The sequence below is a fragment of the Brienomyrus brachyistius genome, chromosome 7 (genome assembly GCF_023856365.1).
Source record: "Brienomyrus brachyistius isolate T26 chromosome 7, BBRACH_0.4, whole genome shotgun sequence".
Classification (NCBI taxonomy): Eukaryota; Metazoa; Chordata; class Actinopteri; order Osteoglossiformes; family Mormyridae; genus Brienomyrus; species Brienomyrus brachyistius.
Genome location: NC_064539.1, coordinates 1,058,730 through 1,635,445, shown reverse-complemented (window position 1 = coordinate 1,635,445; position 576,716 = coordinate 1,058,730). Strand labels below are relative to the sequence as shown.

Genomic DNA, 576,716 nt, shown 5'->3' with positions numbered 1-576,716 from the left:
GTCCAACCCCCAGAATTTTCAGGGTGGTGACCACCGATATTCTCAATGTCAACGGATGGACTCCCTTTTTTACACATGACTCTTTTAATTTAATTAATTTTCACCCAAATCCAGTGAGCTGAGGCAAAGACTGGACTCCTTGGGTACTGCTGGTTTGACTTTTGTGGAATGGGCGGTTGCTAGAGGAGTCCTGAATGAAGCACATTACCTACATTGTGAGGGAGAGTCAGTTATGGCACTACGGCCATGTGGCACGTTTCCCTGAGGGTGATCCGGCTTGCAGGATGCTCACTGCTGAGGACTCAAGTGGCTGGACCAGGCCAAGGGGACGCCTACATAACACCTGGCTGCAGATGGCCATTTCCGGAGGGTGGGACTGGACCATGTGTCTGCCTGGGGGGGTCGTCAGCCAGGATCCTGAAGAGTTTCGCCGTGTGGTGGGTGCAGCAATGTGCTGCATCAGCACATGCTTCCCAACCTGACCTGACCCATTATTATTATCAACTAAATCATTAGGCAATGAAATCTCCAAGTATGGATGTGAACTTTCACAAATCGCCTCAGTTTATTACATATTTAACATGCGCACAGCATGTCAGCGTATAATTCAAAGTCTTGAAACACAGTCAGAAAAGTACCGAAATATAACCTAATGCTACTCGATCCTAGCAACCCTATTAGTTACAATTTTTGCTGAATCAGTCTGGCAAAACATTTCTGTCTAACAATTTTAGGATAGCATGTTATTATTTCAGTTACATTCTCTTCATTAGATCCAGCATTCTAGATCCCTTAAAGTAACTGGTGGGTCCCTCTTACTGTGTTCTGAAACCAGGGACACAGGGTCCCCATGAAAGCTTCCTGCAGACTTTGATTACCTGATCCCAATACTGATGTCTTAGTCCAAAGACTGACCGCGTGGTGGTTTGGCATCCTGATGATGGTGCAGGTCTGCAGGTTAGTGATCCTGGATGATCCACAAGTTGTTTTAAAAAATTAAGTTGGAGAATATTTAGGGTTTTTTACTTGGATTAAAAAAACTACAAAAATTCTGCTCTGCATACAATCCGCACCTGCCCCCACAGTGTTTGAACAAGACTCACGCACAACAAGTGCTGAAGCAGTGTGCACAGATGCATACATTTTTGAGGCAATGATAGGTCTTTCAGGAGCAGCTGGGTTACTGCCTAACTCAGGGTAACTATTGTGTAAAACTTTGCAGAACATCTCAAGGTGTTGCTCCTGGGCCTAACTCTGTAAATAAGGGATGCTCCCTATCACACTATGTCAAGGTTGGAAAGAATAGTGGAACAAAGGAAGGCTTCATATTAATGTACAAACAAGATTACTGCTTACCTGTAGTGTGTGTGTGAACAAAGATAACTGTAATAAAAGCAATTTTATGGCTCAGATACCCTTAGCTTTAAGCAATGTAATTACAGTACTGTGTAAAAGTTTAAGACAGTCAAAGAAAATGTTTAAAGCTTTTCATCTTAGTAATGATTGTTTATTTTTTTAGAGGAAAAAAGTTGGATGGCTAACTGCTTCAGTTCCTAAAACTCTCGTCAGGGACACCCCAGTCATTCTATGTATTTATGAAATTTTTCAATCTGCTCTATTAATTAATTAACTTGATTTGTTAAATAAGTCAATGGTATATTAATTAGCCAAACAACATATGGTAATGGCTGAGTCAAAAAATACATGGGTATGTTGGACGGTTGTTGCAAACACTGTAGTGGTTTTAGGAGAGGTTCTGAAATGGCTACGCTGACACATGTCAACAGACATAGCATCATAGTTTTACACCAACTTGAAGATCATTTAAACATCATTTTCTGCCACAGCCTAAGACTTTTACACAGTAATCACTGTATATCATGCAGTCTCTGCATTTTGCTGCGTTAATTAACATTCTTCACTTTATATTTTAAGGGTGTTTATATCATAAGGGTCTGCTAAAGGAATGACTACAGCGTACATATCTGTCCTCTTATTTTCATTCACAGCAGCAGGGTTCTCATGTTCTCCACACCCACGTGTGGGTTTCCTCTGGGTGCTCTGACTTCCTCCCACAGTCCAAAGGCATGCAGTAAAGATTTCTCTAAATTGCCTGTACAGTGTGTGCCCCACCCCCCATCCCTTGCCTGTTCCTCCAAGGATGGGCCCCAAGTACATGATCCCCTTGCAAGGCATAAACAATTTTTGAAACACATGGACTGTACAGACGTATCGTTGTTCAGTTTCCCTAACGTCTTACAATGAAGCAAAAGATGAAGACAAGGGACACATTGACCACAAAGCGAGCAAATGTCAGGAAGTCAGAAAACCATTACATCAATTAGCACTTTGTTCTCATGGTAACCATGTATGCAGGCCAGTAAAGGAAATTATAAACTTGGACAGTGAATTGCATTCATTCTCGATATTGCAACATCTATTTTTTGTTAATATCTGCTGATTATTGCATGTTTAATTTACCTAATGATAAGAATAGCACTGGCTCACTCAGCTGAATTAATAGCTACTGAATCAGGATGGACCGATAATTACTTATGTGCATTTATTTTTTTAGCAGACACTTTTGCAGACAAGTGAGGTGCAAAGAGCAGGGTCAGCCAGTCCCTTGAGCAATTGGGGTTACGGGCCTTGATCAAAAGCCCTGTGATAATATGCCTACTCTAATCGGTACAGGTTTGAACCCACAACCTTCTGAGCCTAGCCTGCTGAGCTACTCAACCCCCCAAGTTAGCACTCCAATAAACTAAAAATACAGCTTATAAATAAACACATGTTGAATATCTCTACATCCTATCAATCTTAATGAATCGGACAATTACACTTGAAAAACGTACAATTACACTTGAAGTATCTTAAAATATTTCTTTCTCCTGAGAGTAAAAGGTTACAGCAATCTTTCATGCACAAGAAGCTTGTGAAAATAAGGGCAGAAGGTGCATAAAGCCAATACCTATTGAGCATAGTGGACACTACAGTTATTGATTAACTATTGCCATTTTAAAACTCAGCACCTTGTCCTACTTGTATGTCTTTGTATATATTGTATGTATATTGTTCACTATTCTGTTATTGCTATCTATTGTTCTTCATCATTATGTGTTCTTTAAATCTGCAGGGAAATACAGTTTTATTGCAGTTGTACAAATGACAACACATGGCAAAATTTTGAATCCTTACAAATAGGCAAATGGCAAGGCTTGTCTGTCATGATGATGATGATGATCATCATCATGTCTTTAGACTCCAGATGAAAACCCCTGTGATATGTTGACCACCAAGCCACCGTACCTCATTCTCCACTTGGCTCTTCCATTTATCCCATTCATTCCCACTGTGAGGCCTTCCCTAGACTCCAAACCGTTAATAAATTAAAGTTTTACAGTAACTGCTGCTCCCTCACAGACAAAGCTCTCTCTTCCTCGGCAAACCAATTAACAAGAACTTGGACTATCTATATTAAACCTAGCAACAATCTAATCATAATATAAATTTAAACATGGGATATCTCTCTGTCGGGGTGGCATGGTGGTGCAGTGGTTAGCACTGTTGCCTCACACCTCTGGGACCCACGTTCGAGTATCCGCCTGGGTCACATGTGTGTGGAGTTTGCATGTTCTTCCCATGTCATCGTGGGGTTTCCTCCGGGTACTCCGGTTTCCCCCCACAGTCCAAAAACATGCTGAGGCTAATTGGAGTTGCTAAATTGCCCGTACTGTAGGTGTGCATGTGTGAGTGAATGGTGTGTGTGAGTGTGCCCTGCGATGGGCTGGCCCATCCTGGGTTGTTTCATGCCTTGTGCCGATAGGCTCCGGACCCCGTAGGATAAGCGGTTTGGAAAATGGATGGATAGATGGATGGATATCTCTCTGTCTAGCCATTGTTTCCTAAGAAAACCTGGTTATTTAAATTGTTTGCATTCTTGAAGTCACATCTCTTGGATTATTTTGTTTCATAGTACTGTTCATGTTTTTATTAATTTATTGACCCCCAAAGTTGCTTGATTGCATGTCTGAATCGCCTTAACTCCTTCCATTTGCTCAAAATTTTTTATTCTCTGTGACTTAAATGTCTGTACAGACTCACCCAACTGTTATACGACCTTTTCTTGACTTCTTGCGGCATGTTGGCTTTCCCCTCTCACACAGATGAGTGCACACTAGGCACTGTCTGCTCCACTGACCCTGACCCACTCTACCATCAACTTGTCAAATTCAGTCTTGACAATGCAGGAAAATGTGTCCATTGCAGCATGAAACATATCACTGGTGTTTCTGTGGAGAAGCGTTATCTCTCTCCTGCATGTTAGATTTCTTTAAATGGCCTTGTAAATTCAATGCATTGATGGGTGAAGTGGAATGAATAGGGTTCTGCATTTTTTGTGCAGTGATTTTGATGTTGTTGACCTTTAGATTTCTGTTTTGCCTTTACATTCATAAATATTTTTTTAGGGATGATTTGACATTTGGGCTTTGAAAAGGTTTTCATATTACGGTAATGGGTGGACTTTCAGTTATTTTTGTAAAGTTTTTTTTAAAAGCTTTTTTCTTTACAGTTCAGGTCTTGTTATGCTTCAGACATTAAATCAGCCACCCTAGGCATCCCTGAAGGGTCTGTCCTAAGTCCCATTTGATTTACCATCTGCAAATGTTTTTGTTTTGTCATTTGTTAACATGGTTTGTCATTTCACATATGATATCCAAATTTGCCTTAGCACTCAACCTACTGCCATATATCTGGGTCTGGGTCACCAGGGCAGCAGGCTAAGCAGGAATTCCCAGACCTCCTTCTCCCCAGCCACCTCCTCCAGCTCTTCAGGGGGAATACCAAAGTGTGCTCAGGCCTGCCAAGACATATAATCTCTTCAGTATGTCCTGGGTCTGCCCCTCCTGGTTAAATATGCTCAAAACACCTCCCCAAGAGAAGCGTCCAGGAGGCATCATAGATAGATGCTCAAACGACCTCAGTTGGGTTCTTTAGATGTGGAGGAGCAATGGCTCTACTTTGAGTTCCTTCCAAATGTCCAAGCTCCTCACCCTATCTCTATGGTTAAGCCCAGACACTCTGTGAAGGAAACTCATTCCTGTCGCTTCTATCCACAATCTTTTTTTTCAGTCACTACCCAAAGCTCATGACCATAGGTGAGGGTAGGAATGTATATTGACTGGTAAATTAATAGCTTTGCATTCTGGCTCACCTTTCTACCCACATAACTGCTGATGCTGTACCAATCTGCAGATCAATATCCGTTCCCTTCTTCCCTCACTTGTGAACAAGAGTGCAAGATACTGGAACTCCACTGTTTGAGGCAGTAACTCACCCCAAACATGGAGAGGGAAATCGTTCACTGGTGTAATCTCCAACATAATGGTGCTGTACCGGGGGGCCACAAGTCATCCCACACCTGCCTGGCACCTCTCATCAAGGGTCCATCCCCCATCCAAGAGATTGGTATTAGAGCCCAAGCCATGTGTTGAAGTGAACCCAGCAATATCTAGTTCATATCACTCTACCTCTCACACTAACTCCGGCTCCTTTCACATCACAGAAGTTACGTTGCATGTTCCTACAGCCAGAATAGGTAGCCAACGACTGGCCTGCATAGCTCATGCCTTTGACTGCAACCCAATCTATTTTTATTTTAATTTTATGGAATTTTTTTTGTTACTTTCATCAGTCAAAAACTTACATACACTTCCTTAGTATTTGGTCGAATTGCCTGAAACTGTTTCATTTGGGCCAAACGTTTTTGGTATCCTTCCACAAGCTTTCTACAATAGTTTGCTGGAATTTTGGCCTTCTCCTCTTGACAGAACTGGTGTAACTGGGTCAGGTTTTTAGGCCTTCTTGCTCGCACTCGCATTTTCAGTGCCGCCCACAAATTTCCTATGGGATTCAGATCAGGGCTTTGTGATGGCCACTCCAATGCCTTGACTTTGTTGTCCTTACGCCACTTTGTGACTAATTTGGAGGTATGCTTGGGATCATTGTCCATTTGGAAGACCCATTTGTGCCCAAGCTTAAACTTCCTGGCTAATGTCTTCAAATGTTTCTTCAATATATCCACATAATTATCTTTTCTCACAATGCCATCTATTTTGTGAAGGGCACCAGTCCCTTCTGCAGGAAAGCGACCTCACATCATTATACTACCACCCCCATATTTGGGATGGTGTTCTGAGGTTTCAAAGCTTCCTCCTTTTTTCCTCCAAATATACCGTTTAACATTATGGCCGAACAGTTCAATCTGTGTTTCGTCAGACCACAGGACATGTCTCCAGAAATTAAGAGTTTTGTCCCCATGTGCAGTTGCAAACTGTAGTCTGGCTTTCTTATGGCAGATTTTGAAGTAATGGCTTTCTCCTTCCAGAGTAACCTTTCTGCTCATGTCGGCACAGGACTCATTTTACTGTGAATAATCACACTGTCTTATCAGTTTCAGACAGCATCTTCACAAGATCTTTTGCTGTTGTCCTGGGGTTGATTCACACATTTCGCACCAAAAAACGATCCTCTCTGGGACTCAGAATCCGTCCCCTTCCTGAGCGGTATGACGGTTGTACATTTCCATGTTTTTTATACTTGCGTATTATTGTCTGAATGGATGAACGTGGGACCTTCAGGCATCGCATCTGCAAATTGCACCTAAGGATGAGCCACACTTGTGGAGTTCCACAATTCTTTTCCTGATGTCTTGGTTGATTTCTCTTGATTTTCCCATGATGTCAAAGAAAGAGACTCTGTGTTTGAGGTGTGCCACCAATTAACTCAAATGGAATCAATTAACCAATCCGAAGCTTCTTAAGCTCAGAATGGAATCATCTGGAGTTTTCTTTTTGTTTAAAGATAAACTTAGTGTATGTATACTTCTGACTTTGATGAACGTGATAAAAAAAATACATAAAAATTCTCTCTTTATTCTGACATTTAACAAATGCATAAAATATGTTAATATTTATTGATCTAACAGACAAAGTTTACTCTAATTTAATGTTTGAAAGTAAAAAAAAAAGTTTTTGTCTTTTTTTCTGAAGTGTATGTAAATATCTGGTTTCAACTGTAATTGGTTGGTTGAAACAAAATTGTGGTCTGGAATTTTACTCTCTGGACCTGAACTATCAACCTCTGTTTCCCATAACCGTCCCCTTGTAATTCAAACTCTGCCTTCTTGTGGTTGTCATCACGCCCCTTCTTACCTCCTGGACCATCTTCATCCTTATGCACCTGTCCATCTGCTGCTGGTCTTCTTTCTGTGGGAGCTCATCTTTTAGAACCAGAACCCCAAACTTTGGAATGGTCCATGTCGGCAATGTCACCATATTATAGGCCTTATATTTTTCAGAGCCAAACTGAAAAACGTATTCTCAGCCAATGACATCATACCTGTTTTAATGACTAAAAATATCCTTACATGCTTTCTTGCATCTGTATAGTTTCTTGCTATTTTACCTCACTGTCTGTACAGTTCTAGATATTTTAGCTTCTTGCCATTATACCCAAATGTACAGTGTTGCTTTACTTTTTCTGCATGTTCTGTGTATTTCACAATTCCTTGGTTCTAAGGTTTTATTCTTTGCAGTTATACGCCACACCCAGTCTATAAAAAAATCTTTCGTAAAGTAGCCTAGAGCCTTAGAAAGGTGCTATTTAAATAGAACTTATTGTCACATTTCTGCTCTTCAGAACACTGGACAGATACTGCCATTTGAGCTTTGGAGTCTCAGGAATAGCCATGCACATCAGCTCAGATGGATACGCAGATGGACGGCATGTAGTGGATTGTTACATGGAGAATTTGTTTTAAATCAAACTTTTCATGCTAACTTTTGACAGTATTGACAAAAAAAGATAATAGGAAAATACATCAGTTATATGCTAGATTGCAACACAATTCAAACAGACATAAGAAACCCTGGAGAAAATTCTTTAAAACTGACCGAGGGGTTTGCAGCAAGGCCATAACAATTCATCATGCGAGTGAGTACTTGTGTGGACAGTGTGCACACTTGCTGTTTCTGAGCACAGGAAATCCCCTGTCTACGATCACAAAAAGTGTTTCTCATACCTTGTGGTTTGGGTCCTATAGTGTCTGCGGATTTAACATAAGACAGAACAGTAATGTTATGTGATTGCATTATAGCAAATTATAAATCCATATTTTGCACTTACTAACAGTTAAAAGATAATGTATCCTTTGAGAAATGTGCCCTATAGCAAACAGAATTTCCCCTGGGAATCAATAAAGTTTATCTTATCTTAGAAAGGAAAAATTAAGTTACCTTTATGTGATTTGGCTTATTTGCGCACCCAAGCAATATAAAACCTCCTTTCAATGTAATTACACATAATCTATCCTTGTACAAAGACAATAATCTTTTTATGCAATGAATGATATACTGTAATTATAATAAAATACAATTATTAGTGTGCTAATGAACAAATTCTTTCATGTTTCAACAAATTCAGAACTTTCTTTCATGCTTGTTATAATCTAAAATGTCCTTTAAAATCTCCCAAAAAAATTCGAAAATATAAACTGTCAAGTCATGGTTAAAATTCATCGGTCAGGCATCCATCAAAGAACTCGTGCAGCACCGCCAAAGGCCACCATGTGATGCTGCCCTCTAGTGGAACTTGTAGGAAGAAAAACAGACACCCGGACTAAGAAACGCAGAATAGCAATCATTTATTTTGATTTTATTACCTCCTTTCCAAGTGATCATGGTGACAACAGAGAATACATTTGATCTGCTGAAAAATTCTATTAAACAGAAATGAAGTAATGGCATTTATGGTGATATTGATCGTCTTCCATTTCTTACAATCAGCTGCTATTGTCATGGATCTCTCCCTTTATGCTCTGATTTTTTTTTCCGTTTTATGATATATGCCCCCTCCTCACCCTCTTCCACCCCACCTTGCTACATGTAAAAGCTGCTTTAAGAAAGAAAATTATACGATTCTAACAATAGAAAACTGTCATACTCGTCACGATTGTCTACAGATCTTTTGGAAAGGACGCAAATGCAGGGTAACTGTAAATAGTCATCACTGATCTGGTTAACTGCAGAACTTGCTGATTGAGGGGCGTACAGGTTGGGTTCAGCAGCCGGTCACATACTGCCGGCTGCATAATCCGCGAGCTGCATTTAGGGCCGCGGCTGTCAGCCGACAGAACCGCTCGGAATGTCCGCCCAACTGCAGAAATGCTTTTGGGTTTCCAGGCAACCGACAGACATTTTTTTTGTTAAAAAAAGGTCTTACATCAGGAACAAATTGGTGCCACTATTGGCAGGTCTCCAGATGAACAAATACGAAAACACAAATGGGGGGGGGGGGGGGGGTGATCGGTAAGCACTGAAGCGTAGACATGTATAACCACAGTGAGTGAGTATATATTTTACAGTTACACTGAATTGTCGTAACAGAAAGACATTATCTCCACCGCCGTTACCAAACGAAATGTTCAGTTTCAAGTTTTTTTTTTTTTAAATCTTTTTCTCCATTTTTTTTTACTTCCTAATCGGCATGCATGCAGTTGGAGTCCACAGAAGCACCATTATATTATAGAATATAGCACCACTTTTTTGAAATGTATTTTCCTTTTTTTGTTGTTTGGACCCAACTGTTGACATGCAAAAAAACCTTGGGATTTCTCATATACGTATCCTACACGTTGCAACCTTTTACAAACACTACAAGGCAATTAATGAATATTCATACAGTACCATACATGTAGAACATTAACTAATACAGTACACGTTAAAGAAAGTGCTAGAATATAGAACAATTGCTTTCTTGTTTTGAGTCTTATAATATAATATAGGACTATAGGAGGACAAGCTATGTTGTACACAATCGTTTACCCCAAGATACACTAAAACACTGTGTTTCACCGTTTTTAAATCTTTATCAAACATTTATAATTCTAAATTCCCACTGTTGCAGAAATGCATGATAAACACAAAATCAAAAGAATAGTGATAATAATAGTAATAATAATACTAATAATAAATAAAGGCCAACAAAGCTTCTTTAATATCCATACCTGCACAGCACGTCACGTACACGACTCCGTTATATATCTAAAGAGGCGAATTGTGGTCTGTGTCGGTTATGTTTGTTGTTAGCCGCGGACTGTGGGTCTCAGACACCGGATATCTTTCAGGATAACTTATTTGGTTTTTTGCTACGATGTTCTGCTGCAAGCATTTCTGTGTCATCTCAGTTGCCCCTTACACTGGTAACGCAAAGGTAATACATTTAACTGCTCCTTAACAAAAACAGTGTAATAAAACCATTGTTAAGGCTTAAATGATGGAGACATTTTCTTTGAGTGTAACAGTCCATGTGATGTTGAGATTTTCGAGACGAATATGAGCAGCTAAACCGTTAATCTCCACGGTTCGCGAAGTCATTCCCTTTAAATGAAATATGAAAAGAAATATGGTCATGCAACACGTGTCGAAGTTCACAAGAAATCATGGATTCTTTTCTGCGTCCCGGTGCCTATTTATGCGACAACAGTACTGGACTCTTACAAATCACTCAACTTTCAACTTGATTGTGTCATAATTTGATTACTGAAATTCCCGGAAAGAAATTCAGTAGCTACATTATTAAGAAATCATTGTAAATAATGATTTCCAGTAAAATAAATACGCAGATTATATTTTTGAAATTAATTTTTGTGAAAAATATTTTTAAGGAGTCACCAGCACTCTCGTTCATAAAAAGTCTAACCAAAGAATATCCGTCAACCGATCCGCCCTCGGCAAGAACTGACAAACTTCAAAAAGCATACAATACAAAACAGTGATATTACACTTTTGGGTTCTAAATAAAGCTAAATATATTATATTTCAATCAATAAATTCTTTATACGAACAAGATTAAAAGTTCTATCTTCAGGTAAGATAAGATTTGTTTTGATAAGTATTTATGGTTTGATGGGGAAAATGAAAACCCCATGTGCACATAAAATTTAAAGTGCTTTTCTGTATATTTTACGTTGGTACTGATCTGCCGGGGTAACCCAGTGCGATGGTCGCAAGAGCATTTCGAGACAGAATTCAGAGAGCCGAGTTCAGTTCTTTTTTATTCTAAATGACGGTGCGTGGTCACTAGCTCAAAGCCACAACATTGCATCAACGCAGATTGTGCTGCAAACTAATTTATTTAGCGCTGTGTCAAACCGCTGCAGCCTTGAAATCCTAAAAGCTGAGCGAGTAGCCCCAGTTCAGCGGCAAAACGTAATTAAAAATTATTACACACGGACTCCGAAACGCAACACAAACAATGGGTGTCAATGGATGGTCAGGCGCTCCGAGCATACAGGCCAACGAGGCTGATACGAGGAACCTCGTTCACAGGAGAAATCGCCTCTCTTTTTTGGTTGCTCTGGTTACTAGAAGCCAGGAATGGCGGCTGTTGATATATCACTAGTGTAAAAATACAGGTATATCTTTTACATCTAATCGGACAGAGCCCACAAACACTCTTCCGGGAGAGTGGATCTGCTCCGCTTAAGGTCTTAGCACTGGAGCGGAGTGGTTCAGTAAACACTGCAGCGAAAAGTGAAACGGAGACACAGTACACCCCTTCGGAAAAAGTTAGGGGTCACCTTCTTCTGGGCTGTAATTACCGAAGTTTGTGCCTATGGTGCCCTAAGGTCAGGTTAGCGTGTCCTGGGCTTGTACAAGCAAGGATTGTCTCTTTCATCCCATAAGCAGAGGAAACTGACAGATGGGTTTGGGTCCATCCTCCAAGCCGGTCACAAGAGAGGCAGAGGAGAAAGAAAGTGCCCTTTGTTTTAAAGTGCTCCTTCTGGGATGGGATGCTTGCCTGTCGCCCCAAATGCTGGATGTCTGATCTGAGCACATTGTTTTTAAGGCAGAGCTGTAGTCCCCTGCATCTCCCACACATTCCAATCTTACCGAACCCAAAAATGACATGGGTAACAAGGTAACAAATTATCCACGGGCCAAAATAAATAAATAAATAAATAAATATCATTTCAAACCATAGCTAGAATACATTAAGTATGGTAAAGTACCTTACCATTGACACTAGATTTCAGATTTCTTTTTAGGTCACAAAGTTATACAGCAATTTTTTGCTAGTTTTTTTAATAAAAAAAAAACACCAATTTTGGACATTTCAAAATACTGATATTTCATTGCACTCATACCAAAAATAATGAGAAAAAAAATCCAAAAACATCTATCGTTTCAGGCTAAGCTACACATTTAGGTACATTTTCATGACTATTGTGCTCTTTAGGTCCTAATGTTGCACTTAATCATCTCAAAGCCTTAGATGTTTCATCAGGAGAAAAGGGTTTGAATAGTTATTTATGTGGGAAATTCCCTTAATGAATTAATTGATCAATTTATCAATTAACTACCCAATGGTTTTAGGAATGTCTATCAAAGAACATACAGGTGCGTGGCAATATACATCCAACTTATTCTTGTGCTTTTCAAATATGAAACCACCCATTCTTAGTTAGGAAGATGGCTAACTAGATTTAACAATATAATTACCACTTAGATATTTACACGGTAACCAATGTTAAGGTTTCACGTCACTACCAGCTCTCTAAGCATCCCTCTGTAAACGATAGACAACCAATCAGAGAAAAAACACACAAAACTGTCGTGTTTTAACAGCGACAGCATAACAACTCTTTTTAAAAACTGTGACAAAAAAGGGACTTGCTGCTACACATGCAGCACGCTGAACACGTCAGTTCCTCGCAGGAAATAACAAGTAGTTTTATATAGGCCTAGCAGAGAAAACAGGTTTGCAGTTAATATACTGCAATTAAGCAGCTTGAGCCCCCCCCCCCCAACACCACCAAAAAAATGAAACAAAAAAAACTAGTTTTTTTTTTTTTGTCAGTCGTCATTAAAATATAGGGTGATGCTGTTACTTAGTAAAATACGTTTTGCCTTATTTCACATTACACTGGTAAGGCAAACAGGAGAACTGGTATTTTCTGAAGTTCTACACACAAAATGTTGAGATAAAATGCAGCAAAGCCCTTCATTGCACTACGTAACTTCTCCATGTTACATAGTACGTGGTCAAGTGCAACTGGAGAGAAGAATCCCGTACTGGGAGTAGATTTTTTTTATTTTTCATTGGCATGTCTGCGTAAATAAAGCAAAAACACTTTACACACTTTGTCTTTTCGAATGGAGTTCAATCTGAAGTAGAGCTCAGCTATATTCAGGACGTTTCCTAATGTTTCCTGTCTCCGTGTTAATAAACGGAAGCCTCTTAAACCAGAAAATGAAACTGGTATCAAGCTCAAACAATGGGGAAAAAGTAGAAAAGAAATTACGACAGACTGTTTCAAGTTTCTATCTCTGACAGCCCCTAACATTGTTCTCAAGGCAGAGAACAGCTTCATTGTTTATTGTAAACTAGCATACTCTGTTTGCTATCACTCAGATTATCTTTAAAATGTTTCTAAATGGTAACATATTTAAAAATTTTGCTTTTTACTGGGTCAAAAAATGAAATATAAACACACTAAAGCATGTCAATAAATAAACAAATGTCTTGGTAATGAGTGTGCTTATGATGTGTTTTGGGGGTCTATTCAAACAAAATATTCATTCATTCAGAATTAAAAGACATGCACAATTTCTGCTAGATATAGGCAGAGAAAATAAAACAGTGTGTGTACTTTCACCAACTACACAAGCAACAGAAAGATATTGCACCTAGAAGCTATCATAAAGCGTTTCTGTTATACAGACAAAACACAGAAAATCACAGCACATGTCAGTCATAAGGGGGCGAGTCAATACACTCCATTTTTGGCAGTTATCAAGTGTTATAGTTATTGTATGGGATTGCACAGGAGTCTGTATACTGCATTAAAATAACCCAAAGATCTGATGGGGTTCATAGAAGCACCTTGTTTGTGAACCGATCGTTCAGTGCTGGTCCTCTGGTTACACTATTCAGCTTTACCTGGGGGGGGGGGGGGGGGGCAGATGCAAAGGGAGTTAATCTAACCACCTTATCAGAGGCACTAGAAAGAATAGATAACCACGTGCTCATTTATACCCTCAAAATTCCCTAAAATGGACTGACTAAAGTTTACTTCCCATCTCTGTTTCGTAGCACCATGGATTTATGCTCTAACTGTCAATGACCCAAACACACAGAGCAGACTTCAATGTTCGAGCAGTGATGCAAGCGAAATCGACATCAAATACACGGAACAGCTGTGAGGCAGCAGGTACTGGCAGCCTGATATTCTACGATCTCGTTCACCTTCGGGTCTGTGCATCTCCTTACAAAACCAAATGTTTTTAAAATACAAACAAGAAAGAAAAAAAAATTAAGCAGCCACATGATGACTTGGGTGTTTCAAGTAACTCTGATTAAGATTTCAAGTAGGATTTGGAGCGATAATGGCTTTAAGGTAAATGAAAACAACCAGTGTGCTCAACAAATGTACAAAATCAGAAAGGCTGATGCTCAAATACAGCAACATCTCCCTGATATCTACAGAACGAGAGAGGGGGGTAACATTTGCACATTCGTTAGTGTAGATTTTTATTTTCCCAGAGACTAAGAACTATAAATGACACACCATTAACAGATTTTGATTTGTTTTTTTTTTTGTTTGCCGTAAATATTATATGACCTTTGTTGATATGTAACTATAAACTGAGAAATATATGACCGTGTTTCATTTTTAATATGGACGTCCCTACAGGGCAACACAACAGCTTAGGGCCCTAATGAGCACAGGACGCGGGGTGGCCGACTCAGTATGAGCAAAACTCCATAAAGTGCACAGATTGATGGACCAGATTAGAATGTAAAATCCACAAGGATATTAAAATTAAAATGTGTAATTAATATTCAAAACCTCTTCTCATAACTGCGAGGTAAACAGACCTACACTGAAATCTGTATACGCATATACATGAAATGACAAGCAAAACACACACACACACACGCATCGGAACGTGCGCAATGCACAAACCTACACACAGACAGACTGACAGACAGACAGACACACGCACACATACACACACACAGACTTAAAAGCTTAAATATTTAACTCATTATTTAAACTGATGCAATGGTTAGGATAGCGTATGACATATAATTTTCACTGTGCGAAAGTGAACTAGCTATTCTTTTGCCTCACCCCCTTCAGCTTGACGGCATAAACGTTTTATGAATGAAACATAACAATTAAATTTAAAAGTGCTAGTTGACTAGTCGTACAGTACAATATTTTAGAGGTACATCTTCAAGAGGATTTTTTTTTTTTTAATAAACTATGTTACCATTTTTGTCTGAAGCTCGTGGTCAGGCTGATCTGTCTACCGTGTAAGGCATCGTCAATCCTCTTGGTCTTCGCTGTCAGCCCGGGGATCTGTCCTCTTCTCCTTGTGGCAAGTGAAGATCCGGCGCATCTCCTCCTCGTACCTGATGAAGTTGTCCCCAAACCTGGCCCAGGCCTTGAGGGGCACAGTGATGGTGTTTCTGTACGGCTGCCGCACCTCGCTGATCTTCAGGAAAACGCCGTACCTGTTGGAGCCCACGTCGAAGTAGAACCTCTTGTTGTCCACCCGGAAGGACACGGCCTCGGGCAGCTCCGGGGACTCGTCGTGGTTCCGAGTGGCCCGGCTCCGCTCGTCGGCGTCCTCGTCGCCATAGTCCTCGATCAGCTGCGACAGGGCGTCTCGAAACTCGATGAGCCCTTGTGCGGGCAGTACGATGGTCTGCTCAATGCCCTGGCCATAGTAGCCCATGGTACCGTGTCCCCTGCTGACAGTCTGCCTGATCCGGAGGAAGCGGCCGCGCTGGTTCTCCTTTAGGTCCAGGTAGTATTTTCTGTTGTCCCGCTCGATGAACTCGCTCTTAAGCACCCGGTGGGCGTGCTCCTCAGATGCGCCGGAGCCGGTCGGAGAGAGCGGCGCGCCGTGTGGATGGTGCTCCGGCTGCCTCCGGCGCGTATCGTGTGGCCGGCTGCTCTGGCCGTTGCTCTGCTCCTCCGGCCGCGCCATCTGGGCGCTGCGCAGGCCGATGTGGGCGTAATAATCGATGAAGTCGCCCAGGCAGTACCTCAGGTCCGGGGCCATGGACATGGAAAGCGTCAGCTTGCTCTTCCTAATGTTGTCGTGCCGGCCTCTGCCAATCCACACCTCGGCGATCTTCAGGAAGCGGCCCCGGGCGCTCTGCTTCACGTCCAAGTAGAAGCGCTTCTTCTGGATGTCTACGCGCTTCGAGGCCAGCTCCTGGATCTCTATGCCCTGCACGCCGGGGTGAAGGTACTGCTGAGGATACACGCCCCGGGGAGCCGAGTCCGGCGCCATCCTCCCCCTGTTCCTCTCCATCCCTCTGCTGTTGCTATCAGCCATTGATTCAATTTCCCCCGCAAATCAGCAGCAGCAGTAGCAGCAGCGCGACCGCTCGCCTCTCCATTACCGGCGATGCGCCGACGATTACTAAACCATTTAGTCACAATCCCCGGAATGCCTGGACCGACTCGGGGGGGAAACCCGCAATCCTAGTTGTCATCAGTTTTTACGGCCTTTTCCTTGTCCTATTATAAAGGTCAGGCGACACGCTGCATGTCACAAATGACTGCCTCGATCAGCCTCTCCTCTTCTCTTCTCTCCCCGTCACTCACTCCTCCCGGTCTGCTTGACAGCTAAGCCAGGCTGCCAAACGCGAAACGCGAGGGGGAATCACCCAATCCCCGGTGTCCTTAGAGGGCGCTGCTCTGACAATTCGCCGGCCTTAATGCTAAAATCAGAAAAAAATAGGCAATATTTGCTGTTTCACAGTCATTTTGGAAAATTAATCATCGGGACAGCAAGTGCGCGATAGCCGCATCGCCGGCCACATGTCAGGTTACACCTTCGGTCAAGGCTACGGCGGCAGTAGCTAGTTTAGCGGGGGCGCGCGCCGTGACGTAGTTTACGCGCGACAGAGAAGGAGGAAGTTTCCATATGGCGGGAGTGGGTCGTGCCCGGCGCTCGGCACCGTTCGCTGGATTCCTGTATATATATATATATCCCTTTTCTCTTCCTTCTTATTAGTGTCTTTAGATTTTAGATACTGGCCCTTTATTTGTTTTTGTAAAGTAGAAGGCATTTTTCGAATGATGGAATCCCAGCTACGCAGTAAAACAGCTAGAGATGTAACCCATGAATAAAAAACTAGATACTGATCAGTAACATTTATGACAAAGTTGCGAATGAAAGTAAATGATTGTCGCATTCCCGCACAGAGGAGTTGTGGTATTGTTAGCTAGCGAAATCTCGCAAACAAGAAGTTAGTGAAGTCAACCACCACTACAAGTTGGTAGGTAATTGAAGGTTTTTATGTCGCAAGTTTTTTTTTTTTAACATGGAAAGCATTTGATGTGCTTGGACATATTGCACATATTAACATGTTCAGGATAGGGTCTTTCCTGTTGTCATGACCTTAAACTTTGTTCTTCCTTATTTAAGGTTTTATTAATCCATGGCGGACAGGGTATTACCACAGTGGATGTCAAAGGGAGGAAACCATGGCAACAGCGGGCAAAAGCAGGTAAAAGCGCTCACGTGTGGCGTCACTGTTTATAATTATTGTAGTTTAATCAGGTCAATGCAGTTGATCATTTTTGGGTCCGTTTTTTGTTGGTAGATGTTCCATCTTAATATTAATTTATTTGAAAATGAATAAAAACAAAACTTACCGTTGCTTTCATTATGATTAAATCATTATGTATAACTCTATGCTGCAGGTACGTCTGAGAATCAATGGTGTCTAATCTAACTTGATTGTAATAATGTTACTTAAGACTTAATAGTTTATTTTGAATTTCAGACTCAAAAAAGTTTGTACAAAAAAAACATCTTGGAAGACAGTCTGCAGTATCTGGAATTTAGTGGTACGGTTGTCTACAGCTGTGAGAAAAACGATTGCTCCTTTTTGTCTGAGGATTTAAGGTAATATGTTGTGTGGTCTTTGTATCAAATACCAGTCAAGCATTTAATTAATGCATTAGTGTTTGCTATGTTTTTATATGCTTGCCTCCAGTGTTTTTTTTTTTAACCAATGTTTAACCATTTTAGTGATTCATGGTAATTCTTCAGAGTATTTGCTACATCAATATTCTATGTATATCCTGTACACATACAGTGTACATTTTATAAAATCTGCATGACACGACTACAGCTATGCTACCCTGTGTCCTCTTAGTTTTTGTTGCACTAATATCTTTGGAACAAAGTCATCTGGGTGGATTGTATGGAAGGAGTAGATGTTTAATCTTCTTTGGATATTTTTGACCTTGAATGAAGAGTAGCAGTATTTTATGCTCGGCACTAAATTTGCGGGCTAGCCTGTGTAGGGAGGTGCCTATGGGTCTGAAACGTCCGTGCATTTCACATGCGGCTCGAACTCCAGCTGCGTTACATCTGATTCACTTCAGAGACGAATTTGTGTAGCCAGAGAGCAGAGCCTTAGAATAATCCAGCTTCTTGTTATTGAATGCATGGGTGAGCTTTTCTGAATCACTCATGGGTAGCGGTTTGTGACTTTATTTTCCATAGGTGAAAGGCAGAAATGTATCTGTCAGAGGTATATCTCACATAGGAGCTAACTGTTAGGTTAGCTGCAATACCAATGCCTGAAGATTAAGCCAGACCATTGGCATCTGGTGTTTCTGAAAATACCTCTTTACTTCTGGTGTTCTCTGTGTTTTATCTTTGGACCTATGTAACTGAGCTAGCAGCAGGCAGCTTCCCCACAGTGGACATTAGAAATGCATATTGTGCCCTTGCCATGGTGAGGAGGCATCATAATTCATAAAGTAGTAAACTTCAGTCGGCTCAGGCAAGTGTGCCCAAGTAAAAGTATTCGTTTCATTAGATCACTTTAATTATCTTAGCGAGGAAGCTTGCACCTACCCAGTGAAAGAAAATCTGAAGCTCTGACTCAGACTTGGCTGAATTTTTTTATACTGATTTAATATTAATTTTCATATTTGGCCAGTATTATTCCTTTTAACAGAAAAATATCATTGATGCAATTCTTGTACAACACTCTTGGCTTGGCCTAGGTGTCCCACTGGGTGCCTGAAGGACCTTCAGTATTACACTCCTGGTTAGTTATTTAGAAATGCCTGAAGTAGTCTCAAGTGACTAACTTGTTAACACTTTTAACAGAAGGCATATTTATAACTTATTAAAATGACATGGGAAATAATGGCATTTATTTAAATAATGCCACAGCATTATTAAAATGTAATTTTTTTGTTTGTAATTTTATGTAAAATATTTTCTTTTAATTCTGTTTTTGTTTAATGTAAAAAATATTTAATTTTGCGTAACACAATACTTTATAGAATTATTGTTATAAATGTTAATGTTAAATATGAATAGTGAACATAAAAAATACACCCTTATGTGCCACAGTTAAATTGTTTCATTTCAAGAGTGTGTGTATATATATATATATATATATATATATAACAGGTGCACACATAGTAGCTGGATTCTTTCGGAAATTGGCAAACAAAACATGTTCATACAACTTAAAGGTAGGAGCAAAAAATTTTGTTCTTTGTTTTTTAAGTGTGTAAAATTTTACCCAAAAACAGGTCCGTTTTGCTTACTACATTCATTGAACATGCGCACCTTCACCATCCACACCATGGCTTTCTTTGGCCGCTAATGTCATTCATGAATATTTTATGAATTAGCACTGATTGACTAACCAGATCTCAGGGGCTCGCTGTAGGCGGTCTTTGCATCATTGTCATTTGGCTGTCAAATTCTCTAAATACAAATGTTTTTATTGCTGAACTTTTATTTTGAAGCTCAGATTTCCACTACATATGACTGCATGTTAGTTCTGTTCCATAGAAAAAAATCTGTTCCTAGCAGCAATAATTCATTTTAATTGGTTATTGGGAAAATCTGTAATAGATTTCTTCCACAATAATTACTGTTCTTTGTGGAACCATCAGTTTTCTGAGACAAAACCAAGTGATGAATGGGCAGTCTGGGAAGAAACTGAGAATTACAAATGGTGATCCTGTAAGAGATCCTCCCTGAAATTCCAGAACTGTATGATAACTAACTTTTCTTTTTTTTAAGAACAATTGATAAATGCTGTTTTTATCATTCAGACTTTTGTTAGGCTACTGTACGAATTTACATTTGGGCTGTGCCTTTAAAAATTATAAATTGCTATTAAGTTACTTTGGGTTTGGGACTGGTATCATGAAACTGGTGGCGTGTTTTTATTAAGCACGTCTGAGAAGCTTTCTGCCTTTCTGTCTGTCACTTTGGCCACACACTATATCCGGACAGCTCTCCATAAAACCGTCATATACCTGCATCCAAGCCCCTTGATGATCCCAATGTATCCATCATCTGCTTAGGCTATAAAGTCATCCTTTAAATGCTAAGTAAATGAAGAAAAATACCAGCATGCTGATTCTTATTATCCATGCTACCAGCTTCTAAATATTTATACGCTAATGTTTCATGTTTGGTTTTCAGTTTTGTTTTTTTTTTGTTTTTTTTGTACGTGGGTGTGATTAACAGCGATGGAAAACCGTTTGCGGTGGTGTGAAATGAATTAACTTTGTGGCGGATCAGATGGCTCTGCATGTGCGTGAACTTCACAGCTTGACTGAAGATACGCTTCCTGTTTGTCTTCACCCAGGTCCTGCCTTACACCTGCTTCTGCAGTGGGCTTTGATATGGAGTGGCCACCCAGCTTTACTAAAGGACAAAAGCAAAAAGTTGCTCTCATCCAGCTGTGTGTTTCTGAGCAGAAATGTTATCTCTTTCATCTCTCCTCCATGCTAGGTTTGTTTCAATGCGCGTGTCAGTCAAATGCATCAATCGATGAAGTGCAACAAATAGATTTCTTTATTTTTTGTGCAGGGATTTCTGGTACTGTTGACCTTTTAACTTCCTGTTTTGCTCTATCATTCATTAGTATTCGTTTTAGGACATCTATGGTTTGAAAAACATTTTCACGTTACAGAAACTGGCAGAATTGCGGATATCTGTTTTTTTTAATGTATTGAAATTCAGATCTTGTGTTGCCTTGAGATCATACAGTAGCTACCCTGCACATTTGTTGGTGATATATTCTAAAATTCAGTGGCTCATTTGGGGTAATTGGGATTGTAGACCCAAACAAACAGGCACAATCTGCAAATACGAGGCTATGTTTATCCCTTTTGTAATTTTTCTCCAGGGTTTCCTGCTGGTCTGAAGATGTTACTAGAGGATGACACCATCAAAAAGGTTGGGCTGGGTATTGAAGGTGACATGTGGAGACTTTTAAGTGATTTTGATATCAAATTAAAGAATTTCCTGGAACTGACAGACTTGGCAAATGAAAAAGTAAGTTTGAAATGGACGCTTATTCATTTTGCACCTTGCAAGTGTAAGAAGTGAAATGAGTCCAAATGCATAATACGCAGGATGAACCTGTTTTAACTTTCCTTGACCTTTTATCCCACCCATCTGATGACATAATTCACACACTTATCCCGAGTGACTAACTAGGTCATGTGACCAGGCTATAGTGGTGAAAATGTAATGGCTGAAAGCAGGAAATGCCCAGTTCTTCATTTGAGATGTTATGGCCTTACAAAACCCTTGGTGTCTCTCTAGGATGCAAGTAAACCTCTAAGATTTGCCTGTTTTTTGAGATGAACAATTTGTATTCTAGGGTCATATTTCTTCACTGTACATTTTTTTATATTGTAATGTTTAGATATGCACATTCTAGGGACTGCTTTGCAAATGTCGATGTGCAAGAAAATGTGCAATGACAAAGTCATTCTATTCTATTGTAATAGGTGATGATTTTGGTATAATTTTTGCTTTGGGCCAACATGAATGTGTCAGCATTCTTCAAACAGACCATAAGTGAACCAAAGGTGATTTAGTTCTGTACATGTATTGGTTTTACTAGAATTATTTGTTTATGACATACTGTTTAAAATGTAGATGCCAGTGTGCTGTACAGTTGATGTTGAAAGGATTTTGAGAGCTTCTGCTGTCTGGTTTCTTTGCCCTCACTTGTTGGATGCTGTGGTGGTCTCTTGCTCAGATGAGATGGAGATGTGTGGTGGGGTGTTTTCTCCATGGCCATTACTGCTGTCTCCAGCTCAGGTGTGCGGAGAAGTGGAGCCTGGATGGGCTTGTGAAGCATCTGTTCAACCAGCAGCTGAAGAAGGACCGGGATGTCCGCTGCAGTTCATGGAACGATTTCGATCTCACGGAGGAGCAGAAGAGATATGCAGCTACGGACGCTTATGTGAGCATGACTGGGTTTGGGGGAGATGAGGGAGGGAAAAGCTGAACTACGTTGTGGATAAAAATCCCTCTGTATCATCTCCAGATGCAATAATAGACATTGATTATATGCTCACTGGAACCTCTGCTTTCTTGTTCAGGCTGGACTGATAGTTTATAATAAACTGCAGACGATGAGTCCTGGTGAGTAACCATTAAAAGTGACACATCATTGAGCCCCTGCAGCTTTTTATACTCTAGTGAAGGTATTGCAGTATCACTATCAACGTTCTTCAGCTACCTGTAGAGAGTTTGTTTTTCCTACTTTTTTGTCTTGGGGATGTAGATTAGTCATAGATCATTACTCAGTTCCTCCATATTAGTCTGAAATCACTTTTATTTTTTTTGTATAGAAACTGTTTCACAAGTTTCAATCAAGGAGAAATTGCTCTGCTTGGCCTCTGAGATGGAGGAACTTTCACATCATGTTCCTGAGGACCCCAGTGTCATTCCTAGGTGTGACATTCTAGCTGCTTCCAGTTGCATCTAGTCATGTCCTTCAGTTCACATGAAAACAATAGTTATAGTTATAGTTAAGTAATAAGGGAACAGCGGTAAACCTGAATCTTGTTGTTCTTGCAGTATTGCAGAGGTTGTAGATGACATGGCTGTGAAGCTTGGAGCTTTAAGGGACTCCCTGTTGGGGTGTGACAGGGCACAGTGTACCTCAAAGAGCCAGCGCGATGTGGAGGAGCAAGACCACTCGCAAAAAGCAACGGCTGCAGGATGTGAACCCTCCAGAATTGTGGATGGGAATCTCAACATTCCCCGTCAATCTGCTGGTTTGGAAGATGTCAGGGATTGTCAGCCTAAATGTGGAGAGGGCGTTATGTCCCTGGATATATCCGAATATGAGCTCCAGATGCTGGAGATGCAAGCTTGGCAGGAAGAAATGGAGGAACAGAGTACTTTGGAGTTCCAGGTGATGAAGGCTTCAGTCTGCTTACTTGCATGGTTTATTTTGCTTTGTTTTAAAAATTCTTTTCCATGTATTGTTCTGTGTTTACACATACACTGTCGTTCTATACATAGCAGTATGGCCCTAGCAGTGGTTTAGGGGCTGTATTTTGGGGAACTTTGTTGCCCTTTTTGTTTATTTGTTTTATTTTTAAATGAAGGTGGTTTAGCCCTAACAGTCCCCCTCCCCCCAGGACAAGAAAGCTTTGAATGATTCAGCAGATCTCTCTTGTTTGACTGAGGGTGATGAAGACCTGGATCAGGAGATGCTTCAGGTGACTTTTATTAGCGTGGTTTGGCAAAAGGCATACATCCTAGTCTTCATAATGAGATTCTTTATTTCAGTGTGTAATTGAGTCTTAGAGCTTGCTGTATTAGCACAGTGGTTCACGGTGCATGTTTTGCATATCCCTGTTTGCCCTGTTATGCTTCTGCTGCAGATGCTGGAATGTTTTCCTCCATGCTGTTAGAGATCTGTACCCCCACCCCCCCACCCCCAACCGGGGTAGACTGAAAGCCTTGTGCCGAGGCCTGGCATGCAGTCATACGTCTGGGTGTTGTTCTCTGCAGTGTGCTGAAGATGCGGAGGAGTTGTTCTGCCAGGGGGACGGAGTGGAGTGCCGTGTTGAGGAAGAACGGGGATTTCCCAAACCTGTGGAAGATGAGGATGAAGAGGAGGGCATAGAAGTAGAGGAGGAGGAGGGCTTCGGTAGTTATGCTCGCATACTCCTGTTTCAGGTGGATTATTCAGTGCAAATGAAGGTGGTGTTGAGCTCTGCTGAACATCAGGCTGGCAGCCAAGAGAAGTACTTGAAATGCTCTCACTAATTGCCTGACATAATTAGCGCAGCTTCATTTGGGCGGCATGCGGAGATCCACTGGATCAGCGTCTGATCCTCCAAATTATACATTAAACGCGCCTTGTGGCATCAAAGCTTTAAGTAGGAGCTTTTGGTTTTGTGCTGCTTGCATTGCTTAATATGTTTTTGCACTGATGTTATAGATGTTGTCAATGCATTCTTTTGGCGTAAAGGTGACACTGGCTGTAGCCAGTAGAAAAAGAATGAATCGGAAGCATCCCCAGGTCCAGTGAAATCAATAGTGTTGGGGAACTCAGTAATAACCTTTAGAGAGAATTTCTCATAATGTTGCGACTTTTTCATGTTTCACTTGAGCCCAGTGATTTTTATACTCCCTTCTAGATCCTTCCATTCCAGGACCAAACTCAGAACAAATTAAGTGTTTGAAAAAGTATTTTGGCCATTCCAGTTTCAAACCGTGAGTAATATCACTATCATTGTCATCTTTTTTAATCATCATACCTATTATATATATATACACAACTCTTTGCACAATTACATATTTTCGGGGTATTTTTAATATGTGATTTGTGGTCTTCTCCTAGATCAGGGATAGGGAACCTGATCCATGGAGAGCCGGTGCGGGTTTTTGGGATGGCCTCTCAGTCAGCCAATAACAGTGGATTCCAAGGACTGGAGTTGAGAATCGCTGCTTTATTATTGGCTGACTGAGAGGCCATCCCAAAAACCTGCACCCATGGATCAGGTTCCCTACCCCTGTCCTAGAGTTACTCTTTCACCCGTTATCCTTTTTCCGTCATCAGACTGAGTCCAGATCACAAGGGATTGTTTTTACATCAAGTTTTTCGTGTCAAACAGACAAGAGATCTGAGAACGTTTAGCTAAATCTCAGAAACCATTTTGACATCACTTCCTGTTTCACCATATAGTCCAAATGAATCTTACAGAAGAATGTGTTGCAGTGCATTGATCAAAATTGTTCATTACCATAACTTTTATTCAACATAGGAAAAGTAAAATAATAGGACATTAAGTACATAAGTCTAGCTGCTTATTTTTCCGGCTGAGATTTGTCCAATAGGACCTTGAGGCCTAAGTCTGAAATGCAGAGCTTTTTCGATAGAATGCAAAATTTAATATTTTATTTGTCTTTCCTAGCTCTCCTTTAATATTGAATTAATCATGCAATGCTTTTCAGTAGGGACAAGGCCTGGCAACTGAATTTTCATTAAAATTGTCTACATCTTGGTTCCATTCAAACATTATCTTGCATTGAGTGTTTGTTTGTGTTTTTATTGCTTTTTAAATCTGGTTATATTTGGGTGCTGTGCTGTGAGATTAACTGCTGTGGTTTGGCTAAGTTCCTCAGCATTCTTTACAGGGACGTCCCCGTGCAGCTTGCTGTGGCCTGGGATATGGGATCCATGCCCCCCTACCCTCATGCTGGACACACGCAGATTTTTTAAATAAGAATTTTAGATGCAGTCTGTTGCAGATGAAAATGACTCCTGCTTTTTTCCCCCCACCAGTGTATCACTATTAACACCTGTTTCGATAGCCACCTTGGTCACTTTGCATAGGATTTTCACACAAATTAGTAATATAATGCAAATAAATTGCAGAGCAGTATTATCTCATTGCAGGCACACTTGACACTTGGAGATCAGTAATTCATTCTAAAGTCCAAGTAAATGCTTGGGGATACAATTTGCATTTCAACTGACAGATTATTTTTCCCCTGGTCTTAAAAATGGTTTGTTCTCTTGTCAGTGTACAGTGGAAAGCAATTTACTCCATTCTGAATGAAAGGAGAGACAATCTTGTCGTCATGGCAACAGGTGAGTTCCTCTCATGCTTAATGATGATTGACAAAGTCCTTATGACGATTACCCATGAGAGTGTGAAGGGGGGAAATCGAGGGACGTTTCCTGCTTAGCAGAAGAACGACCCATCTGTTTAGGAATTGATAAATGGAGGATACTGTGTTTTCTTTATTTGTTTGCTAGGGCAGATTTCCATGCCATATTTACCTCACTAGATGTGTGGCTCTTACTGAGAGTTCTGGGATTTGAAACGCTGAAAACACCCAGACCGGGGGGCTATTAGCACTTGCTGCAGCCTGTGTTCGACCTGTGCCTGTGTGGGTTTCCTCCCTGCACTCTGGTGTCCTCCCACAGTCCACAGCCTTGAAGGTGGTGTCTAAAAATAGTGTGTGGTATCGAGCGCGCCCCCGTGACGGACATTGCCGCAATTCGTAGGCTCTTTCTTCACCGTGGATCATTGATCCTGGAAAAGAATCGATGGATAGAAGGACCTAAAAAGCCTTATGTAATCAAACGTTGCCTGAAACTTTGATGTGTTGTCGTGTGTGTGCTTCCCTCAGGTCTGTCTTCTTTTAATGCATTCCTTAAAAAATAAAAACAGCTTGTGTGCAATAGTGGCGGAGTCTGTCCAAATAGCACTTTTCATGGAGTCGCTCCTTACTTAAAGACAAATACCCTGAAGCACATCATGATCACATTCTAAGCCTGCAAGATACTGAGCCAGTTTTGGTTTATTCTGAAATATTTATGGCAAGCAATCCTAAAAATAAATTTAAATAAATTTAAATCATTTGATGAACTGAAATGCATTTATGTAATTGATAGTTTTGGAAACTGTTCAGATTTGTTTTTGTACTGAATACTTTCCTGCCATATATTTGCATGTATTCAGTATATTCAGTATTTATCATCTCTTTGTTACTAGGAGACATTAGCGGAGGTAGATGATGCAGTTTTGGGATGGATTCAGCCAGCGTGGCTCCTGTTCCACCTGGCTCTACCCAGAGAATAAAATTGTTTTAACTGTGCATTTTAGCTACAGATTTATAACATACACTACCAGTTAAGTTTTTGCACACCACAGGTTTTTACCACTTTTCCATGTATTTCATATCCTGCAGAGTTTAAGCATTGGAAGGTTGAGTGAACAAATAATGGCCACAGAATGAGTTCCAGTTTCCTTAAATCAATTTGATGTCAGATGTTTCAGATGATGCTGATGAATTTGAGGAATTAGCACCCGAGTCACTTTTTTTTTTGCTGGTAAAATAAATTATGGGTATTGCAGGGAAAGTTAACATGACATTCTGGGCTTAATAAGTGGATGCAGGTGGCTTGAAGTTCAGTTTTGTGCATGATGGTAATTAATTGTGTTTACCATGTCATTTCCACTCCTGAAGGTTATGGGAAGAGTTTGTGTTTCCAATTCCCCCCAGTGTACTGCGGGGGGGTCAGTGTCGTCATCTCCCCCCTGATTGCTCTTATGGAGGACCAGGTGCTCCAGCTCACGTAGGTAACCCCTGTCTGCTACAGCTCCGCATTTGAAAGACCGCGGCCAAAACTTTGCTTTCTGGGGTCTTGTGAGGGAGTCGAGTAGTATGGAGTGTGGCATATGGTCTTTGGGATGCGCGTCGCTTCTGTCCTGAGGGGCGAATCGGCTGGGATTTGTACGCTGCCAGTGTTGAACGCGCAATGTGATAAAATTGCGAGCAGCTCAGCCAAAATCTCCAGTGGCCCCAGATGGCTGGGACAAAAAAAAATGATTGGCTCCCTGTGGATGGCGTGTGCGTCTGTCGGCCGCGGATACTGAGCCGTGAGCCCAGATTCGTTTTTAAGAATGATTTGCTCCATTTATAAAGGAGGTTTCTACAACGTACACCAGCTGACGTATTGATAGCAGACGTGGGGCTTGGTTGCAAAACCTGCTGATGACGGCCCTTTCAGATAAGATGTAGAACCCTTTATCGATGTCGGCTGAGGCATGGCAATAACCTGTACATCTGGAAGGCCATCACTGAGTGAAAACTGGTCCCTTAACCCAGCAATCTAGGCTGTCAGTTTTTCACAGGAAACGGATACCGATGACGTGTCTCTCTGACGCACTTTGCCCCCTTTTATTGTAGGATGTCCAACATTCCGGCTTGTTTTCTTGGATCAGCTCAGACCAATAATGTTATGGCTGGCGTGAAGAAGTAAGTCTGACTTCTTGACCCCTGCTTCGGTGTAGCTGGGATGCTTAAAAGGAGTATTGACTTCCAACTTGATTTTATACTGTTTCAGTGGAAGCACTATCTAAGCTTTTATCTATTTAAGGTGATGCAAGGCTCTTGTATAGCTCTATAGCTTGTATAGCTTGTTATCAAAACAGCGTATAGGCCGGGCTTACGAGGATCGCGGTAGCTGCGGTAAGTACTGAGCGAGTGTTCTGATCCGCAGAGGCTGTTACAGAATCGTGTACATGACCCCAGAGTTCTGCTCAGGAAACACGTGGCTGCTGGAGCAGCTTGACAGCGGCGTTGGTGAGTCAGAGACACCATTTCTCTGGTCGTGTGATGGACATGGCAGGAAATAGTGACTGAAATGAATGGCTGGTGTGTCCTCCAGGGATTTCGGTAATCGCGATCGATGAGGCCCACTGTATTTCCGAGTGGGGCCACGACTTCAGAGGTGCATACAGGAACCTCGGAAACCTGAAGAAGATTCTCGCCGACGTGAGTCACCTGCAGCTGTGATGAAAATGAGTCTGTCACAGAATGTGTTTTGAGCTCCTACTAGGAGGACTTGCTGTTGTACTCAGAAGTTCTGAAGCTATGCTTCAAAGAGAAGCTGAAAGTAAACGGTTCAGTGTAGCTGCTGCTCATAATTTTTTACTTGATAAAGGATCTCATCCTTATACCTCTGTTGGCGCACCCAGGTTCCTATCCTGGCTTTGACTGCCACAGCGAGTCCCTCCGTCCGCGATGACATCGTGAAGAGCTTGAAGTTGGTTGATCCCGTGGTCACCTGCACCTCTTTTGACCGGCCCAACATTTTTCTGGGTGTGCGGCGCAAGTCTGGGGACATTCTGCAGGACCTGAAGCAGTTTCTGATCAAAAAGAATGGCCTCGGGTCAGTTCTCATAGCGACCGAAATTCTGGGTAGTTCTTTTCTTGGAGGATGGAATGCAGACACACAACCTGCATCTGTGTAACTGCGTATTCTAATTGCACACAATTATAAATATCTTCTTAGATGATTTGTCGTTGTACTGTGCTGTCTTTGGCTTATTGCACATATTGTCTGTTTTAGCACATACTGTTGAAAACACACTTGTGACATGGTCTTATGGTTTAATACCGACACACGTGCACCTGTTTATGGCCTCCAGATTTTTGTAACGATTGGCGATGTCGATGCTTTCAGGGGTGATTATGAATTCGATGGCTCTGCCATCGTATACTGCCCATCGAGGAAGGAGGCTGAGCGTGTGTCGTCCGAGCTCTACAAGTTGGGCGTCCTGTGCGGTGTTTACCATGCGGGCATGGGCATCGTGCAGCGGAGGGAGACGCAGCAGCGCTTCATGAGAGACGAGATCCAGGTGGCCTTCTCATGCTTTTAAAATGCACAAGCTGATGGGAGACATTTGGCCGCGTCTTGTGTTAGTGTATTAATACATGCAGCGTCTTTGTTGATTTCAGTGCATCGTCGCCACTGTTGCTTTTGGAATGGGAATAAACAAGGCCGATATCCGCAAGGTCATACACTATGGCGCCCCAAAAGAGATGGAGTCGTACTACCAGGAGATTGGCCGCGCGGGAAGAGACGGGCTACCCAGCTCCTGCCACGTGTTGTGGGCGCCGGGGGACATGGTGTTGAACAGGTGAGCTGCACTGTCAGAAAAAAGGGTACCAATTTGTACCTTTGCTTGTCATTGGGGCTGTACCCTCAGGGTTCTGCCAATTGTAACCTAACTATAGATGTAACCTAACTATAGATGTAGCCTAACTATAGATGTAGCCTAACTATAAATGAACATATTTGTACCTTGGGGATGTTCCTCAGAGCCCATTTTTGTACCATAAATTAGACTAAAACGTACATTTACCAACAGCTAGGGTACAATTGACGGATCCTTGAGGGTACAGTCCCAGTGACAAGCAAAGGTACAAGTTAGTACTCTTTTTTTTCTTCTTTTTTCTAATGGTGTGGTTTCCTAGCAGTGTCAGTGTGGGATTCTGGGTAGTTAAACTATTTCTAATTATGCACGGCCACCGTGTCTAATAGCTTTCATCATTTGAGGCATTTAACTCTTCACTGAAGGATCTGAAATTGTTTAATACAAGAATGAAGATACTGTTGCATCTTGGGAAGAGGCTATTGTGCCCATGACCTTGACTCTCAGTTGTAAAAAACACCCCACAGGTTTCTCCTCAGCAAGGTTAAAAGTGACCGATTTCGTGGATACAAAATGAAAATGATGACAAAGATGGAGCAGTACCTCAGCTCTTACAAATGCAGAAGAAGGTGTGTATTGGAAACAGCTGGAATGCCATCGTGCTCACATTTTTTAGTAATGCACTTTACCTCGGAACCTTAACAGCTGTTACCCTGAATTACCAAACGTGACTTCTCACCTTCAGATGGTTTTATCGAGTTATATTGCCTGTTCTGAGACCAGTGCAGTTCTTTCTCGGATTTTGATGCTGAATGGCAACACATTTCCATGACTGTAGCACCGCTTCTGCAAGATGCTTGTTCCTTTTTGTGTATATTTCAAAAATGCTTCTGCGACTCTTACATGTTATTTGTCTTTTAGGCTCATCCTTTCTCACTTTGAAGATAAACAGCTGCGGAAAGTCACGTCTGGCATTATGGAAACGGAAGCTTGTTGTGACAACTGTAAGTCTGGGTAGGTGTCCTGTAAAATGATGAACGTGTCATTCTTGCAATTCTGTGCCAAGGTGACGATTAAACGATTAAACGGCTTCAGATTTTGGATCAACATGGCCTCCTTCCCGAGTGCTAATGAGTGATTATAAGTTCAGCCGCACGGCTAAGGATTTTGGTAGCTTGTTTTGTTTGTCATTAAGTTGCAGTGAGCGAGCTTTGCTTTATGCCACTGTGGATGCTCAGTTTTGCTCTGTCCTTGCCTGTCAGGGCCACGTGTGGCTTCAGCATGGAGGATTCAAAACCTCAGCAGTATGATTTCGGTAAGGAGGCCTACGACCTCATGAGTGCTGTGAGCGCCCTGAATGAGAGATTCGGTACGGCCGTCCCCATCCTGCTGCTGCGGGGCTCGGTGAGTCTGCCTGCCGATGCCCCACCAGGGGTCTATCACCACAGCGATATGCCAGGACTCCTCTCAGCATGATGATACCATTATTGTGCCGGCTCACCGCCCTGACACCATGTTCTGCATACTGTGCCCCAAGCATCACATTTGTTTAATCTATCAATATGAAGGAGCTTTTTATCAGCTATGGAAGAAAAGTTTTTCATTTTTATACCTGAAAAACAAAGAAGACAAAATAAATGATCTGCTCAATATAGCACTAACACGGCAATGTGATGGAAAATGTCTGATGTTTAGTTAGATTCCAACAGAGGTGGAAAGTTCCGGTCCAGAAAGTACAAATCCAGACCTAGATTTTGCTTCAACCAACCAGTTGAGTACAAAGAATCATTCACAGAGTATTCAACTGGTTAGTTGAAACAAAATCCTGGTCTGGATTTGTACTTTCTGGACTGGAACTTTACACCTCTGGATGCTGTGGTAGGGTAATGTCATGTATATTTATCCCTTGCTGGATCCCTTAGTTGTGCTACAGATATTTAGCATCGCTAACTCTTTACACTACACTGGCATATCTGATATGACTTATTCCATGTCTTACAGCTTAAAGTATAACATTAGAGAAATGTTATATTCCTTAGCTGGTTTGCTAACATAGTATAATGAACTTTCATTTGTATCTTATTTTGAATTCCTGGCTTTATTATAATGTATTCTATTTTGAGTACACTCACATTGAAAATAGAGCTATCTACTCACCATTCTGGCCTTGTGTGATTGGTCAGATTTATACATGAAAAATATGGCACTGGGCTCAAATCCCAACAAATTTCTGCTTCAAACTGATAACAGATCCACTCTATGGGTGGATATGCAGCACAAGATTAAAATATTTTTCCTTTGTGTCATTTAAATTTTAATTCAAACTCTGTAAATGTTTACCCACGTACACACAAACGTATGAGCAGAGTGGAAGTGAGTCTCAGTCAACAGAGACATTTTGTGTTTTAACTTGTGGACTTCTCGAACCCCTGACCCTTCGAATGGAAATGTAAGATGTGTTCTGGGGCTGGGTGAGCGAGGTGTACCATTCCTTCCAGGGCTCTCAGAGGCTCCCCGACAGTTACCGCAAGCACCCCCTGTTTGGGGCTGGCAGGAACAGGCCGGAAGTGTGGTGGAAGGCCCTGACCAGGCAGCTCATCGGGGAAGGGTACCTGAAGGAGGCCACAGGCCATAGCAGGTTCTCCATGCTTTGTAAGCTCACCTCCCAGGTATGGCGAGTCCATAGCGCTTTCTGATCTCTGCTCCGTCGTGTCTGAGCTTCAGCTGCAGCGGAAATGACCTTTAACTCTGACGCTTCCTTTGCAATTGCATGGTGGTGTGTGGCTCAGTGTGAACCAGTGACTGAAAGGTTGTTGGTTCCAATCCCGTCATCAGAAAAATAGTCACATCTCTATTGAGCAAAAGCCTTAACCCCTCGGAAAATTGCTCTGGGGTGCTGGATAAATGGCTGACCCTGTGCTCTGACCCCAAGCGTTGCTCTCACCTCTGTATGTGTGTGTGTTTTCATTTTACTGCTGGTGTACCACTACATTCATACCTGTAACAAACAAGTCTTGAACCTTGAATGTCTTAAAGGAGAACATGATCGGATACATGAAAAATAAAGCATTCCAGTGAACCTGTGCTTGTGCAAATGGCGAGTAAAGCATCATTTCATTTCCTGTTCCTCCTCCTTTCCATCGCCGAAGGGCAAAACATGGTTGAGGGCGGCGGAGAGTGCGGCCCGGAAAAGCCTCCTCCTCCAGCCCGAAGGCGATTTGATCTCCTTGGATTCCAGGCCAAGGTAAACGTCGATGCCTCCGCTGGGCATGCTCGCCAGGTGTTGGCCCTTTCGTGTTTGGCCTTGGACGAACTTGAGAAGTGTATGGGTGTAGGACAGCTGTCAGGAACACAGGGGACATCACATAGAGAGAATGATTACACATATCTGAGGATCACTGGCTTGTGATGTTTAAATCCCATTTGAAGTGTGATCTTAGTGATGTTAGCCAAGCTCGTGGCTTTTTACTAATCTTAGGACTCAACATTTAATATATTATTTCAAAGAAACAGGCCACACACAGGACTGCATGTTGAAATTCCATTGAGACCTGAATTGAGTGATACTGTATGAGATTCTCAATAGCGGCAAAATGCAGTAGTTGCTGGGGGAGTGGGCCTCTACCATCGCTGACGTAAACCCAAGTCTGAAGCAGTTACTGGTCCTATTTAATTAACGTCTGGGCTTGTTTTTCACATCCTCTGAAAACAGTCTCCTTGGAAAGGGTTCACGTTTAAGCAGCTGCTTTCTCAGGCGAGTGTGAAAATTGCTAAATCCATTAGGCTTCAAGGCTCCTAGAAGTATCAGTGTGACTTGTGAAGTATTCTCAACTGTAAAACCGTGCTTTCACAACCTGCCTGGATCTCACTCCCTTCAATCTGTCTCTGAAAATGCATATTCATTTTCACAGGTTTAAAAATACATTTATATATAATTGAGAGATTTTCAGTCTTCCATCCGCGCATTCAGTCATCCTTCCATGCATTCTGTCATCAGATGCTAGCTTCCGTTTATATCGCGTGAATTTTTCATGCCATCATACTGTTCATACATTGAACCGTATAAGGTATCTTGACTGTATTTTCCAAAGCGACGCAATTTATTCACAGAGCGGGGGTAGGGATTCTTGCAGTAAAAACTGACAGCAAAATCTATTTTCCAGATTTTGCTTTTCTGGTCATCGGGAGTTACTGTATTGCCACATTTTTACCCTGATTCACACATTATTTCACTAATTCCCTTGCTGGCTAGTTCTGACTACCTCTTTTAATTTATGGTAGTCTGCCCCTAGTGGCAGATCTCCTACTCTGCGTTAAGCAACAAGGGCTGTGTGTGTTAGATGACATAGTGGTTGCCTAATTAAATCTTTAAGAATTCAAGCGTGGAGTTCTGCAGTCAAATATGTAAACATTTTAAAAATTCTAATTTTATTCAAATAACGAAGTTTGACCTCCCCGGCCCTGACATATATTCCGCCATCATCAGCCTGCACATTCCTTTATCCATCCACACTTCTCCTGTTACTGCTAGTCAGTGTTGGGCAGCGGTGAACCTAGAGTCTCTCCTAGGCAGCTCAGGACACCGCAGACTTGCAGAACACGCGCTGACACCAGGCATACGCCGTTTCTCAATCTGTGTACTTGACCATACTTTTTTGTTCTTATGTATCTGTTTTACGTCATCTTCCACTGCCAAAAAGCAGTTCTAATACTAAGAAAAGAAGTACAGAGGATGGTAAAAGTCCCTGGATGTTGTTCATGCCCTGCCTCAAATATCCAAGATACACTGGTTGCATCCTTGGCAAGCAAGACCAATCCCAATATTCATCGTGTCTCAAGTTCATTCTTGGGAGGCAAGTGAGGAAGACCGCCCTTGCCGAGACCACAAGTACGATCTTGGTGTTTTTGGTATTGAGAAACCCCATGGATTCTCTATGGACAATCTAGAGACACCATTTCACATACTACTGCTTTTTGGGCTGTTGGAGGACATGGGTGGAACACACACACGCAAGCTTCATATACATTCATCAGACCCCCCCATTTTGGAGGTTTCGGTATTTTCCTGTGTCCCTAACCCTATGCTTAGCCAATGTTTTTGGTAATTCTGACCCTGCTGTTCATAGCTAGTTGTGGAAAATGGATGCATAAAGGTTGTTTCTGGGGTTTTTAAATTTCACATGGTCATGATATACAATTACTTACAATGTCCCCAGTACAAGCAATTTATAAATTGTCTATTATCAAACAAACCATTGATCTTATCAAACAAATCATTGATCAAACAGCATGTTGAATTATATTGCATGTATTATACTGAGTTCATTTTCGATCTGTTGCCGTAGGTCATTCCAGACCTCTTCTGTGACAGCCTCTGTTCAAGTGAGTGTGACGGTGTTCAGCACTTACTGTTTGGGTTATTCATGTTCTGGGTGTTCCGGCAGGGGGGACGGGGTTAAGGTTCTGTTGTGGATACAAACTGCCTCTTTCAATGCGAATTTCAGTATCTGGTTGTCCCTCTCTCCAGAAAGCTCAGCCAATCCTCTTCCCCAGCCCAGAAAGCAGTAAGGTTGCGAGGGCCTCCAGTGCTTCAGTGTGCAGGTACTGAACCTGGACGTTGCTGTAATCGAGCTGGAATTCTGTGTGGTGCAACCTCGGTTCACCCTAGCTGCCCTCCGAGGCTAATTTAACCCTATTTGATTCCTCCTATAGGTCACAGCCTGCCTCCTCATATAAATCTCCTGTGAAAGTGACCAAACCTCCATGTGCTGCTGTCTCTCCCAGAGAACTAGAGCTACAGGTACAATAGGATGATGTATCACTCAAGCATTTAGAAGTGAGCAAACCACCTGGTCTCTTTGTCGGATTGCTTTAGGATGGATGTTTCATCTGGTAAACATTACTGCCACAGTAACCTCCACTAAAGAAATTGTTTAATGCCACATTAGCTGCAATCAGAGCAATTACTTTTGGCTGTAGGAGGTCTCACTGGATTACTGCTCACTTGTCCCATCTTTTTTAACTGGTCAGAAATTTATCAGTGAAGTAGTTACAACATGGTGAAATTTAAATAATTTTTACACCTGTTTCAAATGAATGTCTTTCACCAGCCACTAAATTTAATTTAATTTATTTGAAATTAAATGTAATGTTAAGAATGGGTTTATAATACCTAAATAAATTAGTCAAAGGCATCCCAGTTTAAATCAGTTTGCTTAAATCACATTTATAAGATCTGATAGTCTTTCAATCGGAGATGATCTGATAGACCGTATCGTTCATTTCTTGAAGACCATTGTTTCTCGCTGATCCCTGTCATTCTGCTTTACACAGACATGGCCGCTGCTGAAAATGCCACTTTCATAACTTGCATGCAGACTAAATTTCGTGACGCCGGCTTTAAATGGGCCTCGCGAAGGGGCTGACCCCGCTCAGTTCCCGTGGTGTGGGGAGATGACTAGGTCACGGGGATAAATGATGGAGTGGTAGACCGATCGGAGCGCTCAGTGTTCCCGAGCCTGATGTCTTTTCTGGGGAGTCTGTCAGAGATGTCACATGCATTTTCCCTGTGTAATTGGCGTCACACGCTGCTGTTTCTGCATCACATTAATGACAGATGCTGCCAGAGGCAGTCGTGAAGAATGTTTGTTTGAAATGATCCCTCCTGTCTTGAAGACGGAGCTTTATGGCAAACTCGTGACCGGACGTCAGAAACTGGCCAGCGAGAAGGACATTCCCCCAGCCATCCTGGCGACGAACAAGGTTCTCCTGGACATGGCTAAAGTCAGGTGAGCTGCCCACTGTTAGTAGCAGACGGTGTAGTCTGGCTGGAACCCTGGCCTGGGTTCTGATGTTTGTGTTGATGCTGTGTGTCGGCGCCTCTTAGGCCTTTTTAACAGAAATTCACAGGTGGTATCCTCATGTAAATGTTAGATATTTGTTAATGTGAATGCTTATAGGTAAGCAAGAAGAGCATTGTGCTGACAACACAAAGGTTGTAGGTTCAAATCTCTGGGAGCATATAAATAATAACTCTTCCCTCTACTGCAAGTCATTTGCATAAAAGCATCAGATATGTAAATGTAGGTGAGCCACTGGATCTGTGGTCACAGCCTGATTGGATCGCTGCATTCTTGTGCTACACTGGGATCTTATCTGTACAGGATCTGTGTGTTCATGTGGTCACTCTCATTCTCTATCAGTGCGTGCGTGTGCACGTGTGTGCGCGTGCATGCAGGCTGGCCTCACTTTGTGTCCATATGTGTGTGTGTGTGTATCTGTGTGTGTGTGTGTAGGCCGTGCTCGCTGGCCAGCCTGAGGCAGGTGGATGGTGTTTCTGAGGCTAAGTCCAGCATGCTGGTACCACTGCTCGGAACCATCAGGGAGTTTTGCCAGGCCCACAGGCTGCAGGTAGGACAGCGTCACAAGCAGCAGCCGCATGACACGCATTTGGGTCGCTGTATAGCTACCGGCTTTTGTAAATGATAACAAGGTCCTGCTCAGAACTGTCTCCCTCCACACACACACACATACACTTGGCAGAGCCCCGCCTCCCTCAGGTCTGCTTGTCTTTCCTTTTTATTTAGCTGAACATGAGGCACCATGTGGTGCAGCAGCCCCTGAATAGAACTGAAGGCAGTATGGCAGTACTGTGATTACCCATGTACACAGTGAGCAGAGAGGCACACTCCTACATGGGGAATTAGGCCTCTGGACCCAGTGCTGTCTTCTGTTTGCTTTGTCTGTTAATAATTCGAGGGAGGGGGTGGAGTTCCCAATCTTTTGATTTCTAAAAAATGTAAAATGTATAGTTTTATTTTAGGAATTTAAACACCCCGTTTGCAACTCCCCCCACCCTCCCCCCAGTGAAAACACTCGCAGGTTCATTCTTCTTGAATCATTAACAGAACAGGCTTTGCTGAGTTTGGGTCACATGGTTCATGTGCGGCATCATGCAGCCAGAGTGCTGCGCAGGTTGGTGGTCTGCTGCTCCAGCCTCTTCCTCTGTTCTCCTGTCCCCAGGCTGGTCTGTCCCCCAGTAGTGCGGCCCCCTCCTCGGAGACAGCGGGCCCGGCCTCCGGTGTGGTGTTTCCCCACCTTTCTGACAGCGTTGCTGTCACCTACAGGCTCTTCCAGGAGGAGAGGAAAAGCCTGGTGAGCTCACACGGTCACATGCCACCGGACACCCCTCCCCCCAGAGGGTAAAAAAAAAAAATACAGTTAGCGAGTAGTCAGAAGATCCTACCTAGCTAGCTGGTTAGCAGAACATGCAGTTTCAGCATCTTCTAAATAAAGAATTCCTTTATTTGATATTTAGTGTAGTGAAGGTTTGTGGCCAACAGGGGGCCCTACACAAATATGTGGTTGTTCAGTTTGTGGGCCTGATATTGCTCAGTGTTTGAGTGTATCCAGCAGCTGGGGGAAGGGGGCGTGTCTTTTTACTTTCTGAGGTTGGTGTACAGACTGCTGACTGTGCACACATGTGTGCGTGCGTGTGTGTGTATCCAGAGGCAGGTGTGTGACCAGCGCAGCCTCCCTGTGGCAGTGGTGGAGTCCCATCTCCTGCAGGCATTGCAGGCGGGCTGCCCGCTGGACACGGACAGGGCTGGCCTGTCTGCCCCGACGTTTGCTGCCATCTGCCGCATCATCACTAACTCCGGTAGCCATTTTTCCACTTTATACCCCATTTATGCCGGTTTTTGCTTTGGCCGGAATCCAGCATTTTGAAATGCTTTCACATCCCCCGTCTCCCATGGGCTTCACGTATAGGAGCAGATCCAAAAGCCAGGCTGTCCGATTCCCTGTGCGGAGGCCGTCTCTAATGTCCTGCCATGTGCCGCAAATGCAAAACCAGCTACCGAGACTTTGGCTGGCGGTTAAATGGCCTGTATGAGCCGCCCCCCCGTCTCTGAATATTCATCATACACCTCTGCGGGGTTTGAATTCCGCACCCCGGCTCGGTGACTGCCCCCCAGAACGAGCTGCAGAGGCGCTGAGCCTGATGCTTGTTCTCTCCGAGGCTTAATCCCCCTCATCTAGGTGTGAGCCGGGTCCTGGCACTTACATTTGAAGCTGATGTCTGTCATCTCATTAACAGAAATAGTTCTCGGGTATTACACAAGCCCTGAAATATCACTTGAGGGTATATTTGTTTTAAGACGGAACTTTTTTCCTTACTTTGGACAGGCTTCTAAGGGATGATTTAGACTGCTTCCTCAGATGCTGCAACATATTCCTTAGACTATCTTGAAGCATTTGCGTTGATTATCATAAGACTGTCTGTCTGAAATGTCTTGTAACTCCTGGTGAATAGGCTTGGAAAAACATTTGATGTGATCAAAAATGGGGTGAATTTGTGGGCACCTCTGCTGCGCCCTCTATTGGTGACTGCACCAGAGAGGTGAATGTCCGTTCGTAACTTGAAATGTCGTTATTCAACATCATTTTAAGGGTATACGCAAGTACAAAGAACTAGGATGCTGGGAGTTCGCACAATGCACTGCTGCGTGGCAGGAGTAGCGGCCAGAAGTATTAGATGGAATTGGCGCGCAGACAAAAAAAACTATTGATGTTGCGGACAGGAAACGGGAACTCAACAAACACAATTTTGGACTTGCTGTCCTCTTCGTTCATATGTCTGTCAGTTTGTAAGTAGAGGAGCGCCTGTATTCACATTTGTACTGAAAGGCTGCATATGAATTGTGTAGCTACCATCTGCTGAAAGCAGTGATAAATTACCTGTAAAAATGATAGAACCGAAGAGAACCAAATGGTGTGCACCCAATTCGTCTCAACACACTCACTTTTAGACAGGTTGTGTATGAATGTAAGCTATGCACAATGCTCATCCTCAGCAGATCTTGGCAATATGAAAGCCATCCGGGCTCTGGTCCCTGAAGAAATCAGCACCTTCCTCATCCAGCTGACAGTGACAAGGCTGCAGCAGGAGGCCCCTCCCTCACTACCCTCCGCTGTCGTCTGTAGCCCACACAATGTTGCAACGGAAGAGGAGCTCACTTGGATTGAACCCAAGGTCAGTCACCACTGGAAGGGCCTTTTCATCCCATTCGGACCGGCTGATTGAATGTGACGCCCCCTGGTGGCCACTAGGCTCTAAGCAGCCTCTTAGTTCGCTTATACCCTGAGCCAGCCCTTTCTGCCGGGCTCACCTCTGTTTATCATGCAGCCAAACTGAAGCTGAGGCTGCATGTATGTCTGTGTCAATTAGTGTTTTATTATATTCAGTTCTTCCATATCTTCATATCTTCCATACCATTTAGCCAGGGCATAGTCACAGAGAACTTGGAACCTGTAACAGGAAATGTAGAGCACAAGTCAGGGGACACCCTGAACATGATGCTAAGAGAGGCCAGAGGAAACGCACACAAACACAGGGAGAGCATACAACCCCCCCCCCCCCACCTCACTTAAGCCTTTGTGCATGGTTTTAATCTCCTCTCTAACAAGACAACAGATTTTAAATGTTAATTTAGATTGATTGTCAATCTGGCCAGTAAATGTCAGGCTCGTAAAAGTATTTCAGAATACATGAATAAGGATGATGAAGCATCTTTGCTAAACTGGCAGTTGATTATTTTAACCCTTTCTTGCTGCAGTCTGACTTCCACCAACAGAGGGCAGCAGTGCTACATGTATATATTTTTTATTAACACACTTAGGGACATGTGAAACCATAACTAAAGGCATTGTTGAAGTTGAGCAATAGTCCTTTCTTTGTGGAATGCATTGCTTTTGGGATTTAAGTTCAGTACTAAAAAAATACTGCATATAGGAAATTATCGGATATTTACACATCAGACGTACGTAGTTTTTCTTAAAGCAAATGTTTGGAATCTGCTTGCACGTTAAAGTAAAAAATTTTAAATAATTAAATTTTTTTTTTTTAAAATTTAAATTTAAATAATGTGAAGTCGCTGCCTTCCAGCTGAAGAATAATCTTTAACAAGTGCATTTTCCAGTCCTTCAGGCTTATTTAGCTGCCTTACATACTGTATATTTTTCTGGTGTATTTTATGAACTTCCAGAGTGGATTCATTAAAGCCGACTTGGTAAGATCTCACCTTTTTTTCCTAATCCGAGGCAACCCCAAGACTGTCACCGCTTAGAGAAACCCAAGAAGAGTATTAAAATCAGGCCCTACATCTGGCGCCTGTCCTCTGACAGATTACGGCTGTAGAGCTCATTTCTTAAGGGTGGCACAGTCCAGATGCGCCTGAGAGTCTGAAGGGTGTCGTTAGGGACGGCGCCCTGCCCCACACGCTCCCAAAGCCCTGTTTTATGGGAGAGATTAGGCTATGAGCTGTGCCTGTGGTGTGCGGACCCCTTGACTGATAATGGGGGGGTCACTGCCCTTGAGAAAGACTTCTGGCTCTCAAGCTTGGGAAATGTCCTCTTCTCTTAATTGGCAAACCAACATGGCCTCTCCCCCATTGAAATACCAAGAGTATGAAGCCGTACCATGTCAGTGCAGCCCTGTGTCCCACCCAGCATTCAGCCAGATCATTACCAGCCTTGATCGTGAACCTCAGCTTAAAGCCACAGTCCGCATGTTGTACTCGGCGCCCGCTCAATTTATAACCTCAACCATAGTTACTTTTACCTTATTTAGCAGATGCTTTTGTCCAAAGCAACATACACATGGGGCAGATAGCACTTTACAAACATATGGCTGTCGAGGAGTCGACTAAGCACAAGTGCAGCTAGGCTAAGCTTCCAATGAATGGCCAGGTGCAAATGTAAGCAATATTGGAGGAGAAACTACACAACATTTACCAAACAAAGCAAGATTATAGAAAGACTATTCAATTACCAGAAGTGCAACACATGAACCGTCGGGGAACATAGAAAGGCATCAGGTTAGTGGAGGAATTCCTGAAACAAATAGACCTTGAGGTGTTTCTTGAAGGGGGGGTCTGATGACCAGAATGTGGTTCAGCAGCTCATTCCGCCATCGGAGAACCACACATGAGAAATATGCATGCAAATGCTCCTCGCTTTAAAATGTGTCATATTTCAACTTTACAATGGTGCGATAGCCATGAACAAGTAAGTCATCAAACTTTGAATTTTCATCTGTTCCCAGACTAGCTATACGCGATTCAATACTGTATACTGTTGCTGGGTGACTGCAGCAGCTGCCCAGGGATGCTTCCAGTCTTTGTAATTTTTTTCTCCCAACTCCATCAGATCTATGATGAAATCATATCCAACTTACAATACTTTCACTTTACAATGGGTTCATTGGCACAAAACCCCGACGCAAGTCAAGGAGCATCTATCCTCTCAGCAATCACTGCTAAGCCCTAGAGCCAGGCCATTCACCCCAAAAAATGCTCTGGCGGTGCCGTATAAATGGACCGGCCCTGTGCTCGGACCCCAGGCTTTACTCTCAGCTGTGACTGTGTCTCTCATAGGGGAGCAAGATGAGATTTGTCCAACCCAAAGAATCCCTATGTGTGCTTGTATACGTGCTAAAATAAAGTATTATTATTACTATTTAAATAGCATTTAATTCATTCTTAAGGGCAAACCGGTTACGAGGGAAACGCATCTGGGGGAATCTCTTAAATCACCCAAGGGAGCAGACCCAGACGAGGCGGCCATGAGCGACGATGAGCTTTTCTATCAGATCTCCATGCCCGAGGTAATCCAGAGACCTACAGAACCTCAGTGCTCTAAGCCGCACCGTCTTTGTATATCAGCCGTGTTTGATGGATCCTTTCAGTGGACAAGAATATCGGATTTACTGCTGTCCTCCTCTAATCCTGCGTTTGTACTGAATGTTTCTTTAAAACGGGGATGTACACATCTATGTCAGGTTTGCTGCATGCTTGCCGAAGGTTAACTGGAAGAACATGAGGGTTTTTTTTTTTTGAATCAGGTAAAACCAAAGGTTAGATGAAATCTTGCTGCTTAGTACCTGCTGCCTTTATTATTGTATAAAGGAGCATTTCACTCCTCAGCTATTGAGGACCTTCATTTCGTCCATCACCCGGCAACATCCAGCTTATCTAGCAGGAAGCCAGTTATTACATGCACTGCACACACAGACCTTAGATGTTGTTTTCCGAGAGATTGTACCCTCTAATACCACCTACTTTAGTTTAGTTTGCTAGTGGTGGGTGAACGTGTTTTTCTGAATCATCACTGCTTTCCAGTCCTGGTGCATGCCGCTTGTATTTATTATTGATCAGTGTAAAATGGTTTGGTTGCGATTACCCTTTAAGAATTCTAGTTTTGACCTTAAACATAGCTTTTTTTTTTGCAGTTAAAGATCAGTGTGCATTAGGTGCTTAAATCTCACATTCTGTTGTGCGAGTAGATTTAGTTGGTTGTGAAGGTTTTGTCAGTTAAGAAGCTGAAATTCATATGGCAAACCCTATGTCATGTGCATCAGAATAAACCAAAAGAAATTCTTGAATGTTCAAGTGGACAGTTTCGATTTTACCAAGCGGCAAGGAACTTGGAACAGGTGATTTTTATAATTTTTATTTATTTATTTGTTTTTTTTTTTTCCCAGGAGGCTGATTTTCAAGCTAGTGACGTGCCTTGCAGCTCGAAGGATGTTCCTGCCTCTAAATCCGCGTTACGGACCACGGGGATCGAATTGGCATCCTGGAACCAGTCCCAGCTGGACCAAGACACTCAGGAATTGTTCTCTGATTTTCCTGTAAAGGTTTTCATGGAGAAGGTTGTTTTACAGCCTGTTTAACATTTTCTTTATTGGGCATATGCTTTGATCCAAAGCTGTGTACATTCGAGAAAGCAGGGTTAGACAGTCCCTGGAACAATTGGGGGCTAACAGCCTTGCTCAGGAGCCCAATTGTGAACCTGCTCTGCCGACCCTGGGATTTGAACTGATAATCTAAATTCAGGCATAGGGTCTTAACTCGCTGAGCTACACACCACCAGATTTGCATTTGTCATATCATCTTGTGGGGCGGGGTCTGGAGGTGAAGTGGGGTCTATAAATGAGGCGAGACTGGATGTGGGGCAGGGTCTGTAGTGTAAATGAAGTATGTAAAGTATAGTCAGTGAGTAAGTGTTAGCATGGTGTAGTATATGGTTTATGTAGTAAATTTAGCAGCATAGGGCTCAGTGAGATGATATTTCATCCCTTATGTATGTTTGTATATTGAAGGGCTGACAATCAAATCTTGAATCTAAACAGAAATGTGTTTTCTCAGCGCAAGATAATCTGGATGTGGTACTTTTTTTAACTTTTTATTTTTTTCCTCTTTCAGGAACTAGACCGCAAAGCTGATGAAGAACCTTCCAGTACTATGCTGAAACCTGCAATACGCCCCACGGGGTTCGAGGAAGCGGCAAGTGACCAGCCACGACTGGAGCGAGACCCTCAGCAGCAGCCCAGCGAGTCTCCATCAGTGGTATGTGTACAAGAAATGAACTGCTTTACAGCTCAGTGAATAACTATGGATTTTAATAAGTAACAGTCTGTAGTGCCTATAGTACATACAGGAAATATGTGTGACACAGTTTGATAAAGGTTAGTGGTGCAAGAAAATGGTTTACAAATCTTCAAGTAATCGCTTTGATTATTATGTTAATTTCAAAGTATTCACGGCAGATTTTCTTTGTAATGTGTTCTGGTAATTTAAAAAATATCTATGGAGACTTTGTACTCTTTAGCATGTCCCCAGAAACTGTAGAAAAACTTTCTTTTTTTTCATCTTTCAATGAAATACTATGTCAGTGCTAACAGTGTATGTTTATTTGTTGTTAAATGCTTTTAACTGGGTTCACATTAAATTCCTAACAGAGTCTTGGGAGCATAATGATCATATGACCTTCCACTGGTCTTCCCTGGTTTTATCATACCATTACTTTAGGACATACTATCTATCCTAATTTTAGCCTCACTACCTTCCTGGATGACTAATAAACCTGACTTCTGCTAGCACTGACAGATCAGGGGGAGAGAGATGTTGGTTCATCACAGCAGACTGTAGGCTTCACTGTTAGAGTTGCTGATATATCAAGGTTCTGACCAAAAGCATTAAGTAATACATGAGAATTGAGTTTAAATACGACATGCTGAAGGGTCCTGCTTTTACATCGAGCGGCGCTGAAAGGATGGCGTAAATGGATGGATTTTAACAATGGAGCAAATGAACGGGAGGTCACCTGATGGCCTGGAGAAGCGAGCAGGTCAAAGGGCTAGGGGGTTGGGGGAAGGAATGTAGGATGTCAGGCTCAGGAAGTGGGCAGAAAGCTGGGATCTTGATGTGGGGTGGAGTCTGGATATGTGGTGGGGTCTGGAGGTGGGACGGGGTCTATAAATGAGGCGGGGACTGGATATAGGGTGGGGTTTTGATTTGGGACAGCATCTGTATGTGGGGGGGGGTGGGGGATCTTGATGTGGGGCAGGGTCTGTAGATTAGGTGGAGTCTGAATGTTAGGCGGAGTCTGGAATTCACATGACTGGTGTGAAGCTTTGGGGAAACGACCTGAAACACCCGAAGCATTTGAGGACGGAGTTTAGAAGGCGAGTAAAGAATATTCTCTGGGCTTCGTTGTTATCAGCTTCAGCCTTTGACTGATATACGGAAACCTGATCTGGGGTCAGCGTGGCCAGCCGGATGGAGGGGACAGTCGTCTTCCTTTTTGGAGGATGGAACAGGTGAAGAACTAGCTGGAACTTGCCTAAATTTCATAATGGAGAGACCAAAAATCTGTGTTCATTTGTGAAGGACACAGCTGGGGCGTATCTGAGATGCTTTCAAATTCTTTACTGGAAATGTGCTGTGCATGGCCGGCAAAAAGGTCTTTCACATGGTTGCTGGGGGGGCTGGGGGGGTGGGCCAGCTGTCAGGCTGAAGCATGTGTCAGGATGAACGGGGCTCAGATGCAAGCTAGCCCTCCGGCTGGACCACAGCACTTATCTCGTTAGGCAGAGCGCCGCACGGTGATCGATCCCCAAACAGGATTAGACTTAGCCAGAGGTCGTGACTCCCACCTCCTCAGAGGAACATATAATGATTCACGTTGCATGGGGTCTTTTTTTTTTCTAATGTTGCCCCATTCAGAAAAGTCAGTTTCTGGGTCTAGTCTAATTTCAGATCATGCAAGGCTCCACATGAATTATGCATGTAATTTTTGGAAGCAGTAATAGATGATTTGCGTGCGGCATGTGCATGAGAATTTCTCCGTGACGCATTGCCCCATCTCCCCCCCATACCTGCTGTATTTCTCAATGGCTGCTCCCTCTCCCATTACAGATTTTATTTCTTTATTAAACGATGAGCTAAGAATAACTGACGGGATGGAGCAGCAAGAGCTCCAGCCGCACAGCTAGTCTGGAAACGATGAGATATTTTACTGCATCGTCATATTTCTATGGGTTTTCACCTAATGGATTTATAATGTTCATAACCTCCTGCTATGAACGATAAAAATTATGTATGTTGCAGTTGTAATCTATAGCAAATATTCAATGTCAAACATAAATTGTCTTAAGCGCTACACTTAATTGTTCTGAATCTGAGTCTCCTGTGAAAAATTTAGATCTACAGTACTTGAAACCGTAGTTCTTTATAGATCAGATTTGTTAGGAAAAACTAAAATTACTGTAAAACATAAAGATATGCTTTTATTAAGTAATTGCTGATTGTTTGTTCAAAACTTCATAATTATGCTTCATTGCTTTGAAGTTCAAGGTCAAAATATATAATTTTTCACAATGTAGCTTAATGTACAGAAAAATGTATTGATCAGAATGAAAAATTGATTTTTCTGTTATCATTGCATATCCTGAGTCGTTATCTTGGTTTATTGTTTCTTTTTAGTCAATCTTCCATGTTCTTAAAAGCTATACTATACAAAATGATACTATATTCTCAGAGGATTGTTTGATGAGTTTGACACCAAATCGTCTTCCTTTCTCCTCCCCGTTACAAACTGGCATAACGCTGAGGAATTCTATATTAAAGCTGCTTAAATCAAGCTACATCATGCTAAACTTCTGCATATATTATTCCTCAACTTCCTGTTTGCTGGGAGCCGAAGATCAATATATGTGCATTAGTTTCTTAACTAATTTAACTGATAACCACAGCAATCACTCTCACAATCGCTCAGCCGAAAAGAATTAGTCCCAGATAGGTTGGTTTTTTTTGCCGCTCCAATCACTCATGCTCAGGAAATTAAATTTGGTTGGTCTAGATAAATGGCTTATGTGGAGGGTGATCCAATGAAGGCGACCAGAGTTTCCTGTGTTGATGTGTATTTGTATAAGGATTGGACTTTGGTACTGATGAACCCGAGATGACTCTGGTCAAATCCCTTAAGTCAAAGCCTCCGGTAAAAAAAAGACCAGTGAAGATGACTTATTAACGGAATTAAAGTTTATCTTAAGGAATTTTTAAGGTCTTTTAACTGTTAATGAGCTGCCAAAGCTTGGGCTTTGCCATGACAAGCTGTGCAATCCTGATGCATGGACGTTGGAGTCGAATGGGTGGGAGAGACGTGAGGGAGAAGCTGACATCGCAGGTTTGCTTGTACATTCAACGTGGTGGCAGAATGTATGAATCTTTGTGAACAAGCAGCTTCGCAGAGGGAGAAAACTCGAGCAGAACAGTGCTGCTAGTGTCCACATGTACCAGTGGTAGAGCCGGGTACAAGAACCTGGTTTCACGTCTGTAAAATCTGTAAATCGCCAAAGTTGAGAAAAACAATGAAATATCATACTTTTTGATACCCTTTCCTCATGAAAACAGAAAAATTTTCTCAGTCGTGAGAAATGAACGTTGTTTTCTCGTAATAAAGGAGTGATTTTCTCAAGATCTCGAGGGCTTGTGTTTTAAAAGGACTGTAGCTCATATACAGTGCAATTTACCTTGAGGATGTATAGTTAACATTTCATGCTTTGACATCACAGCCATGATTTCAGTTCCGATCCATCTGTAGGGAGCCTGTAAAGGTTAGTGGAGTGTCTTTTACTGCTGTTTTTCCCATCTTGGTCTTTTGCACAAAAGTCCACAAATTCTGCTTACAGTAAAATTACAGTTTTTCAATTAGACATACAGTAGACCACACTTAAGGTTTGGTTTATTTATACATGTGCTATATTTTTTGTCCAAAATACATACGTGCGTGAGCTAGAAGTTAGAATTTGTTCGTATTTTATTATGCTATATAGCTTATCATGGCTTATGCTTCTCTATGCGGAACGGAGCCACATATTAAAGTTTGGGTTTGAAAAGGGGCTCACCCACCTCACCCCTCCAGGCTGAAGAATTTGTTTACTGCCAATAAGACACTGTCAGCCAGTTACAAGACTCCCCACCCACTCCCCAGCAAATTTCCCAAAAGTTAAACCAGCAGAGCTAAATAATGTAGCTCCTCCATAACACCTGCAATATTAAATCAGTGGCACCACTACTGACATGTACTTTAAACGCAAGCAGTGCGACTTTCAGCTGTATCTCGTAAGATCGTTCCACTAAGAGCTTGTTCTCTGGAGTTCTGTCCATTAGAAGGCCTAATGTGATTGTTTGCCATCCTACAAGATAAGCATGACTGTTTCACTTCCATTTGCTGCTTTTGACGGGGCGGATTTTTCATGGTCGGCTTACATCTGCCGGTTATCTAGCAAAGATTGGCCATGTGACTCTGGTTTGAGGTGAGCAGACCATCATCTGCTCTTTCTCGCAGTTCGTGTTGAACTGTAGAAATGTTTTTGATTGATGAGGGTGTTCATTTAAAATGCACAAGTGTGTCCTGCCACCACAAAGCAGGTTCCAGATGGGCCGTTTATTGGAACTAGACATTTTATTCAGCTGCTTCTATCCAAAGAAACATGCATTTTTTTGTGAAATCAGGGTCAGACGGTCCCTGTAGCACTTCGAAGTTATGGGCCTTGTTCAGGGCCCCAACAGTAAAATCACGTTGCTGACTCTGGGATTTGAACCCATGATCTTCTGATCACAGCCAGCCAACCCCACCCCAGTTTTTGCTCCTATCAGCATCTGGGAAATGCTCTACTCCTTGTTGCATATTAATCTGAGCCTTCCTAAGGATTATGATTTGTTGTTTTCCTAAGTTAATTAGGGGTCATGCTATGAATGTTAAAATGCTCGATACCAGGCATCACTACCAGCATTATGGAAAAATCAGACGTCTTTTGAAAAAATGAAAAGAAAAAACTAAAACTCATTATTGGCAGTGGTAGTAAGCTGTAGACCTTCATATTTGTCTTGGGTTTTTTGTAAGAATACTGGCAACATTTAACATACCATTGAGAATCCAGAAGGTGGTACATCATGGAGACGTGTCCTCTATATGGTTGCCAGGAGTTGACATTGACCTGATTGCACATAATAATTATCAGAATCCCTGGCCTTGATAACCATGCGTATATATTACTTTTAGATATTTTTTTTCCTGATACTTATTTTTAAAGCTCTTTATGCTTGTCATTTACAGCATCTGTGCAGAGCAGATTGCTTTCTGCATAAACACGCTGAAGGTGTTTGAATCTCCCAACTGTGATCTTTAAATGCGGTGACAGGCAGGAGCTGGCTGAGTGCCTTGCTTGGTTTGGTGCCTTGCTGCCTGACTCCTCGAACCCTGTGTCGGGACACGACCTGCTGGGCTTCCTGTTGAATGGGTCTCTCAGAGGGTCAAAGGGGTTTTACTGTAATTCTTATGAAATTCATGATGCTGTCTTATTGTAACACAACTGAGTGGGGAAAAAAATAACTAATTTACCCCACAACTGATTTCTGCTTAAAATTTAATTTCAATATTTATAAAGTTTTTAACAAAAAGTTTTTAACAGAAGAAAAGAATCCAATGTTTTTTTTTTTTTTTTTAAGCAAAGGCAATGAAGATATTTAATTTCTTTTTCACATGTGATCTAATTCCACAGAGAGCGAGTCAGCCCTCGAAGAGGAGACTGCCAGACTGGTGCTCACAGAGGGCAAGCGTTTCCTCTGCTGCTGGTGTGAAGCAGTCTAAAAAGAAAAAGGGACTGTTCATGTAAATGTCCGGCCCATCACAACACCTATCCCAGCCTTCTGAGTCTAAACACACCTTTTCTTTCATAGGTATGCGATGGGGGAAAATGTAGCACTAATGAAAGTTTGTGTATATGTTTCTGTATTTCTGTTAAAATGCATAAATCAATAAAAAAAAAAAAATGCATTACTGTTAATAGATGTTTTTGATAACTGACTGTTTTCCAAGCCAGATTTCTGTCAAATTATAGTGACGCGAACATTTTTGTAATTTGGAAGTACATTTTAATAAATATTTTTGTAATCATTGTGGCTATATTTGAAAACTATTGGTTTTCCCTCTGTGAGATGGATAAAAGTCAGGATTTGAGGGTTGACAGGGAGAATGTTGTTAATAAGTAGAGACCTGGTTAACTGTTATGGCCATTCTATATTATATCCTTTTCTATATTCTTAACCCATTTTTAGCCACACAAATATGGACACACTCTGCAGGCAGTTTATCAGCTGCACCTCCTTGCCGATGCGAACGGGCTGCTTGGAATCATGTGGCTGCAGCTCCATGCCTTCAAATGCAGACAGGCCCTGGAGTTCGGCTAAGCGTTACTGCGGCTCGGGTGCCTGTTCTAAGGCCCTATGAGCGTGCTGTGACCGTCAAGCGTGGCGCTTCCAGGATCTTAGAACAGAAGAAAAGAATCCAATGTTTTTTTGTTTTTTTTTTAAGCAAAGGCAATGAAGATATTTAAATTTTCTTTTTCACATGTGATCTAATTCCACAGATTTTCACAAGCTACATGAACAAGATACATTTAGGCAGTTGCATTTTTGTGGTCAAAAACACTTTGTTAGAGAGATTACTGGAGAATGGCCAGACTCTGGTGTGCAGAAGGATTTGTCCTTGAAGTGGTTATGGAGGCAAAAGTGGGTCCGATCTGGCTTAGCAAGATGTACCTAATAAAAACTCAGTGGCCCCTTTACCCTTCAGAAAAAAAGAAAGAAAAAAAACACTTTTTTAGAATCCTTTCCTATATTGACTTTTAGGAGCCTTGGTTGGGGAAGTCTGCAGACTCTCAGGAGAGGTGACATGCTTCTGCCCGCATGATTTTGCAAACTGCTGATGCTGTTTCACTGTGTCAGCTGCACTGTTGGAGCATTCAGGGCTCACACCTGACGTACATGAGACTCGCCGCTCTTTGTCGGGCACAGAAAAGTCAGGCCTGCGGTTCACAATAACCGCACATGTACAATTACAATGGAGCTGTCCAGGAGTTAGGCGTGTGCAGATTATATTTCCTTGACTGCTGAGAAATTTAAGATTGCCGTTAAGAAATCCAGATGAGAACATTGCTAAGGATGAGGTGAGAATTAACAGTCAAAGTTTTGAGTTTTTTAACTTGACTGCTTTCCTGTTTTGGTTTACCAGCGATTTCTGTGAAGTGGAATTAGTCTTCATGATGCCGTTGGCCTTCATTTCCACATCGTCTCTATGGATGTCATCTTGCTGGCCCGATAATTTGACTGCATTGTGCTGGGAGTGAATGTGTGGAGAAGGATGCACTTTTACCACAAAACCAGAATAAAAGCTGAATTGTTTTCCCAAAAGAAGCAGACAGCTTGCAGATTAATGGGGCCGTCCGGCGTACTCTACCTGCCTCTTGTATCTCCTCCATGCAGGTTACACTCTATTCCATCCTCAACAGCCCAGCATCCGTTTTTTGACGAGTTTTACAGATGAGGTCCTCAGTTATATGGTTTGGAGATACCTTACCAATTCCCATCGTGAATCTGCCTTTTCGTCTATCCCATCTTGCGCTCCGTGAGACATACATATGGGTGAGAGTTGGCTAGAGGGGGGGTTACAGTATAACGTGCAGTTTCCTGGGGACAATTGGTGGTTAAGGGCCTTGCTCGCCAATCTTCCAATCCCGGGCACACAGTCGTGAGCCACTAAACCGCACGCCGCCCCTCCAGTTGTGATTACATCATTACCGACAAGGGTTGCAGGTTTGGGACCTTCGTAAGAACAAGGCAGTGGTGACTGAAATACACTTCTCTTTTTATCAAATTTAGCATCTGTAAAAAGCGACGTACAAGCGATGCGAATAATATATCACATACATGTAGCTGTCAAGGGGCCAACTTGCCTGCTAAGGCTGAGCTTTCTTTGTTTTCGTACCTGTCCAGGATGAGGTTCGTGCTGCAGAATCATGGTGGTCTGCTTCAGGCCTGATATTGGGAGTGGTATGCGGCTCTGTGGGTTAGACTGCTTTGCCTATGTCCAGGTCACCAGTACGAATGCTGGGGTCAGGAGACCAGTGCAACTGTAGGGCCCTATTAACTCCAGGGGTGCCGCATGCTGGCTGGCTCTGTGCTGTCAACCCCAAGCTTGCTCTCACCTCTATGTATGTATGTCTCTCACAGAGAGCAAGATATGGTAGGCGAAAAGAATTTCCCTATGAGAATCAGTAAATATCACTATTCTGCATCAACTGGGATCAATTATGAGATGAGCACTAATATGAAGGACAGTTACATATCTGTATGCGGTGCATTTTGTGCTTTTGGGCTGTTATTTCATTGCTATTCCTCTGTCCTTTATGGTTCATTCACTCCAGTCCACTGTATACATTAATGTTGCTGTAAAACATCAGTTTCTCAGAAGCTCAAAGGAAGCCCATCCTGTTTAATTGTACAGAAAGGAAACACCTGTTTGGTATTTTATACATATGTGCTATCTTGACAGTGTGTGTTTTTACGGTACATTCTGCACCTTTCCGAGTCTGGTGATTTAACCGCTTAACGAAGCAGTTCACATTTATTTAAAGAAAAAAAAAGCTTTCATCAATAAAGTCCCTTTTTATTTGTATTTGATGCTGAAGCAATAATCAATAGAACAAACCCTTACACAGAGAGGCACAGTTAATAGCGGGTTATGCCATGCGATGGAACGCCAGCCATTAAATTACCACAGCGACGCTCCCAGCTGTGAGATAAATATCCAGGGTTTGTTTGCTGCTCTCCAGTCTGTGTTTTGCTTTGGAATTTCAAGCTGGTTGGACTGTTGACAGACAGCTGCCTGGACCGTTAAGTCACACCTGTTGCACACAAGTAAAGATGGCAGCCGAGGCCTCGAGTCTGTTGGCTGCCTGCGAGCAGAGCTGGGAGTGCGCGTCTGGCCAGGGCATGATTGGCTTGAGCCATTAGCTGTACTGTGAGCTGTTATTCGCATCGTACTTTGCCTGACTCGTATTAAATTGGAAGCCGTAGACCTCAAGAAAGGTCACAAAAGTTTAACTACTGTGACTTTGCATATCTCTCAGTGGGTAATGGGTCGTGTAATTAAGCTAATCTCTCTTTATAAGTTCAATGTCAGGCTGATGTCTCGGTCTTGAAATGTGGGGCTGTGGTCAGCTCTACATTTGAGTTTAGTGTAGTTTTAGTGTCGTATCCTTGCGAGGGACTGAATGACTGTCTTCTCGAAAACGAAACTCCTGTTTCTGAGATATGCCTCCTTCAAAGTACATTACTAGGCTTTAAAAGTGCACCTAGAGCATACATATAACTTTTTATGGTGGATGTTAATGTCAGTATGTCCACAGACATCACTGATATTCCCAAAAGGAGCTGTGATTATATTACAGCGCATGCAAAATATGCTTGTGTGGTGTAACTAAAATATTACCTTAAAAGTAATTTTCCTAGAGTAGAAAGCAGAATACAGTATCATATGTCCGCCTCATATATAATTAAATGTAAAACTCTGGTTACCTCATTTAGGCTAAGTGGTGAATAATATATATATTCCACTATCGAAGGACTGATTTTGATATGATTTTTTTTTTAATACACTACAGACTCTTGCTTTCAGCTTATTGTTCTGCAAAACTGTCCACATGGTTTTTCATGTAAACGTTGTGTGCATTTCAATTGAAGTCCCTTACGGTACCCTGGTGTACTATAAAATCAGTCAGTTTGTATGTAAATATGTTAGAAGGTACTCTGATGTAGAACACAGATGACAGTTAATTCCATTCACTGAAACATTATTTTAACTTCTGGAATTGTTTGAGTGTTTGTTCTGCATTCTGTATTTTACATTAGACAGTCGAAGGGAATGACTGAAGAATGTGATTGTAATATATGTTATGAATTGCAGACACTCGGCAGTGCCAGTCAGGATGTTCCACCGTTGTTTCAAGGTCAGGAACACCTTCTGAACGTGATGGATTATCACCGCATAGGCAGGAAAGCAGCGGGGATCCCCATTGAACTTTCTCACCCATGCAATGAAGTATGAATGAAAAATAAATGTAGCACTAAGCCTTTTGGCGGTTCTTGAACCCCAGCAATATCACCAGCCTTCTACATTAAAAGAACCTTCAACATATTAAAAAAATGCTACCTAAATTAATAGCAGACTCGATTTTCCATTTTTTGCAATGCTTTTTGATTAGCTCTGGGGAAAAAAGGATATTTATTGTTTGCTGTAAGATTTGGGAAAGCATTTAAGGACAGAAAAACACTCCTTTCCGAAGGAGGGAATTGATTTGTACTTGAACTTTCTGCCTCTAAACATTCTGTCTATATCTCTGAATGTAGGAGGTTTGTCTGAGTACTGTATGTACGAAGAAACCAGCAGTTCAGTGAGATTTCCGGTGCGGAACATGAATGAGATGGACTGCCCTCACAAATGCAAGTATTTACCAATACGGTAAAAGCTTGCATCGAACAAGTGACAATCAGAAGTGGATAGTGATTGCACAATACTGATAAATACCTGATAGAGATCCAAAGATAAGCCAGAATGACCCGTTGACCTCTACCTTCTTAACAAGGTGCTGACCTCAGAATAGTGACCTATTGGATGTTTCAAAACAGACATTTCACATACAAAGAGCTGATCTGAGAGAATGGACCTGTTATGGTGGTGACTGAGTGCCGACCTCAGCGATGTGCCAGGGCTCTGTGTGTAATGTTTTTTGAGACAGACGTCCACACAGCCTCCATCTACGTATGTATCCATCCATCTTCTAACCACTTACCCTGGTCAGAGTCACAAAAGAATGACACGTAAATCCCAGGCAGCTCAGAGCACAAGGCTGAGAAAGAGTTTGTGGCAATAGCAAAATCATCGGGTGAATTAACTAATTTATTAAATAATACATATCACCACTTAAACCTCTAATCCAGGGTGGTACAACCTCAGGTTGGCACCACATCCAGCATAAAAATCTATTGTTTGGGAAACATATTTGAAAAGAAATACATGTGATCAGAGATTACTTTGGTGAGCTGTGTCCTGCACGGTGGCTGCTTTGTTGATTATGCAGACCCTAATTTTTCTAAGATTTGCCAGAAGGGATTACAGCTCATTAACTCTATATTTCTCATATCTGTATCTCAAGCAACAGCCTCACAATATCTTATACTGCTCACTACCTAATTTACTTACTGCTCATTTCCAGTTTTGAATCCTCAGAATCTACTCTATGGCTGTAAATAAAAAAAAGTAAAAAAATATTGGTGAATAGGGCAAGAAATCTAATCATCCAACTGAGACCCTTGCTTTGTAAACCTTAGTAATTGACCATAAAATATCAACTTTATCACTATAAACCTCCTCCATAATCTGCTTGGGTTGTGCTTTTGATGCAGCTAAGTGGAAAACAGACATTTGTTTGGACAGCTCTTCTTACTCCTGGTTATTTTTTTAGTTTGACTGACTGACAATTGACCTATTCAAATCCTGAGACTCATATATTACTGTGGCCAAAAGGTACAGAAAATGGACGGTGGCTGGTTTAAAGTTTATCTAACGTGGCAGATAAATCATTCTTACAAAATCACCATCATATGATTTTTCAACCTGACCACAGACAAGTCATGCTAACAAATATTTTATGGCGTATTTCACAAGCTGCAGTGGCGGCAGTGTAAACCAGCATCGTAGTCATTTTTAGATGTGAGAGTCATGAAACGTATGTATGCAATGTCACGCAAAATGAATGCTAACACCTCAGTGAGTGCTTAAAGCATCGAGGCTCTATTGGAATATGTTACGCAGTTACAGCAAGTAGCAAATTGACAGTGAAGAGAATGTGTGTAAACCAAGCAAGATGCTATAGGTTTATGATACAATAAGCTGGTCAAAAATATATAACAAATAAATAATAAGCGATATAGAAACTTTCAAGCTAGTACATTATGTAACATTTTAGATATCAGTTTGTAATACAGCTGAAGGTCATCTGTAGAACCCTGGAAAAAGCTACTGTAATTGGAGCTCAGTGGGTATAGGATCTATGACTGCATCCGGAAGGTTGTGGATTCAAACCCCGTGGTCTGCAGAGTAATTATATCACTGTTGGGCCCGTAAGCAAGGCAGTTAACCCCATCTGCTCCAGGAGACCTTGCAGTCTGATCCCAAGCTTTCCTCACTTGTACATAACTTTGGACAGAAGTGTCTGCTAAGTCAAATAAATGTAAGTGAGAAAGATGCAGAGTCAATGGAAAGCAGGTCTGATGCCTTGAAGGCTGATTTACCCTCCACACATTGCCAACCTTTCTTTATGTTTCCAGACTACATGATAAATCTTGTTCATTTTGGCAGATCTTCATAGGGAATACTTCAAAATAGCTAAGCTTGAGTCCCCAATAACTACAAAAGGTTGAATTTTAAACGTTTTAAAAGAGCTCCCTGTACTGTATAGATCATATAGTGTAAGCAGCCAACAAAAACATGTGACTATGTATCATAAATGATCAGCACAGCAAAACTGTTAAAAAAAGTACAGCAAAAAAAGTTAGCGCAACACCGGTGACGGTATTTTTAAAATCCACATCTCTGTCACACCCTAAGCTGAGTCACAGAGTTGGTCTGTGGAGGTCACATATGGTACATTTTAGCCAGAAGCCGAAATGTCAATATCAATATGGAGAAGGATTTAGAGCTTCTGCTTTGATGAGTATTAGAGGTTTATGTTGACGGTCAGCAATACTAAATGAACTGGAGGATGTCATCGTCCTTTCATAATTCTGAAGTAATGTTATGTAACACCCATGAAAACACAAGAGAGCCCACTGCAGTCCTTTAGAGTGTGGATTTCTCTCCCATGTACAATACAAGATGAATTATCACATATGAACCCTATATTGTTATTGTTGTTATTATTATTATTACTATTATTATTATTATTATTATTATTATAGGTTTGCTGAGTTTGTAAATGTTGCTGAAGTAAAATGAGGAAATGAGCTGAAATGTATCTACCAGTATTGGATTATTAGATTTCTTGGTGCACTATACACCAATATTAAACTTACCAAATAAGTTTTCAAAAACAGAAATATCAGGCCAGACAAAAAAGGAAGTGAATTTCATGTACTCACACTCAGCCAATTACATCAGTGGGTCTATAAGCAAATTTTTGACTTATGTGACTTCTGGATGTATGTCCATTTTAGGTGACTAAATTGATTATAGGCCTCTGCTCTGTCAATAGCTATTTCGCCTACATGCTATCCTCCTCTTCCTTTGGCGGTTTGATTGGCATGATGTAGGCTTTACACAATGCCCCTTTTATTTTGCTTGGAAGGAGGAGGGTACATTTATAGGGAAAGATTTCCTTTTGAAAAATATAGTAATTCCACATTTTGCCATCGTCTATATCTCACGTCTTTCAAGTACACCGATTTTTCAGATTTCAACGAATCTAGATGACCCGTTAATGATTTATTTTGTATAATGTTTTATTTATTAAATCTGGCTTTCCCTTTTCAACAGTATTTTTAGAATTTAATTAAACCGTCCTCAGAGTAATATATTGGTGATTCATCTGTTCCAATGAATTATTTTCCCACACATTTATTACCTGAATAGTCACAGTAGTGCATTAATTTTACATTGCATGCTCGGGATGTAATGGCCGAGCCCAGCCAAAATTTGCCGAAGGACTTGCGTGCCTCCCGTGACCGGGGAAATCCTCTAACACATGGCTTTGGGAGACTTTCCCGTCCAGCAACTCCGCCCCCAGTTTAGCAGTGGCAGCAACTGCGGCTTAGGAGGGCTCACACTTGTTTTAACCGGCACAGCTTCCCCGTCTTCGCACTTCCAGTATTTTTTTTTATCCATTTCCACTGCTTTTGCTACAACGAGCCCTCCACGTTGCCTTGCTCCACTCACAATGCGGGCTTACCTCGTCACACTGCAGGCTTCATTCACTGTTCCCGTTTTGTGTTGGATATATGCATCCCTCTCCATCTCCTCAGATGGAGCGCTTACTTGCCAGAAGCCTCCTCCTTCCCCCGTCTCTTCGGTGCAGGAGCTGGTGCATCGGTCAGGGGTTGTGATTGAGGGGAAGCTGCAGGAGGAGGGACGGGAGAACAACACGAGCGAGGAGGGGAGAGAAATCCCCATCCGGCAGCGCGACGATCCGGATCCGAACAGCAGCGAGGTGGCGAAAGCAGGAGCGCAAGTGCGGAGAACAAATGAAATCGCAGGTCGGAAGCAGTATCAGGTCAGGGTGAGGGTCCATCAAGTTTGGCAAGTCAAGACGGGGGGTCTGCAAAAAGATTCAGTTGTTTCCATCATTTGGAACCTGGGGGAAAATTGCTTAAAGAAAGACACCAGGTACATGTTTTTTATGGATCCTACAAATGACACTTCAGTGTTCAATGCTGTCTTCCCACCTGTCGAGACCAGAAGAAACGTGAGGATGAACGCCAGCAAACTACTTTGTCAAAACTGCGGTAAGTGTCCGTGTCCTTTAAGCACATTTTGCAGGCAGATTTGTTGCGAGTGCTTTGGGCCTTGTCTTTTATTTACTTTGAAAAGTTGGAGCGCACCAAATTTAGCGAATATAAATGTATAATGCAACCCGACGTGTTTAATGCCCGAAACCCTTTTGCAAGTTTCTCTTATGACCAGCAGTGACATTGGAATTATGCCGCAAATCTGGCGCTTACTGAGTCCTTATAAATAACATTTGCTGATTGCGGAACACCGGTGAACATCTCGTTAATGTGAAATGTAAATATAGGCTAATTAATGTGAGACCCCAACACACACACACACACACACACACACACACACACTGATAGACACACACTGCACCTCCTCTATGCCGTCAGGATGATGGCAGCACGTTAACGGGAACTCTCCAGTATTGCTAGTGCTGAATCTGATCGGGGGGGGGGGGGGGGGGGGGGGGGGGTCGGGGGGGGGGACTGTCCGCTTTTAATAGTTAAATTGCGATGTCAAAGGCAGGCCTTCGCCCCCCTTTTATTGTGTAAAAAAAAATAAAGCGTATTGTTCTCCACTGACAGCTGCACTGAGACTGCGATCATAAATGAAAGGGGCATGTGAATGACTGAAAAGTTTGATTAAAAATAGCTTATGGGACAAAAAGCAGAACAGTTTATTTAATGATTTACGTTTATCTTTATGAGATTTTGAGAACCAGTACCAAATGTCTCAATGAGACTGCAGTTCACAGTTCCCCAGAATTCTATTAAATATGTTTAGAAATTATTTGTTTATAGTTAATAGCGGTGGAAATCATTTGTATACACATATTACAAGTCATGCAAAACCAGGATAAACTCAGGTGCTTGTTCAGATGCAAAATTTTTACAATTGACAATTGGTGACATTTTTTATATAATTTGTGTAGTTTTGTATTTTCTGTGACAAACTTTGTGTGTGTGTGTGTGTGTGTGTAGATAAATATAGATGTATAGATATAGATAGAAATTGAAGACGATCGATGTAATTGCTCACTTTGCAAGACCATGGCAGCTGAGGAAATTGAGAAAGTCACTGGCTGGCAGCTTATGCTTCAGTCTCATAAAGGGCTCTAACATCCCCAGATGCTCTCCTGGCCCAGTTTGACGCTGTAGTAGAGTTTCTTTCACAGCTGCTCTGGCTTGTGAACTGATCGGTTTTACAGTGATTTGTTTTGGCCTTGAATAGCATTGATTCAAACACAAGGGCAAGCGGAGTACTTCCTCAATCCGACGGAAAACAGGCCTGTGACTGGAAACGGAACAGTGATTCCTCTGCAGATGATACATGTTCAGGTAGAACCTGGCTGCCATGGATCCTGAGTTTTATTAATGCTTTGGCATTGTGCTGAATAATTTTGTGAAGGATCGCGTCCAAAGGTTATTTGGACGGATTTCTTGTATTGTTCGCATGGAGCGTGACTGATCTGGGGGCTGGTTTTGTAGGGGTTACCTTTTAAGTGGTCTTTTAAGAGGCGGAGAAACGTCTACATCCAAGGTGTGAAGTCTGAAAACATTCCAGAATCCCACACAGTATCATATGGCTGCTCTGGGATTCGTGAAATACAATACAGTACAGAAACCATATGACTTAGTCCGTCTTACTTATCTTATTCAGCACAAATGCATCCAGCGTGGGTGTGAACCTCACTGATGTTAAAATATATAAATATTAATGTTAACTTTTCGTCCAAATGATCTTATAAAACAGTGCTAAAACAAAGCAAACTTCTTCCACAAATGTTCAGCATTTATTTCAAATGTAGACTTTTGCCATATAGTACATTCCATAATCCCAAACACAAACGGGGTCACTTGATATTCACAGTAATCTGTACCATTCTTCAGTTACCAGTACCAACCACTGACATTTAGCCTGCATTAATCGGTTGCTAAATGGACAGCTGGCCTGCTCGTTGGGGTTTATAATGATAATGAACACCTTTTGGCCAGCAAAACATGAGATGTCTTCCTTCATTTTTTACCACATGGTTGACATGGTTGGCAGCATATCGCAAAGATAATTGTAAATGACTGGCTATTACTATAGATATTAATGTACCCATCAACAATGAAATGAAAGAATATATCTAGACTAGGGGCGGCCAATCTTATCCACAACGGGCTGGCGTGTGCTGGTTTTTGGGGTAGCCTTTAGTTCAGTTGTTCAAAGTATAAATGCAGTTTTCATGCTCCCCGGTCGCCCAGAGGAGGGTGGGGTCCCCTTCCGAGTCTAGGTTCCTCTCAAGGTTTCTTCCTGCTAGAGAGTTTTTCCTTGCCACTGTCGCCTCAGGCTTGCTTGGTGGGGTTCTGGCTGGTTAAATGTAAAGTGCTTTGTGACAATGACTGTTGTTAAAAGAGCTATATAAATAAAATTGAATTGAATTGAATTCAAACCCAGGTGTGAGGGCTTTTCAGCCAATCAGTCCTCTATTTAGCAATCTAATTAGGGAGCTGCAGCGAAAACTCGCATACACAGCAGCCCTTTCTGGGTAAGATTGGCCACCCCTGATCTAGACCTTCATGTCGATGTGGTTAGATGCGGTTATCATGATTATGATGATGATGCGGTTAGAGCATTTGGTGTGTGTAAACGTGAATGAGTGCCTGCAATGGACTGGCATCCTCTACATTATGATCCCCTGTCCTCAGCTTCCCCAAGATTGCTGGTTCGAATTCCCAACCAGCACGGAACCACTTAGGTGCTCTGAGCAAAGTACTACCCTCAAGCACTTCTTCCTGGGCGCTGAATTAGCTGCCCCTGCTATGTCATAATGTCACATATGGGTTAAATGCAAAGGACACATTTCGTTGTTGTGCACTGGGTGCTGCGGTGTGTCAACAATGACCACTGATCACCGAATTCTAACTCTAAATTCTTGGAATAAGCCCCAGGCTCCCTGCGATCTGGGACTGGACAAGTGACTGGAAGATGTATGCAGAACAAGTTCTGCTTTAAATATCCAAGAGTATATCTGTTGAATATTTTGTACCAAAACATTGGTTACAGGGAAAGGGGGTTGTCAGACAGTCGATGTTGTACAGGACACCTGCAGAGCTAATGGTACCTTCCTGGGTCTGCCAGTGTTCCCTCTTTATGCAATTATCATCTGATCCACTGGTGTCCCTGTTGGTGTCCCTGTCAGTGTCATTGTCACAACAGTGCAGGATTATCTGCATGGCCTTTATCCTAAACGTGATCCTACCCTTAGCAGCATTATTATATTTCTGCATATGTAAATGTGATTCGTTTCACCTAACAGCTGTCCCCGGACACAGATATAAATCATTGCAAATTTTTTTAGCATTTGATTTTTTTTTCTCCTTGAAGACTTTTCTCCAGGAGATGCTATAAAGTATGACCCATATAGCCAAGTGTTCATCTGACGTTCATGTTCTCCACTGACAAAAACCAAAAAGCTATGCCAGATGTACCTCCTCACGGTGTGGAGAGCCAGCAGGTACATGAAGGTCCAGGTGGCATTATCAAAGCTTGGACAGTTCATAAGATTTAATATCACTGATTTTGGTCCGTGGCTAAATTTGTGTGCGCAGTGTCCTCAACGGGACTGACTTCACAGCTGCTCTGTACTTCAGAAAACAATTTATGCTGCAGGGTTAGAGGTAGTTGTGTGCATAATAAAACAGAGATGATCAAACAGTGGCTTCATTTTCTACTTGCATGTCAGTGTTTTATTCTTAATTGACCTGGTGGCTTTTAAAAAAAATGACTTTTCGACCATACCTCGACAATTTCAGGTTTGTTCATTTGCCTTTTGTTCATCAGTGCACAGGAAAAATGTCTAGCTCCATCCAGTCAGCGTGAAACACAAAAGAAAGACACAAAACACGGTATTAACTGCACAAGCACACACGCATGAACCAAATATAATATAGAAGAAATTACTAAAACAGGAAATGTGGCTTAAGTTAATTCTAGTTCAATTCATTTAGTTTAACACATTTCCATTTCTTACTAGTTTTACCTTCAGTCTTTATAAATCAGCGTTTTCCAAAAGTATTACAATAGAATCCTTGTTTCGTATTTAAAAGAAATCATACTTGTGTGTACACACCACTGTGTAAGGTAAAGAGTTTAGGACAAACCCTGGTGAAGCCTGCTCAGGTGGCGCAGTGCATGTCCTGTAAATCATTGTCAATGAATATGTCAGAGAATGTCAGTGTGCTTAAAAGCAATGAAGACAACACCTTGCAAGTGTACCTGAGCAGACAGAAGCCAATGTTAAACAAGCGCGTACAGTTATACAGAACGCTTGCATAATAAAGGAGTTGAAGTAATTGTTTCTTTACTTTCACAAAAATACCATTTATTGTTGCACAATGGCAATTACACCGATGGATTTTTCGGGGCCCTTGGGTCCCAGGGGAGCAATGAGTTTTGATCATTCTGACAGTCTGACCATTTCAGTCCATTTGACTAAGTGGAGGTTATTGATTTATAATACACACTGGGGTATGTGTAATCCCACTGTTTAAGAGTATAGTTGTAGTAGGACACTATATAAGTAACATGCATAAATAAAATGAATAAATGAAATTTGCAATGTAATAAGGCCCTTAAAATATATTTCTCTCAATAGATTTTTTTTTAAATTTTTGATTAAAAAGGAAAATTTTGATTCATGTATACACTATTTTATCCATCTATCCTCTTACAGTACATTACCTCTAAAAGCAGTACCCTCTAATTTGAGTTTGGTGGTTTATAACCTGTCCTGGACCTATGACCTGTGATAAGCAGGATATATGGACCAACAGATTATTTTATTGCTCTTACATTCATTCACTAAAGGTCATTTAGTGTGACCAAATTATCTGAGCAGCTTTTCTCTGAAACTATGGGAGAAAAATGGAAAACCTAAAGGAAATCCCATGTGAGAACATGCAGAACATGGAAAATGTGCAAGTTCACCTGCTGAGCCACAATTGAATATCTGTATGTTTTTCTATATGTTTGAGGGGGGAGGCAAATGGCAGAGGAATTTGTGAACTTAGAAAAACAGCATCTCACTTGCTTTGATTCTGGTGGTTAGTTTAGGGGAAATATGGGCAGCTGAGGTTTCTGAGGGGAACCTTTGGGACATATTAGGAAATAACAGAGCCAAATCGGGCGGGTGGTGAGAGAGCACACAGCCTAGCAATGCATGACTGACAGTGGAAGAGTGACTAATGATGTTGAAGCACTGCAGAGATGTTTGCAAGGTGAAAAGTGAGAAGTCATTCCCATCCATCCATTTTCTAAACCACTTATCCTACTGGGTCGCAGGGGGTCCAGAGCCTATCCCGGAAGCAATGGGCATGAAGCAGGGAACAACCCAGGATGGGGGGACAGCCCATCCCAGGGCACACTCACACACCATTCACTCACGCATGTACACCTATGGGCAATTTAGCAAGTCCAATTAGCCTCAGCATGTTTTTGGACTGTGGGGGGAAACCGGAGTACCCAGAGGAAACCCCACGACGACATGGGGAGAACATGCAAACTCCACACACATGTAACCCAGGCGGAGACTCGAACCCGGGTCCCAGAGGTGTGAGGCAACAGTGCTAACCACTGCACCACCATGCCCCCCCAAAAGTCTTTCCCTCCGTGAATAAAAGCATGGTCACTGTGCTCTGATCTTTAAAGATGGATAGTCTCACATTGAAATCAATGACACGGTTTGTGCTCAAGTCTTGGAGAGGTCTTACTAATGCTATCCAGTCAGCTAATGATGTCCTACCAGATTTTCCTTTACTTTGCTGTCTGAGAAGCATTTTGAGAATCATCAGTGCATGGTGGTCTCGCTACAGCAGGTGCAGGTCCTGGTGAATCTCTTAAGTACTCTTCAGCTTCTCCATGTGTATCTATTTGTCTCGCTGGAATCTGTGAACCTTCCGAGAGGCACGTTTTGTTAGACCCAAATGATATTTGCGAATTTACTGCTGAGTTTCTGTTGGTACTGCAGTGCTGGATATTCTTTGGGGTTGATGAATGCATGTATGAGTTTTTTCAGAACACTTAATGGTCTCTATTATAGAGGTAGAAATATAACAACATCATGTACAGGCCTTATAGTACAGTATAGCCTGTCATCGGCCTGCGATTCCCCAAATAAGATGTTAAATATGTAATTGCTGTAGCACCGGTCAGCTATTAAAGAGTGACGATTAATAGATTAATTTATAAATGTGACTAAAGGTCAAATGTAATATGTTTGTCATTATAAACATGCAATCACTCAAAATATGTGGAATTTACAATATATTCCTGCTACTAAACAGTGAAATGTAATTAAACAAAATATTTAGGGTTTGAATTTTAAGCCCTTGTAATCCAGTTAGTGCTGTTGACCGATTCTCATTAGCTCCTATGGTATTTCAGATGATATGCCTTCTGAATTCTTCTCTAAAGTGTTTCATTGTACTTGGTTGTTCCTGCTTACATTGGAATTTCAAGCTGACTATGATATTATTGACTGGCTATAGTTTTCTAATCCTGTGTTTTCCAGCAATTACCCAGTTTATATAGTACAGTTTTATCAATGAACATGCTTTAAGTTCGACACCCATCCACCATTTTGAGTTATGCATTCGAAAAAGTGAACATGAAGTGCTTCTCTGTTACTGTATCTACCTGGTTACTGGGGTGGTATCATGAAGAAAGATATTCAGTGAACCTTCATAGTATAAGGTGGATGTGATGACAGCACAGTTTAAATTTTAGCAATCAAATTTGGCATAATGACAATATGAAAAAAATAAGCAATATATATAAGTATTAAGTTTCTAAACAAAGGTCTCTACACTGAGACAACCACCATGAAAAACCTGATATTCTGTGTACTTAGTGTATCTAAGTATCAAGGAAATCAACTCTATATCAGGGGTGCAAATGTAGATAAGGGGTGCAAAATTTAACGAAGGGGAAAAATACTCCATATCTCTGCTGTAGATACAAAAATTATAAAGCTGTAGCTTAATAACATTCTCCCTCGGTAATAATTCTCAACACAGTACATGTAACAATGGGTGTGATAATTGCTGTTGGATACTGCACCCGTAGCAATGCTGACTCATTGTCCCTGCAGTGGACCACACAGGTGCTTTAGGTAAGGTTAAAAGAATTAGGTGTTAGCTGAAGACCCATTCCAGAAAGCTGATGCCAACCTGTTGATTCTCTTACTTTAGAGGTAGCTCTTTTTATTACTTACTGTACCAAAAGGTCACACTACACAGGATTCATCTCCAAAATATGAGTAACATGCAGGAATTTTATACTCATTTTATAGTGTTTTATCTTGAACTTTTGTAATCTATTTTTTTTCCAGTTGGGGGGAATGATTACTGTTGACACACAGCTCAATGTCATACTATTGACCTACAACTGTCATACATGTCTTACCTGCAGTGGTCTTTCTGTTCTTATTTAGCACACGTGTGCTGCTTTAAGTATTATATTCAGACAGTTATATTAAATCAATAATAAGCTGTGCTGTATGAGCCAAATATTTTTGACCTAAATTCACATGTGCCTCACACCTTCTGGGTGGTAGGATTGAAATAGAGAGAAAATGGATAGAAAGGACTCTGCTGTTAAAGAAGTTCAGAGTAACTTTCCCTGACCTTGAAGTGACTGTACATCGCAAAATTATAATTCAATTAATTACATTTCTGCCGGTTAAAATGTGCTTCTTCGCGTGAATGGTGATTCATCATGGGCTGTCTGTAAGTGTGGATGCTCTGTGATGGATCAGCGTGCTGTCGAGAGTGCCCTGGCTCATGCTGTAGGCCTCACAGGATAAGATCTGGATTGCAGCATTCATAATTCATTAGGTAAGCAGCTATTGAGAATGCCAGAATTGATGGGCGCCTCTTTCTGACCGTGTGTCCAAAGCATCAAATGCAGCGTGCTCCGTTATACTGGCTTGTCATTCTTGGTCTCAGGTGTGCAATAAATTCATAGAAACGTGGCAGCTGATATCTGACTGTTTAAAAATGCTTACAAAACATTTACACAATGGCTGTCAATGCAATAAGAGTGAGAATCATAAAAATAAAATCTGTCAAAATACTGAACTCCCAGCCATATTTTGAGCTGATTTCATAGGAGCTTAAAGTAATATTTGTGCAGACATGACCTTTCAACTATATTGAAGTATATATTTTTGAAGTATATATTTTTGAAGTATATATTTTCTGCAGTATGACTTGGCACTGTAGCATTTTTTGACAATGTTTAGATTTTGGTGTGTACATGCTTTTCTTGTCATGCTTTACATCGGGGTAAAATAACTGCCTTTTTCTCTGGGGAATCTTCTTGCAAGTGAGTGTTTCTCACTCAGATCTGTTTTTCGTGAATGGGACATTTTTTACCTTAAAATGATTGTTATCTTGTGCCATGCATCCCAGTCAGACAGGACTGATATTGGTTGGATTAAAAAAATCATTGTGATATGTTCAAAATTAAGATATGAATTGAATGTTAATGATTTTTTGAGTTAAATACTTGTCGTTGCTTCAAAGATAAAATGTCCCTGAAATTTTTTAATTACACCTCACTGATGGCAGCTTCATCTGAAGAGCTCGGATAAGGCAGCCAAGAAGGTTTCTGTAGAAACAGGTATTGACAGAGACCAACTGTCCATCCATCCATTCAGTCATATTCTAACCACTTCTCCAATTATTTTTATTTAAAAGAGACATGTGTGTCTATGATGCAACATTTTTAATTTCAAGTGAGCCGTTTAAATTTTTAAGATTTTTTTCCTGGAAGTGTGTTAACCAGCAAACAATAGTGGTTGTTGGCAGACCTTAAGAGACTGTACCTATGCTAAAAAAATTACCAGTCTGTACATGCAGAGATGTAGACCCTGTATTAATTGCTAATGAATGCATATTGGAAACATTATTTTCACCTTTGAGATTAGATTTGGATTTTTTGCATATATTGCGAAGCGTATGAAGAGTTTGGCTTTACACATGGGGCAGTGATATTAGTGTAAGAGCCAGCGCGCATGCTGGGATCATTAGATAGCTCCGCTCCAGGCAGCCATTAAACATAGAAGACAGAAACAGGACATGAGCGTCGCCGTAATAGTATTTCAGCCTCGCCTACCGAGCAGAAGCATTTCAACGTGAGCTGCGCTTTTCTGCACCCAGACCCCAGAAGTCCTGTTGACTGTGACCCTATAGCCATTGCCCGTTATTTTTTTCACGAATCCTGAGACTTAGCATTAGCACTTAGTACTTAGCATTCTTGCCTCACACCTCTGAGGCCAGGGTTTGAGCCACCACCCTGGCTCCATGACTGTGGAGTGTGCATGTGCTCCCCGTGTCATTGTGGGGTTTCCTCCAGGCACTCTGGTTCCCCCCCACCAGTCCAAAAACATGCTGAGGTTGACTGGAGTTGCTAAATTACTTGTATGTGTGATGTAGTGATGTCGGTCGCGAACGAAAATGACAAAATGAATGACTGCAGGAAACGGAGTAAAATTTGGATACGTTTCAATTGCATAGATAATACAAAGGCAGAGTGTAGAGCTTGCAAGGTTAAAATCTCATATCGAACAGGCTCTACAAATAACCTGCATCGGCACATGAGAACTGTACATCCATCAGTGCAGTGGGAAGAAAAAAGACAAGCAAATGAACCTACTACTAATGAAAGTGACAGTTTGTCTACTGTAACTGTTGAAAGTGCCAGTTTGTCAGTGTCTACACCGTCATCCAGTACAGCACCACAACCACCTAGACCTACAACCTAGAGCTCTATGAGACAGTTTGTGCAAACAGAACACAATTGATGAGGAATTGGCTAAAATGATTGCGTGTGATTTCCAACCATAGTAATTAATTTCACTAATAATTTTATATTATTTCTGGTAATAAATTCATTTAAGCACCAAAAAAATCTGAAGAGCCACTTGGGAGCCATAAGAGCCAGCTCTCTTAAAAGAGCTGGAATTCCCATCACTAGTGTGATGGGTTGGTGCCCCATCCTGACTTGTTCCCTGCCTTGTGCCCGTGGCTTCCAGGATAGGCTCTGGACCCCCTGCAGCCCTGAATACGATAAGTGGTTAATGAATGGATGGATATCAACTGTTCAAGTACTGTAAGGTTGTCTCCACTCTGCGATACTGGCAGAAATAACATTGAACATGTCTATATCAGTTGGGCTGGTGTAATGGTTAGCACTGTTGTATGGGATGATATTTGTGCCACTAGAAACTGGATATGAATTTTGTATATTTGAATCTGCAGTTGTCGCCATTACAAAACTGAATCTGAATTCATTAGTTTGAATCTGAATTTCAATAACTTAAAACTGCATTTATCCTTCCTGGAAATTTTTCAGTTCATAAATTCAATTTCAACTTATTGAGACACACATCCGGGTACTTGAGGAAAAGTAATCGACCGCAGATTCACAACGCACTCATTTCCACGTTTACGACAGTTCTGCAGGTCTGGTAAAGAGGAGGCGTGTGCCGGGATGTTGCAAGAGCGAATGCGGGATCATATACGTAATAAAAATTAAGTAGTACCGGCACTGCTATATTTAATCTTCATCGTACCACCACTTCTCACAAATTGCCAGTACTCTGCTACTCAGAGACAAGCGTCACGCGAGAGTGGCGGGGCACCGCGCACAGTACCGACAGTGTTGTTGAGGCGCTTCTGTTGTTCCCAACACCCCCACCGCCGTTCTCACGGTCAATACAGTAGCGACACTTTTATTTCTCCACTTCGAGCACTGCTTATACAGATCACCGTATTAAATGTCAGTTCAACTGATGCTCCCGGTTATTAGCACAGTACACAGAAAGCGCTGTAGACATGCAGCAGACCAGAAGCATAGCACTTCCAATCCGCTTTATAACTTTACATTTAGATCGATACATGGTATGTGTATCGATGCACTACTGTTGTGTTTTTTTCTTCCCCGCCAATTAGGAGTCAGGAGCCGCTTGTGTAGATCTTCAGATTCAGCCTTTATTGCCACAGTGAGGTTACAGCTAAGGCTGGACACCCTGCAGGAGTGTGTCCAATACTGTTTTACACTTACGTTTATAAATTTTCTTATAAAAATATTGTCTCGCGTGACAATATCTCGTCACTTAAGCATCATCAATTCTTCAACCATTCACCATTGTTGTTTTCTCCATTGATCCCCACACCATTAGGAGATAAGTTTGTTAATCATCTCTTTTACTGTTTGGTCCCTTGGCTGAACATAATGGTGGCATGAACATCTCTAGTTGTGTTTTTAAAATACCCAGCCGTGAACTTTTGCGAATCACTTCCTTCTGTAGCAAACCTTGCATCGGTCTGTCAGTCACGTGCCTGCACTCTCTGACACACCCCCATTCGCCATTTTGAGTGAATCGCGGATGTAAACACATTTGGTTAACAAACTTAATATTTCAAATTTGTTTCTTCACAAAATGCAATGTTTTATGTAATCAGTAATAGGCAATTTTCATTACCAAAACGCACTAGTAATTTTGGTGTTTCAGAAAGGAAAAGAGTCAAGAACACCACAAAAATGTCTTTGCATGGACATATATTTTAAATATGGCCAATAAAGTTAAGTGGCAAACAGAATTCAGGCTCGGTATACAATGAGTTTATACAGATCCTTCCAGACATCATGTGAAACGTTAGAAACCGTACTTGCAAATGTTTCTAAACAAACTATAGTTCGGCATTGGTTTGTCAGGGCACAGCACACAGTGACAGCCTTACCCAGCATTGTGGCTTATAATCCATGCACGCGAATATACACATACATGCACTGATAAACATGTCATTACAGTTTTGCTATTTACGTCTATTTACCTAAAGCATTCACTCTGTAGCCCTAGTTTAACACGAACAGATTAACCCATTTCTGCTACCCTTTGTAGTGAGGCTAGCTTGCTAGCGTAGGTTAACCAATGTGAAAACACCAACTTACTGTAAAAGACTTTAGAATGCATATTCAGTAATACTATTTAAACAAAAACATCTTACTTGCATTTATGAAAATGCAGAGAGCAAACATGCATTAAGGGAGATATCGTGTTGAAAGTGATCTCCTTCTGTCTCATTGCTGCGACCCAGGCCACCCGACGCCTCTTCGTTACCTTTTCTACCTGCTGTCCATGTCCTCTTTTCCAAGTGCGAAAACGAAAAAATCTCATGTTGTGGTCCACCTTTCTGCCATTTCTACCATGTGATTTAGTATGACAGCCTTTCACACAGCACGAGTGTCCCATCTTACCAAAAATAATGCCACACGCAAATGTTCGTTCTTGAGTTGTACACACCCAAAATGGCAATTCGACGCACAATACACTGCGGCTATAGCGAGTGTGATGTCAGCTGACAACGGTTATATTTATCCTTCAACAGAATAAGCTGCAGCATTTATAAAGTACATATTCATACATCAAAAGCTAACAAAATAGCTAAGGTAATGCAGAAATTTCCAAGCCAACACAAAGTGCTAAGCTAATTCATACTTGTTTCTCATCACATTATGCACAGCAGTAATTGGTCTGCGTTCTCTGAAGGTTACAAAGTCAGTCTCTGCACAATTGACATCAGCTTCTTAGAGTCCTAATGATTATATTCTCTATGCATTATGAAGTGCTAAATAATAGTCCATACTCACATAAAATTAATACTGATTTCCGCCTCATATCGGCGAGATGAATATTTTAAAAGATATTTAGCATAAACACTGCTAGAAAGCCACATGAGATGAACAGGCGAGCCATAAGGCCACTTAAAAAAAAATTGGTTATCGTCCTTTTTTTTTGGAGGGGGTGGGTAGGGGGGAGGGATTTAAAAAAAAAATTTTTTTTTACTAATTTTGATTGACTGTTTGGACTTTCAAATATGTAAGAAAATACATATTTGAAAATACATACCGAAGAGAGCAGACCTACTTAGTACGCCTCCTCAGTTTCTCCAGTTTGTTGCGTTTCAAATATATTAAATGTAAGAAAATACAAGAATGTAAATTCCTTGATCCATGTGTATCTCATAAATGCCTTCCCAGCTATGGATTTGGATACTTTATGCTGATGTTTCATTCGTGAATATAAAAATTATACTATTTGAAACCAATATTCTGTTTGTCATTCCCATTCTAAGTGAACAACCAAGATTTTAAAATATATATCTAGAAAGAAAGTGTATTAAAACATGTTAAAACACGAGGAATTTACAAAATACAGGAACCTGAATGGTTGAACAAGGAAATGCAACTCTACAAACAAGTACTTAAGAACATGCACCACATCACTTCCCCAGATTTAAATCTTTGCACCAGCCCATCTCAGGTAGAGATAAATTTAGGTTCATGAAACCATTCCAAGACTAGGATTACACAATGTGGATCAATCGTGGATGTGGAATGCGCGGGAAATTCAAATTTCGTCATTCTTGGGCGTTTTCCATGCGATTTTTACGAAATAAAATATTTTTAAAAATTCGTCTCGGAGGCATTTCGGCGGGTCAGCAGGGGACGAGAACCAATATTTTTTTTTAAGTGGCCTAACTTAAACTAAACTAGAAGTAAAATTCATATCCCTAGCTAGTTTTGCGTTAGTCTACCATATTAACATAAACTAGGAGTGCCAGAAATCGTACATTTAACCACATATACTACCATACTAACCAGACGTATGGTTAATGTTTATGCTATCGCTTGTGTATATAAAGCTTATTCTCATATATGTATATCATAAGGTAATGCGCTTGCGACATCCCGGCACACGCCTCCTCTTTACCCCAATCTGCAGAACTGTCGTAAACGTGGAAATGAATTGCTCTGTGAACCTGCGGCCGATTACTTTTCCTCAAGGACCCGGATGTGTGTCTCAATAAGTTGAAATTCCATCCAACCATTTTCCAAACCACTTATCCTACTGGGTCCCTAGCCTATCGGCACGAGGCAGGGAACAACTCAGGATGGGGGGGCAGCCCATCGCAGGGCACACACACAACAGTCACTCACACATGTAATTTAGCAAGTCCAATTAGCCTCAGCATGTTTTTGGACTGTGGAGGGAAACCGGAGTACCCAGAGGAAACCCCACGATGACATGGGGAGAACATGCAAACTCCTCACACATGTAACCCAGGCAGAGACTCGAACCTGGGTCCCAGAGGTGTGAGGTAACAGTGCTAACCACTGCACCACCATGCTGCCCCAGAATTTATGGTATGAAAAATATTCCAGGTATGATAAATGCAGTTTCAAGTCATTGGAATTCAGATTCAAACTAATGAATTCAGATTCAATTTTGTAATGACGACAACTGCAGATTCAAATATACAAAATTCATATTCAGTTTCGAGTGGCACAAATAGCCCATACTGTTGCCTCAGCTCTTTGGGACTGAGGTTTGCATCTCTGTTCAGGCTCTACATGTGTGAAGTTTGTGTGTTCTTCCCGTAGGGGTTCTCTCCACAATCCAAAAATGTACTATGGCAAGCTGACAGGTTGTTGGTAGCTGTGAATGGTGTTGCGTACCCTGCGATGGGTTGGTTCTCCATCCTGGGTTATTACATGCCTTGCACCCATAGCTTTTGGGGTAGGCTCCAGACCCCTTCAACCCTACACAGGACATGTGGGTATAGAAAATGGATAGATGGCTGGGTCATTTTAATATTAGTTGTTATATACTTATTTAATAAGAGCTGTTTATCAGTTTCAGCCTTTGGTTTAAGTCTATGTACTGAAATATTATTTTGAGTGGGAAGCCCAGGGCAGTCCAGTGAAGTTAATCAGTGGCTGTTTGATTAGCTTAATTAAATGGAATGACAGGTCAGTGATCCTCGGCATGTTGTCTCTTCAATGGCAGCCTGGGCCAGCAATGGCATTTCACTGGCCGTAAAAGCAGTGTGTTACTTCTGCTCATGGGCGTCGTTAGGTCTGATTTCTCAGTGCTGTAGCCCCGGACAGTTTAAGCCCCGATTCCAATCAAAAAGTCAAGCTCTAGGTAAACTTGACTTAGTCCCTGATTTTTTTTTTAATAGCTGGAAATGCCCCTGCTTCTGCTGAGTGTGTGGAGCAGTAATGGGTGTGTGGTAAACCATGAATGGGATCTGCAGCTGCTTTCAGACAGACAAAACCTTGGCCATTCAGAGCTACAGGTGCTTTTGTGACTGAAATTAAAACCAGCAGTATTAATCTACGATATAATGAGTACATCAACTTTGATTTCACATTTCAATCATCTTTCTGGGCACTTTTGGAACTCTGCTGATTTAAAACATAAGATAATTTAAACCCAGCATGGTGGTGCAGTGGTTAGCACTGTTGCCTCTGGGACCTGGGTTCGAGTCTCCGCCTGGGTCACATGTGTGCGGAGTTTGTATGTTCTCCCCATGTCCTCGTGGGGTTTCCTTCGGGTACTCCGGTTTCCCCCCACAGTCCAAAAACATGCTGAGGCTGATTGGAGTTGCTAAATTGCCCGTAGGTGTGCATGTGTGAGTGAATGGTGTGTGAGTGTGCCCTGAGATGGGCTGGCCCCCCATCCTGGATTGTTCCCTGCCTCGTGCCCATTGCTTCCGGGATAGGCTCCGGACCCCCCACGACCCAGTAGGATAAGCTGTTTGGAAAAAGGATGGATGGATAATTTAAACCTAAGTAGAATCTGACAGGGGGTGGTAGTGTGCTTAAATCCAGGGTAGTAGCACATAATCAAGTTTAGAACCACACATTTTGGTGGATTCTGCACACACGCGGAGCAGCTGTCCGGGAATTCAGGACATTCCGGGGTGCCGCAGAGGTTCCACAACTATTAACGTTTTTCTTGGTGTGTGTGTGCGTGTGTGTGCTCACATTGGGGCTGTCGCAGGGACTTGGAGCATTGGACCTGTCGCAGCAAGAAAGCGAGTCGCACAAATACCATCATCCTGCAGTTGAAGACATCAGTAAAAAGAAGACTCTAAAGACCCAGTTAGCTGATTGGTCGATTAAAGTTTGTGAATCAAATCACAGTGGAGGTGATGGTCCATTTTTCTCAATTACTGTAACTGCTGTTATTGATCATTCTGGATGCAATATTGTACTTCATGGTTTACTGGCCAAATGAAAACAATGGAGATATATTTCATGACCATTTTAGCAAAAGCAATACGATAGGGTGCTTGAACATAATACGTTATTCAAAACATTAGCCACAAATTATGTAGAAACTAGGCATCCTCAGTTAAGTACACTGTATGACAGTTGGCTTTGCAAATAGGGATTATATATATATATACATATTTGTGGCAATTTATAAAAGAAGTCTTTGCTTTTTGTGCTTATTTAATTTGTCTGTTCTTAAAACTAGCTCTAAGAATATGACCTAAATTAGTTTTTTTTTACTACAGTCATATTCCAGATTGTAAATAGGTATACTATATTAACTATAATTAATTTTCATGTTCTTGTTATTATTTTATAGTCTTGTGTGTAATTCTCCAAGTGTGTGCATATATGAATGCATATTACTTATCCACAGACAGGACCCGTAGTCATTAACCCTTGAACAGGCTGGAGAAAGTTTGGCTGCAAAATCAGCATGCAGACCGTCATCTCATTAATAACACCAGACATATTTTTCAGTACACTTCTGTTTTTCTTTATTAAAACACTACTGTAAGCCAGCAATTTGTATTTCTAATTTGAATTTTATTCAGTTTCAAAATACAGTACAATTCTGTTTCATAAAGCCCATGGGAGTTTTACTTACACAGAAATGTTCTGAGGAAAAATTATTGGTTCAGAGAGATAACCAATCAGACTGGAGAGGAAGTGGGTCCAAGCAACTATAGGAGGTGGGACCAAACAGTCGGATGTCTTAGTCCCACCTCCTCTGGTTGCTTGGACCCACCCCCACTACAATCTGGTTGGTTATCTCTCTGAACCAATCATTGTTCATTCTGTCCTCAGAACAGTTTTTTGTAAGTAAAACTCCCACGAGTTTTCAGCAACACCTGATAAATGTCTAAGAACAATATCGTTAAAAGATTCACATTGTATTAATTATGGGGTTTCAATCTGTATCACCACTTTTTTGCTTGCCTGTGTGAAAATAATATCATACATAAAGGAAAATCTTCAAGGTCATTTTGTTTTCTAGTAATATTTAATCATTTTGTGCTTAACCAGCCAACGGATCTCTATTGAGGATTGTTAATATTTATGGGCAAGAAATAAGCAAGAATGTTGGGTTTTTTTTACGTGTTTTTATGTGCATGTATGTGGCAGCACATGGAAGCGAACGCTCACCTTATAATGTGGGCACGGAGCTCTTCAGCTAGGGGTTTCCCCTCGCTCAGTAATCCTGGTTGCCTTGGTAACGGAACCTCCTGTCCCGCCAGCAGTGCGGCAGGGAATAAGGTGGGGGCATCCCAGGGAAGTCCTCCTCCGCGCCGCAGACATGGCATGCATACACAATGAGCCCGGTGACCGGAGCAGAGAATCTGCCTCCTTTTCAAAGGCTCCCGTGTTTCATTTTGCACATTTTTGCTGGCAAGCAATTGTGTAACTTCACAATTCACCTAAATATCATTTTAATTTTCTCATGATTGTTTGACATTTACATTCGTTGGGTTATGACAGCAGAGACACTGCATTCTATTTTCCACAGGAATAACAATTTAGAATAATATACAAATATGTATCATCTTGAAATTACACGGCACTAATATAACCACTTTGATACATTACAGAGCTGATAAAGACACTGTGACTGTAGAATAGTCGCAGGAAAGTCAAATGCAGCTGCCTGCAGAGCTCTCAGCAGCTGACAGCACTTTGGGTGATGCAGCCTTGCACACATTGAAGCAAATGTGCGCAGAGGGGAATCTCTTAACAGTTCAGATCCAACTATACCGAGGCAGGTCGTGCAAAAATATTGTGTAACAGATATTTTTATTCAACTTGACATACAGACACCTGGGTCAGACAGTCCCTGCAGCAATTGCAAGTTAAGGGCCATGTTCAAAAGCCCAACTATGAAATCACTCTGCAAAACCTGGGATTTGAACCAACAACCTTCTGATCCCAGACAGAGCATCCTAACCCACTGATCCGCACACTGCCCCAAGTTAATTGCATAAGCATTATATATATGGAACAGGAGGCGTGGTGGGTATTTCGTGTGTCCTTACACCTGCAGAGTTGTGGGTTTGGGGGGACCATTTGTGCTCCATTTACCTCTGGCTCTTAAAATATTCATGTGACTTTTACGGTAAATCTGTAACTGAATTGCTCGTTGTGAGCCCATTGTCTTTGTAATTGGCCAGCGTCCAATAGTCCAAGACTGACCCCTGCCTTGCTCCCTGTAGGTCCCAGGACAGACGCAGGCTTCACCACAGCCCTGTTTGCATAAGCAGTTATGGATAATAGATGTATGTGGAATATTGAGCAAATATTTGAACTTCAAAGGAGGGTATAGTGTAAGTCCCCATCACAGTATCACAAATAAAGAGACAGCTGAAAAATAACAGCCTCAGAACAGGCAAACAGAGCAGGCCTGCAACTTCGAATACTAATCAGACACACCAGGTCCCGATTCATGGGCCATGTGTGATTGAAATCTGCACAGAAGCTCACCCACGTCATCTGTAATTTGAACTTCACTCTCAGTCTGTTTGGCGTTCTAAGGCCACTGGCGTGCAGCTGTACGGCGGCCGGTGATGGGCGATATCTGGAAGCCTTGTAGGGCCCCGGGCCGTATTTCTCTGTAGTCAAGCGTCATCTGGAAGCTGCAACGCCAAGAGATAGATGGCTGATCGCCATTACGGAGGGGAAAACAGGTGATCCACCGAGAGCACCCTAATCCATCCTTAAAAGATTCAATGTCTGACATAGACCGGCTAAATGGCCACCTATATCTAATTACTTGGTATTTATGCAAGTATAGTATAAATGTGATCTGTCCTGGATGTGTGTTCTTTGTGTGCCAACACCAGGTTTTCTTTTTTTAACATTTTGCCAGGCATATGGCAGGCATACATTGATGAATGTGCGGCATGAGTTTAGTGGGAATTAATGGGATAGGACCAGTTAATTAGCCTATCAGCCAATTGCTTTTTTGGAATTCCCTAATACCTTCAAATGGCAAACTGCAAGAGAAAATGGCCTAAATGCAGTGTACAGCATGGCGATCCGTTTTTAGTTCATTTGCTGGCTGGCTGGTTTTTGTTCAACCGCATATCGCTTAGGTGTGTTTTCATGCAACGCACTGCGTGTTTTCTGTCTTGCAGCAGAGTCGGGTCTCCGGTCACGTCCGCTGAGCTGCGGCATCACTGACTCGCAACATCACTGTCGTCTGCATCGAATGCCGTGCTGCGCCTCTGAACGCCACTGTTAATCTGCTCCGACTGAGGAGGCAGTGTTATGCTGACAGGCCGGGCTAATTTAAAATCCATTGCACACAACGGCCTGTGGGATACGAGTTCAGTTGCAGTTTTAAGCATAATAAAATTTGAGAATTTTGTAGTGGGGCATACTGTAAGAAAGCCGTTGAAGGACATTGAAGTTTGTTAGTTTTCTTCCTCCTCATGATGAGGTGCTTTGTAGGGCCCAGGTAGTTCATGTCCTGGCAAGATAAAACCTTTATGTCACTTGGAATTCCTATCAGCATCATCCATGAGCACTTCTTATAGTTCCAGTCATGTAGCAGATACTTCTATCTGAAGCGACGCACACTTTTCAGAAGCCAGGTGTGATAATTCCTGGAACCGATTCTGGAGTGAAATCACTCTGACTACCCTGGGATTGGAACCAGTGACCTTCCAATTACAGGCACAGTATCCTAACCTGCTGAGACACACTTCACCCCTCCACCAAGTGCTAGATGAAACCCAGGTCTGCAGTAATATCAGTGTTTGTTGGGGGCAAATGATCATAGAGGCTATTTCAAACTCTGTGTAAGCAGGTGACAGGAAACCTCTTCTCTATTTTGCCAAGAAGACCTTCATGAGTTGATGACTAAAAGTTGTAGGTAAAAGAGGAAGAAGAAGACCATGATGAAGATGGATGGACTCAATCATCACAAAAATGAATAACCCATTAGAAAACTTGAAGACCTAGATAAAAGTTCTGAAGGAGTTTCATCTGTAATGTTTATAGAGAGTCATCATAGACTGGACAGCACCTATTATTATTATTATTATTATTATTATTACTATTATTATTGTAGTAGTAGTCTTTCTTATTTATGGTTCATCATTTGCTGCTAATTCCTCTGATTCAAAATAATTAAAATAGTCCAAATGCACTTATGTTCAAAACTTTATGAAGTTAATGAGAGGCATGTAAAAAGAGTTATCACTTGTAAAAATATATATATCTAATACCAATTAATAAATTTGGATGGTTTGTTTGAATATTTTTATTATCAGTCACTAAGAGCACAGAAATTTGATGCAGCTGCAATGTAGCTTTTTACATGCATTTCTCTTAGGTGAGATGGATTGGTGCTGCTTGGGAATGAGTCTCCCACAAATAGCTGGCTTTGCGAATTACTTAATACTGCTAAGAGGCAGCACATTCCAAAGAAAAGCCCCATTCAGCTCTGCCTTATAATAAATCTATAGCAAGAGTCCAATTGTCTGGAATTTGAGTATGAAAAGGCCACCCTCTAGTGGACGCATGGTGCTTATTGGAGTCAGCATGTTGTTATCCCGGCTCCGGTCCCGCAGGCTGTGGAAACCTCCCAGAATCCTGTGTCATTCTGGGAATTACCATCCTCCTCTGTCTAGATTCGCAACCAAGTGGCCCCGCTGGCTGTGAGAACACTGAAAACAAGTTATTTACTCTTTTTTTCTTTTTGTTGTAGTAACCCATAAAACGGTGTGTGCAGAAAAGGCACAACATTGCTGTCATAAACATGCGGATAGAATTCCAATAGAAGAAACTGTTGAAATTGTTTGTCATAATTATTTTTATATCAATTTTTTTCTGTATAGTAGTATTTTCTTTCAACCTGTTTTGTAAAATCTGTAAATAATAGTCTTTCTTGAAGGAAACATTTCAAAAGAATTTTTTAAATGAAAAAAATAGCCAAAAATTGATAGCTGCATTAACTGCTTATGGAAGGTTCTGTGGATCCATCTTGTTTTGTATTAATTTGAATGCTCATGGATAGGATGGATAAATGTTGCAACCAGTTCCATGACGGTCAGCTTTTCGCAGATATACCCGCCAGGCTCTCTTTGTTTTCCCCTGTGACTCCTATGTAGATCTTACAGTACATGCAGCAGACGCTCACGTATTAATCCGTCTTGGATACATTTCATGGATCAGTCAGCCTCGGCCTGTGTGTGGCATTTCCAGGTCATCTCAGTGGTTTTCTCACCCCCAGAGGTCAGAGGAACCTGGTATTTCCTCAGGAAACTTGTAAGAGTCTCTCTTCCGCCCAACATCTACAGGCGAGGCAAAACCCATCCGCTGCTATAAAGTAGTGTGCAGGAAGCCTTTGTTATATTGGGCCACTGAGCATTACTGGCATCTGTTTATCATCTTGCAAGGCTGAGATAAGTAGATATAGATAATATGTGTGCACTGAGATGATGCCAGTTGGACTAAAGGCTCCTTAAGGTCAAGATCAGGATGTCGATCTTCCAGTGTGAGCTAATTGGTGACAAGCCAATTCAATCACCTGTACCTAAGCATTGGAAGATTAAAACATGCTTCTGCTGTGTCTCTCAGCTCCCAGACCTTGGTGATGATCCAACACCCACCTGTACACCCATGTATCTGTTTTTTCTGCATTCTTCCTTTTATCATTGTTTTCCCCTCTGCACTTTTGTAAAACCAAAACTCCCCAGGGAAGCCCCTGTCGTGTGCGCCCGTCCCCGTGCCGTGTTCGCTGTCACCACTGGTGCGAGTCTCGCACACTCGATGACGTTTTGAATCCCAGTTGCTTTTTTATTACCTCGCTGACTGGCTTGTCTGCTTGGCAGCTAATGGAAAAACTAATACGAGAGATCAATATAAATGCAAAAAAGAGAATCATACTGTTAGTTTCCACAAGCACATTTATTCAGGTCATGTTACTCATAATTTTTTTGAATATTAAAGAGACAAGTGACAACCATCAAATCAAAAATATTTGTGTAAAACCATTATTCGTTTCGGTCTGAAAAATTAGTTTCAGCGTGAAATGGAATGACATTGAATAAGAGAAGAATAGTTTGAATGCCTCACAACAGGAAGTAAGTTCTGGAGTACTGGTGTGGGTGGAGATGTGCAACAGATTTCACTGTGATTACAACAGGAATAATATACAATGGCTTTAGGATGAATAAGGTAAAAATAGACCACTGGAAAGAGACACAGGCTGCAAGTTATCTCCCAGGAAGGCGTTACCAAAGACAAAACCAAAAAAGACAACAATAACAATGAGATGGTTTCATGTTAGTAATGTTGAACTTTCCATTTTCGTCCACTCTCTGACTTTTCGTTTGGAACCTTGGTGGCGTTTACTTCCAGGATGTGCTTGGGTGGTTACAGCATGTAGCAGTTATCGTCGTACAATGTGATATTCCTGCAGGCCCTACACGCAGAAAGCCAAACGTGTATCGCAGATATCGCCTCAGCAACTCAGAATGGTCATTCTCTAGGCCACAGCATGTAACACTGAAGCTCAAAGTCATTTCTTCAGCATGACTTTCCTATGTGTATGATTTTCTATCCATCCATCCATCCCTCCATCTTCTAACCACTTATATATTGTACCGGTCAGATGCTTATTTTGATACATCTGTCAAGGACTGGCATCCTGTCCAGGGTGTCCCCTGGCTTGTGACCTATGCTTCCTGTGACAGGTCCATTAGACCCACCTCAGTTATGGAAGATGAATGTATCTGATGTAGGGAGAGTTTGAAATGAATAATATGGGCTATTTTCTACCAGAATTAAAAAAACAACAACCATGGTGGTGCCAATGAGGCTTCGTAGAAGCTTGGAGATAAAGTCAGATTGCTTACCTATAATGGTGGATTTTGTTCTTCCCATCATGGACCTTTTAGAATCTTTGCAAAGTTGGTAATACAGGATCTGTTCTTAATCTAGCTCTTAGTTATTAAATCAATATATGAATGAAGACAGTGTGTCTAATGGAGGTAATGACTTCTCTGATGGAGGTGAGGGCTTAAAATCCCATGAGAGGTCAAGACTTGCTCGATAATTTTGTAGACTACAATGAAAAAGTACCCAACTTGCCAACCATGGGAGCAAGACAACCATTAACCTGAAAAGCCTAAGATGTGTTTTGGTGTGTGTGTGTTCTTCGAAGGATGTTCCTATCACATCTCCTTTGCCTCCTAGGATTTCTGATCATTTTCTCTGCCCAGAATGCTTTCTTAAATGGTTTTTTTTGAGAGTTCTTTCTGGGAAACCGCTTCTGCTTTACAGAGGATATACCCTGGACAAAATGTCTGCTCTCTGCTTCCATAATGTAGTATGTTAATTACAGGCGATGATAAGATGGTCAAGGAAATTAGTTCATACCATTGTCATGGTTCCTTCTGTCCCATGTCGATGTGCTATTTAATCCCATAGCTATTTGGCAGAGCTTTCAACAGTCAGTGCTTAATTCAGCACTTATCAGATCTCATTTAGTTTCATGTAGCTTTTCTGAGCTGAGATATGCAAACTGCAATTATTAATTATGCAGATTTTGAAGATCATCTGAGAAACCGTTTTTGGAAGACCACCTTATCTAGAAATATTTCTAGATGATTCGTATTGATGATGGCTAAATGGCAATTTTTTTTTGCTTGTTTGAGTTGTATTTTGTAGTAATTCTGCAATCAGTTGTAGCAATTCTTCGATTAATCAAAGGGAATATTCAGTCAAAATATCGACAGATTTCTGGAATGTAGGGCATGTTTGCATATGTAACTATTACAAATGGAGGCATATGTTATGGTGATGATGGTGATGATGGTGGTGCTGATGGTAACTGGATACCTATGCTCGCATAACCCTGTGATGTGCGGGTGTTGACAGCAATCATCCATCATAATGCAGCTGCTGGGGGGGGGGGAGCAGCCTTGCTTCCAAGGCCTGCAGAGCCCGGGGGTAATGAGGCATATCAGTGAGAGATGGGCGTAGGGGAGGGAGACAGGGTGGTGGGTGGGGGGATGCCACAGACCGCGTTATGCTACCCCGCTGATACCCAGTGGAGAAGAGAATGCTGAGAGTTTTTATATGGCTAGAATTGCCAGCAGCAGTGCTAATCACCACTCATACCAAGCATTTGCGTGGAGCCCCCTGTTGGCCACAAGCAGTCACTACACTAAATAAAGGCATTCCTTAATTAGGAGATGCTGCAGCCGCTTGTCCTACTTACCAGCTAGCTAACTTGAGCTGGAGGTCGGAAGTCAAGCAGTGGGTGTCGAGCAGTGGGAGTCGAGCAGTGGGTGTGGAGTAGCGAGAATCGAGCGTTGGAAGTCGAGCAGTGGGTATTGAGCAGTGAGAGTCGAGCATTTGGTGTCGAGTAGTGGGTATCTAGCAGTGGGAGTTGAGCAGTGGGTGTTGAGTAGTGGGAATCGAGCAGTGGAAGTCAAGCAGTGTGTGTCGAGCAGTAGGAGTCGAGCATTGGGTGTTGAGTAGTCGGTGTTGAGCAGTGGGAGTCGAGCAGTGGGTGTCGAGCAGTGGATGTCGAGTAGTGGGAATCGAGCGATGGAAGTTGAGCAGTGGGTGTTGAGTAGTGGGTGTCTAGCGGTGGGAGTTGAGCAGTGGGTGTTGAGTAGTGGGAATCGAGCGGTGGAAGTCAAGCAGTGGGTGTCGAGCAGTGGGAGTCGAGCATTGGGTGTTGAGTAGTGGGTGTCAAGCAGTGGGATTCGGGCAGTGGAAGTCGAGCAGTGGGAGTCGGGCAGTGTGTGTCTCCAGGACCTTTACACCCTAAAAAACGGGATTCACCTGGTGTGGATCTTTCTGTCTTTCACATGCTGTACAGGATTCAAAGAATCGCAGGAAATTAGAACATTTTTGTCATTGCAGTGGTGATGAATATTTAATGGTCACATGTCGATCTGATCACAGTGATTTAAAAAAAAACCCCATTAAAAACCAAATATAATAGTAATACTAATATATATTAGTAGAGGCAGAAGATTGTAGCTAGCAAGCTGGTTATCAGAACATGCTGCTTAAGCATCTATATAATAAAGAATGTTTATTTTATTTAGTATAGTGACTATTTGTGACCAACAGGGGGCCCTATGAAAATGCTTGGTTGTAGTGATGGTAAACCGCTGAATTCTAGCGGAGGACGGGGTTTCAGGGGGGTTTGGTCTGTTGTGGCCACCCTTAGAAGCTGCAGGTGGCGACAGTGTGAGCGTCCTCCCCGTGCACTCCTGTGCACTCCTGCTGCTTACCGCTGCATGCTCTGCATCCTCCCCCCCAGATCAGGTGACTCAGAGCCGCCAGTTTGCGTGGCTCTACACCCGCCTGCCGTCCCACCCTGGGTGTGACCTGCCTTACGCCCCCTGCTTCCTGGGATTAAGTCGCAGATCACCAAGCCCCCGCCTGGTTAAAACACGCGGATGGATGTTGGGATGAATCACAGGGAAGGATTTAAAAGAAACCTTGAACTGAGCAGGGAGGCAGCATAGTGTGTTTCAGAAACAGCAAAAAATGCTGCTTAAGGATTAAGATAAACTTTGTTGATTCCAGGGGGAAATACTTGTGCATACAGCAACAAGACACATCGTGCACAGATGAAAACGCATATAATGTAAAACAGACAGGGTGCAAAGACAGTAGACTATCCTGAAACACAGAATATTAAGGAAAATAAATAAATAAACAAAGATAATAATAATCATAATAATAATACTAATAATAATAATAATATATTAGCAATTGCATAAAAAAATAGCAGTACAGCTTTTACTAAGGCAAAGCTGGGATGCTTTCTTGCTGTGTTCTGTGTTAAGGCTGGGGTGAGGAGTGACATATGGGATGGAGCAGATTTGACCTTAATTATAAGACAAGATTGCTTTTCACCTCACAAATTATTACTTATTATATGCTAATGTTCTGCAAAATCAAGCCATATCCAAATAAACTATATAAATGCATTAGATGAAATACTCTGTTGCCTGCTGGCCAAATACTTTTTTAGAAAAAGATAAAACAAATGGGAGATTACTCAACGGGAGGCATACAAACAATAATGTAAGTGATAACAATAATAAGTAATCATTAAGTCTTACTGCAGTAAAATGTGGTGCTTTTCTAATTGACCTCAGGAGATAAATGTGTCCTATAAATGAGGAAATTACTGAATTTTGGTAGTTCTGGATCTTGTGTGATAAATAGGGGATCTAGTCTTCTTTATTGGAACATTTTCATTCATTCTTTAATTCATTTTGCTAAAATTTGAGAATTCTCTAATTGGTTGACCATCTTGTTTCTTGTAGCGCAGCACTGCAACAAGCAGAGGTAATTTATATTTTTAGTAATTGTATTCTTCACATTCTTACAATACTTATACATCAAAGGGTGGATCCTTTCTGCAGATAAGGTCCAATTTCTCCATCTGCTCAGTGGGACATCTTCTGCTATTTTTGATGGTGTAAATAGTACGTCATAATACAGTCTAAAAACAGCGCTGGTATAAAACTGAAACTGCAAGCCGAATCTCTGTATTTTCCAGCTGCTATGAGGAACTAGAGACTTCAGTCTGACCCAGAGCCGTCAGCTGCTGAACACACACTCACACACACACACAATCACACATATGGCCAACACACTGCACATCACACTCCCTAGTGACCTTCATTACATTCTGTTATGATAAAACTGTGGCAATCACACACATACAGAACTCTATGTTGGCCAGTGTCGTTCAGAGCTAGAGGGGCTCAGCTGTAAGACACCTTTATTGTCATTGTAAAAACATACAATGGAATTCCATGGGGCTGCTGTCTGTAGAAAAGCAGCAATCTGGGCAAGAACACTCTGGACGATGAAGAAAATTGTCAAAAAGTTACAGTGGATAGTAATATAAATAAAATGAATTAATTATAGCGAGCAGAATGAGCAAATTGGTAGCAGCCAAGGCTGGACTTATGTGCTAGCTAATGTAATCGAGTTGTAGGGGGCCCCAATTTTTTTCTTTAGTTGTTACAGCAACGTTCAATGCTGTAGGGAGGGTCCTGATAATGACCCAGTCCTCTATATTCAGCCCTGGTAGCAGCAGAGGGTAGAATAACTTGGATCTGCACCTGGGGGTACGGCACCTATTCCAGAGACTATGGCAGGATGGGATGCCAGCCAATCACAAGCCACTCACACTATTCATTGACACATGCACACCTATGGGTAATTTGGTATTGGATGGAGGCAGAGGGCAAGGAATGCCAAGACAATTGGAGACCAAGCAATGGGTAGGATCCCTGGCTGCAGGCAGAAGGGAGGATCCTCCTCCACCACATACAGTAACAGGCTTCACTCTTTCTAATCTTGTTTTTGTTTTACAGAAGCCAGCATTCTGAACCCCTTGAAATAAGTCTTCACCTAATATCCCATAATTGCTTGATCACTCTGTGAATCCGGTATGCCTTGCCGAGTCTGAAATTGCTTTGTGTTCTTAGCCTACGGTCCCTAATATTCTGCACCTCTTCCTATTTTTGAATAGAAAATACAGTTTGAGTTTATTAAATGAAAGGTGCCTTGACGTTTCCTGTAGTTATGCTGTTATGCATTCAGCATTTGAAGCATGATCTCACTGGTGTGAGGTTACCTTCCGCACTCTCATTTATCTGGAAAAGTGAGCGTGATTGTGTTTCCGGGGAGTGCCAGGGCAGGGACATGTGGGCCAGAATGAACAGGAGCCCACTGGGGCACAACTGTCATGGTCTGTTACGGGCAGCCGCGCAGCAAGCCTGCATGGGCACGGCCGTGCGTTTGCAGCTTCGGCGCTTATACAGTATAAATACCTGATGGAATGACACAGAACTTTCATTCTTGAAATATGTTGATATCATCCTGCCAGAAAAACCCTTATTTGAAATCTCTTGTAATTTTTTGTGCAACATGGGTCCAGCCTCACACAGAAATCAGATCCAGTAATCAATACAACCCCATTTCCAAAACTTGGGACGCTGTGTAAAATGTAAATGAAAACAGAATGCAGTGATTTACAAATCATTTAAACCCATATATAACTGAAAATAGAACCACATAACATAGAATCCAAAAACCACTGTAGGTGAACAAGCAGGATGAAACTCTACCATGCAAAGAAGAAATCATATCTAATCATGATCCAGAAACACCGCCGACCTCTCTGGGGCCAGAGCTCATTTAAGATGGACTGAGGCAAAATGTAAAACTGTCCTGTGGTCTGATGAATCGAAATTTCAAATTGGTTTTGGAAATCATGGACGCATTGTCCACCAGGCTAAATAGGACAGGAACATCCAGCTTGTTATCAGCAGACAGTTGAAAAGGCAGCATCCGTGATGTATGGGGTGCATTAGTGTCCATGGCCTGGGTAGCTTGCACATCTGGGAAGGCACTATTAATGCTGAACCATATATTCAGGATTTGGAGCAACACATGCTGCCATCCAGACGTCTATTTCAGAGAAGGTCTTGTGTATTTCAGCAAGACAAAGCCAAACTGTGCTACACTGGCCTGCCTGTAGTCCAGACCTATCGCCCCAGAAAACATATGGTGCATCAGGAAACAAGCAATATGACAATGGAGACCCCAAACTGTTGAGCAGGTGAAATCCTGTATCAGGCAAGAATAGGATAATATTTCACTTTCAAAACTCCCGCTACTGGCCTCCTTGGTTCCCAAACATTTACAGAGTTTCGTGTAAAAGAAGAGCTGATGCAGCAGAGTGGTAAACATGCCCGTCCCAACTTTTTTGAAACATGTTGCTGGCATCAAATTCAAATTGATCATATACAGGTGAAACTCGAAAAAATTAGAATATTGTGGCATGGATGCTATCAGCCTGTGGCACTGCTGAGGTGTTATGGCAGCCCAGGATGCTTCAATAGCGCCCTTCAGCTCTTCTGCGTTGTTCGGTTTCATGTCTCTCATCTTTCTCTTGGCAATGCCTCATAGATTCTCTATGGGGTTCAGGTCAGGCGAGTTTGCTGGCCAATCAAGCACAGTGACAATCAAGACATCTCATGGTCATTGAACCAGGTTTTGGTACTTTTGGCAGTGTGGGCAGGTGCCAAGTCCTGCTGGAAAATGAAGTCAGCATCTCCATAGAGCTTATCTGCGGAATGTAGCATGAAGTGCTCTAAAATGTCCTGGTACAGTAGATGGCTGCTTTGACTCTGGACTTAATAAAGCACAGTGGACCAACACCAGCAGATGACATGGATTAATTAGCTGATTAGAATGTGACACTTTGAGCCTACAGTATTGAACCTTTTCACATTATTCTAATTTTCTGAGCTTTTGAATTTGGGGTTTTCATAACCTATAAGCCATAATCTACAAGCCATAATCATCAAAATTGCAACAAATATCTCGCTTTGCATGTAATGAGTACATACAGTATGATACATTAATTTCACCTTTTAAGTTGAATTACTGAAATAAATGAACTTTTGCACAATATTCTAATTTTTCGAGTTTCACCTGTATTTGTCATAAAACAATATAATTTCTCACTTTCAACATTTGATGTTGTCTTTGTTCTATTTTCAGTTATATATGGGTTTACATAACTTGTAAATCACTGCATTCTGTTTTCATGCCAGTGTAGCATGGTTTGGCTTTGTCTTGCTGAAATACACAAGACCTTCTCTGAAATAGACGTCTGGATGGCAGAATGTGTTGCTCCAAATCCTGAATATATGGCCTTCCCAGATGTGCAAGCTACCCAGGCCATGGACACTAATGCACCCCATACATCACGGATGCTGCCTTTTCAACTGTCTGCTGATAACAAGCTGGATGTTCCTGTCCTATTTAGCCTGGTGGACAATGCGTCCATGATTTCCAAAACCAATTTGAAATTTCGATTCATCAGACCACAGGACAGTTTTACATTTTGCCTCAGTCCATCTTAAATGAGCTCTGGCCCCAGAGAGGTCGGCGGTGTTTCTGGATCATGATTAGATATGATTTCTTCTTTGCATGGTAGAGTTTCATCCTGCTTGTTCACCTACAGTGGTTTTTGGATTCTATGTTATGTGGTTCTATTTTCAGTTATATATGGGTTTAAATGATTTGTAAATCACTGCATTCTGTTTTCATTTACATTTTACACAGCGTCCCAAGTTTTGGAAATGGGGTTGTATTGATTACTGGATCTGATTTCTGTGTGAGGCTGGACCCATGTTGCGCAAAAAGTTACAAGAGATTTCAAATAAGGGTTTTTCTGGCAGGATGATATCAACATATTTCAAGAATGAAAGTTCTGTGTCATTCCATCAGGTATTTATACTGTATAAGCGCCAAAGCTGCAAACGCACGGCCGTGCCCATGCAGGCTTGCTGCGCGGCTGCCCGTAACAGACCATGACAGTTGTGCCCCAGTGGGCTCCTGTTCATTCTGGCCCACATGTCCCTGCCCTGGCACTCCCCGGAAACACAATCACGCTCACTTTTCCAGATAAATGAGAGTGCAGAAGGTAACCTCACACCAGTGAGATCATGCTTCAAATGCTGAATGCATAACAGCATAACTACAGGAAACGTCGAGGCACCTTTCATTTAATAAACTCAAACTGTATTTTCTATTCAAAATTAGGAAGAGGTGCAGAATATTAGGGACCGTAGGCTAAGAACACAAAGCAATTTCAGACTCAGAAGGCCTACCGGATTCACAGAGTGATCAAGCAATTATGGACTTTATATGATTCGCCAGTCATTGCATTCTGCTGTTATTTACGTTTTGGTACGTTATGGTATGTCAACTTTTTTGGAAACGGGGTTGTACACGCCAAAGTCAACACTGCTGATAGAGCGGCGATTTCCCAACTCACAGGAGACTGAAACACGAGATTAAGGCACTCTTTGTTACCGTGGCAGCCCTGGGAAGCCAGGGCACTCCTCTGAAATCGCTGAAATGCCTTTTCTGGGTTTTTTTTTGTAGTGGCATGTTCAGTCAGAACCAAATATCCCTAATTCATTCTGGGTTAGCATTCCTCCACCCCAACAGAGATGCAGAGTGCGTGATGCTGTTTATAGGCAGGCCGGCTGATACCTGTAGGTACCTATATTGAGCAGTGGGGGCAGCTTTTTTGGATCTTTTCCAAAGTGCGTTTTGTAGCAAAGTATATTAGTTACTTTGTCAGTCATGATTGCCAACAAATTTTCTTGGATGGAGCTTCTGCCAAAGACAAGGTCATCAACGCATCATCTTTCACGGCTCTGTGAACCATTCTGAGTGTGGGGGTTATTGACTGTGCTTGACCCTTAATCAAACACCCTGCCGTCGTTACTGTGCGGCCTTCCTTGTGGACCACCCATGGCCTGTCTACCCTTTCCCATATAAAACGTCCCGGCTTTCATTTTTCATGAGGGGGCTCATACTGATTATGGCTGCAATTGCAGCCCACTCAGCTGAGTCAGCTAGCATGCAGGTATGCAGATGCTTATCTGTGTAATGAAGGCGTGGCGACCTCGGTCAGGAGGAGCACAGGAAGGCGCTGCCCGGATGATTGAAAGCTGACTACATTTCACATCAAGCAGCTACGGAAACCGTGTGCTTTGGAGAGCTTGCTCCCAGCATGCTGTGCGGCATGCGGCTCAAGACACTCCGGCTGTGATTACAAGGTCACCAGCTCAAATGTGAATGTCAGCAGAGCAATTTTACCCTTAAGCAAGTCCCTTAACCCCCCCCTCCCCCCTCACACCACCTTAACTGACACCAAGGACTGACTGACCTTGCTTTCTTCATGTATTTCACTCTGGATAAAAGCACTTGCTAAATAAAAAAATTGTAATGTAAAAAATGTGTTCAGCCCATTCCAGCCGTTCATAAAAGCAGAGCCTTACTTGCCCCCCCCCCCCCCCCACTCTCCATCCACAGGGGGATTTCTCTCCCAAACTTAAGACCAGTGCTTGGGGTGGGCAGCTGAATTATACTGACGGTGACAGCTGGGGTAGCCCCTCTCCTTGACACAGGCCCCCATTGTCCGTGGGGTGGTCTCCTGCCAAAGCCAACCCCGCCCCCTCACGTGCGGGCCGGTTTCTCTGCTTTAAGATGACCACCTGGGTGGCGTGTGCGTCTCCATCACAAACTGACCTGCAGCTCTGTGCGTTACTGACAGAAACTTCGCTGGGACTGCCGGACGAAATGCATATTTAATGTTCATCCACCACAAATATTAATGGGACATGTTGTGAAGTCCCGCAAAATTTTGTGTAGTTTGTTTTAAATAAAAGTGATATCAAAAGGTGCAGAAATACCAAAACCACTTCTAAATGTAAATATTTGCTCCTTTGTCCCAAATAGTTTGCACGCCAGAAAGTACGAGAAGGGGTATGATTACAAGGATTACAAGGAAACCAGCTGCGGTTTACTGTTACAGACTTTGGGAGGACATTTACTCTAATGTATGTGGAAATTAAAATGTGAAGTGCAGTATGTGCTTGATCTGTACTTATCCTACAGATGGCGATGTTGTATTCAATAGTAAAATCTGGGTTTAAAAAATGGGTTTGTTCCTTTTTAGCCTCAGTTCAGGATTTCTTTCTCAAAAATGCTTCGGTTCAGGAAGAACTTCCCTCGTTTCAGTCCGTCCAGAACATCAGAAAGCCTGATGGCTCGACATTTTTATCTGCTTACACAGCCGATATCTTGTCCAAAGTAATTTGCAGACTTCTACCCATTTAAAAAAGTAACTTGCCGGCTTTTCTAATTTAAAATATTTTAAGGTATTTTACTAGAGCAATTCAGCTTCCGAGTCTTGCGTAGAAAGTACAACACTTTCTACGCTTTAGGTGACAGATACTCGTCCGGAAATTATGCAGCAAAAACAGCCCCTGACGGACACCTGAAACACCGGGTAAAATCATTTACCCCGAAATAACGAACGTGATACCTGCAGTTTAAGCTGAACGGAGACCGGCTCCCCCTACAGGCCTCAGCGGCTGAACCTGAGCTGTTAGTTTAAAAAGGGTGGATTTTGGTCCTTTGTTACTTTCCAAAACCAGAAATAACATTGACCGTTTTCCTTTCTGGCGAGATAAGCACGGGGGACAATATGTGCATTGGGGTGCATGGAGGTCAGTGCAGAGGAGGTGATTGTGAAGGGGAAATGGGGGGCGGGGGGCACACCTGTTTTCCAGGCCGTGTGTCAGAGCCCCTGCAGATGCGGCTGTGCAAATCAGCACAGCTGGCCATCTGCAGCCGAGCGCCTGGTCTTCAGGGGGCAGCAGCAGCGGGGCGTGCTGTTGTCCAGGACTGGTGCTTTCAGGCTGTTTTATTTTTAATATTTAAAGTTTAAAGTAGTTTGCATGTTCTCCCCATGTCGTCGTGGGGTTTCCTCCGGGTACTCCGGTTTCCCCCCACAGTCCAAAGATATGCTGAGGCTAATTGGAGTTGCTAAATTGCCCATAGGTGCGTGAGTGATTAATGTGTGAGTGTGCCCTGCGATGGGCTGGCCCCCCCATCCTGGGTTGTTCCCTGCCTCGTGCCCATTGCTTCCGGGATAGGCTCCGGACCCCCCGCGACCCAGTAGGATAAGCGGTTTGGAAAATGGATGGATGGATGGATGGATGGAAGTTTAAAGTAATTTAAACCCATACCGCACAAGAACGCGGCTTGCGTTCTACTGCTATCCAGATTAATCCTAACATTAGATTGCGCCGCTGCAACACGGTTGCGTTCGTATCAGTTTAAGCGTTTTTTACAATGACAAGTCTCGACGCCTTTTCGGCCAGGTGCTGTAGGTGTGTTACGCATCCTGCGAAAGTGTAGGTGGAAGTTGTGAGAAATAACTTGATCTGACAAGTGAACGGACATGGAACAAGCTAGAAACATAAAGCCATTTCAAGTAGCCTATATCCAACGTTATGGTGGCATGTAAAAAGGCGCAAATACATGTAGATAATCACGTAATGGCATTTAACAGCTTATAAAGGAGTATTAGTATTTTCAGTACCAGCTTCATGAGAAAAAGAATATGTCAATGTAAGGAGGTATATAGCACTATTTAGGTTTGGGATTCGGAACATGTAGAATATATTTCCGATACTGAACAAGCGTTATGGAAAATGTTACTTGCACATGATGGCCATGAGGCACACCTTTGTTACTGTTGTCCACAAAAAAGCGAATTAGTCTTCATCAAATATACTTGTGTGTAGTGATATCTTAGAACATTTCTATCTGTTTCCAATTTAATGCTGAAGGATCACAATAGAGATATACTGTACAGTATACTTTTCTGACATATAATCAATTTAGATTAACATTGTGATGAAAAGCACTTTGAGGTCTTACTCAGAAGGAATAATATCCCTTGTGTTTTAAAACGTGTCCTAACAAGATTCTGCTTCAAAGGGTTTTTTTTCCCACATCCTTTCATCTATGCTTTGTTTAAATAGTATAATTTCGTATGCATGTGAGTGCACTTGTGCCGGACATTCAGACTTCCAGTCAGCAGTGGATCTAGCCCATTAAATGTAATGGTGCCGTGTCATTTCTCGCAGGAGTCACTTTTTAAAGATAAAGTTTTCAAAACCATGCAGTTATTGCAAGGCATGGGGATAAATTATATTACATTTCTTTTGTCCATTTTCAGAAGGACGTTAAAAGATGTTACATTTTGTTTTAACTTTATTTCAGGTAGGCAACTGAGGGACAACCAGGGTGGGAGCCGGCTGAGTTTGGTGATATTACACTAATACTGTAATATTAATTAATGATGTTAGGGCAATCATAGTTTCAACCTTGCCTTGCCTTTAAATCTCTTTTCCTTACATTCTGGAATGTAACTTTCTGACCTTTCTGATTTGACCCTTGGAAAATGAAACCCTCATCACGCTCCTCTAATTTGCTACCTACATCTCTACTGCTGAAAGCTTTTGACAGTATAGGTCCGCACCTGCTGAACATTGTAAATTGCTCTTTGCGGTCTGGCGTTCTACCTTCATATTTTAAGCATGCAGTCATTCAGCCACTATTGAAGAAACCTAACTTGGATCCCTCCATTTCGAGCAATTATAGGCCCATCTCAAAATTGCCTTTTATTGCTAAAGTCTTAGAAAAGATAGTTAATAAACAGCTTCATGTATTCCTAGAGGAGCAGCAGCTATTGGATCCCATTCAGTCTGGTTTTAGGAAACTGCACTCTATGGAAAGAGCTCTGCTTAAAGTTTTTAACGACCTATTAATGATTGCTGATGCAGGGAGTGCTCTGTACTAGTAATGCTAGACCGTAGTGCTGCCTTTGACACAGTGGATCATCAGATCTTGCTTAGCAGGCTCGAGCAAGTTGTGGGGGTCTCTATTTCTGCCCTAAACTGGTTCTCATCTTATCTATCAGATAGGAGTTTCTCAGTTAGTGTTTTAGATTTTACATCTACTACAGCTCCTCTGACTTGCAGTATGCCTCAAGTCTCGTTTCTTGTTTTCTTTATATATCCTTTCGCTGTCTCAGGTTATAACCTTTATACAGACGACCTTCAGTTGTATTTCTCATTTAAACCAAATCAAATTAATAAATTGTCTATTTTGGTTGACTGCCTATCAGAGATTAAAAATTGGCTCTGAAATAATCATTTGTCGGTGAATTCTGGTAAGACAGAGGTTCTAATTATTGCTCCCCTTAGCCTCTGTCCTGAGATTAGTCTCAAGATGGCCTCGGTCTCTCCAGTTGCAAAATCAAGCTTATGTAATTTGAGGGTTGTGTTTGACCAGTTTTTAAGCCTTGAATCACATATAAAGTCTGTCAGCCACTCTTCTTTTTATCTTTTGCGAAATCTTCCTACACTGAGGTCAGTGGTTTCAAAATCGGAATTGGAGATGCTAGTCCATGCTTTTATTTCTTCACGTCTAGATTATTGTAACGTTCTGTATTCAGGTCTGAACAAATCTCTCCTTTCTCGACTACATCCATCCATCATCTCCCGCTTAATCCGGGGTCGGGTCGCGGGGGCAGCAGTCTCAGCGGGGAGGCCCAGACTTCCCTCTCCCCGGCCACTTCATCCAGCTCCTCTGGGGGGATCCCGAGGCGTTCCCAGGCCAGCCGAGACACATAGTCCCTCCAGCGTGTCCTGGGTCTTCCCCGGGGCCTCCTCTCAGTGGGACATGCCCGGAACACCTCACCAGGGAGGCGTCCTGGAGGCATCCTAATCAGATGCCCGAGCCACCTCATCTGGCTCCTCTCAATGCGGAGGAGCAGCGGCTCCAAAAAGCAGAGACCTAATCCTGAGGTCACCAAACCGGACACCCTCAACACCCTGGCTGCGCCTAGAAATTCTGTCCATAAAAACTATGAACAGAATCAGTGACAAAGGGCAGCCCTGACGGAGTCCTACCCTCACCGGAAACGAGTCCAACTTATTGCCGCCCATGTGGATCAGGCTCTGGTACCAGTTATACAAGGACCGAACCACCCTTAAAAGGAAGCCCGGCACCCCATACTCCCGGAGCACCCCCCACAGGGCTCCCCGAGGGACACGGTCGAATGCCTTCTCCAAGTCCAAAAAACACAAGTAGACTGGTCGGGCAAACTCCCATGAACCCTCCAAAACCCTGTGGAGAGTACAGAGCTGGTCCACTGTTCCACGGCCAAGGCGAAAACCACACTGCTCCTCCTGAATCTGAGGTTCGACAATCCGGCGGACCCTCCTCTCCAGGACCCCTGAATAGACCTTACCAGGGAGGCTGAGGAGTGTGATCCCCCTATAGTTGGAGCACACCCTCCGGTCCCCCTTCTTAAAGAGGGGGACCACCACCCTGGTCTGCCAGTCAGGAGGCACTGCCCCCGATGTCCACGTGATGCTGCAGATGCATGTCAACCAGGACAGCCTCGCAACATCCAGAGCCTTGAGGAACTCTGGGTGAATCTCATCCACCCCCGGGGCCCGGCCACCGAGGAGCTTTTTAACCACCTCAGCAACCTCCGCTTCCACAATGGAAGGCATGTCGGTGGGATTGAGGAGGTTTTCGAAGTATTCTTTCCACCGACCCAAAACGTCCAGAGTTGAGGTCAGCAGTGCACCATTCCCACCATAAACAGTGTTGATGTTGCACCACTTTCCCGCCCCGAGCCGCAGGATGGTGGACCAGAATCTCCTCGAAGCCATCCAGAAGTCGTTTTCCATGGCCTCGCCAAACTCCTCCCACACCCGAGTTTTTGCCTCAGCAACCGCCAAAGCTGCATCCCGCTTGGCCTGCTGGTAGCTGTCAGCTGCCTCTGAAGTCCCACAGGCCAAAAAGGCCTGATAGGCCTCCTTCTTCAGCTTGATGGCATCCCTCACCACCGGTGTCCACCAGTGGGTTCGGGGATTGCCGCCGCAACAGGCACCGACCACCTTACGGCCACAGCTCCGGTCAGCTGCCTCCACAATGGAGGCGGGGAACATGGCCTATTCGGACTCAATGTCCCCCGCCTCCCCCAGGATATGGGAGAAGTTCTGCTGGAGGTAGGAGTTGAAACTCCTCCTGATAGGGGATTCCGCCAGACATTCCCAGCAGACCCTCACTATATTCTTGGGCCTGCCAGGCCTGGCTGGCTTCCTCCCCCACCAGCGGAGCCAACCCACCACCAGGTAGTGATTAGTTGACAGCTCCGCCCCATCCCACAGAAGTTCAATAACAAAGCACCGCTCGGGTTCAGATCGGGGAGGCCGTTCCCCCCAATCACGCCACTCCAGGTCTCACTGTCATTGCCCATGTGAGCATTGAAATCCCCCAGCAGAACAAGAGAGTCCCCAGGAGGAGCGTTCTCCAACACTCCTTCCAAGGATTCCAGAAAGGGTGGGTATTCTGAACTGCCGTTTGGAGCATAAGCGCAAACAACAGTCAGGACCCGTCCCCCCACCCGAAGGCGAAGGGAGGCTACCCTCTCATCCATTGCGGTAAACCCCAATGTACAGGCGCCCAGCTAGGGGGCAATAAGTATGCCCACCCCCGCTCGATGCCTCTCCCCGCGAGCAACTCCAGAGTGGAAAAGGGTCCAGCCCCCCTCAAGCAGACTGGTTCCAGAGCCCAAACTGTGCGTCAAGGTGAGCCCGACTATATCTAGTCGGAACTTCACAACCACTCGCACAAGCTCAGGCTCCTTCCCCACCAGAGAGGTGACATTCCATGTCCCTAAAGCTAGCTTCTGCAACCGAGGATCAGACCACCAAGCTCCCACTGCACACTCATATTGCACTCAACCCCTTTGGCCCCTCCTACAGGTGGGGGGCCCATTGGAGGGGAGACTCACGTGCCTTGTTCGGGCTGTGCCCGACCAGGCCCCATGGGTGTAGGCCTGGCCACCAGGTGCTCACCATCAAGCAATACCCCAGGCCTGGCTCCAGGGGGGGGGGGGGCGGTGATCCACATCTGGGCAAGGGAAACCGTGGATCCAAAATCTTTCTCTTCATTAGGGGTCTTTTGAGCCGCACTTTGTCTGGTTCCTCACCCAGGACCTGTTTGCCTTGGGTGACCAGGGGCATAAAGCCCCGGGCAACATAGTTCCTGAGATCATTGGAACACGCAAACCCCTCCACCACGATAAGGTGTCAGCTCCAAGAGAGGTTCTGCAATAATCAATCTCGGCTACAGTTAGTACAAAATGCTGTTGCTGGGCTTTTAATGCAGTCTAACCAGAGAACACATATTACTCCAATTTTGTATTTTCTGTATTGGCTGGATTTCATTTTAAAATCCTGGTACTCACTTATAGAGCACTGCATGGTCAAGCACCTAAGTACTAGTGTAATCCAACACCACACAGCCAGCCGGGTTCTTAGGTCTAGTCAACAAGACCTTCTAGTCGTCCCCTTAAGACACGTGGGGACCGTACTTTTCAGTCTGCTGCACCTAGACTCCAGACCACTCTTCCACTAGCTTTGCGCTCTGCTGAGTCAGTTGACTCTTTTAAAGTACATCTTAAGACTTTCTTGTTTAAGAAGGCCTATGAATAGAGCTGAGTTAACGCTGCTTGGGCTTTATTCTCTAATAAGTGTTTCTATTACTCATGTTTTTTCATATTGCACTTGGTATGCTTATTTTTAGTTAAATTTGACTTGTGTTTGTGAAAAGTGCTTTATAAATAAATTTTACTTACTTACTATGGTATTCCACAAACGTCCTTCAGTGTTATCCATAACACCATAATATTGATGATTTTTAAAGAATTTCGTATCGTAAATAAATTACCAGAGAGGAGTTTTAGGGAAAAGAGCCTCGCTCAACGGGGTCTACGGGGGTGGCTTGCTATGTGTGGTGCGTTGTATGTTACTCCATACTGTTGGTGGTAGCAGTAGGCCTATGTGAACTGGTGTCCCTTGGTAATAATTATGCAAGTGGGGGGAATCATAGTGGTAATTGCGGAAGGAGGCGCAGAGAAAATTTGGAAATTTCAGAAGCCTCAGGTAGGCCTAAATTATTTATGATGCAGTTTTACGTTTTATATATATATATATATATATATATATATATATATATATATATATATATATATATATATATATATATATATATATTAGCGCTGTCAAAGTTAACGCGACAATAGCGCGTCAACGGGAATTCATTATAACGTGACTAATTTTTTTTTATATCATTAACGCGTGTTGAGTAGAATGGCAGCTCGGGAAAAATAATGAAGAACAAAGAAAAAGGTATTTTGAATGCCAGGTTCAGCTTCAAAACTCTGTCAGATGGGTCCATTGACAAGTTATTTGCAGTTACTGTCGATATGAAATGAGTTATCACCGAAGCACAACTACAGTAGTCTTAAATACCACACAGGCTGCGGCTCTTCTCAGAACGATAGACGCATTCGCATTTTCATGTCTTAACATATTATGATAATACTTTCGTAAATATAAATAATTAATTTATTAATATTTTTTATATATATATTATTATTTTTCATTTAGGTATTTCTTTAGCTATATATGTGAATGCGGCGGTCCGTCGCGTGTTTCTGTGATGTCTTAAGTCAGTCACTCTTGTTCTTTTTATTCGTATCACAAAGCTGTAAAAATATATTTCGTTTCTACCTGTACATATTTGTAAAGTAGATCGTCCAAGGTTTCTGAGGGTGTTCTTTGAATGTTTATATTTAAACAGTTTAGCGAAATTTCTGTTATATCCCGCAGGCGGGATAGCCGACCGTCCAAAGGGTTAACTGCATAATTTACATCTTCCTCAAAGTCATTCTCTACGAGAGTATGTCTCCGGTCAAATGGTGTGCCTTCCGGAGTTTTCTTCAGTGTCCGAGGTTGGATGTAGGCTTATTAAATTTATTAGAATTCGTAATTCTTTCATATACTTTTCGTAGTAAATCGTCATCACGTGTGAGTAAATCTTCGTAAATTCTTATTTTTTCTCCAATTTACATATTACAGCCAGGTAAGTTCGGAGTGGTGAGGACATTTTGCATTGCTCGGTCAGCACAGGTACAGATAGTGAAGTGGAGAGTGAAGGGCAGACAACTGCAGAGCCAAACGAACTTAGGTGAGGCTGAAGACTGTCGCTACAGAACTGAACAATATTGTAATATTAGTTACCTTACCGCTGTTACGAGTCTGAGTGATTTAAAACTGAGAACCCGTCCCCCGAAATTGTATTTCTTTATTTTTTGTAAGTACTTGAAGTTTTGCGTTAAATGCATATATACCGATATTGCATTAAAAATCATATCTCAAACCCTCTTCTCTATCTATTGGGGCTCTTTGTAAATCTTGGGTCAGACATTTAGGATAAAATGGCTTTTTGCTTTAAAAAGGTTGCCGACCTCTGATCTGTACTTAGTTATATGTAAATATCGCAGTTATAAAATAAACAAAACAAAGTAGTGCCTGAATACTTTATTTAGATTTTACACTCCTTATGAACACACACCCGGAAGAACTCCCTGTACCCGCGCTCTTTCTTTCCATACCCCTGTGTGTCTCGAGCGCCCCCTCTTGGATCCAAAATAAAACACTGTCAACTTACAACAATAAGAAACAAACATTACATTATATGATTATGTAATATTTAGCAGGTCAGTCTGTCGATCTGTTGTTGGGCTTGAGTTTTTCTTAAGTGATGAAGGGTTTCTGATGACCTTTGGCCAATCTTTCGTGTTGTTTATTGTTGGTAATTGATTTCCAATAATAAATGCATACATTTGCAAAAAGCAATCATACCTTGCCAACTCTAATATTAATAAGAACATTAACACCTGAAAAAATCCCTTAACGGTAAATGTTGAATAAATTCTTTATTTAATTTGTGATTAAATTAAACTATGGACAGTTTCCATCTTTCAAACACCACTGACCGAGTGCACTGATGTGTTATGTCAGGGTGCGTCTGCAAAAAAAAAAAAAAAAACCGAGAGCTTCCAGTGGAGGTAGAGGCAGCCCAGGGACAGCGGTAGCAGTGTACGTGATAAACCCAGTGCCGTGACTGAACACCTGCCCAAACCACTGGGATTTGTCCCGGTCCTCCCGATTAGCCACTGCGGGCCTGACAAGAAGAGTAGTGAAATATGAAAACTAATGAAAATAATGTCACAGAATGCAACCCAGAGATATTCTTTAAGATTTTTTTGCTCACACTTTAGTGCCCTTTAATCAAATGGCAACTTAGGCAATCGTCTACGTTATTTGTAGGCCGGGCCGATCCTTCATTCAGTAATACTGTAGCTCTTTCCTTTCTTCGACGTTCTCTGAACATGTGTTTATCTTTGCGAGACTGAGTGGCTTATCTGGACATTTATTGTTCTGAGTATAACTGAATGCAGAATACTAATCATCTACCTACCGGAATTATTGGCAGTTTCCTGTAATGGATTTTACTCAAAATTTGTTTAGGTAATTTCAGAAAAGACCAAAAACTCATACCCAAGAGCAGAGCGCTGCCTAGGGTATTAGGCACAGTTTGAAAGGCATGATTGCAACCACCTGTTGCATAAATAAATTCTTATTTATTCACACAGATGGGCAACATGACAGATATGTATATACAAACTAAAGGAAACGAAAATAAACGTGCTTGCAGACTTTAAACACAAAGCAGATTGTTTCTTCTTGAACAATATTTTAAAATGAAATGAGCTAAGATGTAAATATTCACTGATTTGCAGTTCACGGGCAGGTGTTCAGAAATGTCAGAGGCACCCATCTCTGATTTGGAGAAATTTCCAGAACAAGTTACCGGGAACCCATAAGAATTACTCTGGGTGGGATAACAAACACATCAAGTTAACACAGGTGGGAGGAATAGGGACTTTATTTGGAGACAGGAGCACCTGTCCATGCTTGAAATGTATCTGTTTTGGCTTAGTATAGAAAACACTTTAACGGTTTATTAGCCCCATGCATTAAACCAATTAGCTACTTACCACTATGTTTTCATCAAAACACATGTTCAAAAAACAGAAATAAAACTGTTCACATTTTACATTTTCTTTATTTGGATAGGCAAAAATAAAATGCAGCACCTTAATTACTGATTCTGTAAGTAATTCTGTAAGTTGTTCCGATGAAATTTCCAGATTCCATTAGAGAACACCTGAAATTATTACAGTGTAATATTTACAATACAATTACTTTTAGTAAGGAACTATATTATATGTGCTCCTTGGTAGTACCATGAGTGCTAAATACCTAGTACCAAAACAGGTTGGAAATAAATTCCATGTGATTTAACAAAATACTATGGTATCAGTACCATAGTACAAAATAAATTTATTCAAATACTAGGAGCATATAGCATTTGTATATTATCATACCATAAATGTACCATGCACAAAATAGAAAAACACTGAAAGTACAATCCAGTACAACCATAAAGACATGATAATACCATGGTAACATTTTGTAAGAGGTGGGTTTAAAGAAGGCATTTTGGTGTCAGGGCAACACAAGAAAAAAACAGCTGTCAGGTCACAGAAAATGGCTGCAGAATCGTGTCATGGAGCCAACAGAAGACAAAACCCGTTGGTATTTATTTAGTAATGAGGTGAATGAATGCTCTATCACCTGAATTCACCTCACTTTGTCGTGTCCATGCCCAGCCCCATCTTTCACTGCCGTTAATCCCCTTGTGAATTGTCATTAGCTCTACAGTGTCATTAAATCTATAATATCCTTACACCTCCAGGGTTGTGGGTTCGATTTTCTCCCCCATTGTGTGAGATTCCCTGTGGAACTCTGATTTCTTCCCATAGCTCAACGACATGCAATGTCGTGAATTAGTTTTGCATGCTTTTGCATGATCTACAGAGACCTGGCATTCCAACCCAGATGTCCGGTTATGGACAATGGGAGGTTTTAATGTTGTGTAATGAGATGGACGCCATTAAGGAAGCTGAATATTTTTTGCGTGTAGCATGACATCAATATAAAATTTGTTTATCGGGTGCTTTTATTCAAAGAGGGATATATTTTCTGAGAAAGCATGACCAGCTGATCCCTAGAGCTATTGGGGTTAATGGCCATGGTCAAGGGCCCAAGAATGAAATCACTGAGCCACACACTGCCCTGATGAAGTAAAAATTAAATTTAATTACAGATTCGTTATAATACCTTGAACCTCTTAAATATAACTGGATTTAAACTTTATCTTAAGTTACCAGTAACATATTTTCAGGAAATTTAACCAAACCAGAAAATCTGAAGATAAATTCGCTGAAAAGAGTTAATATCCTCTATAGCCTGTAGCTTGACAGAGTGATCATACCTATGATTGTTATCTGGGTAGATTTGCTGAATTGTGGTGGACATTGTAACACAGCATGGAGACATGGAGATGAAAGCATCAAAGTTCAGCTAAGCTGCTAAATATGGCATTTCAGTATATTTAACACTAGCAGAAAAGTGGTTGCCTTGGTTTTCATAGAAATTTGTTATTTATGCATCGGCTATTTTGCAACTAAATATCTTGTAGTGAGGCAGCATATTGGCTTAGTGGGTAGTACACTAGAGAGTGCTCTGCTCTGTGTGTATAGAGTTTGTATGTTCTTTCTCTGTTACAGAAGTTTCTTCCCAAAGTCCAAAGACATGCAGTTGGTGTCTCTAAATTGCTCAAAGTTTGTGTGAGTGCTTATGTGACTTATAATGGACTGGCATCCCATCCAGGGTGTATCCCTGCCTTGTGCCCAGTGCTGCCTAGGATAGACAGGCTCCAAGCCCCCTGCAACCTGCGTCACTAGGCTGTAATTTGTGTCTGGTTGCAGTTGCTCTGTAAGGGCAGTCCTTGCTGGCTAAAATACCCCTGGAAGTGAAACACCGGGAAGGAGGAGATACATGCTCAGATTTACATATTGGAAATGAACAGTTGCTCTGACAGTCAGGAATTTATTTCCATGCAGACGATGCTGCATGTTTGCATTTTACGTAAAGAGTGTCCCCGGATATACCCTTCCTCTTTTGGGGTGGGGGTGCAGGGTTGTAAAGTTTGCATCTTGCGTTTACGAATGATGGGCCATCTCAGCATGATGCCTTTTGAGCCTTCAGGAGCGTGTCCTGGATTTCTGCAGGCTGGATTTCAACAGGACTGCCCTGTAGTTGAATGCGAGTCCTGGCTGGAGGCTGGCGTGTCTCCAAAATGATTCACTTTCTCCTTTTTTCCCCCTGCAATTCTTGGAAAAGCTCCATCTTTAGGGGCTGGCCCCTTTTTTGTATGTGGCATCTATGACTAAGAGCTGGAGGTGGTGGGTGTCGTCTCACCGCCGCGATAAGCAAAAAAGGAGCGTGAGATGGAGAAGTTCTGCTGTAGTGCAACCCTCGGGGTTAAACCGACACATGTGCACTTCAGTGGAAAAAGGCTTTTTTTATCAGCAAAGTGTTCCCTTCCTTAATCTCCCTTAGGAGCACCTTATGCACTATGTGTAGGGGGGAACTGATACTCTAAAATGAAAAGCACCTTCATGCAAAGTGCTTAAATGCTTTGCATGCTTATTTCTGGCATATAATATCAGCTAATATTCTTTTGAAGGATATTGTAACCCCACCAAACACTGCAGGTGCAACACCCTCTACTATGACTCTTCAATACATTTTATTGGATTTAGTAGACACTTCTGTACAATGTGATGTACATTTTGAGAAAGCAGGCTCAGCCTTTTACTGGAGCTTTTTTTTGGGGGGGGGGGGTTAAGCTCAGTGATGGCCAGTCATAGGATTCAGTTCAATTTCAATTTATTTTTATATAGTGTCTTTCACAACAGAGTCATCCCAAAACCACTTTACATGGTTGTGTTGTGATACATTAGGCATCATTAGAGAGAGTAATATAGAAATGGAAAAAGGAAGGAAAGGAATTAAATAAATAAAGCCAGATGACAATGGAGGAGAGGAACCAAAAACTCCCAAGTAAGGAGGAAAAAAACCTCTGGGGTCCAAGGTCAACTTTCTGCCCAACCCCCCTGGGCATGCTAACATTATAAGCTGTGATTAAGGATCAAGACAAAGTCCATCAATGACTCCATCATCCACGTTGGCCTGTGAAGGGTGGCCAAAGTCCATCTCCATCAAAGTCTGTTCTCCATGCTGGCCTATGTAAGGTGGCACTGAAGGCTTCACTCACAATAATACAGTACATAGGTTCCTTTCACAATGTTACCCCTCCATGGGACTGACCCAGGACTCCAGCTCAGATGGTGCCCACCCCAGGCACCATCCGGACATGTGGGAAGGCAGAGAGCATGGATGGTCAGAACATGCATTGACACATAAATAGACAAGCATAGTAGATAAGAGGATTTGAACTGACAACCTTCTGATCACCATCAGAGTAACTTGACTGACTTAGCCACACACTGTCCCCAGTTTTGCTCGTTCTCAATCTTGTTGTTTGTAGCGAATTGAACTAAAACTTAATAAGAAATGTGTTATGTCTGGTGTTCAGTCGGACATCGAGAAACCTCTCCATCAAAGCCGGTTCCTCTCCATGCTATTGCTGTCAACAGAACTAAAGAGTCTTTAGGTCCAGTTATTTAGGCATTTTTGTGCTCTCATTGGCCAAGAGTGAATAAAGAGGGGAGTGATTAAGTAAGACTGACACTCTTATTCTGGAGGAAGCTCTGACGCAGAAAGGCTGAGGAATGGGCACAGCTGTGTCGTGCGCAGGAAATCACTGAGGAAATGTGCGGACCGCAGTAATAACATTAAGCCTGATTAGATCTGCTTTTTTGCCTCCTTCGGAATGCCGGTGATGTCGCTGATCAGGTGTCCTGTGGTCTTACTTCTGATGACTTATTTAATGCATTATTTAAGGCATGACAACATTGCACATAACTCATTATCTCATGTCTGTCTAGCAGAGAATTACTAAGATTTCCCACTGCTGTCAATCACTATGTTGTTTAACACAATTTGGATGAATGAAGTAACCAAGAAGAGGTTGGTTTAAGCAGTAGATGATTGTCATTAGAGGAGTTACAATTACATGATGGTTCCTAATGGCATGGGTTTGGAAATTTTATTTTTACATCACTAGTATCAGTCTACATAATCTTGGATTAACTAATATTTATCAAACTATGTTTAGTTCCGTTCAGCCTCATTTTATGTTATTGGTATTTTATTATGCATTGTACTGTTTGGAATTTAAATTGCACGTATTGATAATTTTTTAAAATCTGTATATCGATAAATCCCCTCCTCAGTACAGTGAGATGATTTTGTGCTATCTGACAGCAGAGGGCACTGCACACTGTTGACAAGCATCTTCTGGCAGGACTGAAGCGAAGATAAGCCTGTAGCCTGTCTATAGGGAGGCTTCGAGTCTGTGAGTGAGGCCCATTTACCTGCCTGCTGCCCCTTGTAACTAAATAATCCACAGCTGTGCTTTTTGGCAGCAGTCCAAGCGCTCATCCAGGGCTGTCGTTTCTGACGCAGTTACTCTGCATCCTCACTCACAAACCCAAGATGGATTTTTCAGTTGTCCTAGTAAGACACGGCAGTGATTTATTTGTGCTTGTCCATGCAAGTAATAATACTGAGAATGCCATAATGCTTTTCATAATTGATGATACTGTAAAAATATGTGAAAGAATATGAGATAGAACACTGGATTAAATTAGCTATTAATTAGACATGAATCTCTATCTGTCTATCTATTTATCTATCTATCTATCTATCTAACCTGTCTGCCTGCCTGTCTATCTTTAACCTCATCGTGAACATGGTTTTCGCAGTCTGTCTATATTTGAATCCATTCTGCCATATTCAGTCCCTGTGCAGGAGACCTGACATAGGAATTCTGCTGCGTCATGCAGGCCAATGTGCGTCATACATTGCAAAGAATTTCTTCTGAAGTGAAAAGTAAAAAAAATCGTATTGTTTTGAGGTTGCAGTCAACGTGGGACCAAATGCACACCAGTAAATACTCTGGGAGGAAATGGATTGTTTCCCCTCTAGTCATTGCACCACAGATTTATGGGCGACTGTAGCAGTAGCCTCCGCACTCCTCTGTTTCCTTAGACTCCTCTCTGCACAGTGTTTTTTCTCCTTGTGCTGACCTGATGTTCCTGGCTCCTATTTCTACTCTGGATGCTGCTGTTCATTATACCCTGCTGGATTTCCAGTGCAATGGGCTGATTTGCTTGGTGGCTATTTTTACAATATATTTTGAAATGAGAAAGACCCAACGGTGATTTTCACTTTTTAAATTACTTTGAATAGTTGGTTGTATTACAGTTTTTCTCCATTGGTTTGGCTCATTTCTTGAAACAGAAATGACATTCTAAAAATAACATAGGGGGCGGCATGGTGGTGCAGTGGTTACCACTGTTGCCTCACACCTCTGAGTCCCAGGTTCGAGTCTCCGCCTGGATGTGTGCGGAGTTTGCATGTTCTCCCCATGTCGTTGTGGGGTTTCCTCCGGGTTCTCCGGTTTCCCCCCACGGTCCAAAAACATGCTGCGGCTAATTGGACATGTGTGAGTGAATGGTGTGTGAGTGTGCCCTGCGATGGGCTGGCCCCCCATCCTGGGTTGTTCCCTGCCTCGTGCCCATTGCTTCCGGGATAGGCTCCAGACCCCCCGAGACCCAGTAGGATAAGCGGTTTGGAAAATGGATAGATGAAAATAACATGAACAAATCTCCAAACCACCTTGCAATTGTTCACAACAGAATGGCATTTCTTATTGATTTCATCAAATTGCAAATGTCTTAGTACATGTCTCAAGTGTCTCAGTGCATCTTTGGAAACAATTATGTACAAGTATCCTACAGTTAGCACAATTAGCTCACATTTAGTACATTTTACAAATGAATAGATCTTGCTGATCTAAACTGATTAGTTGATTCTCAGTCCAATGGTTGTTCTCTCCAAAACATGTCAGCATGATTTCATTCTGTAAGTCATCATATGCACAATAGTCTGTTCAATTGTCAAAATTAGTCAAGATCATAATACCATGAACACCATATATGAATTTCTTGGAACATTTGATAAATTCATGACAGTAATTGACAGTCAGGTGAAATTAGAACTTGACTAACGAAGGTGGAGTTTCCCATATCTCAGATGACCAACCAAACAGTTTGCTTAGTTACCTGACAGGTGCTATCTATGGTTGTGAATGCTGCCAAACATGTATATATAGAGCTTGGCCAGGGCTAGTACCATTTGCAGTATGAACATGGAGGTACCTCATCAAGTAAATGAACAAGGGCAACTTCCTGCTTGAGGAAGAGGAGGAGGAAGAAGAAGAGGAGGAGGAGTGAGGATGCGTGGTGGAATAGGGGGAAGAGGCCGAGGAGCACGAAGACACCATGCTGTCCCTGATGAAATTCGGGCCACAATTATAGACCATGTTGTCAACCATCACCTCACAATGGCAGAGGCAGGTCGCCAATGTGCCTCGCTCTACATTCTCCCCCATCATCCATACCTTTCGCAAGGAAAACAGGTATGTACTCAGTGGCCGTAACATCATTGCTCAGCGGGCCGCCGTGGATGTCCCAGGCCAACGAGGGGGCAATTTAACAATGTGTGCTGCCATATCTGAGAATGGTGTGGTCACACACATCCCCAGTTTAGGCCCATACAACACTGAAAAGCTCCTCATTTTCTTGGACCGTCTTTATACTGATCTGGTCCCAGAAAATGAGAGAGGTCTCGAAGGGCCTCACCTACCACACTATGTGATCGTGTGGGACAATGTGAATTTCCACCATGGCCCGCTCATCAGGGCCTGGTTCACTACCCATCCAAGGACGCTCATGGAGCTACTACCACCATACTCTCCTTTCCTCAATCCGATTGAGGAGTTTTTTTCCGCTTGGAGGTGGAGAGTGTATGAACATCGGGCTGAAGACCAGAGGTCCCTGCTCCATGCAATGAATGCTGCGTGCAAGGACATCACAGGGGATCAGTGTAGGGGATGGTTGAGACATTCACGCTGTTTCTTCCCTCGCTGCATCGCAAGGGAAAATATCCGCTGCGATGTGGACGAAAATCTATGACCAGACAGAGAGCAGCGTGTGGATGGCCAGGAGGATGAGGATGGTGGCCAGGAGAGGGAGGGTGGCGACAGCGACCAGTGAAAGTCTTACTGTAGTTGTGAAACTTTATTTACAGCACTGTAGGCTAGATATAATTTTTGTTTTTGGTTTGTGTTTATATTTCGTATATGTACAGAATACTATATGCATTTTCTTTTTATGTACTCTAATGTATGGAAGTTACTTTATGTGTGTCAATAAAAATGGTTAAAATATCCTTGGCAGTATGAGTGCAGTGTGTGTGATGTCAAACTTTGGAGGCTGCTCTTACTGTAAAATCCTTTTCTTTCAGTTTTATACATAATTGTATTCTGTTAGCTAGACGTCTGCCACAGTGTCAAAACATCTAGGCATTTTGACTTGCAGTGCTTACACAATGCCAAAGGGACGATGCATTTTGGGGGCACTGACTATTTATATGAGAAAGGAATTTAGTTTTGACAGATGGGTAACCTGTTTTGGGAGAGATATGAACTTTTACTAATGAGCTGTAATGTTCCGCAGAACTGTAAGACTGTTTGGCCAAATGATCTTATAGTTTTATGTAATTTAATGTAATTTCTGTTTCCAGAAATTAGCCAAACCAATGGAGAAAAAAATGTAAAAAGACACTATAGTCTTATATTTCTATAGTGGTTATGATGAAATTTGGTTGGATAATAGGGCTGGGCAATTAATCAAATTTTAATTTCAATTACAATTTTGGCTTCCAAAGATTATTAAAACAATGTAATCGAGATAAAACGATTATTGTGCCGCATTTCGTTTTGTGAAGATGCTCCCATTTTGTCTTCTGTTAGAAACCCAGCACATCCCTTACCAGCCTCTTTTAATTTGTTACTCAGTTGAATTATATTTAGAGATCAAGGAAATCCACTGTTAAAAAGCTAAGTTTTTTTAATGTTCAACAAATGCATGTCATTGAGATCATGTGAAATAATTGTGATCTCAATATTGACCAAATAATCATGATTATGATTTTTTCCATAATCAAGCAGTCCTATTGGGTAATATGATATGACCAACGTAATCTGGATAAAAATAGTCAGAATGAGCTTAAGGGTTGGGTTGTGCTATCAAAACCTTTTTAAACCTAAAGGAAACAGTGGGATTTGGGCCCCAGATAAAACTAATCGCAGTGGCTTCACCCAGTGATACATGATAGTGCCTGAAATGTAAACAATGGACTTCTTCAAACTTGTCATCAAGAATTAATACTTGGCAGCAGTTAAGCAACAATGCCTTGTGTCCCAATACTCAGACAATTGGTTTGGCTGTTCCTTAAGTTTAGGAAAGTTCTTTATCGAATTTCTTTCATTTTTATTGTTACTGTTTGCCATGAGTTTAAGTTAAAACTTTTTTGACGATCTGTTTATTTTTGTACATTTTGCTGTTTATTTGATCAAAAAGGTTTTATGCAAACAAAATAGCTCTACTGTTTATGAGTAGTTCATGACTATTGTTTTCTTTTTTATATAAAATATTACTGCCCACACTTGCTTTGAAAGTAGCTCTACAACATAACGGCAGTTGTTTTGATTTAATTGAATTCTTTAACTGGAAACTAAATTAAATGTACAGCTTTGAAAATTTGTAAGATTTCTAAGGTTTCTGGGGGAGCACAGTGTCGTAAGATTCTGGATCAGAGATTCGTTTTACACAAAAAAGCGATAAACTGAAGTGAAACACCTACTGTAATACTAACCCATTCAGGAACTGCCGGTAACTGGGTGAAAAAGAACATCACTTTCCAAGAATACTTATTCAACGTAATTTTACATTTATTCATTTCTAAAATAAGTCATGCATGGTTCATTCAGATTTTTCTTCTAGGAAACTACAGGTGTCTACAGTCTACATTTGGACAAGTAAACAAATACAGGGACTTTAGAGCAATGGATTAAAGGTTAAAGTCCCAAACAAGAACAGGTCAGAGCCATGAGAAAGATGTCATACTGCTGACCTGATTTAACCTGGATTTGGCTGAAGAGATACTTTGTAGCTCGATGAAACCATCTGTTAATGATCTTCCACCACATTTTTACTTACTAATAGTTTACCTTTGAGCATGGTATTATTTGTTTAAGTTGGGTAAAATGTCACATTAATTGGGGATTTATCAGCCTTTGTGAAACATACCACAATGGCATAGCCATCAGGAATGCTAGGTTGCTGTTACTTTAATTTGAAGAAGTATGATGACTAATCTGACATTTAAAACCTTGAATCATAATTGCAATGAGAAATAACAAGTCTTCATTTTTGTATTTTTTTTTATTTTTGTAGAAAGAAAAGAGTTAAAAATGTGTTTGGTGTTAGGCTGTACTGATTAGTTATTATATACAATATAAAATTTTACAAACATACATGCATGTTCGCTCATGGTCCGTTGGGTGAATGTGTTTATTTTGGAGCACATATCCTGTTTTCACCCACTAGTAGGTCACCTCTCTGCACGTGCACACACAGTGTGCTTTGCTGTATACAGGTGGTGTAATGTAATCAACTCTTGTGCTGGACATGTTTATTTCTGAAGGCACAGTAATAATAAGACTTTGGCTCAGCTTTACATCATCAAAAATATTTTTAACAGATATCACTTTAGGCTGCTGTTTCCATTTTGTAAGATAGTAACATAAGTAACCAATGAATATTTGGTTCACAAATATGAACATGTCAAGAAGAATATGAAAACTGACTACCATATTACAGAATCAGCATAATTATTTTGGTTTTATAAATAAAAAAAATATTTATATTTTTCATCAGTTTCAATCTATAGTGCGATAGCTTTTTAACGGTTTGATTGGTCTTTTTGCATGGTGTTTGTGTGTTTATGTTTATCGTGTACACGAAGTGACGTTTGTGATTTCTCTGCTCAGGGGTCAACCCAATCGTTGAGGTGAATGATCTCTTCTTTCTGTTCCCTAGTCGGCTAGGGAAAGTTAAACACATGATGACTGAGTGTTGATTGTAAAAGTGAACAGCAACATAAAGTGTTTTCGCCATGTTCCATGCACTATTTCTCCATAAGTTTATGTTTTGTATACAGGCCTACATGTGCTGTAGGGAGTCTGATTCAGGCAAGAAGAATTGAGTTGAGAGCTGTTGGGTCAATTTTCCACATCCGTTGGCGCAAATTTGGTTCTTGAACCACACAAACAAACCTGGGTTAACACCACATGACAAATTTTCAGTGGAAAATCACTGAGTGACAATTGCAAGTTAGCACTGAAGCAAGAGCTACACAAAACACATCAGAAAAGCAAGTCAAACCATGAGGACTCCTGTGCAACGACTGGTAGAAGGACCATGACTGAAGAATAGCCAGTGACATCAGAGAGCATGCAGGGGCTGGATGAATTATTTGAAGTGAAAATACTCTGATTTAACCTAACCTAACAAAACTACAGTAGATGGTTTTACAGATAAGCATTGATTAATAGAAAAAGTGTCAGGTGACAAGATTGTTAATATAGTGTTGCTGTAATCATCTTGTAATTTGACGAATCCAGCCGTAGGCTATTTTCACACTTAGTGGGGTGGGGGGGGAGGGTATGAAATTATTCTGCTAGTACATATGAGTCATCCATAAGGATTCCCCATCAGAAACTGGAATCAGTGATCGGTCGCCTATGATTACATAAGATCCTTCAATCAGTATTTAATTTATGTTAAAATATTCAGTGCGGTACGTAAAGAACATGATAGAAACAGTTGTGAGCACATAAGGAGAAACACGTGGTACATGATACGCATTCTGGGTGATTTGCCAACTTTAACATAACAGCCAAGTACTGTAATTGAGACAGGTTATTGACTCCAGCAAGAAATAATAATTAAAATACAGTTTATCAAGAAAATTCAAGAAAGTTGTTTCTGAATAGTTTACACAAATATACTAATCAGTTGCCCCATTTAGATACAACTATATGGACAAAAGTATTGGGACATTGGGCCATTATACCTACAGGAACTTTTATGACATCCCATTCTAAATCTATAGCCATTGTTCTCCCTTGCAGCTATACCGGCTGTCACTCTTCTGGGAAAGCTTTTCACAAGATTTTGGAGTGTGTCTGTGGAAATATTGGTCATTCATCCAGTAGAGCATATAAAAAGGGCCTCCCCCAAACTGTTCCCACAAAGCTTGAAGCACAGAATTTTCCAAAACATCTTTGTATACTGAAGCATTAAGAGTTCCCTTCACTGGAACTAAGGGACCTAGCCCAACCCGTGGAAAACAACCACATACCATTATCCTTCTTCCACCAAACTTTATAGTTGGCACAATGCAATCAGGCAAGTAACATTCTCCTGGCATCTGCTAAACCCAGACTGCCAGACAGAGAAGCGTGATTCGTCACAACACAGAACACATTTCCACTGCACCGGAGTCCAGAGGCAGCATGCTTTACACCACTCCATCTTTGGCATTGTGTTTGGTGATGTGAGGCTTGCATGCAGCTGCTCAGCCACGGAAGCCCATTCCATGGAGCTACTGCTGCACAGTTTTTGTCAATCAATAAAGTATCAGTTAATACGTTATTTATTTTTTCAAGGGATTCCTTGGATGGTATAGGAAATAAACCTGGCCAAGGCTGACAGATCATGGAGTATTTTAATTTGAACATTGAAATTTAAGAATTGCAGCTATTTTATAAACTGAACCATTTCCTTAATATTTATATGCATTTTAACATAACACACACACACAGGTTTGTAATTATATCTTTGTGGGGACTCTCCATTCATTTCTATGTGGTAAACTCTAATCCCAACATGGCAACCTTAACCCCTACCCAGCCCTAACCTTAACCATAAGTAACCAAACAAAATACGAGACTTTTGGCATTTCTAGTTTTTTGATTGCATTCACAGATCTTTGTGGAGATCTGGAAGATGGTTCCCACAATGTCAAAAAAACATTTAGTCTCCACAATGTAATATAAACACAATCCTTACACACACACACACACACACACACACACACACACACACACACACACACACACACACACAGAGTCAGAAAAAAGTGCCGGTTTATGCCTTGTACCTTTGAGGGTACAATTACTTGTCACTGGGGCTGTACGCTGAAGTGTCTGACCCTAGCTGTAGGTAAATGTAGGTTCAGGAATGGAGTCTGAGGAACATTTTTGTACCATTGAGGGTCCTTTATTGTTGTCTGTATCTTGGGGTACAAAACTGTTCCAGGACTGTACCCTTTTATTCTGATCAGAGTGTGTTTAGTGTTTGTGTGTCTGTGTGTGTGCATGTGTGTGGGTGTGTGTGTGTGTGTGCGTGTGTCTGTGTGTGTGCATGTGTGTGTGTGTGTCTGTATGTGTGTGTGTATGTGTGTTCCATTAATTTTGATAAATCACTGCTGTACTTTTGTAAGGATGTAATAATGTAAACATGTGATTCCAGACTATTGGTTGCAGGTAGAAGTTAACAAACAAATCAGCCATTCATGATAAAACATGGCTTATTTTACCTTCAATGCGCTTTGTCATTTTATTTATTTCAGACAGGTATGTTACTGGGAACCAAGTAGGAAAAACAACGTTTTAAACTAAAGTGGGGGATGTAGGTTTAAAGCAATATAAACATTTAGATGTATCCATCCATCCATCCATTTTCCAAACCGCTTATCCTACTGGGTTGCGGGGGGTCCGTAGCATCCCGGAAGCAATGGGCATGAGGCAGGGAACAACCCAGGATGGGGGGGCCAGCCCATCGCATGGCACACTCACACATTAGTCACTTACGCACCTATGGGCAATTTAGCAACTCCAATTAGCCTCAGCATGTTTTTGGACTGTGGGAGGAAACCGGAGTACCTGGAGGAAACCCCACGACGACATGGGGTGAACATGCAAACTCCACACACATGTGACCCAGGCAGAGACTCGAACCCGGGCCGCAGAGGTGTGAGGCAACAGTGCTAACCACTGCACCACCATGCCGCCCCCACATTTCGATGTATTAAAAGAAATATCACTATCATTCAATTTTAACTTTAAGACCATTCAAAAGATATAATTTGTTATATCTTGTTATAGATATAATTAAATAACATATATCAATTTCTGCAGTTGTACTCAAAAAGAGGTGCAATCACATTTTTAATAAAAAATACTTTTTGTACAGGCTTTTAAACAAATGTTTATCTGCAGTGTTAAATTTCTTTTCCGTATGGATGTATCTTCCTTCTGTGTAAAACTGGCACTGCATCTCGGAGCCCTTTATTGTCGTTGGTGTTTTGTTCTCTGAGATATACAGTGTTTATTAAACAGACTAAAACAAACTTCACTTTCAACAACGTATCGGGAAAACACTCCGTGACAAGTTGTACACACATCATCGGAGACATCTGGATCGTAATGGAGCAAACGAGTAGGTGGCTTTGATGATTCAGCCCGACGATCTTTTCATTTACCTAAATGTTTTAACGCACTGAAGCATTAGAGCAATGTTTAGCGTTTTAGCCCCACGGGTTTCAAAATATTTACATGAGATACTTTAATAGTAGTCTTTGTGCTTTACTTTAGGATGGGATGGCCTTTTAAGGGGGTATAAAACACACCTGTGAAGCTTGCCCACTGTTTTTGTACTCCCACACAAAGTATAACGTAATAGTTTTGACTTTGATGGGTGAAAAATATTTACTTATTTGAAGCTCCTTCTCATTTGTGAAACGAAAGAGAATGATACTGTAAAAGGACAATTATTTATAAGTAATATTCTTTATTGGTCAATGCGAACTTCTTTTTTTTATTTTTAAAAAACTTGTGTACAGTAGCTTGTGCACAATATCCTCCTTTATTGTCCACAGAGGACATTACATTTTTGCTCATATCTTTCATACTGTACATTTCGATACTTTGGGGTGGGGCTACTTGCAGATGGATTCATTGTCGATTGGTTATGCAAGTAGCCTGCCTCTGAAACATAAAATACAACTGCAATCTTGAAGAAAGTTACATACAAGTATGCTCTACATGAGCACACACGAGAACATTATGCATTTCCACCTGCTATTGGTGGAAACAATCACCATTATTCTGCAGAGAAAGGGGGCGAGTTCTCAGCCACTGTACATTGGTTGGTAAGATGCAGTCTGCCATGTTTTCCCAGCTCCTAGATTTGGAAAATTCCTATTGTTTTACAAGATCATTCATTTATTTTTGAAGAGAGTTCTGTTCAAGGTGACACACAAGTGAGGCAGATCTGAAAGGCATGGAGCATCCAAAGAACCAGCTTTGATACAAGTGGAACTAGGCTGAGCTTCCAATAAGTGACCAGTTACAAGTTAGCATTGGATACATTGCTATACAGAGCATTGCAACAGAACAAAAGCACCTAACACTATGAGCAGTGGGTTCCTACTCAATGTGTCCAAAATACAAGAGTCTCCAGTAATAATCATTATTAATGATTGACTTCCCTGTGGGGGAAATTCTCTTTACACCTCCCCCAACTTGATGTCTGTAAGTGAGAGCAAGCTGGTTGCAAAGAGACAGCCACCCATAGAAGCTCCCAAGTAGCTGGGGTTTAAGGGACTTGCTTAAGGACCCACAGATGTGTTGTGGTTAGGCTTGAACCAGTGACCTTCTGGTCACAGACATAAAGGCTTCACCCTCCAAGCCACACAATGCCCCTGTGTTGCCCAGACACCATAACCTTGGGGAAGGTGATGAAGGCAGAGTAGGTCAGTGACCTGATGAGGCGGCTGAGGTGTTCCTGGAACAGAGGGTTCTTGAGGTGTTCTATCAAGGTTGAGAGGGATTCCGATGCATAGAGATAATTCATTCTGCCACTGAAGAACCACGCAAGAGAAATGTCTGACTTATTTTCACCTGGTGGAGAGATTAACAGGCAGTATTGGCCTATGCTTTTATATGGTCTTTTGCTAGTTCCTGCTGGACACTCTAGTTAAATCAATATTCAAATGCTTCTATCTACAATGCTAATATTTCTAATATTTCTATATCAGACCATGACATTCTAGGTAATAATAAAATTAATGAAAAAAATATATTACTTCTAAAACTGAAATTCATATTTGAAAAAAAGGGACAATTCTCACTAAATTTGGTTGAAAATAAAACTGGAAATATCAGCACTCGGCTTATTTTTTACTTTTTAAATTAACATCTAATTAATTTTCTAATTTTGAGTCTGACTCTAATTATCGAATTTGAAATTTGTAGATATGAATATGTTTTAGTAAGGAATAATGTAATAATATTTATAAATATTTTTTCTAAGGAGGTGTGCTTCATTAATGTGCAAAATTATTTCAGATCTAAATTAAAAGCACAAATTCCAAACATACAGGAAAGGATGAGAAGATTAGAATGGGTGAGTGAAATGGTAACATAATCCATTCAAGTTTCAACAAGATAAAGGAAAGTGAATTCAGAAGGGGCACCTCCTAGAAACACGGTATCCAAAATACACACCTCCACCGGACCCATAAAAGGTACGCAGAATTTTGTGAATGACAGAAGCTTATATGAGACCTGGGTAGAAGAACATTGTGTGGAAAATAGCCGGGGGAGAAGAAAATGTTAGATCATTATTAAATCTCCATTGGCCTACCCTCAAAGTGCAAAGGTACTAGGGGTCATAAAATTCCTTATTTTATGTAAGTATTTTGTTTAATTAAACTAACCTGGGTGTATATGAGGACAGCAAAAAGAAAATCATTTATTTTCTTGTTTTCCTTCAGACCTCCCCTAACAGCACCTCAGAGTCACACTGTTAATTGGTAGATTTTTCTTTCGGGTAGGAGCTTCTGCTTTCTATCTATTTATATTAGTAACTGGATATACCCTTGTGTGTGTGTGTGTGTGTGTGTATATATATATATATTATCTCTCGATGTCTGGCACCAACCACAACAAAAGCAAATTCACACAAATCTTGGTAATAAACTCTGTTCTGATTCTGAATCTGAGCCTCCTACTATAGGTGCTCCAGTGAAGTTTATTGACAGGATGCCAGAGATGTTCGTTACCGCAGTTTATACCTTGTCTATACTAGTCTATACCGTATTTTCCTTCCATTACAAACTATTCGCTGTGAAATATATGTATATTAATATAATTATTAATATGTGGACTGTTTTGTTTTGTTTTTTGTTTTTTTTTTTATTGGGGGGGGGGGGAGATAATTCTTACATGTGGGCGTCAAGAGTATACTGATTACATCCAAAAATGCTATGATTTCTGATTTCTTAGAAAACACTTAGGGACTTTGAAATGTATAAAAGTGCTTTGACCTCATTATTATAAACTGTTTATACAAAGTCACTTAGAGTAGGTGAATAACAGTCATGACCTCCACATCTGATTTAAGCATTGTTTTTAAGACATCAGGGGACACGGCACAACCTATACAGATGTTTCTCACCAATGCAAAGAAAAAGTTCTTTTTTTAGATTCAGTGTACAGTACTGGGAAAATGTACACTACTAACATACTTTATCAATTTGTTTATGTAATTGTGAGTAATTATGGGCATTGATATATGCTACAGACACATATTTTATGCTCATTGTAATAGCCAAATATTTTTCATTTTAGCAAAAAATAAATTAGAAATAATTTTCCTCTTTTTACTGAAGTTTGTCCTTAAATCCACCTTATAACATTATAAGAGGTTCCAAGAATCTCCAAGGCTTCAACCTCCAGTCCAATTTCTAGAACAGTACAACTGAAAAAAAAAGTTTCAAAGATTTTGCACAAGTTCAGGTCAACTATGGACTATGTATACATTTACGTTGGATTTTGTACATTTAAATTGGTGCTAGAATTAACTCCCTCTGAAAGTCAAGTATTGAACATAATACATCACTCTGACAAGTTGCTCGAAGGACAAATTTCTTAGTTCAATAATAGAGATAAATTTACTGAAATACATTTTGGGAATCCCTTTGGTGTTTCATGTTATCCATTTCTATGTAGATGTGTTTTATTGGCTTTCAATTGGGCTAATAAAAATAATGAGATATGCTTACTCTTCATCTGTGTGGCCTTTTTAACTCTTGATCTCTTGCCTCTGATGTCGGTGTGCTGCGCTGTTGCTTCTGGTCAATTAGATTTCCTCTGCGGAGCCACATTTAATGCAGGAGAGTTTTATTGTACCTTGATCCATGACCCCATGGAAATCGCAGCCCAGTGACGGATCTAAGGATGCAATCACACTGAAGTGTGTTAGCTACAATAGATGAAAGCCTAACTTTTGTCAAGTTTCACTGAACACCCACGGAGTGAAACTGACAGATTTAGACAGTTGTGTCATACCCTACCTGTTTATCCAGGAGCTTGTCTCTACTTGCCTGAAATAAAAGGCTAGCTAGCTACCAGACCACCATAAGGATGATGTAAATATCCAAGGAAAAAGTGTAGAATACCTGGAGAAAAATCAGGATATCTGTCCTCTTTCAAAATGCTTACTAATTGCTGACAAGTATAATTAATTTAAATGTATAATTGGCAGTTTTGCTGATGTGTAGGAGAGCTTGTGTATGCATGTGCATGTATAACATAAGCAGACACTGAAAAGACAGAAAGACAGATAGATTACTGAGGGATTAACTTTACCAACCCCCCCCCCCATGATTGATGCCAATCAATCATTTTAGTGATTCATGATTAAGTAACTGTGTTTTCATTTAATTAGTTTGTTAATGGGATAATATCAAATGAATATTCCCATTTGACTTTATGAACAATAATAATATAAAATATTGAATGGATTTAATATTATTCATTTAAATTTACAACTGAAATATGTTTTAATAGCATAAAAATATATCCATATAAATTAATTTTCAATGATCAGATGAGAGGTGCATTTTGCCTATCAAGGCAAACAATGTAAAGAGACACACATAGAAAATTATCATTGTTATAAACCTCAGAGCCATTACTGATAAGATTAGATAAGATGAAGTTAATTGATCCCAGGGGGAAATACTGGGTTTAATTTTTGTGTTAACTTTTCCTCTGAGTACAGCATGATAAAATACAGTAGCTCTTTATATTTTCATGAATCTTTCACTGAGCCAGGTACCTAACTGAACAAGTTTAAATTCTTACAGATGTACTAAAAACACAATTAATTGGAATTTTAATTAAAGTAAAGAGGAAGCGATTATTGAATTTGATGACACTGGTTTGGATATTTAATTTTAAGAGAATCTTACTGGATTTATGCAACAGAAATACATGGATATTCCAATACAATCTGCAAAATGAATATTATATTAATCATGAGAAGACCTGGGCATCTAGAGGGTGATTTACACAAAACCACCATCCTCCATCATCAAGGATTTTTTTTCTGGTTGTTTTCTTTTCTGATTTATACTGAATTCCCAAAGTTTTTGTGAACTGCCATTTGTGTCTGCATGATCTCTATCAGCAACTTGTAAAAATTTCTCTGACATTTCTGTTAATCAAAATTTGTTTGAAAAATTTTATTGCCAATAAAAAAAACAGCACCTGTGACTTTGTTTGCTTAATTCACAGTTTCTTGTGCTATGAAAATGGTACTGTCACATCCTGCCTACCTGACCCTCCCATCTAATCCTCAGCATGAGCTTAACCCACCCCTGTTACTCGTTTGTCTTACCTCTTGTTCCTCACCCTCATGTTGATCAGTCCCAGCTGCCTCTTGTTAGTTCCCTCATTAATCTAGTATACACATGCTTCCCAGTGCTGTGCTCCTAATTAGTGTTGCTCCTCCTGTCAGTCTGTGTCCTTTCTCATGGTAGTCCTCTTGTTTTGATCCCTCACAGTCCAGTTTATTTCCAGTCTCAGTTTGTTTAATTTTACTTAAGTAAAACCCCTTTAGTTTCATAAAAATGCCTGCCCTCAAGTCCTTCATCCTGAAAGCTCAGAGAGTGAAAGACTTGTATTTTTTTTTTTTTGGTCAATGGCATGAGTATGGTATTTTAACTATTTATATTCTATTTTACTATAACAATTAATTTGTATTTAAACCAATTTAATACATATTTATATTGCAACAAATGTAAACAAGTATTTTGGTAGCTCAATGGTCCAGTAATTAATATTCGAATGCAAAAAAATGAAAGCTGGCACCACGAATTTGCACTCTGGGTGGGGTTCACAGAATGGACTGTACTGTACTCCTGACTGCCTCACCCTTCCTTATCGTTTTTATCAGTCACTTTTAAACTACTTCAAATAACCCCGTAGCATTTTCATCTATACAGGCAGGGAATTTGCTGCAGACAGGCCTAGTCTTGTCCCTCACTGGCATCAACCCTGTTGCCAGCATACATCAGAAAACATGACTCAACAACTTGCACAATATCCGTTTTGCAGTTTGTGCTGCGTATAGGAGCGCGGCCGCTTTTGGCATCCCTCAGGAATTCCAGTTGAGACGGGAATGGCTGAAACAATTGTATCATTTATAAATTTGTTCCTTTATCAAAATTTTTTATTTAAGTTTACACTGTCTCAATTGTTCGTCCACACTGACATAAGGCAGTATAAACATTCCTGAACCGAAGAGATCGGGAATATCTCAGTCCATTGCACAAGACGAAAGATGTAACTCCTGGCTGTTTACTTGATGCCGCAAACAGACAAGACAGCTGGCTGATTATCGATGTATATATTTCTTGCAGTGGTAAGCAAAGACGTCACAGCCAGTGATCCAATGATGTTTCACACGATTTCAACTTGAAAACATGTGACGCAAATCCAAAACCACGAATGGTCATGGGTATCAACGCATCGTCTAGTCATGTAACTGTGACCACTCTCTAACGCTAAGTTTTTCATTGAGGCTGGTAAATCCCACAGATTCCCCTCCTAGGTAACAGTCAAAGATAATTGAGACAATTCTCATCACTGATAGCATAAAAACTTAAGTTGTATCATATTCCTCCCAATTGTATTGAATTTAAGTTGGACCAGAATTCTTGTCATTCCACTGAATATGTTGAAGGCCTTAAATGTTGAAATGTTTGCAGAGTAGCTTTGTGCATGTGTAGTGTCCTTAAACACTGACAGTTCATCATGGTGACACTGAGTTCAGCTCCAGCAGCTGGCCAACTAGTCACAGCAAAGAGTTTGGCTTCACCTGTCCTCTGGGAGAATACTGCCTGTGCAGGATATGTGAAGTGCTAAAAGAAATGTGCTCATTTATATACATTTATCTACATGGGCACTGATGCTAATCCTGGACACTTGTATACCTCCCAAGAAGCACAATGACTGCAAAACATGTAGACTTCTTCTTAGTCTGTACAAAACCCATTTGTTGGATTCAACTTTTTTTTTCAGCAAAATAAAAAAGCTCTCAAATGCACATTTTAACTACAAGAAGCATCATTGAGCTTCCAGAAACTGTTTTGCTGGCTCCAGGACTCAGTCGAAGAATAATAAAATAATCATCAAATGATCTGCCATTCATGTTAGCTTTATAAATCATTTATGAAATCGTTTTATTTGTCGAACAATTTGTCTATGTATTTCAGCTAAGGCTTTCAACAAAAGGAATATATGGGGGAAAATGCTGTATGCCAAACAGTAACAATGTGGATATTCTTGCCAAGAAAACATGTGATAACAAGGAAAACGTGGTACGTTTTCAGCTGTGTGTTTATGTGTGTGTGTGTGTACATACGAGAGAGTGCGAGAGAGAGAGAGTGTGAGAAAGAGGGAGAGAGAGTGCGAGAGAGAGAGGGAGAGAGAGAGATTTTAAACTTTGAAACCAATCCAAAGTATATCAAATAATGCTGTATGTAAGATACATAAAATGTATTTAGGTTTTTGCATTATTGTGAAGCACATTGTGTGAAATATATTTCCTTTATACCTTTTAAATACACTTGAAAATGTCTTTATCAGTGTGCTCATTACACAGTCACAGCTGAAACATCGTCAGTGCTTTGAATACCTTGTAATGTATATTGTAAAATGAGCACAAAACTTTGGGATGCAGATATTTAGTTGACAGCTGATTATTTGTGTTTTTCCAGATTTGGATAATGTATGCTTTGAAACGATAATTTGAACAATTTAGATAAACTAAATAATAAAACAGATTATTTAGTATTATAGATATTATATACTATTTGGGCAGTATGCTAAGCATATATTTTTTTCAAAATACGTGAAATTGTCATATTGTTTTATTTTTTTTAATTTACCTATCTACCTGCTTTAAACAAGGACCAGTCAAAACCAGACAAAAAAAAATTAAAAATCCAGGGCAGTATATATATAGGTTCCGAATGACTGAAAAAAAAATCAACAATACCTTTTAGTATATATGATAATTTTCAGAATTTAATGGAGTTAATGTTAATAGTCCTATGTGTACTGGGTAATTATTGTTTTTTATGGAAAATAACTAAATTCCCAAACATGATTTTAGTCACCCAAACCACACAAATAACGTTTTCATATAAATTTACATATCAATATAAGTACCAATTATTTGCCGGTGCATACAAAAAAAGTATAATGACATAAGTGTGCTTATTTCAGAAAAAAAGAAGCTCTGTGGGAATCTAGTTTATTTTGAAGTTTACAATGACTGGATTTTAATGACTTCTAAATGAAATGTATACTATAAATGCGGGAAACTTACCTCGGGTATCGCTGCAGCGCTGCGACATCGTTACTTTTATTTCATTGGCAAAAAGGAAACCCCTCCAGCGTGTACACTTCCTTGACCAAATTTGGCGCCGGCCCCGCCCCCCGCGAGTTAACCTGGCTGGAAACCGCGATTCAACAGTTGGCCCACTGGCACGCGCGACTTCGCCTCGCGGTTTTAAACGGGCTAGAGCGGCAGGACAGAATTTGAGGCGACCTACGCGCAGGCCCTCTCGGTGCTCCCGTCAAAAAACACAAATAAACTGATCAAGCGGAATTAACCATGCCAGGTGAAAAAGCAGGAAAGGACAAGAAGGAGAGCAGGAATAAAGTCAAGAATAAAAAAGACAGAAGTAAACCTTCCCCTGGGACACCGGGGGAGTCACAACTGGGTAGGTGAACTGTCTTCATGCTGCCCTTGTCATTTGGCTGTTCTGGGTTATTCTAATTGTTTATATATATTTTTTTTCTTCGCGTGTTACTTAATTTAGTCACCTAGATTGTGATTTGTGTTGGAAAGTGTTGTGAGCTATAGGTATATAAAGTTTATACATACTGTAGGTTCCTAGGATACTTTACCAGTTCCATGAGTCACTTTAACTCCCATAATTCGCGGTTTTGTGATTAAATGAACACCTTCGCTGTATTACTAACGCATGTGTATAAATATGAGGTTGCTAAAGTGTACTTTTTTTGTTTTAAAGTAATTCTTATTTGCGCTTTAAATAGTCCAATATGTGTTTTAATGATGAAGCTGAAAATCATGAGATCGGCCCTCTATCCTCTGGGATTAAAACCCAAATTATTCTTAACTGTATTATTATTATTACTGTTCGTTTGCCAGTAGTTTTTGGAGATGTTGGAATATGTGGATTTTCCCAGGCTGTCTTGAGGGGAAGGTTCATCCTTGGCTGAGATCTTGAAGTGAAGTACATGCTGGAAATGTCTCAACAGTGCCTTGTGAGACAGGTGGACTGATGTTAATCTTTAGGGCCTGTCATTTCAAGTTAATCCCCAAAAACGACCCATCTATTTGACATTTGAAAATGTCTTAATATTATTTTCATATAGCCATTGAACATGCTGAAGATTAATGAATGACATCTTGAATAATTATGAGAAGGAATACAGTATAAGAAAAAAAAACCTTAGTTTGAACTTGACACCTTTTGATAGGTGGCTATTTTGTTAAGGAAAGATCTGTTTTTGAAGGTGAAAATTTAAAAGATTTAAAGATGTTTTTCATCTTTGACAAGCTCCTGAAAAAGTAGAGGTAGTGTGTATCTGGTGCCATGTGGTGTTGCAAATGTCATCTAAGGTGGCAGTATTAAAATGCTATCTCTCTTTGGATTGCTGACCTCTGCCAGTTTCACTCTTTTGTCTTGGTCACATTTGTTAGTGTGTGACAGTAGATGTAAAATCACTTGTAGATGCCTAGTGGTGAACTTCCATCTTTTTGACGTATGTTCAGAGTTTATGCCTCTGAAATATATCATAGGGATTAGCTTGTAAGTTTAGGTTAAGTTTAGTTAAGATTTTATTCTTTCTATCAGAATAGGGACCACTTCCAAACAAGCAGTAAATAATTATTTTAAAATGTATATTTTTTGTTAGCAGTCCGTCTTCTCTACCGATGAATGAAGACTTAAAAATATTTTATGAGATTAAATATTAGCAGTAGAATAAAGGCTTTTAGTGTGCATGTTTGTGTGTGTATCCGTGTGTATCAAAATGCATAATATAACTGTGTATATCATATATGTACCTATGTATTTAGTGTTGCTATGCTGTCAGCTTAATTATTTTCTTTAGCTAACAGTAAAGAATACTGTAATACCAAGGGAAACCAAAAAAAATTACTGAGGCTGTCCTTGACTGTTCATGAAATACCCTTACCAATTTCTACAGCCCCTTCCACTGTGCCCATAACCACAAAAGTCGTATTTGCTTTATCTGTATATCTGTACTCTGTTTCCCTTAAACCTTTTGGCACATGTTCATTGGAGATATCTAATGAAAGCATACACCTTTGCTTAACTCAAGGAAACATTTCAAGAAATGATTCCTTTGAGAATTTTACATAGCTCATTTTATGAGTTTTCAGTTACCTGCTCCCTTGTGTTAATAATTTAAAATCATGATACTTTTAGCTGATAATGATTGCCTTCAGAATATATATTATTTCTGTATTCAGTGTTTTTCTCCCTAAAAGGATGTTGTTGACAGCTTGGTGTCTTTACATTAAACTATTGACAGAAAATTAAGTTTGCAGATATACTTATGTTGTTCAAAATGTTTCCTTAAGCATTTCTTCTACCTGATCATTCTTCTGCTTTTAAATTGCAATTTTGGTGATGTAATATTTCCTAAGTCTGTACTTCTCTCATGACTGCCCTCTAGAGGATAGTCAACATCCTATAGAAGTTAATGCTATGTTAATGCTATACCATTACCTGTTCAGTCCAAGGACTAAACCAGCACACGCTTCACCAATGCAATGGAACATGGTACTTTACTGTATGTATGTGACTAGAATTAAACTGCTAACGCCATTGTAAAAAAAAAAAAAAATTAGGTTTGTCAGCTGGTGCATGGTTTCATGATTTTTTCCTGTTAAAGAATTTTCTCTGACCCTGACCCGTAAGTCTTGAAACGATAGTCCCTGGTTGCCTGGGTCATTCTGCTGTTGTCTGAAGTACAGGATTAGATCATGGAACAACTCTGTCACTGAGATTTGCGTGTGAGGGAATGTGGGCTGTGATGCGTGTTAATTTGAGGTCCGAAAAGGCGCGTAGGAGTTCCCTGAAGGAAGCTCCACCATGACATGGGGAAACAGCTGGAAGAGTAGCCAGCGCCCAACACCACCTCTGTCCCTCCCCGCACCCCAAGGAATCAGCCCAAATTAAGTTGTCCTCTTGCTGCTTAAATTTTTATATGGTAACTTGGTGGATTTCAGCAAACATTTATGGAAGAGGGATCTGTGGTACCTCACCCAATTTGCCATTGTGTTTGCTGGTTTGGAAAAACCTGGAAGCAAACTTCTTTGTAGTATTTCTGTTTTGACTGCAGTTTTGTTTGTCATAAGGTATATAAACCTTTTTAAAATTATTGTCCTTTAAACAATATTGTCTAATTTATGGACTGGGAATGTCTTTATCCATGAGTCTCACTGACTGACTCGGCCAGCTCTTACCGGTAGTGGTATAGAAGAAAAGGTATCTCACAGTTCCTGTCACATCTGGTATTGGTTTTATTTTGTATGGCTCTTCTGCATTTACACAACACACTTTAATGTGAATGCATCCTGAAACATTGTTTTGATTCCTTCATCCTTTGGTAACGTATATTGAGAGGTGCTACATTATGGATTTTCCCTTCAGATGGAACTCTTAGAAAGTCAGCCCTTGAGTGTATGATTGGTCTTCGAGTTTTCTTAAGACCTATGTGGCTGCTGTAAGTCTCTCTGTATGGACGACTCTGCACATTTCACTGGACTGTAAAGCCGCATCTGTTATAGAAAGAACTAAGAAGATGATAATGATGATGATCTGAGAAGGACAACTATTTTATGCTTTTCTTTGTTGTTGCTTTGAGAAATAGCCCCAGTTAATTTTCATACTATTTTCCTGTAATGGATTAGACTGAGTGCAACAGCTGTGGCTAACTGAGCACTTTCAGGAAACTGCACACAGTATGAATATAAAACTTTTTCAGGTTTGGTGGGAAAACTCGATTCCTTCAAGCTCAACCAGTTTGTGCACTGTAAAAACTGCAATTGAGTAACATCGGGGAAAGACCTGCCCACTAATGAAAGAATGAATTAAGACTATTCTCACCAGTTCCAGATAAGCTGAACTTGGATATTATTTTTCTGCCATACTGTCTGGTTTTTGTCTGAGGGGGGGACAGTCAGGGGTCGTCGTTCAGGATGTAGCAGTCCTGTGATTTATTTTAAACTTGTTTTTTTTTTTTTTAGATATGTTCTGGGACTGCACCTCATAGTACTCAGATCCCCAACAGCCGTACCCCTAAACATATTTAGTTTTTTAGCTATCAGGATGTCTGCTACAGCTGTTTAGATATTCGCAGTCTCACCCTGGCAGTACAAATGCGTGTTAATTTACAGTACCATTTAATGTTATGTATCAGAAGTCACCTTGGACTGTTGCAAAATACCAGGATGGTGAAATAGGAATGATGTGCGTTCTTCCTAAACATGGTTCACATTATACATGGCCACAAATTCCAAGGAACTGAAATCGGAATACTTAAATATCACTAGTTAATTATTAATTGTCCATTTACTGTGGTCTTGAATTTTCCAGCCATACAGGAAAAAATGTTAAGGACTGATTGATGGTTTCATTATTTTCTGTTTTAGATATGGGCAGCTATCCTGTGTGTGTGTGTGTGTGTGTGTGTGTTGTTTTTTTTTTTTTTTTTTTAAATATCCCCTGCCATCAATTCCCAGCCACTACTCTCATCAACAGCTGCTGTAAGAACCATGAATCAGACCCAAGCCTGAGTGTACCATTTCACAGCATTTTCTCTGAAATAAAGTGACAGGGATTTTCTGCTGGGTTCTCATTAACATTGTCAACTGTCATGGGTGGATGGGCTAATGAAAGGAGCTCTGTCAGTATCGTGCTCAGAGGTTGTTCCATTTGCAGCCTTGTGGTTTCAGATGTTAAATGTTTTTCCTGGTTCTTCCCCTTGTTTCTTTGGAGCGCAATGCCTCATGCTTTTGTTTTCATGTTCTTTTTTTAAATGAATCGTTTAACTAGAGTTATTTCTCAAAAATGCAAATTAGTCATGTGCCACATAATGACATTTTGGTAAATGACTGACCTCATATATGATAGTACACTCCCATAAGATTATAATGGAGCTGAAAAATTCCCATCACCTCTGACAACGTATTTCTCAGAAGGTATCCCCGTCGTTAAGTGAGGCATGGCTGTGAAAGGATGACATGGTATACACCTGGCATTTATCAGTGTAAATTTGATCACATGTAGTTACTGGTAACAGTAGAGAGGCGCTTGAATTGACTGTGTACCAAACACCTCATGCATTTTATCCTGCATCGTATCACAAATTAAGACCAAATTACAGAGAAAGATGTATATACAGGGCTGTGATTTAACTGCACTATCCATGTTCCCTTAGAGATCTTGTGGCCTCACTGTGACCCCTTTAAGTATGTTAGCATGAAGTAGTCTCAGTTAATACTAACGTCCATTTTGTCTTTCCGCCTTCGAATCCTAATAAGGTTTAAGTGAACATTACTTTCTAGTAAACATCAATGAAGTCTGAAGGTTTGCAGATCTAGCATGTGAGATTATATTTGTTGGTAAAGTTTCAAATTTTTATTTCTTGGCTATTTCAATAAGCAATACGTGCAATTGCAAACTTACTGATGTCTGTTACTCATGCCTTACATTGACATCCTGAAGACACTAATATAATTTTAGAGATCTGTATAGACCAACAAATCCTTTGGTTGAAATCCCAAAACATCATTAAATGGTCTACAGTGTTGGATTTATAGTTAGTTCCAATAATTAGTTGATAGGTTAGAATAAGACACCCAGGCACAGCTAACCCAAATGACACTTATGCTCAGGGCCAGCTCTAGCTATAGGTAGAATAGGCAGCTGCCTTGGGCCCCTGAATTGCCTGTGTTGTGGAGGGAGTGAAATGATTTTTTGTTGTGGGGGGGGGCTCCCAAGGAAGGTTTTGCTGAGGGCCCCTGAAAAAGAAGAGCTGGCCCTGCTTATGCTTCTTATGCACCGATGGCTGACTGTGTTTTTGCTCTTGCTTTGCAGTGGAGCCCAAACTGAAGGAGATCAAGAGCATGGAGGTGCAGGAGGGCAAAAGAGCACTGCTGAAATGTGAGACCAGGACCAAACAGCAAATTGACTCGTTCAATTGGTACAAAGATGGAAAAGAGTTCGCAGGGAAAAATAAACCCAAAAACGTCAAAATCAAAGTAAATAAAAAGTAAGTAGTACAACGGTTTGTATATGAATTTCTTGTGCATCGGTGACCTAATGCAGAAACAAAGATGACGGAATAGAAGGTCTCATTGTATTTCTGGACTCCAAATTTAACTTTTTCCACTAATAGCACTTGTGCTCCTTACCAAAAAGTTTAAGAGTACCAGTAAAAAATTTAGCCGTATCACTGAAATTGACATGCAACATATTCATATTTTTTCCATCTTAACTGTATTTTTGATAACTGCTTTGTTAATAAACATACAATTTATAGAAATAGCAATGTTATGTTTAAAATAAGACATATTAATTAAAGTCAGAGTGAAGTATTGCTTTTAAGAGAAAAAAAAAATCATTAAGTTAAATGGTGTTTTTTAAACATTATTACAAAACAGTTCATTACATCATCACCAAAGGGCCAAGTTAGAGCAAGAGTACTTATTGACAAGACACAGGTAAATTACATCCTACATACAATCGCCCCCAACACACGCTGTTATGATGATGACAGGTTCACATTAGCTCTCCACTCAAATTACTCTCTATGTCCCTTACACAGACACAGCAATAGGGTTGGGTATCCATTCAATTTTGTACTTTCCAAATCTGATTCTGATTCTACTCATAAGATCTGGTTTTTATTGATTCGTCGTTCCGATTTATAATACAGATTAAAAAATTGTGAAAATGCTTCAACATTTACAACAAAGGTTTCTTGAAGTAGTTCCATATTTTGAAAATCAGAGTGTTTCAAGATTTAACAGCCAGACTCTGAATCTTGGGTATGAATTTGCCACTGATGTCAGTAATACTTTACTATAGCTCTGTTAAACCTGCCTAAATTGGATGATACACAGGTTTGGTATTAATAATCGGTTAACAGTAAATATACCTGGATATTTTTCCGTAATCCAGCTAAACACTAGGAGGTACATAAAACTAAACTGATGAAACAATGCTGAATGAATATATGTAGTTTCCCTACACAGTTATGCATTTAAAAATGTTTAATACCCACTTACTGTAAACCACAGTTATTACACATTTGGCTTATACAAACAACAAACAAATTTATTTTTGTATAGCGCATTATCACAACATTACATCGTCTCAAAGCACTTTACAGCATCCCCACCCAAAGCCAAGTAAAGGCAAGGAAAAACTCCCAAGAAGGAAGAAACCTTGGGAAGGACCAGACTCAAAGGGGGAGCCCATCCTCCAGGGCAGGAGAGTCATACTGTCCAAATCATAAAATTTCAGACACAACCGGGGAACAGGGGGGAGATGACAAGCCGGTGCCGACACTCCCTCCAATCACCAGGCAACCAGAAGTAAAGCAGCGGGTCATACTGTACATGAAAGATGACACAGGCAGAATGGCGAGCTGGATGCAGGGACGTCATTAGTAGTGGCGACGTCACATATAGCAGGGTGTGCTGGACATCTTGATAGATTGAGGTCTCCAGGCAGCACCCCCCAGGAGGAATAGGGGAAATAAAATTTGCAATTAGTCAAAGTCGGGGAGACTATAGGCAGTGCTAAGAGTTAGGTGAGTGCAATATGATGTGCAATGTGCAAGCTCCAGTAGATATGGCTATGGCTTATACATTTTTACATAAAGACATGTCTTAAGGTTTAGCATCAGAAAATTTCCAAACTAATGACTAGCATACTCTTAGCAACACAATATTTTTGTATTAAAGATGGTGGCTTGGGCCATATATATTACCAAACAATTTAACAGTAGGCAACATATAATTTTTGGTACCTTCAGACATTGGACTTAGGTATGCAGTATTTTGACTCTTTTAGAAACCAATGCTATTCTGGTGTTTTCGAAGTTATGCAAGATACAGTTTCACTGAAAGGAAAGGCCACAGTATGCTATGCTTTTTTGCTAACAAATGCATGGTAATGCTTTACATTAAGTGTATCTTCATAATGCATTCATTATGCATTCATAGAACATTAACTGCACCTTCATAATGCATTTATAGAACATTCATAAGCAGCATACAAGTACACTTTAACGTCCTAACAACCCTTAACAGCTTTAATATACATTAACAACAAACAATACATGATTATGCAATTAAAATATTTGTTATTATATAATGTTTGTTATTAATGTATGTTACAGCTGTGAAGGGATGTTAAGGAATACATGATGTTTATGAATGTTTTATGAATAATTAATGAATACATTAACACTGAACGTTTTATAAATGCAATATAAACGCATTATGAAGGTGCAGTTAATGTAAAGCATTACCAAATTCGTTCGCAGTTTAGAAACCTGAAAATGATTTCAAGTACAAAACTGTTAGCGGAGTCGTGATGTATTAATCCTAACACAGTTGATTAAAAATACATGTCTAGAAATTGGTAAGTGGAACCGTAATTCAAATGTCTTATTGAATTCCCCATTCTTGAAAATTGAGAACTGTTTCTTATTTGCATCCAGTTCTCAATACCCAACCCTGCACATAAATCTTCACTCCTTCCTGGTGTTTCAGAGGAGATACAATGATGGTTTGTGAAAAAAAAAGGTGCTGGAGCACCTGGTTAAAAAATATTGTGGCACAGTTTCCAAAAATGACCGTAAAATGCAACTAAATGATCACAGTCTGGAACCGTGTATTCAAATATCTATTTAATGGAAAAATGAAGAAAACGAGGGCATTCTGACAGAGTGGTTCATTGGGCAGCACTGTTGCCTCATACCTCTGGGGTTGCTGGTTCGAGTTTTGCCTCTGCTCTGTGTGTGTGTGTATGTGTGTGTGTGTGTAGTTTCTTCTTGTGTCACATATGTTTCTTCCAGGTATGTAAGTTTCCTTCCACAGTTCAAAGGCATGCTTTTAAGCTATTGTGTATGTAAGTGTTTATGTATGAATGTATGTACGTACTACCCCTCCTTTGTGGCCATTGTTGTCTGGGCCCAGTCCCTGCAATCCTGCTCTGGATAAGTAGTTGGAAGATGGATAAATGAACATTCACTGTATTTATTCTTTACATTTTAAGACCAAAATGTATACTACTGGGGGCGGCATGGTGGTGCAGTGGTTAGCACTGTCGCCTCACACCTCTGGGACCCGGGTTCGAGTCTCCGCCTGGGTCACATGTGTGCGGAGTTTGCATGTTCTCCCCGTGTCGTCGTGGGGTTTCCTCCGGGTACTCCGGTTTCCCCCCACAGTCCAAAAAAAACATGCTGAGGCTAATTGGAGTTGCTGAATTGCCCATAGGTGTGCATGTGTGAGTGAATGGTGTGTGAGTGTGCCCTGCGATGGGCTGGCCCCCCATCCTGGGTTGTTCCCTGCCTCGTGCCCATTGATTCCGGGATAGGCTCCGGACCCCCCGCGACCCAATAGGATAAGCGGTTTGGAAAATGGATGGATGGATGTATACTACTTTTGCTTAAATTTCATTCATTTTTATTTGTTGAGAATATATAATGGCATGGTCTTGGCTGTTTGACATATGGCATAGTCTTTAGCACCAGCATCCTTTAAGTACAGTGTCCTCATCATTGTGGTTTCTCTTGCTTGACATGTAGATTTGGCTTTGTTTAGCAGTGACCTCCTTTATGAATTGGGTTCTTGTTATTGAAGTTGTGGTTTCTCTTGCTTGCTCTCCTACAGCAGGAGTTTCTCAGAGCTTCGCTTCAGAAAAACCACAGAAGCACATGCTGGCTCATACAGGTGTGAAGCAGTGAACAGCGTAGGAAAATCCAGCACGACAGCCAACCTCACCGTCATCAAAGGTAAGGGGGGCCCTTTGTGCTGGTGATTGGAAAAGATGACCCTCCTCTCTGAGTTGCACCCTTTTTATCGTCAATTTAATCCCTTCATGGTGTTTTTCCCTGTTGGTGAAATAACTAGTTTACTGTATATGGATATGTGTATTTTTCTCAGCTGCAAGGTTACCTTACAGTTCTCTTGCTTTCTCGGTTCTGTCTTGGCAAAATCAGATGTTGATAAACTGACAGATGACAGAGTAAAATTTCTGATCATTAATATTGTCAATGGGCAGATTCCTGGGATATTCCTGGCCAGCCCCCATCATGCTGTCGGAATTTTGCAACATTGCAAGAATGATTGCTATGTGGGGAGGTTTAATTTAGGTACTTAATCACTTTTTTCAATTAGCCAGTAGTACTTTCCTGAAATGCTGCCAAAAGTCAAAGTCGCTGTTTCATCCACCTTTTTCAGAGACATTAGTACAGCAAGGACAGCAAGGAATTAAATAAAACGAACTTGAAGTGGGCACACTTACTCATTACTGTGAAAGTGGTTTATGTTGATTTTTTTGACACTCTTATGGCTAAAAAAATTCTGAAGGATGCAAATTATTTTTCTATGGTCAAATAGTTCACTTTTATTTAGGGCTATACTGTAGCAAGTAGGAAGTAAAACTGCTGTTCTGCCCCTTCAGCCACCAAAGGTATTCAGTGATGACAATGAGCAAAATTACAAAACTTATAATTATGAAAAGAGAGCAATGAAGGAACGTGTAAATACACATATGCAGTTTTGGCTTGTTATTTCAGTATGTTATTTCTGCCTGTTTGTGACAAAAATTGGTTTCTTTTTGGTCTTTTCCCATAGTGTCAGGATCCTCAGTCATGAAATAAACTCCAAGCTTTACAATTCCTGAATTTGCTATTTGATGCTATTTTAGCAGGTAATTATGGAACTCCACTGCCAAGATGAGTCCCTGCTTTGTTTTCACAGTACAATTCCTTTTATTTTAAACTCACCTTGACTACTTGGTAACCATAAGGCTAGGTGTAATTTTAGAGCCTGTTACCTCATCTTTAAAAGACTCCCACTGCTTTAGTGTGGATGTGTTTGGCACTATAGATGAATATCTTCTCCTTACTATGCAGTAATGGAATTGCCTGCTGGGCAGTGCAGTCAGTGGCCAGAATCCTACTGGTCACATTCGTGACTGTGGGTGACCTTGATGTGCAGAATTGAACTACCTTACCAGACAAGCTTTTTAGTTTATAAAAGTTTATAAAAGCATAAGAATTTGTCTGTCTTCATGATAGATGATTCGATTATGACTAAAGGTCCCAGAGATTTTTTTGGAAGAGATTCTTGTATCATTTATTAGGGGTCCTCTTATGGATTATTAAGAATATATAAATATTTCCAGATGGTAAAAGGGCTGTGGTGTTCAAGGGTAGCAAAGTGGTAGTGCAGTGTCCATTTTATGGCTCCCTTTTGCACTTTTCTGCTCTGAGATGATCTAGTCCTAAGATGTATGATGGGCTACTGAATTCTCCAGGGGAGGTGGGGAGTGATGTTAAGGCATCCATCCATCCATCCATTTTCCAATCCGCTTATCCTACTGGGTCGCGGGGGGGTCCGGAGCCTATCCCGGAAGCAATGGGCACGAGGCAGGGAACACCCCAGGATGGGGGGCTAGTCCATCGCAGGGCACATTCATACACCATTCACTCACACACCTATGGGCAATTTAGTAACTCCAATTAGCCACAGCATGTCTTTGGATTGTGGGGGGAAACCAGAGTACCCGGAGAAAACCCCACGATGACATGGGGAGAACATGCAAACTCCACACACATGTGACCCAGGCAGACTCGAACCTGTGTCCCAGAGGTGTGAGGCAACAGTGCTAACCACTGCACCACCATGCCGCCCCATGTTAAGGCATAAGAGTTCAAAATCTAAATGGAAAAAAAACATTAAAAAATCATTGGTTGGCATTTACCAGTTTTGGGCTGAGCCTCCTTTGTGATTGGCTGCCCCAACCCACCCTGCCCCTCCCCCCCATGGAACTGGGCCTGCAGCCTTGTATTGGAAACCCTGGGCAGGCTAAGACTGTATTGCTCTTGTCACAAAGGCAGAACTTTCTTAAGTCTACAGTATTGATGAATATTGATTTTAAGAGTTCTCTTAACACAGCATTTTAATCTTGCCAGAAGGGTTGAAGGAGGCAGAAAATGGGCCCACTGGTATGAAAGTCCAGCCAGCTGACATTGCAGGAAAATGGATGGTGTGAATGCTCAAATAGCAAAATGGCAGAATTAAATATTTTGAGGTACCGCTAGCTTAATTTGTTAGCATTTTAAAGCTAACAGTACTGTACTGCTCCTTGGTTCTCTGTAGTTACCTCCGTTAGCATTGTCCTAAACACAGCAAATGCAAACACTAGTCTTTCTTCTGAAGGATAACAAAGAACACTTGGCTGCTTCCTCAAGGTCAGAGGGAAATGATGGACTGATTAAAATCATTATCACCCAGGTCTTTCTAATGTGGTAACCATATTGCCACCTCTGTTAACTTATCTTCGTGTCATCTCGAAATTTAAGAGCATTCACCTTACATTCACAGGTACGGACTGACTGTAATGGAACAGACTGAAATTGTTAAACACTGCAAACATTTATATGTAACTCATCCCACATAGAATAAATGCAGGGGAAATATACCTGGGGATATCTGAAAACTAAAAAAGAGAACCTGATACAGGTCCCTGATAATCCAAGATATTAATGAACAATTTCCACAGATGGAAGAATTTCCTAAATCTGTCTATATGATTTTGTGTGTAGTCCATGTGGTCTGTTCTGTGTCTGCCAGAGAAAGTCCAGTTAAGGGAACACTATGGGCTTTGAGAATCTGGGACGTACGGTCCCAAAGGATGTGCCTTACATTTCACTTCTAATAAGGAAACGCCCCCCCTCCTCTTGCTATCTCAGTTGCTGTTTTCATGCCCTTTGTCTGCCATTGTGTTTGTTTGGTGTATATATTTTATAGCTTTGTAGTTCATTTTCTGTCACTTTTTGCATGCAGTATACATCATGTGCCTAGTGTTAACTGGGCTGGTATCAAAACTGCCCTGTCTTATAGATACTGCTGCTTATAAATATGAATTGCCAACAGCTAGTGAGCCTTTCCCTGTGTCATGGTGGTTTTTTCTCAATGAACTAATTAAGAAAATGTTGCTCTACAGTTCCCTCGTCAAACAGTGTAATAGATCACAGTGTTTTACGATAGTTTATATATTTTTTTTCTTTCTAACCTTTTAACAATCAGCACATCCTTGTTTGGATGCTTCTAGGTTACCTAATTTTTACAAGTATTCTTTCTCAAAGAGGCACTGTGTATAAGTGTTTCTGTGATACTAAATGTGAAACTTTTTCTCATGGAAAATGTGTTTTCATTAATAGAATCCTTTGTTATGACTGCCATCAATAATGTTATGTCTCTCACCAGTCTGTAATACAAAATGGAACAGAACTTGCTTCAATTAACAGACCATATTGTCAGCTTTGCAAAGAACCTTGATATGAGCCCGTTTGACTAGTGTTTTGTCCATTTTTCTACATCAGTGCAGATCAGATTACCAACCAGAGGAGCAAATCTTTGACTCTACAGATCCCACCCGCTTTCTGCAAATGTTATTTTTCTTATTTTTTTTCTTACAAGATCTGTGCAGAAGCTCTCTATTTCAGAGGCTTATGTGATGCTATGAGTTTTTTTGTGTTGGGCTTAGTTGCCATGCCTGTTATTTGTATTGGTAGTAATTCTGTATTTAGATTTTCTTTGAATCAGTAGGGTTATACAGATCCTTGGGGCCCTTCTAATAGCAATGCCTGAAATACTCTGGTCATATTTTTTTTGGCTTAGCTTTTTCTTTGTGACATTCTTTTAAGGACTTTTGCGATGATGAAACATAAAATCGGTGACACCTCAATGATTTGGACCTTTCTCATGCAGATGAAAAGAAAAGTGATTTTTCAGTTGGAAAAAAATCCGCACTCATTGTTTTTTTATATGCCTTGAGTGTGGGTGTGGGGGAATGTGTACCAATGTGTACCATGACGTACGTTTGTAAATGTGGTGCTCCCGCAGGTCTAGTGCTGATGGGTAAAAAAATGCAGGTTAGAGTTTAAAAATCATGCATATGGGAGCAGGTTTAGTCTCTGGCAGGCATACCTGTGAGTCACTTTACTGACAGCGACTGCGGAAGCTGTCAAAATGTGCTAGCTGGAAGCTGATATCTGCCTCAGGGAAAGATGGAAAGACCTCATTTGTGAGCAGCTGCATTCAGAAGTGCGTAAGTCATAATCATGATGAAAACATACCTAGGGGAACGTTGACGGGTTTGGATTATGGTAGGGTAAGGTTCTAAGACTCTGGAAAACCCTGTTTTTATGACTTCTGAGGTGGTAGACTTTTATGGGTATGATACTGTAATAAGTACTGCTGCATGTTCCAGAAATTGTACAGGGCTTTGTGGTGAAGATAAGGGCTTGGCCGGTGAGGTTTACTGCTGTAGTCTTCCAAGCATCAGCCTCAAGTTACATCAAGCACCAACTGCTGCTGCTTCGGTTCCTCTTGTACTGGCATGTATCCCTGCAAAAGAGATGCTGTCCACTGTGACTTGACGCTGCCTAAGCTGCAAATGCTGGTGCATTTTCTGTCCACTACCTCTGATTTTGCTAGGCTTTCACTTAAAAGTCATTAGTGAGGAAATGGAGTGATACACAGCGAGAAATCCAAAAGATCAGAAAAGTCTCATCCTTTGGCCAAGTTGACCTTTTGTTTAGTTTATTGATGATCTTCTTGAACCTGGTCCTTGTTTGGCATCTAGACCTCCACATAAGAATATCTTTGCCCAGAACAGCTTTGTTGTGAATGTTTCCACTAGGCTGCAGGTCACTGATACCTTTCCCTTAGGGAATCACACCCAAGAAGAAACTTTAATATAAGAATTTAAGGGCAGTCAGGTCGTTTAAGAGCCGAATTGCACCTAGATTAGAAGTGGCTCATCTAAGATCATTTGTGGTTAGTTATTTAAATAACACAAAATTGTCATATCGGAAGGATTTCATGGCTTGTAAATTTTGAGTCTTTGACCTTGTTTATCACAGGTAAATGTTAGACTGAAACATAGTTTTTTTTTCTTTTAAATGTCCTTGAACAGAAGTGTCAAAAAATTTGAACTAACTACAAGTCTGACACGTGTCCCTAAAACAAAGCTGCTTCTATTTGTGTGCTTGTCCTTGGAGAGTATCAAGGTGGCTACAGTCTAACTGCACTCTGAGCCCCAGGAAGCAGTTGATGTTGGCATTACTTTTTGGATGACACCTCCTTGCAATTCAGGATCTGCATACCTATAAAGGAGGATGCTTTTAGGTTATAATTTTCATTTTAAATCAAAGGAAAGTAGATGAGAGGAAAGTATATAATGGGTAAAATTGTTTTTAAATATCCCATCTGTTATGCTCTCTAAATGAATATAAATTGGATCTACAGTAAATGTGTGAAGGGCAGTTGTCAAGTTAACCCAGTTTACGAAAGTATCTGTTGAGTGAGGTGCTTAGCATGTGAAGGATTGATATACTGGTCTGGGTGTAGCCCTGCCCTGTGCCCTCTACTGCCTGGGTTTTTTTATAGGTCTCCCCCTGCCCCCACCACCCAGACCAGAGGTAATGGATGGAGAATGGATGGATGGACAGATATAGTATTTAGCTTAACAACTGTCCCTCAAATATAAACAAGGCAGACTAAAGACATTCTGTCTTGGAACCTTCAACCTTTTCTGATGGCAGAAGCTCTCGACTGGATGGAACAAAGTGTGATGCAGCAGCACTTTCCCAACCAACATCGTTTTTGTGAGAGGTGTGGACCGAATGTGTTTCTGTGTATCCTACAGATTTTAGCAGTGACACGGCTGCTTTATTCATGTAGCTGAACATCTTGTGCTCTACTGGAGTACAAATAACAATGCTTTAAAAATATATTGGGAGGTAATTTCAGTTATATGGCTGCTTCTCTCCTCCTGGATATGACTGTTTCCCTCCTTTTGATTTTATAAAGTGTGAAAGCGACCACAATAAAGCCCTGCAAGAGACAGTGTCTCATCAGTAGCTTAATGATGCGCAGTCTGCTAATGCTTGGTGTGAAATGGACACCAATATGGCTGCACCAGTATATTATTGCATTAATGGCAGAAAGCCATAACTGTTTTTAAGTTATTAATTACTGTGTCCTAGATTCAGTATTTGACTGTATTTTATAAAACCCTTGAGCTTACTCTTCTATGCATATTTGGTCTTTTATGGGTTTTTTTTTGCAACAAGAGCATCTCTTTTGATGAGTGTTACAATTTCTACTAGGATCGTCATTAATGTCTACTACTGTAAGTACTGAACCATTTTTGATGTATGGAGTTGTTCTAGCTAGCAAGAAGAGGGCTTCTCCTTCACCAGCTCTTACCATCACAAGCACTCTCATGTTTTCTGCCAGCTGCAGCAGCCGTGTGACACACAGCTCTTGAAAAGCACAGCCTGATTGGAAGCTACTGGAAACTGAATACAGAGAGGGGAGTGGGGCATGTTGGCAACCAGTTACTCTCACACTTACATATTCAGCCAGCCCCGTTTGCCAGTTCATTCACAGGTCAGAGAATGAATGAAAGGTGTAGTCCTGCACCTTACCAATTACACTGTACATAAACAGTGGAAAGCAGGAAGTACTTCCAGCTTATCTGTTAACTGTCAAATGGTTATCTGTAGCGTTAGATTTGTCGTAACCAGAGCGCTGCAGAGGAAGTAATGCTCACTATCACATAATAAATTAGACTTATCTGAATATCGCAGCACAAATCAGAGGCCGCTGCCCAGTTTTCCCATGTACCTTTCCTGGGGACAACATTTATGAATATTTTGCTGAGTTTGGTTTTTATCTTTTAGATGTGCTGGATAAGCTGGGACCTTAGAACATTATTATTGCACTTGCACTCATAATTTTTTGCTCATTGCAACAGGCAAAGAGAAAAGTAATTGAAGAATAATGGCTCTTTCTGCCTGAAAGGGTCAGTTAGATCAGTAGCATACAGCATTAGGCAGGGACTGTCTGGATTCTCTACATGGTTTATTTGAACTTCTTTTGGGTTCTCCATACTGATGATGGAAGGTTAATGATGGCAGAGGTTATTGTAGCCACCCGGCCACACCTTTCCGACAGCTTTTGCACCCACCATTCATTTGGATGACTTCCTTCCTGCCCTGAGCTCTATTATCCACACAGCTGGGACGCCACAGATTGTGTCTGCGTCTCGCAGCACCCAGAGATGCCCAGCCCGGTGACAAATGAGCCGTCGCAGCAGGCACCAGTTAGGCGGACTGGGGAGAGCAGGATGGAAGGAGTAGGGCCGTGGGGTCACCCGCTGCTGGTCTTGGCCCTCGCTACAGTACATGGCCATGACTCTCTTTTCAGTGGAGTCAGTGCAGCCAATTCAGGACTCCCGTTGTTTTTTCTTTAACCCTGTGGACTCATAGCTATGGGTACCCTTGAAGAGCCCCTCATGCATGTAGATAGGTGTGTTTCACTTTAAGAGCCATCCATACTTGGTCCATCAGCATGGAGGAGTGGTTTATTCCATTCAAACCTGACTTCCAGATCTCGCCCTCTGTACGTTGAAAATTATGCATTTCTGTTTTTGGCAAGATTTCTTCCTTTCATTTCTTAATGTGCGGGCAACCTTCTGCCTGTCAATACCCAGCCCCACCAAGCATCACATCGAGTATTTTCTAGGTCAGTTCCCCCTGCCTCTCTCCCTCGCCATAAATAATGCATCCAACTTCCGGTAAACGGCTGCATTTATAAGGAAATTAATTTGTAGCTAGCTGAGTAACAGCCACAGGGAAAGGCTCTGCTATTTTTTCATTCATCGTCATTTTAATTTTCCCTCATATATTATAGTCGGGTGTTATGGATACAAGTTGATGTTATTTTTTTTAAAGCACTGACTTCTATTCTACATCATACAGAGTTTGTGTGTGCATCTGCTATATCTACACACGTTTTCTATTTGTTTGAAGCAGACTTTCTTATTTTAAATACAACCAGCAAGGAGAAAAACACATTCTAATGATATTATATTAAAAGGTCCATCCATCTTACAACCACTTATCCTGGACAGGGTCACAAAGAGGCCTGGAGCCTATCCCAGGAGTACAGGACACAAGTCAGACTACAACCTGGACAGGGCACTAGTCCATCAATGTTTGTCATAGAAGGTTTACAGTGTGTGTTTGTTGCAAGGACAAGCACTTTTTGTTTTCTGTAGTTTATTCATATTTTGACTTCATAATGGCATGGTTTTAACACCTTTGCATCATAGATGTTGCTTCTTTAATGTTATTTAACAGAATGATATTCGTTAAAAGAGTTTTTCTGAAGCTGGTGAAATTTTGACTTCTGCATGGATGGATCCAAAAATTTTGTCTGATCAACATTAGGTAATGATGATAATCAATTCTTATTTGAACACATATTTTACATTGCGATACAAATGGTTGGAACAGTATAGGTCACGAATGGAAAAATATGTGAAGTCTTATATTAAATGATTAGTGGAACCTCCTTTTATAACCTCAAGCATACACTTTCTGTAGCTGCTGATCAGACACATGCTGTAGTTAGGAGCTGAGATTGGCTTGAATGGAAACAGCTGCTGCTGTTTCAGCCAGCCTGTTGTTGATTTTGACTCTGTGTTTTTAGCAGAGTCACTCTGTCCATACATAATAATATTATTCTCTGTGTTCCTTCATGTTGTTCTAAGGCTGATCAGAAGGAAATACTTGATAGGCATATTGTGTGCGTGTGTTTATATAAAATATTGAATATTGCTGTAGGACGTGAGCAGTTGTTTGAGATCTAAGCAACTACCTGGCATAACTGCACATCAATTATAAAATTACTGTAATTTTTGCATAAATAAAATATGTGTGTGTATAGGGTGTTAAATTTAAACTGGTCACCATTTACATGTCCATATATTTTATTCCCTAATATGCACTTCTGTTATGCATACACAGGGTAGTAAATACAGTACAGTGTTTACCAAAATATGTTGCATATGTTGAATATGTTGAAATATGTTGCATTTTATATTATACATATTTACAACTTGCCTTGGTAGATAGCCTCTGGCTTGGGCTAATTGGCATGTCTGTATATCCTGTAGAGTGATTGTGTGTGTGCTCTGTGATGGATTGGCATCTTTACCCTCGCCTTGTGCCTTAGCTGCCTAGGATAAACTTCAGCTGCCACCCCCCCCCCCCCCATTCCTCACCATGGACGGATTGATAGATGTATACATATATTTTTAAAAGCTAAAAAGGTATGCAGAGTCATAGTCATAAGCATAACCATAATTCAAGTCATTTGCGTTATAACAGGAAATGCTTTATGGACGTATTGGGAATTCTTTTGAATGAATTTCAGTTGTAAATCCAAAAGTGGGCATGGCTTAGTTAACTAGTAGTGGAAGTGCTTGACAGATTACAGCTAAATGTGTTTTATTTTGCATTGTATTAAGCAGATAACCCACCTTCATTTTTCAGTTGTAGTCCTCCATATCCCACTATGAAATTGCTAAGAGTCATTATTGTGGAAACACAAGCTTCTCCCAGTAGGGGAGGCTTATGAGACATATCGGTGTTCCAATAGTCAGCTCATACTAATTACTCATTAAATATGCAGCTTGTACGGTATTAATTAAATCCCACTGGTATCACTGTTGGCGCCATTTTAAAATTCACATTACGCCCACTAGCGTGAACCTGTGTACTTCTTAATAAAACGTGGCCATTTCCATTCTTCTTCACCTCAAGAAGTCTGTTTCTCATTCAATATTAATGTCTAGTCAGTGTTGCTTCCGGGAGACTTACAGTCCTACAAATCCCTAGAGTCAGCGCTACCTAGAAGGGTAACGACATGTATAGTATTAAAAGTGCGGGAACAGTTTGCGGCAATGAATGGTGAATCCATGGACCATCTGTAAAGAAAATATCATTACAGTTAAGGTGAAACAGGGAGAATAACAGCAAGTCATTTGATGGTAAAGTTGTAAATCTCATAAGCATAATGGCAATCAGAAGATTTGCATCACTTTGCAAGTATTGTAATTTTCACTGTCGTAAAACACCCCATCCCCGATTATAAGAAAATGTGAAAGAGAGAGGACTGTCTTGTAATTTTAAAACAACCATGTGATTCTCTAGGGAAGCATCATATGTCAGTTTCACTGGTACACTACCCTCGGCCTCTCACATTAGCATAATCAATGGCCCTGCCGTTAAGACGGGCTGGGGGTGGGGCTGTCTGCGAGCCTTTGATTCGTTGCCATTCTTCTTAATTGGATCATGTAGAGATCATTTCACTCAGTCTGTGTAGTCAAAGGAGGAAGGAGTTGACACGCATTCAGAGAGAGAGAGAGAGAGAGACTGAGGGAGGGAGCGAGAGAGAGAGAAAGAGAGAGAGAGAGAAGGGGGGGAGAGAGAAAGAAGAGAAAAGGGGGAGTATCCAGACTCTGGGTCTTCCGCGTTTGGTGTGCTGCTCTGTCAGAGGGTGATGGTGCACTACTCTGAGAGCACCGGCACCTGCTGCTCCCCCACGGTACAGCATCCTGCGACCGCTGCCTGAGCACAGCAGCATGTCGTTCATGCGGACACAGCTCCTTCCTCTTCCTTCGTCTCCTCCTCCTCCGCTGCCACTCCCGGCGCCACTGCGTCCCTGCCAACCTGTGTTTGCGTCGCCCGGCTCCCAGTCCAGAGTCTCCAGGTGAGTGGAGGCTGCTACACCTCAGGATTTGCACCCGGCTGGACTAGATAAGACGGAAAGCCAGCTCTGCTATTTACGTCTTTTATTTTCTACATTATTCATGCATTTATCCGTGCAGCTTTTTTGTGTGTTTTTTAACACGACGGACGGAATGCCTTAAGGTCCCGGAGGAAGGACAGACTCGCTTGCACGTCCGTGTACTCCCGAGCTGCTAACAAGGTTATTCTGCTCCTGAAAAGCATCTTCTCTTTTGCCCCCCCCCACCCCCCGAACTTGATCTGATAATGGAAGATGCACTTTATTGCCCCCACTCACCGCTACCGTGTCACGCTCCAAGCTAAGAGTCCTAGCTTTCTGAGATCTTCGTCCGAGTGAGGATGTCAGAGGGAGCAGAGGAGTCCTCCACCGGGCTTGTGGCCCCTCCCAGCTCGGCGTCCCCTGCCAACTCCGGAGTGGGCCCAGAGGAGGAGCACTCTGCAGCAGGTGCTGGTGAAGAGGGGGAGGGGAGCGCCCCCCCAGGGCCGGTGGGCCTACCGGTGACCTGCTGCGTGTGCCTGGAGGGGGAGCAAGTGCACGGCTGCTTGCGTTCTGAGAAGATCTGCATCCTGCCCATCCTGGCCTGCCTGCTCAGTCTGGCCCTCTGCACAGCTGGCCTCAAGTGGGTCTTTGTGGACAAGATCTTTGAGTACGAGCCGTCCACACACTTGGACCTGAAACGCATTGGATCAGACCCTCTCATTGTCGCTGACCCCACAGAAGGTCTCCCCAAGTCATCCCCTCAGTCTTACAGCTCTGCCCCAACTTCAACCACAGGACAATCTGAGGTGCCCTTGAAAAACACCCCAACTACAGGACCCTTCAGTCCCCCGTTGCCCAGAGTGACTGTGTACAATCCCACATCGGTGCACACCAAATCCCCCAGCGTGTCTGGACCTCCCAGTACCACCAGGCCGGCCAGGACAGAGACTGTAACGCCTTGTTCTCAACCCAACGTGGAATCTAATGCCATACACATTCCCAAGTTCTGTAAGTACTTTGTATCCTGTATGCTGCTGTCACCCTACAAAGAAATATGTTTTTATTTGCCTGCCTACTTCAGCAGTGCTGACGGTTTTATCGTGCTATAGTGGCTCTATATATATATATATATATATATATATGTATGTATGTATGTATGTATGAGGAAAGTGTCCACAGGACAGATTCTGAATTTAGATAAGTAAAATTGTGGAGATGCCAACTTTCACACCCCTAACCTTTAACCTTGTAGCTTCTAGTTCTTACAACTGTCAGTGAATTCTCTTGAGATTGTTCCCTTTCCTCCCGTTGTTCTTAGCGTGTATCCCTGTTGTGCATCCTCCGTTGTGTGTCCTTCGCGGGGGTGTCTGGCTCATTCCCACGTGCAATGTCCTGTCCACCATACCGTGTGGTTCTGTGACTAAACTGTGAAAGAATGACAGCTTTGTGTCATAGAAACTCCTGACTCACTGACAATAGTGATTGTCTAAAATCTGTAGATATAGAAACAAAAACATCACACATAAAATACCGCATTTATCCCCGACATTCTCCCTCCCTCCCACTCCCTCTCTCTCCCTCTCTCTCTCAATTTTGTCAGTTTTCACAATGAAAGAGCAGAGCTTGTTGTGATGAATAACCTTGTCTGCGTGAGTTAGGGCCGAGGTGCTTGACCACACTAGGTCTGCCAGTTTGCTTCACTGTGATAGGAAAAGCCGTAAAATCAATATCCTATGCACAGCTTCCTACGACACAGTGTTGTGGTGCGTGGAGACTTCCTGCGCCTGGGCCAAGCTCCATTTCAAGGTCAGAGCAGGCTGTAGGCTAATTGATTCTTCTCCATCCCTGAACCACAGAGAAAGACAATCCCAGTAATGCTATCTGCCTACTAACTGCTTTCCTGCCCGACTTTGAAAGCGAGGAGAATTATTACACCTGGAACCCTGCCAGCCTCCTCCAGCCTTTGCCTGTTCCTGTTCCCCTACTTTCTCTGTCATTTTACAAATTTTTTAATGTTTCTTTATTTTTCTTTTCATCTGCTTTGTCTTGACTGAGGTCAGACTGGGTGCCATTGAGATGCTCGCAGGAAGCTCCTTGTTGGAGCCTGTTTATTCTGCTGTTTAAAATAAAAGGGGTGGGAATAGGTCACCTATGCATTCGACACATTTATGAGTTTCAACACAATTGACAATGTCTCACTGTCTCTGTCAGGAGTTTCTGCTGTGATGTTGGGTGTTCTGCATAATTAAATGCAGTGTAACTTAGTTATGCTTCCAAATGCTATGCACCCTTTTTTAATTGTTTGAGCAACATGACTGAATGGCTGCCCACCACCTGAACTAGTACTAATTTAGTATGTTAGAAAGACTTGATTGGACCAGTTTTGGGGTGGCAGTGTGCTGCTGTACAGTCGCAGCAGTTAATGGATTTTATTTGGAAGCCTTTCCTGTTATTAATGTATCAGAGTATCTAATGTTTGTAATTGCATCCGATATTGATGATTGTGAGAGTGTCCATATTGGGAACTGGTGTCCATGCCACTTTTAGACATACGTACTTTCATGAATTGATAATACTGCAAGTTATAATCCTGTGAAAAACACAAGCTACTACAGATTCTCTTTGACTTCAGTTATACCTGACAGGGTGTATTAATCTTTGGCATATAAACATTAAACTAACAATGTGGTTGATATGTTTGCCGACAGATATATGGCTTTGTCCACTAACTCCTTATATCGCTGCTTGGTCATTTCATGCTGGCTGCCCGCCATAATCGGCATGTTAACTGCAGTTTTTTGCAGCTCGTGTTAGCACAGACATGCTGTCCATCTGAAAAAGCTACATGGATTTTCATGCAACCGGTGGCTGATTGCATTTTTCTCGCATGCAAATTTCCCTATTTTTTAATTGCAGACATGCTTATTTCCCATTATTATTGATATAGAAGATTATTATGCAATTCATAATTTAAATATCATTGCCAATCAGGTTTTGAATTGGAATTTTTGAATTCACTCAAGATATTGTTTGAGTAATGAACACATTGTCTGTTCATGTCTCATTGTAAAGGCATTATATTACTATATTCAGGAATATAAAAATGAACAAACCTTATTTTCATGGTTATTTGGTAGTGTATCTACAAATAATACAGTCATCTACAAATTATGATATACTGACAGGTTGCCTAGTTCTCCAACTGCGTGTATATGTATATATTTTGTGACATTTCCATTTAATATTAATATTTTTGTTCCACCTACATAGTAGAAGTTGCTTTCCTGGTGTAGAACTCGAACTATAAAGTTTTATTGCCTTCAGAAGGTTTTGTTAGGCAATGTAGAAACCATCCTAAGAAAAATATAAATGTCGTTTGGCGGCATTTGAATTATGAAAGCGGTAGGTAAACCTCAGCCTCTCTGTAAATAACTGCCAACACAAGAACTGCTAATTTTTCTGTTTACAGTCTGCAGCCCAGAATTAATATAAAGTGAATAACGTTACATGAATTACTGCCAGGGAAGAAATTAATCACAGCAGGCACAATTAAATACAGAGGATAAATTAATCTAAAGCAAGAAATCTGAATAAATTAATCCACAATGATGCCTTTTCCCCAGAGTGTTTATTAGTGGGGAAATTTTTAACTTCTGTTTTTCAGGGTGCAGACAGGAAGCAATTACAGACATAGAATGAACTAGGGCTACAGCCGGTTATCATCAGTCAGTCCCTGTGTTTCCGTCTCCTTAGATTTGTCACTGAACCCTATAGCGCACATAATTAATATGTCTGCTGGTTCCTGCCAGGCAAAACCTGGGTGTGGGAGTGGGGGGCTGTATGGAATGAGGTTTGTGCCAAAAGTAGCTGCATTTACATATTGAGGTTGAGTTAATTGTGAGATTTGTCTCCAGATTCAGGTGCATTGTTTTCAGTTCAAACTTTTTAAATAGACTCTGCGTGTTTTTTTCTGCCCTTCAGTAGCTGCAGTTCAGGTTATGAAATATAGCTTTAAATTGACTAATTGACACAGATCGTTCCCTAATTCAGTTATGTTTAAGGGCTTGTGGAGATGAAAGAATGGTGGGTGATTCACGCACTATTCCAGACTGTTTAAATGTGGATTTCACAAAGCTTTATATGGACTGACTTGCCCCTGGTTTTATTTTGAGAGGAATAGATTTTAGTTTTTGGACCCGTTTTACATGTCGATTATTGGAAATCTTATCACATGTGTGAATCCGAGCAGTGGAATTTAGTCTGTATTGATTGTACTATTTATTTATCACAATCTCTGGTACACTGTAACCTATAAATGCTGTTGGAGGGTGGTGTAGTTTTCTGTCCTGTCATTATGAGTAAGGATTGTGTTCCCATCTGCTCCCCTTTTGCAATTTTGGAAGCAGCAAAAGAAATGTTCCAGCGTGAGACCTGAAAATGACCCAAGATGCTCTGGCTTCCTATCTGCACTTGCAGACTCAGGAATGTGTATCCATGGCACAGGTCCAAGTGCTGTAATATGAATGCATAGAAATTAGAAATGTCAGTAACATCCATCTCAGGCCCTTTATTACAGCCTGAGAATGCAAAGTTGTTGGCATTATTCTACTCAGCTGTGAGTAGCTTGGAACACTTACTCAAGGCTTGCACATGGGATGCCATCAACAAAAGCTGTGCCGTTTTAGTTAGATTCTGTGCATCGATTCTTTGCAGGTCAGGTTTTATGGTGCTATTCAGCTTTAAGTGTGTAGTATCGCCTGAGATGGAGTTAGAGCCACTGTTCTTTCATCTCTCTGGATGTGTATGTTTTCAAATTGATTTATAAATTAAACTTGTTTTTTTATGGAGTTCAATGAATTAAACTATGGTTGTAAAATTAGCATTTTTGTATTAAAACAGTGTGAATTTGAAGCACAATTCCGCATTGTAACATTAAAACAGTTCCTTAAGACAGTCACGCTTGGTAATTCAAACAGGCTGTGACTTTAGTTGCAGATTGTGTGGTATTAGAAAAATTATAGTTAGAACTTGTTATAAGCAGCTTTTTTGTCCACCATTTGTTTTATTCACACGACCACAATGACCTTCACTTCATCACTCTGGGCACCGTTCACAATAATCATACATTACTTCAGTTGCAGACAGACTCATCGTCTACTGTATTTAAATGTACAGTTTGCACAATATCATCCCACACAGACAATCTGCAGAGTTGGTCTGGTACACACAAATGTAGCCTGGTATTTTGTGTAGCTGTGTGTGCCACTGTAATGGGCACATTTACTGTACTTTCCTTAGATGAATTGTGGGTTGCTATAACCCTAAAAGCCCCCACCCTTTTTTTCTTCTTTTAAACGTAAGATCAATTGCGCAGACCTTAAATGGGAATGCAGTCGTTTGCTTTGGTAATTTCAGTCTAAATCAATACCCAGAGAGAAGTTCAGCTGCCTCACCAGGAAACTGTGAAAGTGATAGCAAGCTCACCCATAGCCTGAAGACCTGAAGAGGCATGGGTGGCTGACAAGCACTAAAAGCAGGTCACAAAGACACCATGTGTCCCATCTCTTCCTGTAACAAATATTACAATATGAAGTCTATAACATGTCTCCCATGCAGCGGAATAACTTTCCTTATAATACCTAATTACTGGTTTGTGTGTGTGTGTGTGTGTTTTTTTTTCCAGTATTTCCCCCCTAGTTGTTTCTGCTGTGTTTGGGAAAACTGATTGAATACTTACAGTAATTATATCCATCCATCCATCTCCTACCGCTTTTCTGGGTCGGGTTGCGGGGGCAACAGCCTAAGCAGGGAAACCCAGACTTCCACTTTGTCCAGCTCCTGCGGGGGAATCCCGAGGCGTTCCCGGGCCAGCCGATATACATAGTCTCTCCAGTGTGTCCTGGGTCTTCCCCAGGGCCTCTTCTCAGTGGCACATGCCTGGAACACCTGAACAGAGCAGCGTCCAGGAGGCATCCTGATCAGATGCCCGAGCCACCTTTCGATGTGGAGGAACAGCAGCTCTACTAGGTCACCAAACCAGACACCCTCAACACCCTGGCTGCGCCTAGAAATTCTGTCCATAAGTCATGAACAGAATCGGTGACAAAGGGCAGCTCTGGCAGAGTCCAACCCTCACCAGAAACAAGTCCGACTTCCTTTAAATCAGAGCTAGATAAGATTTTAACAACTCTGAGCTATTAGTTAAGTTCTCCCCAAACGAGCTGGATGGGCCGAATGGCCTCCTCTCATTTGTAAATTTCTTATGTTCTTACTGCTGACAATGCGGACCAAACTCTGACACCAGTCATACAGGGACCAAACAGCCCTTATAAGGATGGCTGGCACCCCATACTCCTGGAGCACTCCCACAGAACTCCTTGAAGGACATGGTCGAATGCCTTTTCCAAGTCCACAAAGCACATGTTGACTGCAAAGTATCATGAAGGTGGCAAACTCCCACGAACCATCCAGGACCCTGCCGAGAGTATAGAACTGATCCACTGTTCCAGGGCCAGGGCAAAAACCACACTGCTCCTCCTGAATCCGAGGTTCGACAATCCGGCTGACCGTCCCCTGAATAGACCTTACCAGGGAGGCTGAGGAGTGTGATCCCTCTATAGCCTTCTTGAAGAAGGGGACCACCACTCAGGTCTGCCAATCCAGAGGCACTGCCCCTGATATTCACATGATGCTGCAGATGCGTGTCAACCAGGACAGCCCTGCAACATCCAAAGCCTTGAGGAACTTTGGGTGGATGTCATCCACTCCCGGGGCCCGGCCACCAAGGAGCTTTTTAACCACCTCAGCGACCGTTGCCCCAGAGATATGGAGAATATGGAGTCCACCCCCAAGTCCCCAGACTCTGCTTCCTCATTGGAAGGCGTGTCGGTGGGATTGAGGAGGTCTTCAAAGTATTCATTCCACTGACCCACAACATCCCGAGCTGAGGTCAGCTCGCCATATCATCCCCGCCATAAACAGTGTTGATGCTGTACTGCTTTCCTGCCTTGAGCCACCGGACGGTGGACCAAAATCTAGTGAGGGTGAGGGAAAATGTATATCCATGTTATTTCTCATCATAAGGGGTCTGATGAGCCGCATTTCGTCTGGTTCCTTACCCAGGATTGGTTTGCCTTGGGAGACCCTACCAAGGGCATAAAGCCCCAGGCAACTTAGCTCCTGGGATCATTAGAATACGCAAACCCCTCCACCACGATAAGGTGTTGGCTCCAGGAGAGGATTTCATTATATTTACTTCATTTCTTTTCCATTAAAGAAGATTTTCACATTGTACACTCACTGGCCACTTTCATAGGCACACCTTGCTAGTACTGGGTTTGGATACCCCCCCTCCTTTGCCTTCAGAACTGACACCTTCTTTGTGACACCAATGGGCTTGAATCATTCCTTAGAGACTTTTGGTCCATTTTGACATGATAGCATCACACAGTTGCTGCACCTTCATGATACGAATTTCTCATTTTACTACATTTCATAGATACCTTATAGGATTGAGATATGGTGACTATGGAGGCTATCTGAGTACAGTAAACTCATTGTCATGTTCAAGAAACCAGTCTGAGATGATATGAGCCTTGTAGCATGGCGTGTTATCCTGCTGGAAGTAGCCATTAGAAGGAGGGTAAACTGTGGTTGAAGGGATGGACACAGTCAGTAACAATACTCTGGTAGATGGTGGCATTTAAATGATGCTGCATTGATACTAAGGGGCCCAAAGTGTGACAAGAAAATATCCTCCACAAGCTCCACACCATTACATCACCACCACCAGCCTGAGGGATGGATCCATACCTTCATGCCCTTTATGCTAAATTCCAACACTACCATCTGGATCTCACACCAGAAATTAAGACTCATCTGACAAGGTGACGTTTTCCCTGTCATCCGTAGTTCAATTTTGGTGAGCCCATTTCCACTGTAGCCTTTAGTTTCCCGTTCTTAGCTGACAGGAGTTTTGTGTTCAGAGGTGCTCATATGCATACCTTGGTTGTAATGAGTGGTTACCAGCGATGCTGTGGTCTTTCAATCAGCTTGAAAAACACTGGCCATTCTTCTGACTTGCTGTCAGCAAAGCATTTTTGCCAGTAAAACTGGATGTTTTTTCTTTTTCAGACTATTTGCTGTAAATCCTAGAGATGGTTGTGCGTGAACATCCCAGTAGATCAGCAGTTTCTGAAATAATCATACCAGACCATCTGGCACAAACAACCAAACCACGTTCAAAGTCACACAAGTCACCTTTTTTTCCCCATTGTGATGATTTATGTGAACATTAACTGAAGCACCTGACCTGTATCTGAATGATTGTATACATTGTTCTGTAAAACATCCATCCATCCATTCATTTTCCAAACCGCTTACCCTACGGGGTTGCGGGGGGGTCTGGAGCCTATCCCGGAAGCAATGGGCATGAGGCAGGGAACAACCCAGGATGGGGGGCCAACCCATCGCAGGGCATACTCACACACCATTCACTCACACATGCACACCTACGGGCAATTTAGCAACTCCAATTAGCCGCAGCATGTTTTTTTGACTGTGGGGGGAAACCGGAGTACCCGGAGGAAACCCCATGACGACATGGGGAGAACATGCAAACTCCACACACATGTGACCCAGGCAGAGACTCGAACCTGGGTCCCAAAGGTGTGAGGCAACAGTGCTAACCACTGCACCACCATGCTGCCCCGTTCTGCAGACATATGATTGGCTAATTAAATATTTGCTTCAATGTGCAGCTGAACAGGTGTACCTAATAAACTGGCCAGTGAGTGTATATGATGAGTAGAATTGTAATATTTACTATAAATAAAATTCTAAGTTTGAGTACTATAGACTTTGTCCAGATGCTTTTAATATGGGTTTGCTTTCATAGGGGTGAATGTCAGTTTGGAGCATGCTCAGAAGGTACCATGCTTCAAGGGTGGTTTGCCTAGTAACTTGCCAGCCTCCCACCTCACCACGACCACTTGGTGGGGGGAATCTGTTTGTGCCCAGTGTGAAATCCCAGGAGAAATGTGGAGTCAACAAAACTTCATCTGGAAACAGTAGATTTGCGGCAAACAAAGCAGCAAAGATTAGTTGCAATGAGCGAGAAAGAGAAATGCCCCATTGAATCCCCCCTTATTAGAGCAAGTTATGTGTTATTCGGATGTGCAGGCTCTCCCTCAATACAGTCAAATGAAGAAAAAAAAAAATTTTCTTGGGGTTTGCTACTCATAATACACTCATGGTGTTTAAGTTTAAAGTAAAGCTGTTTACATTTGTCTTTCCATCTTCCAACTGCTTATCCAGCACAGAACTGTGCCGTGTTTACATTTGTACTGATGATATTTTCCTAGAAAGTCTGGGAGCTGCAGGCTTGATGTGACATGTATATAATGAGTTGCAGGCCGTGGAGGACAGCACAAAAAATGCGCAAGACATGCGTCACTTTCAACACACCTGTGAGCAACCGCAATAACCAATAGCTAAATATTTGTCTCCAGGTGTAAGTTTCTAAACGAAGCCTCAGAGTGTCTGTGGTGCCAGGGTTAGTTTCGTTATAGCAGTAAGCCCCCTCTCTGCCATGAAACTCTGCTTAACAGTGCTTTAAATGTTCAAGCACTGCTCTCGGAATGCTGCTCACCCTCGACCGGTCATCACAAAACCACAAAATGTTCTAAGCATGAAAAAGATATGTATAATTTGCACGATAAGCTGAGAGTCTCAAGAACATATGTAATACTGGTTTAATATGAAAACATCTTGCATGTCATCTTAAGAAAAGTTGTCTTCAGAGTATGAAGAACAGCACCTTAAGCATGGCCATTATGTAATGGTAATTCATACCAATTCTTCACTTTGCGGTGCAAAACTTCCATCACAAGAACTGGTACCAAGGGACTGACATACACAGTTTATAGGTATATAGGTTACAATGTGATGGACTTGCATATCAATTATGTCTTTGCCTGGGTATAACTAGGGTTATCACTATCGATAATATCAAGAATCAAATAATCTATTGATTATTTGGGTGAACATGCAAACTCCACACACACAAAGCGGTGGTATTTGACAACATCACTACCCAATTCGCCTAGCCAAATCACTACCCAATTCACTAGGCTTGCGCGATGTTGTCCATGCAATCTTCACATTGCAAGGACTGAGATATGAGATATTCTGCAGGGTTCAAACTATCAATAAGTTGCCCTAAAACATTTTTACTTTGTCACAGTAACCCAAACTTGGTAAACTTTGCAGTATTAATTTCAGCATTATCTAATATTGGTTTTAGTGATTTTTACTGAAGTTTACTGCCGCTGCTTTTGCATGAGCTCTGCATGTGATCTTCAAGACAACCATATTATTTTAGTCCTTTCTGTTATACTGATTCATAGACAGGGTCTTTTTGAGATATTAAGCAAAAAAATTAGTGAAGAGGAGAAAAGTGAACAAGAACTGGTCTCAAAAAGACATTTGTGTTGTGCTGTATGGAAATATTTTGTATTTTACATGGAAAATGAGCAAGAGCTAGTGATGTGTCGGCACTGCTTTGTGTCTGTTGGCACAACTTGGCAACACCAAGTTATTTGACAGACTCTGTTGGTAAGTTAAAGGTAGAGAAGTTCTACATTTGGTTATATAGTTAATTTTCAACTCAACTAAACATCGCAATGTTTTTCTAGTCTCGTTCAACCCTACTCAAAACACACAATACATTAACAAAAGATAATTATCGTTAATAGGCTATTATGTATCGTATTATGTAAAATAATACAGTTTAGCGACGTTTTAGCAGTGATTATTTGGACATACAAGAATTCTAATAAGTCAAAGTCAAATAAAAATTTTATGTATAATCGAGTAACTGTGACAGCTCTTGGTATAACATAACATTTTTTAATGAAGACCTGCAAATATAATTGTGTAGCTGATCTCACTAATGTTTTTCTGCGACACTAAAAATGCTATAAATTTTTGTATAATACACTGCAGTATTAATGAATGGAAAGTTGATATATTATAGTTATCAGTGGCAGCTGGTGAAAAAAATTCTTGGTGGGGCTGACGTACCAATTGATTTCCCTTCCTAGTCCAGTATAAGCATTCGAATGAACAGTCTGAAAATGACAACAATTTCACAATCATTATTTAATTTCCTTAGTTGACTGGGTGATATTTATTTCGGGCTTGTCGGGTCCCAGCTCCTTAATATGGATTTTTCCACCATTATCCTTCTCGCAAAAGGGTAATTTAATAACGATCTCACCGAACCTGCTGGAAGGTGCCCCTCAACTATCGTCGTTGCCATCATCTCTCTCTGACGGACCTGAGAGCAATCCAAAACTTTCCCGCATTTTCTGAAGCAATTTCCAGTGCCCCAAAACCATTTAATTTGGCGATGCTGATAGGCGAAATGTTTATTATGTTCGCCTAGCAACCATACAGGATTGGCTATTTCGCTGCACTTCTGGGGCGCTTTGATGAGCGCCCAAGACGAGAAATGATTGGTGGATATCTGTTGGTGGAAATTCACTGTTGCATGAGAGTCAGTTGGTGGAAATGTTGTTTAAATAATTCAGATTGCATGTAGGCACACACTATTAAGTAAAACTGACATTGATGAAAAAATATATATATTTTTTTAATTTTTATATATTTTATATTCCCCCCCACATCTGGGAGGGCGGCGCCCAAGTGCCCCCTATGAGCCAGCCGCCACTGATAGTTATACTATCCCCTAGATAAATATAGAATGAATTAACAATGGTTGCAAGTGAAAAACTAACCAGTGCTTGCTGGTACAGCCTTAATGCGTCTCATGCATTGATAAAACTGTATTTCCTGTCCCCAAACACATTGTGTGGATCTTGTCTTGCTTATGTCTTTAACAGCCCCTCCTGACAGGCATACATAATTAGCATGTAATTTATCATCGTCAGGTTTTACTGGATTGTAGTACTGTATATGCTTTGCTGTTCTGTTACCTGGCTACTTTTCACATGATGAGTCACGATACCACATCTCTGAGACATACTGTGATTTAGAAAGGAGGCGAAGGCACCATGTGCCTTGCATAGCAGTTAATGAAGGAATACATCTTGTAAATGTCTGGCTGGTGCTGCTTACTACCTTTACCTCAGCACCCTTCATGTTGACCTGAAATTTTTATCAAATGCATGATGACAGTTGGCAGCTGTGACAGCTAATTTGGTGCACTGTGTCGGTAGCATGTTCACTGTGTTGACATATTCCTGCGATTACACATTATGTCCTCATCAGGTTACTGTTTTCACTAACTGCCCTGATTTGTGAAAGTCAGTTGAAAGAGCTGTTTGCAGATATAAGTGAGATGTGCTCGCTAAAATATAATATTTCACTGTTTTCCTCTACTAATAATTAGCCGTGATGACATGTATACTGTAGAACAATGTTCTGCTATTGCGGACATTCGCCAGAGGCGGAAGATCCAAGATCTAATGGCGAACACGGCCGACTCGCAGCTACACATTATCTGTTACGACCACTTTGCGAGAACTGGGTGACTGAACAGTAAAGTGCCCTCCTCTGGAAACTCCCATGATTCCTCTGGCCTTTTTATGGCCACTAAAGCTTGTTCTGTACAGATGGTTCTGCAGCTGCCAGTCTCCTTGGTATTCCTGTGGACATTGGACATCGTGGCGACCGTGGCGCCTGTGTTGCAGTCTAATTAGATGTGGTGGCGAGGATACACATCGCTGCCCAGGAGGGCCAAGGGATACATTACAGATGGGCGGCTGGGCCTCCTCATACGCATGCTACTTTTCATGACATCACATGAAAAGGTAGTGATCTATTGCCTCATGTTTCAAGGGTAAATAAATCTGCTGTCATATTCCAGACGGAGTGTCCTGCTCCCCTGCACCTCCTCCCCCCTGAAAAGCCATGAGGCTTTGAAAGAATGAGGTAACCTAATGCCTTTATGAATTATATTTTCATATAGTTTTTGAAATTTAACTTAGACATGGTACAATTTTTTCTCTTTCCTCCCAAAGTCCTTTAGTTTTTTTTCCGGAATTTCTTTTAGGTTAAAGAGAATTTCTGTAAGATGGCAGTTTGAATCACTGTGATTAGAAAGGATTATTTTTCTCATGATACATTCAGTATACCTAAATAATAGCCCAACTATCCTATGATTTTTAGCTGTAATATTTCTCGCCAAATTATGTCGGTGTATTTGAGTTTTTAACTTTGGCCATGTAATGTATTTGAATAAGGCCTCTTATAAAGTAATTGGTCTAAATAGACAAAATAGCTTTTTTTATTTTGTGTGTGGAGGACCCAACCCTGTCTACTGTATCTAATCCTATTGAGTTACTTCAGGTCCAAGGCTAAAAAAAGGCACGTCCTATAAGCAGGGGGCAGGGGGTTAATTAATTAGATGAAAGGCCAAGTGAGGCCCCAAGCCCTAATTTAACAGCAGCAAAATTAAGTGACATCTGGCAATTAACTTGCCAATAACGGAAATGGTGTCCCTGCTTTTATTTCTATTCAAAGTAAATGACTCTAATGGGTCTCTGTGCTTGTCCCTTTGTCCCTCTTAAGTGACTCAGCAGAAATGAAATGGGGGGGGCGGGGCAGTCTGTCTTTGCAGTGACATCTGCTCAGCCCGTCAGGTGGGGAGGGAGTGACGTGGTGGTCTAGATGGTGCTGCACATCTGAAGCTGCACCATGCGCATTCACTGATGTTTCAGATGAGCACAGATAACAGTTTTAAAGCCCCCTGTTTCCCCTTTCTTTCTACATACAGTGTGCACGTGAAGGAATAAGTTTGCCCACAGTGGGATTTTAAAGTTACATGCTCTTACATGGTTTTTATGTATTTTTTTCACCCTGGACTGTGAGCATGACTACTGAGGGTATAAGCAGGATCAATGTTTATTTGAAGACAAGCCAACCTGCTTTCTGTGCTGCTTTCTAAATTGAGTCTATCATCTACTTTTTTCAGTATAATGTTTATTTCTCATAATGCAGATTGCTGGCCCACCACATCAGATTTCATTTGTCAGTATCAGGTCTCTGTATGTGCCTTCAGAAAAGCTTGACAAAATGGTTAAATTTAACCTTCAACGCTGTCTCCCTGGAAATACATCTGTGACATAGCTGCTTATCCTGCTAATGTTTATCACTGTCATTGCTTTCTCATTATTGATCAGTTTTCAGTTTGAAAAGATTTTACTTAATGCAAGCAGTGATACTAATACTATGATTTAGTTGAGGGGTGACGTCTGTAAGGTAGTGTAGGGGTTCCCTGCTACTTGTCCGTGGACAGAATTCCATTGGGCTGCAGAACACTGGGGGTTTTGGAAAGGAGATAGTTAACTACCAAAAAGAAACTGTTTGTTGTAAGACAAATATAGCAGTTTGCTGGTCAGAACACTGGGAAGCTCCAAGTTCCCTAGGAGGACAGTGGTCAAATCATTTATAATCTGGCTAGTTTGGTAACACGTACAATGTGTATTGGAAAAACTTTACTTTTATTATATTAATGGAAGAGTATGGAGAACCTGGACCAGTGTATTTGACTAGGCCCTGCTTTCATGGATTCACCGTCATCGGTCGTCTTCACTTGATTTTGATCCTAGTGTGTCTGCAGTGGGACGGGGGGAGGGGAGAAGTGCCTCTTCCAGAATATTTTGTCCCCCCACCCCATTGCCACAGATGTCATTGTTAGGGGACAAATGGGTTGCGTGAGAAGTGCCACAGAGAGCATTGGGGGTAGTCGTCTTCTGTATCATCTTACAGTGCAATCCTGTCGTGACGAGTGAGGGTCCTTCCCCCCATTCTCATTCCTTTATTTTCGCTTTTGTTTCATTCTTTTGGTCATTCGTAAATGCGCTGGACTACTGCCCACTGCGTAATGGATTGTGGCCGTTTCATTACGTGAAGTCTGGACATCTGGGTCACTTCGGGTAGCTTCAGTCACACACTCTGAGCACTAACATATACTGGTTGGCTACCATCCCAACTTTGAACGTCACATTCATAAAAATCATGAAACATTCAAAGGAGTGGGTTGGGTGGGACTCATCAACCATTAAATTCCCTACAGACAAAAAGATATTAAAATATAAATAAATATGTACCGACAGCTCCTCCATAAGGTAATGTTATTGGTAATTATTGTAAGGCTATAAGAGCACGGGCAGCGAGGGAGTCGATGGGCTGCATGGCGTCTCAATCTCGATCTCTACCTCCCATCTCCACACCTACTGTAGAGTCTCTAAAGCCCCCAGGGCAGCTGAGTCATCCACTGTCTAATTACAGAGGCTTCTTTACTCTGTTTAGAGACAATCAAAGTAAATCTGATGGAGATGTGCTTCAACGAGTTTGGTCAGGATTGGGCAGTATCACAAAGTACCACTGAGATCTGTTTTAAAAAAATCATTTACGCTTTGCACTGCTCAGTATTTTCAAGGCTTCCTCCCTCCCCCAGTGATGACAAATCTTTGTTTTAATTCCTGGGCCATGCTCAGCACCTGTGATGAAAATAAGGATAAAGTCCCCTCTTGTCTGATAACGATTATCTAATTTATCGTGTTGTATTCATAAGAAGCAAAACCTAGACAATGTAAATTCTATGTAAGCTTTTTCATTCACTTTTTCATTTCTGGTATGTGCCGTGTCTTGACTTCAAATCAAATCAAATAAAAAAACTTTATTTGTTCCCGATGGGCAATTTGAGGCACGTAGAGCAGTGTTGCACAGACACAGACCCAGACATTAAAGAAACAGAACAAATAAAATAAAAAATCTGAATAAAAGTAATAATAATAATAAAAGTAAAGAAATAAAGTGATAAAATTGTTCTCAGTATATACATAAGGTGCAAAATTGCAGTTGCAAGTAAGTAAATTAACAGACGCAAAAAAGATGCAAAATTGGGGAGGTCAGTCAGTAGTGCGGAATGAGAATGTGGTTATACCTTTATGCGGTTTGGTGCATAAAGCCAGAGGGTATTAGTGGCTTCATATTCACAAGTTGAACAGCCTTTGGAACAGGCAGCGGATTCGGCCCCCAGAAGGAAGCCACTCAAAGGCTGGGAACAGCACATGTAAAGAGTCGTGTAGGATTCAGCTCACAAAAGGAGGACAAAGTTCTGACTGCGGATCCAATTATTTTAGAGCACACCTTGACTGTCCTCTGCAGGCGGGTTCTGTCATACAGAGTGGTGGCATGGAACCAGCAGATTATTGAGAATGTTATGACACTCTCAATGAAGGAGTAGTATAATGTCCTCAAGATGTTCTTGTTGACTCAAAAGCTGCTGAGTTTCCTCAGGAGATACTGCCACTGCTGGCATCTCCTTAGAATCTCCTCAGTGTTGGAGGCAAACCTGAGCATGCTATCAAAGATAGTGCCCATATACAGTATCTATACTCCTCCACAAACTCCGCAGTCTGCACATGGATTGTGCTGGTGTCTTCTGCTGCCAGTTCCCTCTGCTTGTTGGTAAAGGTCACCAACATCTCTTGTCACTTAGCTTCTGACTTAGCTATTATGTGTTTAGCTGGCAAATTACTTGGGGGGAAATAGTTCTGTTTTCTACATATGCCCTAAAAGAGATCATCTTTTGCTTTAATATGTAGTCCATACACTTTAAAATTTAAATAAATGGACCATTGACAGACTGCTACTGGGTTGTTATACATACTGTTTTAGTTATATTCTGCATTTCTGGTTAGGAGAAAAAAAATTAAAGGCTTAGATTGCCTTACATGACAGTAGATTTAAAGAGTTTATTTTTAACCTCCATTGACGTGATGGATTAATGCTATATTCAGTCTCTTACTGCCACTAAGAGCCCTACCTGCTTTAAGTGCTTTTTCACCTTGACTTCAACATTACCTCACAAAGTGCTCTATTTGTGTGTGTGTATGTGTGTGTGTGTGTGTGTGCGTGTGTGTGTGTATGGCCCAGGTATACCTTACCTTGTGGAGACCAAATGTCCCCACAATGTGATGGATACCCGTTTTTGTTACTTTATGGGGACCAGTTTCCTGTCCTCATGTGAGGAAACTCTATTTTATAAAAATATGTAACTGCAATGAAAAAACTAAAAATGCAAAAACTGTTGTATTTTGTTTGGTTACTTATGGTTATGGTTAGGGCTGGGTAGGGGTTAAGGTCGACATAGTTAGCATTAGCATTTTTCCCATAGAAATGAATGAGTGATCCCCAAAAAGATATGATTATACTCTGTGTGTGTGTGTGTGTGTGTGTGTGTGTGTGTGTGTGTGTGTGTATGTGTAGTGATAATTTCTTTTTGGTCTCTGTAGTTTTATTATAAACTTTTAGCATGGTCTCCGAATTTGGTGGAAAGCTTTAATGAAAACTAGATGCAGTGTGGAGATGGGGTTACTTATTTTATAGATCATACATAGAAAAAATGACAGGAATGCACTTCCTTCTTTTTGATAGATGACACTGAAGTAGGAGGGTCAATCAGTGAGATTAACTGAGGCATTAATGGAAGTGCTTACAGGAAGTAAATCCTGATTGGTTGTGATGGATACTAAGGCTAATTGAATGCACTGTTGGCTCCTGATTTCATGTGTAACAACGCAGCAGTCATGAAGATTACTTTTTACCAACCAGGCCATTTGAGAACAATCAAAATCAGTTTTTTAGTTAATGTAGTAACAATTTGTTTTGTGTTACATGAGACACTGTTTGTTATGGTATGTTTCTGGTTCCTGAGTTCCATCTTTACAGTGTTTGACTAATAGTAATATGCCTGTTAACTGTCAGAGGCAGAATGATATCCTAAAAGATCAGTTATTTATGGTAGTTACAATATTAGCTATAGTTATAAGCTGTATTCCTGTAATTATATTAACTGGGCATAGATGTGAATTGCAAAATGATAGATAATGCTTTCTTAAGATGCATTGTATAATAAAATGATGCTAAAATGTCAAGGGTGTATCACTTTAAGAAAAATGAGTAAGAGTAACAGCATGTCTTAACAACTTGAAGGCAAGAAAAAGGTTGGACTCATGACTCATATTACTGGTTTTCCCTGTGTGTTTCCATGCATGACGCATACTACTGTCCTTTCTGCATTACTAGTTACAATTTGAAAATAAACAGTTGTGATTGTCAATCATAATACAATAGCCTAGTTGGCTGTGAAAATACAAATATGAAACTTGTAGCGTGATAATTGAAAAATAATAGTTTGATTATTTCTAATAAAAATATTAGTCATAGTCCATGTTACTGACATTTCTTAGCATGTCAGTTTGTATAGCTCAGCCATTGAATCAGTTTGCCTTTCTATAATAGAAGAAGAGAATAATTGGATTATACTTCAGACATAGCTATAAAAAGCCTGCTAATCCACCCGCAGTGGAATGAATACTTGCTGCAGTACTGCTCTACAATCCCACTGTACTCGTGTGTTCTCTCTCAAAGTGCATCCATCCTTGATATTAATCAGCTAGTAGCCAATAAGGACAAATATTTGTTTGATGGAAGTCTGCAAATTATTGACGGGAAAAAAAATTGTATGCATTGTTTGTTCTTTGTGTAGTATAATAGCTAATTGGCTTCTCATTTCGTTGGAAACCTTGAATTACTCAATTACTCATGCATTGCAAGCATACCCTGGCTGTGAGTAACATCAAGAAAGGCAAAGAGTAACGGCCTCTGCTTCTTAAATATTCCATTCAGCTTCCGTAGGCTAAAATCCTTTTTTCCCCTGCCTGTATTTAGAGTGGCAGTGGAGGGAGATGCTGAACTATTGATTGTGACGACAGGACTGGACACTATCACCCTAAGTAGTCCAGTTTTCCCGTCAGGTATCGGACTTTCAGAACGATGCGTCCAATCAATATTTCCTCCTTAAATCGGTCTGGAGGGCAGGGATTATGACGACCCAAGGGTCACAGATCATAGCGTAACCAATACCACACTGCTCTCCTTGGTCATATAGAACAAGGGGCAGGACTTATGGAGTGCAGTATAGAGTAAATGAGCTATATGGTAAACTGTTAAATATTTTGCCCATTGCCATGTTGTTAGTTTGTCATGAATTGTACAGTCTGTCTAATATTCTAACTTGTTCAATATGTCTGACATTCTGCTCACTAAAACTCAGATGTAGTGTAACTCATGTATCTCCTGACACGCAGCCATTGGTAAACCGGACCACCTGTCACTATAAATTCCCAGCATTTTCTCACACATCCTTAGATTCCGCCACCTTCCTTCTTGGGGGGTGGGAGAATCAAAGGGATAGCCAGAGGTCGTCAGTCGACCTGCTTTAAAAGCCTGTTTGCAGCAGGTAGATCCAGTTTAATACCCCTCACCGTGGACTATAATTGGCAGCACTTCTGTGGGAGCGACTTAAGGGGAAACCAGACAAGGAAGTGACTGGCGACCAGGTGAAAGGGGGCTGGGAGCTGCAGAGATGCTTTGCTGCTCTCAGGTCCTGCTGCTAAAAGACACAGCTCCAGCACAGTGGATTCAGTTAAGTGAGCACTGTGTTTGCTAAATTACCTTCTTAGGGTCACTGTCCTTATACCCTACCTGATGCTAGAATGAAGCCCCCCCCCCCACAAAAAAGTACAGACAATAGACCAAACTTGGTTTGTTGTGTAAAATATAAATTTGATTTTAGATGCACCTGAGGCAACAAGCCTTACCATCACACTAACGTCCAGGTAACGGCATAATTCAGGCTTTATCACAAACTGCAATAATTCAGTCGTAATTACCATGCAAGATATGATATCTTCAATTTAATATTGCATAAGTCTTTCTGAATGCATGATAAATGTGCAGTTCATCCCTTCTAATGATGTAGGGTCAGCAGCTATAAGGAGAAGCTGGCTGCTTGTCACTCAAAGGTCATGGGTCATGGAGCAGGTTTTGGGCTGTAGTTGTGCATCCCAAAGTATAATTTCCTTTCTGGAAATGGAATCCCCACTGGTTGATTTAAAAACTGCTTTAAAATGGGCTCAGACTTACGGTTGCAGAGTGGACAACATTTTACATTTTCCCTCAGAAATTTTGACTGTGGTGCAGGTTAGCATAAATTTTGCTTTGCTGATTGAAGGATAGACCACCATTTCCTTGCAGGAGGCCTCATTGTCATCTTGTCTTGGAAACTATCAAGTCAAGCAAGCCTCCATTTGTTGGAGTCAGAGCTGGCGGGGAGGAGAGATTAAGGGAGCAATTGGGTTCACTGTTTCCGCTAATGACTCGACAGATTGGTGGGAGAAAGCTGCCCTGAGGGCCGTGGTGTGGGCCGGCAGCATGTCCATGTTGCTAAAGTGCCAGTCTTCCAGGCAAACAGCACTTCTGCTCCAAACGGATAAACTTGATAGATGAGGTCCTGAGGCCAATGCTCTAGCAAGGCTGGAATGAGGCGGGGATGCATGGTGACCCTGTTTGAGATGCTCCTTAATGTGAGAGCCTTGTAAAATGGCTGCTTTAGGCTAGATTAAGGTGCTTAATGTTTCCTGTGTAGTTGTTTGTATAAATGGCAGTGCTGAGTGTGTGTGTGTGTGTGCGCGTGTGTGTTTTTTTTTTTTAAATAAACAAAGCCCTAGTGCCGTTTGGCTCCACAAAAATGCTGTTCTTTGGGAAGGTGGTCCCTCCCCCCTCGTAGCAGCTGTCATTTCCACAGGCAGCTTCCTCCACGTGGCCAGAATGGCTGCTGGATTGATGGGAGGTGGCGCGGGAGTAATTAACAGATCGCATGACGCTCCCAAGTAAAGCAGATGCTGTTGCTCATATTGTGTAGCATCATGCCGCGCTCTGAACCTATAGCCCAGCATGTCTGCTGTCAGAATGTAGGCCGACACCAAGGACCTCCACAGCTCAGGAATACCCGAGCTTCTCTGCTCTTGGGGTGATGGGGAATGGCACGTGTTTTCCGAATTCTATGGTCTGAGGCTCTCTGAGTATGTCGTGAGTATGATGTAAGAGGCTGTTTTATCTTGGGGGTCATTATCCGGCTGTCGGATCCTCAGATGAAGATGGCCACCTGGAAGTGTTTTGTGGTCTGTGTTTTTGGTGAGTGACTCCATCCTGGCGGACTCAGGTGCCATCTCAGGCTTCTCGTGTTGGGACCCCTTAACTAACTGTGCTAGCTTATTGGACTCGTCCAGTTGAGGTTAAACAACACACCCTGTGTTTGTGCGAAAGCATTGGGGGTGCATGGTTTCTTCATCAGTCTGAGCCCTTTTGCTGACCATCAGGCAGGGACTCTCATTGGCAGTGTGCTATCGGAAATGTTCTTTCTCTTTACTTGGCCACCATATTTGTAAAATGGGACAGGCCAGCAGAGTCCTGTTTATAATGCCGCTGTTCTTGGCCAATGTAATGAGCCAAAGGAAATGCGTGACTTGATAATAACCCATATTTAACAATTTGTGCTTCACATGATAATGACATTTGTCTTACGATTCCCTTTTTGTTTGCGCTTTGTCCTTTCCTGTTAAGTTTATCTTTGTTTATGTTAAGTGTTCTAGAGAGAGGTACTGTCCTACTGACCTGTTTTTTGATACACTGTTTCCATTGCAAGTGAACTTATTGTAGGACGTCAATTAAAGAACTAGGTCTTATTAAATGGTTTTGCCACAGCATACATTTGACCAGTTTGTGAAAACTGGCTATAGATAATCATCATTCTTGTAATATTTGTATTACATATCCATACCAGTTAATTATTTTCCCCCCAGCAAGATGGCTTGATCACAAAAGAATGAAAACTTACTCTAAGGTGACTGATATGCTGTAGATGGTAAATCTCTCTTCATAGACTTGGCTAACTTCAGTATGATCATTCCGTACTGGATCGTGATCGGTTGTGAACCTTTGTAGTTTGTTGGCATGTGCAGCTTTCTGTAAGCGGAGTAGATACTGGAATGCATGATTTTGATTTTAAATATGAAACTCTTCATAATATATTCAAGAATGTGAGCTACACTAATAATGTAATCCAGTGTTGCCCAACCTTTTTTCTGCCACGGCACACTTTCCATAAAGCAGCATTTTTCAGTAAGTGTGCACGGTGGAAAAACAATGATGTAATCCATAGTTTAATTAGTATTCTTTCCTTTTTAATTGGTAAGCATCAGTAAATATTTACAAGCTTTTGTTGGCTTAATTATTTGCTTCCTTTACTTACTTTTACCTAGTTGGTCTTTTTTCATATGGAAATTCTGTGAAAGGGCTTGCTTAATAAGAGGAGGAATGATGAAGAATATATGCTGTGGAGTCTGTGACCTTCCTAGTCAATGCTGATTCTAGGCTAGACATGCAGCTTGGTGAAGGTCTCTTAGGAAATCTCATATGCATAAACCTGATAGAACAACCACACTAACTGGTCCACTGCACTGTCCCAGTTACTTGTGTTTTTTTATTTTTTATTTTTGTAGGGCAGCAAACGGCAATGGCTAAACGCAAACCATTATTTGTCGGGCTAATCCTTAAACAGGGCAAATCCTAACCAAGGAATGAGGATTTAAGGTGGACACTAGAGCCGCTAATCACAAATAGCAGCTTAACTATTTAATGAAGCTTAAGGGATGTTAGAGGATGTTTTATTTCATGCCAGCAAAATGCTTTCCAGTATTTACCTCAAGAATAAGAAACCATTGGGGAGGGTGTCCCTTTCTCCCTGCTATTTATTTGCAGTAAGACGGCTTTTATAAATTAAGCTGAATTTTTAACTTGATTGGTTAGCTTGTATTGGGCACTCTGCTGCAGAGTTGTAGGCACTCGGAGGGGCTGCATTCCCACGTAATGCCAAATTGGAAATGCCAGCTAGGCCTGCATTTTAACACTGCACTTAACTATTATTTATTGAACTGCAAGATGTGGCCTCAAGGCTCCTAGTCTGACAGGAAAAGTTTCCTTTTTGGAACTCGGTTCGATACAAGGACACAAACCTTCGCAAATGGAACTGGGATTTCAATGTTCCGAGCTGCAGTTTATCCCTCCTTCAGAAATAATTAGCCGTCTTTTATTCTATAAGTCCTTTTTAAGCATGTTTTTGTTCCAAGCTTGTGGGTGAGCGTATGAATATGTTACACATATAGATGTGTGTCTCAGACCAGAGGCGAAACTGGAATGTGCCTCTGAGGTAAGCGAGCAAGCAAACGACGCCGCACCCTCAGACCTCCCCGAGGGTGGGTGCGAATTGGCAGTCAGCGTGAATCGCGGGTGGGCAGGTGCCGGCCCGTGGCTCTGTGAAATTAATCATCTGCTGGGCCCGGCTTGCAGATGCTACCGACCTGGGCTGGTCGGTATGAGGAACGCTTGGCGCGGCCCGTGAAGCCCCGCCACTCCCTCGCCAGCCGAGGGGATGACTCACCATGTGAGACTGCGGCGTCACTATACGGACAGAGCTGTGCCGAAGAGAGCCGAAGACCTCCTCCCCTCCCCACCAGTGCACAGCATCTCAGCCCGACACTCCGCTTCTCTCCCTTTCGCCCTTCAGCCAAACCCTTTCCAGTGCCCGGTGCGAGTCGTTTCAAATCATCTGCTTAGTCGCTGAATTAAGGTGCAGAAGGTCTCAGGTCTAGTTTACGCTGCCTTGGATACCTCTGTTTTGTTACCATGTCGCTGCAATTAACAAACCAGAAATGCAGTTCTTAGGTACATTTAAAAAAATAAAAAAACACCTGTGTCTGGTATCAATGCCAGTCTGGCATCTTTCATCATATGTGGAATCCCCACAAACATCTCTTGTGTGCGCAGAAAAGCTGTTGTCGGATTTGTGAAAGAAAGCTTCTAATAAGAATTATAAAAATAAGCATATGTAATTTTCTTGCTGATATATATAACAGGACAATGTGCTCAAAAGGTCATGTTTGAAAATCCAGAGTGTTCTGTTTTATGAAGTGACCTTTCTGAGCTGTTTTAGACATTGGGGTTATTTTATTCATTTGAGATTTCAGGGTGTCCTTGTCTTTTGCCAGAACAGTGGTGCAGTGCATTGTGTTGTGTCCTTGACCACGCCCCATAGTCTGCCTCCTCCAATGGATGTTGCTGGACGCTATAATGTGCAAGGACTGCAGAAATCCCAGGCGTGTGCAGTGGGGGGCAGGGCAGGAGAAGAGAGGGGGGTGGGGCACTGCCTGACTGCCGCATTGTACCACATGTCTGCGTCCAAGTTTTGAGTTTCTTTTTGCGCAAGCAAAAAAAAATAAATAAAAAAATGGAAGCGGATCAATCCCCGGCGCCTCCTACTGTCGGACGTTCAGGAACGTAAAGCTCTGTTCTGCTGCATTGAAACTGAAACCCACACCGGCAGAAGGGGCTACTCTGCGGTCCCGTTGTAGTTTCACTTTACAAATCAGGCCCTTTTTTTTCTTTTTTTTTTAAAGGGGTCCTCTGGTGATATTCTTTGGATTACTGGACTATTGGGTTAGGGTTTATGGTTGTATTATTATAAAAACTTTTTAAAAAATGGTTTCCTGTACTACATATCATTAAGCAAATGTAATAAACATAAAAAAAAATTACGGTCTATTGCTGTGACATTTAGTGCAACTGTCTATGTGGTTCTTTAAATGAAGTGAAAACCATCGGATTGGGAAGCTGCTTCTGTCTTTCCGTGCTCTTTAGAGGACGGAATGAGCCATGGAGGGCTGCTGCAATGGCCAGGATCAATCTGAAAAGGGCAAGTTTTCCCTTTAGAATACCATGCTTGCTTCTGAAAGGGGTTCTCTTATTTGGCTCTCCCTGTCTGTCATGAGCATCTCCACATAGTGCAGCACAGGACTGGGGGGGGGGGGTGAAATTTGATCTATGATCAGCTTGCAATGAATGAGTTTTGCAAGGATGAATAAAGTGTGCCTTTATTTTCAACCAAAGTTTGTGTTTTTGCTGCTGCAGTGAATGTGAATGGTTAATCACATAAGTTGATAGTACTGTTTGGTTGACATTTATTCGCTTTGATACGACATTATTTTTTTGTTTTTGAACCTCAAGGATGTTATCATCCCTTGAGTTATGCCTTGTGTTTTGATGTCCATAATTGAAGAAAAGCAAATAATTAAATTTTGAGAAACAAAAAAAAATCAGTTACCTGGTTAAACAATGGCCATCGTGTTTGTGAAAGATGCTTTAGAGCACGCAGATGAAATCATATTTAGCCAGAAATGTTTTATACATGATGAGATCTGTGACCTATGAAATCATAATTTAAATTCTGATTTATATGTTAACTCAATTTTCCTGTCAATGGGAAGATGGAGTTAAGGAGCCCACAGGCTCATGTCTTCTCATTTTTAAGGACTGGCATCCAAGTCACGTTTCATTTACAACTGAATGGATAAGAGGGGCCATAAACATCTATATGACCACGGGAAAGTTTTTAGAAATGTCAGCTCCTGCAAAGCAGGCTGTTAATGGCGCAATTTGTATGTGCAATCACACGCCTGGTCTTGCGACACTTGAGAAGTCCACAGCATGGCTTTTGGGACGCCTGTCACTTTTATTGCATGTTGTTTCCCCCTTTTCCTCCCCCGATACTCATTCTGGGCCCCTAATCGGAGAGGCACCAATATAAAGGGGGAGGATGATGCGTGTCTCACGTCAAGCGATCCCACTTGTTTATTGAAAATGCTGTTCGCTTTTTTTGTTTTGTTTTCCCCTCCCCTGGCAGGCGCTCTGATTGCTCCCTGCCTATTCGTTTTGCCCTAAAGCCACAGAAGCCCGTCCAAGTTCTGACGTGCTTTCTGCCACAGCTGCATTTCTGTGATGCGTAAGATCTCCCAATGCCAGCACTGTGACGTGTAGCTGAGGCAGAGGCATTGGGAAAAGTGCTTATTTAAATTGTTTGAGCTGTCCCCTGCAGTAAGGGCGAACAGGTAGCGGCAAGGCGGACTTTAGAGACGCACGCAGAGCGCTCGCAGCTCAGGCAATCGATCCTGTAGGGAATCTCATCTCCGTTTCGCGGTGCAGGAGAGGGGAAATGCATCTCCACGTGCCCAAAGCTCACAGAAACTCCAGAGGTGAGCCTCCAAGCCATGAAGCTCTTTAGTGGGATATACAGAGATGTGTTTTAATCTGATGAAAGTATTTGAAGAGCAGTTAAGTTTTTTTTGTGTTAATTACGTAAATGTTCTGTGTCTTGCTACTTGCCGAGCAATGGGTTGGCACACTGTGCTAGGTTATTCCGTATGTGGCGTCCGTAGGTTCTGGGATAGGCACCGGACCCCCACGACCCTTCATGGGACTTGCGGGTACGGAAAATGTATGGATGAATGTCTTGGTACTTATTGTATGAATTAATGTAATGTAATACGTTATGTATCGCTTCATTTGAAGTAGTATTGTTAGTGTTCTTTGCCGTCCCTGGCTGTACAGGTTTCTTAATTTACTGTGCTATGTTTCTGCTGAAACTGAGTAAAGCAATTACTCAGGATTTGTATAGCTGATTACTAATAGTACAACCTTTTTGACGAAGGTGAATATCTTTCATTATGACAAGAATCATATTGTTGATAATTTTCTAAGATGAATAGAGACAAGTGTCTCGATTTTTGCAGATTTTTAATTATTTTTTTAATTATTATTATTTTATTATTTTTTTTTTTTGCATTTGGAGAGTGAGTAGCAGACCTTAGCAGTCCAGACTGTCAGAGTAATGTCCTCTTATCCAGTACGGGCAATAGGTGCAACTTCCATGCAGCTGATCCCCACATCGGAAAGGGTAACCTTGTGGCCAGACCAGACATGGGCGTTTGGGAGTGCTGGAATGGATGATGATGATGTTGAAGATGATGATCTCCCCCCCCCCCCCTCTGCCTCCTTGCAGCAGTCACCAGCACCACACCTCCCGTGAGGACCTCAAGCCATGAGACACGCTGCCCCGAGAGTCAGAAGAACTACTGTGTAAATGGAGGAACGTGTTTCACCATCCAAGTCACTCCCGGCACCAACAAACTCCTGTGCAGGTAGGACGTGTTGACCATCTCCCTCCGGCACAGCTGGAAGGTGTTGCCAGGATGATCAGAATACTGACTGATGCTCATCTGCCTTTTGGCTAACACTAACATTTATTTAATATTCAGTGCCCAGAGGATGTTTAATGTTTCCCCCTCACTTCAAATTTGTGCCTTTTAATTTATTTATCTGTAACTTTTAAGAGCTCAGAATTCATCTTTTTTAATACATGGATGTTGCTTGAATTGTATGGCTGCCTACATCGTTTCACTTTTTGGGTGGAAAAACAGGGCAGAGGTGAAGGTCGCTCTTTGTTTAAAGTACAGATGTCCGCTGAGGGTTTATGGTAAATTATTACACAGCGACATGCCGGTGGGAAGAATAAAGGAGCGAATAAGGAACCTCAGTCACATGGGCAAGGGCCCCCCATACTTTGATGCCGAGCCGTGCCAGACCTGCCAGGTTAATGTTTACGCACTGAGGCTCAGAGGGCACTGCAGGTGGGGTCTCTCAGAAGATGCTGTAGTAATGGTCCCGCCCCCACGCACACACGTGGCATCTGCCAGGGTGCCAACCCAAAGTCTGACACTCTACCACTTACAGGCTGTCTGTAACACCCAATACCTGGACCTCTCTCTACAGTCACCCATTCTGCTAAAATTTCCCTTATTCCAGCACCTCTTAATATGACAACATGGGGCTTGTTAAACCTTAAACAACAAATGTGAAGCTGCCTTGATGGCAGATGGCACAGTGAGGCTTTAATATGTTTTCCCAGCGCTTAGAGAGGCTGCTGTGTGGCTGAAGGGCACATTTTCAGAGCTCGCTCTCCCTGCCCAGCACTGTGTGTCATAATGCAGTCAGTGATCAGGTATCAAGTAGCAAATGTCAGCAAATTTTTCGCTCAGTTGCAATTTACACAATTTTCTTTTGGTAACATTTAGAGTGGAGTTGAAAGAAGGAATATTAAACATTGCATTTTGTGCTATAGCAAAGGTGAAAAAATCTTGAATTCTTTGCAAGTGTGTTTGTATATGTGGGGCCATACATGGCATTGTGGGTTAGGAAGCTGTGTCTGTATCTGGAAGGTCGCTGGCTTGAATCCTGTACCTGGCAGAGTAATATCCTTGATGGGCCCTTTAGCAAGCAAATTGCTCCAAGGGTGCCAGATAAATGGCTGACCCTGCTCTCTGACCCCAAGCTTCCGTGAGTCTCAGAGGAGAGCTAGGAGATGTGAAAGTGGCAGATTCCCATGTGCCTGTACGAATGTTAAATAAGTGTATCTTTATTATCATTATTACTCAATTCCTGTACTAATTTACTTATGAATACAGCTGTTTTCCTTCCATCAGTTGTGATCTTTGAGCAAGGACAGTGTGATAAGAACAGTACATCACATAGGAAATGGAAAAATCATGATGTACGGGTCTGTAGACTATGTAACTCAGTGACTAAAGTGCAGCTTTTAAAGCTTTCCGCCTCCCTTCAGCAGCAGCTGCAGTGCCGTCCGGCTGATCGCTCAGTTTTTGAGATTTGGGAGACCTCCAATACAAACTCAGGAGAGGGCTGCGGGTCCTTGGTGCCGCTTGCTTTAAGCACCTGGCGCGGATACGGACTGGCCCTGGCAGTCATCCACCGGACGCATAAGAGGGGATGCTTACCGTCCACCGAGGAATCACATTTCACCTTCAATACTTCAGTGACTAAGCAGAAAAAATCTTGCTGTCTCCAAAGGCTTCGTTCTCCTTTGCCCATGCCTGTAGATCTTGCAGTGATGGGTTATCAGAACTATCTAAGCCTGCGCAAATGGCCCGTCTATCCCATATCCTCCTGAGAACCGGGATTTCTGAGGTTTTGACCCAGTTCCTCTAACAGTGACAGGAAGGGTAATCAGTACCCCAGCTGCACATAGGAAGTGGGCATGTTTTAGCTTATCTGAAGCTTAATGGTATTTCAGTGACTATGAATATGACGTTCATGTGAACAAAAATCATTCCAGTATACCTGGATCTAAATGTAGTCTGTCAGAAAAATGTTAATGGAAATATGTTAATTAACACATATCTTGCATGAGTATTAAAAATGATTAATCTGTGTTATGATTAACCAAGCACTATAGTCCCAAATGAAGTACAGAGTATACAGGTATGTGTACTGTACCGGTATGCAACACTTCCTTACTAAGGCGGCAAATCAGGCCAGGCCATCATACATGATTCCTAGTGGAATGGCGAGTAAACAGTTAGGACTGAGAGAAGGGAGACACACATTTAAACTGAAGTGATGTTCCACTCTTCTCTGTCTGGGGCCCAGCTAGCAGCATCCAACTAGTCCTACAGTTGTGAGGGTACAGGGACAACATCTGTCATGCCAAAATACCCACTTAAGGATGGCTTCACCTCACCCTGCTGTCATCTGTCACCTGATAGCTTAATGAAAGACGAGCATTGGAACAACTCAGTCTTGGCCTAAGACCTTCATTCCAGACTATTTTTAATTCCTTCCTTATTATGGAAAGTCTTGTGTAAGCCTGAAATGGTTGTATGGGCTTGAGGCAGCGATAGGTGCTGAATGTCAGGATAATTCATCACATCTGCATGGTTGACAGTCTGCCACAGTGGTGGAGACTATCTAATGGGTGACTAAGTGGACCATAAACAGGAATATCCTCACTTGTGTTCGACACTCTGTCTGACTGAGGTAGCCTTATAAATGAAAAATGAATGACTCTGCAGCAATGCACCATTTCTTTGCAGTGTTTCCACCGTGACCTGAAAAAAAGGTCATTAACCTTACAGGTGACAATGGATTTTAGTGCTCCAGCAAGGAATGACAAAAATTCCTGGCAGAAACTCATGTAACATATCTGCTTGGCCATTGTGTACAACTATATGTATAGCTGGATTGGAGGGACTCACTGTAACATACGGCAGTATCTTTTATTACGTGGAAATGGCCATAATTACTGAATCAACCAGACAAACAGCCAGGAAGTCGAAGACAAATTATCACTGTGATAATTGGGCTTTTTGAAAGCTAATGCCACGCACGTATGAGAGGGTAATCACCACCCCCTACACTGTATTTCAGTGAGACTTTATCACCTGTTTTCAGCAAACAAGTTTGTAGTTTGTTCTAAGCCTTGCTTTAACCTGTTTGCTGAATTTAGGTCGGAAGTGGGTTTTGCTGTTTTCAGTGAAGTTGTGAAGAATTGAAGCAGAACGTGCAAATATACAATAAAGGCCTTTTTCTCATCACTGTGCTGAGAAGGTGTTTTGCATGATTTGTATTATCAGTACTGTGTATTTATTCCATTTTTGCCCCTTAGGTGCTTACCAGGATTCAGTGGGAATCGATGTCAAGACATTGTGCCCATGAAAGTCATGAACCAAAAACGTATGTGCATTTACTGAACCAAACCGCACGTGTCATCTCTGGTGTTTAATCCCTCTTTCGAAGTTCCAATCACTGTCTCCTCCCAAGGGTTCATTCAGACCCAGACAGCTGATTCATCCTTACACACCTGTGGACTCACTCTCTCTGTGTGTGTGTGGGAGTGTGTTTGCGTGAAACCTAGGAGGAGTCCAAAAGATGAATCGGCAAAAGCGGCCATTTTCATTGGGCATCACACCTCTCACATCCCCTGTGTGCCATTGTCTAAATAATCATAAGGGTCGGTTTAAAGATTCCGACTCAACAATTTGCTGCTGCGTCGTGGCCTGCTCCATCCTAATCCATTTTAATTCCAAATAACAGTGGAAGTTCACACGCTAACAGGGCTGTTTAGACACTGATTGGCACTTATTTCAAGTAAGTATGTTTTAACAAACATGAGAGCGTGATGTTTGTAAGACATTCTTGTTCCTTGACAGCCTGACACCAGCGATGCACGTGGGTATATGATGGACTCTGGTGTAAACTCACTCGTTTCTTTCTTCTCTTCCCTTCTCTTCTCTCTGTGACTTTTTTGTTTCCCTCTCAGGTGCCCAAATGAATTTGCTGGTGATCGCTGCCAAAACTACGTAATGGCCAGCTTTTACAGTACGTCTGTCACCTCTTCCTGTCTCTGCTTGGACTGGAGCATGCTCAATCAACACTACTTCCTGTTCCTTCATTTTCTCCTCAGATTGCAGGCAGATGAGGTTTTATGTGTGTTTTTATTGTGTTGTGTGTCTTTCCCATACTTGTTCCTTGCATGTTCAGACTTTTTGCTTTCGTGTTTAAGTTCCAGTTACCAGCCAGCTCCATAAACTTAGAGTAGCTTCCAGGGACTGTTTGAATTTGGGAAGATTCTTATCATCTAGTAGTAGCCTGTTAATACAGTCTGCTAAATACTGAGTCACTATCAGATATTTGGGTGCCCTGAGTTCACTTTGCTTAAGAATTTCTATTTCGTGATGAAGAAACTGTCAGTACACAACAGTAAGACAGGATGACTGCACTGCAGGATTCTATAAACCCAATATGTACTATTAACCTTTGGCTTAACATTTAACAGAAAATGAATTACCATCCTGGTCAAGTATCTGTGTAATATTTATTTCTCCCCCCATTTGGTTAGTGAAAGATGTCTAATAAAGAAACAGATTAAATGGCTTAATCGCAATCAGCTGTTTGTGCCCTATCACGATTTATCTCGATACAGCATTCCAGTTAATATTTATTTCAGGGATAACGTATGAGACAAGGAAAAGACCTGAAAGGATAAACACCAGGGCCAGGTGTATTTTTAGCCTCTGCTGCAGCACAGGCCATTGGGAATCTGTTACTCTCAGCCCTCGTTAACCACGTGGTTGTGGAGATGGAACCAGGCCATCAGTAGGAAAGGAGACCCTTCTGCAGGATGGAGAACCAGGATTCCAGGATGTAGACTGAGAAATGGCATAGAAGCGTCCTTGACAATACAGGGGAATGTTATTCATGGTAAAGGACAAGCAAAGATGCTCCGTGTTTCCCATAATGCATTTCTGCCAAAGTGGAACAGCTTGCATGCTTTGGGAATGAGGCCCAGGTCACAGGGAACACCGAGGTAGGCTCGTTAGCGGCAGCCAGGATGTGGTGAGCTGGCCTGTCTCTCGCTGCAGAGGGAATGCCTCACAGACAGGGACTGTCACATGCCTCAGGGCTCATGGGGTAGCCAACAGTCGGCATTAATGTCACAGAAGTCTGTTCAAAGCATCAGCTCCTTCGATGGCCTGTTTCTGCAAGCTGCCGCATATAAGTCTGTCATTTGACACGATGCCAGCTTGCAGGAGAAAATAGTAGGCGTCAGCATGGACTGAGGGACAACCTGTGACCTCACAAAAACGTCCCCCTCAGCTGGGTTGTTGGTACCTGTCTCCTAAACAGTAGGGCACAAAAAACAAACTTCACAGTAAGACTGGATTTTGACATTTACTGAAAGTAATTACAAAACCAGTTACCACTCTTTCAGTCATTATTATTCATTACATGCAATGCTTGACACAGCCAATTTGATTGATTTGTTCCCATTAGTTTTGATCTGCGCAGTACTAATTTGAATAGTACTGATTTGCCTGCTCTTTAAGGAAGAGAAGAGGGGAAAAGCTTTCTGTTGTCGAGAGATACTCTCAAAATTCAATTAGATGTTTTTCTGCAGTCACCTAAACTGGAGAAGCGTGTTCTATTTTTTTTCAAGAGTTGGCATGTCCTCTTTGCCAGCAAAAATCAATATAGTAAACCAACTGGAAAGGAAATTTCCACTGTGCTGTCAGCTACCATTGACATTCATTACAATCATTTTTGCGGTCTGGTAGAAGTTTTTTTTTTTCTTGAGATTTCATTCATTTGGCCATAACTTTTTGCAACAACTGATTTGTGTTTGAGATATACTCTTGGAGAATTTGAATATTTAATGTAGTTTTCACACTCGTAGAACTCTTGGCTACCCTGAGATTTAATGATTATTCGGTTGGCAGGATCAGTATGAGTGAGATCTTGGATGTCAAATTTAGGGAAATTTTGGTTTTGTTATTTGAATTATGCCCTCCAGTGCAGAACAAAGTAGAAAAATACTGTATTTTCGCTGTGTGTTCCATCAATTCAGAAAAAACACAGGTGTGCAGTCAGTACTTTCCCATAAGAAAGGTATTTTGGTTCTGATTAGTTAAATACCTACATTTGATGAAATCTCTTTTTTCATTCAATCATGCTGATATATGGTATACGTGTTCCTGAATCCAACGGACACCCGTGCCATGAAAGTATTACAAGAATACATTTTTTTTTTATTATTATTATTAAGCCATTTTTTAACCGTGCACATAGTAACCTTTCGTTTCACAACAAATTAAAAATTGCTGTATATAGTTCAGTGTCCTGGAGTGAACTATACCGTGAGCAGTAGCTCTCACAGTAATCTTAGCCTGAGAGAATCATCGCTGCCAGCTGGTTTGCCCTACGGTATTAATTAACAAATGGAGAAACTCATTTGATTCACTTGATTTTTCTCCTACTGGAAATAATCAGCATGTGTGTTTGGGTGCTAAGCTGTAACGTGTAGCGTATTTTAACAACTGCAGTTAGTGTGGAGAGCTTCGATGCACGATTCATCGCAGCATGACAATCAATGGAGACCCATCTTATTGTAATAATATGGACACTAAATCTGCCTGATGTTTCGAAGTTAGTCTGATAGATGCAAACAGTTTGCATGCGCATGCTGCAGTATTTAAAGTTTTTTTCCAGTATTTATATCTTTAATGATTTCATATGATTGAATACAGTAAAATTGCTGTATTTGAACTGCTAGTGTTTCCTGATAGAAGAACATCACTTTTTCACTGAGTATTATTTGACAAGGATTGTGTTAGAGATCCTCTCAAATGTATAGTTGAAAACCATGTGTAATATTTATCATTTTAAAATGCAGTTACTTATATTTGCAGTGGTATTTCCCACAGCACATTCAGGAGAAACTGATTAGATTGTGTATACATGTGTAAGTGACTGTGTTCATGAACTCTTCAACTCCTTTTTCTTTCTGTGTTGTCAACTTTCTGTGTTGGCAGAGCATCTTGGGATTGAATTTATGGGTATGGACTGCTCATTCTTCCTAGTTTGCAGATCTAGGCTTCCTGGAAGCTTCAGCCTGTCCTTCAACTCCAGTCAGTTTCTTTGTGCAAATGAAGGGATCATACAGCCATAACGTGTTCCATCTCACATGTGGCCAGCAGTGGAAACACCTGACATCCGTGTCCCGGTGTCAATGTGACGCACCGCTGTAGATCCGGTACATCATCTATAAACATAATGCCAGCTTTAATGAGGACTGTGAATGACTTCTTCAATTATTTATGGCCAAAAGACCAGACGAGCACCATAAAAGCAGTAGCTTGCAATCACATGTGTTCACATCCAGATCGAAGCCAATATTAGGTCATAAAATATACATAGATAGCGATAGAGCCCTACATATCCTGTATTTACAGTAATAATGCTGTGTTCAACAGAATGCACTTTCTGAGTCTACATGAAATCTTAGTGGTTATGCTGTATAGAAAGATCCCTTCAGACTGCTTCTGCTTTGCTTCCCTCCCCCCGCATGCTATGTCAGTCGCAAAGCCCCCACCCGCCCCCCCCCCCCCCCCCCAGCTCCTCCATTCATCTCCTCCTTTCTCCTCCCATCTCTCAATTCTCTCAATCACCATCTGAGCTGAGTGATTCCCGGTCTCCATCATCTTCCACGTCTTCCCTTACATGTTTCCATTATCCGCCCCCGACAGATGGCAGTAGTGTCGCCACCGCCGTCCCTTGTAGATGGCCCATGTGCCTGTACATGCTTGGTCAATAACCGTTTTTTTATGAATTATTTCTTTAAAATGTGATTTGTTCACAAGGTGCATGAGACTCGCATGTATATATGTATGCATGCATGCATGTTTGTGTGTGTGGGTGGCTTTGTATTTACCACATTGTGGGGACCAGAAATCCCCACAATGTAGTAAGACCTGTAACTTTTTAGGTTTTGGGGACATTTTTCAGGTCCCCACAGTATAAACCTCAGTTTTATAAAAATTTGTGAATACAATAAAAAAACTAAAAGAACCAAAATCTTGTTTGGATAGTTATGGTTAGACCGGGACTGGGTAAAGGTTAGGATTATTGTAGTTAGTTAGGGTTATGCCCATAGAAATGAATAGAGAGTCCCCACAATGATAGGAATATATGAAGTGTGTGTGTGTGTGTGTTGGGGGGGGGGGTTGTACAGGGAGATGTGGGTGAGAGCTTAAACAGCTATTTATTAAAGCTAATAAAAATTATAATTCTAGATCAATTACAATACTCTTGTGAACAAATCCATTACTATGCAATGTGTCATACTATGTGTGTTAATCTCTTTACTATGTGTATTTTCTGAATGATGATTTTTAGCGATTGTATGTTCATAATGTGATTTCTTTGGAGCAGTAGTGTTCGCAGTAGCTACACAATGGTGCACTTCATTGTGTGCGTTTTGTGTTACTAACTTGACTGCATCGTGACTATTGGGACTACCTGTAAATTTAAAACACCACAGCAAATGGGTGTCACCAAAACAGAAACACTGGTTCTATCAATTTTATTTATTGATCAGCTAACAGAGTTTTAATTAAAGGTCATGCAACACTACACTGCTCTAAATGCTGCCTACGTGGACTGATTGGTTTGTGTCCAGCAATGCTAATATTTTGATGAACGTTTTGTTGCAGCAGGCCTGCCTGCTCACTGTAAAGCACAATGGGGTGTTTTGAACGCTGTGTTGCCTTCCAGAAGCAGAGGAGCTGTACCAGAAGCGTGTGTTAACCATAACTGGAATCTGCATCGCTCTTCTTGTAGTCGGCATCATGTGTGTCGTCGCCTACTGCAAAACAAAGTAATTCACTTTTCTGTGTTTGTCAGCTCCCTCTTATTTTTATTGCTGTGCCTGCTTTGCATTTTGTCTCTAATAACAGTAATCGCTAGGCTTCCCATTCAGCCACGGGTTTTGCTTGCTTTGCCAAACAGCTCAATTGACCCATGCGATGTCGCCTTTCTCCTCCCGTCCAGGAAGCAAAGGAAGAAGCTGCAGGATCGGCTGAGGCAGAGTGTGCGGAATGAACGGAGCGCCATGCCCGGCATGGCCAATGGCCCACAGATGCACAGCCAGGCACCCGAGAATATTCAGCTGGCTAATGTAAGAGCCCTCCCACGCTGCAGGGCGGCGCTCATGCCTCCCCAATCAGCCACATGCACCTTCAAGTGTCTTTCATATTGTCTGAAATGAACTGCATAAAAAGCTGGTTTTATTAAGCTGCATTATACAAAATTGGTACAATTAAGTTGTTAAGTGATACATTAATTAAGGAGAATTTAATTAAGGGCTTTAACTAAAAGCTGAATTATAAGTGTAAAATGTTACACTTATATATTGATTGGGTGGTGTTTGAAGTAAACATATTTTTCTTAATTGTAGAGTGTATTCAAAAAGTTTTGAAATTGAATAAAATATTAATAATTATCAAATCATTTTAAATGTTAGCGACATATTTATACTACACATGGGTATAGCTCGATATTCTAAATTCCGACCACTGGTCCTTATCGTGTCTCAGGTAAGGATCTCCAGGAACAGAGATGCAGCACTGATTGCTTGATCCTTCTGCTAAGAGGAAATGCTTCACACTGCTTAGACATTATTTAAAATGTATTCAAACATTAACATCACTTGCCACAAACTTTTCCCTGTCTTTCTTTCTTTAGCAATATGCCTCAAAAAATGCCATTCCAGCAGAACATACCATCGAGAAGGAGACGGAGACGTCCTTTTCTGTGAGCCAGTACACCTCCTCAGCACAAAACTCCACTGCTGTGACTCACAGCTGCAGCCAGAGGTGACTGTCTGAAAGGGCTGCTTGCGATTCCATTTGCTCTCTCGATTTGGGAAAGCCTGTGATATGATGCTGCTGCTCGCTTGATCTGTTGATTTTCACTTTAAGTAGAATATTTTGAGTCTTTAAGGTAAGTAACAACAGAAAACTAGATCAGAATGAGAACACACTAGTTTAAAAGGGAAGCAATTATGGGGTACTATACATGAGTTATTATAGTGTTAGGATTATAGTAGGAAAAAACAATAAACCAGTAGACAGAAGGGACACACTAGGATGTTCATTCGGGCCAAGTTCACCCCTCGTGTCCCTCTCTACACGGTGTAATATAGGCCTGAGTTCACCCCTCGGTGCCGGGCAGCAAGGGTGTGATGAGTGTGGCTGTCCGTGTGCTCCGATCAACAGTATCTCATTGAACAGATGCACCCATCTTCCCCTGCAGCTGGAGCAATGGTGGGCGTGGTGAAGGCGTCCTCTCAGACAGCCGGTCCGGCCCAGTGGCCTCCTCCATGGAGAACAGCCGGCACATCACCCCTGGAAGCCGCCGAGGACGGCTGAACGCAACCGGCTGTGCCCGTGACCTGAATGTGGCCTATCTAAATAACCCCAGAGAGACTCCCGACTCCTATAAGGACTCTCCATACAGTGAGAGGTACGACCCCAGTGGCCACCTCTCTGGGGATGCCACTCTGGCTTACTTTAGTGGTGTGTATTTTTTTATCAGCATTATATGGAAACAAAATTACCAAAATTTTTAAGAATCTGGTCATCCCTAAAGTGGTAAAAGTGGTTCACAAAGGCAATGTGTCACATAGCTTTTCCTTCATTTAAATTGTTTCATTTCAAACTCATAAGAATAATATACTTAAAGCATATTTAGCATTTACATGCAAATGAAATTTGCTAGTAGCAACTTGATTGAAAGCAAGACAGTTGATTCATCTTGTCTCACTAAAATGACTATACTGCGCTTAATGCTCTGTTAAATAATTTTCATTAAATGCTGCCTTTTGTTCAAAGGATCATACTGTATATCATTAGGTACTGTGGACTTTGACATTATGCCGATTAGCCATGTGTCCATCTATCTTCCAACCTCTTATCCTTGACATGGCTAATTAGTAATATCATCCTATATAATTTTCCCATAAACGCAGAGCAAATATTATTTAATAAATGTTGGATTCAGATTTTATATTACTGTATGTTGCATGTTACATGTCTATCATGTATGAAAAGAGCTTCTCTACAGAGTGATTCATTTCCTATTTCTGTTTTCAATGCCTATTAAAGGTATGTTTCAGCCATGACAACCCCAACTCATATATCTCCAGTGGAGCTGCCGTGCCCAGCATCCCCAAAATCACCCCCCTCTGAAATGTCTGCACCCCTGTCAAGTCTGGCCATGTCAGTTCCCTCAGTCGCTGTCAGCCCTCAGGGGGAAGAGGAACGTCCCCTGCTGTTCACCACGCCCCCTCGGTTACGGGATAAACAGCATCAGGACCACGCCTACTCTAACGGCAACCAATACCAGCGCAGTTCTGCCCACTACAACCACGGACTCGAGGCTAACAGCACTCCACCCAGCCCCCAGAGGACAGCGGAGGACGATGATTACGAGACGACACCAGAATACGAGACGACCGTGCCTCAGCCTTCAAAGAAGCTCGCTGGCGGCCGAAGGGCCTCAAGAGCCAAGGTCAATGGTCACGTGGCCCACAAGCCAGAGTCCAAAAGTGACAGCAGCTCTGAGAGCAGCAGCTCGGAGAGCGAAACTGAAGACGAGCGAGTTGGTGAGGACACACCCTTCCTCAGCATACAGAACCCGCTGGCTGTCAGCCTCGAGTCGGCCACTTCCTGTAGGCCTAGCGACAGCAGCAGGACTAACCCGGCGCTCCGGCTGTCTGCCCAAGAGGATCTGCAAGCCAGGTTATCGAGTGTAATAGTGAATCAAGATCCCATTGCTGTATAAAGTGAAAATAATAATATTTACCGAAAAAAAGAAAAAAAAACTTAGGTCCAAGATAAAGATCAGAGTCACCACAAAACCTTTATTTTATATAAATTAAGTATTTGAGGGAAATAATTTAAAGATAATAAAACTTTTATTTTAGCGAAGTAGTAGTGAATAAAGTCTTTTATAAATTAAAAAAATGTGTGCAAAATGTGTTCGTGTCATGGAAGAAAGTGCCATACACTCGTATGTAGCGAAGGTCACAGTATTTCAATGGAGAAATTATCAATGGTGCCTTTGTTTTCAGTTCTGTGAAAATTAAAAATAACTGCATTATGACACTGGGCCATATATTCAAGAACTTCATCAAGCAAAAGATTTCCTTTATTTGATGTGACGTGACATCCAGCCAGCAAAATTAATTTAGCTTCACAATGACCACATAGAGGTTATATCCATAGCTGTATAATAACCATAATTATTAACAATATTTTGATTTATGTTAATGCAAAAAAAAAAAAAACGTAAGGAGCAGCAAAATATAGGGCATGAGCAGGTGTAAAATGCATTTTCACAGAATACTGAAGAAGAGCAAAACGTATATATATTTAAGAAATAAAGAGAAGAGCATTAGACACAAATGTGCAATAAGGCTTAGTGTGTTCTCCGTCACATCAAACATTAACACTAATTGTCGAGCTTCTATGCAATTTTTATGATCACTCAAGGTAAAAAAGAAAACTTACTGAACAGGAGAGTAAGTAACGTAATGGAAGAGCATGTGAATAGTGTACGTAACTGCAAATTAGCGACGACCTAATGGTACACAAACCAATTAATCGCAAGATTGTTTTGTTTAACTTGATGAACCTCTTGAATATCAAAGAATATATAACGCAAACTATTTCAGTCAATTTACATTATGGCTGTAAATCATAAATTATTTTTTTTTTACTGACCCTTAATTTTAATTGGCATCACGTAATGAACAGTTTTCATCTGTGATTTTTTTTGTCTATGTCATTTTTATCATTTAATGATTTTGTTTTTAATACAGTATGGTTTTGAATATGTATGCAGCTTTGAATATATGGCTCAACTACAAAGTGTTGCCACACATCTATTGGCCCTTAATGCATTCTGGGGATTATTACCGCACCATTTATTTAAAATGTATATGTAGATAAGAGAAACAGTTTTTTTTCTGTTTTTAGAAGTTTATTGCCATAAAATTTAAATGTTATGTTTGCATTGTTTAACATCATGTGAAATATCACATTATTCAAAGTGTTACTTTGTATTTTTTATTCTTTTGTTCTTTGCAATAGCTTTATATGTGTAAATTGTATTCTGTATAAAATGTTATAATTTTTAATACTATAACCTTTTTGTTACATTCTGAAATTAGGTTCAACATTCAGTACACAGCCCATGTTGTATGGAGTGATCGAACATACACGGACCAATGTTGCCCCCTGTACAGAAACACCATGGTTCCTCGAAAAGAAATAAATGAATAGAACTAAATTACATATTTGTCTTTGGCTATGTAACTCTTTGGGCTTGAGTACACTGCAGCGTTTTGTCTGTTTTTGTTTCTGTATTTCTTTTTCTTTGAAGACCAGCTTATCACTTGTCCAGTGTACACATGCCCTTCAGGACAGCAGAAAGGTGTTACCAAAAACTTAGCTTTGATCAATTCTAATATACTCCTCGTAAAGCAGGTCCACTGAAGAAACGTTATTTATATATTATTATTTATTTATTTATTTGTGTATTTATTTGTTTATTTGGGCCTTGTCTAACCAGATGATTAGAGATTCTATATTTTATTCAGCATTATTTTCTGAACATCTGATTTTTTTTTAGTTTTCATTGTGGTTTGCAATTCCTTCACATTTTTTTTCTATATGGAATTTTTCCAATATTTTTCCCATTGATAATATTCTGTTAATAAATATAATTAAGATGCACATTTTTCATATTTTTATTTTGTATTTTGGGTCTCACTGACCATTAGTGTTCAGTTGTATGACTAGAAAAAATGCCTGAGTCTGCGACAATTTTGCATGTCCACAAGTCAACTTGCAAACTTTGAGTTGCACAAGAGGAATGCATGCATGATGAAGGATGACGAAATGATCCATCAGTATGATGACGGCTATGTTAATAACAACCGGGAGTCTTCCAGTCCCGCTCTGCATCCTCATTAAAGATGTGCCTCTTCCAGATTCAGTTTGTGTGGAATATAACTGGAGACCATTCTGACCAACCTATACCTTGTTTCAAAGATGTTTAAACCTTTGAAACCCTGTTCACAAGTTCAGTTCTGTTTTCAGCAGCACACATGTAGACAGGTCACATTGTCCCTTTCTGACCATGAACTTTTTCACACACTCATATTGCAACTAATCACTCCCTCCTCAGTTCAACTCCAGAATTCTTCTAGAGTCCAGATGTTTATCTTTACAAGAAATAAATCGCATTTATTCTTTTACTACCACTTGACACCAGAAATAAAACGTATGCTAATCTGGGACAGTTGATGAATTGTTTCACGTTAGCAGTGTTTGCTCCTGTATGACACAACTGATTACAGTCTAACATTAGCACAACATCTTGGTCATCCAAATATCTATTTTTTGTTTTTAAAAAGTGCAGTGTACATTATCATGAACTAATACAGTAACATTTAAATGACAACATAAGCTGCTTAAGCATATTAACATCTTCAACAGACCTGTAAATGTCTACAGTTTTGATACATTTAAAATATATTAATATATTATATAACATCCTATTCTTTAATTACATTTGTGTATAGCTTGTTGTCATCTCTTAGATCACCAGTATCTTTTTAATTCATTTCAAAAAATTTTTTCAAAATATAAACTCATTGTAGGCCACATAAAATCAGAATGAGTTCACCATCAATTTCTGTCTTCTTGTAAAATAATTGTAAACCTCAGTAACTTCTCTGCGTTTAACACATTGCTTTTGCACTCAATTTTATTCAGTATTGAGTTCAGAGATGACAATAAGAACAAGAAATATACAAACGAAAGGAGGCCATTGGGCTCATCAAGCTCATTTTGGGAGAACTTAACTAATAGCTCAGAGTTCTTAAAATCTTATCTAGCTCTGATTTAAAGGAACCCATGGTTTTAGCTTGTGCTACACTAGCAGGAAGACTATTCCATACTCTAGCTACACAGTGTGTAAAGAAGTGCTTCCAAAAATTCATTTTAAAATGTTCTCTCGCTAATTTCCACTTATGGCCACGAGTTCTAGTATTTAAACTAATACTGGAATAGTCATTTGGCTGAACAGCACACAGACCTGTTAGAATCTTATGTACCTCGATCACGTCCCCCCTTAGTCTCCTTTGCTTGAGGCTAAACAGATTCAGCTCAGCTAACCTCTCCTCATAAGACATTCCCCTAAGACCAAGAAACATTCTCGGAGCCCTACGTTACACACTTTCCAAGGCAGCAATGTCCTTCTTAAGGTATGGTGACCAAACCTGCACACAATGTTCTAGGAGGGGTCTTACCAAGGAATTATATAATCGTAGCATCACCTCCCTTGACTCCACACACCTAGAGATGTAACCCAACATCCTATTGGCCTTTTTATTGCTTCCCCACACTGGCGAGAGTGGGACATGGAGGCATCAACATCCACACCGAGGTCTTTCTCATAAACCTTTATTGCAGTGAAACCCATAAAATCACCCCAGTCGCTAATTAAATCAAGATCCCATTGTAACCTCTGTCCTACTAGATCAGTATTTGCTACACCACCCACCTTGGTGTCGTCTGCAGACGTAACCAGTTTACTGTATGTATTGGTGTCAATATCATTAATGTAAATTAGGAACAATAGTGGTCCTAAAATTGAACCCTGCGGTACCCCACTATGAACGCAGGCCCACTGTGACATTGTGCCTCTAATAAACACTTGCTGCTTCCTGTCTGTTAACCAGTCTTCGATCCAAGCTGCTACAGTTCCTAAAATCCCTGCAGCCTTGATCTTAAGCAAGAGCCGTTTCTGGGGGACAACATCAAAGGCCTTTTGGAAATCTAAGTAAATCACATGGTAGGCCTTTTTGTGATCAATTTCTCTTGTAGCTTCCTCAAAGAACTCAAGTAAATTAGTTAAACAGGATCTACCTCTCCTAAATCCATGTTGGCTATCCCTCAGAATCCAGGTAATCTACCATTTTCACTGGGATTACAGCTTCCAATACTTTTCCAGTTATGCAAGTTAAACTGATTAGCCTATAGTTTGCTGGATTACTTCTGTCCTCTTTAATTGATTACACACTGTAACTCTGTTTAAAATCAGAGGTTGTTCGATGACAATTCAACCCATAAACAAATATTTCATTTTGCTGTATGGCAAATTCAGGAGAGCCTGGGACTGTTATGACTTTTAACAGTGCAGTTTAATTGCTATTTTACCTTTGTTTTATGCTTTGTTTTCAAGTACGAGCACGCTGCTCACATTGTCTGCTGATTCAGAATAAACTGACCTGTTCCACGAAGGATAAGTAAAAGGAAAAAAATAGAAAAATCTGCCAGGATTGTTGCTCACCTGTTCTCAGCCTGTATCTGGCTCTCCCACCTGCAACACTTCTGTTTGTCAAAGCAAAAGCTACTGTGAGTTGCTGAGTAAAAACGCCAAAGTGGAGACAATAATCTTTGGTGAAAACTAGGATATTAAAAAAGTAAGAAATGCTGAAACCAGCGAGACCTTGTGTCAGTTAGCTTGTTCTAACCTGACATTTTCATTATATTGTGGGGGTTGAGGATGGGTTAGCTAAAGAAAGAATACTGCAGACATCCAACAGGGCTGATGGAAGCTTCTGATGCCTCCTCAAGTTCAGCTTTACAAAGGTGCGTCATCAATCCATTGACGGTCTGCACAGAAAGGAAACCACATCCACATCCTCAGAGGTTAAAATATATATTTAAATATATATATATGTAATGATACTTCCTTGTAATTCTCCCACCTGGTAATGTTTAATCCTGTACCTGATATTTACAATTCACCAAGACATTCATAGCTGACACCCCCATTCCCCACCCAGACTGGCATATACAGACACGACTTTTGGCAGCTCTCCAAAGCATTTCCTTTGTAAAAGTAGCTCACACTATAGAAAGGTTGGAGACCACTGCACTAAATCACTCGTTTTTGGAACTATTTTTAGAATTCAATAAGATAGTGAATTTTTACTGAGCGTAGATGTAATTCACTGTGCTCAAAACTAGTACGCTTCCTCCCTGAATTTGAACCTTGCAACTCAAGGTCAAGGATGAAGCAATTATTTGCTGTCGTCCATGTACGGCTGTTCCTCATTTAACACGCTAGTTGGTAATTAACAGAGAGTCAGTGAATTCCTCTGGCTTTGCACAACATGAGTCGCGTCAAGTGCTGGACAAAGATTACTCATACAAAGTTTTCACGCTGGTGTGTAATGCTCTCTTTATGATGCAAGATTTTCATAATAAAGACATTATTAATTCACAGTGTAAAATGGTGACAGCAATGAAATTTCTGAGGCCACTCAGCCTTTTGCACATGCAAACTGAAAATGTAGCCTGTTGCTTTTGTCCTGAGAACAGCTTTACTTTTATGCAAATAACTTTAACTCTCGTCATTCGAGACACTAGTCCAGGAGCCCAGTTCATTCTGGTTCACCTCCGTTTCCTTAGAAGTGGTGTCCTGTACCTGACAGCTCCCGTCTGGCTAACTGCATTCCAAGCATGCTTTCCCACCGACATAATCGGAGGCTGCTTTCAGTCACATTGGTGTCGCACATGACAAACTGACCTATGTAAGATAACTGCGACTCAGGACCCAGGTAAAGAATCTCCACAGAGGTGATGAAGGTTAGCCAACAACAAGATCCTTTTCGAAGGGGTTTACTTACGTACAGTATCACCCCAACTTGCAGAACAGTCTTGATCCAGTATAACTGATTACAGTACAATACATTTGGGTTACATTTTATATTTAGATTTACTAGCAGACTAAAACTTACATTTTTGAGAAAGTAAGGTCAGACAAGCTGTGTGTTTAATACTATCTCCTGGCTTTCACTGTTCGGTTATTATGGTTTGGTTTTCATTCACTTATTTAGCATATGTTTTTCCAATGAAACATACAAGGATCAGAGAGTAGGATCACGCAGTCCCTAGGTGGCGAGTGACCGCAGGTGACCCTGGGACTTGAACTAATGACCTTCTGACCAGAGAAACGACATCATGACCGGCTGAGCCACACGCTACCCCAGATCGCATATTACAGGATAACTCATGTGGGGAGGAATGAAGTCACGATGCTGCTCAAGAAATTTTGAAATACCTCTCGGGGACAGGAAAAATTTCTGATTAACCCTGACGCACATTTGCACGGTCGAGTGGAAGATTAAATGTGAGGAATTTAACCCCAGGTGGAACAGGAGTCATAGTGAGCTGTTGACTAAATTCTCAGCATAATTTCTGCTGATGGGCAGATGAACTCATGACCCAAAGACAACAGATTCCAGGGAAATAATCCAAATGGTGTATTTACTCTGGGGAATGTAACTTCATAATGGACGGTTCACCTATTAATGACATTGAAGAACAATACGCACTCTAGACTTCCACTGATTGACAGATCATGGCTAAAGATGTCATAAAGACAGAATCTCATCGACTGGGCCCTAGTTTTGATAAGACCTGCTGTCCCTGACGACAGGTGTTGTATTATATCTAGAATGCTATGAAAATCAGACGGATCGATTAACCCACCAAGCTCATCACTTCCTTCTCCGGAGGCACTTTCACTTAGACTGAAAAAAAGAAATGGAACACAGTTTCAAAAATTCAAAATAAACAATAGGGAAAAGGGGGAATCTCATTCATAAATATTCTACAAACAGAAATATTAACACATTATTTATATATGAGTAGAGAGGCTGCCTCTCATGAAACAGACAGGTCTGTAACTGAGTGCTAAAGATTTTTACAGCGTAATACATCTTTACAAGGTAGGTCAACGCCTGAGGTTGATATGACTCAACTTCAGCTGTTAGTGTGATTCGCAGATAAGACCCATGGCAATGAGAGCATGAGCCTGAAAATTTAGAAAAACTCCCACGTTATCTTACATTTTGTGTTACATCACCAGATTACAATGGGTAACTAAGCTATCCTTCTATTGACATACCCTTAACCTACCTGCTATTAATTCACCCCTCCAGAAAAAAGTCATTTACATGAAAAATTTTGCTGTAAAGCAATGCATATTTAGCTGCAAATATGTATCATATTTATTTTATCCCAAGCAACTCGTTTTTTTTTTTCTTTCTTAGACGGCAGGGTCAGACCGTGCCTGGGGCAGCTGGGGGTTAAGGGCCTTGCTCAAGGTTGACATCACTCTGCCGACCCTGGGATTTGGACCGGTGACCTTCCAATCACAGGCACGACAACCCGATGCTGCCCGAGGAACAAAATATTTTCCCTGATATTAATCGTCTGATTTGAAAGCCAGCTGCTTCAGGGAGGCCTCCCCGCTCTTGGTCTTTGCTCTGCACTCTGCAAGGTCACCCTGCCATACTTCTCTGAGACCTTTCAGCTGCTTTGGACGGGGCCAGTGATCTGCTACCTCTGCTCTCCTTGCAAGATGTGGGTCTGAAGACCATATCCCTGAGCTGGCTGTCACCCGTCCAACTGTTTCGATAAGATGACATGCAAAGGGCCAGCCGGTCCCATCTCGACCTCAGGCGTTCGCCACCTGTCAACAGAAGCTTCCGGAATTGCCCATTTGGAGCTAACACACTCCCTACCATTGTACTCCCCACGGAAGGAATGACAAGTGTCTCAGATCCACTGAAAAATCTCTTGCCGGGAAAATTAAGCACTTGGATATTTTGAATTCAACACAGTTGAACTCAACTGTGAACTGTGTCACCTATTGACCTGCTAGAGGTGCGTCCTCACCAAACGTGATTGCATTGGTTTGATGCTCAAATAGCAAGACTAAAGGACTTGCCGGTATTCAAAGCAAAAGGGTTACATGTGAGTGTCACAGTCCTATATAAACAAATTCCACGACATTACACATGCAGTCACCTTTTCGCTTAATGATCATTAAATACTACGTTTCCACGTAAAAAAAAGCATACCTGCAAATCTGCAATGTCTGTGTGACCTGTGAAATGCTGCTACAGTATACTAAAACAAAGTGGCTAACTTTTGCTCAATTGTCTTGGTGGAAATGCACCAAGACTCCTGGGATATGATGATGGCATGATGAAAATGGTAATGAGGACGATGAAGGTGGTGGTGGTATTGAAGGTGATGAAGATGGGAGAGATGAAGATGAGCGTGATGAAGATGGTGGGGATAATGATAAGGGTGATGAAGATGAGGGTGATTAAGTTCATAACGGTAATGATGAGGATGATGAAGATGGTAGCAGTAATGATAAGGGTGATGAAATGGTGTTGAAGATGGTGATGTGATGAAGATGGTGAAAGACAATGTTCTTTGTTCCCCCACAAAGAAAACGAACAACAGATGCCTTCTGAAGCTGGCAGAGGAGAGGGCAGATTTAGCAGTGGCAGACAGACAGGCTCTTGACCGACAACTGCAGTGACACCCCCCCTTTCTCTTTCTTTGAAAAGCAGGATCACTGGGATGAGAACAGTGGGTGATGCATACTGCAAGGAAACACATAAGCAGGACCACAAAGGCCGGCACTGTCGCAGGGCGCTGTGACTAATCCACAAGGCACCACATGCGACACAGCTGGAGCCGCAGCCGAGAAGGCTGGCTTTGACCGGGAACGCTAAGGAAACACAGCCCAGAAGACTGGCCGAGACCAGGAATGCTACGGAAACGCAGCCTAGAAGGCAGGCTTTGACCGGGAACGCTAAGGAAACGCAGTCCAGAAGGCTGGCTTTGACCGGGAACGCTAAGGAAACGCAGCCCAGAAGGCTGGCTTTGACCGGGAACGCTAAGGAAACGCAGCCTAGAAGGCTGGCTTTGACCGGGAACGCTAAGGAAACGCAGCCTAGAAGGCTGGCTTTGAACGGGAAAGCTAAGGAAACGCAGCCTAGAAGGCTGGCTTTGACCGGGAGCGCTAAGGAAACGCAGCCCAGAAGGCTGGCTTTGACCGGGAACGCTAAGGAAACGCAACCTAGAAGGCTGGCTTTGACCGGGAACGCTAAGGAAATGCAACCTAGAAAGCTGGCTTTGACCGGGAACGCTAAGGAAACGCAGCCCAGAAGGCTAGCTTTGATCGGGAACGCTAAGGAAACACAGCCCAGAAATATGGTCTCAACCAGAAACGTTAAGGAAGGCTACTTTTGACTGGGAACACTAACGAAACACAGCCCAGAAGGTCAGCTATGACCATAAATTATGTTCACAACTTTCCTTGAAAAAAATAATAAATAAATCCCGCATGTTCCCAGAGAGTCTCCATTGTAAAATGCTTAATCCTACCCGAGACAGCAGCAAGCACAATTGATGCAGCTCTGACAATTTAAAGTATGATGAGATGTATGAAGTATGAAGTATGATCTATGCTCACGGGAATCCACATGCCCCCAGATCACGGCTCTCTGCCCTTTTCACAGACGTCCTGATCACAGTGATGGCTGTAAGACACTGCCCCAGAGCAATACTGTCAATCACAAATAGGGGATTTCCTGAGTTTCAAACAGTCTATTCAGTTGCTTCAAAATTGTAAATAAAGAAAAATAAAATGCATTAGAAAATCTATTCCTCTGGACCCAGAGGTGTTTTAATGCACAGACTTACCCCGGCTGAAGCCCAGGGGCCTCTGCAAAAAAGCGACCCCAACAATTCCTCCACAGACAGTTTTAACTGTTGCCACCCCAACCCACCAACCATCCCAGTCAACAATATTTACACAATCAAAAAATATTACACGGGCCTCTAATGTTAACGTGCCTCTGTCTGTCCCCTATGTACTATGTAATCTCTTAATTCTTTTCAAATGTAGTTAATAATGCCTAAGACTTTCTAATAAACCCAACTGTCAAAATGAAGGCTCTTTAGTGAAGGATAATCCATCAACTTGCCAGAATAAAAATAAATTGAGCATACCCATGAAGTGGTACAATATTAACTTGTTGCCAGAACAATATCTTTATGCAAAACAGGTCAATGCTATTGCTCAAAAATAATAAAAATAAAAATGATAAAACTTTATAAAGGTTTTTCTTTTCTGTCCCTTTTTCCTGTTATTAATGCTTCTAAAGCACGTCTTTCACATTGTTAAAGATTTTAGTGCAAACTAAGCAAGCTCTTCCCACCCCCCAAGACGTGCAGTGAATCATTAGCAGCTCCTCCAAAGGGCAACTACAGACACCTCCAGACTGTTGACAAACCTGGATGGCTTTACAGGCTCAGCGGCACTTAGAAGCCTGTGACAGAGATCTTCCTGCCTTCCAGCATAAGGGCACCTCGTCACCTGAAAGTAAAATTTATTAAATAAATTTCATACCTTGGGGGAGTCGCACTGAAGAAACATCTAGACAATAAAATTGGTCTAATAAATTGTTGGTGACTGAAAATATCATTTGCTGATGTTGTTTGTTCAGTCAGAATTAGGTATGTTCCCTAACAGGGTGGCTTGGTGGCGCAATGACCAGCATGGTTGCCTCATCACCTACAGAGTTGGGGGATTCATATATGTGCGCTAAAATTTTGTGCGCTGAGAAAAGGCGCAACACAAGCATAAGCACATTTTCGTGACGACAACGCGGGTGCGCAGGGTGATCGAGACGCTTCAGTTGGTGAAAAGTGAAGTTAACGACATAAAAATATAATCAAGCTTGTGGAAGCAGGACAGCCTAAACAAGAAATTAGAGTGAGTTACATATTTATAAAAACTGTAAAAAGTGACTGCAAAGCATGCATAAATAACTTAGTGGTTTTCAAAATTGTCTTCTTAATGCTGGCAATCTAGTGTAAGTAATACCAGGAGGATATTAAGGTCAAATGCATCTGATCCCCCTAAGAGAACAACTGGGCAAGTCTGGCTCTCCCAGTTGAAATAGTCTACAACTGCCACTGTCTCCCTCTGTTGTGTCAGTTTCCTCCCTTAACTCAAAGACATAGTCAGGCTAAGCAGAATAAATAAACTGAGCAATGTGCTTATCTTATGGGAGGTGTAGTGTAAGCCAGCCTTTCACATGGGACAGATCCAGACACCCTCCTCATGTCCTAGGCCATGATCAGCCATTAGAAAACGAATGGATGCCTTGCAATATGCACTAATTATTCCAATATCTTCTGAACAGTCCGTGCAGTGAACATCTCTGAGAATATGGCACCCTTTGCTGGGATTTTGTGATACAGCTTTTCCACCCAGCTGGCGTAGTGGTACTATCTGTCAATAGCTACATTTGAGAAGATCACACTCATCGTGGAAAGAATCTCCAGCATGATGGTCTAGAACGTCTTCATTACGCAGCTGGGCCAAGCGCGAAGCCCTCATTGGCTGGCTTGGGGGGCTGACCCGGGTGTAGAGCCTTGTTAATTGGATAGCATTTGAAAAGGCCTCTGGAGCCTGACAAAACTGTTTTTCACTGTTATTTCCACAGCTGTTGCTGGGCCACTTGGGACACTGAGAGAGGAGAGAGAGGAGAGAGAGGAGAGCACTCAAATGACAAGTTGTTTTCTTGGCTCAGGAAGGTAAGAGACTAGAAAGCAGGTCCAAGACAGGCAGAGTGGGTGGGGTGGGATGTGTCATCACAGTGATGCTGCATCCGCGTGAGACATGCTGGTAAGACATTTCAGGACCCAAATCAAATGCATCTTAGATACACAGCTTATAATATATATATATATATATATATATATATATATACACACACACCGATGAGCCAAAATATTACGACCACCCCCATGTAAAGTGAATAATGTTGATTATCTCATAAAAACAGTGCACATCAAATCTGAGTCACTCTGACAAGGGCCAAATCATTATGGCCAGACAGCTGGGCCAGAGCGTCTCTGAAACAACAAGGTCTGGGGAGGTGCTCACGGTCAGACGTGGTTGGGTACCCACAGAGAACGGTCAGAGGGGGGAAAAAAACTAAAAGTAGCGAACAAGGCGTTGGTCAGCCAGGACTCACCAATGCAGGGGTTTATCAAAAGCTACCCCATCTCCTAACCAATGTCCACCATCAAAAATGGCTGCAATGGGCGCACAATGGCATGACTGAACCTTGAAAGAAGATCTCCTGGCCCACTTTCTGTTGCATGATGTGGATGGCCAGGTACTTGTCGAGTACCTATGGGATACACTGGATTGACAAGTCCAAACCACACAGACACATTCGTCACTCTGACCCAGTGGTCTGGCCGTAATGATCTGACCCTTGTCACTCAGATCTTTATCCTGCCCATTTCGTCAGCATTCAACATGTCGACTATGACAATCTTAGCTAATCATCTAATAAATTCCAGACCTTGGCGCACATTGGTTCTATGAGATAATCAACATTATTCGCTGTACATGGGGGTGGTCGTAAAGTTTTTACTCATTATACAAACTGAGTATAGTGTAGCTTGTATTAAAATTACTTTTTCTATCATTAATGCAGAGTATATCAAGAAAAAAAAAGAATTACTAAAATGGAGATAAACTTCTGGAAAGTCATGAACACCAATCATTGCCAGGTTCTGCAGCGCGTGGGCAAAGGAACCCTGCACCTTCACGACAGGAAGTTGCCGTTAATCTGAAAGTGGCTCACGTCACACTCCTGACACTCCGTTTCCATTGGTATTTGAGAAATTTATGTACCGGTTTAATTCCCTCTTGAGGACCGAGAGCTGCCTTACTATGCTGGGGAAATTATGAGGCAATAATGTGTCTCGTACTGATGGTGTGAGTCTCCGATCATATTTCTCACTCAGCTTAAGATTAAACCTACACATACTAGTCTTCTGGAAATGCAGCTGTAATTTGCAGCAGATTAAATATTAAGAACAAAATAATAAATTTCCTGGGAAGCCTTAACATATGATCCATGACCTTGCAAACCACATCAAGATATCCAAGAGAACACATTTAAATATTATCCCCCAAATGCCAGGAGGCTGCAGGTCAGGCTCGTAATTATGCATCGTACACCAAAGCAAAGCATAGATCACCTGATTTTACAGAATTCTCTTAAGTTCTAACACTCTTTTACTCTAAACACATGGATGACACAGCATCTGCGTTTGTTTTGTTTGATATGATAAATGATCAGGGGCAAAATATCTGTGAGAAATACGTCATAAATTTAAGAATTTCTTAATCTCGAAACCTAAAATGTTCACAATGTGCACAATTCCCACATTAAACTCTGTGTAAAGCTAAAGGGATGTTAATTTCATCTCACTACTCTGTACTGTCAGGTGCGGGCTGCGACCGTTGGGTAAATGGGTGATCGCACGGGCAGGCAACAGGCAGGGAGCAGGCAAAGTCGGGGAAATTGGGGATTTATTCAAGAAACGGAGTGCAGGAAACATCAGACGTCAACTAACATCAATGACAGACAATGAACTGAGGCAAGACTGGGACTGAAATAGACAAGACAACAGGGTACAGCTGGGTACGATCAGGGAAGCACACGTGGATAATCAGGGGGGCGTGGCACACGAGGATCATACGTCCCAGTGGCTGGTTCCAGTCCATACAGGCAGCCCCAACACAAAGAACTGCAGGACAATGAATCTCGGGGTGCCAAATACATAATGTTCATCACACAGTGAAAAGGACAAGAGCACACCTTTACACAGACAAGTGCAGTTCAAAAAAGGCACTGAGAATGACAAATAACAGATGAATATTACTGCAATAAAAATGATCATTTTTAACATAATTTTCCAACAGTTAACTTTAATGATAATCATTAAAGTTAGTTAAAGTAAGCAATAATACTAATAAAACTAAAACTGAATCTATATTAACAGGGTGCAACTCCCACGTAACATTTATAATATTGTTTTAACCTGGTGCTATGGAGGAAGAACTTGTGCTATCAGGGCTTCGATCAGTCAGACAAAACCTTTTATGTTTATTTTCAAATGAATTCAAAAGAAGTTCTAAAAATTAGCTTCATCAGCTGGTAGCTAAAGGCAGAAAGAAGTCCACAGCAGAGCCAGCAGCCGCATGAAAGCTACAGCTGAGTTCACTTTCGCATCATCCAGCCCCAGTCCACAAAGGCAATTAAAGTCCGTAGCTTAGCGTACCATCAGACATCATAATAACTGCCGTATATCTCACTAAATGCTTCATGGCAAACTGAATAAATAGAATGTGTAACAGGACAGCCACAGCTGAAATGTGCCACTCAGTAAGATATCCATTTGAGGACGGAAAATGATAAAACACGGAGTATTTTATCAGACATTAACGGACGAATTAAACTGCACGGTTTAATATATTTTGCCCTCAATTTGGATATATCAGTTGATGTCCTGCTGCTTCTTTTGAATTTTAGATACCATATAGCAATATGTGCCAAGACAGTCTATGGTGTCAGATAAACTCTGAGAGAGAGTTTTTGGGTTTATTCACAATGTGACTTTTAGGCTGCCTAGTTTCGCCCTGCCTTTTGCCACTTCATTCTGCATCACAGCACAAAAAGCACATTTTTTATTAGCTCTTAGTTATGACAGATGTGGTTCTAGCATCCATCTCTATCACAGAAGGGGGGGGGTTCTGTTTTTCCTGTCCTCCACTGAACAGGCTCCCTGAAGACATTCGGTAAAACGGCTCCATTGTAAGTGGATGTTTTTGACGGATGTGTGCAGTCCGGTAACAGGACTATTGCGGTAAACGGTTGACAGCTTGAAGCGAGCCAGCAAAACAAACCCAAAAACAAAGACTGTAAATGCTGTGCCACTAAAAACGTGCACAGAAAATATATTAAAATGATTTTTAAAAAACACTGACAAACATGGCCCAATTCAGTGTCTATTGCTTAACAGTGAATTATCCCGATCTCCTGGCATATTTATGAATAAACATGATCAATTAAATCAGACCTTACTTTTATCATTTTAAGTGCCAGATTGTGATAATTGTTTTTTTTATTTGATGACAGACACTCAAGTTTGCATAGAGAAACATTTCATTAAGGCAAGCTCTATCTTATAATTGAAAATGGGGGCATGCAAAATAAACAATTATGATCATTAACTCATTAAATGAGATTCTCAAGCAGGGAAATATGAAGAAAGTGAAATGCAAGCATCACATGGCTCCCATCCAAAGCCAGCTTCAGCTTCATAATCATCTTAAATGTGACCAAAAGCGGAACGAGCATGAAATGAATTTCAAAGACGAGGCTGGAAGTTTAAAATTGCGTGTCAATGGGTGCATATTCATCCCCCCCCCCCCCCAGGAAATGGCCCATGAATTTGTAATATAAGAAAACTAACAATTTAGAATGACTGTGAAAACACAAGCGGCTTCTTATTGATACTTTGAATCAACATGTGAGTCACACTGGGAACCAACATAAGCTAAATGCCCCAATTGCATGGAGGAAGACAGCACAACATGTTTAAATGGAAAAGGGAAAATCTATAACCCCAATTCTCCAGTCACCGGAGGAGAATTTACACCAAAAGAGGTTTCTTTCCTTCTGCTGATCTCACACATTGTTACGTCATTAGCTAGCTGTTACGCCATGCTTTGTTATGTCTTTAGCTAGCTGTTACGCCATGCTTTCTTAAGTCTTAAGCTAGCTGGTACGCCATGCTTTGTTACGTCTTTAGCTTGCTGGTCCGCCATGCTTTCTTAAGTCTTAAGCTAGCTGTTACGCCACGCTTTGTTGCATCTTTAGGTAGCTGGTACACCATGCTTCGTTACGTCTTTAGCTAGCTGTTATGCCACGCTTTGTTACGTCTTTAGCTAGCTGGTACACCATGTTTCGTTACATCTTTAGCTAGCTGTTATGCCACGCTTTGTTACGTCTTTAGCTTGCTGGTCCGCCATGCTTTCTTAAGTCTTAAGCTAGCTGTTACGCCACGCTTTGTTGCATCTTTAGGTAGCTGGTACATCATGCTTCGTTACGTCTTTAGCTAGATGTTATGCCATGCTTTGTTACGTCTTTAGCTTGCTGTTACGCCACACTTTGTTAAGTTGGTCAGCGCCCCACGGGCCCCCTACATTGGATCAGGCTGCTCATTTGTTCTGTTTTTACTCTCAAAGAGGCCCCACAATCTTAACAGCAGGGTTAAAGGAGTTTCTCTGTGAAGCAGAACACAAGACACACACACACAAAAACAATCCTCAAAGTGAACCTCGTGAGATGCCACTGAGATCTTCCACGCATCACACTGAGCGTACAGACACCCCAGAGACTACACTCCTGGACCTACCCTGGGTGTGGAGAAGCTGTCATTGTATTCTGTTGACATCAACTCTTATAACTCCTACTACTGACGTCAATGACCTTTAATAGCCATTTCAATATAATTAAGCAATTATAAACTATTATAAATTATTAAAAACTAAGCAAGCATCTTAATCAGTCCGTTTACATGGCCTACATGTGGTGAACTGTGATTTATGCTCAAGACAGGATGCTTTCTAAATCAATAATTTGCCTTTCGAAAGAATATCCTTGAAACAGTCAATAATGGAATAAATTTAAAGACCCACTGAAGCTTTGGAAGACATCTTAACGAGCGCATTTATAGCTAAGTACAACCAGCATGGCCAAAATGTCGGTCTTTATCAGTGAATACACACTGCTGTACATCTGTATGCGTATTTTATAAATATAGCACCAGTTCCTTGGACTGCACACATAAGTACTGTTTCAGAAAATAAACCCAACTTTTGCAGCCATGAAGGATTTTAGGTCATAAGGGGTACAGCTCAGATCCAAGGTCTTGCGTGACCAGAGCAGGATTCCTCGCATAATAAATCTGCTTTGGAATCTCATCAGCTTTACATGTGAGACGCTGCACCTGCACAGCTAAGAAAATGAACCATTAAGTAGTGTAAAAAGGCTACTCCATCCATCCATGAAAGGGATGCCTTAGACGAGAAGCAGGCCACCTTCAGTAAAAAATTAGCTTGGGGTTGTGACAGTGGAAAGGAAAATCAGCAGATGTGGGATTTCGCCCGCAGAGCACGTGAGAAGTGGCAACCGCCCTCAGTGTCAGGTGACCTGATTAAGGTTCAGCCTGACTCTGCTAGCAGCGGGGCCCAACAAAATATGCGTGATCTCAAATTCCCATCTTTGGATTTCGTAACATTAAGTCACAGAACATTTACTAGAACATTCCTCCCTCCTAGCACATTCCTAGCACATTTTTTTAAAAATAAAAGCAGTACACTTCATTCTAACATGGAATCACGACAGAATATAAATGCTATATTTAAAGCACTCCGTTCAAATAACTGAAGCACTTACTTTGTTTCTGCAATGGTCAGTAGTCTGTATTACAGACCTACCTGAAAATAATCAATTCTCCTCATTTTTAAATGCCATTTGGTATGCAATCTGTAGACAAATTAAAATTTATGATGTGGATAATTACAAATTAATTCCGTGCAATTCATGTTGCCAGAAATAAACTTCCAACTAAAGGTGATTACACGTCGACCACGACTTACAGATGTAACTGTGAGATTACCCCCAGTACATCTCAAACTTAAATTTAATGCTGAGCAGTCTGGTAAGAGACGATATAAAAAAGATAAACAGAGACTTTTTTCATAGCTCTCTGAAGTAGTCAGTATCTGATCTTATTATAATTCTGTCCAAGAACTTCATCTTAAAGCAGCGTGATTCGATTCAAATAAATAACTGCAAGCAAGTTTCCATTTTAGTGCCCATTTTTATCTGTTCATGGCCATTTACAACTTAAAAAATATGCCACAATAACACAGTTCCATAAAACTATAAAATTTACTTTAATTGAAATGCATCTTAGCAATTATTTAATTCCAATAATCAATACATAATTACTATCGCAAGTAAATATTGTCCGTATTGTACAGAGCATCTCCATATCTGGCCACGTATGATAGACCCAAAAAATAATCAAACTAGATATGTGTTTCTTAACCCAGTCCTGCCCCCCCCCCCTGCCAGTTCACATTTTTGCCCAGCACACCTGTACCAAGCAATTAAGGAATCAGGAACACAGAATACCTCGTACAGGTGTGTATAGGGAGCAAAAATGTGGACTCTCTGGGGGTCCCTGAGGATTGGGTTAAGAAACACTGCTCTAGATCAATAGAATGCTTCATAATAAGAGTCCAATCCCAGCCTTGGAGAAGGCCAGTTTAATTACGGAATACCTGCTTCCAAAATTCCTCCACAGTGAAGTTAGCATTCCTCTGAGCAAAGAGGCGCAGCGCTCTCGCCTCCTTCTTGGACTGCTCGAAGCTGGGCCTCCAGAACGCCCGCAGAGACGACCCGCTTGTGGGACCCACAGCAAAATCAAACATTCTTGGAGGGGGACACATCAGGTGGTTGCCCTCAGCCCTCCATGTTTTGGGTTCGAGGCCCTGGTGTAAAAAAAAAAGAAAAAAAAGTCAATGATAGTTCATAGTCAGAACACATAAGTTGCCTGTATATTGGCTTTGATACACTATTCAGTTACTATTAAACTAAACTGTAAGTTTTTCATTTATTTATTTTGTGGACAATTTTTTCCAAAACGACATACATATTTGAGAAAGCAGGGTCAGCCCGTCCCTGGAACAGTTCTGGGTTAAGGTCCTTACACAAGGACCCAAAAGTGATACCAATCTGCTCATTATGAAATTTAAACCAGTGACCTTCCAGACACAGACACTGCATGCTAACCTGCAGAACCACACTCCAGGCCTGATCAGTGGCACTGTCGTGTAATTTTAGGCCACTGTGTTTGGGATAGGCACTGTACAAAAACTGATCATCATTCCTTATATTAACTAGAAGTTCTACATCCCTACATAGGAACACAGAGTATTTCAAAGAAGGGTTGGTCATTCAAAAACATAATGAAATCTGTTCTCCATGCGAAACCAAATACATGGACCGACTCACTGACTCAAACACAGAAACATTTTAATCTCAGTACACCACTGATCAAGAAATTTTTGGCAGATTTAAACACCAAAAATGTGACGGAATGAGTCAGAGTTTTGGGGTACGTCCTGTTTCTGAGTTACCTGTCCAGCTAACTAAAATGTGTCAATAGAACATTTTTCCAACGAGTTTTACCAGTAAATATCATCATGCTGCTGATGCCTACATTCTTAATCTTGTAGCTTCTGAAGTTCAAATATGTTTTCATGGAGAAGGCAGCAGAGAAAACCCTTTAGCAAAAAGTAACCTAATGTAGGCTGATACACACTATAGGAGAGACCACTACAAACAAAAGAAAACCAATATAACATGAAGAAGGGGTGGTGAATGGCTCAGTGTGTCGAGACACTGTGCCCATGATTGGTCGGTTTCCTTTTCAAATACAGGGGTAAGCCCTTAACCGCCAACAGCTCCAGAGAATATTAAGTCAGCTAAATAAGTAACCTTGAATGAATAACTTGAATACCAAAAATCAAAATGACCTTCTCCTGCCTGTTGATATTCTCCCACACCCTGGCGCACACCATGCACTCGAAAACGTCGATGTGGCTGTCCTTGGTGACATCCTGAACACCCCATCTGCGATGCCTCATCTCAGCCACCAGGTTCTGGTTGGTCACCTCCCGCCTGTACTTCCAGCCTAGGTAGGCCTCGTACTCCTCATCGTCACCATCCAGCTTCTTGAGGAGCTCCGCCAGCTTCTCCGGCGAATCGTCAGGGCCGATGACTACCGCGCTCATCTCCGCAGGAAGCCACGTGCGGACGTTGGGGGCGCCGTAGTACACGGGGACAACGCCGAGTTTGAGCGGCCTCCACAGCTTCTCTGTGATGTAGTCGTCGCACACTGCATTCTCGAAGGCCAACGCGAACTTGTACTGAGCGAGGATCTTGTAGAAGCCTGGCTCCTCGATGGTGGTGGAGTCCCGCAGGTACGCTGGAAGCTCCTTGTTGTGTAGGCACTGACCGTATGAGTCCACTGGGATGTGCTTCATCAGCTGGTGCACAAAGGCGTCCCGGTCGGAGGGGGGGTCACAGTCCGACTGTACATACACTACGGGGGCTAGCGAAGTACGCAGAAGATTCTTCCGAGACAAGGGCACGAGGTGGGTGTGTGAGGTGAGAGCCTCCAGGCTCTCCAGATACTGAGTAGTCAGCGGCAATTGGGAGAAGCGGCTGAAGGTGGCCGTGTGGTTGAACAGGGTGATGACGGGCTCATGGAAGAGTTTGTAGTTGTTCTTCGGTGACTCTTCATGGAACAAAGCCCAGTGGTGGTGAAACCCTCTGGGAAGGGGAAGGCTGTCTGCATTAAAGTCCGTGCCTCATTTCATATGATAAAGAGAAGAGAAGTTAATGATGAATTTAACGTACTGCAATTTAATAAAATTTAATATGCACAAAAAAATAATACTCTCACTCTTAGGTAACGTGTCTTACAGAGAAGAGCAGAGATACGACTGGAGATGGAACCCAACAGATGCTACTCTTTTTTAGCATTTCTATAAAATTATAAGTGCCAAATAAAAACATATACTGGCACAGGAAGGGGACGATGGGTGTATTATGAATTTCAGATTACATCAGATACACCAGTCACCCATCTGCATGGGTGACTTCCCCCACTAAAAGAGAAAGATGTTTCAGAGAATTTTTGTTAAAATAGAGACACTGGTGGTCTGCAGCATGCATTTCCGATCCTCGTTTATGGATTTTCCACAAGCAGTCGGCTATGTCAGTCGGATGCTACGACGGTGATCTAAGTTACGTGGAACATCATTATTGTCCGCAAATCTCAACGCTACCCTCCCCCCACATTCATAAAATCTTACAAACCACAACCACCTCACAGGAACAAAGAAACAATTTATATTCGTTCTTGTTTCTCGAGGCTCAATGTTGATGACTCCTGTCGCACTGTAATGAACCTGGAAACGGCAAAATGTGCCGCTATGTTGTTTGGCATTCCATCTCAGCACGCAAGCAGGACGCCAGCAATGATAGCTAACTAAATAAATAAATAAACAAACAAACCTGTCACCCCCTCCTACCCAAGGGGGAAAAAAAACTAAATCGATTTACTGTGAACATATCATTTCAATTAACCCGGGGGCGCTGTCCTCCGCCTCACACGGGGGGTGTCGGCCCATTACGGCAGAGTGCACTCCCACATTCCTGCTCTGAATAGGATGGGCACATTTAATCAGCAAATGCTCCTGATTCACATGCAACCAGAGACAGCCGGCTGCCCGGGTCACCTTTTCCTTTCCATGCACTGCTGTCCACATTCATAACTGAGACACTTAAAACCTATAATTAAAAAATTTCAACACCAACCAATACAGTCAAAAAATTAATTTGACTCAATTTATTTCATATTAAAGGCTACAAAATAAATAGACTTCCCTCACCACAAACCACTACATCAAAGCACTTCAGTTGTTAATAAGTGTTAATTCTCAGTACCACAATACTTTGAAATGTTACATAATTACATAGTCATGGTATAGAAATTACTGAAATAATTACATATTATTTGATCAACAAATTAGATCAGAATGAAAGAGGTGCAGAGACTACTGGATATTTCTGGATTGCCATTACAGATAATTTATGAAAAGGTGGCTGAAGTGGATATTGCCCAATTACTTCAGTGGCCCATCTTCACAGGCTGAAATATTTAAAACATCAGAAAATTTTGCAATATTTTTTTAATATATGTTTTTATATTTATGCCAGTACTGTAAGCAGTGAATTAATGATGCGAAAAACAGCTTCTTACATCTCATGCTAAATTTCCACTTGTTACAACTGGCATGTCTTTGTCTTGTCAACATCCTGACCATAACTAGAACCTGGTATTTTAAATACTAGCTGAACATTTCACTTGAACTCTAATTGCACATGACCACTTTGTATTGTCTCTGTCCTGTTTTCTGTACACAGATAGCTAGTTAGAACTAGTTCATTTCTATTCATAAAAATTTAGTTAGATTTATTACTTATGTGAAATTTCTGTTTTATATTTTTTGGTATATTTTATATCTTTATAATGCACCATGGAAGACCTTGTGGAATGAAATTCTAATACACTGTATACTGTGTATATTGCTGTATTGACAATAAACCAACAAACCAATGTTGAATTGTATCATGAAACTCAGATACTGCACTGCAGCAGCCCAACACACAATAAAAACTCAGACATGCCTCAGGCTCCCTCTAGTGGCTAACTGTGCAATGCGACCTAGGACAATTAGGGGTAACGTTTCAAAGGCAAACTGTAGTCATCAAGATACACCAAAGACCTTGTGATAAAGTTGCCTTCACATAAGGTACACAGAAACCCACACACATAAACACATAAACATAGATATATACCGATTAACATTCCCAGTTAGCTGTAATATGCTTAAAATGTTTTGATCATTTGCTCATATTTAAGTAACAAGAATTGTGTTCATGGTGCACACTTGACAAATACCCAGATCTCAAACATCTTACAAATCTAATACATATTATATGACATATAACATATTGGGTCAGCCAAGGATGAGGAGCATGTTTTGTACTGTATTTGTACAGCATTTCCTGAGAAAAAAGGAAGGGGAAAAAGCAGGTGCTACAGCGAGCCACAATGTCAGAGGACAGCAATAGGGCGAGAGCAACAGCTACACCAGAGAGCGACTTGATGGCACTAATGAAAGACTTTATAAGAGGGCAGCAGAGGAATGTGGAAGGGTTTTTGGCAGAACTCTGGGATTTGAGGGCATCTCCTGCCTGTCTCCTCATTGGTGCAGCCTCCCCCAGTTCAGCCAATCGGTTTCTGTCAGCAGCTAACAGATTTCTCCATCACCATTCATGAATTTAGAATCAGACCCAGTGTTAGAACTGTTTCAGCATCTTCCCAGACAAGGGTATAGGCATTTCAGTGACCTCCCCACCCCCCAAAAATTACTTGTTACGTTTTGCATGCATGACCACAACAAGGAAATAGCCAACGTCAGACTGAGCGTGTCGACTGAGTTGGAGGCCTGCACTGCAATGGATGAGGAGAAAGCTCATGGTTATACTGACCTAAAAAATGCATTACTAGTCAAGTTTGATATCTCCCCAGACAGAAACATACTGTATAGACAGCAGTTCAGGGCCATGTTGGTCTCACAGGGAGAAACCCCAATAGAAACTTATCATTTAAAAATCTTCTATCATCGCTGGTTATGTCCTGAGCAGCATGCTAAAGAGCAGATTGGTGAAAACCATTTTGGAGCAGCTGCTTGTGGTGCTTCCAGTGGAGGTGAGGACATGGGTAAAGGAACATGAGCCTGAATACAGACCATCTGCTGCCAAGCTAGCACTACAGTATCTAGATGACCAGAGAGGGTCAGCAGGCCGTTTCTCCAATATAACATAGTATGTGGTTCCTCACCCATCACCAAGGAGATCAGCTAATAAGATCACAAAGGGGCCACAAGGTTTTACTCCAAACCAACGGCATCAGGTAAGGATCTAATTCGTTTCTATTGTCAGCAATTAGGCTGTAAGGTTTCAGTGTCCGGCATGTAACACTAAAATAAGAGGTGCACGCTATGCTTCCTGGAGAGAGAATGAACCAAAGGCTGAACTGTGTCAAAAGAACTACAAAACCGTAATGATTAATGGTCAGAATATTACTGCACGGTTGGACACTGGCAGCTTTCTCTCATTAGTTAAACAGGATCTTGTGCCAGCAGGCACCACTGACTATAGCAGGCGAAGTGACATTTTACGCGTGCATGGTGACAAAGACACATATCCAAAAAGTGAAACAAACTGTGGTCATTGATGAACTGCCATATCTGTTAACGGTTGGGGTTGCTGGACATTTGCCTGTAGATCTTATTTTGGGCAAAGATTTTCCGGTGATGCTGGAATTGTTGTGGCAGGGGGAAAAAATGATCACCAGAAAATGTGTGTTATATGACAACTAATAATGTTGATGATGTTGGTACTGGTTCTTGTCCTGTAATGACCTGAGCAGACTTAGATGATAGTCTGTTTGGGGAAAACCAAAGGGCCAAAAGTTGTGGAAACAGTGTCACTTTGAGAAACAACTGCATGTTACAATAAGTATCACTGATAACATGCTGTCATATTAAAAGTGGGAATTGCCTGCTAGTTGCAGAGGAATGATGAAGCTTTGAAACCATTATTTGCTAAAGATCATGACACTGTAGTTGTTAACAGTTTGGGCAAAGAATATTTGATTGCTACTGATGATGTGCTGAATGCTGTAATGACACTGGACCATGCCTAGTAGTTCTTGCTGCCTGCTACCTGTAAGCCCCTCATTATGCATTTGGCACATACTATCATGGGCAGGACAACCAGGCCATCACAAAACATACCTCCATATCAGTTCACAATTCTATTGGTCTTCCATGTATACAGAGACCCAGACATACTGCACCACATGCAATACATGCCAGAAAACCTGCAACATCTACAAATCAGATCACCCACTTTTGCAACTACTCCCCATCATCTCTGCTCCTTTTCGTCAGATTGCCATGGACATTGTAGGTCCCCTTGAGGAACAGCCGTGGTTACTAGTATGTATTAGTTGTGTGTGACTATGCAACTCGCTTCCCTGGAGCCTTCCCACTGTGCGCCTGCTGTATCTGCATGCTTTGATCCAAGCAATTTTCCAGGGAAGGGATGACTAATGAAATGCTGACAGACCAGGGGACTAATTTTACATCCAAATTGATGCAGCTTTTCTACAAACAGCTAGGAATTGCAGCGATTAAGCCATACAAAACAGATGGACTGGTCGAAAGGATCAACCAAACTTTGAAGGAGATGCTTCAGAAATTTGTAAATGACACTGGAAAGGACAGTGATCACTGGCTGCCTATCCTTCTGTTTGCTTATAGGGATGCTCCTCAGGCTTCAATTAGTTTTTCACCCTTTGAGCTCCTCTATGCCTGCAATGTAGAGGGATCTTTAGACTGGGAAGAACAGTCAATGATAGGAGTAGTCCAGTATACACTGGCGATAAGAGATTTTTTGTCAATATATCAGACTGAGGCAGTGAACAACCTGCAGGCAGCATGGTAGAAACAAAAAAAAATGGCATGAACAGCCGGCCCGACACGGAGATCTTCAGCCAGACCAAAAGGTACTTCGGTGGCTCCCGTCCTCCATCCGTAAATTGCTAACCAAGTGGCGAGGCCCATAAATAGCAACAAAGAACGTGCGACCAGTCGCATATGAAATACACCATACAGACAGAAAGAAGGCAAAGCTAAGCAAACTCTCCTAGTGCAGAAGGTAGAAGTGAAAGTGTGACATTGCTGACAGACCAGGGGACTAATTTTACATCCAAATTGATGCAGCTTTTCTACAAACAGCTAGGAATTGCAGCGATTAAGCCATACAAAACAGATGGACTGGTCGAAAGGATCAACCAAACTTTGAAGGAGATGCTTCAGAAATTTGTAAATGACACTGGAAAGGACAGTGATCACTGGCTGCCTATCCTTCTGTTTGCTTATAGGGATGCTCCTCAGGCTTCAATTAGTTTTTCACCCTTTGAGCTCCTCTATGCCTGCAATGTAGAGGGATCTTTAGACTGGGAAGAACAGTCAATGATAGGAGTAGTCCAGTATACACTGGCGATAAGAGATTTTTTGTCAATATATCAGACTGAGGCAGTGAACAACCTGCAGGCAGCATGGTAGAAACAAAAAAAATGGCATGAACAGCCGGCCCGACACGGAGATCTTCAGCCAGACCAAAAGGTACTTCGGTGGCTCCCGTCCTCCATCCGTAAATTGCTAACCAAGTGGCGAGGCCCATAAATAGCAACAAAGAACGTGCGACCAGTCGCATATGAAATACACCATACAGACAGAAAGAAGGCAAAGCTAAGCAAACTCTCCTAGTGCAGAAGGTAGAAGTGAAAGTGTGACATTGCTGACAGGGAGTGGACCAAGCCTTTCACTCTACCCCTGGAACATCATACTTTCACGTATGCTAGGGAATCAGCTTTTTCAGGACGTGAGTTTGCTATTTACTGTTACCCCAGGTAAGACAGATGTAGTTGAAGAAACCATACAGTTAAAGGGTGACCAACTAGTGTGAGAGCAGCCTTATCAGGACCCTATAGCTGGTAGGTAAACTGCAGGAAGAAGTGGAAGCCATGTTAAAGCTAGGGATGACGGAGCCTTCTAACACCGAATCCTGCAGTCCCATTGTACAGTTAATGAAAAAGATAGATCTCTTAGAATATACAATGGTTTCTGGAAGCTTAATGCCATCTCCGTGTTTGATGCATATCCTATGCCAAGGATCGACAATCTTTTGGAAAAGCAGCATACAGAACCATCCTGAACCTGGGCGAAGGACACTGGCAGGTGCCACTGGCAAATTCTAGTAAGCCACACAAAGCATTCAAAACACCAGTAGGGCTCTTCCAGTTTACAGGTATGCCATTTGGGTTAGATGGTGTGCCAGCAAGCTTTCACCAACTTACGGATAAAGTTCTCCAGGTATGTGATGAGTTCAGTGCTGCCTACATAGACAGCACTATCATTTTCAGCAGGACCTGGGAGGAACATGTTCAGCAATTAAGACTAGTTTTGAAGAAGCATCAGGGAGCTGACTTGACTCTAATTACTGGCAAATCTGAGTGGGCTAAGCAAGAGACATGTTATCTGGGATACTGGTTGGGGGCAAGAGAGGTAAGGTCAAAGACTGAGAAGGTCGAGGTAATCTTGAACAGTCCTCGGCCTCACACCAAAAAGGAAGAAAAAGTATTGATGGGCTAGCCATTTGGTATCGCTGATTTGTTCCAGTTTGCTACAATGACTGCCCCACTTACAGCAACTACAAGGGATCAAAGAATCCCAGTTACCTGGTCGGAGGACTGCAAATCAACTTTCGTGGCCTTAAAAGGCTATTTTTGCTGTCCTCCAATCTTGCAGAGCCCAGGTTTCAATAGAAAATTCCTAGTACAAGAGGATGCCACTGCAGTGGGCCAGGGGGCTGTCATGACTCAGGGACACTTGGGGGAACAACCAATCTGAGGGTTTGGCGATTAAGTGGGCAAAGGAGAGTTTGCATTGTTATCTTTTGGGAAGGAAGTTTGACTTTGAGACAGACCACAGGGTTTTTACGTGGATTAACTCTGAGACAGACTGAGACAGCCGCCTTACCCACCATCAACCTGGGAAGACTAACGTAATGGCTGATTACCCTTCTTGGTTGCCGAACACCGTCAACCTTGGGCAAGCAGGGAATGATGTCACAAAGTAGTTGTCACATAAGTTATACGCAAACCCACACACACATACACATTGCCAGTTAGTTGTTAAATTTTATGTTTTGTTCATTTGCTCATATTTAAATAAGTAGTATTGTGTCGAGGGTGTACACTTAACAAATACCCAGATTGCATACATATTACACATATTATACATATTATATGACGCATAACATATCAGATGCCCAGGTAGCAAGGGACGAGGAGCATGTGTTGGTAGAACTGTGTTCTGACATGCATTTCTGATCCATAACATTTGGGAGGAGTTAGGATTTCGTTTTTTTAATGCATCACGATTTGTACTGTGACATTAGTGTGGAGGAGGTGTGAGAGATCAGCTTTGTGATGACATCATTAGCTTGCATTGGAGATTTTTGTTTCAAATTGATCGCGAGATCGTACGTGGCTAAGTGTGTGGATTGTTTCTCTGTTATTTTCCATTGAAATATTTTTGTTGTTGTCCAGATTGGTTTGTAGAACCTACGACTGACCAGTGTGTCGGCCAGCTGAAGAGGACTGCACTAGGAGCTGCAGGGTAACTCCAAGGAAGAGACTGTGTTACATTGTTGCACTTTATCTTGCCGTAGTCTTGTCCTTTGGAAAGGTGACAGCAAAATTATCGTTGCCTTCAGTAAGCGTTGTTTGGGAGTCATTAAAAAAAACCCACAACAGACTTGTGGGCTACAAAGGGGCACCCTTAACGTCTTTTACTTTATATCTGAAACGCAAATTCTATGTCTTCATTGTTAATTTGACAAAATAATATATATTTCACTGGGGAGGACTGGGGACTGTTTAAATACTGGTATATAACAACTGTAAACAATCTTAACTATGAACAAAGTTAACTATAAATAATACTATAATATGAGTATACTGAGAGGCACAGAGTAATGGTGAACAGTGTTGCTTCTTCTTGGCTCTGATGAAGCACACAGCAACTCCACTCACCATAAAAGAGGAATGCCTGCGTTGAAGGGTGCCCATGGTAAGTCTTGTTAATGGTGAAGAAGCACCTGTGTTCCCCGCACTCTCCCAGCCGCCCTATCTCTCCCGTCAGCGGGGACCACCACACGATGACCGGGTACTGGCTGCTAGGATCAGCCGGCCTTCTCATTGGTGTCCAGGGATTAGCAGCTTGGAAGGTCTGCTTCATTCTGAAACTATGATCCTTCTGCTTCCTCTCAAAATGGCCCAACTCCATGAGGACCTGAGCAGCAAGGAAGTCCAGAACAACTTCAGGAAAGGGTGCAAAGTACAGCTACTCCGTGCCAAACATTTATGGTTATAAAGAGAATTCAAGAAAACATGAGTAAAGACTGGGACTTGTTCTTAAGCAGTACTGGGTAAATGCATTTACATATGTACAGAAATGAATACCGAAACGCTAATTAAAGGAACTCGTACTGTTGAATGAGAAAATGTGACTTATATACTGAAATGGATAGACCTGCGGTTAAGAGGATAGTTTGGAAAAAAAGAAATACCAGGAGAGGAGAGGGAGAGACTGGGTGCACATCCTCAGATTAGTCAGACAAGCCAGGCATATCAAGGAACTTAAAGGAACATGAAGGTTAAATATTGCACTTCGTGCCTGGAAACAAGAAATAATAATTAGCAAAAGATATTTCACAGAATCTGTACACTAACGAATATTCAACCATTTAGAATACAAATCTGCCACGAAGGGGCTGAAATCCAAAAACTTTTAGCACATTTCAAAATGTGATTATTTATGTATCTGTATCAGTATAATGTATCAGTCATTCCATTTTAATTCAGCAAATGGCCTTTGCATCATCAATTTGATCTGGATGAAATTTGGCTTTTGAATTATGCAAACGTTCCACAGCTCAGAAATGTTTCTTGTTTGTTTTTTTAGATTTTTTTTTTTTGCTTTAAGATATAGGACCTTTTTTACACCCCAGGGACCAAATAAATAATAATTCAGGGAGCTGGCTGTAACTTTACTGTCACATCTATTTGGTTCAGTTGTAACCAATGTGCCCTGTGATGGGTTGGCACCCATCTTGAGTTATTCCCTGCCTTGGGCTGGTACGTTCTGAGACAGGCCCCAGACTCCCACGTCAGATGAGCAGTTACAGAAAATGGATGGATGTGTGGCTCGGCTATAGTTTGTAGGAAAGCTCAAAAAGAGTACTTATTCTTTGGTATTACTTCAAAAACATTTCTGAGCACTATGTATGTGTAATTCACAATTACCTCGAAATCAATAATGGTGATGCAAAAACATTTTTGGAAATTTGATTAAAATGGAAAGACCCGTAAAGCTTATTTAGTGAACTGGGCAGAAGTATGACTAGATTGAAAAAAGTTTTTTTTTCTCGGAAAGTACACACTGTAAACCAGTTAACAGCATTTAAATGTTCTCGAACATCATCTTTAACGAAAACCATGTGTTAATTTTCTGTACCTGCAGGGTGATGAGAAGAAAAAATGACGCTGAGAGGCAGACACACAACACAAAAAGTTTCTTCGAGTAAAGTCTCGCCATTTCTGGATCAGAAGTTCCGCAAAATTGCGGAAATAAATCAATGGAAGTTACCTCTGATCATTGCAAAAACAGACTTCATGAATATAACGACAGCGATCCGTTAGTAAACTAATCATCAAAGCGCTGTCCCATCCAATCTTCCCATATACACATAAACTTCTAGAGAACCGTTCTGGTCCTTCACAGAATCGTGCGCAGTATCTGGATGCGACATAAATGAACATCAGCTGCAAGGGGACAAAATTAATCAAACACCAGTGCCACCAAGAGCTTTACAAATGTACCCTAAAGAAATAAGTCCATGCGACCCAGTGAGAAACCAAAACAAATCACGTCATTCCGAAAGCTGCGTCCTTAGCGACAAGCGTACGCAGGGTATCCGAGTCAAACGTGTTCAACCACGACCGCATAATACTCTGACAATAAAATAATAAGTCATAAGTGATAAGACTCGATTACTATGCTGTATTTATATAAAAATCCTATTCTTCTCAGACAGCTCTAACTTTACGCTGTGAGTAATGGTCATTCAGCGGAATAGCACCCCCTATCGTTTCGGAGGAAATGCTCAAGTAAAATAAGAAATCTACAATGAAAAAATATCATGAATGTATTATATATGGACAGAAAACCATTGTAATGCATAGGAGACATATCCGCAATGCGGTGACATGCCATAAATATTTTATTTTGTCATGTATTGTTAGCTTGCTATGTTGTAGCGAAATTGACAATGATCCATTGGTATATCTCCCTAAAATGACATGCAGTGGCGCTGCTATGAAGAGATTCTGTCCCGCAGTTTGCTTTTTACAGCAGTATGGCTTTTCGCTTAGACTGGAACTTGTTGAAACAAAATACATGCGGGAGCGTATGGGTGCATGGGTTTATCCAATTGAAGGTAAGTTTTAAATTGTTTTAAACCACAACTAGTAATGGAAATGTGACAAGAGGGTATCATATTCATGCAAAGCACGGTGAACACCAATTTGGGCGGCGCAAATACAAAACCATACAGCGCTTACATTTCAGGCAGACCCTGGGGGTATTTCCACAAAGTAGAACTCGCCAGTTAGCTGGATATCTTAAGCCAAACTTGAGAACTGTTCAATAGCAGGAAAGGTTAAGTGATATTCCTATTGAACGATCCTTATATTTGGGTTAATAAATCTGGCTAATGAAAAATCCTGTTTTGTGGAATATGCCCTGGTTGGCTTTACTTTCAGTAACTGCTAAAGTGTACTGTGATAATGAAAGGAAGTAACTTTTGGAACACGTTTAGGGGAAGACTCAAGAATTAAAACGGCGCAGATAAGTCCTGCTGGCCGGTTAGCTCAGTTGGTTAGAGCGTGGTGCTAATAACGCCAAGGTCGCGGGTTCGATCCCCGTACGGGCCAGGTTTGAATTTTAGAGTGACGTAGGGAGCAATATTATACCTTACCTGCTCGCTGGGGTACAGATTCCTGCAATCGATCTGCGTCCCTTCCAAAACCCAGCCCAGCATGGTAATGTGTTAAGTGTATTACTCGTGTAATCCGTCGTCATGAAAATTAAGGCAAAGCTACCGTGATGGGTCGTCAAAGGAATAGCTGCGTCCTTTGGCTTTATAATCTTGGGACATTTTCTGAAGGGGTCATCTGTGCCATTTTTTTTATTACCTTTGTCCGGCTGGTATGAATAGCGGGCGGACCTAATTAACGGGTGTGCGCACAGTAGAAGCAAACATAAAAAGACTTGCCATTTATGTTTCCGTTCAGCATCCTGGAGAAACCCCGTCATCATTTTGCTATTTTTATATTTTTATTGATTGCATTGTCACGGAAATCCAGCCACTTATCCGGATACTCAGATGCTTTATTCTTTATCTCATTAATTATTATTTTCAAATTATTTGCGGTTCTTACCATAAATATATGTCGTAAATTGCTGTAATGTATTATGTCATATTACAAATATTAATATCACAAGGCCAGTATTTTATGTGTTTTATTAACTTGACCATAATTTTTTAAAAAAACAATTGACTTAGGCAGTGAAGACTCCTGGATACACATCTTTTATTGTGGCTAAATGTGGGTGTACCGCTACGTTGTCAGTCAGCATAGACAGTGGTATTCAGTCTCCTTTGCCTGGCTTTGCCTGCAGAGAGTGTGTCGGGTTCTCTGTCCTCCACAGATCGCCTGTCAGATAGAAAGCATGCCCAGAATGATGTAGGCGAGCCCAACACCTGCATAACTGTCAAGCCAGCGGACAAAACGGCGATCAGCCCAGGACACTGCCAAATGCCAGACGCCCGTCTCTCCGCTGCCAACTGCTAAAAGTCATACTTGAAGCGCTCTGTTCAGCAAAAGGCACTTAAACCACGATATAAATATACGGAGCTATGCTTTATTACTGCATCTTTCCAATGTCATTTATTCAAGAGATGGAAAATTTTAAGAAAATAAACTGCTCACGTTTAAATGTAGGCTGAACTGGCTGTTAAATTACACTAAATGACTCTAAATCTTCATTCCACAATTAAAAAAAAATCTTCCTTTTGTGCCAGATCTAGTTCGGCTAATCAGAGGCCTCCACCTCTAAAACAGGCTTGTTTTCTCTGCGGGTTATGAGCCTCATCTAACGAACGATAGCGAGCATGCGCACTTATTTCCGTCTGCAGCCTTCTAAGCACGCAGCTGACAGTAGATGTCACCGTCGAGTAAGAAGATGGAGAAGTACCCACCTGCCTGATCTACGGCTCGGTACGCAAGCCAGTTTGTATACCAGTGTTTTGAGACCGTCACTTTGACTGGAACATCAATGAGGAGGCCGTCTGTACCGCAATTAAAATGTGACGAGCAGAGGGCGGGTCCTGCCCAGAAAGCTGTTTGCGGGCTGAGCGATCGATGACGTAACCTTACCGATGCCTGTGATTTTTCCTGTGAGCAGTTCCACAATGTTGTCTCTGTTCGTCCTGTGCCAGTGATGTTTTTGCTGTCCCGCTGTAGTTAATTCACGAAGGGTTATCCCGTATGGTGCCTGGTTAAATCTATTTCTCAACAACATATTTATCCGAACACTATCTGTTCCTTTTTTCACTTACCCCCTCCTGCTTTGAGCCATCTGGTCTTGAGATAATAGATTATCAACTGGGCTTGGCCTTCAAACACTCTAGAGAATAGAGCCATGTGTTGGCATGACCCAGTGTTACACATAACCCTACATTTGTCCCCATCCATTTACTTTAAGTCCCAATAACTGGATCAGCAAAGCATAATTGCACACTAATAGCTGTCTTCCAGCACCAGCACATTTTATGTGCAATACACAGTTGCACAGATTATTTGCCAGTGTCTTTTCCAAGCAGCCAACAAATTAGAAAAAAAAGTATTAGTACTACTGTAATAATATTCTTATGGGAAATTGTCCTTGAAAACTGGTTGTTTTAAAAAAATCTTCTTGGTAAAATATTCTGCAGTAGACCCTGTCAAAATGAACATAATTATAATATGAGGAAATGTTTTACATTTTGGTGCAAATTAAAGCAAACTCCATCTAAACACTTTGTGGAAGGCAACTTGAAAGGAATAGTTCCCTAATGAAATGTTCTAACCAAAACAAAACTGGGTATTACTTTATGTAACCTTTTGATATAATCTGCTTCTGGGCCACAAGACAGCAGAACAGCTCCTAAAACATCACATGCTTTCTAAATAAATAGCTAGCTAGCTGGTTAATGGAACATGCTGCTTCAGCATCTCCTTAGTAAAGAACGCATTCATTTAATATTCAGTGTAGTCACTGGGCCCTTGAAGGCCTCACGCAAATGTGTGGTGCTGGTGTCGCTGTCCATGGTACATTGTTGTGTAATTTAGTAAGAGTTAATAAAATTACTCTGCCTTCCAATAAAAGAATGGACAGTCTTGCAGAAACTGGCTTCTGTATTTAGCTCAGGGTGATTTACTACCTAATCCCACCCGTTTAACGTAAGGCTGACATTCGTCATGTGGAAGCACTGCTCCGTCTGACCGCCCGTTTCATCATAATAAAGATCATCTGTGAATGCAGCCAAATTACCCTGTTAATTGTAACTAATAATCTGCAATTGGTCTAAGAAAAAAACCATACACAACTGACGCAACCCTTTATCTTCTCTTTCATCTCGTACCATATTTTAACATAAAGTTACGCCTATACTACCAACGTGGCACTGACCCTGTGGCTCAGGTGGCCGTTCTCTCTCTGCCCTGTCTGTTAAGTGTCCGCGCCTCCCACCACTGACAGAACTCTTCAGCCAAGACAACAATGAGTCATGCTGCTTCTGTTCACGCGCACCTCCATGGCAACCATTAAATATACTGATTGGCCGCAGGATAGCTTTCCTTAGTATTCACTCAAGGTGAATTCACTTCTTAAAGACATTTTAAAAAGGGGCCATGCATGTTTTTGCAGCACAGGTAGCTTGCATAAAATAAGTAATAGAACGGCACACGACATTCTCGTATCTGCGTTCTAGCTCACATATTTAGCAAAAGAGACAAGCTTTCTGACTGCTGCTGTTCAAGGCTAGTCACGGTGGGATTTCCGATGTAGCTGTGCTGGAATCAGGGAGTAAATTTTGTTCTCAGAAAGCATTAATTGTGGAAATGCATGAATCCACTTAAATTACTGTACAAGACAAGCCTTAAGGAAGACTGATTAATATTCCAAGCATGAACAGAGCTGACCGTGGCGAAGACAGCTGATAAAACAGACATTTAGGAAGTGCTACGTAAAGTCGACACATGACTCATCCGGCTGTGCTGCAGAGAAGCCAGAAAACTAAAGTTTAATACACATCACTGAAGATGGTAGGCGGAAAAATAATACCTGATTTATTACCTTAATGCAGTACATGCTCGATTCAAGACAGATGAGGTCACGGACGAGAGCCGGGCAGGGCAGGAAATCTAATGGTTATATAGGCGCATGCCTCTGAACTTCTGCAGAAAGATCTGTAAATGATTCCACAGTAATTATTTGTGTTTTGAGACATTATACGCTAAATATAATTTTTAAAAAACATTATAGCTTTTTGCCCTTAAAAAAGTAGCATGGTAAATATAAATGTTCCTAACACTTCTGTTAGTCCCTTCGAGGGGAGCCATACAAATTAGCATTCTATCACTTATGTTTTTAGTTCTTTAATTATTATGTGTTAATCATTATTTTGTGTGATTAATTACAATATTATACAATAGATTATTTTATGTTAAATATAAATCAGGGTTAGATAACAGACCTCCAAATGGCAATTTCAAACATAAAAACAAAAAAAAATGTAATTTAGCTGATTGACAGCTTGTTAAAATTAAATCTCAGCTACAGGAAAGACCAGCACAGACATGTGGTTTGCAGGACAGTGAATGAAGAAACCTGCCGTACAGTAAATCTTGAAATCAGTGCAAACAGACACCAAGATGGTGAAGATGAAATAATGACCAGCCATACAGGCTTTTCCTAATAACACTCCGTGTGAGCTACAAGAAACCTTCACTACTTCTTACTGAATGCCTTGTAAGGTTGTCGCTTGCTCCCCGCTGTAATCTGTGAGTTTCTGGTGGATGTATCTACAGTGTCTGGCACACAATTATCAGTTTCGCTACTTACGCAACACCTGCCGGTCGAACAGGCTAAGCACTGTGGTTGAAACTTGTGATTGACATGACAAATGAGCCTTACAGCAAGATTATGGGTCATTTTCCCCCAAAAGAAGTAAAAAAAAAAGAGAGAAACTGAACGCAGTGTGAGAGGGATCATTTTTTGATTCCGAAATTGTAGAATTTGGCCACTTTTTGCATGGATTTGTTAGGATACATGTCTTTCCTCACTTTGTCTTGTCTGACCATTTTTAATGTTTGCTTCTCTCCAAAATCGCCTGAAAAACAAGACTTGTACATTACAGAAAGGAGAATTGGAGTCCCAACCAGATGAAGAAGTAAATCTTCAAGTCTTAGCACAGTATGACGTGACTATTCTCTCAGCTTCCAAATGGACATTGAGTCTGAGTGTGTGTCGCTGTGAGGCAATGCTGGTCAATCCATCAGGTGATATGGACGGCCAACTAGGTACCATCTTCTGAGGCGGTGCTGATTTGGCAAACCAATTCCACTTTGTCGGTACATGCTCCTCATAGCCTTACTTGCTCCCTCTGCAGTTCCAGCGCAGCTATGTGATGATCATCATGGAAAAGGTATCAGTGACGAAGCTTGCCCTGGGGTGGTGCAAGCAGGAGTTGACATGGGTCGGGGGGGGGGGGGTTCTGCCCAGAGTGAATCTTCCCTACGGCTCCATCTAAGCTCCAACCAACACAGCTGCGAGAAATTCACAGATTTTGTGCTTCTGCTAATGGTCTCTAGCTGTACATTCTACCCTAATAGTATATGGGTTGTTTGAGTACACCTGAATCTGATCGCCTTGGGAGATAACCCTACACCTTATGCAGATATTTTGGTTGATCTTCTCATATTGAAGACCATAATTTTAATATAAACTGAGAAAATCCATAGATCTAGATGGCAAATCATGCTCACGTATGACAAAGTGATCATTGGGCAGCCACTGAAGGCTTAAAGAAGCCTGTACACCAAAATCAGGGCCAGATTAATTTATCTGGGAGCCCTAGACTGACATCAGCATAGACACTCAGGTGTTACCGTTACACCTTGATTTTTCCTGAGGGATGGGGTGGGTGTCACGTCCAGCTCGTCCGCTCCTCCTGTGTGCCACGCCCACTGCTTACCCACGTGTGTTTCCCGAATCGTACCCAGCTGTTTCCGTTTGCTTTCAATCAGTCTTGTGTATTTAAGTCCTGGTCTCTCCAGTTTTCCTTGTCTGTCATTGATGTTTGTGAGCGTCAGTACTCGGTTCTCGTCCTGCTTTGCTTAATAAATCCCCTGTTTGTCCCGATCCTGACTACCTGCTTGTTCCTGTTCGCTCGCCTGCCCGACGATCGCCCGCTTCCAGCGCGATCGTCACAGTGGGGCAGGGCCTTCATGTTTTCCGGTACCCTAAGCTACAGCCTAGGATAGCCTATGTCTGTCCTTGACGACAATTCTGCTTTTTACCAAAAATACTGTATAAGATAACTTTCTGCAACAAAGTATTAACCTATTTTTGTACCAGTGGTAATAAAGATTTATCATTTTAATCCCTAAATACATATCCTGTGTTCTTTCTGTGACTTTCCGAATATTTTAAGCATGTCGTTGTCCCTGGTCTATCTGTTCAGCTGAATGTATCTTTGGGGCACTCTGTGTGTCCATAAAGATGCTAAGCTGCTTTTTAGTGACAGTGCTGTAGCATCTTTGTTTGCGGATTGCTGGAACAACACGTAACCTTATTATGCATAACCTTCATAGAAACCCGTAAGGTTCCATCTTAACCAGTCCAAAGCTCTTCTGCAATCTGGCATTGCAATTATAGAGAAGCCCACCCCCACCCCCAGGGGTATAAGAATTTGGTGATGGGCTTTAGTTTATTTTTGGCTGTCTTTAACAATACTCAGAAAATTCACAAATTATATTGGAATAACACAACACATGGAATACGGGATGGGTGTTAAATGAAGGTTCGGAATGTGGCAGGATATATTCCATTAATATTCTGTTGGGACAGGAAGTGGCATAATTCCTAAAACTGATAATCCTGTAATCTGGAATTCTTGGCCCAAATTACAGATCTTAAAAGCCATCGCAGATGCACAAACAGTTAAACGTTTACTAGTCTGAATTATTCAATGTCTAATTATCAGTTATGGTGACTCAGCAGTCACTAAAATATTGTTTTTCAAGAAGTACTATTCATCCTGTACTTCAAGGTTTGTTAAATAAGTGGCGTTTCTAAGTTGTCATCTGTTTGTCAAATTGTTAGCTAACCAAAAGGTTGGTTGGGGGGGGGGGCTACTGCTTCACAGTAGCTATGTTCGTTGGATGTGTAATTTATGTCAGCAGCTATACCTACTACAAGCCAGACTAGATAATCCATTTGAAGCTAAGCAGGTTTGGCTCTGGCCAATACTTGGATGGATGACCAACTCAGAAGAGTTGTTGGTGTGGCCAACAGATTAGCCCATCCTGCGGTGCCCCAGTGCAGTAATACGGACACTGCTGCAAAAATAGTGCTGTCCTTTGGCTGAAACATAAAACACCAGTCTGGACTCTCAGAGGTCATAAGACATCCCTGGGGATCTCTTGAAAGAGTAGGGATGGTACCCCGATGTCCTGGCTAAAATTGCCTACTATTATTCTTTCTCATCTGGCCTTCTAATCATCTGATATATCTAATTGGTGAACCCTCTCCATCTCCTTCACCACCTTAGCTACTGTCTGGTGAGTGTACTGGTGCAGAATAGCTGCCATCACATCATCCAGGTGGGTGTTACACAGTGGTGGTGGTTGAATGGTGTTCCCATTGGTTCTGTAAATCACTTTGGGTGTCTTGAAAAGCACTATTTAAAAAGACAAATAAAGAACTTCAGTAACCAGCTAGTTAAGTACCCCTTACTCTTATCGAAAGAACACTGACTTTCATTTCAATAATTTTAGTACACAAAAAAATGACAACTCGCAACAAAAAACCCCCCAACTAATCGTACAACAAATACATCTACCTGAATGTTTTTGTCGCGCCCACAGACAAACAGGGAATGGGAAATCAGGACCCGGACACGGAGAGTCAGGAAAAAGAGGTTTATTGCAGAAAACAACACGGCCAGGAACAAAACGGTGGAGACGTCAATGAGAAGACTAGGGAAGCATACGCTGACGTGGACTTAAATACACAAGACTAATTGGAAAAAACAAACAGCTGGTAACAATCGAGATTTCACACGAGGTTAATGAGGAGGCGTGGCACACAGGAGGATCGGACGAACAGGGCGTGACAGTCGTACATGCAGATAAATCCAGACATAATTTCTTAGAACATCATATATAAGTTAAATGATGATGTAGCATATATACATCAAAATTAATTCTCAACTTATACCAGATATGCCAAGTCTTGTGCTTGTAATACAATATGTCTAAATAAAATAGCTATACTACTTCCCACCTACATTAAAATATCGATCATTTACATGTCCTAATTCAGCAGACACCTTTATTCAAGCTGACATATTGGTTCAGCGCATGATCAATATATTTCCCAAAAGCTGGAGGTGTGCTTGCGCGGCAGGACGATAATTCAGTCCCTGGAGACAGACGCTGCATCTCTGCACCTTATTTGTCTAAGACGGTCACCCGTCATGACAGGACTTAGACAGATCCTCTGCTGAGCTTCATCTCCATCTTTATCTGAAGAGGCTCACGGTTTTACTGCCGCTGTAAAGGAGTTGACACTATTTTCTAGTCCCCCGACTTACTTACAGTTTCCCTAATGTGCCAAAATAGGTGTCTCTCCGGCTTCATCGTTACCTCAAATTGACTGGTTAACACATCCTTCCAGCAGCATATTCCCCAATTACAGGGCGCTGCCTGTTATTTAGCCTCAAGTATGTTTCGGGAAGGGGTGGGGGTTAAAATGCCTTTTCACAACCACTTAAAAAACATCACCATTTAAATAGTGCCAACAGCACTGACCTTTGCGATGGGGCAGGTTACCCATGCGGCTGTCTGTCACCGCGACGGGATATCGAAATGTGCAGGGAAGCCGCATGTAGCGTGTCAGGTCCGATAACCGCCCCCCCGGAGAGTTCCTCAGTTTATGGCCGATGAGGCAGGAGTGGCATGGTGGTGCAGTGGTTAGCACTGTTGCCTCACACCTCTGGGACCCGGGTTCGAGTCTCCGCCTGGGTCACATGCGTGTGGAGTTTGCATGTTCTCCCCATGTTGTTGTGGGGTTTCCTCAAGGTACTCCGGTTTCCCCCCACAATCTAAAGACATGCTGAGGCTACTTGGAGTTACCAAATTGCCCATAGGTGTGCATGTGAGAGTGAATGGTGTATGAATGTGCCCTGCGATGGGCTGGCCCCCCATCCTGGGTTATTCCCTGCCTCGTGCCCATTGCTGCCAGGATAGGCTCCAGACCCCCGCGACCCAGTAGGATAAGCGGTTTGGAAAATGGATGGCCAGCGAGGCACCCAAGGTCATGGCTGAGAAGCTCATTTCACATTTTGCCATCATTTCAGATAAACGACAGCATGACTGTAAGTACTTTTTCAATGCCCCTATGTCATATATATTATTAATTATATTTGCATAGGTTGCAAAGTAAGGTTTAGTTATACATCACTATTTCTGCTGGTCCTTTGAAAGTTGCATTTAAGTGGTTCGCTGGCAAAGGCACTGCACGCTGTGATGGACTGACTATGATGTACGTGCGTACTATGCATCTTGGCATTCTCTCCACACTTGTCTTATGCAGGATAAGTGATTATGGAAAATGGACGAATGGTTAATTGCTAGGGGGTGGCATGGTGGTGCAGTGGTTAGCACTGTTGCCTCACACCTCTGGGTCCCAGGTTCGAGTCTCTGCTTGGGTCACATGTGTGCGGAGTTTGCATGTTCTCCCCATGTCGTCGTGAGGTTTCCTTTGGGTACTCCGGTTTCCCCACACAATTTCCATTTTTCCCCCACAGTCCAAAAACATGCTGAGGCTACTTGGAGTTACTAAATTGCCCATAGGTATGCATGTGTGAGTGAATGGTGTGTGAGTGTGCCCTGCAATGGGTTGGCCCCCCATCCTGGGTTGTTCCCTGCCTCATACTCATTGCTTCCAGGTTAGGCTCCGGACCCCCTGCAACCCAGTAGGATAAGCGGTTTGGAAAATGGATGGATGGGTTAATTGATAGTTGGGTACCAAATACAGAACTGTACATTATCTATGAAACAACTCAACTATCTGTTGTATTGAAGTATCTGTATAGTCAAATAGAATAAATCAAATATATAGAACAAGTTATACAAAAAAGTCACAAAAATGAACATAACCTGTCTATAAAAATCGCACCACATTAATGCTTAAACAAAGTAATTTCTCTTGACGTTGTTTCTCAGTGACTCTTGTGACAAGATATATGGCGTAGGTGTACAAATTCATTAATACCAAGAGGGAGACATGGCGCTTGTTGGAAACAAACATAATTAATTCTTGTTCTGCACTGGTTCAACCGCTGCTTGCTTTCCCTCCTTAAATATGTAAAGAAGACTGTAACATTTGGTTTCTAAGCAACCTTCCCAATCAGCATGGTTCATATCTTATGTAACTTTGATCTTAAACATATTAACGGTAAAAATGATATAAATTCCAGAAAGTTCAAAAATATTTTCTCACAACTATATTTTGCTTATGTGTTGTGTTATATTTTAACTACTCATCAAAATGATGTAGAGAAGATATAGGTCTAGATATGCAGAAATATGACTGGTAGATGTTTGGAGCGAAAAAACATAGATACCTGATGCTCGAATCTGTCTTTGACGCAGTGAATTACTTGTTTCATTTGATGACAGAGGGAACACGTGTTTTGAAAAGGTAGTTGTGAGGTACGGAATAGAAATATAAAAACCTGCCCCGAGGACACTCTCTTGTACAACGAGATTATTTCCATCTGTTAATGAGAAGGATGGGGCTGATTTCCCCTCCCACACAGTGATTTATTTTCAGTGTTCTGCATTGATTAGGATTTGCAGCCTGCAAATTTGTCTCCCTTTCTCTGTTGTAAAGAATCATGCATCTGTCTTTCACACTCACTGACTTCCACACAATATATTTTATTTTTTTGTGGAATGTATAGTTACATTTACTTATTAAGTAGATGTTTTTATGTGAATCAACGTACAGAGACAGTAGGGTCAGATAATCCCTGGAGCAGTGTGGGGTTAGGGGTCTTTCTCAAGGGTGAAATCACTATGCTAATGCTGATTCAAATGAGCAACCTTCTGATTACAGGCACAGCATACTCACTCACTCAACCCACAAACTACCACTATTACTGCAGGAAGACAATCTTTTTGTTCATTCTTTGATGTTACTGTTTACTTGGTAAGTAAATGCCTTGTCCAGTGAATGGATTCCTGTTGATAGACGGTGTTCTGTAAATGCTTTCAGTTCTTGTTTCCTTCTGATCGGTTGGATTTAATGCATTTGTATATTTAAAATGCATTTGTGATCCCAGGAGCTAAGTTGCCTGGGGCTTTATGCCCCTGGTAGGGTCACCCAAGGCAAACAGGTACTGGGTGAGGAACCAGAAAAAGTGCATCTCAAAAGACCCCTTATGATGAGAAACAACATGGACACACGTTTTCCCTCGCGCGGACATGGGCCACCAGGGCCCCCTCCTGGAGCCAGGCCTGGGGGTGGGCCTCGATGGCGAGCGCCTGGTGATCAGGCCTACACCCATGGGCCCTGGTCGGGCACAGTCCGAAGAAGGCGTGTGGGTCCCCTATCCAATGGGCTCACCACCTGTAGGAGGGGCCAAAGGGGTCGGGTGCAGTGTGAGTTGGGCAGTAGCCGAAGGCTGAGACCTTGGCGGTCTGATCCTCGGCTGCAGAAGCTAGCTCTAGGGACATGGAATGTGACCTCTCTAGTGGGGAAGGAGCCTGAGATGGTGCGCGAGGCTGTGAGGTTCCGACTATATGTAGTCGGGCTCACCTCGACACACGGCTTGGGCTCTGGAACCAGTCTCCTCGAAGGGGGTTGGACCCTCTTCCACTCTGGAGTTTCTCACGGGGAGAGGCGCCGAGCAGGTATAGGCATACTTATTACCCCTTGGCTGGGCGCCTGTACATTGGGGTTTACCGCGGTGGACGAAAGGGTAGCCTCCCTTCGCCTTCGGGTGGGGGGACGGGTCCTGACTGTTGTTTGTGCTTATGCACCAAACAGCAGTTCAGAAAACCCACCCTTTTTGGAATCCTTGGAAGGGGTGTTGGAGAGCGCTCCTCCCGGGGACTCTCTTGTTCTACCTGGGGACTTCAATGCTCACGTGGGCAATGACAGTGAGACCTGGAGGGGCGTGATTGGGAGGAACGGCCCCCCCGATCTGAACCCGAATGGTGTTTTGTTATTGGACTTCTGTGCTCATCATGGATTATCCATAATGAACACCATGTTCAAGCATAAGGGTGTCCATATGTGTACTTGGCACCAGGACACCCTAGGCCGCAGTTCGATGATCGACTTTGTGGTTGTGTCATTGGACTTGCGACCACATGTATTGGACACTCGGGTAAGGAGAGGGGCAGAGCTGTCAACTGAACACCACCTGGTGGTGGGTTGGCTACGCTGGTGGGGGAGGAAGCCGGCCAGACCTGGTAGACCCAAGCGTATAGTGAGGGTCTGCTGGGAACGCCTGGCGGAATCCCCTGTCAGGAGGAGCTTCAACTCCAACCTCCGGCAGAACTTCGCCCATGTCCCGGGGGAGGCGGGGGACATTGAGTCCGAATGGGCCATGTTCCGTGCCTCCATTGTTGAAGCGGCTGATCGGAACTGTGGCTGTAAGGTGGCCGGCGCCTGTCGCGGCGGCAATCCCCGAACCTGCTGGTGGACACCAGTGGTGAAGGATGCTGTCAAGCTGAAGAAAGAGTCCTATCGGGCCTTTTTGGCCTGTGGGACTCCTGAGGCAGGTGATAGGTACCGGCAGGCTAAGCGGAACGCGGCTTCGGTGGTCGCTGAGGCAAAAACTCGGGTATGGGAGGAGTTTGGTGAGGCCATGGAGAACGACTTCTGGACGTCTTCGAGGAGATTCTGGTCCACCTTCCGGCGTCTCAGGGTGGGAAAGCGGTGCAGCATCAACACTGTTTATAGTGGGGATGGTGCACTGCTGACCTCAGCTCGGGATGTTGTGGGTCGGTGGAAGGAATACTTCGAAGACCTCCTCAATCCCACCAACACGCCTTCCAATGAGGAAGCAGAGTCTGAGGACTTGGGGGCGGACTCACCTATCTCTGGGACAGAGGTTGCTGAGGTGGTTAAAAAGCTCCTCGGTGGCCGGGCCCCGGGGGTGGATGAGATCCGCCCGGAGTTCCTCAAGGCTGTCTTAGTTGACACGCATCTGCGGCATTGGTTGTGCATCGGGGGCGGTGCCTCTGGATTGGCAGACCGGGGTGGTGGTCCCCCTCTTCAAGAAGGGGGACAGGAGGGTGTGTTCCAACTATAGGGGGATCACACTACTCAGCCTCCCTGGTAAGGTCTATTCGGAGGTGCTGGAGAGGAGGGTCCGTCGGATAGTCGAACCTCGGATTCAGGAGGAGCAGTGTGGTTTTCGCCCTGGCCGTGGAACAGTGGACCAGCTCTATACTCCCGGCAGGGTCCTGGAGGGTGCGTGGGAGTTTGCCCAACCAGTTTACATGTGTTTTGTGGACTTGGAGAAGGCATTCGACCGCGTCCCTCGGGGAGTCCTGTGGGGAGTGCTCCGGGAGTATGGGGTGCTGGGCTGCCTTATAAGGGCTGTTCGGTCCTTGTACGACCGGTGCCAGAGCTTGGTTCGCATTGTCAGCAGTAAGTCGGACTCGTTTCCGGTGAGAGTTGGACTCCGCCAGGACTACCCTTTGTCACCAATTCTATTCATAACTTTTATGGACAGAATTTCTAGGCGCAGCCAGGGCATTGAGGGTGTCCGGTTTGGTGACCTCAGGATTAGGTCTCTGCTTTTTGCAGATGATGTGGTTCTGTTGGCCTCATCGGACCGTGACCTTCGGCTCTCACTGGAGCAGTTCCCAGTTGAGTGTGAAGCGGTTGGGATGAAAATCAGCACCTCCAAATCCGAGACCATGGTCCTCAGCCGGAAAAGGGTGGAGTGCTCTCTCTGGGTCGGGTCGGGGATCCTTTCCCAAGTTTAAGTATCTCGGGGTCTTGTTCACGAGTGAAGGAAGGATGGAGCGGGAGATCGACAGGCGGATCGGTGCGGCATCAGCAGTGATGCGGGCGCTGCATCGGTCTGTCATGGTGAAAAAAGAGCTGAGCCAAAAGGCAAAGCTCTCGATTTACCAGTCGATCTACGTTCATACCCTCACCTAAGGTCATGAGCTATGGGTAGTGACCGAAAGAATGAGATTGCGAGTGCAAGCAGCCGAAATGAGTTTTCTCCGCAGGTTGGCTGGGCTCTCCCTTAGAGATAGGGTGAGGAGCTCAGTCATTCGGGAGGGACTCAGAGTAGAGCCGCTGCTCCTCCACATTGAGAGGAGCCAGATGAGGTGGCTTGGGCATCTGATTAGGATGCCTCCTGGACGCCTCCCTGGTGAGGTGTTCCGGGCATGTCCCACTGGGAGAAGGCTCCGGGGAAGACCCAGGACATGCTGGAGGGATTATATCTCTCGGCTGGCCTGGGAACGCCTCGGAATTCCCCTGGAGGAGCTAGATGAAGTGGCCGGGGAGAGGGAAGTCTGGGTTTCCCTGCTGAGACTGCTGCCCCCGCGACCCGAGCTTGGATTCAGCGGAAGATAATGGATGGATGGATGGATGGATGGATGGTGTATTTAAAAGGAAAATTAGTTCAAAGCCATATTCAGTTGATACTCAGACAGCAGGATCAAATTTTCCATGCACTAATTGAGGTTAAAGACTCAAAGTTCAACAGTGAACCATTTGAACCAACAACCTTCCAATCTTGGGAACAGAGCCAGAGACACATATCACTCTATTATAGGCACTCGTTCTGTCATGAGTTTTATTTTTTAGTCTTTAAGACCTGCCATAATAATTACAGTGGAATAAGGATTGTCATCAGAAGGCTAATGTTTGTATATAGCAGGTTGGTATCGAAATGCCTTTCTGAATGGCCAACTTTTGGTGCATTTGGTATCGGAGGCTGTCCCTCAGACAAAGACAGCATGATATTGCAGCTTAAGGGGAACCACGTCTGATGTTTAGTAAAACAAGAATATACTGAATTTCGCTCCATAAAAAAATTGATTTTTCACATTTAATTCCCTGGTGTTTGGATCACGCCATGTAGTTTGCAATTTCATGTATTTCCCGGTGAGAATTTCATCACGTAGACTGTTTATATTTTCATGGCACCAAGGACTCATGGGAAACCCAGGATAAGGAGCTGGCACCAGCAGGACATGGTCTCTTAATTATCACAGTGCAGGAATGCTGTTTTCAAAAGTTTTGACAGGAGACCAACAGAAATGTGTGCAGTTTGAGCTCAAGCTGAGATCACAATGTTTTGTCACTCAAAAACTAAATAAATTTTACTCTTTTGAGACTTCAGAAACATCTCTTGGCAACATCAGAGGATGATATTTTACTGGTGTATATGTTGCCTGTTCACGGATTTATGTTTAATGTGCATACAACACGATTTCCTTTAGCTCATGGGAGTTTCATTTACACAAAATGTTCTAAGGGCAGAACAAAAAAATTATTGGTTCAGAGAGATAACCACATTGTAGAGGAGGTGGGTCCAAGCAACTATAGGAGGCAGGACAAAAACATTTGATTGGTTAGTCCCACCTCCTCTGCAGTATGATTCCTTATCTGAACCAATAATTTTTTTGTTGCGATTTTTTGTGTAAGTAAAATTTCCACAAGCTTTCTTTTGAATATGCTGGGTGAGGTATGACATACAGAAACTGCATAAATACATCCATGGAAAAAATTAAGACACCGGCAGCACAACTTTTTGTTGGTTTGTTATTTCTCAGTTTATGCGTCTGTGAATATTCTTTTTTTGCAAACTGCAGCCTGGTTCTTCTCTGTTTCTCATTAACGAAGGGCTTCTTCCTTGCCTTAAAGAACATCAGTCCTGCTTCGAGGAGCCTGATACAAACTGTCCTAGCAGTGCACTTCACACCTGCACTTAATGTTTCCCATTCCATTTGATGTCATCCTATGACTCATGGGAAACTATTTGATAAGTTAGCGATCATCTCTGGCATTAGAATGGCAATTCCACCCTCTACCTGGCTGGTTTCTGGTCATTCCCAGCATCTCCTGCTTCACCTTATTCTTGTGTACTGCTATCTTAGAAACTTTGAGTCTGGAAGCAGCCTGCCTCACAGTGTAGCCTTCTGCCAGCAGAACCATGACTAAACCAGATTAAAAAAGGCAGATTTGTATAAAAATATAGAGTGGTCTCTTATTTTTTTATGGCTGTATATGGTACTGCAGGTTTAATTACATAATTGGGAAGATTTTCCAAAAACACAAGGTCACATCCCTCGAAGAACCACACTGTTCCGCCATAGAGTTACCACACTTGAGCAGCATCATTAAAAATCCATTTACAGAAATGGGCGACTTCTAAGGTAGGTATTTGTGCCTGAATAATAAAAGCATATATAGCATAACAGTGACAATCGCAGCAACAATAATAACCTGTTAGCCCAACATGCAATCTGATTATTTATGATAGCCCTGTGACATTATTTTAAGTTAGGAGGAATCTAAGTTTAAGTTAGAATCTAGCTGTGCAACACTGGGGAACCTCCATTCATAGCTATAAATGTCATCGCTGTGGAAATGGAGGGAACCAAATTTTTATTTGTATTGTGTGGATGAAGCCTGGGCCCTTTCTAATCTTCAGCATGAGAAGAAGCTGATTTAAAGTGAAGGATTTACCTGGATTTACCTCTCCTTGTTACTTTCTTTTTTCTTTTTTCTTTTTTTGATTGATGAGGTCACCCTCCCTTCTGTCCTTCCCAGCTCTACCTCTGCCAAAAGTCTCCACTTCCAATCCATCAGCTGCACCTCCTTCAGGACTCCAGTATACAGCCCATTACCTCCTCTTGCACCTCCTCCCCACAGCATCTCCCTCCGTCGCAAACCCCAGGTCCAAAACACAAGTACATGCTGAAATCACTACATTTGCCCAGTTATATATATATATATATATATATATATATATATATATATATATATACATACACACACACACACAATTTTACTTTGGTTGGCCATGTCTGTCTGCAAGGTTTAATAAAGATATGTTTTGTGCTAAAATCATATTTTATATCAGCTCTCATGTTAATTTTCATTAGTAGCTCTGACCAGACATTCATTTCTGGAGTAGATTCCTACATGATGCCTTGATTTCTGTCCCTTGTCATCGTATTTTGACATTTTGCTTACTGTTCTGCTGCCAAAACTTCACTTACTAGCTAGACTGTACTCGAAGTAAGATGTGTGTAAGGAGCAATTCGTGAACAACTTGGCATCCATCCATTTTCCAAACTGCTTATCCTACTGGGTTGCAAGGGGGTCCGGAGCCTATCCCGGAAGCAATGGGCACGAGGCAGGGAACAATCCAGGATGGGGGGCCACCATTCACTCACACAGGTACACCTACAGGCAATTTAGCAACTCCAATTAGCCTCAGCATGTTTTTGGACTGTGGGGGGAAACCGGAGTACCCGGGGGAAACCCCACGACGACATAGGGAGAACATGCAAACTCCACACACATGTGACCCAGGCGGAGACTCGAACCCAGGTACCAGAGGTGTGAGGCAACAGTGCTAACCACTGCACCACCATGCTGCCCCACAACTTGGCATTTTAATGCATTTTCGAGGGACATTACAAAGCCGGAATATAACTTGTTGTGATGTTGTATTGATGCATTTCTAAGTTTCATTTACACATTATATTAAAAATAATAAAATGACTATTTAACCGCATAATATATACAATACCTATATCAAATAATAACTTTCTGATCATTTTGTATTGCTTTAAAATTGGAACAAAATTTCAAAAAACCAACATACTGCATCAGACTGTGTTTATAAACACTTAGCATAACTAATAAACTAATGTACAGAACGACTTATTTAGGACCCCCCCCCTCCCCTCTGGTTCCGATTTAACCTCTGGCCCCAGCCCCGTTTTTCCCATAATCTCTGTTGTTTTTATAGCGCTAATTTCAGGAATGCTACTATGGAGTTATAGGAGAATTTTCTGTAGCTGAAAGTACATGCAGTAAAATTTGTTCTGAGCATATTTAGTGTTGGCTGTTTGTTTAGGTCTCCAGCATGGAACCCCTTACAGCACATCTGCTGTTCCCTCACTGATTGAATGACCATCAATCGGCAGAGTAATTCACTAGCTGGGTCTGGTGCCTCAGTACTCACCTCCTCCATCTGTAAGTCATTCCTTCCACATGTCTTCGGTTGGACCAGTTGGCCAGTGGTTTTGGCATACATTCTTCACATTGTAGTTTCGCTTGAGGTATTATATATAGACCCTTTCCAAAAAATTAGAATATCATGAAAAAGTTGATGTATTTCCATAATTCCATTCAAAACGTTAAACTTTCATAGATTATAGATTCAGGACCCACAACTTAAACGAGTTCAAGTACTTAGTTGTTTATTTGAACATAATTTGGGCTTCCAGCTCATAAAACCCACGAAAACAGGAATTCAAAAAATTTGAATACTGTGAAGACATCAGCCAAATTTTGCAGGGCATGAATGTTTTTAACTGAGTGTCACACACAACTCATCTACTAACCTCACTGCACTGCACCTGCACAGGTTTCCCCAGGTGTCATTAAATTGCTTCACTTTGCTTCAATTGTCTCAGTTAGGTTCAATATGGGGAAGACTGCAGACTTGACAACTGGCCAGAAGAGCATCATTGATACCCTCCATAGGATGGGTAAGTCACAATAGTTCATAGCTAAGGAGGCTGGCTGTTAACAGAGTGCTGTGTCCAAGCATATCAATGGAAAGTCTAGTGGAAGGGCAAAATGCGGCAGGAGAAGATGCACCAGCAGAAGAGATGACCGTGGGCTTCAGCGGATTATCAAACAGAGAAGATTCAAGAATCTGGCAGAGATCCAGAAAGAGTGGAATGAGGCAGGAGTCACAGTTTCAAAAAGCACCACATTCAGACGCATCCGGGAGATGGGCTACAACTGTCGGGTTCCTCAGGTCAAACCACTTCTGAGCCTGAGCCAGCATCGAAAGCGTCTCAACTGGGCCAAGGAGAAGAAGGACTGAACTGTTGGCCAGTGGTCCAAGGTCCTCTTTTCCGATGAAAGTAAAGTGTGTCTTTCATTCGGGAATCAACGTCCAAGGGTTTGGAGGAAGATGGGTGAGGAACAGAACCCAAGCTGCCTGAGGTCCAGTGTGAAATATCCACAGTCAGTCATGATTTGGGGTGCAATGTCCTGTACAGGTGTTGGTAAATTCTGCTTTCTTAAATCCAAGGTCACCGCAATAGTCTACCAGAATGTTTTAGAGGACTTCATGATTCCTTCTGCTGATGATCTATATGGAGATACAGATTTCATCTTCCAGCAGGACCTGGCCCCTGCCCATACCGCCAGAAGCACCAAAGCCTGGTTTGATGGCCATGCCATCACAGTGCTTGACTGGCCAGCCAACTCGCTGGACCTAAAGCCCATTGAGAATCTATGGGGTATTATCAAGAGGAAAATAAGGTCCACCAGACCCAAAAACAAAGAAGAGCTGACAACAAGCATCAAGGAAATCTGGGCTTCCATAACTTCCAGGCAATGCCACAGGCTGATTGCCTCAATGCCACGGCACATCGAGGCAGTGATTAAGGCAAAGGGATTCCCAACCAAGTATTGAAGATTGACATATCATCTTGAAGGTACCATATTTTCATTGATTTGATGTGATCCTAATTTTTCTTTTTTTTCCTGCAAAAACTGAGAAGTAAATGGTGATGTCTTCACAGTTGTCACGGATTGGAACCTGACAATATTATGTCACTGTTTGTTAATATTAATTGGCCAACATTTTATAAAGTTAAGTATAGTGATGGTGAGGATGCGGATATCTTGGGTATTGCCCTTCCACTATGGATTCTGACCAAGATTGTGCATGGATTGTACCATTGCGATTGTGTGATTTGGGAGGGGAAGGGTGTTCACAATTTGGGGAGGGGAGGGGGGGGGGGGGGAGAATTTTTACATATTACAATAAAACTGATATTTTAGTCCTTGTTGGTATTATGAATAAATCTGAATAAAATTGTGGTTTTGGATGGTATATTTTAGAATTGTGTATGTGGGATGTATTGTATCGAAGAAGATAATTGTTAGATTAATTGTCCCAAGGGGAGGGGTTGGAATCTATATAAACCCCGCAGAAGGTGCTAAAGGGGGAAGTGGTTATGGATCCAGAGGCTGCCAGGATATAGCCTGTTTGGGGTAATTTTTAAATACTTGTTAATACTTGTATTGGTGCCCTCTTGTGAGAGAGGATAATAATGTTTGCACCTTTTGGAACTACATGGCCTTCTCTGGTCCCTGAAGCCTCTGGCCTCTCAGCCATTCCTAACAACAGTATTCTAATTTTTTGAATTCCTGTTTTCGTGGGTTTTATGAGCTGGAAGCCCAAATTATGTACAAATAAACAACTAAGTCCTTGAACTCGTTTAAGTTGTGGGCACCGAATCTATAATCTATGAAAATGTAATGTTTTGAATGGAATTATGGAAACAAATCAACTTTTCCATAATATAAAAATTTTTTGGAAAGGGTCTGTATTACAGTATGTGCCGAAATGGAGACTATCCTGAGGGTTCCTTTCCATCCAAGCAAAATCAGAGCCACAAAATGATGTTGTGACAATTATCGGAGAACATTATGTTTGACATTTGAATGTGTTACTGGCATTAAAGCTTTTAATCAAACACAGATGGATGTTTTGAGTACCCAACAGATCAGAGATGTATTTATTTAGGATTTGCAAATACATCACCACTTCTGTCAGTGTTTATAATGCATGTCTAATGGAAAGATTGAGAAAACTGAGATTTCAGATACACAACTAAATAATTTTAAATGAGCCTAAACCTGAAATCTTTTGGCCACCACGTATGGTGTAACCCCCATTAACCTGCACTTATTTGACTTTTTTGGACTGTGGGGGGAAAACAGAGTACCTGCAGAAAAGCCCACAATGACATGGGGAGAACATGCAAATGCCACACACCTGACCCAGGTGGAGACTTGAATCTGGGTCCCAGAGGTGTGAGGCAACAGTGCTAACCACTGCACCACCATGCCAACCCACATTTTGCTCTCTTCCAGCTAAAATAGCCAATAGACAATTGCAATGCATTAGCTTTGGTTTTTAGTTTGCGTTAAATACACATTAGGTTCTACTCCTCATCTTCAAGAAGAGTCTGAAAGTGAAGATCTATTTATCTACTATTACTGTGCGATGATATTACCGTGAGATATTTATGCACACTGAGATGTGCACTGAGCTCTGTGTCACATGACACTGTTTCACTATGGATACCTGTCAGGGAGGACTTAAACCAGAACAGACTTCAAAGATTCAAAGATGACTTTTTCTGACACTTATAGTTAACGACTATAAGTTATATTTTGTGATTTATGCATTTTTATTTTAAAGAACTTTAAATTGTTCACGTAGCTGAACAATTTACTGGAGAAAACCAGATACAGAATAATAGATATAAGACTGAAAGGCAATCTGCGGATGGACACTGTATAGATACCATGCTTCACGTTTTATTGTACAATACCACTGTGAGTACTGAGAACACTAAGTACAGCCATGGCGAGTAGAGAGTAAGACTGGTCCGAGGAGGGAAACAACCTCGAGCTGCCAACAGGGTGTTGGGTAGCCTGGACTTGTCAATGTAGGATGCAAACAAGGGTTGTACCAGATGTAGCCTAACAAAAAAGCAAGTGAGGCACAAATTGCAAATAATAATGATGATGATCACAGAAGCAAAGTGTCACAACAGTGGAATTGAGCCCTGCTGTTTGTCGCACTACTGAGGTCAGAGTACCCACGTTGAATCCTGTCCACTGTTGAAAGTGCCTACAATGGGCACGCAACTAGAGACCTCACCTAGAATATTGTGTGCAGGTTTGGTCACCATATCTTAAAAAGGACATTGTGGCCTTAGAGACCTTAGGTGCCACAAATATGATTCCTGGTCTTAGAGGAATGTCATACAAGGAAAGGTTACTTGAGCTAAATCTATTCAGTCTCAAGCAAAGGAGACTGAGGGGGGACATGATCCAGGTATATAAGATTCTAACAGGTTTGGATGCTGTTCAACCAAATAGTTACTTCAGCATTAGTTCAAATACACGAACTCGTGGCCATAGGTGGAAATTAGTGGGAGGACATTTCAAACTGGATTTAAGGAAGCACTTCTTTACACAGCACGTAGTCAGAGTATGGAATAGTCTTCCTGATAACGTAGTGCAAGCTGAATCCTTGGGTTCCTTTAAATCAGAGCTAGATAAGATTTTAACAACTCTGAGATATTAGTTAAGTTCTCACCAAGCGAGCTTGATGGGCCAAATGGCCTCCTCTCGTTTGTATAGTTCTTATGTTCTTAACTGGACCTTGGAGCAATAGTAGGAAGTCACCTGGACTAATGAATCATGTCATGTCATTCTGTTGTATCAGGTGGATGCCTGGATACGTGTTGGACCTAGGAGTCAGATCCATGTCAATGTAGCCCCATTTTCATTATGAAGCTGTTTTATGTCTGAAAATCAAACCAACATAAATCCCAGGCTTTTGACGTTAGAAATAAAGAAAAAAAATCATTCAATTAAATACAGTATTTTATTTGTTGAATCCATCTACAGCTTGTATACCACCAACGACGTATTGCCGACCGGCGTGAGAGCTTAAGACACGCTATGAGCAGGTTAAATCACTTGAGCGACCAACAATGCGATCCTCTGCCTCTTGAAACACAGGGCGACAGTTATAGTTAACAACATTTACACAGTTAAAGGATTGTACAGGATCACAGCATTGAGAGAAACTTTGATGCTTGCGTTCAGATGCTAAGGTACATTACAGTCCATCGCAGAATATTTAGATTCCAGAGCACCCGTAGTTTCAGTTGCTCCCTGTTGTCTGTCCCTTGGAAATAAGATATGAGATTGGTGTTTCTTTGTGATTAAAAGCAATTAAGCTTGCACCATCTCTTCTGTTTTTAAGAGACATTCGAATGGAAACATCCCTCAAAGTTGCTGATCACAAATTGTAACCCGTATAAAGAATACTTGTGAAGAACAGCATTAAATTATACTGACTTTTTTTACGAAATGAGAGAAAATGCTTCAAAGATCTGATAAACAGCAAAACTGCTTGAAAATTAATTGTTTGTACAAGGTCTGATTGCTTCCTTATGGCTGCGCATTAAAAAAAAAACTTGACTGTAGATAACAGAAGTGAGAGAGGATGTTACCATCAAAATTACATTTCAATTTTTAAATAATGTAACCTAATGACTAATAAAGACCGGATTCACTCTATCAACAAGCTACATTGTATTTATATTAAAGAAATGTGCCACAAACAAGCAATTCATCGACATAAATCCTTTATACATCAAAGAAAAGAAACAGCTTGCTGAAATGTACCTGTACAAACAACAACACATAAAATATCAATGTGTCAAATGTACCAATGCAACACTATTGCAATATCATAATTTACAAACTGGCTCATTCACGAGGGGCTCATTTTGCATTAGTGTGCTTAAAGAGCAACAACAAATAAGATGATTGAGACCTTTGATCGTTTTGGGCATGTGAAAAAGCCATAAAACTGAGCATTTCTATATACCTTCCATAACATACAACATGGACTTGTGGAGCAGGCCTCATGTAAGACACCCAAATTGTAATTCGAATAAAATCTTCTTCAATTCACAGAATGGGGCGTCTGGATTCACGACATTCGTTCCAATGACATCGAACCTTTAAACATTGTACCCCTAGGATTGAACTGTTTTTTTTTTTCTACTGCAAATTAAAACAAAGCATCATCATTACTTCACCATAAGTAATAATACTCCATAAGTCATAGTGCCGATAAATTTGAGACACAAAGAATAATATACTGAAGCAAGCAAGAGGGGGGAAAAAAACTTTGGAAATAAATTACAGACAGAAGTGAAAATAATGTTTGCATGTTGACCAGTGTATTGAAAATCTGGAAAAAATGTGACAAAATATGTGTAAACATACGTTCTTTGTTCAAAATGTCTGAAATGAAGAAAAACAAGAAATAAAAAAGGAAAATATTCTGGAACGGTCCAATGGGAGAATATTGTCCCAAAACGCACATAATTTTCCTGTGCCAGGAACGTTGCTGAGCGACGTTATAATTCGATAACAGCATCAGTAAAGGCAATAATTGCAACTTTAAATGTTACAGCACTGTGAATAGTTTCCTGAAAGGAAACTTTGTCAATAAACAAACTACAACAGCAAAACTACTGAACCACTGAAAACAAAGACATTTCGAGTTGAGCTGATCGAAAAGGACATTCAGCTCAGTACCTTCAATAAAATAAAAGTAAGTTCATTTCTGCCTGAAAACCTGTGATGTCAGTAAAGAAATTTATCATTCTACTCCTTATAAAGCTCTTTGAAAAATTCAAAAGAACTCATTTATAAAGTGCACTATAAACACCAATTAGATCTTTACAACAATACAGTTATCAAATTAGAATTTAAACTCGAAATACACAAGAAGGTTATAAAAGACAAAAAAGGAGCATTGGCATTTACACTACTTAAAAAGCATAAATATATCCTTTGCTGTAAATGGATAAAAAATAAATGTCTCAGCTAGAGAGACTATGGTTTCCTAAGTGTACATCAATGACATACTGCAGTCTGAAGACATCAAAGGGAGTATATTGTAGGTGTAACTGATATCAACACTATACTGACTGACAGATATGAAAATATCCCTTATTGATAATACAAAATTATATTTAGTCTCAGTATGGTGCTCAACTACTTTAACATGCAATTGTACAATTTAATGAATGGTTACAGGAGGCTCTCGGTTTACTTTTTTTAATGCGTTTTATGCAAGATGCAAAGAACTTCATCTCTGAACACAAAACTGTCCACTCAGTGATGCATGACACCTCAATATTTACATTGCGATGCAAATCACTATACACATAAAATGTTTGAGTTCCTATGAAGGAAAGTTGGGGAAAAGGAAAATGTAAACCAACAGGGAGACACTGTTGCTGCTAGAGGCCTATGTGTCTTTAAATTTCTACAATTAAATCATGAGAGTTTAAATGGAACCAGCACACTTAAAACTACATATTAAAATATCAGGTTAAATTTGTGATCTGCTTTTTATATTTATATATAGAGGTTGGTCAAGAATCTTCCCCTAAATTGCAGATAACCTTCCTGTTGACTCAATGGCAGAAAAAAACAGCTGCAAATCTGACTGGACGATACAGCGAAACGGAGAACATAATGCCTCACAAAAAAATAAAAAAATATCACGCCTCTTACAGGAGCACCGACAGCAAACTCAACGATCTTGAAATAAAAAGACCACATACGTATGGATGGTGTTCCATACAAAATGCTACACAAGCACCAGTCAGTCTAGGGAGAGACGGTTATCATTTACATTTTACACAACTGTCTTCATTACAACAGTGGGCCGATAAATAAATTACACAGGATATATTCACAGGCGGCGCCTGGGCGGCCATCTCCAGCCAGCGGGTCCTTCCTATGTGACCTTGGGGGCCTCGGGCCGGTAGTCCTTCCTCTCTGAGGTATTCCGCTTCACCTTGGCCACAGCCGGCTGCGACTCCTGGTTCAGCGACGGGCTCGACTGTGACTTCTTCAGCCCGGCTTCGGCCTCCTTCCCAGACAGCAGGTCCTTCACCCCCTCCTTCAGGAGCTTCACGTACATGTTGTACCGGTTCTCCTTTTGAAGAAAGACGACAAAGCGTTACCACTTGAAATTTCTGCCAGTGAACGCCTGGCTACACTAACGCTGCCGTCTGTTTCGTGCCTTAAGTAAACGTCTCTGCTGTAAACACTTTAATGGCTGTAAAATCCTTATGCATTATTAATCAATGGCCGTTTGCTCGACTGAATGATAATTAAACTATTTCTGAGCCCTGAATGAAATGTCATGTTTTTGTTACCCCCAGTAACACATAAAAATGAATGAATGAACAATGTGTTGACGAAAAATGGGAATTATTTTATGAGTCTCATGCACAGATGGGGCGGTAAGATCCGTATGGCACGCTGTGGCAGCCAGAACCAGGCTGGTAGCTTTCCACTGGATGTGGAGGGGGGGGGAAGCTGTAGCCGTGGAAACAGCATTGCTCATCTGGATGTGCAGTGGATGCTCAGCAGACATACTGACGTGTGTGAAGCGTGTTACATTCGCTCGATCAGCAAGTTTAAAATGTGTGGGTGTCAGCCGAGATATGCAGAATGGCACAGAGTCTGACTTCTGTAACTGAGATAACTGAATACATGCACATGAAAAAATCAAGCAAAGATACCTGTACATTGCTCAGTGGACAACAGCTTAAAATAGGTAAAAACAAACCAAAAACAAAACTAAGGAAAAAAACAATCAATGAATCAGGTGAAACAGAAATGTTCTGTTTAAAGAATAAACTGAAAGGGTCCAACGTGTTGATTACTCTGTACTTGCAGAGCTGTGTGCTGAAATGATTAAGGTAGAGAGATAAATCTCGTGCTATCTGATCAAACCATTGCTATTCTTTCATAAGAGGATGCCGATTCTGATGGGCAAGGGAACATTTTAACAAAGAATCAGAGCTTATCGCAGAAGAGCACCTTTTCTAGAAAATGAGACTTTCCAGCAGATATATTATAAGTCTGCACACAGAGGAAGTGAAACCAGACGGTATCAATCGATTACAGGACTGTTGTTAATCACTCAGTGGTAATATGGCATGAACAATAATTGACTTCCTTCTCAAAACCACCAAAGTTTAAGAAAATTTTGTTACTTAAACTGGAGACTGAACTTCCACTGCATATTATACATAATGCAAAGACTTTGTGCATGTTTGCTAATTATTATTCATTAATTAACTTTTATAGCCACCATATGCAAGACAATGGTCATTCAGTCATTCTATCCTTTCGCAGTGCAGGGTGGTGTTGAAACTGAATTCTATCCCAGAGTTCACAGAGAACACCATGGATTTGCGGACAGCATCCCACCAAGGGGAAATCACAACATTAAAAGAAGAAATAACATCAACTTCTCCTCCTCCTCTAATCTCTAGATTAAATGTCATGCAGGCAGAGAGGTAGTGCCCTTTTTTGCAAAAAGCTCAAAATGCATAACTGAAGGCTGCATGATAAAACAGGCATCATTATTAGAAAGATGTTTGCCCACAACAAAAGAATCTCTCTCCAGTTACATAAAACATCCACCATTCCCTGCCCAAAATGTCTCACACATCTTCTGGTGTCTGAAAGTCTAATCCTGTTTCCATTTCTTTCAGGGACATTGTTTTGTTGAAAAATACAGAAATACTTTCTCACTCCAGCTGGAAAAACATTATTAACCTGCATCACAGCCCACCTCCCACAGTCCTGAGATGTTTAATTCCACATTCAAAGCAGAGACTCATTAGGCGACATACTCTGATATGATACATACATATTCTGTTTAAGTGATAGTAAACTGCCACCGTCTAGATTGGAGCCATAAGCTTTAAATTATTTTTATGGAAACATTAGAAGGAAAAAAGAGAGGTCAGCAACATTCAGGAGGTTTCCAGTGCTAAGAGGCAGTGATTAAAACTGCAGGATTGAACGTTGGGGAGAAATTGTGTCCAGTGACGATTCCTCCTGTCGGCTCTTAATGGACACGCCGTCATTGTCTGGCCATGTCGTCTTCCCTTTCCATCTCTTGGAAACCTCACGCACTCCACCTATGATCCGTGTCACGAATCACCTTTCAGCGACGCAATACGAGTCGGAGATGCCCGTCGTCGTGGTTTTGTCTTTGTCCGGCCGAGTGCCAGGCTGGGCAGGCTGCCCGTGGAGACACCCTGGTCGAGCCCAATGCCACGTTCACCATCTGCTAATGATGCCGTTCCACTTAAAGGCATGACTGACGGACAGACAGACTACAGTCCTGAGCGCATTAATTCTCTCCGACAAACGCCGCTAACGGCGGCGGGCAGACGGATTAACCTCAAGAGTTACCTTTTGAAACCCGTGCCAGCTGAACATGTGCTAAAGCCCTTGATGTAAAAATAGTAACTGTTCTGGAAAAATAAAAACCCAGGTCCTTTAATCCTATTTGGACACATGTGCGACCATTTGGACGAACATTAAACGACACCTAAAACCCCTCCCAGGAGGGAACAGCAGAAGTGAACAAGACTGGGTCTGTGTCTGCATCCTGCCTAACAATGTCAGTCAACCCACTGCTAGACCCAGAACATCAGTGTTACAGTCTGGCATTGACAAAGGTCTATAAACCCATTTTGGTGACACTTCTCTCAAAGCCACGTCTTTAGCAATTTATACTCACTACTTATGGTTACCTCCATTTTTACTAAGGGAGATGCCCTTCATAAAGGCTCCCCAAAAAGAAGCCCTGATGGATTCTCCAAAATTGTGCAATTCTTTTGATAAAACACCCAACCAGGATGCCCCCATTTTTCCGCTGGACATATTGCTATACTGAAACACAGTTGCATAACCTTGAACCCAGGGACAAGGTGGACTGGCATGTACAAAATCATTATTCTATCATGACGGGGATCTCCTCCTCTTTACTGTGCGCACTCTTTCCTCCCTGGTCTGTCAAAGACCCTGTGGACATAGAGCAGGCGACTGTCTCGGAATGAAGCTATATTCATTTTTAGCTGTGCTGTCCAAGCAGTCTTGCTGTGCCTTCACAATTTGAGATAAAATTGGAAAAACTCCTTTGATCGCACTTAAATGGTTGAAACAAGCCCTGAATGAGTGGCTAACCAACAAACCTTCCCAGACAGTCAGTGAGTGTTACATCATTTTCATATTTTGACACTAGCTAGCAGAGTATTTGAGTAGTAATATTCTGAGCCAACTAACATCAAACCTCTCCATGTTATGTCTAAGACAGCATTAAATGTTTTTTTTTTCCCATGAGTGCTGCTCTCCTAAGGCACGTCAGCTATCGGCCTTAAGGAATGGAGCTAGCAGTACGAACACGGTAAAGAGCGTGACAGCGTGGATAACTGCAGGAAGACGACCTCGCCAGCACGTGAGAGATGAGCTCACCTCAAACTCCAGGTAGTGCTCTTTGAGTCGGTACTCATCAACCTCCTTGGCTTTGACCTTCTTATCTGGGGGGTAGGATTTGTGCTCGGCAAGCTCCGTGGAGACGTGCTTCAGCTTAGCCTCATGGGATTTCAGCTGCTCCTCCTGGAAGGGGAAGAAATTGCCAATGCTTTTCCAACAATAATCTTTTCGTAAGCACTTTGCAGACATTAATGAGAAATAAATGTAACTTGTAAAGTAAAGAACCATCATTTAAAGATGAAACAAAAAAAATTGTGTTCAAACATGTATGGCAGTTTGTGAAAAAGTGCTGGTCAACAATTTAAAAATCGTACCCAACCTTCAACGAATAAAACAAACCATATGGGGCCCGCTCATTCACTTCTATGGGAAAAATGCTAATGCTAACTATGACAACCTTAACCCCCACCCTGCCCTAACCATAACCATAAGTAACCAAGCATATAAGAGTTTTTGTATTTTTTGTTTTTTCATAGCAGTCACCGATTTTTATAAAATAGTGTTTTCCCTCATGAGGACCAGGAAACCGGTCCCCATAAGGGGAAAAAAAACGGATATTTATCACGTTATGAGGACATTATGTCCCCATAAGGATAGTTATACCTGCTTGCGTGCGCACACACACACACACACACACACACACACACACACACACACACACACACACAAACACACAAACACCGTTTTTAAACAACCAAACTTGCATGTATAATTAGGCAGGGCAGTCCTTGGCCTCACCTGAGACATGCGCGTGGTGGTTGCAGGCAGCAGGGGGCGACTGAACTTCCTCTGGGAGCCAATGGCTGCTGGGAAGGAGGGTGCAGAGAAGACGGCTGCCACAGAGTTGATCTTCCTGATCCAGGAGTCCATCTCCTCGGGGCTCCTGAAAGACAGTTCGTTTGTAAAGGAGACACACTGCGGCTTAATACGCCCAGATGGTCATAAGAGAACTACATATTTTACTTGTACCCCAACCCCCCCCAAATTCAATTTAATTATACATAACTGGATGATAGGTATAACACATTGTGGTTTGTGCTAACATAAACATCACCACACAAAAGCGAGAACTTTGCAAAATGGGGTTGGAAATGTAAAAAATTGCCTATGATATGATTAAAACCAGGAGAGGCGAGACATTCGGACATCCCAACCCCCCCGGCACCAGATTGTCCCGGTTTACGTTCGGGGAAAAGACGTGACTCGTGACATCCCCAGCCTCGGCTACGGATAAGGAGCCTTATTGCTTTACCCAGGCCGCCCTGAGAAACAATGAACTCCGGACAGACTAATGCCAGAGATAAATGTGCTTTCATTGTGCTTGAATCGGAGCATGAAATTAGATTTCATCCAGAGAATGGTCCCTTATTTCCCCTGCCACGCCTGCGTGCTCACACTCCCAGCGACGGCGTTGCCAGGGTCTTCCTGAGAGCTACTCACTGCGCCTGGAAGAGGAAGACCCTCCAGTCAGCCGTCTTCAGCTTGAAGACATTGGGCTTCTTCTCATAGTCCATGGCCTTCAGGGCCAAGGCGTGGTGCACGCTGATGGCGTTCTTCAGGTCCTCCTCGGACAGGGCCTTCTCCGGCTTATACTCGTCCTACACGAGAGTGATGGACGACATCACAATTTGTGTATCAGGTCTTCACTGGACCTTACCTTCACGAAGAGCAGCGTTAAGGAGCAAAAAGATGGACTGTCTGCGGGTCCCCAAGGAGTGGGTTGAGAAACACTGATGTAGAAGAAATGGAAGGAGGTGCTGCAACAGTAATACGACTTAAACCGTTTAAACATTACCTTAAAAAATGGACACTTTTTTATATGAAGGCATGGGTAAATAGGATGATTGTTGATGTTTGTGCAGCTGCCGCGGATCAGCAGTGATGTGCCCACTGGAGCTGTACAGAAAGCGGTAAGCAATGCAGCGAAGGGTGCTGCCCAAAAGCTGTCTGTGTAAGCGAATCTGCCAGACGCATCACGACAACTACTCATTTATCATCATATCCCACAGCCTTAAATGACTGCTGCCTTCTTCTGTATAGAAATTTCATTAACTGGGAATCGCGTGTCATTTCAGCATCCAAATGGTGAGATCGCCACAGATACTTTACTGTTACGGGGGGTCAATTCAGAATGCAAGTCATGAAGAACTCGTGATGAAGATCTGACACATGCAAACATTCACATGGAACCACACACGCACATAATAATCGATACTTTATTGATCCCCGTAGGGAAATTAGCTTTACGCCTCCCACAACTTGCTCTTTTTTCATAGAGTAAGTTGTCTGCGAAGGGCTGCCACCCGTAGCGGCGCCCAGGGAGCTGGGGGTTAAGGGCCTCGCTCAAGGACGCACAGTCTGAGGCTGGGTTTGAACCTGCGACCTTCTGATTACAGGCACAGTCCTTAGGCTTAGTCCACAGAGCCACACGCTGCCCCCAAAACACACTCGTGCACATAATCACAGAATCCCTAAAGGACCTTAACTATAATCTTAACAATAGAAACTCTAAGGAAACGTATGGTGCCGACATTCCTTATCCTTCTAAGAAGTCTGACGTATATGGACAGCTCACCTCAGATGGTTTGTGATGTAATGAGCCAATTACACATACAGGTAAGATTGTATTATTCAGAACAAGGAGAATTCTTCAATAATACTGGCGTTAGGTTTATGAAAATCTCACATAAGTGACCAGAGCATGACTAAAACTTGAGATGACAGTCTATCAGTAATAAAATAACATAAAGGATGCCATAAAAAGTTATGCGGCTAAGCAAGAAATCCTGCTTAGTGAAATACCTCCCTGGTTGGTAAAATAATATATGCTGTAGTTATAACATTTCATCCTAACCTATGGAAACGCCCTACCTTTGCGTACTGCACAAGTGCACAATGAAATCAAGCCCATTTTCTCATGCTTGAAGAACCGCCCATGGATCTATCGTACCTTGCGCTGGAGTTATGGCTTATTTCTGCGTTTTCAATGTTCATACATTTTAAATATTTTATTAAATACATTGATCAGACTTTACTGTCAGCATCACACTGATTTACTATGCTGTACGTCGAATTACCTGACATGTTTTAACACAATCTTATAAGGTATTTCAGATTTGCAATGCCTGCTTGCATTACATACATTTTTTAGACAAGTTACGTATTTATTTTTTGGATTATCCATTTTCAGTTGCAGCCAATAAAAATGAGAATAACATTTTCGGTAAGGTAGCACCGATCGATAGATATATCTGTCGAAATGCAGGTAGGACAAATCGACATTTTTGAGCCATTTTTTCATGTACATGTACAGCTGTTTATAAATAACAATGCCTGTGCGAGGACATTTGGCTCTGACTTGGAACTGTCTATTTCTTATTACTTTATGGGAAAACAATGTTGAGATATATATCGTATATCGCGGTTCAGCTAACAATAGAGATATGATTTTCAGTCCATATCACCCAGGCCTATGTCACGGTGTTCAGTAAAGAGCATTTTTCTCCCCAGAATTCTCCAGGAAGTGCGTATGTAGTGTCTCAGTGTCTGACCACCTCCACATGTGACATAAGGTTCACATTTAATTAGAATTAATTCCCTCCATCCTGCTCCCACTGATGAAGCACTGGGTGTAATTCGCTATGATTGCTACTCCAAAGTCTAAAGCCCTTGTCGCTCAAGTTAATGTACCAGCATGTTTGATTATTACCTGGCAGCTCTATGGAAACCATTGCAAACACAATCAGTCAAAAGAAGGATGAGAACACGTGTCCCAGCCCTTGGCAATCAGCCACGGGGACGCGTGTCACACGGCTCGCTCCAGCCACCTGTCGGAGTGATGGGAATTAAATCCATGCATGCCATGCATGTGCGGAGGGGGGGGGGGCAACAAAGCATGTGACCTTGATTGCATTTATGAAAATCTGGCTAACTATGCTACTTCAAACAATGGACTGTCAGGGTGAAAGTCCGTGATAATATTAGTACATCAGACACCGAGCTTTCCATGATTTTATTAAAAATGTTAAGATGATGCAGGTCAGTAACCGGTAAGACCAGGAAGAGGATGCTCATATAGTGTATTACTATATCAGATTTCATATATTAGTAAATTCATTACTGATTTTATGGCAATATATTCAAGGCTCCATTTATATTAGAAGGTGGTTCTACTACTTGTCCACATCATCTTGGCCATGTAACATCACAGCTCTGCATTCAGCATCACCTACACAACAATATCTCCCGTCTCAAAGTACCTACAAGGCTGATCATACAGTGGGGAATCCGTATAAATACAGAATCCAGGACTGGCGGATGGGCAAAAACGACGACAACTTCTCGGCCTGTTCACGACATGACGCTGGTTAGCATCTTAACGGCTGGCCAGCTCCGCCTTTGTAGCTGGCACCTTCTTAGCTCCATCCATTCAATTCACCTCAGGACCTAACAGCAATATTTATTCTACTCTTCATTGTCCGGTTTGTACAGTGGTAACCCCATGCCCTGCACCAGGCACGAGTCAATAACAATAAAACATGATTAGGCTGAAAAATGCGATCGGCGCGTACAGAGGCAACAAAATCAGGGTATACACAGAAATCCAGAGGTTAAATTTAACACCTTTTAATACCTTTTTTTAATACTTACGCAATATCTTTTTAAATCAAGTTGCAACCGTTTTTAAACAAGTTTCAAACTGATTTAAAGATTTATAATATTACACAATCTTGGCCTGACAACAGAATTTAAATAGGGAACATGGGTCAACAGAATAAATATAGTGACTGTGATTTTGAAAACATCTTGCATTTGTTAAACTTCTTCAGTCACAAGTCCATATCTTTATCCACTAGGCTACTCACGGCAAGTGCCTTAATTGTTTGGCTTTTTCATCGAGTTCACGATTTGCACTAACTGCTCTCGTCCACGCACTCCTGATTTATGAGTTGTGCATTGCATATGCAACCGGAAAGTGTTAACCCCTATCCAGGTGATATTTATGGTTTTATTGCAAACAGTAACAGAACAGTAACCCTTTCCATTTTTTCCTGCTACCAGCCTTAGCCAGTCCGTAAACACTGGGTCCTCTAGCCACTTCTGTGCAAATTTGGGTGATTCTCGCGAAATCAGATTTAGGAGGTGGCATGAAGCATTTTGATGAAAAAGTACATGCTATCAAAATGAGAAGGATACTGTTATAAACATCTTATCATGGGTTATCTTGCATGTTTTAAAGTGAACATCATAAATATATTTTCTGTTGTTTTTTTCACATTTAAGAGTAAAATTCTCCTAACCGCAACGTGTCCATTACTGAATTTGGGTTCTTTGAAACAGAAATTTTAATGTTTAAAATAAATAAAAAGGAAAAAGCTTCAGTGCAAGTAAAACTACTAACAGTTACAGTAAATAAACGTGGTATTTGGCATTCATCGATAAAAGAAGTGAAAATATTAGGGAAAAGAAATTTGTCCAAGATGAATTTTCTCATCCACCGCAAAAAATTTCAATTATTGTTTAAGTTCACAAGGAACTTACACAATCAAGGAATTTTGAAGGAGGGACACTACTGGCTGTGACACTCAAGATAGGTCAGGTAAGATGCTCATTTTTTATCTCTCCAGAAAAAATTTAAAAGTTTGCTCATCAGAGTGCCTACACGACTTTTTGTTTCTCATTACTGATATGTGAGACCTGATAAGTTTTTAACATTTAAAAAAATACAATAAAATTTTTTTTTTGATTGTTTATATTTAGACCTTAATGAGGTAAATAATAGTAAGTGAAAGTTTAGCTAGGCCTCATGGTGCCTCCACAGAGGACAAAAAGATGTAATATCACTCATACTCCGCAACAGTATCATCACTCACCGCAACAATTGAAGGCCGTACATTTTTTTTTAAATGTTATATATACACACACACACACACACTTCAAACATGGAGATAGTACAAAATTGTGTTCTAGTTCAAGCATTACTTTCATTACTTTGTCTATGCTCAAAAATGCATTTTACCTTCAATTCTTTTTTTCCATTTTCAGGTATCAAAAACATAAGGAGAATGGTAAAATAAAGACAGTTCAAGATCTAACTAAAAGACAGCATGAGAAAAAGAAACTGGAATGGAGGAAAAATTCAGCTAAATATTATCAAAAGAAAAAACAAGTACAGTAAGACCTTGGACATTCACGAGGTTACGTTCCAGAACCTGCCGCGAATGAGGAGGATTCGTGGATGTTTGGTAGAAGCACTAAAAATGGTAACGTGCTTATTTCTAGTATAAACCCTAAATATGTTCGCCAAAACACTTTACTCTCATTTAAAAGTTAGCTTAATACATTACTTTTGAAAAAAAAACAAATGTTTGACGTAAAAATGGAGTACAGTATCGTCTAACAATATTTGTCACACTAGCACATTTACAGTATAGTATACTAATACTAACATATAAATTACTACGAAAATGAAACATAAACACTTCTGTAGGGTTTTCATGGATTTCCCAGATGTGCGAAAAGATCGCAGATGCAAATAAGTTCGGTTCCAATGAAATTTTTGTGGATCTGTGAATTCGCGAATCACAAAGCGTGAATGCACGAGGGATTACTGTACAACCTCTTCTCGATTTGAGTCCAGCGTCCTCACTAAGTGAGCCAGAAAATTGCCATGAAGAACTCCAGTCACCAGCAGATGAAAGGATAGACCTGACAGGGCCAGTAGAAGTATCCACCCCCAAGAGAATATATCCAGCAATTATATAAAAAAAAGAGCAGACATCAAAACTTGATTGAAAATTGATAGCCAAACTGACGTATACAGAGGAAAAACTAAAGGAAAAGACTAAAGAACTACATAATCTGAACAGAAAAATGAAAAGACTCCAGGCTCAAAGGTTAAAGAAGCTGGTGAACTGGCAGCCTGGAAATGCTTCACAAAAGGTTGTTAGTGCTATAATTTTATGGACAAATGATTGTATGAACTTTTTCATAAAATAAATATATTCTTTAAATTGTGGTATTGTGTTAAATATGTCAGCTAAGCGCAGAATCCTTGCTAAACTATGAATATACAGCACTAAATCTCAGTTCCGAAACATTGAATTTAATCTCCGAAACACCACTCATCACCGCAATATGTGTTTATTAGCAAATTATTAAATTAGAAAATGATAATTAGTTTGTAATTATATTTACACAATTTATAGCACTTCTTATTTAATCTTTGTTACAGAAAAAATATACATGTCAGTTTTCAGTTAAATATCCTAAAAAAACAAAATGTAAATCGTCAAGTATGTTGCGGTAATGAGAGAAATTAAGAAAATGATAAAATAAATATAAAAAGGCAATGTCTCCTGAGTTACTTATACCTCTGAGCAAGAGTGTTAACAATCTACTTTAAAAATTACCAAAAATATACATTTTAAACCATATATTTCATGTAATGTCATGTTGCGGTAATGATATTTTTTTCTGGACTTCATGTCTAAAATACCAATAAATATATAGAAAATATTTTTTTTTTATGCGAAAATATTGTTTTTATTAAGTTCAGACATTAACCTTAAATGCTCAAAAGGAAATTTGTTTTTAAATGCCTTTTGAAAATGTTCATGTTGGATTCATTTTAAATCTGGATTTCGTGAGAATCACCCATCTGCCCATAATCATCATGGGTGCGTTTGACTTCTTGCAGCCGCTTACAGCACTGGCTTAAAGCAATGCATTCTGGTCCTGACGCAATGCATCATGGTCAGATTTTTTTGTCCAGCCAGCACTGCAAAACATCACCACGCGTCACCATGTCACATGGTTCAAAAACCTCGCGAGAGCAGGACTTTAGACAAATCGGGCAGCACCTCTCAGCTGGCTGCACAAACTGGAACCACCTATGTGACAACACAACTTTGCCCTTATTGGCTTAAGATTTTAGTCACACGCATGACGTTTGCATCCCAGGCAGTTCAGATGCGTTATCTGCCATTTCTCCCGAAAAGCACATAAAGCAGTGAAAACTTGTACTTAGTTAATTTACCTGGTAATAAAATAATAAAAAGTTATAAAAAATTAAATAAATGCTCTAATTGTACATGTGAGTTAGTTTATTTATTGTTAGTTACTGTAATGTTGTGCTGCTTTATTTGTTTAATCGTCTAGTCTGTGAAGAATGCATTCAAGTAAGAATGGCATTGTACTCTGTACATGACAATAAAAATTTTGAATCCTTGGAATAAATGTATTTGATCTTTTTCCTGGCAGCTATATTTTTAGACAGGGCCACTATACACAATAGTTTTTTTTCCACTGCTAACAGTTTTATCAGGAGTTGGTTATTGTAAAAGAAGTAATGTGCATGCAGGTGATATTTGTATAGATTTATCTTCACCCTTCTGGCAGTGCTGCCATCGCAGTCAGGTCTCGCACACTACAAGGAGTAGAAGTTGTCCGGCTTGGCTGCGGTCAGTTTATACTACGAGGCTGAAGTTGGCTCCTTATTCACAGCTTCATATTCAGATTTTCTGGTCCACCTTAAATGCTTCGTAGCCCAGTGCAATGACGCAATTGTGCCTGCAGGGGTACCATTTTAATACCTTAAACCTCTCTGTGCCAGGCAAATATCAATTTCTCAGTAAACAGCAGGCATTCCATTATATAGAAAGAGTGACATTGTCCTGGCCCAAACTGATTAAGTTATTAAAACGGTCCCCCTACAGGCACAATTGCATCATTGCATTGGGCTGCGAAGCATTTAAAGTCCAAATAAGGAGCTGCGAATAAGTAGCCAACTTCAGCCTCGTGTTTATACTCCACCCTGCGGCCGCCGGCAGATCTCGCTCCACGTCACGTCAGCTGCAGCCAGACCTAATCCTAGTCGAATGCAGCCTGCTTTTCTGAGTGTAAGTAGCCAACATGTACTTCAGCGCGCAAACTGTTTAAGGCGTCGCCCGACCACCGAATATGACGTCAGCATCTCAGAGAAATGAAGGACTGAGCCTAATCCACATTTAAAATAATTTGTGAGAAATTTACAGATAAAGTTTAAAACACAATTGGCCAATTCGTAGTTTAAAAAAATCTCAAATTTAATATCTCGTAAATTTGCGTGTAATACCTTTTAATACTTTTTAATGGCCTTAATTTTTGCATATGTGATTTACTATATTTTAATACTTTTTAAAACCCCACAGATACACTGAAAATAAATACCCTGGCAGTTTAGCATCCCTCCACGCTGGGGAAACCTCAAATGGGTGAAGCCAACCAGAGAAAGGCTTTCAAAAGTTGAGACTACAGTTAGAGATAAAGGAGGGTGGGAGGTGAGTAGCTGGAAACAGAAAGTGCAGCTACCAGAGGTTCTGGACAGCATTGGATAATTAGAGGTTTTCCGAGCGAGGCGTAACAGGACTCTGATAATTATTTTAATTGGTCTTTGTATGGCGGTGCCTTACCCTTTCAAGTCCAAGTTAACATCGTGATTTTATGGCCCGTCGCGAATGCGACGGCGGGACGGCAAATTACCCGCTGAGTGGAATAACGTATGAGGCAACGAGACAGCAAATTCATGCGCATCAAAGCGGCGTGGCGTGAGTGTGCCTCCCCGGGGACCTGAGCAAAGCCTCCATTAAATGGGTTTGGATTGAGCAACATTTTTTGCATGTCTAACAGAGACCTTTATTAGAAGGACTGCAGACAGATCAGCCTATAGGAGACTGTACTTAGACGGACCAACAGCCCCCTAAAAACACCATAATGCCCCACAAACTTAGCTAAAATGCCTTAAGCAGATAATCGGTCGATCAAAGTCGTTATTTATGGGGATCTGGAAAAAGCCAGATGTCGCTGATGCCTTTTTATTCAAGATAAACAGACAAACTGTTACCCATTTTCCTCTAACATTTTACCATCATATGATTCCTTACCTTCTGCAAGTAAAGGATCATCCCTTTGAGAACAGCATAAAATGTTTTCCATCCTCTCTTTCCTCTCGGTGCTAAAAAGAAGAAAAACGGGACATCAGTCATAAAACACACAAAACGTGAGGGGAAAAAGAGCCTGGAGCTATATCCACTGATCTGCAGGATCAAATACGTCAACCCTGTTTTCATGTATTATTGTAACATGACAACGCTGACTAAATAATTGTGTTCCAGGGGATGCCCTCTCTCAGGATATGAGGTAGCATTTAAAGTAGCAACATCCCTTCTTCTCGGTACAACTGAAACCACCTAGTGTTTAACGTCATGCAAAAATAATGTGTCTGTGTTAAGGTTACGGCACATTGGCAATTAAAACCTCACTTGACTTGACATGAACACAACCACCTTCCGACACAAATATCCAGTAGGGTGCTTATGTTCAACAAAGAACCCAAGGCAGGATGTCCTTGGGACGGAAAAGATGCTACAATGTCAGTTTGAGGATTTCTGACTCCGGCCCGTTACCTAGAGAGGGCCACATAAGCACTTTAGTGTGGGATTGAGGACTTGAAATCTGTATTAAAGGGCCCTTCAGAACTTCAGCTCTCCCTTGCAAACAAATTCTGGCGATACCATTCTCAGAGACATGCTGCTATGGCAACGTGCAGAAGATGAACTCGGTAACAGCGGTGGCTGTAGAAACCGTTTCTACGGACCTGATCTATCGGGCTTCGCAAAGGAACAAACGGGTGGCATCGGCGCCATCTGCCTAGCCGTTCCGCCTCTATTTCCTGTCACACGCAATGCTATGAACTGGCATCGTTGCAGTCTTTTATTACATTGACCTTGCAGTGTGTCTTAAATATGGAATTCTCTCATTTAGGATCCTGGGGCAGAGTGCAGCTCTGCGGGTCTGGATTTTTGTGTCTGTGCCCAGAAGGTTGTCGGTTCAAATCCCACGGTGAGAGAGTAATTATAATCACAGTTGGTCTGTTAAGCAAGATCCTAAACCTCAAATCTACTCCAGGGGTACTGGGAAAATGGTTGACCCTGAACTCTGACCCCAGGCTTCGCTCTCACCTGTATGCAAGAGTCTCCTATGACAGCAAGATAGGATAAGCGGAAATCAGATTTCTTTCTACCAGTACAACAACAATAAAAGCTTTCTTTTTCTATTGAACCCATGGGCAGCAAATTACATCAGTTAAGCAAAAATCCACTCCACGTGCACACGAAAACAAGGCTTCTTCCAGAAAAACTTCACAAATTGATTTTGTGGGCCATGTAAGATTAATAGGGCCATAAACACTATTTTAACTAGAGGGCAGTTATTACTCTGATCTACTCTCAGATCCAAACAACTGCGCTTAAAAACCTTCAGGATGCTGCCGCAGGAGGTGACTGTAATAGATGGCGGTTTTTTAGCAGACACACGTGTGGTCTGTACTAACAAATCAGCAGGTTCCCTCCTTAACGTGGTGAGATTGTTACACAGTAGAGTTAAATGCCTGTGGAGCCAACCCCCCCCCCCCCCCTCCCATTTGCACCTGTTACTCAGCAACTTAATTTTCTCCGTAGGAGCTCACGTTACTCTGAGATGCCTTTACTGCTACTCCAGGACGTTCCACTTCCCGATTATTAAAGCTTAAAAAACTCGACCCACAGTAAGTACATACTGTTCATCTTTCACCTTGTTGGTCCTGCTACCTCCAGTGCCTACAAACTCAAGACCGAAATGGCATTTCAGTGTACTGGCATAACAATGAGGTCCAATCTGCTTAAAAAAGAGGATTTATTACACCTGAAATAGCACACATGGCTAATAATTTTATACACACACAGCAGGCAGTTGGATATTTTCCATATTTTAAGCTTGTGATCTGTTGCTCGAAACTGTTTTTTTTTTTTTTAATGTGTTGGATGATGGATTTATTTTTTTTACATAATAGGCACACTAATAACTCAATTCCAATTAATCATAGAAGAAAAATACTGATTTTGATTTTCAAAATTTATGATATTTATGATTTTATCATTCAAAATGGTGATGCAGCCACATTCCTGAAAGGTAAACCGTAAGTTAGCATGCCCAAACTATTTCAACTAGTATTCCATTTCTGGAGCAATTTAGGTAACTGTTTAGGGAAAGGCTCCATAATAACAACTTAGGATAAGTTGTTTGACCCTCGTTTGGCCTCTGACTAGCTGTCCAGCCAAGCAGCTCATTCTCATAACAGATTTAGATTATGAAAATTCTTGTGTATACAGCACAACACAGAGCATGCATCTAATGCAAAACAGACAAGTAAACATGGATCAGACAAATTAAAAAATGCACAGTACATACACATAGCCTATTCTGAAAATCAATTATGGAAAATTAAGGAAATAGAGCAAACAAACAAATATTGCCAGATGGTATATAGTCAATTAAAAAAGCTCAATTTTTCCATGTACTGCCCCCCCCATCCATGGTCGCCCCAAACTGTGACACCCCAGGCAGCTCCCAGGGGTAGCAAAACGGAGCAACTGCCTGCCTTGTGTTATTCGCCCCTCTCTGTCTTATGCTGTACCCCGCCTGTGATGGTGATGGAGTATCCCTCCCGTCCCGGGGTCTCTGCAGTGATTTAATAAGAAAGCTGACAGGAAGATGGAGGCATGGGGCTGCGGGTCGCAAACGTTAGTGCCCGTCACGGCGACTCCATGCAGCACGCCATGTCCAACAGCCTGCTGCTCCGCATTCCCACGGTAATGAACCCACACAACAGGCGAATGTATATTAAGCTAATCGTGTTCCTGTTAATGACAAACAATAAAGAAAGACTCTTCAGCTGGGTAGGATCGATAACTGTGCATTATGAAGGATGTTGTGTATAATCAATCACTCACATTTATGCTAAATGAGCAATAATATATGTAACTTAATGCCTGTGACATCATCCATTACCCAGGAACATAAGTTTACTGATGCCGTTTTGATTAAATGTGCATTTGAATCTAATTTCCTCACTATGGCAAAAATGAACATTAATCAGATATTTATTAACACAACAGCAATATGTTTGACTGGTCCAGAAGTGGAATGAATTCTGGCCATCAGACACTGTGTTGTTCTCAAACGGTGAATGGTTTTACGGTTGAGTAGGAGCTGTAGCTTGGAGGAGCTCGGCGGGAGCGAAGGAGACTTACTCTTCTTGCCATCCATGTCGGCGTGGATCTTGCGCCCCAGGAAGCCGGTTTTGTAGACAGCAGCATTGGGGTCGTGCGAAATGCTCAGGAAGGGGTTATTGCCGCTGCTGATGCTCTTCGTGTTCTCCGTCTTGTTGTCGGCGAGCTCGGAAAAGGACTTTTTCAGCTCGTCACCGTCTCTGCATGTCACAAACAAAAACAAAGAGCTCTGCATTACAACCTTATTGATTAACTCTTCAGGCTAATGTGACGCCCGAAAGTATGTCAATTGTCATTTAACTGATTCACAAAATTCGTCAGTGATTGTCCCTGTAACCTTGAACAGAATCAGCAGTTGGAAGATGGATTTATCAATGTCTGCACATTTCATATGGGACGTTAATTAAAAGTTGTACTCGCATCCTTGAACCCAGTGCATGCTGGGATTGCTCCAGGCTCACCCCATCCCTGCACTGGTAATGGAAGATGGAAGTGGTGCTTTGTTTTCACTTTTGTAAAGTTTTGCTTTGCTTAGAGCCATTTTCATCTCTCTGAGATCTTGCCAAAGTGCTCCAGACAAAACCATCCTGAAGGAGCATCTTTTTTTCTTGCGTTGTTTGTGTTTTGTTCTGAGCTTCCCAGGGCAAGCGTTTACCTAGAAAAGCCCCCTCTCAAATTTACCGTTATATCTGCCAGACCTGCATGCTGTACTGGTTCACGAACCGCCAAGAAAAATATATGCACGAAAAACCTGAGCAGGAAGAATCGATGACTTCACTTCGTGTCGGCCTGTCATAGGATCATTTCTCCAAGACTGGGAATGCATCTGCTCCGATCAATGTGGATGTTGGGGCTCACCAGACCGTCCAGCCTTCACAGCAGGACTGCACACTATTGCCCAGCCGGCACACATCAAATGCCACCCGTCTTCACTAATACAAATCAATATGATCCTTAAACCCCCTCAGACCGCCGAAAACACAGTGGATGAACAAAATCTCATTAAAACGATGAGTATCGACGGTGTTGGGCTTCTCAGCAGATCAGGTCCTGCAAGGTATTTTAATAGGACTTGTTTTATTCGTTTTTTATTTGTAAACAGAGTGAGACGGCAATACCTAGGATCACCACTAGGACGCAGCGCAGGAACACAGCCATAACCTACAGGGTAAATGCTTAGCACTTTAGCATAATGGTGATAGTGGAGGCAGCGACATCACAGTCACAATCCCTGTCCCAGACGGCGAGGCAGATAAATGAACCTCAGATCCATCGCTCATCCCGTACAGACGGGGAAGAAGCTGGGACATTTCTCAGAGAAAAGTTTGCCCATGTGGGAGAGGGGTGGGGGCAACATGGCCATATGGGGCTTTTCATTAGCGACAGGCCTTACATCGTCACCAGGGGGTGTGTTAGAGGTCTCTGGCTGATGGAGCTTATGCTACACCTTTACTGGGATCGATTGTGGGAGCAATGAGACGAGTAGCACAGCTTGGGGATGGGGGGCCATCTGTAGCAGGATGGGGGGAGCCCTCTGTAGCAGGGTGTGAGGGGGGTCATCTGTAGCAGGGTGTGGGGGGGGCTCATCTGTAGCAGAATCGGGGGTTCATCTGTAGCAGGGTGTGTGGGGGGTGGGGTCATCTGTACCTGGATGAGGGGCTCATCTATAGCTGGATTGGGGGCTCATTTGTAGCAGGGTGTGGGGGGGTCATCTGTAGCAGGGTGTGGGGGGCTCATCTCTATCAGGACAGCATGCGGGATTAGGGTTTGTGGTATATGCCTGGTTAACTGTCTAATGCTCAGGGAGCATGTCACAATTTAAACAAAAATATCGAAGACGTACTGCATGGAAAATCAGATAAGAGTCCCTATTGTGGAAAAGTACTCATTTTAATATCATGATTATCTGTAGCAAAAAGTGATACAGTCTGCAGAAAGACCAATTTATACATCAATATTTTCTGAGAATACAGCAATTTTCCTTTAAATCTGTTTCATTCATTGAGTGATCAGATTAACCTGTTTTTTTTCTCCTCCGAAGGGCCAACATAATGTCTTCCCCCGAAATCGCATCAGATGACATTACGATCCCAGGCGCAGTGACGTAACCATTACACTTCAGGCTGCTGTACAAGTGGCCTCAAAAAGAGCGGGGAAGGCAATACGCCTTCCCTCTACGACCGAAACAAAGCCATTTAGCTAGCAAGTTACAAATATAAATTATGCTAATTCGACCTTCTGCATTGTTCTGGTGACAGCTCAGACGTTAACACGCATCTTAAAATGAACAATGAATTTCTTAATTACACAAAACATTATTCTGTGTACGACAAAAGACATTTAGAAACGAGGAATCACATTATGCGCAATTAGCTAACTGGAATCTCTAAAATAGACTTCAAACAAGAAAAATCCTCCATAAAATCACTAGACGTCAAAAATACAAGCTTCCATGCTAATTGCCAGGATAATTATATGATGAGAGATAAGCAGATTTACATGGATCTTACAGCATTTAGCTAATGCTACATATGTATGATGACTACTGGGTAGGGTTTTGAGTAACAGGTGAAAAAATGCTTACAGGTAAGCAGCAGTGTGCTGTTTATTAGTCAGTATTTGAGGTGATATGAAAATAAGAATGTATGTTTTATTAAGCATAAATACACGATAATTTACACCAAATATTTTTTTTTTACAGTGACATCCCAAAAACTAAAAAAAATAATAAAATTACTCTGTGTTCATTTTGTTGATTTGCATTCCTGATATTATGCTCCATTAACTATGTTAATTGTACTTGTCCTTAACTGATTGTTTTTTTAAATAGCAAGGAGAATTTAATTTTTACCCTCTAGGACAAACAAGGTTCACACTCTCAGTAATGAATTATTTTAGAGTACAGGTCATTTTGATTCTCAGGTCGATTGTGTCAGGTAAACCACTCTACTTCTTTCAGTAGATGGTCTGGTAGTTACTACTTTGTTGACAATTAATTTTAAAGTGAAGAAGAGACATGTCTCTCCTTCTGGAAACACTACTATAACTTCTTGTTTAAACACCTTTTCAGCAGCCTCGTGGAATGCAGCTGTCCATTAAAATGGCCCCGTGTGTTTCCGAGGCAGGAGACATGGTCGGTTCCTTTGTGACCTCGTTTCTCACACCTATTGCTGCAGCCATAACCACCCAAATTGGTGCCGAAGCCCACAAGGGCAACGGGCACAGGCAAGTTACCCAGCCCAGACCGTGCCATACGTTTTCATCTCAAACCTGGAAAAAAAACAACCAAACAAAACCTTTCTGTAGCCAGATATCTCCACGTCTAAGTATATAAATGTCAACAGCGACGTTAGCAACGGCAGAAACAAAAAAAAGCCGACAAAGGCGCAGTGGTACCCAGGCAGCCATTTTGACTGCGGGGTGGTCAGAAACTGCCGCGTCGCCATCATGGCTCTGTCAGAGCACTGTAATTATTCCTGTCACATTCCACTGGCTGTTTAATGACAGAAAAATGCCTGCCCCCCACCCCAAAGTATTCACATAAATAGAGACAAAACACAAAAGTGATACATCACCCAAAACGTTTTTATCTTAAGTTTAATTTCCTGGTCTGCTGCCCTTAGGTTAGCACGCCGCATACAAATTGTCTGGTGCACAATCATACATCAAGATTAAGAGTGCGCCTTTAATCCTAAACGGCGGTGACGACTCCGGGCTGGTGTTTGTTAAAAAGCTATCAGTGCCATCTTCCGTCACGTTCTGCTCAGTGCACTCAGGGGTGGCTGCTCCACCAAAGGCTGTCTTTCTGCAAGATGTTATTCCTTTTTTTTCCCCCCATATGTGTAAGAATATCTGTAAACGCACTTCCTCCTGAGTGGCGATGTTTATGCACCTTTGCCACCGGAGGCGCAAGTACTGTGCGTTCAATGCTGGATTCACACGACTCCGGAGAGGGTCAAGGAACCTGTTATTTTAACATGCCTGCTGACCGTAAGGAAACAGTGATCAATTACAGCTTAAACTGCAAGACTTTGCAGTAGCAGGCTTTCGTCGTCCCAGGGGAGGGCCTTAGTGACCACAGGAAGGGGCGCACACGGACGGACGGATGGCCCTGATCACCGTCATTTGCTGAGCCGGCTCTCATCTTAATTGACGGCCAGGATTAAGCCGGCACTTCTCTGATCACTCACTCTATCTTGGGAAACACAGGAATGTGTCGCAGTTCGTAATTGTGCATGTCGCTCCTGTGCAAAGATCACTATTTAGTAAAAATCACCATCAGGACCACCACAATCTCAGTAAGGCAATATGAACATACAACAGGCAAGCATCCTGTAAAAAGCTCCCAAAATACGCCAATGCTCCAAAATGCACATGTTATAGGAGGTATGGAAATACAGGCCTGAAGTGAAATGGCTCTTTGATATCAGGAGGTGCTTGCTGAGAATGACAATCTGGCTGATTGGAATTCAGACTAATATTCCATTACACAGACTGAAAAAAATCAATAAGGAACATCAACATATTCTTCAAAGTGAAACATATCAACAGAATTACTGCATAATGAAATGTATACTTACATTGCCCACTCCAGTTTTTCATTTTTGATTGAATTGTACAAGGCCTGGAAAAAAGGAAAGAAAAACAAATAGCATCAAATACATATTAAGATCACAAATATTCTTATTTTGGATTTGCAATGCTGCTTCTGGATTCCGCTGACGACTCGCCCAGCCGAGGAGGGCAGCGCTCATGACCTCTTACCAACAAATTAGTTTGACATTTTTCAAAATCGAAAGACAACACAAAGACATTTACTAAACGGCCTTCAGAAAGGTTTAGAACTGAACAAATACAACATGGCTCTGAGTTAATTAAGTATCGTCTCTCATTATTTATGAGCTCATGTTGGGTTTAAGCCGACCCAGATGTTACTGTCATTTAACCCTTCGGCATTTTCCAGCCATATACGTTAATAAATCAGTTTCTATAATAAACAAACAACCGCACGCATTCATAAAGAACTCCTAAATTAAGAAGAAATTGACAATCCAAGTCAGAATTTGTCCCAATATCAAAGAAGTGAGTAATTAATACACCTGACGAGAGAGCAGGCATTCAAGGAAGGTCAACCATAACAGAGCGGACTTATCAAAGGGGCCGAGGGGATCAGCACCGTGTCTCAGATAACATACTACAGACGCCCCTCTACTTACAAACTTTCATTTTACGAACTTTCAGATATACAAACGAAGAGGACTGTAAATTCAAATTGTGTTTGTTGGGCTGCCGTTTCCTGTCTGCAACATCAGATTTTGTTCTGTGCGCCAATTCCGCAGAGTATGACTTCTGGCCGCTACTCCCGCCACGCAGCAGCGTAACGTGCGAACTCCCAGCATCCCAGTTCTTTGTACCTGCGTATACCCAGATATTGACAACATGACTTTTTCTCTTGTCATATTGGTGTAAATGCACATAAAATACGTACGCATTTACACCGTTACAACAATCGATTGCCGCACGCATCGTTTTTAAAGGTGACGTATACTTCCATACCTAGTAAGTCAATCCCTGTGCATACCCTTAAAATGATGTTGAATAATGAACATTTCAAGATATGAACGGCCGTTCGGAGCGCATCTCGTTCGTAGGTAGAGGAACGTCTGTATAACCAGGCTGCACGCCATGCATTTTATAAAGAGCATATATTAAAGCGCTTGTTAACGGATCAGTTTGCTTAGTGACGTAAAGAGTCATATAACACAGAAGGAGTTAAGTGGGGTGGTGGGGGGGATATTACATAACACACAAAACTACAGGTGAACATGACAAATTGCTCAGCAGAGCGGCAAACTGACTCATCACACACTACACCTCGGGGCCTTTCGCCATTAATGATATCATATGAAAATCACTAGCCAGAAGAACACAAAACACTACAAAAATAAGGACATACCACGCATTTCTTAACTGATATTGTGTTTATCACACAGAAACCTGCAATGATTGTCCATGAAATTTCTGTTGGGTGTGAAATTACATCATATTAAATAAATGCTACAAAATATTGCTATCACAGCTGGTTCACTTTAAGAAACAGCCACCGAGTGAAGTCTGCTCCCTATCAGCGTCACCGTGCCTGACCGGTAACGTGCTTTAACAAAGTCAGGCATTTGAGGTGTCGGTACATCTGGCAGTATATAGAGGCTGCTGTTTATCATGATCTTTAACACGATAAACATCTTAACATGCTGCATTTTGGCTGCCCATTACACGTGGCAGCATTTTAGCTAGTTAGCTAAATACAGTGGAATATTTTTCAAAGCGTACCATTAACTTGCCACACACAAACTGCTGCAGATCTGCAGTTTGTAACTCTGGAGAGCTTCTCCCTGAAAGAGGAGATGGCTCTGACTGACATGCGTCGGTTGCACATCGAGCAAAAAGAGCGCACTGGACAGAATCTGCATTCTCACTGCTATACTGAAGCCCCCCACAGAGCTGCCAGCCGCCTGAAGGATGTCCTTCTCCAGCGGTGCACTTGATCGCCCCACACCTGCACTTGAGCCGGCCAGGGGAGCCATTGGACAGGTCTCAGACATGACTAAAAATGCTACTGTTGTACATCGTGGTGACAAACATTTGCTAATCCTGCCAAGAGTGAAATATTAAGTATACAGGATTTATACAATGTAGCCTGAGAGACTTGGATTGCCAAGCAACAGAAACACTAACCTATTAGAAGTAAGAAAATATATTTAGTACAAGATTTAACAGTTTAGTTGTCAAACCAATTTGGAATTAGGCCGTAATATATTGAAGTCAACTGACAGGGGTAAGTGTTTGTTAACGTTAAAACACGATCCAACAAAAAAACCCAGTATTGATTCAGCAGGTTTTCGGCAAATCCTGATCTTCGTCTTAAATCTAACATCCCTGGTATGATCTGCCCCATCCATCCATCCATCCATCCATCCAGCACAGTGTCAAAGGATCTCTGGTACTGCCCACTCTATAATTTTGCATACACTCACGCCCCTAATCAAGTGGTCCAGCAAAGCATATTGGAATTAATAAATATAAATGAACACCCAGACATCTGAAAGGCAAATCAGAGGTAGCTGATCATCAAAAAAAGCATGATACTGTCCTATGTTAACAAAGAATTGAGAAAAAAAAATTCAATATTTCTGAAAATGTATTTCTTCGATAAATGAAATTTAAAAGAAGGAACAACAAAGGAAATACTGAACATTTCAATGAAAATCTGTCAACAAGGCCCTCGCTGCCGGTCACCTCACTGGTAAAGTGTGCTGAGCCAATCGTCTCTGCAGAAAGAAAACGGCCAGAAAAACAATGTGCAGAAACAAGGGAAACTAGCCGTTATTTACACAGTTTTTGTCATTAACACGTTTAGCCTGTCTCTCTCACTGGGCCTGTATTCAGTAGGAAAGTGATATTTTTAATATTGCATGCGTTTTGTTGTGCAGCCACTAATTGTAGAAACTTCAGCAGAGGGCGGGAAGGGGAGGGGAAAGGGAGGCTTTGGTTACCAGTGAAAGCTCATGCCATGGTCCTCACTCAAGTACATGACGGAGCTAAATGTCACGTCTCTAAGCCCGCTAATCCCACGCATTCAGGGCCACTGGAGCACTGCCAAGGCGCACATTTCGGCTGGGGGCTCGTTATGTTACAATCTGCCGGAGTGCTGGGCACGGGGATGGCGAGCGTGTTCACGGCACACACGTCCACCCAACACAGTTTATCACGCGCCAATATGTGGCTTAAGAATTCCTGTTGTGGCATCAAAACAGTTCGGGATATTCTCCTTGCAGGGGGAGAGAGAGAGAGTGTAGAAGAGATGGGAGGAGAGGAGAAGAGAGAGAAGGAGAGAGAGGAAGGGAGGGAGGGAAGGACAGATATGAAGGCTTCCTGAGCACCATAGAAAAGGCTCATTTTCAGGCAATGAAAACAGATTCACTGCAGTACGTATATATCCATACATCGAGAGAGAAGCCTGCAGACGGCAAGGCCAGGTCTGACAGGAGCCGTACAGAGGTGCCAGGGGTGGAGATCCTAAATACTTGTTTGAATGCGAAGTTTGACCCTGAGGCACCCCCAGGTCTCTGGCGCCTGCCAAATATTTGGCGGATCCCCAAGCGAGAAAAATCGACAGCTGGTAGCAAGGTGACAGCGACAAATACGATGACACAGATCAGTACCTGCTGAGGCTAATAAATGACACCCCACTCCGGACCGCTTACAAAAACAGACGGGGGGAAGCGACACGCTCACACTCACACACACACATGTACGTCACCCCCCCATACACAAAACAATCGTGAAAATGCCGAAGCAGCCACGGCAGTGAGCCAGCAGGCACAGAGACCTTCCCAAGGCAGCGTGATCCACCCGATTCTAACAAGTGGTTATTTACCTAAGAGCCCATCCCCGAGACAGACAGGCAGGGCACCTCACGGGGACGACTTCCATCACACAGAAATGCGGCGTTAGGACCAGTGGTCCGTCTCACAGGCAGGCGACGCACCCCTGAGCGCTAACGAGCGAGCGAGCTCCGCCACCACTGGTCTCTCTCTCGCCGTACACACAAGTTCGAGCCCCAGCATCGGCTGACCAAAGAATCAGTCTTTGAATCAAACCCATTTAAGCAGCAACAAACATGCATTTACACACACATTTGTATTACCTTGTCTTTCTTCTGAGCGGATGAGAATTCCGAGGAATTGGACACTTTCAGGGACTTGGACCGGTGCTGTTGCCGGCGGACTGACTCGTCCCTGCCGTACTTGACAGATCCGCTGGCCCTCATCCGGACCTTGCTGGTCCCTTGGACACTGTTTACCCCAATCATTTCCACGCGGCGGCCCCAACGCGCGTAGCACGGTAACTACGGGACGCTGTCGCTGCCTTGTGCGTGTATGTGTTGCTGGGGGGGCCGAGGGGGGGGGCTGACACTTGCTATGGAGGCGGCAGGGAAGAGAGAGAGAAACGATCGCAAGCGGAGTCCGCGCCTTCAAAGCAGCAGTGCAGCCTTCTCCTGCATCTCCGCGATACTGTTTTGATTCAGAGTGATAGTTCCAGGGGAAGCCAGACGTCAGAGACGGTGAGTTAGAGAGAGAGAGAGAGAGAGAGAAAGAGCAAGGCAGAGAGAGGGATGGAACAACACACCTCCCCACCCACCCTTTCTGGGCAAAGCCAATAGCGCAACCAGATTAATTTATATTCCAAATAGCAACAGTAGAGGCTTCCTGTGACGCTACGCAGGGAGATCATTAATGTCTGCAGTGAGATAGCGGGCAGAGGGAGGTGCCTGGACCTCGGGGAGAAGGAACGAGGGGCCAGTTAGCACAAGGCAGGGGCAGACAGAGATCTGCCCCTCGAATCCGAGAACCCTGCCCAAGTGGGCGCACCTGATACAAAATGCTCCCTGTAAACAGTCCCATGCAGGGGGGGGCATTAATAAACACACCCAAAAACAGCTGAGGTGGCCTTTCTGACATGACATAATTCTCCCACCCCAATCTGTTTTTTGGATTTGTATATTTAAGTTTCGTATGTTAGCAACAACAAGTGACAGAACGTGTAATATTAACATTTCTAGCCGATTAAATTATTACAAACACTGAGTGGGACGCAGCTGACTGCGACAGGCACGTATAATTAATAAAAAGTGCATCATTAAGAAAGCCTGCTCCTGTTTACATTTAAGTTGAAGGAGGATTTTACACATGTTCAGATTAATTTTGTTTAAAAGCAAGCTTTAATCTCTTCAGTATACAGGTATAAATCAGAAAGCAACAGGCCGTTTTGATTATGGCTTTGAGAAAATGATGGAACTGGCTCACTTCCTTGCATGCCAGGTTCCAGTGAATTGGTATACTGGAAATATATATAACAGCTTGAAATCAATCCAGATGAGACATCCTTTCATAAAGCCATTATGATCTATACCAATTCATGAAAATAAAACGGGGTGAGAAATATGAATGACAATCACATATACAGCAAACCATTTATGAATAATCCCAAAATCAACACAGATCAGTAGACTGATCTGAACATCTCAGTAGTGGTCAGTTTATGTGATAAACGTTTGAAGCTGTTAAGGAAATATTACAACAGTTCATCTACTAAAACACAGTAAATACATTTATCACAGAGAGTCACGGTGAAAGCTGCTTTTCTTGTGATGGTACAAAGAGCCCATTGTTATACCCACAACTGCATTTTGGTGTCAAAGTCCTTACAATCCACTTCAGTTACACTGAATGATAATATTCCCCCAATTGACAATAAATTACACTACGATTGTACACATCTTTTTAATAAGGAAACAATGCAAAATGAAAAACAAAACAGCCATCTTCCATTACCTGGTCTGTTTTTATTCCAATAATGAAAAATTACCGGCCTCATCACACAAAAAAAAAGCCAAAACCTTCTCTTTCCATTAACATGGAGAGATCAAATGTTCTGAAAGATATCAGGGGTCAAACATTTATCAGCCACACAGGTAGCGTGAACAATCTGAGTCCACCGTATTTCACAGTTTAAACGTAATTACGTTCTGCTCTGGCAGACACGCCTCTTTCTGGGACTAAAATCTCAGCATCGTCGGGTCCAGATTTTATTAGATAAACGACAAATCAAATGTCGTGACAGACAATGGTCTTGAATTAAACGTGAAACATGAAAATGTACATAGTATCCCCCCCCTGCCCCCGATGAACAATAATGCCTACGTGAAAAAGCTGTGACATAAAACATGTGGGGACAAAATGAGACGTCTGTCATCAAGGGACCTTTCAGAGTTCCCCCACCCCCCCTTTAAATCAGACATCAGTTAGTTCCTTAAAGATGCGGGGGATTGAAAAGCTACTGGGGACACCCTGCATGTGGGGCATTACGTAAAAATATATGGAGAGCGGCAGCAAGCAGCCTGTCGTTGGCCACTGTGCCTGTTTGACTTCTGCAGCCAGGCTGAGATGCTAAAGGCTAAACATGGGGGGGGGGGAGAAAGCCTCCTAGCAACCAGCTGTAACTATAGAGCCACACTGACAACATCTTGCAATGGAATGTGTTGAGCACTGGAGATATGGCACTGACTATTATATTTTATTAAATAATAATTTACATACGACGATTTTACTATGACGTCATAAGAGTAATTCCTTTCATTTTATATCTAATAGAAGACTGCGATTTTTCTTATCATACAGAAAAACTTGCTTTACCCTTGAGGATCAGGAATGCTACACCCTGCCAAATATGGGGTGTGAAGTTCCAGTTGCGGTGCCTGTCTGGAGGTAACCATGGCGAGCCCGCCATGGCGACAGGACGCGCAACTGACCTTGGCAGATCGGTCTCCCGTACAGCTTCACATAACAGCAATCCATGTATATTTTTGGAAGGTTTAAAAAGACCCAAACAAAGCCTGAGCCCAGGCCCATAAAGCAGACCGGTTTCTGCCACTCCTGCTGGATGACTGACGACACCAAAACAGAAAACGCTTAGCCAGCTGCTGGCCTGGAACCATGACAACTACTGAGAGGCAGCTGTAGTCCGTACCCAGACTACTAGCAATTATACAGACCATGTGAGAAATACTTACAATGCACAGAATTAATGGTCCCAGTGCAAGCTGACAAGCGGCATCCGTACTTATACACCAAATTACTAAAATGCCAAAACAGGCCCAGGTTACTCGATCACCCAACAAATCAGCCATATACCAACACACAGTATATATCAAAGTCGTTTATCCAGCATGTCACTTTCCCCGGCCAGGATAATCTGACTTTAAACAAGCTAAAGTGATTTTTGCTCTGAAGGTGACATGTAAATGGCTGACAGAGTTATCGATAGACGCACAGTGAATATCACTAGCTATTTGTTTATAGGAGGCTGAAGTCCTTGATTAAAAGCCAATCTTCCGAAAGAAATTCTTAACAAGAAGAATTATGATACATTAAAGATATCGATTTGTCAGTGGTATTTAGAGGATACTAAAGTGGGACTTGCAGTTGTTCCAGGCAGGACTTTAATAACATCCCATTAAAAGTCCTACAACAATAAGTTGTAGGGGCAAAATGGTTTGTTTGACAGCCATTTAAATCACAAAATCATGTTGTATTTTATGTTAATGTTCTGTACACAAGATCTCTCTTGTGGTAGAGACAGGACAAAAATCTTTGGAAATGAACCCTAAATATAATTGTAAGAATTACCTTTGAATATCGGCAATAGCAGTATGTTTTCCTTAATTGAGAGATGAGAGAAAACTGTATCCAAATCTGTTAACTAAAACACACGTGAAAGGAAAAAAATAAAAATAAAAAAATCACACGGCTATATATGCTAACTGGAAAGTTTCTCTCTGAAACCTTATGCACCACTTAAGGCACAGATAAAGGCCACCCTGTGACCTCCATGACAGAGACAACCCAACACTGACTCACCTGCTGCCCTACTGAACATGGGAAATAACGTGCCTCATATCCCCACCTGCTCCCCTACTGAACACAGGTAATTACGTGCCTCATCCCCACCTGCTCCCCTACTGAACACAGGGAATAGATGTGCCTCATCCCCACCTGCTCCCCTACTGAACACGGGGAATAGATGTGCCTCATCCCCACCTGCTCCCCTACTGAACACGGGGAATAGTTGTGCCTCATCCTCACCTGCTCCCCTACTGAACACGGGGAATAGATGTGCCTCATCCCCACCTGCTCCCCTACTGAACACAGGGAATAATGTGCCTGCAAGACCTTTTTCTAAGCCTCTTGAGCACTGAAGCCACAACGATGCTTTCCTTGTGCATATAAAGGCATCTAAATTTATATCTGCTAATCCATGATAACAAAAGCTTGCTTCATCTTTGTTTACAAACATGGCGGTGTGCAGCTCAGTGGGTTAGGACTCAGTGCCTGCAACTAGAAGGTCGAAGCCCTTAAAATATGTGGCAGGCAAAGTGATGTCACTGTTGCTCCCCTGAGCAAGGCCCTTAACCTCCAACTCCTCCAAGAAGCATCTGACCCTGCTCTCTCAACTGTACCTTGCTTATGATAAAAGGATCTGCTACATAAATAAAATGTAAATATAATCTTCCACCATACTGAAAAGATGCGTCGGAAATTCAGATGGAGCTGAATTCCCCCCAGGATGTCATGGTCCCACTGGCCCACTTGCTGCTCATTAAGCAGCTATGCCGGCAGCAGTTATGTTCAAAGGGAGCAGAGCTCTCAGCTACGGGTCCCGGTCGGGAGTGTGGGCTATGCCACTGGGGGGCAGTTAACGGTACTCAGAGGTACCACATTTTATCTGCTTCGTTAGGCCGAAACGCAAAGAGGTATCACCCAAATCCACCATCATCGCAGATTCATTTTGGCAGAAGAAATGGCACCAAATGTATAAAACTGGGCACCAAATCTAACAGCAATTCATTGTTTAAATTCTATTTACCAATAATCCACTAATTCATCTTCCAACTGCTTATCCAATACAGTGTTACAGGGATCATTAATAATAAGCTCATCCATATTCCACAGGGGGGGGGGTTCTCTGAAGGCAGCAATTCAGCCTGGACAGGATGCCAGTCCATCACAGGACACACATTCACACAGTATGCGCAATTTAAAGGGGCCAATTACCCACATGCCATTAGACAGTGGGAGGATACAGGAATACCCAGAGGAAACCTGCATCACACTAGAAGAACATGCAGATCCACACACAGCGCAGGTGGGAAAGTCCGTGATGGTTACACATTTATATTTTAAATGCTAAAAATACCTACAATCCCTGACCACAGTTAGAAGGTGATAAGATATAGGTTCATCCATCCATCTATAACTTTTAGAAGCATGCCTTTTGAACATGCTTGCAGGAATTTCTAACAACCCTGCTGCCTACAGACATTCTGTGCTCCATAAAGGTCATGCTGCTTATGGCTGTAACATCCCAAACCACAGATCAAGCATCAAACCTCATTTACCCCTTTATGACCATCAATGCAGATGAGCGGAGATCGGCAGGCAGGATTAGGGTTAGTGATGGACCTGGTGATGGTAGAGCTACCCGGATAGGGGTGGGACCCTAACATTGGCCACTCCAACAGATGGGCATCGATTAACGGACACGCCGACGTAACGGTTCCCGAGAGACGAACGCAATGAAGCAGTTATTAGGGGATTCACAAATCGCAAAATGAGATTAATACCTATATGCAGGGAGAGTAGTGAGAAGGTGACATAAAGAAACAATAGTCTTTCGTAAAAACACACACACACACACACACACACACATATATATATTATATATATAAAAATTATATATATATATATATATATATATATATATATATATATATATATATATATATATATATATATATATATATATATATATATATACACACACATATGTGTATGTGTGTGTGTGTATACATATATATATATATATATATATATATATATATATATATATATACACACATACATATATATATATATATATATATACATATATATATATATATATATATATATATATACACACATATACACACACACACACACACACACACACACACACACACACACATACACACACACATACACGGCTTGGTAACTACACAGACGACACCAGAGAACCGGCAAACACTTATCAGAAAACACCAGATCCAGCAAGGGAGACAGACCCTTGAATTCATTTACTTTTATGGCAATTGCTGCAGCTATGAAGCCCAGGACATTCAGGCTGGTCCAGCAGGGGCTGGTCCTGGCAATAATCAACAGTCTAGTCAGCTTATCCTCCGTGGTTTTTCCACGCCACTCAGACCCTGACCAGTCCACTACGCAGGTGCACCACTCACATTCCTTTAATGTGAGCTGCTACGCTAATGTAGCATCTCTGCACACTTTCATCTCATCCTTTCCAGGTCCTTTTTTCCCAGCAATGCATATTCTGACAGACACACCAAGGCGGTGATCAGTTCACGCAGACAGATGGAGGTCTTCTCTGAAAGCCCGAACCAATGACCTGGCAGCATTGCCATAAATGGGTGCTGACGGGTGAAATATTACCTCATCTGCTAAAAATCACCGCCTATATTCCATGCACATAATTGACATTTTACGGCTCACACAATCTCTGAAATGGGTTCATGGCGAAAGGCATTCGGGGAAAATCTGTTTGTTCACATTACAGCGACCTTTTTTGTTGAAACGAATCAACACAGGGAAAGTCATACTCATTTAAAAATGTGACAGGGATTTGCAGAAATTAGGTTTGCATGTAATTTTAAACTCCCGTAGAAAACACATTTAGGACTCATTAACATATGACAGAACTGTCCTGGGTGTGACCCAACCATGTACTACCTGGGATAGGCTCCAGACCCCTATGCAACCCTAACCAGGAAAAGGAGTTAAAAGATGGATGGCTGAAAGAATGGATGAACAGGCACCATCTGACATGTGCCTATTAAAATATAAAGGAAAATAATTTAAATTTCTGTTATCTAGACTGCTAATAATGTCATGCTGATAGAATGCTTGCGGAGATACCAATACGGTTAGATAACTATCACACTGGAACCTATTAAATTCTATTAAATGCTACACAATTATCTGAAGGCTGAGGAGGAACCGGGCGTACGGCACAAAATGTCAATGCTGATGCACTGGTGGGAACCAGAATTCAAAAGGCAGTAATTATCCATGTACCCGAAAACACTCGGCAGTACAAGACAGACACCGGTGTGCAAATCACTAGATGACCATCTGAGGATTCAGCTTATTCTCTTCAAACCTGCAGCACAACAGAGGTCAAAGGCGGCAAGCAGCTTCACAACAATGTCAATGCATAAAATCAAAGGCGGAGGCACTTTGACAGGTGTTGGAAGCTCAACATGTATGACTTTGAAGTTGCTGTTAGAGTGCAGTTTTTTTTTGTTTCAAACCCACTTTTACTGTTATAACATAAACAAATACTGCTTCCAGTGTACATTTAAGAAAGTACTTTAAACAAGATGAAGTCAACAAATGATTAGTGGAAAACATTCATGAATTATACAGACAGTTAAATTTGCCAGATTATTCTATGCTCATGAAATGCTTAATGGTACCAGGTTCTGTACTATCCAGCCTTACCTGAATATGGAGGATCAATTCTTATTATAAGTTTCTCTGTTAAATTTCACTACCCAGCCAAAGAGTAACTATTAACTAGTTAGAAATAACTAACTAGGTTCAAAACCAGGGAATACTTTTCTTTTCGCCGCTACCAGCTACCGATTTCGGTTTTCATGAGTAAAGCGCGTGACCAGAACATCCATCCATTTTCCAAACCGCTTATCCTACTAGGTCACAGGTGGTCCGGAGCCTATCCCGGAAGCAATGGGCACGATGCACTCCTACTGGCAATTTAGCAAGTCCAATCAGCCTCAGCATGTCTTTGGACTGTGGGGGAAACCGGAGTATCCGGAGGAAACCCCACGACGACATAGGGAGAACATGCAAACTCCACACACATGTAACCCAGGCGGGAACCTGGGTCCCAGAGGTGTGAGGTAACAGTGCTAAACACTGCACCAACATGCCACCCCCGTGATCAGAACAGTTTTTATAAAACATTTACCGGCCGGTAGGAAGGGAGGGACGGACAAACCGTGAAGAAAATAGCGAACCATCTAAGAGACTCTGCGTTGGAGCATATGCTCCGAAAATTATACGTATATGTAAAATATTAACCAAATTAATGTTTTCGTACGGATAACGGATTAAAAAATACAGAAAATCGAGCACATTAATTATGGCGACAGCGTGCCTTCGTATCACTGGGGAATCGGCGTGCGTGCGGTGGCACCGCGCCCGGCTTTCGGCACGCCGCGCTTTGTTCCCACTTCCCGATTCGGCCGGTGGGGCGTCGGGGTGCCGCCGAGCCTATTGCAGTTGTAGTTTTAACCCTTGCCTTCCTTCCCTGTCATACATATGGCGTTAACGGAGATGGAACCTAGTAAACTAAAGATCGCCGCTTACGTTTACTAAGCCAGCAAACATAAACGAACCAGACGAAGCAGAAATTAAAGTAACTCAGTGAGACCAATCACATCGCCACCTGTTACATCACACATCATATTGGTATCATCCATTAAAAAATCGGCTAAATTATATTAAGTTTAAACGTTTACATGGAAAAACGCTTTTTAGTGGCGAGATGTTAGTGGCTAGATGTTAATTTCAGATAGTCAAGTACTAGATCAAGTGGTTAGAGACCCGTAATTCCTGGTGTAATTCATCCTAACCTCCTCATTTTTAAGAGAGATATGCATAAATATTCACAACGAGGGATTTATATGATTGCTAATTATGAATAAAAAACAAGAACAGTTCACAGCAAATTAACTAGCAAATGACTTCAAGCGTCTAAAAACTCAGTTGACTGTGGTGTAACATCAACAGACAGTGAAATGGAGGTACGCCACACCTAAACCCTACCATATCATCTGTCAGTGCCCGAGCTGCAAAACCTTGTCGCTTTGGCTAACCATCAACTTCAATGTGAAGAATAGGGGCACGCTGGGGGGGGGGGGGGGCATTACCATATTACAACAATTACAAAGGTGCTCTCACAAAGCAAACATTACCCCACAAAAAAGTGTATATATAAGATGTATACAATTTATTCTTTATATTACTTTCATGCTTCTCTTATTACTTATTTTTCTAACGTTTTTCCTTTGTTGTATCTTTGTCTGATGCTGGACAAAAACATTTCACCCCACACGGATCAATAAAGTCCCATCTTATCTGATAAAACTGTAGTGTATATATATGATTTCTTTCACCTGATTTCGGTGCTAGGAGTACCAGAATTACCTTATTGTAGTCTTATCGTCCACCCTCCATTACTGCTTATCCAGGATCCAGGACTGAGTCACAGTGTAATATTGTTATAATAAAATGAATATATGCTAGGTACCACAGCACCATCGAAACACACAGCAAAGTCATCCCTGTTTTCCCAAAGCCCTTATCAACAGGAGGACATGACAGTAACAGCCAGGTGGTGTTTCAAGCTGCCCATCAATAAATCTACATAGGAACTGCACTCCCAATTCAACGCTACAGAATGGTTCATTTTAACAATGTAATTAGGGACACTAATTATCTAAGGTGGTCTGATTGGCTCTTCATTAGTTTCTCCTAATTATGACAACAGAGCAGCAGCATGCAATTAACGGCATCGTTAAATTAGGCCATTTGCAGTTTGCGACTCCATAGGAGACCTTGTTGTGGGGTCGGTGTAAACGGGGGACACGTTTTCAGTGCTACAGTGACTATCATCGAGGAGAATGTCGACACGCTGGTTGGCGATGTACAGGAAGAGGTCATGTTCAAGACTGGGAGCGGTTGAACCCGCCCTGAGTTACACCTCCCTCCATCTTCCTGTTAATTAACCCGTGTTCGTAATATGTTTCACCTGCGCATAATAAATGCATCGAGCTTGATGATTTTCACTGTAGTCACAGCGTCATACACAAACACTGGGTGCCAACGGAAATGCGCAGCTGAGAATAACAGGCAGTTCAATACAGGTGCCTGTATTTGTTCACTTGGGGGGGTGCCAAAAAGCCACATGACGCAGCAGCGCTCTCAACACCTCAGCGCCCAGCCGGACCATTGAGATAATTACCTGTGCTATAACGGTAAACCAGCTGTCCTGCCAGATCGCTTTCAGGCAGTGACCAGTTTAAAATGCTTTTACCAAAATCTGTAGGACTCTATTTCCCAAGCACCCCTACACCAGGGAAGTGACTGAAGTACAGAGCAAAATCTTGGCGTATTAGTTTACAGAGGACAGTGAAGTTCTCAGCCCACAGCACATAGGGGTGAGCAAACGCTCAAACCAGGACTGTGGGTCAACTTGAGTGCATCAAATGTGTGGAATAGCAGTGAGGAGATGATCCAACGCGGGAGCTGGTCCAGGAGCGGGAATAGGAGCATGTCCCGGGCCTGGCTCACACCAAAGTGGTCCATTTAAAGCGCTGGGATGGTGACGCCTGGGGACGTCACATGCACATGGCTCCGAAAACACCAAGGTGACCTGTTCCAGGCTTCCTGGAAGCCGGAGGTCGAGGCCACGGAAAGATGCATGGTGGGCATTCGCTGGATGTGGCAGAGATTGGACACCGCTAAATATACAGCTATACCGATTAGATTAACGGGCACGTCAGGGGTGTGTCCCCGCCTGCCGCCCTCATCAAAGCATCCAGCTCACACGGCCAGCCCCCAGAGCCCCACAGGAATTGCTGCAGACGTGTGACATATGACCAATAGCATAGTGGGCAGCTCTGAGCTGGGGTCAGGAGGTTGGCTTTGCTAAGAGAGAGATTTGCCTACCATACAGTATCCTGCCATATACATTACCAAGACTGCAAGTTCTGCTAAATCAAGGCATGAACTAAGCAACAGAATAAAATGATTACAAGAAATTCTTACTGCACTTTAGGAGCATATTGTTTCGTTTTTGCATTGTTCCATATTGGTTTTGTGTTCAAAGGATTACTTGGCACTGTCCTGTATTGCCTCTCCAGGAGCCGACACCTTATTGTGGTGGAGGGGTTTGCGTTCCAATGATCCCTGGAGCTAAGTTTCCCGGGGCACCTGCCGGAGCAAAGCCTGGGGGTGGGACTCGATGGCGAGTGCCGGGTGGCCAGGCCTGGCCGGGCACAGCCCGAAGAGGAAACGTGGGTCCCCCCTCCAATGGGCTCACCACCTGTAGGAGGGGCCAAGGGGGTCGGGTGCAATGCGAGTTGGGTGGTGGCCAAAGGCGGGGACCTTGGCGGTCCGAACCTCGGCTACAGAAGCTAGCTCTAGGGACAGGGAATCTCACCTCTCTGGCGGGGAAGGAGCCTGAGCTGGTGCGCGAGGTTGTGAGGTTCTGACTAGATAGTTGGGCTCACCTTAATGCATGGCTTGAGCTCTGGAACCAATCTTTTTGAAGGGGGTTGCACTCTGGAGTTGCTCACAGGGAGAGCGCTGAGCAGGGGTGGGCATACTTATTGCCCCCTCGCTGGGTGCCTGTGCATTGGGGTTTACCGCAGTGGACGAGAGGGTAGCCTCCCTTCTCCTTCAGGTGTGGGGACGGGTCTTGACTGTAGTTTGCACTTAAGCGCCAAACGGCAGTTCAGAATCCCCATCCTTTTGTGGAGTCCTTGAAAAGGGGTTTGGAGAGCACTCCTCCTGGGGACATCGGCTTTGGGTCTTCAGTGCTCATGTGGGCAATGACAGTGAGACCTGGAGTGGTGTGATTGGGAGGAACGGCCCCCCTGATTTGAACCTGAGCAGTGTTTTGTTATTGGACTTCTGTGCTCGTCATGGATTGTCCATAATGAACATAGTGTCCATATGTGCACTTGGCAGCAGGGTACCCTAGGCCACAGTTTGATGATCGACTTTGTGGTCGTGTCATTGGACTTGTGGCCGCATTTATTGGACACTCGGACTAGGACAGGGGCAGAGCTGTCAACTGATCACCACCTGGTGGTGGGTTGGCTCTGCTGGTGGGAGAGGAAGCCGTTAAGGCCTGGCAGGCCCAAGCGTATAGTGAAGGTCTGTTAGGAACGTCTGGCGGAATCCCCTGTCAGAGGGAGCTTCAACTCCTAACTCTGGCAGAACACAGAGAAAACACATGTCCAGGGGGAGGCGGGGGACATTGAGTCTGAATGGGCCATGTTCCACGCCTCCATTGTGGAGGCGGCTGACCGGAGCTGTGGCTATAAGCTGGTCGGTGCCTGTTGCAGCGGCAATCCCCGGACCCACTGGTGGACACCAGCGGTGAGGGATGCCATCAAGCTGAAGAAGGAGTCCAACTGGGCTTTTTTGCCTGTGGGACTCCAGAGGCAGCTGACGAGTACCAGCAGGCTAAGCAGAATGCAGCTTTGGCGGTCAATGAGGCAAAAACTCAGGTGTGGGAGAAGTTTGGCGAGGCCATGGAGAATGACTTCTGGACGGCTTCGAAAAGATTCTGGTCCACCATCCGGTGGCTCAGGGCGGGAAAGCAGTACAGCATCAGAATTTATCAGAATGATTAATTGTCATTGTTGACACACCACAGCACACAACAACGAAATGTGTTCTCTGCATTTAACCCATATCTGACAATGTGACATAGCACATGTGCTTGGGGGCAGACCCTTGCTCAGGGTACTTCAGTGGTTCCTTGCTGTTCGGGGATTCGAACCTTCAATCTTTCAATTACAAGTACAACATTGTTTATGGTGGGGACGGGGCGCTGCTGACTTCAACTCAGGACGTTGTGGGTCAGTGGAAGGAATACTTTGTAGACCTCCTCAACCCCACTGACACGCCTACCAACTAAGTCTGGGTACTTAGGGGTGGAGTCCCCTATCTCTGGGGCGGAGGTCGCTGAGGTGGTTAAAGAGCTCCTCAGTGGCCGGGCCCCGGGGGTGGATGAGATCCGCCCGGAGTTCCTCAAGGCTCTGGATGTTGCAGGGCTGTCCTGGTTCTCACGCATCTGCAACATCGCGTGGACATCGGGAGCAATGCCTCTGGATTGGCAGACCGGGGTGGTAGTCCCTCTCTTTAAGAAAGGGGACCGGAAGGTGTGCTCCAACTATAGGGGGATCACACTCCTCAGCCTCCCTGGTAAGGTCAATTCGGGGGTTCTGGAGAGGAGGGTCAGTCAGATTGTCGAACCTCGCATTCCGGAGGAGCAGTGTGGTTTTTGCCCTGGCCGTGGCACAGTGGACCTGCTCTATACTATCAGCAGGGTCCTGGAGGGTGCATGGGAGTTTGCCCAACCAGTCTACATGTGCTATGTGGACTTTGAGAAGGCATTCGTGCATCCCTCAGGGAGTCCTGTGGAGAGTGTTCCGGGAGTACGAGGTGCCGGGCCTCCTTATAAGGGCTGTTCGGTCCCTGTATGACCAGTGTCAGAGCCTGGTCCACATTGTCAGTAAGTCGGACTCGTTTCCGGTGAGGGTTGGACTCCGTCAGGGCTGCCCTTTGTTACCAATTCTGTTCTTGACATTTTTGGACAGAATTTCTAGGCGCAGCCAGGGTGTTGATGATGTTCGGTTTGGTGACCTCAGGATTAGGTCTCTGCTTTTTGCAGATGATGTGGTTCTGTTAGCTTCATCGGACTGTGACCTTCGGCTCTCACCGGAGCAGTTCGCAGTGGCTGGGATGAAAATCAGCACCTCCAAATCCGAGACCATGGTCCTCAGCCGGAAAAGGGTAGAGTGCTCTCTCCAGGTCGGGGAGGGGATCCTTCTCCAAGTGGAGGAGTTTAAGTATCTTGGGGACTTGTTCACGAGTGAAGGAAGGATGAGGCAGGAGATCAACAGGCGGATCGATGCGGCATCAGCAGTGATGGTGAAGAAGGAGTTGAGCCAAAAGGCAAAGCTCTTGATTTCCCAGTCGATCTATGTTCCTACCCTCACCTATGCTCATGAGCTGTGGGTAGTGACCGAAAGAACGAGATCGCGAGTGCAAGCGGCCGAAATGAGTTTTCTCCGCAGGGTGGCTGGGTTCTCCGTTAGAGATAGGGTGAGGAGCTCAGTCATTCGGGAGCTGCTGCTCCTCCGCATTGAGAGGAGCCAGATGAGGTGGCTCGGGCATCTGGTCAGGATGCATCCTGGATGCCTCCCTTGTGAGGTGTTCTGGGCATGTCCCACTGGGAGGAGGCCCTGGGGAAGACCCAGAACACACAGGAGAGACTATATCTCTTGGCAGGCCTGGGAACGCCTCGGAATTCCCCCAGAAGAGCTGGACGAAGTGGCCGGGGAGAGGGAAGTCATATTGGTTTTGCACTGCCAGTACTTCTTTGCACTGTCTGTAGTCTCCTTGAAACTGAATGTGGCTGAATGACTAAGCCAGGGGTCTCTAACGCCGGTCCTGGAGAGCTAATCTCCAGTAGGTTTTTTATCCTACCTGGCTTCTGACGTACCACACCAGTTCCTGGTATTTACATGACAACAGCTATGGTTCATCAGAAGCCAGGTAGGATAGAAAACTGACTGGATAATAGCTTTCCAGGACCGCAGTTGGAGACTCCTGGACTAAGCATTCCAATGCACCTGTTGCACTTGGCCAATAAAGATCCTGGTCTCTTATTTCAGGCAATGCATGCTGTTTTATTGTCTTAAGCAGTCCATTTCTGTCCCATAGGCTGTCCTATAATACGGCAAATGCGGGAGGTGTGGCGGCTGGCCTTAAAGATGGAATTTAAACCACTGTGACTAAATTAAAAAGCAAACTCTTGCCGGAAAGCTGGCATGCATCATTAGAGAGATGGGTGATAAGTTCCCCTCTGGGGGAAAGGGGGCCCGGCCTGGTCTCACATACTGCATGGCAGAATCACGTGGCTAGTGTCTCGGTGTCCAGGGCAGTTAAAAGTCATCTACATCCTTCCCTCACATCGCAACACAACACCACAAGAAGCTGGTGGAAAAACTACTTCCCTAACAGTGTGACCTCGGCATTCGGTAAAGGTGGCAGATTTTGAACAGAAGATAAAACTATCTATTCAAAGTCAATAAAACACTGGTGGCAGACATACGAGCAATGCATATTGATGGAGTCATCTGACAAATGGACATTAAGCTGAAGATGGAGTTGATTCCATCATCTTTCAATGTCTTCAATTTTCAAAATTTTGACTTTGTTTTAAAGTAACAAAAATGATGCGCCTTTGGAGAAATCGCAAACCTTGAGCATGTGTTATTTGTCAAAGTGTGCTGGCCAGTTTAGTTTCCATTCATAGATTTTTATAAAATTGAGTTATCCCTTGAGGGAACCACAAAAATGTCCCCACAAGGTCAAAATAAGCTTTACCACATTGTGAGGACATTTGGTAATGCCAACATGACGACTTTATCCCCCAATCCAACCCTAACCTTACCCATAAATAACAAAACAAATACAAAACTTCTAACATTTTTATTTTGATCGCCTTCACAGATCTTTGTGGGGACCTAAAAAAATGGTCCCCACAATGTCAAAAAAGTTTTTATTACATTCTGGGGGATATTTGGTCCCCAGAAAGTAATATAAACCTAATCCACACACACACACACACACACACACACACACACACACACACCACTGCAAGGATTATTTACTAGGAAAGAAAAAAAAATTGCAGAGTATTTCCTTTCCCTTAAACAATGACTGCAATAACATAAGCACTAATATAACCTTGTCTAGCACATAAGAAAACTCATTAACTGACTCGACTCATTTTCATGCATTAAAAATGAGTGCAGTAAAAAAACTAAATGGATAGTGTTTCTGCATCGGGTAAGAGACTCACAAGATATCTATTCAGAAAGAGGCACCAAGGAGATGTTAGCAAACGGTCTGGTTATGAGGCAGTTAGCAATCGACCGCCGGTCTGCATAGGGAACTCCAGCCTTGACAGGAGCTATTGCCCCCTTCTCCTCCATCCCCCCCCCCCTCCCCGGTGTGATCGATGGCTGGCCTTTGCGTGCTGCTGCTGCCTGGTTAGCTACCATTTTGTTGGTGTCCCAGCATCGTAAAAAGATGTTAAAGCGAGAAACACGATGTGTCATGGCATCAGGCCATTCTTTTCACACGAAAATTCACTGAAAGGCCATCATTTCCACCATGCCTAAAGCACTCTCAAATTTATTTAATTAAACAATTGACCTGTGTATCTATTTGCAGCTGTGATTTTACAAAAAAAAACAACACATAATGAACTTCTGAACAAACTGTAGCATTTTTCAAAAAAAAAAAAAAGGTGCCTGTTTCGCACATTCCTGTTCTGTAAAGAATTGACGTTCTGGGATGGAAATGCTGTCCTATTCCTCAAAGCTTTATGTCAATAACAACAGCAACGCCAGTCAAGGTGACTGGGAACGCCTCAATTACACTCCTCACCACAGTTATTACACAGGATGTATACCAAGGCTCATACTTTAGAGTATTTTCCCCCAAACCTTTGAGTGGACAGCATGGCACGGAGAGTTCACCACTCAAACCAGCCCTCGCTGCCTGACAACGTCCCCATCAGCAAACTCAGGGACGTCTATTTGCATTCAGCGACCGGCGATAATTGAAAACAAAAAAACAATTAGAGCTTTGCTTTTCGACACTAGGCGCGCCCGCTAGCTTTAATTAAAAAGCAGCCTTCGCGGGATCTGTCACACAAACAGAAAAAGCCTGTTACACAAACATACAGCGGGAGGGGGGCGGATTGCACACACAAAACCCCACCCCCCCCCATTGTACTACTGGATCCGAAAAGCTCACTTCTAGAACACGCCACGCAGCTGTGCCTATCAACAAGCCTGTGTGGCTAATGAGCTTTTAATTATCGACGTGTCTCATCTAAGAACACTGTCAGAACTCTTCCGAAATGTGAACAATGCATTTCTCACCAACTTAATCATTTCTTTACATGGGTGGGGATGCATTTAAAAGTACATTTGCAGGGCTCTGGAGTTTGCTCCCCTCAAAGGCAGACTTATTAAACCTCGCCCAAACCCACCCCCGAACTGTTGTTATAATCTCCATCGCTTACTTTGTCAGCGTTTAAACACCAAGGTGCTTAAAACAGCTGTCAGGCAACACAAGATCAAAATAGAAAATGTCAGCATGGATATCGCCGAGGGCAGTGTCTGATTACAAAGCATTTGAGGCTCTCCCATTTTCAAAGGTCAGGAGGCCGCGTCATGGACATCGGTGCTGAAGGTGAGCTGAAGACTATGGACAGCGTCCGGCACACAGGTCAAACACAGACTACGAAAGACTAAAAGAAACGTATTTGCAGAATAGTGAACATGATCTGTCCAGGCGCCCTGGACCCCGTAGACGATATCACAGGTGATTCCAGCCTCTACCTCCCTCTACTGAATCTGCTCCCACTCCAAGGTTTGGAAAATGCCGTACTGTGGTCGGCGACATCAAGGAAAGGGGCTGGGAGAAACTGTATGCTTCCCGAAAACAACAGGAAAGCAGACCGGCCCGGGCGGAGAGGTTTTATGGAGAGTATGGTATTTTATGGGAGACGTTATTGCAGGGTAATTTGCAGTTTGTTTTGCTTTAGTGCAAAGTAAAGTAGCATAAAGGCAGTCCAGAGTTCGTAAAAGCTGGCACTGCGAGCCAATTGGGCACCAGTGATCTCAGCATATCGGATTAACTCATAATAAATAATACATGAATAAAAAACAGAAATGACAATCAAAATACCACTTACAAAAACCCTAATGATATCATCAAAGAACGACAACTTTTGACATGCTGTTACACAAACAGCCCTTCCTGCCCGCTGTTCCCCCTGGAATCATTACGGGGACACATGAAAACGAGCGGCTCAGTACGTTATTAACATCCCTCCACACTAACTTTACATGCCTAACAAAGTGAGTGGAGCTGGGAAATGCCGTAATAAAGTGCTACAGTCGAACCTCGTTACTACGTACCCCGGATACAACGTTTTCACCTTTTCAACGTACAGGTTTCTAATTCCCGTTTTTAGCCTATGTATTATTCCAATAGCAGCCATTGTTTACAGCGTACACCCTTACAGCGTAAACTTCGATACAACATCCAAATTTCTAGAGAAAATACGAAAACTAACCATCGTTACAACGTACAGCGCTCTCCCCGCCCACCACAACTTGTGTCGCTACATCTACCTGTATCTACCTGATCTTCGCCCGACAATGCACATTTGTCTATTGCATTGTAACTTCCCGCGTTAAATGAGTTGCCTTGACCGACCGTTACTTGACTGTGTAGTAATGGCTTGTTAAGTGTTGTGTGCGTATTCTTTGTTTATTAAACCTTGCGAAATACCGGTCATGCTGGTAATTGTGAATTCAGAATAATAATGGAAGTAAAGGATTTTATGATTTAATTTGATCAATATTTCATTAATATTTTCAGGCCAAGTGCCAATTTGGATGCGAATGTTTATTTTAAAAATCCATTTTGACCAGCCGTTGTGTATTTTCGTTGCCGTTTATCGCCGGCCAGCACTAAGTAATCGTGAGTAATTTAAGGAAAATTTCAAGGATCCAAATGAGCTTTGTCGAATTATTTAACAAGTAATAATGTGTTCGTTTGTTTTGTAGTCAATTTAAGGGTATGTTCTATTAAAGTTTTATCATTTACATGGATATTTCGTGAGTTCTTTCATCCATCTTGCACTAAGTGGTTACAACGTTCTATGCTTATAACGTACATGTTTTTGATATCTAGTCTTGTACGTAGTAACGAGGTTCGACTGTATATCACTACGTCGTCGAGCTGTAGGGCGTTTAATGGAAGGGTCCTGCCGCCCGGGGCTAGCAGCGCAGTCAGGAGGCTATGGCTCCTCAGATCACATGATGCAGGCCCCCAAGGGGGATGCAGGCCCCCCCCACACCCGTCACACCCGACAGCTTGTCTGTTCAAGCCGACCTGTTTGGATCTCAGCACCCGAACTAATTCCCAGACAACACAGGTGGCTGTTTATCTTGGTCTCTGTAAATATCAGGGGAGATGGGGGGGGGTTGCATCGACTTTCATTACATTTGCAATAAAATAAAAAGGCAGAAAGACAGAGAGAGAGGTGGTCAGTATGGCAGGAGATGAGGGAAAACAAGCAGTTGTTCCTGAATCACATATCAAATTAGTGTGATTACATCAGCTGTTTGAGTCTGAGTTTATTTATTCACAGAATATATAGATATACATATATATATAAAAAAAACAAAATCCAGGCAAAAATGGCGCAGACTCAGCATTTAAATAAAGCCCCAGTTGCTTGGTTCATGCTGCTGAATTACCAGGTTTCCTTCCAGTGGCTCACAGCCTGCCACACGTCCCGGTACACGCCCTACAGACCCCACCCCAAAACACAAACACACCGGCCCCACCACAACCACTGCCACTGCCTGCCTACAGCCATCACCACCCATAAAAACATGAGCAAAACCCACAGATAGTCCCTCTCATGCCCGACCGTCCACGGTTCAGGCCGAAACAGTCCCAAGCCTAAAAAGTTATGGAATGTAACTGAAGCAGCACTGGGAAATGGGATACGGGATACATCTGCATCATAGATGCTGCTGAATATTTCACGAGAAGGGTCACGTACTCCAAGCATATTCCAGCGACGATGACACGGGAAGTCCAATCCGGCCACAGCCCACCGGCGAGGTCACGCCTTCCCAAGCATCGGGTCGTGACAGCCATCTGCCAGCTGCCACAGACGCCATTCTCTGGTCAACCGTATCCACAAAAACTTTATTTTAATTACTCAGAGAGACAGGCACCTTGTGGGGGGAGGGGGGGGGAACTAATAAATAAAATTGAGAGCTGGCTGCTGAAAAGCACTAGTTCCTTTTCAATGGAAACTCGCAATAGCTGACTCAATGCAAGTTGGTCCTTCAAACAGAAAACATTCATTTGAAAATTCACTTGGATACATATTGGTGATTTGGGACGATGTGAGTAAAGCCTTGGACAAAACACAGAGACAGGAGAAATTATGTCTATGAGAGCCTCATGAAATTTAAATAAATCATCCTTTTTGTTTGGTCATTGTCCAGAATGGTGCGATTTGCACAGAAATGTGGTTGACTTTCCCTGCAGCCTGCATCTCGCTTCTAAAAACATGATGCGGTAAGTTAATCATGTTATTGCTGCTTATATCAATCACTGTAAGGCTGCTATCAGGTGAAATTGAGGGTATCGGGAAAAATAACCTGCAAATGATAAGTGAGAAATTTGCCGCTTTAACACATTTTGGGTTTTGCAGAAAGCAATCATTTCATCTCCTCTCCATGTGAATGATGAATACAAGGCTGCTGTCTACAGAGCCATGAATACAGCGAGTGATAATCGGCTGCCAAAATCTGGGCTTATAGCATCTGCCTGCCGTCTGTCCGGGGAGCAACGTTCGTGTCCCTGTCCCTCAGAAACGTCCGGTGGGTGGATAGATGGATGGATACTTTATCCATCTCAAAGGAAACTGCTGCAGTAAATGTAGCACAAGAAAGTATTGCATGGAAATCCCAATGACACTAAGGGGACCCCCACCCCCCATGGGCAGGGCAGAGCATAAAGGTCGGTTCAATGCGATACGCAACACTGACAGAGAGCAATTCCACCAAACCTGCGACTCCCTTCAGTCCCCCCCAACCCCACCGCCCCAGTCTACACCCACTATTATGCAAGCAACCCAAGGGATGTCTCCTCTCACAGAGCAGCTGACCCAGAGAGGAGTCAACACCACAGCAATCTAAATCCACACAGTGAAGATTCAGAAGGTCATCAACCAAGGCGGACTTCAGGTTTAACAGACAAAATCAGCAGAGTCTGAGTTTAGCTTGAATTTCAAGGGAATTTTAGCCCAAGCGATGAACTCAAAATCAAAAAATCATTCAGAATCAATGTTCAATACTTCCATTTAAAACATGTATTTATTACTAAGCATGTACTGAAATACATCTGTCTCATACTACAAAGTTTCCTAATGTACATATTATGATGCACAGATACAGTATAGCAATGTACAGTAGTGACTGAACGGCTGAACTATTTTATACAATCAGTGAATGTTTTAGCTGTGTTTATACAGAACATTGATTCTCTATACAAAACTCTTTAAACTTCAGAACTGTGCAAGTACATAATCTAAAAGACTGAAAAAAACAATTCTGATATAGCTGTGTAGTGTGATTGAGTGAGTTTGATTATGACCTGTTTACAGACACCAATTAGCTACCTGCATGACAGCAACAACAAAAAAAATACAACCTTAAAAATTATTCTGGTAGGTAGCTACTGAACTCACTCCATACTTCAAAATGAGCATTTAGAGATTTTTGAAATAAAACTCCAAAAATCAGTAGCGAAGAGTATATTGTGCAGCAACAATCCACTAACTTACAGGAATATGTGCAACAGTACAATACAGTATAGAGCAGCGTCTTATACTGTTAATTTACCAGGCTGCAGATAAATAATCTTATTCTACAGGAAATGACTGGCTGCTATGATAATACATATCCTAAAGAGAAGAATGAATTATGGGAAGGAATCGAATACACACTAACCTCTGGATTATAGAAACAATTACATCCACAGGGAGCATAAGCTACTCACACATGCTGGGACAGATTAATAACTAATCGCTGGGATATTCTGTGACTGTAGCAGCAGACCCCACGAATCTGCTAACAACTTATGGAACGTCTCTGAAAAGCCAGGTGAAGACCTTCATTGTACAAAAAACAAGAACTACATTTTACATCAATAGGAGCTAGAAATTTCAGAGAACCAAACAAACAGCGACTTGAATGCTCAGCGATACCAACAGTCATCGCTGGATATCATTCTTGGCTTTTCACACTGTTTGTCTTTGGGATCACAGTTGATCGCCTTTGATTCTGTGATTCCCACTGGTAACCGTAACTCATGACCGTCACTCATGTCCAGAAGGAAAATCCATGGTGGCCACTGAGTCACCATTCATCAGGGGATCTCAATATGCCTCGAGTGGGGAATAACAGAGCCGTACGGCTTGGACGACACATAGAGCGGATGTATAGCTCAAGCTGCTAATTTCGGACATGATTACGGGTTTAGGGGACCAAAGAACCATAAACACCATTTCTCATCTTAGTCCATCAAGGATGGCAAGCTGGTGGAGGCCACATCCTCCAGTGCTTGCATTAATTGCTGCGATGGGAGAAGGGAAACGCCATCCATCACCCCGGCGCGGACAAACCGCTGAGCGTGCACTGTCGGTATCGGCAGGGCAGTTCGAAGAAGTGCCGAGAGATGACACCATGGGTGCCAACTCAAATGTCGCTCTCTCTCTGCCTTTTTATTTTATTGCAAGTGTGTTACATGCTTATACTTATATTTTAGTTGTTAACTCATGTCGTACTACGGCTGCTTCGAGAGGCTTTGCACACAAACATTTCACTCACATGTATAGTACCTGTGTACTAGTGACAAGTGAAGTGACATGACATTGAAAGTGATTTGATTTGAAACATAGCAGAAGTCTGGGGTTGCAGAGCCCTTCCTTGCAAATGTAGCATCCCTTTAATACGATGGACCTCACAGACATGTGGGTTTTAACACCTGAGGTCTGCGTAGCTGCAGCGTTTTTGTTTTTTCAGCGCCCGGACTTTGCCGTGATGATGTCCAGAGACAGGAAGGTCTGACATCAAGGCGTAAGCAAACACCTGTACCACGACAGATGAAACGGGAGGGGGCCCAGAACCCCTGGGCAAGGCAGCACCTGTGCCGGGGACCCAGCATCAAAGGCGACGGCTCGCCTGACCGCGGCGGAAACCACGCGTGTCTGACCGAGGAGCGATGCCACTGGGTCACCCCAGGACATGTAACGAAGCATAATGATGCACTTCTGCGAACAGACAGAAATCACTGGCTGACAGTCAACATATGTCACAAGAGGGGGAAAAAAATAAACGGTTCAAAATCAAATTTGCGAGAAAGTTATGTACATTAATTACAGCGAACAAGCTTTGTTTTATAATTCAAAGTCGATAAGAAAAATAGATTTCCACAAACAGTTACCTTTTTCTGACCTCAGTATCAGCACCTGGCATATATTTTTGGCAGTCTACTGTAAATCAGCATTCAGCTTCTTAAACCATTTCTGCATTCTTTTATCATAAAATACGTACTAAAATAGCACAGCCCCTCATCCTCGCAGCCTTTTTACCCCATAACAAAGGAAAAGCAGAGCTAGGGGCAAATGCGGGCCCCTCAGAGGCTCTCCTAGCCTCACTTAGGAGGTAACCACCTCATGATGCCGGCAGCTTCTCCTCCAGCAGCAACACGCCACAGAGTGTTTAAAAGGACGGCGTTGTCTATCAGTACATCACCAAGGCCAAACCACCGCTCTGCCTGCAGAAAATAGCAGGTACAGCTTCTTATTCTCAAAGCACTTAACCTTGTACAGTTGGCTATCAATTGCCGGGCATTCGCTTAAAGTGCAAACCAATCCATGCCTTTTTATCCAGTTTCACACGGAACATTTATATATTACCATTCATTCTCAAATGGCAAGTTTTTAACAGCATTGTACCACTGAATAACAAAGCAAAATCTCCCACAATGCAATTAATAAATAAATCAAGCTGATGGGGGCGGGGCTTAAATGCCATAAGATAAAAGCTGATGCCTTGCATGTGCGGTGAGAATGTGAGAAGGTCATCATGCAGCACGGTCATAATGAAACGCTCTCGAGGACCGCCACTCACGCGGCCGGGCGCACTGGATACATTTCGCCTTCCCGGCCAGCTCCGTCACGCCCGCCATTTGGCCGCCACGTCTGCCAAGCGGTGCTGCTGCCAGGCTCCTGTCGCTGCGAGAATTTGCTGTGGGCGTGAGGTGTGTTCATTTTATTAGACAGGAGGAGGGGAGCCGCCATTATTTCATTATTTATTTCTGTCAAAGGGCCACTCTTTCATATAAGCGATAGCTTGGCTGCGTTCTGGTTCCGCAGTGTAGTAGTGACCTCTGACCCTCCCTCCGGATTACAACAAATAGCCCCCCCGATTTGAAACCGAGGCTTTCTGCTTGCTTTATAGTGACAATACTCAGCTAGTGCACAGTTTCCCAAATGCTAGAGATTACCCTTTTCCTGAGCATGAAAAAATCCATCTCTGAAAGGGTAACGTCTGACAGCATCTGCCAGTGCACCCATTTTCAACAGCTACTTACCCAATTATATATGTTTATTTAGCAGATGCTTTTTTCCCCCACAAGCGAGGAGATCTTGAGATCAGAGCACAAGGCAGCCAGAATCCGTCCAACGATGAAACAACTGTTCTGCCGGTCCAGGGATTTGAACCCACGACCTTCTGAACATGGGCACAGATCCGCTAACCCACTGAGTGACACATCGTCCCCGATTAGGGTGACAGCTGCTTGGAGCCTATCACAGCGGGGCTCGGTGTGAGGTACGTATTGGAATAAAAGGAACTACACACACATACACACAATCAACACACTCAAGACAATTTAGAATCAGCTGCACTGGGAAAACAAAACTTCCACATTAAGAGCTGGGGCCAAACTCCCAAGAGGTGTAAGGTGGCAAAACAAACCACAGATTCACCCCAATATACTCATAAACATTCTCAAACCTGTTTCATGTGAAATGTGCTTCGGGTGATTAATGTAACAACTACCAATATATACCATTTCAACAATAAATTTTACAGTTAGAATCACAGCTGTGCATGAAAGCAGTGACATATCTGACACCCAGAAGTATATTACATTGAAAGTAATGTTAAGTAAGGGTACAGTACAACCGACTACAAACACAGAAGCACAACATTACAAATAAACCACAATAGATCTGTGGTCTTCATGGAATGCTGCCCTCTACAGGTCATTCCCAACAGTCCTTAACTCCATTCTTCACTGCCACCACTAATTAATACATGGGTAGAAACTTTACGGACTTCGGTTACAAGCCATACACAATATCAGGTGTACAAATATCAGGTTAATGTAAGCTGATTAGCAAAGATAAGTCGACTTCCCTCTGCCTGAGAGATAGCATTGTCTTTTGAACACAGAGGACTAAAATAGTTTGGTAATGCTATAGGCACTCCTTTCAACTGGCGGGCCATGTACAACCCTACCCTTGTCTCCACTCATCTCTAACCATCAGAACCGCACTAGGATTACTCCAATCTGGACTGGAGATGGGTCCGGGTGAGCGGTTCTAAGAAAGACGGGTGACCGGTCCCCTGAGTGCAGCCTCAATACTCACCTTCAGTAGCTCCTTGTGGAAATCCTGCCCCCCGTTCAAGCCATCAAGGTTATTGATGAATTCCTGGCACGTCATCTTCTTCCCGATATTCTGCAGGGAAGCAGAAATGGTTTGGCTTTTTAACGCCTCGGGATGGCTATGAATCGGGCTCCGAGGCCCCCGTTTAACTCCCCCAAGACACCGGTGTTTGTGCTGATCAACACTCAAAATGTTCAGAATAATTATCTGTACTGGAGTGCCTAATGGAGAGGGAGGGGGTCGGCCTGATCGCTTCCATTCATTAAAATATCTCCCAAGTGCCAAGATGTATGCTGACACTCATAATTTCTGACTTCAGTATTACATGGTGCACCACATATCAGGTTAATTTGTAAGTGTCAGGTTATCTGAGGTGGCTCGTATTCATTTAAGTCAGACCAATGGACACACAAAAATAAAACAAAAAACCTCCCTTAATGGTAATCTGTAATGACATCTTAAAAGGTGCAAAAACAATATTACTGGGCTTGCTGATACGCCACCCAATATAATCTGCAGTTTATGGTTATGCATGCTGGAACAGTGCACTGCGCCGGGTTCATTAACACAGCGCAGGACGAACAGATACCTCTAAATGCTAATTCAGGGGACTGTCATTTATGATAATGTGGTATTAGATAATAGCAATAATAATGCTGAAATACTAATAAAACAGTGTTTCAGACAAGGTGTTCTTGATATCTAACCTTCTGGGAAATTCAGCTGAAAGTCTATTCTGTCCACAGGAATCTGTACCTGCAGTTAGCTAGTGTATTGTTTTTATCCAATAAAAGGTTTTGTGCCTAAAATTAGTCGTTAGCCACAGTATGACGGGAATAAAATTTTCCTGTATTTTCCTAATTTTACACATTACACAAATCCTCAAGATTATATTATGCCATAAACCATTTCACATGTACAGTATGACTTGCTGCTAAAATATTTATATATTCACATAATGAAACAAACATTTAGTGTAGTGTTTAAAAAATGGAATGGAGACAGACCATCCGTTATTATAAGTGCGAAATTTACTGCTTATGATGTACTTGAAATACCGTACGTACACACGGTGTATTAGTCTTGGCGCGTGAACCAACCACTTGGCGAACTCCGCATGCGTACAGGGCGCAGTCGCACGGTAAAGCAGTTCGCACAAGTGGAAGGATTGGTGTACATAACGAAGGCATACAGGCAGACGTATAAATCCCATTTAAAGATAAAATGATTTTGTTAAAAAAAAAATTACCACTACCCTGCAGATCAATAAAATGATCAGCAGATCCTCTTGACATTCCGTAAACAAGGGAATCTTTTTCGCCCCAAAGAAATCCCATCTGTCTCAACTGGCATCATAAATTATAATCTGAATTCTTTATCGTCATTTTATGTCACGTTTAACATTATTAAGGTGGCAACGAGAAACACTAACACGTATAATAACAAAATCAGCACGCCTGACATCAAACAGGACACTACGATATTTAGCTGTTAGAAGCCTGGGGGATCATGGCTGGGCGGCAAACTCGTGTCTGTTCGGGTGACTCAGGCGGTTCTGCTGGTACCGGCTGGGCCTGGAGGCGGCCAGAGCCGGCAAACGCTTCAGCGGGCGGTGGGTTTCAAGCGTCCAAGTCCCGACTCAGCGCGGTTCATTATGAGCAGCGGCTCCGCGGCGCCAATTGAAATGCCCCTTATAAGGATTTTATGCCGTTTTCACTAAGTTTACTTTTATCGACCTGAATGCTGGTAATGCAAAACTTCAGTACAAATCGCATTTTGGACTAAATAAGCGGAATTCGCGAAAAACATCACTAACGATGGGGCTTCGTAAACGAACACAGACGAATGTGCACTTTTTTTCTTTGAAAAAAAATTTGAAAAGTGTGTCAACTACAGTGCCACTGGTAAGAGTCGTTACGGATGGAAAAGCGCGACGAAGTTTAAAAAAAGGTAACACTTTACTTGAGAGGGCACAAATAATGTCGTAGTACACTAATTACTTATCATATATCAGTCATAACGATTCATACGGTTACTATAATTGTTCATGATTTGGACTTGAGTAGTAACAGAGTTAATAATGTACTTATGCCCCCTCAAGAAAAGTGTTACGAAAATTTTATACCAATTTAACAATAATAATACTATTTATTATTATATATTCGTTTTCATATATATTTGATACCACATGATTTAATTACATATATTTCTATATATAAATACATTTTGAAAATACATTTGAAAAACAAAATGTGCTTCATAAATGTTCAAGCACTAGTACACACAGTAGATAAATAGGTGTCAATTTGACATGTCTTAAAATGGGTTTACGCTGCACACACTGGAAAACAAGTCTGAACTTTAAGCAAAAAGATGGACACGAGCTGAACTTCAGAAAGCAACAGCAGCACTTGGATTCTGGCAACACTGCAGGCGAGTGCTGATCACAGCTCCATTTATAAATGCACGGACAAGGTGGACACGCGGCACAGTGAGGGCCAAACAAACATCTTATATCAAACACAGAGCAAAAGGGTACCAAAGCAAGCCCAACTTACCACCTATTGAATAAGAAGGGAATGCAGACGTTACGGGCGGTGGAAGGGAGGAAGAATTATTGAGATGAGAGTAATTGACACATTTTTGAGCTAAGGATATGCATCTAATACATACACAACAAAACTGAGAAAGTCTCAAGCATTTTCCCTAAAAGCTCCCCAGATACATTTTATTAATACCTTTCCCAGCTAACAGCAGTTACATGGTTTTCTAAAAGCTCTCATGAATACATCACATATAACTAGGTAGAGGATTGCATTTGGATTAGGGCCAGTGCAACGGCGGATTGTCCCCTACAAGCCGCTGCTCTTATCGGAGTGACTTTAAATGCATCTGCATTCAGCCAGGTTTCATCCAAATCCTTTAATCATGGACAATGCCCTTGTGCAAAATATCCTGTTGTAGGAAGTGGAGATCCTCTGGAAGGAATGCAATTTTTATCGATCTTTCCATAAAAAAAGCACATAGAAGACAAAAAGTTCAGTGGGAATTAAAATCTGCCAGACAAAATAAAAACATTTAAAAGGAAGCAGTGTTTTTTTTTTAAATTTAATTAGCATGACTCCAGAATGGTATTAACAATGGATTTTTATAAGCTCACTGAACTCAGTGGCATAGGAGAGAGTTTGCTAACCGGGATACGGGGGGTACAACTTAACGATGTAAAATACAATGGTCTAATTATTGAGGAATGGATGAATCCAAATTAATTATTGGGGTATACACATCCCCCTCTATCTCCTTGGCTCCCACATCCTTTATTGAACTGATGAGTGAAACATTGAAGCTCAAAAAAAGTGAAGAATATTTCATTTTAGTATGATATTGCTTATACACATTTATAGGAGTTTAAATCAAATGTTAAATCAATTGTCATACCAAACTAGGTTTCCAAAATAGATTTCCCATATTCCATCCTTACATAGCCGAAAAGTTCAATTGTACACAAAATTCGGTTTATAAAATTGACCTTTCCGAAACAGTCAATGTTTGCAGAGAAGTCCCGATATTTGCAGATGCTCAAAGAGTGCATAAAGCTCTGAGGTGACATGGAAGAGGAAGTGAAAAGTTAGGGTTACCTACACAGCAGTGAAAAAACATGAAGTTCACAAAGATACTTACATGGCCATGAAGGTCAGTATTCAGCAGCATTAAAGCGCAGGTAAGGCAATGGACCCCATCTGTCAGAGATTAATATCATAACCCAGTTACTGATCATCCAAAACATCCTTAAGATACTCATACATTAAAGAAGAAATAAGAATCATCATCACAGATTAAAGTTAATTACTGTAAAAGGTTGTCAGAGGTGGACTTTTCCAAAAATGAAATGTCATGGCAGATGAAACAACCGCTGAATTAAGGCTTTCAAACACAGCGTTGAAATGCGTAAATGAACTCTGCAAGAATTTATGTTCAAGATGCATCAAAACAGGCATTCAGATGAGTTGAAAAGTTAATGAAATGTTTCTTTATTGGAAAAATGTATGAATAATGACTAATCTAATCTAATAACCAATGCATCACCTCAGAGAATGTATTAAAAACCAAGTCATGGCTAAATAGTTGATCAATAGTAACTTGGATTCAGAAATCCAACCATGGAGTTGAAGTATTATGGTGCTGGTGCCCATATGCACACATGGCAGGATTCTCCCATTTAAGACTAATAAGATAAATCAAAGGCTTGCAGCATGCATGAGGAACATGCTTAGTGCTGTGTAAATGCAGTGATGTGCATCATTTGTTTAGCAATAATAAAGGAAGTGTAACAAGGGATAGAGGCCCGTATGCGGATTCGAATCTAAATCTCCACACAGATTCAAAGTGAAACATTACTTCCATGGCAACTGTCTTAGCAACGAGACAGTTTTAGCTTTTACCCATTTACTGGTCAGACGGACTTGTTGTTACTAAGACTGTTGCCATGGAGAGATATGGCACTCAGTGCAAAGCACAGCCAGCCCGTGTTACAGCCAAGACAAGAAAAAAAATGCAGTAACAAAATGCAAGACCATATTGCCTCTTTGTAATGGACTTGCATGTTTCACAAGATAACTGAAGCTTGATGTTAATGGATCTGTGTGGTTCCATTTCATGTAACTACCAGAATAAAGGCTGAAGGGTTCTTTATACAACCTAAGCACCTAATCTGTCTTCCACGCCTCAAACACTATGTAGTAAACGGTGCTACTCTCAGCTGAAGATATTTATTCTACAGCTGGCCTAGTACACAATTCAGCATGCCTACTCATGAGTAGTGTGTGTGTGTGTGTGTGTGTGTGTGTGTGTGTGTGTGTGTGCGTGCGTGCGTGCGTGCGTGCGTGTGTGTGTACGGCTGGGAGCAAAGCTGGATCGCCAGGCAAGGCCACAGCACACCATCCCACACACCAAAGAACTCCCTGATGACTGCTAGGGAACAAATGACAAAACGCCATCGCTGTCTGCAGGGACACGGTAAGGGGCGGACGCAGGAAAGGAACATGCTCTGTGTGAAACGCTACAGATCTGGTGCCAGATGCAGGTTCACGGGGACACCACGCGACCAAGGCGGCGGCGGCGGTGGACTGGATACCTTGCGATGAGATGGTGGTGGGATTACACTGATAGTACCTATTGGAGAAGTGGATCAAAACACGCTCTCTCTCCTGGGTTTCACCCATTAGTGCAAAAGCTTTCAAGAAGGATCTGGAAGGTAAAGCAAACATCAGTGTTAAAGAGAATCCTGGCTTTGCGGGTGGGTGTAAAATGAGAGCACCACCGGGATTGGGCAAAATGCCATGGCACGGGTGCAAAATGAGAGAGGAACTGGGATCGGATGGATCATCATCCAAAAGACTTGCTTCCCCCTTGGGCCACTGCTTCCTCATGCGACCTGTGCTCCACACACAAGGACTAACACAATCCTTTTGCCCCCATCCATCCATCCACTTTGGCATACCCCTTACCTGAATAGGGGTCATGGGAGAATGGCACAATGCCCCTTAGACAGATACCCAGTCTACCACCAGGACTGAGAATTTGAACATGTATCTGAAATGACTTCATGATTCGTATCATTTAAGAATGCCTGGCTTTTTGTTCCGTTCCAGATACTCCCTGCCTGAAACACCCACACACATCGTTTCTTGCTTTCTCCCTGGGTTCCTGTTCCTTATAATGACCTTGAAGAGAATTACGACAGAATATGAAAAAGGAAAAAAAAAAGAAAAACCCCAAGCACCAACACGCTCTCTGAAAGGAACGTAACTCACTTCCAGAATGGCGCATTATTAACCGCTGGCTGTAACAATGACATTTCAGGCCTCTATGGCCTTTCGGAACCGAGAAGCAAACAGAGAAGCCTCCCGTTTTTGAGAGTATGGAGTTGGCATAGGTTTCCTCCCACAGTCCCAAGACATGAGGTTTAGGTTTATTTTCTACAAAAATATGTTTGTGTATCTGTGTGTGGCCCGTATTTCCTGGGAGAAGCTCAGGTTTCACCTCATTCCCACAATGGCTAAGTGGCTGGGAAAACAGCCAGACCGGTGCATGGACTGAAGGGTGTTATTTACATAGTCTTAAAAATTCGGTTACTCAGACACCCAAATTGTGGCCTGTCGGGATAATATTTTGGAAGGAAGCTTCATACGGGCAATGTAATGCAAAACAATTCAAACAAATTAGCAAATGCAATTAAATATGGTCAGTGTGCATATTTTCTATCAAGAGTGCTCCCCCATCAGACCAGGACAGCACAGAATCAGCTGCTGTACAACACCCCAACAAGTCGTTTGGGGACATGCACCCTGACCCTAATAGCACACCCCAAACAGAGAGGCAACTGCGTTTGCGACAGCAAGCAGGCACAGCTGAAGCCCGCAGTAAGGGGCTTCCAGAGACACCCACGTAGCTTTTTTCAGAGTAACGGCTCCAAAGGAAGGCTGAGCGTGGTGACCTAGCGAGTTTTCAGGACCCGGGGACATGGACGTACAAATCAGACAGACATTGGGCCGGGTGCTCAAACACACACACAAGAAGGAAGGGCAGAGTTTCTATATGGACCATTCAGGAGATCCTTTCAACATCGTTCAGCATACCTGCATTGACGTTATATTTAGACAGACACACACACACACACATATATATACATACATTAATATACATATACACACACACACACACAGCTATATATATGAGAGAGACAGGTCATTTCCTTGGTAGAATCATCCAGTACAGTTGGCACAGTTCGGAAATGCGCAGATACTATTGTAAGCAGATACATCTCTCACGGGGGGTAGGGGATGCTGTACCTGAGAGATTGGTCCAAAGTCATCCCTGTAAATTCGAAAAAGGTGAGGTACTCTTCGGCGACCATCTTGCTGAACTCGTTGCTGCAGACACAGATCACACCTTGTTTAGATTCGGTGCTGCGTCCACGGGCTGCTAAGAATAAAATTATTTCAAAAAGACCCACCACCTGCCACTGGGTGAATCCTGGTTTGCTCATACATGGTTGGCTCTGTCCTTGGGGTCATGGGTCAACGTGCATGTTAAAAATCACGCCTTCTAGAGTACTCCAGAACGCCCACACATAACAAAAGGGCCATAACTTCTACCCATTTCTTCATTCATCATTGTTCTTTTTTTCATCTTAAAAATATCAGTTTCATACACACCCCCACACACGTTCACAGCTCCCATTCCAGCCCAACAAATCATGTTCAGCAAAGCAGATCTCTGTCTGGCCTCTACCTCGGCACCTCCATCTCACTAAAACGAGAGGTGTCTACGAAGGACGGACTGCGTCACGCGCCACTTGCAGCTCGCCAAGGCTGCCCCCCAGCACGTTGTTGAGTAATGAGGGCTTGTTTCCATTTAAAGAGCTGATCGATCAAATTGATTGGTTCAAGGAATCTGATGGGACAAAGGGAATGGCAATGTAATTGTAATACACAGATTTAGCAACGGGACTTTTTAAGTCAACAGATTTATGGCTGATTTCTGAGCTCGGATCATGCCCTTTGGTCTGCAAAGCCCGATGAGGTAACAGAACGCAAGAGCGAATTTAATTAACGTCCCATAAATTTCCCATTTACGAAGTACTTAAATGAGCTTAAATCCTTTCACGGTGCATAAAACACTGATATGATTAACTCCTGGTCCAGCCCGTTGGCTCCAGAATTCAATTCTTGAATTATTTCCGGAGCTGTCAGATTGGACGGGGTGAGCGGGGAGTCAGAAGGAGGACGTGAGGACAGCCTTCCACAAAACAGACATAATTGACATTGCCATAAAAGTTAATTAAAATTCTGTGTGGCGATATATTCTTGTAGTGCTTCTCATAATGCAGTAATAAAAACCACAGTGAAAATACCGAGGCCAGCAGGACAGAGTAAACTGAACAATACCAAATAATACCTGAATATGTTTATTTTATGAATTCTGCTTTTCGGTGTTCATGAAGGACTGTATATTCATCCCCCTCCCCAACGGAGATATCTAAACATAGAAAACAGTGGGATGTAGCCACGGTGCAGTTAGCTTCTAGTCTGGCAGGGGGGGTGGGGGGGGTGGAACCTGTTATTAATTTCAGCGCGTTATTCTGCACACAGGACTGCAATCAAGGCTGACTCGGTGGTGATTCTCCATTTGAGGACATGCTTTGGCTTTTGCCGGAGTCCACAAAGAGGTGGGAGGGATCAGGAATAATATTAGAGGAGTGCATTTTGCTTCCCAGTGTGTGAGGGTTTGGTGGGAGGTGAAAGATTTTGAGGGGGGGGGCAGAGGAGACTAGAAATGAGGAAAGGCCATCAAGGAACCAAGATAACAACAGTGACAAAAAAGCTCACGGTCAAACGTTCTACAGTGAGATCTGTACATTGCTGGTTTGGACCTTCTTCTGCAAGAATACAAGGGGCTTTTTGTTTCTGCTCTAAAAGAACAAAATAACACAGCCACAACAAAAAAATAACTACACAAAAGACATAATAAAAAAAGCCAATCACGGCATGGAGCAGTTATGCTCTTCAGAGTACACTGCATAGCGCAATTATGCAAGAAATATGAAATCATACATATTTCACTACAGTTCACATCCTCCTTCTGCTATGGAAGAGAGCAGAGAGGGAGGCTGGGTAATCATGCCATTTCCCTCCATGAAACATCCTGTGGTCACACATGTCGTTTCCTTAAAACCCGAAAGGTGAAATGCGGTTTGTTTTTCCACATAATAAAAGCACTAAAATAAACGTGAGCAAAGCAGTTCCACTTTGCTGTTCCGTAAGACACTGTGATCAACATCCATTTCTAAAGATGTCGTTTTTTGTTTGTAGGCTTCCAAAAGTTTGATATGTACATTCAATTTTCATTAAGATTTTTGGCCTCTAAGTTTTAACTTAAAATAAAAATTAGGTAGTACAACTATTATGCCCAGAACCCTCCGGAACAGAGCATTACAGACATCTTCTGCAAATTGTCTCTCTAATCGGGACTCTTCCATGTTCTTGGGACTGTAGACTTCCTTCTAACAGGAACGCAGAAGACGTACATCCACCCCCCCCCCATCCCCACAAATAGGGAGGGTTTGTCTTCTCTCTCACAGATCCTGGCCTGGGTGCATCTACTAAGCTTGCAAGCTGGGTGATGTGATAAAAACTGGAACCATCATCTATCCAATCATACACCCCCATCCCCCATCCATCCATCCACTCCACCTCCCCCCCATTCCAAGCCACCATATTGGTGTTTCGGAGGCCTCTGGTCTACTTTGTGAATCTACCAGGTAGAAAGAAGGAAACACCAGTGAGAACATCGGTAGTAAGGCTCTCACTTCTTGCCGAGATGCTTGGCCACATCAGAGCGCCGGAAGCCCTCCAGGTGGAAGAGGCGACGTGCTAGGCGTCGGGCCGCGTCCTGGTCTCCACGGCTGCCGTTGTGGAGGGTGTCGACACTGGCCCGCAGCCCCTCCGTGCTGCCCATGTCCGAATCCCAGTCCGCCAGCATGTCCTTCAGCCCCGCATCGCTGGGAAGGCCGAAGAGGCAGGGGAAACAAACAGAAACGCCATTTAACAAAGGCGAACAACCCAGCCAGTGACTATCCATTCTGAGAATTTTACAGCCTTATCGAATTTCCCAGCATCCTGCCTTCGGACACCTCAAAACTTTATATCTTAATACACAAGTCATATCTGGTGGTTGTAAAACCAAACTTCTTTCTGTACGACTTGACCATTTGAACAGTGAATCCTGATTTATTATTTTTTTTCCCCAACTCAGTTTGAACTGATGAAATCTATGATATCTGTAGAACGGGGTCATAACCAGACACCTAGCTGCCCTCATGGATGAGGTAACTGACGCTGTAATTGCGAGCGGATCTGCATTATCTTAATTTCGCAACCACAGGGGGATGGCGGCCGTTGATGTGCGGTATTTTCGATGAGCGCTTCGCCAATGCTGACAGGAGGGCCGCTATGCAAAGGGGCTGCTTTGGCAGGAACCATGGATTACTCCTAGTGAAGTCATCCTCCCAGCTTTAAAGGGAAAACAACCCAATTCAGTTATTCCAAAAAATGAGATACAAGCTAAAACGACGGAAAGCCATTCGACAGCAGCCTGTTTGACATAGTGGGATAGAGGAACGGAAAAGCTTGCTGCTGCCTTCAAAGAGCTTAAAAATAAAATGCTTCGATTATATGATACATGTAACAAATTTCATCCCCAAGTACCTACGCTCAAACCAAAACGTTCCTATGGAACAAAAACAGAGAAGCTACATGAGGAGCAGTTAGCTTTCTTTGGTAATCTTGCTGTGGGACCACTTAACCCTGGTGACTTACTAAAATGGAAATCCATCATCTGGGGGGGGGGGGGTTGTTACTCTTGTGCAACACTAAGGTCAACTGTAAGGCGCCTTCACGCCATTCGGTGGGTCTAACACTGGCCAAGCGAGACAGAGCTAAAATTCCACTCAGATTCGCCAGGCATTAAAATGCTTGCGGTTGCTCCAACAGCTGGACTGACCACAAACATTTTGAGTCAGTCTTTTATTTTTTTTAAACTAACAGCAGCTTAAAATAAACTGTATAACTGGCTATAGCAAGCAGCAAACATCTGCAGTACTGTTAGTGGCATTAAACTTTCATTACTTAAATAAATAAATAAATAAATAAATAAATAAATAAATAAATAAAAAGAATTATCCCTAGAATGGGTAAAAAACGATTATCCTGTATGACTGCAAAATATGGGTTCATGTTTATTAATTGTATTTGTTTCATAACAATAATTCTGTTGCATAATAATTCTTCTACTAGGAAAAGGCTGCAGCTGGACCGAACTGATCGTCGGCCTCTTAGTTAGAACTGTGCAACTCAAAACGAGGGCAATGAATTACATTTTCATTGAGCCCACCCAGAGTGAAAACGGGGGGAATGCTCAACAGTTTACTAAACAGTGCAATATGGACGGAACCCGTCTCACCGCTTAGAATATTGTCTGTCTGCCCGACTTCTGATAGTTTCATAAACGTGCCCAAAATCTCGCCCTCACTCCCAGCAGCGACAACGCACGGCGAAAAAGCCCGAGACGGACCCGCGCTCTCTCTTTGCGTAACGAGGCACGTGCTGAGCGGTCTTTGTCATTTCCCCCCCGCTCCATCACACGGCCGACATGATTATTAGCGCCATATTTTACACGCCAACACGCACACATGGGGAAAGCAAGCCGAGTGACGCGCAGCGTCTGGTGCGAGGGAGCACTGGGCACCATCCCTACCAGCCTCGGGAGGAGGGGCAGAGGGCGAGCAGCACCTTCACGGAGGGCAATCGCACACGTCGCACGGAAATAAGCCCACATGCACTAACGTGAGGAGCCGGGAAACCAGCTGAAAATGTTCTGGCAGCGTGACGCGCGCTAGTTTCACAAACGAATGGGAAGCAGCACAAATCAAAGCGTGGCGGCTTTGTAAACACAAGGAGCCGTAATGCCACATGCATCCTCTGAAATAACAGAAACCTATTTTAATGCTGCCAGCGTCTCGTTATTAAAACAACTAGCAGAGACATATCTGTCAGCCTGTAGTTGGGGCAACTTAGTGACTGCAAAAGTTTGTGCTATAGTGCCACCTGTTGATTGTCCATATAAACAACATATACCAGGAATTGAGGCCCATCGTGTAAAGCCTTGTTTTCTGCATAATTTTCCTTACAGCTTAGAAAAATCCATTAAGAAACATCTAGATCAATAACTATAATTATATGCATAATATTTTTGAAACTCTTGGTTTATCAGAAATGGAATGCAAAATGCATTACATAAGCATAGCATAACCACAACATGCTAATCATATTTGATAAATTGTCTAGCTAATTAATATTTGCTATGGTTATAGACAGTAGGAAAAAAACCTATATATTAATTTATGGTACCCAACAGAAGAGATATACAGGGGTACAAACAGACCACGAAAAAAGGGGTTAATTCGGCTGACTGAGTGAGGAGACAGTGAGTCAGTTTGTACATTATAATGTCTGCTGTGGGTGCATTAAAAAAAAAAAAAAAAAAAAAAAAAAAAGTATCTTCCACTAAACATATTTTCAACCCTGAAGCAGCAGAAATCCGATAAAGGTTATCACAGGTTCAGACGTGGAGATTTCTTAACTTTACTTTTTCCACAGGGACATTCTTCCACATAGAGCAGCAACGTCGTTAAAGTGCAGACAAACAAACATGTAGCGCAAACACAATCCAAAGTTATGTATTGTTAGTGCTGCAGTATATGAGATCGTATACTAACCTTACTACCTGTAAAAGACAATAACCAGGAGTAATATTACTCAGGACTTGAGTAGTTTTAACAATTTAAGGGGGCTGTTCGCCTAACCCCTCCCATTAAACTGGCACGTCCCAGGGATGAAAACTGGGAATGTTTTCCCTGGTCTTTAGCTGTGACATTTTTCTTCTTGTTTTTGCACATAAAATGCAGATTCATGCCAGCATCCCTTCACTTCAATCAGACGTTTCTGGCACAAACAACCAGGCTACATACAGAGGCAGTATTCATCTACCAAGGTTCCAATACACAATTTTTACTGATAATTTCTGACAGGGATCATTTCAAATGGCACTCAGATGTATGCATGTATAATTATGGATGGACTACGTACTGAGGAAGACTCTTCTAAAGGGAAACCCATTCTTTAGGTTAAAAGGGAAGGCAGGCTCTGATAGACAGCCAAAATATGAGGTCACACTTCTAAGGAAGAACAGGGAAGCTGATAAGCAAGATTTATTCATTGACATGAACCATATGCAATTTAAAATGCTGAACCGAGTCAGAATATTTCTGCTGTACATTCATGCCATGAGTAATGCACTGGAGGATTAACTTACAAAACAAGATTTAATTTATAAGGCATCAATATTAGTTGCTATATCTATTATCATTGTTTATATAAAGGACCTACAGTGACAAGATCATTTCATTAATTTCACAAGCAGCCATTCCGAAAGAAGATGTTTAATCCCCTTAAAATCACAGGAAATTCTTAAATTTTGGTAAGCTGAAATATGACAACTTTATAACCTGGAGGGGGAGGGGAAGGTGGATGTATTACAGAACATGTATAACTGAAATATACTACAATGCAATTGTCAAATTTTACAAGTTAAAGGAAAAGCCATGTACAGGAAATTGTTACCATCTCGAGTCATCTGGCATGAAACAGACCCCAAATTGTTTTCCAATATATATATTGCATACACACAAATGTAACACTCTTTCTTAAACATGAATGCATTTCATACATTATTGCTAATTATCACCTATCTTACAGGCACTGCAGGACAGGCAACCTGACGGTGAATAAGATAAAAAAAAAAAGGTTTCTTTCTGAAAGCCGTAGCACCCTGGATAAGATATCAGTATAACGCAATGCCCCACACACAGAGGAACAAAAATGCAAAATGTATTTACATACATATAACGATTATATATATATATATATAGATAAGCCCTAGGATTCACAACAACCTTCCCCACTGTAAGGTTCAACTCCAAAAATCCATGACCAAATAAGCATAACCATATCAAACAGAAAGTAGCAAATGAAAGTTTACTGGTTCTCTCAGTTCATACGTCCATGGAAAGTTACCAGGTTTAAGCCCCCTGGGGTGGGCAGCGTGTTAGACAGGAGGGGATGCTGCACAAACACAGTGTGGATCCAAACCATCAGTCGTATGGGGTGATGAATGAAGAGGCAGCAACAAGAGCTGGTAACCAAATATCACAGCTCAAGCTAAAGATCTTACGACCAGGACAGGCCCAGTCTCTCAACCTAAATATGCTACATCAGGTGCTATGAAGGACTGACATGAAGAGTTGCACCCCAAAAAGATAAACCTTTATGTGAGGGCTTAGCAGGTTGGGCTACTGTGCCTGTGATCGGAAGGTCGCTGGTTCAAATCCCAGGGTCAGCAGGGTAATTTTACTCAAGACCCTGAATCCCCAACTGCTCTATTGTCTAACCTTACATTCTCAATAGTATGGCAGGTTGGATAATATCTGCCAAGGAATCTAACATTAAGAACACTAATAATAAAAAGGCTCAAAAGATGCAAGTAAGTGAGGAAGGGAACAGACTTCACAAGGCTCTAGAGAGGATCGATTAAGATGCTGCCTCGCCTAAGCAAAGACTGACTTATGGACCAAAGACCACCAACTTCTCTGCTAACACTGAGTCCCATTGTCTGCTGACGGGGTCAGGGTCCCTCCACTATGTAAGCACCTCCTGTGGACTCGTCAGTCATTTGGAGGTGGCTTACAGAGGTGACACTCCTAGTCTGAGCGTGTGAGTTCCTCTTCAGCACCACGTGACCCACTGGGTCTCAGTGAGAGGGTTGGCTTGGAAAGAAGATTCAGGAAAGTCACACCTTGCCTCTGTTGCATCCGACATCCGACCAGGCGGAATAAGTGAGGTGAACGGTTAGGCCCGGCTGGCACGGAGCCGCAAATTCCTATAACGGGGGTGAGGGGGTGCGATTTAGCAAGCGTGCACAGCACTGATGGTGTGAAGAGTAGGTCCAGTTCTCATAACAAAGCCAGAGGATTGAGGGCCATAGGGTCCTTTAAGAACACGAACAGCAGGGGGGGGAGCAGGACAAGCAACACCAATTTATACCCTTGACCCTAGACGTGTTTCTCATGCAAAATGCATTTTTTTGGAATACAGGCACAGCTAAATGGCCTCTCTATTAAAATATGTATTTCTTTGTTAAGATGACACACTGTAGTGATTGGAACATTAGTGTATCCATCAAGCCATCCAACACGGAGCGCAAACACAATGTACCGAAATGAATTACTCCACAAGTTTCTGCTCCCATTTTATTAAAAATATATATAGATTAATTTCATACATGGCATTAAGGCAGCAACAAACTCGAATTTGAAAAAAAAAATCCTATCAAACTTTCCAGTTAAAAAAAAAAAAAAAAAAAAAAACAATCACTGCCTGTAAGTCATGGTTTAGTGGCAGCACATGAACACTCTTTGATGAAACAAGGTGAAAGAAAAACACACAGTGCCTGTGATTCAGCATCTCGCTGACCTTGGTAAGCTCATAGGCACTTCCACAATGTCCTTGCCGTTACCTGCCAAAACGCAACAGTTTGTTTAGCTGCACAGTTGAGATGCGCCAACAACTAAAGCATTCAATATATACTCATTCAACAAAATGACTCGGGGGAGGGGGGATTGAGGCTAAAAACTAGTTAAAATCCCACTTGTATAAAATCTGACTTACGTAAGGGTTTGTGGAACGGATTAGTTACGCCAGTCGAGCACTGCATGTATAGCTCCATAATGAACTTGCGAGGTCGACCCGAGGTCCTCCTCTGTTGGTCCCATGATACACCAGTCTTACAGTCTTACCATGACCAAGTATCAGATAAACAGCCATCAAAAATGGATTGACAGATTGTGCTCTGAATGTATAGATCAATTTTTGAAGCCCCGTGATTGGCTGGCATCCCTTTCCTGGTCTAACCTGTCATGATGCTATACGGGTTACAAGGACACATACCAGGCTTCCCATGACCTCATATCAGATAACCATGGAAAATGAACTGCCGGATATGGTTTTCTAATAAAAACCTATAATTCATTCAAATTGATAACAGGCACTACCTCCAATATAGACTTGATTAAAGCAGATTCTTTCTTGCAATCATATTTTAATTTGCTTTTATAGATTTATTACACGACGCCCATTACTTTACCGTTATGGAAGACTGAATGGGAATGAAAACAGGTCTCATGAGAAAGGTCACACACCGGAAAAGACTCGCTTCCTACAGCAAACCCGAGTCACATACACAGGCTGTGTGCAGTGCAAGTCAGGCACGTACGTTACGGTAATCAGGGACGCCGTTTCAGTGGGTCACAAAATACCGTCAAAGAATTACTTTGAAAGTGTTTTTCTCCGACCCAGTAGGATAAGCGGTTTGGAAAATGGATGGATGGATGTAAACACCTGGACCAAAGGACTGATTTGTCCTTTCTAGCTTAACACCTCGTATCACAGCCCATACTATCTCCTTAACGACATCCTTCTCAACTCATGGGAACTGGGAGGGAGCAAAAACATGGACTTCTGGGGGTCCCGAAGGACTGGACTGAGAAACAGAGCCTTTAGGGCAAGGCTACTCAAGTCACGATCCTCAAGGTCTGAGTCCCACTGATTTTCCGGCCTTCCTTTACCTGCGAGTCAGGTGTGAAGCCTCTCGCCAATCACTACCAGAAATCATTAAACTAACTACCTGGGAGAACTGAAAGCAAGACCTGGACTTGGAATTAAAGTCTAGATTTGAAGAGCCCTGCTGTAAGGAATGACTTTCAACTGGAAGAATTATGGTTCTGAAAGTTGTGTTGGCCGGGATTGCCTGTTAGGTTCCAGACAGTTTAACTCAATTTTCATTATTTCCCTCTTCACTTCCCATTGGGTGAAAACTGGCAGTATTTGGAAGGACAGTGGAAGTCCTGGCCACCATGACCATTACCTCAGAAAAGAAAACAGGACCTCAACGACACTCCATCTGCAAATTACGAGTATTTAGTCTGATCAATAAAAATGTCTTTCCATTTCAACCAGGGAGAACAGGGATTGCTAGGTCAGCTTTTAACTGCTTTAGTGAGGTCAGTCTAAGATAGCAAGTCACGTGGTTTCAGCTGTTGGACAGTCTGCAGACCTTTAGATTTGGCTAGCTGGAAACCTACCCATTCATCGATCTTCCATAACCGCTAGTGCAGAGTGAGCCTGAAGCCTATTCCAGGACGCACAGGCTGAGAACACCCTGGACGGGTCACCAAAGTTTCATAGGGCATACACACCATCAAAAACTGAGCAAAACAGAGGAAGTAGTTCATATAACGTGGTCACAACCCACACATAAGTGGGGAGTATATGCAAACTGCTGCCAATGCAACCAAAGGGTCAAATTCCTTTAAAGACAGGGATCACAGCCTGCTCATTTCAAACAACAAACGTGACGCAAACAACATTCCGTTATAAATATACTGAAATATATATCTGGTTTGTAGTAGAAGGGTCATCGTTTCAATACATATCTATATATATATGGTGCTTTGCAATTTGTTATGGAAAATAATTAAAAAATATATTTCAGAGGACAGGAATTCAACAATAAAGAAGCGATTATCTGACAGCGAAACTGGACAGTAACATAACCGCTAAAAAACATATAAACTTCCCTGGAAATGTTTTTGAAAATATCCACTACTCATAAACAACATTCTAAGCCACATGTTTATCCCAAATGAATGCGTGTAAAAATAAAAGCCGGAGTGAAGCGTTTATCTAACCAAGGACTCGAACAGAAAGTAACTTGGGAGAACAAGAAAGGGGAAAAAAGGTTTTACTGAGAGTTATAAGCAGTGACATTTGCTATAAGCGATGTCTTTTCTGTGTTTTTCCTTGAAGGCATGATCATGATGATGACGCCAAACAGCTGTTTTGGTATAAATCACGTCTACGGTCCTCCTTTCGTTTTCCAATACTATATAACATATATTTAAAATAATAATAATAATTACCGTAGCCTATTTTTGTTGATGCGCCGAATGACCAAATGAACCTGAAACTCATCGGGAACTTGGAAAGTGCTCGTATCCAGAACAAACCAACATGATGCTGAGAAGCAACAACAAGCGGGAAACGACAAAAAAAACAGCTTAGATATGCAACCAGAATTTATGGCGCTTTATAACGCGAAACCCAGTGAAACCCGTATCTGATATACACATTTTACCATGCAATCGTTAGAAATACTAGAAGACGTTACTGGCAGCAACTTTTTTAAAAGTATGTATGTCAGGCGAAATATTAAAGTTTATGATTAGTTACAAACATTCGCTACTTTTCCCTGTCCGGCTGCATAGCGAAGTATATAATATACATACTGGCAACTGCATATAAAGAAAGCTGTCTAGAAACCCAATGAAAGGGAGTGCTGTTTCACCTGGTGCCCGGAATTTGAAGCCGTGGCTACTGACATGCAAGCTCACCGGGCGTTTGCAGCGCGTCTCCCGGCAGTTTGGTGAGTGTTACCGGGAAGTGCATCCCCGCCACTATCCGGCAGCAGCTTAAAACGCACGGCGGTATCGGAGCTCCATCGTATTCACCGTGGGAGGGAGGGCAGTTTGGAGAGGAGGTGGGGAGAAAGACTAAGGCGTTTGCCACGGAGAATCTCAGCTTATCTCCGGCTCGGCGTCAAAAAGTTCAGCCGTTTCCCACAAGCCACCGCAGCGCAGGAACAAAGCGTGGACCGCCGAAACATCAAAAGGGAAACTTGAAACATCCTGCCTTTCACCCGGACCGCGGCGCCTGACAACTTCCCCTTTTTTTTTTTACAAAATAAAGATCACCAGAAACCACCAGCTCACAGTGACATTAAAAATAAAAACGCCCATCTCCGGGAAGAGAATCGAGGAAGTGCAGAAAGCGGCGGCGGCAACGGCGGCAGCGGCGGCCCCCGCCTTGCTTTTCACAAATGATGTGGATCTCTGCAAAGGGACATGCATGCAAAGTGTAATCTTCAGGACTAAAGTAGCAAAATTCCTGCTTAATACTGCATTGCTGTGGTCTGTCAGCAGCAGCAGCAACAACAACAAAAACCTCTGACTGAAGGGGTGCAATTAAACATGGACAGTATATTTTCCATAAACAGAGAAATGCATCCCACAGATATAATGTTCAGAGGGTAATATAGGGTACGTGAACCTTCCATTAAATAAATAGCTGCCAGGTCCGTGGCCTTAATTTCAGTAGTGTTGTGTTTGCATCCTATCCCGTGACTTTCCTCCTTTCCCCCTTATAACAAGGAAACTCTATGTAAAAATATTGCAAATGTAACATTAGCCTGCTGCCTGGTGAAACAGCAGTAAGCAAGGACAATCAGCAAGCCAGCGGCTGGGGAGGAACAAACTATGCAATTCTATATTTGTTCTTGTTTCTTTTCATAAAACCACCAGCTAATGGAGGAACAGTTACGGAACACATCTGTAAATTCACAGTGATGCAGTCGATTGCAAGATAGCTGGAAACCTAGAACACAGAGTGGTGCCTATCCAGTCGTCCAGGACAGTCTTTACTGTGCAAAAATTAAATGGGTAGCTAAAGTTTGCGTTGTTTGTAGGTAGGTAAAACTATTGATTAGTTGAAAATCGAGTAAAGAAAACAGAATAACCACAAAACGTTATTGAACTTTGTTATCCCCCATCAGAACTATGATATTTTTCATATTTCCATGTCTGCCTTTGACCTAAAGCATTCTGGGATGCCAAAGGATAAACACCACGAATAAAGTGGTGGAGAGTTACAGGCTGTGAAGAGGTTAATGAAGAGCAGCAGTATTTTAAAATGTGATTTTATACTTTTTACTAGTTTACTCCAATGAGAAATATTTTCAAGAAACAGACACCCATATATACCGCATGACCCTGTATTGGAGAAGCAGTTGGAATCCCACATACATGCTACATATGTAAAGACACACAGTGACAGAAATGGCAAAAAAAAGCACTTATTGTGTTCTGTCTAAAAATACTACACGATGCAACACCTTCACTTGTACTGTTTCTGAGATATTTCCCAGAATTGCAAGGCAACCAAGTTTCTCTCATGCCCGGCTCGTCCGATCCTCGTGTGTGCCACGCCCCCTGATTATCCACGTGTGCTTCCCCAATCATGCCCAGCTGTATCCTGATATTTCACCCTGTCCTTTGTCTATATCAGTCCACGTCTTGCCCTGTCCGATGTCCGTCATTGATGTTAGTGTCGTTGCGATATCCTGGTCTTCCCGTGGCCGTCTCGCCCCTAATAAATCCCCAGTTTTCCCCGCCTTTTGCCTGCCTGCTTCGTTCTACCCTGCCTACTTCCTGCCAGCCTGCCCGTCCTCACCCGCGAAACCTGACAGTTTCAATGTACTAGTACAAAATGTTAGAGTGTCATATAAAGCTAAACAACTAAAAAATGTTACATATGTTGCTAAATCCCCGCAGCTAACTTTTCGGCATATTATATCCATTCCAAGAAACAGCAGCAAACCCGCTTAGGGCTGTCTGATACAGCAGCAAACCCTTTCGTATCAACATGAGTTATCCACTACTTGTATTCTACTTGTAGCCAATCCAAACAAATCCAAGCAGTAGCCTGAATAAACAAACACATGAGTTTTGTAGTTAGCATGTTTTGCTTTTTTTGATAATAATTACATATTAAAATCGAATAGTGGGATTCAGTGAAGACCACAAGCTAATCAAAAGTGTTGGGCATCTAGGACCAGAAGCTACAAATCCAGACCAAGATTTTGTTTCTACCAACTGCTAGAGCATAAAGAGTTACAGTAGTGGAGTACTCCATGGTTGGCAGAAACAAGGTCTTGGTCTGGATTTGTAGCTTCTGGACCTGAAATGCCCAACACTGCTAATCAACCAATAAAAGTGTTGGCCCAACCAGACAGTGCATAATTGCTGCTGTAATACAGAGGAAATCAGTTGGTAACAGACAATTTTTTACCCCCCAGTAGATCTTGTTGAATTCCATTACACAGTTTCGAGCCATCCACGTTTTGCATTCTCTTAATCGGTGTTTCCCAATCCGGTTCTTGGGGACCCCCAGCCAGTTTATGTTTTTGCTCCCTCTAGGCTCCTTGCCAGGAACTGGGAGGCAGCAAAAACATGCACTGCTGTGTGTCCCCGAGCACAAGATTTGGAAACACTGCTATAGATGCAATTTTTTACAAGGTCTAGTGTTAATTCAATTCAGTCACAGCTCAAGATTTCCAAAAATGTGGACGAAAAACCCGACCCAACCAATCTGACCATTTGACTGTAACACACGATGCTTAGTTGGACAATTTCCCATCTCGTTGGAGTGATTTTCAGTCCGCCCTCGGCCGCAGTGTTCGTGATAAGGGCTTCATTTGAGGACCCCTGTGTCTTGTCCACATCCCAGAAGCAGCAGCCACCGGTCAGCTGGAGCGCGCCAGCAGCAGTATAAACCACACTCGCTATTCTTGGAGACTGATAGGGTGTGTCCTCACAGCTGCATAAATATGACCTTCAGTTTCAGATTGAGCTGGAGAACCTTCTGGCAAAAAGGCTGCATGGTGTGACTGCTTCAAAATATCTGGGTATGTAGCCCAAAGATAATATCGATACTTTTAGGGACTGGCTTTAAAATGTATTCACTTTAGAGTAAATACAGTTCAGTATGGTTCCTCTACCAACTGGTACTTATTGTGAGCTAATAGCACAGAATAGTGATAGTTGTTAATCCCTGTGAATAAATTCTCTTTTTCTGCTTTGCCCCATCTTATTGTCCATGCAGCTGATGGTTTTCTTGTGAGGGTGACACTGTAGGTGCAACCCCCTTGTGGTGCCCAAGGAGCTGGGGATTAAGCATTGTGTTCAAGGGCCTATGGACAGATGAATATTCTGCCAAGGCCAGGGCTTGAACCAGCAACCTTCTGATCACAGGGAGAGAAGCTCAGCTTGCTGAGCCACACACTGCCCCCCTAATATCATGTCCCACCCCTAATAATTTAATACGCTGTTAGAGCAATGCAGACATTACAGCAATATGCATTATAATACATGAGTAAATATCTACAGAATGTGTCACACCCAGGTTTGAAACACTAGTCGCAAGGAACACACACAATGGGCAATTTAGAGACATCGTATCACTTAACCATATGTCTTTAGACTGTGGCCGGAAACCAGTACAACACAGGGAAAGTATGCAAACTCCATACACACAGAATGGAGGCGGGATTAAAACACTAACCCTGCTGGTATGAGCCATCATGTCATGCCCAGTTATTTCAACATTATTATTTATTTATTTAGTAGATTTACAATAAGAAACCAGGGTCAGCTTGCAATTATGGTAAAAGGTATTGCCCAGTGGCATAATGATCATGATTTGAACCAAAAACCCTCCAATCACAGGCAGAGAATCCTAATCCACAGAGCCCCCCAACTATCGCTTTACAAGTAGCCTGTACACATTCATTTACGCCAGTCACTGGAAGATTCATAAGCGCTAGACACCTTTTATAACAGAGTTTTACAATTTCAATGCAATTTCATATAAGTAACTGTAACTGAACCTGAACCCCCTGAGATACAAGACCAATCACTTAAGAAATTATCCACTCTGATGATCATTAAAGGAATGATTTGCATTTATGTTCTATAAGGCAGGAGAAACTTGAAGACCTAATCAGAAAAGAGAAGAAGATCTCTCACTAAGGGTCAATCGATACCCTAAGCTTCGGCTCCTCTCCCTTAATCTAAGTACCACTAATGTCATCTCCAGCGCTCTTATGCATAACTCAACGTCTACAATATTGATTTTCTTCTTTGGTGACAGGAATCAAAGTAAGGACTCCCGCCACTGTATTACTACCGAGAATCACACTTTGTTGCAAAACAAGCCATTTTGGAAGACTCTTTTTGTATTAAAAAATGTGCAATGAAACTTTCTTGCTTTCTAAAAACCACATGTAAGCACGGTTAACAATCAACCACATCTTAATTACAGAGGCACCAAAAAATGCTTCAAAATAATTGTACGTGGGAAATATGCACTGGCACCAATGAAAAAGAGCCTGTGGTTTGGAACCACGAGCAAGAAGAGGCAGTCCAGCACGATAGGGAAGGTATCCAAGGAACAGATGTAGTTACGCAAAATATTTGAACAACGCTGATAGAATAGAGAAGTGTAATGATCAGTGCAGGAGTATGGGCCTGGATTCCTGGGCACATTCAGGGGGCCCAGCACTTTACAGGGGTCCTTCAATACATGAAGCAGACATAAAACTGGGCAGATTCACTGTCTGTTCCTTATCTAAAAAAATGTAGAAAATATGCAATTTATCCCGTAATTTTGTACACAAATCATCTGGGGGGGGTTTCCATATTTCTTCAGATTCAGACTGCCAACCCAAGTGGGGGGGCTCAGAATTTCTATCTGAGCCCTGGTTAATGTTGGACATTAATAAAATGTCCAAAATAAATTAACTAAAAAAAACTAATACTGTCTGCCGGATATTATGGCAGATTCCCCAAAAGCAGGCTACAGGGGGTAATTCTTTGCTAATGAGTTGATTTCAATGGTTCCAATCTAGAAGTGGTCCATGTATTCGTAAATCTGCTCTGCCATTAAGATTGCAGGTCTTGGATCAAAATTAATTCAGGTCCAGCTTCACACAGGTAAATGTATTTATTTGTGTTCGATAACAAAACCATTGGGAGCTGACAGCTGCCCTGCAAAGACCAACCTCACCCTCAGAGAACTTAGTTTTTTAGAAAACATCTCTTCCAGTTCCACAAACGCTTCTATTTGGACCTTTCATTCAGACTTTATACAGCACAATATATAAAAGTTTGAGAGATTACAGCACAACCCCAGACACTGTCAACAACGTCTGTCAACGGTGTGAGAAACTGAGCCTTTCTGGAGGATGAAGGGTCATATTGTTATTACGCAGGTGTGGTTACACTAGTACAACAAACCTGAATAGCAGCTACCGCTGATGCACATACAGAACATTCTCAAGAGTAAAGAAATGCAATAATGTACCGGAATACAAATACAACACTGTATTCAGAATCCAAGAAAAGTAGGAGTCAGGATATTGAATTTAGATGCTATGTATCGCAGGCTGCATTGCAACTGAGATAATGCAAAGTGCAAGACTGCAAATGATGAAGGACTGGACAAAATGAGTAATACTGTACAACAGAGTACTCAATGAGAACAAAGTACGAGAAAGAGTATGGGGCAAAGAATATACTATGAACAAAGTACAGTGCTGAGAAGATATTAGAGCACTGCCATTAACTGGTGAATCAATGGAGATGCTGTACATAAAACCAGGATAATACACAGAGGTGGAGATTTCAGGTCCAGAGAGTGCAAATCCAGACTAAGATTTTGTTTCAACCAACCAGTTGAGTATAAACAGTCACAGTCTGGTTGGTTGAAACAAAATCTTGGTCTGGATTTGTATTCTCTGGACCTAAAATCTCCACCTCTGATAATACAGTAGTATTAGGATGATGATACACAGGGCAAGTTTTTGAGCAATGTTGTTCAGTCACTTTTCCATTGATACTGGGCAACAAATTATTTGAAAAATCGTGATTGGCAATCGGCAACTTTACGCGATCATCCATATCGTAATGAGTTGCGCTTTTTCTCATCTGATTGGCGGTTGCCCGGCAACATTGCTCAAAAGTTGCCCTGTGTGTTTTCACCTTTACAATGCACTGTAGGGCAGTTGAGAAAATTATTTGCAGGGGGGTGAATGGTTGCTTGCCTCTATCTTTCAGGAGACCACAACTGAGTCCACAACTAGGTCGAGTTAGGTCTGTGACCATGACAATGGCCCTCTGGAGACACTGATCATTGGCGATGCCCTTGATGTGTGGCACTTGTAGGCCAATAATCTATCTAGCTAATTTAACGACTTAACGACACGGCTCTCTGATTGCCAGCAGAGTGACCGCTGATGCTATGCAGTAGGTCAGAACACTCTCAGTAGTGCATCAGGAAAAATTTACCAGTTGGGGGAAGTGAACTCTCGTTAACCTCCTTAGGAAATACAGGTGGTGCTGTGCTTTTTCAGTAAGAGAGGAGGAACTGATAGGCCATGTGAAGTCCTAGGGGATGTAAGCACCAAGGAACTTGAAGCTGAACACTTTCTCAATAGTATCACCATTTGCGTGGCCAAGGAGGTATCTCCCGTATCTGGATCTCCTAAACTCTGCAATGAGTTATTTTGTTTTCTTGGTGTTCATGGGCAGCATCAGCCGGGCAGTTTGTGCATCTCTTCTCTGTATGCTGACTCATCGCTGTAGGAGAACAGCAGTGTCATCGGCAAACTCGGTGACAGGGTTGGAGGCAGAAGTGGGACGGCAGGCATGGGTGAAAGGTGTACAGAGCAGTGAGCTGAGCACACAGCCCAGTGGGGTGGAGTTGGACTGGGTGCCCAGTCTGACAGCTTGGGGTCTGGTGATGAGACAATCCCGCATTTGGTTACGGGGTGGTGTGTTGACATCCAGAAGTTTCGGGCGACCACCTTGGCACTGAATGCTGAGCTGAAATTGATAAGCAGCAGCCTGACATAGGTCTTATGATGTGGGGTGAGATGGCGTGAAGAGCAAATGAGATCGCGTCTTCAGTTGATCAGCTTACCCTGTAAGCAAAGTGATGTTTGTCAAGGGTGCGGTTGGGGGTGTTGGCTTTGATGTGGGTTAGGGCCAGTATTTCAAAGCACTCCAACATTATGGGAGTCAGTATAACAGGACTGCAGTTGTTTAGACTTCCAGCTGCTAAAGACTCGGGCGCAGCCTGGGATTGGTTGTACATGCTGGTGAAGATCAGCACATGCTTCTTGCACACGCCCCAATGCACTGTCCAGTCTGGGAGATTTGCTAACATTAATTCTGCCCAGGGTTGGCTCAACATCACACTGCCAGAACTTCATAGTCTGCAGATGGCAGAGTAGCTCTTTGTTCTGTCTTTTGAATCGTGCATAAAAAGTGTTAAGCTCATTGTGGAAAGAGGTGTTACCAGAGGCAGGGCAGATGTTACAATGTTGTTTTGGACTGGTCCTCAATCTGACCATTGTAGTTGTGTGTGGCCTCTCTGATGCCCCTCTTTAGTTCAGTTCAGACATTTCTCTGTCATCAGTCATTAAGTTACAGTAATTCTATGCATCCTGAGAGCCAATATTTTATTCCCAAATTATTCATATTGATAAATTTAATTACCTCTGCATCATTTTCTAGTATGATTCAAAACATACAGCATAAATGAAAAATGGAGAAGGTCTGTTATTCTCTACATCGCCCAGGAGACATAACAAGCCACTGATTAGGTCACACTGCAGAGTAGGGAATTCTGATTAGTTACAACATGGAGAAAACGGTTGCAGTGCGAAAGCGTGAAAGCAGCAGCAGCAGCAGCAGCAGCGCTCCACGCGCAACTTCCTCCTGAGTGCCGTTCCCCCTTCAGCTTCCCAGTGCCACCACTGCTGCCTGAGTTACATTCACGCGCAAACGTAGCCATAGACTGAATGACTGACTGAATGGCAGGGGTGGTTCTAGGGAGCCCCCCCCCCCCCCAAATGCGTGTTACTTGGGTCTGAAAAAAAGGTATCATTATTATTTAGATTTATATATGTGGGCTAAAATTTCGTGCGCTGGGAATAGGCGAAACACAAACATAAGCACATTTTCCTGACAGACTCTTAACGAGCATAGCAGAGTTGCTTCAGTTGGTGAAAATTGAAGTTAACCACAGAAAAAAAATAATCAAGCTTGTGGAAGCAAAACAAGAAATCAGAGTGAGTTACACATTTTACATTTGTAAAAACTATTAAATATAACTGCAAAGCATTGCACAAATAATGTATTGATTTTCAATTTTGTCCTTTTAATTCTTAATGGTGTGTAGTGTAAGTAATATTAGGAGGATATTAAGGTTAAATGCATCTGGTCCCCTTAACAGAACTGGCCTTACCAACCTCCCCCCAGATAGATAGATAGATAGATAGATAGATAGATAGATAGATAAAATAGCGTAAATGATACAGGAAAGAGAGACCACATTCCAACACGCAGGATCTCCTGTAGTCTCCCGCTACAGTCAAGAAACCCTGACCATTGTCCAACAGTCTCTGTGACTCAGACCAGCGGGCGTGTGCCGGGAAAGGCCGCCCAGCATAATGTTCCCAGCGGCGCTTTCCGGTATCTTTGGCCCTGGATCCGGAGTGGTACCCGGTTTACCGGCTTGCCTCCTGAATCACCGCGCCGCTTGTTAATGACTCAAAAGATGTAAGGGTTTATTTCCCCCTTTAGTTCGTTTAAACGTAATAAAAGATAAACTGAACTTTCCATTTCGAGTCTTATTATAAATGCGGGCGACCCCGTTAAATTAAAGCGTTAAATTCCCTACCCTCTTTCAATAAGTTAAGACGAAATCTACAAAACGGATAAAACAATTAAATTATGTTAACGGAAATACAACTTACTTCGCGTGAAATGACTGCATGTAAGCATCAATGCATTGTTCCCTTTTTTATTCAACAGTTTTTGTGCAGTGAAAACAGCCCCACCTCGAAATTAAATGTAGAAGGAGTCATTCCGCTAAATCTGCGTGCAATTTCAGCGCGTACTTTCATAACCTCTCATTTGCCGTGCTAGGCTGCGCGGAGACCCCCGTGTTTATCCCTGGCCGGTCTTTTCGTGCCTCATTATAGACGCACAATTCACAATTCCCTGCCAGTCTCCCCTCACACTAAACAAACAAGTTTTTCACATCCCAAAACAATTTGTATAAAACCGCTGTCACGTCCCGAAAGCACGCAGTTGCATTGTTTCCATGTTTATACGCTGATGCATAATAACATAGTATCTCGTAATGGGTAGTCATTAAACATCAGTTCTTTCTGATGGACGTTTCTCTCTATGTGTGCTTCCAATTAGGTTTAAAGTCTATAATAAATCGACAACAGATAAACGTCTTAAAGTGTAACGTGGAGGGGGATATTAGCCGATCATAATAAGAATCTGGGCCGCCATTGAGGTGGAGCGTTTGAGAACCCCACGCCTATGACTGGTCGGCTTCTTCCCGTCCACGGAATCAGTCATCTCGGGGTGATGCCGGATATTCTCCCTCGGAGAATCTCATTGAAAGCAGCTGCCGCCCTGGCCGCTATCCACAATGCCTGCGGACTACTGCCCCCTGCTGCCAAAAACGGCGAACTACACGCAATTCGTAGCTGCACAAGGGAATTTTACCAAAAATGTCACAGGCAGCACTGACAGGTGTTTTACCTTTAATATTTCAGTTATTTGCTAACCATGAAAAACTTGATCATTCCTGAAAGTATAAACTACCAGCTAGAACCATATCATACTCCAGCTTTCTGGTTTTGAAAGGCATCAGCATATACAGAGTCTGGCTGTGTTTTACACTTGTGAGACAGGGGCATCTCAGATGCATGACGGCCAGAACGGGCTGCTGAGTCATTCTGCTGCCACTCAGAGGCGCGCGGCGCTGCCGGGGGTCCAGGACAGAGGAAGCAACAGCTTTCAGGACACATCACGGGGCCCGGCAGGAGGCACAGGTCACATGACCTGCATGCAGCAGCCGCCGCGGGAGATGGAGGGACATAAAGCGCCCTTGTCCCTTATTTATCACACACAAACCCGACATGTGGACAGGCCACAAGCAAAGAGCACAAGGCTGATTTGTGTTTTTCACAACAGTTTACAAAAAGCATGCAAGCACAAATATGTCTGTCTTTGTGCATTTTACAATAAACTTGAACCTATGTTTTCATTGAAACATGTGTGAGTTACCTATACGACAAAACTAAATAAGACCACAGGCAGAGGGGGACCATTCTACTGGTATCAGCATCAGACACACAAACAATTACAGAACATACCTGAATAAAATGTACCAAAAAAAAAACACCAATCAAAACCATTTTAAAGTGTTATTGATTCAGGCCACACAACAATGCAGAGGAGAAATGACTCAAGGCAAAAGGCAAGAGGATCAGTATGTAGCTCCTCTGTGTCACTGATGATGGTAATAATGTGTCTTGGTGGCAGCTGGTAGGGGAGCAAAGACATCGCTGGCACGCAAAAACAGGCACACCCCCACACGTTTAAAGCTTACTAGTGAAGCAGTAATTTGATGTCAGATATTTGATCTCATTATTTCATTTTAGTTACCTGCATTTTCATGCATGTTTCAGGCTAACCACGCGCCCGTTTCACAGACAGCATTCACACCATCTGTGTGATGATGTGCACTGCCCCCCGCCCCCCCCCAGGACAGGGTGAGAAAGGGGGCCACCGGCAAAGAGCTTCACACCCTGCGGGGCACTCAAGTTTCCTGATGTGACATCGACGAGTCAGGAGACGAGTCTCTCCGACAATACAACCCACTTTAATTGTTAAAGAGCCTTAAAATCTGTTTTTATTATGTAATTACAGCACTTTTTATATACTTGAGTATATAAAAATAAAAATATAAACTATATCATTAAAGGCATCACACTCATCATCACTCGCATACACCCATCTTCTATAACTGCCTACATCCTATGTATATATACAAACACAAACCCATACATGACAATTTACTCATTTAATAGACACTTCTAATCCAAAGTGATGTACATTTTGAGAAATCAGGGTCATACTGTCCCTGGAGTAACTAGGGGTTTAGGACCTTGATTAAGGGTCCAGTGGTGACCATCTGATCACAGGCACAGCATTCTAACCCGCTGAGATACACAAAACTCCCCTGCAATTATAACTGCTTTCATGTGATTCAGGGTGAGCCTGGAGTCTATCGCAGGAATCGCAAGGCACAAGCCTGGGGACATGCTGGATGGGACAAGCATACCTCCAAGTACTTTCTAACATACAGGCTTTTAAAAGAAGGAACGGCAACAGGAAAGCTGGACGCTGACGCCGCTGGCCCTTTAAGGCAGCAAGACCTTCCGCGAGGTTTCTCCCATGTTAATGAGGCGCTGAATCGCAGCATGCGCTCGGGGGGGCGTGCGGGCCTCTGATCGATGGCCCTTCTGACAGCTGGCCCCTCCCACGTCCGCCCACTGGCTCACAGGGGAGCGGCAGTGCGGAGACTAAGCGGGATAACGGCACCCGCCTCCTCTGGATGGGGCCGTTGGTGGCCGCGATTAGCCAGCTCGACCCATCGCCGTGTCTCTCTGACGCCTGCCTGCTTGTTAAAGCTTCCTGTAGACAGAAGGACAGCCCACTTCTCAGGAAGGATGGGGGGAGAGCGGTTGAACACCCCGGCGAGGCGGACAGCTCTCTCTCACCGCCCCCACTCCATCAGAGACACTGGAGCAAGGGGACGGGTGTCTGGAAAGGCGCACCACGGACCAGACGGAGAGGGAGAGAGGCCAGCCTGCCTCTGCTCTGCCCCCCCCCACCCTCCCCCACCCCATCAGCCTCACAAGCGAGCACCGGGCTGCCATCGTCACGGCGACAGAGCGAGCGTGTCATGCGGAAGCAAAGAAGGAAGGTCGAGACTTACGGAGCAGAGGGATGCTCAGCGTCGGACGGGCCGGTGGCATGAGAGAAGCAGCCAGATACGAAGGAACCCATGGGAGCCTGCGGGAAAGTCGTTAGCGGCACACTGGCGCTGCCCCTAAGCCATGTGACCGGCCCCTCGGCAACTGGAATGACCTACATGGAGACAGAGCAGCGGCCGTCTCCCAGGCGGCCCAGGACACAGGTACCCTCGTTTCTGCCTCTCCAGCCGAGACTCGGTGGGGGAGGGGGGAGCCGCCACGGCACACTGAGGTCTTCCGCCTCGCCGTAAGTCCTGCTGGCGGACGAGCCACCGTTACCTCCATCCGCTTGGGGACAGGGACGTGGCAAGCAAGGGAGGGGACAAGCGAATGGGGATGGGGCGCGGTACTGGGCGTGTTGTCAGCACGAGCTGATTTAGGCGAGCGAGTGAGCGGGGTCAAGGGTGACTCTGGGGGCGGGGGGGGGAGGGGTTACATCACATCCAGCTCAAGACGCCGTTGTGAAAATGCACCGCAGGTCACATGACCAGGAGCTTTAGCTTTACAGATCAGTATGGTCGCCGTGTGGCTCCAGGCGTCCCGTACCCGCTCAGCGCGACGGGAAATCACCACCACTGGTTATACTGGTCCGGCTAGTGTGCTGCTGGGGCCGTCAGGACATGTGGGGTGTATGGGGACAGGGTTCGCAGGGGGCCATTGAAGTCGTGTCAAGTCAAGGTCACCACCCGCGCCATCATTTTCGGGAAGCTGCAGTGAGGTTTTCCAGCGGAATACGTCAATGCATTTTTACGATCAGCCGATTTGGGAGTCAAGATTTCAAATAAAATGTTTTCTAAAACATTTTATTGGATATTACGATACATTTTAGCATTTATGTAATATGTTTCTGTATATATGTAACTATATATAAACTAGTAATTATTTTAATTAGTATTACAAATGTAGTATTACAGGTATTATATGTGGTACTATGCCCAGTTCTGGGTTATTCCCTGCCTTGTTCCGGTAGCTTCTGGGATGGGCTCCAGACCCTGCGATCCTGCATAGGATAAGCAGGTACAGAAAATGGATGGACAGACAAGTGGTATTACAAGTGCTTACAAGCAAAGCATTTTATATCATAGCTCTAAAATGAAGAACACAGACAATACATGATGAATTCCACATTAAACAGGATTAAAATGATCTATTTATAATTCAGGGTAAGAGATAAGCATTTTTTATGGTCAGCACAACTTGCCATCACATCGTTGTAATTCTTGTGATGTAGAATCGCATCATACCCATAACGGTACACGCCCACCGCAAATACATAAAGGGCTGGTACATGCACAAGCTCTTTTTCTAATTTTATGGAGGTTTCTGTCAAGTCACATGACCAGACTCCATGCTGGCGGAGCATTGACTTCATGGTCCGCAGGCGTAAGTGTTGCGAGTAGGCACGTAACGATTCACCCAATTAATGATTCCTTTTGATCCACAATATTGGGTCCACAATATTCCACGATATTTTTGGGGAAAAAATGAAGAAAATGTATTTACCAGAAAATGCAACATTTATTTTTGTATTATCAATATAAATATTCATTTTGTTAAATCAAAAAAATCGCTGTTCCATTTTATTAAAAACCAACAACAATTATCTACACAAATTAAGCAAAGGCTGACGTACAGTGTAGCAGCTTATGAACTAAAATATTCCTCCTAATCAAAATGAAAAAAGTTAAGAAAAGACCTATTTGTGGTTAACAACTGTTTATGAACATTCATGAAGGCTGTCATTGGGCTTAGGCATAGAACAACAATTTGACCACTATCTGCACTTGCCATTCTCTAGTGTTACTTCTGCCATTCTCTAGTGTTACTTCGTGTGAGGTGACGTGAATTTGTGCCGGACGGCTGTGGACAGTGCGCGTGTAGCCCAGTTTTTTTGCTCAGTGGAAATCATGCACATTGATCCAGTACATTGACTGTGCATGTGCAAGATAATTGATTAGGTGTAGAACAAGAACTGTTGTAGGACTTGAGGAGTTATTCACTTATCTAGTTTCCACATTTTTACTGTCCAGAAAATTTATACTGTCCATTCATTGTTCCACGATGGACTTTCAGGTAATTTCAAAAGAAACACTATTTTGGCATTTTGAAATCTTGGCAATAAAATCTGCCAGAGGTTGGGGGGTCCCCAGCTAATTTTGTTGTAAGGATTTCGAATTCCACAGTATGCCCTAACACAGCCCAAGCCTACGCTAAAAACTTTGAAACAGTTCATAAAAAGTTGATCCATTTTGCTACATTGTATTGGTGCTTGTTGTAGTACATCTACCTGCTCCTGCTCAGGTGGAATATCACTGCTGCATATATGCATGCACCAATTACGGCCATCTGCATCCACTGACAAATGTACTATGAACACAAGCTTTTGTGCACAATGCGGTCCGCAGCCCAAAAAAGCACGCAGAGAAGTTAAGTATGAACTAGCCTTCTGGTACCCGGTAGGGGAGGGCAAATTATTGCACCATCTGCTGTCTAAACAACACAATTACAGCGAAGAAAAACGAAGGTATGACACAGCCTAATAATAATTTGAGCTATTTTGCAGTGAGTTTTTTTATCTCCACGATTCAAAACCTCATAAATTTTTTATAATAATAATAATCGATACTTTATTGATCCCCGTAGGGAAATTATCTTTACGCCTCCCACAACTTCCTCTTTTTTCATAGAGGAAGTTGTCTGCGAAGGGCTGCCACCCGTAGCGGCACCCAGGGAGCTGGGGGTTAAGGGCCTTGCTCAAGGACCCACAGGCTGAGGCTGGGCTTGAACCTGCGACCTTCTGATTACAGGCACACAGGCTTAGCCCACAGAGCCACATGCTGCTCCCTAATACATTTTACTGTGATTTATCGTGCCACGATATATAGTTACATACCTAGTTGCGAGAAGCAGAAGCTCGGACAGAGTGGGGGATGGGGGTAACGGGCTCCATTATCACACGGCATTATGAAGCCAACATCTTCCCAAATACATCCATACAGGGAAGTAGTGGAGACTTTAAACCCATTTTCATCCCTTCCGTCTCTGACACCACAGCAGTGTCACAATACACACGCTTACATCTGGTTCATCTGCTCTGTGTCTAGTGGGTAAATGTTTTTCACTTTCAGCACATAATTCAATAAATTGCATTAGATATTCAACACTTTTGCGTTTTTTTGGAAACTCATAATATTTAACTGTGATTCATCTGAAAAGTTCTATAAGGTTTGCACTGCTGTGATCACCTCATTTTTATTTATTTATTTTGCTGGATGGGGGAAGGTGTGTTTATTCAATTTGTTGGGATGTTGATGTTTAACGTCAATAAGAAAATTTCAATAAAAACATTTTTTTTTAAATATCCAACACTTAATTATAAAATGGACTTTTGTATTAATGATTTTGCCCAACTGTATGCTAATGTAAGTGTTCTAAGCACGTTTAAGGTAGACTATAGGTTAGGCTATGATGTTTGTTAGGTTAAGTGTACTGTGCCTTATGATAGGTTTATCAGAACGTAACCCCTTCGTAATCTGGGGAGAGGCTGTACTGCATTTCTGGTAGACCCCAGGGTGAGAGGTTTGACACTTTCATGTATTTTGCTCTAATTATCACTCTTTTTAAGGAAGCCTCTTAAGCAGCCTCTCTATTCCAATGCAGTCAGGTTCCGTGTGCCCACCTTGGAACCCGATGGAATGACACCAACAGGCTTCAGCTTACCTCGCCGTGAAATAATGAGAATTAATTACAGTCGACCTCCTGATAACCACAGAAGCGCAGATCCTTGGAGAGGAGACTTATCGTGAGGCAGACTGCAGCAGTCACACACGGGTTACGGAACAGCACTGAAAGCCGGGAGGCTACAAATTACAGAGCCAGGCTCCGCGACTGGTTTCACCGCTGTGATTCCAGGGACGTGGCACTTCCAGGCAAGACGAAACCAGAGCCGCTTTAATAAACACCCAGCTATAACGAATAATAAATCCCAAATAGGCAACCCTTAGGACACCAACACTTCATAATGTATACATATATAAAGAAACTAGGTTGGTTTTCATAATAAATACTTAAAACCCCATAACAAAGCAGATAAAGATGAACAGTATACATTATAACACCATTAAGTATTTAATACAGTACTTTCTATAATCCGTTACAGCACTTTTGCTGCGAAACAGAGACTTTTTGAAGCTTACAAACAAAAACTTGGGAGTTAGGGTCTCAATTATTTGTTCAAATTTAATTTAACCTGAACCTTACTGAGACTCAGTGAACGAATGTAAAGATATCAGTAGTGTTGAGACTGCCCTGAAATACATTGGTTGTTGGATTAAAATGTAAATGATAGATTTCCAATAGACAATTGAGGGTAACACTTGAATTTTTGACTTTAGCACTGAATTCTACATTCTTGGTATCCGAAAGACAGTCTGCCGGGTCGTGTTCAGGGCTCAGTCCTACACTACCCGCATACCTCCTAGGTCACTCTCACCTTCCTGTAATCAGCAAGGTGTCGCATGACAAACTTTCAGCCAATTTCACTCTAACCACTAGTCATACTTCATGGATAGGGTAATGGAATTCTGTGTATTGCATGCAGCACTCCCTGCAGGAAGAATTCAGAAAAAAAGAACGAAATAAACTATAATGCATTACGATGCCTTTTCACATTAGCAACTGAACCAGCTCTCGTAGCTTCCAGTGTTATCATCGCTTGGCTAATTAGCATTTCAGCAGGGTAGTCTGGGTCTGCTTAAGTCGCAGAAACTGAAAAATCTAACCCACTGTGATAGTGGGGGAAATCCTTCTGTCCTTGCAGTAGGCGTGCATTTCTTTTTCCAGAGGCCCTGGAACTTCTATGACTTAATGTCATTGCACCGTATTGTCCAGCAGAGGGCGAACTTTCTCCATTTCAAAGAGCAGTGATAGCTAATTTATGGCACTATATGTAACTACAGAGAACCTTCATCCATTCCTCTTCCAGCCACGATACATTTCTGGATGGTGAGGAGACCTGGAGCCTATATTAGGAAGGACAGGGAACCCTGAATGAGATGCTATTCAATCACAAGGGAACGCCACCAAATTATGGGAGGAACCGAGAGTACCCCAGAGAAAACCTGGAGGAGAACCGACACACTCCAAAAACAGACTGCGGCCAGGATCCGGGCCCCTGGGCCTGGAGGTGTGAGAGATGGTGCTACCCACCGAGCTGAGCCCGACACAGACCATGTTTCTGCCAATAACAATTATTTCTATTTACATTTATATATAATGTGTTTATAGTTTATTGTATTTAATATTGTTGTGTATAATTTATTTGCACTTGGTTGGATACTACGTGTATTTCATTGGCTCTGTACGCATGCTTAGCGCAATGACAGAAAAAGCTGAATCTAATCTAAATTTATGAAAAATCGCACACTGCCAACCAAACAGACTCAAAATGTTAAGTTAAAATGAAGCTGTACAAAGCTGCAATCAGTTTCTCCGTGACTTCTGCACTCCACTCGACCAAGACAGAACAGAACACCATGTGCAGCCTTTCGGGCACAATGAATCCGCCTGAAGGCAATCGGGGGCTTCCGTGCCGACGGCCACAGAGATAACATCTGGTTCGAGAGGCCCTGGCATCACAGCTTTACATGTGATGACCACACGTTTCCTGGATACTGTCAAACAAATTTTACATTCACATCACATATAAACAAACAGAAACCTAATTTAAATCTGGTAGACTACACCCCTCTAAAATTTGACAGTTCCAACGGAAACAAGTTTTTTCTACATAACCAAGAAATAAGGCTTAAAGATAAATAAAATGCTGTCTAATAAATGCACAGATTATAAAGAGGCTTTTATTGGTAAGGAATGTGTAGAACAAAACTAAAGAGCCTAGTTTTTAGGGTCGTAAAAGCAAAATAAGGGGAATTTTTGGTACAGGCTAAATAAAACCCAAGCAGAAGCTCGGTCAGAATATGCTAATAGCTCAGTGTCCAAAAAAGGCCACACTACGGTAAAAGCCAGGCGAGGTATGGGCAGTGAACACTGACATATTAATCTTGAGCTACTGAGCTATTGAGCTAGTTTGACACCAGGTGTAGCTTCTTGTGGTCTCAAGGTCACCAAGGAAGAGCAGCGGTCTGGGCATTCCTCTCACAGCTAGCACACCATATGGACATCAGCTCTTTTTTAAATTGCACTGATCATATATGCCCATATATAAGGGATGAAGGTTCTCTCAATAGGCTTGAGGTGGATGATGTGACAGCTCTAGTGGCTCCCAACATCGGACGATTTAAACCTGCTGTTGACTGAAGAGATTTTAAGACGACGGCCGTGAAACCACAGCAGAAGTGTTTTTCTCCCATAACTGTAGGTGATGAATTTAGCAGCCCTACTTCTGGTCACCAGCTATCTATTTTTTCCTGTCGTCAGATGGCATCGTAGACCTTCCCCCTAAAATCATCCCCATTAACTAATCCATTACTTTTTAATGAACCGTTCAATGTACCGCACAGACAAGCTGCTTCAACAAGTTAGAGTACAGTACAGTACAGTACAAAATGTGGTCGTTGTCATGGGGCATATACAACGAATGAGAAAAAACAGGAAAAACTATTAATCATGGGGGATACAAAATTTTGGAATACCAAACCATTTGAGAATGACTTAGAAATGTAATAAAGCTTTTCACTATATGACACTAATACTGATTCTAGACCTGAATAAACCATAAACCATGACAATTTTTATGAACACAATATCACTCGGAGTGTAAATCAAATAAAATCCCGTTTATTAAAATTGACAACAAGAGTGACACAACAGCCATTGTATCATTCCATGTATGGTCAACACAAGACAAAATGCAGGTTTAACGGAGTAAAACATAAAATACAATCATAATAATTGTGCAATAGAAGTACTAGTGTATACCTTCTAAAATAATTATTACTTTTAGCAGTAGGATTTAAAAATACATTATCTGTTTAATATACTTTTTCTTTTCGTTCATATAAACTATTAACTATTCCTTGATTTATCTTCATGAGTATATTTCACTAGGCAAGTGATTCACAGCATGCACATTTAATATATGTTCTCTACACATTTTCTATAAACATATTTTGTGCTTTTACAGGAGAGTGAAGGCTCCGGCCAAAAGACGATTAGTCACATCATGTCCCATCGACCTTGACGGCGTTTCTAAGCTATTTCTACACCACTCAGACTCATAACTTAATCTTTCATAACCATTCCAGCCTCAATGTCTGCATCCCATACCCTAGTACAAGTATGATCTATCATTAAAGAAGGATGAAAAAAATCCAAACTGTCTACACATGAACTTAAATATTATCTGACTCCTAAGCCACATACTGGCAAAAGATCTCCGTTGGCTAATTTGCCAAGTAACTGACCTCTTTGAATATTCTTAGTAAACATAATAATTGTGGCATACACTGTGTTTACACACAAGGCACTGAATACTGATTGTGAGTAATGAATACTGATTGCGAGTAATGAATACTGATCGTGAGTAATGAATATTGATTGTGAATAATAAATACTGAATGTGTAATGCAAGGAAAAAATATTTCTAGGATTCCTTAGTGTAAGGCAACTGGTGGTCTCAGTATTCATTTTTGATGTATTAATAACAGTCACAGGTTCATAGAATCCATTGCTTAGTGATTCATTCAGAAACTTTTCATAAGGCTTTAAAAAACATGCATTTCACATGAAGCTCTATTTTTGTGTTAGAAAAGACAGCTGATAAAAATCTTAACAAAGCAGCTGAAAGAGGAAGTCGCACGCTTACCTCAAGCAGCCCTGCAGCCAGTCCTTTGGATGGTGCTCTGCGTTCTCCACCACCCCGTTTGCCAGAGACTGCTTGTCCAGGCCCTGGTCCGGCCGGTGGGCGCTAACGGCGCCCGCACTGGTTGCGTCCAGATAGGATGTGGTGAGCTCGAGTGCGGCCTTGCCACTCCTGCTGCTCGTTGTCACACTTAGCACCTCCTGCTGGCCGGTGTCGGTATCGCCCTCCAGGAAGCGCCCGCCCTCTTTTAGCCGCTGCTGGATCATGGGCGTGAGTGGCATGTCCGTGTTGGGGCAAGCGTCCGACTCATCAGTGGATGACAGGGCATCCAGGGAATCCAGGCTGCTGTAGAGCGTCCCCCGGAGGCGCTCTGACTCCAGGATGCTCTCAAACTGGGAGCTGAAGACATCTGTCGCCTCCTCACCTCTGTGGGGAAACGTGACGTTAGCAGTTATGTCAGAGTGGCTGGAGATGGATGGCGTTGCGAGAAGAGAGTAACGGTGGCCTGATATCGCGATCGGCATGGCCCAGTCCATTTGGCCCCCTTGTGGCATGGTACTGGTAACCAGTAAAAACCGAAAAATAATAAGGGAATTTTCCACATACTTACATGGAAAGTCTCAAGATAGTCACAAAAGTCAGACAATGTTTCACGACCAAACGTATCAAAGGACTAATAATTTTATAGTTAAATAGAGGCAGTTCTGGAGTTATGTAAAAACTGATCTATGTCTATCCGAGATACATAGAATTTATGGAAGCACTAATGCAAAGGCGGCACACTGGAAATAAACTTTTACGCTTTATCTTTCCAATTATTTACTATGACCACTTTGGTACATAATACTAATATATTTTTGGCTTATGTGTTTTTTGCTATGAGGTGGCCTGAATTGGATGGGGGGGGGGTAAATCTGACTATAAAATCTTGACTTGTGTCAAGGTTTGTAGAATGGATCACTTACGTCATTCGAGAGCTGCTTCTATACAGAACCCTCAGGTCAAGTCTGCAGCAGAAATGTACTGTTTAAAAACTGAAAGAATGAAACTGTGTACTGACTGGAAAAATTATTAGAGAAAAATAAATAAATGAAAAGGAAAAAGCAACTAACGATTCTGGCGCATGGCGTATTTTGTTGGGTGGGGCCTGGCCATCCAGCGCCATGGCGATGTGTACAGGCCTGTCATAAGTTTGCCTCTGAGGGGTGCTATGTGAAGTAGCCAATTTTAAAATTCATAGAGTGTGCCTACTCATCCCCACCCAGCCTCTGGGTTGTTCTCATAATTAGATATACAATTAAGCACAAATAGGAGGGGGGGGGGACATGCAGGGGCGGAGTTACCTGGAGCTCACGTCAGGTGTCTCGCCATTTTCCGGGCTCTCTATGCACACCTCCGGGATGGTCCTGAACACCTCGTCCTCCATGGCTCCCAGCAAGAGCAGAGGAGACGGCTCGGAGGTGCTGCTCCTCAGGCTCCTCTCCAGGGCCTCCAGAGTCTCCAGGGCTTTGCTCATCCTGGGGCACGGGTTCTCCTCCACAGTCACTTCAGCACCAGGGGCAGCTGAAGCATCCTTAGGGAGCTCGGGGAGCCCAGAGTCCTGCGGTCCATTGGTCCTGTTCTCCATAAATCGCAGCTTCTTGGGGGGCTTCTCCCTGGCCTGACCTCCATCCAGGAAGGCCGTGAGGATGCCGGGGATTTCAGCCAGGATCTTGCTGGACTCCTCCAGGGGCTCATCCAGGAGACCAGGAGAGGGGAGGCAGCAGTCGCTCCCTGGTTCTGCTGCAGCAGGCAGCTCCATGTCCATCCTGGCTCCAGATGTTATGGTGGCAGGAGCCGGGCTCTCCGCTGGGTCCTCTTGGCCAGTGTCACCATTAACCACGGGGCTTGGGAGTGGCAACTCTGCCACTGCTGAACTGAGAGAGAGCGTGTCCTGCATCAGCGCCTCAGTCCATGACTCAAAGAGGCGGTCGGTCGTCAAGGGCGACTCAGGTTTTCCCAATTTGGAAATTTCCGAGCCTTCGCTCCCGGGTGCCGCGTCCCCACCTGGCTCTGCCCCGCTGTGGCTATCGCAAGGGACCGCCCCCAGGTCTCCGTCTGCGCACCGGCGTACCGCCACGTCCCGGCTCCTATTCCCCAGGTCCGTCAGCAAGTCTGCTAGCTCGCGGTCGATCTCTTGGAAGAGTGACGTCTCGTTAAGGTCCTCCTCCTCTTCCACCTCCCCAGCAGGGCTGACAGCCGCCCCATGCTGGACAGATGCTTCTGAATTAGTACCGCTGCCTCCTTCTGGCAGAATGTGGGCGTTTTCAGCAGCTGCTGCTACAAAGCAGGAAAACGACATCTGTTTACTTAAGACGACGGATAATTACCGAAAAGTCAGACGTCAAAAAGACTAATAAAATTATTTTAAAACAATATTTCATGTTTTTTAAATCACCAAACATGATGCAATATTAAATGCTATATATCTGTTTTTAGTATTGCTTGAAAATCGCATACAAAATGTTATTAATATAACCGCTCATATATCTTCTCACCACATTAGTACAGGGTCACAGGTAATGCTACTAAATGGTGTTTAAAGTGTTCTTAAAAAACTATCCAGCGTCAACTGGCCGCAGTTCACCAATGCAAACTTATTAAATCCAGGCTATAAGTTCCCAATTACATTTACACTTCAATGATGTAAACACATTGGCTTGTAGTGTATCTTTCTCCCAATGGTAGGGAATCACTTTTCAGATGTTAAAAACGCTTAATGTAGGATACAACAGCCCTCGGTCTGATCTCATTCAAATGAGGGCTCCCCCTCCATCAATCATTAGCTTCATTTAACAGCGTATGATCACACTAGACAGAAGGACTGCATAGCCCTCACTGAGATTACAAGAGTATTACTCGCATGGAATATTGATCACCACAAAAACATTTCAGCTTCAAAGACCTTTCCTCATTGCTCTAACAGACCTACTGAAAGGTAAAGAAAAATGCCTTGAAATTCTGAGAAGGATTACTTTATTATCATAATTATTAATATTTATTTTAGAGCAATATATGCCTGTCAAACAATGTGATGTATGGACCAAACGGCTAAATGAACTGCTGTACATCTTTCTCTGAAATCCTTGGGATATTAAAACCTGGCCCAGTGTGTTTATGCAGGGGCCGACTACAGGAAAATAGCTCTCTTGTGGCTCAGCTCCTTGTGAATAGCCCTTATGTGGGCTGCAAACACTGAATCACTGTGCAGAAGCAAGGGCTTGCGCTTTTGGGAAGGTGCCGTTGCTTGCTCGGTGCTGTAGGGGGCAGCATTTCACCCATGTGCACAGGCAGATGTCCCTTTCAAATGCTGTGAAAAGGCTTATGTGGAATAAAGTGTGTAAAGCGACCATGTGGCTACTGGGTCAACACAAATCAAGGGGTAAAAAGATCATTCAAATGACTCTTCCCAGTACATGACATATAAATGGATTCCTCCAGTCTGGCAACCGCTTATCCAGTACAAGGTTACAGGGAGCTTGCAGCCCGACCCAGAAAGCAGAGGCCACAAGGCTGGGGACACCCTGGACAAGATGCCAGCCCATCACAAGATGCACATATACGAGTGATTTAGGGATGCCCATTCACCTATAAATAACACGATAACATCAGAATCAGGGTCCTTAGCCCAAACAGGACATCACTGACCTGCTTCTGTTCCTCCTTAGCTGTTACAGGTCAAAGGTGTTAGTAATAACCCTTTACATATGAATTTACATATTTGAATATCGCAGACATTCAATATTGAGGATATCTGATTCCCCAGCTCCTCCCAACAATTAGCAATTGGAATTCCACTTCCCTCTGTGTAAACAGAGCCCTTGAGGGTAAATCTGCCTTCACTCACACTTTGGCCACAGTCCTCAATGCTGGAATTGAAGGAAAATGCCAGATATTTCGGGAAGCCTGCCCAATACAAACACAGATGGGGAAGAAGCCTGTAACCGCTTTGGACTAACTGATCCGGTAGGCGCTAGACGTTAACCCTGTATAGTTAGTAGCTTTAGCTGATCTGAGATCATCCAAAGGCTTTTACTGATGCCTCACACACTCGTAGGGTTAAAGAGGCATAACGAAAGTGAAAGCCAGGCAGCCCTTGCACACCGTGCATGTCCAGACAAGGCGGAGGTGGATTCCACGCCACAGTCTAACATAACTTAGGTGAAATCTGGGACTTCACCCCTCCCAGCCTACGGACAATGATACAGGCACTGGTGCGTATCATATACACGCACCTACTCGCAATGAGCCGATTGTGCCGCTATCAGAGCTCTCTAACTGAAGGGAATTTGAGACAAGGTGAAATTTCTGCACAGTCATCAGGCCTGGTATTAGAGGCCGACCTCTTGGCGGTGAAATCACAAGCGAACCAGTTGCTCTTTGTCCCTGCAACAGCCACCAATCACCACCCATTAATGCACCATCACCAGCACTCTCTTCAAACAACACATGACGAGGAAGTGCAAGCGGTTCCTTTAAAATATTAACAACTCTCCTTGACCTTCTTCTCCTGTTAGTTCTTATAAACATTATGAAGTTCCCAAGCTTCATCAGGTTATCATGTGCGTGGCTCAGTGGGGTAGCCGTCTGTGTCTGTGATCGGAACCCTGTGTTTGACAGAAGAGTTGCAACCCCATTGGGTCCTTGTGTAAGACTACATGACGTCAGAAAGCTGTGCAATAAACCCTCTTATAGTCTATAGCTGAACAATTGAACACGTGGGCAGGCAGATCCTGCAAACGCAGCACACGCCACAGTGAGAAGGGAACGGCAGCTTTTGGAAGTACATGGCTTCCGCAAGAGGGAAATGCAAGGAGCTAGACACTTTATCAACACGCTGCTCGAAATTCCCATTCGGACACAAGCCAGTATGAAATCAACACAGGAAAAAAAAACAGACGTTTCAATCGATAGGAGCTCAGCCATTTTCAGACCATAATGACGTTACTGTGCATTTTGGGTCTCTCAAGACAGTCAAGCAAGTACTCATGAGCTGGGTTAGAGTAGAGGTGCAGAAACATAATGTACAATTATCAAATTACAGATCTTCATCTTCAGTTCTCAAGCTGTCCCGAAATGCAAAGCACAGATTACTGTAATTTACAGGAAGCTGTTTTCCGACAGGCCAAGCAAGCCACCCATTACCAATTTGGTAAGCTGGGAAAGTTCATTACTTACCACACAAAAGGAACCAGACTGCAGAGCTGACATTGGCCAACAGGTCAATCGTTGAATGATTATTAGCACATGATTTAGATATTTCAAATCAAATAAGCATCTGCCCCAAAGCTTTTTATGGTAAATAACTGCACACTAAATAAGTATACACAATTATGGTTCATTTAAATAGATTACTATATAAAAACAAAACATGTATTTAAAATGTTTAGAAATCCATGTATCTAGTCATGAGGCAATAAGAATTTGAGATTACCAATTAATTACCAATTAATGCGCATTAGGATAAGACAAAGCAGTTTTCACAAACAGGTGAATAATTAGGCAAGCTGAGCAAAGTATATATGTGACCCATCACCACAAAATGAGTCTTAAGTCGCACTGGTAGAATTACACCCATAAGATTCATTTCGTGGTGATGGGTCACATATATTCTTACCATGCTTTTAAACATAGATATGACGAACATGTGTTGTACAGGATAGAATTAGCACACAGTGTGGAACCTCAAAACACGTCCAAATGAACTGGGTCTAGGCAAAGACACCCATCAACACAAACACTTGTTACTCTAAAAATACAAGCTATGAAGTAGGAATCAGTGCAAGCATTTCCTGCACTCTGAGCCACACTGCATTTCTAGAGTGCTTTTGTCTGTGTCCACCAGCCACCTAACAGTCTCCCCTTCTGTCATCATCCTTCACTCCTGGAATTCGCCTTCCGTTCCTGTAGCCCCACTGGCAAAACGTTCCTAAAACGTTTCACAGGCAATACTACAGAAATAGCCCATCTCTTCAATATATGAGCAATTGTTTACATTTCATTTTTGATCGTTCATCTTTATTCTGAACAGTTTTGTTGCCCATTGAGACAACATTCCGAGTAAAAGCTGCTCATTGAAATACATGCTTTGGGATACACTAGGATACTGTAAAGCTGGGCTTCCGCATATTCCAGGAACGTAAACGGCCCTGTCGCTCAAAGCTGTCAGCAGGTAACACTGCCACATTAAACAGAAAATGAGCTGGGACGGCCTTACCGTTTTCGGACGAACTTGGCTCGTCTGCTTTGCCAAAGAGAAAGTCGTACTTGGCCCGTGCAACACTTTGAGCATGCGGGGAAGTGTTGTTCACCCAAACGAACGTTTCCGCCTACAAGGGACAAACAAAACAGGTTAGTGTTAGCAGAAAACACTTCGTATGAGGATATGCAGCAGACTCACGACTGACAGATTGTTCCATCAATCTCATAGCTCTCCTGCTATTATTCAATATATCAATAAACAGCAGGCATAGTTTGTTTAATATGGTATTTACTGCTGTCTGGCCAATCAATAACTTGCCATAAGCGATGCACCAACCCAGAAATTCAAATTCAACTTTTAATGATTATTAACCAATTAGCTGATTAATAAATTTATTGAGCAAACCGTATGAAAAGTGACAATGTCTGGAATCATTAAAGGATGCCAAGGTCTTGAAACAAACTTTTACAGGATTTTTATAGGATTACATCCATCCATCCATCCATTTTCCAAACCGCTTATCCTATTGGGTCGCGGGGGGTCCGGAGCCTATCCCGGAAGCAATGGGCACGAGGCAGGGAACAACCCAGGATGGGGGGCCAGCCCATCGCAGGGCACACTCACACACCATCCACTCACACATTCACACCTATGGGCAATTTAGCGACTCCAATTAGCCTCAGCATGTTTTTGGACTGTGGGGGGAAACCGGAGTACCCGGAGGAAACCCCACGGCGACATGGGGAGAACATGCAAACTCCGCACACATGTGACCCAGGCGGAGACTCGAACCCGGGTCCCAGAGGTGTGAGGCAACAGTGCTAACCACTGCACCACCATGCCGCCCCTATAGGATTACAACACATCTAAATTTCACAGAGGTAGGGCAGTTTTGAAACTGTTTCTAAAAATATGGAGGCAAAGAAAGCCAGCACCTCTCACACACCAGACAGATACCTTTGCCACAATGTTTAGCTTCCATACTGCAGACTAGGACATTTTGAATCTGTACGTTGTTAAAAAATCATTAAAGCTGTCATTCGAGGTATGAAATGAAGACAGGAAATACTTTTGGTGACAAGGATGGCAGACGGTATGATGTTGAGCAGGACGAGTCAGCATTTACCAAGACAGAGGAGACCAAATCTCCTCCAGCAGTCTTGCCTCAAAGCCCAGTCTGTTCACTGGTTTATACAAGACAGAGCAGCCCCTCTTGATTTCGGCTAATATCTAGTAAATACTGTATAATCATAACAAAACAATACCTCTGATTACTTGATTTTAAATTCACAACCACATGGAGGCCAAGCAAATAGTACAGCTCATATAGTGCACTTTAATTTGGGGAGGATTATTAGGAGACCTTTAATCACTTGACATTAAGCTTATGAGGAAATCAGCTGCTTGCCTGAAAGTGTCCGAAATGCTCACCATGGAAAGATGTAGAAACACGGGACATCGCTATACAGATATTACAAGACAAAAAAACATACATCAGATCTTTCCATTTCCTGCCAGCATTCATGGTCTGGCGGGCCATCAAAACACTAAATAAACAGATAAACAATAACTCTACAGCTTTCAGAGTCAAAGAAAACCCTTAAGCAGAGACCTAGAGCTATGCATGTGCAGTCTAATACTGGTATCAATGTATGCTTTACATAAAGTACCATGATACTTAGGACTGGAAGCTCCATCGATTAAAGGAATCTTATTTTTCATTCATTCATTCATTCATTCATATTGTGTTGCAGTCACATACCAGTCAGAGTGACACACAGGACAAGCGTCACACAGGACAAGCGTCACACACTTGTTACCATGACATGTCACCAGGCACTGTTACTCACTGTCACCAATGTAGTCAAACTCAGACATCTATTCTTATGATATTATAGTGTTTTAGTGTGTGTCTTTTTAAACTGGTTCATATCTGTATTCTAGGTGGAGAACTTGTCTTAATTCACTTAATATACACATATATTTAAAAACTACACAGCGAAAGTAATGACATTTTACTTATGCATCTGTCAAGTTTAGTTGAGTTTTACCATCAAGTTGGGAAGCGAGCTGTAAGTAAAAAAAAACATTGTGGTTTTTAATTTTTAATTTTTCAGTGTCACTGAGTCATTCATGTGTCATCTGTTATCTAAAACTTCTTTTTAGATGTCTAAAAGATGTTTTCTAAATATAAAAGGCATCCTTGAGATACCCCCCCCCCCAAGACAGAAAAAATGTACAATTCCTGCCTTTTACTTAAAAGGCACCACAGTCGATACAAACGGTGCCCTGCAATTTACGGCAATTATGTGAAAAACAACTGATTCCTCAACGTTAGTTAAAGTGCGCCAAGTTAATTCCAATGAGGAACCATCAAATACTCTACATAGTATCATAGAGCACAGAATCACAAAATATATCCTGCTAGAGTAATTTATCAATTGGACAGTGTCATCATCAGCGATGCCTTGTAAATCTTAAAAAAAGGGAGGGGGGGGGGGTTGAGCTTTAGTGTGGAGTCAGACGGGTGATTTGTTGGTACGACCCTAGCAGTTCCTCTAAGTTTCCATGGGAAAGTGGTTACCATGGCTGCCTGCAGTAGGCACTGGAATGAAGACCTCACTCAGACTGTACAGAGCTGGTCATTTCTCACTGTATGTTTGATGGGAATTATTAGAGTACCACTTTTTGAGCAATTAAACAAAACAAAAGGCAAAACAATTTGTAATCCTTGGTGTTCTGAACAACTTTTACAAAACTTAAGTGGAGCAATTTGCTCAATTTTCCATCAACGCAACTGTCTTGTCTTTCACGTGTTTACGGAGCTGACCAGGGAAAGAAACTATATGTTGCTAGGATGCTGGTAAACCTCAACATGACCCCTCCACAATCATCCACACTGCAAGAATTGGTTTTGCATTCATAGCCCACGATGGAAGATCGTCCTCACATCCATCACGTGCAGAGGACCAGGAAAACATTTACGCTGCTTAAAGGAAGGAGCATTGCCTGCAGTGACAGTGAAATATGAAGACTAACAAAGCAAAACATCTGCTAAAAAAACAGAATGAAACCAGAATAAAAGCTTATATAACAAAAAAAAAAAAATTCATGACAGGCGAGAACTGTGATGACTGACCCGTCCGCTCCTCATGTGCGCCACGCCCCCTGATTACCCACGTGTGCTTCCCCGATTGTTTCCAGCCCCGTCTGATTATGTTGCCCTGCTTTAATGTATTTAAGTCCTGGTCTCCCCTGTTTCCGTGTCTGTCATTGATGTTACCTGATGTTAGTTGGCGTGCGATGTTTCCTAGTCCTCGTTGCTTCAATAAATCCCCGTTTACCCTGTTTTTGTCTGATCGCCTGCCTTTCTGCCCGTCGCCCCGTCCGTGCGCCTCACCCGCTATCGCCAGCCGTGACAGAATGACAGACCAAAACAAAGGGAGGAAGAAGAGGACAAGGAGGAGACCAGAGGCGTCAATCCGCCTGGGAGCGTGCTCTCTCGCCAGGTTATGGCTTCCTTCTGGGAGCGAGGAGGAGGAGGAACCCCTGCTGCTGTGGGAACCGGAGCCGGTCGCCGCGGAGCTGCCACCACCGCTCCAGCAGAATTTCGACGCTATCCCGTGAGTACCCCGGCGCCTTAAAGGGGCCACGCCCGTCTCGCCTGCGCGGGACCTGCCCGTCCCGCCGCCTGCGGCAGTGGTGCCTGAGATGCTTCCTTCGTCTCTGCCTGCTACAACAGCGGCGCCCCCGCAGGAGGTCATTGCTACGCCCATTGCCCTCGCCACCCAGTTCTTCACCCTCCAGGGATTATACTGGAGGGTGATAGATGAACTGGCCAGGCAGAGTTTGCTAGAGGTGGACCAGCTCGCCATGCAGCTGCGGGAAGGGTTCGCCGCGTTCACTCCCACTTCTCCTCCAGCTGACCTGGAGACATTGACAGAGGATCTCCAGAGGCTGATCCAGCTCCGGAGAGTTGCGGACCCCGCTCCCGTGCAGCCGCCGCCGCCGCCCGCAGCTCCAGCTCCAGTACAGCCGCCCCTGCCTGCGGCTCCAGAGCCCGAGCTGCCGCCTCCGCTGCCTGCTGTCCAAGCGCAGCAGGAGGCGCTCCCTCTGATTGCGGCTCCAGTGCTCGTGCAGCCACCACTGCCACCAGCGCAGCCGCCTGCGCAGCCGCTCCCGCTGCCTGCGCAGCCGCTTCCTCTACCTGCTGCAGCTCCCGAGCAGGCGCTCCCCCTGCCTACAGCTACTGCTTCCGTGCAGCCGCCGCCGTCAGCGGACCCTGCTTCCGTGCAGCCGCCGCCGTCAGCGGACCCTGCTTCCGTGCAGCCGCCGCCGTCAGCGGACCCTGCTTCCGTGCAGCCGCCGCCGTCAGCGGACCCTGCTTCCGTGCAGCCGCCGCAGCCACCAGCGCAGCCGCCTGCAGCTACCGCGCCCACGCCCGAGGCACTCCCCCTGCCTGCAGCTTCAGCGCCCACGCCCGAGGCGCTCCCCCTGCCTGCAGCTACCACGCCCAAGGTGCCCCCCCTGCCTACAGCTTCAGCGCCCACGCCCGAGGTGCCCCCCCTGCCTGCAGCTCCAGTCCCTGACCCCGCTCCTGTCCATGACCCAGCTCCAGTTTCTCCTGCCCTAGTCCCCGAGGAGGTCCCGGACAGTCCGACCACCACTCCTCCCTCCATGGAGGTAGAGGAGCTGGAATGGGACCCCTCGGGGACCTTCTTCGTGACTCCTCGTCCCTCGCCCTGACATGCCTGACCAAGGGGCCTTATGTCTGTGTCCCGTAGGGCGAGAGGGCATAGACGAAGGGCGGTGGCCCGGCCCCCTGGGTCGCCCTCCCTCGCCTGCGCTGTGGCTCGCGCGGTGCCTGCGGGTGCTTGCCCGCCGGGTCGGCAGTCGCCTGCTTGTCCCCCTCCGACGCCTCGTCCCCCTACCTCTGTCCCTCATCCAGAGTCTCGTTGGGCTCCTGCGGGCCCCCCGACGGCGGCTCCTCGGTCGCCTACGGGGCCTCCACCTCCGGCACATCCCTGGATGCGGCGGCTCCCCCCTCTGGGCCTTCGCCGAGGTCCCCTCCTGCTTCCTTGTCCCCTTCCCCGGTGGCCCCTCCTGCTACCTCCTCGGCCCCTGCCTCGGTCCCTCGCCCGGTCTCCTCGGCCCCTCTGGGGCTCCCTCGGGCTCCCCTTTGTTCCCCCGCCTTCTCTCCCTTCTCTCCTGCCTCTTTCCCTCCTTTCTCTGCTCCCCCTTTCTCGGTTCCTGGTCCTTTTTTGTTCTGCCCCGCTCCGCTCCTGGTTTCCCGTCGTTCCCTCCCGTCGTTCCCTCCCGTCACTCTCGCTCCTTTTGTTCCTCCTGTTCCCTCGGTGTCCCCTTTCTTGGTTTGTCTCTCTGCTTTCCCTGTCTTGTGTCAGCTCCTGTCTTACGTCCTGTCCCTTGCCTTGTTCTGTGTCTCCGTCTTGTTCCCGGTCCCTCGTTAATGGTTTTGGTTCTTGTTTTCTAGGTTTTGGTTCCTGTCTCCCATTCGTCGCCTCCTCCCTGGCGCGCCCAGTGTAGCGCGCCTTTGGGGGGGGGGTTCTGTGATGCCTGATGTCCGCTCCTCATGTGTGCCACGCCCCCTGATTACCCACGTGTGCTTCCCCGATTGTTTACAGCCCCGTCTGATTATGTTGCCTGATCCCCTGCCTTTCTGCCCGTCGCCCCGTCCGTGCGCCTCACCCGCTATCGCCGATCGTGACAAGAACCTTAATTTATTCTACAAATGTACTGTGTCTATATTCTCAAGCACAGAAGCAAGGGAGTGGCTGGTGGTTATTAATTTAAAAACACTTAAGTATTTAAAAACATTAGTTGGCTGCTGCAGGTGTTTTATCCTTTGACTCACTTTATGCTGCTAATAGGAATCTCTGACTGAACTCTTTGTGATTGAACAGTATTGACTAGGGATGCACCAATACCGATACTGGCATCGGGTATCGGGGCGATACTATTCTCATATGCTCATACTCGTAAAAATTGTTCGATACCAAGAACCGATACCACTTAAGTGCAACATTACATTAAAACTCAAAGCCACTGCATTTTTTGTGCTGCCCAATCAGACTTTGGCAACTAGCGGGAAATTTGTCAACCAGAAACATTCGGGAAGGATAAATTTACAGAACACCGACACTGGCAAAATTGTTGAGTATATGCGGCGGATGTCAGCAGCTTGGACATATTTTAAGATAAGGGACGACGAGAGAAGTAAAGCAGACTGTAAGCTCTGTTCTGCTAAAGTGTCAAGAGGAGGAAGAGACAGCACGTCATTTAACACAAGCAATTTGATCAAACATCTAAAGACGCACTACAATGCAAAGTACAAGGAGTTTGCTAATGCTAGCAGAGAAATAGCACAGCGACAATTTTAGCACAATTTCTGGAGACGCAAAAGAAAGTGAAACTGAAGCATTATTTATATACAACATTAAACTAAGTTAGTTATTTAATGTTATAAGGTATGATATCTAAGGCTACAGGTTCCATCACCAATATAAGTACGCTTTCTTCGCTCCTATAAAAACAGGAATGCTACCAAGCAGACCAACCGCATTTTCTTGATCTGAGTTGTCATTATATGTAATATATGATGACCCCATTATACATATAATATATAATGATATATACACACATATACATACACACTCACACATGTTACATTTAGTTTTACAAAGTTAGGAAAGCTTTGTTTAAGGTTTAAGTTAAGCCTGATGTTGCCTTACACATAAAGAGTGATCACAGTAGGCAAAAGCCTACAGCTTATTAATTAAACACTGATATCAGAGCGGTACTCGGTATTGGCCAATACCCAAAGCCCAGGTATCGGTATTGGTATCGGGACAGAAAAAGTTGAATCGGTGCATCCCTAGTATTGACCTATTTAAGGCAGAAACGCCGAGCTAAATAAGACACACTTTTATGTTTACAAAAGCAGTCATTTACTATGACAGAGCCACACGTTGCAATAAAGCATGTCAGCAAGAGAATATTGATCCCAAAAAGGCAACACTTATCTAGGACTGTGTAAATATGACTGACCAATGAATGAGGCCAACGAACCGCTCATATCACAGTTCATGAGTGGACCCATGCACCCATGTAGGTTGTTTGCATGGAGGTAAGACAATTCCTTGGTTCCACATGGCAGACTAACAGCCTTAATTCACTCAGTGGTATGTCCAGAGTTCTCCAGCCACATGACTGTGACCCCCTTGTGTTCAGCTCAGGGAGAGAAAATGCTCCCCGTTGTCCCATTATTACTTTTTGGGAAAATGCAGCCACAGGCCACAGCATTTACTTCCGGCCCCACTGGAGTTTGACAAATACTTAGCATTCATGCTGACATACAGCTTCTTCAGACCATGCTCACTTCTCTAAAGGTAAATCAATTGAGGAACCTTTCCCTAATTTTCCCCTATATCATATCAGAATCTTTCCATTGACAGAACAGAAAAAAACTAAACTAAATCAAATGAAATTATTATATAGGCAATTATTTCTATTTTAAATCTCAGTCGCAAAAGGTCGGTATTTTAAAGTGCTGTTAAAGTTTAATTTATATCCAACTTCTGTCCCAGCATCAGTACTTGTTAGGTTGTTACACAGAATACATATTTACTGAAATCTGGCATGGGGGGACAGGGTACAAGGTATTCACAGATGTGTACCCCTTATCAAAGTTCTCAGCCTAGAGATATTCAAGAAAACATGTACACACAACCAAAAAGATGTAATCTCTAAGCCAACACTCATCTTCTATCTAACTAACCGCTTATCCAGGTCAGCCTCTCCAGGAGCCTATCCCAGGCAGCACAGAATGGGAGACTGGGAACACCAAGTCAGGTCAAGTGGGCTTTATTGTCATACTATCCATATATAGGTACAGAGCAGCATGAAATAACATTCCCCCAGGACCACTGTGCGACACACAAACAGCGACTTACAATGGGAGGGGTTTTGCAAGGATGAAAGTGCACAAAACACAGGACAGTATGAAACAGGGGAGTTGGACACAAGGGTTTATATGCTTAGTGCAAGGTACATGTGAACTATAAATACTACAGCAGCATAAAGGATAATAAATATTATCAATAAATATTTAAATAATATTATTGAACAGACAGAGAATCAATACTGAGCTGAATCATACAACTGAGGTGCACAAAGAAGCACAATACTGACACAGCAAGTAGCAGGAGGAAACCCACATGACCCAGGGAGAGCGGACAAACCCTACACAGAAATAATGAAGGTAGGATGCAAACTCCCAACCCTGAAGGTATGAGGCAACAGCACTACTCACTGAGCCGCCATTAGCAAACAACATTCCTCAACATTACACGAAAACAATGTCAAAACAATAACAGTAACCATCTGCAACATTACATGTAAATAACGCGATGTCAAGACAATAATAACAACTATCTGCAACATTACATGTAAACAATGCAATGTCAGAACAACAACAGTAACCATCTCTAATATTTCCCACAAAAACGAAGGCACACTTTGCACCAAAAAATCTCCAGTGCTCAATCAGAGAGCATCGACATCACATCCTGATGATCACCTTCATCTCAGAAACATCAGAAATTAACACTGTGAAATATCTTTTTTGTAGGTCCTGCTGATTAGCTCCTGCGCTAATTAATGAAGGGCAAAGCCACACAAGGGGTGGCTAAATCTAAGGTAATAATCCAGAGCTGCAGAACATGTGGGGCACTTTCATCACTGTACGCTGCAATACGTCAAAACAGCAACCACAGTTAAACGTTTCCATTTGTACAGCGATTTCCCATTCTGGGTGAATGAAAGCCATTTGGAGGGAATGTCTGTGGGTCTCTGCGGGCTACAGATGTTGTTGAGCCCATCACGATAGCAGTTGTTCCCTGGCTCAACTTTCCTCTCTGTCCCCTGAGCAGATATCTCCAATTGCTGACAAAACCACGACCTGTGCTCCATTTACCTACTACCAGCTCAATGCCAGCAGCACGACAACTTCCCACGACATGCTGGAGGGAGCTCAAAGACAAAAACGGGTTGAACGAGTCACTAGATTTATGTTCGCTTCATAGAATCTGGGAAATGAACACGTGTGCATTCATGCAAGGTTGCAACTGGGGTTTCAATAGCATTAACAACTCCCACTTTCAGTCAGCATCCCCAGCACCCAGACGGAACGTCCCAGGCGACAGTCCCTGCCCGCACAATTCCTCTACTGTCACCTCCCTGCTGGGCTAGAACCAGTGTCCTCACGGTGCACATTTAAGTGTTGAAAGCGCCAACAGAGTTTGAAATCCATGCCACAAGGCATGACTTCCATCGGTATGCGGCTCTACACCACTTCGAAGCGAGAAGCAGTGTAGTAAAAAAAAACTGAATTGCAGCACATCTTGTATCGAGTGACCCTTAGCAGTGAAACAATGGTTCTGGTATCAGTGACTTGTTACATCAACGACCACAACCTGATGCATTGAATCCTCCTTACAGGCCACTGTGATCCTGCAATGTTGTCAGCCTCATCGCATTTCATAACCACCCCCCACACACACACACACACAAACACAAAAACTACAAAGTAAGTGCTGTTTTATGAAAACAAACAAGCCATCCTGGTGAAAGCCTGGAAACCAAACGAACGATCAGCCCTCAGTCCAGTGCTGCCATGCGAAGGTCCGTGGATGCTCTAGCCATGCCTGAAGCGATATCAGTGACACCGATATTTACGTTGGTAAGCAAAGTCACTATGACTGTTTTGATGGAAAAGTTCAGACAGAATTATTGTTGTATGTTATGAGATTTAGTTTGATAAAAAGCAGATGAATTCGCACTTTTGGTATTCTGATATATTGGGGGAAACAAAAGACTTTAAATTAAAGAAAACAAAGATTTTTGAAGTTGACAAGTGACAACAAAATATACGTAAAAGTAATTATTCATATACATAATCCATTATTTTGCTGTTGTATAATGTAAATTTGCTTTTTATTGCCTGTATCTAGTCCACTATGTCATTTCTTTACATGCAAAAATTCAATAAACAGAATAAAAATGACAGAAATGAGATATAATCTTCGCTTCCAGTTCATTCCTTTAAAGGAAATAAACTTCAAATACCTTAATTTTAATTGAAAACCAGCATGCCAAGAAACATGGGACTTTTATAGAGGGTGCATTTCCTTGCGCTTCATATTCCTTGTAGTTAAACTCAGACACACAAGAGGCCTCCTTTATAACTTGCAATAGGATATTAAACCTATATAACTCCTCTTGAGAGGTAATGATTAACAGACAAACATTTCAAGGGTTGCTCCTACAGCCAGCTGTGAACAGATTACCTCTGAAAGATAACCGACTGAGAAACCCCTAACGATGATGATGAACATCTTCCACAAAATTACATTTCCATATGAGGCCTTCTGCACAGGAAGCGCACATAAAGCAGTGCTTCAAAATCATATCGCGTGATCTATTTAGGAGCATCTGTCCGGCAGGAAGGAAGAGCCCTTAATGACGGTGGACTTCCTGAAGATGGGCCACATCCATTAGCTCCTAAGCGGTACAGTCCATCCCGTGCAGAATGTCGATATGCTCATGCTGTAGGAGTCATAGGCAACTCAGGGTCAAAGAGTACTATAAAAAAACCATCTGAGAGAGAGCCCAAGACAGACCCTCTGGGATGCTGCGAGACAGCTGGTGCTAGAACCAATGAAAACATTGGCAAATATTCAATACCTTAAAAAAAAAACAGGCAACAGCATTCTTTAAGTACATCATAAATGATTAATAACATCCATCTGAAATGCAACAGAACCCAGAACCTAAATAAATGAGGTATACTGGGACATAAACGGAGCTCTCTTTAGAGCCACTATGGAAAAATGAGCAATTGCTAAAATAAGCTCCAGGAGTGTGTGTGTGTGTGTGTGTGTGTGTGTGTGTGTGTGTGTGTGTGTGTGTGTGTGTGTGTGTGTGTTTGTACACACACACACACATACATACATACATACTTATATAAAAAGTCGCAATAGCAAGAGAGAAGATGGACATGAAGACTGGATTCAGCTACAGAACCAGACACTTATACACCATTTCAGCCACACGAGGAAAATGATTCCTTGTTTACAAGAATGAAAGGGAAGGACATAATGTCTGCTAAGGGAGATGCAGAAACAGCAACATTAACAGGCCTTTAGCAACGCTGTCAACGGAGAAACACACACTGCGTCTCCGCTCTGGAGGAGGGGGAAACTTTCCAAGAGCACTCGCTCTAGTGAACCTATCTAAATGCATTCTCCTTTGTGCTACCAACAGCCTGCACTCACGTGAACAAACACATTACAGGACACAACCTAGGCAGGCAGACAAAACTCAAGACTGCATAAAGACTTCGATTCGCAATGGCATCCAGCTGGAATGCAATAAAACTCCAATCAGCACTATCCTGAATCGCCCTCACTCTGCCGAATTAACCCTCTGCCCAAAAATTTAGGCCATTTTAAAAAATGCCTTCTGGGCTGATGCCAGTACTCACCTGTATGTGTGTGTTAAAGGAAAGCAATATGGCATAGAATGTGAAACCCAAAGAGTTCCCATATAACTGTACTCGTACTTTCACAAAAAGCAACATGAAATGGTCCGAACAATCAAAAGCAGCGAGCTTGCAGCAGGGTTATTAACATCAACCAGTCCACGCTCAGCCTACCTACCAATAGCTAATACTCGCAAACAAGATTCATACCCACTATTAAAAGAAGGTGCTACGAGCATATTTCAACAGGCAGATGTGTTCCACAGATTTACTGCTCCAGTTTTCATACTGTAGTTGCAACTCAAGTACAGAAAGGTTGCAATTACCCCAGAGCGAAATCGAAACCCACACACTGTGATTTGGGTTTCAGTCAAGCCCTGTTGCAGGGAGTCATTCTGCTTTTGATACACATAGCATTCATTCAGCAAAACTTGGTCTAACCTAAAGAGGAATATAGTCCATACTGCTATTTAAGGGCATAGTTAAAGGGGCAGGGGAAAGGAAACCAAAAAGGTCACTTACTTTTTAATGCTTGTTGTGTGCTAAAACTCCCCCACTCCCCCAGACCATAGGGTGCTTTGCAAAATTTAATAATCTACAATTTACTTCTACTACTAATAAAAGGCTGGAAATTTAAGATGATGCGCGCGTCTCATTACGCACAACAGTATTTTTGCCTAAATGTATCAGTCTGCTGCCATAAGAAGTTATTTACATTTTTAAATTATTGATGCCGGGGGAAGTGAGCCGCTGTGACACCTGGATGCCGCGGGAGGAGCCGCAGCCAGTCACCTGAGGTCAGGGACAGGGGATGGGATCACCTCTGCCAGGCTGGGACACTGTAAAACGACATCGAAATGCTACCGTGTGACCCACGTGTATTAATCCCAAACAGCGCGGTTTTGCCTCGAGGTGTGCTCGGCCGAAAAGCGGTGCTTTACAGTCCAACTCGCACATACCATCCATATAACCATTGTTCAGGACTCACTAGCAGAAAAAAAAGCAACGCTACTGAGTCCCTGATATAGTGCACATATCTAAACTGCTCAGGGCAAAAAAATATCAGTTTTATTCCTTATATCGCGTGCCATTACAAGAAATGTTAGTTAGCTTGGCTAACGGACTTTCCGCAGAATAGCCGACACCTTATTCATAGGCAAAATTAGAGAATAAAGTCGTTTACCTCCATGCACGGGCTCACTGTTTCCATTAAGCAGCTCCACTGTTCCCTTACTAAGCGATAACAAGTTGATACGTCGTGCACATGACAGGCGGTCAGCTTAACTAACTGGTCAGCAGTGTGTGTTATCTGGATGTGTGTTTGTCTTTGTTCGGAGGCTGGCTCCCAGTTAACAGGACACGCGACGACCCCGCGAGCACGGGGAACGCGCACGGACACGGCGACAGCCGAAAAAGAGCGGCAAAGTGGCGGCTCCCTACCTCATCGCTCTCTTCCATATCCCTGTGCAGAGCCTTTGTGTTCAGATACTACTAAGTGCGGCACCTTTTTCGCGCAGCCTGCGCTGACAGCTTGCTCAGCGATGTCACCTAGTTTCCCTCCCTCATCATCGCCTGGCAGTGGAGGGAACATTTGATGCTGAGCCCCGAACCATCTAAGACGCCTCCTCCATAGGGTCTGGCCTTAAAAGCATTGTAATACTGACGATAAAATAAAATAAAACCGCAGTACTGACAGCCGTAGCTGCCTCCAAGCACAGTCCGGGAAGCGAAGGCGGCGGACGGAGGCGTGACAGCTCCGATACGGGGGACATCAAAAGTCCGAACGAAGGGCTGGGGTAAACCTTCTGCTCCGGCATCGCGTCTGGTGCGACGAATGTCTGAGGGGGTGACTCAGTGAATCCGCGTCTTTCATTCAGGCAACACGCACCCGCCGAGCATACCTGCGCCCATATGATGGTAATGTCAGTGGTTTCACGAGACTCCCCCCCATCGGCTGCAGTTCCAGCTCGCCGTTTATTCGGGCTTTTTGATCTGGTTTGCAATGGCCCGCCACCCCCAGACGCCGCGACACTTGGTACGCTCCCCTTTAAAGCGTTTCCTAGTCCTACCTTTTTCCCGCAAACCTCCACGTAAGGGATTTTTTCGTTAATTCCAGTTTGGTTTTACTTTCTTCCTGGGTAACTCAAAGGGAGAATAACTGAAAGTAATTGAGATGTCGGTGTTTTTCCTAACACGTTTTTCTGCGTTCATGCTGTTATATTGTGTGAAAAAGGGGACATTAGGGTGGCAGTAGCAACTCATTACGTTGGTCATGAGGAAAAAAAAACACAGAAGGCGACATGCTGGAGCGTGTCTGTGCAAAGACTATTGAGCGTCTCCATCTCACAGAAAAAAAAATAGTACATTCAGCAAATTTCTGCTAAAAAACAATACCACGTTATTATTACTATCATTATCACAGTATTATTATCATTTTTATTGTTCTTGTTATATTTCCAGTATAACAGTCTAATGCTCTGATGTTCCTTGTGTGTTACTTATGCAATAAGTACAGATAAAATGCGTCTGAAGCTTTCCTTTTTGGTTCATACGGTATGCTGCATGTAGTAATTACATGTTATTATGAAAACAATTAGGCTGCTGTAAAATTAGATTGTCTTTGTTGACATTACTTTTCAGTGAAGCTATCAATATGTTCTATAGTAAAAAGGTTTTCTGAAAAATGGTTTTCTTACATTGCTGCTGGACCTGTAGGTATACTACATTAAATTTGTACTATGAATAGTTTATGTTTTTAGTTTGTGTTAACATAAATTCGATCTAGGTGGAACAAAGCCTTAGGCTATAAATTACAGAAAGCCATTGATAAAAGTAAAGTATAATGTCAACATACCATTGTGGCCAAATTTTGTTAATATATTTTTTGCCAATGTGGGGAATCAGCATGAATGTGTTTCAAAATGAAGCTCCATTAGAGAAGAGGAAGGCAATTATTTGGAAAATGAAACAAGTCACTTCAGAATTTCCTGAACAAAAGTGTACAGTAACAATGGTATGTTTAAACTACCAGAAGTGCTGAACATTGCATTTTATTGAGATTAGAAATACATTTTTTCTGCATTATATGTGAACTGTATATTGATTTAATGCAGAATTTCACTGATTGATTGAAAGAAAAACTCACAGAGGACCAGTGGAAGAATCCAGTATAAACGTACAGTCTGTAAGTTATACAGCAGCTTTACTCACAAAGTGCTGAATTAGGACTTTAGTTTTACTTGAGCATATATAAGGTTGGTTTAACATGGTAATCTGAGACTCAACTGAATTTTATTTTTCTTTAGAAATAGGACATACAATCTGGATTTCTACTGTAAAAAATGGGTCTGGATTCATTTTTCTACCCAACCCTCCAAGCATATACTGACATTATAGAAATATGTGTACAGCTTCATTCTTTACACCTACATGTTGATTCTAGCAAATACCTGGCACCAAAAGCTAGATTTATATGATATTCTCCAGTTTACAGAGGTCCATATTCACATTTTATTATTGAGGTACACATGAGCAAAATGTATGTATCACTGTTAGTGCTTTCTAATGTGATTTTATTCTTAGACAGTATCTGTCTATGCCTGTTATCCATCATTTGATCCAAGCAGATGCCAAAAGATGCCATATTTGCTTTTTGTTATGACTATACTTGATAACATTTGGGGTTTTGTGTGTTCAATTCGGTAACCTATGGCTATTGCTAAGTTTTGAACTTTTAATAGAATTGTCTAGGCTGAATATTCAAGTGGCTTTTACATTGCATACAGTAAGTTTGAATACCTAACACTAGGGGGTGGTCTAGTTCTAGTCTGGGTGTTCCCACCCTATCTATTAACAGGTAGACAGGAGAGATGTGACACATGCATACACTTATCCATCCATCCATTTTCCAAACCGCTTATCCTATTGGGTCGCGGGGGGTCCGGAGCCTATCCCGGAATCAATGGGCACGAGGCAGGGAACAACCCAGGATGGGGGGCCAGCCCATCGCAGGGCACACTCACACACCATGCACTCACACATGCACACCTACGGGCAATTCAGCAACTCCAATTAGCCTCAGCATGTTTTTGGACTGTGGGGGGAAACCGGAGTACCCGGAGGAAACCCCACGACGACACGGGGAGAACATGCAAACTCCGCACACATGTGACCCAGGCGGAGACTCGAACCCGGGTCCCAGAGGTGTGAGGCGACAGTGCTAACCACTGCACCACCATGCCGCCCCGCATACACTTATAATATCAGTAAATACTGATGAATCAAAAGTTCTCATAAAAGGTATATATTTCAATGACAGACAATGAACTCTGTAAGGTCTCTCATCACAAAACTTTCCTTGTTTGCCTTTAACAGAGCTATTTTTAGGTAAATAAAATTATAATAAGTAAAAATCCAATTAAGAATCAATACAACATTAGCACAATTTCAGTATGGATAATTATTGTGTCACATGTAAGAAGTTCCTCACAGTTCCTGACAGTGATTTTATGCAGTGATTTTCTGCTGTGACTACTCCAGTTCTAAGTGAAATGTCATTAATTTCTTAAATTCAAACTTTCCTGGTGGGAAAACTACTAATACAAATGCTGGGAATGGAATTCTTTCTAGTACATTTAGCTAGAGGAATGACACAGACGAGCCCCGGATGCTAATTGGCAATCGTCCCATCTGGATGGAAGCATTAGTTCACTGTGTGGGCAGTTGTTGTATGTATGACCAAGCTATCAATATCATATTTGTGTATTGCCTAACTACATTGTTTCCATTCTGTATATACTCCAAATAACACAGAATAAATGCATTTTCTAATCATTGTGCCCCGTTTCATTTAAAATAAGAATACGGTAAATACACCAATACCCAGGCACTGACCAGGATGAGCAATCAGGAGCTGGATGGATGGATGAATGAATGGATGGACAGAAATATATCAGTATTTATTATTGAAATCAGTAGTGAAATGTTGGGGAGTAGCGTTAAGTAAAATATTTTCACCCAAAAATGAACTGTCTGCCATGTTTTGAATGCTGTAACGTGTCTTGGTGCTTTAAGTTGCACAGATATGAGGCACGGCTTACTGGGAAATCAAAGGAGTTGCGAAGACTCACCTTCTGAATCGCTGTAGGGTTGAACATTGTTGAGGGACCTTTAGACGTAGAGCTCTGAGTACCTGCTGATATCGTGATCTGAGTAGGAGGCATTCTTACGTCAGGTGGTTGAGGAACGGTTTCTACCATCGATGAGCTTTGATCCCCTGACTTCTTGTAGGCATTTCCAGGAATCTTGGAAGACCTCTCCATGACAGCAGACATGAAAGTCTTACTCTCCCTCTGGAGAGTCTTATTTGTTTTACTCATATCCACGTCACAAGGTGCATCATCCACGTTACTGCCAGGGACATCAGTGCACCATGCATTAGTGGCTTTTTCCACAGGAGGCTGACCATCAGCTGGGTACACAAATTCCAAGAGTTTGACCGGCTTTTCTGTATATAATCCATGAGTTGGAACCTCGTTCAAGGCTGATTCTCCTGAAATAGCACTGGAGGAAGATACTGAAGACACGGTATCCATGGGTGAAGACTGGATTTTTTCTTTTGTTTCAGAAGGTGTGTCTTGGCGTAGGATCCAAACGGGAGAATGTGGCAGTGTATTTTTGCAGTCAAATTCTGATCTTACTGTGTTCAAAAGTGAACTGTTTTGGTTGCTGGCGTGCCCCTCTGCTACAGCCGAAATTCCAGCTGGATCCAATGAACCTAACCTAAAGAATTCAGGAGTTCCATCTTCAGAGTCTGATTTCAGGACATCCAAGCACAAGTCGGCTTCTCGGTTGGCGCAGCTGCTCAGCTCGGCATCTCCAGAGAAAGTGGGGCCAGGGTTTTCCTCTCGGGACGCTGTGCGGGCAGCGTCGGCAGGACACAACAGCCCAACGGCCTTGGAGGGCGACTGCAGTTGGATGAAGAGGAAGGAAGTCTTGACCTGATGATGATCACCCATTTCCTCTATGGGAGGGTAATCTGTGCGAGAACCACAGGGGATGGGGCGTTGTGGGTGTGCGGGGGGACAAGGCTCCAGGGGTCATTGCTCTCTTGGTCTGCAGCAAGCTGCGGAGAAATAAAATGGTGCATTGTGGCGCAACGGTGAGCACCAGTCATGTTAACATTCATATGCACCTTACATTATGGAGCGCTTAGCCTGCGGTCAGTGTTTTCCAGAATGTTCTGTGGTAGGGTCATCAGAGAGGTGCCTATAATACTTCAAAATTTTATAATTGAATCTGAGATTGTGAGCAATCTATCACAAGAGAAGAATGGATCAGATAAAGAGGCTGATACCACATAATTTGCAACTCTTCAATATGACTAACAGATTAATCAAGGTGTATTTTCAATAAAGCTTTCATACAAATTACACCAAACAACCCTCTGAAAAGGGGGTGAAAACAAAAAGACTTGCAGACCAAGTCTCAGCAATCTGAAAGTGCTCTGGTCATGCTTTCTGCCCTCATTTCTTCACTGTCAACTGAATAGAATGTCCAGGATCTTTACAGTAATATCAGGTTTTCATTGTCATAAGATCCCGTACATGGTACACAGGGGTCAAATTCAGTTTATAGCTTTTCTTGGATTCTGTTTTTATGTTTTTGCACTTTTGGTATTAGCCCGTAAATCAAACAAAAGGGGTGTTAAAACCATTTTGGTCAAGATAAATAAACCCGAAAAATTAGATATCAGACAATGCGATACTGTTTTTGTGTTCTTACCAAATTTTTCAGTGGTCATTTTAAAACACTGTAACAAGAATTACCAGGAGATATGAGTAATACAATACTGTCAATCAACATTAAAAAACAATACAGTACAAAAAAAGAAAACAGAAATGAGGAATCGTACTTGTTAAATGTTGTGAAATTATTGCCAAATATGTTTGGACATCTTTACAGGATAGGCGTGATATTTATGGTAAAGAAAAGGAGTGCCCGGGAAAAAGGGTTTATAAGTGAACACGGTCCGGCTGGGCATCCCAAATGACCGCCTTTCAGACACTCTCGCGTAGATCAGGATCGCGATAAGCAGAGCAGCGCTTTCTGCGGGCAGCAGCTTGCTTGGCAGCCGGGAGGCAGCGCAGTGGGATGCTCCCCCGTAGGTCCGCAGCTCTGTTCTAAAGCCGCAGAGTGTCTTGCTCAGCAGAACCGGTGGCCAGCGCTGTCTCCAGCGCTGCTATTACACTGGTGCCGGAGCTCAGGGACCGTACTTAATACCAGACTCGAGAGGGATCTGCCTAATGCGCCTGCCGGGCTCGATCGGTATGAACCACATGCTGAAACGCGGGGCCCTAGACAGACCGTCTGGTCCTCGTGGTTTGATCAGAATCTCCATTTAATGTATCCCAGTTCACGTTAAAGAATGTGATGACGGAGCACACGGTAATGGCCTGCTTTTAACCATTTCACTGGCCACAAACAGTGAAGAGTTACATTTTTGGCGATGCTCTGCCCTTTGAAACACGTATATCATGGTTTCATGTGATATACAATTATATGGGTCGGAAACTAGTCACAAAAACCTAAATGTGAATAGAGTTGTCTTGCCACTCGATGACATGATTTGTCAACATTAGTTTTAGATAATGTAACTTATAAATACATCGGGGACAAATAAAGTTTTTTTTCTTAATTGAATTTAATTGACTTGCAGTAGATCGATATTCAGTACTGTATATCATTTATTTATTTATTTATTTCGCAATAAGCCATGCCGCCACCCACACAGGACCTTCCCAATATACGCTACCAAACATTTCCTTCCAGTACAATGCAATATCAGTATTTCTCAACATGAGCCAAATGCAAAAAAAAAAATTATATCGCAGGCAAAAGACGATCTGCTGCGGCGAGTAAACATTTCTGATTAGTTAAACGCTTACAGGCCTGCGCATCGTTTCAAAATGCAAATTACGCCGGGGCTATTGCCGAAAGCGAGCTCTTGGGCAGTGATGTCATGAGACGTTTACGACGGACATACTTTTGTGGAGAGATCAGTCCTTTTCACGTTAAATTCCCCTGTTTTATGTAGGACCAGTAAATGTACCCGAAAAATGGTCTCTCAATTTATGCGCCGGTTTAACTGTATAAAAGGAACTTCAGCTTCACAGAAAGACGAAAAACGGGACATGATTGCAGAAAAATAAACCTTGCTCCCCTTTTTATAGGCTAACATTGCCTTTGAAGCTGTTTCCTGTTGCGTAATACACCCAAACTTTACCTTCTGCAGCATAGAAACCAAAACGAAGAGGTCACAAACAAGCCAGAAAAAAATCATAACCGCAAAACCTTTTTTGTGTGCATGTATAGCATCATACGAGCGTGCAGGCAAAAAGACCAGCATGTGAAGATCAGCGCTCAGCTACCAGCCACCGCTGAGTATTAAGACGCGGCCGTGCCACGTTTGGTCGGCCAACTTTGCAGAGTAGATGAAAGGAGAGACTGGGGGAGAGTTTTCACAATCAAGCTTACAGCTTGTGGTTTCTCCCCAATTGAGAAAAAGCTTTATTTTTTTGTCCAAAACAACACCCTCTTTATTCATGCCTTCTGATGGAAGCCAGAAATGTCCAACAGTTAGAAGATGTAATTTCTTACCTGCAATGGTTTGTTAGGGTCAGACAGATGCTGCTTATAAACACCTTTAGGTTTACTATACAAACATTTCAGCAACAGAATTAATGCTCATCAAAATATATCGTTCATAGTGTTTTCATTGATGTGCGCGCAAGCCCATTTCACAAACAAGCATTCTACTCATTCATGATTATGTATATCATGTTTATCAGCGTAAACCATTAGAAATATGTTTCAAAAGCACATGAAGTACGAAAATTAGCAGTTCTTAATAATCCAGAATCCAGGGGGTCTTGTAATGAGGTACCCTAATAATAAATGGTAAGTAATACTAAAATAATACAGCTTTAAAACCTGCATGGCATTCGCCTCTATAAATACTGCTCTACCTTAATGCATGTTAAGTTATGGTGATGGCTAAATCTGCTCTCAGCACAGTGTAATTAGTATGCTTACCATGTTGCATAAATCCACCGTTCAGTCCGCAAAGTATATGTTTTTTTTAAATTATTTAAACGCGTTTCCCCAAAAGAATATAATGCACTTTGGAAAAGCCGTCCGATGCTTGCCGGTGCGCACCAATCCGCGTGATCAGTCGAGGTTCATTTGCACTTAAGAATGAGAAATGACATGCAGCGCTCCTTGCCGCTGATGCTCGTCCATCTGCTTGCGAGGCAGCACGCGCGCCCAGGGATCTCCAGTTATTCATCCAGGGCTCGGGATCCCTTACCAGTCCCTCACTCGCACGCCTCGCGCCGCACACGACCATGCCAAGAGCTCTCTGGTTCCCAGTGAACCGGCATTGTCGCACATATCCAAACGGTATGAAGTGCGACTGAATGATCTCAAAGTTCAATTTTGATTTGATGGCACAGATTGCATTTGTCCGAACTATTTCGACGTGACAACAACTTATTAAAGGTAGCTAAAGAGAAACAAAACCGAGTGATTTTTTTTCTAAATTATGCATCCCTTGACCTTTTATTGGATAAAAGAGTTTGAAAAATGAATGATGGATGGAAAAATATTCGTCTAACTTGCAATTCCAGTATGACAAAATTCCTTTTTTGAATATTTTTTTACTGATTGGGATTTGCCGATGAACATGACTTTATAGTTTCGGATAATAAGCATATAAGATAATGCCAGCTATGGAAGATTAAATATATACACAAAGTCTAAGGGCAGGGCAGTCAAAGCAACTCTTGTGGCTGGTTTGAATGAATAGGCTACCTGATTCAGCCAATTGCTGGACATGAATTACACAGCCTGAGTATATTTGACCCCCGATCCAAAATCTGAAGAAATTATACCAAGTCTGATTTCTCACTTCTTAAAACTTTCTTTTCAAATCTTCTTTCGACCTTTGTGGGCATCATAACTTCCCACAAAATATTATTACTGGCATTAGTGCAGGATTTTAAAATGCATATTATTGGCGATTAATTGCCCGCACGCCAATGCGACTCTCTATCAGTATTTGCCAAGTTATTTTCAGACATCTGGTTTTAATTTCCACTCAGTCAAATACGACTATGATTTTTCCTGGCTTCAGCTCACTCGAACCAATTTTAGGACAGTAACATATTTTTGAACTTTTCTCTAAAATCGCAGACATGTAATTGCAAAACTGCAAGGCGAAGGGATGCGAAATGTTTTACAGTTTTATTGTAGCCTAACATCAGATTATTTTTAAGCTGTCCGTAACACCTGCTGTTTTAAAAAGACTCCAGAATCATTACTCCCGTTCAACTTGTCTTTTTCAGATGGTTGAAATAATAGCACAAGTTGGGTTTATCTGCAATGTCTTTGCGTTGGTGAACCAGATGGCAAAAAGCAATAAGAGTGATTCGTGTTTGTCCAGAATAAACTAGAATATGCCTCAATCTATGCATACAAGTGAGAAGCCACTACATAATGCAATGTTGCCGCAATAGTTTTTAAATGACTGCCAAAATGAATTAACTTTTAATTTTTCATAGAAAAAGTTTTATATTTTGTATCCAAAAAATAAAATTCAGGGACAGGTTTGTGTATGAACATGTATACAGTGTGTTTGTTCTGTGGAGCAATCAATAATACATTGATTAAATAATATTTTATGGCACGAAGTGTCAGAGAGTCAATGAGGGGTTGAGAGAGTCATCATGCTTCTCAGTGGAGCATTGAGTCTAGCACTCGGGGGAATAAGGAAGTTTTAGGAATGACAGGCTAAGAGGGTGGTCTATAACTAAGGGACATATGGTTCACACAGGCCTGCAGCCTCTGTGATGCCAAAAGAGAAAGTACTCAATCCGATTTAATAGACAAGCTCACACCACAATATTTTAAACAGATTTACAAAAGCCTGTGTGATTTTGTTTGTTTACACTCTTAGCAGTTTGCTTGTGCCATAGCAGAAGGGTTTTCTGGGGAGCCACATACAGATTTGACATTGGTTTATTGCCCTTTAAAACTCCTGTTTAATACATAGTCTCCAGTAGTCATTATGGCAGTGTTTATACTGGTTAGAACAGGGAGCCAGTGACCACAGAGTTAGGGTCCAAACCCCAAACAGGCCTACTGTTACATTAAAAAGTACATCCAGCAACTTATGCTAAGTGGTATGAAAAGTATTGTGCTGATATATGTTGTTTCCTGTATGTATAGCCTACTGTCTATCCGAGTTTGTGTATGGTTACCTATCATACAGTAATTAATGTGAAAGAGCCACGATTCTGTAAACATCTGCGTCTCACCTCCTTAAACACCCAGTCCAAAAACATCACAAAGCTCCTTCCGTATACATACACGGGATTTCCGTAAAGGTCGAGAACAAACAAAGCACTGCCTCTTTAAAGAACTTTCTCCTTACCGCCCCAGTTGGAGCAATTAGAAAAGATCCCTTCCCGGATTTTCCCCTAGAAACCATTCATCCATACTGGCAGCTCAGCTTGAGTTTATTAACTGTTGCAGCTCCAATACGTTACTTCCTGTTAGACAAAGCAGCATTCGGGCAATAGATGCTGCTCGGTGTCAGCCACGTCTCGCTCCAGAGAGAAGAGGAGTCTCACAGTTTTCCATGCCGTTTTCCAGCTAACGGTCTATGGGCATGATGACCTGCAGCCTGCGGAGCTAAATGAGATGCAGCTGCCTGTGAGCTGTTGGTACCATTTGCATGTAATGTTCATTACTGCTCGATTAGCCGCTGCAGGGGCATCCGGTCATAACTGTATCTGCAGCCAAATAGTTCCTGTATTCTGTGAAGGTACTTTATAGAACCTTTTGGTTTGCTGACAACAAAATCCCCTTCAATTTTCATAAATAAAGCAACCAATAAAAACTGTACTGTAGAAATTAGCAATAATATCGATATATCAAACATATAGCATGTCTGCTACGGTAGTGGAAGGACAGAGATCAGATTGTTTTTGCTGTGAAAAAGATTTCAGTGTTTTACTGGTTTAGGATTGTCTATTGTGGGTGTCGAAGAAAAGGGCACAAGTTTAAAGGAGATTAACTGATCAGGAGCCCAGCCAAGTGCTTTGTCTGTCAGCCGTTTGTCACACACTGAAATTCTCATCCCTGACTCCAGCTTGTTGGCTGTTTTTTTCAGTTTCTCCACTTAATTAAAACAGTTTGTTGTTTAGCTCTCCTCACTTATTCAAGCTCGACAAATTTAAACACAAAGGGAAAATAAGAAACTGATGCCACATACGCTCCTAGTTTAGATACAATATTGATTCCCAGGCTCAGTGAATGGATTTCAGTGCTATTGTATAAATGGCATTGACAGAGATTCTAATACACTGTAATACACTGAAATGAAAAAGCCTCTCATGGCGTCGGACCAAACCTCCATTGCATATTTTCAGTGACAGTAATAGAGCAAAACCAGCATGCACAAGGTGCTGTGCTTATGGGGAAATGGATCATTCAAGTTGGCCGAGATCCTCATTTAGTTTACACTCTTTAATTGCCTTATTAGGGGTTAGATATATAATCCTAGATATCAAAGACCCGCTTAAACAATGTAGCTATTTTAAGCAGGGGTGCTCTTGGAAATTCTGGGCCCCCTGACAAAAAGCCATCTTGGCCCCGCCCAATTTCACATATAATTGTTCGCATTCAAGGTCCCCTGTTAAGTTCTGGCACCGCTGAATATGCCAGGGTATTTATACCCCATTGACTTCCCTGATTATAGGATAGCATTACACATTCTACTTTCATTTAGAAAAGAAGATGTATTTTTTCTTGATCATCTACACATCATATTTCTATACATTTCCTATATGTTCTACAGTATGAAAAAGGTTATATGCTGCTAAAAAAATGTGTTTGTCATATAACAGTATGATTATGCTGCTATGGGATTATATTAAATGACAGGTTCCACGGAGCATATAATTAGCAGTATTTGACAGAAGGTGAACACTAATATGGTTCCCCAGTACTTAACACGCCAATGTGAACCTGACAAAGTGGATTTCTCTCCCCCGAGAGGTTTGGTCTGGAAAGTAGGTTATGATGTTCATTAACATTTACTTTTTCTGCTGATATGAGGTCATAGCTAATTAGCACAAGAGTGCGCCTAAAAATAATGAAATGGGTCAGCACCAGTCACACGAGCATGGCAGAGGGACTCTCCGTGTACTAAACTGGGATAACGGACACAGACATGAACTATAGGAAGACAATGGCGGAGCATGGCAATTCTGGGCACTGTGCTGTACATTACAATTGGGGCAGCACTGAAACAGACCAATCAATTATGAAGACGTCTCATAAGGATAAATGTACACAAGGCTGCCATTAACATTTTTTAGAACAGACCAAATATTGGGCATTTACATCAGGGGTGTCAAACTGCAGTCCTGGAGGGCCAGAGCCCTGTGTAGCTTAGTTCTTTCCCTGTTCTACTACAAATGATTCAAGAGCTGTGTGGTAATTAGCACAAAGAATAGCAAGGAGTTGAATCAAGTGTGTTAAATCAAGAGAAGCCCAAAGACCTACCTACTGCGAAGTACACTCACACACAACTCAGGGCAGGAGAACTATCTACTGCGAAGTACACTCACACACAACTCAGGGCAGGAGGCCTAACTACTGCGAGGTACACACACAACTCAGGGCAGAAGGTCTACCTACTGCGAAGTACACTCACACACAACTCAGGGCAGGAGGCCTACCTACTGCGAGGTACACACACACACAACTCAGGGCAGAAGGCCTACCTACTGCGAAGTACACTCACACACAACTCAGGGCAGGAGGACTATCTACTGCGAAGTACACTCACACACAACTCAGGACAGGAGGCCTACCTACTGCGCGGTAAACTCACACACAACTCAGGACAGGAGGCCAACCTGCTGCGAGGTACACTCACACACAACTCAGGACAGGAGGCCTACGTACCACGAGGTACACTCACACACCATTCACACCTACAGGTGATTCGGTTGCTCCTATTCTCCTTAGCATGCTTTTGGACTGAAGTGAGGCTGGAGAGAAATCAGGGTACCCACAAGAAACCCCTGGTCCTAGAGGTGTGAGGAAACAGTGCTGATCACCGTACCACCATGCTACCCCACTAGTTAAATTAGATTACAATTCAACTGATACAATAAGCACAAATACACATGTTCTATAGACAGAGGCACATTAGCATGGTCAGGGGTTCCTGGGCATTTAGAGTTTTCAGAGGCCCATCAATGGTAAAAGTTGTCAATGGGGGTGGGCAGGTGGCAACGGTAAATAAGTTGCCAGCTGGGGCCCTTGCTGAAGTCCCTTTTTTAACTTGGCCCATGCATTTCAGCGTCACCAGCTATAGACCTGCAGGCTAACGAGAATCGCTAATGCACCACTCCAGCCCTGGAGCTGTGAGGCTACAGAGTTACCTACTGTGCTGCTCTCATTTCTAAAAAAATGCTTCTCAGATTCACTCTGAAATGGATGACTAATGTGTACCGCTACAGAGAATGCCAGCACGGAAAGTTCTGGCATTACCGCTTGGCCCCCGTTGGCGTGAGCGGAGAGGTAGACGCACTCTGCTCCATACTGCTGATGCAGCTCTCACACAGCTGACGTGAAACAAGAGGAAGCAAACTGATGGGTTCCGACAGCAGGGTGGATGGAGCAGCTTCAGCGTAATGGAGGGGGTGATGGAGAGGAGTGGGGGGGCTGCAGGCTGTTCTTCATTGGTGGTGCACAAATCACACCTACACACAAGCCCTCGCCATCACGTAAGAACCTCACAAGCACATATAAAACAACCAGAAAAATGTTAGTGTTTATCTGCGGGTGACATTTTTACTGTTGACAGATTGCAGTTGTGTTAGAGCGACTGCTCATCCAGGATCCACGGAAAACGACAAGTAATCCCGATGCTGAGTTCATGCAAACCGGGGGAATTACATTTGGCCAGATGCTGCTCCACAGTGATGGGATCCGGAGTGACAGGGATAATGAGAGACATGTCAGGATTTGTGGAATGTGATATACGGGAATTGCATTAAAATAATCATTGCAGGCCGACCTGACAAGCCAGGGGAAGACCCAGATGTTGACCCCTGCTGGGGGGTCAGTCTAATTGCAGTGCAGGGTGTTTGCCAATCAAAACAGATCGGGCATGAAAGGACCTCTGTTGAGTCCTCTTTGGGTGCACAGTAGTAAATTTTATCCTGGCTCTGTTTGGGATATCCCAGCGTGGCTCCAGCATAATTGAACACACAACGCAACAATCATAGTTTTTTTAATGCTAAAAATCAGACCATTCATGCCCTTGGAGAATGGCTTAATAGTAGGCAACTGGACTAGCATGAAAAGGAAATTCCAAGCCCGCTGAGATCTGCCGTACCACCGTTGCTGCTTTCATATGGGCCATGTGGGGAAAAAGGTCCTTTTTGGCTGAGGAATATAATTTTTGGGGTTGTATCATTTATGGAAGCACTTTCAACAAGACTGGGTTACATAAGCACAGCTGCAGAAAAAGGTTTATTTTAAAGCTAATTTTGTGCTAAAGACAGCTCAGCTATAAGCCATGGTACAAACAGGCCTTGTCTTGACCCATGAAATTCCACAGAGAGACTATAGCAAAGGGTGGTATAATCTGTGAGCACATTGACCTTCTTTCAAAGGCAAAAACAAAAGTGCCAAGTTCTACTAACTGTTGTTGGCCAGATGTCACGTGGTTTTAAGTTCTTGATGTCTGTGTATGTAAAACATGTTTTAAAGTCTAATTTATGTCTCTGGTACCTCAGTGTCCAATCATGTGTGTAAACGTGTGTACCCATGGTATTTGTAGTGTTTAAAGGGATATCTGTTTAAAAAAGTAGAATAATATAATTTTCAATAGTGAGCGTGTAAGTATTGTTTGTTGGAGTCAGCAAACAGAGTCACGTGAACGAGGAGCAGGATCTTCATGAGCAGAGACAGAACCCTTTTTAGGCATGGAGGGAAACACACCAATTTATATACATCACAAGGGAACAAGGACTAATGAAATTAATCAGAACACCGGCCTGATCACCTGACTCTCCTTTCTGAAACTACCACCACCATGTACAACTATGACATGGGCAGGGCATAGAGGTTTCTGGGGAGGGACGAAGCGGGGAATGATCCTCTTTACTCACCTGTAACAAATTACAATTTGAGTATAGAATAGTGATACTATGTTGATCATCATGTGGAAATTGTCTCTTTGCCTACCCCATCTTACTCTCCATGAGACACATACACAGGCAAGAGTAAGGTGCAGCACCCATGGAGCTGGGGATTATGGGCCTTCCCCAGGGGCCCAATGGGGGCATCAGTCTGCCAGCTCCGGAACTCATACCGGGGACCTTCCAATCAGGGGTATGAGGCCTAACCTGCAGATCCCCTGCAGTATGATTTGAGCCTATTATAGGGACCATAGGGTACAATGTAGCGGAAGACCGAGGATGGGATGCCAGTCCATTGTGTGGCAGATCCGGAACTTACTATATTATATTATACTATATTCAACTTTATTGTCATTGCACAAAGTACAAGTACTCCGACAACAAAATGCAGTCTGGCATCTAATCTGTAAAGTGCAAAATGCTATATTTTTTCCAGATTCTAGCGAGAAGGGAGAAGATGGGATGCCAGTCAGTCATGAAAACGGCAGAGAGTCTGAAATCTGAAAAGGAGTGGATATTATATGTAACCAGGTAACTTGACTTCCTGTAAAAGAGGCCCAGATCACAAACAAGCTGTGCTTTTATACTGGTAGAGTAGAAAAAGCAGACCCATGCAGGACTGCTGTTCCTTCAGTCATCGCTTGCAGGACTGCTTCCTGGGGCTTCAGGTCTGCTTTTTTAACCATGGCAGGAAAACCTGGAAAGCTATGCGGCCACAGTAAAAAGGCCACCGTGGGGAGGCAGGGACTCAACACAGGGGAAATTCAGAGCCACCGGGTCTCCTGACGTCAGAGAGACACAGAGGCCCCATTCAGCGCCTAAGTGAGGGGAAACAGTGCGCCAGGCGCAGGGTGGGGGCAGTCCTGTTGGTGTGAGGGTCACAACCTCATCCGTGCCAATTGTTGTGACCCTGTGCCATTTCAGTTTATTTTGGCAAAATATATAAATTAATCATATCTTCCAAAATTACCCGCTTCATACTGAAATCCAAATTGTCCCCTGCCTAGGATAGACTCCATGCCCCCTCACAACCCTGTACTGGATAAACAGTTGGAAGATGAATGGATGGATGGATGGATGGATACATTTCAAATTTACTGTGACGTTGTACTGCAGTGCTTCCAAATCCGATCCTTGGGGACCCCCAGACAGTCCGTGTCTTTGCTCCCTCCCAGTTCCCTGCCAGTCAGTCCACATTCGACTCTGGAGCAGGGAGAGAGCAAAAACGTGGACTGTCTGGGGGCCCCTGAGGATCAGATTGTGAAAGACTGTTGTACTGGATAAGCAGCCGGGAGAAACTGTTCGATAGATGGAATCGGGGTGGGGGTGTCGTCTCCTGTCCTTGACTTGAGTTGGCAGGCTCTCGCCCTCTTTCTGTGGGTTTCCTCCAGGTACTCTATATATTTTTAGGATTAGAAGGACAGCCTTTGAATTTCCTGGAGAGTGTGCCCCGTGATGCCATGGTAACACGTGCCAGTTGTATTTTGCCCCAGAACAGTCTCACCGCGACCCCCACATTGGCTAAGCACTTACGGAAAACGGATGGATGATTCAAACTTTGGCGTCACTGCACTGGATTCACACTAAGCATGAATTGCAACATGCCAAAAATAGCACAGCATCCATCCATCTTCCAACCGCTTATCCTGTACTGGGTCACAGACGGCCTGGAGTCCATCCCAGGAAGCAGGGGGGACAAAACAAGGCAGCCCGGTGCACAAACAGACACACACTACAGGCAATTTAGCAACGCTAGTTAACCAAACCTTTTTTTCATACTGAATAAATGGGATGAATGGTAAGGGCAGTTCTTAATAGTGTTGGCTTAGCAACCAGATGCAACTGAGCATTCATGCATGAAAACATTCTACTAAATAAATAAAAGCACATCCTTGAGTCATGCTAATTGTAATCAATGCCCCTGAATCATATTGCACATGTTTAGAAGATACTGTGCTCTTGTGAATGGGTTTAGAAAGACCTGTACAAATTTGCTGCACTATGGTCATGTATTTTGTCATAGAGTTTGAATCTGATTGAAAAACAAATTTCTAAAACTCACTCAGTCCTCATGTAATCCCACGAGGAAATTCTGTTTTCCATATTTAAGATGGGTTACTTAGAGTCCTTCCCTGAGCTGGAATGGAGAATGAGACATTAATTCTAAGGCTAATTGTAATCTGCCCCTGTCAGGTTTTACATGTCAGGTAAGCAGTGCTGAGTCGGTCACTGAAGGCAGCCGCCTGACATTCAGTTCCCTCTCTTAAACTCCCTCTGCACTTTCAAAGGTGATTTAAATATGTCTCCAAGAAGGTGGTTTGCTCAGCACCAAGGCCGTGACCTGCCGCCCTGCCTTTCTCAGTCTCACTTCCTCCCATTCATGAGAACATTGTGACGTCACCACGGCAACACAAATGTCTCCAGGCTCCGCCTACAATGTAGTGAAAGGCTCCGTGTTTCTAAAGGCATATGACAAAGTTAAAATATCTGGGCAGTCTTGTTTGCTCGCCGCCCTCATTCCGTTCAACATAACAACATGCATCTCTTTGAATGTAATTATGACTGCAGCTGTACGGCTGACAATATTAATATTCTAATATATTAATATTCATTTTTTAAAACCTTATACACATTGTTTAAATGCCAGATTGTGGTTAATATAAATGGATAATGCAAAAAGCCTCTTTTAAACATTTTAATCTTCTAATCAGCTAAATAACTCAGTCCGAAAAAAAGAGTCCAGTTCTGCAGAAGCTATGTTGTGCCATAAATATAAAGTGCAGTCTTGCCCTGGTGAGTAATAAATTAGCAAAGAAAATAATTTCCTTGGCTTCTCACTGTCAGAATAGTGCATTGTTATGATTTCAGTCATGTTTATGAATCTTGTTTTGATCAGGTACAGTGGAAGAATCTGATATCCATCTTCTAACCACTTATCCTGTATGGGGGCCACAGGCCCCCTAGAGCCTCTCTCAGGCAGCACAAGGACGTCATACACACTCAATTATACTTTATGGGCTATTTAGAAAGACCAATTAGCCTGACATGCCTTTGGCTGGCAGGAGGAATCCCACACAGAGGGAGCATGCAAACACACAAAATGGAGACGTGAACCCTCAACCTTACAGGTGTCAGGCTACAGAGCTACCTTGGACAAGTGCTACTATGTCACCTGGGACAAATTAAAGCACATCATTATAGTGGTAAATCAGTTCTTGAACTCATTAGAACTCGAATTTCGAGTCGAACCAACCAGTTCGAAAAAAAAAAAACCTAGAACTCGATCTGAATCTCAGAAGTCGAACCATGAACGCCGAACTAAACTTGTACGCGCGGGGAAATGAGTCACACGGCACGTCTCTCAGTGGAAACAAAGGGTAACGCTTCAGTCTCAGCCCTGCATTCGCTGTAATAGTGTCTTTTGTTGGTGATACTGCTTTTTTATTGAAAATACTGTATCAGGCAATACACTGTACTTTGTCATTTTGCTAGCCATTGCTCACCAAAAAGTTACGCAATAGTTTTACAAATGTTACAACCTAAAAGTTTGCGATTTACGAACAAATTAAGGAATACAGAGTAATAATAAAAATAAACAATGGACCGCGTGGCATAGTCTACTGTTGGTGCAGTGTTGTGGCATGGCTTGGGTTGTCACGATCTGCCGAGCCGGGACCGGGGAAGCAGGGACAGGACTCAAGCGATCTGGAAACACGGGGTTTAATTGAGAACAAGCAGAACAACACAATGACATTACAATGACCGGACTGGGGAAACCAACTGAAACACGGACTAAATACAGAGAACTAATGACAACAACCGAAACAGCTCATCACATGGGGATTCCACACGAGGTTTACGAGGGGGCGTGGCACACGGAAGAAGCGTACGATCGAGGCAGCACAGGGGTAGTGTTGGAGTACGTTCTTTATCGTTTTGGTAGCCATTAAGAAAAAAATTTTCTTCTTGTTTTATCCTGTTCGTTTTTTTTTTTATATATTTATTTTTTGGGACCGGGAACCAATCAGTTGGTTTTCCATTATTTATTATGAGGAAACTTGATCAGAACTCGAACTTTGTAGGATTCGAACCCGAGTTCTAAACGGATTACGTTTGATTTCTGAGGTGCTGCTGTGTATATATTTCATTCATACACGTAAAAAGACAAAAACGTCATTTTAAAATGTTTTTTCAGACATCAGGCTAAGGATGCAAAATAGATTACGAATAATTATTTTATATAAACTGCAAATTGTTTAGTGAGTAATGTTTTGCCCTTCCACATGCATGTAGCATGGTAGGCCTAAACACCCAAGTTGTGTGTCAGCACACATCACATCTGTGTTTTTTTAGATAATTGACCCCTTCTCTCCCTTGTGGTGAAATGCATCCGGCTCCTAAAAAAATGACAATCCCTAAGGGCATCGTGAAAGGACATCTTCACCATGTCTACACCCAACAGCCCGACATCAAACACATGGACCGCTGCTCTGATGGTACCAAGTCACTTCTAATTATGCTACGATAACAGCTCAAAAATAGTGTCACGCACCCACACGATAACATCGACGATTGTATAAACACTGACAAATTTCTGAGTTCCGCTCAAAGAAGTATCAGGAAATCGTTATTGCCTTTGAGTCAATCTGCAGTGCTCCTAGTTCTGTGTTTTCTTAACACATAGTGAATGAACATACAAGGCTTCTCTTTTTACACGAATGGCCATTATGTTTTGAGTTGCTGTTGCATATAAATGTTTGCTAAGCTTCTGAAACTGCAGATCATAAACTAGATTTCTTGCTATCTGAAAATCAGCTGTAGCACCCATGTGTTGTATATTAAGAAACTGGCAATTTTGTGACGCAAGCAGTGGTTCCTATGCACTTACTAGTGGTCTAGGAATGCTTACTGCAGTGCATGTTTAATTCTTTTGAAGTCCTGATGTTTATGAGTAAGAGGAAGCTCGGTATCTATTTCCAACGCTTTGAGGCTTCAGAAAACCAGAATAAAGGATGAATAACATCAAAACATAATGTACACACCAAAAGTTAATCCAGGAAAATAGCTACCAAGTATGAGGCCTAGCTAAGGAGATGTGTCTGATGGACTCTTGCAAATGTAGAGACTAAATGAAAAATATACTCCTATGCCTTAGGCAGGGCTGGGTTGGCCATCTAGCATACCGGGCATTTTCCCAGTGTGATAATGGGTTTTGCCTGCCCCCCACCCCCATTGGGCCATGGGGACCCAAAGTCCAGGACCGAATTCCAGGCTGTCATGGGACGTGGTGAGCGAGCGCGGCGGAGAGCGGCGATCGTGCGGAAGGAGCAGGCAGGCAAGCGGGATACGGGGAAAACGGGGTTTTATTAGGGGAAACCGGAGCAGGACGGGAAACAGACATTGACAACATCAATGACGGACAACGCTAACAGGTAAGACCAGGACTTAAAACCAGACAAGACTAATCAAAGTAATCAGATACAGCGGGGTACAATCAGGGAAATACACGTGGGAAGGCAGGGGGCGTGGCACACACGAGGAGCGGACGAGCCGGGCATGACAGAGCCCCCCCCCAAAGGCGCGCTACACCGGGCGCGCCCAGGAGGAGGCGACGAACGGGACGAGGGGACCAAGACCTGAAAAACAAAACCCAAAACCAAGAACAAGAGACCGGGAATTAAACAGAGAGACAGAACAGGCACAAAGACAGGACCAGGGACAAAACCTGACAGAGGACGGGGAACACGGACCGACAGAGAAAGAGAGGGGACACAGAAGGAACCGGCGGGACACAAGGGCCAGGAGTGAACAGAGGGCACAGAGGAGGACGGGTAGCAAAGACAGGAGGAACACGAGGAGCAGAGACGGGCGGAACGAAGGGACGAGCAGAAAACGAAGGGACAGAGACAGGCGGGAACAAAGGGGAGCCCGAGGGAGACCCAGCGGGCGACGGGCGGCAGCCGGAGGGGCCGCAGGCGGCCGGGAGGCCGGAGCCGGAGGGGACCTCGGAGGGGCCGAGGAGGCAGGGCGAGGGACCCGCGGAGGGGCCAGGGAGGGAGCAGGAGGGAGCACCAGGGAAGGGGACGAGGGAGTCGGAGGGGACCCTGGCGAGGGCAAGGCGAGGGGGGGAGCCGGCGCAGGCGGCGACGTCCTCCGCCGCGCAGGAGCGGGTGGACCCGCAGGCGACGGAGGAGCCGCCGTCAGGGAGCCCGCAGGCGACCGACCAGGCACTGGAGGGGGGAGCGAGGCAGGGCGACGAGGCATCGGAGGGGGACCCGCAGGCCACAGCCGACCCGGAGGGCCAGGAACCGCAGGTGCCCCCCGAGCCCCAGCGCAGGCGACGGAGGGCGAGCCAGGGGGCAGGGAGGGAGGGACCCTAGCCCCGCGTCTATGTCCCCTCCCCTTATGGGACACGGACAAGAAGCCCCGCGGCCGGGGCCGGGCTCGCCGGGGCGAGGACAAAGTAGTCACTAGTGTGATCCCCGAGGGGTCCCATTCCAGCTCCTCCACCTCCGAAGAGGGAGGAGCCATGATGGAGTCCTCCGGGACCACCTCGGGGACTAGGGCGACAAGAACTGGGGCACAGTCAGGAGCAGGGGCACGGTCCAGGACCGGAACCGGGTCAGCAGGCTGTGGGGACGCCTCTGGGGCTGCTGGAGCGCGGTCAGGACTTGGAGCGCGGTCAGGACTTGGAGCGCGGTCAGGACTTGGAGCGCGGTCAGGACGAGGGGGCGCCTCTGGAGCTGCAGCAGGGAGAGGGGGCGCCTCTGGAGCTGCAGCAGGGAGAGGGGGCGCCTCTGGAGCTGCAGCAGGGAGAGGGGGCGCCTCTGGAGCTGCAGCAGGGAGAGGGGGCGCCTCTGGAGCTGCAGCAGGGGGACGGGAGCGCCTCAGGAGCGGCTGCAGCAGGCGAAGACGGGAGCGCCTCGGAAGCGGCTGCAGCAGGGCGGTCAGGGACAGGAGCGCAGTCAGGGACAGGAGCGCAGTCAGGGACAGGAGCTGCAGGTGGCTGCAGTGGGGGCGCCTGCCCGGGAGCTGCAGGTGGCTGCAGTGGGGGCGCCTGCCCGGGAGCTGCAGGTGGCTGCAGTGGGGGCGCCTGCCCGGGATCGGCTGCAGCAGGCGGAGACGGGAGCGGCTGCGCGGCTGCGCGAGCGGCGTAGGCGGCTGCGCTGGCGGCTGCGCGAGCGGCGTAGGCGGCTGCTCGGGAGCAAGGTCCGAGGACGGCGGCGGCTGGTCCGGAGCGGGATCCACCGCTTTCCGGAGCAGGAGTAACCTCCGGAGATCCTCTGCTAGCTGCTCCAGGACTTCAGGAGGGGAAGCAGGAGTAAACGCGGCGAACCCGTCATCAAGCGTCTGGGCGAGCCGCTCCGCTTCCGGCGTCATCTGCCCGGCCAGTTCATCCCTCACCCTCCAGTATAACCCCTGGAGGGTGAAGAACTGGGTGACGGGATTCGGGGTTGGAGCGATTACCTCCTGCTGGAGCGTCTCTGCCGTAGGCGGCGGGACTAGCCGATCCGATACAGGCGAGACGGGCTTGATCCCTTTAAGACGCCGCGGGATTCGCGGGATGGCGTCTCTTACGGCGGTGGCCCCTTTGTTCGCCACCCGCTCAGGCCGGAAGCAATTCCACTCGAGCGGCGGTGGTAACTCCGTGGCGTCCGGTTCGGATGGCCACAGTCGCAGGGATTCATCCTCCTCCTCCTCGCTCAAGGGCCAAAGTCTGGCCAACGCGCAGGCTCCCAGACGGATTACCGGTTCTTCCGGGATTCGTGTGCTCCGCTTCTTCGTTGGGTTCGTCATTCTGTCACGGGACGTGGTGAGTGAGCGCGGCGGAGAGCGGCGATCGTGCGGAAGGAGCAGGCAGGCAAGCGGGATACGGGGAAAACGGGGTTCTATTAGGGAGCAGGACGGGAAACAGACATTGACAACATCAATGACGGACAACGCTAACAGGTAAGACCAGGACTTAAAACCAGACAAGACTAATCAAAGTAATCAGATACAGCGGGGTACAATCAGGGAAATACACGTGGGAAGGCAGGGGGCGTGGCACACATGAGGAGCGGACGAGCCGGGCATGACACAGGCCCTGTTCATCCCTGATTTTAGGGTACCGCCATATGTTGTTGCATTTTGAGTTATATATCTAAAGTCTAATTTCATATATAAGTACTTTCGTATGCCATTTGTACAAGTATGACAACAGGTACACTGGAATATTCCATCTTGCTCTTTTTAACATACACACACACATAAAACAAACCTTGGGGTCAGAGTGCAGGGTCAACCCTCTCTTCATGCCCCTGAACCATTTCATATGTTTTACAAGCATTTCAGGGGAGACATTCATACCGAAGACTATGTTGAGTAAAACACTTGCTTACTTTGTTCCAGTTTAATTTTTACTGTACATTTCCTTATTTGCTGTTTATGTTCTCCTACCTTGCCTATTGCTTAATACATAGTCACAATTTTGAAAAATTGCGTCATGATCTATATTTCGGCAGGATTGCACAGGTACTGTAAAAGGACGATGGTCCACAACATGAAGATGTGTGACTGTGCAAAAAATACACAGAACTGCAAAGGTAAGACCGCAGACAGGTGTGGACTGGCCATCAGGCATCAGGAAGGAAATTTTCTCAGTGGGTCAGTCTTGTGAGAGCCAGTCTTTCTTCACTAACCCTGGAATTATATAGCCTAAATAGTAGGGGTGTCCAACCAGTTAATGATTAAGGTATAGTTCATTTCACTGGGGGCTGACTGGTTGACTGCACCCACCCCCACTCTGGTCTGCAACAAAACCTGCCAAACCTTCCCTATGGTCAGTGGGAAATTCCTGGATTGCTTTTTGCTGTTTGTTGCCAGTCCACCCCTGACCTCAGTCACTGGGTTTGCACATTCATTGGAAAGGGTTCTGAAACTGCCACCAAATACAACCAGTTCAGCAAAAGTCACTGTGACCCCAAATGTTTTGTTCATAATGATATTTGTAGATGTCACATCCCCCTCATGACTCGGACTAAAATACACAGGACAAGCCGGAAATAACATCAAACAGCTGGGAACCATCAGGGTTTCACACGAAGTTAATGAGGGGGCGTGGCATACATGAGGATCGTAGGAGCGGATGAAAAACTTGCACTGCAGGTTCTATATTGACCATCAATCCTAACTGTTCCAAAAAGACACAGATCGTGTAAATTTTGTGATTTCTCTGTTGATAAGAGCCCTTGATTGGGCAATTGTCCTATGACTGGAGAAGAGCCCCCTCCTTGCATCGTCAGTGGCTTTCCAGTGAGCATTCAGCATGATGTTAAATCATCCTGTGGTGGGACGTAGTTTGGGCAATTGTCTAGTGGATCTTTGACAAGGAACCAGATCAGTGTCTGACTTCGCATTCGAGCTTTGTACGCTCGCCGCAGGGATGGATTGGCCAACCTCCTGTCTCCAGGTATTATACCGGCACCCCCTGCACCCAGATCTTCAAGAAGAAATGGTTTGTTGAGGGGCAGCACATACCTTTGTGGAGTATGTCCAGCTATCAATTGCTCCTGACAATGTTATTCGGGAGTGCCGGACCATTCTGACAGTGGTCCGAAGCCCCCTGGAATCTGCCAACTCCTCCACTACCGGATCCAGAGCCCATGCAGTTAGGGCAAGCTCCGCTGGCCTTGTTGGAGCACTGCTGAGTATAGTGACTTCACTAACGTGTTCAGCAAGTCTCGGGTATTCGGCTTGCCGCCTCATTGGGAGTCGCACTGCACGACAGAGCTGGCTAAGGGGGCTTTGATGGCTAAAGGATGTCATTTCATGCTGTCTCGGCCTGATGAGGAAGCCATGAAGACCTACATCCAAGAGGCCTTGGAGCAAGGTATCACCTCACTCATCTTCTCAGGTTTCTTTTTTGTAAAGAAAAAGGATGGGAGTCTCTGGCCTTGCATAGACTATTGGGCCCTGAATGTCATTATCTGCAAGTGTCGGGAACCACGTCCCTTGATCCCCAAGGCCCTGGAATCACTTCAAAGTTCCCAGATTTTTACGAAGTTGGATCATTGCAGTGTGTACAACCTTATCCAGATTTAAGCGGGTGACAAGTGGAAAATGTCCTTTATTCTACAGGTCAGTACAAGTATCTTGTGATGCCCTATGAGTAGGGTCCTGGGTGATATGCTAAATAGATTTGTGATCATGTACATTGACGACATACTCTTCTACTACTCCTCCTTCAAGAAACACATACACCACATCCACCAGGTGCTACAGTGTGTTCGTGAGAACCACTTGTAAATAAAGGGGGGAGAAGTGTGAGTTCCATCGAGCGATACTCAAGTTCCTTGGCTACAAGATAGAGTCCGGGAATGTGGGGATGGACGAAGAGAACACGTCCGTGACTGGGTCCCGCACCACACCATAGAGTTACTCCAATGTTTCCTGGAATTTGCAAACTTCTACAAATGCTTCATCATAGGTTTCAACTTGGTTGTTTCCCCCCTCACTTAGCTTCTGTGTGGTCACCAGGCCACTGGAACCTGGAGGCTAAGGAAGCATTTCAGCATTTCAAGGAGCTGTTTTGCTCGGCCCCCATTTTGCAGTAACCAGACCCGGAGCTACCTTTCATCATGGAGGTCGATGTCTTGGAGGTAAGGGTCAGGGTCATTCTTTCCCAGTGCCAAGTAGTGAGTGGGAGTTCGCACTGGTGTGCTTTCTTTTCTAGAACGCTGAGTCTTGCAGACCAAAATTATAACACTGCGAATTGGGAACTGCTGACACTCAGGGAATGGCGGCATTAGCTTGATGACGCCGTGCATGTTTGAGGTGCTTACCAGCCACCACAACCTGGAGTACCTCAGATCTGCCAAGTGGCTCAATCCCCAGAAAGCCAGGTAGGCTCTTGTCTTCACCTTTTCGATTTTATAGTCTCCTTTGTGGCCAGGGAGAAGAATGTGAAAGCCACCTTCCTGCCTAAATCCTGTGAACTGGGATCTAGATGATGCAATTTATGAGGTCCAGCAAAACAAACCTGCCCCATCCCAATGTCCTGCTGGTAAGATTTATGTGCCCTCTGCAGTCTGCACAGACACCATCTGGTGGGTTCACACCTCCCTCAGCTCCACACACCCTGGCATGGGCATCACCACATGCCTTCTGGCCCAGCGGTACTGGTGGCCCGGATGGAGGTAGAGGAGTTTGTGCTGTCCTGTCTACTTTGTGCCCAACATACAGTAAAGCAGACACATAGAGACTGGCAGGTCTCTTCCAACCACTGCCGACCCCTGAATGTCATTGGTCTCATCTAGCATTAGATTTTATTAGCAACCTGCCTGCATCCAAGGGTAACTCTGCATCCTGACCATAGTGGACCCGTTCTCAAAGATGTGTTAACTAATCCCCCAACCCAAGCTTCCAACAGCCACTGAACATGCTGATGTCCTCCAGGTTTGGATTTTTCAGTTCATATTCTGGAAGATATTGTGCTTCGAGGCCCACAATTCACAAAGTAGGTTTTCTGTGCTTTTCGCATCCGATTCAAAATCTCCTTAGGCTTGCCCTCTAGTTACCACTTGCAATCCAACAGCATGACAGAGAAGACCAATCAGGAGGTTATGAAGACCATCTGACATGTGCAGATCGACCCACTCACTGGAGAGAGATATTACCTGGTACCTTGGGCGGAGCTTAATTTGGATCCACTTCAGACGTCATAAGCGGGGGGGCATATTCCTTTGGTAGCCATTTTTGTTTCCAGTTTCACAGCTGCTTGACGCAACGAGTCGGCTCTTTAAAGAAAATACTTGGTTGCTCTACGCGCATACGCTACAGGAGAGAGAGAGAGCGCATGCACCCATTTAAACAAGAATTAACAGCGTTATTCCATGATTCTTGTTGTCAAAATGCTTAGAGCACTTTACTTTATTATTCACATCGGTAGAAAAGTGCAGCATTATGGTTATAGGGGTTCATTTGAAGTAACAGGCGTTCCATTGGTGTCGCCATTTTGAAATGGGTGTCTGTGTGAGTGCGCATGTGTCAAATGCCGGCCACTTCGATCTATCATTTCAACCGCGTTGTTCAAACGGACCAGTCACATATGGCCGAGCTCCAGGGACTTGTTCATTTCGTCCTATTCTTCCTAAAAGTTTGCTGTTTAAATGCTTTCTTCAACCTAACACTGAAATAAAACACTGGTAAATACCGCTAAAGTCTTTCTTTTAACATGTTGGTTAAATGTAATGAGCTTAAGTGCTGCCTTCTTTTAAAACGACGTGCTGTATGTTAATTGGTTTCGCTTGTGCTTTTTTAAACTCAGCATTTGCTGTTCTGTTTCTTTCGGGCCTGCTTTTCTTTCTTTTAAAATAACGCTAAAGTTTTTCTTCTTTAAAACATTTTGGTGCTTTCTTTCAAAATACGCCGTGGCGCTTGTGCCTACTAACAGCACGTGGTGCCTACTAACCTGACGTGTATGCGCACGCTTGTATTCATCCTGATGTATGTTTTATTACTCCTTAAAAACGTAATAAAATATAACACACAAATAAGTACATGTAATGTATTTTTATTCTATTAAAGTTTTAACGGCATCCCTTACCTCCCACACCATATGGCCCCCTATCGGCAACACATGGCATAAGCATGTATGGTATATGGAGATAACCCCCCCCCGACCAATCAGAATAAGGGATACGCCTCCCTGTTTATGACGTCAAAAGGGGATCCATATTGAGCTCCACCCAAGGTACCAGGTAATCTCTGTCACTGGGTTCACTACTTACCCTGGGTCGAGTGTGCTCTCATCCTCATGCCGACAGAAACCTCTCCTCCTTCCAGTGTGTCCTGGAGTACCAACCACCCTTGTTCCCCTTGTCCCCTGGAGCACAATCCCGGTGGAGAAGGATTAGTACTGCAAGAGCTATGCCTTGGGGCAGTGTGCTCAGCAATTTCTGATGGGCCACTCCTGCAGACAAAAGATTAATGCCGACTGCTCTCAGTTCTCCACCCTGGCCAGAGAATGTGGCTGTCCACCAAAAACCTCCATCTCACTGGCTGCCACAAATTGACCCCGGCCCTTTCTGTGTTCTCCATCAGGTGCATCTACAGGATTTCACCAACCTTCCACATGTCACTTCCACATGCTGGTACAGTGTGGCACATCCCCTATTAGATCCCGACTTTCTTCTTCTACCCATGCTGCTGGATGATGCCTACGCTGTCCTGGACATTGGTGGAGGAAGCTGCATTCCACTGTGATCCCGACAAATTTGCTTCTTGAGCCCGGGGCCAGCCTCATCGCCATCCTTAGCCTCCAGGAGGTGGCCATCGGGGGGGGGAGAGCTAGTTCTGTCATGCCCCCTTCTTGAGAATGCATGCTCAAGTGGAAAAGGAGTTCCCTGTATAATCCTGGCTTACCTTGCACTCGGTGCGAGGTATTGTTGCACCATGTGGGTACTTACAAAGCACTCTCTACTTGTCTGTCGTGCAGCCCTGACCCGTTCAGCTCTTCGTGTTCTGGTCCCTGATCATTTGCCCTGGATTCCCGCTTTGTGTCTGCCCTGTCCAGGACCTTCTTCATAGGACTGATCTCCCCGGCTTTCCCACTGACCAGCTCTGTGACCCCGAACCAAGTGTCTGTCTGCTGATTCTGTTTATGACTGCCTTGGCTATAATAAAACCCGGCCTGCTCAGCCGGTGGATCCATTCCGAATAATAATAGCACAAATCTAGAACGCTATTCATTCTTGAGAAATTAATTATTCAAAACAGGGTGTAGAATGTTTAAGATCAAATTGTCCTAAGATGTAGATATGTATATGCTAACAGGAATCTAATTTAATGGTTATGTCTAAAAATGTTTGTGTCCGTATAACAGTAGGACATGATATACAGTTCTTGTTTCCTAAAGATAGGAATAATTTCCACTGCTTCATGCCCAAAAAATGCACCAGGAACTGGAATCTGGTGGTTAATGTTCAACTTTGGAGGCAAAGTTCCCTCTATAATATTCTAGTTCTGTTTCCTTATGAAATTGCCGAAACTAAAATTAACGACTTTTTTCCGTATGCAAAGGAATGCATACCAACTCTTTCCACCCATCTTCCATAACCGTTTATTCCATAACGTGCTAACGCTGTCATAACAACTACACTTTATTATTAATAATTATATTTTACGAGGCCTGATTGTTGCATTAGAAATTCAGAACTCCTGCCATTATATAACGACCATGTATTGATAGCAGCCTTCAGACGGACGACACGTTTAATTTTGCCAAAATCTTACAATAATCAGCTATATAGCGCATATGTACTCGAAATTAAGCGACGACCCAGACAAATGACAAAAGTTACACGTACATCTGGACAGCCAGGGGAACTATAGGAGGTATGCACTGAAGGCGTGCGAAGATACAGCGATAAGCTAGGAACACGTCGCTAAACGTCATTTATAAATACACTCAGGTTCCAATAACATTTAAAATAGTGGCGTAAAAGAGGGATCAAGAAAAACACTTTGGACGATCTGCATTCATTCTAAGGTCCGCGGTTAAGTGACACATTTCTAATACCTCACGTCATACGGGTGAACTTCTGGTTCATACGGATAATCCGATGTTATTGTAACAGAGTGATGACAGGTGTGTGTCTTATTTTTTAATGAAGCACATTTTCTTATTGGGATCGCTTAAAAACTTCGTTTAGTTTATACGCTATTCACCTGTAACCTGTACATTTACCTAAAGACAGACAGGTAAGTACGTTTTATTTATGTGTAATACCACTTCGAACAATTCAATCCGCGGACCTTTAAAACAATGACTTAGCTTACTAACCTATTTCTCAAAAGCTGGGGAAGTAAATTTTAATGACAGAACTTGGCTGAAATATAAAAAAACTACAGTTTTTCGTGATTGCACTGTCATTGTCGCACACGCCCATTTACAATGCAAACACATACAAGGGCTTATTTTGTAAATTAAATATTACACCAAAGACGGTTTTTGTAATTTTACCACAAGTACGCATACTTTTTGTAATGATCTCAAACGGATTTGGGGAATACTCATTCGCTTTCAAGTATAGTAGTCGTTTATTTGGGAACAGTTTGTCGATAAACATAGTATAGGCTAGCTTTTCTTTGGTATTTCATTGCTGAACTTCGAAGCTTGTTTCGCGCGACTCATATGAATGGTATGTGATGTTTCATTTCTCGTATATAACATTACTCATTCGTCAGTCCGTCATTCCAGAAGTTTTATGGGAGTTAAATAGCTAATTATATTCTCTGACATGTTTTAACTATTTTATTTTTTATTTGTTTGTTTGTGTGTTGATCATTTATGCAATAATTATAGGCTTGTATTCTTATTTTATACCTAGCTAGGTAAAGACAGTACTTTAGTCTACTAAGTATTGTCATTTCGTTTTATGCATCCGGCCTCTCAGAATTTTTTTAAATGTACCTTATTTATCTAAACACTGCCTAGGCGTCTTTTAGGTTAAACGCGAAGTAGCTGATTTAATTAGTTGGAAAATGTAAATCTTGCGTTATAAATGCACTTGATATGTTTTGTTAAGTGATTCCGCATTTGCTTTTTGTAAACCTGGTCGTGAAGACCGGAGTGCCGCGGACCGCAGAAGCCTGACGATCCAGCTGCACCATGCTCCAGCAGATTCTCACAGACATGTACATAGACCCCGAGCTCCTGGCGGAGCTGAACGAGGAGCAGAAACAGACTCTTTTTTTTAAGATGAGGGGGGAGCAGATCCGGCGATGGAAGGAGAGAGAGGCTCAGTTTGAGAAGCATGAGGTCAAGGCAAAGAAACCTTCCAGAAGAGGTAATACTGCTGTTAAGAATCACGGACCTGCTCACCAAAAGCCTCTTTTCACTTGTAAATGATTTACCTTCTGTGTGGCTTTGGTTTTCAGAAAGCAGGATCCAGGTTACAGATTCCTCTGTTGACCCAGCCTACACTGTGAGAGCCTGGAAACAATAGTATAATCTTTAAATATACTTTAAATATACAGGTCACACATCGATAATACCCACTATCCAAATAATTTTAAGGCATTTCTATACAGTGCATTTCCCAGCATGGGTGCCCATCTCACAGCTTCTCTGGGGTTTTATTGAAGCCGGACTCGGCTCGACAAATCAGATCACAGTTTGAATTGAAGCAGCATACATTTCTAATCCAAGCCAGAGTTCTCCTAAAGTGGCAAGCTAGCATCAGTCCATGGGGAATAAGATCATTCTCAGCCAATAAAGCTGACTGGTCAATCTGCATCACTCCCCCAAGTGCCCAAGCACATGGACTAGGGGTTTTCTGATTGGTCAGTCTGCATCGCTTCCCCCCAGTCACTGAAACACCTGGACTAGGGGTCTTCTTCCCCCAACAGGGAAGGAGTTGTCCTGGCTGCACAGCTCGGATGGTGACATCTGGGTCTGGGTGATGGGCGAGCACCCCACTGACACGCCCTACGAGCAGATCTGCGACGCCATCATGGCAGAGCGGGCAGCTCGGCAGGCACAAGATGAGGCCGAGCAGCTCAGGTACACCACTCCTATGCCACAGCTCATAACTTTGACTGGCTCATCATTTTAGCTCACTGTAATGGAATAATGTTACATTTCACTCAAAGAATCACTTTAGCTAAGTCTTCCTTTTTGCTTATAGTTATAATTTAACCAGTACATCCATTTATCCGTCCATGCAACGCAGGGATCGTCAATTTGTCTGTACACAGACAAAAGTGTCTGTGGCAAAAGTTTCGATTGAGAAAACCTACGTAGATTACTTTTCTAAATACTATATCTGTGGTAAAAATTGCATTTTGATCAAAGTGTTTCCCGACCCGGTCCTCAGGGACCCGCAGTTGGTCCATGTTTTTGCACACTCCCAGCTCCCTACCACACAGTCCACATTTTTGCAAGAATTTACCCATGTGACATATCACACATTGGTTAGCGGTTAGCTGCTTACAGTGAGTACACCTAAGCGCACCAAAGTAGCACCTGATAGAGTTAATTAATGAGGAATCTTCTTACGTGCTTTTTAAACTGTGTCTATGTCATCTTACAGAAAAGTCCAGCTCTGAAAAAAAGAGCACGGAAAGCATGTAGGGGAATAGGCTTGTCTGGGGCGTGAGGTGATGACAAGGTCATTGACCTTTGCACCTGGCAGTCACGCGTTTTTCCGGCATACACCATGCAAATAAATGGTTTGTTCAGCTGCTGCAGCAGTCACAGGGATTGCCGCCATGTGGAGTGAACTTCTCAGCTGGCCCATTTTACCTTACTTACACAGTCACTGGTAATCTCAGTGTTTCTCCCACAGACAGGAAGTGCTTTGGTTAAATATTTCCTCCTCTTATCTTCACCAGGCACTCCCTGTAGTGTGAGATTAGCCCCTTTGTTAAAGAAAAAAACATTCACTAGCTCTATCGCAAAGCCGGGCTTGTAAATATTCTTTGAAGCATTTTCCCTCTAAGAAAGAGCAAAGTGTTGGAAACCAGTAATTCAAGATGTACGAGTCTTCATTGCATATCCTCACTCAAAATTCCAGTTCTGGTAAATATAACGTAGATTTGGCCACAAAAAATGTCCCAGGACATTACATGAAGTGTCCCAAAAAATACAGTGTAATAAAAAGATCTGAAGTCTTAAATTCCTTCTTTGGCAGTAAATATAGGATACGGAAAAATGTAATTTAATGGCAAATAATTTATTGTTTAATTTATTCTGTCGAGTGGGTTTTTGATGTTCGTGTTTACGGACAATAACATAACAAGATGTGCCTTTCAGCAGAAGGTTGCTGGTTCAAATCCTGTGGTCAGCGGAGCGATTCCACCGTTGGGCGCTTGAGTAAGGCCTCTAATCCCCAGTTGCCCCAGGAACTGTACCGTGGCCCTGTTCTCTCACTTGTACATTGCATTGGACAAATGTATCTGCTAAATAAATGTAAATGCATATTTTGCATATCATTTACATTTATTCAAGCAGTAGGTGTCCTTTACTGAGCAACAGTAGCCCGTTTGTAGGATTTAATCAGGGAGTAAATTGTTCACTTCAATGATCAATGATCAATGTGTGTGTGTATGTGTGTGTGTACGTACAAGGGCCCAGAAGGAGAAGGAGCTAGTGAAGCGATTCTCCAAAATATACATGGATCCAGAGGTGGAGCTGTGCAGGCAGGAGGAGGAGCGGAAGGAGCATATGAGGCAGGAAGCAGCAGAGGAGCAAAGGAGAATAGAGGAGGAGCTGAAGGTACTCAGAGACTTCTCATGTCATCTCTTCATTAAGCTTCCATCTATCTTCCAACCGTTTATCCAAGTCCGGGTCATGGGGGGATAGAGTGTACCTCAGGCAGCATAGGGCATGAGGCTGGGGTACATCCTGGATGGGGTACCAGTCCATTCGCCTTCCAGTGTTACTCGGTATGATCTCATTTACAGATCCGTAGCAAAATGTATTTTGTTGAAGCACAGTAGAATAACATTATTCATATTAGGCAAAATGATTTAAAGAATGAAAAAACCTGGCCTGCAAGCCAAGGCCTGTCCATCTAATATGCGAAGAAGAAGCTGGAGCAGCCAATGTCATTTGGGATGTTTGACTCAGCAAGGCCAAAGTAAAGCTGTAAGACTTTGCTGAAAACCAGCTGGGATACAGGTCAATTAACTCTCGCCAAAATGTCAAAAAACCAACATGGTTTGAACCACCTAGAGTCTAAAACCTAAACTGTACCCAGGGCAGGTCACGATTGTGAAACCTCCCTGCTTGCCTTTCAGAGGAAGGAGGCAGAGGAGAGGCAGAAGGCTGAGGAGGAGGTCCAGAGGCTGGCGAAGGAGAGAGCAGAGCAGATCTACATGAACCTGAAGGAGGTCCATCAAAACCGGGAAAGGCAGGAGGAGGACCGCGAGTGGCAGGAGACGTGTGAGTGCACGGGCCACTCTCCGGAACACATTATCAAAATAATAACACACAGTCACATATTATCAACAACACTGGCCAGTTGTGAGAAAGCTTCTAAACTTGTTGATGCCCGTTCATGACCTTTATGTACTCAGAGAAGTCATGCCATTAGAGGTCAGTAAATCTGTATGTGAAAGTCACTTTCACAAAAAGTCATCAAATTTTGTTTCCTGCCGTGGCCTCTAACTTCATGAATCCAAGTTTATATATTCTGTTGAGTGGGGTACACAAAACGAACACCTAACAATACACCAATGTCAGCGATATAATAATAGGTAGGGCTATGCTTTGATTCTGAATAGCTTCTGTCCTGTCAAAGAAGGGCCAAGTCGTGTGTAATAGGGCATTAGGCCATTCCCCAAGGAGAAAAGCATCCAGTTTTTTGGGGGGTGAAGTTCTGTGCTCCAGAACGTCCATGAATGTCCAATGATGTTTAGAGCTGAGGACTGATGAGGAATTTGAGTTCATCTCAGTGTTCATGAAAACAATCCTGAATATTTAGAAGTGTGAATGGGGGCACTATCATCTTGGAATATGGGGGAATCATTAGGACCTGTGTTTGCACTGTAGGGTACCCATGGTCCTGTAGATGGTGCCATATTTCTTGTCTTTCATGTGACCATGCAGAGCAATCATCAGACCTAATGATCCCCACAAGATGGCTGCCCTCACTAGTACTACGGTTTTGTGTTTAACAGTTGGTAAAAAATCAAGGCATCTTTTGTCCTGCTCCATGCGTAAACCTGACCAGATGCGTGAGAGAGGTCGGAAGATGACTCACCAGACCATATTACATTGCACGGGGGTGCAGGTTTCATATCTTTTTGCAGTGACCTTGGACACAAGTAGCCCTGCCATAAATCCCAGCTTTGTGAAGTTCTTGTTGAAACTGGGCAACAGAGATGGTGAATCAGTTCTCTGGTCAATATTAAAGCTCTACTTTTGTGGTGTCTGGTAGCCACCTATTTAAGTGCCCGTTAATTCTGGTTAGTGTGTTTGTGACTGCTTTTCCTCTTTGATAGTTGTGGTTTGTCAATGTTTTGCTGTTGTGATTTGTGCGAAGCTTTCCCTTAACACATGAATACATTTTTCCTGTTCTTATGATTGACGTACCTGCAATTAAGGGACTGCTTCACTGGCCTCTTTGTAATTCTGCTAGCTGCCCTATGACACTTTGAAGTCTCGTGAATTAAAGTGTTAATTCTTTGATTTTTTTCCACAACTGACATACCGCTTTTTGGCATTTAACCTAATAGGGCTCACCTTTGCAGCTGTGATCATGATTTAGTTACTTATCCACTGTGTCGCTCGATAACCGCTTATAACGCTCTCACACTGCAGCACTTTAGCCAGAGAAAAAGGATGTGGAGATTCTCACTGAGCATCAGGACCCAAAAAAGCTGGCAGGAACCATAGATGCTGAAACTATGGAAATTTGAGAGCCAGTGATTTATTGGGCAACCCAACACAAAACTGAAAATGGACACACAGTGACACTTCCTTATTTCATTTTGCTGGCATTGTCATTTATTTAAATTCCAATAACTTAACATATCAGAATTTAATGAACTCTGTCTGCATCTTCCATTTTCACAGTCAAGTTTAGTTTAGAGTCAGCCTCCCTGTTAAAAGGCACTGCAGATATAATCCTATAATCCTATACCTTTAGATATAATATACACTGTGCCCTACATAATGTTTTGGAGAAAGACATTTTCTTAATTTACCCCTAGGTTCCACAGTTTAAAATTTCAAAACAAACAATTCAGACACGTATACAATCAAGACTTTAATATAAAGTTACTTGCATATATTTTGGTTTCAACAGGTATAAATTACGACATGTTTTTATACAAAATTCCCCTTATTGGCAGGGCACCATAATCCATCCATCCCTTTTCCAAACCGCTTATCCTAGTGGGTCGCGGGGGGTCCGGAACGTATCCTGGAAGCAATGGGCAGCAATGGACACTCACACACCATTCGGGCACCATAATGTTTGGGATATTTGGCTTCATAGGTTGCCTGTGCTTACTAAGATGTTTTTCATTGCTTTATTAGTGCATGATAAAATAAACGTGCACTTTAATCTCATTCAACTTGTTTGAAATTTTAAACTGGAGCAGAGGGGTAAATCAAGGAAAAAAATATTTGTCCCAAACATTATGGAGGGCACTGTACCTTTAAGTCTCCCAAGGCCGTAGATTTGGGTATGGATGGTAGGGACATGTGAGTTTTTTTTTTTTTTTAATATTCATATTCTCAGAGTCACCCTGCCAATATTGAACACCTAATTGTAGCATTTCCTGGCCTTACATGCTGGACGTAATACCTCTTGGCTAGAGTTAAAAACGGAATTAAGAGCTAGTGAGAACACAGGCTGTTTGCTGCAGCAGTAGAGAAACTGGTTTCGACAACCTGGCTTGCATTTTCGGAAAGTCCCGTTACCGATTATTGTTTAAACTGTAGCAGAGTAAGCTGTGTCACAGGGTGCTAACTTCAATAGGAAAATTTAAATCCTGACATGGCAACTGATAAAATCTTCCCAAAGTCCAGGACCATTGCAGTGCGATAAGATGCAAGTTACAATGGGGATCCCTGTATGCCAATCAGGGATTTACGGCTATTATACCAAAGAGCCCAATAAATTGAGAAGCCTGTTACTATTACTTCTGTTTTATTGTTGCGCAGTTTCCTGCTTTGCTTAGTCGATTGTTCAGCAAGATCCGCTTCCTTCTGCCCCCCCAGCATCAGTGTGGTCAGGCCACAGAAAAGAAAGAGAGGAGTGACCCATGTGTCTGTTTCTCGGCAGTGCGCAGGTCCAAAGCGGCAGACACGCGCCGCCGTTCGCTAGCCAAGCAGACGCGAGAGGACCACCAGAGGCGTTCCCTGAAGGCGCTTGAGCGGGGCCGCGTGGCGGCCATGACCAAAGCTTTCCAAGCTGACGAGAAGCCGGCCCTGCTACCGAAACCGAAACCCAGGACCCTCAAGAATGAGCCACTGGCTCGGTGAGTTTGCTCCCCCCCCTCCACCCCCGCAACACAACTACCCGTGGTTATACCACTGCGTTTCACATGAAGCATTCGCCTTCTACACTACTGCGGGTACAAAAACTTCCAAAATGTACCCTGTCACACAAATTTTCTTTACAGGTTATATGACCAAGAGATGGCACTAATTACAGGGGTAGTGCTAATATGACTACTTCACAAACCATGATCAAGAAATTCTTAAATGTTTACAGTCAGCCATCCACACACAACAGCTTCTGTGGTAGGGTCATAGTGACCGGGGAGTGGAGGCCAGTACAATGCAGTGCATACACTCACACACACACCATCACAAAAATAATCATACACTATGGGCGATTTAGACACCCCAACCAAATTTTTGGACTTCAGAAGGAAACTGGGGTACCCGAATCCCATACCACACAGGAAGAACTTCATGCACAGAGATGGGGGGCTGTGAGGGCACTCCTATTTCTAGCATCAGCTGTAAATATATTCTAGTGAACTTATCATTCGTGGATGTAGCCCAGATTTGGCAGTTCAACATAACTACACGGAGACTTGCATTTAGAATAGACACACATACCTACATAAATACAAAAAAGTTAAGCACCCAGACAGAGGGGTGGAAATGAAATGAATCTGCATATGGTGAAAGGTTCATGTGAGTGTCTCTCAGTAATTATAATATCAGATCAAATGGACAACAGAGTTGGCAGTAAGGGCACACTGCTGGTCCCATGTCAGTAGGATGCTTGACTTTTTTTTGTCATTGTGTTACTGGGTGTATTTTTAATAGAGAACATTTTAAAGTCTGAATCATGTGCAGGCTTTACTCTTCATTTGTTCTGTTTGTGATCGCTGAATTGACCATTTTCGACATTTGGCTGAAGGGATCTTTTTGGAAACAGAGTTGTGGTTTTAATCACAAGACTATAACGTGACATTCCAACGTGTACCGCTTGTGCGTTTCAACAGGAAGCCAGCTATGCGCAGGACGCCGTCCATGTCCAACAGAGAAGATATCATCCGATGGTTCCGGGAGGAGCAGTTGCCCCTTCGAGCCGGATTCCAGAAGGACCACAGCTGCATCGCTGTCTGGTTTCATGGTATGCCAAGTGGAATGTCAGCAATATTATTTGAGAGCTTTTACTGCCCCCTACAGGTACAATCTGTTCACATTCATTTTCAGGAAAAAAAAAAATTTGCTCAGTTCTATTAGGTAAAGGCATGATTTCCACAGCTCTCCTTAAATAACCATGGTCAGTTACTATGGCAGTAAATTCATCTTCAAAGCCATTATGAAGTACTGCAGTGCTGCAGATTAAATATAATATATACGATTTAGTAGAGAGTATCTAGCCAGAGGTGTGGGAACCAGCCCCTAGGTCATACCGTTTCACTCCGCAAGCACACCGATTTTATTACTACTAAAAATCCCTAAATCAACTTTGTTGTAAATGTGCAAATGATAAAATGGTAACAATCACTTGAGTATGGGGGAATTTATCTTTTTCACCTGCCATCATAGTATATTTAACATATGCAGTTGTCAGAGGGCAGCAGCTGAGAGACATACCTCCGGGGTCGTGGCTTCCATGCCTGACTCTGCACGTTTGCAGTTTCCCCCCTTTCCTGGTTCCCCTGTCTCATGCCCTTTACTTACTGGGATGGGCTCTCGTCTCACCTTGACCCTGCCCCTGACTGGCACTCTTGGTGTTAGGTACGTGCCACCAGTGATACGTTCCTTTCCCTTCAGGAATAATCACGCGGCAGGAGGCCGAGGCCCTGCTCGTCGGCCAAAAGCCCGGGGCTTTCCTCATCCGCGTCAGCGAGAGAATCATGGGCTTCGTTCTCTCCTACCGCTACCCAGAGGGCTTCAAGCACTTCCTCATCGACGCCACAGAGAGCTGCTACATTCTGCTGGGAGACCAGATCAAATTCACGACGTTGACCGAACTGGTCGAATACCACATGGTAAACATAACTTTTGTTCATGGTGTTCGCAGTAAACTCCATGCATATAGCTCTCCTTCAATGTGCCACCGTCACCAGTACCCCCCGCGATGCACTAGCAATTTATCCATATTCATATCTTTGTTTGTCCACTAGGTGGAGCCCATTACCATGTCCGGAGGGGAACAGCTGCTGTATCCATGTGGTCAGAGCCCAGGTCACATAGATTACACTGAGCTTTTCTCCTGAACTGGCAGTCTTGTCATAAAAATGCACATTTCTGTAAAATATCAGTTTCACTAATGTGCAAGACATCTAGCTTTTCAGTACAGCTTCAGTTACCATAATTTTATCTTTTGGAACTGTACTCCATTAACAGTACATAGCAGTTTGACTCTTATTAAACAACGTATCGCGTTCCATGGTTGCTTGTGAGTGAACAAGCGTGACTTACATAATAAACTAGCCTTTCAAATTTTGATTAACCCATAACATTAATTTTTGGCATATTATTAAACCAATAACTTTCACTAGGATAACAATAACAAAAAAAAAAAAAAAAACTTTTTTTTTTAGATTCAATAGAAAATCAAGGATACTGCTACACCTGGACCAAACTTTTAAATGTGATCAGGGCTGTACTGTTAAGGGAACTTAGTTTAATAAAACTTTAAAAGTGATTTCAAAACCAGCATTTATTACCAGCTTTTACAGTGAACAGAATCTGCTATTTAAAAAGGCAAGCAAAATGCACTGTAAATACAGAAAGGCCTCATGTCATTAGACCATCATATGGTATGATTGCTGCACAGAGGGGACGAGACAGGGAAGTGGGAACACCAAGCTTACAGGTTATCTGTGACAGTATGCATCTACTGGTGTATGGAAAACGTCTACAGAAGCGCAAAAAACTTTCTTCCAACATTAAAAGCAACCGGCACACTGCTTGCAGGTAGACATTTACATTTACCAACACACAGAACTGATTTACTACAGAACAGTCATCAGTCATTTTAGATGAAGCTACAGTTCAGGGAAGTAAGTATGCAAAATAATTCAAGTTCCTTCTGTTTTTAACATTATTCAATGCAGCTGTTTCATGGCATAAATATTAGCGGAACCACCTGGTGTTTTACCAGACCCAAATATACTTTCATCAGTACAACTTTTTATCCCCACATTAAGGTGCCAATTTTAAACATTTAAAACACCATGTTCAAGCAAAGTGTCACATGCAGAGCTCGCTGACTGTGATCCGTTTGGAGTCAGATCAGAGTGACACGGCCTTAAATTTAGCTTTTAAAATAACAGGTCACTACAGGATCAGAGTAAATTGCAGACACGTGGAACAAGCCCCCCTGTGCTAAGAAAAACAGAGACAGGAAAAGCTGCGTAGTCCACATGAAGGAACAACCCCGGGGGGGGGGGGGGGCAAAAAGAAAAGAAAAATCGTCTGGGGAAAAAAAGCAGAGACGAGGCAGGCCAGAATAGGTCCATATTATAGTGGATCACCTGTCACCACACTGAAGACCGACCTGCACCATGGGAGAGTTACAGAAAAGCACCTCATTCTGTATGAACGGAAGTGTGGCGTGAGGAGGGCATCCTGAAATACATAATTACTGACGGCACCAGCACGACAAACCCTGGACTTTTAAACCACTTGGTCCCCACACATTTACAAATTATGAGCCTCTTTGAATCCCCTGCATCCTGGCAACAAGATCCTTACAGATTCTGGAATCTTCCACCATTAAGTTCACATTAGTAAGAAACATCTCTGTTACTAGGCAAGACATGGTAAAAAAAAAAAATATTACTTTTCTATATATTTATAAATATCACATTGATCCAAATCACCTGAAACAGGCAACCCCATTAACTTTATTTAGATTATATAGAAACGGGTCAATCACATCGGGGGGGGGGGGGGGGGGGGGGGGTTCAAACGCTGTCATTCATGTGGCTGCTGAATTTGTATTTGGATACCAAAATATCAGTAACAAGTGCAATTAACATTTAAAATTATTAAATGTATAGAGAGGGATGCTTTTACTCTTTAAAGGATCCACGGTCTTAAAACCAGCTTCAAGTCCAAACTGATGTTTGAGTTTGATAAAATTTATATTAATATTCCTTGCCAATTAGTCACTGCTTTAGATGACACACACAGTTGTCTTGGACGGCCCTGTATGCGAGAGAGCAACCGTCTCGTTGCGTAGACTTCTGCCACTGCATGTGCAGTCCACCAGGTGGCATCACATAAAGAACTGTCCCAGCAGATTGGCAATCCCCAGAACTATCAGAAGACTGTGAAAGGTGGCAGAGGGCCAGCGGAGCTTTCCGATTCGGCGAAGGGAGATCATGTGCACCACCGAGGGCAGCACAAACACCAGGGCGAGGCCACAAAACGCCCCCGCGTATCTACAAAAGAAAATGCTGGAGTTAAAGCTAGGTAATCAGATGGGTAATTTCTACCTCAGCTTTTCCCATAGATCATCCTATAATCAATACTCACATTCATGCTTCTACTGCCGAATTTAACACAACTGACTTCTATGACAAAACAGCACCACCCTCAGTCGGGAAGAATGTCACGCCTATTTACTAGCTAAATGTCTGTTCCCATGCCAACGGGGCCGGTCCTACCTGATTATGGAGCCGATGTTAGGATAAAACCTTGCCATAAGCACGCCGGCTGCCACGATGACAACATTCAGAAACAGCACATGAAAGAAACTGGATGGAAAAAGGGAGAAAACAGAACAGCATCACAATGGGTCAACAACAGTCACCTTAAGTTTCGTACAATGACCCTCTGCCAGCTACTCTCACAAATGTAAAAACCATGTAATTAAGCTGCATGACACGTCACATAACGAATCTCCATATCTGCCAGTGTCTTCGAGAAACATGGGTCATTCTGCACTTCAGACAAACCTGCCCCTTCAAAAGAGTCTGCATACCCTGGGTAGTGTTTGCCAAAAATCTGGCCCATAATCTGCACCCGTACGAGGTAGCCGAGCAATGGGTAGACCGTGGTCATCTGGAAGAACAGGCATGTCCGTGCGACGAACACCCAAATGTCGCTACTGGGGAAATTGTCCAGGAAGTTCTGCGGGGGGGAAGGGGGGAGAGACGGGTTGGCTCGTGATTTCCGTGGTCCCCACCCTTTCAGGTGAGCAGGGTCACACGGGACATCCGTACCGGCTCGATGCACTCCTTAGAGAGCGGTGGGGATGGGAAGACAGCGAAGACCAAAACCCCCACGTATAGGTAGGTTACTCCCACCAGCAGGTATGCCACTGATAAGTCCCGAACCTGTAAGAGAATACAGATGGTCCCCCAAGTTATGATTTTTTCGATCTTACGATGATGATTCCAATACGCTAAAAACTGTAATATATTTTTAAGATTCGCGGGCAGGCATCGCTGCCAGGTAAGCGTAGCAGCATATGAGGTATGATACGTTAGGACCCTGCTGGGATGTACGCATTGCCTGCCTTGTGTGATTCCTCACCCTCGCCAACGACTCATGGTTGTACCGTGTTAGAGCACGCATTTTTTTCTGTGCTGTAAGTGCATTGTTTAATGCATTTTCCCCTTACATTTTCACCTTACAATAGGCTTGTTGGACCGTAACCCCATCGTAACCCGGGGAGAGGCCGTATAGGTAAAAATTTCAGATCAGTTTCAACACTTTGGAGGTTAACATGCATTCATCCATCCATCTTCTAACTGCTTATTCAATGCAGGCTCCAGAGCCCTCTGTTGGCATATTCTACACATCCTAGATCAGCGATACGTGTAGCACCAGTGGTACTCGGAGCACCCCCCAGGTGGTACGCAAGACCGTTGTCATTTGTTACTTTTATTTGTATTTTTTTTTAACCCATGCCAGACCTTTGGACTACGGAAGGAAATTAGACTGCCCAGTGGAGACCCCCAAGAAAAAGCCCCCCCCAGAGCCCTCGAATCAGTGCAAATACACATTTCAGAATCAGAATGTTTAACCTTTACAATTACCATGTACGATGGCCGGTCACCACAGCATTAATTTAACAAATCAATTTGTAACATTTATGAAAAGAAATGCCACATATGCACCTGCTCAAGCAAATATAATGGCTTTGCCTGTTGTTATTTCATTAAGTACACATACTACAAATATGTAATATGACCAAAAAGGTCAGGACTAGTTTAGTCTGTTAACACGCCAGGCCAGGCTTTGATAACTACAAGCTGCACTTCCTATTGTGACTATCAGCGGCTGTAAGAGGAACAAACGGAAGTTAAAAAGTGCTTCAGACAGCTGGGGGGGGGGGGGAGCTTGCCTGCTGTAGACAAAGCCTCCAGAAAAAATGCTTTGCAGGCAAAACGAACTGTGACATTCTTCAGTGACAATCCTGACATCAGCATTTCACCAACTGTTATCTTTCGTTAGTGCTCAGCTCAGCACAAAGACAAAATAAAACATACTTTAATCTGCCTTTAAAAAATACAGTTCTGTTCAATTTCAATTATGTGGGGAAAGTACATAGTGGATTAAATAAACATGCCCCTCATAACTCTAACGGTCTGACAAATCTTAAATACTTCCTTTTAATGTAGCTGAACCTCTCCTTTAACCTTTCCCAAACTCACATGCTTCTTCTAACTAGGAGATGATCTGAGAGGCATGTGGAGTGTGGAAGAAACTAACCGTGAACCTAAACCGAAACCAAACTGGAACAGAAACTTCACCTGACATATGAAAGAGAAAAATATCTAAAAAAAAAAACAAAAGACCCATTTTTCTGTTACGGGTGGCGGTGACTCATGTTGCCAATAGACCTTTGTCTTTTCAGAGGGGAAATCACTTCATGCGGACATTCTTCGGGATTTTAAATTTTTTTTTAAACTGTTGAGAATAGTAGAGAAACCCCACGTCGGCTACACTTACGTTGTTTTGCTGGTGTTGATTGCTCTTCATCAAGGTGATAACACAGTTATGGATGAAAAAGGCCAGAGTGAGAACACCCGTCAGCTGTGGGAACAGCACTCTGAATTCTGTGGGGAATTCAGGGGCAGAGAGAACCTCAACACAAACAACTGGAGTGACAGTATTTATGCAGATCAGCATTCAGCGGTTTTGTGCATGTTAACAATTGCCGTCCCGAGCAGAGTGGCATAAGATTTTGCTGCCAAATCAGAAGAGGAATTCATGTAAAATTAATTCATAGGTGTATAACACATTCTGTGCTTGTATTATAACAGTGCACTCCATGACATAACCATAACTCCATGACAGGACTATCAGTCTGGTGTAAAGAGCTGAAGCCAACCTTAAAACCTCCAATTACTAACTACTTTTTTGCAGAACTTTTGTCACAATCTCATACAGTTGGTGGTCCGTATCCGCAGGTTCTGCATTTGCAGATTCAGCCAACCGGGAATTGAAAATATTTGGGTGGGCGGGGGGAATTCCAGAAAGTTCTTTCCATTTAAAACTACATTTTCTATTTGTATTGCATTTTAATTATTCTGTGTCGTATCCTATGCATTTCTCTTTCAGATCATTCAACAAAAGCAATATGTAAGGGTTGGAAGAGAGAATATGCAATATTGTCCTGTGTAGTTAATATACGACCTTGTGGTAACTTGCATTCGCATTTAGGGCTGTGACCATCCTATGCGAGTCAATTCGAATGTTTCCTCAATACTTGTAGAGGAGAGGTAAGGCATTAAGTACATAACTAATATACAAACAGTACTCTACAGCAAATAACTTTTTTGTTATGCAAATATTCATTGCACTGAGGGCTGACTGTCACTGAATGAATGAAAAAGAGACTAGAAATAAGAAATATTTTTAGACATAATCCAATATTCAATGCTTCAATTCAGTGTAAACCACTGGACAGTTGTGATCACACTCATCGCTAGAACTATGTTAGTAGCATAAAGTCAATGTTCCCAAGATGGGCATTGAGTAGTCTTGACTATCACCAATTTATAGAAGGGCACAAATGTTTTTCCTACAGTATTAATTCTTGGACATGATGCAAACTGCCTCCCTAACGAGCTTGAGTTTTATTTTTTGCAATTTTAGTTGGTGCCAATTTCAGTTATGACGACAAGAAGTCAGAAGTGGCACGTATTTTTGAAGGGTTGTTATAGCAAAATACCTGGGACAAAGAATTCTGTGTGGTGAAACCAGTGGAATTCAAGGTGGAACCCCAACCGAAATGCTTTAAGTGTGACCAGGAAGATCAGGTATATCACAGATATGGTGCCTGTGAGGAAGATAGAGCAGAAGCTGATCAACAGTTCTCACATCAGGCATCATGCTAGCTTATACCAAAATGTGCTTGCATCTAGACCACGGCCTAGATGGGCAACGTCAACACAACACAATGTAAAACACATGCAACGATACAAAGTACATTCTTAGTGACAACTGAAACTGAAATACACAACGATGCCCACACATACGCCATGTTCAACAAATAAGTACTACCCTGGATAACCACATTATCTGACATCACTTCATATTTTTTTCAGTATTCTACAGAAAGTTATTGGTTCACAAGCTAGCTACAATGTTTTAATTACAGAGCTGGTAACACGTTTGACGCATCATTCCAAAAAAATACTCAAGCTCTCTCAAAATGCCAAAACAAATAAATATTATTGCAAAAAAGTTAAGGACAAATGATACACACATTTTACAATCTTGATACAAAGGTATATTTCATAGTCCTGTGTAATCCTGTCAATCAGAGCGCTGGGCTGAATGAAAATCCTTATTCTCACCTAGGAAGGTGAACCTCGCAAAGAAGGAGGCAGAGCGGAAGTTGAGAAGTGGGAGGAGTAAGATGATGAGGTAGAAAGGGACTGTGTTCGTTTTGCTCCACAGGTGTTCGAAGAGCGGTGCCTCTGTGCTGTTGTCACTCAGGGCAAACAGGGTGAGGCTGCCGTTCCGCTCCGGGTGAGTAGCCGGGAACGGACAGATCACTGAGGGGAGCAAAATTCAGGTTATAGAGATTATAGAAGTTAGAGAGTAAAGCCTTCTGATCTCCCCTCCACTCCAGTTTGGGATTTTGATTTTCCACTGACAGTTTTTATTAACACTAAACTCAGTGAAACTGAACATCAGTAACACAGTTAGCTACTGAAATTTTTATGCAATGAGTTTTGGAATAGAAATCCTGTAATTCAACAAGTAGAGCATTGCACTAACAACACAAAGCTCGTTTGAATCCCAGGGAGCACAAAGAGAATGTGACCTAAATGTAATATATCATCTAACCCTTTATCAAGTATTGAGTTAAAAGGGGGAATTAAATTGGGGTATCAGTAGAATGCCAGCCCACCACAGCACACAACTCACACACTATATGCAATATAGAGGCACCTCTTAGCCTAGCTGCATATCTTTGGACTGTGAGAAAATTGGAGTACCTGGAGGAAACCCATGCAAAATTGGGAGAACATGCACCCACAGCAGAGGGACAGCACTCCAACCCCCAGCTTCATAGGTGTGATGTAACCATGCCCTACCCTAAAAATGCCACAAACGTAAAGACAACCACCAAAGCGTTAGTGATGGTTTGAAATTTACCTCTGTCAGTCCCATTAGTTCCAAAATCAGCATCAGCCATACTGATATTGTGGGCATAATCTACAACAAGAACAGAAATCATTTTATCCAGTAAAAAAAGAAAAATCCAAATCCAAAATATATTTATCGGTTGTAATAACTCACTGTATATGAATTTGCCCGTATTGAACAGGAAGTTGGACATAAGGACCCAATAGACGACCATTGCACCAATCAGCGACACCATAGAAAAGATAAGGCTAGACCACTGGCCAGGTGCCCCGAGGTAATATTTACAGACATCGTGGAACTCCCAGTCTGAGGTATCGATATATGCTGAAAGGGAGGGAAGAGACAGGAGAAAAAAATGAATTTGCTTAAAATCAAGACTGGGCTGTGGTCAAACATTTAAGAAACAACCAATAACATGTAATACGCCCCTAAGGGGCATAGGGATACAGACCAAACCTCATCAGCCCAAACCAGAACAACAAGGTTTTAGATACTGAGCTACTAACTAGGGTTTTTTTTTTTTTAAACAGATATCCACACACACTTTCCTCATCACGAGTTATGAGCCACAAAGACTGTGATAAAAAGAAAAAAAAAACAAAAAGGCACAAAAAACATTTGCTCACGTATGGATTTGGGTGATTTTAGAACTCTGTAACAGCAGTACAAGGTCATCAGGCCCACAGAGACGATAATAAGGATCCCGAACGTAAAGCCAGCCTGAAAAAACACAATAAAGTGCTACACATCACATGCTTTTATTGGTATACGGCCTACAATATAGTGGCAGAGAGACCTACAGAAGTGTCCAGGAGAGCAAGCTGCGGTTTTGACCAAAGGTTTTAAATTGTCACGTGTCTGACTGTCATGTGAATTACTTCAGTGAAACTGTAATGACACAGTTAAAGGTTCAAAACTGCAAGGACAATTTTAAACAGCAGGATATGGTGGATGGGCTGAAGGTGACACACTTTACCTGCTTGATGCCCCAGGGTATGCTCAGTATCGAAGTCCCCATCATAGCGTTCCATATAGCGAAACTATAGGGACAAAACATTTGAGAAAAAGGGCTGAACTGAATTTCACCCGGGAAGACTGGAAACCAAACACTAAAGTCAAAATGTATCTAAGTCCTTGTTAGGAGTTGCACTACCCACATGGTGACAATGCTGGGATTTCTGGCTGAGCCGTCACCTCCGTGCACTTTAAACGCGGTCCCTAAAGGGCTGTAAACATAAATCTCCTCTGGAGCTGGGATCACATGGTCTGGGGGAACCTGATAAGACAAACAATACGTGAAAATGTTCAAAAGTAACTGCATGCTCAACTGTAGCAACAAAATAACTTGAAAAGAAAAGCAGGCCAACGGAGTAAACTGGACCCATTAAGGGTATAGCAGGCCACAATAGACAATGTCCTTGCCACCCGCTGCTATTCACGTCGTGGTTTGCTTTTAATCCCCCTTGGGGAGAACCTACCAGTAGTCTGTCCGAAGAGCCCGTCAGGCGACTGTAGTAGTTCACCCTGCTGCTCATGATGGAGGCCTCTGCGGAGACCCGCTCCAGAGGATCCTCCTCGACAATATTCCGAGGCTCCACATGAAACGGCCTGAAGGACACAGATACAACCAGGGATGGGCGATCTTCCCAAAAAAATCATTACAATCTTCATAACACACAACCACGATCCACAATCTGAACTGCGATCTTTCTTCCCAGTTCTATGCTGATGTACTGTTAAGAAAACCCAGACTTGAACAAGCAATTAGCACCATTTAAAATACAATATTGCACTAAAGACACTGTTTTCAAGAGTAATTAAACCCTTAGTTTAACTTTATTTTACATATACATATTTAGATACAAATTTTACCTTGTATTCCTTTTAAGGGTATTGAATACATGTCATATTACTTCTGGAAATGCTGACTGCGGCCCAGCAAAGTTTACAGATAACTTTGATTTGTGAAATATGACTGCATGCCTGATTTGCATTTCGCACCCCTGCACATACACAGCACTGCACTTTACAGCATTTTTTACAACAATGCCTGATTTTACCACTTCGCTTTGCACCATTTTCATGACCCAACCTGACCCATTAATATTTCTTTTCACAAGGTTCATTTTATGGGCTACTTGTGCGCGATCTCCACCAGCCCAGAATGTGATATTAAGCCAGATATTCCGATCTTGGATTCTTTGTGTTCTCTGTCTGCTTAATAAAAGTTCTGCATAGTACCGGCACTTGTGTCCAAGTGTGTGATTATGGGTCTCATTAGGTTACCCCAGTCATAGTAAGATGACTGTGTACGTCCCTTCAGTTCACAGTAAACCAAAGCTATAAGTACAGTCAAACCTCCCTTATCCAGGCAGAATGGGACTGAGGGGTGTCCGTAAGTAAGAAATGCCCGTAACTTAGAACATGAACAGTACAGTACAACGTACATGTACATGCGTACACATACAAACTACCTGATATTTATGAGATGCAAGGCTTATAATAGGATGCCCACAGCCTCATCCTCCCACTCCTCTAGCATTTGTCACTTCCGTCTTTCAAAGTGAAAAGCCAAGCAATGCGTCTCAGGAGCTCTGCTCACTTATTTTGGTTTTCTTTGATGGATATTACTGTGTATGATTTGTTTGTTTTATTAGATTTCTGATTTTCGCTTTGCGCTTGTCTGTGCGTTCGCTTTGGTTTACTTGCTATTCGGTTTTGAACTCTCGCCCGGTTTTTTGTTTAATGTCTTCACGTGACCCTCTGACCTTGCCGCTTTGATCTCTGTGTATGCTCTGTTTGTGTGTCAGGAGCATAGGGAGTGACTGCCATTTTTGTTTTGCGAGCTTATGTCGTATGCTGTTGTTTAAGTATGGAGTAAGGTGTAGAATTTGCTATTCTGTTTTTGTTTTCTCTGCAATTAGGTAGGTTTGGGTAACGTTCGGAAGCTGGGTTTTGTTTATTGTTTTCGCTATAGTCATTCCTGAGTCCTTTTGCACTGGGTTTATTTGTTCTGTGCCCGGGCGTGTCAATAAAAACAGAAAAAAATATTAAAAATACCCCTTTGTTCACGTGTGTTCCCTTGTCCATCACACCCTGTCCTTCCCTTACTCCACGTCTCCTTTGCCTTTCACTCCGTTACGCCCCAACCCTAGACTGGGGCTCGTAACAACAGCTTCTGGTTCTGTAACATTAATTTGCACATACGTGTGCCTAGAGGTGCCCAGTAGAGGGAGGTGCCCGTATACTGGAGTTGAGGACAGGGGGGGTTTGACTGAATATCAAAATACCATGCTGCTGGATATATAAACTGATGGAAATATAACATAATATTTCAGTTATGGTATACATAGGAAATAGTGCTGATGCAAAAGCCTGGAAACAGACAACCGGAGTTAACACTTAAAATAACATGCGAAGAAAGCAGATTTTTTCAGTCAGAGGAATTATGAACACCTGGTTTCGCTAAACCTGTAATCTGCTGTGAGTATAGACAATACAATTTGCCAGAAAAACTGCCGGACGAACAGATCGAGCAGTGCCAGAAAATATAATGCGGTGCAGAGGTGTGACGTCCGAATTGGGCAGGTGGTACAAATCGGGTAGTTACACCTTGTTTCCGTGTTTCGTTCACAAATCAACAGAATGACTTCCTACTAGACGGCTGTGCTGATTCACCAAGTGATGCGTCTCTATCACAGGGTCACTTTCGTGTGTAACGTATTTGGAAAGCAATTCAATGTTAGCTATCGGCATGGCAGGTGAGGAGATGTGGAGCGGATAGTGACATGCATTATTACAGGACATCAGGTTTTATGTCAAGATTGGAAATATTAGTAGGACATAAAAGATCATGATCTGTATGAATAGCAAAGTACATCATGGATGTCTTCAACATCGATCACAAGATAAAATCATCAGTTCACCTGCTCAGAGATACAACCCCCATAACATTCCAGGATAACTGTGACACACATATGTGTAACATTGTTTTTTACCATTAGCTACAAATAATGACAAGTACGTCTGGAATCATTTAGCCAATGAACTATTTCCAAGTCATCACACGTTCAGTGGTTTTTTTAGAGGGGAGCATCTCAGTCCCCAACCTCAAACAAGACGGTCAGAAAAAGCCATATGTCCTCAAAAAAGTCATATGTGTCTCAAGGCAGTCACCTCACAGTCACCCAAAGTATTATTTTCATAGTATCAGTGACTTGATCTGCTAGCCTGCAACTGACACACAACGACAAGGCCAGGAAGAAATGGAAAGGGAGTGTTACTACTTGTCTTAGCACCTTACCACATCACAGCCAGCAGAAAGAGCCACCAAGTCAACAGCAGGCCTTGCCAACCTGTTAGCTCTTAGCTTTGATACCACCTAGTAAAATAACCCCATCGTATATACATACTGCAGTTTCAGCCGAGAGCTCTACGTTCATAACCATTAAGGGTTCACAGCGATATGAAGAACCTGTAAGAAATCGGAATAAAGTAGCTGTCTGCATCATCTGCGTTTCTTCGCAAAAAGCCTCTGAGGAATAAAAACAAAGCACAAAGAGCACAGAAAAGAGGACAGCGTAAACACACACCCATAACCATAAGCTCACAGTCCCAGGCTCCTGCATGGAATTTGCAAAATACCAAGCATGATTGGTTTGTGACAAGTAGCAACGAGGAATGTGAGAGACTAGGGGCAAAGGGCACTCGGAAGGAGCTGACAATCTTCCATAACAAGCCAACCGCTGCATCATTTTCAGATGACAAACAGCTAAGAGGAGGGTAAAGGTGAAGTCAACTCTTCTTGCCAACATTTTGTTACTGCTGAGGCAGTGACGGTCACCCATCCACCCGTTATTTTTATGGTCTTTCCCCCCTCCCGTAGACCTAGCACCTAGCAGCACCATCTGGAGCAGCATTCCCCCTGCATTCTGCGCTCGATCCAAGATGTATTTTTACAGCCTGGTGTCAAAAGAGAGACTGACAGGCAGAGTCGACCACGAGTACCTCTTGCTTGGGGTCCAAGACCCACCCCACACTTTCTATACTCCAGCAAGCAGCTCACCACCAACTCCTGTGTCGATTAATCATTTGCTACCTTTCCAGCTTTTTTTCTTTCTGCCAGAAAAATAACCAGAATTTACAAATAACAAAGAGAGTAGGGTTACCAACTTTATTTACACAGGGACTGCAACTTCGTTCACCAGTAGCAATATCAATATGGGTAATAGATGAAGGTGTAAAACTGTAAATTGCAAATAGTGATCGCCATAGGAATAAGTCCTAAATCTGCAGTATCTGCACAAAACCAAGTAGCACATCTTTGCTAATTATCTGCTTTGTCATACACATTCAGGGCTACTCATTTCGTTGTCACATTTTCACAGATTAAAAAAAAAAAAGTGTGATTAGTGTGACTTCTTCCTCCAAGAGACCAATGGCACAAACACATCAGTGTATTATTACAAAAGGCCAGTTAATTCTTTTTCTATGCTGACCTCTGCATCCCCTGTCATAACAAGGTGATGCCATGCAAGGCCACAGTCAATGAAGTCCTATCAACCCCTGCAGCATCATGGGTAACCAATAACCCATTAAATGGCGGGGCACAATACCTCCTGGTCTTTGAGTCCAGCGAATCGGTGACACTTCGGGTGGTGTAGCTCTCCCCGGACCAGTCAGGGCCCAGCAACGGCCTCCAGTCATCCTCCATATTGTCAGTGTCACGGCACGTTTCTTATTTACAAGTCATCACCTGTGAAAAAAGAAAACCCAGAGACAATATATATAAAATGGACAGTTCAAAGACTAGCAGTTAGACTAAATGGCATCTGAAAAATGCCCTTGGCACTGCAATGGACTGTCATCCCACCAAAGGTGCGACTTGCTGCCCGGGATGGGCTATAGGTTCCCCACTGCCCTGACCAGGGTAAGGGGTTGGGAGATGGAGGAATGGGTAATGGATTGTGAGATTAAGTATCTCCTTAACCTGTATTTCTTAATGCTACTTCTAAACCTCAAAGAATTACAGTCTTAAAGGCTGCAGGGTGTACCGACTGTCTGGAAGATTCTTTTGGGTTAGAAAAAAAAAAAAGAATCTGATGACATGGTATCACATATCAAGTGGTGAGAATTTTATGAGGATGCTTTCTGACACAAAACTTCCCATTAAATATCTGGACTTTTGATATGACCATATAGCACAAACAATACGTTATTTAATTTGAAATGAAATTTATTTAAAGTCTCACTGAGATGTCTTCTATAAAACTCAAGCAGTAAAACCCCCAAGGGGTTACCCCCTTGACTGCTAATGACCAATATTAATCAATACCAAGTCACTCAAAAAAGCTTAAAATACTTTCACAGTTAGATTTTGCATACCCTGAAATACAAATTTTGAAAAACCATTATAACTTCTTAAATCATTAAAAAAATTAAAATTAAAAAAATAAATAACTGACAATTACCCTAAATATTCTTTACACAAATCTACAAAAGTCCCCTTGAAACAATGCCGTTCCGCTTTGGACTGCGAACTTTCCCAGGTGTTTTTCTGCATACAAACCCATAAAAAACAAACAAAACGATCTTGGAACACATGTTTTTGTGTTGATCTGACGGCCCCCACTGATATGATACAATAAAGGGTGAAGCCATTTCAATTAATCAAAGTTCCAAAAAAGGTTTCTGCGTCAGCATTTTTATTATTTTGAGGAACTTCAGAACTACAAAGGCCATTTGTTGAATTAAAATGGAATAACTTAAAGACAAAAGTACAATAACTGACAGCAAACCAACACTGAGGTCACATCTATAAAAACTACAACCCCTGTTGCCTTAAAAGTGGAATGCAACAAATGTATATTAAATATTTTGAAAAACACAGGGGACTGATGTCATTGCAATTTTGCTTGATTTGATTTTTGGCCAAGAAAACGCATCATGCTGCAAGCAATTAAACAAACCATCCGCAAAGCACAGTAAATATCAAAGGGAATGGAATACAAAATCTGTCGACCAAACCAAGCAACAATCACTCAAATACCAATCTGGGTGCACAAAAAGCAGTTCACAAATCAGGGTGCAACAGATGTAGTCCTCCTGCAACACATTGAGGTCTACCGGAACAAAAAAAGCATGAAATGACAAGATAAGAATGCCAGAATCTGTCCAAAAAATCCTCAGTTTGGATCTATAAAGTTTAAAACATCAGTATTTGGAACTTAAAGACTTCCGTTCGATGACATGTAATTGGTGTCAGAATGACAAGTGTCGACATGCCAAATCTGCCAGGTTTAATTTAAATAAGAAAAAAAGTTAGCAATGACTACAACCCAGTGTCACTAAGGATGATTTTAATAACTACGTCCAATTCCTTAAATCATTTGTCGGAAATAAATTACAAAAACTCATGCAACATAAAAGACTATTTACCGTATTGGCAGTTCAACGTCGACGTATGTGTTTAATGACCCGTTTCAAGTCTGCCTTTCGTTTCAGATGAAATGACTGTACTCAAAACTAGTTTAATCCTACTAATTCATACGACGAATAAAACTATTTTGTGACTAATTAGTGTCACTACTAGTCAACCAACTTCTTCAGTCAATAAGCCAAAAAGCCTCCCCGGAAGACTGGCTACCTACTGTACAGCGCACCTAGCAAACCAAGAACCTTCACTAACCACTAAAAAAAATTACGATTTCCTCAAATGTCGGCAGTTTATTCGTAGCATGTGTCATCCCGAACAACAGATCCTTTTATATAAATTACTGGGATTCCTGTGACACCTTTGATAAAAAAAAAAAAAGTTTTGTATGACATTCAATTTGTAAACATTTTCCCCGCATTCATACAGGATATGCTATGGATAACAGCCCGCTGTATGAAGAGCACACTTACCAGCAAGATACAACCCCTACCCGCAACTGTTCCTGGCAAGTGTTTTGAAAAAGGAATGGAAGCTTCTTGCACATGCTTGGAAAACGCTGTGACTCTTGGGATCAGTAGTTCATATGCAATACCGACTCTCTATCATCCGTGCAGATAAAACTACCAAACCCATAACTCCTCCGTACCGGTCACTTGGACAGATGTTATTTTGTAGGCCGGTTAAAGCTACTTTGGTTTTATTATTAGTTATGCTGGAGAAACTCACCATCAACGGGCGTTGTTAATAAAAAAATAACTCTGTAAATTTGGGAAATAACATCGAATCGCGCTTTTAATAGCTTATTAAGATCCTTCAAGAAAACACGCGTTACTCGTTGGTAGAGTAAGGGTGGAAATTGCGTTTGATGGGTGTCTCGGTGCGCGTTCGCCCCCTAGCCAGGATTTAGCAATTGCGGAAACAATGACAGTAATTCACGCCTGTTAGGTTTACTGTTTCTAACGTAAGGCGGCGTCATTGGCTCAGTGGTTTTGGGTTTGAACTTTGTGTAGAGTTTGCATGCTCTCACTGTGTAACGTGGGTTTCCTCCCCTATTCCGAAGGCTACGTTAGGCTAAGCGATGTCTCTATATTGTCCATAGTATACGAATATCCATATTTCAACCACTAATTATCCAGTAAACGGTGACTGAACTTGTAGCCTATCCCAGATGCCTAAAAGTCGTACGGTTTTATCTTGAACAACCGTACGCAATAAGAATAGATTTGTAATTTATATACGTAATATTTTTTTTTACCTTTTTGTTGTCAAAAGAATTGCGCATGGCTGCCCCCCCCCCCCCGGTTTGTTCCCTGCCTCGGCTCCGGACCCCCCGCAACCCTACTGGGTCGCGGGGGGTCCGGAGCCTATCCCGGAAGCAATGGGCACGAGGCAGGGAACAACCCAGGATGGGGGGCCAGCCCATCGTAGGGCACACTCACACACCATTTACTCACACATGCACTCCTACAGGCAATTTAGCAACTCCACTTAGCCTCAGCATGTTTTTGGACTGTGGGGGGAAACCGGAGTAATAATAATAATTATTATTATTGTTAATAATAATAATAATATATATATTATTATTATACACAAGGGGGGGGGGGCATGGTGGTGCAGTGGTTAGCACTGTTGCCTCACACCTCTGGGACCTGGGTTCGAGTCTCCACCTGGGTCACAAATGTGTGGAGTTTGCATGTTCTCCCCATGTTGTCCTGGGGTTCTCTCTACTCTGGTTTCCCCCCATAGCCCAAAAACATGCTGAGGCTAATTGGAGTTGATAAATTGCCCATAGGTGTGAATGGTGTGTGAGTGTGCCCTGCGATGGGTTGGCCCCCCCATCCTGGGTTGTTCCCTGCCTCGTGCCAATTGCTTCTGGATTAGGCTCCAGACCCCCTGCGACCCAGTAGGATAAGCTGGTTGGAAAATGGATGGATGGATGGATAATAATATTTTATTGATCTTTGTGGGGAAATTCTCTTTCCGCCTACCCTATCCTGCTCTTTGTGTAGTACCATACACACACCCCCAGAAAAGACCATCCGGATAAGAAGACAAGGGAAGACTAACATTCCAAGTTTTACATCTTGGGAATCTGCAGACCTCTGGAAGGGAAGGGATGTACCACCACCCTGCTCTGAAGATAAAGGTCCTAGGGAAGGATAAGCAACCACCCAGCCTGAAGATAAAGATCCAAACCTGGTGCAAGCTGGGGCCCCCTGGTGGTCTGGGCTGTGCTGGAGTGCAGCCCTGAGCAGTACGGACAAGAAAGTGGACATAGAGTGCTGCTGATTCCAAAGCCACACACCCACACACATACCTCTTCTCCCTCATACCTGAGAGAGAGAAGAATCTTTTTAAAGGTTTAGATTGCATGTAGCATCTAAGTGTTCAAAATGTATCAGCATAAATATGTTCCTTTAAGTTGTCTTGTGTTTTCCTTATAAATATATTTTACGGATTTTCTTTGTATCTATCCTATCTCCTGCATATATTCTCGTGTGTAGCGTAGAGAACTTAGGAAACATTTAAAGGAACGTAACCATATGTCTTTGTTAGTGCCGTGTACATTATTGACCCTGTGTGTAGGAACAGAGCACCTCCTTGGTTAACAATATTCAGCGATGTCTCCCCCTTCACATTCCTGGGGTCTCCTGGCTTATCAAGATCTCATAAAAAAGCTAAAGGGCCCCTCTTCCTCACGCTCATCCACCACTCACAACAAAGGAATGAATTCATATATGAATCGCTAAAACATTGATATCAAACAGTTGTAACAATCCCATGTTAACCATAAATTGTAACATGCAAAAGTTTAATCGGGACCACTACTCTAGAAAATAATAGCACCTCATAAACCGACCAAGTATTAAGATGGATTGTCTGGATTTGTAATTTGTAATGGAATTTCTGAATTATCTAAATGTGTTAATATCTGTCAATGTATAACATAACCATTCATACTACGTATTGACTGATTATCCAACACATACCCTGTCATTTTAATTAAATAATTAATGCAGGTTGTACAATGTGTGTGCCTCCAGATTGGTGTGTCATGTTTGTTATCAAAATAATGAGAAAATTCTTAAATGTCAAAAGCTGTCGTGTCAGACAGGCGAATGAGCAGGGTGGTGAGAAGCACCAAGTCATCAATATTCATGGTCTTTTGACCATAAAATTCAGTATCTCAACTTCAAACCCGGACATGAGGGAAGCCACAGAGAAATGCAGGAACCCAAGAAACAGAAAACAGCCGCAACACCAAGAAAGGCCTCACCATCTGCAGAGAAAGCCTTATCTCCTAATGCTTCATCAAAGATAGAGCATCAGAGGAGGCTACACAAAAAAGCCCACTCCAGGCCCTGCAGAACCCCTCCAGAGACTCTGTCAGCAATTAAATAACCCAACTTTCCTTTATTTGATAATCTGGCTTTTCATGATTTACCTGTATTATAATCTGGGTCATGCTTTCAAAATCTGGTGCGTGCAGAACAATATTTTCTCTAAGGGTGTTCCATTACATTCCCGTAAATCATTCCGTCATTGTCTTATCTTGTGCTATTTTATGTTTATTTTTGATGTTTAGTGCAATGTTTGTCGCTTTGTTAGTTGTAATAAATGTATGTCTTTTCATATCCTAAATCTCCATCTGAGTGATTGCCTAATAATGAGTCCCTTCACTGGTGCAAACCGCTCTAAGCTTTTGAAGTCCAAAGTTTGTCTTAAAGTATCATGAGACTCTCTTAACGGCCGTGTGAAGGGTCTTGTCATAGAGTTGCTACATTACCTGGGGAATTATTTTCACTGGATGAACATTTTGACCCTGGGTTAATTATAGTTTGGTGGAGATAAATCATTTGAGTCTAATTTTTCACTGTGTAGTAACCTGCATTGTGAACAAAGCATCTTTCTCCCTACAAAACCAAATAATCAATTTGAATCCAGAGAGCAGCATCCACCTTCTAGTTCAATCCCAGGTTAGTGTTAGAATCGCTGGGAAATGGTTTCATACCAAACATTTATGACACATTCGCATGGAAATGCTGTCACAGAGTGCATTATTAATGTTCTGCGCAAATTAAGGAAAAATACATTTCGTAAGAAGTGATTCAATAAAGATGTTTTAAAATGTGCACAGGTCATACACTATATAGCCAAAAGTATTGGGACACCTGCCTTTACACACACATGAAGGTTAATGACATCCCATTCTTAATGCATAGGCTTTAATATGGAGTTGGCCCACCCTTTGCAACTATAACAGCTTCAACTCTTCTGGGAAGGCTGTCCACAAGGTTTAGAAGTCTGTTTATGGACATTTTTGACCATTCTTCCAGGAGAGCATTTGTGAGGTCAGGTACTGATGTTGGACGAGAAGGCCTGGCTTGCAGTCTCCACTCTAATTCATCCCAAAGGATGGGAAATCGGGTTGACTTCCAGACTGAAGTTCCTCCACACCAGACTCGCACATCCATGTGCTTATGGACCTTGCTTTGTGCACTAGGGCACAGTCATGTTGGAATAGGAAGTGGCCATCGCCAAACTGTTCCCATGAAGTTGGGAGAATGACATTGTCCAAAATGGCTTTGAATGCTGCAGCATTAAGAATTCCTTTGATTGGAACTAAGGGGCCAAGTCCAACCCCTGAAAAACAACCCCACACCATAACCCCCCCTCCACCAAACTTTACACTTGGCACAATGCAGTCAGGCAAGTACCATTCTCCTGGCAACCGCCATACCGAGACTCGTCCATCAGATTGCCAAACAGAGAAGCGTGATTTGTCATTCCAGAGAACATATCTCCACTGCTCTAGAGCGCAGTGGCAGCGTGCTTTTATATTTAGTAGCGAGGAAATTTCACGAATGGACTTATTGCACAGGTGGCATCCTATCATAGTTCCACGCTTGAATTCACTGAGCTCTTGAGAGCTACCCATTCTTTCGCAAATTCTTTCATTTGTAGAAGCAGTCTGCATGCCTAGGTGTTTGCTTTTATACACCTGTGGATATGGAAGAGATTGGAATACCTGCATTCAGTGATCTGGAGGGGTATCCCAATACTTTTGGCAATATAGTGTATATTTAATGCACACTTTGATGAAACTTCATTATTCGTTTATGAATGTCAAAGCCGTTCTACGCTTTAATGATGTCGATGAAAGATTTTATGAACGCAAAATTAAAGAGTGTAACTAACAATGTCTGTTCATTAGATATGTTAATAAAACCTAAAATAATGGTGCAGTTCTTTATGTGGTTTTATACTGGACTGTCCAGGGCTCTGATGAAGCCCTGGTCAGAAATTCAGTCTCACTTCGGCCCTGACTACTTTGCTCCTTTTACTTCACTTGCTCCAAGTCAGACATAAAATTTTGTCATATTAAACAAAACAATGAACCTCCACGTCGAAATTTTCATAAATTTTGAGCTTCAGTGGTTATATGATTAAAAGCTGAAATATTATCATTTGTAGCAACCAATGTAGTGTATTGCTGACTGAACACTTAGGCCTTGAATATAAATATAAAAGTATATTTTAAAGACCCTTTTAAGAAATACATTTGTACGAAAATGCATGTCCGCATCGGATTTTTAAAAGCGTATTTTTATGCCATCTAAACACATTTTTACCGTGTTGAGACGTATAAAGGGGAAAATACAGTATTTCGGCGTATTATATTTCACGGTTCTAACGTCAACATAGCTCTATAATTTTCGCTCCAGTATAACCGAGCTCACAAGCGCCCCCCAGCGTCATTTCTCTGGAGGAGTTTCTTCCCGTGTGCCTTCGCCGTGTTTTTCAGGAACTACGGTTTCAGTTCATAAAACCTCTGCATGGTAGCAATTTTGTTTGTTTTTGTATTATTAGTACTTTAATTACTATTGTGTTATTGCAGATCACACATAAGATATGTGAGTAGATTCAGATTGTTGTGGTTGTTTTCCCATTAATAATTTAGTTGTTAGCTTGCTGAGTATGCTTTAGTGAACATGGACCATGCCTTATATGGATCTCTGTATATGACTACGTATGTGGTTATAATTTCTGAATATAAAATTGCCTGGAAATGCGCACCAAGGCAAACTAAAGTAAATAGCGACGGCTTGTCTGGGCCGTAGTCTGCGCCCCAATATGGCGCGGGCGCCCTTCCCGCCATTTGTTCCCGCCAATCGCTAAGCAGGATATTCGCGCATCCGGGTGCGGTCCATCGGTAGGAGTACACCATCAGAAGGTGTCTGTGTACCTGAAACTGCTTGCCGCTCGGACTCCTGTAGCATCTGCTCGTATGTTCATCTTTAAGAAATAACTACTTAAAGGTTATTTCTGGTGCTCCAACAGGGGCCTGCTGTTCTGGAAACAATTCAGTCAGTTTATTAGCAATGTAAAATATGTTTCTGTGTATGCCAAAGCAAGTAACAAAATAGTGCTTGGTAACCATTTCGTCCTAAGCAATTGCGCTAACTCCTTTCGCTGTTGTATGTAATATAGGCTGGATCTGAATGCACTTTCTGGCTTTTTGTTCCCCGCCGTTCAGATAGCGCCTTTTCGCCCTGGTTTGTTACCGAGGTGTGGAAGGACCAGGCCAGCGGCCGGCTTGGCTAACTGGTGTCCCGTGGGTCGTTGGCTGCTTTACCGGACTCCATTGAGTTCAGGCCGTGGGTGGAAGCTTAATTTAGGAAGATAGCTGCCAGTTATAAAACAGATCTTGAGGAGGTTAGCGGAACCACGGCGTTTCTGCGCTTTATGCCGGCGGTTAGATATTTCGGTGTGCAAAGGTTTTATCTAGAGCAGTGCATCGTGTAAATCGAGTACGTTTTCATATTTATGAACAATTAGTATAACATTTTTTTAATTAGAGTGATGGATGTGGGTTTAACCGCTCCGTGTGTGAATTCTTGTCCGCTAAGTTAAATTTAAATCGGTTTGTTTGAGGGTGTAAAAAGCCACAAGATATCTTAGATTACATATTTCTCTTAACATTCATCCTTGTTTCCACCATTACAGTTGGTGAAACCATGGAGGATTGGGAAGAAGACAACCAGGTATGCAAAGGCGTCTGAGCTTGTCGATATATATTTTAAAAACCAGTGCGTTCGCAACTGTATTGAAAATGCGTAGTTCTTATGCTTTGACCCTGTTTTTCCTTGCAGGACACTTCGGGAGGCAACATTGTGAATAATGGTAGGTGCAGAGTTAAGTCGTTCCCATTCCTTAACTCTTCAGGTCAGGTCTGAATGAAGCCAGTGCTACTATCAGGCACTTCACTGCCCACCTATTTCATCAGTCAGGTAGTCATGGGTGCTTGTTTGGAAACTTTAAGGGGGTTTGCAGCGTTTGGTGTGAATGAAAGGATTGGGCATCGTGGGCATGCATGGTGCTTGCAAATAAATACATGCAGCTGACGTTGTATAGTCTGTAGGGCTCCTGCTCAAAATGAGTGTGTAGTCTTTTCGATGAAGATCTGTACTTTAATTGAATGGTACCATCTTGGGTGCCCCTCTTATTTGGGATCCAAGCGTATGTCCTTTATGACTCTGGTGTAATTGAGACCTTGTCCTATTAAGGTTACTGGTTTGGAAGTGCCAAGAGTTCAGTATTTAATGCGATGCAGGTGAGCTGAGTTTGCCTAAAAGCTGATCCTTTCCCTTTCGTATTCCCTTGCAGCTCCCATAAGCTCATGGAACAGTGGTGATTACCAGAGTAAAAGTCATAGGAACCTTAATGGTGGGGCATTGTGCTTTTTGTGTATCTGAGTCTGCAGTATCGGTGGAATACTTTGTTTTCAAAGAGATGATGTACAGCTGTTGGTGGATGAATGCAAACTCTGCAACCTATGTGGATAACATGGATTTTGACTTTTGAAAAGAATCACGTACAAATTTGCATTCCGAAGGCCAAGTGCTTACTTGGGCATTGCTGTTTTTCTATAATGTGTGGTTATATAATATAAGACCTTCCACTCAAGGTTGTTTGTTTGTTTTGTTTGTTTTCGTTCGTTCTTTTTCTTACATGTTATTGTGTTTTCAGGCAGTGAAAGCAGTTCTTGGAACAGTTCTGGAGGCAGCTTTGGCGGGAGTGGAAGGGGCAGTGGTGAGGGCCTTTTAGGATGAACTGGGGGTTTTATTCACAGCCCCTGGATTTCAGCCCCCTCCTTTTGTGTTTTTTTTTTTTTTTACAGGTAGGGGTTCGATGGGAGGAGGTGGAGGGTACAAAGGCTCCAGCACTTCAGGTTGTCTCTCAATTTTTTATATAGCTGCTAAGAAACATTAGTGAGAGTTTTAACATTTGAGAGGATTTCTGGGAAGATTTTCGGTTGATCCAAGGAATCTGTTTCTGATGTACCCATAGCCATATAAAAAATTCTTCGTTATGTAAGCAATTGAAGTGTTAAACTTTATGTATAAATGTTTTCCCATTGTGGAAATAAGCTTTATTTCTTGATTGAACTAATACATTTTGGGATTTTTGCTGGGTCTTTGTTCTCTTTCTGTACTGATCATTGGTTTAAAACTGCCAGTGTACAAAGCCTAGAGTTTATGACCATATGTTGATTTTGCTTTCCTGTCTGTCTATCTCTTTGAGTCAACTTATGAATCTATTGGGTGACCTAAACATTTCTGGAATATTTGAATTCAGATAATGGTAAATTTTTTGGAGGAAAGGGACCTCAAGTGTACAATGAGGACAGTTGTGATGGAGATGGTGAAAATAATGGTAAGTGCAGTAATTGGTGTGTATGTGTATAAAATTTAATTCCATCATTGTAGCAGATTCATTTATATGTCACACTCCACATTCAGTGTTTTTTTTTAATGATTAAATTTACATTCATGTGCTAACATTAAAGGATACTTTTTGCAATTTGTGTTAAGTACCTATAATAGTTAGTAGACATATTCTTATGGAAAGATTTGAGGAATTTATACTTTTACAAACTGAAAGTCTGTTGATTAACTAGTAACTTATTAAATGAATTTGGACCAGGCGCCAAAACATAAATGTAGGAATGTACACCAACACCAAGCCCTTAAACACACACCCAGTTTCCCAGACATCCAGTTTACTGTGACCTGGCTTTGCCATCTTAAGGGGAGTCGAAGTGCTGGAACCTAATAATGGTGCTCTTCCTGTTAAATAGATGGTGACTCAGATATAGAATAATGAGTCAGCCGGCGTAACCTGTCTGGTGCAGGTTTCCTGTAAGCAGCCTATTAAATGTTTATTGGTGCCTGGCAGGAATGCTTCTGGGATCCAGGGCCACATGTTTGTTGTGGAGAAATGACAAGCGTACCTTTTATGAAATTTTACAATCCTTATTGTCACTTCTCAGGTAATGAGGACAGCTCCTGGGGTGGTGCTCCAGGGGGATATGGGGGAAGAGCCAGAGGTCGAGGCAAGTTCTCCAGCCCCAGTTTCATTTTCGTCTTCCTCCTTTCGTGTGGTTTTTAATGGCATCAATTAAGTCCTAATGCATAGCTTTCAACTTGTAAAATGAGCCTGCAGTGTAGTAAATTGATGGAAGTCTTAATCATCTGTGCATTTTGTTTTTGTGCTCTGCAGGAGGTAGGGGGTCCCGTGGTGGCAGCAGAGGAGGTTTCAGCAACACATCCTCAGGTAATTTTGAGGTCCACGCTGCTGCTGTATATAGCAGGGCTTTTCAAATCTGGCCCTCGGTTCCAAATCCAGGCCTTGTTTTCAGCTCTCCCACACAGTTAAATCATTACCGATTTCTGACTGGCCAGAGGCTTCCCACCTGGTTCACAGGTAAAGGAAGGCTGGAAAATCAGCAGTGGTCCCTTGAGGACCGTGATTTGAATAGCCCTGGTATACAGTGTTACGGTTGGGACTTGGAGGTGGTTTAGTGTAAATAGTATAAATATCCAGAAGTATGAAGGAATAAAAAGTAAAAATGGAGGCTCTGAACATTATGCTTCATTTTTTTTTCCCAGCCCTCCATGTTTAATATGTAAACCTTTTGTTTAAGGATGGTGAAGGAAGCCATGTGAACTGCTGCTGGATAAGAAGGAATGAAGGATTTGTTTTTTGCTCTCTAGCTGTGGGTAGCGGGATGTCAAATAGGACGTCATGCGATGCAGAAATGGGCACTTAAGCTAACTTGTCTTTGCATGACTGACTGCTCTACATACTCAAAACCTTGTCATTAGGTAGAACTGTGTTTATTTAATGTTTGACTCTGGTGTGGGGGCAATGTGGGTTGAATATTGATACATTTGTCTGTCTGTTTCTAAACAGGAACGGGCGAGTTTGGGAATGAAGATGGTATGTGTTGCTTTCGCCACTATTGCAAAGCTTGCATTTTATGATAATTTCTGGCCAAAGTACCTACTTGCATTGGAGACAGACACTTTATTTCAATTTGTTTGCTTTTATCATGCACAGGGTTCAGAAGTGACTTTGGAGGGCGCGGTGGCAGAGGTCGGGGCGGTTTCCGTCAGGGTTTGTATCTAACACCCCGCCCTCCCCATCTATTGGCTAACCTTAGAATATATGGATCAACCATTGACCAGCACTGTACTTCATTTCAAATGTTTACGTGGTTTTGTAAAGTCGGGGCCCTGTAATTGGAACGTTGCCAGTCTGTCACATCTCTATTGGGCCCTAAACTGCCCGAAAAATGCCCCAGGCACTGGATAAATGGCCAACTCTGCGTTTGAATCGCAAGCTTCTCTGTTTTCCTCAAAGGAGAGCAAGATGGGATACGTGAAAAGGAAAGCATTGTAATGTACCTATACTTAAGCAACTTGCAAAATTGGTTTCATTTCGAAATTCTCTAAATCCGAATTCTTGGGAACTCTGCTCACTGTTGTGAGGGCTGTGCTATACCATATGTCACACACTGAGTTTGTGCATGCTGCTTTACTTGGAAGGGATGCTTTGACGGGAAATGTTGCTCATCACAGGGGACTCCTTTGAGGGTGGGGGAAGAGGCAGTCGAGGGAGATCTGGAGGAGGAGGTCAGTCTCTTGTCTTTTGCACTGACCCTCTGTCCTCTCTCCCCCTTTCCTTTATCACACAACTTTTTTTTTCTCCCTTCCCTTCTCATCCAGGATATCGAGGAAGAGATGAGGAAGTGTTTTCTGATGCAAAAGGTTCTGTGTGGACTATCATTGGTCTTTTTTTAAGAAATATTTTTAAATATTTGCTTTTTACCTAACTTTACCCCTCTTCCTCCCCATGAAGATTCCTCAGAAAGTAAAGGCCCACAGGATGGGGAAAATGCAGGTGCGTAATAAATACTTTTGTTTTCTGGAAGTGGATTGGGATATAGGCGACGATGAGGTCACTCTGTAGGTAGCACTGTTGGCTTACCCCTCAGGTGTTAGGAACTTAAATTCTGCTCCCCCGCTCTGTCTGGGCTGTGAAGCTTTCTCCTCGTGTTGGGTGGGGCCATGGTGCAAATATTTGCACTTAAGCTAACTTTCTTCAAGCTAACTTTGTATGTTTGCATGCAAGTGTTTGCCAAGGACTGGCATCTGAATTTGCCTGTGACTCCACCCTCCCTATACTGCCTGGCATAGGTTCCAGGCCTTCTGATTTCGTGTGCCAGTATATTTTGGTGATCGTTGTTGACAGCACACAGTGCACAACAACGAAATGTGCATTTAACCCATATATGATATCATGACAGCAGGAGGCAGCTAATTCATCTCCCGGGGAGCAGTGCTTGCGGGCGGTACCTTGCTCAGGGTACCGCAGTGGTACCTTGCTGGTCAGGGATTCAAGTCGGCATTCTTTCAATTACAAGTGCACTTCCCTAACCATTAGACCACCACTGCCTATCTTGCTGTGGTTCGATTACTGGAACTTGCAATTTCTTGGGATATGTTATATGCTGTCAATCCTAAACCAGTCTGGTTGACTCATCTTGTCTACCAGGTCCAAAGGTTATTTATATACCCCCTCCCCCACCTGAAGAGGAGAGCTCTATTTTTGCCCACTATGAAACGGGGATCAACTTCAACAAATACGATGACATCCTGGTGGAGGTCAGCGGGCACAACCCACCACCGGCCATTGTGGTAAGTGCTCTTTTGGAGGTTGGGCAGCCTTTTAAAGTGTTTTTACTTTTGCTTTAAAAGTGGATTTTTTCCAATAATATATCGCTATTTGTCTTCCATTTACTCTCCCTGGTGCAGACCGCAGGCATTTGGTCACTGCTATGATGACTTGAATTGCATAATTTACAATTTGACCACTGAGTTACTTTGGAGTAACTTTTTTTCTGCTTATTTTGTTTTTTTCTGTACCAGTAAATTTTGTGGCTTGTTTTGAGTGCAGTTGCTCAGCTTGAAACTTAAGTGCTTCAATCACTGTGACAGTCATTTGAAGAGGCCGGGCTCTGCGAGTCATTGAGCAGGAACGTCATGAAATCGGGCTACGTAAAGCCCACGCCGGTCCAGAAGTACGGCATCCCTATCACCAAGGCAGGACGTGACTTAATGGCATGTGCGCAAACCGGTTCTGGGAAGACGGTGAGTTAGAGGAAGGATCCATTGTGTCCAGGATTGGATTGGTTACTGCTCCAACTTGGGACTATTATGGCTGAGTTTTGTTGTTTTCCAGTAACTTGGTGTTCTGGATGAATTCTGCCTCCCTAAAGCGGGAGGGAATGCTCCCTAACCCGATGATAAATATTTACTCTGGACAGAAGTGTTGCCGATGCTCTCTCAATCATTGGTTGTGAAAGTGATGTACAGTAATTCAGGAAGTACAAGCTTAAGGTATCTTGCTCACACCCAGCCCACATGAGAGCTGTTTTTGACAGAGGAGCCTTGCTTGAGTGCCTAGATCCTTTATTAATCCTGAAAGGCGTTTTCAGACATTTAGATGATATATATGCACTTAAATCGTAACAAATAATGGGCAACATTAAATGGTAACAGTGCAAGGAATATCAGGCTCAGTATTGCATGGATGTCTGTGGTAACGTCTTGGACAGGGAAGAGTGGACCCCCAGGTCCCGATGCATCCTGAACCTTCTAAACGCCTTCTCTGCTCTAGGCTGCCTTCCTGCTGCCCATTCTCCAGCAGTTGATGACAGACGGGGTGGCAGCCACCCGCTTCAGCGAGATCCAAGAGCCTGAGGTCATCATTGTGGCCCCAACCAGAGAGCTCATCAACCAGATTTATTTGGAGGCTCGAAAGTTTGCCTATGGGTACTTCTTCAACCCCCCCCCCCCCCCCACCAACTATAAAACTATAAGTATCATCCTTTGATTTTAAAGTCCTAGATATAGTTAAGCCTGATTTCAGTCTAAGCATTTTTTGGTGCTGTTTTATCTCGCCGACTATCCTGAGAGGACGTCTGAAGCAAGCCTGTTTCTTAACCAGAAGTTACTGTGTTTTGCGCTGATTTCGTCACAGGACATGCGTGCGGCCTGTTGTTGTGTATGGGGGCATCAGCACAGGCTACACCATACGCGAGGTGCTCCGTGGCTGCAATGTGCTGTGTGGCACTCCTGGCCGCTTGCTCGACATTATTGGCAAAGGAAAGGTATTGAAAACTGATAAACCAAACAATTGTGCAACAGCTTCGTATATCCAATTCAAATCTATTCTGGGTTAAAGTTTTTGTTCATGAATAGTACAGCGTAGGTTTTTGATACAGTTTTATGCAGATATCAGCTCCAGAAGGATCCATATAAACAGAGATCCAGTTTTAACGACAAGCATATTGGAAATAATATTGGCTTTATGCATTTTGCCTTTGTAAGTAATAGTGATTTGAGCTTTTGGGGATGTGACCTCCTCAGGTGGGACTGAGCAAGATTCGCTACTTGGTGTTGGACGAGGCCGATCGCATGCTGGACATGGGATTCGAGCCGGACATGCGCCGGCTGGTGTCCTCCCCTGGCATGCCCCCCAAAGAGCAGCGGCAGACCCTCATGTTCAGCGCCACCTTTCCTGATGACATCCAGAAGTACAATTGCAGCTGTGGGAGGGATTGGGGTGGAATTTAACATACAACTTAACATATCATCCCAGACTCGCGTGTGCAATGTCGTGTTCAGCAGTGCTCGAGTTCCTGCATCTGGGGGGGGGGTTACTCTTGGCAGGGGAAGGGAATGTCCTCATGACTGTTTCTTCTCTTGTAGACTTGCTGCTGACTTTCTGAAGGTTGACTACCTCTTCCTGGCTGTTGGGCAAGTCGGTGGTGCCTGCAGTGATGTGGAGCAGATCCTAATTCAAGTCTCCCAATTCTCAAAGAGGGATCAGCTTGTGGAGTTGCTGAACACAACTGGTACTCATTTCTCTCCGTAGGCTTCTGCCCTTATGTGTGTCCAAAAAAACGATGACGCCACGCGGATTAAAAAGACCATGCTCTCAGGTTCTTTTGCTCTTCTGATTAAACAGCAGCTAGTAGGGTGGGGCAGGAGTGGGTGAAATGTTCAGTTCTAAGTTTGAGGTGTCGCAAACACTTCTATTGAAACAGTACCGCCAAAATGAAGTGCAAGCATTATGTTTCCTTCCCTGTTGGCAAATATGCTACTATTCAGTATAGAATTCTTTTTTTTTTTCCATGGATCAGATATAGCAGCATGACAAACTTTTCACTCCACTGTGTTTAGAAGACTTTGGCAGTCCTAATTTTAACACCCAAAATAAAAATATAAGAGAAATTCTGTCAATGCCTTGTTTGAAAATGTCTTTGCAGCTGCTTGGCCTGGGCAGTGTAAGTCATAACTTCAGCCATATCTCCGGTGTCGTATAAAATGGTAAAAACCCCTTTTGAAGAATGAGGGTAAGAATTCTTACCTTTAGGGTAAGAATTCCTTACTGCTGTGGTGTTGCTTTGGGTTTTCTGTTGTGGCAAAAATGTGTTTTTCTTTTTAATAGGCACAGAGCGCACAATGGTGTTTGTGGAGACGAAGAGAAAAGCGGATTTTATTGCGACATTTCTGTGTCAGGAGAACATATCAACTACAAGCATTCATGGGTAAGTGTATCGTGCCAGGCTTTTGGCTGGCACTTGCGTGGTCGCCTGTCCTACGGGCATTAATACTGCGCCCCACGCAAAAGTTTGAGCACCAGGCTATACAGGACTCCTCTAGATGGGGAGTGAATCAGACACTGTATGTTTGAAACTGACGTTTTTAATCCAGTAGAAACTGCAGGAAGATCTATGAGCAGCGGGCTCCCCTGGGAATTCGTGGGGAGGGCGTTGTGGGGGTTTCAGAGGACAAAACAGGATGCCTGCCATTAGGGCTGGGCGGTATAACCTAAAATTTATATCATGGTATAATTTGCAGCACTGGCGGTAACGGTATATATTGCTGTATATTTGTTTCTTAATTTCAACAATGTGCTTCTGAAGGGGCAATGCACTGGTGTATGAACTGCATAGCAGGTAACTACGGTAACGGACATATTTCACAGTACGCTGGTATTTTAAGAACATTTATTGTGCAAACGCAAACTTCAATAATAGAAAAGATACAAAATCTGTTCTCAAGTTTCGTTTCTGAAAAACTTCGATAAATTCACACTGCAAATACCTCGTAACTGACTTCAAGTACAGCAGGGCGTTTCGTTCTGAGGTTATAGAAAAAGATGCAACCACTGTTGCACGACAATTTGCAGATTTTCTGCTTGTCTGTCTTTAAATCTGAACCAATTCCATATGATGGAAGTTCTGTTTTTTTTTTTTTGTTTTTTTTACAACTCCTCTTAATTGTGGTCAGCACTGTCAGCCAATGCTTTATTTAAGCAGCGTAGACTCCGACATTTTCTGGACTATTGGCTGGTGCCGACAAAGCCTGCTTTACTGTTCAGCATGGTATTGTCAATCCATACCAAAGGGCAAATTTATAGCTGTGTGTGTGTGTGAGATACTGTACATATAAAAATAGCTTATACCATCCACCTGTACCTGCCACGAACAAAGATGGATGAGCTACAGAATTCAGCTACGGGCTCTGTCAGTTTAAACTTCTCTGGAACACCCTTGCTATGCAAGCAATATTGACAAGTTTTAACATATCCCTCACATTAGTAACGCTTCATGGAAGAAAGTGATCTGATATGGTCTGAGTCATTCTGCTGTCATCCGTTCTGGCAGTTGACGGGCTGATCAAATACCAGGGTTTTCTCATGGTTCTAATTGGGCGTATTTCTTGAATTTGCCTGTTGTGTGCATGTACCATAGTCCTATGACCTGTCTTTACATTTTTGTGACTCAAGTTGTTTTTTGTTTGGGGAGGGACCTAAGCTAATAGGGGTTCCACGTCCCAGTAATAGCTTTACTAGTTGATGCTTTTGGTCATAGTGGATTACTTGCTGGCAATATGGTTTCAGAAAGTGTACCAGATTTTCAATAGTAAATCTGTAAACCATTTGACTATTAGATTTCTTTGCCTATCTTTTGTTTGGATTTGAAGAATTATATTCTAAATTAGTGGCATTTTAAAAACATACCGGATGTTTGGATGTGTCTGTGGGTGTCATTTACAATGGAACAGGGCATCCTGAGGAAGCAGCGGTGTTTGAAGATGATAAAAATAGAGACTAAGCAGTATGGAAATACTTATACAAAAGATCGGTTCTAGTGTTACCTGCAAATTATGCTCCCCCGAAGTACCACAAATGCAAGCCTCAAATATAGACGGAGCCCAGCTCCGCTTCCTTCGTTAACATTTGGTCTTAATGTCCCAAAATTTTATCGAAAGATTGAAAGTGTTTGGTTTTGCGCAAAAAGTTAAATCCTCAGAAAAACTGAATTTTCATTAGTATTTCTGACCAGATGTTTCTTACTAGATGAGATTCCTACATGACGCATTTTCTCTCCTGTGTTTTTGTGAGATTTATTTTGCTTAATCATCGCTTCCTGACGAGACTGGTGGAGGGGAGTTGTGTGTAAGAAGCAAGTGGTGAATATATTTTAATGCATTTTCGCAGGGATATTACTACTACTACTAAATTTTTTTTTGTATTGTTTTAAAGTGGTGACACGTGCCAACCAAATAACATGCTGCATGATTAAGATCATAAATGCATATGATAATGTACACGGCCCCTGCTCTGAAGCTGACCGGGGAGGGAGCCCCATTCTGCTTTAACCATTGCACACACGTTCGTCAGGCATGCTTACTACCTAAAAATGAAACACCCGCTGCCAAGTACTCGACATCAGTAGCACTAACCAGACAGAGCAGAGGCAGAAAACTTTTTGTATTATGTCATAATTACATACATAATCAGCAGTTTACTAATTTGCCAAATTTGATGACTGATAAAAAACCAGCAGTCGTGAAACCCCCTAATGTGAAAAAGCGGGCTGACTCTGCTGGTCACGTCTTTGTTGCAGTGACCGGGAGCAGAGAGAGCGGGAACAAGCCCTGGGAGACTTCCGCTCCGGGAAATGTCCTGTCCTGGTGGCCACTTCGGTCGCCGCTCGGGGTCTGGACATTGAGCACGTCCAGCACGTGGTCAACTTTGACCTCCCGACTAGCATCGACGAGTATGTGCACCGCATTGGCCGAACAGGCCGCTGTGGGAATACGGGCAGAGCAGTGTCATTCTTTGACCCCGAGTGTGACACCCCACTGGCTCGCTCACTGGTGAAGGTCCTCTCTGGGGTAAGTGGGACCTTGTCCTATCCTGAGATACATTCTAAATTTTGGGCCCGGGCAGTTTTATGTTCTGCTGCAACATGATTGGGTGGGGCATGCTTCTGTTTAAGGCCCAGCAGGAAGTGCCGTCTTGGCTGGAAGACGTAGCATTCAGCGCACATGGGACAACTGGCTTTAATCCACGTGGGAAGGTCTTCGCTTCTGTCGATACACGCAAAGTATGTTACCTTTTCCTCCAAGTACTTAAATGGTGGCAGCTCATCCCTCAGATATTTTTCTGAACTTGGACATTAGACTTCAGTTTGGGAGTCATTGTAATTTGGGGTGGGGAGTGTTTATTCACGAGGTTATTTTTGGAATCGCACACTTGTTTGCTGTAAAAAAAATCTTTTTGGAAACATTGTTTTACATCTGTTTCTGGCTACTCTGTCATTTCTGGGGTCCCTTTTTCAGAAAAGGGCCTCTCCGCCAAATAAAAATCCTTAACTATGCACAGTACTGTACTTGCAAGTGTCTTAATGTTACTGTATAAGAACTGGCAAAGTATGCTAAGCACTTGCCATGCTTGTTCAGATTCGGATATGAGTTGCGAGTTTGAGATACAAGTGGGGAAATGGCCGAAATTGTCTGCTGGCAAAAGTATTTTCTGCTTGTTAATCCTGCTGTAGTCCTGCCCTGACTGGCTGTTGTCTTTTAGGGAGGTTCCTTTCAGAAGGAGGAGAAGCTGCAGCCCGTCACCCAGAGCCCAGCAGCTGCTGCCGACGCCGACGAAGAATGGGAATGAGTCTCTGCTTTGTGGGACTGAGCTTTTGCAGTTGTGCCCTTTTTTCATTCCTGTCTTTAAAATATGCAGGAAAGCATATTTTTCAGACATATAACGTGCACATTTGCTTGGCAATATTGAGCTTGACTCACAATGCACTTGGGTATCTCTGGGCATTTGCCAAAGTTCGGTTTCAAACTGATGTTATGATTGTTGATCAAGTAGATGTGCCTTTGTTCAAGACCGTACTACCAGCAAAGTTTATTAGTGTTTATCATTGTTGTGATTTCAAAATATCCTAAAGTCTGCATTGCTGTTTAAATTGTAAACGGTTTAAACTGCATAGAGTTGGGATCATAGCTGCCTTTATATTACCTAGATTTTTTTTCTTTTCTTGTAGTTTTGGCAGAATGTTTACTTTGCTGTGGCATTTAGATGCTTGTGCGTCATTTCCTAGAGTAAGTGTGTCCTGACAGCAATAAAATTAAGTTTTCGAATTTTGAATTTTCTTGTATTGCAACTTGTGATTTTTGTTAACTTGTAGAGTTTGCATTAGGATTGCTTAGGGCCATGGTGAATGTTTGGGGGTAGTCGAATACTGTGCAAGTTAAACTTTAAAGTGATTGTATCGTCATACTTTATTTCTGGAAGGAGTCCGTCCTTTTTATATGTCTGTTTTAAGATTCAGTGACCGACTCATGCATGTTGCTTATTCTGTAGCCCAGACAGTATAGGGAATGTGGCAGCCTTGTATCCTGGATGACTGTCACCCATAGGGTGCATCATGAGCACGTGCCCAATCCTACACAGGGTAATTGAAAGATGCCAATTACTCCTGTCTTTGGAATGGGACAGGACACACCCAGTGGTGACCTGAGCTACAAGATATCTTACCTCTGTTCTATGCGGAGTTGCAAAGCCCTCTCTAGTTTTATTAAACATTTTAAAATAATGAGTTTGCTTAGAATAAATTGAGGTTATGTATGTTAAATTTAAATGTCTGTCTCCGCATGTTATAATTACGCGTACTGAGGTAGCTTGGTTGACCCCCTGTGCTCCAATGCCAACCCATTCGATGTTCAAAACAATAGCACAGACTTGTGTATGTGATTATTAAGGAGGTTTATGGCTTTCAGAAAATAAAGGTGCCTGGTGGTCCTGGTACTGAATGAGCGGAACCTGTGAACAATGTGGTGCCGACTGAAGAGGAAGTGGGCGAGGTAGGATGAGTCCGATACGATGCTTCTGGCCGGCTTTCCGGTCCTCACGTCAGGTGGGACCCCCGCCGGCATATGCTCCTGGGCCGCCAGCCAACTAGCTATTCACACGGTACGTTCCAGCCTGTGTTTTATTGCAGCATCAGATAATGGTACCATACAGTGATAAACGAGGTGAGGACGCTTTCAATAGTCGTTCTGTAGATATTCGCAAACTGACGCATCTGGCGCAATTCTCACGCTCAAGCGAAAAATCGTACAGCAAATCTGTGTTATTCTATTATAAACCTAAAATGGGATAATAAAAAAGGATCAGAAGCGTTGGGGTAGTATGAAAACCGTACAGATTATGTACAAAGTAATAAAACTGTTGTACATAAAGGCGTGAGCATGTGTGCGCGGATTTGTCTCGAATGGAAAAATCTCATCAGCCAGTTTACCAGAGTTGCAGCAACCCTGGATGTTAATTTTTCGCAGCAGCCCGTGGAAAAATATTCTCTGAGTTCCTTTGATGATGGCGATGTTGTGAATCTCCCATCCCAATTCTCAGCTGATTGTTGATCTCAAGAACTTGACAGAGTTTAAAACTTTGCCTGGGGCTGATGAGTATTTGATGAATGCCTTCAACGGCAACATAACATGCCCTCGCAGGTATAAAATCCGTTTGCACGGCCGGTAACTCTCCGGCGGGTATAAACGGCACTTGGGTCATTCGCTAAAGTCTCCGATTCTAGCTGGCAGAAAGTGCTTATTGTTGTACACTGTCGTTTTTTAACTTAACTGACGCTTTGTGCATGGAATGCTGTTTTCATAAGTAAGTTGCCAAAACAACTAAACCATGCGCTAAACAAAGATGAATCAAATTACATGATCCCCCCCAACGTCCTATTTTCTCCCTCAGATTACGCATTTATACCAAAGTAGGCGACAACATCGCAAGATGTTTGTGACTTTCAGCTGATATGCAGGTTAGCATCCTGTAAATTATTTCATTGTAAATATTAGAAAGCCTGGCATTTATATTTTTAATGTCATTCGCTCAGCCCCTTTCCAATGACGTAAAACCGAGGTTTATATATGATAAACGCAAATACCAAAAGGATCATGCAAAGGGACGGCTCTTCAGAAGAAGGATTGTTTCAGTGGTGTTGATGGTGAGCTGAGCAACTTCCTCGAATATATCTTGAAGAAAAAAAACCACTGGCTTTCGAAACTTCCTTAAAGGCTCCTTACCGTTAGCGCTCACATGCCTCGCTCACCGAGACTCCCTCCCTTCATGCTTGTTGACCGATTTCGCTTCTGATCCTGTCCGCGTACGCAGGCTGATCGTTGCCGGACTGGATTCCAGTAAGTTCTGGAAATCGTAATTTACTGATGTATATTGATTATTTTTTATTTACTTATATTAGTTGCTATTAAAAATAAATATGGCTGTTTTGGGATTTTCAGTGACTGAGGAATCATGTTCAATTCATGAAAGGAAGTTCTGAACATTAACGATTCTCTTAGATTAATTCCAAACATTGGAAGTTTTAGTTAGGCTTTAATCGTTGTAGTCGTCGTCACATGTGAATTGTTACACTTGTATAATGCAGAGTATTCCTTGATAAATTATGTGCGTCTTTATGTGCCTCATAATGTTCCCAATGGCATGTTTCTTCGTAGAGCAATTGGAGGCTTGCTGGACGATTCATTGCTACATGGGGCGTAGTATATATTTTAAATATCAGAGCTGAAACAATTTGCATTTGGGGGTTTATTGCACATGGGGGCGGCATGGTGGTGCAGTGGTTAGCACTGTCGCCTCACACCTCTGGGACCCGGGTTCGAGTCTCCGCCTGGGTCACATGTGTGCGGAGTTTGCATGTTCTCCCCGTGTCGTCGTGGGGTTTCCCACCTAGGTGTGCATGTGTGAGTGAATGGTGTGTGAGTGTGCCCTGCGATGGGCTGGCCCCCCATCCTGGGTTGTTCCCTGCCTCGTGCCCATTGATTCCGGGATAGGCTCCGGACCCCCCGCGACCCAATAGGATAAGCGGTTTGGAAAATGGATGGATGGGTTTATTGCACATGTTCTGTTTTGGCGATATTGGCATTAATATTTAACAACTTTTGTAGATTTATTTGACTCTACAACAGAGTATTACATAGTTTGGATCGGCTCTTTGAAACCCTGCCCTTGGTATGGTTGTCAATGATCATGTTAGGGTCGGTTCGCCCTATAGACGACATAGGCGATCGCCTAGGGCGCTATTTAATTGAGGGGCGCAAAAGAGAGAGTGAAAAAATGAGATGAAGTACACATAGTTGCATTCCGTGAAATTACAGTTATTTACGCTAGTTTTAATGTTCCGCTGTTTTTTGCCCTATGTTCGACGAGGGCGCCAGGACACCCAGGTTCCGGGCCTTGGATCATGAATACATTCGGCAGGGAGTGCAGCCCTTGGAAGTGAATTTGATTTATAATTTCAGCCTCAGAGAATCGTTTATCACAGTCAAGATTTTTTATATCCAAGTAAAGTAATGCTTAGGAAAATACTGATATCAGTATGTTTGGTATTTCTTCATCACCATAGTTCATTTTTCTATAGGGTCTGTGTAATTTGTTGCCAAAGAACAGCGCGTTGTCAGATCTAAATGATTCTGAACTTTGTTACGGTTCTCATACAGTCTGAACTGATACGATATAGTGAAGACTGCTCAGAAAAAACAATCCCACACAAGAATGGGGGATATTAAATTAAGAAATGGAAAGGGTGATAACTCCATTTTGTACTCTGCGTTTTGATTTTGAAACATTTTATTAAACAAATCATTAATGATTTGCATAAATTGCAGCTATCCACTCCTACACATCAGAACCTCAAGTAAACATATATTGTTTTACTACCAGATGACCTCCAGAGAACAGGAGTTAGTTTCCCGAAGCGTTCTTACTGCTGCGTCATTCGCAAGTTTTATCTTGAACTTACGAACGACGTAGCGTTAAGAAGGCTTCGGGAAACTCACCCCAGATATGCAAGCTAACCCAGATAGCATCATGTTATTGTTTCAACGTTGAATTATAGTTAAATGCGTTGAATTATGGTCAGTGTTAAATTATCAACTGAATTGATTTTTGGTCAGATTTTCAAAATTGATGGTGGCAAAACCTTGATTCAATGTTGATATAAAGTGAAAGGTTGAAGATCAGCGCTGTTTCAACCTTTTTGTCTGATATGGAATCAATGTCATTTCAACATATATGTGCTATCTGGGAAGTGCCAGCCACCTGCCGTCATTCTAAGAACTACGGTATTTACATTCAAGCTCTAAATATTCAAGAGAAAAAGTGAGACGTCAGGCTGGCGGTTGCTGGCGTGAAGCTTTGCTAATTATGTAGGGTGACCAGAGAATGCAAGTCAGGGTGTACACTTTCAGGTAGGCAGGATTTGTAGACTACCATTTTAAGAAAGACCCGGATTTCACTTAAGCACTGCGATCTTGCTGTGCGCTGATCAATCTGTTTCTCATAATCATGCACGTATCACTAATGTTAATGTGAAACAGCTGGATGAGTCAGGGAAACAAACCAGTCAAAGCGCAAGAAGAGCTAAACTATTTAGTCAAGCACGGGAGCCTTTCATTTTAAAGCAGCTTGTGAAACCTGTACTAGCTGAAAGTGTCCTTCCTGACATGGATTATCTGATCACCCTAAGTTCTGTGATGTTCCTCGATGGCAGTTTTATAGTAACAATTGCATGAGGATTGGTTTGTTATAGGATTGGTTCATCAGGGAAACGCAGTCAAAGGCCAGCAGTACAGGGTTTCTGAACCCTGATCAGAAGATTTTCCTCGACGCTTCCCATGTCATCTCCAGTGGGCTCATTTCCTGCAAAAACACCATTGTACATGATGGTTTCATAATAGATTTTTGGTTCAGAATGAGTTTTGTTCATCCCTCATAGCAGAAACACTCCAGGTCATTACAGTTGATTACGTCATTATAGTCATGTATTTCTTAAAGGTGTAAGAAGTATTTTTTTGAATTTCTATTTGTGGCCAGAAATCTCTCTCTGTCTCATTTGACTACAGAAGAGTGATGACCTCTCACCACCCATTTCTGCATGGGCCTGGTGTACAGTCACGCCAGCCTACACACCATCCCATATAACCGTCTGATTCTTTCCACGTGATTGCAGACCTTTCCAGGCAGTGCCTGACGGAATGATGCTGCATTCGGGTTATCGATCTGTTCTTATGCAGATGGCTTTGAAATGATAATGGTTTTGTTAATTGTCTTCCTTGAATCGGAAAAGTACCTAAAATGAATTCCGCTCAGAAATTTGATCCGTACGATTAAAAAAACCACATCACGTTAGCATTGAAGTATTTGCATGTTTAATATATAAAATGGGACAATCAGAACTAACCTAGTCAACCATGTATCATCTATATACCTTTTAAGTGCATATATGAGGTTAGGTCTGATTATCTAACTTTAGATGGTCCTCTCTTGTTTGTTCAGGCTTGTGTGTTTACATGTGTGTGGGAAAGGCACTGGAGCGGGGAGGGGGGGGTTATGAGTCCAGATGCTTCCAAACAATTCATTTCTCTTTGTTGAGTGATAGAGGATGTTGGCTTGCATCTACCCAGAACACATTCTGTGGCTTATTCTGACGATTCTTAAAAAATTATGTTAGTGGAAATAGGACTTTGTGCCATAAAGTGTGGCTGGATTGATGCGTATTTCTGAATGCAATAGAACATCAGCCTTTATAAGCTTTCGTTTTATTACTTTGTAATGTTAACTGATGGGACACAACTTTTCAAGTTATTTATTTTTTTCCCCATCTGATTTTATGCAGAGTCTTTTCCAGATACAAAGTTATCTGAATGTGATTCATCAGGAAATCTTGCAAATCACATGTAATTGCCAAAAACTCCCACTGTAGGTAAGACTGTAATTATTCTGCTTACAAATTCATGATGAATTTCTTACATACAGTAATATTTGGTACTGGTGCTGCTCTGTCACACACTTCTTATAGTTTCACAGAGGCAATTATTTAATATCGATAAAATACTCATTTGTAAATTAACTGTTTTGAAAAGCAGTCCATGTTTACTTCTCAGACTGCAAGACAAGATTATTCCTAATGGCAGTGTAATGTAACCCAATGTAAATCTTCAGCTAAGTTGTTTGATTTAATCTAACTGTAATCATTTGTCAATTAGCTTATAACTCAATCAAGCAAAATTAATTTGGGGACACCAAAACCAGCATAGATGCTGCTTCAGTTGCATTTGACTTGAAAAATTCCAATACATAAAACTCAAACGTTTAATGATATATGTTGTGTTTATTTTCAGTGGGAGGCAAAAGGCAGAATGTCTCTATTTGTGTTCTCTCAGTTTTTCATTGTTATCGTGCTGTGCCAGGGTAAGTTCAGATAATTTCACAAGTTTGATATTTATTGACTCACAATTCAGTATTCAGTTTATTCAATAATGTTTTGAATTGAATAAATGTATAATTTATCCTGTTGATCATTGTTCTGACATTCATAATTTCTTTTCTATTCTGAACAGCTGAACATGAAACCTGTGGAGTTTTCCCAAAAGACCCCATTATTAAGATGGGTTCTGAAATCCAAATTATGTTCAGTTCTCCCCAGGACAGTTTTTGTAGGAGTGTTCCTTTTTACAGTCCACACAAACTGATCTGGAAATTAAACGATAAGAAGATTGCTGAAGACTTCTACATTGTAAATTCGACCATGTCGGCTGTCACCATTCGGAGTAGCGGCATGGTGACATGTCACATGCATCTAGGTGAAAGAGATGTCATTTTGGGAGGCACTAACATCACAGTCTTACGTGAGTGTTGTTTTTCTCAGTCTCCTAGGGAAATTCCCCCTAAATTGCTGTATTAAATATAAAACATTTAACACTTGTCATCGGTCAGTGACACAAAAAATATGCATATTTGCCACACTTACAAAACTGTATGAAGAAATTTACTTTTTTTTTCAGTCCCACCAGTGAAACCAACTAAAATACACTGCAAATTATTTGCACTCACTAAATTTACATGCTACTGGAACAGTGGCAACAACACAGTTCCGGGCACGGAGTATACTGTATACGGGAGATTTGAGTCACGCAGTCGGTAAGATGAAGAGATGCCACTCTGTTTCTCATTTAGACTGGAATATGTGTACATTTTGGAAAAGTTTATGATGATACTATGCTTCCATTCCAGAAGGCTGGATTTTTTATACAGAGAACAAAAAGTACCTACATGTTTGTGGTAACAGAGACTTGCTGCATGCTTTGGGCTTTAAAGTGCTTGCTTTCCAGTCAATTTTTGCATTACTCATCAGAATAATAACAGAGAGCTGCATGTCTAAGACGGATCACTGCACATTCAAGAATCCAATATGCGATACAGTCAACATCACAGTGAAGGCCCAAAATGCAGTTGGATCAGTGGAGTCTGACATTGTGAGAATCGATATCAATAACGTATGTAAGTATGATCTGTGTGAGGAAACTTGGTTGGACATTTCATATTGTTTTCAGGTGTCCTACCTTTCTGACTACCTGTGTAAGAAGTTATCTTCCAGAATTAGGGATGTGTGTCCAGTATATCAGCCTGGTCATGGAGAGAGTGAACAGGAAAAAAAGTGTTTTGATTACATCACCTGGTTATATAAGGCTATCTTGCATTCTTTTGACTTTTTTGTTAATAAAACCCTGCAAAATGTATGTAATGGATGGAGAAGCAATTCCTTAAATTATTAACATTATATCATTTACTTAATTTGAAATGTCAAAACATTGCTCTAAGTAACAGCAGCTTAATGTGTTTATTTTCTTACTTATAGTCTAATAAAATCCTAAGCTACTTTCGTTTATTGAGATTCCTTTCTCTTACTCATGACGGTTAATTAAGACAAAGGGTTAAGTAACCTGAAATCATTTATTTCTGCACCGTAGTGAAATTATTGCCACCGGAGGTCACAGTGAAGCCATTATTAAACAAGCTTCAAGTGCATTGGAAAATGCAACACGTTCCAGCATATCCAGAATCACATATAATCTGTGAACTGTTGTACCAGTATGAAAACATTTCAGAATCAAAGGTAACATTTTTGGAGAGTTGTATTTTTTCCAGTTGTCGTAGATTGCTTGTGTTTTAAAGTTAACGTTATTTATTTTTATTGAGCAAGATGCTGTAATCATCTGGATTCTCTCTCTCTCTCGTTGCGTGTCGTGTTGAGATCTGATTGTTTGTTTAATAGAGAGCCAAACTGGGAGGTGCTGAAATCGTCATGGAGCGACTTTGCGTTAATTACACCGTATCAATGCGCTGTGCACCAGAGACGTCGAAGTATTGGAGTGATTGGAGTCCCAACGTTACAGTTTTCTCACCTCTGGATGGTAAGGAGACTGCATGGCACAAACCCAGGTTGGACGTAATGCAACAGTGAGTGGAGAGAAAGATGTATGAGATCGGTAGAAGTACGAAAGCTATTTTTTGCTATTTTTGACTTTTCAGCTATTGTCCTGTTGAATCTACTTAGCGTAAATCTAAGAAGAACTGCTGATTTTATGGAGCGTGAGAGATGTCAGGGCCACCGTGATCTGAGGTGGGTTTGCTCACGGTGGATGGGTTTCTTGCTCTCTATTTTTACAGTGAAAGCTGTTAAGATCTACCTTTGGAGGAAAATAGACACACCAGATGGGAGAGGATTCAGACGGGTATTGCTGATGTGGAAGGTGATGGAAGCTGTTGATGATGTGGAAGGATGCGAATGGCACATCTAATGAATGCAGAGGAACTTCTGGATGATGTGTACATTCGTGGCAAAAGTTTTTCAGAATGATACAAGTATTGGTTTTCACAAAGTTTGCTGCTTCGGTGTTTGTAGATTTTTTTTGTCAGATATTTCTGTGGTATACTGAAGCATAATAACAAGCATTTAAGTGTCAAAGGCTTTTATTGACAATTACATTAAGTTTATGCAAAGAGTCAATATTTGCACCGTAGGCCCTTCTTTTTCAAGACCTCTGCAATACGCCCTGGCATGTTGTCAATCAACTTCTGGGCCAAATCCTGACTGATGGCAGCACACACTTGCATAATTAATGCTATCAATGCTTGGAGTTTTCAGAATTTTTTGTTTGTCCACCCGCCTCTTGAGGACTGACCACAAGTTCTCACTGGGATTAAGATCTATCTGGGGAGTTTCCTGGCCATGGACCCAAAATGACGATATTTTGTTCCCTGAGCCACTTAGTTACCACTTTTGCCTTAAGGCACGGTGCTCCATCATGCTGGAAAAGGCATCGTTCATCTCCAAACTGTTCTTGGATGGTTGGGAGAAGTTGCTTTCGAAGGTACCATTGGTACCATTGTTTATTCATGGCTGTGTTCTTAGGCAAAATTGTAAGTGAACTTGGCTGAGAAGCAACCCCACACATGAATGGTCTCAGGATGCTTTACTATTGGCGTGACACAGGACTGATGGTATCGCTCACCTTTTCTTCTCCGGATAATCTTTTCCGGATGCCCCAAGCAATCAGAGAAAATGACTTTGCAATTAATTGCAAATGATCTGATCACTCTTCATAACATTCTGGCCATCATAAAAACTGAGGCAGCAGATTTTGTGAAAATTAATATTTGTGGTCATGACTGTATATCTTGATAGCGGAGGTCCCAGATTGTTTTAGGTGGCAAGCGCGGTCAACAGCAAAAACAGGTGCTTTGTAGACTGGCGTCCTCCTATTCTATGATTGACATCAATCACAATGGGGGTGGGGTACCCGAGGATGTTTTGGTACCACCCACTGGCTCCTCCGCTATTAAAGAATATTTATTTGGATTAAAGGCAATAAAAAAACCAAGTGAAACCAGACTTACGTAAGTGTTGACTTTTAAGGAACAATTCTTGTTTGTTCTTATATTAACATTCCAAGTTAAGACACGCCAGATTAATGTCTAATGGAGTTCGGTTAAATTGAATAATTGTATGTAAAGATTTTATTTTTCCCACGCATTCCGTAATTGTTCAGTGCTGCTTTTCTTTCAGGGAGTCCTGCCATCCTGCAATATAGACGGCTACAATGTGACTGTGAGGAACCTGCATAACGAGGATTCCAGGGAGCTTTGGTTCAATATACTGGACTCAAATACGTCTTTGGTCCTCGATGGGAAAATGTATCGAATCAGCATAGCTGTGTCTAAAAATAACAACACGTCTCCAGAAGTGTTCATCACTATACCTGCCATAGGAGAAGGTACAGGGCACCTTGTAGCCACAGTGGTATTTCACTATGCATCCTTCTATTATGTCGTTATTACCCTGTTCTGAAAATGGCACTGGTGCGTGTTTTTTAATGTTTATTTTTTTCTACATTCGTATTTGAGCTTCGGTTCTTCATGAATTTCAGACCGTCCTCCAGTAAAAGAGCTCCAGGCGTTTCCCGAACACAGCCAATTATACGTCACGTGGGCCCCGCCCCAATTGCCAGTGGACCATTACATGGTGGAATGGTCGACTGGCGATGATGTCATAGAGTGGCATGAAAGTCAAAGCACAAGCACCTCACTGATAGGTGAGCTATAATATAACGTTGATTTAACGCAAGATTGGCAAAAAATCAGGCCTTTTCCATTGATGGCAAAAAAATCCTACTAATAGCTGAAAGTTTGAATACAGCATATTGAAATAATGCTTTATAAGTCTGAGGTGTTTTCAGACATGGGTACAAAACATTTACGCACTTTCCTCACAATTATACACATATCACCTGTCTCAGCAAAAGTCACTGTGGAACCCCCCCCCCCCCCTGATTTTTTTTCAGTTATAGTTTTTCCTTATTAAATATTTTATATTTGCAATATATTTCTTGTGTAGGAAGGTTATTTTTTTCCACGCCTGTGGCTTTACACTCTAAACTAGCAGCAGCGTTGTTTTTTTTGCTCATAAATAATTGACTGGATTTTGTCAGCTTTTTTTTTGTTCATGCACATACACATACAATAACAAATTTTTTTTATTTCTCTGGAACCAAAAAATGGTAATAAATAAGTCATCTAAATTAAATATTAATAAAGTGGCATGTCGCATTGTCCTTGTATACCACACACCCACACAACGCTAGAGCCAGCTTTTAATGCAATGCAACAGCATTCAGGGATTGTAATAGTGATCCTTTCATCGCCACAGCAATGTTGTCTCTTTGCCTGTCCCATCTTGCTCTAACAATAGGTTTTCCTTGCCTTATTTTTGCTAGGCCAGCCATTTAAACTGTATAGGATCACAGTGTCTCCAGTTTGTGACACCTGGCCTGGACAGGAGGCCACTCTGCTCGCTTACTTCAAAGAAGGAGGTACGTGTCAGTGACTGCTTAAAGCAATACCTTGGCCTTAAGACATTGTGTGGAACAAGACAGACCACTCTGTGTGTGTGCAGAAGTCAGGATGTGAGAATTTGCCATAGTGTGGGTCAAGTCTACATGCTCTGCCTGAGAACGTAGCGTGTTATATGTGTCCAGCACAATGGACTGTCCATAGTGTCCTCTTCCTTATAAATACCCTCTGCTTCCTGGGATAGACTCCAGAATCACTCACATGATGTACTGGATATGCGGATATGGAAAATTGATGACGATGATGATTATTATTAATACTACAACAAGAACAATTATTATTATTATTATTATTGTTGTTGTTTTATTTTTTTTGTTGTTGTGGTTGTTGCTATTGTTCTTTATTATTGTTGTTTTATTGTTGTGGTTGTTGTTATTCTTTTATTATTATTATTATTATTATTATTAATAATGTAATAAGAATAATCATCATGGCAACAATTTAACTTAAACCAATTTGCCTCATGTTAAATGAACTCTTAGAACAGTTCAGAAAGACCGAATGAAATGTACTGAAGAAACTGAATGAGCAGAGTCAGTGTGCTGTATCATCAGCAGAATATCATAGTCCCGCTGGTGCGTGATCGTGGAGCTGCATGATGCTGTATTATAAGAGTTGTGGCTGAGCGGTTTGACAAAGTCTCACACATTTAGGTGATGTTGAGGGGACCTTGTTACTAATGTGCCTCTTTTTTTCTTTTCTTTTTTTAAATTCCAGCGCCGGGTAACATTTCAGTGAAAGTGACTGACATCCAGGACAGGAGAGCCCACGTCAGCTGGACCTCTGTCCCACGAAGCCAGTGTTGTGGGTTCGTCCGGAACTACACCGTGTTCTACAAATCCGAAACTGGGCCCGAGTTCGGCAAGTCTAAGAAGATCCTAATTCTTTTTTATAGTTTTGTGCCCTCGAGCCCAGCAGAGCGTCCTGATTATTTATTTATGCTCATGTGTTTTAACATTCAGGTGTCACCGTGAACAGCAGTGTCGAGGAAGTTTTTTTGGAGGACCTGGACCCAAGCAAGAACTACAAAGTTCATGTCATGGCCAGCTCAGCGGGGGGCACCACCAACAGCACCCTCAACGTCATCACCACGCAGAGATACGGTAAACGTCCTTACATCTCACTGTATTAGCTCTGTTACTCTACTCACTGTGGAGATTCTGGAGCGCTGCCCTCAATTTGTGTTCTAATTAGCTAAGTGTTGTTTTACTCACAAAGCTGGCATGTCCTCCTAATGGCTTTTAAACAGTGGGTGGAGTCACAGGGTCACTGATCCTAGCTGAAAGCTGATTGGTGCCCAGAGTGCCCCCTTCCCTGTCACTCACTGATTCACAACATACGATTGGTTATAACAGAATAGCCCCTGTCCTCCTTGCGCATGTAAGATGTTGTTCCCATTGTACTACCTCACTTGCACACGGAGCACATGTACCGCGTGTGTTTGTTGCGTCGCCCTGCAGATTCTCACACAGTCTCCCTCTGCTTGTCCTTTCAGGAACCACCTTCCTCAAGATGCTTGGTGTTTTAGGAGGATTTGGACTGATATTGGTCATAACAGTTTGTCTGTGTTGTGTTGTCCTGTAAGCTCCCCATTTTTTGATTACATTAAAGCCTGAATTATCACTTATGTATTTATGAATTACTGGTGTTAATCAAACTGTACAAAACCATGTAGCTTATTATATATACCTTATAATGTAATTTTTAAGGTCAATGAGGATAGTAGTTAGTACTTAAGAGATTTGTATTCTTTTATGCAAGCATTAACACAACGACACGACTCGTTTAAAAATGTATAATGCTGAGCTTGCAGTGCATTAACCTGCTTATACCGCAGTTACTACATATTTGGGTTACACGTTTGTACCTAAAGACATTATCTTTAATTCACAGGATGAATAAGTACTTCACGAACGTGCCCAGTCCAAAGTTTAGCACTCTGGCTCTGTGGCTGAATGAGCCTCTCCAGGTTTGTGAGCTTCTGCACACGTTTCTCTGTAGACCTGGGGTGCCATGGGTCACATCCGGTTCCGTCCGGTTCATGATGTGTTTTTTAAATCATTATTAAATCTGGCTTGGCATTGGATTGATCGGTCTCCACAGAAAATAAAGATCCAAGCTTAGTGAATGTTACTGCTGCCCCCCCACCCTGGTTGACTGATTTTCCCACCGCCCCCATGTCAGAAGCCCGTATCAGCTGAAGACCACCTAATCAGTATCCCCCAGTTATTTCTGTTTGAGACCCCCTGCTGTAGACCCTCGCTGTAAACCACAGGGGTCTGCTGTAATGACAGAAATGTCCTCTGCGCGTCCGTTTAGTTGATCGCTCATCTCTGTGGTCGCTCACAGGACAAGATGCAGCACAACACCAGTACACCTTCTGCTGAGAGCTACTTCCACAACCTGGAGATCCATCCATACGGCTTTGATTCCATGATTATGGAGATCAGTCCCTCACCTCTGGAGACCCTTGCTGGCCAGAATGAGGAGCCGCATCCTGTCTTTGAGCACATGAAAGTTGGCGTCGTTGCCCCGGTGAGAGCCAGTGCTGTGCCCTCCTTGTTTGTCGGCCCATCCCAGACCTGCGGGCACTCTGCTGAGAGCGACGACGGGAGGACTGCCGGCAGCACACCAGCCAGCCAGGAACCAAGAGACTGTAATTCCACTATTCCCTGTTGGGGAAACCTTTTGGGCAAAAATGGATATGTTGGAGAAGAAGCACTGCTTCCCCCTAGTAAGGAGATGCAACCCTTTCTGGAACCACCTAAAAATACACCACAGGCCTATGTCACATTGGATTTACTTGGGCAGTCGGCCAATGGATGAATATAATCATTATTAACACGTAAACACACAGACAGCAAGTGCATACACAGGTCCACACTGCTTTGGCAACTAGTACACGTTCCAAATAATTTTGTCATATATGGTAAATACACTGTTAATATAGTTGCTTAGCGTAGGCCAGTATTGCTGTACTGTTGCGTGCGTCAATCACAGTGGTTTGAGCGTCTGTTCAGTAAAGCAGAGTAAAGCAGCAGCCCATCTTGGGGTTTAATAAATGACCCCTTGGGCAGAATCTTCATGATCTACCTCCAAGTATGGAGGAGAAATCCATGCATCTTTCATAACCACTTATTTAGTGCAGGATCCTAGTTAGGGTTGGGGCAGAAGGTAGGGGACACGCTCCACCACAGCTGGGCACGTGGTCTCGCACCATGGGGAGCTTGTAGGTAGATTCCCTGACTCCTGTGGGCCATGGGAGGAACCTGTGGGAACTCACAGGATCTTGGTGAAAGACAAAGAGAAAACACACAAACTCGGATGCTTTGAAAAGCTCATAAGTTATCCTTTACAAGATATCAAAGTCTTGTGAGATGCAATGTGTTTGCTCACTTGGCAAGCCACAGTTCCGATAATGTAATAAAGTTACCTCAGAGGGGACATGTGGGGGGGCTGGGAGTGCTTTTTAGAGCTGGTCGCAGCCTTTGATGGTGAAAAAAAAACAATTAACTCTGTATCTACACTGTATCTATATCTGTGTTCATCCGTATAATCTGTGAAAAAGCCCTGAAAATGTGCAGAATCCTTGCAGTTCAGAACAGAAGACAAATATGTAGCAGTGTGGCTTCATAACAGAGAGATTTGTCTGGGAAAATACTGCAGCATCGTCTTGGTGCTTGTTTTGTTTCTTCCATATGTGTCTGTGTTAATCGTACGGTAGAATACAAATTAGATAAAATATTATATTAGCTACCTATGTGATATATGGCTTAAGCATATTTATTGTGCTTATTTCAGTAGCTTCAGTGTGCACATAATATTAAAATGTCATGATCTATCCATTTTTTGGGTACATGTTCAGGGTGCAAGTTTAATTTTCAACTTTTCATTTAGCTTTATTCAGGAGATCACGCAGCTATACTTTTATACAATAACCCATTTTAGCATATAAACATATAAAAGCACTCTGCAGTACATTTTCAGACAATACAATCAGTGCTGATTAGTGTGTCACAAGTTCCATCTGTCTTTGCCCCTGTTGAAACAGGTTTAGAAAATTAAATTCACATTTAAGCCTTAATCTACCAGTAAATATGCATGCTGTCCTGTGTGTGTGTGTGTGTGTGTGTGTGTGTGTGTGTGTGTGTGTGTGTTTGTGACTTTGTCCAAGGCTCCCTGCATTACTGAAATTTTGTAAAAGTGAAACAGGAACTCCAGCTATAACTTGCTTCTTTGGGTACTTGCATGGGACTATGCTATGTTCTATGAAAAAAAAATATTGCTATTACTGTTCGTATGTTTACGGGAATGTAGTCCTTGTAAGAGTCAGTTTGGAGACATTCTACGTCTGGTATAAAAAATGGCTGCCCTGTAATTTGGAGTGATTCTGCTTCTGTCAATGTTTGTGAATGTTCTGTCGTATTAAATATTGATGGTCCTTCCACGACTGCTTGTCACTCCCCCAGGAGCGCTCATAGCCTCCCCCTCATTATGCTTCAAACCTTTGTTCCCAGAATATCTCCTGCTGCAGGGGCAGAGGTCAGAGACACCTTCCTGCCATGCTCTGCTGCTGGACACAGGATCCATTCAAACCCACAGCATCAGTTTCCTACCAAACCGTCAGCTTTTCCTCCCTAATCTGTCTTTCGGGGGGGCCCTTCAAAGCCTCTACCATACCTCCTCAAATCAAGCCCCCCACCATTCTTCTGCTCCCTACTTGATGACTGTGTTCAAACTCATGCTTCCAGCTTTTTTGCCTCCTTCTTTGCCAGAAGCTGCCCTTCTCTGCCTCCTTGGTCAGCTCCTTCTGAAGCTTCTGCAGCAGGAGTGTCAAACTCCAGTCCTGGAGGCCCAGAGACCTCCACATTTTTGGGTTTCCCCTCATTTAACACACGTGATTCAACTCCTTGTACTAATTACCACACAGCTCTTGAGCTGAATCATTTGTGGTGGAACAGGGAAAAAACTAAGCTACACAGGGCTCCGGCCCCCCAGGACTGCAGTTTGACACCCCTATTCTACAGCATCCTGACACTTAAAGATCCTTCAACAGACAACCCCCCTTCGTGCCTTCAGCGACCACCTTCCCCTGCTGTGGCAGCCTGCTGGGCCCGGGTGCTCCAAGGCCAGCCAATTCAGCATTCACAGTGAGCGGTACAGTACGATACACATACCTGTTGGAAACAATCATTGTATGTGGTCAGATCAATGGGAGGAAATGCGTTATGAGGCAAATAGATTTTTCTTCAGCTTGGCTCTTTCAGCCTTAGTAATGCCATTTAAAAACTCATAAGTATTTAGCTGAATCTGTAGTGCGATTTTATCGGCAAGTTAATTGTCATGGGACTAGCCCACCTGATTTTCTGATGGCCCACCCACCCTACGATTTCTGCCCTGCTGTCCGCATACTCCTGCTTAGGGATGCTGCTATAGATTTTGGGCCCCATGAAAGTGTATTTTTTTGGGCCCTCAACCCAGAACAATCCAACTATATTTTTATGTCCTCCATCAATCAGGGGCCCTTAGAATTTTCCTAACCCCCCCACCCCCTTTACAGTGCCCCTGCTCCTGCTCCTCCTTCCCATGGGACAATAAATTCACTCCTTACGATTTCCGTTGCTGCAGACCATCCCATGATGACAGAACTTGGTGATGATTTTGTTGCCAAAACGAAGTTGTTGCTTAAGATCTGATCTCATCATACCTCAGTTTTTAGTAAGTGAAGACACATTTTGTGGCACATTGAAAAGATGCCTTACGTTACCTTATTGGATGTTTATTTTAAGTGAAGTATATTTTTTATGGTTAGACAGTCCTTGGAGCAATTGAAGGTTAAGGACCTTGCTCAAGGGCCCACCAGAGAAATCATTTTGCCACTCCTGGGATTTGAACCACCGACCTTCTGATCACACCTTCTGACCAGTGACCTTCTGACCTTCTCAGGCACACCTGACTTGCTAAGGCATAGACTGTCCCCACTGGTTTTACTAACCATAATAATATTGGTACCAGTTTACAATGACTACCCTTAAAAGGGTTATGAATATTTTATAATCACATTATGAATTTGTAACACTTTGTAAATCATTAATAGACAATTATAATAGTAATTATATTTTTTCATTAATGAATTACCACAATTTATAAGTGATGAAAGAGAACCTTATTGTAAATGATTAAATCTAGTCATTAATACATAATAAATCAAGTACACTTATGCACGCATATGTATATTTGTATATTTATAATTAATAATACCAATAACGATAGACACAAAAATATGCAATGAATCCCTCAATTCCACTTTGACAGCTGCAAACCCTTTTTTCTTTCATTTTCTCAGATAATCCCACAATTTCATTTACAAAGCCATCATACTATGAGTGTACCATTGTCAATCCTTCAAGCAAAGCTTAAAAGTTATAACTTCTTATTATTTCCAACCCAACGAGATTCTGCATGTGACTTTAATCTCGTGTGTCCTCATCAGGGCTGCAGAGCATTTCAGAGAGCATGTTTCTGCAGCACAGATGTAGACGGGTGACACTCGGCGACCCTGCTGGCATCTTCAATAGCTATGTCACATCCTACAGCTGCACTGTCCGCTATGACAGCAGTCTTGGGGCTTTACACAAGTAGTCTGACTAGAAACTGCCACGTCTTAATAGCAAGTCAAATACTATTCATCCATGAGAGTACCTGGCTATTTTATGAGCAATGGGACAAAAACAAATTGCGAAGTCCTACAAACATACGCATTACAACTATAACTGATCACTATCAAAAACACTGAAGATTAAGAAGTTTCATTTAAAAAATACTTAATTGGGGATAGAGTACTGAGGGATGACATCTGGGTCATCATAAACAGCCAGCATTTTTTTGCAGCGCTGAGAGTGAAGCCTATCGACAGACTGAAAAACTAGTGGTATGGCAAGCAGGTTTTCCACAGCAGTTGTGAAAGGAAGCCAGCACAGTTGTTCAACCTGTCCAGCAGATGATGACCTGTATGCAGATTAAAAGAGATCTAAATATTGTAGGCCTGATTATTTCCGATGCACGTATTCATCCCTATTTTCCATCCATCTAATAACCACTTCCTTTTTTATTTCATGAGAAACTGTGGTAAAGTAAAAGGGAAAAGCATAGGTTAAATCACTGAAAGCATTGAGGGGTACTAAAAACCAAATGATTATAGCTCACAGATTTGATTAAGATGCCCTAGGAAGCACATGGCAAATGAAGTAAAGGAACCCTAAGCAGGAAAGAGGATCACGCTTCCACAGAAAACCCAGAATTCCTGAACAGCGAGTGGAATTCACCAGTAATTTGCCAGAAAGCTTTGCGCAAGAGTTATGGGAACATCTACCGAGTCTGCTTGCAATTAAGAGATCACGAACACAGACGTGCGAGCGCCGATCCACAGCTTCAGATGCTAATTAAATGATTTATTTATATACACACTTTTATACAAATCAATTAATAAAAAACAGTAAAAATATTTACAATCATGCATTAGTAATTCATAAGCGTTTTGAGAGGGCATTCTGGGAAAAAGGCAGCGGACATGCAAGTACTTTGGTTTAAGTTGAAAGGTAGTGTTGACTGAAGCCGGAGCGGCAACCCTAAGAGTAGCAGCTGTCACAGCATGAAGTCAGGGCATCAGTAATCATTTACACTGCAATACTGACATTTACATTTTACAACGAAATATGAATGCCTGTCCATACATGTTCATTATCAAAGCATACTAGCATTGGATCACTAACAGGAAGAGCAGGTTTTTTTTTGTTGTTTTTAATTCTCCAACACTGTATAAAGAAATGATGATGGATAAATGAACTCTTTATTTAAACCCAAAATTAAAAATACAAGTCAATGCTCTCTTGAGTTACAAAAGTGATATTTAAGAGACATACATTTTTAGTGTGGATAAATATATGCTTGCTACAAAGCAATTGTGGGTGACAGAAACTGGGATTTGCAGGATACACCTTGCTAACACATGACTATACGTCTTTAATGGTGTATATCTTGCATTATCTCCAATAGATCTCTGTGAATAGCTTTACGGTAGTAAGATTTGAATGTTCATTGCAGTATAAGCAAAACAAAATTGCAGACTCTAGGCAGAAATTTAGTGTAACACTAAGTTTTAGCCAAAAAAAACACTATGTAACAGACAGGGAAAATAAGGACATTTAACTGATACTGCAAAATGTCTCCTCTATTAGCAAGAGGGCACTTTAGATACCAGTCCAAAAATATGTTTCTAAAATACTGTGAAGTGTAACAGCACAGAGGTGGTAGAGAAACACCTTGCGATTCTTCCAGATCAAAGGGGCTACATTGCATCCAGCAAAGGCACTGTAGGGATTGTGAATTTTTGCTGAAGATGCTTAGATTTTACTGCAGGGGGCACCTCTGGCCTCTCACTGAGGCCTGTAGCCACTGACCTGCGCCATATAGGATCTGGTAGGGATCATAGTCTCATTGGGAAGCAGATTCTCTGTGACTGGCCTGTTGGACTGGGACGTGTCCTCCATGGAGCAGAAGTCCAGGGCATCCCCCTCCATAGTCTCTGTTGGGCTGTCCTCCTCCACTGCCCACGGACGCCTGAAATAAAGGTTGCTGGAACGCCTGTGGCCAAGCAGATGCCCGCAGGCATCCTGCACGGGGGGGTCGTCCGGCCGCTCCTCACTCTCCAGGAGAGGCTGGGTGGACTCAGAGCGGGCGAAGGCCGGGAGTGGGGCAGAGGGGGTCTGGCCTTTGTAGCCGCTGACCACCACGGAGGAATACTGCACGGTGCTGGCGGTTGTCTGGCCGGAGTCACCCTCGTCGCAGTCTGACACGCTCTGTCTGGGGGACGACATGCAGGAGGAGCCACCGATGCCACTGCTGTGCTCGTCCGACATGTACTTGTCCTTCTTCAGGTGCAGTGAGGCCTTGTCCTCCTCGGCCACCGGTTTGTCAAACACGTCAACCTCGACCACGCTCACATCTGTCATGCTGCCTTCCTTCGGAGTATCCGGCTGAGGTAAGAACCCAAGTGGGGTAGGGGGCGGGGGTGTCAATTCACAGACACTTCTAACTTCTCAAGCACCAGCCACTTACATGAAAGCACCCCTAGTACCCCACTAACTTTAAATGAGAGATATCTGGTTTATGGAGGGACATGGAATGTCATCTCCATGGTAACATGGGCACACCTGCATCCTCAACAAACAGATATCAATAACATAATCGGATAACAAATATCAGAACAGAACAGAATAGAATACAATGCCTTTATTGTCACTGTACAGGCCACAAGTATAATAGATTTCAATCACTTACTTTAGTTGGAAAATCAGGTGTCCAGTTGGCAATGGTGCTGTTGGAAGGGTCAGGAACCTGGGGCCAGATACGCTTCTTGATCCTTCACACAAAGGGTGAGAGCGACAAACATCATGCTACCTGTCCAACCAAGGAAGAGTCTAGCCCTCTAACGCAAATCCTGCAGCTGAGAGCTCTGGAGAAGAAGCTAATTGACAGACAGCATGTGCTCTACCCTTAGTAAATCTGTACATCATTGCAACCCTCTACTGGAAAGCAGTTACATAACAAGCATGAATGAAATGCATACATGTGAAGTTAGATAACAGAAGGACTGCTTAATTATCTGTATACATGTTCTGTGAATGCAAAATATGATCCTCGATGAAAATTCACTTAACAGGATCTCGTGCAAAGAGGTCACTAAGCAGCGTGGACTCACACTGTATGCTTGTTGATGCAGATGGCCACGACAATCACAGTCAAAAACAGAAAGCCAATGCAAACACTCACAACAATGGCTTCCACTTCCCCTCGCCCTGAAACAACAGGACGTGTGTTAGTTCACGTGATTACAGCATCTCCTCAGAGGAGAGGAACAGAAACAGAACAGGCCAATGACCAAAAGACCTTCATACTTGGTAACATCAATGCTGCTGGAGAAATGGTATTTTTTAACGGCACTCACCATACAAAGAAGTGCCAAATGTAAAGTCAGAGCCATTTGTAGACCCGACGGCCGTCGATGCCATGATACACAGCACATATTTGCTGTTTTTCTTGAGAGAGCCCAGTTCGTATGAATGTATTTCAGGCCCAAGGGATACAGCTGGAAAATAAATGTATCTTATTACACTTACTATTTTTAAGGTTGAAAACCAGACATTTAAAAATCGATGAAAGTTGAAAGCATATTACATTACCAGGACAGAGGGTATGGACGATGTAAAACATACTTTAACATTTTTGTCTTTTACGTGGTGTAACTAAATCACAATTACAAATATAGGTTCAAAGACGAGTTTAACAGAGTTTCAAGAAGTCGGTGCTCAAATTACACTGGTCATAACTGGGAAACTGAACAGAGGTGACCCAGTCTTGACAAAAACCATACACTGAGCTTCACAAAGCTGAAATGTATGGCAAGGTTTCATCCAATGCCAAAATCTGGACTTCTGAACAAAAGGAAGAGTAACATGGGGTGACAGCAGGATGGGTTTATGTTTGACGAAATCCCACAATGACCTGATAGAGCCCATCACCCTGTATCTGTCATTAGGTCTGCTGATTGCTCTGCATGGTCACATAATGGCCAAGAAATATGGGACCATCTACAGGACCATGGGTATCCTACAGTGCAAACACAGGTCCATAATGATTCCCCCATATTCCAAGATAATAATGTCTTCATTCATACTACAAAAAAAATTCAAGAGAGGTTTCATGAACACCAGGAGGAGCTCAATTGCCTTCCATGACCTCCCCATTAATCAGCTCTAAAGATCACTGGACTTTAGTTGGAAGTTCTGGAGTACAGAGTGTGAAGTAGATTTTCATCTCCTTCATCTCTCAAAAGAACTGGAGGCTTTTCTTGGAGAATGGTGCAATATCCCTAACACAGAGATCAAGGGTTCCATTCCAAGGTTGGCCCTGCTCTTTAGTATAAATATCAAACATCTAATATTACAGGCATTTCCATTCTTATGTCCTGTATTAGGGGCGGCATGGAGGTGCAGTGGTTAGCACTGTTGCCTCACACCTCTGGGACCCCTGTTTGAGTCTCCGCCTGGGTCACATGTGTGTGGAGTTTGCATGTTCTCCCTATGTCGTCGTGGGGTTTCCCCCCACAGTCCAAAAACATGCTGAGGCTAATTGGACGTGCTAAATTGCCCGTAGGAATGCATGTGTGAGTGAATGGTGTGTGAGTGTGCCCTGCGATGGGTTGGCGCCCCATCCTGGGTTGTTCCCTGCCTCGTGCCCATTGCTTCCGGGATAGGCTCCAGACCCCCCGCAACCCAGTAGGATAAGCGGTTTGGAAAATGGATGGATGTCCTGTATTAATCCCTTACAGGAGTTATTTAAAAGTAGACAAGTATATTACGGAAGCCATGTGGGTCAACTAGACCAAGTTAGTCAGGGCATTTGGCAAAACAAAAAACTTTAAATCACAATATCCAAGAAACACTGACTTACACTTTTCAATACCGTCGTCATTCAGCTCTTTGTAAAATATCGTGTAGCCTGTGATAAACCCATTCTGGTGGTCCAGTGGGATTTCTGGCCACTCGAGCTGAACTTCATGTTTCCCTGTGCTTTTCACTTTGATCACAGGGCCATGTGATGGAGCTGAGTGAGAGAAATCAGGGTGAGGAAAACTCATGACTAACCCTGTGTGGATGTGCTCTCTGCACCAGTAGAAGCTAGTGATGGCTAAGTGAAGCTTCAGGAGCCATTTGCTGTACTTTTTTACCCCAGTCAATGGCACTCTTGGCTTGCTTCAGGGCATGCTTTGAGCCTTTTTTGAACAAAGAGCACCATCTAGTGGGGTCAGAAAATACAGCAAGTGGTTCATGAAGCTTCATTTGGCCATCACTAAGAGAAGCTTTACCAGCCCATGACAGCCCCAACCATTTATGTCAGGAAAAAAGAAACTGACAACGCAATTTCAAAAACATGATGTAACTAAGATCCATATCTTATAGGTGGATTCCATGTGGTCTTTTCAACATTTGAATATTAGAAACATATGGAGCCATTTCAATTTCTACATTTTGCATTAAATCCTAACCCACTTGCTTTCTTGTGCATCAATAAAGAATGTACATAGCAATAAGCACAGGTGTCATTTGAAACCATTAAGAAGATAGTAATCCTGGGGGTTATGAAGAAGGAAAGCAGGTCACTCGTACCTTTCTGCTCGAGGTATGCTTGTATCGTGCGGGGTGTCCCAGGAAATGAATCATATATTGGATAAACAGAGACATTGTAACGTTTGAATGGCTGAATGTCTCCTTGAATTAAAAGGAAAGAAAGCTAAAAGTTACATTTTGGCTACAACACAGTATATAGTTATAAACAGTTAAGCGATACTACTTTATTCGTTTGTTTTAAAAATGCAAAAATTTCCTTTCAAATGTATCAGCATTACGTTACATTTTTGCATAATCATCACCAGGTATTGCATCTGAACAAGCCCAACAAGCAGGCATTCCAACTCCAAAAGGGCAAAGCACCCGCTCCCACCTTTGAGGGTCGTATTTCGGGCTTCCCTTGGTTCTTGCTGCCAGTCGCCCTTTCCATCACTTTTGGACACCCACTCGATCACGAACCTACTAGGTCTCCGTCTGAAGTTTTTGTGAATCTTCCATTTTACCATCAGCTTGCCATCCACGGGCACACAGTCCACACTCTCGACGGGCTGGTCATACTCTAAGACATCAAAGAGTGATAATCCTCAGGTCAAACCGTTCGTGAGCATGTCACTGGTCCAAATCCACCCATTCACCCAAACTGTACACCAAGAAGATACTGGTCTGCTACAAGTCAGTCAAGTTATATATCACCATGAATTATTTTTTTAAACATGAAGTATGTGGTACTACATACCCTTGTTCACTGTTAACGTTGCTTTAGGAGAGACACCCACTGAATTGTAGGCTGTCATATTTACTCTGATAGCATCTTTTGGCAACAAGTATTCATGTCCCAGTGTCTCAAATGTTTCTTGTTTGCCATCGGCTTTTTCAATTGTGACGTTATATCCCAGTATCACTCCATTTGACTGGCTGGGTTCCTAGGGTTGTGCAACAGGGGGAAATCACACTTAATAGCAAATTCCAGTTTATTCAGCAAGAGGATGGTAAAAGTAACCAGGCATGAGTGTTTCTGTATTTCCTATTGCCTTACCCTCCATAGCAGTTTCACAAGCCCAGAGGCATCACCTTCAGATGGAGTTAACACTTTCCACAAACCTGGTTCATCTAAGGGTGCTAAATAATAAATAGATTTGGAGATTTGAAAAAAGTATATATATGAAAAGCAGGCATATTACATACAGAAGCAAAGAAAACCTGCCCACATACAGAGGAATAGATACATTTTACAATACAGACACTCATCTACTTATGAACATTCAACTTACGAACTTTCAGACATGAAAGTTCATTGGGCTCCCGTTTCCTGTCCGCAACATCAGTTTTTTTTTCCTGCACACCAATTCCGCCTAGTACGACTATTGGCCGCTACTCCCGCCACGCAGCAGTGCATTGTGCGAACTCCCAGCATCCTAGTTCTTTGTCTTTGCGTATACCCTTAAAATGATGTTGAATAGCGACTTACGAACATTTCAAGTTACGAATGTCCGTTCGGAACATATCTCGTTTGCAAGTAGAGGAGCGTCTCATTAAAAACAGCCTTGCTTTGCTGGTATATTATGAGGCACAATATAATTTAGCCTTTCACAGAGGTTCCTAACTGTCCACAGGGTTAGGGTAAGTATAGTGTGACATCATATACTGAAGGCTTTCACAGAAGTTACTGACTGTCCACAGGGTTAGGGTAAGTATAGTGTGACATCATATACTGAAGGCTTTCACAGAAGTTACTGACTGTCTACAGAGTTAGGGTTAGTACAGTGTGACATAATGAAGGCTTTCACAGAAGTTACCTACTATCGACAGGGTTAGGGTTAGTATAGTGCCCTATTATTCAAATCACAGTCCTCGAAGTCCGAGCACTGCTGGTTTTCCAGCCTTCTTTTACCTGTGAGCCAGGTGTGAAGCCTCTGACCAATCAGAATAAGTAATTATTAAACTACCTGGGAGAACTGAAAACAAGGCATGGATTTGAAATTGAGGTCCAGATTTGAAGAGCCCTGGTATAATGTGACATGTGATATAATGGGTTTTTACAGAGTTTACTGACTAGCTTCAGGGGTCTTGGCTGTAACATTCCCACTCCATTCACTCCAATATCTGTTGTTCTCAGATTCCTTGCAGTACATCTGAACAACGTAGTCAGTGAAGGGCATCAGACTCTGAAGTCTAAAAGAGTTTGCATTTTCAGCAATTTCACTCGATGGAACCTAAAAGACACATCCAACATGATATCAAACATTCAAAGTATTAAGAAAAACTTATTAAAGTATGACTATATAACAATAATTTTGATTCAAGTAAATGACAAGTATACACATTCATATACGCTGAACTTATTACCTCATTCCATGAACTGGATCCATTAACACAATAACGAATGATGTAGTGCAAGGTCATCACAGGTATAATGCGATATAAGGGGGATTTCCATTGAACCATCATCGTATTAGGAAGGTTCTTCTCTGGTGTCAGTCTTATATTTTCCGGAGGGCTTGGTTTGACTGTACAACAGAAAACACTTTCACACAACTTTCACATACAACACAGCTCAAAGTTGCATCATAATCTTAACTACTTACTGATTTCTTTCACATCCAACTGCAACTTGTCTGAGTCGACTATTCTCAGTTCATTCTGTACTCTGACCCATATACTAATAGTAAAAAAAAATGGGGTGGTATTAAAATGTACAATTCCTTCCCTTTTATCAGCCGTGGCACAATGAGTTTCCTGAAGCCTGCAAACAGAAACGGAAAAAATTTGAGCTTCACCATTCCCCTGCAAAACCACCACACATCAGAATAATGGTCGGCTAGAAGCTTGTTATCAAGTCATATGCGTCAGATGTACTACGATGTACTAAGAAATGCTCGGATCTCAGCCACAAAACAACATTTTTTCCTATGGCACCGATGAGCTTGCAGTAACATGGCTAAAGACTTTGAAAGCTGATTTTGAGTATCACCTTCTCCATTAAGAAAATACGGTACATTTTCATGGCAAACTGAACTGCCTTAGACACAATTTTTTAAGGGCAATCTTGGAGCATGTTTTTCAGGTGAAACATTCTGGATCTACACTTATGCAAGCTGTGCCCTTCTCTTGATGTACATCTTAGCACAGGGGTTCTGACTGGAGTTTTGGGAAGGTGTAGAATGCTGCTTCATGTTATAAAATCAATTATGGAAGAAATGTTAATTTACTTCCTTTGCTTGGTTTTAGAACAATTGTAAAGGGTCCCATGGTACTGGTATATCATTATTATTCATCCATCCATCCAGTTTCCAAACCGCTTATCCTACTGGGTCGCGGGGGGTCCGGAGCCTATCCCGGAAGCAATGGGCACGAGGCTAGGAACAACCCAGGATGGGGGGCCAGCCCATCGCAGGGCATACTCACACACCATTCACTCTCACACGCATTCCTACGGGCAATTTAGCAAGTCCAATTAGCCTCAGCATGTTTTTGGACTCTGGGGGGGAAACCGGAGTACCCGGAGGAAACCCCACGACGACATGGGGAGAACATGCAAACTCCAAACACGTGACCCAGGCAGAGATTCGAACCCGGGTCTCAGAGGTGTGAGGCAACAGTGCTAACCACTGCACCACCATGCCACCCCATTATTATTCATATTATTATTATTATTATTATTAATAATAATAATAATAACATATTTGTACAGCACCTTTCATGCATACATTTAGCCCAAAGTGCTTTATAGAAATCATAAAATTAATTTAAGATAACGAGACCAAATAAAATGTAATAAGAGGAATACCTAAATCAAAAAGTAAATGAATAAGACAATAAAATAGAAGATAGTACAAAAAATATACATAAAAGGTAATAAGATTATATAAGATTAAAACAAAAGCAGATGTACAATAGGACCCAACTTGTAACAAGTTGCAGTAGATAAGTACAGTATGATATATGAATGTATAACAACAGCAGCAAATAAAAGAATAAGATTATACACGGTAGAGAAAACCAAAGCAGGTGTGTGAACAATGTAGTCAGTATAGAATGAAGATTAGCTTTAGAGTTACTAATGACTCTACACAGACTGAGAACTTGCCTCGTGTAGCATAATTCATAAGTTGTTTTTAGAAGATAACTGGCTGCACCGGGGTCCCACGTGCAATTCATAACTGACAACGATTTGTTGACATCTTGGCTCAAGATACATGATAGATTTTCAGGCTTCTTGGGGGGATCTAAAGCAAAATGAGACTGTTAATGCAAAATGGTTCACAGCTAATAAGAACAGACTGAAATTAAATTAATGAAACATACCCTGATCACTTAGAAACGGGATGTTGCACCAAACGGACAGTCTGAAAACTGCTAATACAGACATGTGTTTGTATCATTCTGCCCCTCCAGGTAAATGACAAGAAACTGAACACACTAATCTGATACACACTATCCTTGTACTACTGTTTTTTTTCCCAGTGACGGCCAAAAAAAAAAAACTCAAGTGAAAGTGAGAACTTGGGACACAAACTTACAGCCCACTCGGAAGAATATTCCATGCACATTTTTGGGATGTTTGTATGACAGCACTCGAGTGTAGATGTTGCATTTCAATGGCTGCTTGAGGTCCTTGGTGACGGTCACGGTGAGGCTGACGGCCGAATTGTTAATTTTGGTGTAATACTCTTTGTCCACGGTCACGTTCCCGAACTGCCAGTAGATGTCATCGGCAGTAGCTTGGGTCTGACGATGGCCAAATTCATACAGGACACAGGTGGCAGTGAATTCTTTGCCGATTTCTAGCACGGGGGACTCAGGTACGATTATGCCAAGGCAGATGTCAGGGGAACCTAAAAATGTTTATGAAATTGAAGGGAAGACAAATATTCATACACAATCTGACAGGAGCGATTTGTGACACTTTCAATAATAATAATAATAAGAATAATAAAAATTATCGATAAAATTCATATTGAATCCAAACATTCACATTTATGTTACAAAATGCATAAAAGAGCAAGTAAGTCACCAGTTTACAGCAAGATTAGAGCAGTTCACAGTAAATAACTTTTAAATGACTTACATGCATGACAACAGGCTGCACAAATAACTGAGACAAGCAGCAATACTGCATAATGAAGGTCCATCCTGCTTGGGATCACCATCTACAAGACATCAAAAACATTTAATCAGGTCAAAACACACAAACCACTGTAGCCCTGACAAGCTATCAGCTGCTTTCCTTAGACAAATAAAGCAAAGATCAGAGATGGCAGGCAAGCGCCATTACGGTGACTAAGGGCTTCCCTGGAAAAACCACTAAAGAAATGTGGAGCACCTTCCGTCTGAGATCCCCACTGTGTTAATCAAGTGCTGGCTGTCAATCAAGTTGGCTGAAAGCCAAACCTTTCTAGACAAATAGGACAGCACAAAAACTGCCAAACAATAAGTATGTCCCTTTAATCTGCTGTTTTTGTTTTTTTTTTTAACATGCTATGTACAAAAAAATGACTAAGGACAAAATCACAACCTGTGTATTACAGTTATCAAAAGAATCTGTGCTTGCATTTAGTAAATGAGCTCGTTTTCCTGTCTGAGTCAGTCTTTCGATATATGTACTTGATTTCAAAATCTAGTCTTACCACTTCCCAAATCAGACTTTCACTTCACACTGGCTTTTATTAAATAAGAGAATTATTCCATGATAAGCCATGGGAAAAATGTTTTGTACATTTAAGCCAGAAACTGTGATCCTTAACTTATTCTTTGCTCCAAAAGAATAAATCATAAAACCACACACATAGTAAGCCTGTCATGCCAAAACTGAAATCACTGCTACTTCTAACCAACTCAAAAAAAACAGGAATCTCCAACTGTGAGGCAACATCTTAGGCTGATTTCACACTTGGTTTGTTTCAGCAGATTTAAGCGGACTTGATGCGTTTCCTACGCAAAACGAGCCATATGTGAACAGTCCAAAAGAACTCAGACCCTCAAAAAGCAAACAGTCAATGTAAATCCAAAGAGAACAGAGGTCTTTTTCTCTTGGTCCACTTTCTGGTCTACGAATTTGGTTCGTTTAGAAGCGACAATAGAAACACACAAAATATGGTAAACGAGATTCCAACTATACACACTGGTTACACTAAACCAAACACTGTGCTGATGACTCTATACCAATCAGTTACATTAAATCAAGTATCGTAATGAAATTATAATGAAGAAAAATATCAGAATAGATCCACAGGGTGCTGTGCAGGGTGCTTTGCTCAAATTATTTTCCAGTGAGTGGCTCCTTAAAATGAAACTTATTAAATGGAAATTAAACTAAAATGAATCTTAAATATGTTAAGTATGATATTGATCAAGTGATATCCAGCTTGGGTAAATGAGATGTATAACATACAGTGAAAGCTGCCATAATTTAACGCGACTCAGTCGATCCTTTTAGATCTGCGAGCTATGCATCTTTAAACATCATCGTATCGCATTTCCTAATGTTTTATCACCATCGTGCCTTGTCTTCTGCACCAGCACAACAGACCATTTTCTTATACTAATGCACAGCTCACACTCCAACACATATGTGGAGCAAAGCGTGCATAGCCTGCAGAAATATATATTCATTTAGCAAGAGAGGAAGCTCAGTTTACATTCATATAGCATACATGTTACCTAAAAATATCACCACAACATAACCTATATAACATAAGCAATGTCACAGTATATTTTTAAAGATAAATAACTGAAAATTATTTTCAGCTTCCTTTGATTTATATTAAAATCTGTCTGTAGTTGCTCCCAATACTCATTTTTTAAAAGGTTTTAAAATATAGTTAAATTGGGGAAGTTCTTGTTTCGTCACTTTTGTTACAATCTGGACCAAATCACTTTAAGATGTTACAAGACTGTCAATAACCAATTATAATACTACATGACATAAGAGTCGCAGAAACTTCCAGGTGTCTGCGTGAAACTAACAACATGCTGCAATATAACAATTATCAGCATTACTTACATGGAGTAATAAGACACTCCTTGCAAAGGCAAAAGCGTAAAATCAACAACAAAATGGAGGCTTCTGCTAATGTGGATGAGCTTTTTACGAAAGATGAAAAAAGATGGTATCACATCATGTGATTGTTCTGAAATCATGTATGACAATGTGACAAAACAGTCACCATTCGCACCCAGCCCCCACATTTACCACACACACACACACACACACACACACACACACACACACACACACACACACACACACACACACACACACACACACACACACAGGTTTGTAATTATAACTTTGTGGGGACTCTCCATTCATTTCTATGGGGAAAACTCTAATCCCAAAATGACGACCTTAACCCCTACCTCAGCCCTAACCTTAACCATAAGTAACCAAACAAAGTGCGACTTTTGGCTTTTTTTTTTTAAGTTTTTGACTGCATTCACATATCTTTGTAGGGACCTGAAAAATGGTCCCCACAATGTGAAAATAACAGGTTTTTATGACATTGTGGAGAACACTTGGTCCCCACAAAGTAATGTAAACATAATCCCCCCCCCACATACACACACACACAGTCTGCAGTATACAAGTATCTGTTTCGCTGATCTCAGCATGGCACAAACTTAATAAGCTCTTGTCACCTGCCCAGTATGGTTTCATGCTCACTTCCTAGCAATTTGTGGCTGGAGCATTTTCACACTGGATTTGTGGGCTAGAGTCACTGCACTACAACAGTAGATCTAAAGGAAATAGAAATGAATGGGTGGCTAGCCAGGGCAATGGAAAACCACTGAGAGATATCTATCAGCATTAGGTCTGCTATTTTTAAATCCAGCTTCCCATTGACATGTGGATTTTTTGGAGTTGTGCCCCGTGATTCTGAAAAAGTAAATAAAGAAACTTCAGATGCAAGATATTTTTATGCAATGCTGTAGCTGAAAAACAGCAGGAGGACGGGTGGCAGGAAATGCACAGAATGGGATGTTATGGGGTGCCGCCTTGCTGGAAGATACATGCACACAAATGCATACACATACACAATTGGTCTGCAGTCCTTGAACTCAGCCAGCAAGACCCACTTCTGGCGCCAGTAATACAACAAATTTATCAGTCAAGCAAAAAAAGGGAGCCATGTTTTGCTGACAACACAAAGCAAGACAGAATTAAAGGTGAAAGTTTTCAGATTTTCATAATCTCGTTAGCACAACTTCAAGGCAGGTTCAACTTCTGTTACTTGATGTAGAAGATGAAAGGGAACCTTTAAACTGTTTGCAACTATTTAAATCTATTCCAGCACACACACACACACACACACACACACAACGAAAAATACTAAATTAAATTTCCAGATAAAGATAAAACCGCAGCGCTCGATTAGCACATGCGATTGTCAAGGCATAGCAATATTAGTTTGCTAAAAGTTTCGCTGTCGCCCGTGTGAAGCATTGGCATAATGTAGACGGTCTGAGGCACTATGCCTAGATGAACGGTGAAATCACAGACCTCCCGGCCTTGATCATCGTATTATCCGTATTGAAAAGAAAGGTAACATGTTAAGGAACTACCCCCAGTTATTGTCCCAGCCAGACAGACATTTTATTTATTTATAGCTGACCTCCATTATGATGAATAAATCCATAGGTAGCGCATTTGTTTACTATAAAGCATTCATTTTATTTAATTTTACACACATTCGTGTGTAGCCCAGGTCGGACTTGTGCCACTAATTATTAGCCAAAAAAGACTTTAAAAAATAGGCTAGGTAAGTAAGGCCAGATAAGCTTGCCAGCTACTCCGATTTAACTTACTAACCACAACACACAAAATATTATTTTTCCTTACTTTTTCTAATGCAGAGAGAACAGACCGCGATTGAGTTTAATGGTGAGACAAGTTACTAGTTACTCTTTGCTGGTTACCATTACTAGATCTGAAGAACATCCGCTGGCCAGCGACCAGTGCTACGCACCTACATCAGCAGCTGCCAGGGGGTTTTACACGCCTAGATCTTCAAGAACGCCTGTCCTTTAGTCAGACTAACATGATGAAAATCACACTACTGGTGATAGTTAAACACTTCAACTAGCAACTTATAACATCCATACACATCGCTAACAGTAACAGGGCGCACGTAGCCCGTCCCCGCGGACGCCTAACAAGTCATGAAAAGTCTCACCTTTCCGCGTTACTTGCATGAATATCACGTAGCTTTACAGGTGTGTCCAACGCTTATACTGATATCACATGGTCGATTATATTATTGCATTATTTTCTATTATTTCTTACCGTAGACACTTGGCTAACATGTTAGAGCGCCTTCGGCCCACTGGGAGGTGTGTGAGTCATGGGGCCCGGCGGCGAGCGATTGGTTGCTTCGGCTGTTAGTCAACACATCCGGTGACGTTGCAGCAGTTGCACGCGACTGTTCCCGTAAATCTCCGCCCCTTTCATAAAAAAATGTAAAAAAAAAAAAAATCCTCGTTTAAAGCGAGAATAATTTGAAGCACGGGTCGTAGTCGTACTGTAAAGCCAGATTAAGGCAGGGAAGTGACATATTTTCATAACATGCGCAAATATACTCCATATGCATTTCAGTGGAGTTTTGCCACTTATTTTAAACAGCAGTGCCGTCTCGCGTTAAGCACAAAGACGTACGTAATCTGAAGACATTTTCGGTGTACAGTTAACATACAAGGTGAAAACCAATAGCAAAGCTTTATTTGCCAATAATAAGATTGGAGGTTGTAGTTTGCTCGTAGCAAGCAAGCGGTTGTTCCATGTACTTGCTTAACTGATATAGATTTTTGACGCTGAAAGCATCGTTCTTTATTTCGTGTCACAGAAATAAATCACGGAATAGTAAAGAAGGAAAACCCCGCTTGAAATCCTGAAACGAAACTGGCGATGAGTCCTTTTACTGGAATACAGCGTCTTGGCACAAAATCAATTTCCTGGCATTCCACTGCTTTCTCTTAAACGCGAAATAAATGGAAGTCGTCCTGGAAATGTGAATTCTGTGGATAACACTTGATTTTTGTATGGTCGGAAGGAAGTGTAATTGTTCTATTTTAATATCTAATGTTGGTTTAAATATTTCCGTTTTATAGAAGATCTTAATGAATTCATGTTGACTGTGAAAGAAATTTAAAGTAGAAAAAAATTACGTCACAAACTAACATTTGTTTCAATTTATAAACGAGTAAGGTTTTATATAAAACACATAAGTGTTCGGAACGAAAGACTGAGGACTCTGTACAAGTGGATTTTTGACTTACTTTAAATCCTGGGAAGGGAAAAACTACATATTATGGTCATCTTTGGAAGTCTCTCAGCCATTTTTACAGTTTTAATACTAAAATTTATTACCGCTGTTTAGAAGCTTGCCGTAATACCCAATTCCTTTAGCTAGCTACAAACGAGAGGACTATCCGTTAACCCTAAAGATGCTGGGATGAGAATGTGCGAAGTGTCATTAATCTCTTCAAACTAAAACAGCCATCCGCCCAACGTCCAACTCCTCAACCACGAGTGTCGCCGGGAGCTTGGAGCTGTCAGCATGACGCACGAGGGAACAGGACGCCAAGCCAAAGAGAACATTGGTGGCAAATAATTTTCCTTTTTTTTTAGGATAATGTAAATATTTTGGAAATTTATAACAACCAAAAGAGATGCAATTTAAAAAAATTCATTGAATTTTTTCTTTAATGAATGAACTTTTTGTGGTGACATCGAAAAATTTACATATAGCTTTTAAGTTTTTTAACCAATCTTTTCACTTGGTTTATTCAATAAGAAACACCTAATTCAAATTGAAGTATATATTAACTTTGATCATCTACTGAATTTGACTGCCAGTGGGACTTATGATCCAGTGTCTTTTAAATTAAAATTTCACATTTTTGTACTAAAAAAGTGTTTTTTTTTTAAGTGTGAAAATCCAGATTCTGAAATGTTTTATACATTTTATTGATTCTTACATAAAATCCACAAAACACCTTAAAGAAACGTAAATACAGGAAGTGAAAGAGATTAAACTGTAAACAGTACGTGCCTTTGGACATGGAATATCACCATGTTAAAAAATCTGCAAAAATAGGATATTTAAATAAACAAAGATAAGTTCTGCAGTGGCAAATTTGGCATAATTTGTAAAGACTGGAATATTCAAAGACAGAAACCCCTTCTGAGTCCATAAAATCTAGTTAATATATAAAGGATAGTGAGGAAATGTGGGTGTGCAGGGGAACAACTTCTTCCTATGATGCTCGCCGCTTGTGAGCAGCATATCTTTAAATCCTGCATTGCATTGATAGGAGGAGACACAGCAGTGGGTCTGGTTAATTACCCATCAGCCCTCACACCACCGCCAGCCCGAGGCAGTTGAGAGGCTTCAGGTTTTGTCTACTCTTTGGGGTTCAGAAGGGGATGAGGTGCGTTTCCTCCGGGATGGGATGGCGGGCAAGACATGGACGCTGCGTAGGAGGTCTCCTGTCTGGATGGGCGAGAAGGAGCAGAGCGACTGGCTCTGAGGCATGCCGATCCGGAGGGACCTTCCGGCCGAGGGGACAGGAAGGCCAGCCGTGCTCCGGCTCAGGGAATTCAGAGGCATGGATCTGGATTTCTTCACACCCTGGGACACTTGGTCAGGAGGCAGGGAAACTGCAGGCACGAACGGGGCGAGCATCTTACTTTAGCGGCAGACATAATGGGAAACCCGGCCGGGACGAAGGCAGACTTACACCTGTGCGTGCAGTGGTCGCGTATGGGAGCCAGGCTGTTCCGTGTAACGGCTGTGTCCCTCAGCTTCAGCCTATCCAGGGGAAGTAAGTGCATATTCGGAGCTAAGAAAGAGGAACATAAAGAAACACTCGGAATGTATCCATACAGTACACTGTGTTCATCTAGTATATGTCTCTGTATGCACACAGTGCTTAATGTTGCACACAGTGATTAATACAGGATTCACTCACGACAGAATGATTTACTTATTTAAATTGTTTTTTTTTTTAGTATGGTGGTACAGTGGTTAGCATGGTTGCCACACATTTCTTGGATCAGAGTTTAAGTCTCTGCTGTGCCTCCATGTGTGTAGAGTTTGCAAATTCTCCCCATGTTGTTTGGGGGGGGGGGTTCCTCTGAGTACTTAAGTGTCCCCCAACAGACCTAAAATATACTACAGTTCATTGGAGTTACCAAATTGTTCATCAGTGTCAATGGTCTTTGAGTATGCCCAGCAACGGGTTGGTGCCCCATCCTGCCTTGTGAATATAGGTTCTTGACCCCCTGTAACCCTCAATAGGACAAGTGGTTTCAGGAAATGGATGGATTTTTTTAGCATATGGTTTTATCTCAAGCAACATACATTTTTGAGAAGGCAGGGTCAGACAGTCCCTGGAGCAAGTGGGGGATTTGGGCCTCAAGTTGCCCAACAGTGAAATCACTCTTCTGTTGACTCTAAGATTTGAACTGGCAACCTTGCAATCACAAGTACAGGACCCTATTCCACAGAACCAGACACTGCCCCAATGACAATCTCTCACAGGATTCACACATACCCTAACCTGAACGGCATGTCTTTGTACCGAGGGAGGAAACAACATGAAATTGGGCAGAATATGTTACCCCACACATTACAGAGCCAAAGTGGGTCTATAACCAACAACCTGGAGTAACTCTGACCCGAATGGGCCAAACGCAAATTGCACAACATTAGGCTTTGGCCCATTTTTTTGTCCAGTAGTGTATACATACATCCTTACAAAGGAGATCCATTCCCTAAATGTACCTTTAAGTTGGTTTGTAGTCAAGTCGGAAAAATAATAACACAGTAATAATACTAATAATAATACAGCGATAATAAAAGTAACTAGGCCTACATACAGTACTGTACCACTAACCACTGAAGGCACACAATGTTTGAACGAGCATTACAAAGTAATATGTGCATTCATTATCACAAACTGCTGTGTGGAGCCTGACATTTTTAAATAATAGGCTTTATGGCAGTGCCAGAACATAAATTGGACTTTTTTTAACCTGGGGACTGTCTGAAATATAAATAAATAAAGGAAATAGGAATACAGGTTTCTCAACCTTAAGACAAACATAAGCCCTTCTTATCATAGACAGAAAGAGGTACAGAGACGCATAATGTAAGTGAAAATGACTACCTGTGTGATCTTGTTCATTAATGAACATTTTGCAGATTTATTTGACATTTAAATGAGGACACAGTATTCTCTATGTGACACATCATGGAAAGATGTGTCACAGTCATGGAATTGAGCAGTAATAAACACTGAACACTGTCATTTATAATATTTGCTTTTGTAGTTATTTATTCAAGACCATGCTTGTTCAGGCTCGACAAATTCAGACAGACTGGCTGAGAAACCGGTAAGCGTAATGCTAATTCTAAGTGCTAGCATGACAACACGCCCCACGTTCTTCATCACTGCGTAAGACATGTGCTGCTTCCACATACCACCAAGTCAACCATGCAGGACCACTGAGGGTCTGCAGATTGGTGAGAAGAAGCGGTTCATGGTTGGAATAACCCACCCCCGCCATCCCTACCATGGAAGAAACAGAGCATGCTAGATGAAAACTCATTGTGAAGAGATGCTTGCACCACAGGTGTTAAAAAAAACCCAAAGCCAATGTGGCTGCAGCAGAGTTACCAGATACCAGAGTTTCTGCTGCTTCACGACAACCACATGCGGGCTCCATCACGCTGCAGGCCTTTGCACGCTGCACGAGGTCCCACGCTTCTGTGTAATTGTCACCCTGTGCACTATAGCTTCTCAGAAGCCGAAAGCTCCCGTCAAATGACATACATGAGAGCCCAAGACACAAGCAAATGTCAGTTGCGGGCCGAGGTGTTAAGCCCGTTTTTGAACGCGACCTTTCGGAGGGAAATTCACAGGTGTGCAGAACGTCTCGACATTTGTGAGGAAGTTCGAGGAAGGCCGGTACGCTGGCGAAGCATGTTCTGTTCACGCTCACAGTTACTAGACAAGCAGCACGTTTGTACCATTCTGCAAAGCCCTAGATACCGTCGTCGCTTCAGTCCACAGTTTGTTTGTCTAATTGGCACAAATATTTGTCAAAGGCAGCATCTGAAGCTTAGGGGATTGAGGCTCAGTGTGCGATCAAAGTCTACCACCTTATTTTATGTACTGGCAAACAGAGCTGTGGCGTGGTTCTTTATTCTTTTGCTATTAAACTTCCTGTAGTGATGCATAACACTTTCATATATCACCAACTGGTTTCCTGAGAACACCTTTCAAGTTCTCTTATGGTTTAAACAAAATGCATCTAGAATACAAACAGCAGTGTGCATTTGATCTGGGTTTCTGTTGTAGAGATACAATTGTAGCAGTTTTAATATTTTATACGTTTGTAAATTTGCCAGTCGAACTAAATTAAATTACCAGCTGTCAATGTACTATTAAACTTAAGATTATAGCTTATTGCGTATTATTGATAAATATCTGGTCTGCTATGTTAATATGTCTCCTTGTCAATCTCTGACAGATTCTCAGTGCCATTAGCCATTTTTTTTTTTTCAATGAAAAGGAACCATATTTGTCAGCGAAGGGGTCCACCCTGCCATCTGCTCAACTGTGGTTTTCATATCGCCACTTATAACAGGAAGCAGAGAGTGAGGGGAAAACACACAGTAACATACTTTCCGGCCACCCACTAAAAAGCAATGGTTACCACTACAACAGTCCTCAGAGACCCCAAGTCTACTCTGAAGTATGCCTTTGCTGTTTATGTTTTATTGTTGTCCTGAATGTTCATGTTCCGCTGGGTTTCTTACCCAGGTTTCTAAAGTATAATGTCTTGTGTACACCTCTGCTCTGCGTGGGTGGGGTTTTTGTGATCTCCACGTGTCATGTGGATTTCCTCTGGGTACCTAGGTTTCCTCCCGCAGTCCATAGACGCCTGCAGTGTGTGACTATGTGTGTGCATGTCCCGCCCAGGGTGACCCCAGCCTTGTGCCCCTGCTGCCTGGGCTAGGCTCCAGGCCCACTCAAAACCCTTTCCAGGATAAGTGGTTTGAGGATGGATGGATGGATGGATTTATTTCATTAAATAAAATAGATTTATTTGACAATTGAACGTGAAGGCACAGAAGGAAAGTAAAATAATAGAGCAACTAGGAGCAAACCCATCTCACCTTGTTCATTTTTCTGCACATATGGCATTTGGTTGCAGCATTTGTGCACATCCAGGCCACTGGGCTTCTCCTGTAGTAATCCAGCCAGCAGCTTTTCTGAAGGTGAGGCAGTCCACACTTTGTGTGACAGTATCTGACTGGACTCCGATTTCCATGGATCACTGGGCCGCACCTGTCCTTTGGACCTGTTGTCAAAAAGGTCATGCTCACTTCTGCTTTTTTGAGACCTATGGGCAAAGTGGTGAGCCATCTGCCCTGCTCGGCTGCCTTCTACGGCACTTTTGGAGCCGGCCAACAAAGAGTTTCCCAGAGTGATGGGTGGAAGACTTTGAGTTCTTATTGGAGGAAGGCCTTTGTACTCCTTCCCCATTCGATCCTCCAAAAGATGAAGCTTCTGGGTGTCACTGGATCTTTTTCTGGCATCTGAGCTTGTCTCTGGCTGCTCCTTCTCAGATGAGTCCATGATGGAGTCAAACATGGTGATGATGTCATCCACCTCCGAGGTTTCCTCTTTCATGCAGTGATCTCTATTCTTCTCCCTCTGCCTCCCTAGTTGAGGCTCCTTCCGCTTCTTGCAGGAGAAAATCTGGTTGAACATGCTGAATTTCCCTTCCTTCTTCTGACACTGGTTGCTCTTCAGGGGGTGCAGCTTTCTGGCTGCCTCAGATCTGCACACAAACAGCATTTTCATAACACGTGAAACTTGTGTCTTTTCCAAATATCTCTTCAGACACAAACAGCCATTTCTAATATGATTCTTTGGATGCCAGTTACAGTAAACTACTACGTATTCTGTACGTACTTTTCATCGCATCATGCTTATGCTTAAAATAAGAATGTTGGACTTGCATTGTGTCACAAAACTTTACTAATAAAGCATGTTGCAAGGAGGAATGACACAATTCACTGCATTTTCTTTGTTTATTATGGAAAACATCAGCATGAAGTGCTTCAAACCTGCTGTCAGCTGAGAGGAGCTTGATGCATGCCGTGTGTCCACAGTACATAGCGTACGTAAGAGGGGTGTTCTCGTTTATGTCCCGGGGGTCAGGCTCCACGCCCAGCTGCAGCAGAGCCTGGACACATTCAGCCTTTCCAGCCGCTGCGGCCCAGTGCAGGGGGGTTCTGGAGGAAGGGCAACAGGCAGGATGTGATGGGTGCAGGTGGGGGCCAGGGGGTGTACCAGGCTACAAATAATCTAGACCAGTTAGATCAAGGGGTAACACTTTACTGAAAGTGGTCATATAAATGCATTATAGATGCTCTCATAATGCATTATAACGATTCATAAAGTGTTATAAACACGGCTATATTTTAAAAAAGGCATAACACATTATAGCCATGTTTATTATGTATTATGATTGCCTTATGAAACTCTCATCTATATTGCAGTACAAATACTTTCATAATTCAGTACAAAGCATTCTTAATGCTTATACTAACCATTATAATATACTGAAGGTATGAATCTATGAATGTATAATACATGAATCTATGAATATTTATAGTGCATTAAGGATGAGAGCTTCACAGAGCATTCATAATGCATAATACACATGGATATAATGTGTTATGGCTTTTTTATAAACACGTGTTATGCCTTTGTTATAGCCACGTTTATAATACTTATAGTAATACTTATAGTGCATTATAATACATTATGAAGGTATGAATAATGCATTATACATGACTGCTTTAAGTAAAATGTTACCAGTACAGGTTTCTGTGGTTCCATATGATTTTGTCCGACATCCCGTAATATTTACTTCACAGTTTCCTTATCAGATAATGGGACAACTAAAATCACTCCGCCCACTTTCAAATAACTGAAAGCGAAGGTGCCAAAATGGGATCTGAAATTGACATAATGAATGGCAAACTATTTTGGGTTCCATTATCACCCCCATGGGAACATTGTTACAGATCATAGATCAAGGTTTTTTATGTCATTGTGCAAATGGGTAATGAAAATACAACTAATTTTGGTAAAAGCCTCTATCAATGACATATTGTAAATAATCACTGTAATTCCACAATTTTTCATCCATATTACATAACTGTCATGACGACCTGGACTCTATCCCAAGCAGCACATGGTACAGGGTAGGGGGCCCCTGCATGGGATGCCAATCAATTACAGAGCACAGTTACACACTATAGACAAATTAGTGACACTCATCCACCTGCCCCCTGCATCCACCAGGGTATCCCTGCCCCTTCAGCTCCCCTGCTGGTAAGCAGAGTAACCACACATTTCTGGTCTCATGGAAAGCTAGAGGTTAACCTCTCATCGACGTCGAGCGCCTGCAGGTTGGTCTCGGGGACGGCGGCTAGCTCATAGATGATGTCACTGAAGCCGGCAGCGGCAGCAATGTGCACACATGTCTTGCCGTTTTCGTCATCATAGTTGATGACTGATGCCCCCAGGTGGTGATCCAGGATCAACGAGCACATGTATCTGCTCCCACTCTGCGGATGGGGGGAGAATCAACAACCTCAAACACTCAGGGCCAAGATATCGCTGTTCAGTGCTCGATTTGCCATTTTGGTCAGTTTTCATAACCAGTGAGTAACAGATTCTATATGGGCCTACACTAGGACCACTGACCTGTTACTCGACTGGTTTCTTAATGATTAGCACAGACAAAGAAAATCAAGTAAAGTCAAGTCAAGTAGGTCTTTAATGTTACTCAATGTAACCATATACAGTTGAGTACAAAGAGCTGGCAGTCTTCGGTATGAAGGCAGTCTCTTACCTGGACAGCCCAGTGCAGGGCAGTCTTGAAGTCCTTGTCCACAAGCGTGGGGTCTGCACCCTTCTGTAAGAGGGCCTGTACGTGTTGGGGCCGATTGTGGAAGGAAGCCCAGTGCAGAGCTGTCATTCCCTGTATTCCCAATGATAATTACCAAACCACGTCAATAGTGTATTTCATTATTCGTGGTAATCTTCAGCAAGAATTGCTGCTAAACTTCAGCAATTCTTATGACTTATGACACAATTTCCTCATCTGACTATGGCCACACAAAAGCCACAAGCATGTCTAGCTATGATAATCAACTTCACATATGCAATATAATATACTGTATACGTAGTCATGTCAGATGGCATCCCATCCAGTGTGTCTCCATGCCCTGTCCAGGATTTCTCCAGTTTTAGGATCTCTGTACCCTCCAATGCATATGCATAGATTTGTTGGGGGGTGGGGTTCGTCCCCCTCAATAATATCACATGTAATGCCTAGTTTTAAAAAAAACACATATGATTGACATATTCGATTACATAATTTAAAGTCTTTTTCTTACAGTTTTTATTTGGAGAACCCTTACCCTCCATTAAAACGGTTTATCCTCAACGCCAGCTCTGGCAGGCAGATGCTCACTTCCAGGCCCACAAGTAAAGAGAAGCGGTGAGTGCAGAAGCACAGTATGGCTATGTCTGTAAACCTAACTCATTGAAGACCTTGTACGTATCATAATCAACAGTTAATCAATAAAAGACTATGTGAGATGGTGGAATTTAACTGTCTCATGCTGATTCCGTTTCACAACGATTATCTTATTTGATTATGCATACTGCAACTAGCTTGGTTAGTTAACAGTATAGCACAAATAGCAGCGCTGATAAGGCAGCGGTACATAGCGTTTCTGTCAGTCATAATTCTCATCCCACTCTGTCTGCTTTGAGGGCAAAACAATGAATAAGAAGCCCGTCAAAAAACGAGGCCAGATCTGCCATTTATATGGAAAATGCCATAAAGTTACTCAGCTACCAGAAACCCAGAATCATTTAGTTCATAAATAGTGCTGTGTTTCTTTTGGGGACATTAAGATGTGTTTGTGAGAGAGATAGGGTGCAGGAGAGTGAAGAGTCAAAGTGGCCCCTGAGGTGAAGTCATTAATCCACAATGAATGGCCTGACATTCATAGCGAAATCCCGCAAAGTGTGCTTAATTTGAATAATTCCAGAAAATGCCGCATATGTAATGCGGGACCATATTAGTGAAGTAAAATAGAATGAAAATTTTCACTTTATATACTGTAACTATAACAGCAATAGTTTACGGAAGAAAAAAAAAACTAACTTGTAAACAGCGCGACTCCAGAATCGCCTTATAAGGTGATGTGACGTTACACCTCTGACCTTGAAATACCCGCCCCCCCCGATGTTGATATGAAACCTACGCCCCTGCTCTAATGGATAAGCAGTTAAGGGAGGTGGATGGATGAATGCATATAGTTATCTTTAGTCATATTTGTCTTGACCAAATAGTGGAAGCAAATACAACATCAATCTATCAGCTAAATACAATGAACAAAGGTATAAATATTGAGGTTCATTCACCATTTCATTCTACCCCAAAAACCAAACTAATCCCAGTAGTTTCATATCATATACAGGCCAACTTGTTTTTTTATTTGAAATAGGTATCTCTAGGTTATTAGCCAGATTTTTGTTTAGACAGTTTATATTTCTGACATACCACTAAATAAAACTCTTCTCTATTAGGGTTATTCTCATAATCATTACGTCATTTACTTGGGGCAAAAAACATTTTAGCTTAAAAATAGAAAGCTATCTGTGTGTACATAATTAAGTGACTTAGCTAGCTAGCATGCTTTATTAGCCAAATCTTGGTAATTGCTAAAGTTCCATACTAGATCAAGTTCATGGGCATGAGATCGAACGTATTCTGCTTTTCTCAAGTTTGAATTCACTTTAGCACTAATTATCATGGCATAGACAGGGTTTGTGAAGCGTAATGTGATTAGCATATATGATGATTATTTACACTAATTCTGTCAGTGTGTTCTCAGTGAGGCTTATCATTCTGTCTTGACAGCATTATCCAAAAACAGATTTCCTGTTACCAGTTATTATTTTTTATTACCTCGTTGTCCTGGTGATTTATTTCGCACAGTGTTGATTGCTGTAGTAGAACAGCCATGAGCCTGAAACAGAAAGTTAACAATTCAGTAACTGCTTGCACATTTGTAGTCTTACTCTTCAACAGAAACGTTCAACAGCAAGTTTCACAAAGTACTAGTCTGCATTTTAATTGGAATGCGGTGATGCCACCTTGCACTTTCCACGAAAAGAAGAGGAAATGCCCAATAACAGAGCAAAGGTCTGTGGTTGTCATGAGGATTGCACACTTCTTCTAGTAATCTGGATCATTAGAACCTGCACAGCCAGCAGAGCTCTGCAACATGGGCAGCAGCTATCAAATGTGTGTTCATTCCCAAAGCAGAAGCAGAACAGAAACTCCCCTATAACGGCCAGGTCAGTTTCCGGAAAATTACTCTACAACATATTCTCAGGAGATAAGTGCTTCCCGGCCAGTGCCAGTTTACCCTGGCTATATTTTTGCAACTGCTTTCATCTGCAATGCTCCACCTTTTCTGCTTAACTCCAGGTCTTCGTGACAAAGTCATTCCTGAAAACAATAACTGCTTTGACGCACTTCCTCCCTAGTCTCAAAATAAGGGTCAGGGGTCACTGTAGGTCAGGGGTGGCCAATCTTACCTAGAAAGGGCCGCTGTGTGTGCAGGTTTTAGCTGTGAATCCCTGATTAGATTACTAATTGGCTGACGAGTCCTCACACCTGGGTGTGAACAGCTGACCTAAAGGTTTATCCCAAAAACCCGCAAACACACTGGCCCTTTGCAGATAAGGCTGGCCACCCCTGCTGTAGGTGCTTGGGGCACCACCTGCATACCTGAGGTCTGTCTCAGCGGTGGCAGCATGGAGAGGAAGCCGCCCATTTTTGTCAGGGATGTTTTGCTTCGCACCGTTACGGAGAAGGCAAACACAGCCCTCAAGCCACCCCTGTTAAAGGAGGAAAACACAGGGGCACATCTGCGCTTATGTAATTGACATTGAACCAGAAGGGTGCACATCTACCTCATGGAATCAGTCACTCATCAATCACTCACATCTCCTTTTATAATCATCTACTCATCTTATAACCAATCATCATGGTCAGTGTCATGGTATAAATGCATAAATACTGTAAAAATAAAGCTGCATACAATTGAGTTTTGCACATATTTCCAATAGGTAAAATGCTACATTTAGTTTCACATATTCCAAAAATATGTCCAGTTTCATTAAGCAACATTATTTGCATAGGGCTGCCGAGCAAAGTATAATGTGGCAGCTGTTGTATAATAAAACTAAATTATTAAACTGAACTAATATTGATTTATTGATGATGGAAGCCGTTAATGCTTTTGGCAGACATGCTGAATCATTACTGCCATGAAGCACATTTGCTATATGTTACCCTCCAATGCCCCCACCCCCTATCACAGTCAGCATGCAATGATTTCACAGGGAAGTGTGAAGACCCCCCCAACACACACACATGTCGGGTATACCTATCCTTATGGGGACCGTTCATTCACTTCTATGGGAAAAATGCTAACACTAACTATGACAACCTTAACCCCCACCCTGCCCTAACCATAACCATAAGTAACTAACCGAGTTTTTGCATTTTTAGTTATTTCATAGCAGTCACTGATTTTTATAAAATAGAGTTTTCCCTTATGGGGACCAGGAAACCGGTCCCCGTAACGGAAAAAAAAGGATATTTATCACGTTATGGGGACATTGTGTCTACTCGTTGGATTCAAAAACACAACAACTGCTCTGCTGTAAATTATACACGTTTTTAGTAATGGACAGGATGGGTCTAGACAGAGTGTACTCATGCTGTACCAAGTATGTTGCCAGAGAGAGGGAGGTCCTTCCACACGCGTCCTGAGTGTTAATGGATGCTCCCATCTTCAGTAAGAGTTTCACTGTGTCCACCTGCCGGCCTGAGACTGCGTGCATCAGTGGCGTGGAGCCTGCGGATTAAAAGCAAATTCAGACATGGGGACACGGTGCGGGAAATAGGTTTAAAGTATTAGTTATTTAGTAAGGTATAACTAGCCAAAAATACTGGGTAATGGTCCATCCCTTCCCCCACCTTCCGCTTATCCAGTACGGGGTGACTGTTAGCCTGCGGTCCCTGGTTACACAAGGCAGAAAGCAGGAGACACCGTGGATCGGATGGCAGAATTCTCTTAAATAGAATTTTAGTGGTTAGCCTTTAGCGGGGTGCAAAGAGGAACGGTGAACCAGGGCCGAGGATGAGGACAACCTCAGAACGTTGAGTTATTGCAAGTTGTTATCGTCTTAAATTGAATTTATAGATTTATAGGGCTTGTTTTGGCTTAGTTGACACTAATAATTGAAATAGCAATCGGCATTAATTACTGTTATCAATCTCTGCGTAACCATCCCAAATGATACCGTCTGTATTTGAAGCAATTTCTAAGAATGACAAAAAAACAACAAGTTCAACAAGCTTTTACCCTGAATGTACCACAGCAAATCAATCATTAAGCAGCTAGCTATATAGATCAGTGGTTGTCATCTAGGTATATACTGTAGCTATCTGAACAAAGTCCATTCCCAAAAAAATGTAGTTAACAAAAGTACAAATTCTAGGAAAGCAGCTGTTTACTATTTTGGGTTGTGGCTTAGGAACCTAAACAACCTGCCTGTCATTGGGTTCATAATTCCTAGATACACCACTGGCCATTATTATTGTTTGAATAGTGGTCACAGATAAATGTTAGACAAATATACATTATTCATTAATTCTGGGATTCGGTATAAGCTGGGTTCGACTGGCTAGCAATCAATCCCAGGTCACTTGCTAGGCAGCTATGATAACCACTATGTAACCAACGCTTATGCAATGATACAAATTAGGACACTGAATTTAATATTCCCTGCCTCATGCCCATTGCTTCCGGGATAGGCTCCGGACCCCCCGCGACCCAGTAGGATAAGCGGTTTGGAAACTAGATCGATGGAATTTAATACAAATTTGTGGAAACAGGTTCTGCCATTAAAATATTGCTTCAACTGGCTAAATGCATTGCATTCTGGGTAGTGTTTTCTAAAGTCAGGTGTGATATCTGTTTACGGACCAGCACATAAAAGTTGATTTTGATTGCGTAGTCTAAATATGCAATCCCCTGCTAGGTGTACTTTAGCTGCTTATAGATACGGTGTTAAGCTGGTGTAGTACTTGGCTAGGTAACTATCTGACTGTATGTCGAAGGTCCCTTGCTGCCATGCTCAGGTACGTCTTGGGGATTTATTCTTAGTGTGAGGCCTAGATCTCCAGCAGTCTGGCCCTGACTTTGCTTCTGATTCACGCTTCAAACATCCACCTACATCCAAGCTGCCGCCACGTTACCTTCGCCATCACAGCATTCCAAAATGGAGGGGTCCTCGCGGATGACGGACGTCAAAGTGTTGACGTCTCCGTTGGCGGCCGCCTGATAAACCACGTTCAGGTCGACCTCCTCTGCTGCGTCTTGGGTACAGACGCATAGAGTTACAGGTCTACTTACACCAGGGGTGTCAAACTGCAGTCCTGGGCGGCCGGAGCCCTGTGTAGCTTAGTTCTTTCCCTGTTCCACCACAAATGATTCAGCTCAAGAGCTGTGTGGTAATTAGCACAAAGAGTTGAATCAGGTGTGTTAAATGAATGTAAACCAAGAACTGTATAGAACTCTGGCCCTCCAGGATTGGTGTTTGAGACCCCTGATGTACACGATCTGATCGTGTGTCACAGCACATAAGCCTCCATACACCCACAGAGTATAGCTTTGAAATAAACTTTTCAAACCTGTAAGCGAAAAAACGACCAGTTTACGACATCCCCTGCTTGCACGTAGGCTTACATGTAAATGAGCAAGGATCAAAGTGTATTTAGCACAGGGGGCAGATATTAAAATTTTGGCATCCTACATGGTTTTTCATAGTCAAGAAGATGATAGCTAGAGGAGTAAAAGTTTATTTAGCTCACTCTAATCCATATATGGGTACAAAATTATACATTTTAAAATTTCCCACGGTGCGGAGTTCATCTGAAGATGATTGTGGGGTTGATCTAGGGATTTACCTGGGGATACAAGTGAGGAAAGTAATTGTCTGTGATCTTAACAGGTAATTGTAGGTTTGTCTATCTTAGTTACACAGTTTTAAATGAATCTGGTTGTAAGAGACAAATAGGGCTCCTACAATCTCAAAACCAGCTGTTATAATCAAAGTGTCGGACAGGATCAGTCACTGAGCTGATAAATCTGTGTGCGACACCAGCTTTCTCTTTCATGCCTGTTGTGAGGGGGCAGATTTACAGCACTAAGGGATCTCCTGGCCCAGGGTCCTCTGACCATGTTACACGGCTGCCAACTTTGGTCCAGAGGTGGAAAGTTCAGGAGCAGAAAGTAAAAAGCCAGACCGGGGTTTTGTTTCAGCCAACCAGCTGAATACTCTGTGAGTGTGACAGTGCTCAACCAGCTGAATACTCTGTGAGTGTGACAGTGCTTAACCAGCTGAATACTCTGTGAGTGTGACAGTGCTCAACCTGCTGGTTGAAACAAAACCTTGGTCTGGATTTGTACTTTCTGGACCTGAACTTTCCACCTCTTCTTTGGTCAGCTGGTTGTGTGAGATTTTCAGTTGGAGTATATCCAAAAATGTACACGTATGTAACGGTTTTGTTACTGTGCATATAGTCTGTAGGGTTTGCAAACTGCCCCAATGCTTTTGGTATAGCTAATTATAGGTTTACAATGGAATAATATGCATTTGCCATAAGATTACTTACATGAGCATGAGAGTGTAAAAGCGTTGGTGCTCAGCCAGATGCGTCTGAGTTGGCTAACCTTGATGTTAATACACCTTTGGCCACATCCAACCCTATGATAGGCTGCTCACAAACAGGCCTGTCATTGATTGTGTTTCAATGTTACAGGCCTGTTACTGTTACTGTTAGCAATCAGTAGGCTGCCGTACTGAACTGTAAAAGCTGCACACAATCATTTAAGAAAAATATTTATACGGTCCATTTGCAATGCATCAGTTTTAATCAGAGCAATTGAGTGCTGCATCACGGAATAACAGCCAAGCGTTTCCATGGCGACGGCCGCCACTGACACTGCTCCGCGGTGCCTCCCCTGCGTCTGTGATTTTTGCATGCAGGGCGCCTTACCTTTGTGCTGATCGAAAACGGACGACGAGCTGAATTCCATGGTGAGACTGTGCACTTTTAGCCATAGATGAGCGCAGCCTCAAAGATGGAGAGCAGCTTTCATCCCGAACAGACATACGTGCACCGATCACTCCTGTCCGCCGTTTCGAGGCTTACATTCAATGCATCTAGTTGAAGGCAAGGAGAGGAAAAGGTGGGAAAAAGGCATCGGTTCTTGAAATATACAGGCGACCAGCAGCCTTGAGCAAAGCTCAGCAGATAATGGGAGGGATGGCATCGACGGCGTGGTGTGCCCCTCCAGCTGTCATCATCTGCTCGCGGGGCCAACACAGGGACGCGGCAGGGACCAGTGCGACTCGGGTTGCCTGGCTGATGTGCCGTATGAATGGACTATGTGCGACTCCACTGAGCATGCGCGGCACTACTATGCAGCCTGCTGCACGGGCGGGGAGAGTCAAACGTATTAGTATGCACCTTAGTCACTTCATGCTCTTTTGAAGTGGCTATTTTAAGGTCGCTGTTCATGCTGGAGCCAATGCTGTTAATCATGCTTTTTCCACTGTCAGCCTGCTAAACGTCAAGCCCCCTAGAAAGGTTCATTCATGCTTCTGTGCGCCGTCCCAGTGTGGGTACAGGAGGCAAATCCAGAAAAGGAGTGCTTACCCATAAACTGAAGATGGTCTTAATGTGGCCATTTTAATACCAGAATTAGCATTTTGTAATTCTGGTGACATAATATTGTGCCCAGAAACCCAATAACATGAATAATCAACCAATTTATTATAACTTTTTTATTATTATTTCCATAGACACGTTTTTCATAATTTCCTAGGAGAATCATTTGGAGTGTGTGGACTGCTCAGCACACACTGAGTTACAAGAAGGAATCGTAACCATGTTGAAAAAACACGGAGAGATTACCCAATAGTGTTTTCTATTATGATGTGCCTTGTTGCCATGGTAACTCTGGAGAACATTATTTCATTATGAAAAATAACAATCAGAGATTCACTGTGGAATGGCATCGAACCAGAGTTCAATGTGAAAACAGAAATTACATATCAATGTGGTGGTCTTAGACGAAAATACCCACTGTAAATTAAACGTGAAAAATACATGCTAAAAGTAAAAAAAATACCAGGCAGCAGTTTAAAAACGTGTTATATTCCAAAGAGCGGTCTGAATTATGTATTACTTTATAATTAATTACCATTCTGTAGACTCAGTCATGGTGAATATCACAGCGTACGGTTCCCTTCCTTGCTGCTTCCATGTCACTGCTAGGGCTCGCTAACACTCCCAAGAATTATCTATTTTTATTTTGATGCACCGCTGCTTTTTTCCATTGGGTGGCAGTGTTCTACAACTTGAGAGTGGCTATATCGCTCCTTCCAAGTTGTCATTATGCCTTAGAATGACGCGGAGTTAAACGACCGAACAAAAAAGATCTAAAACAATCTGTATCATTATTAAATTGTTTGGTAAAATTATTCCTAAATTATAAATTTTTTACAAAAATAAAATTTCGTCATACAAATACGACAGACCAACTCTTGTTAATGTCGAGTAATATAATGTAGAAGTTTGCTTTAATATGATACTTAAAAAGAAACAGTAATTATCAGTGTGGATCTGGGTTCGATTCGGCTCATGCAACAAATGGCTGCTGTTCGATTCGCCCTGTTTTTGAAACATAATACCTCATATTTGCTCCTTACCGACACTCATCGTTTTATTTGGTGAATAATGCTACCTTAACTTTTCAATCAACTGAATTCCAATTGCTGTACCTTTCTACAGTAAAGGGGGGAGCACCAAAATGCTAAAGCAAAATGTTTTATAATGTAATTTCTCTTCTACTCAAAAGCTTTTCCCTTAATATTGTTATAGCTCCTCATCATATCCTTAATTGTAAATTCAGCCGTCAAAATCCTTAATTTAGTTCAGAATTGATGCCCAGCCCTGCAATTCTAGGAATCCACTGTTGTCCTGCGTTTCCATTTCTGATACCTAATCACTGATACTGGACATCACTGCAAATGACAATGTGTGTAATTCCTCAGAGAAATGACCCCATATGCGAGACTAAACATATATGAAATGGCCCGATATTGAAAGAACATTCACAGCAGGACAGATTGTTTCTTTTCCTTTGTTAGTTTGCTTGCATGTGTTTTCATTCTGTAATGGAATGCTGCCAGGGATCCCTAAAAAACACATTTTCTACATAGTTTGCCATCGCCTTCAGATGAGGAATAGACGAGCAGGAATTCTCGGCGGTGGCCAATCGAGGGCTTCCGTGGTGAGTCATGTTGTCACACTGAGCGTCACACTAATCCACCTCAGGACAGTCATGTGGCATTTGGGACAGTCCTTGCTGCAATGCCGCTGCGGTCTCGATGAGAGAATCACACCAGATATGTTCAACTATTGTGGGTGTCTTGTTCACACACGGTAGGGGAGGGGCTGTGTGGATCTCTAGATACACTTCACTGACCGGCACCCCCCCAGAAAGCTTCACCGTCAGCAACCTCAGCCCCCACCCTCGGCAAGCAACAATGCCAGTGCACCCCTGACTCCGTGAGTATTTCTAGGGCCGCAAGGAGCACGTAGAGACTAACTGGAACTGGCTTGCTAAGTCAGCACCCCCTCAGAAGCTGGTGTTCTAGGTGGCCTCCCACCTCATATTATGGGTTGATGATTGGTAAATGGATCAGTCTTTAACCTAACCCTAACCCATCATATGTATAATGAATCCCTTCCACCACTGATATCACCCCTCGTGCAAAGTCTTCACCAAACTTCTTTTTACCCAGACGGATTATAATGAGCTGATAATGCAAAAAATGAAAAAACTTTAGAAATTTTGTACATTTAAATCTGCGCATTTGCAGTCTACATAAAAATTTGACTGATTCTGGTGGACCAAATATGCTAATGGTGCAGTAAAAATAATTGTGACAGTGCAGGACAGGCACATAATTTACTGACACATTCATGAATACCTTCCATCATTAATCACCGTAGCCCCCACCAGCTGTAGCCCCCACCAGCTGACTTCCTTGACGTTACCCTATAATCTTGCATTCATTCCTACGTGTAATGTTCAGGTCATCGCTTACACTCCTTTGGTCTCTCTCTCTTTCTTTCTCTTTTCTGCTGCCTTTATAATTTCTTCTCATCCCCTAAAAGCTGCCAAGTAGGCAGTCTCCCAGCTCCTCAGAAAGAGCTGAGCAGGTGCTGCTGTATAAACGAAGGCCGGGAAGAATTGTCCCTAAAATAGCGGCCTAGTGCAATTTTGGCAGGACTCGCGGACAAAGGGAACTATTTAAAAACTAGAGCTGAAGGAAAGACCAAGTGTCCGGGACTTTAGTCCCTGGCTGCAAATAGATGTCCCACAATGCTGACCTGGGGCTGGGGTCGAGCCCCTGAGCATATAATCAGCTGTGACACTTGGATGTCCGTCACCCATGATGCATGGTGTCATTCATCTCAGTTATATCGTGTTATAAAGATACAACGATGCCTTAAGTAGTTTGACAGCACAGGATTTGTGCAGAATGCGGCCCGGTTCTGTGACTTTTTCCTCGAGGGTCTGTTTTTGTGGAAGACAAAATGGGCCCCCCACCTTTGAAGAGGGATGGGGTTAGACGTGGACCCAACAGCTCCTACTCCGCCGTTTCCACTCCTGCTCGAGAGAATGGAGCTTGTATTGGTGGGGGAGACCTTTCAGCCAGCTCGCTGTGTTTATGCAATTTTTTTTCTGCCCGTATCAAAGGACCTTTCATCTCCATGAAGTGAATTATTAACACATTCCATTCAAGAGGTGTGGGTGGGAGCCGCCCAGGACTTCACTAAAATGGAGCTGTTTCTTTTCTCTTTTTTTAATTTTTTTTTTACAGTGAGTGGATTTCTGCCAAGGACCTCTAGCCCGCCGAAACACTGTAGGCTGCTTGTTTGTCTGCTGTACCCCGTGGGCAGCCTCCTTTGTGCCGAGGAATTTTGAATTGGAAAGTCAGTCGTATGGGAGATTCCTGCCTCATTTCGGGGCGGAGAGGGGAAGGTCTTAGTGGCACCAGATGGGTGTGTTGCGGATTGGACCTGAGATCTCCGTGTACCACCTTGGCTTTCCTCACCCCTGTAAAGCCCCCCCACCCCCCTCCGCCACCCAGGTTCACCACAATGGAGGGAGTGCTATTGGTTCACAGTGTTCCTGGCTCAACTACAGCCATACTCCCTAAAGTCTCTAACGCGCTATCTGTCAGGAAAGCTGACGCATCCAGAGGGGCTCTGGAGCCTCAGCTAGATGCGATAAGGCTTAACGTTTGGGAATCTGAAGCCTGGGAAAAGCTGATCTAATGGAGAAAGTTATGAGTGTGACGGAGCAAAGAGATAACGACCAAAGAAAGACTGGCTGTCCAAATTACTGCTGAAATTATGAAGACGAAGACTCATCTTCATCATGATCTAGTTGAAAGAAAGAACATCCCAAGGCTAAGTGTTACAATAACATACATTGCTTCATGGTTATTTTCCTAACCAAGCATATTTGAACTTGAAGGGATCCATGTCTCCACTCAGTCTTCTGACTGAGAGTTTAAAACAAGTATAGGCCCACATGAAATTATCCGCAGGGAGATTTATTGTGCTGCAGTTCACATAGAGAAGTTAGACCTTTTCATATTATGTGATGGAGGTGAATTTGGGTAGCTGTGGAGCAGTAGCTACAGAAGATTTACCTACTACAGCTGCAGAACTTTCTAGAGCTCGGCCTTTGAAAAGTAGAATACAAATGTTTCCGGCTTCGGTGTTTTATGTTGCCCAAAATGCTCAGCCACAATAACCCACCGAAGTAGCATCGTTGAGTGTTTTTTATACCACTTGTCCTATGCAGAGTTGCAGGGATCTGGAGAGTATCCCAGAAGCTACAGGCACAAGGTAGGGAATTAGCCAGGACTGGGTGCCAACTCACAGGTTTGCATTCATACCTTTGTGGGGACCATCCATTCATTTCTATGGCTATAACCCAAATCCCAACAACAACAACCTTAAAATGCGGGAATTCTATATTCTCCACCCAAAAAGCACAGACATGCTTTTTGTTTTGGGGTTAAATTCAGGTGCAAACTCACATACACATAAAAAATACAATGATAAATATGATACTTTTTGCGGTGGCACAGAGATTAGCACTGTTGACCAAGGCTTGAGTCTCCATAGCTCCGTGTGTGGAGTTTGCATCGTCTCACCGTGTCATTACGGGGTTTCCTCCAGGTTTGCCGGTTTCCCCCCATAGGCCAAAAACATGCTAAGGCTAATTGGAGTTACATTGTGGGGACCAAATGCCCTTCACGATGTTAATAACAACCCGTTCATTTGACCTTGTGGGGACATTTTTACAGTCCCCACAAGGGGAAACTCAATTTATTTAATAGAAATCTGTGAATGCAACCACAAATGCCAAAAATCTTGTATTTTGTTTAGTTACTTATGGTTAAGGTTAGATTTAGCTAAGGGTTAAGCCATCCATTTCTAAAAAGGCTGGTCCCCATCGTTGACTGGGGTGACACAAATGGAATATCAATGGTTAATTTGGCTATTCTGCTTTACAAAGAATCTCTGTCCATATCTGAGCTATGCATGGTCGTACCACTACGCCCTCTAGAAGCAAAATTCCCGGGAAAGCCAAATTGTGTTAACTCTTTAAATGTACATTCTAAAAGTTTTTCTGCAATTGTTGATCTGCTTTGAGCTTAATCAGTTTATATTGTTTATTTGTATTGGTCCTACGTACAGCAAAGCAATCTTTGCGTCTGATCCATAAGTGTTAGTCCTGGTAACTTCAACAACACCATGTGCTTTTTTAAGTGAATTTGGGTCAAACTCAATAAAGCCATAAAGTTTTCAGACTGCAAACCTGCTGTGACCCAGACTGTGGTTTTACCTTAACTCCCCCACCAAAATTAAACATTCTACCCCCCCAGTGTCACAGACTGCCGGACCTGTGGCTGTCGGCAAGGGCAGTTTGTCGTCAGTGTTCTGTAAAGGCGGGGAGCTACTTCTATGGGATTTTGGTAGTACCGGGGAGTGGGGGTGGGGGGGTCATTAAACCACATAGACATGCCCCCCCCAGCCCCCCCACTCAGGAGCCCATGTGCTTATGTCTGTCCTTCAGATTCACCCCCCTTACTGTGTATTTTGAGGCAGAGACGAGCCAAGACTCAAGTTAATGGAATTACTAAGGTTTTGGCTGAACCCTCTGGCAAACAAATTAAAGGAGTGTTTGTTTTTTTTTCTCCCTCTCTCTCTTTCTCCTTTTATCATTCCCTGAACCCTTCCATGCTGTGTCAGTGACCTCTTTACCTGTGCATTCGCTCCCGGGTAATTAGCAGACTGATGGATTGCCGCAGCTCTTTATGCCGTTAATGCTTCTCAATGGAGTCAGTAACATGGTCAGCTTTGTACCTTATTATATAAATTTTTAGGGTTATTAGATTATTTAGGTGACTGAATGTGTCTTGCTGTCCATAGGATACATCAGGCATGCTCTTAAACACTCAGTGATTTACAGTCACAGAGTATATTTCACCTGATCATGAAGATCTGCAGTATGTTCATGTTCAGTACTCTCGTGTGATTGGCTCAAATTGAATATCGGAGAAACTTGGTAATTATTTATAATACGTAGAAGTGCAGTCAGGGTTGTGGTCACCTTGACTCCATTCTGGAAAGGACAACGTTATGATCTGAGCGGACTTTTGGATCAGAGAAAAGAAAACCCAAGTGAGTACACACATGGTCCTGGGAGATGAGCTGTCATGCTGGCTGTTCATCAGATAATACCATAGTAACAAAAAAAAAATTATAACAAGATTAGGCTGCCTTAAAGGTTCATATAATGCCAGAATCACCACTAGCTGCATTCAACTTGACAATGCAATTGTGCCGGAAAACCGCTTCAAAATGCCAGAAAAATGATGAAACAGGTTTTGATTACTGGCTGAGAAGAAAAAACAGACCATGAACTAAGGGTTGACTTACTGAGGTTACTGTAAGCAAAGCTGATACCTGCGAAGACAAGGGCATCTGTGTTCTGGAAACGACGAACAGGCCTGGGCATTTCGGGGAGCCGTGAGCGACAAATAAACAGCACTCTCTCCAAGTTTGGTCAAACTCTGTTTAGTAAATTCCCTGTGAAGGGGGGGGGGTCACTAAATAAATCAAAATCTTGAGCTTTATCATGGAGTAATGAAAACTAGGGCTGGTCAGTAAAGGTTGACAGCGCTAGTCACCGTGTTAAAGCCAACACCCCCTGGCAATTTGAAGGATAACTGTCTCCCGAATGCAGCCGACCTTTGCGAATTCCCTGCAGAAAACAAAGACAAAACTGATGTACGTTCATTTTACATTTTTTTTTTGGATTTGTGTGCCAGAGCAAGCCAGTAAGAAAAAAAAGGGGAGGAGGAGGGAAAAAAAGTGGAGGGAGTGTGGGGTAGGCGTGGAGGAGAAGGAAGAAAGGAAAATACAAAAGGAGGCTTTGAAAAGAGGCCCCCTCCCCACCCGCTGTAAAGTTTGCCGGCCGCGGGACGATTTGCAGTCAGCAGAGGGTCAGACAAAGGCAGCCGGGAGAGAACAAAGCGGGGCAGCGAGCGGGATGGGTGCAGCGCTGAAGGGCATGGTGGGCTACGCCGGTGGGGGGATGCAAAGGAAGGACCCGAATGTAATCCACGCTTCAGACCAAAGCACTGCCCTCACACCAATGATGACTCGCGTTGGGGGAAAGAGCCAGAATTAATACTTAAATTCCACAAACAGTGGTCCTTTCGTGCAACACGGGAGGCTGGTTTCATAAGGGACTAAAACAGAATCTGTATTGGTGCTTCTGTGAGATACCTGTACGGTAGTTTGAGGTCTCTAAGCCCTCAGAAAGGTCCATACTTTCTCTGTGAACATAACTAACTCTCTCTAGGGTATGTTGATTGTTTCCTGATCACCCACCAACCTCTTGAAATACTGTAGCCTGGAAGGAGACCAGAGTATGCTGGTTTGACGGCAGGCCCTCTCTCTCTGGGGACACCCAGACCAGTTACTTGGACGGAACATGTGTTCTGACTGGGTGATCCCTGCACCCAAAGTGGGAGCTCGACTCTATATTAGCAGCTGGCTAATGCCTCTGTGCTAAAATTACTGGAGTCCATTTCCTGAATTTATATAACGATAGGGTGAAACACATATGCCGTTTACAGTATGTAGGTACTTGTGAACATTGTTTTTATGGAATTTTGGTTTGTTGTTTTTTTGTTATTGTTACAAAAGGCTTAACTGTAAATAAGTCATAAAAAATTAGCAATATTGCAATAAACTTTGGGCAGCTGTCTAGCTATCAATCTCTTTACAGTTAAGTACAAGCGTGACAAATTTGTACTCGGTAACCTGTGGACAGACATGCATGGGAAGGCGTCAAGTCGAACATAACGATCACAAACACAGTAATACCTACCGGGCGTGACCCAGTCTACAATGTCTACAGACCAGGAAGCAAGCAGGCCTGAAGGACAAGTGAGTCTCAGGCGGGGCTAAATTCCTGTGAACACTGTGGTCTTGCTATCCAAACAATGTACACAGCCACAATGTGGTAGTATATGTGCACCTTAATAAACAGACACTGCAACGTAACAAGAAGCAATACATTCTATTGATTTAGCAGATGCTTTTATTCAAAGTTCTTTTTTGTTTTCGTTTTTGAGAAAGCAGGAGTGGATAGTCCCTAGAACAACCACCTCATTTGCCTGTGATTTACGAAGGTAAAATCATGCTTTTCACCACTAGATTTTGAGCCAGTGACCTTCCAGTCAAAGGAGCAGTGCTCTATCCCACTGACCTAACTTTATTGTGCATTTTGTTGTATGTTCTCTTAAAGTATATATTTTTACATTTTTGGTTTCACTTCTTTTATTCGTTTTCCTATTTAAAGTTCCAGAAGCAGTATTTACAAAAAAACACATGTGGGGCAGCACCTCACTGTTATGGGATGCCACACAAATTCTCAGAAATATCACATCATCTTTTTTAGCAGTTTGTATTATACATTCTCCTAAAGTTTTGTCTTCTGGAGCATTAAACTACTGCCTTGCAAATTTTATTTATAGTCATGAAATACGGGCTGTATCAAAGTGCTCTTTTGAAAGCAGGCTCAGACAGTCACTGGAGTAACTGCCGATAAAGCCCTTGTTTAAGGGCCCAATGGTTAAATTACTTTGCTGATCACAGATTTTGAAGTGGGGACCTTTCGACCGACAGCGTAGCGTGTTAACTCACTGAGTCACACACCACCCTACAGCAGAGAGAATTCACTGTTCAGCTCTTGAGCAAGGCCATTAATGCCCATTCGCTCCAGGAACTACCTGACCTGCTTTCTCAAAAGAAAATCTGCTTTGGATCAAAGCATTTGCTAAATGAATAACATGTAATGCTTTCTGTTATGTTGCAGTACCTATCTATTACAGAGTCTACACTCTGTATCTTATTACTTGCTATATGTCCGCCAGTCCAACCCCACTGAGTCTCCCATAATGAAGGCAGAGACACATCAACACAGTCCAACACCCCTTAGTGAGTCTTATGGTTGCTATATTACCTCCCTCCTGCATGTAACTTCCTCATACCCTCAAATCAAAGGCACTATATTATATCAGGGTTAACTAATGACAGTCTATATAGCCACTACTGACAATGCAGACCCACCACAATCAGCAACTGTAACTGCAGACCCCTTGGTGAAGTTTCCACGTTTTCTATTATTTCTTGCTAGTGTATTTGGTAGCAGGGCACGTGCATCAGCAGATTAATGGTAGAGGAGGAAACAAGATCGACCTTAAATTTCCATACTCGTCACAATGAAAGCATAGAGTTTGGGAAAAGGGTTGTGAAAATAAAAATACATAGCTAAAGTAAACAGATGTGTGCAGAAAAGATGTCGAAATGGCATATTAGGTAATTGTGACTCCAAATTGTCCTTCTGAGTTTTAACTGCATGTTTACACGCACCCATTTTAGCATGTAATATAAATTATTATAATGTCATTGAAAGTAGCACTTTTAGCACTGTTTGGTTGAGAGGCTTGCCAGTAAAATATAGCTATGTAAAGTGTAACATTCGTGTTTGGCTATTTGGTTGTGTGAACTATGTAACGAAACAGTTTTAATGCTACATCCCCCAATTCTCCCCCTTCAAAGCTGTCCTTGACTGTAAATGAAGCTCACTATCATAAACATACAGTATGAAGTTATCTTGGGAGTGCAGTTTCATCATTAAGGAGTCTGGCACTGCCTTATCTAAACTGCATTGGCTCACCACTGAAGAACTACAGAAAAATGATGAGAACTTATTTACAGTACCAAGAAAAAAGGTCAGATTAGCTTAGATTGCTGATTTCTCTAAATTTTATTTCCAACCATTTTTTCTTCCATTTATTTTGTTATTGTTGTTTTTATGGATTGCACTACGTTTTGGGGGTAAGTCCTTTCTTGGAGATATAGGAGAGAAGATAATGAGCAGAGAACAATGAATCAGGGAATAATTTGTATATGTATGATGATATGCTGCTGCCAGGGGCGTATTGTGAGGGGTGGGGGTTGTAACCCCCTAATAATCAAAACCAACCAATCCAACCCCCTGGACCCCTATAAACCCCCCCAATACTCAACCCAAAGTGATGCCCTTGGCTACTGTACATTATACTGCTCCCGATCCTTAATGAAGATGATTTGGACAAGACTAAACAGAATGTGTAAAAACATGTTAGCTCACTCTAAATTTCACAGCACTCCCCCTCTTCCTGTGTTGACAAATGCTGCTGAACCTTTGCAGTAAATTAAAAATCGCATGACAAAAAAACTAGACTTCTCAGCACAGCCTCAATCGACCCATTTGCTTTCTGAAATCAGATGCCGTAAAAATATGAATATGCATATTGTTTTGCTGTTTTAACATTCACCCAGGCCGCGAGCTTGCCACACAGCTGGATAAATAAAAGCCTTTTTTTGTGTGGTGTGGGAACCTGATTCTGCAGTTATTCATCAACATCCCATAAAAGAAGGGCAGGTGTTGTGTTTCACGCTGGAGGGCAGCTCCGGGCGTCACTCATTGTACCGTAAAAGTGAGGCTCCAGCAAACACATCAGTCTAGCAAGAGCAATACGGCATGTCGCTTTCCATCAAATGTCTAGTGAATATAGACAAATAGGTAATAAAAGCTTTGAAGGTATACATGCTGTCTGTGATCGATTAGCTTTAATGTTCATATACCCCACAACTGCCTATACTATACATTTACTGCTTCTATAGCATGCAGAGAACATGAAATGCATTTTTAAACTAAAATAATTTTTTTTCCATTTTCTCTTTTACAGTACATGGTTTGACAATTGCATACAAATCTACACCCCCCTCAAAAAAAAAAACCTTGAAACGTTCATCTACTGTTCCCTGACCTATAAATTCTTCTTCACTGGAAACCTGATACTTACCCTTTACAAAATGGTAAACATAGTAGGCTGTGAACTTTGTTGAAAAGAAAAAGTAGGTGTTTATTCTATCTATAATTTCCCTAGGACCATATATAAATTTGCAGTGTTTTAGGTATTTTAACTATATATACAATAAAATTAGTAACTGTAAAATAAGGAACTTTTTTAAAAGTTTCTTGCTGTCATGCGTGTTCCTACCACAACAGCAATATTCTAAAGAATTATTTATGTATTTTATTACTATAATATCCATTGCATCGAAAATCCTGGATCTGAAATAAAAAGAAATCCTGACCAGGTCATTGTAGACAAGATAACTGTTGCACTGAATTAAATCCTGTAAATACCATTTGGTGTTAAAGGTCTTTTTCCTTCTCTCCTGATATTTTCTTTCTATCTGATGGACCATTTCTTATTTTGGAAGACCTCAATATATTCATTCTTAAACAGTGAAATTAAATGGAGGATATGAACACAGTCAGTTTAAGCTGTCCATAGGTATACCTATGGCGTAAATGTGGTACTCCTCAGTATTGACAAATTGTGACGGCCAGAACCAATAACAGAGTAAATTGGAGGATCATGAGAAATAGCTATAAGATCTTAAGAGGTGGTTGTCTAACATTACAACAGACAGAGAGACTGCCAGTAATCACATAGAGCAATGCTGCAGCTGTATGGGAAACTTGGCAGTGCAATTGCTTGAAACTTTGTAAGATCGTCTTGCTTGTGTTAGTGACGTAATTAGGGTATGAAGCATGTTGATATGCAAAGCTTGTCCTTCTTAACTCCCATTCTTACTCTTTTTGCCATGTGGTGTGTTGTGTATAGAGCAGCATTCCGTACATACTGGAATTATGGAGATGCTTAAGAGTCGGAGTGTCCTTATCAGTACTGGAATTTGCAAGATATTTCAGTTTGTACAGTAAGTACAGTTGTCATGACTGCTGAATCAAAGCATTAAAAACCTTTAGACAAATTTGTTCTTCCTACCACTCTCTAGAAGCACATAAATATCTAGTGATGATCAGATGAAAAAGGGAAAGATGAATATGAACAATGTGAATGGAATTAATATATATGAATACGAATAGACCATGCCGACCCAGTCATTCACAAACATTTCAATACCTAATATTAATATAGGGACGTAAATATGCTGTGAAGGTTAATAGCAGTTCAACACCAAACTGATCAAGACATGTCAGGTTGGGGTGCATGCACTGGTACAGCACGTTGCCACACCCAGTATACGACAAAACACCTTGGGATCCCAGGTGGCGACCTCCCAGAATGGGAATATCCAAGAGATGGCTCCAAGAAAAAGGGATTTATTAACAAAAATTGAACACAAAAGGATCAACTGCAAAACAAAGGGGCCACAAAGGGTCAAGGACTAAGTGGGAGAAATAAGAACTAAAAAGAACCACAAAATAAACATGCAAACTGATTTCAGGATCAACCAAAGTCACAAACACACAGTAACAAGTACACATCTTAAGTATAATGACTAACTGAAAAAGTGGATGAGGGCAGGCACTTACATAGACAACAGACACATAGACAACAAGGTAAACAAGGGGAAGGTGTGTACCATAACCAATGACAGGCACAGGACAAGAAGGAACAGGTGGAATAAGTTACAATTTAGAAGCACAAGAAACTACAAAACATTAACAAATACTAAAGACTAACTAAAGAAGGAGAGACAAGGACCAAAAGCAGAACACAATACGACAAGGCACAGGCAGGACAGACTATAAACAGGAACACAAAGCCATGTCAAACGTAAACAATACCAAAAGCTAAGCATAAAATAAAACCCTCTAAATTCAACATAGGTTGGGGCAGGCTTCAACCCAGCCTTGAACCCATAATTGGTGGGGAGTTAATGTGTAAGCCGCACCCTTAACCCATTGAGCTACATGGCAGGGCAGGAAACTGGGAAACACACATTGACTCCATGAAGATCACAGCATCATGAACAAAGTGAAGATCAGTGAATCTTTCTTTGCCATATCTGGAGGTTCGGCTTCCACCAGTGTACAGTCCAAGCATGACATCCAGCAACTTCGGGGATCTCACATAGTTTCAGGATTTCCCACAGGGTAACTCAATCAACTGAGTTAAATGCTTTATGAAAATCGACAAAACTGCAAAGAAACTCCTATTTGTGTTCTCCTCAGTGTCAGGATGTGGTCAATGGTAGACTTCTTAGGCATAAATCCAAGCAGTGAGACCAAATCACGAGCAAGTGATCATGGATCCTATTGAGAATGACCCTAGCAAGAACCTTACCCAGCACTGAGAGTAGTGTTATTCCCCTGTAGTTGCTGCAATCCAGGCAATCACCCTTCCTTTTCCATATAGGGATAACAAGTCCCGTTTTCCAGTGAGTTGGGATAACACCTAATTCCCAAATGGAAGCAAAGATTGCTTGTAATGGCAGGAGGACAACCTTAATACCAACCTAGAGAAGTTCACCCTGGATACCACAGATTCCTGCATCCTTCCCTGCCCTCAGCTGGTTCACCACCTGCGCAATGTCAGTGAGATTGGGTGGTTTATAGGAAACTGGAGGATCGGCCTCAAAAATTTTGGACTCAGAGATGTCCAACATCCTAGCTGGAGGATCAGGTTGAAAATGCTGTTCAACGTAGCCAGCCCAGCGGGTCACAACTGCTCCATTACCCACCCTGACTGCGACCCTCTGAGGAACAGATTTGGATGTGCGTAATGCTTAAATTCCTCTGTAAGCAGGACATTGGTCTCTAAACTAGATAGTGTGTCACTTGCTCAAAGTTTCCTCAACAAACATCTCCTCATCTGCCCTCAGAGTTTCACAGCCATTCTTCTCAGTTCCTGGTACAGTCCAGAGTTCCCATTGAGCTGTGCACTGTGACTCCTTTCGATAATATCCAGGGCAACGCCAACTCCTTCTGGGAAAACCAACACAAACTTCAGCAACCTTCAAGGTCTTGTCAAGGATGGTCTTTCACATCACATTAGAATTTTGCAGGCACACCTAAGTCTGCAGGTCCTCACACAAACTGCATACAAACTCACGAAAAACAGCTTGATCTTGGAGTCTGGCCAGGTTCAGCCTCATTCTCCTAGTAGGAGGTAGCCTACTGGACCTCAGCTGAAGTCTGTGGTCAGAATGCACGAACTGAGCACTCCTGTAGGCCCTGGGGTTCTGTAGGAGTCTTCCATGTCTGCCTACGAGGATGTGATTTATCTTTTTTGGTACACCACCAGTACTGGACTACCAAGTCCAACGATGTGCCTCAGGGCGCTAGACCAGGATCCACCGATCTGTAGCCTCTGACATTTTTGCGACACCAAGGAACATGGACAACAGACAAGACAACCAGAGAGTGCTTTAGCCTGAGCTTCATAATATGCTTGTTGAAAGGAGTGACATCAGACACCATTGGGAGGAGCTGATCCACCACAGCAACAGCTACTCCCTGAGTATGGCAACCAGGGAGTGACCAGACTAATGACAGGTGTATCCACCTACAGAGATCTGGCTATTCCCTGGACTGTTTACCTCAGAGAGTGCCGCCGCTGAAATGCGAAGTTTACGAAGCTCCTCCGACAGCAGTGGGCGATATCATCATGCCGAAGAGACAAGACGCTTAATGTTCCTACCCAGATAGGCTGCCTCAGATTACAACCCGAGTGCTGCCTGTGCAGTGGGTGATGCCTCAGCACCACAACAATCCCGATCCCCTACAGGTCTGACCTCATTGGCTCTCTGGCGGTTTCATCTCTTCCAGGGATGAGGCTCACGAGGGCCTTCCCCCATCCTCTTCATCACGTGTGCAGCCTTCCTGTGGAGCAGAGCTACTCCTGTGGAGAGGAGAAAAGAGTCCTATCTGCTTTGTTAGAGCTGTGTGAAGTTTTTAAGGTGGCTGGAGTGCCAATCCCCACACCAACCCTCAAATTTTTCCCTGCAAGTTGGAAAATTCCACTTCCAGGGCCAGAAGCAGTGTAATTAAGGTTAAACATTCAAATATTAAAACAATATACCAACAGAAGAAAATATGGAAGGTTGATATCAATAACAGTTAATAAGAGAGTCTTATAGTGCTGAAGTGGTCCAATAGCATGTCTTTCATACTAAATGACCTTAGTATAGATGCAGTTTTAGCCTTGTTTGAGACTCCTAACAGGGCGTCAGTCTTCTTTACCATCTTGTCTGGGCTCCTCCCTTTGCTGAAGTGGGCCATTTCCTGTGGGATCACGGCTAGGCCCTGCCTCGGTCTCCACGGGGCTCATTTCCGTTAAAACCCAGCCCACATTCAGTGTCTAGAGCGAGACTGAATGCAATGTCATGTGTAGTTGTGTTATGTAGCAAACGTGCCAGATCGGAGTGATAATTATCACAGTAGCTAGCAATGGAGCCTTCCAGGACCTTGCATCAGCAGAAGCCTTCCAGGACCTTGACTGAGAAACAGTCCTACTCCACGCCTTCTCTTCAGTATTTTGATCAGGCATGCCTCGACGGAAGAAGTTTTGCTGCTTTACCTTTCATGTCGTTGTCATTAGGCCAGAGGAGGGCCTATGGGTCGTCATTTGCGTGCCATTAAACTGCTTTTCTGAGAAGGAAAAATGAGTTTCTCTACCATGTCATAATTTGAGTTAATTAATTTACCCACTATTTATACCTGTATATTTTACAAAAGTAACAATTTCTTGACAAAATGCCTGTATTCTGTATCAAGCTTTTATAAATAAACTTCATAATTTTGAAACTTGAGACGAACACATGAAAACGGTAGTGCCGATTAAGTAATTAAAGGAAGAAGGTGGACCCAGCCTCTTGTGTGCCTTAAATGGAGTTTGGCATACCCGCTGTATACCAGCCACAGTAAAACATAGTTTGTTTTACCCACCATTCAGAATGGACATAGTTGTCCAGGGTGTGAAGTGGTGGTAAATCTACATTAAATCCACTTTTAAAAAGCTGGGAAAGTGTGACTTCACTGCTTAGCAACAGCAAGGCAACGGGAACTGCTTGTGTCTCTGGATCTAACTCATTTCATTGGGGCCTGACATTAAATCACCATGTCCCCCTTTTTAATCCATTTTTAAAGTCCTCTCAGTTATTAAGGGTTATAAACCAGAATCCCAAGCCCACCCTCATACATTTTATACAGCTTGTACAGAGAGTATGGGGGTGAAATCCAGATACAGGGAGGAACAGAAAATTGTCCAGATGAGCTTGGAGGGAAGAATAGTCCAAAAAAAACAGAATTAATTGAAATGGGGGGAGGGGTATTCCATTCTTTTAATTTCTTTTCAGTTGTTTGGTTTATTCATGTTCCTCTTTTGTTCTGAAATTATACCTCAGTTTATATGAATACGTACCATATAGTGTAGGTATATATAAATACACAGACCATGTGTATGTTTATATACAGGATGTGGCTCAGTGAGCTAAGTCTCTCTGCCTGTGAGAAGGTTGCCAGTTTGAGCCTTAGCATGTCTGCAGGTCCTCGAGCAAGGCCCATAACCCATAGCCCCCCGGGTGCTGCTGCAGGTGGCTGCTCTCTGTGGCCAGCTTACTCTCACCTACAGATAGCAAGATGGGGAGGCGAAAAGAGAATTTCCCAGCAGCGATCAATAATGTATCAGTTATTATTATTATTATTATTATTCATGTACAGTATTTGTTATACAGATACAGATACATTTCCACACACAGCCAAATCTTGAGACACTCCTAAAATGATAGATATCACAATTTATAACCGTATAACCCAATAACTACATTGTAAAACATTCACAAAATGTCAGTAATGATTGATCAGGCCCAGTCTGTCTGGCCACTCTTGCCTGCATCTCACAGCTGAAGGATCCCTGGTCAGTGTTGCAGCTGATTTCCTTCATATTGCTTTGCAAAAGGAAAGGTCATTTTCATGATATTGACGTACATGTGTAGCGCATTTTTCTTGTTGCCCTTTCAATCAGCAGACGTCTGTTCGGCTGGGTTGTCTGTCTACGTTGCTTTTCTGGAAAGCTGAACTTCTTGGGCTTTGGATCAGTTCAACTTGGAAAACCACACAGTTGTGGATAATTAAGTTTGATTACTATACACTCTGTGAAATTATGATTGAGGAGGTACAGCTGGCTGTATATTCAAGGCCAGATCCAGGTCTTCCTGTGTGGTGTGTAATTTTTCTTTCCTTTCATTAAATGTGTTAATTCCAGTTTCCTCTCCTATTCCAAGTACACAATGTTAAAAAGTAATTGTACTAGTCGCAGATTTTTAAAAAAAAACAATAAATTAAACTGTTTCCCATAACCAGCTATCCATGTGTCATGACCTGCGCGTCCAGTCCTCGTGTGGCCACGCCCCTGATCATCCCCGTGTGCTTCCCCAATTGTGATCACCTGTGTCCTGTTATTCTCAGCTTGTCCTGTGTATTTGAGTCTGCGGCCGAGTTAGTTTCCCCAGATCCGTCATTGATGTTAGTTCGTCACCGTCTGCCCTGTCTTCCCTTGAATAAACTCCGTATCCAGCATCCTCGCCTGCCTGCCTGCCTCGTCCTTCATGGCTTCCTGCTTGTTCCTCCACCGGTGATCATAACACCATGTTTGATGTTTGTTGTGAGCACCTGTAAATTAGCATTGATAACAATGGCTGCAGGGACATGATAAGTAAATTAATCATAATAATTTTGTTCAAGGTTTTGTGACAGTTTTGAAAATTCTCTTGCTGGTTGGGTGTTGGCAGAGCTGGCTGAGCATCAGGCCGTACATCCTGTCCTGTGTCTCAGACCTTCAGTGACTCAGTATGTGTTCAAAAATTCAAAGCAACTGTTATCAGCAAATATTTTTTTCTTGTGCAGTGGATGCAGGTGTGGTGTAGTGGCACAGTTCCATGGATGTAGAGTTTGCATGTTCTCCCCCAGTGGTGGTTCTAGACCATTTCACCTAAGAGGGGCAGACTGGGGCCAGTTATTCTCTTAGAGGGATCAGGTGCATTTGACTTTAATGTCCTCCTAGTATTACTTAAAGTAGATTGCCAGCATTAAGAAGAAAAATACAATTTTGAAAACCACTAAGTTGTGTGCAATGCTTTGCAGTTAAATTTTACAGTTTTTTTCAAATATGTAACTCACTTTGATTTCTTGTTTAGACTGTCGTGCTTCCAAAAGCTTGATTATTTTATTCAGTCGTTAACTTCGCTTTTCAACAACTGAAGTGATTCCACCACCCAGGACCGGCGTTAAGAATATGCTTACATTTGTGTTTCACCTGTTTCTCTGGTACCTGGGTTTACTTAAGGTTCTCTTGCACAGACCAAAAGCATAGAACAGGGTGAATTGGAGTCAATAGTGCCTTAGTCTGTGCACCTGATACCAAGGAAGACCAATAGAGGTGGAGAATCATGTTGTATGTTTGAGCTTAATTTGTGGATATTTTGTGACCAATCAGGACTTAGAAGTACTTATCGGGGTTTGGGTGTTACGATATATCAACTGTTTGCTATTTGTGTTCACGGTACCTGGTTCAGAGTGTGACTAGAGCTCTGTGCTGCATTACTGAATGAAGGAGAGAACTTTGCTCACCATTTATGAGGTCCAGAGTCTTATTCAAGCAGTCCAACCAGGGGTTGCTTGGATAATAGGAGAAGTTTATTTTTTTCTTCCACAAGTTACATTCTGTTCCAGACTCATTGTGATTGTGATAAGAGGAATTAAGAAACTTGAACTGAAGAAAACCAGCATTTCTGATATAAATGTCTCCACAGAAGGTTATTTTCATGTTACAGGAAATATTCTGCTCCAATTGTTTTTGTCATGAAAAGAATGCTGTATTTTTCCTACCTAAGAATATTATAATATTATATTAATTATATTATATTTATATTAAATTATATTATTACAATATGCACCTGTGCAGTATTTAAATGTAATCCTTTAAATTGACCCTATTTGTGCTATCACATAGAAAGATTACTGAAGACAGAAGTGCATGCAGCCCACATGAATAAACAGGAAGTGCTCAGCTAATTGTGTTTTCAGTTTATATATTTTTTTCTGATTTGTATCACATGGTAACACCCAGCCATTGCTACCTTAGATCAGTCATCTGTGACACTCACAGACTCATACAATGTTGCAGTAAGATAAAGATATTAACATTGTTTATTTGTGGCTGGTCTGAATAATAATATCTCTCTATTCAAAATTCCATTTCCCCAAATTTGCACAATTGTCTATGAGCCTGGATAGCTTCTTTGGTAGAGCTTCAGACTTTTAACGCTGAAGGTCTGGGGTGGAAGTTTCTCTTTAGAGGTCTGTAAAAGAACAGCAATTTCAAGAATTTCTCCCTTCACCCTTGGATAGTCGATGCTTTTGTTCAAAGCTATGTGTGAGTGTGGTGATTGGGGTCAGACAGCAGTGTCCCCAGAACAGTTGGGGTTTAGGGCCCACTTGGCCCCTGTATCATGATGCAGCATTTCTTGCTTAGCTGGATAACATGCCAGATTTAAGGTACCCCAGTTTAAATGGACTTTATCTTTGTTCACTTACATTTAGCCCAGACCACCTTAAATCCTACAAGTTATCTGGTGAGAAATCCTGTTTCAACGAAAGTAATTGTGGCCTCATTACAAACTCTTCAACAAAAGTGGCATTTCACAAAAATGGTGTGGGAATCACCCTAGTCATTATATGTGGAAAGTTAGCAGTAATGCAGCTCTAGTTTCATCTATGTTCTAGGTTTTGTTTTTGAAACATCATATATTTTTGAAAAGTCACATCTGTTTTAAGAAAAGGCAAAACCCACTTATACAGTACAGGGTGGTGACCTGCCTGGCACTTACCCCCGGCAAAAACAGGACACAGGGCAGGGACAACCTAGACGGGACACCGGTCCAATGCAGGGCAAACATTCATACATGCAGACACATGCTATAGGTTACTCTGAGGAATGCAAACATGGAGCGAACATGCACACTGCATCCACGGAGAGCCAGGCACTGGATTCCAGCCCACAATCCTGGAGTCATCGGACTGCAGTGCGGCCAACTGAGCCACCAGGCTACCCTAAAGTATGTAAATAAGCATAAATAATTCTATACTGCTGTATTTCCTGTGCAAAGCCCCGGTGGAAAATGAGGTGTGTGACCTGATAAGAATCCAAAGGAATGTCAGAGCCATCAGCCCTTAACTGTCTGTCTTTGACTCTGGATTTTTCTGGAACCTCTGTACAGTGTGTCGCCCTTCCGCTTGTTTTATTGCTATGGTATATTTTTATTATTCACCTTTTGGTAACACTTTACTTAAGGCCATGTTTTAGTAATTTAGAAACACATTCATAATAAATAATGCATTCATAAAGCATTATAAACATGGCTACAAATATCAAAAAGCACATACATGTATTATGCATTATGACTGCCTTATGAAACTCTCGTGTATAGTGCACTATAGATACCTTTACAATGCATTATAATGGTCGGTATAAGCATTAGGGGGGGTATGGTGGTGCAGTGGTTAGCACTGTTGCCTCACACCTCTGGGATCTGGGTTCAAGTCTCCGCCTGGGTCACATGTGTGTGGAGTTTGCATGTTCTCCCCATGTCGTCGTGGGGTTTCCTCCAGGTACTCCGGTTTCCCCCCACAGTCCAAAAACATGCTGAGGCTAATTGGAGTTGCAAAATTGCCCGTAGGAGTGCATGTGTGTGTGAATGGTGTGTGAGTGTGCCCTGCGATGGGCTGGCCCCCCATCCTGGGTTGTTCCCTGCCTCGTGCCCATTGCTTCCAGGATAGGCTCCGGACCCCCTGCGACCCAGTAGTAGGATAAGCAGTTAGGAAAATGGATGGATGGGTATAAGCATTAAGGATGCTTAGTACTGAATTTTAAAGGTATCTATAGTGCATTATACATGAGAGTTTCATAAGGCAGTCATAATGCATAATAAACATAGCAAAGATGTGTTATGCCTTTTTATACAAATTTATAGCCATGTTTATAATGCTTTATGAATGCATTATCAATATGTTTATAAATCACTAAGAACATGGTCTTAAGTAAAGTGTTACCATTTTTTTTTTGCTGATAAGGTTGCGGTGTTTCATTTTGACTTCGTTTCGGTACGCGTGCTCCTCTTTGCCCCACCTTCATTTACTGCCCCTAGAAATAGTAACTGCCCAACGAAATAGCCATGCCCCACTTGCCCCCCCCATGTCACATGATCCTGTTTGCTCTGGTTTACAAATAAGAAGTGCAATATTTCATAAATATTTTTGTTAGTGGGCTGTAACCAGAAGAAACCTGCAACTGGATGCTCAGACACTCTTCGGCTTCTCTAAATGTCTTTATTAATAACTAAAGTACTTGATAAGACTTTCTGCATGATAACCTGTCCGCACAGGCCATGCCATATAAATATAAGTAAGAGTGGCAGCAATCTGCTGACACAATTCTGGCTGCGTGAGGTGTGTGTGTGTGTGTGGGGGGGGGGGGAGCTCCCCTGCAAAATAAATGGGAAAGAAACAAATGGCATAGTCCATACAATCAGGATTTTACATGCTAAACATGATTCTAAATGCTAGCTCTGTGGTACAGACACCCCGGACAAATCTGAGGCTAAATGTATGTTGGCAGTCAAAAGTTTGGGCTGTTTTCCATAATCTCAAAGAGAAAATCCTGAAGCATATGCTTAATTAATGCTTAAAAACTATGTTGTTGTTTTTTAATTAATGGTGGGTGTTCCAGTTTCACTCCACAATCCAGAAACATGCCACAATGAATTGTAGACACTGAAAAGCTTGTGAGTGTGTGTGTATATATATATATATATATATATATATATATATATATATATATATATATATACACACACACACACACACACTCACAAACACACACACACTGATCTGGTACATGAGCATTTATGAGGAGTTCAACACGGCTGTTTGCTAATTTCTTATTTCCCATTGTTTATTCTTTCTTTTCTGAAATTGCAATTATTGATCTTGTGTTCATCTCTGTCCTTTACACAAAGATCCTCAAATAACAAATGCTATCAAAATGTCATTTGATATATTTGGTATGCATGAAGTGTTTCTTTCTTTTGTTTTTTTTGAGTAACAATCTGTCCATATTAAACATAAAAATAATTAGAGCGTGAAAGTACAGCTTTGTCTGAGGGAAACCGTAGCTTAGTGTGCTCTGTAAAACACTGTGGAGTGAGGAGAGTAGCCTGTTTTGTTGTTCCTGGGTGGTCCAATTAAAACGCAAAACTCTTTTCTGTAAGATGGTAATCATATAATATATACAGAAGTGTATATTCCAAAACAAACAACTTCTGCTTGTGCTGATGTCTGAAAAAATGTATTTGATTTTTGAGAAAAAAAAATGTAGTGATATAGCTTTGTTTATAAACAGTCTGAAGCGAGGGAGATTCCGGATTCAGAATTTTTATTAGCCATTGGGCGCTGCGGGATATTCAGAGCTAAATAATTGCTTTCACCAGGCATGTTAAGTAAGTTATTATACAGTGTATATATTCAATGTTCAATGTATAAACTCCTATTACTAGGAAGCAATGAAGTTGACTTAAGATGACTTCGGTCTTGGTGAATGAGATTAGTGCGGAGATGCATCACTTGACTCCTGTAGCAGAACAGTATGGCAGTGGCAGAGAGCAACATCTGAGAAGTCACTGGACTGTTCATCTGTATTTGCTGTGATTACAGAAACCTTTGACATCACTATTAATATAATTATGATCAAAACTGAAGCATTGTTTTGAGCTAATTTATCTATAAAGGTCCTTGGAAATGGAAAAACCTAGGAATATAATTCTGAAAAATTAAGCCATGTTTGCTTATACTTCAACAGACAGGAGTGTCATAAAGGGTAGGCATGTTAGAACAATTCCAAGGGCCCACAAGTGACAGGGACCCTAAAAAATATACAATATAATTGGATTGGTCTTAGTGGGAGACCCAATATAATACGCATTCATGGGGTCCAAAATGTGGAGCAGTGCTCCTGCCAACAGAGCTCTGTGCCAGACCATAATTCTCTGTGCAGAAAGTCTCATAAGATTATATTCCAATATATTCGAATAAAACAGGGTAAAAATTAATTATCAAAATTCTATAGCTGCCCTGATCAACCAACAGGACAACACAAAACAATCAATAAGTCTCACAGGTGTTAATAGTGCTCATTCAGCTAATTAATCCAGCATATCTGTCTCTTTTAGTTAACAGATTTTAGCTGCGGGCTTTTTACAGCTGCGGCATGTAAAGAAATGTTACATTGTAACAGTTACATACAGTGGTGCTACACTGAAACAGCTATGGTACATTCAGTGATATTACACTGTAACAGGTGCGTTACACATAGTTGTCTTACATTGTAACAGTTCAGTAGAAATATATCAGTTGCGGTGATGTTACACTGTTACAGTTGTGGTGCATACAGTAATGTTACACTGTAACAGCTGCAATACATGCAGTAGTATTACACTGTAACAGCCGTGGTACATACAGTGGTGTTACATTGTAACAGCTGTGGTACATATGGTGATATTCAATCAGGCACTGGGGGCATCTGACACCTGATAAGGGCAAATGGATCAAGAAGATGCTAAAGTTCAGGCCGAGCTGCTCACAGATTTGTCTAGACAGAAATTCAGTGCAAACTTCCTGTCTCAGCTGAGTGGGTCTGACATTTGATCGAAAGGTCAAGCCCGACATCCCTACACTCGTTGGTATCAGTGTGTCTGTCATGTGGGCTGTGATGTCCGATAAATGGGTATGTGATCAAGCTTCTTTACATTTATTTTGCAGATGCTTTTATCTAAAGCAATATATGATTGGGATAGCAGGGTCGGCCAGTCCCTCGAGCAACAGGGAATGAAGGTTCTTGATTAAAGCCTGAATCATTCTGCTAGCCCTGAGGTTAGATCTAGCAACCTTCCAATCATAGAACGGCAGGTTCTTGAGTGGACAGCTGAGCAGACCCAGGCTTTTGTGGCTAACAAGCCTGCTCTGGCGAACACGACCATGCTGACCCACCTGTTGTCTGATGCTCTGGTTGCGCTCACCGCTGACACCTTGGACTATGCTGTGGAGGCCGTGCATGAGCAGTGGGTGGATGGCGCCTGGCAGCTGCTGGCCTTTTTTCAGCCGGTAGCTCAGGCCACACGAGCAGAACATCACTTCTGGTACCTAATAGAGGGGCGCCCAATCACGGTTTTTGTTGACCACAAGCCCCTCACGTTTGCGATGGCTAAGACATCTGAGCCTTGGTCTGCTCATCAACAGCGGCAGCTCTCCTTTATATGAGAGTTCATGACTGACATCTGCCATGTGGCAGGGAATCGTAACCGAGTTGCCGACTGTCTCTCCTGCTTGGTGGCAGGTGCTGTGCCCTTGGGGGTAGATTACGCTCGATTGGCAGCAGACCAGCGGGTTTATCCAGAGGTGCAGGCTTATAGAACCACAGTCACCAGTCGGCAGCTGGCAGTTCCCATCCTTGACTGTGGTACCACCCTCCTGTGTGATGTCTCAACGGGTCTAGCTAGGCCTATTGTGTCAGCCCGTTGGCGTCGTCACATTTTTGAGGTGGTGCACAGGCTTTCACACCCAGGCAGACGAGCGTCTCAGTGTCTAATGGCCACCAAGTTTTTCTGGCATGGACTGAGGAAGGATGTCCATAGTTGGCCCACCTCCTGGGTTCAGTTTCAGCGGGCTCAGGTGAACCAACATACCAAGGCTCACCAACATACCAAGGTGCACCAACATACCAAGGCGCCATTTGTGGTGCCAGAGTGTCGTTTTGGCCACGTACATGTGAACTTGGTCGGGCCTCTTCCCCCTTCCCTGGGTTTTACTCACCTGCTAACCGTGATGGACAGGTCTACTCAGTGGCCAGAGGCCATATCTTTGTCATCCACCAGCATGGCAGACGTGGCCAGGGTTTTCACCGGTGGTTGGGTGTCCCGCTTCGGGGATCCATCGGATGTGTATTCAGACCATGGAGCACAGTTCATCTCTGAGCTCTGGGCTGCAGCAGCCCAGGTTTTGGGGGTTTCCCTCCATCCTACCACGACCTACCATTCGCAGGCCAATGGGCTGTGCGAGCGTTTTCACTGCTCCCTGAAAGCCGCTCTTTGGACCAGCCTCAGGGACAACGGCTGGGTGGACAGGCTTCCCTGGGTTGTGCTGGGCCTCTAGACCGCTTTCAAGCCAGACCTAAAATCCTCGCTGGCCGAGTTAGTCTGCGGGCAGAATCTGCGGGTGCACCGGATGCCAGCGCTCTGCTTTGCAGTACTTAGCTCGGGCTTTTGTTCCAGTGCCCCAGACGCATGTTTCAGAGGGTTTAGCCGAGGCTGCATATGACTGCCCATTTGAACATGGACACCCCGGCAGGACCCCCCCCCCCCCCACTGCTGTGCGACCGTGGGGGACTGCTTCCAACTCATTGTGACTCGTTCTGGTCGAGTGGCTCGGCCTCCCCGCGTGTGTAGGGGCTCCTACCATTTAAGCAGAATTCACATTCTCCCTTTTTCTTGCGCCCAGGGTTTGGTGGTGAGCGTGCATGCCCAAGCTGAGACTCTCTTGACGTGCGCTTTTCGGTGTTCGGTGAGCTGAAATAAAAACACCTGCTTTTTGGCGCTCAACTTGAGCTGGCTGCCTCTTTCCTCTTTTTCCGCCGAAACGCGGCAGCCTAACCTGCTGAGCCCCGTACTGCCCCCATCACATGTGTTCCTTATGTTGTTATTTACATTTTCTGGTGTAGCTGTAACTGGCATCTCTGAACACAGCGTCCGCCCAGCTGTACATGTGTCCCCGCCCTGGTTGTTTTTGGCTCCCCGTGTCAGTCACACCCCCGCACTCTTTCCCATGCAATAGGGAGTGTGAGAGCCCAGCCCCGGCTCTCTGCTTTGAAGGGTGAAGGGATCCTGATGTTCCTGGCAGAGCTTATAACCAGAGCGGAGGTGGGAACTGGAGGGAATCCGTAACCCTTTCTTCATCCTTCATCACGTGTAGCTGCAGTGCATGGATGCTAACGGTCGTGTGTGTAGAAAGTCCACCTTCCTTGAAGGTTTGTTGCATCCCTAGAGGCATGGCTCACATAGAAACGAACGAACAACAAATAAAAAAGTGCAATCCACAATGGACAGTGTGACCCCAAAGAAGAAATCAAATTGTGCAAAGCTTGTGCAATCAAGTTGTATAAAAACTAGTCACTTTTTCCTTTTTGTAGTATTTCTGGCAAATTGTATCTCCATGATAGTGGAGGGGCGGAGGAGCTTGTAGAGAACCTCAGGTGAGAGTATTGCCTCAAAATGTGTTAGATTTACAAAGAACAGCAATGGACTCCTTGTCCTTACTGTGGTTCACCCACTACCCTTGAATTCCACAGCCTCAGTGAGGTATACACCATCATCTGCACCAATGAAACCGCTGGCGGCCTTTTACAAGCGATGCTGATAAAGCTTTTCCTCCCCTCAATTAATCACGGTGATTTGACATTAAGATGAAATCATATTTCTAAGTAACTGTGGTAAATAGGCAGCAATTCCCATTAGCAATATTATTTAAAAGAATTATTTTTGGTGGATGTCTGCTTATCAAGTATTCTGCAGGCTCTCATAAACATTACATTTATCTAAAGTCTATAATATATATCTATAAAAAAAAAAATTGCATTGCATTGTATGCTTTAAATTTTTTTGATAAAGTGAAAACTGCCTTTTATAATAGTGTTTTCTTAGGAAATATGCAAAATGTATGCTTCTGGAATCAATAGGACTAGTGGTAGTAGAGGTCACTTGAAATCTTAAATATTAGTATTAAAACTATTATATGGTTATCAGCAATTTTGCTATAAGTAACAACCTGAGCTAAGAGGAAATATATTCTTACTGTCTATTGTCACGGGTCACGGTCGAGCGAAGCCTCGATCGTGCGGATCGGCGGGTAGGTAGCGGGAGTCAAGGCGTAATCAGGGCAAACAGGGGTTTATTCAGGGGATCCGGGGCAGGGAACAGAAGACGCCAACTAACATCAATGACAGACACGGGTTAGTACAAATCAGGAACTTAAATACATGAAACAAGGCAGCAGGAAACAAGACACGACTGGGCACGATCAGGAAATCACACGTGGGTAATTAGGGGGCGTGGCACACACGAGGAGCGGACGAGCGGGCGTCACATCTATAACCAAGTTTGCAATTATTTTTCAAACCGACAACTATCCTGCTTTTTCATCAGTATCTGGTCTTGGTTTTTTGTTGTGGTAAAATAATAATGGTGCGGTCGACAAACAAAAGGGTAGGCCTCTTAGTCTCCAGATCTTGGATGTGTGCCATCGCGATTCAAAATGCCTGTTGTAGTTATCCTCGATTTTTGGGAGCGACGTGCAGAGAAACCACGGTCCCAGACTAGCTAGGACTCGCACGTCCTTAAAGATGTGCAAAATATGGATGACACAGGCTGGGTTCCTGCCTGCCATTTGTGGCAGAAAATATTTCCAAGGTTTGGCGAGTGTCATGCCCGGCTCATCCGATCCTCGTGTGTGCCACGCCCCCGATTATCCACGTGTGCTTTCCCGATCTTGCCCAGCTGTGTCTGATTATTTTCGCCCAGTCTTGTCTATTTCAGTCCGTGTCTTGGCCTGGTTTTTGGTCCGTCATTGATGTTAGTTGATGTTAGTTCGGTTGTATGATTCTGTCCCGTCCGTAGCCCTAATAAATCCCCGTTTTCCCCGGCTTTCGCCTACCTGCCTGCTTCCTGCCCGCTTGCCTGCCTGTTCCCTTACCCGCTAAATCGTGAACAGATATAATTTGCAAAATTACTGTTAATTTGCACAATGTTGAAAGCAGTGGCAGCTCATTTGGTGGGTTATATCCTTACTACAATGCTAGCATTAACAGGGTACAAAGATGTGCCCTTTTGTTAAAATGCCATCTACACACATAAGCAGGTTAATTCATCCTGCTGATCCTCATCCTACTGTAGTGCTTAAGCCGACCGTGCAAGCAGCATTACCCAATCCAAGCCATGAAGACACACCCGATCATTGTGTGAGATCTGCAACAGCTCCACGACACCCACTGTTTTTTTTTTGGGATGCTGCAGAGAACGTTTGAAGGTTAGACCGGTTCCCAGTGCCAGAGTGCCAAGCTGGATGTGGCCCACCCACGTTGTCGTCGGTGTCTATTGAGGTGCTTAGCAATGACAAACATCCATCACCTTCAGCACCTGTTACCATATAAGGGGCAGCATACGTTGAACATTCAGGCCTCTCTTAGTACTTCTCAGCTGTTAACTGTTAATGTCAATCAATCAAGTCTTTGCACTAGCTGTGTGTGGCTCGGTGGGTTAAGGTACTGTGCCTGTGATTGAAATTTTGTTAATTCATTTCCAGAATTAATAGCTTGATTTCACCATTAGGTGCACTATGATGGGTTTGAGCCCCACCCTGGGTTGTTCCCTGCCTAGCGCCCATAGACTCTGGGATAGATGATGGAGCGGTTTCAGAAAATGGATAGATGGATGGAGTTCACCATTGGGCCCCTGAAGTGATCCAGTGATCTAGCTTTATCTTAAATGTGTGTTGCTTTGGACAAAAGCATCTAATAAGATTTCATATTTGGTTCAGAAAAATACTCCAATAATTGTGGTTGGTACTTGATGAGTGATTTATGATTTATTTGAATGTAATAAAGAGGTATGCAACTATGATAAAAAAACAAGGAGACAAAAGGAATCATGTGTTGGGACAGCTTATTGTTCTATATCTTTATAATATGAAACCAGATGCTGTTGGTGTAACTTGTAAATCATTCGGTTAATGATTCGGCGTTCTTGGTGTAAGTGACCATATAATCTGTCTGGTGAGGTGCAGGAGCTACCCTGGATGTGTGGATTTATGGATACCCAGAATTTTTGGAGCACAGAACAGTATTTAACATTAACTAACGCTTTACTGTCTATATCAACAAAATGCTGACTTTTCCATTTGCAGTCCAGCGAATTTGGAAACTGTATTCTCAGGAGGCCTGGCTGAAAAAGTACAAGTGTTACAAAAAAAGACACATATTGTTCTGCCATTAAGCAAAACATCTGAAAACCTCTTGGCAACAGCTGTGTTTTGGAGGTGTTGTTTGAGCTGGAGCAAATCCCTCCCCTGACTCCTCTTTAGAGATGGGTGGGATTTCCCTGCTCTGTTATTCATGGATAGTTAAGTCTTTATTACGCTTCCAAAACAAATCCACAAACTGAGACCGGCTGTTAACATATGACATAATGACGTCCTTTTGCTACTTGTAGACATGAAAAAGTTTCCTCCATGGCCAAATAGGAAAATGTGAAAAGCGTTTGATATGGGAAAAAAAATACACTCCTATACTATATATTTTATTAATGCATATTAAAGCTGTTAAGGTCTAACCCATCACAGCATGGTCACAACCTGTTCAAACTCTACCTCTCTGCCGTACGCTGCGGAGCACTGTATGCCAAAGCAGCCTCACACGGACAGCTTCATTCCACAGGCCATCACTCTGATGAACACTTAATTATCAAGGACAATTCTGTGCAATAATCTGCTATCACCAAGCATCCACTGGTCCTCATATATATGGTAACCATCATCTTCGCACTATGCGCCTTTACGCAATGGCCCTCTGACTTAAGTCTCTTCTGTACATACTTGTGATGCCTGTTCAATAAGGGAAGCAGGGATCTAGAGATGCGTACAACCCGAGGGTTTACATTTACATTTACATTTACAGGATTTGGCAGACGCCCTTAGCCAGAGCGACTTACATAAGTGCTTTGAGACTCTGCAATGAATTTCCGATGCTAGCTCAATAAGGACCCAAGCTATGAATACTATCTCTCTGAGAACTCCGTTGAGTAGTGCAGATATATATATATATATATATATATATATATATATATATATATATATATATATATATATATATATATATATATATATATATATATATATATATATATATTTTTTTTAAAACACACACCTGAAAAAGAGCCGAGTAAGAATACAGAAGTTCTACGTCAGGTATTTCTGAAAAAGAAAAGTTTTGAGTCGTCGCTTGAAGACATTCAAGGATTCAGCTGTTCGGACATCTAGGGGGAGTTCATTCCACCAATTAGGTGCCAGGACAGAGAAGAGCCGAGATGCGTGTCTTCCTTGTGCCTTGAGGGGAGGTGGGACCAGTCGAGCAGTGCTGGAGGATCGGAGAGATCGTTGTGCAGAGCGGGGTGTGATGAGGTCCTTTAGGTAGGATGGTGCCAGAGAATTTTTGGCTTTGTATGCGAGCATCAGTGTTTTGAATCTGATGCGGGCAGCTACAGGAAGCCAGTGGAGGGAGCGCAGCAAAGGAGTGGTGTGGGAGAACTTGGGAAGGTTGAAAACAAAATGAGCAGCTGCATTCTGAATCAGTTGGAGGGGACAGATGGCGCTCAGTGGTAAACCCGCTAGAAGCGAGTTGCAGTAGTCAAGGCGTGAGATGACGAGGGACTGGACGAGTATCTGGGTAGCCTGAGTGGAAAGAAATGGACATATCCTCCTGATGTTAAAGAGGAGAAACCGACAAGAGCGAGAAAGACTGGTGATATGTGAGGAAAATGACAACCGATCATCTATGGTAACTCCAAGGTTTCTAGCAGAAACCGAAGGACGGATCAGGGAGTTGTCGAAAGAGATCGCAAGGTCCTGGAGGGGGGATGAGTCAGCCGGGATGTAAAGCAGCTCAGTTTTACTAGTGTTGAGTTTTAGCTGGTGAGTGGTCATCCAAGATGAGATGTCTGCCAAGCATGTAGAGATCTTAGTGGAGACATGAGTGTCTGAGGGAGGGAAGGAGAGGATGACTTGAGTGTCATTGGCATAGCAGTGGTAGGAGAAGCCATGTGAGGATATAACTTCGCCAAGAGATTTAGTGTAGAGGGAGAATAGGAGAGGGCCAAGAACCGAGCCCTGAGGGACACCGGTGGAAAGACAACGTGGAGTAGATGTGGATCCATTCCATGTCACTTGGTATGTTCGGCCTTCTAGGTAGGAAGCCAGCCAGCGCCAGGCCAGGCCACCAATGCCAAGACTCCTAAGGATGGATAGGAGAGTTTTGTGGTTGACCGTGTCAAATGCTGCTGATAGGTCAAGAAGGATGAGGACAGATGACAGTTTGGCTGATCTGGCAGCATGTAACTTCTCAGTGACTGCTAAGAGGGCAGTCTCTGTAGAGTGAGCTGCTTTAAAGCCAGACTGATTAGGATCCTGGAGGTTGTTCTGAGAGAGATAGAGAGAAAGCTGGTTGTAGACTGTACGTTCGAGAATTTTTGAAAGGAAGGAAAGAAGCGATACTGGTCGGTAGCTGCAAGTGTCTGAGGGATTTAGAGTGGGTTTTTTTAGGATGGGAATGACCCTGGCTATTTTGAATGCTGTTGGTACATGACCGGAGGTTATGGAGCCATTAATGATAGTCGTGATGAAGGGGAGAAGGTCTAAAGAGATTGTCTGAAACAATGCAGAAGGGATTGGATCAAGTGGGCAGGTGGTAGGGTTGGAAGATGAGATGACTTTCATGATCTCATCTGCTGTAAGACCGGAAAACTGGGCCAGTGAGGGGGGAGGGAAATCCTTAGTGTGTAGTGTAGTGGATGAGGGAGAGAATGTCTGACAGATTCTGTCAATCTTCTCGGCAAAGAAGTTGGCAAAATCTTCAGCAGTCAGGAAGGAAGGAGCAGGAGGAGGGGGAGGGTTGAGAAGAGACGAAAAGATGTTATGGAGTTTGCGAGGATCTCGTGAGGATAATTCTAGTTTGTCTTTGTAAAAGGCAGTTTTAGCTGCAGTCACGTCCATAGAGAATTTGGATAGCAGAGTACGGTAGGAAGACAGATCTGCATCAAGTTTAGATTTCTTCCACGTCCTCTCTGCTACCCGCAATTCTCTTCGGTTGGTACGTAATGCAGCTGAAAGCCAAGGAGTAGGCCGAGTTTTCCTGGGTTTGGAAGACAGCGGGCAGAGGTTGTCCAAGGATGTGTAAAGTGAGGAGATGAGAGTATCAGTTGCAGACTCCAGTGCCAAGGAGGAAAAGGAGTCAAGGTCAGGAAGGTAAGACAGGGTGCAGGAAGCAACAGAAGAAGCAGAGACAGAGTGGAGGTTTGGTCGAGTGGGGAGGAAACGTTGAAAACTGGGATTGGGCAAGATGGGTAGGGCAATGGTAAAGGATACAAAGTGGTGATCAGAAATGTGTAGAGGAGTAGAAGAGATGTCAGTAGCCGGAGAGGGGCGGCTGAAAACCAGGTCGAGGACGTTACCTCCTTTGTGTGTAGGAGAGGAGCTGTTGGATGTTAGAGAGAAGGAATCGAGAAAAGGGAGGAGACCAGAAGAAGGGAGCTTGTCATGGGGGAGGTTGAAGTCACCAAGGAGAATGAGAGGGGAGCTGGCAGTGGGGAAGAGACTGAGGAGAGTATCAAGCTCCTCTAGAAAGCAGCCTAGGGGGCCAGGAGGGCGGTAGACAACAATGATCAGAATATCGAGTGGAGAGGTAACAGCAACTCCATGGAATTCAAAGGATGAAATGTTGAGATGGGGCAGAGAGAGGGGCGTGTAGCACCAGTTCTGAGTTACCAATAGACCTGTGCCACCGCCCCTGCCAGTCTGGCGAGGAGAGTGAGAGAAAGCATAAGCAGAGGAGAGAGCTGCACGGTTTATTGGCAGCACGGAGATGCACGAACAAATGGGCGAGACAAAGAGAGTGGTCGTAGTTCGTTAGCAGGGGTCCAAAGCCTAAAGATCTGTCCGACGATTAAACACGGGACACAAGAACACAGGGAGAAGGGAACAGGAGTAGCCGGTCTCAGCAGAGAAGGTAGTTCAGGCTCGGGAGCGGGTCTGGGGAGAGGGAGAGGACAAGGCAAGGTAAGTACACAAGGCAGACGGAACAGGGAGGAAGCAATGGGTAAACACAAGACAAGAGATTGCTCGGTAAGGCGCATATGCATGGCTCAATACTTCGCACTGATCTGCTTGAGTTTCCTGCTTAAGACAGTCCTGTCATTTAGCGGAATACGGAACACCCGGCGGACTCTGCCTATGTAGGCGGGGCTGCTGTGGAGTCTGTGGCAGGTCCAGTCTGCCCGGGCGTGACAGTACCCCCCCCTTGACGGCTGCCTCCTGGAGGCCGGTGTCGCTTGCAGGGTATGCCTCGCGGCCGGGGGGCTGGCTTCGTAGGATGCAGCATATAAAAGAAGAGGGGTCTATCGGCGAGGTAGCCGAGATCCAGCTCCACTCCTCTGGAGGACAGCCCGCCCAGTCCACCAGGTACTGTAACTTTCCCTGGCGGCGATGTGAGTCCAGGATGGTTCGGACCGAACTGGAGGGCTCCTCGGCGGGTTCCGCAGCTGGGGCACCCAAGGGTAGGACCGACTCCGATCGTAGGGGACTGCGCTTGGCTGGTTTGATGAGAGACACGTGAAAGGTAGGACAGACTCGGTATACCCGTGGCAGCTGGAGACGCACGGCTACAGGACCTACTCGGCGCAGAATGCGGAAAGGGCCGATGTATCTGCCAGTAAGTTTTCTACACCCCGGGATGCGTAAATTCTTTGTCGACAGCCAAACCAGTTGTCCCGCCCGGTAGGTGGGTCAGGTACGGCGCCGACGATCCGCCTGGGTCTTCTGTCTCTCCACCTGCCCTTTAAGAGACTGTTGCACCCTCTGCCAGACCCGTCGACTTCTCTGGTACCATTCCTCCACCAGGGGCACAGGTCCCTCCGGAGAGTCCCAAGGGAAGAGGGGTGGCTGGTACCCCAGGACGCACTGGAAAGGCGAAACGTTAGAGGTGGCACTCACCCGTGCGTTAATGGCATATTCAACCCACACCAGATGAGACGCCCAGCTGTTGGGTTCTCCATGACAGAGCGTCCGAAGGGCTTTGGCCACCTCCTGATTGGTTCTCTCGGCGAGCCCATTGGATTGGGGGTGATAAGCAGAGGACAAGTTAAGTGAAATGCGAAGCTTCGAGCACATCTCCCTAAATACCCGAGAGCTAAATTGGGACCCTCGGTTGGAAACAATGTCCTCCGGAATACCGTAATACCGGAACAGGGTGGAGATGAGCAGCTCAGCTAAGTCACTCGCAGAGGGAAGCTTGGAGAGAGCTACTAGCCGACACATCTTAGAAAACCTGTCTACGATGGTTAGCACAATCGTTTTACCTCTCGACCTGGGCAGGTCTGTGATGAAGTCCATCGCGATATGGGACCAGGGCCGACACGGGACAGGAAGTGGCTGTAGAAGCCCGGCGGGAGCCTGGTGAGATGCTTTAACCTGAGCACACTCGAGACAGGAGTCAACGTAATCCTGCGTGTCTTTCCTCCAGTTGGACCACCAGTATCGCCAGGAGACCAAACGTTGAGTCGCGCTCACCCCTGGGTGTCCACTACCGTGGTGAGTGTGAACCCACCTTAACAAAACCACTCGATGTTGTCGGGGAACGTACTGAGCCCCAGGGGGGCACCCCGGGGGTGGAGGTCTCCTCTCGTTCTCCTGCCTGATAGTCTCCTCCAGGGTCCAGGTGATGGTAGAAATGAAGCATTTTGGATCGAGGATTGGGGTGGCCTCCTCGGACTTTGTGGGTGGATCGTATTGACGGGAGAGGGCATCAGCCTTCACATTCTTGCTTCCGGGGAGGTATTGTACCTTGAACTCGAAACGTGAAAACCATTACGCCCAACGGACCTGGCGTGTCGAAAGCCGCTTAGCTGACTGGAGGTACTCCAGGTTCCGGTGATCGGTTAAAACCAAGAATGGGTGTCGGGCTCCCTCCAGCCAGTGCCTCCATTCCTCTAGGGCCAGACGTATGGCTAACAGCTCACGATCTCCCACAGGGTAGTTATGCTCAGAGGGTGATGACTTGCGGGAGAAATAAGCGCACGGATGTCTACGCCCGGTCTGTGGGTTACGCTGAACCAGGACGGCTCCTATGCCGGCGTCGGAAGCGTCGACCTCTACCTCAAATGGAAGGTCAGGACATGGTTGAGTCAACACTGGAGCGGAACAAAAGGCTCGTTTTAGCTGATCAAACACTTGAATCGCCTCCTCCGTCCAGGTTAGGCGAGATGGAGCTCCCCGGGTTAATGATGTAAGGGGAGCTGCCACCTGACTGAAGTTACGAATAAACCGGCGGTAAAAGTTTGCAAACCAAAGAAACCTCTGTAGCTCCTTTAGTGTTCGGGGAAGGGGCCAGTTCTGGATGGCTCTCACCTTCCCCTCTTCCATGATCACCTTCCCATGTTGAAGCACGCAGCCTAGGAACTGGACCTGGGTTCAGTGAAATTCACACTTGGTTCGCTTGGTGAAGAGGTGATGCTCCCGCAGTCTTTGAAGTACTTGTCGTACGTGTTGGATATAGGTGTGCCTGTCAGGAGAGTAGATGAGGATATCATCAATGTAGACGATCACACACTTCTGCAGGAGATTCTGAAAGACATGGTTCATGAAAGACTGGAAGATAGAAGGACTATTAGCCAGACTATAAGACATCACTAGATACTCATATTGCCCCCTACTGGTGATAAATGAGGTTTTCCACTTGTCCCCTTCCTTAATACGGATCAGATTATACGCACTTCTCAAATCTAATTTAGTGAAAATCCTTGCTTCTCTCAGTTGTTCTAGTGCCGAGGGAATCAGAGGGAGGGGCTCCCTCCTCTTAACTGATACGGCGTTGAGAGCCCGGTAATCGATACACGGGCGCAGTCCCCCATCCTTCTTCTTTACGAAGAAGAAACCTGCCGTTATGGGCGACGTGGAGGGCTGTATTATCCCCTGCAGAAGACCCTCACGAATGTAGTCCTCGAGAGATTCCTCTTCTTGGACCGACACGGGGTATAATCTTTGGGCATGGTGGCTCCTTCCAGGAGGTTAATTGCACAGTCGTAGTCCCAATGTGGGGGAAGAGTGAAGGCTTGCGATCGGCTGAACACGTCCTGGTAGTCCTGGTACTCTCTGGGAATCTGGTGCAGGTCCTCTGGATCTGGGCTTTCTATGCTGGAAGCATGACTGGGCATAGACATGCAGGAGGAGAGACATTCAGGGGACCAAGAGGTAAGCTCACCCTTTCTCCAGTTGAGCTGCGGGTTGTGCTGTTGTAGCCAGGGAAGACCTAAGATTAGTGGGTCTTTGGAATGAGGAAGAAGATACACCTCAATCCTCTCCTCGTGGAGAACTCCCACCCGAAGGCTGAAAGGTTGAGTACGGTACCAGATTGTGCCTTCACGGATTCTTTCTCCGGTAACTCCCAGCACAGTGAGGGGACGTGCGAGTTTAACGCAAGGCAAGCCCAAACGCCGAGCTAGAGTCTGGTCAATAAAGTTACCGGCAGCCCCACTGTCCACAAGGGCGAGAGTCTCCTCCGCTCCTCTGTGAGAACCTAGGATGACTGGAAGGGTTAGTTGGTTACCAGTAGGAATTACCCAAGGCGGGGCACCTACCGGTGGCGTGTCCTCCTCCCGGCTTGGTCGAACGGGACAGGACAGCCGCACGTGTCCAGCCTCTCCACAATAGAGGCGTAGACCCCCTTGGGTTCTCCTCTGGGGCTCCGCTGCCTAGAGGGGAGTTCGCCCGAACTGCATGGGCTTCGGATCCTCCGATGACGGTCCGGGAGTGGGACAACGTGTCTCTGTCTGAACCCGTCGCCTTCTCCGGTCCCGGACAGTGTTGTCCAATCGTACCGCGAGTCAAACGAACTCCTCGAACGTAAGTGCCTCTTCTTGGGAGGCGAGTTCGTTCTGTAAGTCCTGATTTAACCCTCGGCGGAATATGGTCATGAGGGCATCATCTGGCCATTGGAGTCCGGCTGCGATCGTACGAAACTCTAAGGAGTAGTCAGCAGCTGAACGACCCCCCTGCTTACAGTCCAGGAGACGATCTCCTGGTCTCCTTCCTACAGCGGGATGGTCAAAAACCTCAAGCAGCGCCTGATGGAACTCCCGAGCAGAGCTGATGAGTGGACTCTCGTTTGCCCACAAGGCCGTCGCCCACTCTCTAGCTCGGCCGGTTAGAAGAGAGATCACGAATCGTACCTCGGCCGCCTGGGAGTGGAACATCTCAGGATGTTCCTCCACGTAAATCCCGCAATGCATTAAGAAGCCCCGGCAGGTGTCGGGATTACCATCGTATCGCTCGGGTAGAGCGATGGGAGCCGAGGCGGCTGGGCGAGGTGGAGAGGCCGGTAAGGGAACGTGGGCAGCTTGATTGGAGAGGAGCTGCTCAATAGCTGCCAGTCGACTCTCCACGGAGGGGTTGCGCGCTGGATCCATTATGAAATGGCGAAGTATTCTGTGATGCCTGTTCAATAAGGGAAGCAGGGATCCAGAGATGCGTACAACCCGAGGGTTTATTGGCAGCACGGAGATGCACGAACAAATGGGGCGAGACAAAGAGAGTGGTCGTAGTTCGTTAGCAGGGGTCCAAAGCCTAAAGATCTGTCCGACGATTAAACACGGGACACAAGAACACAGGGAGAAGGGAACAGAAATAGCCGGTCTCAGCAGGGAAGGTAGTTCAGGTTCGGGAGCGGGTCTGGGGAGAGGGAGAGGAAAAGGCAAGGTAAGTACACAAGGCAGACGGAACAGGGAGGAAGCAATGGGTAAACACAAGACAAGAGATTGCTCGGTAAGGCGCATATGCATGGCTCAATACTTCGCACTGATCTGTTGGAGTTTCCTGCTCAAGACAGTCCTGTCATTTAGTGGAATACGGAACACCCGGCGGACTCCGCCTATGTAGGAGGGGCTGCTGTGGAGTCTGCGACAGGTCCAGTCTGCCCGGGCGTGACAATACTGTACTTCATTGTTTGTTTTTTGTAGCGCCATTTTTTACCGTATGTCTGTCCTATTTAAGTATACTGTGAGTGATGAAAAACCGGAGATAAATCCCTTGTATATGTAAACATACTTTGCCAATAAATCTGATTCTGTTTCTGACTAGGATGCTCTATGAATGCATTATAAAGGCATTATGATGGTGCACTGAATGTTCTAGGAATGCATCATGAAGATACAGTTAATGTAAAGTGTTACCATATACTTTTTGTTATTAATTTTCATACTGCTATATATTTTCTGCACTGCATACTTTCTGTACATTTTCCGCACTGGACAATCTGGGAGGTTTGTCACATTGCACCTTTCCCAAATGTCTCATTTTGTTTACTTGTATATACACCATGTTGCTGGTTAGTTACTGCTCTCTGTCAATTCTATTACTTCTGTAATTTACCTTACTTTAATGTGAACAAGTACACCAAGCAAGTTCCTTGTACTTGGCCTGTACGTGGCGAATACGGCCAATTATGATTCTGATATTTGATGGACAACATAATGCACCAGAGGAGTCGGTTTAAGAAAATGATCCGATCATTAGAGTGTAAATTCTGTGCGCACATTAGCGGTCCTCTCTGCCGACAAGCGACACCGGCCATTTATTTCCACTTTAGCTCCTGCTGGTTGGCACTAGCGAGCTGCTATGTATAAAGGCGGTATTGTTCGACCATTCAAACTGCAGGCACTGTCTGCCATCGCGGGAACCTCTGACCCAGCAATGGACGAAACAGGAAGCAGCTGTCCGCAAACTCACTGGAACTGCGAAAGAGGAATCTAGGCGCCAGTGAATGAGAGCGATTCATCACAAGCGGCGCATCTCCTTCGTTTTTAATCATCATTATTATGGGAATGTCTAGAAACCCATTGTGTCCTTTCGTGTCACGTTATACTTACGAGGGTGTGGACAGTTTACTTTTTTATCTTTATATAAATATTATCATATATTTTAAAGGAATACATGTTTCTTAATCCTATGTAAATGCTATATAAATGTAAATACAATGCAGCTTAAATGATTTTGCCATAATTTGAGTTGAAATTTTCCCCATGCATATTATATTTACTGTCATAAATATTAAATGGTTTATAGCTGTTAAATTCCATTGATGGATTTAATATCAACAGTAAACAAAGCAGAGGGTTTTGTCGAAAGATTTTCAGACATACTGTGTTTATGAAGCATTTAAAAGCATAAACATCACAGACATCAAGCATGTAGTGTAGATGCCTATCCAAGCACCCCTCTCCCATCCCTATATCTAGTACAGATCCACGGGGGGCTTAGAGTCTATCCCAGATAGCTGGTTAAGAATATGTGTCCGTGTCCAGAAGGTCATGGGTTCCAAATCCTTTCACTAGAAGATTCGACAGAGTAATCATATTACAACTGGGCCCTTAAGCAAGTCTCATAATTCCATAAACTGCTCCAGGGTATCCAAAAAAAACATGGCTAACCTTGACCTCTGACCCCAAGTTTTGCTCACTTCTGTGTCGCTTTGGACCAAAAGCATCTGCAAAATCGTTAAATGTAAGGCAGGGGACAGTTTGAATGGGATGCCAGACCATCACAGGGCCACTCGAACACTGAACGTAAAGTAGGTGAGATACAATGAATATCATGGTGCACCTTTGGTCTTTAGGAGAAAGCTGGAGTGAATAGTAGAAAAAACCACAAGCTCATATATTCATGATGTGTCTTGAAAACATGGTACGGCACAGTGCTGTCCACTCTGAGCGCTTCCTGTGGAATAGAACGCTGTTGAAAATCAACAATCGGAACATTTCTATTCAACTCCAACTTGTTGGCTGTATCTGTTCTGTTCGTTACATATTGTTTTGTTCAGGAAATGTATTGACATAACCCACCTAGTTTCCAAGCAGCGTGTTCCGCATACAATGGATGGCCATAATCTGTCTAAAATAACATACATACAAAGCTCTTTTGACCCTTCCTACATAACAATAAATGTCATGGCATAGAGAAAACTAATTTTACGTACATGTTATGGTGTCCTGTGACCCTGATGTTTTTATGTTTGTTTATTTGTCAAACGAATAACTAACCTTCTAGTGTTACAACCTACTGTATATTGTAATCAACATGGGTCAGTGTTTAGGAACAGGCTGCACATGGAATTATGGGGCTAGACGCATGGGCAGCATACAGTGAGTGGAGTGACAGCCATTAATTTGCGACCTTCGGATAAAAAAATGTGAAACCAACAATGCATTGCTTTTTCTGTGCCGATTTCTACAAAATGGAAAAAATGATTATAGAGGAGAACATTGATTTCCACGTTTAAAGTAACACAGGATGCAGCTTGGTGGAGAGATTTCATTGTTCACATTCAATGAAAGGAAAAGTCTTGCTAGGAACTCAAGTGATTTAATCTCTTTGCGGATTCAGCAGTTATTGTGCTCATATGATGCAGCTGGAAAGGTGCATTTATGTCGCTGATGAGTTTCCTACGAGTGTCTGATGTTCAGCAGGGGAGCATGAAAGAAAGAGAACTTTGATAATGTCAGTGTGTGGGATGGACTGTGGTGACGTGGGATGTTAGTTGAGGAGTTGCTTCGAGGACAAACTGTGCCTAAACTACAACCTATTGGAAATGTGGCCAAAGTTAGCACTGCGCTGTCCTGAAAGCAGAAACTCCTGTAGAGGTTTCAGGAAATGGCCAAATACAGTTTGGCATTGTTTGAAATTGGTGGAATCAGGGAGAAGTTAAAATGACTCCACCAGAACCAGACATCAAGCCTGTCATTGCACAGTATCAAACAAAATGAGTCATTAACGGCATTAGTGAAGTTAGGTTGTGTTTATGTGATTTGCTTTCCTTTGGTCTTTCACAGATAATGAGAATTGACATTGATGAGGGATTGGAAAACTCCAGATTTCCCTTCCCAGTTAACTCTTTGCCTGCTGACTCAGATTAAATACTGACAATACTCCATATAGGCTCCCATGTTTACATCTAACTGTCTTGAGCTACCAGGAATGTGCATTATACTTGTAATGTTTATTAATATAGGAATAACTTCTATTACATATCTCAAAGCCTTTAACATTAGTAATCCCTAAATATGTTGGTATGCATATGACATTACTGTGATATACGGTGCTACAGAAAGGCATGCAAAGTACTTCTAAAAGCATAAACATCACGGACATCAAGCATGTAGTGTAGATGCCTATCCAAGGCAGTCATGAGCAGTGCAGGAACAGCTTAGTGCATTTCATGTTCCCGAAACACACAGAGGTAAGTAACCTAATAGTAATCGTTCCATTTCAATAGGGTGCCTCTGGCCTCTGGTGCCTGACCTCCTAATTATCATTATGAAAGAAGAATCTCGCTTCAGACAAAGCCAGCATGACCGGGATAGCTACAGTAACATCTGTGTTCCGGCCCAGTATATACATCTTTCTATACTCTCTCTCTCGTTATCCGGTTAATTCTTGCTTTATAGAATTAAAGCTGTCTAGCTGAATAGCATAATCACGTTATACTAAATAGGACACAAATCGCTAACAAGCACCAATGATTTTGAACAAGTAGTCCAACTACTTTTGTTACCAAAGTGTCTGCTAAATAAATTCATGTACAGTATCTCACAAAAGTGAGTACACCCCTCACATTTTTGTAAATATTTTATTATATCTTTTCAAGGGACAACGCTAAAGATATGAAACTCTGATAGAATGTAAAGTAATCAGTGTACAGCTTGTATAATGGTGTAAAGTTGATGTCCCCTCAAAATAACTCAACACACAGCCATTAATGTCTGAACTGCTGGCACCAAAAGTGAGTACACCCCTAACTGAAAATGCCCAAATTGTGCCCAGTGTCAATATTTTGTGTGGCCACCATTATTTTCCAGCACTGCCTTAACTCTCTTGGGCATGGAGTTCGCTAGAGCTTCACAGGTTGCCACGGGAATCCTCTTCCACTCCTCCCTGATCACATCATGAAGCTGGAGGATGTTAGACACCTTGCGCTTCTCCACCTTCCGTTTGAGGATGCCCCACAGATGCTCAATAGGGTTTAGGTCTGGAGACATGCTTGGCAAGTCCAGCACCTTTGCCCTCAGTTTCTTCAGCAAGGCAGTGGTTGTCTTGGAAGTGTGTTTGGGGTCATTATCATGTTGGAATACAGCTCTACGGCCCAGTTTCCGAAGGCAGGGGATCATGCTCTTCTTCAGTATGGCACAGTACATGTTGGCATTCATGGTTCCCTCAATGAACTGTAGTTCCCCAGTGCCGGCAGCACTCATGCAGCCCCAAACCATGACACTCCCTCCACCATGCTTGACTGTAGACAGTCTTTCTACTCCTCACCTGGTTGCCTCCACACACGCTTGACACCATCTGAACCAAATAAGTTTATCTTGGTCTCATCAGACCACAGGATGTGGTTCCAGTATTCCATGTCCTTAGTCTGCTTGTCTTCAGCAAACTATTTGCGGGCTTTCTTGTGCACCATCTTTAGAAGAGGCTTTCTTCTGGGACGACAGCCATGCTGACCAATTTGATGCACTGTGCGGCGTATGGTTTGAGCACTGACAGGCTGGCTCCCCATCCCTTCAACCTCTGCAGCAATGCTGGCAGCACTCACACGTCTATTTTCAAAAGCCAACCTCTGGACATGACGCTGAGCACGTGCACTCAACTTCTTTGGTCTACCATGGCGGGGCCTGTTCTGAGTGGAACCTGTCCTTTTAAACCGCTGTATGGTCTTAGCCACCGTGTTGCAGCTAAGTTTCAGGGTGTTAGCAATCTTCTTATAGCCTAGGCCATCTTTGTGTGGAGCAATAAGTCTTTCTTTCAGATCCTCAGAGAATTCTTTGCCATGAGGTGCCATGTTAACCGTCTAGTGACCAATATGAGAGTGTGAGAGCGATAACACCAAATTTAACACACCTGCTCCCCAAGGACACCTGAGTGAGTTGTAACATTAACGAGTGACATGACAACGGGAAGGGAAAAGGGCTAATTGGGCACAATTTGGGCATTTTCATTTAGGGGTGTACTCACTTTTGTTGACAGCAGTTCAAACATTAATGGCTGTGTGTTGAGTTATTTCGAGGGGACATCAACTTTACACCATTATACAAGCTGTACACTGATTACTTTACATTCTATCAGAGTTTCATATTTTTAGCGTTGTCCCTTGAAAAGATATAATAAAATATTTACAAAAATGTGAGGGGTGTACTCACTTTTGTGAGATACTGTAAATGCCTCTATCTAACATGTTTTCTTAATGGGAGGGAGTTAGTAACAGGAATGAAAAGTTACTACACATTCTGGCTCTTTGTGGGGATTTAGCTACCCTTTCTAACTCTCTCTTTCTGTGACTCTCTCATAGGTGTTCCTCAGGCACATTTGCGCTCACTTGTAATTATAAGTCCACATTGACTGGATGGGAAAACCAAGAATATGTTTAGAGCTACTTACCAAATTTGCCCCTGTAATCTATGCCAGCCTTTTAACTGTGGCCAAAACAAGCCAGTGGAAGGGACAGGCAGGCAGGCAAGCGGGGGGTGGGGGATAAAAAAGGAAATAATGAGCGGTGAATCTCTACTGGAAGTGAAAGTGCTGGAGAGAGTAACCTGATATGATATCTGAGCTCTAGGAACGCATATATTGCAAACTGGAAATAGGTCTGAGTGTGGTCCATGGAACGGCAGGACGTCCGTCGATTATAGACCCACAAATCTTGTCGTGCATGAGGCGCGTTTTTATTTGCCTACCAGAGGTTGCATCAGGGAATCATGGGGGTGGGGCATGACAGGACCCCATCATGGTGCATTTTAGTGTGTGTGTGTGTGTGTGTGGGGGGGGGGGGTTATAAAAGTAGGAGGCACTGGGTAAGCATAGACGCTGCCCCCCTGTGGATGGTTTACATGACCAGAGTTCCTAGACAGAACTTGAACCTCACCGCCACAATCCTACACCAGATATGGATGGGGGCTCTCTGGCCACTATTAACTGGAGTTTAATTATCCGACCCAAATACCTGCTTGGCAGGGGATTTTATGTATATATATTAGGAAAGCGACTAAAGATAGTTGATGATATGAACCGCCGAGCATGTAAAGTCCCTGCTCCATAGGGCTGGCCATATGGTGCCGGGTACGACTCAGGACACAGCGTCCCTTTGGACTCACCATGAAGACGGGTGGACAATGAACCAAAGAGGCCCAAAAGCAGTACGGACAGGGGCCATGCTGTGAGGGCCTCCAAGACCTTACGCATGACCAGGTTGACAATGAAGAGGTTTAATAATAGCAGAGGTCGGAACACATCCATCAATGTTCATTTCAGCAGAAACCTTGAATCGCCAGTGTTTGCTTACAAAAAGCCTACAAAATGCATCATTGATTTCTTATTTACTTTCTTATTTACATTGATTTATGGGCATTGACTGAGCACATTAGCATGGCTATTGCAGACGTAGCATAGTGTAACCCAGAAAATAATGAGCAGGATTGTTTAAGCCAGGTTTTGAGGTCGTGTTTGTGTTGATCTTGTGTTGACGGCCATCCATATGGTCCCAAAGCTTGGACGGATGACTTGGAGATGATCTGGAGCCCTGGGTGGATGGGTGGTGGGGTTTAGGCCAGAAGATACCTCCAATGAATATCCAAGAAGACAGATGAGACATAGCATATCCATGAAAATATGATACCTTGCATTGCAGAACGCTGAGGCTGGAGATATGTTCTTGTCGGTCCCCCCTAGGGAATTAGTGAACAAAAGCTGTCCCTTCAAACACCCTTGACACATTCTGGGCCGGGGGCCCAAACTGTTCTGACAGACACTGGGTGAGTGAAAAGACCCCCCCCGTAGTACTTATTTCTAGAACCAGAGAGATGTGATCCATGGTTTGTTTTTTTTTTGTGGAAAATCAGTGAACGGTTCAAACAGGACCATAAAGTAGTGGTGGAAAAGTCACCTCAGATGGCGGACGTGTAGGCCGAGGTGGCAGTGGGGTGCCCCCTAAGGCTGCCAGACCACATGGAGCTCTGACATCAATGTCAAGTGGAGCAAAGTGAGTGGCATGTCCATTATAAGGACGCGGTGCCAGCGGTCGGAATGCGGACAATGCAGAATATTGCTCATCTCGTGTCATGTCAGTCTGAATCTATTCTTCTAAGATATAACCCAATTAAAGGTAAAAACGGGATGATTGTGGGTACTAGCTGTCAGACAGCATATCCACAACATTTCTAGTTAAATTAACTTAAAGGCATAAGTTAAAAAAGGGGAAGGGAGCGACATATACAGTTTCTTAATTATGAGTGTATTTACTACAAAAATAGGAACTTTATATGATTCATAATAACTTAGTAACAAGCCAGTGGAACAATTGGAATTATGTTATTCCTCCTACACTGCATGTATTAATAAAAAAATTGAATGTAATTTTAAGTGAAAATACTAGTAAGAAAGAACAAAAATGAACTCATATTAAAATTGATGAAAAAAGTAAAATTATAATTTCTTCTTTTGGCAAATGCTTTTTTCCAAAGGAACGTACAAGAGATAGCAGGCTCAGACAGTCACTGGATCAGCTGGGGTTGGGGGCCTTGTATAGGGGTGAAATCACTCTGCTGATTTTGAGATCTGAACCAGCAACCTTCCGATCACCTTCCAAATCCTGCTGAGCCATACACCGGCCCTGACACAAAGCACCTCAAACAAAAGTGAAAGCTCGGCCTAAGATTGCAGGATCTCCCTTGAGATCTGCAGTTGGTAGGCGAGGGGTGAATTTGGGTGAATGCAGTGAGCCCCCACACAGGCGTTTGGCATTATCTGTGGAATGTGACGCTTCTCTTTATCCGTGATGAAGGTGCCTGTTCTGACTTGACACGTGTCAGACATGTAGCATCAGCATCTTGATGCTAAAACTAAACAGAAAATAGAAAACAGAAGCAGAAAAATCTCCGTGAGGCTGTGCTCGACCCATGTTTCTGTAGATGCATAGGAAATTTAAGAACTAAAGACAATATTAAGCAAAAAGTAACAACAATCCCAAAAATAAAGGCAATGGCCGAGATCAAAACGCCACACTCCATACACACCAACAGCCTGTTCCAGGGGCGGGCTGGCAATAAAAAGCAGCCTAGCAATGTGCCGCTGACCGGGGGAGGGTCCCCCTTGGTGTATTTTCTGCCAACTGGGGGGCAGGGGGCCTTGGTATATCGATCATCTCTTGTGATTGACGTGGAAACCATGCCAAGATCGAGGAATTGGGCCCCCTGGAATAGGCCTATAGTCTATATAATGCAGGGATTGAGGAAGAAAGACCAGCCCTTACAAGACCAACCCACCGAGCACATTCCCGAACTCCCCCTTGGCCATTCCTCACCGAGTCCGTCCATAACTGGCTGGTCTTCATTTACTGCTGTGTCTCCCATTGCTGACAGGCTGTGCCAACAGTCCATTAGTGCCGCCAGGATGCTTCCATGTCAGCTTACGATTCTCTAGGCCCCGCCCCCCGCTTTACCCCTTTACACGAGGTGTCATCGCCCCAGCAGAACGTGTGGGAAAACCCAACAAGTGAGCTACCTCAGATAACATGATCTTTGCTCTTTGAATAATTTGCCAAGGTCACGTTAAGGACCAGTAGAGCATTATCCTGTTCAAAATGGACTCCTGCCAGTTTGTTCATGGAAATTCTGCAAACTCTGAGTATTTTCACTGCAGAGTCACTGAAGAACTCTGTGAGGTAGCTTACTGAGCAATAATTAAAATAAAATAACAAGCCAACTGGTAAAACGGAAGTCAAATTTAAATTGTCCCTTAACTGTTGATATTGAGTTTTTGTAAGACAGTGTGGAGACATTTGAGACACAGGACAGTAAATGAAAACACTTCAGGACTTTTCCCTTATGAAATTTACTGTTCAATTTCATATGACACATTAACATCATCAGATAATTCTTTTTAACTACTCTTCTGTCAGGTAGCTTTGTAAATCTAATTATTAAGCGGTTTGGAAAATGGATGGATTAATTACTACTGCAGGAGGTTGGTGCCCCATCCAGGGTTATTCTCTGCCATGCGCCCGTAACTTGTGGGATAGACCCCAGTGACCTTGCGTAGGACAAGAAGGCACAGAAAATGGATGGATGGATTATTATTATTGTTATTATTTTTTTCCAGGATTTAAGCATCATTTTACCTGTTATTCATTAAATATATAACATCCCCCCATTTTTGTGTCATTTAGATGAAAGAAAACAAGCTTGAATCAATAAAATTAGTGAGAATACAACCTAACAATATTGTTAAAGGAATATGAATCTGGATGAAAATGAAGGGCGTCAATACAGCAAAACTAGACATATCCTTGTTTAATGACCAGTCTCAGCTGGCTGACAGAAGTCAAACAATTGTCTAGGAAAAATTTTAATGACATGTGTGACACATTACATTCCCATGACACTGTCAACCTTTAATTATTTACTGTCTGTCAAAGCAAACACTTTCATATTATCTGCAAATCTTTAATCTGCCGTCTCTTAAACTTTAACTTAACTTATGCCAGCATATGTGCTTCTGTGCGTGAAAGCAGCAAGCTGGGAAAATCTAACGATGTGTTTCAAATTTAAGTGCTTCTTATGAATAGAATCAGCAAAAAAGACATGCAGCGTTTGTATTTCTCAGCTTTCCCGCAAGTGAATAACCAACGTGCACAAACAAGGAATCATTTTATTGCGACGTTACACAAACAAAACTGCATTTCGGACGGCTGTCTCTTAAGTTTTTTAGCTCTGGAATTTTGACACTGACTTTTTGTCAATATTTTGACAATAGTCTTGACGTATTCCTCAAAGATGACTCAGATAAAGCCCCTGGGCCCAGATATAAGCTGTACTGAGGAAGGGGGTGGAGAGGGGTGGAGAGGGGTGCGGGGGGGTGCCTTCAGTTTGGCGTCAGAAGGAAACGCACACTCCACAGGAAGCCTTCATGGCTAAGAATAGCGCCAGCGGTGATGGACTGGACGCACATTGACAGGAAATTGGACTTTCTGCTTCCATTGGGCTCCAACGTATCATCCTGCTTTTCTATGTCCATTAACCACAATAAATTACGTACTTGTTTACTTACATTTCCCATACAAACACTCATTTTATTGCAGCCCAAGGTAAACACCTTTTAGTAACCAGCTGTTGAACACATGCATGCCACTTTATACCATGAGGTCTCTGGATGCATAATAAATGAGCAGTAATTATTATTATTATTATTAGGTTTACTGCAGGGGATGCATTAATGAACAGGCTTGGCTAGGCTGCAGTTTAGGGGCCCAGAGTGATCAGGGGCCTCCTATTGGCCTTCTAGTTTTTTTATTTTTTTAAAAAGATCGTTTGTTTGTGAATTGGTGATTGGTCAAAAGATCATCTCTTTTTCAGCACTCTTTTCTGGTATATGTATGCATAGTCTGTTTTCTACACATTGTCCATATTTTTTACCTTTTACATTTCTATTTCACCCATTACTACATATAATGCAATGACATACATCAGAAATTTCCATTTTGGTCTCCTGTATTGAATTGCAAAGAGAAGTATGTAAGTATGCTTTGATTTCAGGCTTAAATAATAATGTAAATATGGCCGGTTTCTGTCTCTCTTTGCCTGCTATTCCTCTGATCTGCTTTGAGACAGTTTCTACCTAGCATTTACACGAGGGCACAACAGTTTACCTTCAAACAGCTTCTCACCCGGACTGGAATGTAATGTATGACTAAATATTGCAATGAACTCAAAAATAGCTTCAAGAGTTTTTTCATTATTATTTTTTTTAATCCAAAGTCCACAGAAGGTTGAAATCATGTGTGCGCTGATGAGGTCCAGGTAGGAAACACTGCCCTAAATGTCTCAGACACAAAAAAATCCCAAATTTAGGGAGCCTAGGGATCATGAGGGAATCAAGACCAATGACTGGCTGAATCAGAGAGAGGCAAATGAGTGATAATTAATTACAGCAAATGGGCTCCTCAAGACACAGGCAATATACAATGATGTGTAGGAGCTTCTTCAGTGTAGAAGGATATTCAGTGAAGCAGGGTTGAACTACGTCTGCATACAGGGCTGTTTAGGCCAGGACCTGAGTTAGTTATTTTTAGATTTTTTTTCAAAATAAACCCCCCTATTGCTCGGAGCCAGTCCTAGAAACCAGACCATTGTAAACCCACAGCTGCCATTCACATCCCGGCTTGGACAGTGGTCTACCATGCAAGTGCGTGAGCCCCGTAGTGGTGACGGTGGGAAAATTATACTTGCACGTCTTTTCCGTACATTACGGCCGTATCGTTGGCTGGCCCCAAAACTGCCCACAGAAAAGACTTTTGGTCATGTTCGCACCCCCCATAGATCAGAAAAGATATGTTTTTCGAAGGGCCTGGACTAAACACTTAGTGGATCCAGTTGCTCTGTGAATGAAGTCTTATATTTCCTTATTCAGGTTCTGTTAGCAGATGTTCAGAACCTAATACTCTCATGTTTAAAAGCCTTCTCTTTGCACATTTTTTTCATTTTTTTTTTTTTAACGGACTGGTTGACGGACAGTGCAGACAGCTCTTTGTTGTGTCAGGTCTCTCGCCTCCCTGCTACGTGAGCTCAGCCCTTCCTCCTCACCCTCGCTGCAGGGTGTTTGGTGCCCCTCTACACAAAGCCAAGCTCCACAAAGGTGCCATTTACCAAGAGATGTGCACTCCTGACTTGTCCAACAGGTTCCAGACTATTGTGGATGCAAATCAATGAATCTCTCATTAAACAAATTTCTCTTTTAGGGAAATATGATGATTAATCTTGTACTATTTTTCATTAAAAGGAAAAACAACAGCACATATTTATTAAATACAAGGGGTACACTAACTCTAGCTACACACTCTCTCTCTCTCTCCCTACACACACACACACATTTGTAATACATCTATATACTTGTCTATATATACTTCTGTTGCACTGCTACACACACACACACACACACACACACACACACATATATGTATGTGCCTAGCAGATGATGTACGTGATTACACACACACACACACACATATATAGGAACACACATGCATACATATATATATGTGTATGTGTGTGTGTAATCACGTACATCATCTACTGCTTTATCTTTATTCAGCAGAATATTAATTTTTAACCAGCAATCATAATTTTTTGTAAATCCAACATTTTCTTTTGGCTTCAAATGCTTAACCTAGACCAATTTGCATTGTTAAAAAAAATCACACTTTAATTTAATTGGCTTTAAAACTAAAGTAGCCAAATTCCATTAGACTAATGTTTGGGAAATTAAAAAGCATTGCATAATGTGACTGGCAAAACGAGGGTACTTATTCAGAAGAAGGCATAATTTCCAGGGTCGTGAAACTGTCATTCTGCACAGAGAAACGGCTGTCCCAAAAACAGGGGACACAATGAACAGGTCACAAGGCCTGGTCTCTTGGGACTTCAAGGTTTGCAGCTACAACTACCTACTTGCAACGACCTACTTACACGTACAAAACACCTTAAAATTAAATTCCTTGAGAGTTACCATTTGAAAGTAGTGTGGGAAAAGTTTTATTGATGATAGAGCTTTCAGGGGGTAAGAATTTAACACTGCAGACATTTCAGCATTCATTTAGCTAACTTTCGTGCAAAATATTAAAGAGTTTAGACAAAGCAATTTTGACTTGGAAACACTAACAGTAATCTAATTAGTTAAGACGTCTTCATATTTACAGTGAAAGTGTAGTCTTTTTCGTTATGCTACTGAAAACTAACTTTATTTTATGACGTAACGTTATTTTTTATAGGGCTACCATACATTTTCACTCGTCTGTCAAACACCTCAGAGAGCCGATCACGGAAAATGCGTTTACTTTAGGGAAAAAAACACGCAAACACGTGCCCGCCTTGATGCTGCTAGCGGCCGCATGTAAACAGGACCGGGCGGCCCGGCTCCTCCCCCTGCCCTCCCCCAATTCCCTCCACTCCCTCTCCCCATTGAACCTATTAAGTGATAAACTCCGGGACAGAAAATGGCGACGGCGGGGAGCCGGACCTCGTCGTCGGGAATCCCAGAGTCGAATAACGGCATTACGGTCGGGAGCGCTTCTCAGGGCAATTCGGGCAGCGCCGGTTCGCATAGCAGTCCCGGGTCAGCGAGGATCGGCGGCGCGGAAAGCGCGCAATGGGGGCGCAGGGAGCTGCGCAAAGTCAGGAGCGTGGATCTGGATAAGCCAGAGTCGCTGCTGCTGTCGCCTGATAGCGGAGCGGCTCATCTGCGCTTCCTGTCCGCGTCCTCGCCTGGCGCAGTGCAGCAGCAATCGCAGCGCATCCCGGGGAGCGGCTCTTTGACCAGCAGTCCGCTTTCGGACAACGCGAGTAACATTGTACCCGATGCTCAGGAATTGCTGACCACTTCTCTTAAAAACAGCGCTGATTATGGTGCCGCCGGAACTCCCGGGGAAGTAATCGCACCCCAGAGCAGGTATGGATCATATTTTGATTACTTTATTATTTTATTGAAAATTACTTCTGGTGCTGTGCTTTAAATTGCGAATTTAGATGCATGGTGACATGCGCCAGATATCGCAACCGAATGACTCATGCGATTGCGGGGTCGTGCGACTTTTACGGGAGCGGAGCCCTCGGGTTGGTCTGGTTAATGCGGTCCGACTGCGATCTGAAATTGCTGGGGTGCCCAAAATCTGTCTAGATGCACTCTTCTGTGCTATGCCTACAGGAAAGTTTTGATTTTCCTTTTGAAGAGGGCTCATAGAAATGCGAAATGCGCTTTGCTTTGAACCCGGCTATGATAGTCGTGAGAACTGACCTCAGCTGCTTGTTCACAGAGCATAAAAATAATTATCTGCAATCATTAGGTATTACGTCCTTTATTACTACCAGCGAGAAGCATGTATGTTGTATTAAGATTTACTTACAAATGTACATATTACTTATTACTGTAACCGGGTATCCAGTAGTGTGCCGAACGCCAAAACTCTGTTTTACCACTTTTTTGACTGTTTTATGTTTAGATTCATTTACCGTTATTTAGATTTGTACAATCGGTTTGAAGGTCCTCTGTCATGTTACATATTTCAGGGCCACAAATGACTTGGATCCAAACGTAAGATGGTTTGAATTGAGTTAGATTGAACTGTTACCTCTAGATTAATACGTGGTATAATGATTGTAACTAACTTAGACGTGTAAAATTTTGTGTCACTTTTAGCCTTGACAAACCAAGTTGTACAAAAGGTTTTTTTAATGACAGATGCTGAGTAAACTACAAAACCTGCTACTTTGTTTAGCTGTTTTGTCAAAAAGTTTTTACAACTGTGCTTTAAAGCCGCTGAGGATGGACCTTATTGCACTAGTGCTTACAAATCATTTACTGATGTGACTGTCCCTATTTTTACCATGAAGATCGCAAACTAAGGTGTAGCCTTGGTACTTAGTTTATAGCAGACTACGATAATGCCTAAGCCAGTGTTTTCCTTAGCCGTAAACCTTGAATAAGTATTTTTAAATTATTAATCTGGATAGATCCATTTGATGCTATGAGTGTAACTCTTTCTTTCAATTGGTCATAACAAAATAGCAGTAAGTCATATTTTTGAGCGTATTTTATGATGGAAATGGTTTAGTCTATGTGGTTCTGTCTGAAATTAAATGACTAAGTTATATCTAAGCATTTCTCAACTTTCAAAGTAACAATTATTGTACAGTATTGGCTAAAACTGACTTGTAATAGTTTACATACAACAGCTGATATATGTTGTTTTATGCTGGTATGAAAATGCACTTGAAGTTATTTTTCCCCTTTTGTTTCTTATTTTAAATCCAGCATCTCGTTTATTAAAACTTGAATAGTTTTGAAATCCTGTTTTTTTTCAGGAGTTTGTAGCGTAAATTTGACAGTGAATCAAAATGGATTTCTATGTTTCTTGAGTCATGTCAGTCACCCCGGTTAACCATCAGCTGTCCATTCAAAGAAACTGTGAAATCCTCACTGCACTCATAATATGTTTGTTTTTTTTTTCATATTTCATTTTAAGGAGTAGAATGGGCCATTTTTTGCTGTTATTGATATTTTACATCTGTAGAATTTTTCAGTTGGTCGCATCAGTCTTGTCTGATTCCATCGTGGGCTGTTGCAGGAATCTTGATCGTTCTTGTTTGTTGGGTGCAGTGGGTTTTAGTATAAGGAAAATATACAGTAGATGAAGTGCTGTTCACAATGAAATGCGTTAAATGTCAGTAATCAGTGTAAATATTAAAGAAGTGTGACACTTTATTTTTTTATATTTTAGATAATTCCACAAGGTGCTCTTCTTCATAAAGGCATAGACCCCCAAAATACATAAAAAATTTTTTTTCCTACGCTGTACATATTTATTTTTACACTATATAGCCTGGTGTTTTCCTGTTACATGTATTTGAGATTTGTTAGTCCCGCTGTCACACGGCGGTCTATTTCAAAGGTGCTGTAAGCAAACTGGAAATTTGACTGGGATTCCCGTAGTTGTTGAAGCGTCGCTCTGGGGGATGATTAACGCTGTCGTGTGAAGAGCCAAACAGTCTCTCTCGGGTTTGCTGACAGCTCTGCAGAAGAGAAACCTCACAAAGAAAAGGCATCCGGTGTAACGCGAGATGTCGACTTTGTAGCCGTGCGGATAATGGTGGGATGAATGGGATGCTGGAGGTGCAGAAATGGGATGAGGGGGGTAGGTGGGGGGGGGGGGGCGGCCGACCGCATTCCTCTGTGGTTTTGCTTGTTCTCGGTGACATGCAGGGCAGCTTGCTGCTATTCTGCGTCCACAGAGGTAAGACTTCTGATGTGAATGTAGGTAAGTAGAATGTTGGTAGGTAGCGAACATCAGAGTGTTACAGCAATGAACAGAATAATTTTGTCCTATGATTTCCAGCGTATGTGCGATCATACAAACGTTTTTTCATAATAAAAATTTATATTCGTTTATTTATGCTTGTTGTTTGTGGAAAAAATACAAAGCACACAGGCAATGCAGATGCCACTGTAAGGCACAATATTATGAAGGATGACAGCTGTAAAAAGAATTATAATGAAAACTGTGACGATAATAATGAGACGGGTATGTACATGTATCACTGTAAAGCATAATAATATGAAGTAATTATAATGATATTAATAATGGCAAATGAAGGCAGTATTTACATGCCCAGTCAAGTTGAAATAGCAGTGCAGCTTGTGATCTGCTCTTTATCCTCTCTGGAGACCCTATTTCCTAAATACTGCTTGAGATTATTCACTTGCTTCTGTTGTTCTTTCTGTTAGGCTTTCTGGCTGATTGGCGCCTAATTCCAGGTTGCACTTCTTCCTGAAGCCCAGTGCATTCTGGGATTGATTGCTTCTGTATAGAGAAGCAAACCCTCAGACTGATGGCTGGAATTAAGGAGAAACCCAGCTAACGGCCAACAAGAATGGTCTGAATCGCGGCACCAAAATGAATATCACTTATTCTGCCCTTTTAAGTGGGCGAGTTTGCGACTGCTGTGGTACAAAGCATCGAAGAAGTTGCTTCTGAGTGTGACTTTGCCCTTGGCCAAAATGAAAGAGGACCCTTTCATGGGAAGTGGCTGGTATTTAATATTCATGTTGCAGACCCTGGTTGACCCTTTGAATGCATGTTCACAAAAACACAGGGAAACTAATGATAACTTTTCAGCCTACTCAAAGCGCTACCAGTTGCCTGATTGCAAACATTCAGTGGTTGGGGGAGGGAAGTTTTCTCTGTAGTGAGTGAATGATTATTTTTAGGCTTTTAATATGTGTTTTTTTGGGGGGGTATCTGTGGAAGTGGGCAATATTCATGATTGACTATTCATGCTACGCATTACATGGATTCTGCTAGGGAGAGACAGACATTGGCTAAATACATTTCACTTGTGTGGTGTCTTTTTATGCAGAAAGGGAGAGAAAAGTCTTTGCCTGTTTCTGTATGCAGTAGACTCTCCAAATCCAGTGTAATTAAACAGATCAGGGAGAGCTCTGCATTCAGCACAAAACTGTAAGGGTTCGGTGCTTTCAAGTGCTCAGTGTTGCATCTTCAGCCTTTTATTTACAAACTGAAGCACTTTTGCTTTCACTGCAGAGCCCAGTACTGCTGGTTGATATTGGCAGCCTTCGGTGGATTCTGGGTTTCTGTCTGAGTGTGTGACAGTTTCGACTCGATTTTTAACTTTACGTAGAATCCCTGCCTCCTTGGTTAGGCTAAAAAGATTAGCCGCGTAATCGGTAGAAGGTTCGCTCCGAGTTTCGGCGCAGCTGAAGTTCACCTGATACGCCCACCCCGGTTCAGTGGCGCATTCCTGAGTCTGCCCCCATTGTGTGATTTCAGGGTCTGAGGTAACCCCCCCCCCCCCCTCCATTCCTAGGGATTTAGCAATGTGCTGCAGTTTTCAGTTCTTAGCTCGTTAAGGTCGAGTCGGATGAGGAAGTCCTTTTTTGGGTGAGTGGTCAGCGAGTGGCTCCACCTGCCCGATAGCCGTCTTGCCTTCGCAGACATCGTTCTGTGGCTGAAGCTGGGTGGCTCCGGCCAGAAAAGCCTCCTCAAAATATGGGATTAAGACAAAGATGCATTCATGCTGCTAAGCCTGAGTGTTTTTAACTGTTGAAAGGAGTACATTGAAATTACAGAAGCATAACTGCATTCCTTTGTGCACTCATACACTCCCTGCATTGTCTGCCGCTATTTACTGTTTAGGGTATGCATTTTATGTTTAATATCACCAGATTAACTCCTGCCAGTTGCATCTTGTCTGACTTCAAATGACAGTTATCCTGTTGTCCTTGTGTAACCATAATAACTACAGCATTGAGGCTTACCATCATTTTTGCCGGCAAAATGCAGCATGACCACTGCAGGCTAAAACTTCACACCACCCAGGTGTGAAATGTGCACGCTTTGCCATTTGGATTTTTAGCCTCTTCTGTGGGCATCCATAGAAAAATACCTTTGCGGCACTCAGTCACAGCCAGTTTGACAGGTGTGTGTCCACATAGATATCTCGCATGCTTTGTTCTGGGTTGAGTTTGGGTTGACTGGATCCTCTCTCTGGGACTATACATGCATCCATTCACCTTCCAAGTTCTAATCAATCTTTGGGGGGGGGGGTATCCCAGGCAGCATAAGGACACAGGGTAGTGTGCAGATAACCTGCGTCCCTGTCCAGATGGTCGTGAGTTCAAATCCGTAGTCATTAGGGTGATCGTATCACTATAGGGCCCTTGAGCAAGGCCTTTAATCCCAACTGCTCCATTGACGCTGCGAAACTACGCGCTCTGACCCCCACGTGTACATCGCTTTTGACAAATAAATAACATGATATGTAGTCTAAACTAAATGCTGTTTATCTCAGGATCCATGCATCTTAATGGAATGCTGTTTCTTGCACACCCTCTATGTTGTTTTCAGGCTTTTCAGTATTCTAATGCACGATACGATTGTTTGCACACTGATGGGTCCCAAGTGAACACTGGTTGGCATGGTAGTGGTTCCCCTGTTCCCTCCCACCTCCCTTGCTGATGCCTTGTTATGTTCTCTCACAGTGAAGGCTTTTGTTGGGCGGGAAGGTAGAAGAGCTGGGAAATGTCAGCATGTACCTGGCCAAAAAGCAAAGTGGAGTCTTCACAAAGGGCACTTCCAGCTCCTGTTTGATATTTCAATGGCTGATTCTAGAATAGACCTAATAACAGTAACCAAAGACACCTGAGTGATGTGTCATGCGTACTCTTCATTATGCCAGAAGCACATTGTGTAGCTGAACTATTACAAATAACTCTTTAAACCCGTAGATAATCAATATTGTGAGGCATGAATGCGATGCTTATTGTTTGCTTCAGAAAGTCGATGTATTTTCACATTTTGATACAAGTTTTCTGCTGTGTTCCTTATGCTTCACCATCCACGGTGAAGGTCGCATCTGGCAGTTCTCCTACATCCTGCTGTGATGGCTTTGTTTTATTGTAAACAGACGGGTGCAGCTTTAAGGAAAACAGAAGTGGATCGCTAAAATCAAAAGGACGCTGGTTAAACATTCTAGCATTTATTTATAAAACGAAAGTTTGTGATCGGATAACAAAGCCAGAATTAGTGTTGTTTTAATGGCCTTTCTGATTTTTCCGTTCTGCTGCTGTGCAGGTCCTGACCCACCTGAGTTCCTGATTGGTCTCTTGGGTTCGTTCCATGACCAAGCGGGTGGCTTTGGTCAGTTAGCTCATGTGGCTTGTAGCTCACGTATTTTTGACATGGGTTTTGCTGGTGTCATCCTGGGCAAAGCAGAATCGCAAAGGAGACAGAGAGACCAGATGGTTGGCTGTCAGTCGTCCAGCTGCTAACCATCTAAGGAAGTTCTGCTTATGTTCTGCTCAGATACTCAAAAAATACTCAGATATTCTGTCACTTAGGCAGTTGTATCCATAATGAAGTGTAGCTATTTATTCAGTTGAAGTGTATTCAGATTATTGCACATTGTCCATTAGACGGTAGGCAGTTACGTTATACACATCCAGTATGTTTGCCAATATTCTTCTAATGATCATGGAAATACTGCACATCTTCCTCAGAATTCTGGGAATAATCTCCCTGTAAAACGACATTGCATGAAACTGACGTTTGATTGGATGAAATCATTTTGGGGGAGAGTTTTGTGCAGATAGTGATCTGCAGGCTTTGATCCAGGGCAGATGAGTTGGCGCGATACTGGCTAACTGGTTTATCTCGGTTTTTTTCTCTTTCAGCCATAAATGCTCCCTGGATTGTAAACACTTGTGATATGGATGTATGCTGTGGGCTAGATCAAGCCTTCATTTCTGTCTTTTTATATATCTGCATGCTGTGTTTACCCTGTCTTTTTGCCTGGCCAGCAGTCTAACCTTTTTCATCACGAACCAAAGTATTATCAGTGCACTGTCCAGGATAGCTCCATTCAGTTCAAGAACAACAGGAGAGCAGGTCTTGCCCATGCGAGGTGTCCAACTAATCTAGCTGTATGTGTTGTTTTTTAAGTTGAAGAATGGGGAAAAGGATGTTTTGGTCGAATACAGAGGCTGCTTTTGATGAGGTGGAAGGCCGCCGTGGCCCGGGAGGTGATTAACATGCACCTGTCCTTGGAAAGAGGTCTGCACTAACCCTAACTAACGGCTAGTCATCCACACTGGCTCCTTAGTGGATGAAATTCAAGCACATGCATCCAATAATTATTCTGAAGTAATGAAATCATTACTTATTTGTGCCGTGCTAAGAACAACATGGCCGGACATCTTGATGATCTGTCGGTTGTTAGCCTGTGCTAATATAAGTGCAGCATTAAAGGAAACTGAGGTTGACTTGAGTTTCTTTTTCTCTTAGATTTGCGCAAGCATCCTGTATTATATTTGCCCGACACACCTCTGTGTGCTTGAAAGCTTCCCCTCTGCCGGACAGGCTGTCAGTGGGCGTTCCCGGACCTCGCTCACAGTTAATTTGTGTTTTGTGTTTCCAGCGGATGTGGTGGAAGTTTGGGCATTCTGGTGCTAGGCCGCTCGCCCCTCAGATATGTGATAAGATCCCTTGCCTAGCTGAAATGTCCTCCTTTTTTTTTCTCTCCGGGGGTGCATGGCTGACCCACCCATGCGATTCCGCGGCCGATGCCTCTTCTGGGCTTTTTGTGTCACCAACACAGCCGCCAGCTGCTGACTGCGTAGCTCGGAGAACACCGAGGTCGGCCGGTGAGCGGCAGGTTTTCCCTCCTGTGATTGGACTCCTCCTCCTAAAAACCGCTCCCCCTTACAATGTCATTTATGGGTCTTTTTGCATCGATCAGACTGTCCCGTGCATGTGCTTCCTGTGATGGACTCCAGGCTAACTGCAATCCGGTATTGGTCATACTGGATGGATGGTTATTGGTGGGTAGCTCAGCTCCTCCCCCCAGCCAGTTGTCCAGGTATTATTTTAGGACTAGATGGAACTATTGTAGAAATATAAATGTAATTTCAGTTAATTCTTTAACTATTTATTATGCATTAATCTTCCAACTGCATTCATATCTTCTTAAGGGTTATGGATATGTTATGATTTTAAGTAAAACTTATTTTTAAATAAATAAACATGTTTAATGTTTTATTTCTGGACTGTTGCTTTTGAAGTTAACTTTACATTAATTGTTGTATGGGGAACTCTCCTGCCTGTGGATTTTGAAACGCTGTCCTATTAAACCCTCCTGTTGCTCCAATTTGATTTTGTGTAATAATGCAGATGTTTCATTAAGGTTTCTTTTTACATGGGTGAAATATAAAACTATTCAATGTGGCAAAAGAATTGCCCATGGATCTGTAATGTTACGAGTTTCGGCCCAGTGATCTGACTCCTGCTGTAGACATGAGAAGGAATCTCTGCTTGCTGGAGTAACCTTCCCTCAGTGTTGAGGCGGATGGAAAATGTTCAATACCAACTTGACAAAATGGCTTTCCTTGGGTGGCCAGGATGCTGGATTTAAGAACAACCTTCGGTGCCAAAGGATGCCGGTTTGGTTGTGGACGGCATGGAGTGGAGTCACCCTCAGTGACTTGATTAGTGTCGGCATGTAATTTTGGAGGCCCGGTGCTGACCCCACCCCTGGCCCATGCTCGCTGACCCCCATCACACATACCGGCTTGGTTAGCGGGTAGTGACTGGTTATTGAATGTGACATCCTGATAAAAAAAAATTTGTTTTTTTTTTTTTTAAATGTAAACTGGACTGGCTTGTAAATTTGCACATATGTGGTTTAGCTACTGACTGTTGAGCTACCAAAATGGTAAAAAATAAAAAAAAAATCTAACTTTTTTTTGTAGTTAGATTCATCACATTTCATGAATTTTTCAAATTCTTTAATATGTTGAATGATCACCTGGTTTCTCGTTTGCATGGATTAAAGCTGTGTTTTCACCTATATTAACCTACATTGGCATAACAGCCATGGCTGAGGGCCTTTCCGGGATAAATGTAGGACTTTGAAAGTATTATGAACAGGGTAAGAGGGTTAGGTTTATAATAAGCTGTTGCTTGGGCCTGCCTCTGTTTTGAGGCATTTCAAAACACCCTGTTGCTAAGCAGGCGTGGACAAGAATCCTCTCGAATTCAATTGGTCACATGGAGGTCAAAAGGCACCTCCTTTGTCCTCGGTGGCTCTTGACATAGTTCTGGAGAAGCTAAATGCCGTTGGTCGTAATTGGTTTATGATTTTTTTTTGAAGCCGTGTTTTACGATACTTAATTGGGTAGTTGCACGTGAATGGGTGGACTTTGCATGCACTTTGTGTTTGAATGTGTGTATAAATTTCAGCTGAAAGGTTTCTCATGATGGTCTATAGAGTGTATGAAAGATGTCAAAGAGAGAAATCAGTTTCTCTCTTGCACACCTGTCTTAATTGACTTTTGTATGGTTTTGTAATCTTTGTCGAAGGGAGGTAAAGCGTTGAAACCATTGTTATAAAGTATTTTCGGGTCAACTGTGAATTAAGATCGTTCTGCCCTCTTTTCTCTGTGGAATGTAGATGTGGATAGATTGTACGAAACATAGTCTTGGGTAATCTTTTCTGTGATTTAAAATGAACGAGCATATTATCCACTTGTAATAATTAACATTTGTGCCATTTGTTAGTATTTTGTTGTTTTTAATGGACTAATTACAACATGTGAGTGAGGGTATTTGGTGAATTTCTGTCGATGGCAGGCATTTGTGTGTGTGCTGTCTGTCAGAATTTAGGGATCCCCCTCACCCTCCTCTAGCCCCCAGTTTGGTTAGGGGGAGGTGGGGTTCCTGTTGGAGATTATGTGTGAAAAGCAAACACGGTGTCCCCGCTTAATCAGGAGCAGATTACCAGTTAAAACAGTGAGTCGGGTGTCTGCCCCCCTCCCCATGTCTGGCCAAGAAGAGCAGTGTTCAGCTTCGCAGCTCGCAGCACTAGCATGAGACCCTCCTTGACAAGGAGCTATGTTCAGTCAGGCAGATGTCCAGCAAGACCCCCCCCCCCCCCCGCATTTCACTGTGTCCATCTTCACCACAGTCACGCCCCTCTGACACGCTCCTATCCTTCAGCTATCCCCGGTCCGCTTTATTTTGTTTATTTCTTTGTCTTATTTTCAGTGCAAAAATTTCACAGACCGCTCAAATAGGGGTGGTGGCAGGTCGATTTGACAATTTTATAAGTGTAAGCATTTCCATTTTTGCACATGTGGAGTTTGTGAACATTAAGAACAATGGGGAGGGGCTGTAAGAAATGTAAAATATACTATATTTTTGAAAATGAAAATGAACCCCTCTAGAAACCCCCAGCGTTCTGCACCCTGGTGGGTCACCAGCCACAGACTGGTACTGGTCTGGGGATTAGTGACCCGTATGGTAAGAGACTGTGAAGGAACCGGGGTTTGGACTGTAGCTCCTGTAATCCTGTGGTTTCCAAAGATGATGCCACACTTACATGTGTGTTTGTCACATACGAGTCACAACTTATTTTTTTTTTACTATGACCATCCAGTCTTTTGAATACAGAGCGAATACAGACTGGTCAGGTGACTCGCTGCCGTATTCCGTACCATGTGACTGTAAGTCGCCCACCCCGCTGACTCGTCCCCCTTTCGGGAAAGTGCTCACTGTGCCTCAGTGTGCGATGCAGACGCTGTAGCAGTGGCCGCCAGCCAAGCAGCAGCAGTCCTTCAGATCTTTAGAAGTCGCCTTGCTCCCCCCACCCCTTGTGGAGATACAGGAAGTGGGGGGCGTGTAAAAAGCCAGCTTTGTGGACTCCTGACAGAAACTCTTTGGTCTGACCCGTGTGGCGGGGGGGCACGGCCCGGCCTGGAGATGGAAGTCCACCGGAGGAGCAGATGATTATGCCTCTGCCAGCCAGGCCAACGCCAACCCCCTCCACCCCCCCCGGACCTTTTTGCGGCCTTCCTTCTGCAGCGGGGTCTGCTTCACAGCCCCATTGGCTTCCTCCTTTGTATCCTGCCCTGATCCTGGAGGTCGGGTTATAGCTAAAAGATCCTCAGCGACGGCCACGACTATATGGTGTTGCCCCCTGACAAAACCCACCCCCATTTACATTACACTCTATGTTGGCCTCTGCGGTGCTTCTCATGCCAGAAACGGAAACCTGAGGTGGCGGTGGGGGCAGTGGCGGGTGGGAATGGGAATGGCGCTCCCCTCTCTGTTCCCAGAGCAGGTACACGCTAGGGGCATTGACCCCCCCCCCCTCCCCCACCCCCTGCTGCAGGCCCAAAATCACAGCCTCTCTTATGCGATCTCCTCATTTGGTCAAAGTGGTCAAATTCTTCTTTTTTGAGTACTTTTTTTATTGCATCCTGCCAAAAATGTGTCAGATAGAGATGGCTAAGTAGTGAGTTTTATTCAGTCAGTTCTTTCATTGATCAGTGGTGGAAATTTCAGGCTCAGAAAGTAAAAATCCTGACCAGTCACTTAGCTGGTCGGATGAAACAAAATCTTGCTCTGGAATTTTACTTTCTGGACCTGAACTATCCACCTTTGACACCTTTTGCTCTTTAAACTTCTGTGTCTGTCTCTGTGTCTTTGTCTGTCTCTGTGTCTTTGTCTGTCTCTGTCTGTCTCTGTGTCTTTGTCTGTGTCTGTCTCTGTGTCTTTGTGTCTGTCTCTGTGTCTGTCTCTGTGTCTGTCTCTGTGTCTGTCTCTGTGTCTGTCTCTGTGTCTAGCCCAAGGCTTCGTCTGATAGTGAACAGGTTCTATGTGCTATGCTTGAGCACCAGAAATAACGTTCAGTGTAAGAATGTTGACCTTCGGTTTGTCGCTCATCCTCTGCCTTTGGACTTGTTTCGGGGTGCACTTTGAGTGGGGGGGTGGTTGAGGGGGAATGGGGGCGAGGGAGAGCAGATTCAGCTGCTTCTGTTTTTAGTCAAACGGCTAAACTCTGGGACGTGATGGTGGGGGAAGTCAGTAAAAAAGATCATTACCAGAAGGTTGAAGTGGAAACATTTCGTTCGGTAAATGGAGTAGAGTGCAGGTGAGCATTTTTGTTTGTTTTGCCGCTTGATAGGGACGGTAGAGAGACAGGGAGCCTGAAACGGCCGCTAGCACCTTCCTCTCCATGTGGGTGGTGGACAAACGCCTCACTTGGGCACTCCTGGTCCTCAGGGACCCACAGACAGTCCATGTTTTTGCTCCCTCCCAGCTCCTGGCATAAATGAGGACAGTCTACCAAGGAGCTGGGAGGGAGCAAAAACCTGGACTGTCTGTGGGGCCGCGAGGACCGGATTAGGAAACACTGGTCTGTAGGATCGCTGGTTATGCCAGTGTTACATCACACTCAAAAAGTAAAACCAATTTGTTGTCCCTGAAGAATATACATATATTTCTTTTCTTTCCAATGTAAAAAGACAGACACCCCACACCTCCCCTCCCCAGCCTGGTATTTTACATACACTTCAAGAAATAACAAGAATTAGACATGTTTCGCCTTAGGGCATCTACAGATATCCCTACAGGCCTGTAAATGGAGACCTCAGTTTATTAGACTTTTCGCTGAATTTGAAGCCTGATGTTGACATTTGAAGCCTACAGAGAAGGTATCATCAATTTGCAAATGTGTCTTTGGGTTGCAGGTGGCTGTCAGTTTGTTTATACAGTACTGTGCGAAAGTCTTTGGCAGTCACAGAAATTGATGTTTAAATGATCTTCATGTTGGTGTAAAACTATTACATTATCCCTGTCAAAGTGTGTCAACGTAGCAATTTCAGAACCTCTCCTAAAATCATTACAGTATTTGCAGCAACCGTCCAACATACCCATGTGTCTTTTTTGACTCAACCACTACCCAACCTTGTTTGGATAACCAATATGTCACCTGAGTTATTTAACAAATCAGGTTCATTTATTGAGCTGAGAAAATTTAACGAATACATGTAATGGCTAAGGTGCCCCTAAAGAGATGTTTTGGGAGCCAAAGTGGAGTTTATCCATTTTATATATATATATATATATATATATATATATATATATATATATATATATATATATATATATATATATATAATTTTAATTAAATGCAGCTAATGTTAGTGTCTGGTTTTAAATTGTGAAACTCAAAGTCTGATGTAGAGCATCAGTTATGAGAAATCAAACATCTGGATAGTTGACTAGCAGTTGTCCCCTGTGGCTGGCAGGAAGACAGTAGACCTTCTGTATGTCTCCGCAAACCGGAGAACTGATAAGGACTCCTTTAATACACCTTGGGTAGCTGCTGGCCAAGTTCTGGTTTGTTTGCTCATCTCCTGTAATCCTGTTACTATGAATGCTGACATGAGTAATGAGCTGAATAGACGTCTAGCTGCCCGGATCGTCTGTCGTTCGCTCGCTGTCCTGTCAGCTTTGCCCTGGTAGAAGCTGGGGATCCCCGTGCCCAGCTTGAGAGGCCCCTCCCTGTGCTTCCAGGAACATCATGGGGCCATTTGGGCAGCAGCGGTATGGTCCATTGTCATCTGTCCATCATGCATCGCTTTATGTTCGAATCCATGAGGGAAAATTCATTGTCAAAGCCAGGAATTAACCAGAGATTGAAATACAGACAGAGATGGATCACTTTTGCCGTGTACAGTTGAGGTGTAAAAGCTGAAGGTTACTTTGTGGCAGAAAAGACAAGTGGGGGGAGTTTTTTTCCACAACTAGTAATGAAGCTGCTGGTGTCCGAGCATGCGGAGAGGAAAAGCTGATTAGCTAGCCACTTCTTTGGCTGTTTTTGTTCTGCTACCATTTTTGTTTTGCTACCATTTTTGTTTTGTTGCATTCATTTTCCTGTTTATGGAGGCTTGTGTCTCTGCGTTGTTGTGGTGGTCATCTTGTTGTGGGCTGCTTTGTGGCCTCTAAATTTGTACGGCTGAGTCGGGACAGGCCAGCTGTCTGACTGAACATCAGAATTTAACTCCCAGGCTTTGTTTGCCGGTGAACTGAAGAGCAGGCAGACAGGAGGGAGAAGGGGGTATTGGGGGGTATTGGAGGGTGCTGGGGAGGGTGGGCATACATCTGGTTCTCTGTAGAAGTGGCCCAAATTCCTGATGAATTGTCTCCGTCGCACGTCTGATTGTGAGAGTTTTATTGGGGGGGGGGGGGGGGTTGTGGGTACAGGTGAGAGGCTGGCTGGCAGTTTGAATTGGGGCACAAAGGTTTATGAGCGATTCCACGTACAATTCTCAGGCCCAGGTACACCGTATTGCAAAACCCTCTTACTCTCTTTAGGGGGCTATAGTTTTGTTTTAGCTCACTTACCTGCTGGGCCTGAGATAGTTGGCTCCATTGTTTTCCCCCATGTCAGCTCTCATTGCTGTGTAGCCACTAGTCCATGGCGCCGCCTTCACACTTTTCCGCTCCTTGGAAATTAACAACCACATCATGAGTTCTTGCAGAAGCCTTGTTTCTTTTTCTTTATTACTGTAAGAGCTGCTATTTGAATGCGGCAGAGTTGCAATAAATGCCTATAGCTTCACATAGATGCTGCACAAGAGCATCTGATTTCTGTGTTTTAGCTTTTAGTAGCTTCTTTTTTTTTTAAAGGTTGTAGTGATGCCATTAAAAGGTATAAAGCAGGCATGTGCTTCCGTAAAGGTCGAGCGGAGTATCGTTTTAGCTAGCCTGACACCGGCATGCTCCAAGGCGTGTTTTCACTTGCTTAGTTTATTTGAAACACTCTGAGTTGGGTAGCGGGGTGGCTAATGTTAGCTTGTTTGGTACGGCGGCGGCGTCAAGAAAAGGCCACTGGCACCCCGGCATAGTTCCTGCATTCCGCTGTAGATTCTGAGCGGTTCTTGTTTTCTTATGAAATGCATATTTGCGATGCGTATAATACAAGATACCAGCTGCGAAATCGCTTTGACGCTTAAGGAGGGTCATGATGAACTGTGAGACTGTAAACAGACGCACGCCGTTTCAAGAAATGCTGAATTGCTTGCGTACTAACGGGCCACACTTCAGCTTCAGAGGAATGCACTGCTAGTAGTGTGTGTCCTGCTGGTATGAACCTGTTAGAACTGATATCTGAGGATCCTAGGTCTCTTGGACTGGTGTGGAATCACTACGACCAGTATGTGACGGCTCTTCATTCCTATTGCCCAGTGTGGAACTTTTAGATCCAGTATTTGAGCGTACTTGATTCCCTTGCCCCGCATAAACCTTCTAGAGGTGGTTTCTGAAGGCGTTGAGTTCTCTCAAGCCATCCACACGCAAATGAAGGGAGCCTTTTACTTGACAGTACCATGAGCGATCAGCAAACGGGCACTTCCAATTTTTGGCTTCAAGGCTCGGCGATCATGCAGAATGTGGGTGCTATTCCAGGAAAACTGAGTTCAAGACAAGTGAACATCGCGCATCTTTTGGCCGTATTTGCTTCTCGGCTCATGGACTTCTTTTTGTAAGGGAAATCCAAAGGAACTGGATGAAAGGGGGAATAAACGGTTACTAATGTTGAGCAACTCATCCCATTGTGTGTCATTGTGAAGCTGGAACTCTCGCGTAGTTCTGAGAACCATGTCTGTTGAATCTACAGTTTCTCGGATTATCTTGTGTAACCGGGAGAATGTTAAAATGGTGTCCGTTCCGCCCCAGCGCTTCGCGGAGCCTCGCTGAAAGCTCTCGCCCAAAGCCCTTTGCCCCACCTTAACTTGCCGGCCTATGTTTTGTTTAGGGATATGCAGGGTGGATTCCCTTCCCCATCCCAGCATGCAGTGCTCCACTTCTAGCATGTCGGGGTAGTGGGGCCATTAATCAGCTGTCTACTTGTCAGCGTACTCTGTACAATCGTGCTGACATGCTGGGAATATCGTTTGGGAGTTTTGGTGGGAGGGGTGCATGACTTTGTGGGGGGTCGATTTGGATTTAAGAGACAGTCTATAAAATCTGAGATCAGCTGATTCAGGGGTGGGTTTACTGGACTGTCGCTGTGCTTTTGGCCTGCTTTTTGAGAGTATTGGGAATCCCCCCCCCCCCGCTGCCCCCGCCCCCGGCATTCATGGTTCAGTGAGATGTCTTTCCATCTAAAATATAACCTTGGCCACAAAAACAGGGGCCATTTCCTTGTTTTACTGCCCGGCACTGGGGCAGTCGGCTCTTTTGAAGAATTGTTAAACACTCTGTGGTGAGGCTGGCCCCCCCACAGTGAGCGGAAGGTGGAGGCCAGAGGACGGGGGTGGTGCTGGGGTGACGGGGTCATGGTCTGCTGTGGGGGCTGAGTGCTTCGAATGGCAATGGGTGGTGGAAGGAATTTCGGTGCATTCCATGAGCATTCCAGAACCCAGCGCTGAGCCTTGGGATGAAAAAGCTGCGAGTGTGTGTGTGTGCGTATGCACACACACACACACACACACACACACACACACACACACACCTACCTACCTCCCACATCACTCTCTCCACCTGCAAAAACAATGGGACCTTCAGTCTGCTAACGTCCTGTTTTTTCTCTTTCCCAGTAAGTTTAAGAACATGGTATCTGCAAAGTATTACCATAAACCTGCATAAACATTTTATTTCAATTAAAACAGCATCTTGCTGTAGATCTTGACACCTCACCTTTCCCCGGTTTGCTCGGCCTTAACCTGCCGAAACATGGCTGTTTCCTGCATACACGACACCCCTGTGGTTTTACAATCCTGGCTGCCCGCTGGATTATAAGTGTGTTGGCTTCAGTGTCCTTGGCGACTGTGTTTTCACAATAGTTCTGGCACCGTGGGGGCTTGTGGCTGGCGAAATGGCAGAATGTGGGGCCATCGGTCACCGACTGCTCTAAATTCAGAAGTTATTCGGGAGTTATTTGCAGTAATACAGAAGTTTCACATTACCTCCGAAAATAAATAAAAGCCTTTTCCAGGCCTCGAATGTGGCAGTTCTTAATTTCAGAGGTGATCCAACCTGTCTGGGCGTGTCTGGCCCCCTGGGAATTATGCTGTTTGTACATTTTGACCCCTTATTTGTCTCTTGGAAGCTTCTGTGTCCAGCTGCTAGGACCACATCCCCAGTTTTTCGCGATGGTCCGAGCATCGCTAAACATCCTCCTGCCGCAAAAGTAGCGTTTGTGAAAATCACATGAAATTTTATTTAAAATATCTGAGTGCAACTTTTTTGCTTTGCCTGTTGTTTCACGCAAGTTGCGAAGTTCTAGAATCCTCCATCACCCCTACTGGTGAGTCTTCTGCATAAAATTTACCTCTACTGATGCAAATGGCTCGCTCAGTGGGCGGATGCACCTAGGTGGAGGTGAAGATGGTGGAGCTGTTGGAATGAAAGTCAGTGTCAAGTAAAATGATCTGCATTATTGCATCAAATCAATGCATGATATCGGATAAAACAATCCCGCATTATAATGCTTCGTAGAAAAACAAGCGGAGACCAGACTGGATGCTGGATACAGTCCTGTAATGAGTTAAAGGTGTGACTGGTGTACGTATTTCACATTCAGGCAAGTAAAGACCTCTACTTTGAGTGCTATATTGTAAATCTAGCTGGCTAAGTAGAACCATGGCGACAGGGCAAACCACAAATCGGTGTAGCATCACCACAGAGGGTTTTGTGAACATCTACAGTAGTCTTCCTGTTCTAACTGCTTTTCTGTTGCTAACCTGTTTTCATTTAGCATGACTTTGATGACTAGAAATATCTGTTATATTACTGTCATGATGCGTTCCATAGAGATTCGATTCTCGTGTCTCATGTATGTGCCCAGTATGACTTTTATAAATAAGAAGTTTATTGGGATAAGCAATTTTTATGCAAGCATTTTTAAAATGGCAGTTATACATACTAGTTTTGCATGGGGGGAGTTTATAAAATCTTAAACTACTACAAATTTACGACCCCTCCCCCCAAAAAAGCCTTATTTTGTCATTAGTAAATCATTTGTAAATTTAGATATTTATCATATATGCAGCATGTTTCTGTGCCGTGACCTTCCTGAAGTGAAGGTCCTGTTGATTATTCACTTCATGCTGAACACACATTGCAGTCGATCAAATGCTCTCTCCCTAATTAACATCTTCTGTTGGCTCAGCGCTACGGGGCGAGCACATGAGAATCTGCCAAAACGGTGTCACTGTGACACGGTGTCTTGACGAATGCAGCCTGCGGCTGAGTCTTCCAACCCCTTGGTGGGTTTTTAATGATGAATGAAAGTCGATCTCCTGTGACGCCCTCCAGGAAGCTTACCAGCCCTCTGTTGGCAGACCGCGTGGGGCATCGGGCAACTACTAAGAGGCTTTGCATGAGGCAAGACAGAAGCCCCTCTCCGGCTGTCTTGGATGTGGTAACCAGGCTATTCTGCTACACTCCTCCATTGCCTCCTTAGTCTGCACCTTAAATTCTTGCAGTATGTTTTACATTCGTTGGGTGGCGCCAGGCTTTCTCCAAATTGGCGTGTGATATCTGGACGGTGACATCGATGCATTATTAACTGCTTATCTAGTCTGTGATCCCAGTGATCATGAAGTCCAGCCCGGTAAACATGGGACGCAGGACACACAAGTGCGCCACACACACACTTCATATATTCCTATCATTGTGGGGACTCTCCATTCATTTATATGGGCATAACCCTAATCCTAACTATGGTACCCAGCCCTATCCTTAATCCTAAGTAACCAAAACAAAATACAAGACTTTGGCTATTTGAGTTTTTTTATTGCATTCACAGTTTTTTTAAATAAAATTGAGATTTTTATATTGAGTCCCCACAACAGGTCTTGTCCGCATGTGATGTATACAAACCCGCACGCGCACATGCACAATAACACAATACACTGTGTTGTTTATTGCCAGCAATGAAGAATTAAACATTGATACAACAGCGCTGCACTGCATTTGCTCATAACGCAATGTAGTAAACACTTAACTGTTCAGAGCTGTTCAGGGTTTCAGTTTTACTCGGTGTGAGATACAGACGCAGCGAAAATGGCAGCCGTCTTTGTCCTGGTTTCTGACGTCCTCCCTGTGCTCAGGATGTCTGCTGCAAGTCATTTCCTGTCATGAACCTTTTTTTTCCCTGTTTGTTTTTGTAACTGTGCTGTACGTGCACATGAAAGGAAGTCTGAACTTTAGAGTATCACATATCTCTTAGGGAGGGTTCCTGTGTTTTTTTGGGGGGAGGGGTGGGGGGTAATTTTCACTGGAATTTTATTGATTTTATTTTTACCAAATCAGGCAAGTGACTGACCTGAATGTGTTGTCATAGCCGTGTCAGTGTTCTGAGAATATGACCAGTTTGCCACTTCAGGGTTCCTTAGAGAAGCGAGTGATTGTGATACACTGTATGTGTCACATGATCCCATCCCACAGCCCCCCACTAGATAGAGACTTCTCCATGGTTACCTGATGCCAAAGATAACATTCAGTTGCACGCCCCCTTTTTCCCAACCCAGCCCGGCTCAGCTTTGCTGGATCGCCGCTAACGCGCCTTCTGTTGCTGCCCGGCCTGAATTCTCCCATGAAGCGCCGCTTTGCCAGCCCGCCCAGTTACCGGGGTGCTCTGGGTTCCGGAAAGTGCTCTGAAAATTAGTATTGTTATGACATGAAACGTGGGTCCACTAAAGATGAATGGGCAGTAGGAGATCATGGAATGCTCTTGGGCATTCAACCCCCCCACACACACACACAGACACACACACACTCACCCTACTTAACACCAAATGACCTTTTTGGTTCTATTTCTGACACGTTAACTGGTTCATTGTGAAACTGTGGAGCAATATTACAATGAGCATGTAACTTGTACCAGCTGCTGCCTGTGGCTTCAGAGATATTTGTCAGGATTCATCTTCCTGTCCTGGGGGTGAGAAGTCAACTGTTTAATCTGCGAGAGACAGGACATCCTGCATGTAAACGGTATATTGTCCCTGTGGGGGACCGTCTGGACTCTGTCCTGCCGTTTTTATGTATATTATGAGGTGGTTATGGTACAGAATTCCCACTGTAGACCTCAACACCGTGTGCAGCAAGGAGACCAGACAGCGGACTCCACCTGTGACCCTCAACCCAGATGTGCAGCTTTTAGTCTGCAGCTCACTGCTGGACCGACAGCTGCAATCGAGTCTAGTTCCAGTTGCTGTGTTAGTGTACGGTCGCCATGTTTGGGTGCAGCTCCGCTGTTCTCTTCACAGTCCTTTTCTTCAAAGCGACGTTCACAGTTCAGTCCTCGCTTCATTTGAGCTGTATATACTGTGTTTGCAAAACAGACGCTCCTCTTCATGGAACTTGTAGCCTTTTGCTCATAGAGGTTCCTTCTACCGCTCCTCTTATGGTCTGCACAACTCCCCGACTCCTTAAGGATTATATGGGTTTTTTTCTGCAGTCTTTTGTGGTCGTCCATTAATCCTGCTGAATCGTCCCAACAATGGCAGGTGCCCTCATTGTGCTTTGAGTGCGGGGCCCAGTGTCCCTGCTAGAAGTGTCTCTGTCTCTCTCTCTCTCTTGTGCACACACACACAGACTCGCACACAGACTCATACACTCATACTCCACATATTTATATTTTTATGGGGACTCTCCATTCATATCTTGGGGCATAATCTTTATCCCACCCTAACCCCTACCCAGCCTTAAGCTTATCCATAAGTAACCAGACTTAATACAAGACTTTTGGCACATTTACTGTTCTGATTTCATTCACAGATTTGTAAAAAATTGAGGTTATCTTTGTGGGGACTGAAAAAGTCCCCACAGGTAAAAAGTTACTGGTTTCTAATCAAATTATCAGGAAAACCGGTCCCCTCAATAATTACAAACTGAGACACGCACACACACTCTCTGAGGGTCCGGTCTCAGTTTACGTGGGTGCTTGAAATAGATTCCCCACTGCAGCGCTTTTTTGCATCCCACCTGCACGGCCCACAATGCCTCTTTGTTCCCCGGCCAGCAGAACTGTGGGATTGCTGTCATACGAGAGCCAGGTTACTGCCTCTCTGTTTCACCCAAAGCCGACATGCTGAACTCTCGTCCCCTTTCTATCCCAGCCTGGGACACAATTTTTTTTTTGCAGTTTCAATGGAATCCTGGTTAAAAAAATATAATCTTGCTTTCTCTTACGTTTTAACCATGAGTCAAGCTTTTTGAAGGTCTTGATGTACTTTCCACAAAGTGAGGCTATGTGTTTATGATAGTCTGCTTTTAAAGACCACACTCTCTGTGGTGCAGAAGAGTTGGGGAAACGCATTAATACTGAATTATTCTGTCCATGTTGCTCACAATGCTTGCAATAGCTATACTGAGGAGAGTTTTTGTATAAAAAAAAAAGGTCTCCTGCAGGAAAAAACATTGCCTAGAAATATTAATTTTTCCAAATTATATTAGGTCTTGAGTCAGATTTATACAACTTATTTTTTTGTATTGGCAGTACAAAAATTTTACACTAAAAGTCAGGATACTTACCTCCCACCTTCTGAATTCCAGTCCTCACTACAACTCCGTTTTATTTATTTATTTTTTCGTGAAAGTATAGACAAAACATGAAATTGTCGTCTTTCATTGGCAAATGTGAAGTAACCTTTGCAGTTTTTCATTTTCATCAGAAGGCTTCTGTGAGTGCTCTGAGATATTTTAAGACGTTTGTATGACACATTTCCTGGTTGTGGTGTCTTTAAATCTTCTTCTAGTTTTTGGTGAGCAGGAAGCATTCTCGCGTTTTTAATCTCTTTCGCTTAGCGGTGCTCTGTATCCTACGGAAACATGCATCTCTCGGGTAACCAGGTCTGACAGTCTATTTACAGTCAGGGGAAATGGATTCAGAATCACACTTGTAAGTTTTTTCCCAACTTAGATGGGCTTTAAGGTTTAACTTTTTGTTTCTGTTGCAATGTTAAGTCTTGAATATGCTTACAAGGTAATAAAGCCATATGTTCACATTATCATACACTATCAGTGATTGGCAGCCAATCTGAATTTGCAACCACAGGTCAGTGTTAATATCTATTGTTATTGCATATATTATCTTTACGGTTTTTATCGATCATTATTGTAATTATTATTGCGCAACATGCGGAATTGCTAGCTTACACAGACAGTTAGCTGACTCCATGTCAGAAGTCGTTTTAAAATTCCTGTGTTTTTTCAGCTACACTGTGTTCGATGTTCCTGTAGTAGTGACTATTTTTTTTCATGAAGGACAAGCAATCAGTCATTATCTGCAAGAAAATCTGGGAATAACCTTTGCGTTCTTATTTTTTAGCATTTTTTTTTAACTCCACATGCTGCTTGGTGTTGAGCAGATCTGTTATCACGTGTTAGTTAATAATTCTTGGCTTCGTTCTGGTTTCGTTTGGCAGGCCTACAGTGCAGGGTCAGCTCCTCTCATGCAGATAAACACTGTCCAGAGTAAGATAGCGTATCATGGAGAATTCACAACTAGACTACTAGGTTCCTTCAAATGTAAGTTAATAGAATAAACAAAAGATAACTCTCTAAACATCTGTAGATCTGACTGTTGTATTCATAATTTAGATATACATACTCACACGCACACAAACTTTAAACATTCTTATTTGCGTGTTTTTTTGGACGATTTTCCGGTGGGTTCTGTAGTTGTCTGAAAGTGCAACACTTGCAGGATGTCATACCTTCACAAGGGGGCGCTGTATTTAGTAGTTTTATTAAGGCGCCCCCTGAGGCAGTCCTGTGAAAGTGCCAGGTGTCATTACTGAAACTGCCTATCTCCCTGTTGACCCCCCCCCCCCCCCTCCCAGACCATGCCCATCCCTTGTGTTGCGGCTGTCAGGGGCCCTGTTTTTCTGTGAGGCTCAGTAAATCTAATGCTCCCTGACTGCTCTGCCGTCTTATCATAACATCCTCCAGTTTGGGCTGTCCCGTGCCCCCCGCTGCCCTTAAATAATGGTGGGGGGTGCTTTAGTCTGTTTTCTCTGTCCTTTAAGGAAGGGCTCTGCTGTAAAAATACATTGACGGATTCTCAAAATGTTTGGCTTGGTCTTTCACACTACTGGGTGCTGCGGAAGCCCAGTACTCAGGATGGCATTGGGTTGCTTTCTTGTTATTGGCGCTTAGCGGTACCTTTGAATGACTATAGTTTTGACAGTTGGGGCTACGATGCCGTGGTTGTGAGAAGGTTGTTGGTTTAAATCCCTGGATGATTTCACCATGGGGCCCGTGAGCAAGGCCCTTAACCCCCCCCCCCCCCCCAGTTGTTCCCAGGACTGTCTGATCCTGCTTTTTCAAAGAGGGGAAAAAGGGTTGTTAGTTTATAAACTATCTGCTAAATAAATGTAGAATGTACTGTAACTGTAAAAGAACGGAATGCCATAGCTTAGAATCACAGAAGCACTTGGTTACTCCAGAGCCTTTTTATAAGAAACCGTTCCTGTGGTGCTTGGCAGCATGGACTCCCGTGTGGGTTTGTGTTGGACAGAACAAGAAGCGCGGTAGATACAAACCGCTGGTCTCTAACACCACTTTCCCCCCCTCCCTTCGCCAGTCGTGACATGGAGAGCAAGGACACGCCGCGGGGCCTGCAGAAGATGGAGGACCGTCCAGAGGAGCGGATGATCCGCGAGAAACTCAAGGCCACCTGCATGCCCACTTGGAAGCATGAGTGGTTGGAGAGGCGGAGCCGCAGGGGCCCCGTGGTGAGTCCCTTGTGGGGCCCCCCAGGCCCTCAACCAATCAACATGAAATTTGGCCCGCTAGCGGGTGGTAATTGCCCTAGATGGTTCTCTCTTAACCTCAGTAGATGGTTTGGTGCGTTTAAACTCTTTCATTGCATCTGCAGCAAAGACATTTTCTGGATTTAGCTGAAAACGAGTGAATGAAAAGTTTAACCTAAATAGTGACATTCCTGGGGGGTGAAAAGCACACTTTCAGCTGACTTCCCCCGCCCCCCTCCTACCGGCAGGTCGTGAAGCCCATCCCCTTACGACCTGATGGGAGTGAGGCAGGCTGCCGGGGGGCCGACGGTGGAGAGCCTGACGTCCAGACCACATCGCCCCCATCTCGAGGAAGGAGGAGCCCATCACCTGGACCATTCTCATCCTCAGCTTCCTCTTCCTCGGGCCGGTCTGTCAGCAAACCCGAGTCACCCGGCGTGCGTCGGAAGAGGGCCTCGCCGGTCCCGGTAAGTACCAAGTCCTGGGTCGGGGCACTCGATCGTCACTGGATCCAAACACTTGATTTAAAACTGCTTGGACGTGTTCCCCACCTCAAAATATACTCAGATTTTTCTGTTATCTCATATTCTTTAATGCTTATCATCAACTACATGTCAAGAAACAATCTGATTGGCCCTTTGTCAAGTTCAAGCTGCGCAAAATATACGACAAATCTAAGTGATTGATGAACACTGCACCATCAGTCAAAACAGGAGAGGCCTTGGGTTAACCCCCATTACCCAGCACAGCAGAGTCACGTGTGTGTGTTTCTGGGCGTTTCAGCCATGCACGTGTTTTCCGTGTAGTTCCAGAGTGGCCGGGTGACCCCTCCCAGGCGAGCGCCCTCCCCCGACGGTTTCTCGCCCTACAGTCCAGAGGAAACCAATCGCCGCGTCAACAAGGTGATGAGGGCCCGCCTCTACCTGCTGCAGCAGATAGGACCCAACTCCTTCCTGATTGGAGGAGACAGCCCTGACAACAAATACAGGGTTTTCATTGGGCCACAGGTAAAGGAGATGATGGATGGTGGAGCTGTGCTTACAGAACCACTTGTGTGTTTACAGGCACCCGCTGCTTCTGAAAGGAAGCCAGGATAACTGTGTTTGGTGGCTGTGTTCCTCATGCCAGCCTTTATGCGTTAACTAAAGGTTTTTTTTTCCCAAATCTGTTTTTTGTTTATTTGTAGCCTAGCACTTTGCCTTTCAGTCACAAGACACACTTGGAACATGTGTTCAGTAATGTGACCAAAAGCATGAAAAAAGAAAACAAAGTTGATATTGAGGAAGAGAAAATAATAGGCTTTTTTTGGGGAACAGTTTTAACTTGCCAAATATTTAGGTTGTTCGGGTAAATATTGTATTACACGGATTATAAACACATCTGGTGTGATATCTTCAACATACATATCGCTATTAAAGATGCATATTTTGTTCTCCTGTCTTGCTTTAAAGAGCATGTGTTTTGCTTTGAAGAGAAAATGGGAAGCATTTTTTTATTACTTTTTAGGTTTAAGAACATGAGCATTACACTGTGCACTAATACTTTAGGCGCCTAAGGCTTGTAGCCTTTACTTTGGCTGGTCCCATTTGAGCAGCGCAAATGTTTAAAAATAACATGTGCTTTAAAAAGAAACCATGTCTGTAACTGTCTACCCCCTTTTCTTTTCTCTCCCTGTGTGTTTGTAAGAACAATTGGAATAAAAAAAAATCACTTATTTATTCGCAATGAAACCGCTTATCAACAGCCGGTTATTAGAGATGGGGATGGTTATGCTATTAAGGATGTTTGGACTTTTGTCTTCAAGTATTTTTCTGTTTTCATTTTTTTTTGGAGTGGGGGGGGGGGTGCTATTTAGTAGCCATGGTGAAGGAGGCGGCTTACTGAGTGTCTCCCTGATGACCTTGTCTGACTTTTCGGCATCCTTAGTCCTAATAGTATCCTCTGCATACTTCACACTACTGGCTAATTAGCTAACACCCTAGCAGGTTAGTATTTGAACATGCAGGTGTTGCTGTTGTCTGTGTCTGAGGTTTTGAAATAATGCCTGGGATGAAAGTTTATCAAATTGTGTTTCCCCTGGAGGCTGTAGTCTGGGAGAAAGGTGCTTAGTATGAAAGTAGCCGCTAACGCCACTTTGATGTTGGTGTAGTCAGCAGGTTTCATCCGCTTGTGTAAATATTTAGTCTTGGGAAGTCTGGGAAGGGCAAATTAAGAAGAATCTGAACTCGAGGGGAATTCCTCCTAGCCTAGGGCCAGGTCAGGTCCCCTCGGCATCCTGGGAAAACACATTGGGGGTGAACATTCGCAACTGTGTGACTCTGAAGCCGTCCTTCTCGCCCTGCAGACCTGCAGCTGTGGCAGGGGGACCTTCTGCATCCACGTGCTTTTCGTCATGCTGAGAGTCTTCCAGCTGGAGCCCTCGGACGCGCTTCTCTGGAGGAAGACCCTGAAGAACTTTGAGGTAATGTCAGGCAAAGGTGGCGCACCGTGAAACCGAAAATATATCTGAGAGTGCGAGTCGATACTTGACCTCGTTGCGTGAGGTCAAGTAGGGGTCACGTGGTCCTTACATCACCACCCAACGTATTTAGTTTTGTGCCCTAAACCTACTTGTGAGGCCTCACCTGCCTACAGGAAGCGGTTATTAGCACAGAGCTTAAGGGACTTGCTGTGTGTTCACTTTGCATGGTGTGTAGGTGGAGAGCTTGTTCCAGAAGTATCACAACCGCCGAAGCTCGCGGATCAAGGCCCCCTCCAGGAATACCATTCAGAAGTTTGTCTCCCGCATGTCCAACTCGCACACATCTTGTGCCTCCAGCACCTCGACATCCAGCAACGAGAACAGGTATGACCTGTGAGCTTCATTGCGGCCTTGAGGTGATATAATTAGGTCTAGAGCACACATTCACAGCTCGTGGATTGCGACCCAAAAGTAGGTTGTGGTTAATATTTTTTTTCATTTTTTTTTCTTCTATTGTTGGCCTTTTTTTAATGAAAGAATTACACCATTGTTACTACACCACATTCTCTTTGTTCTTGTTACTATTACTGCAGTATTTTTTTGTGAAATAAAACTTGGTAAAAAAATTTTTTTCCTTTTAAATGACCAATTTAAAATGTAGGTCCTGAGGCTAAACCAGTTTAGAAACACAGGTCTGCAGTGAGGTGTCGTTTGTTTTGAAGTTAAGTAGTGAAGTGTTGAAACGTTCATTGAAAGAAGGAGCTTCACCTCTTTCAGGTTTTTGAGGTAAAGTAGTGCGGTAGTTTAATGGTCAGAGGTGCTGTTGTAGAACGTTCTGGAAAGATTTCATCCCTGTTTCCTACCCGCCAGCATGAAGGACGAGGAAGAGCAGATGTGTCCCATCTGTCTGCTGGACATGCTGGATGAGGAAAGCCTGACTGTCTGTGAGGAGGGCTGCAGGAACAAGCTGCACCACCACTGCATGTCCATCTGTGAGTCCCGGCTGCCCTCGCTTGCCCTTGGCCCCCTGTTCCGGGGGGGGGGGGGGGGGGGGGGGGGCTGCAAGCTTGTCTATGCTCTCTGCCTCAACTTCAGTTTGTGGTGCCTACAATAACTAACAATTATGAGACAGGTCTGCTAAAGACTTTTTTTGAGAAGAAAATACAAGTGTAATTGAATAATATAATATAGTATTAGGGAGTATAGTATAGGGAAGTATAGAATAGTGGAGTGGTGAGGTGGAGTATAGTATAGGATGCACATTTTTAAAGTACAGATTTAGAATTTGTACCCTAGATCAGGAGTCCATTTTCTGTGACTGTAACTGGCTCCCACTCTAACCACATGGTAGTATACCCAAAAAAGGTCCTCCTTGTCTTCATGACTTCCAAAAAATGCTTCTGGAAGATTCTGCTACCCCAAAAATTTCTTCCGAGCTGCGGATCAAAGACATTAGCATTCTTCGCTGGCCTTTGCCGTACAATAGGGCTCAGTGTTATGTAAGCTTAGAGCTACGGAGGAGCTCGATGAATAATTTCACTTCATTGTTACTACCGAGTTTCTTGACCGCAGCTTGTAGATTTCCTTCGCTTGTAACTGTGTGTTTGAATCATTTATATACCCTGTTCATTGTTGTATGGGACCAAGAGCTTTAAAATGCAACTTCTTTGTCTCCCATGTTAATCCATCGTTATCGCTACCCACTTCCTGGGTCCTTTTTCTCACTACATAAACACGGTCTTCAGGATGAGCTCCACAGCAGGGGGCGGCCTGATTCGGTACTCGCCATGGAAAACCTGTGGCCCGTAACCCCAAGACGCCCATATCATTCTGCTACTTTCACTTACCTTTCCCGGCTTGTGCCGGTGTTGTATTTTGGCTTGTACACGTGTCAGGTTATTGGACATTACATTTAATAGGAATTAGCAGTGATGTTGCCGGAATCCCTCCATACTTATATAAATGCGCAAGTGGGAGTAACTTTGGGTTTTGTTTTTACGCTCTGCTGATCTGTGTTTCGCCGACTCCGAGGTGAGGAGGTCGGCCGTGAAAACACAGTGCCGCTGAGGAGGCCTTCTGCTCGGCTTTCCTATGAAACCGCAGAGGAAGTTTGATTCGTCAGCTCACGCGCCTTGAACCCCAACCCCCCCACCTCCCCGATGGGCTATCGGGGAGCGTCTCTCGGAAACCTACTGAACGTCTCCTCCTCTCTGCAGGGGCCGAGGAGTGCAGGAGGAACCAGGAGCCCCTCATCTGTCCGCTCTGCAGGGCCAAGTGGAAGACACATGACTTTTACAGGTAACCATGACATCTGCGTTATTTCATCCTCCCCGCGTGTTGCTTTTGTGACCCTCTGATGCCGCACGCTTCACTAAATGAGGGACCACTCCGATCATAACTAGCACTCCTCGAGGCAGATGAGCCTCGGAAGGAAGGATTTTCGGAGGCGTTGGAGAGCCCCGTTCCGTTTTCAGCCGGCCGGGGTGGCTCCTTGTGGTGCCATGTGACTCCTACATGGCCTCTGTGGGTCGACACGGAGCTCTTTGTTCTACCAGCCTGATGTGACTCAAAGTCCGTGGGAACACGAGCATGTGAGACTCATGTAGATGACCTCCTCCTAAAATCCTGACCACCCCATCCACTACCCTGGCAGCCGGTATATGGGATGAAATCTCAGTCTGTCTCTCTGTCTGTCTTGTTCTGTCCACTGTTGATATCCTCCAGAGACTTGGATTTTCAGTGATTTTCACTCTCTTACATTGGTATTGAATGACTTGATTCTTTTTTCTGAAGTTCAGCTAGTGTTTCGTAAATTCCCATTTACGTAACACTAAATATTTCCATAATTTTCTTACAGCTGCACAACTAATTAATTCAGATGTTGGGAGCTGTACTGATTTGCTCATCTACTGCTACTTTATTTAGTGGTATCCTGTCCGCTTTAGCCTCGAAGTGTCATTGTAGATAATGCAGTATTGTGGCAAGATTTATAGATCTTACAACCCATCTCTACCTTTGTGGCCTTCTACATTTCAACATCAGCAGCTGATCTTGTCATAATGTATAGTTGTATAAAACAACTTAGTAAGCTTATGTGCTATAGTTCTATAGTTGGTATTCAGCACAAAATAATAGTGGAAAATGATTACATTGTCCAAGGTATTTATTGTCCAGAGTGAAACTGTGAGTATTCGCTTACCCATAATCCATCAGCTTACCCATAATCCATCAGCAGGCTGTGTGGTTACGGGAGCCAGACACCAAGGCACCCGGCCTCGTTCTGTGCGTCTGCCCTAGTCTCAAGTGATATTCAGAAGTCACCTTTCCTGTTGATAATCCCTCGGGATGTGAATGCGGCTTGAAATCAAGAATACCCCATTGAGGGCTGGTGTGGGGGCACATCTGCACATGCATGATCAAATGGCAACGCCCTTAATCGAATGCATTCACACCCTTGTTTTCAGGTGTTTTAATCAGCAAAATTTATAAAGTTCAATATTTATATACCCAAATATAATGATTTTAATACTGTATTTGGTGAGCTGTTACTTAAACATGCATTTTCCTGTTTAAAGCTGGAAAATGTAAACATTTGTTAAATACGTCACTAATACTTCTTTTTTATCATGATATATAATACTGTGGTATATAAAACTGTGGTCAGTCGCTCATCTCTTGGAAGATGGCTTCCGAACCCTACGGCTGACCATGTTTAGGGTTAAAGTTGAATTGGAATTTTTTAGTCTAGAAGTTTGTTTAGCAGATGATGAAATCTAAGATGACGACAGCAAGCCTTTGTAGTGGGGGGGAGGTGGTTTCGAGTCGGTGACCGCGTGTGGTTTCTGCTTGTAGCCATGAGCCGGCCTCCCCTGTGGAAAACGCCGGAACTCATCCCCAGGGCCAGACTGTGGCCCCCAGCGAGAGTCCGAGGCAGACACAGGAGGGTGACTTCACGCTTCCCCACTATGGAGTCCAGCAGATCCCCCAGAGCTACAAGGAGCTGGCTAAGCCCTGGATCAGGGTAAGGCTCGCCAGTTGCCTCGTCCTCATGTCTTCTTGTGACTCTGTCTTCCCCTTTGTGTGTCCCTGGCTGAGAGACACGCCATGCTAATGTGTGTCCCACGCATGCGCATGTTCTCAGGTGTTTGGGATGGAGCTGGTGGGCTGCCTCTTCTCCAGGAACTGGAACATCAGGGAGATGGCACTGCGCCGGTTGTCCCACGATGTCAGCGGAGCTCTCCTGCTGGCCAATGGGGAGCGTTCCTGCCCGGGGGCTGGCTCCGGGGGGGGTGGCGTCGGCGGCAAGCGGGTGTGAGGCATCGGGAGACGTGGTGGTGGAGTCTTGCTGCAGTGTCCTCTCCATGGTGTGTGCTGACCCTGTGTACAAGGTCTACGTGGCCGCTCTGGTACGTTCCCACTCATACAGCTGAGATTTTCCTCCTCCTCCTTCTAGGGGGGGGACTTTTCAGATAGGGCATGTTTATAAGCCGGTGCGTTGTCATCTGGGTCCGTTTCACCAGACGCTGGCCAATCAAAACCTTTGTTGAGCAACGACCAGTTCAGTCTTTCCTTGCGATTTATCCCGAGCCAAACCAAACTTGTCAACATGTGGTCTACCAGTTTCTGGGGCTAATGGGGTTTTTCCCCTGAATAACAAGTATAATTGTTTTGTCTTTCTTTAACCGTAGACAATTATATTACATCTATCCTACCCGTAGATTTTCAGTTACCCAACCGGTCCATGGATTTTATTAAGAATCATCCAGGAAGCCGTTGGTCAGGATGAAAAGCATAAATATATAAGTCATGATCACAAAGACCCCATGCGGACTTGTAGAGGTGGGTGTTCCATGTGAGTCAAATGGGGTTTCAGCCCGTGACCACAAGGTCTGTCCAGGAGGACTGAGTGAATGCAGGCCTGCTCAACTGGCACCCAGCTACAGGCTTAATCGGGCCAAAGTTCAAGTCAACAGTCGATCACTGGTTTAGTTTTAAAGTTCATTTCTACCAGGAAGTACACAGAACAGGAGGGATCTACACAAAGGACTGAGGTTTTTATTATTTTTTATTGTTGCTATTATGTTTATCTGTGACTTATTTCACTCTTTCAATGAGCAAAACAGCGTAATTTTTTCTGTGTTCAGACCTCATTGGGGATTTGATTCAGCAGGCAGAGTTTCTGAAAACATGTTGTGTGAGTTTTCCAGCATGTTTCGTACCAATGGGCCAGTGGTGTATTCTTCTACGGAAACAATGGTAGGGTGGGTGGCTAGGTTGGGGGTATACATGGGCTAAAAATACCACTGGTAATAGCTGCTCAAGGGAGGGCAAGACTTAGAGTTTAATCATGGCTTTGAGGAGGTCTCCTGTCTGAAGGCTGCGGTGGGATCTTCAGCTGAAGTTATTTCCGTGGACTTTGTGCATTTTTTTTATTTTATTGTTTTTTTTGTTTTTTTTTTTTGCTTTGTGTGTAATTTATTTAATCTGAATAAGGTAATTGAAGTTAAGTCCCACTTCAGACACACTTGACTGATCAACTGACTTACTGAACCAGAACGTGGCAAGTCTAAGATGTTGGCATTCCACGCAATTCCACTGTAGTCTGAGTTGGACAGATGATCAAAGTCGTTCCACCAGTTTTCTGCATCAATTGTGTAAATTTACCCCCTCTCAAACGCCTCGGTGCGTGGCCTCACGCTGTTTAATTTTGTCGTTGTCATGCTTCTGCGAATACAGGAACAGGGTGGGTACTGGGGTTTTTGTTCCCGAGGGGGCGAGCCCTGCAGAAAAGGTGCGAGTGCCGGCCTGGCCTTCTCAGGTGTAGGGCGGTTTGCTGTTGGGGAGTTTTCTGAGCTGTTTGGCCTGTTGTTCACCCGATCCTCTGGCTGTGCTACTCCAGCATTAAAGGCTGCTGTGTAAGCATTCTCAGGATGTTCTTCTTTCCAGAGGGGAAGTAAAGACCACTTGGAGATCCTTGCCAACCATTCCCATGGCTGCTTCCTGCTGTTATCACAGGCTGTTCTTGCTCTGTCTGCCGGACCACCGCCTTTAACGTCGTCCTTTTTGATCTCTCTGTGGCCCCCTCCAGAAAACACTGCGGGCCATGCTGGTATACACCCCCTGTCACTCCCCGTCGGAACGGACGCGCCTGCAGCAGCTGCTCCGGCCGGTGGTGGAGACCATACTGGTGAAGTGTGCAGATGCCAACAGGTGCGTCTGTAGCCCCATGTCCCGTGTGTCTTGTGCACGCCCTACTTCTGCCATCTAGTGGTAGGCTAGGTAATTGCAGGTTAGGCTTGCAAATTCATTATGTGCTGGGTGATGGTATTGATAGTGAGATATAAACCAGCACAAAGGTAATGAGAGTTACAAGAGGCAGAGGAGACTGAAGAGGACAAGCAAGAGAGCAGTATTACGCATTAGCAGTACTTGTGTAGGAAGGCACACATTAAGTCAGGGCGAGTTTCCGCTGCAGCGTGTATGATCCCGGCCCTGCCTGTTCACCCCCCCCCCTCCATTTCCTCTTTCCAGCCGCACCAGCCAACTGTCTGTATCCACTCTGCTGGAGCTCTGTAAGGGCCAGGTGGGGGAGCTCGCAGTGGGCAGGGAGATCCTGAAGGCTGGTATGTAAACCCCCCCATGTGTGTTCGCTCATGTGCAAAGTCTCTCTACGCAGGAGACAAATGGCATTTGTGACCCCCTCCTTCCCCCAGGATCCATCGGCATTGGCGGGGTCGACTACGTCCTCCACTGCATCCTGGGTCCCCAGACGGAGGCCAGCAACTGGCAGGCCCTGCTGGGCCGCCTCTGTCTCATAGATCGCCTCCTGCTGGAGTTCCCAGCCGAGTTCTACCCCCACATAGTCACCGGCGGTGACGCCCAGCAGTCCCACACCCTGGCGGAGAGGTGCGTCCCGTCCGGCGGGGGTCACGCTGACTGTTCTTTGACAGCCTGAAGAGGCAGTATTCACTTCAGGAATAAAAAAGAAATTTTCGCAAAAATAAAATGTTGCCCTGTAGGACAAACTGGTTTTATTTATATCGCTTAGTGTGTTTCAGGCTATAAATTAAAGGCTAAATGTTGGTTAGACCCTGTGTTTTTCCAGTATTGTTGGTGCTCTGTTTGTTTTTTTAAAATCCTTGTATTCAAGCTTTAAATATGCAAATTCACATCACAACATAAGACATAGCCATATATATAATATATATATACACATACTTGCGTTGCTGGCAAATTATAATAATAATAGAATTATTTACATGACAAGTAAACAAACAATACACTGTCAGGGCCGGAGCCACATGGGTGCTCATTCCAGCTTAAAGCTGATTGGCCCCTGGATACCCCTCCCCTGTCACTCACTGGTTCAAAACATATTATTGGCTAACTATAAAGTTAGACCCCTATCTAGGAATTATGGTCCCTCTTGTAGCTCACACCTTTAAAAAAAATCCTAGAATCTCCCCTGTACTTGGTTAAATCAAGTGTGTGCATGGAGGGGGGGGGGGACCGTTAGTTTTCAGATACGATCTTTTCTTCGGAATATCCGCCCCCCAGGTCTTACGGGTATGTGCCCACAACCCCTTGCAGGTACCAGAAGCTGCTGGCTCTGCTGAGCTTTGCCCTGCAGTCCATCGATAACTCGCACTCCATGGTGGGCAAGCTGTCGCGCCGCGTCTTCCTGAGCGCCGCCCGCATGGTGGCCCGTGTGCCCCACGTCTTCGTCAAGCTGCTGGACATGCTCAGCACCACCAGCTCCACGCACTACGCTCGCATGCGCCGCCGCCTGCTGGCTATCGCCGAGGAGATGGACATCCTGGAGGCCATCCATCTGGGTGCCAAGGAGGCCCATGTCGACGGCCTGCTGGAACCTTCCGTGCCAAACAACTCCCCTGACGTCACAGAGAACAACTCCCCTACCCACACGGTGCAGCTGCCCGGGAAGAAGCCCAGCACACCCAGCAGGGGGGGCCTCGGCGGGCCGGAGGATGTTGCAGAGAGGCTGGCGGGGGTTACTGTGGCGATGCCCACACTGGGAGTGTCGGCCGAACGCACCAAGCCGCCTGTGCAAGCGAGGAGTCGGCAGCTGAACCAGGGCCCCTCCTCCCCTTGCGCCAATTGCTCCCAGGCCTTCCCGTCCCCCTCTGGCTCACACCCCCCTCCGCTCCCCACCCCGGACAAGGCCAAACCTCATGCCTTCATCCCCGCCAAGCAGGCTGCCTCTCCTATAGCCCAGCGCAGGTTTCCGCCCCCGAGGGGCCCCGGCACCTCTAAGGACCCCGAAAAGCCGGCCCCAGTCTTCACGCAGGCCCGTCCCATTGCCTCTGGCCAGATCCATAGACCAAAGCCCACCCGCCCCCCCCCCTGTCGAGGGGGGCACGATACTCGGTCAGCTCGGCAGGGGCCACCTGAAGCTGGATCTACCAGATGCTGCGCATGCCGGAAATGCCCGCGGCACCCCGCTGATCCCCGGCGAGGACACCGTCTTCACCCCAGTGGAGGACAGCGGCCGGGGCCTGGAGGCCTCGGTCGAGCTCAACTCCAGCATGGAGGACCTCCTTGAGGGTGCCGTCCCCGTCCCCGGGAGCACAGTCACCTTCCGCTCGGAGGTGGCCGTGCTGTCGCCGGAGAGGCCTGGTGCCGGTGAGGAGGAAGACGCCTATGCCGACGACGTGAGCCAGAACCAGAAGTGCAAGGAGAAGATGGAGGCGGAGGAGGAGGAGGCACTGGCGCTGGTCATGGCCATGTCTGCCTCGCAGGATGCCCTGCCCACCATCCCTCAGCTGCAAGTGGACAAGGAGGAGGATGTCATCATTATCCAGGCGGATGTAAGTGCACCTACCCCGGATCACCAATGTGTGGCAGGATGATGCTGACTCAAGTAATGGGTGGTGACCTCTGGTGGTCAGTGTAATTAGTGCTTACCTGGCTAATGGTGACCTCTGGTGGTCAGCGTAATTAGTGCTTACCTGGCTAATGGTGACCTCTGGTGGTCAGCGTAATTAGTGCTTACCTGGCTAATGGTGACCTCTGGTGGTCAGCGTAGTTAGCGCTCACCTTGAGGATGGTGACCTCTGGTGGTCAGCATAATTAGTGCTTACCTGGCGAATGGTGACCTCTGGTGGTCAGTGTAATTAGTGCTCACCTTGAGGATGGTAACCTCTGGTGGTCAGCACAGTTAGGTGCTGGGGGGGGGGCAGTGTTGTAGCTTAGCTTAGCACTTACTAATCCAGTTCTTGCTGACATGAAAGCACATCCAGTTTTTCTGGTTAGATCCCCTAATACAGCTTTTATGGTGGTTGTCCATCCTTCTTTTCATCTTGTCTTGTTTAATTTATTTTTCTGGTCTTCTTTTTGCCCTCCCCAGACCCCAGAGACTCTGCCTGGCCACACCAAAGCAAAACAGCCGTACAGAGAAGGAGCGGAGTGGCTGAAGGGCCAGCAGATTGGCCTTGGAGCATTCTCATCCTGCTACCAGGCCCAAGATGTGGGCACGGGAACGTTGATGGCTGTCAAGCAGGTAGGGAACCTCCCCTGAACTGCAAAATAGTCCTCTATCCTTCCTGATCTGAAAGAGGTTAGTCTGGTATTGATTGCACATCATGGGCAAGTTCTGTCCAGTGTTTCTCAACCCTGTCTTCAGGAACCCCCCAATGGTCATGTTTTTGCTCCCTCCCAGCTCCCTGCCAGACCAGTCTGGGAGTCCCTGAGGACCAGTTTGAGAAACACCATTCTAGGGCTCCTGATTTTGTTTCTTTCTGGAACGTTGTAGGACTATTAGATGAGCACATTAATTTTGTTAAATCAATTATTAATGTCATATAGAAGTCGTTTGGCAATGTCTCCCACCAACCCGGACCTCCTGGTGTCCCAGGTGACCTACGTGCGCAACACGTCCTCGGAGCAGGAGGAGGTGGTGGAGGCCCTGCGGGAGGAGATCCGCATGATGGGCCACCTGAACCACCCCAACATCATCCGGATGCTGGGCGCGACGTGTGAGAAAAACAACTACAACCTCTTTGTGGAGTGGATGGCGGGTGAGGTCACGACCTTGTGTGTCCTTGGGGCTGTCCCCCTGCTCTGTTTGCATGAGACGGGTTCTTTAACTCTGCTATCTGGCACTAATCTGCACAAATCGTGCTGTCAAATACTGCAGTAGGTTATGTTTTAATTCATGCTACCTTTTTCCCATGTTTACAAAGAAGGAAATAATGTTTTGGCCTGCCTTTCTGTGCTATTCCTGGGTCACATTATGTGTAACGTTTTTGTGCTGTAACATGACATATTAACGCAGTACAATGTGTATTGAAAACAACCAAGGAATGCTGGGACACGAAAACCAGAAATGATGTGAATATGCTTGCCGACGGTCTGTTTGTGCATGTGCACCTTTTGACGGAGTGGTGGCCTGTCCAGGGTGTTTGACATGTGTCCTGCTCCACACAGGGGGTTCTGTATCCCACCTGCTTAACAAATATGGGGCCTTCAAGGAGGGCGTTATCGTCAACTACACCGAACAGTTGCTGCGAGGCTTGGCCTACCTCCACGAGAACCAGATCATCCACAGGGACATCAAAGGTGAGCTGCCTCGGCCAGCAGCCTCCACCTTCATCCATCTTCATCATCATCGGCTGTCAGCTATGCTCCTGTAGGCCTTGTGACCTATCAAGTGCTAACTCTTGACATGTTTGATTGCCATTTTTTGCTCCCTGGTCCACAGGTGCCAACCTGCTCATCGACAGCACAGGCCAGAGACTGCGTATCGCAGACTTCGGGGCGGCAGCCCGGCTGGCCTCCAAGGGGACGGGTGCCGGAGAGTTCCAGGGCCAACTCCTGGGCACCATCGCCTTCATGGCTCCTGAGGTAAATGCTCATTGAGGCCAGGAGTAAAAAGTTTGCAGAGCCTTGGGCTGCATATGAATGGAACATCCTCTTAAAAGCACATCTGCTTGATGTACCCTAGCAATAGATTTAGCAGTACAAGCAGCTCTTGCGTAAAATCAACTTAAGAAAATCTGCATTTGTGCAAAAAAATATCCGAGACACATACAGTTTGCAGCAACGGTAACTCAAAAAAGGCGACATGCGCTGAGAATATGTTTGACCTTTATTTTTTTATTTATTTAATATGTATTCATAATAATAATACATTTATTTTATATAGCGCTTTTCTAGATACTCAAAGTTACTTTATAAAGGCAATCACTGAAAACGTATTACCCATATATTTTTGGCTTGTGTTTTTGGGTTATAAGGTGTCTTGAGTTGTATGGGGGGTAAATCTGGCTTCTGTAAGGTTTTGTGATATTGATTGTTTCTGTGAGTCGAAAATTGTCTATATAACTTGAAAATTGACCTTCCGCAAATCGTCAGTCTACCATCAGTTAGCACCAGCGCACTGGTTTACCTTAGAGGCCGAATCGGTCCTCTGCTAGAGGGATTTCAATGTCAATCGCTCTTGCGGCTATTGTGCAGGCCATTCAGAGTCACGTGTCTGGGGGGGAATCGGGTGAAGTGGATTTGGGTTTGTCTGTAACCCCAGCTGAAAGGCGATTGTGACAGATACAATGAGCTGCCCCTCCGACGGCCGGGTGTTTTATTAGGAGGCAGTCCGCTGGGCCGCAGACCCTCTGGGCCCCCGGTTTGTCATGTTGGCCTCTCGAAAGCGTGTGCGCAGTTTCAGACGCAGGTTCCAAAATATCCAGATGACTATAGTGAAATCTGTGCATGAAAATAATGAATTTTTAATTCATACATAATATATTCCTAATTATAAATAAACAGTTCAGAAAGTTACATTTTGGTTGAAATGTGTTTCTTTTCCTGTATATTCCTGCACAACAATTCCTAGGTGTGTACTGATGTTTGAATATTACTTCATTAAGTGTATGAATGTCTAATGATGTGACTGTGGCCCATTTTTCTGCCGCAGGTGTTGCGGGGGCAGCAGTATGGCCGCAGCTGTGATGTATGGAGTGTGGGCTGCGCCATCATCGAGATGTCCTGCGCCAAACCGCCCTGGAACGCTGAGAAGCACTCTAACCACCTGGCACTCATATTCAAGGTGGGGCAGCTTTGGTGGGCAGGGCGGCCTTGATAGGCAGAGCAGCCTCAGTGGGTGGGACAGCTTTGGTGGGTGGGGCAGATTTGATAGGCAGGGCAGCCTCAGTGGGCGGGACAGCTTTGGTGGGTGGGGCAGATTTGATAGGCAGAGCAGCCTCAGTGGGTGGGACAGCTTTGGTGGGTGGGGCAGATTTGATAGGCAGGGCAGCCTCAGTGGGCGGGACAGCTTTGGTGGGTGGGGCAGATTTGATAGGCAGAGCAGCCTCAGTGGGTGGGACAGCTTTGGTGGGTGGGGCAGATTTGATAGGCAGAGCAGCCTCAGTGGGTGGGACAGCTTTGGTGGGTGGGGAAGATTTGATAGGCAGGGCAGCCTCAGTGGGTGGGACAGCTTTGGTGGGTGGGGCAGATTTGATAGGCAGGGCAGCCTCAGTGGGCGGGACAGCTTTGGTGGGTGGGGCAGATTTGATAGGCAGAGCAGCCTCAGTGGGTGGGACAGCTTTGGTGGGTGGGGCAGATTTGATAGGTAGAGCAGCCTCAGTGGGTGAGCCTGGTTGGGGAAGGTAAAGGGGGGGGCTGCCAAGCTCAGATCAGTGCAATATCGGTCATGTTGTCCCAGGTCATTCTGCAGATTTTGTTTGTCCTTTTCCTGAGCTGTGCAGGGGAATTCAAACCTCAGCCCTGCTCTTTCTGTGTGCCCTGTGTGCTTCCTATGCTAGGCTCCAGGCTCAGGTGAAGTCTGGTTGAATGATGGATGGATCGATGTGCTTTGTTACATTCATTGCCAGTTATAAAATGTATGTTGTGTCATCCCCCCCCCCAAAGATTGCGAGTGCCACCACGGCACCGACAATCCCACCGCACCTGTCCCCCGGCCTACGCGACGTCACCTTGCGCTGCCTGGAGCTGCAGCCCGCTGACCGGCCGGCGTCACGAGACCTACTGAAGCATCCTGTCTTCCGCCTAAACTGGTAGGGGGTGGGGTCTGGTCCCGCCACCCCAGAAGACATCATCCACCTACTACTGATGGCCCACGAGTGCTCACCCCCTAATGGTTGCTAGGCGCTAAATGCCAGCCTGTGAGCATAGGGCGGTACCCTAAGGCCGACGCGATGGCGCCACCTGCTGTACCCTCGTGGACTGTAAGCCTATCGGACCTTCGCATGCCATGCTTGTACCTTAGCCCACGACGGCCACAACCCCCTGTACCTTAGTGTGCCAAGAGCTGGTTTCTGTTCCCTTCTAAATGGTGCCTTTTTAGACGTGTGATATGGGTCCTTTCTTGACCAGCTTTAATTATTACCCTGTTCCTTTAAATGGGCTGTTCTGTTCTGTTACTGGCAACCCTGTGGTGAAATGTATTCATTATGTTGTTATTTTTATAGCCACAAGGTTTAAATACTGTTTCTTCTTCCTTTGACAGCAGAGTAAGCCGGTTTATCGCTTAGGTCGCCGCACCTTCATGCATTTCAGAAGCGTATTATCATCCGCACTTGTACGAATACGTTATGTAGAGCACAGGTGTTAAATGATTATTTTTTTAGATGATTCTGTGTATATTACAATTGGTAAATGCAATATATATATATATATATATATATATATATATATATATATATATATATATATATATAAGAGATTATATATAAAGATGCCTTTGATGTGTGCATTTTACTGTCAGGCCATTGTACTTGGCCAGTTATTCTGAGAGATCTTCAAAATGTTTCAGGGAAAGGTGATATTTTAGCAGAAGCTTTGCTTTGTAGGAAAAAAAACGCTGGTCAGCATCGGCATTTCAAAGAGTTGTCTTGATTTTTGTATCTGGCATTTTTTTTTAATATTGCAAGAAATGTTTCATATACGTGTAAATAGGGAAGGTGTTTGCTTTTTGGGTTCTGCTGGGATTCTGTTTGTCCGAGACCTTTTTAATCTGCCAGAGAAACTTTTGTTGGGACAGTTTGGACATCAGGTGAACAGCGAACATCCTGCTGGTTCCTTAACACTGTTACATTTGAGACTTGTGAACCTTAAAAGAAATGTTATTTGGAAGTTTCATAAGTCCTCAGATGACCAAGTGTAATATTTCATTTCCGAACAAATATTTCTACCTTTTGTAATCAGTCTGCCATTTTCGTTTGGTGCTGTTCCTTCGTACATAGCAGTGCTTAATCGTTGACTCCTTTAGGAATGATCTTGAACATATAAATATATATTTTAAGTAAAGAAAAGGATGATGTACATCTGAGGTTTTAAAAATCTCTTCCACCATTCTATTCTTACAATGCTGTAAAACACCTTTTTGGTGGAGGGGATGTCTTGCAAATTTGTGGACGCATAGAAGATCTACAGACTTTATTTTCCTTGATGCAGAATTAAAGAACAAAACTATTTTTATCAGCTTGTCTCTGGATTAGACGTTTAGAGCATGTTCAGATTATTTTAAGAACTGTAACTCTTCAAGTGTTGTTCTGGATTGCAGTTGGAGGGACAATGAAAAACAGTAGTTAAGCTATGTGATATGTTTTTTGAACATATAATGAGGCTTATTGAGATTTTATGCTCTTTATCTGGAATCCTTACAGAATGAATTGGACAAGGGATGTCAATGCTAATGTTACGACAATTTCAAAAGGAACATTTTAAAAGAAATTTTATTTAATGCAAATTTCTATTTCTCTATGTTGAGTACAAGTGTGACAAAGCTTGAAGAGTTAAAAATGTAAATAAATGTGAAGTTTGGTAGCTAAATTTTATTGTACTTGACTCCTGTATTTTTATACCACACATTTTTCATAAATACATTTTTTGTTCCTGCTTTGAGTTACTTTTCTTACCTTTCTTTTAATGTCTTTTTAAGAGCTTTAAACATATGCACTGTTTTTTTTATATGCTGGAAAAATCCGATTTCTGTCAGATTCATAAAATCTAATCAGTATTACGTAAATCTGTCGCACCCGTAATTCCTACCGATCTGTCAGTGCCTTTGGAATCAGCTTGTCCTTCTGTGTCTTTGCAAGCTGACAGGTCTGTGTTGTGCATTTTATTTCTCCTTGTTAAAGGCGGATGTGATGTAATCTTATTTTCTTTTCAGATTGGAGCTGGACTGAAATTATTGTGTAAAACTTTTATGTCATTTCCTGTCTCACTCGGTGGTACTTTTTTTTTTGTAAAGAAAGTCTTGCTGTTTTATTCCAGTCTCTACTACCTCAGGTGTCCTATAGAGTTTTTCTTCAACCAAAGTTCTCTTTCTCGATATATATTCTATTTGTAATTTGTATTTGTTTTCTCCTTTTCAAAGATTTCCAGGGCCAAGGGCTAACTTCCATTAGCACCTTCATTGTGCAAATAAACTCATGAAATCTCTGGGTTAAAAGATGAGATTGGCTTAAACCGCATCCATGATTTTAGATATATCAAAATATTTTAAATATTAAAGGTTTTACCCAGTTTGAAAAATTTTATAGCATAATTTGGACTTGTTTTGGTGTTTTGTCTTTAATAAATAAAATAATTGGGAATAAAAAGCTTGCTTTCTTTGAGCTACTTATCTTTTTTTCCATCACGTTTTGGACAAAATCTATACACACATGAATTTTCATTCTGCCCATAGGAGAGATTATATAGCAAGATGTTCTTTGTTGTGGTCATGATGTAATTGTTTCCGTAGAAAGTACCCCAAAGTCTAGCCAGTGGCACTGTTAATGACCAAGCCACCTGTACCTTTTGTTGTGCAGGCATGTGTGCGTATAGGGCCCTTGTTATTATATCCCTACACACCTATGTCTTTATAGGAAATACTGACGTGTCTCCAATTTATGACATGCACACCAGACTGCCTGTTTTAACATGACTCGAGACACAGAAGGGTGGAGAAATTATGACTGTATCTGGCAGTATTTTTACATTGGATGTCACAGAGTTTCCGTATGTTTTTCAAACAGCTTCTATGGGACCCAGAGGAAATGCACACAACACAAGCAGAGCTCCACACACACACACATACACAGAACGGGGACAGGTTTGATTTTCTTTGATGGTGAATTGTTATCCTGCGTGTTCTCAACCAGCTAGTCTGGTGCCACCTGCCAAATACCCTTTGGGTATAGCTGCGGGGCTGTCTCTTTTTGCAAGATGACATGTTTCAGTTGACTTGCCCCAAACGTGTGCTGGTCAAACCACGGGTGATGTCACCTTGGCCACTGAGGTAATTCCTGGAAGGAAACGTTGCATTGCACAACTGCCTGTGTGTGGAGCCAGAGAACCTACATCAGCCTCCATGCCAAGGTGAAGTTGCCAGTTGCCTACACCCAGCCCAAAATCACAGTGACGTAGTAGAGTATAAGTCAATATTGTCCTTCAGCAACCAGCTCATTCCAAAGCCGGTGTTTTAAGGAGCCGTAGATGGGGTCTTTCCTGCACTACAACACCTCAGCCATAACACATGCCTGGACAGCATTTAAATAACAACAACACACTATATGTCTGTGCCACTCTGTACATCACACCTACACTGCTTTCAATTTTATTTACTCATTTTGCATGATTTCATTACACAGTCAACGTGTATGGTCTCGCTCATTGTCTTACATTTACACTATTTGTATTTGTGTACTTCCTGTTCTTTTGCTGCTTGAGCTGTCTGTCTATAAACTGATGTCATACTGAGCTCCACCCCTTGCAGAGCAAATGCATTTCCCATTCTTGTGGAGGAACAGAAATCAGCTAAAATGGCAAACCAGCACGTTCATTACCCAGAAAATGATTTACTGCAAAATTTACTGCAAAAGTCTGATGCTTTAATAACTATGCCTACCTGGGGTCCACAACTATTTTTCTCCGAGGGCCAAATTCCACCAGCAACACAATTCCAACGCCCACTCCAACCAAAAAAATGTCCGCTTGTTGGTGACCTCTGTTCTGAACAATGGTCAGGCAGAATAATTCATTTAAGTACTAAGAAATATGCAATTAGTCAAAATAATCAGTTCTGCATCTGGAAATATGCTTTGTCTCTATCAGAATGGAATGCATGTAACATTGCTTCAGAATAATAAGTACAAATGAAAACACATATTAATTTCAGTGCAGGTGTTTAAATCATGTTTCCACTATAATTGTTTTGAATTTGAATTAAACAAGGTGGTGTACTATATATTGGTGCAAAGGGAGGGACGTATTTAGCTATGAAACAGCATATTTAAAACGGACACTTAAAATCTGGCCATTTCCGAGGTGATATATAACTTAATAACTTTTTAATTTAACTCCAATAAGACTGCCGTCTACAATACAATACATATAAAAATGTATACTGCGGCAAAATGTACTTCTTTTTATTAGTCCACATGTCTAGAGAACATAAATTAATTGTCAACTGAAAATAACGAGGAGGGAAAAAAAAGTTCACGGTCACTGTAAGATGCCTAATCTCCTATACGCTACATTTTCATAGTCAGCCGGCGGTTGCCAGGGCGACCATAGGCGGCTTCTTCACGGATTCGGCCTGTACTACACTGACGACCTCGCCAGGAGTCGGACGTCTTCCCTGATTGGCCTTGGTCCTCTCACCATATACCGTCACTTACTCACACCATTCAGCCACTCAGAACCGCGCTCTGATGGGAAGTTGTTTCCGGGTTGGCGATTGGCTAGCGTATTGCGAAGGGCAGGTAACTATTAAACGACAGGCCGGCGATACTTCGCCGTGATTGGACGGTGATCCGCCGTTTCGCGTGTTGCCGTTCTCTCAGTATAAATACATCAAATAGTAATAAGGAAAGCAGTCTGCTTCTGGTCTGTCAGAAAATAATCGTCTGTGTTTTCGGTGAGTGATTACCTAATATAAAGATGTGTTATGATACGCGAATAACTTATGTTGAACCGGTCTTATGTAAAACACAACGAAAGTGTATCTTTGGGTTGACACTGTTGAAAGATAGCTAACAAGCGAGGTGTAATTGTACCTAGCTATATTGCATTTGTTTTAGATCGACAAACTAACTACAAAAACTGGTGACATTTACTACGTATGCATATAACAACTTGTAGATGTTGTCATTCATTCATTCAAATGACTGTCAGTACATTGGCACTTACAGGACAGTAACATTTAATGGTTGGTACACGTACTTGTATACAACCTACGTCCTTTATTTATCAAATGTAAGAAGTTTCTAAGAGTTGATTTATAATATAAGAAACGGAATAATTCGAAACCTAGGTTAATATGACTGTGAGTCACCAAGCGTGTGGCGATGGATCACTAGACACCGGTGCGGCGATACGCCGTTTAATCTTTGTACAGCCACACCACAACAACACCCACAAACGTAGCTGGCATAGCCACTAGTCAGTTCCCGTTTGTATAATCATAACAGCATGTCCGACGTAGCCGTGAGATTTCTTTAATCCCATTACTTGGCTCTAAGCGCTCGGCGAGCCGCGGACGCCGGACGTTGGCGCGCGGATCTCTTAGACGGAAGTCGGTCCGCTAGACTTTGTCGGTCCGGGTGGAAACGTAACCGGCTGACCTTATGATCTTTCCAAAGGACAGATTTCCGTCTCACGCCTATTAACTTACCCTATGATTGTAAGGTAAGCCCGGGCTATTGTTGACCCGTTTTGCCTCGCATCTGTGCTGCTGTAAATTAAAACCAGGACTCGGCGTGTCACCTTGTAGTGTGGATAAAGGGATCTGTGGAGCACCGATAATCTTTCCGGACAGGTTGGTGTCAGTCTAAACTAGGCTCCCGTCGTTATTGGCATCTTGCGCTGAGTAATCAGGGTGATTGAGTCGTTAAGTCAAAAGCGCTGTGACGACCTTTACGTGAAGTTTAAGTATGAAATGTGACAAAGACGAAACCTGACGCGAATTGTATACGCCCTTGGCGACGGTGGTCGCTCGAAGGGCTTGGCATCTAAATGCCGTAGATGGGGTAAAACGTGGGGCGATGGTACGACCAAACCTAGCGAGGAAGTGGGAGGTTTTGTGAGGGAAGTTCGTCTTGAAGTGTTTTTGCCCTTAGACATTGCTGATTGCATGCTTTCTGTCAACCCGTACATCGTAACGTCTGTTTATTGACTGCGCACGGGTAATTTACAGTTACTCGGGATTTCACGGTCGGTATGCAAATCGGAAGATAAGTACATCATATAGGTGTAATATCTGATTTTTGAGGAGAACCTCCAGTAATTTGCCTTCTACAACAATGTTTCCAGGTGCTGAAACATCTGTAAACGTAGCATATTTGTACGTAAGTGACCAAAAGGTCATCAGTAGTTATCTTCACGGGATTTAACTAGGTAAAAGGGCACCGGTCAGATTTCATTTACGTGCCCTTTACCCGAATAACGAAGTCTAATTGACACTAGTTGTTTTTGTTCTTTTCCTGTATTGAACAAAGTGGTCTTTGAGTACATAAAGGTGTCGTATTTCTGGGAAGTAGCCGGTTTTTGGCTGAATCTGTGTTTTTACGTGGAATTTGAACCGCTTCAAGTAGCATAAACTGGGGAAAGCGGATTATGCAATTACGTCGGTGGGTAAATACCCTGTAATGGGGAATAGCTAAACCCTTGTGACGTCAGGGCATGCCCCCTGTTCAAACAATGTAGCTTACAAAAGCAGCACAGGGACAACACCCGGCTCCTAACCTATACCATCATCACAGCTCTGAAGTTTTAGCTCATGTTGCGTCTCACCCCCGCTGAAGTTCTTTGCGACACACTGTCTCATCGGTGTGCCCTGTCTCGCAGTTCTGCCAAGATGCCCGGATCTGTACCTGTGAGCGGGGAGGCCACCTGGCCGAAGAATGTAGGCATTATCGCCCTAGAGGTCTACTTCCCGGCACAGTACGTCGATCAGGAGGAGCTGGAGCAGTTTGACGGCGTGGCGGCAGGGAAGTACACGGTCGGCCTGGGTCAGGCCCGCATGGGCTTTTGCTCAGACCGGGAGGACATCAACTCACTGTGTCTGACGGTGGTGCAGCGGCTGATGGAGAAGAACTGCCTGTCCTATAACAGCATCGGCCACCTGGAGGTCGGCACGGAAACCATCATCGACAAGTCCAAGTCGGTGAAGACTGTCCTCATGCAGCTGTTCGAGGAGTCGGGCAACACGGACGTGGAAGGCGTGGACAGCACCAACGCCTGCTATGGCGGTACGGCAGCACTTTTCAATGCCGTCAACTGGGTGGAATCCAGCTCCTGGGACGGTAAGAGTCCTGCTCTCCCAATTTTGTTTGCATGTGGTAACAGCTGATGGGCTGGGTAATCAGGATCATTTTATTCACTATTTGTTTTGGTACAGGTGGTGGCATAAAGTATACAGTTAAACATACAATCAAGGCAACATAAGTCCTTGTACTTCTGCTGTGTTTGGCCAAAATGGCCTGAGTATTTTTAGTAACTATGGGTAAATAAATGTGAAAAGAGCAAATCTGCTGCTTGTTGTTTGATGTGTTTTTAATTTTACTGACACGTTGCTTGATCGCAGTTTTTTGTTGGAGATGTTTTAGTGACTCCTTCCCGTTGTTACTTTGACACAGGTCGCTACGCTTTGGTGGTGGCGGGAGACATCGCCGTTTATGCCACAGGATCCGCCAGGCCCACGGGGGGCGCGGGGGCAGTGGCTATGCTAGTGGGCCCCAACGCTCCTCTAGCCTTTGACAGAGGTAGGTGGGCGTCTTCTCTGCAGGAGCCTCGCTAATATGGGGCGATACGCCACCTCTTGTTTCTCTATTTAGGATGAAACGGCCTGTTCCCTTTTCTGCAGAGGACGTGCCGTTGTTAGGATGCGAGACACGAAGCGGAGATTAGACTCTGTATCCAGTGTATTGTATTAGATGGTCTGCAAATATAAAGTACAAAGCATTATAGTGTGTAAGGGGGCATGTTTGTGGTAGTCATGCAGACCCAGGTAGCCGGTGCTTTTTTTATCTGTAGACACTGGCCCGCTGTCTGCCAGATCAGTATTTTCCCCCATTACCTTTTTGTTATGCTGTTGGCGTATTAAAAGGGCGGCCTTGTTGGGGTATCCTGTTCTGTTTGTCTAATACTCTCTGTGTTGGAAAGTACACAGTCGCCGCGTGTTGTTGACTGACGTGGGTAACAGTGGGACTGTTTGCTAACGGGGCTCGCGGCTCTGGTTCCGCAGGCCTACGCGGGACACACATGCAGCACGCCTATGACTTCTACAAGCCGGACATGGTGTCAGAGTACCCTATGGTGGATGGAAAACTGTCCATCCAGTGCTACCTGAGCGCACTGGACAGGTGCTACACTGTGTACCGCAACAAGATCCACGCTCAGTGGCAGAAAGGTGGGTGGTATCCTGCTGCCGGCTGACTGGCAGCTATGAAAGGGAACCAGGTTGATGATGAATAAAACCATGTTCTGTAGAAGGAAAGCTATTTTTCTTATATACAGTATTTTATACATAGGGGGGGGATCAATTTACAGTTCTGTGAGCCATAGTGGTTCATGGTTAAAAGGCTGCCCTCTTGTGTCTCGGAGAAATTTATGAGTGAATAAATTTGTTGTTGTCCCGTCCCCCTCCACCACTTACCATAGATGGCATCGATCGGCGTTTTGATCTGGAAGACTTCGGCTACATGATCTTCCACTCCCCGTACTGCAAGCTGGTCCAGAAGTCGTTGGCCCGCCTGGTGCTGAATGACTTCCTCAGCGACCCCAGCCCCAACACAGAAAGTGGCATCTTCAGTGGTCTGGAAGCCTTTAGGTGAGCAGTGTACCATGGTCTAGATTTGCAGTGAATTTCAGCTCTGCCCACTGTGTTTTGCAGTCTGTACTTGTATATCTATGCATCTAGATCTTTGCAGTTAAGTGTGTTGTAGAACGGCTATAAAGCTTTCAGTTCTATATTAGTAAGCCACTGGGTGAATCCCAATATACATACTTGACCACACTTGTGTTCTCCGGTACCCGTTTTGTCATCTTCCATTGCCGAAGACCAGGTCTAATACTAAGAACACAAGGACAGTAACTGCCCAGATGTCATTCTTGCCCAGCCCCAAATATCAAGGATGCATCGGCTGCATTCTTGACAAACGTTTGGAAGGCAAGTTTGCAAGACTGGTCTTGCCACGTGTGGTCTTTGTATTCTTGGTATTGAGATTCATCCATTGACTCGCATAAATGTGCTGTATCTATACTGCTTATTACCCTTTGGCTAGATGTCTGACTCGGTGTATTATTTTCAAGTCTTGGCATCAGACTGAAATGTTATTACTGATAAAAGGATAATTTGTTGAGAGTTTTCCTTGTCAAGCATCTATGTCACAAATATATTTTGTGGGCTAAATTAATAGGATTCCATTTGCATTTATTTATTGATTAGATGCTTTTATCCAAAATGACTTACAGTTGAGAGAACAAGATCAAACTGTCCTTTGAGCAGTTGGAAGTTAAGGGTCTCGCTCAAGGGCCCGACAGTGAAGTTACTCTTGAATTGAACCAGCAACCTTATGATCAGACAGCATTCTAACCCACTGAGTCATGCACTGCTCCCATTTTCTTACGAAATTCAAGGTCTTCATTCTGCTATCAGAAAGCCTAACTCCCCACCCTGTTTTACCGGACCTGCAGGGAAGTGAAGCCAGAGGAGACCTACTTCGATCGGGATGTGGAGAAGGCCTTCATGAAGGCCAGTGCGGACATGTTTGACCGCAAGACCAAGGCCTCGCTCCTCATTTCCAACCAGAACGGCAACATGTACACGCCGTCTGTCTATGGCTGCCTGGCGTCTGTGGTAGCACAGTAAGTCAGCCGTGCAGAGGAACATCGATCTGATCATGCTGCAGGGTCACATGGTGTTCCAACATGTGGAAAGGAATTAGTTCATTACCTGTGAAAGCAGTGTCAGCCGGTCCCTGGGGCAATTTGGGGTTATGGGCCTTAATCAAGGGCCCACCGGTTAAATCCTGCCAGCACTGACATCTGAATTGGTGACCTGCTGATTTACGGGGACAGCGTCCTAATCCACTGACAATTATTATTATTTTTTTTTGACAAGGATGCTTAATTCCTTTAATAGAATGATTAGCAGAAATAAAGCAGTTATCAACCCAAGAGTTTAATGTTAAAAAAGAAGGGAAAAAAAGGGAGGGGCCAAAAGACTTCGGGTTTGAATAAATCCAAGGTACCAGGTTAGGAAGAGGCATGAACTTATGGCTCATTGAATGACTGAAGTGAGGAGCTTTGTGAGCTGTGCCAAGTCTGACGCCAACTGCCCCTACAGACACACGCCCCAGCAGCTGTCTGGTCAGCGCATCGGCATCTTCTCCTACGGCTCTGGCTTTGCCGCCACGCTTTACTCTATCCGGGTGACTCAGGACGCCACGCCTGGTGAGTCTCCTGCCACCGTTCTGGCTAATGACCTTGCTGCCGCACTGCATGAGATGGCCCATGGTGACCCCCCCCGTCTCGGGGCCATTTCAGGATCCGCCCTGGACAAGCTGGTGGCCAGCTTGTCAGACCTGCGGGCCAGACTGGATTCCCGCGAGAAAGTGTCGCCGAGCATGTTTGCTGACATCATGAAGCTGAGGGAGGAGACTCACCATCTGGGTATGTATGCCCCATTTCTAGCCCCACCCACATGTAAATGACTCCGCCCACCTGTTCTCCACAAGGTCTGGCTCAGGGCCAAGTGTCATGGCATTTTTTTTTTTTTTTTTTGTAATAGTTTTTCATCTGTGTTTTGGTATATTTATCAGTAATTCACAAATAAAAATAGAAGGCCAGAAAAGGAAAAAAAGCAGGCCAGTTTTGCATTGCATCTCGTTAAAACCAAGACATACAGTAAGATCTTAGAAATAATTTTTAGACGTGGAAGGATCTTGCAATTGAAATCCAATTTTAAAGAATAATTCTGTGCCCCTCCTGTAGCAAACTATACCCCCAAAGGCACTGTGACTGACCTGTTCCCTGGCACGTGGTACCTGACCCACGTCGACGAGAAACACCGCAGGCAGTATGCTAGACGGTCCTCGGACGAGGACGGGCCCTTGGAAGCCGGGCTGGTCAGCTCCACTGCCACCACAGCAGAGGTATTGGGCTAGTTAGCGTTTTGAGGGATAACTGCTATTTAAACAAGTAAAAATAAATGTGCCTGATTTTAAGGAAACAACTGCCCCCCCCCCTTTCCCTCAGCATATCCCCAGTCCAGCTAAGAAGATGCCTCGGATACCTGGCAACAGCACCAGTCCTGAAATGGTCGCCTTTAGCAACGGGGAGCACTGAATTTACCTCTGTGAGGTACAGAGTTTCATGGTGGAAAGTGCCCTCATGCATTCTGATCTGTGTTCAGTGTATATATCACTGAACACTGAGAACCACAAGACTTCCCGCTGGTACTCGATGTGTCCCAGGACCATTTCATTACATGGAACACGGGACATACTTACAATGCACAGCTATACCAGACTACAATCCCCAGCACGCACCCTGCTGTGAACCTGCAGTGGTCTCTAGAGAAGGCTGCATACCCTGCTTCAACATTGTTTGTATGTTTTTCAAACGGCATCATTTGTTGTTAATCACCTTCAAGCAAACTGACCAATGACCTCTTGTGGCCGAATGTGGTAAGTGCACCTGACAATGCGCACATAGGACTGTTGCTCAACTCGGAGTCACCAACCGGAAACGAAAGCTTAAGCAATATGGCTGTGGAAGCCTCCCTCATTTCCTTATAAGGCAGTAAAGTCATATTCTTGACATTCTACATTACATTCTAGGCATGGTGTCAGAATTTCACTTGTGACTGTATAGTAGCAGTATATTATCTCCTTGCTAGGTGGTTAGTGCAGGGAAAAGTGAAAGCATTGAATAGAAATGTTATATTTACTGGGGTTCTGTATTTGTAGCATTCTTGCCATGATTTTATATTATTTATATATATATATATATATATAAGTAGTGTATATATATATAATATAAGAATCACACATTTCCTCCCTTGCATATTTTTGGGATGGGCTTATATGTGTCTATACTTAGCATATGGGGATAAAATCTATTTCTAAACGGTGAGCTCAGCTGTTGAGAGAAAAATGGTAAATAGTGAGTTGTAAAACGCAAACGCAAAACGTTCATCTCTATGTTCAAAATCGAAAGCTTGGCAATAGTCATCCCTCCCCCCCATTCGTGCATCATGAGTAAATCTAGATTTGAGCTTTGATTTGTTTTGGCGTCGAGATTTTTCCAAGTCTCGACAGGCCACCTTAACGCGGCTGGTCCTCTGGAAAGGTGTACGTGTGGCGTTGCGGAAAGGGCTTCCTGCAGTCTCTGTCCCATTTAGGGTGGGTGGCTGTGAGCGGGCTGCTTTCCCCCTGTCATGGTCCCTCACCATCATTTGTGCCAAACCATTATGGCGGATGTGGCAGAGGGGTGGGGGCACACTGTGTTACACCCACATCCAGGTCCCGGTCCAGGCCGGAATGCCGCTTGACTGTACGCTCTCCATGGATGCATCTGCGTACAGCTGTCCGCCTTCTCGTCAGCCACGCGACCCACACGAGATTTGGGTCGAGTCGAGTGAAGGGTTAGGTGGCCTGTGTGTCTCTCAGCCTTTAGCCTTAAGTTCCAAGGGCTTCACAGCAGACTGTTCTGTATAACTGAGGATGCATCAGTGACAGAAGTGATGCATTTTTCATTAGCCCCCCCCCCCCCCCCGCCAAGTTTGATGGTTGACTGTCCATCGGTTAGCTAACTGGAGTGCCGTAGTTGAAGGCGCCCAAGAGGGTAGAGGTTTCCCTGACCTTGCCAAGTCTTTCTTTCATGCTGTAAGAAGTGGGGGAGGCTTAGCAGGAAGCACATCTGTCACTAGGGGGCAGTGCTGGACTCGTTTTTTTTTTGTTTTTTTTAAATGAATCAATAGCCATTTATTTTAACCTTCCCATCCCCCGAATGCTGACCAAGAGACTCTGAACTATAACTGCTATGAGCAACAGGGCAGACGAATTGCCTCAGATGGTCAGTCGGCATGCCGCTGAACTTTCAAGAAGCCTTACTGCAAGCATGTACTAAAGGTATTAAAGTAAATAAATAAATATATGGTGTTAATGTACAGATTTTTTAATTTTGTAGCTAAGCAGATTTACCTCCTAAGGTTATATCTTGAAAAGGCTTATGTTTACAAATAGATTCTCTCAAGTCAGATCAATTTTGGCAAGTCATGTACAGTACTGACAGTAAAACTATTTATATATGTAGAGTACATTGGTATCTGATTTCATTTTTTCCCCAAGAATTTTAGGGAAAAAAGCAGATGCATAAAATATGAACTGAAAAATAAACATGTTCCTTTAAATTCTTCTGGCTCTGTTTTTTTTCTCTCTTAATCTCTTGCTTTACTATTTTAATCAGTAGTAAAAATATTTTTCAATTGCTGGATTCGCCATTTAATCTGTGACGTGGGAGTCCACACGAAGTGACTTTTGGTAAAGAGTACACAAACAAAAAAGTTGGACTCGCATCTGAATTTCTTGCGCTTAACTTGGGATATGAATACATATCCTGTCTTAGATTTAAAGGGATGTTGCTGAAAGCGCACACTGATCATGAGTTTCTTGACACACTCCCTCACTACCTCTCATGACCCCTCCTCCATCACACACAGAGAAAAACGTGGGATCATGAGCCTCGCCTCCCTCTACCAAGCATCAGTGGTTGTTAATTTATTTTTGGTGAATTAAGAGCAATACTCTTTCATTCAACACTCCTCAGCGCCACGTAGTGATACAAAAGAAAATACTTTTGATATTTGCCACTGTTAGTGCGGTAAATGAAAAACCATATTACAGATCTTTTTAAACTTTGCTGAAACATTCTTTGTGATGAACTGCGAATGGTTTCATTTTCAGACAGATGGCCCTAAAATTGAAGCAGCACCACATAGTGAAAACGCAGAGTAGGACAGTTTTAATACTTGATTTTGTTAGTGTGATAACTGAAAAAGCATTTTAAGCATCATTTTCACCTTGTAGACATATCGTATGGGTAAGGAACTGGAATCGATCAAAGTTTGAAACAACATGCCCCAAAATTAAAGCTTAGTCGCAGCAAAGGGGAGGGTTAAAGCAGACAACGTTTGACATTGTAAATGTGATTAAGTCAAAAAGTATTTGATGGAAATTATTACTGCTTCACAAAAACATTACATGGATGAATATCTACACCTGATATTTTAAGATAAACTGGCCACAAAATAAGGCAGCAGTGTTATGCGGTGGCAGAAGAAAGTGCAACTTTATAAGACACTTGATTTTGTGAATACAGTAATTCTAAAAGCATTTTACAGATTTTTTCAAACTTTGCTAACACATTGTATCTGTGATAAACTGAAAATGATCGAATTTTGAGACTGATCGCCCCAAAACTGAAGTAGCGTCGTATCGTGACAGAAAAAAAGGGGTCGTTTCAAGCATTGGATCCTGTTAGATAACTCAAAATATTTGACAGATCTTTTTCAACTTTTGCAGACAGGTTGAAAGAATGGAGATCTTGACCTTATCGAGTTGTTAGACATATCGCACCAAAATTGATACAACATCACTAAGTAACGTAATTAAGTAAGGGAAGGGTAACTTCGATAAAACACTTAACCTCACGAACAGGATAACGCTATCTGATATTATTACTCTGTTTACCCTGCTTGATCTTTGATGGCTCGTATTACCAAGTCACAAAAACAATATATGGATGAAAATCTACACCCAATAGACCTGAGAAAAATCACCCCAAGACTGAAACAGCAGTGGCAGAGGGCGAAAAGAGAAGCTGTGGCCATCGTCTTGTGAACACAGCAACACAACCTTCTTCCATCTAAATTCATTGTGCAAATATTTTTGTAGACTTCCCAGGAACATTGTGCAGGTCGGTGATTCTCAAACTGTGGGGCACGAGGCGATTTTCTGAATATTCTAAAATTAAGTTTATAATCTGCTTTCGTCGCCAGTCCCCCTGCCCAGCAAATTTTATCAGTAGCAGTGCAGTATCGTTTGCAAACACCCCCTACCCCCGCTCTATGAAATCTATCGTGGGGGAATTTTATTTTAATCATGTCACTTAGTCCTATAGTGTAGTTAAGTGTTTTGCAATACTAGGAGGACAACACTAGGTGGAGCCATTGAAATGACAAACGCAATAATACATACTCAACGTACTGACAGACATTTATATATCATCATAGGAAAACAAATACGTAGAACAAGAAGCGAGTGCTTTAAAAAGTCGCTTGCCATATTTTTAAACAGTTTTCGAGTGTGGCTTGTGTATGCGTTCTTTTAAAGCGACAATTAGCCTATGGCTTAACCTCAGCAACCCACGCAACTATTCTTGCGTTACAAGTGGTATTTTGCAAGTTAAGAGCAAATAACTAAAACATTGCTATTTGGCCTAGTATACCATGCTGGTCCTAAAACATTTATTATTTATTAAACCAGGATGACATGTTGCTTATGATATATAGGGGAAAATGTAGTTTTAAGACAATTTAAGAAATAGTTGATGCATCTGTCTTTCAATAATAAATCACGCAGGCAGAAACGCTATCCAGATGTTACCAAATATCAAGGATGTTTTAATTGGAGGCAAAGTTGCCATAATACCCGTGTATTGGGGGCACTTTGGAGGACTGGGAGCGCGGCGCTTGTCGATCCAGACATTTAGAACTTGCGTCTTGTGAATCGCAGCTTTGTTGTCTGTCCGGGAAAGACACTCCCTTGTAGCCTTGAAGAAATGCTGCAGCGTGGGCTTGAATTGTTAAAGGAGGTAGCTTGTCATGCTGAATTAGCTTTGTCTTTAAAAGGGATTGAGTGGAAACAGGCCTTGTCAGCAGAAAAGGAAAACTGACTTGCATCACCAGGGGCGCAGTATGGGTTCTCTGACAGATTCAGGGCCCTCAGCATGTTAGGGGCCCTTGGATCCATCAAACTGGGAATTTCTAGCTATAACCCTGCCCCGACACACCCTTAAAACTGACCCGACTCAGCCGAGCAGTCCTCACCTGAGAATATGAATATTTATATATTTTCAGAAACGTTTTTGAATAAGTGATTAGCATAGGCAAGATCCTGGCAGATTCAATGAGTTCAGCACTTTAAAAGCCCCCCACCTCAGTAAAATCAACCGGGAGGGGGTTCCATCAATTAAAAGACGAATTCCCATTTATTCCGATGACTGGCATAGTAAATAAATGGTGTTTCGCAGACAAATTGTCTACGCTAATCACATTTCCCACTGTGCCGACATGCCATAGTATTGATAGAGTGATGTTTTAATCGTCTGATAAAAGCATTAAGTAAATATTAAATCAACCCCTGGCCTTTTACATCTGTTGATCAGTTTAGCGTACATAATTGAACTATTTAGGGCTCTCCATAAATCAGCGGATTAGCATAAACCAGGACACCGCTTTCTTTTACAATACTCGTATATACTCACTTGCCTACTAAAGCATTCCTTTAATTGTTCGACTTAAATTAATAGCGCTGCCTTTCTTCAAAAAATGAGATCTCTGCCTTTTTAGCACAAAGTAAACAGCAAACGGATTTAAAATGTAAACAAACTGCCCTAAATACATTCAAACCAAATGCAATCCTGGATCAAAGGTCTTTTAAGTATTTTGCAGATGTTTTGGGGTGGGTGGGGGCGATCAGATCTTTAAATTTTGCACTTAAAATAACCTCAACTAAACTAAAAGCGACTATAACGAACCGAGGCCAATCTTCGTGTTTGCTACTAAGTATCAGCCGCGAAAAAGCGCCCGGGTTTTAGACGAATCGTACGGTTTGCTTCCACTTCCTCCCCAGACTGCAACGTTACTGAAGGGTGGAGTTTTTGCACCGTCTGTGAGGATCGGGGCAGGGAAGGAGCAGAGAAAGAGCAAAAAATTACCATCTGACACACACCAGCGCTTGGACCATCGCTTGAAGCTGGGGACGGGGAAATTTTATCCGCTGTTTCGATTTCGAGTAGGGGGACGACGAGCGTGAGCAAACGAGGAGAAAGGCAAGTACGGCGAAGGGCTTTGCTTGTACGAGTTGGGCAGGGGAGGAGAAAAAAAGTTTCAGCTTGCCTAGGGTGTGAAGTTTCTTTCCGACATTTAACGCAGGGCGACAGCGCTACCCTTGTAAAAGTGGGCTATGCCTTCCGGGAACCCAGTTTTTCCTTCGGCTTTTACTTTGGCGTCTCTGCGATCAGGAAGTTTGTGCCGGACCGATGCGATCGTCTGAGTCCTTAATCTCGGACTTGGAAATGCGGGAGGCGTTTTTTATTAAATTTTTATTTTTTTTTTGCCCGTAGAAAGTGTTGATCGTACTTGTAGCTGAAGCTCCTCTGTGCCCGCCTGCACATACCCCGAACACGTCAGCCCTTACGCCGAGCGAGAAGTACCCTATGTGCATGCTATGATGGCCTCATATATAAAAATCCCACTTCTGATAAATCTTCTCCGGGGTGGACTGATGCAAGTGATGCAAGGCTAAAAGTCTGGGTTATATTTACGCTGACCAGCAAAACGCAGTTCCGATCTCGCGTCCTGTGTGTGCTTTTAAATCCGCGCGTTTGGGAAGTATTAAAAAAGTTGTACTGATCTGTGAAAGGCGTGTTATAATTCATTGATAGCTATTTCTAACGGTATTTTGTCGAGGTGGTATTATCTGTAACGTTCCTGTCGGGTCATGACCCGATTGCCCGGACGTCCGTGGATAAAGTACACGATGCCTAGCTAAAGGGCATTTGTAGGGTTTAATGAAAATCGGCGGGGTATTTTGGGACATGAAACGACGACAACCGATTTATAAATGACACAGCTAACCGGCTGCGTGACAGTCATTACTTGATATTGGGAACGACTCTGTTGACCTGATTTTTTTTGTCCCATTATGGATTTATGTCGACGACAAAAAACTCAAACAAACTTCGCCTTTAAGCAGTTATTGTACCACGAGCCTTTATCTGTCATTGTACTTATGCGCCGTGCTTGCTGCACCTTTGTTACACGTAATTGTCGGGGCGGACAGAAAATATCTGCCTTCTGGGAGTAACGATTGCAACAGCGGCGTCTACTTCCTTGTGACAGAGTGCCTCTCGACATTATATAGCTGTTGGCTATGGATTTTTAGCAATGCTGTAAATGAAAACATGGGAAATGGCAGGCAAAAATAAAATATTCAGACACAACTGTAAAAGTTTTTAAAAGAACAGTTGTAGTGCATTGATTTGTTTCTACCTTCCCTAAAGTAATAGTTATGCTGATGGTGGTTTATGGTAAATACTTATAAGTTGTATATATAAGTTGTATAGTGATTTTCTCAGTTCAGGGTATGACCGATGTGAA

The 576,716-nt window shown here is 42.9% G+C and overlaps 14 protein-coding genes, 1 long non-coding RNA gene and 1 other non-coding gene across 76 annotated transcripts in view; 9 read left to right on the top strand and 7 right to left on the bottom strand.

The window, feature by feature from the left end:
* Positions 1-8,680: 8,680 nt before the first annotated feature.
* Positions 8,681-16,959, bottom strand: purg (purine-rich element binding protein G). The gene has a single exon (XM_049021318.1). The coding sequence runs from the start codon at positions 16,416-16,418 to the stop codon at positions 15,396-15,398; it is 1,023 nt and encodes a 340-aa protein (XP_048877275.1). The 5' UTR covers positions 16,419-16,959; the 3' UTR covers positions 8,681-15,395.
* A 5-nt stretch (positions 16,960-16,964) lies between these two features.
* wrn (WRN RecQ like helicase) lies at positions 16,965-50,158 on the top strand. 6 transcript variants are annotated; one of them, XM_049021271.1, is made up of 37 exons: positions 16,965-17,367; positions 17,517-17,598; positions 17,878-17,999; positions 20,728-20,873; positions 21,271-21,419; positions 22,192-22,341; positions 22,481-22,523; positions 22,733-22,835; positions 22,962-23,301; positions 23,531-23,611; positions 23,907-24,045; positions 24,539-24,614; positions 25,928-25,995; positions 27,381-27,489; positions 28,104-28,172; positions 28,417-28,499; positions 28,585-28,691; positions 28,895-29,088; positions 29,383-29,557; positions 29,658-29,839; positions 30,382-30,483; positions 30,776-30,868; positions 31,117-31,258; positions 32,353-32,523; positions 33,004-33,098; positions 35,200-35,236; positions 35,382-35,455; positions 35,567-35,654; positions 36,530-36,642; positions 37,150-37,264; positions 37,877-38,008; positions 38,363-38,513; positions 39,712-39,887; positions 42,399-42,518; positions 43,395-43,565; positions 44,119-44,262; positions 49,764-50,158. In XM_049021271.1, the coding sequence occupies exons 2-37, from the start codon at positions 17,530-17,532 to the stop codon at positions 49,875-49,877; spliced, it is 4,443 nt and encodes a 1,480-aa protein (XP_048877228.1). In that variant the 5' UTR covers positions 16,965-17,367; positions 17,517-17,529; the 3' UTR covers positions 49,878-50,158. The 6 variants fall into 6 exon arrangements, with proteins under 6 accessions (XP_048877228.1, XP_048877231.1, XP_048877229.1 ...); XM_049021274.1 differs by having other exon boundaries at positions 39,709-39,887; positions 43,395-43,544; XM_049021272.1 differs by having other exon boundaries at positions 39,709-39,887; positions 43,395-43,550.
* A 67,438-nt stretch (positions 50,159-117,596) lies between these two features.
* Positions 117,597-118,524, bottom strand: LOC125746821 (uncharacterized). The gene is made up of 2 exons (XR_007399069.1): positions 118,267-118,524; positions 117,597-117,962 (listed from the first exon to the last, which is right to left on the bottom strand). It is a non-coding gene; the product is annotated as an uncharacterized LOC125746821 (long non-coding RNA).
* A 4,504-nt stretch (positions 118,525-123,028) lies between these two features.
* Positions 123,029-184,526, top strand: nrg1 (neuregulin 1). 12 transcript variants are annotated; one of them, XM_049021297.1, is made up of 11 exons: positions 123,029-123,279; positions 128,716-128,890; positions 132,525-132,646; positions 170,341-170,479; positions 174,451-174,509; positions 177,500-177,523; positions 179,241-179,343; positions 179,517-179,643; positions 180,210-180,340; positions 180,780-180,989; positions 181,631-184,526. In XM_049021297.1, exons 1-11 carry the CDS (start codon positions 123,171-123,173, stop codon positions 182,307-182,309), a joined length of 1,878 nt encoding a protein of 625 aa, XP_048877254.1. In that variant the 5' UTR covers positions 123,029-123,170; the 3' UTR covers positions 182,310-184,526. The 12 variants fall into 12 exon arrangements, with proteins under 12 accessions (XP_048877254.1, XP_048877256.1, XP_048877255.1 ...); XM_049021299.1 differs by lacking the exon at positions 177,500-177,523; XM_049021298.1 differs by lacking the exons at positions 174,451-174,509; positions 177,500-177,523 and adding an exon at positions 173,797-173,864.
* fut10 (fucosyltransferase 10) lies at positions 175,018-212,770 on the bottom strand. Of its 9 annotated transcripts, none has more exons than XM_049021308.1 (7): positions 212,151-212,770; positions 210,668-210,926; positions 201,900-202,735; positions 200,643-200,852; positions 192,709-192,791; positions 189,098-189,138; positions 179,405-180,460 (listed from the first exon to the last, which is right to left on the bottom strand). In XM_049021308.1, exons 1-7 carry the CDS (start codon positions 212,229-212,231, stop codon positions 180,441-180,443), a joined length of 1,530 nt encoding a protein of 509 aa, XP_048877265.1. In that variant the 5' UTR covers positions 212,232-212,770; the 3' UTR covers positions 179,405-180,440. The 9 variants fall into 9 exon arrangements, with proteins under 9 accessions (XP_048877266.1, XP_048877263.1, XP_048877265.1 ...); XM_049021307.1 differs by lacking the exon at positions 179,405-180,460 and adding an exon at positions 183,271-187,213; XM_049021309.1 differs by lacking the exons at positions 179,405-180,460; positions 189,098-189,138 and adding an exon at positions 175,018-175,809.
* A 784-nt stretch (positions 212,771-213,554) lies between these two features.
* Positions 213,555-213,628, top strand: trnai-aau (transfer RNA isoleucine (anticodon AAU)). The gene has a single exon. It is a non-coding gene; the product is annotated as a tRNA-Ile (tRNA).
* A 22,087-nt stretch (positions 213,629-235,715) lies between these two features.
* On the bottom strand, positions 235,716-354,371 carry psd3l (pleckstrin and Sec7 domain containing 3, like). 9 transcript variants are annotated; one of them, XM_049021278.1, is made up of 17 exons: positions 354,152-354,371; positions 350,188-351,182; positions 333,517-333,628; positions 328,604-329,576; positions 327,264-327,686; positions 298,557-298,748; positions 296,038-296,118; positions 294,321-294,433; positions 292,868-292,926; positions 289,169-289,258; positions 259,918-259,961; positions 255,359-255,537; positions 252,173-252,243; positions 243,690-243,847; positions 242,988-243,132; positions 242,229-242,372; positions 235,716-238,881 (listed from the first exon to the last, which is right to left on the bottom strand). In XM_049021278.1, the coding sequence occupies exons 2-17, from the start codon at positions 351,073-351,075 to the stop codon at positions 238,681-238,683; spliced, it is 3,873 nt and encodes a 1,290-aa protein (XP_048877235.1). In that variant the 5' UTR covers positions 351,076-351,182; positions 354,152-354,371; the 3' UTR covers positions 235,716-238,680. The 9 variants fall into 9 exon arrangements, with proteins under 9 accessions (XP_048877235.1, XP_048877234.1, XP_048877239.1 ...); XM_049021277.1 differs by having other exon boundaries at positions 328,604-329,579; positions 354,152-354,369; XM_049021282.1 differs by lacking the exons at positions 350,188-351,182; positions 354,152-354,371 and adding an exon at positions 347,128-347,180 and having other exon boundaries at positions 328,604-329,579.
* A 21,199-nt stretch (positions 354,372-375,570) lies between these two features.
* Positions 375,571-385,756, top strand: sh2d4a (SH2 domain containing 4A). 4 transcript variants are annotated; one of them, XM_049019647.1, is made up of 9 exons: positions 375,571-375,871; positions 376,949-377,171; positions 377,734-377,887; positions 379,453-379,600; positions 380,125-380,269; positions 383,121-383,316; positions 384,298-384,428; positions 385,079-385,296; positions 385,432-385,756. In XM_049019647.1, the coding sequence occupies exons 2-9, from the start codon at positions 376,994-376,996 to the stop codon at positions 385,522-385,524; spliced, it is 1,263 nt and encodes a 420-aa protein (XP_048875604.1). In that variant the 5' UTR covers positions 375,571-375,871; positions 376,949-376,993; the 3' UTR covers positions 385,525-385,756. The 4 variants fall into 4 exon arrangements, with proteins under 4 accessions (XP_048875604.1, XP_048875602.1, XP_048875601.1 ...); XM_049019645.1 differs by having other exon boundaries at positions 375,571-375,970; XM_049019644.1 differs by having other exon boundaries at positions 375,572-376,083.
* A 196-nt stretch (positions 385,757-385,952) lies between these two features.
* slc38a9 (solute carrier family 38 member 9) lies at positions 385,953-401,164 on the bottom strand. 3 transcript variants are annotated; one of them, XM_049019641.1, is made up of 15 exons: positions 400,775-401,164; positions 398,485-398,624; positions 394,348-394,477; positions 394,027-394,145; positions 393,846-393,909; positions 393,496-393,589; positions 393,023-393,193; positions 392,879-392,938; positions 392,071-392,271; positions 391,443-391,550; positions 390,218-390,324; positions 388,483-388,596; positions 388,242-388,390; positions 387,925-388,014; positions 385,953-387,699 (listed from the first exon to the last, which is right to left on the bottom strand). In XM_049019641.1, exons 2-15 carry the CDS (start codon positions 398,580-398,582, stop codon positions 387,534-387,536), a joined length of 1,671 nt encoding a protein of 556 aa, XP_048875598.1. In that variant the 5' UTR covers positions 398,583-398,624; positions 400,775-401,164; the 3' UTR covers positions 385,953-387,533. The 3 variants fall into 3 exon arrangements, with proteins under 3 accessions (XP_048875598.1, XP_048875599.1, XP_048875600.1); XM_049019642.1 differs by lacking the exon at positions 400,775-401,164 and adding an exon at positions 400,307-400,744; XM_049019643.1 differs by lacking the exon at positions 400,775-401,164 and adding an exon at positions 397,877-397,987 and having other exon boundaries at positions 398,485-398,622.
* Positions 401,165-406,064: 4,900 nt separating this feature from the next.
* On the top strand, positions 406,065-419,165 carry ddx4 (DEAD (Asp-Glu-Ala-Asp) box polypeptide 4). 13 transcript variants are annotated; one of them, XM_049019319.1, is made up of 25 exons: positions 406,440-406,591; positions 406,843-407,021; positions 407,313-407,350; positions 407,459-407,489; positions 407,973-408,032; positions 408,336-408,398; positions 408,487-408,537; positions 408,945-409,022; positions 409,639-409,701; positions 409,869-409,922; positions 410,562-410,588; positions 410,709-410,765; positions 411,230-411,283; positions 411,377-411,418; positions 411,510-411,551; positions 412,206-412,348; positions 412,649-412,801; positions 413,331-413,485; positions 413,694-413,823; positions 414,083-414,249; positions 414,425-414,570; positions 415,167-415,266; positions 417,634-417,904; positions 418,009-418,116; positions 418,596-419,165. In XM_049019319.1, exons 3-25 carry the CDS (start codon positions 407,324-407,326, stop codon positions 418,680-418,682), a joined length of 2,109 nt encoding a protein of 702 aa, XP_048875276.1. In that variant the 5' UTR covers positions 406,440-406,591; positions 406,843-407,021; positions 407,313-407,323; the 3' UTR covers positions 418,683-419,165. The 13 variants fall into 13 exon arrangements, with proteins under 13 accessions (XP_048875278.1, XP_048875288.1, XP_048875279.1 ...); XM_049019320.1 differs by having other exon boundaries at positions 406,538-406,624; XM_049019321.1 differs by lacking the exons at positions 406,440-406,591; positions 406,843-407,021 and adding an exon at positions 406,065-406,144.
* A 1,644-nt stretch (positions 419,166-420,809) lies between these two features.
* On the top strand, positions 420,810-434,745 carry LOC125745961 (interleukin-31 receptor subunit alpha-like). Of its 2 annotated transcripts, none has more exons than XM_049019317.1 (17): positions 420,810-421,032; positions 424,723-424,809; positions 425,228-425,297; positions 425,447-425,734; positions 425,891-426,026; positions 426,241-426,386; positions 426,857-427,002; positions 427,162-427,300; positions 427,557-427,639; positions 428,956-429,163; positions 429,317-429,481; positions 430,163-430,258; positions 431,016-431,159; positions 431,261-431,401; positions 431,794-431,878; positions 432,192-432,267; positions 432,648-434,745. In XM_049019317.1, the coding sequence occupies exons 3-17, from the start codon at positions 425,246-425,248 to the stop codon at positions 433,122-433,124; spliced, it is 2,382 nt and encodes a 793-aa protein (XP_048875274.1). In that variant the 5' UTR covers positions 420,810-421,032; positions 424,723-424,809; positions 425,228-425,245; the 3' UTR covers positions 433,125-434,745. The 2 variants fall into 2 exon arrangements, with proteins under 2 accessions (XP_048875274.1, XP_048875273.1); XM_049019316.1 differs by having other exon boundaries at positions 420,810-421,225.
* Positions 434,746-437,728: 2,983 nt separating this feature from the next.
* il6st (interleukin 6 cytokine family signal transduce) lies at positions 437,729-451,919 on the bottom strand. Of its 4 annotated transcripts, none has more exons than XM_049019312.1 (16): positions 451,770-451,919; positions 447,555-447,636; positions 447,007-447,321; positions 446,574-446,712; positions 445,072-445,229; positions 444,833-444,993; positions 444,540-444,699; positions 443,523-443,605; positions 443,223-443,409; positions 442,860-443,045; positions 442,526-442,627; positions 441,810-441,962; positions 440,305-440,445; positions 440,059-440,155; positions 439,638-439,719; positions 437,729-439,333 (listed from the first exon to the last, which is right to left on the bottom strand). In XM_049019312.1, the coding sequence occupies exons 2-16, from the start codon at positions 447,634-447,636 to the stop codon at positions 438,734-438,736; spliced, it is 2,646 nt and encodes an 881-aa protein (XP_048875269.1). In that variant the 5' UTR covers positions 451,770-451,919; the 3' UTR covers positions 437,729-438,733. The 4 variants fall into 4 exon arrangements, with proteins under 4 accessions (XP_048875269.1, XP_048875268.1, XP_048875272.1 ...); XM_049019311.1 differs by having other exon boundaries at positions 451,660-451,838; XM_049019315.1 differs by lacking the exon at positions 451,770-451,919 and adding an exon at positions 451,453-451,639.
* A 1,316-nt stretch (positions 451,920-453,235) lies between these two features.
* On the bottom strand, positions 453,236-469,003 carry ankrd55 (ankyrin repeat domain 55). Of its 4 annotated transcripts, XM_049019332.1 has the most exons (12): positions 468,940-469,003; positions 467,730-467,896; positions 465,927-466,046; positions 464,390-464,520; positions 463,386-463,495; positions 462,558-462,618; positions 460,425-460,553; positions 459,953-460,137; positions 458,626-458,793; positions 457,669-458,336; positions 454,223-454,324; positions 453,237-454,142 (listed from the first exon to the last, which is right to left on the bottom strand). In XM_049019332.1, the coding sequence occupies exons 2-12, from the start codon at positions 467,767-467,769 to the stop codon at positions 453,874-453,876; spliced, it is 1,983 nt and encodes a 660-aa protein (XP_048875289.1). In that variant the 5' UTR covers positions 467,770-467,896; positions 468,940-469,003; the 3' UTR covers positions 453,237-453,873. The 4 variants fall into 4 exon arrangements, with proteins under 4 accessions (XP_048875290.1, XP_048875289.1, XP_048875291.1 ...); XM_049019333.1 differs by lacking the exons at positions 465,927-466,046; positions 468,940-469,003 and having other exon boundaries at positions 453,236-454,142; positions 467,730-468,119; XM_049019334.1 differs by lacking the exons at positions 467,730-467,896; positions 468,940-469,003 and having other exon boundaries at positions 464,643-466,043.
* Positions 469,004-519,199: 50,196 nt separating this feature from the next.
* Positions 519,200-560,901, top strand: map3k1 (mitogen-activated protein kinase kinase kinase 1, E3 ubiquitin protein ligase). Its single transcript, XM_049019310.1, is given in 22 exon segments — positions 519,200-519,672; positions 542,673-542,823; positions 543,090-543,308; positions 543,648-543,848; positions 545,186-545,302; positions 545,538-545,686; positions 546,173-546,294; positions 547,519-547,600; positions 549,155-549,323; positions 549,444-549,602; positions 549,604-549,708; positions 551,391-551,512; positions 551,834-551,925; positions 552,016-552,208; positions 552,893-553,669; positions 553,671-554,130; positions 554,670-554,822; positions 555,177-555,339; positions 555,749-555,880; positions 556,023-556,165; positions 557,235-557,366; positions 558,188-560,901. Coding segments are annotated over 22 exon segments (4,443 nt in total). The 5' UTR covers positions 519,200-519,220; the 3' UTR covers positions 558,338-560,901.
* Positions 560,902-563,059: 2,158 nt separating this feature from the next.
* On the top strand, positions 563,060-571,685 carry hmgcs1 (3-hydroxy-3-methylglutaryl-CoA synthase 1 (soluble)). 4 transcript variants are annotated; one of them, XM_049019338.1, is made up of 10 exons: positions 563,060-563,186; positions 565,115-565,572; positions 565,906-566,031; positions 566,514-566,678; positions 566,930-567,098; positions 567,965-568,135; positions 568,617-568,723; positions 568,817-568,942; positions 569,264-569,424; positions 569,528-571,685. In XM_049019338.1, exons 2-10 carry the CDS (start codon positions 565,125-565,127, stop codon positions 569,615-569,617), a joined length of 1,563 nt encoding a protein of 520 aa, XP_048875295.1. In that variant the 5' UTR covers positions 563,060-563,186; positions 565,115-565,124; the 3' UTR covers positions 569,618-571,685. The 4 variants fall into 4 exon arrangements, with proteins under 4 accessions (XP_048875295.1, XP_048875294.1, XP_048875296.1 ...); XM_049019337.1 differs by lacking the exon at positions 563,060-563,186 and adding an exon at positions 563,193-563,956; XM_049019339.1 differs by lacking the exon at positions 563,060-563,186 and adding an exon at positions 563,956-564,086.
* A 3,417-nt stretch (positions 571,686-575,102) lies between these two features.
* Positions 575,103-576,716, top strand: part of tln1 (talin 1) — a 73,944-nt gene continuing 72,330 nt past the window's right edge. The window contains exon 1 of one of the 2 annotated variants that reach the window (XM_049019309.1): positions 575,103-575,386. The gene's annotated coding sequence lies outside the window, so the exon portion shown is untranslated. The remainder of the gene's footprint in view (positions 575,387-576,716) is intronic. The other variant, XM_049019307.1, reaches the window with a different exon arrangement.

Bases quoted from the DNA above. Each gene is read 5' to 3' on its own strand.
- purg (XM_049021318.1), bottom strand. From the start codon at position 16,418: ATGGCTGATAGCAACAGCAGAGGGATGGAGAGGAACAGGGGGAGGATG.
- wrn (XM_049021269.1), top strand. From the start codon at position 17,530: ATGGCGGACAGGGTATTACCACAGTGGATGTCAAAGGGAGGAAACCAT. The intron at 20,874-21,270 runs GTTTGTTTCAAT...ATTTTTCTCCAG, and splicing joins TCATCTCTCCTCCATGCTAG to GGTTTCCTGCTGGTCTGAAG. The intron at 38,514-39,708 runs GTAGCCATTTTT...GCTCATCCTCAG, and splicing joins CCGCATCATCACTAACTCCG to CAGATCTTGGCAATATGAAA.
- nrg1 (XM_049021290.1), top strand. From the start codon at position 143,870: ATGTCAGAGGGAGCAGAGGAGTCCTCCACCGGGCTTGTGGCCCCTCCC. The intron at 174,510-177,499 runs GTACGTCTGTCA...CTGTGTTGGCAG, and splicing joins CGTAATGGCCAGCTTTTACA to AGCATCTTGGGATTGAATTT. The intron at 180,990-181,630 runs GTACGACCCCAG...TGCCTATTAAAG, and splicing joins GACTCTCCATACAGTGAGAG to GTATGTTTCAGCCATGACAA.
- fut10 (XM_049021303.1), bottom strand. From the start codon at position 212,231: ATGGCGAGACTTTACTCGAAGAAACTTTTTGTGTTGTGTGTCTGCCTC. The intron at 192,792-200,642 runs GTATTCCGTAAT...TTTTACTTTCAG, and splicing joins TGGAGGAATTTTGGAAGCAG to GTGACGAGGTGCCCTTATGC. The intron at 189,139-192,708 runs GTTTGTCAACAG...TCTTTTTTTCAG, and splicing joins GAGCCTGTAAAGCCATCCAG to TCTAAGTGAAAGTGCCTCCG.
- psd3l (XM_049021277.1), bottom strand. From the start codon at position 351,075: ATGGGTGATCATCATCAGGTCAAGACTTCCTTCCTCTTCATCCAACTG. The intron at 242,373-242,987 runs GTGAGGCCAAGG...TTCCCCTTCCAG, and splicing joins CCACCACGCGCATGTCTCAG to GAGGAGCAGCTGAAATCCCA. The intron at 238,882-242,228 runs GTGAGCTCATCT...TTTCTTCAAAAG, and splicing joins AGCACTACCTGGAGTTTGAG to GAGAACCGGTACAACATGTA.
- sh2d4a (XM_049019647.1), top strand. From the start codon at position 376,994: ATGCTCCAGCAGATTCTCACAGACATGTACATAGACCCCGAGCTCCTG. The intron at 377,172-377,733 runs GTAATACTGCTG...TTCCCCCAACAG, and splicing joins AAAGAAACCTTCCAGAAGAG to GGAAGGAGTTGTCCTGGCTG. The intron at 379,601-380,124 runs GTACTCAGAGAC...CTTGCCTTTCAG, and splicing joins GAATAGAGGAGGAGCTGAAG to AGGAAGGAGGCAGAGGAGAG.
- slc38a9 (XM_049019641.1), bottom strand. From the start codon at position 398,582: ATGGAGGATGACTGGAGGCCGTTGCTGGGCCCTGACTGGTCCGGGGAG. The intron at 393,910-394,026 runs GTGGGTAGTGCA...TTGTCCCTATAG, and splicing joins AATCCCAGCATTGTCACCAT to TTTCGCTATATGGAACGCTA. The intron at 388,391-388,482 runs GTACGGATGTCC...TCCCCCCCGCAG, and splicing joins CTAAGGAGTGCATCGAGCCG to AACTTCCTGGACAATTTCCC.
- ddx4 (XM_049019321.1), top strand. From the start codon at position 407,324: ATGGAGGATTGGGAAGAAGACAACCAG. The intron at 407,351-407,458 runs GTATGCAAAGGC...TTTTCCTTGCAG, and splicing joins ATTGGGAAGAAGACAACCAG to GACACTTCGGGAGGCAACAT. The intron at 413,486-413,693 runs GTACTTCTTCAA...ATTTCGTCACAG, and splicing joins GCTCGAAAGTTTGCCTATGG to GACATGCGTGCGGCCTGTTG.
- LOC125745961 (XM_049019317.1), top strand. From the start codon at position 425,246: ATGTCTCTATTTGTGTTCTCTCAGTTTTTCATTGTTATCGTGCTGTGC. The intron at 425,298-425,446 runs GTAAGTTCAGAT...TATTCTGAACAG, and splicing joins TGTTATCGTGCTGTGCCAGG to CTGAACATGAAACCTGTGGA. The intron at 429,482-430,162 runs GTGAGCTATAAT...TATTTTTGCTAG, and splicing joins CACAAGCACCTCACTGATAG to GCCAGCCATTTAAACTGTAT.
- il6st (XM_049019312.1), bottom strand. From the start codon at position 447,636: ATGGTGATCCCAAGCAGGATGGACCTTCATTATGCAGTATTGCTGCTT. The intron at 445,230-446,573 runs GCAAGTTCTCAG...TTCTGTTTGCAG, and splicing joins TATGAATTATGCTACACGAG to GCTTCAGGAAACTCATTGTG. The intron at 440,446-441,809 runs GTAAGTCAGTGT...TTTATTTTCCAG, and splicing joins TGACGACGGTATTGAAAAGT to CTGTATCCCTTGGGCCTGAA.
- ankrd55 (XM_049019332.1), bottom strand. From the start codon at position 467,769: ATGGAATTCAGCTCGTCGTCCGTTTTCGATCAGCACAAAG. The intron at 458,794-459,952 runs GTTAACCTCTAG...CCCTTCCTCCAG, and splicing joins GCGCTCGACGTCGATGAGAG to AACCCCCCTGCACTGGGCCG. The intron at 458,337-458,625 runs GTTTGAAGCACT...GTTTGTGTGCAG, and splicing joins CTCCTCTCAGCTGACAGCAG to ATCTGAGGCAGCCAGAAAGC.
- hmgcs1 (XM_049019336.1), top strand. From the start codon at position 565,047: ATGTTGCGTCTCACCCCCGCTGAAGTTCTTTGCGACACACTGTCTCAT. The intron at 566,032-566,513 runs GTAGGTGGGCGT...CTGGTTCCGCAG, and splicing joins TCCTCTAGCCTTTGACAGAG to GCCTACGCGGGACACACATG. The intron at 568,724-568,816 runs GTGAGTCTCCTG...GGGCCATTTCAG, and splicing joins GACTCAGGACGCCACGCCTG to GATCCGCCCTGGACAAGCTG.